Genomic DNA, 563154 nt, shown 5'->3' with positions numbered 1-563154 from the left:
CCCAAGTGAAAACCAGGATTCTCATGTACAGGTATCGAGATTTGGAAGTAAATTCAACACACACCTCAGTAGCAACTATCCTACCAAATGAGACATTCATGAAGATGCACTTTTGGAAAAATATGTTATTTATTCCTCACATTTTTCTGTTCATTGATGCCTCATAAAGAATGTTATGTACAGCAAGATACCCCACTTTTGATTGCAAAATTCAATGTATGCAAAGGTGCGGTTACTGTAAGTTAAAGTATCAGCTTCTATCGTGGCAACAGTTCAGAATTATGCAGCACAGATAGGGAGGGCCATAGGGACTAAATTATCCAAACTAAATAAAGGGATTATCTGTGCTCATCAAATTTGCCCTAGAGCCTTCTACATCTTCATTACATGCAGACCTCTCTGACTCTGTATTAACATCTGTACTTGTACCTGGTTCAACCACGTCCTTCGGCACCTCACCACTCTATACGGAAAAACATGACCCGCACCTTCCAATTTCATTTCTCTTCTCAATTAAAACCTATACACTGTAGTTTGCGATTCCTGAACTCTGAAAACAGGATTGCGACTAGGTACCTTATCTCATCCCTCATAATTTATAATTATCACACCTTAGCATCAATAACTCCAGAACGAGGAGTCCCAGCCTACCTAGTCTCTCCATACAACTTAAGTCTTCATATTAAAAAACCTCTTGATGGATATCCGAACCCTCATATCAATACCCACCTGATGGACATCCCAACCATATTATCAATAACAACCTGCTGGACATCCCAACCCTTGTACTCAATACCCACCCGATGGACATCACAACACAGTACACATTCAATGGACATCCCAACCCTCATATTATTACCCACCCGATGGACATCCGAACCCGATTATCAATACACAACTGAGGGATATCCCAATCCTCAGACTCAATACCCATCCGATGGACAACCCAACACTCATATCAATACTCAGCTGATGGACAAACCAAACCTCGTACTCAAAAACCACCTGATGGACATCTGAACCCTCATATCAATGCCCACCTGATGGACATCCCAACCCTCATTTCAATACGCACTTGATGGACATCCCAACCCTCAAAACATTACCCACCCGATGGACATCCCAACGCTCATATCAATACCATCTGATGGACATCCCAACCGTCATTTCAATACCTGCCTGATGGACATCCCAGCCCTCATATCAATACGCACTTGATGGACATCCCAATCACCGTATTCAATACCCACCTAATGGACATCACAACCATTATTCAATACCCACCTGATGGACATCCTAACCCTCATATCAATACCCAACTGACGGAAATACCAAACCTCATATCAATACCTCACCTGATGGACATCACAGCCATCGTATTCAATACCCACATCAGGGAGCACACAACCCTCATATCAATACCCACCTGATGGACATCAAAACATGGACTCAATGCGAATCCAATGGACATCCCAACCCTCATATCAATACCCACCCGTTGGACATCCCAACCCTAATTTCAATACGCACTTGATGGACATCCCAACCCTCGTAACATTACCCACCCGATGGACATCCCAACGCTCATATCAATGCCCACCTGATGGACATACCAACGCTCATATCAATACCATCTGATGGACATCCCAACCGTCATTTCAATACCCGCCTGATGGACATCCCAGCCCTCATATCAATACGCACTTGATGGACACCTCAACCCTCATAACATTACCCACCCGATGGACATCCCAACGCTCATATCAATGCCCACCTGATGGACATACCAACGCTCATAACAATACCCATCTGATGGACATCCCAACCGTCATATCAATACCTCACCTGATGGACATCACAGCCATCATATTCAATACCCACATGAGGGACCTCACAACCCTCATATCAATACCCACCCGATGGACATCCCAACCCTCATTTCAATATGCACTTGATGGACATCCCAACCCTCATAACATTACCCACCCGATGGACATCGCAAAGCTCATATCAATGCCCACCTGATGTACATTCCGACGCTCATATGAATACCCAACTGATGGACATCCCAAACGTCATTTCAATACCCGCCTGAATGACATCCAAGCCCTCATATCAATACGCACCTGATGGACATCCCAAGCCTCATAACATTACCCACCCGATGGACATCCCAACGCTCATATCAATGCCCACCTGATGGACATACCAACGATCATATCAATACCCATCAGATGGACATCCCAACCACCATTTCAATACCCACCTGATGGACATCTCAGCCCACATATCAATACGCACTTGATGGACATCCCAACCACCATATTCAATACCCAACTAATGGACATCACAACCATTACTCAATACCCACCCGATGGACATCCCAATGCTCATATCAATGCCCACCTGATGGACATCCCAACCCTCATTTCAATACGCACTTGATGGACATCCCAACCCTCATAACATTACCCACCCGATGGACATCCCAATGCTCATATCAAGGCTGCCCTGATGGACATACCATACCTCACATCAATACACGCCTGATTGACATCCCAGCCCTCATATCAATACGCACATGATGGAGATCCAAACCCTCATAATATTACCCACCCGATGGGCATCCCAACGCTCATATCAATGCCCACCTGATGGACATACCAACGATCATATCAATACCCATCAGATGGACATCCCAACCAACATTTCAATACCCACCTGATGGACATCTCAACCCACATATCAATACGCACTTGATGGACATCCCAACCACCATATTCAATACCCACCTAATGGACATCACAACCATTACTCAATACCCACCTGATGGACATCCTAACCTTCATATCAATACCCAACTGATGGACATACCAAACCTCATATCAATACGCACTTGATGGACATCCCAACCCAAATAACATTACCCACCCGATTGACATCCCAATGCTCTTATCAATGCACAGCTGATGGACATACCGATCCTCATATCAATACCCATCTGATGGACACCAAACCGTCATTTCAATGCCCGCCTGATGGACATCCCAGCCCTCATATCAATACGCCCTTGATGGACATCCAAACCACCGTATTCAATACCCACCTAATGGACTTCACAAGCATTACTCAATACCCACATTGATGGACATCCTAACCCTCATATCAATACCCAACTGATTGACATACCAAACCTCATATCAATACCTCACCTGATGGAAATCAGAGCCATCGTATTCAATACCCACATGAGGGAGCTCACAACCCTCATATCAATACCCACCTGATGGACATCAAAACATGGACTCAATGCGAATCCATTGGACATCCCAGCCCTCATAACATTACCCACCCGATGGACATCCCAACGCTCATATCGATGCCTACCTGATGGACATACCAATGCTCATATCAATCCCCATCTAATAGACATCCCAACCGGCATTGCAATACCCGCCTGATGGACATCTCAGCCCTTATATCAATACGCACTTCATGGACATCCCAACCACCGTATTCAATACCCAACTAATAGACATCACAACCATTACTCAATACCCACCTGATGGACATCCTAACCTTCATATCAATACCCAACTGATGGACATACCAAACCTCATATCAATACCTCACCTGATGGACATCACAGCCATCGTATTCATTACCCACATGAGGGAGCTCACAACCCTCATATCAATACCCACCTGATGGACATCAAAATATGGACTCAATGCGAATCCAATGGACATCCCAACCCTCATATCAATACACACCCGTTGGATATCCCAACCCTCATTTCAATACGCACTTGATGGACATCCCAACCTTCATAACATTACCCATCAGATGGACATCCTAATGCTCATATCAATGCCCACCTGATGGACATACCAACGCTCATATCAATACCCATCTGATGGAGATCCCAACCGCCATTTCAATACCCGCCTGATGGTCATCTCAGCCCTTATATCAATACGCACTTCATGGACATCCCAACCACCATATTCAGTACCCACCTAATGGACATCACAACCATTACTCAATACCCACCTGATGGACATCACAACACAGTACACATTCAATGGACATCCCAACCCTCATATTATTACCCACACGATGGACATCCGAACCCTCATGTCAATACGCACCTGATGGACATCCCAGACATCATATTCAATACCCACCTAACGGACATCACAACATGTACTCAATTTCCACCAGATGGACATCCTAACCCACATATCAATACGCACTTGATGGACATCCCAACCACCGTATTCAATACCCACCTAATGGACATCACAACCATTACTCAAAACCCACATTGATGGACATCCTAACCCTCATATCAATATCCAACTGATTGACATACCAAACCTCATATCAATACCTCACCTGATGGACATCACAGCCATCGTATTCATTACCCACATGAGGGAGCTCACAACCCTCATATCAATACACACCCGTTGGACATCCCAACCCTCATTTCAATACGCACTTGATGGACATCCCAACCTTCATAAGATTACCCACCAGATGGACATCCTAATGCTCATATCAATGCCCACCTGATGGACATACCAACGCTCCTATCAATACCCATCTGATGGAGATCCCAACCATCATTTCAATACCCGCCTGATGGACATCACAGCCCTCATATCAATACGCACTTGATGGACATCCCAACCACCGTGTTCAATACCCACCTAATGGACATCACAACCATTACTCAATACCCACCTGATGGACATACCAACGATCATATCAATACCAATCAGATGGACATCCCAACCGCCATTTCAATACCCACCTGATGGACATCTCAGCCCGCATATCAATACGCACTTGATGGACATCCCAACCACCGTATTCAATACCCACCTAATGGACATCACAACCATTACTCAATATCCACTTGATGGACATCCTAACCTTCATATCAATACCCAACTGATGGACATACCAAACCTCATATCAATACGCACTTGATGGACATCCCAACCCAAATAACATTACCCACCCGATGGACATCCCAATGCTCATATCAATGCCCACCTGATGGACATCCCAACCCTCATTTCAATACGCACTTGATGGACATCCCAACCCTCATAACATTACCCACCTGATGGACAAACCAACACACATATCAATACCCATCTGATGGACATACCAACAGTCATATCAATACGCACTTGATGGACTTACCAACAGTCAAAACATTACCCACCCGATGGGCATCCCAACGCTCATATCAATGCCCACCTGATGGACATACCAACGATCATATCAATACCCATCAGATGAACATCCCAACCACCATTTCAATACCCACCTGATAGACATCTCAGCCCACATATCAATACGCACTTGATGGACATCCCAACCCTCATAACATTACCCACCCGATGGACATCCCAACGCTCATATCAAGGCTGACCTGATGGACATACCAACGCTCATATCAATACACGCCTGATTGACATCCCAGCCCTCATATCAATACGCACATGATGGACATCCGAACCCTCATAATATTACCCACCCGATGGGCATCCCAACGCTCATATCAATACCCATCAGATGGACATCCCAACCGCCATTTCAATACCCACCTGATGGACATCTCAGCCCGCATATCAATACGCACTTGATGGACATCCCAACCACCGTATTCAATACCCACCTAATGGACATCACAACCATTACTCAATACCCACCTGATGGACATCCTAACCTTCATATCAATACCCAACTGATGGACATACCAAACCTCATATCAATACGCACTTGATGGACATCCCAACCCAAATAACATTACCCACCCGATGGACATCCCAATGCTCATATCAATGCCCACCTGATGGACATACCATACCTCATATCAATACCTCACCTGATGGAATCACAGACATCGTATTCAATACCCACATGAGGGAGCTCACAACCCTCATAACAATACGCACCTGATGGACATCATAACATGGACTCAATGCGAATCCAATGGATATCCGAACCCTCATATCAATACACACCCATTGGACATCCCAACCCTCATAACATTACCCACCCGATGGACATCCCAACGCTCATATCAATGCCTACCTGATGGACATAACAACGCTCATATCAATCCCCATCTAATAGACATCCCAACCGTCATTGCAATACCCGCCTGATGGACATCTCAACCCTTATATCAATACTCACTTCATGGACATCCCAACCACCGTATTCAGTACCCACCTAATAGACATCACAACATGTACTCAATTCCCACCAGATGGACATCCTAACCAACATATCAATACGCACTTGATGGACATCCCAACCACCATATTCAATACCCACCTAATGGACATCACAACCATTACTCAATACCCACCTGATGGACATCCTAACCCTCATATAAATATCCAACTGATTGAGATACCAAACCTCATATCAATACCTCACCTGATGGACATCACAGCCATCGTATTCAATACCCACATGAGGGAGCTCACAACCCTCATATCAATACCCACCTGATGGACATCAAAACGCACTCAATGCGAAACCAATGGACATCCCAACCCTCATATCAACACACCCCCGTTGGACATCCCAATGCTCATGTCAATGACCACCTGATGAACATACCAACGCTCATATCAATACCCAACTGATGGACATCCCAACCGTGATTTCAATACCCGCCTGATGGGCATCCCAGCCCTCATATCATTAAGCACTTGATGGCATCGCAACCCTCATAACATTAACCTCCCGATGGACATCCCAATGCTCATATCTATGCCCACCTGATGGACATACCAACGCTCATATCAATACCCATCTGATGGAGATCCCAACCGTCATTTCAATACCCGCCTGATGGACATCCCAGCCCTCATATCAATACGCACTTCATGGACATCCCAACCACCATATTCAGTACCCACCTAATGGACATCACAAACATTACTCAATACCCACCTGATGGACATCACAACACAGTACACATTCAATGGACATCCCAACCCTCATATTATTACCCACAAGATGGACATCCGAACCCTCATGTCAATACGCACCTGATGGACATCCCAGACATCATATTCAATACCCACCTAACGGACATCACAACATGTACTCAATTCCCACCAGATGGACATCCTAACCCACATATCAATACGCACTTGATGGACATCCCAACCACCGTATTCAATACCCACCTAATGGACATCACAACCATTACTCAAAACCCACATTGATGGACATCCTAACCCTCATATCAATATCCAACTGATTGACATACCAAACCTCATATCAATACCTCACCTGATGGACATCACAGCCATCGTATTCATTACCCACATTGATGGACATCCTAACCCTCATATCAATACCCAACTGATTGACATACCAAACCTCATATCAATACCTCACCTGATGGAAATCAGAGCCATCGTATTCAATACCCACATGAGGGAGCTCACAACCCTCATATCAATACCCACCTGATGGACATCAAAACATGGACTCAATGCGAATCCATTGGACATCCCAGCCCTCATAACATTACCCACCCGATGGGCATCCCAATGCTCATATCAATGCCCAACTGATAGACATCCCAACCCTCATTTCAATACGCACTTGATGGACATCCCAACCCTCATAACATTACCCAACTGAGGTACATTCCAACTGTCATTTCAATACCTGCCTGATGGACATCTCAGCCCTCATATCAATACGCACTTGATGGACATCCCAATCACCGTATTCAATACCCAACTAATGGAAATCACAACCATTACTCAATACACACCTGATGGACATCCTAACCTTCATATCAATACCCACCCGATGGACATCCCATCCCTCATTTCAATACGCTCTTGATGGACAACCCAACCCTCATAACATTACACAACCGATGGACATCCCAACACTCTTATCAATGCACAGCTGATGGACACCCAACCGTCATTTCAATGCCCGCCTGATTGATACCCCAGCCCTCATATCAAAACGCACTTGATGGAAATCCCAACCACCGTATTCAATACCCACCTACGGATATCACAACCATTACTCAATACCCACATTGATGCACATCCTAACCCTCATATCAATACCCAACTGATGGACATACCAAACCTCATATCAATACCTCACCTGATGGACATCACAGCCATCGTAGACAATACCCACATGAGGAAGCTCACAACCCTCATATCAATACCCACCTAATGGACATCAAAACATGGACTCAATGCGAATCCAAAGGACATCCCAACCCTCATATCAATACACACCCGATGGACATCCCAACCCTCATTTCAATATGCACGATGGACATCCCAACCCTCATAACATTACCCACACGATGGATATGCCAACGCTCATATCAATGCCCACTTGTTGGACATCCCAACCGTCATTTCAATACCCGCCTGATGGACATCCCAGCCCTCATATCAATACGCACATGTTGGACATCCCAACCCTCATAACATTACCCACCCGATGGACATCCCAACGCTCATATCAATGCCCACCTGATGGACATCGCAAAGCTCATATCAATGCCCACCTGATGGACATCTCAACCCACATTTCAATACGCACTTGATGGACATCCCAACCCTCATAACATTACCCAGCCGATGGACATCCCAATGCTCATATCAATACCCATCTGATGGACATCAAAAAATGGACTCAATGCGAATCCAATGGACATCCCAACCCTCATTTCAATACGCACTTGATGGACATATCATCCCTCATAACATTACCCACCCGATGGACATACCAACGCTCATATCAATACATACCTGATGGACGTACCAACGCTCATATCAATACCCATCTGATGGACATCCCAACTGTCATTTCAATACCCGCCTGATGGACATCCCAGCCCTCATAACAATACGCACTTGATGGACATCCCAACCCTCATTTCAGTACGCACTTGATGGACATCCCAGCCCTCATAACAATACGCACTTGATGGACATCCCAACCACCGTATTCATTTCCCACCTACGGACATCACAACCATTACTCAATACCCACATTGATGGACATCCTAACCCTCATATCAATACCCACCCGATGGACACCCCAACGCTCTTATAAATGCACAGCTGATGGACACCCAACCGTCATTTCAATGCCCGCCTGATTGATATCCCAACCCTCATATCAATACGCACTTGATGGACATCCCAACCACCGTATTCAATACCCACCTACGGATATCACAACCATTACTCAATACCCACATTGATGGACATCCTAACCCTCATATCAATACCCAACTGATGGACATACCAAACCTCATATCAATACCTCACCTGATGGACATCACAGCCATCGTAGTCAATACCCACATGAGGGAGCTCACAACCCTCATATCAATACCCACCTGATGGACATCAAAACATGGACTCAATGCGAATCCAAAGGACATCCCAACCCTCATATCAATACACACCCGATGGACATCCCAACCCTCATTTCAATATGCACGATGGACATCCCAACCCTCATAACATTACCCACACGATGGACATGCCAACGCTCATATCAATGCCCACTTGTTGGACATACCAATGCACATATCAATACCCATCTGATGGACATCCCAACCATCATTTCAATACCCGCCTGATGGACATCCCATCCCTCATATCAATACGCACTTGTTGGACATCCCAACCCTCATAACATTACCCACCCGATGGACATCCCAACACTCTTATCAATGCACAGCTGATGGACACCCAACCGTCATTTCAATGCCCGCCTGATTGATACCCCAGCCCTCATATCAATACGCACTTGATGGAAATCCCAACCACCGTATTCAATACCCACCTACGGATATCACAACCATTACTCAATACCCACATTGATGCACATCCTAACCCTCATATCAATACACAACTGATGGACATACCAAACCTCATATCAATACCTCACCTGATGGACATCACAGCCATCGTAGTCAATACCTACATGAGGAAGCTCACAACCCTCATATCAATACCCACCTAATGGACATCAAAACATGGACTCAATGCGAATCCAAAGGATATCCCAACCCTCATATCAATACACACCCGATGGACATCCCAACCCTCATTTCAATATGCACGATGGACATCCCAACCCTCATAACATTACCCACACGATGGATATGCCAACGCTCATATCAATGCCCACTTGTTGGACATCCCAACCGTCATTTCAATACCCGCCTGATGGACATCCCAGCCCTCATATCAATACGCACATGTTGGACATCCCAACCCTCATAACATTACCCACCCGATGGACATCCCAACGCTCATATCAATGCCCACCTGATGGACATCGCAAAGCTCATATCAATGCCCACCTGATGGACATCTCAACCCACATTTCAATATGCACTTGATGGACATCCCAACCCTCATAACATTACCCAGCCGATGGACATCCCAATGCTCATATCAATGCCCACCTGATGGACACACCAATGCTCATATCAATACCCATCTGATGGACATCAAAACATGGACTCAATGCGAATCCAATGGACATCCCAACCCCATTTCAATACGCACTTGATGGACATATCATCCCTCATAACAATACCCACCCGATGGACATACCAACGCTCATATCAATACATACCTGATGGACGTACCAACGCTCATATCAATACCCATCTGATGGACATCCCAACTGTCATTTCAATACCCGCCTGATGGACATCCCAGCCCTCATAACAATACGCACTTGATGGACATCCCAACCCTCATTTCAGTACGCACTTGATGGACATCCCAGCCCTCATAACAATACGCACTTGATGGACATCCCAACCACCGTATTCATTTCCCACCTACGGACATCACAACCATTACTCAATACCCACATTGATGGACATCCTAACCCTCATATCAATACCCACCCGATGGACACCCCAACGCTCTTATCAATGCACAGCTGATGGACACCCAACCGTCATTTCAATGCCCGCCTGATTGATATCCCAGCCCTCATATCAATACGCACTTGATGGACATCCCAACCACCGTATTCAATACCCACCTACGGATATCACAACCATTACTCAATACCCACATTGATGGACATCCTAACCCTCATATCAATACCCAACTGATGGACATACCAAACCTCATATCAATACCTCACCTGATGGACATCACAGCCATCGTAGTCAATACCCACATGAGGGAGCTCACAACCCTCATATCAATACCCACCTGATGGACATCAAAACATGGACTCAATGCGAATCCAAAGGACATCCCAACCCTCATATCAATACACACCCGCTGGACATCCCAACCCTCATTTCAATATGCACGATGGACATCCCAACCCTCATAACATTACCCACACGATGGACATGCCAACGCTCATATCAATGCCCACTTGTTGGACATACCAACGCACATATCAATACCCATCTGATGGACATCCCAACCGTCATTTCAATACCCGCCTGATGGACATCACAGCCCTCATATCAATACGCACTTGTTGGACATCCCAACCCTCATAACATTACCCACCCGATGGACATCCCAACGCTCATATCAATGCCCACTTGTTGGACATCCCAACCGTCATTTCAATACCCGCCTGATGGACATCACAGCCCTCATATCAATACGCACTTGTTGGACATCCCAACCCTCATAACATTACCCACCCGATGGACATCCCAACGCTCATATCAATGCCCACCTGATGGACATCGCAACGCTCATATCATTGCCCACCTGATGGACATCCCAACCCACATTTCAATACGCACTTGATGAACATCCCAACCCTCATAACATTACCCAGCCGATGGACATCCCAACGCTCATATCAACGCCCACCTGATGGACATACCAACGCTCATATCAATACCCATCTGATGGACATCAAAACATGGATTCAATGCGAATCCAATGGACATCCCAACCCTCATTTCAATACGCACTTGATGGACATCCCAACCCTCATAACATTACCCACCCGATGGACATCCCAACACTCATATTAATGCCCACCTGATAGACATACCAACGCTCATATCAATACCCATCTGATGGACATCCGAACCGTCATTTCAATACCGGCCTAATGGACCTCCCAGCCCTCATATCAATATGCACTTGATGGACATCCCAACCATCGTATTCAATACCCACCTAATGGACCTCACAACCATTACTCAATACCTACCTGATGGACATCCTAACCTTCATATCAATACCCAACTGATGGACATACCAAACCTCATATCAAAATGCACTTGATGGACATCCCAACCCAAATAACATTAACCACCCGATGGGAATCCGAATGCTCATATCAATGCCCAACTGATAGACATCCCAACCCTCATTTCAATACGCACTTGATGGACATCCCAACCCTCATAACATTACCCAACTGAGGTACATTCCAACCGTCATTTCAATACCTGCCTGATGGACATCTCAGCCCTCATATCAATACGCACTTGATGGACATCCCATTCACCGTATTCAATACCCAACTAATGGAAATCACAACCATTACTCAATACACACCTGATGGACATCCTAACCTTCATATCAATACCCACCTGATGGACATCCCATCCCTCATTTTAATACGCTCTTGATGGACAACCCAACCCTCATAACATTACCCACCCGATGGACATCCCAACACTCTTATCAATGCACAGCTGATGGACACCCAACCGTCATTTCAATGCCCGCCTGATTGATACCCCAGCCCTCATATCAATACGCACTTGATGGAAATCCCAACCACCGTATTCAATACCCACCTACGGATATCACAACCATTATTCAATACCCACATTGATGCACATCCTAACCCTCATATCAATACCCAACTGATGGACATACCAAACCTCATATCAATACCTCACCTGATGGACATCACAGCCATCGTAGTCAATACCCACATGAGGAAGCTCACAACCCTCATATCAATACCCACCTGATGGACATCAAAACATGGACTCAATGCGAATCCAAAGGACATCCCAACCCTCATATCAATACACACCCGCTGGACATCCCAACCCTCATTTCAATATGCACGATGGACATCCCAACCCTCATAACATTACCCACACGATGGACATGCCAACGCTCATATCAATGCCCACTTGTTGGACATACCAACGCACATATCAATACCCATCTGATGGACATCCCAACCGTCATTTCAATACCCGCCTGATGGACATCACAGCCCTCATATCAATACGCACTTGTTGGACATCCCAACCCTCATAACATTACCCACCCGATGGACATCCCAACGCTCATATCAATGCCCACTTGTTGGACATCCCAACCGTCATTTCAATACCCGCCTGATGGACATCCCAGCCCTCATATCAATACGCACATGTTGGACATCCCAACCCTCATAATATTACCCACCTGATGGACATCAAAACATGGTCTCAATGCGAATCCAAAGGACATCCCAACCCTCATATCAATACACACCCGCTGGACATCCCAACCCTCATTTCAATATGCACGATGGACATCCCAACCCTCATAACATTACCCACACGATGGGCATGCCAACGCTCATATCAATGCCCACTTGTTGGACATACCAACGCACATATCAATACCCATCTAATGGACATCCCAACCGTCATTTCAATACCCGCCTGATGGACATCCCAGCCCTCATATCAATACGCACATGTTGGACATCCCAACCCTCATAATATTACCCACCCGATGGACATCCCAACGCTCATATCAATGCCCACCTGATGGACATCGCAACGCTCATATCATTGCCCACCTGATGGACATCCCAACCCACATTTCAATACGCACTTGATGGACATCCCAACCCTCATAACATTACCCAGCCGATGGACATCCCAACGCTCATATCAACGCCCACCTGATGGACATACCAACGCTCATATCAATACCCATCTGATGGACATCAAAACATGGACTCAATGCGAATCCAATGGACATCCCAACCCTCATTTCAATACGCACTTGATGGACATATCATCCCTCATAACATTACCCACCCGATGGACATCCCAATGCTCATATCAATACATACCTGATGGACATACCAACGCTCATATCAATACCCATCTGATGGACATCCCAACTGTCATTTCAATACCCGCCTGATGGACATCCCAGCCCTCATAACAATACGCACTTGATGGCATCCCAACCCTCATAACATTACCCACCCGATGGACATCCCAACGCTCATACCAATGCCCAGCTGATGGACATCCCAATCCTCATTTCAGTACGCACTTGATGGACATCCCAGCCCTCATAACAATACGCACTTGATGGACATCCCAACCACCGTATTCAATACCCACCTACGGATATCACAACCATTACTCAATACCCACATTGATGCACATCCTAACCCTCATATCAATACCCAACTGATGGACATACCAAACCTCATATCAATACCTCACCTGATGGACATCACAGCCATCGTAGACAATACCCACATGAGGAAGCTCACAACCCTCATATCAATACCCACCTAATGGACATCAAAACATGGACTCAATGCGAATCCAAAGGACAACCCAACCCTCATATCAATACACACCCGATGGACATCCCAACCCTCATTTCAATATGCACGATGGACATCCCAACCCTCATAACATTACCCACACGATGGATATGCCAACGCTCATATCAATGCCCACTTGTTGGACATCCCAACCGTCATTTCAATACCCGCCTGATGGACATCCCAGCCCTCATATCAATACGCACATGTTGGACATCCCAACCCTCATAACATTACCCACCCGATGGACATCCCAACGCTCATATCAATGCCCACCTGATGGACATCGCAAAGCTCATATCAATGCCCACCTGATGGACATCTCAACCCACATTTCAATACGCACTTGATGGACATCCCAACCCTCATAACATTACCCAGCCGATGGACATCCCAATGCTCATATCAATACCCATCTGATGGACATCAAAAAATGGACTCAATGCGAATCCAATGGACATCCCAACCCTCATTTCAATACGCACTTGATGGACATATCATCCCTCATAACATTACCCACCCGATGGACATACCAACGCTCATATCAATACATACCTGATGGACGTACCAACGCTCATATCAATACCCATCTGATGGACATCCCAACTGTCATTTCAATACCCGCCTGATGGACATCCCAGCCCTCATAACAATACGCACTTGATGGACATCCCAACCCTCATTTCAGTACGCACTTGATGGACATCCCAGCCCTCATAACAATACGCACTTGATGGACATCCCAACCACCGTATTCATTTCCCACCTACGGACATCACAACCATTACTCAATACCCACATTGATGGACATCCTAACCCTCATATCAATACCCACCCGATGGACACCCCAACGCTCTTATAAATGCACAGCTGATGGACACCCAACCGTCATTTCAATGCCCGCCTGATTGATATCCCAACCCTCATATCAATACGCACTTGATGGACATCCCAACCACCGTATTCAATACCCACCTACGGATATCACAACCATTACTCAATACCCACATTGATGGACATCCTAACCCTCATATCAATACCCAACTGATGGACATACCAAACCTCATATCAATACCTCACCTGATGGACATCACAGCCATCGTAGTCAATACCCACATGAGGGAGCTCACAACCCTCATATCAATACCCACCTGATGGACATCAAAACATGGACTCAATGCGAATCCAAAGGACATCCCAACCCTCATATCAATACACACCCGATGGACATCCCAACCCTCATTTCAATATGCACGATGGACATCCCAACCCTCATAACATTACCCACACGATGGACATGCCAACGCTCATATCAATGCCCACTTGTTGGACATACCAACGCACATATCAATACCCATCTGATGGACATCCCAACCATCATTTCAATACCCGCCTGATGGACATCCCATCCCTCATATCAATACGCACTTGTTGGACATCCCAACCCTCATAACATTACCCACCCGATGGACATCCCAACACTCTTATCAATGCACAGCTGATGGACACCCAACCGTCATTTCAATGCCCGCCTGATTGATACCCCAGCCCTCATATCAATACGCACTTGATGGAAATCCCAACCACCGTATTCAATACCCACCTACGGATATCACAACCATTACTCAATACCCACATTGATGCACATCCTAACCCTCATATCAATACACAACTGATGGACATACCAAACCTCATATCAATACCTCACCTGATGGACATCACAGCCATCGTAGTCAATACCTACATGAGGAAGCTCACAACCCTCATATCAATACCCACCTAATGGACATCAAAACATGGACTCAATGCGAATCCAAAGGATATCCCAACCCTCATATCAATACACACCCGATGGACATCCCAACCCTCATTTCAATATGCACGATGGACATCCCAACCCTCATAACATTACCCACACGATGGATATGCCAACGCTCATATCAATGCCCACTTGTTGGACATCCCAACCGTCATTTCAATACCCGCCTGATGGACATCCCAGCCCTCATATCAATACGCACATGTTGGACATCCCAACCCTCATAACATTACCCACCCGATGGACATCCCAACGCTCATATCAATGCCCACCTGATGGACATCGCAAAGCTCATATCAATGCCCACCTGATGGACATCTCAACCCACATTTCAATATGCACTTGATGGACATCCCAACCCTCATAACATTACCCAGCCGATGGACATCCCAATGCTCATATCAATGCCCACCTGATGGACACACCAATGCTCATATCAATACCCATCTGATGGACATCAAAACATGGACTCAATGCGAATCCAATGGACATCCCAACCCCATTTCAATACGCACTTGATGGACATATCATCCCTCATAACAATACCCACCCGATGGACATACCAACGCTCATATCAATACATACCTGATGGACGTACCAACGCTCATATCAATACCCATCTGATGGACATCCCAACTGTCATTTCAATACCCGCCTGATGGACATCCCAGCCCTCATAACAATACGCACTTGATGGACATCCCAACCCTCATTTCAGTACGCACTTGATGGACATCCCAGCCCTCATAACAATACGCACTTGATGGACATCCCAACCACCGTATTCATTTCCCACCTACGGACATCACAACCATTACTCAATACCCACATTGATGGACATCCTAACCCTCATATCAATACCCACCCGATGGACACCCCAACGCTCTTATCAATGCACAGCTGATGGACACCCAACCGTCATTTCAATGCCCGCCTGATTGATATCCCAGCCCTCATATCAATACGCACTTGATGGACATCCCAACCACCGTATTCAATACCCACCTACGGATATCACAACCATTACTCAATACCCACATTGATGGACATCCTAACCCTCATATCAATACCCAACTGATGGACATACCAAACCTCATATCAATACCTCACCTGATGGACATCACAGCCATCGTAGTCAATACCCACATGAGGGAGCTCACAACCCTCATATCAATACCCACCTGATGGACATCAAAACATGGACTCAATGCGAATCCAAAGGACATCCCAACCCTCATATCAATACACACCCGCTGGACATCCCAACCCTCATTTCAATATGCACGATGGACATCCCAACCCTCATAACATTACCCACACGATGGACATGCCAACGCTCATATCAATGCCCACTTGTTGGACATACCAACGCACATATCAATACCCATCTGATGGACATCCCAACCGTCATTTCAATACCCGCCTGATGGACATCACAGCCCTCATATCAATACGCACTTGTTGGACATCCCAACCCTCATAACATTACCCACCCGATGGACATCCCAACGCTCATATCAATGCCCACTTGTTGGACATCCCAACCGTCATTTCAATACCCGCCTGATGGACATCACAGCCCTCATATCAATACGCACTTGTTGGACATCCCAACCCTCATAACATTACCCACCCGATGGACATCCCAACGCTCATATCAATGCCCACCTGATGGACATCGCAACGCTCATATCATTGCCCACCTGATGGACATCCCAACCCACATTTCAATACGCACTTGATGAACATCCCAACCCTCATAACATTACCCAGCCGATGGACATCCCAACGCTCATATCAACGCCCACCTGATGGACATACCAACGCTCATATCAATACCCATCTGATGGACATCAAAACATGGATTCAATGCGAATCCAATGGACATCCCAACCCTCATTTCAATACGCACTTGATGGACATCCCAACCCTCATAACATTACCCACCCGATGGACATCCCAACACTCATATTAATGCCCACCTGATAGACATACCAACGCTCATATCAATACCCATCTGATGGACATCCGAACCGTCATTTCAATACCGGCCTAATGGACCTCCCAGCCCTCATATCAATATGCACTTGATGGACATCCCAACCATCGTATTCAATACCCACCTAATGGACCTCACAACCATTACTCAATACCTACCTGATGGACATCCTAACCTTCATATCAATACCCAACTGATGGACATACCAAACCTCATATCAAAATGCACTTGATGGACATCCCAACCCAAATAACATTAACCACCCGATGGGAATCCGAATGCTCATATCAATGCCCAACTGATAGACATCCCAACCCTCATTTCAATACGCACTTGATGGACATCCCAACCCTCATAACATTACCCAACTGAGGTACATTCCAACCGTCATTTCAATACCTGCCTGATGGACATCTCAGCCCTCATATCAATACGCACTTGATGGACATCCCATTCACCGTATTCAATACCCAACTAATGGAAATCACAACCATTACTCAATACACACCTGATGGACATCCTAACCTTCATATCAATACCCACCTGATGGACATCCCATCCCTCATTTTAATACGCTCTTGATGGACAACCCAACCCTCATAACATTACCCACCCGATGGACATCCCAACACTCTTATCAATGCACAGCTGATGGACACCCAACCGTCATTTCAATGCCCGCCTGATTGATACCCCAGCCCTCATATCAATACGCACTTGATGGAAATCCCAACCACCGTATTCAATACCCACCTACGGATATCACAACCATTATTCAATACCCACATTGATGCACATCCTAACCCTCATATCAATACCCAACTGATGGACATACCAAACCTCATATCAATACCTCACCTGATGGACATCACAGCCATCGTAGTCAATACCCACATGAGGAAGCTCACAACCCTCATATCAATACCCACCTGATGGACATCAAAACATGGACTCAATGCGAATCCAAAGGACATCCCAACCCTCATATCAATACACACCCGCTGGACATCCCAACCCTCATTTCAATATGCACGATGGACATCCCAACCCTCATAACATTACCCACACGATGGACATGCCAACGCTCATATCAATGCCCACTTGTTGGACATACCAACGCACATATCAATACCCATCTGATGGACATCCCAACCGTCATTTCAATACCCGCCTGATGGACATCACAGCCCTCATATCAATACGCACTTGTTGGACATCCCAACCCTCATAACATTACCCACCCGATGGACATCCCAACGCTCATATCAATGCCCACTTGTTGGACATCCCAACCGTCATTTCAATACCCGCCTGATGGACATCCCAGCCCTCATATCAATACGCACATGTTGGACATCCCAACCCTCATAATATTACCCACCTGATGGACATCAAAACATGGTCTCAATGCGAATCCAAAGGACATCCCAACCCTCATATCAATACACACCCGCTGGACATCCCAACCCTCATTTCAATATGCACGATGGACATCCCAACCCTCATAACATTACCCACACGATGGGCATGCCAACGCTCATATCAATGCCCACTTGTTGGACATACCAACGCACATATCAATACCCATCTAATGGACATCCCAACCGTCATTTCAATACCCGCCTGATGGACATCCCAGCCCTCATATCAATACGCACATGTTGGACATCCCAACCCTCATAATATTACCCACCCGATGGACATCCCAACGCTCATATCAATGCCCACCTGATGGACATCGCAACGCTCATATCATTGCCCACCTGATGGACATCCCAACCCACATTTCAATACGCACTTGATGGACATCCCAACCCTCATAACATTACCCAGCCGATGGACATCCCAACGCTCATATCAACGCCCACCTGATGGACATACCAACGCTCATATCAATACCCATCTGATGGACATCAAAACATGGACTCAATGCGAATCCAATGGACATCCCAACCCTCATTTCAATACGCACTTGATGGACATATCATCCCTCATAACATTACCCACCCGATGGACATCCCAATGCTCATATCAATACATACCTGATGGACATACCAACGCTCATATCAATACCCATCTGATGGACATCCCAACTGTCATTTCAATACCCGCCTGATGGACATCCCAGCCCTCATAACAATACGCACTTGATGGCATCCCAACCCTCATAACATTACCCACCCGATGGACATCCCAACGCTCATACCAATGCCCAGCTGATGGACATCCCAATCCTCATTTCAGTACGCACTTGATGGACATCCCAGCCCTCATAACAATACGCACTTGATGGACATCCCAACCACCGTATTCATTTCCCACCTACGGACATCACAACCATTACTCAATACCCACATTGATGGACATCCTAACCCTCATATCAATACCCACCCGATGGACATCCCAACGCTCTTATCAATGCACAGCTGTTGGACATACCGATGCTCATATCAATACCCATCTGATGGACACCCAACCGTCATTTCAATGCCCGCCTGATGGACATCCCAGCCATCATATCAATACGCACTTGATGGACATCCCAACCACCGTACTCAATACCCACCTACGGACATCACAACCATTACTCAATACCCACATTGATGGACATCCTAACCCTCATATCAATACCCAACTGATGGACATACCAAACCTCATATCAATACCTCACCTGATGGACATCACAGCCATCGTAGTCAATACCCACATGAGGGAGCTCACAACCCTCATATCAATACCCACCTGATGGACATCAAAACATGGACTCAATGCGAATCCAAAGGACATCCCAACCCTCATATCAATACACACCCGCTGGACATCCCAACCCTCATTTCAATATGCACGATGGACATCCCAACCCTCATAACATTACCCACACGATGGACATGCCAACGCTCATATCAATGCCCACTTGTTGGACATACCAACGCACATATCAATACCCATCTGATGGACATCCCAACCCTCATTTCAATATGCACTTGATGGACATCCCAACCTTCATAACATTACCCACCCGATGGACATATCCAATGCTCATATCAATGCCCACCTGATGGACATCCCAACCCTCATATCAATACCCACCCTATGGACATCCCAACCCTCATATCAATACCCACCTGATGGATATCACAACCCTCATATCAATACCCACCTGAGGGACATGCCAATCCTCAGACACAATACCCAACCGATGGACATCCCAACCCTCATATCAATACTCATCTGATGGACATTCCAACGATCATACTCAAAACCCACCTGATGGACATCCCAACCCTTGTACTCAGAACCCAAGTGATGGACATCCCAGCCCTCATATCAATACGCACTTGATAGACATCCCAACTACTGTATTCAATACCCACCTAATGGAAAACACAACCATTACTCAATACCCACCTGATGGACATCCTAACCTTCATATCAATACCCAACTGATTGACATACCAAACCTCATATCAATACCTCACCTGATGGACATCACAGCCATCGCATTCAATACCCACATGAGGGAGCTCACAACCCTCATATCAATACCCACCCGATGGACATCCAAACCCTCATTTCAATACTCACTTGATGGACATCCCAACCTTCATAACATTACCCACCCGTTGGACATCCCAACGCTCATATCAATGCCCACCTGATGGACATCCCAACCCTCATTTCAGTAGGCACTTGATGGACATCCCAGCCCTCATAACAATACGCACCTGATGGACATCCTAACCTTCATATCAATACCCACCCGATGGACATCCCATCCCTCATTTCAATACGCTCTTGATGGACAACCCAACCCTCATAACATTACCCACCCGATGGACATCCCAACACTCTTATCAATGCACAGCTGATGGACACCCAACCGCCATTTCAATGTCCGCCTGATTGATATCCCAGCCCTCATATCAATACGCACTTGATGGTAATCCCAACCACCGTATTCAATACATACCTACGGATATCACAACCATTACTCAATACCCACATTGATGCACATCCTAACCCTCATATCAATACCCAACTGATGGACATACCAAACCTCATATCAATACCTCACCTGATGGACATCACAGCCATCGTAGTCAATACCCACATGAGGAAGCTCACAACCCTCATATCCATACCCACCTAATGGACATCAAAACATGGACTCAATGCGAATCCAAAGGACATCCCAACCCTCATATCAAAACACACCCGATGGACATCCCAACCCTCATTTCAATATGCACGATGGACATCCCAACCCTCATAACATTACCCACACGATGGATATGCCAACGCTCATATCAATGCCCACTTGTTGGACATCCCAACCATCATTTCAATACCCGCCTGATGGACATCCCAGCCCTCATATCAATACGCACATGTTGGACATCCCAACCCTCATAACATTACCCACCCGATGGACATCCCAACGCTCATATCAATGCCCATCTGATGGACATCAAAACATGGACTCAATGCGAATCCAATGGACATCCCAACCCTCATTTCAATACGCACTTGATGGACATATCATCCCTCATAACATTACCCACCCGATGGACATACCAACGCTCATATCAATACATACCTGATGGACATACCAACGCTCATATCAATACCCATCTGATGGACATCCCAACTGTCATTTCAATACCCGCCTGATGGACATCCCAGCCCTCATAACAATACGCACTTGATGGACATCCCAACCCTCATTTCAGTACGCACTTGATGGACATCCCAGCCCTCATAACAATACGCACTTGATGGACATCCCAACCACCGTATTCATTTCCCACCTACGGACATCACAACCATTACTCAATACCCACATTGATGGACATCCTAACCCTCATATCAATACCCACCCGATGGACATCCCAACGCTCTTATCAATGCCCACTTGTTGGACATACCAACGCACATATCAATACCCATCTGATGGACATCCCAACCGTCATTTCAATACCCGCCTGATGGACATCCCAGCCCTCATATCAATACGCACTTGTTGGACATCCCAACCCTCATAACATTACCCACCCGATGGACATCCCAACGCTCATATCAATGCCCACCTGATGGACATCGCAACGCTCATATCAATGCCCACCTGATGGACATCCCAACCCACATTTCAATACGCACTTGATGGACATCCCAACCCTCATAACATTACCCAACCGATGGACATCCCAACGCTCATATCAATGCCCACCTGATGGACATCCCAACCCTCATTTCAATACGCACTTGATGGACATATCATCCCTCATAACATTACCCACCCGATGGACATCTCAATGCTCATATCAATACATACCTGATGGACATACCAACGCTCATATCAATACCCATCTGATGGACATCCCAACTGTCATTTCAATACCCGCCTGATGGACCTCCCAGCCCTCATAACAATACGCACTTGATGGCATCCCAACCCTCATAACATTACCCACCCGATGGACATCCCAATGCTCATATCAATACATACCTGATGGACATACCAACGCTCATATCAATACCCATCTGATGGACATCCCAACTGTCATTTCAATACCCGCCTGATGGACATCCCAGCCCTCATAACAATACGCACTTGATGGCATCGCAACCCTCATAACATTACCCACCCGATGGACATCCCAACGCTCATATCAATGCCCAGCTGATGGACATCCCAACCCTCATTTCAGTACGCACTTGATGGACATCCCAGCCCTCATATCAATACCCACCCGATGGACATCCCAATGCTCTTATCAATGCACAGCTGTTGGACATACCGATGCTCATATCAATACCCATCTGATGGACACCCAACCGTCATTTCAATGCCCGCCTGATGGACATCCCAGCCATCATATCAATACGCACTTGATGGACATCCCAACCACCGTACTCAATACCCACCTACTGACTTCACAACCATTACTCAACACCCACATTGATGGACATCCTAACCCTCATATCAATACCCAACTGATGGACATACCAAACCTCATATCAATACCGCACCTGATAGACATCACAGCCATCGTATTCAATACCCACATGAGGGAGCTCACAACCCTCATATCAATACCCACCTGATGGACATCAAAACATGGACTCAATGCGAATCCAATGGACATCCCAACCCTCATTTCAATATGCACTTGATGGACATCCCAACCTTCATAACATTACCCACCCGATGGACATATCCAATGCTCATATCAATGCCCACCTGATGGACATCCCAACCCTCATATCAATACCCACCCTATGGACATCCCAACCCTCATATCAATACCCACCTGATGGATATCACAACCCTCATATCAATACCCACCTGAGGGACATGCCAATCCTCAGACACAATACCCAACCGATGGACATCCCAACCCTCATATCAATACTCATCTGATGGACATTCCAACGATCATACTCAAAACCCACCTGATGGACATCCCAACCCTTGTACTCAGAACCCAAGTGATGGACATCCCAGCCCTCATATCAATACGCACTTGATAGACATCCCAACTACTGTATTCAATACCCACCTAATGGAAAACACAACCATTACTCAATACCCACCTGATGGACATCCTAACCTTCATATCAATACCCAACTGATTGACATACCAAACCTCATATCAATACCTCACCTGATGGACATCACAGCCATCGCATTCAATACCCACATGAGGGAGCTCACAACCCTCATATCAATACCCACCCGATGGACATCCAAACCCTCATTTCAATACTCACTTGATGGACATCCCAACCTTCATAACATTACCCACCCGATGGACATCCCAACGCTCATATCAATGCCCACCTGATGGACATCCTAACCTTCATATCAATACCATCTGATGGACATCCCAACCGTCATTTCAATACCCACCTGATGGACCTCCCAGCCCTCATATCAATACGCACTTGATGGACATCCCAACCACCGTATTCAATACCCACCTGATGGACATCCTAATCTTCATATCAATACCCATCTGATGGACATCCTAACCTTCATATCAATACCATCTGATGGACATCCCAACCGTCATTTCAATACCCGCCTGATGGACCTCCCAGACCTCATATCAATATGCACTTGATGGACATCCCAACCATCGTATTCAATACCCACCTAATGGACCTCACAACCATTACTCAATACCTACCTGATGGACATCCTAACCTTCATATCAATACCCAACTGATGGACATACCAAACGACATATCAAAACGCACTTGATGGACATCCCAACCCAAATAACGTTACCCACCTGATGGGCATCCCAATGCTCATATCAATGCCCACCTGATAGACATCCCAACCCTCATTTCAATATGCACTTGATGGACATCCCAACCCTCATAACATTACCCAACTGAGGTACATTCCAACCGTCATTTCAATACCTGCCTGATGGACATCTCAGCCCTCATATCAATACGCACTTGATGGACATCCCAATCACCGTATTCAATACCCAACTAATGGAAATCACAACCATTACTCAATACACACCTGATGGACATCCTAACCTTCATATCAATACCCACCCGATGGACATCCCATCCCTCATTTCAATACGCTCTTGATGGACAACCCAACCCTCATAACATTACCCACCCGATGGACATCCCAACGCTCATATCAATGCCCACTTGTTGGACATCCCAACCGTCATTTCAATACCCGCCTGATGGACATCCCAGCCCTCATATCAATACGCACATGTTGGACATCCCAACCCTCATAATATTACCCACCTGATGGACATCAAAACATGGTCTCAATGCGAATCCAAAGGACATCCCAACCCTCATATCAATACACACCCGCTGGACATCCCAACCCTCATTTCAATATGCACGATGGACATCCCAACCCTCATAACATTACCCACACGATGGGCATGCCAACGCTCATATCAATGCCCACTTGTTGGACATACCAACGCACATATCAATACCCATCTAATGGACATCCCAACCGTCATTTCAATACCCGCCTGATGGACATCCCAGCCCTCATATCAATACGCACATGTTGGACATCCCAACCCTCATAATATTACCCACCCGATGGACATCCCAACGCTCATATCAATGCCCACCTGATGGACATCGCAACGCTCATATCATTGCCCACCTGATGGACATCCCAACCCACATTTCAATACGCACTTGATGGACATCCCAACCCAAATAACATTACCCACCCGATGGGCATCCCAATGCTCATATCAATGCCCACCTGATGGACATCCCAACCCTCATTTCAATACACACTTGATGGACATCCCAACCCTCATAACATTACCCAACTGAGGTACTTTCCAACCGTCATTTCAATACCCGCCTGATGGACCTCCCAGCCCTCATATCAATATGCACTTGATGGACATCCCAACCATCATATTCAATACCCACCTAATGGACATCACAACCATTACTCAATACCCACTTGATGGACATCCTAACCTTCATATCAATACTCAACTGATGGACATACCAAACCTCATATCAAAACGCACTTGATGGACATCCCAACCCAAATAACGTTACCCACCTGATGGGCATCCCAATGCTCATATCAATGCCCACCTGATAGACATCCCAACCCTCATTTCAATATGCACTTGATGGACATCCCAACCCTCATAACATTACCCAACTGAGGTACATTCCAACCGTCATTTCAATACCTGCCTGATGGACATCTCAGCCCTCATATCAATACGCACTTGATGGACATCCCAATCACCGTATTCAATACCCAACTAATGGAAATCACAACCATTACTCAATACACACCTGATGGACATCCTAACCTTCATATCAATACCCACCCGATGGACATCCCATCCCTCATTTCAATACGCTCTTGATGGACAACCCAACCCTCATAACATTACCCACCCGATGGACATCCCAACACTCTTATCAATGCACAGCTGATGGACACCCAACCGTCATTTCAATGCCCGCCTGATTGATATCCCAGCCCTCATATCAATACGCACTTGATGGTAATCCCAACCACCGTATTCAATACATACCTACGGATATCACAACCATTACTCAATACCCACATTGATGCACATCCTAACCCTCATATCAATACCCAACTGATGGACATACCAAACCTCATATCAATACCTCACCTGATGGACATCACAGCCATCGTAGTCAATACCCACATGAGGAAGCTCACAACCCTCATATCCATACCCACCTAATGGACATCAAAACATGGACTCAATGCGAATCCAAAGGACATCCCAACCCTCATATCAAAACACACCCGATGGACATCCCAACCCTCATTTCAATATGCACTATGGACATCCCAACCCTCATAACATTACCCACACGATGGATATGCCAACGCTCATATCAATGCCCACTTGTTGGACATCCCAACCGTCATTTCAATACCCGCCTGATGGAAATCCCAGCCCTCATATCAATACGCACATGTTGGACATCCCAACCCTCATAACATTACCCACCCGATGGACATCCCAACGCTCATATCAATGCCCACCTGATGGACATCGCAAAGCTCATATCAATGCCCACCTGATGGACATCCCAACCCACATTTCAATACGCACTTGATGGACATCCCAACCCTCATAACATTACCCAGCCGATGGACATCCCAACGCTCATATCAATGCCCACCTGATGGACACACCAACGCTCATATCAATACCCATCTGATGGACATCAAAACATGGACTCAATGCGAATCCAATGGACATCCCAACCCTCATTTCAATACGCACTTGATGGACATATCATCCCTCATAACATTACCCACCCGATGGACATACCAACGCTCATATCAATACATACCTGATGGACATACCAACGCTCATATCAATACCCATCTGATGGATATCCCAACTGTCATTTCAATACCCGCCTGATGGACATCCCAGCCCTCATAACAATACGCACTTAATGGACATCCCAACCCTCATTTCAGTACGCACTTGATGGACATCCCAGCCCTCATAACAATACGCACTTGATGGACATCCCAACCACCGTATTCATTTCCCACCTACGGACATCACAACCATTACTCAATACCCACATTGATGGACATCCTAACCCTCATATCAATACCCACCCGATGGACATCCCAACGCTCTTATCAATGCCCACTTGTTGGACATACCAACGCACATATCAACACCCATCTGAAGGACATCCCAACCGTCATTTCAATACCTGCCTGATGGACATCCCAGCCCTCATATCAATACGCACTTGTTGGACATCCCAACCCTCATAACATTACCCACCCGATGGACATCCCAACGCTCATATCAATGCCCACCTGATGGACATTGCAACGCTCATATCAATGCCCAGCTGATGGACATCCCAACCCTCATTTCAGTACGCACTTGATGGACATCCCAGCCCTCATATCAATACCCACCCGATGGACATCCCAATGCTCTTATCAATGCACAGCTGTTGGACATACCGATGCTCATATCAATACCCATCTGATGGACACCCAACCGTCATTTCAATGCCCGCCTGATGGACATCCCAGCCATCATATCAATACGCACTTGATGGACATCCCAACCACCGTACTCAATACCCACCTACTGACTTCACAACCATTACTCAATACCCACATTGATGGACATCCTAACCCTCATATCAATACCCAACTGATGGACATACCAAACCTCATATCAATACCGCACCTGATAGACATCACAGCCATCGTATTCAATACCCACATGAGGGAGCTCACAACCCTCATATCAATACCCACCTGATGGACATCAAAACATGGACTCAATGCGAATCCAATGGACATCCCAACCCTCATTTCAATATGCACTTGATGGACATCCCAACCTTCATAACATTACCCACCCGATGGACATATCCAATGCTCATATCAATGCCCACCTGATGGACATCCCAACCCTCATATCAATACCCACCCTATGGACATCCCAACCCTCATATCAATACCCACCTGATGGATATCACAACCCTCATATCAATACCCACCTGATGGATATCACAACCCTCATATCAATACCCACCTGAGGGATATGCCAATCCTCAGACACAATACCCAACCGATGGACATCCCAACCCTCATATCAATACTCATCTGATGGACATTCCAACGATCATACTCAAAACCCACCTGATGGACATCCCAACCCTTGTACTCAGAACCCAAGTGATGGACATCCCAGCCCTCATATCAATACGCACTTGATAGACATCCCAACTACCGTATTCAATACCCACCTAATGGAAAACACAACCATTACTCAATACCCACCTGATGGACATCCTAACCTTCATATCAATACCCAACTGATTGACATACCAAACCTCATATCAATACCTCACCTGATGGACATCACAGCCATCGCATTCAATACCCACATGAGGGAGCTCACAACCCTCATATCAATACCCACCCGATGGACATCCAAACCCTCATTTCAATACTCACTTGATGGACATCCCAACCTTCATAACATTACCCACCCGATGGACATCCCAACGCTCATATCAATGCCCACCTGATGGACATCCTAACCTTCATATCAATACCATCTGATGGACATCCCAACCGTCATTTCAATACCCACCTGATGGACCTCCCAGCCCTCATATCAATACGCACTTGATGGACATCAAAACATGGACTCAATGCGAATCCAATGGACATCCCAACCCTCATTTCAATATGCACTTGATGGACATCCCAACCTTCATAACATTACCCACCCGATGGACATATCCAATGCTCATATCAATGCCCACCGGATGGACATCCCAACCCTCATATCAATACCCACCCTATGGACATCCCAACCCTCATATCAATACCCACCTGATGGATATCACAACCCTCATATCAATACCCACCTGAGGGACATGCCAATCCTCAGACACAATACCCAACCGATGGACATCCCAACCCTCATATCAATACTCATCTGATGGACATTCCAACGATCATACTCAAAACCCACCTGATGGACATCCCAACCCTTGTACTCAGAACCCAAGTGATGGACATCCCAGCCCTCATATCAATACGCACTTGATAGACATCCCAACTACTGTATTCAATACCCACCTAATGGAAAACACAACCATTACTCAATACCCACCTGATGGACATCCTAACCTTCATATCAAAACCAAACTGATTGACATACCAAACCTCATATCAATACCTCACCTGATGGACATCACAGCCATCGCATTCAATACCCACATGAGGGAGCTCACAACCCTCATATCAATACCCACACGATGGACATCCAAACCCTCATTTCAATACTCACTTGATGGACATCCCAACCTTCATAACATTACCCACCCGATGGACATCCCAACGCTCATATCAATGCCCACCTGATGGACATCCCAACCCACATTTCAATACGCACTTGATGGACATCCCAACCCTCATAACATTACCCAGCCGATGGACATCCCAACGCTCATATCAATGCCCACCTGATGGACATCCCAACCCTCATTTCAATACGCACTTGATGGACATATCATCCCTCATAACATTACCCACCCGATGGACATCCCAATGCTCATATCAATACATACCTGATGGACATACCAACGGTCATATCAATACCCATCTGATGGACATCCCAACTGTCATTTCAATACCCGCCTGATGGACATCCCAGCCCTCATAACAATACGCACTTGATGGCATCCCAACCCTCATAACATTACCCACCCGATGGACATCCCAACGCTCATATCAATGCCCAGCTGATGGACATCCCAACCCTCATTTCAGTACGCACTTGATGGACATCCCAGCCCTCATATCAATACCCACCCGATGGACATCCCAATGCTCTTATCAATGCACAGCTGTTGGACATACCGATGCTCATATCAATACCCATCTGATGGACACCCAACCGTCATTTCAATGCCCGCCTGATGGACATCCCAGCCATCATATCAATACGCACTTGATGGACATCCCAACCACCGTACTCAATACCCACCTACTGACTTCACAACCATTACTCAATACCCACATTGATGGACATCCTAACCCTCATATCAATACCCAACTGATGGACATACCAAACCTCATATCAATACCGCACCTGATAGACATCACAGCCATCGTATTCAATACCCACATGAGGGAGCTCACAACCCTCATATCAATACCCACCTGATGGACATCAAAACATGGACTCAATGCGAATCCAATGGACATCCCAACCCTCATTTCAATATGCACTTGATGGACATCCCAACCTTCATAACATTACCCACCCGATGGACATATCCAATGCTCATATCAATGCCCACCTGATGGACATCCCAACCCTCATATCAATACCCACCCTATGGACATCCCAACCCTCATATCAATACCCACCTGATGGATATCACAACCCTCATATCAATACCCACCTGAGGGACATGCCAATCCTCAGACACAATACCCACCCGATGGACATCCCAACCCTCATATCAATACTCATCTGATGGACATTCCAACGATCATACTCAAAACCCACCTGATGGACATCCCAACCCTTGTACTCAGAACCCAAGTGATGGACATCCCAGCCCTCATATCAATACGCACTTGATAGACATCCCAACTACTGTATTCAATACCCACCTAATGGAAAACACAACCATTACTCAATACCCACCTGATGGACATCCTAACCTTCATATCAAAACCCAACTGATTGACATACCAAACCTCATATCAATACCTCACCTGATGGACATCACAGCCATCGCATTCAATACCCACATGAGGGAGCTCACAACCCTCATATCAATACCCACCCGATGGACATCCAAACCCTCATTTCAATACTCACTTGATGGACATCCCAACCTTCATAACATTACCCACCCGATGGACATCCCAACGCTCATATCAATGCCCACCTGATGGACATCCTAACCTTCATATCAATACCATCTGATGGACATCCCAACCGTCATTTCAATACCCACCTGATGGACCTCCCAGCCCTCATATCAATACGCACTTGATGGACATCCCAACCACCGTATTCAATACCCACCTGATGGACATCCTAATCTTCATATCAATACCCATCTGATGGACATCCTAACCTTCATATCAATACCATCTGATGGACATCCCAACCGTCATTTCAATACCCGCCTGATGGACCTCCCAGACCTCATATCAATATGCACTTGATGGACATCCCAACCATCGTATTCTATACCCACCTAATGGACCTCACAACCGTTACTCAATACCTACCTGATGGACATCCTAACCTTCATATCAATACCCAACTGATGGACATACCAAACGACATATCAATATGCACTTGATGGACATCCCAACCCAAATAACATTACCCACCCGATGGGCATCCCAATGCTCATATCAATGCCCACCTGATAGACATCCCAACCCTCATTTCAATATGCACTTGATGGACATCCCAACCCTCATAACATTACCCAACTGAGGTACATTCCAACCGTCATTTCAATACCTGCCTGATGGACATCTCAGCCCTCATATCAATACGCACTTGATGGACATCCCAATCACCGTATTCAATACCCAACTAATGGAAATCACAACCATTACTCAATACACACCTGATGGACATCCTAACCTTCATATCAATACCCACCCGATGGACGTCCCATCCCTCATTTCAATACGCTCTTGATGGACAACCCAACCCTCATAACATTACCCACCCGATGGACATCCCAACACTCTTATCCATGCACAGCTGATGGACACCCAACCGTCATTTCAATGCCCGCCTGATTGATATCCCAGCCCTCATATCAATACGCACTTGATGGTATTCCCAACCACCGTATTCAATACCCACCTACGGATATCACAACCATTACTCAATACCCACATTGATGCACATCCTAACCCTCATATCAATACCCAACTGAAGGACATACCAAACCTCATATCAATACCTCACCTGATGGACATCACAGCCATCGTAGTCAATACCCACATGAGGAAGCTCACAACCCTCATATCCATACTCACCTGATGGACATCAAAACATGGACTCAATGCGAATCCAAAGGATATCCCAACCCTCATATCAAAACACACCCGATGGACATCCCAACTCTCATTTCAATATGCACGATGGACATCCCAACCCTCATAACATTACCCACACGATGGATATGCCAACACTCATATCAATGCCCACTTGTTCGACATCCCAACCGTCATTTCAATACCCGCCTGATGGACATCCCAGCCCTCATATCAATACGCACATGTTGGACATCCCAACCCTCATAACATTACCCACCCGATGGACATCCCAACGCTCATATCAATGCCCACCTGATGGACATCGCAAAGCTCATATCAATGCCCACCTGATGGACATCCCAACCCTCCTTTCAATACGCACTTGATGGACATCCCAACCCTCATAACATTACCCAGCCGATGGACATCCCAACGCTCATATCAATGCCCACCTGATGGACACACCAACGCTCATATCAATACCCATCAGATGGACATCAAAACATGGACTCAATGCGAATCCAATGGACATCCCAACCCTCATTTCAATACGCACTTGATGGACATATCATCCCTCATAACATTACCCACCCGATGGACATACCAACGCTCATATCAATACATACCTGATGGACATACCAACGCTCATATCAATACCCATCTGATGGACATCCCAACTGTCATTTCAATACCCGCCTGATGGACATCCCAGCCCTCATAACAATACGCACTTGATGGACATCCCAACCCTCATTTCAGTACGCACTTGATGGACATCCCAGCCCTCATAACAATACGCACTTGATGGACATCCCAACCACCGTATTCATTTCCCACCTACGGACATCACAACCATTACTCAATACCCACATTGATGGACATCCTAACCCTCATATCAATACCCACCCGATGGACATCCCAACGCTCTTATCAATGCCCACTTGTTGGACATACCAACGCACATATCAATACCCATCTGATGGACATCCCAACTGTCATTTCAATACCCGCCTGATGGACATCCCAGCCCTCATAACAATACGCACTTGATGGCATCCCAACCCTCATAACATTACCCACCCGATGGACATCCCAACGCTCATATCAATGCCCAGCTGATGGACATCCCAACCCTCATTTCAGTACGCACTTGATGGACATCCCAGCCCTCATATCAATACCCACCCGATGGACATCCCAATGCTCTAATCAATGCACAGCTGTTGGACATACCGATGCTCATATCAATACCCATCTGATGGACACCCAACCGTCATTTCAATGCCCGCCTGATGGACATCCCAGCCATCATATCAATACGCACTTGATGGACATCCCAACCACCGTACTCAAGACCCACCTACTGACTTCACAACCATTACTCAATACCCACATTGATGGACATCCTAACCCTCATATCAATACCCAACTGATGGACATACCAAACCTCATATCAATACCTCACCTGATGGACATCACAGCCATCGTAGTCAATACCCACATGAGGAAGCTCACAACCCTCATATCCATACCCACCTAATGGACATCAAAACATGGACTCAATGCGAATCCAAAGGACATCCCAACCCTCATATCAAAACACACCCGATGGACATCCCAACCCTCATTTCAATATGCACGATGGACATCCCAACCCTCATAACATTACCCACACGATGGATATGCCAACGCTCATATCAATGCCCACTTGTTGGACATCCCAACCGTCATTTCAATACCCGCCTGATGGACATCCCAGCCCTCATATCAATACGCACATGTTGGACATCCCAACCCTCATAACATTACCCACCCGATGGACATCCCAACGCTCATATCAATGCCCACCTGATAAACATCGCAAAGCTCATATCAATGCCCACCTGATGGACATCCCAACCCACATTTCAATACGCACTTGATGGACATCCCAACCCTCATAACATTACCCAGCCGATGGACATCCCAACGCTCATATCAATGCCCACCTGATGGACACACCAACGCTCATATCAATACCCATCTGATGGACATCAAAACATGGACTCAATGCGAATCCAATGGACATCCCAACCCTCATTTCAATACGCACTTGATGGACATATCATCCCTCATAACATTACCCACCCGATGGACATACCAACGCTCATATCAATACATACCTGATGGACATACCAACGCTCATATCAATACCCATCTGATGGACATCCCAACTGTCATTTCAATACCCGCCTGATGGACATCCCAGCCCTCATAACAATACGCACTTGATGGACATCCCAACCCTCATTTCAGTACGCACTTGATGGACATCCCAGCCCTCATAACAATACGCACTTGATGGACATCCCAACCACCGTATTCATTTCCCACCTACGGACATCACAACCATTACTCAATACCCACATTGATGGACATCCTAACCCTCATATCAATACCCACCCGATGGACATCCCAACGCTCTTATCAATGCCCACTTGTTGGACATACCAACGCACATATCAATACCCTTCTGATGGACATCCCAACCGTCATTTCAATACCCGCCTGATGGACATCCCAGCCCTCATAACAATACGCACTTGATGGACATCCCAACCCTCATTTCAGTACGCACTTGATGGACATCCCAGCCCTCATAACAATACGCACTTGATGGACATCCCAACCACCGTATTCATTTCCCACCTACGGACATCACAACCATTACTCAATACCCACATTGATGGACATCCTAACCCTCATATCAATACCCACCCGATGGACATCCCAACGCTCATATCAATGCCCACCTGATGGACATCGCAAAGCTCATATCAATGCCCACCTGATGGACATCCCAACCCACATTTCAATACGCACTTGATGGACATCCCAACCCTCATAACATTACCCAGCCGATGGACATCCCAACGCTCATATCAATGCCCACCTGATGGACATCCCAACCCTCATTTCAATACGCACTTGATGGACATATCATCCCTCATAACATTACCCACCCGATGGACATCACAATGCTCATATCAATAGATACCTGATGGACATACCAACGCTCATATCAATACCCATCTGATGGACATCCCAACTGTCATTTCAATACCCGCCTGATGGACATCCCAGCCCTCATAACAATACGCACTTGATGGCATCCCAACCCTCATAACATTACCCACCCGATGGACATCCCAACGCTCATATCAATGCCCAGCTGATGGACATCCCAACCCTCATTTCAGTACGCACTTGATGGACATCCCAGCCCTCATATCAATACCCACCCGATGGACATCCCAATGCTCTAATCAATGCACAGCTGTTGGACATACCGATGCTCATATCAATACCCATCTGATGGACACCCAACCGTCATTTCAATGCCCGCCTGATGGACATCCCAACCACCGTACTCAAGACCCACCTACTGACTTCACAACCATTACTCAATACCCACATTGATGGACATCCTAACCCTCATATCAATACCCAACTGATGGACATACCAAACCTCATATCAATACCGCACCTGATAGACATCACAGCCATCGTATTCAATACCCACATGAGGGAGCTCACAACCCTCATATCAATACCCACCTGATGGACATCAAAACATGGACTCAATGCGAATCCAATGGACATCCCAACCCTCATATCAATACCCACCCGATGGACATCCCAACCCTCTTATCAATGCTCATCTGATGGACATTCCAACCATCGTATTCAATACCCACATGAGGGAGCTCACAACCCTCATATCAATACCCACCTGATGGACATCAAAACATAGACTCAATGCGAATCCAATGGACATCCCAACCCTCATATCAATACACACCCTTTGGACATCCAAACCCTCATTTCAATACGCACTTGATGGACATCCCAACCATGGTATTCAATACCCACCTACGGACATCAAAACCATTACTCAATAGCCACATTGATGGACATCCTAACCCTCATATCAATACCCAACTGATGGACATACCAAACCTCATATCAATACCTCACCTGATGGACATCACAGCCATCGTAGTCAATACCCACATGAGGAAGCTCACAACCCTCATATCCATACCCACCTAATGGACATCAAAACATGGACTCAATGCGAATCCAAAGGACATCCCAACCCTCATATCAAAACACACCCGATGGACATCCCAACCCTCATTTCAATATGCACGATGGACATCCCAACCCTCATAACATTACCCACACGATGGATATGCCAACGCTCATATCAATGCCCACTTGTTGGACATCCCAACCGTCATTTCAATACCCGCCTGATGGACATCCCAGCCCTCATATCAATACGCACATGTTGGACATCCCAACCCTCATAACATTACCCACCCGATGGACATCCCAACGCTCATATCAATGCCCACGTGATAAACATCGCAAAGCTCATATCAATGCCCACCTGATGGACATCCCAACCCACATTTCAATACGCACTTGATGGACATCCCAACCCTCATAACATTACCCAGCCGATGGACATCCCAACGCTCATATCAATGCCCACCTGATGGACACACCAACGCTCATATCAATACCCATCTGATGGACATCAAAACATGGACTCAATGCGAATCCAATGGACATCCCAACCCTCATTTCAATACGCACTTGATGGACATATCATCCCTCATAACATTACCCACCCGATGGACATACCAACGCTCATATCAATACATACCTGATGGACATACCAACGCTCATATCAATACCCATCTGATGGACATCCCAACTGTCATTTCAATACCCGCCTGATGGACATCCCAGCCCTCATAACAATACGCACTTGATGGACATCCCAACCCTCATTTCAGTACGCACTTGATGGACATCCCAGCCCTCATAACAATACGCACTTGATGGACATCCCAACCACCGTATTCATTTCCCACCTACGGACATCACAACCATTACTCAATACCCACATTGATGGACATCCTAACCCTCATATCAATACCCACCCGATGGACATCCCAACGCTCTTATCAATGCCCACTTGTTGGACATACCAACGCACATATCAATACCCTTCTGATGGACATCCCAACCGTCATTTCAATACCCGCCTGATGGACATCCCAGCCCTCATAACAATACGCACTTGATGGACATCCCAACCCTCATTTCAGTACGCACTTGATGGACATCCCAGCCCTCATAACAATACGCACTTGATGGACATCCCAACCACCGTATTCATTTCCCACCTACGGACATCACAACCATTACTCAATACCCACATTGATGGACATCCTAACCCTCATATCAATACCCACCCGATGGACATCCCAACGCTCATATCAATGCCCACCTGATGGACATCGCAAAGCTCATATCAATGCCCACCTGATGGACATCCCAACCCACATTTCAATACGCACTTGATGGACATCCCAACCCTCATAACATTACCCAGCCGATGGACATCCCAACGCTCATATCAATGCCCACCTGATGGACATCCCAACCCTCATTTCAATACGCACTTGATGGACATATCATCCCTCATAACATTACCCACCCGATGGACATCCCAATGCTCATATCAATAGATACCTGATGGACATACCAACGCTCATATCAATACCCATCTGATGGACATCCCAACTGTCATTTCAATACCCGCCTGATGGACATCCCAGCCCTCATAACAATACGCACTTGATGGCATCCCAACCCTCATAACATTACCCACCCGATGGACATCCCAACGCTCATATCAATGCCCAGCTGATGGACATCCCAACCCTCATTTCAGTACGCACTTGATGGACATCCCAGCCCTCATATCAATACCCACCCGATGGACATCCCAATGCTCTAATCAATGCACAGCTGTTGGACATACCGATGCTCATATCAATACCCATCTGATGGACACCCAACCGTCATTTCAATGCCCGCCTGATGGACATCCCAACCACCGTACTCAAGACCCACCTACTGACTTCACAACCATTACTCAATACCCACATTGATGGACATCCTAACCCTCATATCAATACCCAACTGATGGACATACCAAACCTCATATCAATACCGCACCTGATAGACATCACAGCCATCGTATTCAATACCCACATGAGGGAGCTCACAACCCTCATATCAATACCCACCTGATGGACATCAAAACATGGACTCAATGCGAATCCAATGGACATCCCAACCCTCATATCAATACCCACCCGATGGACATCCCAACCCTCTTATCAATGCTCATCTGATGGACATTCCAACCATCGTATTCAATACCCACATGAGGGAGCTCACAACCCTCATATCAATACCCACCTGATGGACATCAAAACATAGACTCAATGCGAATCCAATGGACATCCCAACCCTCATATCAATACACACCCTTTGGACATCCAAACCCTCATTTCAATACGCACTTGATGGACATCCCAACCATGGTATTCAATACCCACCTACGGACATCAAAACCATTACTCAATAGCCACATTGATGGACATCCTGACCCTCATATCAATACCCAACTGATTGACATACCAAACCTCATATCAATACCACACCTGATGGACATCACAGCCATCGTATTCAATACCCACATGAGGGAGCTCACAACCCTCATAGCAATACCCACCTGATGGACATCAAAACATGGACTCAATGCGAATCCAATGGACATCCCAAACCTCATATCAATACACACCCATTGGACATCCCAACCCTCATTTCAATACGCACTTGATGGACATCCCAACCCTCATAACATTACCCACCCGATGGACATCCCAATGCTCATATCAATGCCCACCTGATGGACATCCCAACCCTCATTTCAATACGCACTTGATGGACATCCCAACCCTCATAACATTACCCACCCGATGGACATCCCAACGCTCATATCAATGCCCACCTGATGGACATCCCAACCCTCATAACACTACCCAACTGAGGTACATTCCAACCGTCATTTCAATACCTGCCTGATGGACATCTCAGCCCTCATATCAATATGCACTTGATGGACATCCCAATCACCGTATTCAATACCCAACTAATGGAAATCACAACCATTACTCAATACACACCTGATGGACATCCTAACCTTCATATCAATACCCACCCGATGGACATCCCAGCTCTCATAACAATACGCACTTGATGGCATCCCAACCCTCAAAACATTACCCACCCGATGGACATCACAACGCTCATGTCAATGTCCACCTGATGGACATCCCAACCCTCATTTCAGTACGCACTTGATGGACATTCCAGCCCTCATAACAATACGCACCTGATGGACATCACAGCCATTGTATTCAATACCCACATGAGGCAGCTCACAACCCTCATATCAATAACCACCTGATGGAAATCAAAACATAGACTCAATGCGAATCCAATGGACATCCCAACCCTCATATCAATACCCACCCGATGGACATCCCAACCCTCAGATCAATGCTCATCTGATGGACATTCCAACCATCATATTCAATACCCACCTGAGGGACATCCTAATCCTCAGACTCAATACTCAATTGATGGACATCACAACCCTCATACTCAATACCCACCTGATGGACAACCAAGCCCTCATATCAATACGCACTTGATGGACATCACAGCCCTCATATCTATACGCACTTGATGGACATCCCAACCATCGTATTCAATACCAACCTAATGGACATCACAACACATACTGAATACCCACCTGATGGACATAATAACCCTCATATTAATACCCAACTGATGGACATACCAACCCTCATGTGAATGCCTCACCTGATGGACATGCCAGACATTGTATTCAATACCCATCTGAGGGAACTCCCTACCCTCATATCAATACCCACCTGATGGATATCACCACCCTCATATCAATACCCACCTGATGGATATCACAACCCTCATATCAATACCCACCTGAGGGACATGCCAATCCTCAGACTCAATACCCAACCGATGGACATCCCAACCCTCATATCAATACTCATCTGATGGACATTCCAACGAACATACTCAAAACCCACCTGATGGACATCCCAACCCTTGTACTCAGAACCCACGTGATGGACATCCCAGCCCTCATATCAATACGCACTTGATAGACATCCCAACTACCGTATTCAATACCCACCTAATGGAAAACACAACCATTACTCAATAACCACCTGATGGAATCCTAACCTTCATATCAATACCCAACTGATTGACATACCAAACCTCATATCAATACCACACCTGATGGACATCACAGCCATCGTATTCAATACCCACATGAGGGAGCTCACAACCCTCATAGCAATACCCACCTGATGGACATCAAAACATGGACTCAATGCGAATCCAATGGACATCCCAAACCTCATATCAATACACACCCATTGGACATCCCAACCCTCATTTCAATACGCACTTGATGGACATCCCAACCCTCATAACATTACCCACCCGATGGACATCCCAATGCTCATATCAATGCCCACCTGATGGACATCCCAACCCTCATTTCAATACGCACTTGATGGACATCCCAACCCTCATAACATTACCCACCCGATGGACATCCCAACGCTCATATCAATGCCCACCTGATGGACATCCCAACCCTCATAACACTACCCAACTGAGGTACATTCCAACCGTCATTTCAATACCTGCCTGATGGACATCTCAGCCCTCATATCAATATGCACTTGATGGACATCCCAATCACCGTATTCAATACCCAACTAATGGAAATCACAACCATTACTCAATACACACCTGATGGACATCCTAACCTTCATATCAATACCCACCCGATGGACATCCCAGCTCTCATAACAATACGCACTTGATGGCATCCCAACCCTCAAAACATTACCCACCCGATGGACATCACAACGCTCATATCAATGTCCACCTGATGGACATCCCAACCCTCATTTCAGTACGCACTTGATGGACATTCCAGCCCTCATAACAATACGCACCTGATGGACATCACAGCCATTGTATTCAATACCCACATGAGGCAGCTCACAACCCTCATATCAATAACCACCTGATGGAAATCAAAACATAGACTCAATGCGAATCCAATGGACATCCCAACCCTCATATCAATACCCACCCGATGGACATCCCAACCCTCAGATCAATGCTCATCTGATGGACATTCCAACCATCATATTCAATACCCACCTGAGGGACATCCTAATCCTCAGACTCAATACTCAATTGATGGACATCACAACCCTCATACTCAATACCCACCTGATGGACAACCAAGCCCTCATATCAATACGCACTTGATGGACATCACAGCCCTCATATCTATACGCACTTGATGGACATCCCAACGATCGTATTCAATACCAACCTAATGGACATCACAACACATACTGAATACCCACCTGATGGACATAATAACCCTCATATTAATACCCAACTGATGGACATACCAACCCTCATGTGAATGCCTCACCTGATGGACATCCCAGACATTGTATTCAATACCCATCTGAGGGAACTCCCTACCCTCATATCAATACCCACCTGATGGATATCACCACCCTCATATCAATACCCACCTGATGGATATCACAACCCTCATATCAATACCCACCTGAGGGACATGCCAATCCTCAGACTCAATACCCAACCGATGGACATCCCAACCCTCATATCAATACTCATCTGATGGACATTCCAACGAACATACTCAAAACCCACCTGATGGACATCCCAACCCTTGTACTCAGAACCCACGTGATGGACATCCCAGCCCTCATATCAATACGCACTTGATAGACATCCCAACTACCGTATTCAATACCCACCTAATGGAAAACTCAACCATTACTCAATACCCACCTGATGGAATCCTAACCTTCATATCAATACCCAACTGATTGACATACCAAACCTCATATCAATACGTCACCTGATGGACATCACAGCCATCGCATTCAATACCCACATGAGGGAGCTCACAACCCTCATATCAATACCCACCCGATGGACATCCAAACCCTCATTTCAATACTCACTTGATGGACATCCCAACCTTCATAACATTACCCACCCGATGGACATCCCAACGCTCATATCAATGCCCACCTGATGGACATCCCAACCCTAATTTCAATACGCACTTGATGGACATCCCAACCCTCATAACATTACCCACCTGATGGACATCCCAACCGTCATTTCAATACCCGCCTGATGGAAATCTCAGCCCTCATATCAATATGCACTTGATGGACATCCGATCCACCGTATTCAATACCCACCTAATGGAAATCACAACCATTACTCAATACCCACCTGATGGACATCCTAACGTTCATATCAATACCCAACTGATGGACATACCAAACCTCATATCAATACCTCACCTGATGGACAACACAGCCATCGTATTCAATACCCACATAAGGGTTCTCACAACCCTCATATCAAAACCCACCTGATGGACATCAAAACATGGACTCAATGCCCATCCAATGGACATCCCAACCCTCATATCAATACCCATCCGATGGACATCCCAACCCTTATATCAATGCTCATCTGATGGTCATTCCAACCATCATATTCAATTCTCACCTGATAGACATCCCAACCCTCATATCAATATGGACCTGATGTACATTCCAACCCTCATATCAATACCCACCGGATGGACATCCGAACCCTCTCATCATTACGAATCTGATGTACATTCCAACACTCATATCAATACTCATCTGATGGACATACCAACCATCATACACAATACACACCTGATAGGCATCCCACCCCTTGGACTCAGAATCCACCAGATGTATATCCCAACCCTCATATCAATACCTACCTGAGGGACATCCCAATCCTCAGACTCCATACTCACCTGATGGACATCACAACCCTCATACTCAATAACCACCTGATGGACAACCCAGCCCTCATATCAATAAGCACTTGATGGACATCACAACACTCATATCAATACCTCACCTGATGGACATCCCAGACATCGTTTAAATACACATCCGAGGGACTTCCCAATCCTTATATGAATGCCCACCTGATGGGCATACCAACCCTTGTACTCAATACCCACCTGATGGATATCACAACCCTCATATCAATACCCACCTAATGGATATCACAACCCTCATATCAATACCCACCTGAGGGACATGCCAATCCTCAGACTCAATACCCACCCGATGGACATCCCAACCCTCATATCAATACGCATCTGATGGACATTCCAATGATCATACTCAAAACCCACCTGATGGACATCCCAACCCTCGTACTCAGAACCCACCTGATGGACATCACAACACAGTACACATTCAATGGACATCCCAACCCTCATATTATTACCCACCCGATGGACATCCGAACCCGCATATCAATAGCACCTGATGGACATCCCAGCCATCATATTCAATACCCACCTAACGGACATCACAACATGTACTCAATTCCCACCAGATGGACATCCTAACCCACATATCAATACGCACTTGATAGACATCTCAACCACCGTATTCAATACCCACCTAATGGACATCACAACCATTACTCAATACCCACCTGATGGACATCCTAACCCTCATATAAATATCCAACTGATTGACATACCAAACTTCATATCAATACCTCACCTGATGGACATCACAGCCCTCATATCTATACGCACTTGATGGACATCCCAACGATCGTATTCAATACCAACCTAATGGACATCACAACACATACTGAATACCCACCTGATGGACATAATAACCCTCATATTAATACCCAACTGATGGACATACCAACCCTCATGTGAATGCCTCACCTGATGGACATCCCAGACATTGTATTCAATACCCATCTGAGGGAACTCCCTACCCTCATATCAATACCCACCTGATGGATATCACAACCCTCATATCAATACCCACCTGATGGATATCACAACCCTCATATCAATACCCACCTGAGGGACATGCCAATCCTCAGACTCAATACCCAACCGATGGACATCCCAACCCTCATATCAATACTCATCTGATGGACATTCCAACGAACATACTCAAAACCCACCTGATGGACATCCCAACCCTTGTACTCAGAACCCACGTGATGGACATCCCAGCCCTCATATCAATACACACTTGATAGACATCCCAACTACCGTATTCAATACCCACCTAATGGAAAACACAACCATTACTCAATACCCACCTGATGGAATCCTAACCTTCATATCAATACCCAACTGATTGACATACCAAACCTCATATCAATACGTCACCTGATGGACATCACAGCCATCGCATTCAATACCCACATGAGGGAGCTCACAACCCTCATATCAATACCCACCCGATGGACATCCAAACCCTCATTTCAATACTCACTTGATGGACATCCCAACCTTCATAACATTACCCACCCGATGGACATCCCAACGCTCATATCAATGCCCACCTGATGGACATCCCAACCCTAATTTCAATACGCACTTGATGGACATCCCAACCCTCATAACATTACCCACCTGATGGACATCCCAACCGTCATTTCAATACCCGCCTGATGGAAATCTCAGCCCTCATATCAATATGCACTTGATGGACATCCGATCCACCGTATTCAATACCCACCTAATGGAAATCACAACCATTACTCAGTACCCACCTGATGGACATCCTAACGTTCATATCAATACCCAACTGATGGACATACCAAACCGCATATCAATACCTCACCTGATGGACAACACAGCCATCGTATTCAATACCCACATAAGGGTTCTCACAACCCTCATATCAAAACCCACCTGATGGACATCAAAACATGGACTCAATGCCCATCCAATGGACATCCCAACCCTCATATCAATACCCATCCGATGGACATCCCAAACCTTATATCAATGTTCATCTGATGGTCATTCCAACCATCATATTCAATTCTCACCTGATAGACATCCCAACCCTCATATCAATATGGACCTGATGTACATTCCAACCCTCATATCAATACCCACCGGATGGACATCCGAACCCTCTCATCATTACGAATCTGATGTACATTCCAACACTCATATCAATACTCATCTGATGGACATACCAACCATCATACACAATACACACCTGATAGGCATCCCACCCCTTGGACTCAGAATCCACCAGATGTATATCCCAACCCTCATATCAATACCTACCTGAGGGACATCCCAATCCTCAGACTCCATACTCACCTGATGGACATCACAACCCTCATACTCAATAACCACCTGATGGACAACCCAGCCCTCATATCAATACGCACTTGATGGACATCACAGCCCTCATATCTATACGCACTTGATGGACATCCCAACCATCGTATTCAATACCAACCTAATGGACATCACAACACATACTGAATACCCACCTGATGGACATAATAACCCTCATATTAATACCCAACTGATGGACATCCCAGCCATTGTATTCAATACCCATCTGAGGGAACTCCCTACCCTCATATCAATACCCACCTGATGGGCATACCAACTCTTGTACTCAATACCCACCTGATGGACGTCACAACATGGACTCAATGCCCATCCAAAGGACATCACAACGCTCATATCAATACACACCCGATGGACATCCCAACCCTCAGATCAATACCTCACCAGATGGACATCCTAACCTTCATATCAATACCCAACTGATTGACATACCAAACCTCATATCAATACCTCACCTGATGGACATCACAGCCATCGCATTCAATACCCACATGAGGGAGCTCACAACCCTCATATCAATACCCACCCGATGGACATCCAAACCCTCATTTCAATACTCACTTGATGGACATCCCAACCTTCATAACATTACCCACCCGATGGACATCCCAACGCTCATATCAATGCCCACCTGATGGATATCCCAACCCTCATTTCAATACGCACTTGATGGACATCCCAAACCTCATAACATTACCCACCCGATGGACATCCCAACGCTCATATCAAGGCTTACCTGATGGACATACCAACGCTCATATCATTACCCATCTGATGGACATCCCAACCGTCATTTCAATACCCGCCTGATAGAAATCTCAGCCCTCATATCAATATGCACTTGATGGACATCCGATCCACCGTATTCAATACCCACCTAATGGAAATCACAACCATTACTCAATACCCACCTGATGGACATCCTAACGTTCATATCAATACCCAACTGATGGACATACCAAACCTCATATCAATACCTCACCTGATGGACAACACAGCCATCGTATTCAATACCCACATAAGGGTTCTCACAACCCTCATATCAAAACCCACCTGATGGACATCAAAACATGGACTCAATGCCCATCCAATGGACATCCCAACCCTCATATCAATACACACCCGATGGACATCCCAACCCTCAGATCAATACCTCACCTGATGGACATCCCAGCCATCGTATTCAATACCCATCTGAGGGACCTCCCTACCCTCATATCAATACCCACCCGTTGGATATCCCTACCATCATATCAATACCCACCTGATGGACCTCTCTACCATCATATCAATGCTCATCTGATGGACATTCCAATGATCATACTTAAAACCCACCTGATGGACATCCCAACCCTCGTAGTCAGAACCCACCTGATGGACATCACAACACAGTACACATTCAATGGACATCCCAACCCACATATTATTACCCACCCGATGGACATCCGAACCTGCATATCAATAGCACCTGATGGACATCCCAGCCATCGTATTCAATACCCACATGAGGGAGCTCACAACCGTCATATCAATACCCACCTGATGGACATCAAAACATGGACTCAATGCGAATCCAATGGACATTCTAACCCTCATATCAATGCACACTTGATGGACATCTCAACCCTCATAACACTACCCACCTGATGGACATACCAACGCACATATCAATGCCCACCTGATGGACATCAGAATATGGACTCAATGCGAATCAAATGGACATCCCAACCCTCATATCAATACACCCCCATTGGACATCCCAACCCTCATTTCAATACGCACTTGATGGACATCCCAACCCTCATAACATTACCCACCCGATGGACATCCCAATGCTCATATCAATACCCATCTGATGGACATCCCAACCCTCATTTCAATACGCACTTGATGGACATCCCAACTCTCAGAACATTACCCAACTGAGGTACATTCCAACCGCCATTTCAATACCCACCTGATGGACATCTCAGCCCTCATATCAATACGCACTTGATGGACATCCCAACCACCGTATTCAATACCCACCTAATGGAAATCACAACCATTACTCAATACACATCTGATGGACATCCTAACCTTCATATCAATACGCTCCCGTTGGACATCCCATCCCTCATTTCAATACGCTCTTGATGGACAACCCAACCCTCATAACATTACCCACCCGATGGACATCCCAACGCTCTTATCAATGCACAGCTGATGGACACCCAACCGTCATTTCAACGCCTGCCTGATGGACATCCCAGCCCTCATATCAATAAGCACTTGATCGACATCCCAACCACCGTATTCAATACCCACCTATGGACATCACATCCATTACTCAATACCCACCTTGATGGACATCCTAACCCTCATATCAATACCCAACTGATGGACATACCAAACATCATATCAATACCTCACCTGATGGACATCACAGCCATCGTAGTCAATACCCACATGAGGGAGCTCACAACCCTCATATCCATACCCACCTGATGGACATCAAAACATGGACTCAATGCGAATCCAATGGATATCCCAACCCTCATATCAATACACACCCGATGGACATCCCAACCCTCATTTCAATATGCACGATGGACATCCCAACCCTCATAACATTACCCACACGATGGACATCCCATCCCTCATATCAATGCCCACCTGATGGACATCCCAACCCTCATTTCAATACGCACTTGATGGACATCCCAACCCTCATAACATTACCCACCTGATGGACATCCCAACGCTGATATCAATGCCCACTTGTTGGACATACCAACGCACATATCAATACCCATCTGATGGACATCCCAACCGTCATTTCAATTCCCGCCTGATGGACATCCCAGCCCTCATACTCAATACCCACCTGATGGACAACCAAGCCCTCATATCAATACGCACTTGATGGACATCACAGCCCTTATACCTATACGCACTTGATGGACATCCCAACCATCGTATTCAATACCAACCTAATGGACATCACAACACATACTGAATACCCACCTGATGGACATAATAACCCTCATATTAATACCCAACTGATGGACATACCAAACCTCATGTGAATGCCTCAACTGATGGACATCCCAGCCATTGTATTCAATACCCATCTGAGGGAACTCCCTACCCTCATATCAATACCCACCTGATGGGCATACCAACCCTTGTACTCAATACCCAACTGATGGACGTCACAACATGGACTCAATGCCCATCCAAAGGACATCACAACCCTCATATCAATACACACCCGATGGACATCCCAACCCTCAGATCAATACCTCACCGGATGGACATCCTAACCTTCATATCAATACCCAACTGATTGACATACCAAACCTCATATCAATACCTCACCTGATGGACATCACAGCCATCGCATTCAATACCCACATGAGGGAGCTCACAACCCTCATATCAATACCCACCCGATGGACATCCAAACCCTCATTTCAATACTCACTTGATGGACATCCCAACCTTCATAACATTACCCACCCGATGGACATCCCAACGCTCATATCAATGCCCACCTGATGGATATCCCAACCCTCATTTCAATACGCACTTGATGGACATCCCAAACCTCATAACATTACCCACCCGATGGACATCCCAACGCTCATATCAAGGCTTACCTGATGGACATACCAAAGCTCATATCATTACCCATCTGATGGACATCCCAACCGTCATTTCAATACCCACCTGATAGAAATCTCAGCCCTCATATCAATATGCACTTGATGGACATCCGATCCACCGTATTCAATACCCACCTAATGGAAATCACAACCATTACTCAATACCCTCCTGATGGACATCCTAACGTTCATATCAATACCCAACTGATGGACATACCAAACCTCATATCAATACCTCACCTGATGGACAACACAGCCATCGTATTCAATACCCACATAAGGGTTCTCACAACCCTCATATCAAAACCCACCTGATGGACATCAAAACATGGACTCAATGCCCATCCAATGGACATCCCAACCCTCATATCAATACACACCCGATGGACATCCCAACCCTCAGATCAATACCTCACCTGATGGACATCCCAGCCATCGTATTCAATACCCATCTGAGGGACCTCCCTACCCTTATATCAATACCCACCCGATGGATATCCCTACCATCATATCAATATCCACCTGATGGACCTCCCTACCATCATATCAATGCTCATCTGATGGACTTCCCTACCATCATATCAATGCTCATCTGATGTACATCCCAACCCTCGTACTCAGAACCCACCTGATGGATATCCCAACCCTCATATCAATACCCATCTGAGGGACATCCCAATACTCAGAATCAATATTCACCTGATGGACATCTGAAACCTCATATCAATACCCACCTGATGGACATCACAAAACTCATATCAATACCTCACGTGATGGACATCCCAGACATCGTTTAAATACACATCCGAGGGACTTCCCAATCCTTATATGAATGCCCACCTGATGGGCATACCAACCCTTGTACTCAAAACCCACCTGATGGACATCCCAGCCATCATATTCAATACCCACCTAACGGACATCACAACATGTACTCAATTCCCACCAGATGGACATCCTAACCCACATATCAATACGCAGTTGATAGACATCTCAACCACCGTATTCAATACCCACCTAATGGACATCACAACCATTACTCAATACCCACCTGATGGACATCCTAACCCTCATATAAATATCCAACTGATTGACATACCAAACTTCATATCAATACCTCACCTGATGGACATCACAGCCATTGTATTCATTACCCACATGAGGGAGCTCACAACCGTCATATCAATACCCACCTGATGGACATCAAAACATGGACTCAATGCGAATCCAATGGACATTCTAACCCTCATATCAATGCACACTTGATGGACATCTCAACCCTCATAACACTACCCACCTGATGGACATACCAACGCACATATCAATGCCCACCTGATGGACATCAGAACATGGACTCAATGCGAATCAAATGGACATCCCAACCCTCATATCAATACACCCCCATTGGACATCCCAACCCTCATTTCAATACGCACTTGATGGACATCCCAACCCTCATAACATTACCCACCCGATGGACATCCCAATGCTCATATCAATGCCCATCTGATGGACATCCCAACCCTCATTTCAATACGCACTTGATGGACATCCCAACTCTCAGAACATTACCCAACTGATGTACATTCCAACCGCCATTTCAATACCCGCCTGATGGACATCTCAGCCCTCATATCAATACGCACTTGATGGACATCCCAACCACCGTATTCAATACCCACCTAATGGAAATCACAACCATTACTCAATACACATCTGATGGACATCCTAACCTTCATATCAATACGCTCCCGTTGGACATCCCATCCCTCATTTCAATACGCTCTTGATGGACAACCCAACCCTCATAACATTACCCACCCGATGGACATCCCAACGCTCTTATCAATGCACAGCTGATGGACACCCAACCGTCATTTCAACGCCTGCCTGATGGACATCCCAGCCCTCATATCAATACGCACTTGATCGACATCCCAACCACCGTATTCAATACCCACCTATGGACATCACATCCATTACTCAATACCCACCTTGATGGACATCCTAACCCTCATATCAATACCCAACTGATGGACATACCAAACTTCATATCAATACCTCACCTGATGGACATCACAGCCATCGTAGTCAATACCCACATGAGGGAGCTCACAACCCTCATATCCATACCCACCTGATGGACATCAAAACATGGACTCAATGCGAATCCAATGGATATCCCAACCCTCATATCAATACACACCCGATGGACATCCCAACCCTCATTTCAATATGCACGATGGACATCCCAACCCTCATAACATTACCCACACGATGGACATCCCATCCCTCATATCAATGCCCACCTGATGGACATCCCAACCCTCATTTCAATACGCACTTGATGGACATCCCAACCCTCATAACATTACCCACCTGATGGACATCCCAACGCTGATATCAATGCCCACTTGTTGGACATACCAACGCACATATCAATACCCATCTGATGGACATCCCAACCGTCATTTCAATTCCCGCCTGATGGACATCCCAGCCCTCATACTCAATACCCACCTGATGGACAACCAAGCCCTCATATCAATACGCACTTGATGGACATCACAGCCCTTATACCTATACGCACTTGATGGACATCCCAACCATCGTATTCAATACCAACCTAATGGACATCACAACACATACTGAATACCCACCTGATGGACATAATAACCCTCATATTAATACCCAACTGATGGACATACCAAACCTCATGTGAATGCCTCAACTGATGGACATCCCAGCCATTGAATTCAATACCCATCTGAGGGAACTCCCTACCCTCATATCAATACCCACCTGATGGGCATACCAACCCTTGTACTCAATACCCACCTGATGGACGTCACAACATGGACTCAATGCCCATCCAAAGGACATCACAACCCTCATATCAATACACACCCGATGGACATCCCAACCCTCAGATCAATACCTCACCGGATGGACATCCTAACCTTCATATCAATACCCAACTGATTGACATACCAAACCTCATATCAATACCTCACCTGATGGACATCACAGCCATCGCATTCAATACCCACATGAGGGAGCTCACAACCCTTATATCAATACCCACCCGATGGACATCCAAACCCTCATTTCAATACTCACTTGATGGACATCCCAACCTTCATAACATTACCCACCCGATGGACATCCCAACGCTCATGTCAATGCCCACCTGATGGATATCCCAACCCTCATTTCAATACGCACTTGATGGACATCCCAAACCTCATAACATTACCCACCCGATGGACATCCCAACGCTCATATCAAGGCTTACCTGATGGACATACCAAAGCTCATATCATTACCCATCTGATGGACATCCCAACCGTCATTTCAATACCCACCTGATAGAAATCTCAGCCCTCATATCAATATGCACTTGATGGACATCCGATCCACCGTATTCAATACCCACCTAATGGAAATCACAACCATTACTCAATACCCTCCTGATGGACATCCTAACGTTCATATCAATACCCAACTGATGGACATACCAAACCTCATATCAATACCTCACCTGATGGACAACACAGCCATCGTATTCAATACCCACATAAGGGTTCTCACAACCCTCATATCAAAACCCACCTGATGGACATCAAAACATGGACTCAATGCCCATCCAATGGACATCCCAACCCTCATATCAATACACACCCGATGGACATCCCAACCCTCAGATCAATACCTCACCTGATGGACATCCCAGCCATCGTATTCAATACCCATCTGAGGGACCTCCCTACCCTTATATCAATACCCACCCGATGGATATCCCTACCATCATATCAATATCCACCTGATGGACCTCCCTACCATCATATCAATGCTCATCTGATGGACTTCCCTACCATCATATCAATGCTCATCTGATGTACATCCCAACCCTCGTACTCAGAACCCACCTGATGGATATCCCAACCCTCATATCAATACCCATCTGAGGGACATCCCAGTACTCAGAATCAATATTCACCTGATGGACATCTGAAACCTCATATGAATACCCACCTGATGGACATCACAACACTCATATCAATACCTCACCTGATGGACATCCCAGACATCGTTTAAATACACATCCGAGGGACTTCAAAATCCTTATATGAATGCCCACCTGATGGGCATACCAACCCTTGTACTCAATACCCACCTGATGGATATCACAACCCTCATATCAATACCCACCTAATGGATATCACAACCCTCATATCAATACCCACCTGAGGGACATGCCAATCCTCAGACTCAAAACCCACCTGATGGACATCCCAACCCTCGTACTCAGAACCCACCTGATGGACATCACAACACAGTACACATTCAATGGACATCCCAACCCTCATATTATTACCCACCCGATGGACATCCGAACCCGCATATCAATAGCACCTGATGGACATCCCAGCCATCATATTCAATACCCACCTAACGGACATCACAACATGTACTCAATTCCCACCAGATGGACATCCTAACCCACATATCAATACGCAGTTGATAGACATCTCAACTACCGTATTCAATACCCACCTAATGGACATCACAACCATTACTCAATACCCACCTGATGGACATCCTAACCCTCATATAAATATCCAACTGATTGACATACCAAACTTCATATCAATACCTCACCTGATGGACATCACAGCCATTGTATTCATTACCCACATGAGGGAGCTCACAACCGTCATATCAATACCCACCTGATGGACATCAAAACATGGACTCAATGCGAATCCAATGGACATTCTAACCCTCATATCAATGCACACTTGATGGACATCTCAACCCTCATAACACTACCCACCTGATGGACATACCAACGCACATATCAATGCCCACCTGATGGACATCAGAACATGGACTCAATGCGAATCAAATGGACATCCCAACCCTCATATCAATACACCCCCATTGGACATCCCAACCCTCATTTCAATACGCACTTGATGGACATCCCAACCCTCATAACATTACCCAACTGAGGTACATTCCAACCGCCATTTCAATACCCGCCTGATGGACATCTCAGCCCTCATATCAATACACACTTGATGGACATCCCAAACACCGTATTCAATACCCACCTAATGGAAATCACAACCATTACTCAATACACATCTGATGGACATCCTAACCTTCATATCAATACGCTCCCGTTGGACATCCCATCCCTCATTTCAATACGCTCTTGATGGACAACCCAACCCTCATAACATTACCCACCCGATGGACATCCCAACGCTCTTATCAATGCACAGCTGATGGACACCCAACCGTCATTTCAACGCCTGCCTGATGGACATCCCAGCCCTCATATCAATACGCACTTGATCGACATCCCAACCACCGTATTCAATACCCACCTATGGACATCACATCCATTACTCAATACCCACCTTGATGGACATCCTAACCCTCATATCAATACCCAACTGATGGACATACCAAACTTCATATCAATACCTCACCTGATGGACATCACAGCCATCGTAGTCAATACCCACATGAGGGAGCTCACAACCCTCATATCCATACCCACCTGATGGACATCAAAACATGGACTCAATGCGAATCCAATGGATATCCCAACCCTCATATCAATACACACCCGATGGACATCCCAACCCTCATTTCAATATGCACGATGGACATCCCAACCCTCATAACATTACCCACACGATGGACATCCCATCCCTCATATCAATGCCCACCTGATGGACATCCCAACCCTCATTTCAATACGCACTTGATGGACATCCCAACCCTCATAACATTACCCACCTGATGGACATCCCAACGCTGATATCAATGCCCACTTGTTGGACATACCAACGCACATATCAATACCCATCTGATGGACATCCCAACCGTCATTTCAATACCCGCCTGATGGACATCCCAGCCCTCATACTCAATACCCACCTGATGGACAACCAAGCCCTCATATCAATACGCACTTGATGGACATCACAGCCCTTATACCTATACGCACTTGATGGACATCCCAACCATCGTATTCAATACCAACCTAATGGACATCACAACACATACTGAATACCCACCTGATGGACATAATAACCCTCATATTAATACCCAACTGATGGACATACCAATCCTCATGTGAATGCCTCACCTGATGGTCATCCCGGCCATTGTATTGAATACCCATCTGAGGGACCTCCCTACCATATCAATACCCACCTGATGGGCATACCAACCCTTGTACTCAATACCCACCTGATGGACATCACAACATGGACTCAATGCCCATCCAAAGGACATCACAATCCTCATATCAATACTCACCCGATGGACATCCCAACCCTCAGATCAGTATCTCACCAGATGGACATCCCAGCCATCATATTAAATACCCATCTGAGGGACCTCCCTACCCTCATATCAATACCCACCCGATGGATATCCCTACCCTCATATCAATGCTCATCTGATGGACATCCCAACCCTCATACTCAATACCCACCTGATGGACATCCCAACCCTCATATCATTACCCATCTGAGGGACATCCCAATCCTCAGAATCAATATTCACCTGATGGACATCTGAAACCTCATATCAATACCCACCTGATGGACATCACAACACTCATATCAATACCTCACCTGATGGACATCCCAGACATCGTATTAAATACACACCCGAGGGATTTCCAAATCCCTATATGAATGCCCACCTGATGGGCATACCAACCCTTGTACTCAATACCCACCTGATGGATATCACAATCCTCATATCAATATCCACCTGATGGATATCACAACCCTCATATCAATACCCACCTGAGGGACATGCCAATCCTCAGACTCAATACCCACCCGATGGACATCCCAACCCTCATATCAATACGCATCTGATGGACATTCCAACGATCATACTCAAAACCCACCTGATGGACATCCCAACCCTCGTACTCAGAACCCACCTGATGGACATCACAACACAGTACACATTCAATGGACATCCCAACCCTCATATTATTACCCACCCGATGGACATCCGAACCCGCATATCAATACCCACCTGATGGACATCCCAGCCATCATATTCAATACCCACCTAACGGACATCACAACATGTACTCAATTCCCACCAGATGGACATCCTAACTCACATATCAATACGCACTTGATAGACATCCCAACCACCGTAATCAATACACACCTAATGGACATCACAACCATTACTCAATACCCACCTGATGGACATCCTAACCCTCATATAAATATCCAACTGATTGACATACCAAACTTCATATCAATACCTCACCTGATGGACATCACAGCCATTGTATTCATTACCCACATGAGGGAGCTCACAACCGTCATATCAATACCCACCTGATGGACATCAAAACATGGACTCAATGCGAATCCAATGGACATTCTAACCCTCATATCAATACCCATCTGATGGACATCCCAACCCTCATTTCAATACACACTTGATGGACATCTCAACCCTCATAACATTACCCACCTGATGGACATACCAATGCACATATCAATGCCCACCTGATGGACATTCCAACCATCATATTCAATACCCACCTGAGGGACATCCTAATCCTCAGACTCAATACTCACCTGATGGACATCACAACCCTCATACTCAATACCCACCTGATGGACAACCAAGCCCTCATATCAATACGCACTTGATGGACATCACAGCCCTCATATCTATACGCACTTGATGGACATCCCAACGATCGTATTCAATACCAACCTAATGGACATCACAACACATACTGAATACCCACCTGATGGACATAATAACCCTCATATTAATACCCAACTGATGGACATACCAACCCTCATGTGAATGCCTCACCTGATGGACATCCCAGACATTGTATTCAATACCCATCTGAGGGAACTCCCTACCCTCATATCAATACCCACCTGATGGATATCACAACCCTCATATCAATACCTCACCTGATGGACATCACAGCCATCGTAGTCAATACCCACATGAGGGAGCTCACAACCCTCATATCCATACCCACCTGATGGACATCAAAACATGGACTCAATGCGAATCCAATGGATATCCCAACCCTCATATCAATACACACCCGATGGACATCCGAAACCTCATTTCAATATGCACGATGGACATCCCAACCCTCATAACATTACCCACACGATGGACATCCCATCCCTCATATCAATGCCCACCTGATGGACATCCCAACCCTCATTTCAATACGCACTTGATGGACATCCCAACCCTCATAACATTACCCACCTGATGGACATCCCAACGCTGATATCAATGCTCACTTGTTGGACATACCAACGCTCATATCAATACCCATCTGATGGACATCCCAACCGTCATTTCAATACCCATCTGATGGACATCCCAGCCCTCATACTCAATACCCACCTGATGGACAACCAAGCCCTCATATCAATACGCACTTGATGGACATCACAGCCCTTAAACCTATACGCACTTGATGGACATCACAGCCCTTATACCTATACGCACTTGATGGACATCCCAACCCTCATATCAATACGCATCTGATGGACATTCCAACGATCATACTCAAAACCCACCTGATGGACATCCCAACCCTCGTACTCAGAACCCACCTGATGGACATCACAACACAGTACACATTCAATGGACATCCCAACCCTCATATTATTACCCACCCGATGGACATCCGAACCCGCATATCAATACCCACCTGATGGACATCCCAGCCATCATATTCAATACCCACCTAACGGACATCACAACATGTACTCAATTCCCACCAGATGGACATCCTAACCCACATATCAATACGCACTTGATAGACATCCCAACCACCGTAATCAATACACACCTAATGGACATCACAACCATTACTCAATACCCACCTGATGGACATCCTAACCCTCATATAAATATCCAACTGATTGACATACCAAACTTCATATCAATACCTCACCTGATGGACATCACAGCCATTGTATTCATTACCCACATGAGGGAGCTCACAACCGTCATATCAATACCCACCTGATGGACATCAAAACATGGACTCAATGCGAATCCAATGGACATTCTAACCCTCATATCAATACCCATCTGATGGACATCCCAACCCTCATTTCAATACACACTTGATGGACATCTCAACCCTCATAACATTACCCACCTGATGGACATACCAATGCACATATCAATGCCCACCTGATGGACATCCCAACCCTCATTTCAGTACGCACTTGATGGACATTCCAGCCCTCATAACAATACGCACCTGATGGACATCACAGCCATTGTATTCAATACCCACATGAGGCAGCTCACAACCCTCATATCAATAACCACCTGATGGAAATCAAAACATAGACTCAATGCGAATCCAATGGACATCCCAACCCTCATATCAATGCTCATCTGATGGACATTCCAACCATCATATTCAATACCCACCTGAGGGACATCCTAATCCTCAGACTCAATACTCACCTGATGGACATCACAACCCTCATACTCAATACCCACCTGATGGACAACCAAGCCCTCATATCAATACGCACTTGATGGACATCACAGCCCTCATATCTATACGCACTTGATGGACATCCCAACGATCGTATTCAATACCAACCTAATGGACATCACAACACATACTGAATACCCACCTGATGGACATAATAACCCTCATATTAATACCCAACTGATGGACATACCAACCCTCATGTGAATGCCTCACCTGATGGACATCCCGGACATTGTATTCAATACCCATCTGAGGGAACTCCCTACCCTCATATCAATACCCACCTGATGGATATCACAACCCTCATATCAATACCTCACCTGATGGACATCACAGCCATCGTAGTCAATACCCACATGAGGGAGCTCACAACCCTCATATCCATACCCACCTGATGGACATCAAAACATGGACTCAATGCGAATCCAATGGATATCCCAACCCTCATATCAATACACACCCGATGGACATCCGAACCCTCATTTCAATATGCACGATGGACATCCCAACCCTCATAACATTACCCACACGATGGACATCCCATCCCTCATATCAATGCCCACCTGATGGACATCCCAACCCTCATTTCAATACGCACTTGATGGACATCCCAACCCTCATAACGTTACCCACCTGATGGACATCCCAACGCTGATATCAATGCTCACTTGTTGGACATACCAACGCTCATATCAATACCCATCTGATGGACATCCCAACCGTCATTTCAATACCCATCTGATGGACATCCCAGCCCTCATACTCAATACCCACCTGATGGACAACCAAGCCCTCATATCAATACGCACTTGATGGACATCACAGCCCTTATACCTATACGCACTTGATGGACATCACAGCCCTTATACCTATACGCACTTGATGGACATCCCAACCATCGTATTCAATACCAACCTAATGGACATCACAACACATACTGAATACCCACCTGATGGACATAATAACCCTCATATTAATACCCAACTGATGGACATACCAACCCTCATGTGAATGCCTCACCTGATGGTCATCCCGGCCATTGTATTGAATACCCATCTGAGGGACCTCCCTACCATATCAATACCCACCTGATGGGCATACCAACCCTTGTACTCAATACCCACCTGATGGACATCACAACATGGACTCAATGCCCATCCAAAGGACATCACAATCCTCATATCAATACTCACCCGATGGACATCCCAACCCTCAGATCAATATCTCACCAGATGGACATCCCAGCCATCATATTAAATACCCATCTGAGGGACCTCCCTACCCTCATATCAATACCCACCCGATGGATATCCCTACCCTCATATCAATGCTCATCTGATGGACATCCCAACCCTCATACTCAATACCCACCTGATGGACATCCCAACCCTCATATCATTACCCATCTGAGGGACATCCCAATCCTCAGAATCAATATTCACCTGATGGACATCTGAAACCTCATATCAATACCCACCTGATGGACATCACAACACTCATATCAATACCTCACCTGATGGACATCCCAGACATCGTATTAAATACACACCCGAGGGATTTCCAAATCCCTATATGAATGCCAACCTGATGGGCATACCAACCCTTGTACTCAATACCCACCTGATGGATATCACAATCCTCATATCAATATCCACCTGATGGATATCACAACCCTCATATCAATACCCACCTGAGGGACATGCCAATCCTCAGACTCAATACCCACCCGATGGACATCCCAACCCTCGTACTCAGAACCCACCTGATGGACATCACAACACAGTACACATTCAATGGACATCCCAACCCTCATATTATTACCCACCCGATGGACATCCGAACCCGCATATCAATACCCACCTGATGGACATCAAAACATGGACTCAATGCGAATCCAATGGACATTCTAACCCTCATATCAATGCACACTTGATGGACATCTCAACCCTCATAACACTACCCACCTGATGGACATACCAACGCACATATCAATACCCACCTGATGGACATCCCAGCCATCATATTCAATACCCACCTAACGGACATCACAACATGTACTCAATTCCCACCAGATGGACATCCTAACCCACATATCAATACGCACTTGATAGACATCCCAACCACCGTAATCAATACACACCTAATGGACATCACAACCATTACTCAATACCCACCTGATGGACATCCTAACCCTCATATAAATATCCAACTGATTGACATACCAAACTTCATATCAATACCTCACCTGATGGACATCACAGCCATTGTATTCATTACCCACATGAGGGAGCTCACAACCGTCATATCAATACCCACCTGATGGACATCAAAACATGGACTCAATGCGAATCCAATGGACATCCCAACCCTCATATCAATACCCATCTGATGGACATCCCAACCCTCATTTCAATACGCACTTGATGGACATCTCAACCCTCATAACATTACCCACCTGATGGACATACCAATGCACATATCAATGCCCACCTGATGGACATCCCAACCCTTGTACTCAGAACCCACGTGATGGACATCCCAGCCCTCATATCAATACGCACTTGATAGACATCCCAACTACCGTATTCAATACCCACCTAATGGAAAACACAACCATTACTCAATACCCACCTGATGGACATCCTAACCTTCATATCAATACCCAACTGATTGACATACCAAACCTCATATCAATACGTCACCTGATGGACATCACAGCCATCGCATTCAATACCCACATGAGCGAGCTCACAACCCTCATATCAATACCCACCCGATGGACATCCAAACCCTCATTTCAATACTCACTTGATGGACATCCCAACCTTCATAACATTACCCACCCGATGGACATCCCAACGCTCATATCAATGCCCACCTGATGGACATCCCAACCCTCATTTCAATACGCACTTGATGGACATCCCAACCCTCATAACATTACCCACCTGATGGACATCCCAACCGTCATTTCAATACCCGCCTGATGGAAATCTCAGCCCTCATATCAATATGCACTTGATGGACATCCGATCCACCGTATTCAATACCCACCTAATGGAAATCACAACCATTACTCAATACCCACCTGATGGACATCCTAACGTTCATATCAATACCCAACTGATGGACATACCAAACCTCATATCAATATCTCACCTGATGGACAACACAGCCATCGTATTCAATACCCACATAAGGGTTCTCACAACCCTCATATCAAAACCCACCTGATGGACATCAAAACATGGACTCAATGCCCATCCAATGGACATCCCAACCCTCATATCAATACCCATCCGATGGACATCCCAACCCTTATATCTATGCTCATCTGATGGTCATTCCAACCATCATATTCAATTCTCACCTGATAGACATCCCAACCCTCATATCAATATGGACCTGATGTACATTCCAACCCTCATATCAATACCCACCGGATGGACATCCGAACCCTCTCATCATTACGAATCTGATGTACATTCCAACCATCATACACAATACACACCTGATAGGCATCCAACCCCTTGGACTCAGAATCCACCAGATGTATATCCCAACCCTCATATCAATACCCACCTGAGGGACATCCCAATCCTCAGACTCCATACTCATCTGATGGACATCATAACCCTCATACTCAATAACCACCTGATGGACAACCCAGCCCTCATATCAATACGCACTTGATGGACATCACAGCCCTCATATCTATACGCACTTGATGGACATCCCAACCATCGTATTCAATACCAACCTAATGGACATCACAACACATACTGAATACCCACCTGATGGACATAATAACCCTCATATTAATACCCAACTGATGGACATACCAAACCTCATGTGAATGCCTCAACTGATGGACATCCCAGCCATTGTATTCAATACCCATCTGAGGGAACTCCCTACCCTCATATCAATACCCACCTGATGGGCATACCAAACCTTGTACTCAATACCCACCTGATGGACGTCACAACATGGACTCAATGCCCATCCAAAGGACATCACAACCCTCATATCAATACACACCCGATGGACATCCCAACCCTCAGATCAATACCTCACCAGATGGACATCCTAACCTTCATATCAATACCCAACTGATTGACATACCAAACCTCATATCAATACCTCACCTGATGGACATCACAGCCATCGCATTCAATACCCACATGAGGGAGCTCACAACCCTCATATCAATACCCACCCGATGGACATCCAAACCCTCATTTCAATACTCACTTGATGGACATCCCAACCTTCATAACATTACCCACCCGATGGACATCCCAACGCTCATATCAATGCCCACCTGATGGATATCCCAACCCTCATTTCAATACGCACTTGATGGACATCCCAAACCTCATAACATTACCCACCCGATGGACATCCCAACGCTCATATCAAGGCTTACCTGATGGACATACCAACGCTCATATCATTACCCATCTGATGGACATCCCAACCGTCATTTCAATACCCGCCTGATAGAAATCTCAGCCCTCATATCAATATGCACTTGATGGACATCCGATCCACCGTATTCAATACCCACCTAATGGAAATCACAACCATTACTCAATACCCACCTGATGGACATCCTAACGTTCATATCAATACCCAACTGATGGACATACCAAACCTCATATCAATACCTCACCTGATGGACAACACAGCCATCGTATTCAATACCCACATAAGGGTTCTCACAACCCTCATATCAAAACCCACCTGATGGACATCAAAACATGGACTCAATGCCCATCCAATGGACATCCCAACCCTCATATCAATACACACCCGATGGACATCCCAACCCTCAGATCAATACCTCACCTGATGGACATCCCAGCCATCGTATTCAATACCCATCTGAGGGACCTCCCTACCCTCATATCAATACCCTCCCGATGGATATCCCTACCATCATATCAATATCCACCTGATGGACCTCCCTACCATCATATCAATGCTCATCTGATGGACTTCCCTACCATCATATCAATGCTCATCTGATGTACATCCCAACCCTCGTACTCAGAACCCACCTGATGGATATCCCAACCCTCATATCAATACACATCTGAGGGACATCCCAATACTCAGAATCAATATTCACCTGATGGACATCTGAAACCTCATATCAATACCCACCTGATGGACATCACAACACTCATATCAATACATCACCTGATGGACATCCCAGACATCGTATTAAATACACACCCGAGGGACATCCCAATCCTTATATGAATGCCCACCTGATGGGCATACCAACCCTTGTACTCAATACCCACCTGATGGATATCACAACCCTCATATCAATACCCACCTAATGGATATCACAACCCTCATATCAATACCCACCTGAGGGACATGCCAATCCTCAGACTCAATACCCACCCGATGGACATCCCAACCCTCATATCAATACGCATCTGATGGACATTCCAATGATCATACTCAAAACCCACCTGATGGACATCCCAGCCATTGTATTCAATACCCATCTGAGGGACCACCCTACCCTCATATCAATACCCACCCGTTGGATATCCCTACCATCATATCAATACCCACCTGATGGACCTCCCTACCATCATATCAATGCTCATCTGATGGACCTCCCTACCATCATATCAATGCTCATCTGATGGACATCCCAACCCTCGTACTCAGAACCCACCTGATGGATAGCCCCAACCTCATATCAATACCCATCTGAGGGACATCCCAATACTCAGAATCAATATTCACCGGATGGACATCTGAAACCTCATATCAATACCCACCTGTTGGACATCACAACACTCATATCAATACCTCACCTGATGGACATCCCAGACATCGTATTAAATACACACCCGAGGGACTTCCCAATCCTTATATGAATGCCCACCTGATGGGCATACCAACCCTTGTACTCAATACCCACCTGATGGATATCACAACCCTCATATCAATACCCACCTAATGGATATCACAACCCTCATATCAATACCCACCTGAGGGACATGCCAATCCTCAGACTCAATACCCACCCGATGGACATCCCAACCCTCATATCAATACGCATCTGATGGACATTCCAATGATCATATTCAAAACCCACCTGATGGACATCCCAACCCTCGTACTCAGAACCCACCTGATGGACATCACAACACAGTACACATTCAATGGACATCCCAACCCTCATATTATTACCCACCCGATGGACATCCTAACCCACATATCAATACGCACTTGATAGACATCTCAACCACCGTATTCAATACCCACCTAATGGACATCACAACCATTACTCAATACCCACCTGATGGACATTCTAACCCTCATATCAATGCACACTTGATGGACATCTCAACCCTCATAACACTACCCACCTGATGGACATACCAACGCACATATCAATGCCCACCTGATGGACATCAGAACATGGACTCAATGCGAATCAAATGGACATCCCAACCCTCATATCAATACACCCCCATTGGACATCCCAACCCTCATTTCAATATGCACTTGATGGACATCCCAACCCTCATAACATTACCCACCCGATGGACATCCCAATGCTCATATCAATACCCATCTGATGGACATCCCAACCCTCATTTCAATGCGCACTTGATGGACATCCCAACTCTCAGAACATTACCCAACTGAGGTACATTCCAACCGCCATTTCAATACCCGCCTGATGGACATCTCAGCCCTCATATCAATACGCACTTGATGGACATCCCAATCACTGTATTCAATACCCACCTAATGGAAATCACAACCATTACTCAATACACATCTGATGGACATCCTAACCTTCATATCAATACGCTCCCGTTGGACATCCCATCCCTCATTTCAATACGCTCTTGATGGACAACCCAACCCTCATAACATTAACCACCCGATGGACATCCAAACGCTCTTATCACCCAACCGTCATTTCAACGCCTGCCTGATGGACATCCCAGCCCTCATATCAATACGCACTTGATCGACATCCCAACCACCGTATTCAATACCCACCTATGGACATCACATCCATTACTCAATACCCACCTTGATGGACATCCTAACCCTCATATCAATACCCAACTGATGGACATACCAAACTTCATATCAATACCTCACCTGATGGACATCACAGCCATCATAGTCAATACCCACATGAGGGAGCTCACAACCCTCATATCCATACCCACCTGATGGACATCAAAACATGGACTCAATGCGAATCCAATGGATATCCCAACCCTCATATCAATACACACCCGATGGACATCCCAACCCTCATTTCAATATGCACAATGGACATCCCAACCCTCATATCAATACACACCCGATGGACATCCCAACCCTCATTTCAATATGCACAATGGACATCCCAACCCTCATAACATTACCCACACGATGGACATCCCATCCCTCATATCAATGCCCACCTGATGGACATCCCAACCCTCATTTCAATACACACTTGATGGACATCCCAACCCTCATAACATTACCCACCTGATGGACATCCCAACGCTGAGATCAATGCCCACTTGTTGGACATACCAACGCACATATCAATACCCATCTGATGGACATCCCAACCGTCATTTCAATTCCCGCCTGATGGACATCCCAGCCCTCATACTCAATACCCACCTGATGGACAACCAAGCCCTCATATCAATACGCACTTGATGGACATCACAGCACTTATACCTATACGCACTTGATGGACATCCCAACCATCGTATTCAATACCAACCTAATGGACATCACAACACATACTGAATACCCACCTGATGGACATAATAACCCTCATATTAATACCCAACTGATGGACATACCAAACCTCATGTGAATGCCTCAACTGATGGACATCCCAGCCATTGTATTCAATACCCATCTGAGGGAACTCCCTACCCTCATATCAATACCCACCTGATGGGCATACCAACCCTTGTACTCAATACCCACCTGATGGACATCACAACATCGACTCAATGCCCATCCAAAGGACATCACAACCCTCATATCAATACCTCACCGGATGGACATCCTAACTTTCATATCAATACCCAACTGATTGACATACCAAACCTCATATCAATACCTCACCTGATGGACATCACAGCCATCGCATTCAATACCCACATGAGGGAGCTCACAACCTTCATATCAATACCCACCCGATGGACATCCAAACCCTCATTTCAATACTCACTTGATGGACATCCCAACCTTCATAACATTACCCACCCGATGGACATCCCAACGCTCATATCAATGCCCACCTGATGGATATCCCAACCCTCATTTCAATACGCACTTGATGGACATCCCAAACCTCATAACATTACCCACCCGATGGACATCCCAACGCTCATATCAAGGCTTACCTGATGGACATACCAAAGCTCATATCATTACCCATCTGATGGACATCCCAACCGTCATTTCAATACCCGCCTGATAGAAATCTCAGCCCTCATATCAATATGCACTTGATGGACATCCGATCCACCGTATCAATACCCACCTAATGGAAATCACAACCATTACTCAATACCCACCTGATGGACATCCTAACGTTCATATCAATACCCAACTGATGGACATACCAAACCTCATATCAATACCTCACCTGATGGACATCCCAGACATCGTTTAAATACACATCCGAGGGACTTCCCAATCCTTATATGAATGCCCACCTGATGGGCATACCAACCCTTGTACTCAATACCCACCTGATGGATATCACAACCCTCATATCAATACCCACCTAATGGATATCACAACCCTCATATCAATACCCACCTGAGGGACATGCCAATCCTCAGACTCAATACCCACCCGATGGACATCCCAACCCTCATATCAATACGCATCTGATGGACATTCCAATGATCATACTCAAAACCCACCTGATGGACATCCCAGCCATTGTATTCAATACCCATCTGAGGGACCACCCTACCCTCATATCAATACCCACCCGTTGGATATCCCTACCATCATATCAATACCCACCTGATGGACCTCCCTACCATCATATCAATGCTCATCTGATGGACCTCCCTACCATCATATCAATGCTCATCTGATGGACATCCCAACCCTCGTACTCAGAACCCACCTGATGGATATCCCAACCCTCATATCAATACCCATCTGAGGGACATCCCAATACTCAGAATCAATATTCACCTGATGGACATCTGAAACCTCATATCAATACCCACCTGATGGACATCACAACACTCATATCAATACCTCACCTGATGGACATCCCAGACATCGTTTAAATACACATCCGAGGGACTTCCCAATCCTTATATGAATGCCCACCTGATGGGCATACCAACCCTTGTACTCAATACCCACCTGATGGATATCACAACCCTCATATCAATACCCACCTAATGGATATCACAACCCTCATATCAATACCCACCTGAGGGACATGCCAATCCTCAGACTCAATACCCACCCGATGGACATCCCAACCCTCATATCAATACGCATCTGATGGACATTCCAATGATCATACTCAAAACCCACCTGATGGACATCCCAACCCTCGTACTCAGAACCCACCTGATGGACATCACAACACAGTACACATTCAATGGACATCCCAACCCTCATATTATTACCCACCCGATGGACATCCGAACCCGCATATCAATAGCACCTGATGGACATCCCAGCCATCATATTCAATACCCACCTAACGGACATCACAACATGTACTCAATTCCCACCAGATGGACATCCTAACCCACATATCAATACGCACTTGATAGACATCTCAACCACCGTATTCAATACCCACCTAATGGACATCACAACCATTACTCAATACCCACCTGATGGACATCCTAACCCTCATATAAATATCCAACTGATTGACATACCAAACTTCATATCAATACCTCACCTGATGGACATCACAGCCCTCATATCTATACGCACTTGATGGACATCCCAACGATCGTATTCAATACCAACCTAATGGACATCACAACACATACTGAATACCCACCTGATGGACATAATAACCCTCATATTAATACCCAACTGATGGACATACCAACCCTCATGTGAATGCCTCACCTGATGGACATCCCAGACATTGTATTCAATACCCATCTGAGGGAACTCCCTACCCTCATATCAATACCCACCTGATGGATATCACAACCCTCATATCAATACCCACCTGATGGATATCACAACCCTCATATCAATACCCACCTGAGGGACATGCCAATCCTCAGACTCAATACCCAACCGATGGACATCCCAACCCTCATATCAATACTCATCTGATGGACATTCCAACGAACATACTCAAAACCCACCTGATGGACATCCCAACCCTTGTACTCAGAACCCACGTGATGGACATCCCAGCCCTCATATCAATACGCACTTGATAGACATCCCAACTACCGTATTCAATACCCACCTAATGGAAAACACAACCATTACTCAATACCCACCTGATGGAATCCTAACCTTCATATCAATACCCAACTGATTGACATACCAAACCTCATATCAATACGTCACCTGATGGACATCACAGCCATCGCATTCAATACCCACATGAGGGAGCTCACAACCCTCATATCAATACCCACCCGATGGACATCCAAACCCTCATTTCAATACTCACTTGATGGACATCCCAACCTTCATAACATTACCCACCCGATGGACATCCCAACGCTCATATCAATGCCCACCTGATGGACATCCCAACCCTAATTTCAATACGCACTTGATGGACATCCCAACCCTCATAACATTACCCACCTGATGGACATCCCAACCGTCATTTCAATACCCGCCTGATGGAAATCTCAGCCCTCATATCAATATGCACTTGATGGACATCCGATCCACTGTATTCAATACCCACCTAATGGAAATCACAACCATTACTCAGTACCCACCTGATGGACATCCTAACGTTCATATCAATACCCAACTGATGGACATACCAAACCGCATATCAATACCTCACCTGATGGACAACACAGCCATCGTATTCAATACCCACATAAGGGTTCTCACAACCCTCATATCAAAACCCACCTGATGGACATCAAAACATGGACTCAATGCCCATCCAATGGACATCCCAACCCTCATATCAATACCCATCCGATGGACATCCCAACCCTTATATCAATGCTCATCTGATGGTCATTCCAACCATCATATTCAATTCTCACCTGATAGACATCCCAACCCTCATATCAATATGGACCTGATGTACATTCCAACCCTCATATCAATACCCACCAGATGGACATCCGAACCCTCTCATCATTACGAATCTGATGTACATTCCAACACTCATATCAATACTCATCTGATGGACATACCAACCATCATACACAATACACACCTGATAGGCATCCCACCCCTTGGAATCAGAATCCACCAGATGTATATCCCAACCCTCATATCAATACCTACCTGAGGGACATCCCAATCCTCAGACTCCATACTCACCTGATGGACATCACAACCCTCATACTCAATAACCACCTGATGGACAACCCAGCCCTCATATCAATACGCACTTGATGGACATCACAGCCCTCATATCTATACGCACTTGATGGACATCCCAACCATCGTATTCAATACCAACCTAATGGACATCACAACACATACTGAATACCCACCTGATGGACATAATAACCCTCATATTAATACCCAACTGATGGACATACCAAACCTCATGTGAATGCCTCAACTGATGGACATCCCAGCCATTGTATTCAATACCCATCTGAGGGAACTCCCTACCCTCATATCAATACCCACCTGATGGGCATACCAACCCTTGTACTCAATACCCACCTGATGGACGTCACAACATGGACTCAATGCCCATCCAAAGGACATCACAACGCTCATATCAATACACACCCGATGGACATCCCAACCCTCAGATCAATACCTCACCAGATGGACATCCTAACCTTCATATCAATACCCAACTGATTGACATACCAAACCTCATATCAATACCTCACCTGATGGACATCACAGCCATCGCATTCAATACCCACATGAGGGAGCTCACAACCCTCATATCAATACCCACCCGATGGACATCCAAACCCTCATTTCAATACTCACTTGATGGACATCCCAACCTTCATAACATTACCCACCCGATGGACATCCCAACGCTCATATCAATGCCCACCTGATGGATATCCCAACCCTCATTTCAATACGCACTTGATGGACATCCCAAACCTCATAACATTACCCACCCGATGGACATCCCAACGCTCATATCAAGGCTTACCTGATGGACATACCAACGCTCATATCATTACCCATCTGATGGACATCCCAACCGTCATTTCAATACCCGCCTGATAGAAATCTCAGCCCTCATATCAATATGCACTTGATGGACATCTGATCCACCGTATTCAATACCCACCTAATGGAAATCACAACCATTACTCAATACCCACCTGATGGACATCCTAACGTTCATATCAATACCCAACTGATGGACATACCAAACCTCATATCAATACCTCACCTGATGGACAACACAGCCATCGTATTCAATACCCACATAAGGGTTCTCACAACCCTCATATCAAAACCCACCTGATGGACATCAAAACATGGACTCAATGCCCATCCAATGGACATCCCAACCCTCATATCAATACACACCCGATGGACATCCCAACCCTCAGATCAATACCTCACCTGATGGACATCCCAGCCATCGTATTCAATACTCATCTGAGGGACCTCCCTACCCTCATATCAATACCCACCCGTTGGATATCCCTACCATCATATCAATACCCACCTGATGGACCTCTCTACCATCATATCAATGCTCATCTGATGGACATTCCAATGATCATACTCAAAACCCACCTGATGGACATCCCAACCCTCGTACTCAGAACCCACCTGATGGACATCACAACACAGTACACATTCAATGGACATCCCAACCCACATATTATTACCCACCCGATGGACATCCGAACCTGCATATCAATAGCACCTGATGGACATCCCAGCCATCGTATTCAATACCCACATGAGGGAGCTCACAACCGTCATATCAATACCCACCTGATGGACATCAAAACATGGACTCAATGCGAATCCAATGGACATTCTAACCCTCATATCAATGCACACTTGATGGACATCTCAACCCTCATAACACTACCCACCTGATGGACAAACCAACGCACATATCAATGCCCACCTGATGGACATCAGAACATGGACTCAATGCGAATCAAATGGACATCCCAACCCTCATATCAATACACCCCCATTGGACATCCCAACCCTCATTTCAATACGCACTTGATGGACATCCCAACCCTCATAACATTACCCACCCGATGGACATCCCAATGCTCATATCAATACCCATCTGATGGACATCCCAACCCTCATTTCAATACGCACTTGATGGACATCCCAACTCTCAGAACATTACCCAACTGAGGTACATTCCAACCGCCATTTCAATACCCGCCTGATGGACATCTCAGCCCTCATATCAATACGCACTTGATGGATATCCCAACCACCGTATTCAATACCCACCTAATGGAAATCACAACCATTACTCAATACACATCTGATGGACATCCTAACCTTCATATCAATACGCTCCCGTTGGACATCCCATCCCTCATTTCAATACGCTCTTGATGGACAACCCAACCCTCATAACATTACCCACCCGATGGACATCCCAACGCTCTTATCAATGCACAGCTGATGGACACCCAACCGTCATTTCAACGCCTGCCTGATGGACATCACAGCCCTCATATCAATACGCACTTGATCGACATCCCAACCACCGTATTCAATACCCACCTATGGACATCACATCCATTACTCAATACCCACCTTGATGGACATCCTAACCCTCATATCAATACCCAACTGATGGACATACCAAACTTCATATCAATACCTCACCTGATGGACATCACAGCCATCGTAGTCAATACCCACATGAGGGAGCTCACAACCCTCATATCCATACCCACCTGATGGACATCAAAACATGGACTCAATGCGAATCCAATGGATATCCCAACCCTCATATCAATACACACCCGATGGACATCCCAACCCTCATTTCAATATGCACGATGGACATCCCAACCCTCATAACATTACCCACACGATGGACATCCCATCCCTCATATCAATGCCCACCTGATGGACATCCCAACCCTCATTTCAATACGCACTTGATGGACATCCCAACCCTCATAACATTACCCACCTGATGGACATCCCAACGCTGATATCAATGCCCACTTGTTGGACATACCAACGCACATATCAATACCCATCTGATGGACATCCCAACCGTCATTTCAATTCCCGCCTGATGGACATCCCAGCCCTCATACTCAATACCCACCTGATGGACAACCAAGCCCTCATATCAATACGCACTTGATGGACATCACAGCCCTTATACCTATACGCACTTGATGGACATCCCAACCATCGTATTCAATACCAACCTAATGGACATCACAACACATACTGAATACCCACCTGATGGACATAATAACCCTCATATTAATACCCAACTGATGGACATACCAACCCTCATGTGAATGCCTCACCTGAAGGACATCCCAGCCATTGTATTCAATACCCATCTGAGGGAACTCCCTACCCTCATATCAATACCCACCTGATGGGCATACCAACCCTTGTACTCAATACCCACCTGATGGACGTCACAACATGGACTCAATGCCCATCCAAAGGACATCACAACCCTCATATCAATACACACCCGATGGACATCCCAACCCTCAGATCAATACCTCACCGGATGGACATCCTAACCTTCATATCAATACCCAACTGATTGACATACCAAACCTCATATCAATACCTCACCTGATGGACATCACAGCCATCGCATTCAATACCCACATGAGGGAGCTCACAACCCTCATATCAATACCCACCCGATGGACATCCAAACCCTCATTTCAATACTCACTTGATGGACATCCCAACCTTCATAACATTACCCACCCGATGGACATCCCAATGCTCATATCAATGCCCACCTGATGGATATCCCAACCCTCATTTCAATACGCACTTGATGGACATCCCAAACCTCATAACATTACCCACCCAATGGACATCCCAACGCTCATATCAAGGCTTACCTGATGGACATACCAAAGCTCATATCATTACCCATCTGATGGACATCCCAACCGTCATTTCAATACCCACCTGATAGAAATCTCAGCCCTCATATCAATATGCACTTGATGGACATCCGATCCACCGTATTCAATACCCACCTAAAGGAAATCACAACCATTACTCAATACCCACCTGATGGACATCCTAACGTTCATATCAATACCCAACTGATGGACATACCAAACCTCATATCAATACCTCACCTGATGGACAACACAGCCATCGTATTCAATACCCACATAAGGGTTCTCACAACCCTCATATCAAAACCCACCTGATGGACATCAAAACATGGACTCAATGCCCATCCAATGGACATCCCAACCCTCATATCAATACACACCCGATGGACATCCCAACCCTCAGATCAATACCTCACCTGATGGACATCCCAGCCATCGTATTCAATACCCATCTGAGGGACCTCCCTACCCTCATATCAATACCCACCCGATGGATATCCCTACCATCATATCAATATCCGCCTGATGGACCTCCCTACCATCATATCAATGCTCATCTGATGGACTTCCCTACCATCATATCAATGCTCATCTGATGTACATCCCAACCCTCGTACTCAGAACCCACCTGATGGATATCCCAACCCTCATATCAATACCCATCTGAGGGACATCCCAATACTCAGAATCAATATTCACCTGATGGACATCTGAAACCTCATATCAATACCCACCTGATGGACATCACAACACTCATATCAATACCTCACCTGATGGACATCCCAGACATCGTTTAAATACACATCCGAGGGACTTCCCAATCCTTATATGAATGCCCACCTGATGGGCATACCAACCCTTGTACTCAAAACCCACCTGATGGACATCCCAGCCATCATATTCAATACCCACCTAACGGACATCACAACATGTACTCAATTCCCACCAGATGGACATCCTAACCCACATATCAATACGCACTTGATAGACATCTCAACCACCGTATTCAATACCCACCTAATGGACATCACAACCATTACTCAATACCCACCTGATGGACATCCTAACCCTCATATAAATATCCAACTGATTGACATACCAAACTTCATATCAATACCTCACCTGATGGACATCACAGCCATTGTATTCATTACCACATGAGGGAGCTCACAACCGTCATATCAATACCCACCTGATGGACATACCAACGCACATATCAATGCCCACCTGATGGACATCAGAACATGGACTCAATGCGAATCAAATGGACATCCCAACCCTCATATCAATACACACCCATTGGACATCCCAACCCTCATTTCAATACGCACTTGATGGACATCCCAACCCTCATAACATTACCCACCCGATGGACATCCCAATGCTCATATCAATGCCCATCTGATGGACATCCCAACCCTCATTTCAATACGCACTTGATGGACATCCCAACTCTCAGAACATTACCCAACTGAGGTACATTCCAACCGCTATTTCAATACCCGCCTGATGGACATCTCAGCCCTCATATCAATACGCACTTGATGGACATCCCAACCACCGTATTCAATACCCACCTAATGGAAATCACAACCATTACTCAATACACATCTGATGGACATCCTAACCTTCATATCAATACGCTCCCGTTGGACATCCCATCCCTCATTTCAATACGCTCTTGATGGACAACCCAACCCTCATAACATTACCCACCCGATGGACATCCCAACGCTCTTATCAATGCACAGCTGATGGACACCCAACCGTCATTTCAACGCCTGCCTGATGGACATCCCAGCCCTCATATCAATACGCACTTGATCGACATCCCAACCACCGTATTCAATACCCACCAATGGACATCACATCCATTTCTCAATACCCACCTTGATGGACATCCTAACCCTCATATCAATACCCAACTGATGGACATACCAAACTTCATATCAATACCACACCTGATGGACATCACAGCCATCGTAGTCAATACCCACATGAGGGAGCTCACAACCCTCATATCCATACCCACCTGATGGACATCAAAACATGGACTCAATGCGAATCCAATGGATATCCCAACCCTCATATCAATACACACCCGATGGACAACCCAACCCTCATTTCAATATGCACGATGGACATCCCAACCCTCATAACATTACCCACACGATGGACATCCCATCCCTCATATTAATGCCCACCTGATGGACATCCCAACCCTCATTTCAATACGCACTTGATGGACATCCGAACCCTCATAACATTACCCACCTGATGGACATCCCAACGCTGATATCAATGCCCACTTGTTGGACATTCCAACGCACATATCAATACCCATCTGATGGACATCCCAACCGTCATTTCAATACCCGCCTGATGGACATCCCAGCCCTCATACTCAATACCCACCTGATGGACAACCAAGCCCTCATATCAATACGCACTTGATGGACATCACAGCCCTTATACCTATACGCACTTGATGGACATCCCAACCATCGTATTCAATACCAACCTAATGGACATCACAACACATACTGAATACCCACCTGATGGACATAATAACCCTCATATTAATACCCAACTGATGGACATACCAACCCTCATGTGAATGCCTCACCTGATGGTCATCCCGGCCATTGTATTGAATACCCATCTGAGGGACCTCCCTACCATATCAATACCCACCTGATGGGCATACCAACCCTTGTACTCAATACCCACCTGATGGACATCACAACATGGACTCAATGCCCATCCAAAGGACATCACAATCCTCATATCAATACTCACCCGATGGACATCCCAACCCTCAGATCAATATCTCACCAGATGGACATCCCAGCCATCATATTAAATACCCATCTGAGGGACCTCCCTACCCTCATATCAATACCCACCCGATGGATATCCCTACCCTCATATCAATGCTCATCTGATGGACATCCCAACCCTCATACTCAATACCCACCTGATGGACATCCCAACCCTCATATCATTACCCATCTGAGGGATATCCCAATCCTCAGAATCAATATTCACCTGATGGACATCTGAAACCTCATATCAATACCCACCTGATGGACATCACAACACTCATATCAATACCTCACCTGATGGACATCCCAGACATCGTATTAAATACACACCCGAGGGATTTCCAAATCCCTATATGAATGCCCACCTGATGGGCATACCAACCCTTGTACTCAATACGCACCTGATGGATATCACAATCCTCATATCAATATCCACCTGATGGATATCACAACCCTCATATCAATACCCACCTGAGGGACATGCCAATCCTCAGACTCAATACCCACCCGATGGACATCCCAACCCTCATATCAATACGCATCTGATGGACATTCCAAAAATCATACTCAAAACCCACCTGATGGACATCCCAACCCTCGTACTCAGAACCCACCTGATGGACATCACAACACAGTACACATTCAATGGACATCCCAACCCTCATATTATTACCCACCCGATGGACATCCGAACCCGGATATCAATACCCACCTGATGGACATCCCAGCCATCATATTCAATACCCACCTAACGGACATCACAACATGTACTCAATTCCCACCAGATGGACATCCTAACCCACATATCAATACGCACTTGATAGACATCCCAACCACCGTAATCAATACACACCTAATGGACATCACAACCATTACTCAATACCCACCAGATGGACATCCTAACCCTCATATAAATATCCAACTGATTGACATACCAAACTTCATATCAATACCTCACCTGATGGACATCACAGCCATTGTATTCATTACCCACATGAGGGAGCTCACAACCGTCATATCAATACCCACCTGATGGACATCAAAACATGGACTCAATGCGAATCCAATGGACATTCTAACCCTCATATCAATGCACACTTGATGGACATCTCAACCCTCATAACACTACCCACCTGATGGACATCCCAGCCCTCATATCAATACGCACTTGATCGACATCCCAACCACCGTATTCAATACCCACCTACGGACATCACATCCATTACTCAATACCCACCTTGAAGGACATCCCAACGCATATATACCAATGCCCACCTGATGGACATACCAACGCTCATATCAATACCCATCTGATGAACATCCCAACCGTCATTTCAATACCCACCTGATGGACATCTCAGCCCTCATATCAATACGCACTTGATGGACATCCCAACCACCGTATACAATACCCAACTAATGGAAATCACAACCATTACTCAATACACACCTGATGGACATCCTAACCTTCATATCAATACCCACCCGATGGACATCCCAACCCTCATTTCAATACGCTCTTGATGGACAACCCAACCCTCATAACATTACCCACCCGATGGACATCCCAGCCATCATATCAATACCGCACCTGATGGACATCACAGCCATCGTATTCAATACCCACATGAGGGAGATCACAACCCTCATATCAATGCCCACCTGATGGACATCATAACATGGACTCAATGCGAATCCAATGGATATCCCAACCCTCATATCAATACACAGCCGTTGGACATCCCAACCCTCCTTTCAATACGCACTTGATGGACATCCCAACCCTCATAACATTACCCTCCCGATGGAAATCCCAATGCTCATTTCTATGCCCACCTGATGGACATACCAACGCTCATATCAATGCCCACCTGATGGACATCCCAACCCTCATTTCAATACGCACTTGATCGACATCCCAACACTCATAACATTACCCACCCGATGGACATCCCAACCCTCATTTCAATACCCATCTGATGGACATCCCAACAGTCAATTCAATGCCTGCCTGATGGACATCCCAGCCCTCATAACAATAAAAACTTGATGGACATCCCAACCCTCATAACATTACCCACCTGATGGACATCACAACCATTACTCAATACCCACATTGATGGACATCATAACCCTCATATCAATATCCAACTGATTGACATTCCAAACCTCATATCAATACCTCACCTGATGGTCATCACAGCCATCGTATTCAATACCCACATGAGGGAGCTCACAACCCTCAGATCAATACCCACCTGATGGACATCCCAACCCTCATTTCAATACGCACTTGATGGACATAACAACCCTCATAACATTACCCACCCGATGGACATCCCAATTCTCATATCAATACCCATCTGATGGACATCCCAACCGTCATTTCAATACCCGCCTGATGGACATCCCAGCCCTCATAACAATACGCACTTGATGGCATACCAACCCTCATAACATTACCCACCCGATGGACATCCCAACGTTCATATCAATGCCCACCTGATGGACATCCCAACCCTCATTTCAGTACGCACTTGATGGACATCCCAGCCCTCATAACAATACGCACTTGATGGACATCACAACCACCGTATTCATTTCCCACCTACGGACATCACAACCATTACTCAATACCCACATTGATGGACATCCTAACCCTCATATCAATACCCAACTGATGGACATACCAAAGCTCATATCAATACCTCATCGGATGGACATCACAGCCATCGTATTCAATACCCACATGAGGGAACTCACAACCCTCATATCAATATCCACTTGATGGACATCAAAACATGGACTCAATGCGAATCCAATGGACATCCCAACACTCATATCAATACCCATCCGATGGACATCCCAACCCTTATATCAATGCTCATCTGATGGACATTCCAACCATCATATTCAATTCTCACCTGATAGACATCCCAACCCTCATATCAATACGGACCTGATGTACATTCCAACCCTCATATCAATACCCACCTGATTGACATCCCAACACTCATATCAATACTCATCTGATGGACATACCATCCATCATACACAATACACACCTGATAGACATCCCACCCCTGGTACTCAGAATCCACCAGATGTATATCCCAACCCTCATATCAATACTCACCTGAGGGACATCCCAATCCTCAAACTCAATACTCACCAGATGGACATCACAACCCTCATTCTCAATACCCACCTGATGGACAACCAAGCCCTCATATCAATACGCACTTGATGGTCATCCCAACCATCGTATTCAATACCAACCTAATGGACATCACAACACATACTGAATACCCACCTGATGGACATAATAACCCTCATATTAATACCCAACTGATGGACATACCAACCCTCATGTGACTGCCTCACCTGATGGACATCCCAGCCATTGTATTCAATACCCATCTGAGGGAACTCCCTACCCTCATATCAATACCCACCTGATGGGCACACCAACCCTTGTACTCAATACCCACCTGATGGACATCATAACATGGACTCAATTCCCACCAGATGGACATCCTAACCCACATATCAATACGCACTTGATAGACATCCCAACCACCGTAATCAATACCCACCTAATGGACATCACAACCATTACTCAATACCCACCTGATGGACATCCTAACCGTCATATAAATATCCAACTGATTGACATACCAAACTTCATATCAATACCTCACCTGATGGACATCACAGCCATTGTATTCATTACCCACATGAGGGAGCTCACAACCGTCATATCAATACCCACCTGATGGACATCAAAACATGGACTCAATGCAAATCCAATGGACATTCTAACCCTCATATCAATACCCATCTGATGGACATCCCAACCCTCATTTCAATACGCACTTGATGGACATCTCAACCCTCATAACATTACCCACCTGATGGACATACCAATGCACATATCAATGCCCACCTGATGGAAATCAGAACATGGACTCAATGCGAATCAAATGGACATCCCAACCCTCATATCAATGCACACCCATTGGACATCCCAACCCTCATTTCAATACGCACTTGATGGACATCCCAACCCTCATAACATTACCCACCCGATGGACATCCCAATGCTCATATCAATGCCCATCTGATGGACATCCCAACCCTCATTTCAATACGCACTTGATGGACATCCCAACCACCGTATTCAATACCCACCTAATGGACCTCACAACCATTACTCAATACCTACCTGATGGACATCCTAACCTTCATATCAATACCCAACTGATGGACATACCAAACCTCATATCAATACGCACTTGATGGACATCCCAACCCAAATGACATTACCCACCCGATGGGCATCCCAATGCTCATATCAATGCCCACCTGATGGACATCCCAACCCTCATTTCAATACGCACTTGATGGACATCCCAACCCTCAGAGCATTACCAAACTGAGGTACATTCCAACCGTCATTTCAATACCCGCCTGATGGACATCTCAGCCCTCATATCAATACGCACTTGATGGACATTCCAACCACCGTATTCAATACCCACCTAATGGAAATCACAACCATTACTCAATTCACATCTGATGGACATCCTAACCTTCATATCAATAAGCTCCCGTAGGACATCCCATCCCTCATTTCAATACGCTCTTGATGGACAACCCAACCCTCATAACATTACCCACCCGATGGACATCCCAACGCACTTATCAATGCCCACCTGATGGACATCCCAACCCTCATAACATTACTACCTGATGGACATCCCAACGCTGATATCAATGCCCACTTGTTGGACATACCAATGCACATAACAATACCCATCTGATGGACATCCCAACCGTCATTTCAATACCCGCCTGATAGACATCCCAGCCCTCATATCAATACGCACTTGATGGTCATCCCAACCCTGATAACATTACCCACCCGATGGACATCCCAACACTCATATCAATGCCCACCTGATGGACATCCCAACCCTCATTTCAATACGCACTTGATGGACATCCCAACCCTCATATCAATACACACTTGATGGACATCCCAACCCTCATATCAATACACACCCATTGGACATCCCAACCGTCATTTCAATACGCACTTGATGGACATCCCAACCCTCATAACATTACCCACCCGATGGACATCCCAACACTCATATTAATGCCCACCTGATGGACATACCAACGCTCATATCAATACCCATCTGATGGACATCCGAACCGTCATTTCAATACCCGCCTAATGGACATCCCAGCCTTCATATCAATATGCACTTGATGGACATCCCAACCCTCATAACATTACCCACCCGATGGACATCCCAACGCATATATACCAATGCCCACCTGATGGACATACCAACGCTCATATCAATACCCATCTGATGAACATCCCAACCGTCATTTCAATACCCACCTGATGGACATCTCAGCCCTCATATCAATACGCACTTGATGGACATCCCAACCACCGTATACAATACCCAACTAAAGGAAATCACAACCATTACTCAATATACACCTGATGGACATCCTAACCTTCATATCAATACCCACCCGATGGACATCCCATCCCTCATTTCAATACGCTCTTGATGGACAACCCAACCCTCATAACGTTACCCACCCGATGGACATCCCAACGCACTTATCAATGCCCAACTGATGGACATCCCAACCCTCATTTCAGTACGCACTTGATGGACTTCCCAGCCATCATATCAATACCGCACCTGATGGACATCACAGCCATCGTATTCAATACCCACATGAGGGAGATCACAACCCTCATATCAATGCCCACCTGATGGACATCATAACATGGACTCAATGCGAATCCATTGGATATCCCAACCCTCATATCAATACACAGCCGTTGGACATCCCAACCCGCCTTTCAATACGCACTTGATGGACATCCCAACCCTCATAACATTACCCTCCCGATGGAAATCCCAATGCTCATTTCTATGCCCACCTGATGGACATACCAACACTCATATCAATGCCCACCTGATGGACATCCCAACCCTCATTTCAATACGCACTTGATTGACATCCCAACACTCATAACATTACCCACCCGATGGACATCCCAACCCTCATTTCAATACCCATCTGATGGACATCCCAACAGTCATTTCAATGCCCGCCTGATGGACATCCCAGCCCTCATAACAATATGCACTTGATGGACATCACAACCCTCATAACATTACCCACCCGATGGACAACCCAGCCCTCATATCAATACGCACTTGATGGACATCCCAACCACCGTATTCAATACCCACCTGATGGACATCACAACCATTACTCAATACCCACATTGATGGACATCATAACCCTCATATCAATATCCAACTGATTGACATACCAAACCTCATATCAATACCTCACCTGATGGTCATCACAGCCATCGTATTCAATACCCACATGAGGGAGCTCACAACCCTCATATCAATACCCACCTGATGGACATCAAAACAAGGACTCAATGCGAATCCAATGGACATCCCAACCCTCATATCAATACACACCCGTTGGACATCCCAACCCTCATTTCAATACCCACTTGATGGACATAACAACCCTCATAACATTACCCACCCGATGGACATCCCAATGCTCATATCAATACCCATCTGATGGACATCCCAACCGTCATTTCAATACCCGCCTGATGGACTTCCCAGCCCTCATAACAATACGCACTTGATGGCATCCCAACCCTCATAACATTACCCACCCGATGGACATCCCAACACTCATATCAATGCCCACCTGATGGACATCCCAACACTCATTTCAGTACGCACTTGATGGACATCCCAGCCCTCATAACAATACGCACTTGATGGACATCACAACCACCGTATTCATTTCCCACCTACGGACATCACAACCATTACTCAATACCCACATTGATGGACATCCTAACCCTCATATCAATACCCAACTGATGGACATACCAAACCTCATATCAATACCTCATCGGATGGACATCACAGCCATCGTATTCAATACCCACATGAGGGAACTCACAACCCTCATATCAATACCCATCCAATGGACATCCCAACCCTTATATCAATGCTCATCTGATGGACATTCCAACCATCATATTCAATTCTCACCTGATAGACATCCCAACCCTCATATCAATACGGAACTGATGTACATTCCAACCCTCATATCAATACCCACCGGATGGACATCCGAACCCTCTCATCATTACTCATCTGATGTACATTCCAACACTCATATCAATACCCACCTGATTGACATCCCAACACTCATATCAATACTCATCTGATGGACATACCATCCATCATACACAATACACACCTGATAGACATCCCACCCCTGGTACTCAGAATCCACCAGATGTATATCCCAACCCTCATATCAATACTCACCTGAGGGACATCCCAATCCTCAAACTCAATACTCACCAGATGGTCATCACAACCCTCATTCTCAATACCCACCTGATGGACAACCAAGCCCTCATATCAATACGCAATTGATGGACATCCCAACCATCGTATTCAATACCAACCTAATGGACATCACAACACATACTGAATACCCACCTGATGGACATAATAACCCTCATATTAATACCCAACTGATGGACATACCAACCCTCATGTGACTGCGTCACCTGATGGACATCCCAGCCATTGTATACAATACCCATCTGAGGGAACTCCCTACCCTCATATCAATACCCACCTGATGGGCACACCAACCCTTGTACTCAATACCCACCTGATGGACATCATAACATGGAATCAATTCCCACCAGATGGACATCCTAACCCACATATCAATATGCACTTGATAGACATCCCAACCACCGTAATCAATACCCACCTAATGGACATCACAACCATTACTCAATACCCACCTGATGGACATCCTAACCCTCATATAAATATCCAACTGATTGACATACCAAACTTCATATCAATACCTCACCTGATGGACATCACAGCCATTGTATTCATTACCCACATGAGGGAGCTCACAACCGTCATATCAATACCCACCTGATGGACATCAAAACATGGACTCAATGCAAATCCAATGGACATTCTAACCCTCATATCAATACCCATCTGATGGACATCCCAACCCTCATTTCAATACGCACTTGATGGACATCTCAACCCTCATAACATTACCCACCTGATGGACATACCAATGCACATATCAATGCCCACCTGATGGAAATCAGAACATGGACTCAATGCGAATCAAATGGACATCCCAACCCTCATATCAATGCACACCCATTGGACATCCCAACCCTCATTTCAATACGCACTTGATGGACATCCCAACCCTCATAACATTACCCACCCGATGGACATCCCAATGCTCATATCAATGCCCATCTGATGGACATCTCAACCCTCATTTCAATACGCACTTGATGGACATCCCAACCACCGTATTCAATACCCACCTAATGGACCTCACAACCATTACTCAATACCTACCTGATGGACATCCTAACCTTCATATCAATACCCAACTGATGGACATACCAAACCTCATATCAATACGCACTTGATGGACATCCCAACCCAAATGACATTACCCACCCGATGGGCATCCCAATGCTCATATCAATGCCCACCTGATGGACATCCCAACCCTCATTTCAATACGCACTTGATGGACATCCCAACCCTCAGAGCATTACCAAACTGAGGTACATTCCAACCGTCATTTCAATACCCGCCTGATGGACATTTCAGCCCTCATATCAATACGCACTTGATGGACATCCCAACCACCGTATTCAAAACCCACCTAATGGAAATCACAACCATTACTCAATTCACATCTGATGGACATCCTAACCTTCATATCAATACACTCCCGTTGGACATCCCATCCCTCATTTCAATACGCTCTTGATGGACAACCAAACCCTCATAACATTACCCACCCGATGGACATCCCAACGCACTTATCAATGCCCACCTGATGGACATCCCAACCCTCATTTCAGTACGCACTTGATGGACTTCCCAGCCATCATATCAATACCGCACCTGATGGACATCACAGCCATCGTATTCAATACCCACATGAGGGAGATCACAACCCTCATATCAATGCCCACCTGATGGACATCATAACATGGACTCAATGCGAATCCAATGGATATCCCAACCCTCTTATCAATACACAGCCGTTGGACATCCCAACCCTCCTTTCAATACGCACTTGATGGACATCCCAACCCTCATAACATTACCCTCCCGATGGAAATCCCAATGCTCATTTCTATGCCCACCTGATGGACATACCAACGCTCATATCAATGCCCACCTGATGGACATCCCAACCCTCATTTCAATACGCACTTGATCGACATCCCAAAACTCATAACATTACCCACCCGATGGACATCCCAACCCTCATTTCAATACCCATCTGATGGACATCCCAACAGTCATTTCAATGCCCGCCTGATGGACATCCCAGCCCTCATAACATTACCCTCCCGATGGAAATCCCAATGCTCATTTCTCTGCCCACCTGATGGACATACCAACGCTCATATCAATGCCCACCTGATGGACATCCCAACCCTCATTTCAATACGCACTTGATTGACATCCCAACACTCATAACATTACCCACCCGATGGACATCCCAACCCTCATTTCAATACCCATCTGATGGACATCCCAACAGTCATTTCAATGCCCGCCTGATGGACATCCCAGCCCTCATAACAATATGCACTTGATGGACATCCCAACCCTCATAACATTACCCACCCGATGGACATCCCAGCCCTCATATCAATACGCACTTGATGGACATCCAAACCACCGTATTCAATACCCACCTGATGGACATCACAACCATTACTCAATAACCACATTGATGGACATCATAACCCTCATATCAATATCCAACTGATTGACATACCAAACCTCATATCAATACCTCACCTGATGGTCATCACAGCCATCGTATTCAATACCCACATGAGGGAGCTCACAACCCTCATATCAATACCCACCTGATGGACATCAAAACAAGGACTCAATGCGAATCCAATGGACATCCCAACCCTCATATCAATACACATCCGTTGGACATCCCAACCCTCATTTCAATACGCACTTGATGGACATAACAACCCTCATAACATTACCCACCCGATGGACATCCCAATGCTCATATCAATACCCATCTGATGGACATCCCAACCGTCATTTCAATACCCGCCTGATGGACATCCCAGCCCTCATAACAATACGCACTTGATGGCATCCCAACCCTCATAACATTACCCACACGATGGACATCCCAACGCTCATATCAATGCCCACCTGATGGACATCCCAACCCTCATTTATGTACACACTTGATGGACATCCCAGCCCTCATAACAATACGCACTTGATGGACATCACAACCATCGTATTCATTTCCCACCTACGGACATCACAACCATTACTCAATACCCACATTGATGGACATCCTAACCCTCATATCAATACCCAACTGATGGACATACCAAAGCTCATATCAATACCTCATCGGATGGACATCACAGCCATCGTATTCAATACCCACATGAGGGAACTCACAACCCTCATATCAATATCCACTTGATGGACATCAAAACATGGACTCAATGCGAATCCAATGGACATCCCAACCCTCATATCAATACCCATCCGATGGACATCCCAACCCTTATATCAATGCTCATCTGATGGACATTCCAACCATCATATTCAATTCTCACCTGATAGACATCCCAACCCTCATATCAATACCCACCGGATGGACATACGAACCCTCTCATCATTACTCATCTGATGTACATCCCAACACTCATATCAATACTCATCTGATGGACATACCATCCATTATACACAATACACACCTGATAGACATCCCACCCCTGGTACTCAGAATCCACCAGATGTATATCCCAACCCTCATATCAATACACACCTGAGGGACATCCCAATCCTCATAGTCAATACCCACCTGATGGACAACCAAGCCCTCATATCAATACGCACTTGATGGACATCACAGCCCTCATATCTATACGCACTTGATGGACATCCCAACCATCGTATTCAATACCAACCTAATGGACATCACAACACATACTGAATACCCACCTGATGGACATAATAACCCTCATATTAATAACCAACTGATGGACATACCAACCCTTGTAATCAATACCCACCTGATGGACATCACAACACGTACTCAATACCCACCTGATGGATATCCCAACCCTCATATCTATACTCTCCTGATCTACATACCAACCATCATTCACAATACCCACCTGATGGATATCCCAACCCTCGTACTCAGAACCCACCTGATGGATATGACAAGCCTCGTATCAATACACAACTGAGGGACATCCCAATCCTTAGACTCAATACCCACCCTATGGACATCCCAACCCACATATCAATACTCATCTGATGGACATCACAGCCCTCATATCTATACGCAATTGATGGACATCCCAAACATCGTATTCAATACCAACCTAATGGACATCACAACACATACTGAATACCCACCTGATGGACATCATAACCCTCATATAAATACCCACCTGATGGACATCCCAACCCTCAGATCAATACCTCACCGGATGGACATCCCAGCCATCGTATTAAATACCCATCTGAGGGACCTCCCTACCCTCATATCAATACCCACCCGATGGATATCCCTACCCTCATATCATTACGCATCTGAGGGACATCCCAATCCTCAGAATCAATATTCACCTGATGGACATCTGAAACCTCATATCAATACCCACCTGATGGACATCACAACACTCATATCAATACCTCACCTGATGGACATCCCAGACATCGTATTCAATACACACCCGAGGGACTTCCCAATCCTTATATGAATGCCCACTGAATGGGCATACGAACCCTTGTACTCAATACCCACCTGATGGATATCACAACCCTCATATCAATACACACCTGATGGATATGACAAGCCTCGTATCAATACACAACTGAGGGACATCCCAATCCTTAGACTCAATACCCACCCTATGGACATCCCAACCCACATATCAATACTCATCTGATGGACATCACAGCCCTCATATCTATACGCAATTGATGGACATCCCAAACATCGTATTCAATACCAACCTAATGGACATCACAACACATACTGAATACCCACCTGATGGACATAATAACCCTCATATTAATACCCACCTGATGGACATCATAACCCTCAGATCAATACCTCACCGGATGGACATCCCAGCCATCGTATTAAATACCCATCTGAGGGACCTCCCTACCCTCATATCAATACCCACCCGATGGATATCCCTACCCTCATATCATTACGCATCTGAGGGACATCCCAATCCTCAGAATCAATATTCACCTGATGGACATCTGAAACCTCATATCAATACCCACCTGATGGACATCACAACACTCATATCAATACCTCACCAGATGGACATCCCAGACATCGTATTCAATACACACCCGAGGGACTTCCCAATCCTTATATGAATGCCCACTGAATGGGCATACGAACCCTTGTACTCAATACCCACCTGATGGATATCACAACCCTCATATCAATACACACCTGATGGATATCACAACCCTCATATCAATACCCACCTGAGGGACATGCCAATCCTCAGACTCAATACCCACCCGATGGACATCCCAACCCTCATATCAATACTCATCTGATGGACATTCCAATGATCATACTCAAAACCCACCTGATGGACATCCCAACCCTCGTACTCAGAACCCACCTGATGGACATCAAAGCCCTCATATCTATACGCACTTGATAGACATCCCAACTACCGTATTCAATACCCACCTAATGGAAATCACAACCACTACTCAATACCCTCCTGATGGACATCCTAACCTTCATATCAATACCCAACTGATTGACATACCAAACCTCATATCAATACCTCACCTGATGGACATCACAGCCATCGCATTCAATACCCACATGAGCGAGCTCACAACCCTCATATCAATACCCAGCTGATGGAAATCAATACATAGACTCAATGTGAATCCAATGGACATCCCAACCCTCATATCAATACCCACCCCATGGACATCCCAACCCTCATATCAATACCCACCCCATGGACATCCCAACCCACATATCAATACTCATCTGATGGACATCACAGCCCTCATATCTATACGCAATTGATGGACATCCCAAACATCGTATTCAATACCAACCTATTGGACATCACAACACATACTGAATACCCACCTGATGGACATAATAACCCTCATATTAATACCCAACTGATGGACATACCAACCCTCATGTGAATGCCTCACCTGAAGGACATCCCAGCCATTGTATTCAATACCCATCTGAGGGAACTCCCTACCCTCATATCAATACCCACCTGATGGGCATACCAACCCTTGTACTCAATACCCACCTGATGGACATCACAACATGGACTCAATGCCCATCCAAAGGACATCACAACCCTCATATCAATACACACCCGATGGACATCCCAACCCTCAGATCAATACCTCACCAGATGGACATCCAGGCCATCGTATTAAATACCCATCTGAGGGACCTCCCTACCCTCATATCAATACCCACCCGATGGATATCCCAACCCTCATATCATTACCCATCTGAGGGACATCCCAATCCTCAGAATCAATACCTCACCAGATGGACATCCCAGCCATCGTATTAAATACCCATCTGAGGGACCTCCCTACCCTCATATCAATACCCACCCGATGGATATCCCAACCCTCATATCATTACCAACCTGATGGACATCCCAACCCTCGTACTCAGAACCCACCTGATGGACATCAGAACTCTCATAACAATACGCACATGATGGAAATCCCAAACCTCATTTCAATACCCACCTGATGGACATCACAGCCCTCATATCAATACGCACTTGATGGACATCCCAACCATCGTATTCAATTCCCACCTAATGGACATCACAACACATACTGAATACCGACCTGAGGGTCCTCGCAACTCTCATATGAATGCCCACCTGATGTGCATACCAACCCTTGTAATCAATACCCACCTGATGGACATCACAACACGTACTCAATACCCACCTGATGGATATCCCAACCCTCATATCAATACTCACCTGATCTACATACCAACCATCATTCACAATACCCACCTGATGCATATCCCAACCCTCATATCAATACTCACCTGATCTACATACCAACCATCATTCACAATACCCACCTGATGAATCTCCCAACCCTTGTGCTCAGAACACACCTGATGGATATGACAAGCCTCGTATCAATACCCAACTGAGGGACATCCCAATCCTTAGACTCAATACCCACCCTATGGACAGCCCAACCCACATATCAATACTCATCTGATGGACATCACAGCCCTCATATCTATACGCAATTGATGGACATCCCAAACATCGTATTCAATACCAACCTAATGGACATCACAACACATACTGAATACCCACCTGATGGACATCACAACCCTCATATCAATGCCCACCTGATGGACATCCCAACCCTCAGATCAATACCTCACCGGATGGACATCCCAGCCATCGTATTAAATACCCATCTGAGGGACCTCCCTACCCTCATATCAATACCCACCCGATGGACCTCCCTACCATCATATCAATGCTCATCTGATGGACATCCCAACCCTCGTACTCAGAACCCACCTGATGGATATCCCAACCCTCATATCATTACCCATCTGAGGGACATCCCAATCCTCAGAATCAATATTCACCTGATGGACATCTGAAACCTCATATCAATACCCACCTGATGGACATACCAGCCATTGTATTCAATACCCACCTGATGGACATCACGACATGGATTCAATGCACACCCAATGGACAACCCAACCCTCATATCTATACCAACCCGATGGACATCCCAACCCTCGTACTCAAAAACCACCTGATGGACATCTGAACCCTCATATCAATGCCCACCTGATGAACATACCAACCGTCATATCAATACCCACCTGAGGGTTATCCCAACCCCCATTTCAATACGCACTTGATGGACATCCCAACCCTCATAACATTACCAATCTGATGGACATCCCAACGCTCAAGTCATTGCCCACCTGATGGACATCCCAACGCTCATATCAATTCCCACCTGATGGACATACCAACGCTCATATCAATACCATCTGATGGACATCCCAACCGTCACTTCAATACCCGCCTGATGGACATCCCAACCCTCATATCAATACACACTTGATGGACATCCCAACCCTCATAACATAACCCACCCGATGGACATCCCAACGCTCATATCAATGCCCACCTGATGGACATACCAACGCTCTTATCAATACCCATAGGATGGACATCCCAACCATTATTTCAATACCCACCTGATGGACATTCCAGCCCTCATATCAATACGCACTTGATGGACATCCCAACCACCGTATTCAATACCCACCTAATGGACATCACAACCTTTATATCAATGCTCATCTGATGGACATTCCAACCATCATATTGAATTCTCACCTGATAGACATCCCAACCCTCATATCAATATGGACCTGATGTACATTCCCACTCTCATATCAATACCCACCGGATGGACATCCAAACCCTCTCATCATTACTCATCTGATGTACATTCCATCACTCATATCAATACCCACCCGATGGACATCCCAACCCTCATATTAATACTCATCTGATGGACATTCGAACCATCATACACAATACCCACCTGATAGACATCCCACCCCTTGTACTCAGTATCCACCAGATGGATATCCCAACCCTCATATCAATACCCACCTGAGGGACATCCTAATCCTCAGACTCAATACTCACCTGATGGACATCACAACCCTCATACTCAATACCCACCTGATGGACAACCCAGCCCTCATATCAATACGCACTTGATGGACATCACAGCCCTCATATCTATACGCACCTGATCGACATCCCAACCATCGTATTCAATACCAACCTAATGGACACCACAACACATACTGAATACCCACCTGATGGACATAATAACCCTCATATTAATACCCAACTGATGGACATACCAACCCTCATGTGAATGCCTCACCTGATAGACATCCCAACCCTCATATCAATACTGACCTGATGTACATTCCCACTCTCATATCAATGCCCACCAGATGGACATCCGAACCCTCTCATCATTACTCATCTGATGTACATTCCATCACTCATATCAATACCCTCCCGATGGACATCCCAACCCTCATATCATTACCCATCTGAGGGACATCCCAATCCTCAGAATCAATATTCACCTGATGGACATCTGAAACCTCATATCAATACCCACCTGATGGACATCACAACACTCAAATCAATACCCACCTGATGGACATCCCAGACATCGTATTCAATACACACCCGAGGGACTTCCCAATCCTTATATGAATGCCCACCTGATGGGCATACCAACCCTTGTACTCAATACCCACCTGATGGATATCACAACCCTCATATCAATACCCACCTGATGGATATCACAACCCTCATATCAATGCCCACCTGAGGGACATGCCAATCCTCAGACTCAATACCCACCCGATAGACATCCCAACCCTCATATCAATACTCATCTGATGGACATTCCAACGATCATACTCAAAACCAACCTGATGGACATCCCAACCCTCGTACTCAGAACCCACCTGATGGACATCAGAACTCTCATAACAATACGCACATGATGGAAATCCCAAACCTCATTTCAATACCCACCTGATGGACATCACAGCCCTCATATCAATACGCACTTGATGGACATCCCAACCATCGTATTCAATTCCCACCTAATGGACATCACAACACATACTGAATACCCACCTGAGGGTCCTCGCAACTCTCATATGAATGCCCACCTGATGTGCATACCAACCCTTGTAATCAATACCCACCTGATGGACATCACAACACGTACTCAATACCCACCTGATGGATATCCCAACCCTCATATCAATACTCACCTGATCTACATACCAACCATCATTCACAATACCCACCTGATGGATATCCCAACCCTCATATCAATACTCACCTGATCTACATACCAACCATCATTCACAATACCCACCTGATGGATATCCCAACCCTCATATCAATACTCACCTGATCTACATACCAACCATCATTCACAATACCCACCTGATGCATATCCCAACCCTCATATCAATACTCACCTGATCTACATACCAACCATCATTCACAATACCCACCTGATGAATATCCCAACCCTCGTGCTCAGAACCCACCTGATGGATATGACAAGCCTCGTATCAATACCCAACTGAGGGACATCCCAATCCTTAGACTCAATACCCACCCTATGGACAGCCCAACCCACATATCAATACTCATCTGATGGACATCACAGCCCTCATATCTATAAGCAAATGATGGATATCCCAAACATCGTATTCAATACCAACCTAATGGACATCACAACACATACTGAATACCCACCTGATGGACATCATGACCCTCATATAAATACCCACCTGATGGACATCCCAACCCTCAGATCAATACCTCACCGGATGGACATCCCAGCCATCGTATTAAATACCCATCTGAGGGACCTCCCTACCCTCATATCAATACCCACCCGATGGACCTCCCTACCATCATATCAATGCTCATCTGATGGACATCCCAACCCTCGTACTCAGAACCCACCTGATGGATATCCCAACCCTCATATCATTACCCATCTGAGGGACATCCCAATCCTCAGAATCAATATTCACCTGATGGACATCTGAAACCTCATATCAATACCCACCTGATGGACATACCAGCCATTGTATTCAATACCCACCTGATGGACATCACGACATGGATTCAATGCACACCCAATGGACAACCCAACCCTCATATCTATACCAACCCGATGGACATCCCAACCCTCGTACTCAAAAACCACCTGATGGACATCTGAACCCTCATATCAATGCCCACCTGATGAACATACCAACCGTCATATCAATACCCACCTGACGGATATCCCAACCCCCATTTCAATACGCACTTAATGGACATCCCAACCCTCATAACATTACCCATCTGATGGACATCCCAACGCTCAAGTCATTGCCCACCTGATGGACATCCCAACGCTCATATCAATTCCCACCTGATGGACATACCAACGCTCATATCAATACCATCTGATGGACATCCCAACCGTCACTTCAATACCTGCCTGATGGACATCCCAGCCCTCATATCAATACACACTTGATGGACATCCCAACCCTCATAACATTACCCACCCGATGGACATCCCAACGCTCATATCAATGCCCACCTGATGGACATACCAACGCTCTTATCAATACCCATAGGATGGACATCCCAACCATTATTTCAATACCCGCCTGATGGACATTCCAGCCCTCATATCAATACGCACTTGATGGACATCCCAACCACTGTATTCAATACCCACCTAATGGACATCACAACCCTTATATCAATGCTCATCTGATGGACATTCCAACCATCATATTCAATTCTCACCTGATAGACATCCCAACCCTCATATCAATACGGACCTGATGTACATTCCCACTCTCATATCAATACCCACCGGATGGACATCCAAACCCTCTCATCATTACTCATCTGATGTACATTCCATCACTCATATCAATACCCACCCGATGGACATCCCAACCCTCATATGAATACTCATCTGATGGACATTCGAACCATCATACACAATACCCACCTGATAGACATCCCACCCCTTGTACTCAGTATCCACCAGATGGATATCCCAACCCTCATATCAATACCCACCTGAGGGACATCCTAATCCTCAGACTCAATACTCACCTGATGGACATCACAACCCTCATACTCAATACCCACCTGATGGACAACCCAGCCCTCATATCAATACGCACTTGATGGACATCACAGCCCTCATATCTATACGCACCTGATCGACATCCCAACCATCGTATTCAATATCAATCTAATGGACACCACAACACCTACTGAATACCCACCTGATGGACATAATAACCCTCATATTAATACCCAACTGATGGACATACCAACCCTCATGTGAATGCCTCACCTGATGGACATCCCAGCCATTGTATTCCATACCCATCTGAGGGAACTCCCTAACCTCATATCAATACCCACCTGATGGACATCACAACATGGACTCAATGCCCATCCAAAGGACATCACAACCCTCATATCAATACCCACCCGATGGAGATCCCAACCCTCAGATCAATACCGCACCTGATGGACATCCCAACCACCGTATTCAATACCCACCTAATGGACATCACAAATATTACTCAATACCCAACTGATGGACATCCTAACCCTCATATCAATACCCAACTGATGGAAATACCATATCAATACCTAACCAGATGGACTCACAGCCATCGTATTCAATACACACATGAGGGAGCTCACAACCCTCATAACAATACCCACCTGATGGACATCATAACATGGACTCAATGCGAATCCAATGGACATCCCAACCCTCATAACATTACCCACCCGATGGACATCCCAACCCTCATATCAATACCCATCCGATGGGCATCTCAACCCTCATATCAATACCCATCTGATGGACATCCCAACCACTGTATTCAGTACCCACCTAATGGACATCACAACCCTTATATCAATGCTCATCTGATGGACATTCCAACCATCATATTCAATACCCACCTGAGGGACATCCTAATACTCAGACTCAATACTCACCTGATGGACATCACAACCCTCATTCTCAATACCCACCTGATGGACAACCCAGCCCTCATATCAATACGCACTTGATGGACATCACAGCCCTCATATCTATACGCACCTGATCGACATCCCAACCATCGTATTCAATACCAACCTAATGGACATCACAACACATACTGAATACCCACCTGATGGACATAATAACCCTCATATTAATACCCAACTGATGGACATACCAACCCTCATGTGAATGCCTCATTGATGGACATCCCAGCCGTTGTATTCAATACCCATCTGAGGGAACTCCCTACCCTCATATCAATACCCACCTGATGGACATCACAACATGGACTCAATCCCCATCCAAAGGACATCCCAACCCTCAGATCAATACCGCACCTGATGGACATCCCAACCACTGTATTCAATACCCACCTAATGGACATCACAACCATTACTCAATACCCAACTGATGGACATCCTAACCCTCATATCAATACCCAACTGATGGAAATACCATATCAATACCTAACCAGATGGACTCACAGCCATCGTATTCAATACACACATGAGGGAGCTCACAACCCTCATAACAATACCCACCTGATGGACATCATAACATGGACTCAATGCGAATCCAATGGACATCCCAACCCTCATAACATTACCCACCCGATGGACATCCCAACCCTCATATCAATACCCATCTGATGGACATCCCAACCACCGTATTCAGTACCCACCTAATGGACATCACAACCCTTATATCAATGCTCATCTGATGGACATTCTAACCATCATTTCGAATTCTCACCTGATAGACATCCCAAACCTCATATCAATACTTACCTGATGTACATTGCCACTCTCATATCAATACCCACCAGATGGACATCCGAACCCTCTCATCATTACTCATCTGATGTACATTCCATCACTCATATCAATACCCACCCGATGGACATCCCAACCCTCATATCAATACTCATCTGATGGACATTCGAACCATCATACACAATACCCACCTGATAGACATCCCACCCCTGGTACTCAGTATCCACCAGATGGATATCCCAACCCTCATATCAATACCCACCTGAGGGACATCCTAATCCTCAGACTCAATACTCACCTGATGGACATCACAACCCTCATACTCAATACCCACCTGATGGACAACCCAGCCCTCATATCAATACGCACTTGATGGACATCACAGCCCTCATATCTATACGCACCTGATGGACATCCCAACCATCGTATTCAATACCAACCTAATGGATATCACAACACATACTGAATACCCACCTGATGGACATAATAACCCTCATATTAATACCCAACTGATGTACATACCAACCCTCATGTGAATGCCTCACCTGAAGGACATCCCAGCCATCGTATTCAATACCCATCTGAGGGACCTCCCTACCCTCATATCAATACTCACCCGATGGACATCACAATCCTCAGAATCAATATTCACCTGATGGACATCTGAAACCTCATAACAATACCCACCTGATGGACATCACAACCCTCGTACTTAATACACACCCTATGGGCATCTCAACCCTCATATCAATACCCACTTGATGGACATCACAACACTCATATCAATACCCACCTGATAGACAACCCAGCCCTCATATCAATACGCACTTGTTGGACAGCTGAACCATCATATTCAAAACCCACATAATGGACATCACAACATGTACTCAATACCCACCTGATGGACATCCTAACCTTCATATCAATACCCAACTGATAGACATACCAAACCTCATATCAATACCTCACCTGATGGACATCACAGCCATCGTATTCAATACCCACATGAGGGAGCTCCAAACCCTCATATCAAAACCCACCTGATGAACATCAAAACATGTACTCAATGCCCATCCAATGGACATCCAAACCCTCATATCAATACCCACCTGATGGACATCCCAACCCTTATATCAATGCTCATCTGATGGACATTCCAACCATCATATTCAATTCTCACCTGATAGACATCCCAACCCTCATATCAATACGGACCTGATGTACATTTCCACCCTCATATCAATACCCACCGGATGGACATCACAACATAGACTCAATGCCCATCCAAAGGACATCACAACCCTCATATTAATACCCACCCGATGGAGATCCCAACATCAGATCAATACCTCACCGGATGGACATCCCAGCCATCGTATTCAATAACCATCTGATGGATATCCCAACCCTCATATCATTACGCATCTGAGGGACATCCCAGTCCTCAGAATCAATATTCACCTGATGGACATCTGCAACCTCATATCAATACCCACCTGATGGACATCACAACACTCATATCAATACCTCACCTGATGGACATCACAACCCTCGTACTCAATACACACCCTATGGGCATCTCAACCCTCATATCAATACCCACTTGATGGACATCACAACACTCAAATCAATACCCACCTGATGGACAACCCAGCCCTCATATCAATACGCACGTGTTGGACAGCCCAACCATCATATTCAAAACCCACATAAAGGACATCACAACATGTACTCAATACCCACCTGATGGACATCAAAACATGGACTCAATGCAAATCCAATGGACATCCCAACCCTCATATCAATACACACCCATTGGACAACCCAACCCACATTTCAATACGCACTCGATGGACATCCCAACCCTCATAACATTACCCACCCAATGGACATCCCAATGCTCATATCAATACCCACCTGATGGACATACCAACGCTCATATCAATACCAATCTGAATGGACATCCCAAACGTCATTTCATACCCGCCTGATGGACATCCCAGCCCTCATATCAATATGCGTTTGATGGCATCCCAACCCTCATAACATTACCCACCCGATGAACATCCCAACGCTCATATCAATGCCCACCTGATGGACATCACAACCCTCATTTCATTACGCACTTGATGGACATCCCAACCCTCATAACATTACCCACTTGATGGTCATCCCAATGCTCATATCAATGCCCACCTGATGGACATCCCAACCCACATTTCAATACGCACTTGATGGACATCCCAACCCTCATAACATTACCCAGCCGATGGACATCCCAATGCTCATATCAGTGCCCACCTGATGGACATCCCAACGCTCATATCAATGCCCACCTGATGGAAATACCAACGCACATATCAATACCCACCTGATGGACATCCCAGCCCTCATATCAATATGCACTTGAAGGACATCCCAACCCTCGTATCAATACCCACCTAATGGACATCACTACATGTATTCAATACCCACCTGATGGACATCCCAGCCCTCATTTCGATTCGCAATTGATGGACATCCCAAACATCGTATGCAATATCCACCTAATGGACATCACAACACTTATTCAATACCCACCTAATGGACATTCCAAACATCATAATCAATACCCACCTGAGGGAAATCCCAATCAGACTCAATACCCAGCTGATGGACATCCCAACCCTCGTATCAAAACCCAAGTGATGGACATCCCAGCCCTCATATCAATATGCACTTGATGGACATCCCAACCGTCGTATCAATACCCAACTAATGGACATCACAACACATATTCAATACCCACCTGATGAACATCCCAACACTCATTTCAATACAAAACTGATGGACCTCCCGGCCCTCATATCAATACACACTTGATGGACATCCCAACCATCATATTCAATACCCACCTGATGGACATCCCAACCATCGTATTCAGTGCCCACCTGATGAGCATCCATTTTTCATATCAATGCCCATCTGATGGACATTGCAACTCTCATATCAATACCCACCTGATGGGCATTCCAACCCTCGTATCAATACCCACCTGATGGGCATACCAACTCTCATTTCAATACCCACCTGATGGACATCCTAGCCCTCATATCAATATGCACTTGAAGGACATCCCAACCCTCGTATCAATACCCACCTAATGGACATCACTACATGTACTCAATACCCACTTGATGGACATCCCAGCCCTCATTTCGATTCACAATTGATGGACATCCCAAACATCGTATGCAATATCCACCTAATGGACATCACAACACTTATTCAATACCCACCTAATGGACATTCCAACCATAATAATCAATACCCACCTGAGGGACATCCCAATCAGACTCAATACCCAGCTGATGGACATCACAACCCTCGTATCAAAACCCAAGTGATGGACATCCCAGCCATCATATCAATACCCACCTGATAGACATCCCAACCGTCATATCAATACCCAACTAATGGACATCACAACACGTACTCAATACCCACCTGATGAACATCTCAACTCTCATTTCAATACAAACCTGATGGACGTCCCGGCCCTCATATCAATACACACTTGATGTAATCCCAACCATCGTATTCAGTGCCCACCTGATGAGCATCCATTATTCATATCAATGCCCATCTGATGGACAACCCAACCCTTATATTATTACCCAGCTAATGGACATCCCAACTCTCATATCAATACCCACCAGATGGACCTCCCTATGTTCATAGCAATGCCCATCTGATAGACATCGCAACCCTTATACTCTATACCCTCCTAATGGACATCGCAACTCTCATATCAATACCCACCTGATGGGCATTCCAACCCTCGTATCAATACCCACCTGATGGGCATACCAAACCTCATATCAATACCTCCCTGATGGACATCACAACCCTGGTACTCAATACCCACTTGATGGACTTCTCAACATGGGCTCAATACTCACTTGATGGACATCCCTACCCTCATATCAATACCCACCTGATGGACATCCCAACTCTCATTTCAATACCCACCTGGTGGACACCCTAGCCCTCATATCAATATGCACTTGATGGACTTCCCAAGCCTCTTATAAATACCCACCTGATGGACATTTCTACTTACATATCATTACCCACCTGAGGGACAACCCAATCAGACCCAATACCAACCTGATGGACATCCCAGCCCTCATATTGTTACGCAATTAATGGACATCCAAACATCGTATGCAATATCCACCTAATGGATATCACAACACTTATCCAATACCCACCTGATGGACATCCAATCCCTCATATCAATACCCACCTGATGGACATCCCAACTCTCATTTCAATACCCACCTGATGGACATCCTAGCCCTCATATCAATATGCACTTGAAGGACATCCCAACCCTCGTATCAATACCCACCTAATGGACATCACTACATGTACTCAATACCCACTTGATGGACATCCCAGCCCTCATTTCGATTCACAATTGATGGACATCCCAAACATCGTATGCAATATCCACCTAATGGACATCACAACACTTATTCAATACCCACCTAATGGACATTCCAACCATAATAATCAATACCCACCTGAGGGACATCCCAATCAGACTCAATACCCAGCTGATGGACATCCCAACCCTCGTATCAAAACCCAAGTGATGGACATCCCAGCCATCATATCAATACCCACCTGATAGACATCCCAACCGTCATATCAATACCCAACTAATGGACATCACAACACGTATTCAATACCCACCTGATGAATATCCCAACACTCATTTCAATACAAAACTGATGGACGTCCCAGCCCTCACATCAATACACACTTGATGGACATCCCAACCATCGTATTCAATACCCAACTAATGGACATCACAACACGTACTCAATACCCACCTGATGAACATCTCAACTCTCATTTCAATACAAACCTGATGGACGTCCCGGCCCTCATATCAATACACACTTGATGTAATCCCAACCATCGTATTCAGTGCCCACCTGATGAGCATCCATTATTCATATCAATGCCCATCTGATGGACAACCCAACCCTTATATTATTACCCAGCTAATGGACATCCCAACTCTCATATCAATACCCACCAGATGGACCTCCCTATGTTCATAGCAATGCCCATCTGATAGACATCGCAACCCTTATACTCTATACCCTCCTAATGGACATCGCAACTCTCATATCAATACCCACCTGATGGGCATTCCAACCCTCGTATCAATACCCACCTGATGGGCATACCAAACCTCATATCAATACCTCCCTGATGGACATCACAACCCTGGTACTCAATACCCACTTGATGGACTTCTCAACATGGGCTCAATACTCACTTGATGGACATCCCTACCCTCATATCAATACCCACCTGATGGACATCCCAACTCTCATTTCAATACCCACCTGGTGGACACCCTAGCCCTCATATCAATATGCACTTGATGGACTTCCCAAGCCTCTTATAAATACCCACCTGATGGACATTTCTACTTACATATCATTACCCACCTGAGGGACAACCCAATCAGACCCAATACCAACCTGATGGACATCCCAGCCCTCATATTGTTACGCAATTAATGGACATCCAAACATCGTATGCAATATCCACCAAATGGATATCACAACACTTATCCAATACCTACCTGTTGGATATCCCAGCCCTCATATCAATATACACTTGATGGACATCCCAACCCTCGTATCAATACTCACCTGATGGGCATACCAAACCTCATATCAATACCTCCCTGATGGACATCGCAACACTCATATCAATACTCATCTGATGGACATTCCAACCATCATACTCAATATCCACCTGACGGACATCCTAACTCACATTTCAATACCCACCTGGTGGAGACCCTAGCCCTCATATCAATATGCACTTGATGGACTTCCCAAGCCTCTTATCAATACCCACATGATGGACATTCCAACTTACATATCATTACCCAGCTGAGGGACAACCCAATCAGACTCAATACCAACCTGATGGACATCCCAGTCCTCATATTGATACACAATTAATGGACATCCCAACCATCGTATGCAATATCCACCTAATGGATATCACCACACATATCCAATACCCACCTGATGGACATTCCAACCATCATACTCAATACCCACCTGAGGGACATCCCAATCAGACTCAATACCCACCTGATGGACATCCCAACCCTCATATCAATAAGCACTTGATGGACATCCCAACACTCGTATCAATACCCACCTAATGGACATCACAACACGTACTCAATACCCACCTGATGGACATTCCAAGCATCATATTCAATAACCACCTGAGAGACATCCCAATCAGACTCAATGCCCAGCTGATGGACATCCCAACCCTCATATCAATAAGCAATTGCTGGACATCCCAACACTCGTATCAATACCCACCTAATGGACATCACAACACGTACTCAATATCCACCTGATGGACATTCCAAGCATCATATTCAATACCCACCTGAGGGACATCCCAATCCTCAGACTCAATACTCAATTGATGGACATCCCAAACCTCGTATCAATACCCACCTGAATGACATCCCAACCCTCATATCAATACTCATCTGATGGACCTTCCAAGTCTCATACTCATTACCCACCCGATGGACATCCCAACCCTCATATCAATACTCATCTGATGGACATTCCAACCATCATACTCAATACCCACCCAATGGACATCCCAACCGTAGTATCAATACTCATCTGGTGTACATTCCAACCCTCATTCTCAATACCCACCTGATGGACATCCCAGCCCTCATATCAATATGGACTTGATGGACATCCCAACCCTCATATTATTATGCAGCTAATAGACATCCCAACTCTCATATCAATACCCACCTGATGAATATCCCAACTCTCATTTCAATACAAACCTGATGGATGTCCCAGCCCTCATCGCAATACACACTTGATGGACATCCCAACCATCATATTCAATACCCACCTAATGGACATCCCAACCATCGTATTCAATTCCCACTTGATGGGCAACCCAATCTTCATATCAATGCCCATCTGATGGACATCCCAACCCTCGTACTCAGGACCCACCTGATGGACATCTGAACCCTCATATCAATGCCCACCTGATGGTCATACCAACCCTCATATCAGTATGCACTTGATGGACATCCCAACCCTCAGTTCAATGCCTACCTGAAGGACATCTGAACCATCATATCAATGCCCACCTGATGGACATACCAACCCTCATATCAATATGCAGTCGCTGGACATCCCAACCATCGTAATCAATACCCACCTAATGGACATCACAAAACATACTGAATAACCACCAGATGGACTTCCAAACCCGCATATCAATACCCAACCGATGGACATACCAACCCTCATATCCATACACACCTGATAGACATCCCAATATGCGTACTAAGAACATAACTGATGGATATCCCAACCCTCATATCAATACCCACCCGAGAGACATCACAACCCCCGTCCTCAATAAAAACCATATGGGCATGTAAACCCTCATATCAATACCCACCTGAGGGACATCACAAACCTCGTCCTCAATAAAAACCATATGGACATCCCAACACTCATTTCAATACCCACCTGATGGACATCAGAACACATACTGAATACCCAACAAATGGACATCCTTACCTTCATATTAATACCCACCTGATGGATATACCAACCCACATATCAATACCTCACCTGGTGGACATCCCAGACATTGTACTTAATACCCACCTGATGGACATCCAAACCCTCATATCAATACCCACCTGATGGACATCCCAACTCTCATTTCAATACCCACCTGATTGACATCCTAGCCCTCATATCAATATGCACTTGAAGGACATCCCAACCCTCATATCAATACCCACCTAATGGACATTCCAACCCTCGTATCAATACCCACCTGATGCGCATACCAAACCTCATATCAATACCTCCCTGATGGACATCACAACCCTGGTACTCAATACCCACCTGATGGACATCTCAACATGGACTCAATACTCACTTGATGGACATTCCTACCCTCATTTCAATACCCACCTGGTGGGCACCCAAGCCCTCATATCAATATGCACTTGATGGACTTCCCAAGCCTCTTATAAATACCCACCTGATGGACATTCCTACTTACATATCATTACCTACCTGAGGGACAACCCAATCAGACCCAATACCAACCTGATGGACATCCCAGCCCTCATATTGTTACGCAATTAATGGACATCCAAACATCGTATGCAATATCCACCTAATGGATATCACAACACTTATCCAATACCCACCTGATGGACATCCCAGCCCTCACATCAATATGCACTTGATGGACATCCCAACCCTCGTATCAATACTCACCTGATGGGCACACCAAACCTCATATCAATACCTCCCTGATGGACATCACAACACTAGTACTCAATACCCACCTGATGGACATCCAAACCCTCATATCAATACCCACCTGATGGACATCCCAACTCTCATTTCAATACCCACTTGATGGAAATCCCAACTCTCATTTCAATACCCACCTGGTGGACACCCTAGCCCTCATATCAATATGCACTTGATGGACATCCCAACCCTCATATTATTACGCAGCTAATGGACATCCCAACTCTCATATCGATACCCACCTGATGAATATCCCAACTCTCATTTCAATACAAAGCTGATGGATATCCTCGCCCTCAGATCAATATGCACTTGATGGACTTCCCAACCCTCGTTTCAATACCCACCTGATGGACATCCCAACTCTCATTTCAATACCCACCTGGTGGACACCCTAGCCCTCATATCAATATGCACTTGATGGACTTCCCAAGCCTCTTATCAATACCCACCTGATGGACATTCCTACTTACATATCATTACCCACCTGAGGGACAACCCAATCAGACTCAATACCAACCTGATGGACATCCCAGTCCTCATATTGATACACAATTAATGGACATCCCAACCATCGTATGCAATATCCACCTAATGGATATCACCACACATATCCAATACCCACCTGATGGACATTCCAACCATCATACTCAATACCCACCTGAGGGACATCCCAATCAGACTCAATACCCACCTGATGGACATCCCAACCCTCATATCAATAAGCACTTGATGGACATCCCAACACTCGTATCAATACCCACCTAATGGACATCACAACACGTACTCAATACCCACCTGATGGACTTTCCAACCATCATATTCAATACCCATCTGAGAGACATCCTAATCCTCAGACTCAATACTCACTTGATGGACATCCCAACCCTCGTATCAATACCCACCTGAATGACATCCCAGCCCTCATATCAATACTCATCTGATGGACATTCCAACCATCATACTCAATACCCACCTGAGGGACATCCCAATCAGACTCAATACCAACCTGATGGGCATCACAGCTCTCATACTCAATACCCACCTGATGGACATCCCAGCCCTCATTTCGACTCGCAATTGATGGACATCCCAACCATCGTAATCAATACTCACCTGATGGAAATGACAACACATACTCAATTCCCACCTGATGGACATTCCAACCATGATACTCAATACCCACCTGAGGGACATCCCAATCAGACTCAATACCCACCTGATGCACATCCCAGCCCTCATATCAATACGCACTTAATGGACATCACTATATGTACTCAATACCCACCTGATGGACATCCCAGCTCTCAATTTGATAAGCAATTGATGGACATCCCAACCATTGTATGCAATATCCACCTAATGGACATCACAACACTTATTCAATACCCACCTGATGGACATTCCAACCATGATACTCAATACCCACCTGAGGGACATCCCAATCAGACTCAATACCCACCTAATGGACATCCCACCCCTCATCTCAATAAGCACTTGATGGACATCCCAACACTCGTATCAATACCCACCTAATGGACATCACATCACGTACTCAATAACCACCTGATGGACATCACATCACGTACTCAATAACCACCTGATGGACATTCCAACCATCATATTCAATAACCACCTGATGGACATTCCAATCCAGATATCAATACCCACCTGAGGGACATCCCAATCAGACTCAATACCAACCTGATGGACATCCCAACCCTCATATCAATACCCACCTGCTGGACATCCCAACTCTCATTTCAATACCCACCTGGTGGACACCCTAGCCTTCATATCAATATGCACTTGATGGACTTCCCAACCCTCTTATCAATAACCACCTGATGGACATTCCAATCCAGATATCAATACCCACCTGAGGGACATCCCAATCAGACACAATACCAACCTGATGGACATCCCAGCCCTCATATCAATTCGCTCTTGATGGACATCCCAACCCTCATATCAATACCAACCTAATGGACATCACAACACATACTCAATACCCACCTGATGGACATCCCAGCCCTCATTTCAATACCCACCTGATGGACATTTCAACCCTCATATCAATACCCACTTGAGTGTCTTCCCAATCAGACTCAATACTCACCTGATGGACATCTGATGCCTCATATCAATATGCATCTGATGGACTTTCCAACCCTCGTATCAATACCTGACTAATGGACATCATAGTCCTCATATCAATATGCACTTGATGGACTTCCCAACCCTCGTATCAATACCCACCTAAGGGACATCACTACATGTACTCAATACCCACCTGATGGACATGCCAGCCCTCATTTCGATTCGCAATTGATGGACATCCCAACCATCGTATGCAATATCCACCTAATGGACATCACAACACTTATTCAATACCCACCTGATGGACATTCCAACCATCATACTCAATACCCACCTGAGGGACATCCCAATCAGACTCAATACTCAGCTGATGGACATCCCAACCCTCATATCAATACGCACCTGATGGACATCCCAACCCTCATTTCAATATCCACCTGATGGACATCCCAACCCTCGTATCAATACCCAACTAATGGACATCACAACACGTACTCAATACCCACCTGATGAACATCCCAACTCTCATTTCAATACAAACCTGATGGACGTCCCGGCCCTCATATCAATACACACTTGATGGACATCCCAACCATCGTATTCAATACATACCTGATGGTCATCCCAACCATCATATTCAGTGTCCACCTGATGAGCATCCATTATTCATATCAATGCCCATCTGATAGACATCCCAATCCTTATATTATTACCCAGCTAATGGACATCCCAACTCTCATATCAATACCCACCTGATGGACATCCCAATATTCATATCAAAGCCCATCTGATGGACATCGCAACCCTCATACTCTATACCCACCTAATGGACATCCGAACTCTCATATCAATACCCACCTGATGGGCATTCCAACCCTCATATCAATACCCACCTGATGGGCATCACAATATTCATTTCAATGCCCATCTGATGGACATCCCAACCCTCATACTCTATGCCCACCTAATGGACATCTCAACTCTGATATCAATACCCACCTGACGGACATTCCAACCCTCGTATCAATACTCACCTGATGGGCATACCACACCTCATATCAATACCTCCCTGATGGACATCACATCCCTAGTACTCAATACCCACCTGATGGACATCTCAACACGGACTCAATACTCACTTGATGGACATCCCTGCCCTTCTATTAAAAGCCAGCTGATGGACATCACAACATTCATATCGATACACACCTGATTAATATCCCAACTCTCATTTCAATAGAAACCTGATGGATATCCTAGCCCTCCTATCAATATGCACTTGATGGACTTCCCAACCCTCGTTTCAATACCCACCTGATGGACATTCCAACTCTCATTTCAATACCCACCTGGTGGACACCCTAGCCCACATATCAATATGCACTTGATGGACTTCCCAAGCCTCTTATCAATACCCACATGATGGACATTCCAACTTACATATCATTACCCACCTGAGGGACAACCCAATCAGACTCAATACCAACCTGATGGACATCCCAGTCCTCATATTGATACACAATTAATGGACATCCCAACCATCGTATGCAATATCCACCTAATGGATATCACAGCACATATCCAATACCCACCTGATGGACATTCCAACCATCATACTCAATACCCACCTGAGGGACATCCCAATCAGACTCAATACCCACCTGAGGGACATCCCAATCAGACTCAATACCCACCTGAGGGACATCCCAATCAGACTCAATACTCAGCTGATGGACATCCCAACCCTGATATCAATACCCACCTGATGGACATCCCAACCCTCATTCCAATATCCACCTGATGGACATCCCAGCCCTCATATCAATATGCACTTGATGGACATCCCAACCCTCATTTCAATACCCAACTAATGGACATCACAACACGTACTCAATACCCACCTGATGAACATCCCAACTCTCATTTCAATACAAACCTGATGGACGTCCCGGCCCTCATATCAATACACACTTGATGGACATCCCAACCATCGTATTCAGTGCCCACCTGATCAGCATCCATTATTCATATCAATGCCCATCTGATAGACATCCCAATCCTTATATTATTACCCAGCTAATGGACATCCCAACTCTCATATCAATACCCACCAGATGGACCTCCCAATATTCATATCAATGCCCATCTAATGGACATCGCAACCCTCATACTCTATACCCGCCTAATGGACATCCCAACTCTCATATCAATACCCACCTGGTGGACATTCCAACCCTCGTATCAATACTCACCTGATGGGCATACCAAACCTCATATCAATACCTCCCTGATGGACATCACATCCCTAGTACTCAATACCCACCTGATGGACATCTCAACACGGACTCAATAATCACTTGATGGACATCCCTGCCCTTCTATTAAAAGCCAGCTGATGGACATCACAACCCTCATATCAATACCCACCTGATGAACATCCCAACTCTCATTTCAATACCCACCTGATGGACATCCCAGCACTCATATCAATATGCACCTGATGGACATCCCAACCCTCATATCAATACCCAACTAATGGACATCACAACACTTACTCAATACCCACCTGATGAACATCTCAACTCTCATTTCAATACAACCCTGATGGACGTCCCGGCCCTCATATCAATACACACTTGATGTAATCACAACCATCGTATTCAATACCCACCTGATGGACATCCCAACCATCGTATTCAGTGCCCACCTGATGAGCATCCATTATTCATATCAATGCCCATCTGATGGACATCCCAACCCTTATATTATTACCCAGCTAATGGACATCCCAACTCTCATATCAATACCCACCAGATGGACCTCCCAATGTTCATATCAATGCCCATCTGATGGACATTGCAACCCTTATACTCTATACCCTCCTAATGGACATCGCAACTCTCATATCAATATCCACCTGATGGGCATTCCAACCCTCGTATCAATACCCACCTGATGGGCATACCAAACCTCATATCAATAACTCCCTGATGGACATCACAACCCTGGTACTCAATACCCACCTGATGGACATCTCAACATGGACTCAATACTCACTTGATGGACATCCCTACCCTCATATCAATACCCACCTGATGGACATCCCAAACCTCATATCAATACCCACCTGATGGACATCCCAACTCTCATTTCAATACCCATCTGGTGGACACCCTAGCCCTCATAACAATATGCACTTGATGGACTTCCCAAGCCTCTTATAAATACCCACCTGATGGACATCCCTACTTACATATCATTACCCACCTGAGGGACAACCCAATCAGACCCAATACCAACCTGATGGACATCCCAGCCCTCATATTGTTACGCAATTAATGGACATCCAAACATCATATGCAATAGCCACCTGATGGACATCCCAGCCCTCATATCAATATGCACTTGATGGACATCCCAACCCTCGTATCAATACTCACCTGATGGGCACACCAAACCTCATATCAATACCTCCCTGATGGACATCACAACACTAGTACTCAATACCCACCTGATGGACATCCAAACCCTCCTATCAATACCCACCTGATGGACATCCCAACTCTCATTTCAATACCCACCTGATGGAAATCACAACTCTCATTTCAATACCCACCTGGTGGACACCCTAGCCCTCATATCGATATGCACTTGATGGACATCCCAACCCTCATATTATTACGCAGCTAATGGACATCCCAACTCTCATATCGATACACACCTGATTAATATCCCAACTCTCATTTCAATAGAAACCTGATGGATATCCTAGCCCTCCTATCAATATGCACTTGATGGACTTCCCAACCCTCGTTTCAATACCCACCTGATGGACATTCCAACTCTCATTTCAATACCCACCTGGTGGACACCCTAGCCCACATATCAATATGCACTTGATGGACTTCCCAAGCCTCTTATCAATACCCACATGATGGACATTCCAACTTACATATCATTACCCACCTGAGGGACAACCCAATCAGACTCAATACCAACCTGATGGACATCCCAGTCCTCATATTGATACACAATTAATGGACATCCCAACCATCGTATGCAATATCCACCTAATGGATATCACAGCACATATCCAATACCCACCTGATGGACATTCCAACCATCATACTCAATACCCACCTGAGGGACATCCCAATCAGACTCAATACCCACCTGAGGGACATCCCAATCAGACTCAATACTCAGCTGATGGACATCCCAACCCTGATATCAATACCCACCTGATGGACATCCCAACCCTCATTCCAATATCCACCTGATGGACATCCCAGCCCTCATATCAATATGCACTTGATGGACATCCCAACCCTCATTTCAATACCCAACTAATGGACATCACAACACGTACTCAATACCCACCTGATGAACATCCCAACTCTCATTTCAATACCCACCTGATGGAAATCACAACTCTCATTTCAATACCCACCTGGTGGACACCCTAGCCCTCATATCGATATGCACTTGATGGACATCCCAACCCTCATATTATTACGCAGCTAATGGACATCCCAACTCTCATATCGATACACACCTGATTAATATCCCAACTCTCATTTCAATAGAAACCTGATGGATATCCTAGCCCTCCTATCAATATGCACTTGATGGACTTCCCAACCCTCGTTTCAATACCCACCTGATGGACATTCCAACTCTCATTTCAATACCCACCTGGTGGACACCCTAGCCCACATATCAATATGCACTTGATGGACTTCCCAAGCCTCTTATCAATACCCACATGATGGACATTCCAACTTACATATCATTACCCACCTGAGGGACAACCCAATCAGACTCAATACCAACCTGATGGACATCCCAGTCCTCATATTGATACACAATTAATGGACATCCCAACCATCGTATGCAATATCCACCTAATGGATATCACAGCACATATCCAATACCCACCTGATGGACATTCCAACCATCATACTCAATACCCACCTGAGGGACATCCCAATCAGACTCAATACCCACCTGAGGGACATCCCAATCAGACTCAATACTCAGCTGATGGACATCCCAACCCTGATATCAATACCCACCTGATGGACATCCCAACCCTCATTCCAATATCCACCTGATGGACATCCCAGCCCTCATATCAATATGCACTTGATGGACATCCCAACCCTCATTTCAATACCCAACTAATGGACATCACAACACGTACTCAATACCCACCTGATGAACATCCCAACTCTCATTTCAATACAAACCTGATGGACGTCCCGGCCCTCATATCAATACACACTTGATGGACATCCCAACCATCGTATTCAGTGCCCACCTGATCAGCATCCATTATTCATATCAATGCCCATCTGATAGACATCCCAATCCTTATATTATTACCCAGCTAATGGACATCCCAACTCTCATATCAATACCCACCAGATGGACCTCCCAATATTCATATCAATGCCCATCTAATGGACATCGCAACCCTCATACTCTATACCCGCCTAATGGACATCCCAACTCTCATATCAATACCCACCTGGTGGACATTCCAACCCTCGTATCAATACTCACCTGATGGGCATAACAAACCTCATATCAATACCTCCCTGATGGACATCACATCCCTAGTACTCAATACCCACCTGATGGACATCTCAACACGGACTCAATACTCACTTGATGGACATCCCTGCCCTTCTATTAAAAGCCAGCTGATGGACATCACAACCCTCATATCAATACCCACCTGATGAACATCCCAACTCTCATTTCAATACCCACCAGATGGACCTCCCTATATTCATATCTATGCCCATCTGATGGACATCGCAACCCTTGTACTCTATACCCTCCTAATGGACATCACAACTCTCATATCAATACCCACCTGATGGGCATTCCAACCCTCGTATCAATACCCACCTGATGGGCATACCAAACCTCATATCAATACCTCCCTGATGGACATCACAACCCTGGTACTCAATACCCACCTGATGGACATCTCAACATGGACTCAATACTCACTTGATGGACGTCCCTACCCTCATATCAATACCCAACTAATGGACATCACAACACGTACTCAATACCCACCTGATGAACATCTCAACTCTCATTTCAATACAAACCTGATGGACGTCCCGGCCCTCATATCAATACACACTTGATGTAATCCCAACCATCGTATTCAATACCCAGCTGATGGGCATCCCAACCATCGTATTCAGTGCCCACCTGATGAGCATCCATTATTAATATCAATGCCCATCTGATGGACATACCAACCCTTATATTATTACCCAGCTAATGGACATCCCAACTCTCATATCAATACCCACCAGATGGACCTCCCTATATTCATATCAATGCCCATCTGATGGACATCGCAACCCTTATACTCTATACCCTCCTAATGGACATCGCAACTCTCATATCAATACCCACCTGATGGGCATTCCAACCCTCGTATCAATACCCACCTGATGGGCATACCAAACCTCATATCAATACCTCCCTGATGGACATCACAACCCTGGTACTCAATACCCACCTGATGGACATCTCAACATGGACTCAATACTCACTTGATGGACATCCCTCCCCTCATATCAATACCCACCTGATGGACATCCCAAACCTCCTATCAATACCCACCTGATGGACATCCCAACTCTCATTTCAATACACACTTGGTGGACACCCTAGCCCTCAGAACAATATGCACTTGATGGACTTCCCAAGCCTCTTATAAATACCCACCTGATGGACATTCCTACTTACATATCATTACCCACCTGAGGGAAAACCCAATCAGACCCAATACCAACCTGATGGACATCCCAGCCCTCATATTGTTACGCAATTGATGGACATCCAAACATCGTATGCAATAGCCACCTGATGGACATCCCAGCCCTCATATCAATATGCACTTGATGGACATCCCAACCCTCGTATCAATACTCACCTGATGGGCACACCAAACCTCATATCAATACCTCCCTGATGGACATCACAACACTAGTACTCAATACCCACCTGATGGACATCCAAACCCTCCTATCAATACCCACCTGATGGACATCCCAACTCTCATTTCAATACCCACCTGATGGAAATCCCAACTCTCATTTCAATACCCACCTGGTGGACATCCTAGCCCTCATATCAATATGCACTTGATGGACATCCCAACCCTCATATTATTACACAGCTAATGGACATCCCATCTCTCATATCAGTACCCACCTGATGAATATCCCAACTCTCATTTCAATACCCACCTGGTGGACACCCTAGCCCTCATATCAATATGCACTTGATGGACTTCCCAAGCCTCTTATCAATACCCACATGATGGACATTCCAACTTACATATCATTACCCACCTGAGGGACAACCTAAACAGACTCAATACCAACCTGATGGACATCCCAACCCTCATATCAATAAGCACTTGATGGACATCCCAACACTCGTATCAATACCCACCTAATGGACATCACAACACGTACTCAATACCCACCTGATGGACATTCCAAGCATCATATTCAATAACCACCTGATGGACATCCCAGCCCTCATATCAATACCCACCTGATGGACATCCTAAGCTGCATACTCAATACTCAGTTGATGGACATCCCAACCCTCGTATCAATACCCACCTGATGGACATCCCAGCCCTCATGTCAATACTCATCTGATGAACATTCCAACTCTCATACTTAATACCCACCCAATCGACATACCAACACTCATATCAATACTCATCTGATGGACATTCCAACCATCATACTCAATATCCACCTGATGGACATCCCAACCTTCATATCAGTACCCAGCTGAACGACATCCCAATCCTCAGAATCAATACCCACCTGATGGACTTCACAACCCTCGTAGTCAATGCACATCATATGGACATCTCAACCATCAAACTCAATACCCACCTGAGGGACATCCCAATTAACAGACTCAATACTCAATTGATGGACATCCCAAACCTTGTATCAATACCCACCTGAATGGCATCCCAGCCCTCATATCAATACTCATCTGATGGACATTCCAACCATCATACTCAATACCCACCCAATGGACATCCCAACCGTAGTATCAATACTCATCTGGTGTACATTCCAACCCTCATTCTCAATACCCACCTGATGGAATTCCCAGCCCTCATATCAATATGGACTTGATGGACATCCCAACCCTGATATTATTAAGCAGCTAATGGACATCCCAACACTCATATCAAAACCCACCTGATGAATATCCCAACTCTCATTTCAATACAAACCTGATGGATGTCCCAGCCCTCATAGCAATACACACTTGATGGACATCCCAACCATCATCTTCAATACCCACCTAATGGACATCCCATCTCTCATATCAGTACCCACCTGATGAATATCCCAACTCTCATTTCAATACAAACCTGATGGATATCCTAGCCCTCATATCAATATGCACTTGATGGACTTCCCAACCCTCGTATCAATACCCACCTGATGGACATCCCAACTCTCATTTCAATACCCACCTGGTGGACACCCTAGCCCTCATATCAATATGCACTTGATGGACTTCCCAAGCCTCTTATCAATACCCACATGATGGACATTCCAACTTACATATCATTACCCACCTGAGGGACAACCCAAACAGACTCAATACCAACCTGATGGACATCCCAGTCCTCATATTGATACACAATTAATGGACATCCCAACCATCGTATGCAATATCCACCTAATGGACATTCCAACCATCATACTCAATACCCACCTGAGGGACATCCCAATCAGACTCAATACCCACCTGATGGACATCCCAACCCTCATATCAATAAGCACTTGATGGACATCCCAACACTCGTATCAATACCCACCTAATGGACATCACAACACGTACTCAATACCCACCTGATGGACATTCCAAGCATCATATTCAATAACCACCTGATGGACATCCCAGCCCTCATATCAATACCCACCTGAGGGACATCCTAAGCTGCATACTCAATACTCAGTTGATGGACATCCCAACCCTCGTATCAATACCCACCTGATGGACATCCCAGCCCTCATGTCAATACTCATCTGATGAACATTCCAACTCTCATACTTAATACCCACCCAATCGACATACCAACACTCATATCAATACTCATCTGATGGACATTCCAACCATCATACTCAATATCCACCTGATGGACATCCCAACCTTCATATCGGTACCCAGCTGAACGACATCCCAATCCTCAGAATCAATACCCACCTGATGGACTTCACAACCCTCGTAGTCAATGCACATCATATGGACATCTCAACCATCAAACTCAATACCCACCTGAGGGACATCCCAATTAACAGACTCAATACTCAATTGATGGACATCCCAAACCTTGTATCAATACCCACCTGAATGGCATCCCAGCCCTCATATCAATACTCATCTGATGGACATTCCAACCATCATACTCAATACCCACCCAATGGACATCCCAACCGTAGTATCAATACTCATCTGGTGTACATTCCAACCCTCATTCTCAATACCCACCTGATGGAATTCCCAGCCCTCATATCAATATGGACTTGATGGACATCCCAACCCTGATATTATTAAGCAGCTAATGGACATCCCAACACTCATATCAAAACCCACCTGATGAATATCCCAACTCTCATTTCAATACAAACCTGATGGATGTCCCAGCCCTCATAGCAATACACACTTGATGGACATCCCAACCATCATCTTCAATACCCACCTAATGGACATCCCATCTCTCATATCAGTACCCACCTGATGAATATCCCAACTCTCATTTCAATACAAACCTGATGGATATCCTAGCCCTCATATCAATATGCACTTGATGGACTTCCCAACCCTCGTATCAATACCCACCTGATGGACATCCCAACTCTCATTTCAATACCCACCTGGTGGACACCCTAGCCCTCATATCAATATGCACTTGATGGACTTCCCAAGCCTCTTATCAATACCCACATGATGGACATTCCAACTTACATATCATTACCCACCTGAGGGACAACCCAAACAGACTCAATACCAACCTGATGGACATCCCAGTCCTCATATTGATACACAATTAATGGACATCCCAACCATCGTATGCAATATCCACCTAATGGACATTCCAACCATCATACTCAATACCCACCTGAGGGACATCCCAATCAGACTCAATACCCACCTGATGGACATCCCAACCCTCATATCAATAAGCACTTGATGGACATCCCAACACTCGTATCAATACCCACCTAATGGACATCACAACACGTACTCAATACCCACCTGATGGACATTCCAAGCATCATATTCAATAACCACCTGATGGACATCCCAGCCCTCATATCAATACCCACCTGAGGGACATCCTAAGCTGCATACTCAATACTCAGTTGATGGACATCCCAACCCTCGTATCAATACCCACCTGATGGACATCCCAGCCCTCATGTCAATACTCATCTGATGAACATTCCAACTCTCATACTTAATACCCACCCAATCGACATACCAACACTCATATCAATACTCATCTGATGGACATTCCAACCATCATACTCAATATCCACCTGATGGACATCCCAACCTTCATATCGGTACCCAGCTGAACGACATCCCAATCCTCAGAATCAATACCCACCTGATGGACTTCACAACCCTCGTAGTCAATGCACATCATATGGACATCTCAACCATCAAACTCAATACCCACCTGAGGGACATCCCAATTAACAGACTCAATACTCAATTGATGGACATCCCAAACCTTGTATCAATACCCACCTGAATGGCATCCCAGCCCTCATATCAATACTCATCTGATGGACATTCCAACCATCATACTCAATACCCACCCAATGGACATCCCAACCGTAGTATCAATACTCATCTGGTGTACATTCCAACCCTCATTCTCAATACCCACCTGATGGACATCCCAGCCCTCATATCAATACTCATCTGATGGACATTCCAACCATCATACTCAATACCCACCCAATGGACATCCCAACACTCATATCAAAACCCACCTGATGAATATCCCAACTCTCATTTCAATACAAACCTGATGGATGTCCCAGCCCTCATAGCAATACACACTTGATGGACATCCCAACCATCATATTCAATACCCACCTAATGGACATCCCAACCATCGTATTCAATTCCCACTTGATGGGCAACCCAATCTTCATATCAATGCCCATCTGATGGACATCCCAACCCTCATATTATTACCCACCTGATGGCAATACCAACCCTCATATCAATACCGCCCTGATGGACATCACAACACTTGTACTCAATACCCACCTAATGGACATCACAACACGGACTCAATACTCACTTGATGGTCATCCCAGCCCTCATTTCGATTCGCAATTGATGGACATCCCAACCATCGTATGCAATATCCACCTAATGGACATCACAACACTTTTTCAATACCCACCTGATGGACATTCCAACCATCATACTCAATACCAACCTGAGGGACAACACAATCAGACTCAACACCCACCTGATGGACATCCCACCACTCATATCAATAAGCACTTTGATGGACATCCCAATGCTCGTATCAATACCCACCTAATGGACATCACAACACGTACTCAATACCCACCTGATGGACATTCCAAGCATCATATTCAATACCCAGCTGATGGACATCCCACTCCTCATATCAATACCCACCTGAGGGACATCCTAAGCCTCATACTCATTACCCACCTGATGGACATCCCAACCCTCATATCAATACCCACCTGATGGACATCCCAACCCTCATTCCAATATCCACCTGATGGACATCCCAGCCCTCATTTCAATACAAACCTGATGGACGTCCCGGCTCTCATATCAATACACACTTGGCGGACATCCCAACCATCGTATTCAATACCAACCTGATGGACATCCCAACCATCGTATCCAGTGCCCACCTGGTGAGCATCCATTATTCATATCAATGCCCATCTGATGGACATCCCAAACCTTATATTATTACCCAGCTAATGGACATCCCAACTCTCATAACAATACCAACCTAATGGACATCCCAACTCTCATATCAATACCCACCTGATGGGCATTCCAAACACTCATTTCAATATCCACCTGATGGGCATACCAAACCTCATATCAATACCTCCCTGATGGACATCACAACCCTAGTACTCAATACCCACCTGATGGACATCTCAACACGGACTCAATTCTCACTTGAAGGACATCGCTACCCTTCTATTAAAAGCCAGCTGATGGACATCCCAAACCTCATATCAATACCCACCTGATGGACATCCCAACTCTCATTTCAATACCCACCTGATGGACATCCCAGCGCTCATATCAATATGCACTTTATGGACATCTCAACCCTCATATTATTACCCAGCTAATGGACAATCCAACTCTCATATCAATACCCACCTAATGGACATCCCAATATTCGTATCAATGCCCATCTGATGGACATGCCAACCCTCATATCAATACCCACCTGATGGGCATACCAACCCTCTTATCCATACCCACCTGATGGACATCCCAATCCTCAGACTCAATACTAAATTGATGGACATCCCAACCCTCGTATCAATACCCACCTGACGAACATCCCAGCACTCATATCAATACTCATCTGATGTACATTCCAACTCTCATACTCAATACCCACCCAATCGACATACCAACACTCATATCAATACACATCTGATGGACATTCCAACCATCATACTCAATATCCACCTGATGGACATCCTAACTCACATTTCAATACCCACCTGGTGGACACCCTAGCCCTCATATCAATATGCACTTGATGGACTTCCCAAGCCTCTTATCAATACCCACATGATGGACATTCCAACTTACATATCATTACCCACCTGGGGGACAACCCAATCAGACGCAATACCAACCTGATGGACATCCCAGTCCTCATATTGATACACAATTAATGGACATTCCAACCATCATACTCAATATCCACCTGATGGACATCCCAACCTTCATATCAGTACCCAGCTGAACGACATCCCAATCCTCAGAATCAATACCCACCTGATGGACTTCACAACCCTCGTAGTCAATGCACATCATATGGACATCTCAACCATCAAACTCAATACCCACCTGAGGGACATCCCAATTAACAGACTCAATACTCAATTGATGGACATCCCAAACCTTGTATCAATACCCACCTGAATGACATCCCAGCCCTCATATCAATACTCATCTGATGGACATTCCAACCATCATACTCAATACCCACCCAATGGACATCCCAACTCTCATATCAAAACCCACCTGATGAATATCCCAACTCTCATTTCAATACAAACCTGATGGATGACCCAGCCCTCATAGCAATACACACTTGATGGACATCCCAACCATCATATTCAATACAGACCTAATGGACATCCCAACCATCGTATTCAATTCCCACTTGATGGGCAACCCAATCTTCATATCAATGCCCATCTGATGGACATCCCAACCCTCATATTATTACCCACCTGATGGCAATACCAACCCTCATATCAATACCGCCTTGATGGACATCACAACACTTGTACTCAATACCCACCTAATGGACATCACAACACGGACTCAATACTCACTTGATGGACATCCCAGCCCTCATTTCGATTTGCAATTGATGGACATCCCAACCATCGTATGCAATATCCACCTAATGGACATCACAACACTTTTTCAATATCCACCTGATGGACATCCCAGCCCTCATATCAATACCCACCTGATGGCAATACCAAACCTCATATCAATACCGCCCTGATGGCAATACCAACCCTCATATCAATACCGCCCTGATGGCAATACCAACCCTCATATCAATACCGCCCTGATGGCAATACCAACCCTCGTATCAATACCGCCCTGATGGACATCACAACACTTCTACTCAATACCCACCTAATGGACATCACAACACAGACTCAATACTCACTTGATGGACATCCCAGCCCTCATTTCAATTCGCAATTGATTGACATCCCAACCATCGTATGCAATATCCACCTAATGGACATCACAACACTTTTTCAATACCCACCTGATGGACATTCCAACCATCATATCAATAAACACTTGATGGACATCCCAACACGTACTCAATACCCACCTGATGAACATCCCAACTCTCATTTCAATACAAACCTGATGGACGTCCCGGCCGTCATATCAATACACACTTGGTGGACATCCCAACCATCGTATTCAATACCAACCTGATGGACATCCCAACCATCGTATCCAGTGCCCACCTGGTGAGCATCCATTATTCATATCAATGCCCATCTGATGGACATCCCAAACCTTATATTATTACCCAGCTAATGGACATCCCAACTCTCATATCAATACCCACCTAATGGACATCCCAACTCTCATATCAATACCCACCTGATGGGCATTCCAAACACTCATTTCAATATCCACCTGATGGGCATACCAAACCTCATATCAATACCTCCCTGATGGACATCACAACCCTAGTACTCAATACCCACCTGATGGACATCTCAACACGGACTCAATACTCACTTGAAGGACATCCCTACCCTTCTATTAAAAGCCAGCTGATGGACATCCCAAACCTCATATCAATACCCACCTGATGGACATCCCAACTCTCATTTCAATACCCACCTGATGGACATCCCAGCGCTCATATCAATATGCACTTTATGGACATCTCAACCCTCATATTATTACCCAGCTAATGGACATCCCAACTCTCATATCAATACCCACCTGATGGACATCCCAATATTCGTATCAATGCCCATCTGATGGACATGCCAACCCTCATATCAATACCCACCTGATGGGCATACCAACCCTCATATCCATACCCACCTGATGGACATCCCAACTCTCATTTCAATACCCACCTGATGGACATCTCAATATTCGTATCAATGCCCACCTGAGGGACAACCCAATCAGACTCAATACCAACCTGATGGACATCCCAGTCCTCATATTGATACACAATTAATGGACATCCCAACCATCGTATGCAATATCCACCTAATGGATATCACAACACATATCCAATACCCACCTGATGGACATTCCAACCATCATACTCAATACCCACCTGAGGGACATCCCAATCAGACTCAATACCCACCTGATGGACATCCCAACCCTCATATCAATAAGCACTTGATGGACATCCCAACACTCGTATCAATACCCACCTAATGGACATCACAACACATACTCAATACCCACCTGATGGACATTCCAAGCATCATATTCAATAACCACCTGATGGACATCCCAGCACTCATATCAATACCCACCTGATGGACATCCCAGCGCTCATATCAATATGCACTTCATGGACATCTCAAGCCTCATATTATTACCCAGCTAATGGACATCCCAACTCTCATATCAATACCCACCTGATGGACATCCCAATATTCGTATCAATGCCCATCTGATGGACATGCCAACCCTCATATCAATACCCACCTGATGGGCATACCAACCCTCATATCCATACCCACCTGATGGACATCCCAACTCTCATTTCAATACCCACCTGGTGGACACCCAAGCCCCCATATCAATATGCACTTCATAGACTTCCCAACCCTCTTATCAATACCCACCTGATGGACATTCCTACTTACATATCATTACCCACCTGAGGGACATCCCAATCAGACTCAATACCCACCTGATGGACATCCCAACCCTCATATCAATAAGCACTTGATGGACATCCCAACACTCGAATCAATACCCACCTAATGGACATCACAACACATACTCAATACCCACCTGATGGACATTCCAAGCATCATATTCAATAACCACCTGATGGACATCCCAGCACTCATATCAATACCCACCTGAGGGACATCCTAAGCTGCATACTCAATACTCAGTTGATGGACATCCCAACCCTCGTATCAATACACACCTGATGGACATCCCAGCCCTCATGTCAATACTCATCTGATTGACATTCCAACTCTCATACTTAATACCCATCCAATCGACATACCAACACTCATATCAATACTCTTCTGATGGACATTCCAACCATCATACTCAATATCCACCTGATGGACATCCCAACCTTCATATCAGTACCCAGCTGAACGACATCCCAATCCTCAGAATCAATACCCACCTGATGGACTTCACAACCCTCGTAGTCAATGCACATCATATGGACATCTCAACCATCAAACTCAATACCCACCTGAGGGACATCCCAATTAACAGACTCAATACTCAATTGATGGACATCCCAAACCTCGTATCAATACCCACCTGAATGACATCCCAGCCCTCATATCAATAATCATCTGATGGACATTCCAACCATCATACTCAATACCCACCCAATGGACATCCCAACCGTAGTATCAATACTCATCTGGTGTACATTCCAACCCTCATTCTCAATACCCACCTGATGGACATCCCAGCCCTCATATCAATATGGACTTGATGGACATCCCAACCCTGATATTATTAAGCAGCTAATGGACATCCCAACTCTCATATCAATACCCACCTGATGAATATCCCAACTCTCATTTCAATACAAACCTGATGGATGACCCAGCCCTCATAGCAATACACACTTGATGGACATCCCAACCATCATATTCAATACCCACCTAATGGACATCCCAACCATCGTATTCAATTCCCACTTGATGGGCAACCCAATCTTCATATCAATGCCCATCTGATGGACATCCCAGCCCTCATATCAATACCGCCCTGATGGCAATACCAACCCTCATATCAATACCGCCCTGATGGACATCACAACACTTGTACTCAATACCCACCTAATGGACATCACAACACAGACTCAATACTCACTTGATGGACATCCCAGCCCTCATTTCGATTAGCAATTGATTGACATCCCAACCATCGTATGCAATATCCACCTAATGGACATCACAACACGTTTTCAATACCCACCTGATGGACATTCCAACCATCATACTCAATACCAACCTGAGGGACAACCCAATCAGACTCAACACCCACCTGATGGACATCCCACCACTCATATCAATAAGCACTTGATGGACATCCCAACTCTCATTTCAATACCCACCTGATGGACATCCCAGCGCTCATATCAATATGCACTTCATGGACATCTCAAGCCTCATATTATTACCCAGCTAATGGACATCCCAACTCTCATATCAATACCCACCTGATGGACATCCCAATATTCGTATCAATGCCCATCTGATGGACATGCCAACCCTCATATCAATACCCACCTGATGGGCATACCAACCCTCATATCCATACCCACCTGATGGACATCCCAACTCTCATTTCAATACCCACCTGGTGGACACCCAAGCCCCCATATCAATATGCACTTCATAGACTTCCCAACCCTCTTATCAATACCCACCTGATGGACATTCCTACTTACATATCATTACCCACCTGAGGGACAACCCAATCAGACTCAACACAAACCTGATGGACATCCCAGCCCTCATATTGATACGCAATTAATGGACATCCCAACACTCGTATCAATACCCACCTAATGGACATCACAACACGTACTCAATACCCACCTGATGGACTTTCCAACCATCATATTCAATACCCATCTGAGAGACATCCTAATCCTCAGACTCAATACTCAATTGATGGACATCCCAACCCTCGTATCAATACCCACCTGATGAACATCCCAGCCCTCATATCAATACTCATCTGATGTACATTCCAACTCTCATACTCAATACCCACCCAATCGACATACCAACACTCATATAAATACTCATCTGATGGACATTCCAACCATCATACTCAATAGCCACCTGATGGACATGCCAACCCTCATATCAGTACCCACTTGAACAGCATCCCAAACCTCAGACTCAATACCCACCTGATGGAAATCCCAACACTTGTGTCAATACCCACTTAATGGACATCAAAACACGTACTCAATACCCACCTGATGGACATTCCAAGCATCATATTCATTACCCACCTGATGCACATCCCAGCCCTCATATCAGTACCCACCTGAGGGACATCCTAAGCCTCATACTCAATACTCAGTTGATGGACATCCCAACCGTCGTATCAATACCCACCTGATGGGCATCCCAGCCCTCATATCAATACTCATCTGATGAACATTCCAACTCTCATACTTAATACCCACCCAATCGACATACCAAAACTCATATCAATACCCACCTGATGGACATCCCAACCTTCATATCAGTACCCAGCTGAACGCCATCCCAATCCTCAGACTCATTACCCACCTGATGGACTTCACAACCCTCGTACTCAATGCACATCATATGGACATCTCAACCATCATACTCAATACCCACCTGAGGGACATCCCAATCCTCAGACTCAATACTCAATTGATGGACATCCCAAACCTCGTATCAATACCCACCTGATGAACATCCCAGCCCACATATCAATACTCATCTGATGTACATTCCAAGTCTCATACTCATTACCCACCCGATGGACATCCCAACCCTCATATCAATACTCATCTGATGGACATTCCAACCATCATACTCAATACCCACCTGATGGACATCCCAACCCTCATATCAGTACCAACCTGATGGACATCACACCCCTCATATCAATACCCACCTGATAGACATCCCAACCGTAGTAATAATACTCATCTGATGTACATTCCAACCCTCATACTCAATACCTACCTGATGGACATCCCATCCCTCATATCAATATGCACTTGATGGACATCCCGGCCCTCATATTATTACCCAGCTAATGGACATACCAACTCTCATACCAATACCCACCTGATGAATATCCCAACTCTCATTTCAATACAAACCTGATGGACATCCCAACCATAGTGTTCAATTCCCATTTGATGGGCAACCCAATCTTCATATCAATACCCATCTGATGGACATCCCAACCCTCATATTATTACCCAGCTAATGGACATCCCAACTCTCATATCAATACCCCCTGATAGACATCCCAATATTTAAATCAATGCCCAACTGATGGACATCCCAACCCTCATACTCTATACCCACCTAATGGACATCTCAATGCTCTTATCAATACCCACCTGATGGCAATACCAACCCTCATATCAATACCCACCTGATGGAAATACCAACACTCATATCAATACCGCCCTGATGGACATCACAACACTTGTACTCAATACCCACCTAATGGACATCACAACACGGACTCAATACTCACTTGATGGACATCCCAGCCTTCTAATAAAACCCAGCTGATGGACATCCCAACCCTCATATCCATACCCACCTGATGGACATCCCAACTCTCATTTCAATACCCACCTGGTGGACACCCAAGCCCCCATATCAATATGCACTTCATAGACTTCCCAACCCTCTTATCAATACCCACCTGATGGACATTCCTACTTACATATCATTACCCACCTGAGGGACAACCCAATCAGACACAATACCAACCTGATGGACATCCCAGCCCTCATATTGTTACGCAATTAATGGACATCCAAACATCGTATGCAATATCCACCTAATGGATGTCACAATACTTATCCAATACCCACCTGATGGACATCCCAGCCCTCATATCAATATCCACTTGATGGACATCCCAACCCTCGTATCAATACTCACCTGATGGGCACACCAAACCTCATATCAATACCTCCCTGATGGACATCACAACACTAGTACTCAATACCCACCTGATGGACATCCAAACCCTCATATCAATACCCACCTGATGGACATCCCAACTCTCATTTCAATACCCACCTCATGGAAATACCAACTCTCCTTTCAATACCCACCTGGTGGACACCCTAGCCCTCATATCAATATGCACTTGATGGACATCCCAACCCTCATATTATTACGCAGCTAATGGACATCCCAACTCTCATATCAATACCCACCTGATGAATATCCCAACTCTCATTTCAATACAAACCTGATGGATGACCCAGCCCTCATAGCAATACACACTTGATGGACATCCCAACCATCATATTCAATACCCACCTAATGGACATCCCAACCATCGTATTCAATTCCCACTTGATGGGCAACCCAATCTTCATATCAATGCCCATCTGATGGACATCCCAGCCCTCATATCAATACCGCCCTGATGGCAATACCAACCCTCATATCAATACCGCCCTGATGGACATCACAACACTTGTACTCAATACCCACCTAATGGACATCACAACACAGACTCAATACTCACTTGATGGACATCCCAGCCCTCATTTCGATTAGCAATTGATTGACATCCCAACCATCGTATGCAATATCCACCTAATGGACATCACAACACGTTTTCAATACCCACCTGATGGACATTCCAACCATCATACTCAATACCAACCTGAGGGACAACCCAATCAGACTCAACACCCACCTGATGGACATCCCACCACTCATATCAATAAGCACTTGATGGACATCCCAACTCTCATTTCAATACCCACCTGATGGACATCCCAGCGCTCATATCAATATGCACTTCATGGACATCTCAAGCCTCATATTATTACCCAGCTAATGGACATCCCAACTCTCATATCAATACCCACCTGATGGACATCCCAATATTCGTATCAATGCCCATCTGATGGACATGCCAACCCTCATATCAATACCCACCTGATGGGCATACCAACCCTCATATCCATACCCACCTGATGGACATCCCAACTCTCATTTCAATACCCACCTGGTGGACACCCAAGCCCCCATATCAATATGCACTTCATAGACTTCCCAACCCTCTTATCAATACCCACCTGATGGACATTCCTACTTACATATCATTACCCACCTGAGGGACAACCCAATCAGACTCAACACAAACCTGATGGACATCCCAGCCCTCATATTGATACGCAATTAATGGACATCCCAACACTCGTATCAATACCCACCTAATGGACATCACAACACGTACTCAATACCCACCTGATGGACTTTCCAACCATCATATTCAATACCCATCTGAGAGACATCCTAATCCTCAGACTCAATACTCAATTGATGGACATCCCAACCCTCGTATCAATACCCACCTGATGAACATCCCAGCCCTCATATCAATACTCATCTGATGTACATTCCAACTCTCATACTCAATACCCACCCAATCGACATACCAACACTCATATAAATACTCATCTGATGGACATTCCAACCATCATACTCAATAGCCACCTGATGGACATGCCAACCCTCATATCAGTACCCACTTGAACAGCATCCCAAACCTCAGACTCAATACCCACCTGATGGAAATCCCAACACTTGTGTCAATACCCACTTAATGGACATCAAAACACGTACTCAATACCCACCTGATGGACATTCCAAGCATCATATTCATTACCCACCTGATGCACATCCCAGCCCTCATATCAGTACCCACCTGAGGGACATCCTAAGCCTCATACTCAATACTCAGTTGATGGACATCCCAACCGTCGTATCAATACCCACCTGATGGGCATCCCAGCCCTCATATCAATACTCATCTGATGAACATTCCAACTCTCATACTTAATACCCACCCAATCGACATACCAAAACTCATATCAATACCCACCTGATGGACATCCCAACCTTCATATCAGTACCCAGCTGAACGCCATCCCAATCCTCAGACTCATTACCCACCTGATGGACTTCACAACCCTCGTACTCAATGCACATCATATGGACATCTCAACCATCATACTCAATACCCACCTGAGGGACATCCCAATCCTCAGACTCAATACTCAATTGATGGACATCCCAAACCTCGTATCAATACCCACCTGATGAACATCCCAGCCCACATATCAATACTCATCTGATGTACATTCCAAGTCTCATACTCATTACCCACCCGATGGACATCCCAACCCTCATATCAATACTCATCTGATGGACATTCCAACCATCATACTCAATACCCACCTGATGGACATCCCAACCCTCATATCAGTACCAACCTGATGGACATCACACCCCTCATATCAATACCCACCTGATAGACATCCCAACCGTAGTAATAATACTCATCTGATGTACATTCCAACCCTCATACTCAATACCTACCTGATGGACATCCCATCCCTCATATCAATATGCACTTGATGGACATCCCGGCCCTCATATTATTACCCAGCTAATGGACATACCAACTCTCATACCAATACCCACCTGATGAATATCCCAACTCTCATTTCAATACAAACCTGATGGACATCCCAACCATAGTGTTCAATTCCCATTTGATGGGCAACCCAATCTTCATATCAATACCCATCTGATGGACATCCCAACCCTCATATTATTACCCAGCTAATGGACATCCCAACTCTCATATCAATACCCCCTGATAGACATCCCAATATTTAAATCAATGCCCAACTGATGGACATCCCAACCCTCATACTCTATACCCACCTAATGGACATCTCAATGCTCTTATCAATACCCACCTGATGGCAATACCAACCCTCATATCAATACCCACCTGATGGAAATACCAACACTCATATCAATACCGCCCTGATGGACATCACAACACTTGTACTCAATACCCACCTAATGGACATCACAACACGGACTCAATACTCACTTGATGGACATCCCAGCCTTCTAATAAAACCCAGCTGATGGACATCCCAACCCTCATATCCATACCCACCTGATGGACATCCCAACTCTCATTTCAATACCCACCTGGTGGACACCCAAGCCCCCATATCAATATGCACTTCATAGACTTCCCAACCCTCTTATCAATACCCACCTGATGGACATTCCTACTTACATATCATTACCCACCTGAGGGACAACCCAATCAGACACAATACCAACCTGATGGACATCCCAGCCCTCATATTGTTACGCAATTAATGGACATCCAAACATCGTATGCAATATCCACCTAATGGATGTCACAATACTTATCCAATACCCACCTGATGGACATCCCAGCCCTCATATCAATATCCACTTGATGGACATCCCAACCCTCGTATCAATACTCACCTGATGGGCACACCAAACCTCATATCAATACCTCCCTGATGGACATCACAACACTAGTACTCAATACCCACCTGATGGACATCCAAACCCTCATATCAATACCCACCTGATGGACATCCCAACTCTCATTTCAATACCCACCTCATGGAAATACCAACTCTCCTTTCAATACCCACCTGGTGGACACCCTAGCCCTCATATCAATATGCACTTGATGGACATCCCAACCCTCATATTATTACGCAGCTAATGGACATCCCAACTCTCATATCAATACCCACCTGATGAATATCCCAACTCTCATTACAATACAAACCTGATGGATATCCTAGCCCTCATATCAATATGCACTTGATGGACTTCCCAACCCTCGTATCAATACCCACCTGATGGACATCCCAACTCTCATTTCAATACCCACCTGGTGGACACCCTAGCCCTCATATCAATATGCACTTGATGGACTTCCCAAGCCTCTTATCAATACCCACCTGATGGACATTCCTACTTACATATCATTACCCACCTGAGGGACAACCCAATCAGACTCAATACCAACCTGATGGACATCCCAGTCCTCATATTGATACAAAATTAATGGACATCCCAACCATCGTATGCAATATCCACCTAATGGATATCACAACACATATCCAATACCCACCTGATGGACATTCCAACCATCAGACTCAATACCCACCTGAGGGACATCCCAATCAGACTCAATACCCACCTGATGGACATCCCAACCCTCATATCAATAAGCACTTGATGGACATCCCAACACTCGTATCAATACCCACCTAATGGACATCACAACACGTACTCAATACCCACCTGATGGACATTCCAAGCATCATATTCAATAACCACCTGATGGACATCCCAGCCCTCATATCAATACCCACCTGAGGGACATCCCAGCCCTCATATCAATATGGACTTGATGGAAAGCCCAACCCTGATATTATTAAGCAGCTAATGGACATCCCAACACTCATATCAATACCCACCTGATGAATATCCCAACTCTCATTTCAATACAAACCTGATGGATGTCCCAGCCCTCATAGCAATAAACACTTGATGGACATCCCAACCATCATATTCAATACCCACCTAATGGACATCCCAACCATCGTATTCAATTCCCACTTGATGGGCAACCCAATCTTCATATCAATGTCCATCTGATGGACATACCAACCCTCATATTATTACTCACCTGATGGCAATACCAACCCTCATATCAATACCGCCCTGATGGACATCACAACACTTGTACTCAATACCCACCTAATGGACATCACAACACTTTTTCAATATCCACCTGATGGACATCCCAGCCCTCATATCAATACCCATCTGATGGACATCCCAACCCTCATATCAATAAGCACTTGATGGACATCCCAACACTCGTATCAATACCCACCTAATGGACATCACAACACGTACTCAATACCCACCTGATGGACATTCCAAGCATCATATTCAATAACCACCTGATGGACATCCCAGCACTCATATCAATACCCACCTGAGGGACATCCTAAGCTGCATACTCAATACTCAGTTGATGGACATCCCAACCCTCGTATCAATACCCACCTGATGGACATCCCAGCCCTCATGTCAATATTCATCTGATGAACATTCCAACTCTCATACTTAATACCCACCCAATCGACATACCAACACTCATATCAATACTCATCTGATGGACATTCCAACCATCATACTCAATATCCACCTGATGGACATCCCAACCTTCATATCAGTACCCAGCTGAACGACATCCCAATCCTCAGAATCAATACCCACCTGATGGACTTCACAACCCTCGTAGTCAATGCACATCATATGGACATCTCAACCATCAAACTCAATACCCACCTGAGGGACATCCCAATTAACAGACTCAATACTCAATTGATGGACATCCCAAACCTCGTATCAATACCCACCTGAATGACATCCCAGCCCTCATATCAATACTCATCTGATGGACATTCCAACCATCATACTCAATACCCACCCAATGGACATCCCAACCGTAGTATCAATACTCATCTGGTGTGCATTCCAACCCCCATTCTCAATACCCACCTGATGGACATCCCAGCCCTCATATCAATATGGACTTGATGGACATCCCAACCCTGATATTATTAAGCAGCTAATGGACATCCCAACTCTCATATCAATACCCACCTGATGAATATCCCAACTCTCATTTCAAAACAAACCTGATGGATGCCCCAGCCCTCATAGCAATACACACTTGATGGACATCCCAACCATCATATTCAATACCCACCTCATGGACATCCCAACCATCGTATTCAATTCCCACTTGATGGGCAACCCAATCTTCATATCAATGCCCATCTGATGGACATCCCAACCCTCATATTATTACCCACCTGATGGCCATCCCACTCCTCATATCAATACCCACCTGAGGGACATCCTAAGCCTCATACTCATTACCCACCTGATGGACATCCCAACCCTCATATCAATACCCACCTGATGGACATCCCAGCCCTCATTCCAATATCCACCTGATGGACATCCCAGCCCTCATATCAATATGCACTTGATGGACATCCCAACCCTCATATCAATACCCAACTAATGGACATCACAACACGTACTCAATACCCACCTGATGAACATCCCAACTCTCATTTCAATACAAACCTGATGGACGACCCGGCCCTCATATCAATACACACTTGGTGGACATCCCAACCCTCATATTCAATACCCACCTGATGGACATCCCAACCATCGTATCCAGTGCCCACCTGGTGAATATCCATTTTTCATATCAATGCCCATCGGATGGACATCCCAAACCTTATATTATTACCCAGCTAATGGACATCCCAACTCTCATATCAATACCCACCAGATGGACCTCCCAATATTCATATCAATGCCCATCTGATGGACATCGCAACCCTCATACTCTATACCCACCTAATGGACATCCCAACTCTCATATCAATACCCACCTGATGGGCATACCAAACCTCATATCAATACCTCCCTGATGGACATCACATCGCTAGTACTCAATACCTCCCTGATGGACATCACATCCCTAGTACTCAATATCCACCTGATGGACATCTCAACATGGACTCAATACTCACTTGATGGACATCCCTACCCTTCTATTAAAAGCCAGCTGATGGACATCCCAAACCTCATATCAATACCCACCTGATGGACATCCCAACTCTCATTTCAATACCCACCTGCTGGACATCCCAGCGCTCATATCAAAATGCACTTGATGGACATCTCAACCCTCATATTATTACCCAGCTAATGGACATCCCAATATTCGTATCAATGCCCATCTGATGGACATGCCAAACCTCATATCAATACCCACCTGATGGGCATACCAACCCTTATATCAATACCTCCCTGATGGACATCACAACCCTAGAACTCAATACCCACCTGATGGACATCCCAAGCCTCATATCAATACCCACCTGATGGACATCCCAACTCTCATTTCAATACCCACCTGATGGACATCCCAACCCTCAAATCAATACCGACCAGATGGACCTCCCAATATTCGTATCAATGCCCATCTGTTGGACATTGCAACCCTCATACTCTATACCCACCTAATGGACATCCCAACTCTCATATCAATACCCACCTGATGGGCATTCCAACCCTCGTATCAATACGCACCTGATGGGCATACCAAACCTCATATCAATACCTCCCTGATGGACATCACAACCCTAGTAATCAATACCCACCTGATGGACATCTCAACACGGACTCAATACTCACTTGAAGGACATCCCTACCCTTCTATTAAAAGCCAGCTGATGGACATCCCAAACCTCATATCAATACCCACCTGATGGACATCCCAACTCTCATTTCAATACCCACCTGATGGACATCCCAGCGCTCATATCAATATGCACTTCATGGACATCTCAACCCTCATATTATTACCCAGCTAATGGACATCCCAACTCTCATATCAATACCCACCTGATGGACATCCCAATATTCATATCAATGCCCATCTGATGGGCATACCAACCCTCATATCCATTCCCACCTGATGGACATCCCAACTCTCATTTCAATACCCACCTGGTGGACACCCAAGCCCCCATATCAATATGCACTTCATAGACTTCCCAACCCTCTTATCAATACCCACCTGATGGACATTCCTACTTACATATCATTACCCACCTGAGGGACAACCCAATCAGACTCAATACAAACCTGATGGACATCCCAGCCCTCATATTGATACGCAATTAATGGACATCCCAACACTCGTATCAATACCCACCTAATGGACATCACAACACGTACTCAATACCCACCTGATGGACATTCCAACCATCATATTCAATACCCATCTGAGAGACATCCTAATCCTCAGACTCAATACTCAATTGATGGACATCCCAACGCTCGTATCAATACCCACCTGATGAACATCCCAGCCCTCATATCAATAAGCACTTGATGGACATCCCAACACTCGTATCAATACCCACCTAATGGACATCACAACACGTACTCAATACCCACCTGATGGACATTCCAAGCATCATATTCAATAACCACCTGATGGACATCCCAGCCCTCATATCAATACCCACCTGAGGGACATCCCAGCCCTCATATCAATATGGACTTGATGGACATCCCAACCCTGATATTATTAAGCAGCTAATGGACATCCCAACTCTCATATCAATACCCACCCGATGAATATCCCAACTCTCATTTCAATACAAACCTGATGGATGTCCCAGCCCTCATAGCAATAAACACTTGATGGACATCACAACACTTGTACTCAATACCCACCTAATGGATTTCCCAACCATCGTATTCAATTCCCACTTGATGGGCAACCCAATCTTCATATCAATGCCCATCTGATGGACATCCCAAACCTCATATTATTACCCACCTGATGGCAATACCAACCCTCATATCAATACCGCCCTGATGGACATCACAACACTTGTACTCAATACCCACCTAATGGACATCACAACACAGACTCAATACTCACTTGATGGACATCCCAGCCCTCATTTCGATTCGCAATTGATGGACATCCCAACCATGGTATGCAATATCCACCTAATGGACATCACAACACTTTTTCAATACCCACCTGATAGACATTCCAACCATCATACTCAATACCAACCTGAGGGACAACCCAATCAGACTCAACACCCACCTGATGGACATCCCACCACTCATATCAATAAGCACTTGATGGATATCCCAACGCTTGTATCAATACCCACCTAATGGACATCACAACACGTACTCAATACCCACCTGATGGACATTCCAAGCATCATATTCAATACCCACCTGATGGACATCCCACTCCTCATATCAATACCCACCTGATGGACATCCCAACCCTCATTCCAATATCCACCTGATGGACATCCCAGCCCTCATATCAATATGCACTTGATGGACATCCCAACCCTCATATCAATACCCAACTAATGGACATCACAACACGTACTCAATACCCACCTGATGAACATCCCAACTCTCATTTCAATACAAACCTGATGGACGTCCCGGCCCTCATATCAATACACACTTGGTGGACATCCCAACCCTCATATTCAATACCCACCTAATGGACATCCCAACCATCGTATCCAGTGCCCACCTGGTGAGCATCCATTTTTCATATCAATGCCCATCTGATGGACATCCCAAACCTTATATTATTACCCAGCTAATGGACATCCCAACTCTCATATCAATACCCACCAGATGGACCTCCCAATATTCATATCAATGCCCATCTGATGGACATCGCAACCCTCATACTCTATACCCACCTAATGGACATCCCAACCCTCGTATCAATACCCACCTGATGGGCATACCAAACCTCATATCAATACCTCCCTGATGGACATCACAACCCTAGTACTCAATACCCACCTGATGGACATCTCAACACGGACTCAATACTCACTTGATGGACATCCCTACCCTTCTATTAAAAGCCAGCTGATGGACATCCCAAACCTCTTATCAATACCCACCTGATGGACATCCCAACTCTCATTTCAATACCCACCTGATGGACATCCCAGCGCTCATATCAAAATGCACTTGATGGACATCTCAACCCTCATATTATTACCCAGCTAATGGACATCCCAACTCTCATATCAATACCCACCTGATGGACATCCCAATATTCGTATCAATGCCCATCTGATGGACATGCCAACCCTCATATCAATACCCACCTGATGGGCATACCAACCCTCATATCCATACCCACCTGATGGACATCCCAACTCTCAGTTCAATACCCACCTGGTGGACACCCAAGCCCCCATATCAATATGCACTTCATAGACTTCCCAACCCTCTTATCAATACCCACCTGATGGACATTCCTACTTACATATCATTACCCACCTGAGGGACAATCCAATCAGACTCAACACAAACCTGATGGACATCCCAGCCCTCATATTGATACGCAATTAATGGACATCCCAACACTCGTATCAATACCCACCTAATGGACATCACAACACGTACTCAATACCCACCTGATGGACTTTCCAACCATCATATTCAATACCCATCTGAGAGACATCCTAATCCTCAGACTCAATACTCAATTGATGGACATCCCAACCCTCGTATCAATACCCACCTGATGAACATCCCAGCCCTCATATCAATACTCATCTGATGTACATTCCAACTCTCATACTCAATACCCACCCAATCGACATACCAACACTCATATAAATACTCATCTGATGGACATTCCAACCATCATACTCAATAGCCACCTGATGGACATGCCAACCCTCATATCAGTACCCACTTGAACAGCATCCCAAACCTCAGACTCAATACCCACCTGATGGAAATCCCAACACTTGTGTCAATACCCACTTAATGTTCATCAAAACACGTACTCAATACCCACCTGATGGACATTCCAAGCATCATATTCATTACCCACCTGATGCACATCCCAGCCCTCATATCAGTACCCACCTGAGGGACATCCTAAGCCTCATACTCAATACTCAGTTGATGGACATCCCAACCGTCGTATCAATACCCACCTGATGGGCATCCCAGCCCTCATATCAATACTCATCTGATGAACATTCCAACTCTCATACTTAATACCCACCCAATCGACATACCAAAACTCATATCAATACCCACCTGATGGACATCCCAACCTTCATATCAGTACCCAGCTGAACGCCATCCCAATCCTCAGACTCATTACCCACCTGATGGACTTCACAACCCTCGTACTCAATGCACATCATATGGACATCTCAACCATCATACTCAATACCCACCTGAGGGACATCCCAATCCTCAGACTCAATACTCAATTGATGGACATCCCAAACCTCGTATCAATACCCACCTGATGAACATCCCAGCCCACATATCAATACTCATCTGATGTACATTCCAAGTCTCATACTCATTACCCACCCGATGGACATCCCAACCCTCATATCAATACTCATCTGATGGACATTCCAACCATCATACTCAATACCCACCTGATGGACATCCCAACCCTCATATCAGTACCAACCTGATGGACATCACACCCCTCATATCAATACCCACCTGATAGACATCCCAACCGTAGTAATAATACTCATCTGATGTACATTCCAACCCTCATACTCAATACCCACCTGATGGACATCCCATCCCTCATATCAATATGCACTTGATGGACATCCCGGCCCTCATATTATTACCCCGCTAATGGACATACCAACTCTCATACCAATACCCACCTGATGAATATCCCAACTCTCATTTCAATACAAACCTGATGGACATCCCAACCATAGTGTTCAATTCCCATTTGATGGGCAACCCAATCTTCATATCAATACCCATCTGATGGACATCCCAACCCTCATATTATTACCCAGCTAATGGACATCCCAACTCTCATATCAATACCCCCTGATAGACATCCCAATATTTAAATCAATGCCCAACTGATGGACATCCCAACCCTCATACTCTATACCCACCTAATGGACATCTCAATGCTCTTATCAATACCCACCTGATGGCAATACCAACCCTCATATCAATACCCACCTGATGGAAATACCAACACTCATATCAATACCGCCCTGATGGACATCACAACACTTGTACTCAATACCCACCTAATGGACATCACAACACGGACTCAATACTCACTTGATGGACATCCCAGCCTTCTAATAAAACCCAGCTGATGGACATCCCAACCCTCATATCAATACCCACCTGATGGACAACCCAACTCTCATTTCAATACCCACCTGATGGACATCCTAGCCCTCATATCAATATGCACTTGAAGGACTTCCCAAGCCACTTATCAATACCCACCCGATTGTCAGTCCAACCCTCGTATCAATACCCACCTGATGGGCATACCAAACCTCATATCAATACCTCCCTGATGGACATCACAACCCTGGTACTCAATACCCACCTGATGGACATCTCAACATGGACTCAATACTCACTTGATGGACATCCCTACCCTCATATCAATACCCACCTGATGGACATCCCAACTCTCATTTCAATACCCACCTGGTGGACACCCTAGCCCTCATAACAATATGCACTTGATGGACCTCCCAAGCGTCTTATAAATACCCACCTGATGGACATTCCTACTTACATATCATTACCCACCTGAGGGACAACCCAATCAGACACAATACCAACCTGATGGACATCCCAGCCCTCATATTGTTACGCAATTAATGGACATCCAAACATCGTATGCAATATCCACCTAATGGATGTCACAATACTTATCCAATACCCACCTGATGGACATCCCAGCCCTCATATCAATATCCACTTGATGGACATCCCAACCCTCGTATCAATACTCACCTGATGGGCACACCAAACCTCATATCAATACCTCCCTGATGGACATCACAACACTAGTACTCAATACCCACCTGATGGACATCCAAACCCTCATATCAATACCCACCTGATGGACATCCCAACTCTCATTTCAATACCCACCTCATGGAAATACCAACTCTCCTTTCAATACCCACCTGGTGGACACCCTAGCCCTCATATCAATATGCACTTGATGGACATCCCAACCCTCATATTATTACGCAGCTAATGGACATCCCAACTCTCATATCAATACCCACCTGATGAATATCCCAACTCTCATTACAATACAAACCTGATGGATATCCTAGCCCTCATATCAATATGCACTTGATGGACTTCCCAACACTCGTATCAATACCCACCTGATGGACATCCCAACTCTCATTTCAATACCCACCTGGTGGACACCCTAGCCCTCATATCAATATGCACTTGATGGACTTCCCAACCCTCTTATCAATACCCACATGATGGACATTCCAACTTACATATCATTACCCACCTGAGGGACAACCCAATCAGACTCAATACCAACCTGATGGACATCCCAGTCCTCATATTGATACAAAATTAATGGACATCCCAACCATCGTATGCAATATCCACCTAATGGATATCACAACACATATCCAATACCCACCTGATGGACATTCCAACCATCATACTCAATACCCACCTGAGGGACATCCCAATCAGACTCAATACCCACCTGATGGACATCCCAACCCTCATATCAATAAGCACTTGATGGACATCCCAACACTCGTATCAATACCCACCTAATGGACATCACAACACGTACTCAATACCCACCTGATGGACATTCCAAGCATCATATTCAATAACCACCTGATGGACATCCCAGCCCTCATATCAATACCCACCTAGGGACATCCCAGCCCTCATATCAATATGGACTTGATGGAAAGCCCAACCATGATATTATTAAGCAGCTAATGGACATCCCAACTCTCATATCAATACCCACCTGATGAATATCCCAACTCTCATTTCAATACAAACCTGATGGATGTCCCAGCCCTCATAGCAATAAACACTTGATGGACATCCCAACCATCATATTCAATACCCACCTAATGGACATCCCAACCATCGTATTCAATTCCCACTTGATGGGCAACCCAATCTTCATATCAATGCCCATCTGATGGACATCCCAACCCTCATATTATTACTCACCTGATGGCAATACCAACCCTCATATCAATACCGCCCTGATGGACATCACAACACTTGTACTCAATACCCACCTAATGGACATCACAACACGGACTCAATACTCACTTGATGGACATCCCAGCCCTCATTTCGATTCGCAATTGATGGACATCCCAACCATCGTATGCAATATCCACCTAATGGACATCACAACACTTTTTCAATATCCACCTGATGGACATCCCAGCCCTCATATCAATACCCACCTGATGGACATCCCAACCCTCATATCAATAAGCACTTGATGGACATCCCAACACTCGTATCAATACCCACCTAATGGACATCACAACACGTACTCAATACCCACCTGATGGACATTCCAAGCATCATATTCAATAACCACCTGATGGACATCCCAGCACTCATATCAATATGGACTTGATGGACATCCCAACCCTGATATTATTAAGCAGCTAATGGACATCCCAACTCTCATATCAATACCCACCTGATGAATATCCCAACTCTCATTTCAATACAAACCTGATGGATGCCCCAGCCCTCATAGCAATACACACTTGATGGACATCCCAACCATCATATTCAATACCCACCTAATGGACATCCCAACCATCGTATTCAATTCCCACTTGATGGGCAACCCAATCTTCATATCAATGCCCATCTGATGGACATCCCAACCCTCATATTATTACCCACCTGATGGCCATCCCACTCCTCATATCAATACCCACCTGAGGGACATCCTAAGCCTCATACTCATTACCCACCTGATGGACATCCCAACCCTCATATCAATACCCACCTGATGGACATCCCAGCCCTCATTCCAATATCCACCTGATGGACATCCCAGCCCTCATATCAATATGCACTTGATGGACATCCCAACCCTCATATCAATACCCAACTAATGGACATCACAACCATCGTATCCAGTGCCCACCTGGTGAGCATCCATTTTTCATATCAATGCCCATCTGATGGACATCCCAAACCTTATATTATTACCCAGCTAATGGACATCCCAACTCTCATATCAATACCCACCAGATGGACCTCCCAATATTCATATCAATGCCCATCTGATGGACATCGCAACGCTCATACTCTATACCCACCTAATGGACATCCCAACTCTCATATCAATACCCACCTGATGGGCATACCAAATCTCATATCAATACCTCCCTGATGGACATCACATCCCTAGTACTCAATACCTCCCTGATGGACATCACATCCCTAGTACTCAATATCCACCTGATGGACATCTCAACACGGACTCAATACTCACTTGATGGACATCCCTACCCTTCTATTAAAAGCCAGCTGATGGACATCCCAAAACTCATATCAATACCCACCTGATGGACATCCCAACTCTCATTTCAATACCCACCTGATGGACATCCCAGCGCTCATATCAAAATGCACTTGATGGACATCTCAACCCTCATATTATTACCCAGCTAATGGACATCCCAATATTCATATCAATGCCCATCTGATGGACATGCCAACCCTCATATCAATACCCACCTGATGGGCATACCAACCCTTATATCAATACCTCCCTGATGGACATCACAACCCTAGAACTCAATACCCACCTGATGGACATCCCAACTCTCATATCAATACCCACCTGATGGACATCCCAACTCTCATTTCAATACCCACCTGATGGACATCCCAACCCTCAAATCAATACCGACCAGATGGACCTCCCAATATTCGTATCAATGCCCATCTGTTGGACATTGCAACCCTCATACTCTATACCCACCTAATGGACATCCCAACTCTCATATCAATACCCACCTGATGGGCATTCCAACCCTCGTATCAATACGCACCTGATGGGCATACCAAACCTCATATCAATACCTCCCTGATGGACATCACAACCCTAGTAATCAATACCCACCTGATGGACATCTCAACACGGACTCAATACTCACTTGAAGGACATCCCTACCCTTCTATTAAAAGCCAGCTGATGGACATCCCAAACCTCATATCAATACCCACCTGATGGACATCCCAACTCTCATTTCAATACCCACCTGATGGACATCCCAGCGCTCATATCAATATGCACTTCATGGACATCTCAACCCTCATATTATTACCCAGCTAATGGACATCCCAACTCTCATATCAATACCCACCTGATGGACATCCCAATATTCATATCAATGCCCATCTGATGGACATGCCAACCCTCATATCAATACCCAACTGATGGGCATACCAACCCTCATATCCATACCCACCTGATGGACATCCCAACTCTCATTTCAATACCCACCTGGTGGACACCCAAGCCCCCATATCAATATGCACTTCATAGACTTCCCAACCCTCTTATCAATACCCACCTGATGGACATTCCTACTTACATATCATTACCCACCTGAGGGACAACCCAATCAGACTCAATACAAACCTGATGGACATCCCAGCCCTCATATTGATACGCAATTAATGGACATCCCAACACTCGTATCAATACCCACCTAATGGACATCACAACACGTACTCAATACCCACCTGATGGACTTTCCAACCATCATATTCAATACCCATCTGAGAGACATCCTAATCCTCAGACTCAATACTCAATTGATGGACATCCCAACGCTCGTATCAATACCCACCTGATGAACATCCCAGCCCTCATATCAATAAGCACTTGATGGACATCCCAACACTCGTATCAATACCCACCTAATGGACATCACAACACGTACTCAATACCCACCTGATGGACATTCCAAGCATCATATTCAATAACCACCTGATGGACATCCCAGCCCTCATATCAATACCCACCTGAGGGACATCCCAGCCCTCATATCAATATGGACTTGATGGACATCCCAACCCTGATATTATTAAGCAGCTAATGGACATCCCAACTCTCATATCAATACCCACCCGATGAATATCCCAACTCTCATTTCAATACAAACCTGATGGATGTCCCAGCCCTCATAGCAATAAACACTTGATGGACATCACAACTCTCATTTCAATACCCACCTAATGGACATCCCAACCATCGTATTCAATTCCCACTTGATGGGCAACCCAATCTTCATATCAATGCCCATCTGATGGACATCCCAACCCTCATATTATTACCCACCTGATGGCAATACCAACACTCATATCAATACCGCCCTGATGGACATCACAACACTTGTACTTAATACCCACCTAATGGACATAAAAACACAGACTCAATACTCACTTGATGGACATCCCAGCCCTCATTTCGATTCGCAATTGATGGACATCCCAACCATGGTATGCAATATCCACCTAATGGACATCACAACACTTTTTCAATACCCACCTGATAGACATTCCAACCATCATACTCAATACCAACCTGAGGGACAACCCAATCAGACTCAACACCCACCTGATGGACATCCCACCACTCATATCAATAAGCACTTGATGGATATCCCAACGCTTGTATCAATACCCACCTAATGGACATCACAACACGTACTCAATACCCACCTGATGGACATTCCAAGCATCATATTCAATACCCACCTGATGGACATCCCAACCCTCATATCAATACCCACCTGATGGACATCCCAACCCTCATTCCAATATCCACCTGATGGACATCCCAGCCCTCATATCAATATGCACTTGATGGACATCCCAACCCTCATATCAATACCCAACTAATGGACATCACAACACGTACTCAATACCCACCTGATGAACATCCCAACTCTCATTTCAATACAAACCTGATGGACGTCCCGGCCCTCATATCAATACACACTTGGTGGACATCCCAACCCTCATATTCAATACCCACCTAATGGACATCCCAACCATCGTATCCAGTGCCCACCTGGTGAGCATCCATTTTTCATATCAATGCCCATCTGATGGACATCCCAAACCTTATATTATTACCCAGCTAATGGACATCCCAACTCTCATATCAATACCCACCAGATGGACCTCCCAATATTCATATCAATGCCCATCTGATGGACATCGCAACCCTCATACTCTATACCCACCTAATGACATCCCAACCCTCGTATCAATACCCACCTGATGGGCATACCAAACCTCATATCAATACCTCCCTGATGGACATCACAACCCTAGTACTCAATACCCACCTGATGGACATCTCAACACGGACTCAATACTCACTTGATGGACATCCCTACCCTTCTATTAAAAGCCAGCTGATGGACATCCCAAACCTCTTATCAATACCCACCTGATGGACATCCCAACTCTCATTTCAATACCCACCTGATGGACATCCCAGCGCTCATATCAAAATGCACTTGATGGACATCTCAACCCTCATATTATTACCCAGCTAATGGACATCCCAACTCTCATATCAATACCCACCTGATGGACATCCCAATATTCGTATCAATGCCCATCTGATGGACATGCCAACCCTCATATCAATACCCACCTGATGGGCATACCAACCCTTATATCAATACCTCCCTGATGGACATCACAACCCTAGAACTCAATACCCACCTGATGCACATCCCAAGCCTCATATCAATACCCACCTGATGGACATCCCAACTCTCATTTCAGTACCCACCTGATGGACATCCCAACCCTCATATCAATACCGACCAGATGGACCTCCCAATATTCGTATCAATGCCCATCTGTTGGACATTGCAACCCTCATACTCTATACCCACCTAATGGACATCCCAACTCTCATATCAATACCCACCTGATGGGCATTCCAACCCTCGTATCAATACGCACCTGATGGGCATACCAAACCTCATATCAATACCTCCCTGATGGACATCACAACCCTTGATGGACTTCCCAAGCATCTTATCAATACCCACCTGATGGACATTCCAACTTACATATCATTACCCACCTGAGGGACAACCCAATCAGACTCATTACCAACCTGATGGACATCCCAGCCCTCATATTGATACTCAATTAATGGACATCCCAACCATCGTATGCAATTTCCACCTATTGGACATCACAACACTTATTCAATACCCACCTGATGGACATTCCAACCATCATACTCAATACCCACCTGAGGGTCTTCCCAATCAGACTCAATACGCACCCGATGGACATCACAATCCCCATATCAGTACGAACCTGAGGGACATCCCAGCCCTCATATCAATACGCACTTGATGGACATCCCAACCCTTGTATCAATACCCACCTAATGGACATCACAACACATACTCAATACCCACCTGATGGACATCACAACTCACATTTCAATACCCACCTCATGGTCAGCCCAACCCTCATATCAATACCCACCCGATGGACATCCCAACCCTCATATCAATACCCACCTGATGGACATCCCAACTCTCATTTCAATACCCACCTTATGGACATCCCAGCCCTCATATCAATATGCACTTGATGGACATCCCAACCCTCATATCAATACCCACCTGATGGACATCCCAACTCTCATATCAATACCCACCTGATGGACATCCCAACTCTCATTTCAGTACCCACCTGATGGACATCCCAACCCTCATATCAATACCGACCAGATGGACCTCCCAATATTCGTATCAATGCCCATCTGTTGGACATTGCAACCCTCATACTCTATACCCACCTAATGGACATCCCAACTCTCATATCAATACCCACCTGATGGGCATTCCAACCCTCGTATCAATACGCACCTGATGGGCATACCAAACCTCATATCAATACCTCCCTGATGGACATCACAACCCTAGTACTCAATACCCACCTGATGGACATCTCAACACGGACTCAATACTCACTTGATGGACATCCCTGCCCTTCTATTAAAAGCCAGCTGATGGACGTCCCAAACCTCATATCAATATGCACTTGATGGACTTCCGAAGCATCTTATCAATACCCACCTGATGGACATTCCAACTTACATATCATTACCCACCTGAGGGACAACCCAATCAGACTCAATACCAACCTGATGGACATCCCAGCCCTCATATTGATACTCAATTAATGGACATCCCAACCATCGTATGCAATTTCCACCTATTGGACATCACAACACTTATTCAATACCCACCTGATGGACATTCCAACCATCATACTCAATACCCACCTGAGGGTCTTCCCAAACAGACTCAATACTCACCCGATGGACATCACAATCCCCATATCAGTACGAACCTGAGGGACATCCCAATCTGACAATACCCACCTGATGGACATCCCAGCCCTCATATCAATACGCACTTGATGGACATCCCAACCCTTGTATCAATACCCACCTAATGGACATCACAACACATACTCAATACCCACCTGATGGACATCACAACTCACATTTCAATACCCACCTCATGGTCAGCCCAACCCTCATATCAATACCCACCCGATGGACATCCCAACCCTCATATCAATACCCACCTGATGGACATCCCAACTCTCATTTCAATACCCACCTTATGGACATCCCAGCCCTCATATCAATATGCACTTGATGGACATCCCAACCCTCGTATCAATACCCAACTAATGGACATCACAGCACGTACTCAATACCCACCTGATGAACATCCCAACTCTCATTTCAATAAAAACCTGATGGACATTCCAGCCCTCATATCGGTACCTCACCTGATGGACATCCCAACCATCGCATGAAATACCCACCTGATGGACATCCCAACCATCGTATTCAATTCCCACTTGATGGGCATCTCAATCTTCATATCATTACACACCTGATGGACATTCCAACCCTCGTATCAATACCCACCTGATGGGCATACCAACCCTCATATCAATACCTCGCTGATGGACATCACAACCCTAGTACTCAATACCCACCTAATGGACATCACAACCATTGTATTCAATGCCCACCTGATGGACATCCTAACCCTCATATCGGTACCTCACCTGATGGACATCCCAGCCATCGTATGAAATACCCACCTGATGGACATCCCAACCATCATATTCAATTCCCACTTGATGGGCATCCCAATCTTCATATCAATACACACCTGATGGACATTCCAACCCTCGTATCAATACCCACCTGAGGGACAATTCAACCCTCATATGAATACCCACTTGCGGGTCTTCCTAATCGGACTCAATACTCACCTGATGGACATCTGATGCCTCATATCAATATGCATCTGATGGACATCCCAACTCTTGTATCAATACCCACATAATTGACATCACAATATGTACTGTTACGTATTCAGGCAACAATAGATATATGAGTTCGGCAAGGGTTTTTTTATAACAAACAACACGTTTATTAAACAGAGAAAACAAACCCCCCAAAAGTAAACAAACACTAACGTAACCGGAAACAGCTGCTGTGCGGTAGCTCAAACAGTTCTTAAAGCGATATTGCAAAAACAGTTCTTTAAAGTAGTATTGCCAAAAGTTCGATATGCTCACAGTCCATTTAAAAGGAGAGACTTTATAAGATGATTTAAATTCTCTTTCACGTCGCTTTGCTTCGATCCCCGACGTCGAACTTCCCACAAAGAATTTACGAAACAGAACGGCTTAAAGGCTCTGACCATTCCTTCCTCACTATCTTCAATCCTTTCTGGTAAAACTCAGGGATTAACGCGAAGATAGTCAACGAAATCGTTCCAAATAAGGATCAAACAAAGGTCAAAACCCGTTTCACCGTAGAAGGCGATTCTCCTCAACCTTTAACTCCCGAACTTCAATCTTCACTCTCCACTAATTTCTCGAACTAGCAGAATCGTAAAGAACCTGCTGGCAATGACCTTTTAAACTTAAGGCATTAGATAAAAACTTCATCCTTCAACTAAACTGCGTCATCACTTAAATCACGCAGTGGCATGAAGTCAACTTGGCAAATCCAGCCACGAACTGCCCCTCCTCACAGGGTTGGGTCTTCCTTTTATAACCTGTAAAAAAAACCGGTCACATGATCTCTACTGGCAGGAAAATGACTTCACTCCGCCATCACAAGACCATTACCTCAAGTCCAGTATAGCTTCAACCCCAGTCACGTGACAAGGGTACCACTGTCATGTGTCACGAGTACGTAACAGTACTCAATACCCACCTGATGGAAATCACAACACATACTCAATTCCCACCTGAAGGACCTCCCAACCCTCATATCAATGCCCACCTGATGGGCATATCACCCCTTGTACTCAATTCCCACCTGATGGACATTCCAACCCTTGTATCAATACCCACCTGATGGGCATCCCTACCCTCATATCAATACCTACCTGATGGACATCACAACCCTTGTACTCAATAGCCACCTGATGGACATCACAACACAGACTCAGTACTCACTTGATGGACATCCTAGCCCTTCTATTAAAACCCAGCTGATGGATATCCCAACCCTCATATCAATACTCACCTGATGGACATCCTTGCTCTCATATCAATATGCATTTGAAGGGCTTCCCAACCCTCGTATCAATACCCACCTAATGGACATCACAACATGTACTCAATACCCACCAGATGGACATCCCAGCCCTCATATCAATACGCACTTGATGGACATTCCCACCATCATATGCAATATCCACCTAATGGACATCACATCACGTATTCAATACCCACCTGATGGACGTTCCAACCATCATACTCAATACCCACGTGAGGGACATCCCAATCAGACTCAATACCCACCTGATGGACATCACAATCCCCATATCAATACCCACCTGATGGTCATCACAACTCTCATTTCAATACCCACCTGATGGACATCTGAACCCTCATATCAATACCCTCCCGATGGTCATCCCAACTCTCATATCAATATGCATCTGATGGACATCCCAACCCTCGTATCAATACCCACCTGATGGATATCCCAACCATCGTATTCAATACCCACCTGATGGGCATCCCTACCCTCATATCAATACCCTCCCGATGGTCATCCCAACCCTCATATCAATACCCACATAATGGACATCACAATACGTACTCAATACCCACCTGATGGACATCCCAACCATCGTATTCAATACCCACCTGATGGAAATCACAACACATACTCAATTCCCACCTGAAGGATCTCCCAACCCTCATATCAATGCCCACCTGATGGGCATATCACCCCTTGTACTCAATACCCACCTCATGGACATCCCACCCCTCATACTCTATACCCACCTGATGGACATCCCAACACAGACTCAATACCCACCTCATGGACATCCCACCCCTCATACTCTATACCCACCTGATGGACATCCCAACACAGACTCAATACCCACCTCATGGACATCCCACCCCTCATACTCTATACCCACCTGATGGACATCCCAACACAGACTCAATACCCACCTCATGGACATCCCACCCCTCATACTCTATACCCACCTGATGGACATCCCAACACAGACTCAATACCCACCTCATGGACATCCCACCCCTCATACTCTATACCCACCTGATGGACATCCCAACACAGACTCAATACCCACCTGATGGACATCCCACCCCTCATACTCTATACCCACCTGATGGACATCCCAACACAGACTCTATACCCACCTCATGGACATCCCACCCCTCATACTCTATACCCACCTGATGGACATCCCAACACAGACTCTATACCCACCTCATGGACATCCCACCCCTCATACTCTATACCCACCTGATGGACATCCCAACACAGACTCAATACCCACCTCATGGACATCCCACCCCTCATACTCTATACCCACCTGATGGACATCCCAACACAGACTCAATACCCACCTCATGGACATCCCACCCCTCATACTCTATACCCACCTGATGGACATCCCAACACAGACTCAATACCCACCTCATGGACATCCCACCCCTCATACTCTATACCCACCTGATGGACATCCCAACACAGACTCAATACCCACCTCATGGACATCCCACCCCTCATACTCTATACCCACCTGATGGACATCCCAACACAGACTCAATACCCACCTCATGGACATCCCACCCCTCATACTCTATACCCACCTGATGGACATCCCAACACAGACTCAATACCCACCTCATGGACATCCCACCCCTCATACTCTATACCCACCTGATGGACATCCCAACACAGACTCAATACCCACCTGATGGACATCCCACCCCTCATACTCTATACCCACCTGATGGACATCCCAACACAGACTCAATACCCACCTGATGGACATCCCACCCCTCATACTCTATACCCACCTGATGGACATCCCACCCCTCATACTCAATACCCACCTGATGGACATCCCACCCCTCATACTCTATACCCACCTGATGGACATCCCAACACAGACTCAATACCCACCTGATGGACATCCCACCCCTCATACTCTATACCCACCTGATGGACATCCCACCCCTCATACTCTATACCCACCTGATGGACATCCCACCCCTCATACTCTATACCCACCTGATGGACATCCCAACACAGACTCAATACCCACCTGATGGACATCCCACCCCTCATACTCTATACCCACCTCATGGACATCCCACCCCTCATACTCTATACCCACCTGATGGACATCCCAACACAGACTCAATACCCACCTGATGGACATCCCACCCCTCATACTCTATACCCACCTGATGGACATCCCACCCCTCATACTCAATACCCACCTGATGGACATCCCACCCCTCATACTCTATACCCACCTGATGGACATCCCAACACAGACTCAATACCCACCTGATGGACATCCCACCCCTCATACTCTATACCCACCTGATGGACATCCCACCCCTCATACTCTATACCCACCTGATGGACATCCCACCCCTCATACTCTATACCCACCTGATGGACATCCCAACACAGACTCTATACCCACCTGATGGACATCCCACCCCTCATACTCTATACCCACCTGATGGACATCCCAACACAGACTCTATACCCACCTGATGAAGGCAGGCTTGCCATTAAGCTTCTTCACTTCTTTTACTTGTGTCTGCTGTTTCATAAAACTATATAAAACTCAGTCTCTGTGATTCAAATGTTTTTCTCCACTACCCATAAAAATGTGATTCTGTGACAGCTTTCACTGTCCACCTTGCAAAAAAAGAAAATATCCTCAGTGGCCACTTGATTGGATACACCTTCTCATTAATAAAAATGTGTATCTAATCGGCCAATCTCATGACAGTAATGCATAAAACGTACAGAAATTGTCAAGTAATTCTTCAGTTGTTGTTCAGATCAACATCAAAAATGGTGTTGAAATGTGATCAAAGCTACTTTGACCATGGAATAATTATTCGTGCCAGATGGAGTACTTTGAGTATCTCACAAACTGCTGACCTCCTGGGGTTTTCACCTACACGAGTCTCTAGAGTTTAAAGAGTATGGTGTGAGAAATGAAAAATGCATCCAGTAAGTAGTAGTTATGTGGGAAACATGCCTTCTTAATGAAAGGGGCCAGAGGAGAATGGCCAGACTAGTTCGAGCTGACTGGAAGGCGCGAATAACTTAAATAATCCACATTGTTTCGATATCCCAAGGACACAGCCTAGAAAACTTGCGCACCTTCAGGGTGCAGGATTTTCATGGCTCTGGTGAGCTGTTTCAAGGCGGCTGCCACCGCTGACTGATGCATTGCAGAAGAACACGGAAGACCAGAAGCATCGTGCTTGTTACTGGCTGTGTGTCCAGAGGCACAGAGCTCGGAAAAAGTGATGCAACATACTTTTAACACCATAAACCAGTGAGATGCTTTTTTATGTCTCCCATGTTGCTGCTCTCATTAGACATAGAGAGTCCGTGGTATGTCAAGTTCCCAGGTGAACAAGTAGTCTTTGAAGTACTGCAAGTCTGTGTCTTATTAATGATTTGCTGCATGCTTGAGTGCTTGGAGGGGAGCGCTGATGCTTTTTTTGCTGGTGGGGGAAGGTGGATTCGTTGCTTTGCTGCTGCTTGTCCTTGGGTGGGGAGAGATGAGGGGGCTTTGGGGTTCTAACATTTAACTGTCATTCATTCTTTGGGGCACTCCTCTGTTTTTGTGGCTGTTTGTGAAGAAAAAGAATTTCAGGATGTATATTGTATACATTTCTCTGACATTAAATGTAGTTATTGAACCTATTGAACTTTATGATGGTGCAGTGCAGGATGCACAGCATGTCGAACCTTGAAGTGGATGGACTACAGCAGCAGAACACCATGAACATACACTCAGTAGCCACTTCATTAGGAAAAGGAAGTGTAAAGATTGCTTTCTAGATATCATATTCTCAGAAAATCTCAAAATACTTTTGAAGTGATAGGTATTGAAATATTGAAATGGAACAGCCATTCTTCAGACAAAGAACTATGGAAAGAAATGTACTATGTAATTTCTATACGAAGAAATGTACTATTGACATGTGGTCGATGCTTAGGGATCTCTTGCAGGATGATAGGGATAAATTTGTCCTGGTGAGGAAGATAAAGAATGGTAGGATGAAGGAATCATGGGTGACAAGTGAAGTGGAAAATCTAGTCAGATGGAAGAAGGCAGCATACGTGAGGTTTAGGAAGCAAGGATCAGATGAGTCTATTGAAGAATATAGGGTAGCAAGAAAGGAGCTTAAAAAGGGGCTGAGGAGAGAAAGAAGGGGACATGAGAAGACCTTGGCAAGTAGGGTAAAGGAAAACCCCAAGGCATTCTTCAATTATGTGAAGAACAAAAGGTTGACAGGAGTGAAGATAGGACTGATCAGAAATAAAGGTGAGAAGATGTACCTAGAGGCTGTGGAAGTGAGCAAGGTCCTCAATGAATACTTCTCTTTGGTATTCACCAATGAGAGGGAACATGATGATGGTGAGGACAATATGAGTGAGTTTGATGTTCTGGAGCATGTTGATATTAAGGGAGAATAGGTGTTGGAGCTGTTAAAATATATTAGGACGGATAAGTCCCCGGGACCTGATGGAATATTCCCCAGGCTGCTCCACGAGGCGAGGGAAGAGATGCTGAGCCCCTGGCTAGGATCTTTATGTCCTCGTTGTCCATGGGAATGCTACCAGAGGATTCGAGGGAGGCGAATGTTGTCCCCATGTTCAAAAAAGTTAGTAGGGATAGTGTGGGTAATTATACACCAGTGAGTCTTACGTCTGTGGAGGGAAAGCTGTTGGAAAAGATTCTTAGAGATAAAATCTATGGGCATGTAGAGAATCATGGTCTGATCAGGGACAGTCAGCATGGCTTTGTGAAGGGCAGATCATGTCTAACAAGCCTGATAGAGTTCTTTGAGGAGGTGACCAGGCATATAGATGAGGGTAGTGCAGTGGATGTGATCTACATGGATTTTAGTAAGGCATTTGACAAGGTTCCACACAGTAGGGTTATTCAGAAAGTCAAAAGGCATGGGATCCAGGAAAGTTTAGCCAGGTGGATTCAGAATTTGCTTACCTACAGAAAGCAGGGGGTCATGGTGGAGGGTTGTGGCTCGTGGTGTTCCACAAGGATCGGTTCTAGGACCTCTTCTTTTCATGCTTTTTATTAAGGACCTGGATGTGGGGGTGGAAGGGTGGGTTGGCAAGTTTGCAGATGTCACAAAGGTTGGTGGCATTGTGGATAGTGTTGAGGATTGTCGAAGATTGTAGAGAGACATTGGTAGGATGCAGAAGTGGCCTGAGCAGTGGCAGATGGTGTTCAACCCGGAGAAGTGTGAGGTGGTACACTTTGGAAGGACAAACTCCAAGGCAGAGTACAAAGTAAATGGCAGGATACTTGGTAGTGTGGAGAAGCAGAAGGATCTCGGGGTACATGTCCACAGATCCCTGAAAGTTGCCTCATAGGTAGATAGGGTCGTTAAGAAAGCTTATGGAGCATTAACTTTCATAATCTGAGGGATAGAGTTTAAGAGTTGTAGGGTAATGATGCAGCTCTATAAAACTCTGGTTAGGCCACACTTGGAGTACGGTGTCCAGTTCTGGTCGCCTCACTATAGGAAGGATGTGGAAGCATTGGAAAGGATACAAAGGAGGTTTACCACGTTGCTGCTTGGTTTAGAGAGTATGCATTATGATCAGAGATTAAGGGAGCTAGTGCTTTACTCTTTGGAGAGAAGGAGGATGAGAGGAGACATGATAGAAGTATACAAGATATTAAGAGGAATAGATAGAGTGGACAGCCAGCGCCTCTTCCCCAGGGCACCACTGCTCAATACAAGAGGACATGGCTTTAAGGTAAGGGGAGGGAAGTTCAAGGGGGATGTTAGAGTAAGATTTTTTACTCAGAGAGTGGTTGGTGCGTGGAATGCACTGCCTGAGTCTGTGGTGGAGACAGATACATCAGTGAAATTTAAGAGACCTCTAGACAGGTATATGGAGGAATTTAAGGTGAAGGGTTATATGGGAGGCAGGGTTTAAGGGTTGGCACAACATTGTGGGCCGAAGGGCCTGTATTGTGCTGCTGTGATGTTTGTTAAAAACACCACTAACGGTTACATTAATTTTCCACCTTAAGCTATTGGAAGGACAAAAATTAATGGGTAAGATATTTTTATATCTTACCAGTATCAGTTTAATGCAAATCACCACACTACCAGCACTGCAGCAATTTCCTTTGTAGTGTCATTTGAATCTGTGTTCAAGTCGCTGAATGATTGTGATCCCACAATCTAGAGGTACATAGGAGAAGGTGCTCCAGCTGAGAAAACTGCTGTTGTTGAATGCAGAGGAGCAATATTGATATGAGTAAATTACATAGAGCAGTCAAAACGTCGCATTGTTGGAAACTTTTGGTAATTTAGAGCTGAGCAATTACCATGCACATTTTAGGGTATTTGTTCTCCAAACCATGTTTTGATAATTTTGATAATTTCATAAGATGATACAGAGAACAGTTACTCTAAAAAAATTATATTCAGATTCTGGAACAACTTTTCATAAAAAAACACAATTTGATGCTGTTTTAATGGAAATTTCAATCTGATCTTGACAAACTTCTATATTACAATGATAATAAGTGGAGCCAATATTGGTAAATAAGAGTAAGCTGGAGATCAGTATGTTATAATTGATTAACAGAGCAGTCCTGAAGCACTGAACAGTTAACCTGCTTTATCTTTCATTCCTGCAATGCCGTGATCTATTATCATAATTCATGTGAAACATTTGTTGGTCTTGTTCTCTCATTGCAGGCCTTTGCTGATTAGAATCCTCTTCTTTGTTTCCATGCAGAAGTAAGTGGGAACTTTGCCAAAGTGACTTTCTTGCATGTCTTCTTGTGCCAGCTGTTTATGATGCAAATTAAAATATTGATTGAACTTGAAAAAATCTCTTCACACCTTTCTGGTTTCTAAGCCAAAATATACAGGCCCAGCTCCAGCACATTCTCCTGATCTGCTTTAGTGGCTATTTTTTTTAAGTGCAGGTATATGACAATTGGACTCATATAATCCATGAATTTTCACAAGTTCTTGTGCCTAAAGATACTCCTCAACCTTAACAAAGGCCACTTTTCCTAAGTTGCTGCTTCACATTAGATATCAACTCAGTGCAATGTCTTGTGAGACTGTGAGAAAGGACAGGCAGATGTTAGGGCAAATTTGCAATTAAAGTGTAACTGGAGGCCAAAATCAAAACAAGTGATGAATATAGGACTGTGGGTGCTATATTTGAATGTATGGAGTATATGGAATAAGGTGAATTTCTAACATTTGCAGATTTTCACATGATAAATGATCTTGTCGTGCAGTTAGATTGGCAGGTATGATATTGTTGGCATCCCACATTGTGCTGAAAGAAGATCATAGCTCTAAGCTTAATTTCCAAGAATACATCTTGTATTGAAAAGACAGACAGATAGTCAGAGGGACTGGGGTAGTTCTGTCAGTAAAAAATAGGTGATATAGGATCGAAAGATGTAGAATCCTTGTGTGTAGAGTAAAGAAACGGCAAGAGTAAAAGAATCTGATGGGAGTTACTATAAATACAGGCCTCTAAACAATAGTCAGGTTGTGGGCTACAAATTAAAATGAGAGATAGAAAAGGCATGTAAGAAGGGCAATGTTGCAATAATCATGGGAGATTTCAATCTACAGGTAGTTTTGGAAAATCAGTTTGGTGCTGGATCTCAAGAGGGACTTTGTAGAATGCCGATGAGATGACTTTCTAGAGCAGCTTGTGATTGAGTCCACCAGGGGAAATATTATTTCTAGATTGGGTGTTATGTAATGATCCAGATTTAATTAGGAAGTTTAAGGTAAAGGAACCCTTAGCAAGCACTGATCATACTTTGAGAGAATTCACCCTGCATTTTGAGAAGCAGAGCTAAAATTGGATGTATCCGTATTACAGTAGAGTAAAGGGAATTACAGAGGCACAAGAGAGGAGTTAGCCAATGTTAATCGGAAGGAGACACTAGCAGGGATAACAGCAGAACAGCAACGCCTGATGATTCTGGGGGACATTCAGAAGGTGCAGGAGAGATACATCCCAAAGATGGAGAAGTATTCTAAAGGGAGGATGAGGCAACCATGGCTTACAACGGAAGTCAAAGACAGCATAAAAGCAAAAGAGAGGGCATATAATATTGAAAATTTTGTGGGAAGATAGAAGATTGGGAAGCTTTTAACAGAAGGCAACTAAAAATCCATAAAAAAGATTAAATATGAAGGAAAGCTACCTATTACCATAGAAGAGCATACAAAGTGTTTTTCACATATATAAAGAGTAAAAGACAGATGGAAGTGGTTATTGGACCACTGGAAAATGAAGCTGGACAGGTAGTAATTGGGGAGAAAAGAAAAGATGAATGAACTGAGTAAGTATTTAAGTAAGTCTTCACTATGGAAATCATTACCAGAATGTTAGCACTGTAAAAGTATCAGGGGCAAAAGTGAGTGTTGTTCCTATTAATAACAAAAAGTTACTTGGGAAGCTGAAAGGTCTAAAGGTAGTTAAGCCTGGACCAGATGAACTACACCCAGGGGTTCTGAAAGAGGTAGCTGAAGAGAGAGTGGGACATTAGTAATGATCTTTCTAGAATCAGTAAATCCTGGAATGTTTCCAGAGGTCTGGAAAATGCAAATGTAACTCCATTATTTAAAAAGGGAGAGAGGCAGAAGAAAGGGAATTACAGGCCAGTTCGCCTGACTTCAGTGTTTGGAAATATATTACAGTCAGTTATTAAGGATGAAGTTTCAGGGTACTTGGCACATGATAAAATAGGAAAGGTCAGCATGGCTTTCTCAAGGGGAAACCTTGCCTGACAAATGTGATTGGAGTTTTTGAGGAAATAACAGGCAGGATAGACTATGGAGAGTCAGTGGATGTTGTTTGTTTGGATTTTCAGAAGGCCTTTGACAAGATGTGGCACATGGGAATGCTTGTCAAGACAACAGACCATGGTATTACAGGAAAAATTGTTGACATTTAAAATAAAAAGGAGTGGTCTCAACAACAAACTTTATTCAGAACACTAGTCACTAGCAGCCAAATGGAAAAGGGCTCCTTTATTCCCATTCCTTGCCTCTCGCCAGTTAGCCAATCTTCTAACCATGCTAGAAGATTGGCTGTCTGGTCAAGGGCAAAGAGTGTGAACTATGTACATTTCTCCCCATTACATTACCCTACAGTACCTCCCGCCGCACCACGCAGAATTCACTGAAGCCGGCAGCTTCATGGGTGGAGGAACTGCAGGTGCCTCTGGCTCTTCCAGAGGTGCATTGACACACTCATGGTCATGCTGTGAGGCCAGGGTTGTGGCAGCAGAATCCTCCAAACCTTGGTGGGCCAGTTTAATGCAATCAACTGAAATACATTCAAGTTTACCCCTCTTATCTATGGTAAACATCTTTTCTCTCCATCCCAAAGTGCAGAATGGACCATCGTAAAGGGGCCTAAGGGAATGTTGATGTGCGTCATGGCAAATGAAAACAGACAAGGTGGAATGTGGGTGAATAAGAACCCAAGGGTGCTGTACAACAAGATGGGAGGTAGGATTAGGTGCTTGAATTTACTGAGGAGGGTAGAACTCTATTGAGAGGCCAAACAGACAGTTGTGGTGTCAGGAATATAATCAACTGACACTTGTAACAGCTGCCCATACAGCAACTCAGCCATGGACAACTGCAGGTCCTCTTTTAGATCTGTTCTGAGCCCTAGCAGGACCCATGGTAGATGATCATGCCAACACTCATCTGTCAGGCAAGCTCTCAGAGCAGCCTTTAAGGAGCAGTGAAGACACTTGGATGGGCTATTGGATTGTGGGTGATATGCCATGGTGTGATGTAGCCAACACTGAGGAATTCACTAAAATGAATTGGGGACCTCAGTCAGAGGAAATTTGAGATGGGATGCCCAACTGAGCAACCCAGTGCTGATAAACATGCTAGTCATGTCTGAGGTTGTCGTTGATTCTAGAGGGATGAACTCTGGCCACCTGGTGGCATGGTCCACCATGGTAAGGAGGTGGATGAAACTGTGTAAGCGGGTGGTGAGCCAACAAGGTCCACACTAACATGGTTAGACCATTGCTCTGGGACGTCACAAGGTGCCAATGGTGCCTGGACACGATGATTAATTTTTGCCCACTGGCACTCCACACACACTTGTCCAAGCACACATGTCCTTTCTGAGGCTATGCTAAACAAACTTCAGTGCAACCAGTTTCTGTGAGTCCTTCTGCCTATGTATGGAGTCGAAAACAGTCTATCTCCAGTTTGCAGGCATGGTGGGGTGAGGCCGACTGGTTGAGACGTTGCACAAGAGAGAAACCCCAGTTTGCCTGAACTTAATGTCAGCCAAATGCAGGCCCTAGACTGCTTTTCAGTAAACCTGGACCTCTGGGTCAGTAACTTGGTTGGCTGCCATGCTGGGGTAGTCAACCCCTATGTGTACGGGCTCAATGCCTCACCGTGAGATGCAATCAGCCATGACATTCTTATGTGCTGTGATATGTCGATATGTTGTGAAGGATTGTGAACTCAGATATGCAGTCCAGGTGGCATTGCTGCCGTGCAGATCAAGGGTCTGATATTTTGGTCATTGTTTCTGGTTGATACTGACTATGAAATGTGACCCTCCAGAAAAAAAATGAGAATGGCAGACAGCCAGATAGTGACTAAGAAGCTCAAGGTCAGATGTGCTATATTTCCTTTTGAGGCATGGAGCTGCTGACAGAAGAAGCTGAGCGACAGCCACACTCCTCAGATCAGCTGTTTCTACTCAGCGCCTACAATGTAGTCTGAGGCATCAGTTGTAATGGCTGTGAATGCATTGGGGAACGGATGTGCCAGTACAATTGTGTTAGGAAGAGCTTTTTTGATATAATCAAATGCCCTGCATGTGATTAGGGATATTACATCACATGCCCTGGTCATGTGATCAGGGATATTACATCACATGCCCTGGTCATGTGATCAGGGGTATTACATTTAAGCACACTATACAGAGGGAGCATAGGCTCAGCGGCTCATGGAATAAATGAATAAATAGCTTACTATTCCTAAAATCTCCTTTAGTGCTTTTGTTGTGAGGGTTGGTGGGGCATCCATAATAGCGGCTACTTTTCATGGAATGGGTTTTGCACCTTCTGTGGAAATGATATAGCCAAGAAACTCAATGGCTAACAACCCAAAGTGGCATTTAGTGGGGTTAATAATCAACCCGTGTTGGCTTAAGTGCTTGAAAAGTGATTGGAGGTGAGATATGTGTGTGAATTTGGACACACTGGTGACAACTGGTGATGAGCTTGAGTACAGAGAGGAAATTAAGAAAATGGCATGATGTGAAGACAATAACCTATCCTTCAACGTCAGCAAGAAGAAGGAATTGGTTGTTGACTTCAGAAGGAGTAGTGGACTGCATGACCCCATCTACATCGGTGGTGCGCAGGTAGAACAGGTCAAAAGCTTTAAGTTCCTTGGGGTCAATATCACAAATGATCTGACTTGGTCTAACCAAGCAGAGTCCACTGTCAAGAAGGCCCACCAGCGCCTTTACTTCCTGAGAAAGCTGAAGAAATTTGGCTTGTCCCCTAAAACTCTCACTAATTTTTATAGATGCACCATAGAAAGCATTCTTCTAGGGTGCATCACAACCTGGTATGGAAGTTGTCCCGTCCAAAACTGGAAGAAGCTGCAGAAGATAGTGAACACAGCCCAGCACATCACACAAACCAATCTTCCATCCTTGGACTCTCTTTACACCGCACACTGTCAGGGCAGTGCTGCCAGGATAATCAAGGACACGACCCACCCAGCCAACACACTTTTTGTCTCTCTTCCCTCTGGGAGAAGGTTCAGGAGCTTGAAGATTCATATGGCCAGATTTGGGAACAGCTTCTTTCCAACTGTGATAAGAAAGCTGAATGGATCCTGACCCAGATCTGGGCCGTACCTTCCAAATATCCGGACCTGTCTCTCGGTTTTTTTTTGCACTACCTTACTTTCCCTTTTCTATTTTCTATTTATGATTTATATTTTAAATTTTTATTATATTTACTATCAATTTGTGCTCCAGGGAGTGCAAAACGCAGAATCAAATATCACTATGATTGTACGTTCTAGTATCAATTGTTTGGTGACAATAAAGTGATAATAATAATCATAATAATAAAGTAATCATAAAGTATGTCAACCAGGTGAACAAAAAGAAAAGCTAAATCTTTCTAATACAGAATTCATTAGCTATTGGAAAGCCTGTGCAGAAATTCTCAGTCTAAATGGCATGTGCAGTAACTCAAAAAGGCCAAACAGCTTTTTTAGAAATGTCTTCCAAGCACACAGGCATCTGATGGTAGCCTCTAAGTAGATCAACTTCGGAAAAAATTAATGTTCCAGCTAAAGGTGTTCAAAAATATTGTATGTATGAATTGGGTAATGATCAGGGGTGATGGCCTTGTTAAGGCATCGATGACCACCCTATGGGTGCAAACACTATTGGGCTTAGGGATCATATGGAGGGGTCAACCAGAGCTAGTCAGCCAGCGCACACTTCGAAGAATGCCAAGTCCTCACATGTTGACACACTCAGCCTTTGCATTTGTCACCTTATCTGGATCCCATCTACAAGTGAGGGCACGGACTGGTGTGCCAGTTGTGGGAATGTGGTGCTCGACGCCCATGTTATGACTGCAGTAGAAAATATAGGCTTGGTGAGGTCTGGGAATTCGCCCAGCAGTCGAGTAAACTCACATGAGGTGGTGCATATGTTTGACAGAGTCATTGTTGGGAGCTAGTCACTTTTTGCTCTGAGCATAAATTTACCCTAACCAATACCATCTTCCAGCAGAAGGCAAAATATAAGACCTCGTGGATGTACCCTCGCTCTAAACATTACCACATGATCAACTTCATCATTGTGAGACGCAATGACATCAAGGATTTTCTCATCACCCATGCCATGAGAGGTGGAGAGTGCTGGACTGACCACTGTATGATTGTGGCCAAGCTCCATATGAAAGTGCAGCTGCAAAAACCCAATAAGAAGCAGCTTAATTGCAACAGTCTGAGAAACACAGAAGCAAGAAGTGAGTGTCGACACATCCTAGCTGAGAAACTAAGGGAGCTGGAATCTTGTCTGAGTTCAGAAAGTACCATGGAACAACAGTGGACATATCAGCTCTGCGCTCTATGAGGCAGCAGCCCAATCCATTGGCCATAAGAGCAGGAACCATCAAGACTGGTTTGACGATAACTCAGATACCATCCACAACTTGCTTAAGGACATGCACAAAGCACACCGGGCAACTTCAGATAATCCATCATCCATCAACATCAGACAGCATTGGCAGGCAGCTCGGAGGAAAGTGCAAAAGGCAATACAGGCCATACAAAATGAGTGGTGGACTGAAAAGGCACATGAAATCCAGTCCTTTGTCGATAATAATGACATGCATAATTTTTAATATGTTGTCAAAACCATCTATGGCCTAAAAACACAATGTGTTACTCTCCTGAAAACAGCAGATGGTCAAACACTTTTGAAGAATCAGAATACCATTCTGCTGAGGCCGGCTGAGCATTTTAACGCCCTGCTTAATCAGGACTCTGACGCAGACCCCACCATCCTGGACGAACTGCCTGAACTTCCTCCTATCCACGACCTCAGTCTACTACTAACCTTCCAGGAGGTTCTATCAGCTGTCCATTCCCCTAAGAACAGTAAGTCCCCTGGCACTGACAATATCCCTGCCGAGTTACTGAAGAACAGAGGGTATATGTGTATGTGCACCCTCTACCAGTACATCACCAAGGCCTGAACTGATGAGAACATCCCACAGCAATGGAGAATTGTAATCATCATTGTCATTTATAAGAACAAGGGTGACAAGGCCATCTGCAGCAATAGTAGGGGCATATCATTCCTTTCTGTTGCTGGAAAGGTCCAGGCTATGGTGATGCTTCACAGACTCATCGGCAACCTCACCGAGTCAATGCTGACTGAATCGCAGTGTTGATTTAGGAAGAACAGGAGCACGATTGACATGACCTTCACAGCCCGGCAGCTTCAGGAAATGTTCTGAGGGCAACATCAGGACCTGTTTATGGCCTTTGTCAACTTCTCCAAAGCATTCAACACTGAGCAAAGAGAGTCTTATGGGATGTCCTCCTTAAGTTTGGCTGTCCCATTAAATTTGTTAATATCCTCCGCCAGTTCCACGATGGGACGCCTGCTCGAGTGACCATAGGAGGACAAGCCCGAGCCCTTCCTGGTATGTACAGGGGTGAGGAAGGTATGTGTGCTAGTGCCAGTGCTCTTTAAAATATTCCTGTGTGTTACCAAGCTTCTCCACAATGAGATTGAGGATAGCAGCGGTGTGGCAGTGGACATCAGATTAGATGGCAACCACTTCGACATCAGGAGGCTCCACGCAACCACCAATCTCCATAGAGAGCAGGTCCTAGAGCTGCAGTATGTAGATGACTGTGCTCTTGTGGCCCATTACCCGGAGGATCTTCAGACTGTCCTTGCTGTGGCGGTGAGAGCGTACAGCAGGATGGGACTGACTGTCAATACCACCAAGACAGAAGTGGTTTGGCAATGGAGTACCAGTGTCCCACCCACCCTACCGGCCTTCACTGTTGGTGATGAAAAGCTGTCAGTAGTGCCATCTTTCAAATATCTGGGAGCATTCTCTCTGAGGATAGTGGCATTGACAACAACATCCAGAGCTGCATTAAACAGGCATCAGCTGCCTTTGGGAGACTTCGGCGTAGAGTCTTTCAGAACAGGAGCCTTCATCACTCCACAAAGGTTGCTGTATACCAAGCGGTCTGTATCACCACCCTCCTTTATGGCTGTGAAGCTTGGGTAACCTACAGCCGTCACATCAAGTCCTTGGAGCGCTTCCACATAAGCTGCCTTCAGCACATTCTAGGAATTACTTGGCGTGAGTGGATGCCTCACACAAATACTTGTAAAGATCAACTGCAGAAGTATTGAGGCCATGATCACCCAGCATCAGTTGTAGTGTCTGGGGCACGTGATAAGGATGCCCCCATGTCGGCTACCCTGCAGAGTGTTATACAGCCAGCTACATCATGGTCGACGCTCAGCTGGAGGGCCGAAAAAGTGCTATAAGGACCAAATGAAGAATGCTTTAAGGAAGTGCAAGATCAGACCTGAGGGCCTGGAGGATGTTGTTGCTGACCATATTACTTGGCTGTGTAGGGATGGGGTTTTTATTCTGGAGATGGAACAGACAGCACTTCAGCACCCGTATCACACTGGAAATGTTGCTCTGCAAGTGTGTCTGTAATGTAGAGTAGACCACACTGGCAGCTGGAACCCATGATGTTCACAGACCCCTAATGTCACAATGCATTGGCACTGTTGAAGCTACACTTCCTAGCATTTGTACCAAAGTGAATGTAGTAAAAGCATAGGTGCTGCATTGTCTGTTATGCAGGACTAGGTGTCCCTACATTGGGGACCATGCTGACTGGACTTATTGAGGTAGAGTAGAATTAATTAGCAAATATTCTCTCTCTCTCATACACACTTTCTGCAATATTTTCAGATTAGACATTTCTTACAACACAATACTTATCTAAGTTTCCATATATGCAAAAATCTGATTTGTTTGATAAAATTTTGAATTTGATTCCTTTAGTAAGAGGTTCCATTAGTAGAATTTATAATTTATTTTTACTACAAGAAGATAACCTCTCACTAAAGATCAAACAAGATTGGGAGAGAGAACTTAATATGACCCTTGTTAGTGAAGATTGGTTGCGAGCTCTGAGAATGGTAAATTCTTCTTCGATAGGTGCCAATCACTGTTTAATTCAATTTAAAATTGTTCAATGTTATTATTTAACAAAGGAGAGACTATCCAAAATATTTCCTAGCATAGACGATTACTGTGATAGGTGTAAAACTGAAGTAGCCACTTTGTCACATATGTTCTGGTCATGTTCTTCTATTAAAATCTTTTTGGAAATCTTTATTTTCTACAATTTCTAAAGCTCTGAAAATTAATTTACAACCTAATAGATTGACTGTTCTATTTGGAATAGTTCCACATCATATTCAGGGTATTTCATCTTCAGACCAACATGTAATTGCATTTGTTACATTGTTGGCAAGAAGGGCTATTTTATTAAAATGGAAAGATACCTCTGTCCCTACATTAATTCAATGGTTTTCTCAAGTAATGCCGTGTCTCAGTTTGGAAAAAATTAGTAGAACTTTTGATCCTCAATTCGATTTTGAGAGAAAATGAGGTTCTTTTGCCAAATATTATCAATTAATTTGAATTACTTTATATGGTTTCCTTACAATTTTATTCTATATAAACATGAATTGGTGGTTGATGATACTTTTTCTTTATATATATATAGATGATTGTCAGACGTATTGCTCCAGTGGTTGATCCTAATGTTTTTTTTTCCTTTTTTCTTTTGTTTGTAGTTAGTGGGTTTCTTTTTAGTTAGTTGGGGTTCTCTTTTTTTCCTTCTTTTCCTTATAAAAAGTAATTTTTTTCATTTTCATATATTATGATCAGCTTTTTTTCTTCGGCTTTATTAATTATATATATATATCAATTTGTTGAAGTTTTGTATCATTTTATAGTTGTAGATTATGTATCAATAAAAATATTTTATAAATGACTTATTGAGGTAGAGAAAGGAGGAGGAATGATGTACCGCTATCTAGCTGAGTGTAGACTATAACTCCCTATAGTTTTTCATGTGAATTTGATCAGCCATTTCCTGCATGAAGAGTTGTTAACAATAAAACAGGAAGGTGATTTCCCAGGAGAGACAGCATGTGGTCCATAACCTCTGAAGGTCTTGCATCAATGAGATTGGGTAAGGAGAGCAACTGTTTGACGGGCTCAGACTCCAACAGTCCAAAAGTCTGTAAAAGGCGGGTTTTCAGTGATTGGTATTTATCCTGTTCAGGCTGATGTTCAAGCAGACTCCCCACTCTCACAGCGATGGAGTTGCTGAGTGATGCTGCCATGTAGTAGAATTTGATGTCATCAGTGGTGATGCCTTGCAGAGTGAACTAGCCCTCAGCTTGTGCAAACCAAGTGATGGCATTTTGCTCCCAAAACACCGGCAATTTCAAAGTGACTGCATTGGCCAACATGTTCCCTAACTCCAGAATTGCCCTACAACATCAGGGTCAACAATTTAGGTGTTCACAAATAAAACAAAGTGAAGTATTTTATGTTTAATGAAACCCATAATACATTTTATTGAACTCCAAAACCTAAACACAAAAACACGCTGAAAACCTTACATAATGATGTCATCATGTCAGGCCAGCCTCTTAAAGTGAAACCCAACTCTGTAACAGTGCTTGTGAATTACATACATTTCTCCCCATTACATTCCCCTGCAATGTTTTTGTGGTTAAGTTTGCAGATGATACAAAGATAGGTGGAGGGACAGGTAGAGTTGAGGAAAAGGACTTGGGCAGTTTGGTGGAATTGGCAAAGAAGTGGAGATGGAATATAGTGTAGGGAAGTGCATGGTCATGCATTTTGACAGAAGGAATAAAGGTGTGGACTATTTTGTATATGGGAAGAAAATTCAAAAATCAGATGTGCAAAGGGAATCAGGAGTCTTCGCACAGGGTTCTGTAGAGGTTAACTTGCAGGTGGAGTTGTTGTTAAGGAAGGCCAATGCAATGTTAGCATTCATTTCCAGTGGACTAGAAAACAAGAGCAAAGATGTAATGCTGAGGCTTTATAAGGCACTGGTCAGACTGCTTTTGGAGTATTGTGAGCAGTTCTGGGCCCCTATTCAAAAAGAAGATGCACTGGCATTAGAGAGAGTGTCATGGTCCAGTCAATGTTCCTTCTTCCAGGTTTTCCTGGTTTTCCCCAGTTTCTGTTGAGGCAGCTGATTCTCGTTTAGGCTGGCTTCATAAATAGCTTCAGGATTCAGCCTCTGGCTACTGGATTGCTCCTGTCCTAACCCCCTGTCTGTATCCCTTCCCTTCACTTTCCTCCAGGAGCTTTGCCTGGAGCCTTGCCTTCACTGCTGTCAAGTTCAACCACCGGAGCAAGATAGGAACTGTCTTTCGTTGTTTTGAACTGTCTCTGTATACACGCCTTCGCTAGGTAGGTCTGGCCGTTTGTTGCTACATCGTGTTGAGAACTGTCTGTGACCATGCCTTCACTATGTAGGTCTGGCCATCTGCTGCTACCTTGTGTTGGGAACCATCTCGGCGTATTCTGCATTCTGTGTATGAGTCCTGGCCCTACATCCTGTACCCAAGGAAGGGTCCCAGCTCTGTGTTCCATGTTCCTGTCTCTTCCTCGACTAAGTCAAGGCTTCGGGGTCTCATCCAGTCCTAGCCACATCCAAGAACCTTGTCCTGTCCAAGCCACGGCTTTGTGTTCTCGTCTTGTCCATGTGCCTTGCCCAGCTCAGGAGTACCTTGCCCAGTCCAGTGCTGGTGTTCCCTCGTCCTGTGCTGGGGTTCCCTTGTCCTGTCCAGGCATCTCACATCCAGTCCTGTTGCTTCTCCTCGTCCTGTAGCCATGTCTTGTCCTCGCCTAGTTCTCGAATCCAAGCCCGAGTCAAGACCCAGTTTCTGGTTCCTTGTCCAGTCTCTGGCTCGAAGTCCAAGCCCAGGCTCCTAGTTCCCAGTTCCATGTCCTGGTTCCACTATCCTAGTCAAGTCCTAGCCCAGGCCCGGAATCTTTGTCTTGTCCAGGGCCTGTGTCATGTGCAGCGTCCTTTCTTCCCCACTTTCCTTGCTTTCTTGTCACACCTAGTCCTGTCCTTGGTAGTTCAGTGTCTGTGTCTTGCATTTGGGTCTGCTCCCAACACCTCCCATATGACAGAGAGAGTTCAGAGGAAGTTCATGAGAATAATCCTAGGAATGAAAGCTTTGTCATATGAGGAACTTTTAATGGCTATGGGCCTGTACTCATTGGGGTTTAGAAGAATGAAAGGGGATCTCATTGAAACCTATCCGATATTGAAAGGCTTAAATAACATGGATGTGGAGAAGATGTTTCCTATAGCGGGGCAGTCTATGACCTGAGGTCACAGATACAGTGATGTGGAAAGAATGTTTCCTATAGTGGGGGAGTCTAAGACCAGAAGGCACAGCCTCAAAATTGAGGGATATTCATAGAGAACAGAGATGAGGAAAAATTTAGTTAGCAAGACGGTGATGAATCAGTGTGATTAATTGCCAAAGAAGGCTGTATGAGCCAGTACATTGGGTTTGCTTAAGGCAGAGGTTGATAGGTTTTTAATTAAACAAAGCATCAAAGTAAGGGGAGAAGGCAGAAGAACAGAGCTGATAGAGATAATATATCATTATTACCATTATGGAATGGTGGAGCAGACTCGAGCCAAGGGGCCTAAATCTGCTCCTATGTCTTATGGTCTTATTTTACAAAGTGCTGGTATGTGCTCTTTAGTCTGACCCATTAGAACACAGAGCAATGCAACACAGGAGCAGGGCCTTTGGCCCACCGTGTCTATGCCAACCATGATGCCAGTTTAAATAATTCCATCTGTCTTTGAGTGATTATGCAGAAAGTTTGTTAATAACTCATCTCCTACCCTAGGACATGAACTTATCAATACCTAGTACCTCATTATGATTTGTATCTCATTGCATTTTCTTTGAGGCTGTTACACTTTAATCTGCTTCCTGTTATTATTTTACCTTTTACCATTTCAATGTACTGTGTAATGATGATCTGAGGGGACACTCTCAAGACAAGCTCTTCACTGTACCTCTTTACATGTGGCAAGAACAAACCAACCCCAAATCTCCAACCCAGTAAGGAAAGTGTGTGTATGGTGACCATCAGAGGTGAGCTGAAGGGCAGATGCAACCAGAATCAGAGTAGAATGAATGGGTTTGTGACTGGTGTGGGTCCGAGGAGTGGATACGGGTCTGGTGTTGATCTGGTGTAGGCTGCATGGGAAAAGAGAGTGGCAGGGAGATGAGAAGTTTGTTTGCTTATGTTTGTCATGGAATGCATTGTGCTGCAGCTGCAAGTAAAACTCGTTTTCTTAGCATTGCTATGTTGAATATGAAAACCTGTGACAATGAACTTGAAGGTGAGACCAAAATTACCTGGCATTGGAACATTGAATATTTACTCCCCTGCAGGTTACCCAGGCCAAAGGTGAAGGACGGTTTTTTGTGTTGGAACAATGAGTGGCCTAGAGGGAAACCGGTGCTAGTACTGATCCCACGGGGTGCTGGATGCTGGAGTTTGAAGACAGAATCCTGCCCCTTCCAATATCATGGGAAACCTCCATCCTCTCGCAGAGTTTAACTAGTAGCCGACAGCGGCGGCAAGAAGCAGCACCTTAGGACAGTGTAACCGGAATAATTACAGCAATGATATTAAAATAAGTAGTACCGTTGAAAAGAAAAGACAATCCAGCTTTAAATACCGAAGGCTGGTCTCGCCTCTGCAGGGAGCTCAGTCTGAACGGGTGCCGTGTGGATTGAGGACAATCTGCTCCACAGCTCCGCTCGTCATGCCCCGTTGCAGTCTTTGGGTCGGCATCTTATTGTTCCAACTTTTATTATGGACCTTGCTCTTTGCTGAAACTGAAATGGACTCGAAAACTGCGGCACCGAACAACGAGAGTGGCCAATGGGATTCGACAGCCTCCAGCCAGCCCGAATCCAAAGCGATGCAGCCGGCATGGGAGCCCGAGGAGAAAGAGAGCGCAGGCGGCGCCGCACTCAAGATTTTCTCCATTGAATATCACCACGTCCAGGTCCCCTTTGAGATAACACTATGGATTATGTTAGCGTCGCTGGCAAAAATAGGTAAGGATGTAGAACCGTCCTTTACTGGTCCGGTATACATCTGCAGGTTCTCTGATTGCTGCTTTGTGCGGATCAGAGAAGCTGCCAGTTTATTTGACTTTGTAGCTCAGTATGTAAAGATGCTTTTGTTGGGGTTCGGACTGAGGATGCAAATCATGTAAATTCTGCTGCTTTAGTTGCTATGGAAGTGGGAGAGATTACATGACATCGTTAGAGACGGTCGCCGATGCCCGGCGCTCCGATCAATACACTGGTTGTTTACGTTGTTAGTCCGTACTGCAGTTCAGCGTTGTGGAAGAAAACTCCCAAACTGTTCGGCTTTAAGCCCTGCACTGAAAGGACGAGAAACTGTCTTTACATTAAATCCAGTTTATGTTATTTATTTAACGTTTTGATGACTTTAACTAATTCCAAGTGAGATACCCAACTAGTCTGTGTTGACAATGGGACGGATTCATATCTTTTTATATATTTTCAGGCTGGTCCGAGAAACGGGATGGACGCGGGTGTGTGTGGCGGGGCAGGGGTTGCCATTTCCACAGATCGTTTATATTAATGAGATGCAGGGATTTCTGAGTTGGCCTTGTCTTTCCGAGGGACATTGAGATGTAATGTTTTCCCAGGGCTTGCTCAGGAGTGCTAAGATTCCTGGAAGCAATCCTTGGATAAGACTGGGGGAACAGTAGTTTATAAAACATGAGGTTTTTGTGCAAAACTGTTTTCAAACATACTGAGTTTGGATAAATACAAAGAGTGGTGCTCTGACTAACGTTAACCTATAGCGAGGCCATTCGGCCTATCATAATATGATGGTTTACTGAGAGAGCTATCCAATTAGCCCCAGGCCACTGATTTTTACCTCAGAGCCCTGCACTGATTTTCTTTTACAAAGATCTTTCTTGTACCCCATGAGGATTACTATTTCTCGAGGAAAATAATAATCTATGTAATATTTGTCTGTGAAGTGAAGTAGAAGGAAATATTTTTATTCCATGAATCACTGCTGTGCTGGCACTTATTACCCAGTCTTATTACCCAGTCTTATTCCAAGGAGGAGGTGATGATGAGCAATTTTAGACCAGAACAGAAGAGAAACAGACCCTTTGGCCCATTGCATCTCTGCAAGACATCATGCCAATCGATACTAATCCCTCTTGTCTGTAGTAGTTCCATATACATCTGTGCTTTGCTCATTAAACGATCTATCTGGTTGGCTCTGAAATGTCATCACTGTCCCTAATACCAAATAGCCAAGTCCCTGACTGCACTAGTCAAAATGGATATGGGTTAATACATTGGGTGCTACAGTAGCATAACATGATAACAGGTCCAGCACTCAGTCTGGGTCTCCATTCTGATGCCGGCTGTGAGGGGCTTGAATGTTCCACCCTGTGAGAACACGGGTTTCCTCCGAGTGCTCATGTTTCCTCCCACATTCTAAAGACGTACCAGTTAGTAGTATTACAAAATTTCCCCTGATTAGGCTAGAAACAATAAATAAATAAAAGAGGGGCCTGTGGAGGGTCAGGATTGTTCCTTCAAGCAGTATGTCACATCGGCAAAAAGCTAATTTACATTTGGTCAAGTGTTACAGGTAGGGTTAAAGACAGAGATGAAATGAACAGACATGTCTTCCTGTCCCACCACCCGGAGAGGGGTGTGGTCAGTAATTCCAGGTGAAGCAACAGTTCTCTTCCACTTCTGACAACCTAATCCACTGCATTTGGTGTTCACGATTGTGACCTCCTCTACACTGTAGAACACAAACACAGTTTGGACAATTGTTTCACAGAGCATTAATACAATGCTGGAAATCCAGAGCAACACAGACAAAATACTGAGTACCTCTAGCAGTTTTTGCATGTCACTTCACAGAACAACCATGCTCCGTGTGCAAACGTGATTCAAGTTTCCTTCTGCCTGCTGCTTCAATTCCTAATCCCAGTCCCTTTCCAACCTATCTGTCTATAGTCTCCTGCACTGCCATCCCAATGTATGTAAGTTATTACAAAATATGAGATCAACAATCTGGACATTTTTCAACCTTCTAGATAAACACTGAATTCCTCAACTTCAGATAAGCTCCCACTATCATGTTCCTTTCGCATGCAGTCTTTTTGCAATGCCTCACTAATGGACAGTACCGATGCTCTTTCCAGCCAGAGTAGATAAGTTGCACCCTAGGGTTCTGAAAGAGGTATTGTTACAGATTGTGGCAACATTAGAAATGATCTTTTAAAAATCATTGGACTCTGGCATGGTTCTGGAGGACTGGAAAATCGCAAATATCACTCCACTCTTTATGAAAGGAGGAAGGCAGCAGAAAGGAAATTATAGACCAGTTTGCTTGACCTCAGTGGTTGGGAAGATGTTGGAGTCAATTGTTAAGGATGAGGTTATGGAGTACTTGGTGACACAGGACAAAGTAGGACAACGTCAGCATGGTTTCCTTGAGGGAAAATCTTGCCTGATGAACCTGTTGGAATTCTATGAAGAGATTACAAGTAGGATAGATAAAGGGGATGTAGTAGATGTTGTATATTTGGATTTTCAGAAGGCCTTTGACAAGGTGCCACATATGAGGCTGCTTACCAAGTTAAGAGCCCATGGTATTACAGGAAAATTACTAAAATGGTAGGATTTGGCTAATTGGCTGATTGGTAGGAGGCAGCCAGTGGAAATAAAAGGATCCCTTTCTGGTTGACTGCTAATGACTAATGGTGTTCCACATGGGTCGGTGTTGGGACCGCTTCTTTTTATGCTGTATAACAATGATTTAGATGATGGAATAGATGGCTTTGTTCCCAAGTTTGCAGATGATATGAAGATTTGTGGAGGGGCAAGTAGTATTGAGAAAACAGGTAGGATACAGAACAACTTAGACAGATTAGGAGAATGGGCAAGAAATTGGCAAATAAAATACAATGTTTGAAAATGCATGGACATGCACTTTGGTAGCAGAAATAAATATTCAGACTATTTTCTAAATGGGGAGAAAATCCAAAAATCTGAGATGCAAAGGGACTTGCGCAGAACACCCTAAAGGTTAACTTGCGGGTTGAGTTGGTGGTGAGGAAGACAAATGCAATGTTAGCATTCATTTCAATAGGTCTAGAACACAAGAGCAGGAATGTGATGCTGAGGCTTTATAAGGCACTGGTGAGGCCTCACCTTGAGTATTGTGAACAGTTTTGGGCTCCTCATCTCAGAAAAGATGTGCTGGCATTGGAGAGGAGGTTCACAAGGATGATTCTGGGAATGAAAGGGTTATTATACAAGGGAGATTTGATGGGTGGATCTGTACTTGCTGAAATTTAGAAGGATTGGAGGGGATCTCACTGAAACCATTCAAATGTTGAAAGGGCTGCACAGAGTAGATGTGGAAAGGATGTTTCCCATGATGGGGGACTGTGACAAGAGGGCACAGCCTCAGAGTAGAGGGACATCCATTTAAAACAGAGATGCGGAGAAATTACTTTTGCCAGAGGGTGGTGAATTTGTGGAATTTATTACCACAGGCAGCTGTGGAGGCCAGGTCATTGGGTGTATTTAAGGCAGAGATAGATAGTTTCTTGACTGGATATGGTATTAATCATTATCGGGAGAAGGCTGGGGAGTGAGGTTGAGAAGGGAAAAAAGAATGATCAGCCATGATTGAATGGGGGAGCAGACTTGATGGGCCAAATAGCCTAATTCTGCTCCAATGTCTTATAGTCTTAAGGTGTTATCAATATCCATGGGATCTTTTGTCTTACTCTCCTTTTGTCACACCTCCCCAGCCCCCAGCTCTGCTTTCAAAATTGTACATGCTCAGCTTGTCCTCTATTTTTGAGAATGGGTCGCTGGCCCAGATTTCTTTCCACAGATTCCGCTTAATTAGCTCATTTCTTCCACTATTTCTGTTTTTGATCAAATCCCATCATTTGCAGTTTTATTTGTTCTATGTAAGTGAGGGATCGAGGTGTTCTTCTGCATAAATCACAAAGTGTTGGCAGCCTGCTGCAGCAAGTGATTCAGAAATCAAATGGCATGTTGGCTTTTACTGTGTGTGGGAAATCTTGCAATGCCTTCTTGAATTGCTGCATTCCTTTCAAAGTCAAAGGAAATGCATTATCTAAATATATATATATATCAATCACCATATACTACCTTGAGATTCATTTTCTTGCAGGCATTTACAGGAAATTAAAGAAATACAATGGAAATTATGAAAAACTTTTGCAGGTTGTGACCCTGCTGAACCTCACATCACAGCGCTAAGCAATATTGCACCCATATTGTACTGTCTCAGTACTTTTATATATGTGTGCTCTCGCACTTACTTTTTATTCACAGTTATTTTGTAAATAACACTATTCTTTGCATTTCTGGTTAGATGCTAACTGCATTTCATTGGCTTTGTATCTGTATTCAGCACAATAACAATAAAATTGAATCTAATCTAATCTAATAAATAAAGACTGCCAAACAACCAGTGTACAAAAAAAAACGAATAGTGCCAATAAAAAAAACAAATAAATAATTCTGAGAACATGACTTGTAGAGTCTTGGAAAGTGAGTCTGTAGGCTGTGGAATTAGTTGAGAGTTGAGGTGAGTGTAATTACTCACACTGGTTCAGGAGCCTGATGTAGGACAATAACTGTTCCTGAACCTGGTGGTCTGGTGGTCTGGTGGCTCCTGTACCTCCTGCCCAACGGTAGTAGTGAGAAGAGATTATGGCCGGGATGGTGGAGGTCTTTGATGGATGCTGCTTTCCTGTGACTGCACTCACAAGGAAGAAGTGAAGTAGAAGGATCTCCCAGGGTGCTACTGGAGAGGTGTAATGGACTGGATTAATCAGTCCCAACCTTCAAGTGTCCAAGAGAGGTGGTATTAAGTGTACAAGCACAACAAAGTAACTTCAGTCTAATTTGTTGCCGTAAAGCAGAAAGCACAAATAAACCACACAACGTACTACATAGCAAGTCACAAAGATTTCCACAAACAGTTCTGTAAGACACAAAGACTTTAGGGTTCATGATTGTTAGTCACTACTTGACTGTGCTGTTATCAGTGGAACTTCGAATTTTGACTCATTAGTGAAACTGATTGTGATCCGGTCCTGCTTGAAGCCTAATGAAACGGGAAAGGCATCCCCATAAATACAAGTTTCACAAATGCGGAGGCACACAGGGACAGACAAATTCTTTGATCTTTTGTTCCCTTTCCATTAACTCAGTCTGGTTTCTTTCTTTCAGACAGTACATGTGTTCAACAACATAATGTTCAACATAGCCTCAAAAATCAATTAGACATTTTCATGGTTACAACTCATTATCTGTAAGACACAGCATTCCTTGGATTTACAGAAGTATATTAACGTTTATGTATAAGTGATAAACCTGGATCCAAAAAATAATCCATGAAGCTACCTATCAAACCACTTGACAGACAACCACATTTAATGGTGTCTGAGACTAAGAAAGAATCCAGCTACTTTAACAAGCATTTTACAGACATTAACAGCGTTTACTCTTGTCATTCTACACTATTACTCACTCACAGACCTCGCATGCCACAAGATCAGAAAGAGCTGAATTATCATTTTGACCTTCCAGTCATTCATCTAAAGTTTTACAAAATCTAATATGACTCAAGAGGGATCTCTGGTGTTCAGGACTGGCCATATACTTCCACATCAGGATGCTGAGTGCCTCAGAGGAGAACTTGCTAGTCATAGTCAATTCTCCTGGATACTGCTGCGCTTGGCTTTCTAGATGGACTGGTCACAGGTTGGAAAGCTGCAGCTGGTGGTCAATAACTGTGGTTTATTTTTAAAAGGGTACATGCTGTAACCACCGTGCATCTGTAGTGGGGAAATTGATTTTTCATTGTTCTGAATGGGTGCCAATTAAGCAGGCTGCTTTAGAACTTTAGAATAAAAGAACATAAGGAATATGAGCAGGAGTCGGCCATCTGGCCCATCGAGACTGCTCCGCCATTCAATAAAATCATGTCTCATCTCCACCTACCTGTCTTTTTCCTCATAACCCTTAATTCCCCTACTATGCAATGATCTATCCAACCTTGTCTTAAGTATATTTACTGAGGTAGCCTCCACTGTTTCACTAGGCAGAAAATTCAACAGATTTCCCACTCTCTCGGAAAAGCAGTTCCTCTTCATCTCCATCCTAAATCTACTCCCACGATCTTGAGGCTATATCCCCTATCTCTAGTCTCACCTTCTAGTGGAAACAACTTTCCTGCCTCTTATCTATCCCTTTCATAATTTTATATGTTTCTACAAGATCTCCTCTCATCCTTCCGAATTCCAGTAAGTACAGTGGCAGGCGACTTAATCTCTCCTCATAGTCTAACCCCCTGATCTCTGGAATCAACCTGGTGAACCTCCTCTGCACTGCCTCCAAAGCCAGTATGTCCTTTCTCAAGTAAGGAGACCAGAACTGCACGCACTACTCCAGGTGTGGCTTCACCAGCACCCTGTACAGTTGCAGCATAACCTCCCTGCTCGAAAATTCAGTCCCTCTAACAATGTTCCTTTTGCCTTTTTCATAACCTGCTGCACCTGCAAACCAACCATTTGTGATTCATGCACAAGCACTCCCAAGTCCCTTTGCACAACAGCATGCTGCAATTTTTTTTATCATTTAAGTAATCTGCTCTTCCACTTTTCCTTCCAAAGTGGATGACCTCACATTTACCAGCATTATACTCCATCTGCCGGACCCTTGCCCACTCACTTAACCTGTCTATGTTTCTCTGCAGACTCTCCGTATCTCTGCAGAATTTGCTTTTCCACTCAGTTTGGTGTCATCAGCAATATACATCATTAATGTATATCGTGAACAGTTGTGGGCCCAACACCGACTCCTGTGGCACACCGCCCACCACTAATTGCCAACCAGGCTTTAGAGCATTGCTGAGTAATGCAGTGCAAAATTCACTTGTCTTTTCTTGGCACTATCTACAACACACAGCCTCCTGTGGTTGCAACAACTGCAATAGAATTGTGGCTGCTCCTTTTGCGTTTCTGGTCAATGGTAATTCCAAAATGTTCCTTAAGTTCCCATGCTCACCTCACAATTTTGGAATTGACATGTAGATGCACTTATATAAATGTTCTCATTCAGTGATGAAATTGCTAGGTTGTGTTGTTAATTTGGATCCTGTTTCTGTCAGCTTCTTTCATTATCACTGCACACAAACATAGATATCTATTTTACTTGGCAAAATCTAATAATTCCAAAATAGAACTGAAAATGACTTCTGCTGTCTCTTTCTGCAAGTGAGAGTTATAGAGAAAGAAGCCCTTCAGCCACTCTGTCCACACTGACCAGGATTCAGCCAGTGAACAGACTCTCCAGCCGCTCTATCCACACTGACCAGGATTCAGCCAGTGAACAGACTCTCCAGCCGCTCTATCCACACTGACCAGGATTCAGCCAGTGAACAGACTCTCCAGCCGCTCTATCCACACTGACCAGGATTCAGCCAGTGAACAGACTCTCCAGCCACTCTATCCACACTGACCAGGATTCAGCCAGTGAACAGACTCTCCAGCCGCTCTGTCCACACTGACCAGGATTCAGCCAGTGAACAGACTCTCCAGCCGCTCTATCCACACTGACCAGGATTCAGCCAGTGAACAGACTCTCCAGCCGCTCTGTCCACACTGACCAGGATTCAGCCAGTGAACAGACTCTCCAGCCGCTCTATCCACACTGACCAGGATTCAGCCAGTGAACAGACTCTCCAGCCGCTCTATCCACACTGACCAGGATTCAGCCAGTGAACAGACTCTCCAGCCGCTCTGTCCACACTGACCAGGATTCAGCCAGTGAACAGACTCTCCAGCCGCTCTATCCACACTGACCAGGATTCAGCCAGTGAACAGACTCTCCAGACTCACACTGACCACTGAAATGAAGTAATGTGAATCGTTGAGCTTTTTTCCTCTTTGTCAGCTAAAGCAGCTTTCAATGTTGTTGTAATTAAAAATCCCCAACCATTCATTAGCATTTTCTTTCTGAGTTAATTTTTAAACTCTTTGATTTGACAGCTATTTACAGATTTACAAGCTGTGTATTTTTATTTTAGATTCATTTCTAGCTGATCAAATATTAATGAAACGTTGCCCTGAAGCTGGGATTTGATACTTCTCAGCAATGAATCAATATGCACCATATAGCAGGTACAGAAATGAATCACCAATATTTGGGGGACACAATCTCAAAGAATTTATTTCATAATGCCATGCTTTTTGCTGTCACATTTTGAGTTTTTGCTTTCTACAGTCAAATTGTTAAGGAATTGCTGAGAAATTATAGATCAGTTTTAAAATGATGTGATGCTGCTTTAATTTTTTATGTTAGCTGTGGCCTCAGATGGTTACACTCATAGTCCCAGCAAGAATTTAACCACAAAATCAGAGTCATACATCATACAGCACTAAGACAGGACCTTCAGCCCAGTGAGTGCATACTAACCCCATTTTACTCTACCCAACTCCTACAGTTCCTAGCCCACACATATCCTAGAGTAAATTTATAGTGATCAGCTAACCCAGAAATTTAAAAGTCTGGAGATGTTAGAAGAAACTGGAGCACCCAGAGAAATTCATGCATTGAGCTGAGAACAGTAGACTCCACATAGACAGTGGCAGAGGCTACAACTAAACCCAGCTCACGAGAGCAGTAAGATAGCAGCTCCACTCGCTGTGCCATAATGTGGTTGAAAGTCCTACTCTAGAGACTGAAAAAGACATTTGGGGCTGAGACTTGGGGCAGAATGAAGACAGTAAACAGTCTACCGTTCAGCTATGTCAGCTGGATGTAAAAATCATACTGTTGTATTCTGAAGAAGAGCAATGGTTATCGTGGTTCACCCTAACGCCAGTGTCATCTTTAGTGTGTTTGTTAATATCATCAATGTGTGTTGATATACCAACAAAACCTGCAATAAATAACCTCTATTGTTTACTCACTGGTAATCAAGGAATAAGTCAAGCTAAAAGCTGAGCACCATTCATGAGTTGAAGGATTCCTGCTTCAACATCAATTCATCCTCATTTTCAAAGACTCCCCAACACTGATTTTAATATGCAATGCACTAAGAAGGGGAAGTAGGAAGCTGGAGTTAATCTTACGGAGGGGTCTAATCATACTGTGGGCTATCAAGACTAAAGGACTTATTGGCCACTCTTTAGCACATGATCCCACAAAATTACACTAATTAACATGTGACTATGCCCTAGATACCCAACTCAATTTTCTTCCCTCAACTTTGCACAAACCCTCCCTACTTTTGCATGCTATTTCCATCTCCTTTATCCTCATGGTGGCTCGTGGTCCTGCCACAGACAGCACTGATCAACTTCCTAGCTGGAGTGTGCGAATGGGGCAGCAGCTGTGAGCTCAGAATTTGTGGGGTGAGTAGAACACAGTAAGGATGCACTATTATGATTTCTTAAAGTGATTATATCGCAATTCGCAAAACATCCCTCATTTAATTCCTAGGCCATTTCTATATTGTTATTATATTGCTGTTTGTGGATGTTTGTTAAAAGCAAACTGGATTTCCTAAATAACAACAGGGCTACACTTTAAAACACCTGAACTGTGAATAGCACTGTATGCATGTTTTTCTTTGCTTTTGTGAAAATTTCGATATTCGTTGGGCCAGACTTTGCTGCTAATCAGTACTGACACATTTAGAAACATCTGTATTCAGGAGAATCAGGGAAGAGTTCATGGGCATCTCAGAGTGAATAGGGTACAAGGGAACAAGAAGTGGGGGAATGAAATGGAGGGAGCTGACATAAACTCAATGGGCTGAAGGGTGTTCATCTATTGCATAGGTAATATGTAGATTGATGTAAATTCTTTATAGAAATAGTAGATCTTCGCTCAGCTGTGGGACCTTGTTAACCTACTATTGTCAGGTTGATTAAATCCCTCTGCAAAACAACTGAGAGAAATGTTTGCAGCTCCCCCCATTCCCTTTTGTCAAAAACATTGAAGACCCCTTATTGAAACAATTAAAATGCATTGAAAATTAATGAAAAATAAGAAATTTTATCACTTGAAAGCATTTGGAAAAGTGTTTAAACTTATTTAAGGAAAATCTAACTAAGTAAAAGTTAACACAAAATGCTGGAGGAACTCAGCAGGCTAGGCAGCATCCGCGGAAAAAAGTACAGTCAACATTTCGAACCGACCCCCTGAAGGGTTTTGGCCTGAAACTTCTTTTCCATAGATGTGCCTAACCTGCTGAGTTGCTCCAGCATTTTGTGTGTGTTGCTTGGGCTTCCAGCATCTGCAGATTTTCTTTGTTTGTAATTAAAAATTGAAATAGATTACTTGATATTTCTTCCTTGCATTCATTCCTCTCATTTGAAAGGAATAGGTTCACTGTTCTCGGCTGTTTTCCCTTTGAATTTCAGAGCATAAATAAAGACAGCTCATTGTAGAAATGGCAACACTTTCCTGAAGTTCTGCCCTACCAAGAAAAACAATTCTGTTTTCATGTTCTTTTGACCCATAACATATCTACTTTGTATTCTAACATAGCTATGCTAAAGTACTGTATCTTGAAAACAATGTTGAAACAACAGAACGCAGCAAAGTGGTGAGGGCTAAATAAGTCTTGTAAAGCTCCAATTTCCTTGGTTTGTTCCCACTGCAAATTTAAGCCGTAATGAACAAAGGATGTGTTGCCCTGGAGAGGATCCAATGGAGGTCCACAAGAATTAAAGGCTTAATGCACAAGGAGTGTTTGATGGCTTTGTCGTGTATTCGATGGGGTTCAGATGGATGAGTGGAAATCCCATTGAAACCTCCAGAGCAGTAAAATGCCTGGCTAGGTTCAATGTGCAGAGGATGCATCTATTTGTTGGTGAGTCTATGAACTGAAGCCACAGCCTCAGAATAAAAGGACATTCCTTTAAACTTGAGATGAGTCGAAATTTCTTCAGCCAGAGGGTACTGAAGCTGTGGAATTCACTTCCATAGAGGGCTGTGGAGGCCAGGGTATAGGATGCGTTTAGCAATTGATTGATTGGTAGGGGGTTAAGGATTACTGGGAGAAAAGTGGAAAACGGGGTTAAAAAAGTATCAACTATGATTGAAAGGCAGAGAAGACTCAATGGGCTGAATAGCCTCAATCTGCTCCTATACAGTATCTTACAGCTTTATGGTTTGCTTCTTTCACAAAGCTGTGGTTGATTTAATCAGTTCCCCTGGCTTCAATCAGCACTGGCTCACAGCTCCTGTTGATAACACCAGAAATAGTCAAGCTAAACTGTACCCACAAACGTGTGCTTTGTTGTACTCAAAAAGACTTGAATGCCATCCAAAAGATGACAGTTCATTTTATTGGCAATCATTTCCTTCTCCTTAAACATCTACCATACTCAAAAGTTTTTGCACTGTGATAGCACTGTGACCTGTCTACAGGGTAGACTGTTTACAGCTTCCCCAGGACTCCTTTAACAGTACCTCCCCAACATGTGTCCACCACCCCGGAGAATGACAAGTGTATGGGAGTACAGTGCTTTGAATTGCTGATCTGAATTCTTTCAACTTCAAGAGTGAAACTCCTGCATTTTCCTGTTTAATGGTATTGCTACATCGTTTCACTTTCTCTAGGATAACTGGACACAGACACAAAGTCAAAGTTGAGTTTATTGTCATATGCACAAGCACACGTATACACCAGCGCAATGAGAAACTTTCCTGCAGCAGCTTCCCTGGCATGTACTAACAGCATTCACAAGTAAAATATCAATTAATCATGGATTAAACACAGGTTTACAAAAGAATACAATTACAAGAACTTAATTAGAACAAACAAAGTCTGTTTTAGTGTGAAGAGATTAAAGTGGACATGGGTTTGTGAAGCAGGAGTGATCTGAGGTGTGATCATGCTTGGAGAGAAGCGGCAGATCTTGAATCTGGTCTTGAGAGACCTCCTGCCTGATTATAAGTAGAGAAGCTGCCATGGCCCAGGTGGTGGGGATCTTCTACCTCCTTCCTGAGGTAGCGCTTCCTTGTAGATACAACCGATATTGGGCTGAATCCACGACATTTGCAACTTCTTATATTTGTGTGCACGTCATTTGCTGGACCAGAGCACGATTGAACCATCAGAGTGCCTCCAATAGGACCTCCAGAGTGTTGGGTGGCAAGATGAACCTCCTGAATCTCCTAAAACAGTAAAGGTACTGTCACACCTTCTTTGTCATTACATCTATCCCAAATTATAGATCATACAGGCCATGTATAATCTAATACAGTACAGTGAGTATTATACAAGCCCTGTATAATCTAATACAGCACCATGAGGATTATATAGGCTGTGTATAATCCTCATGGTACTGTATTACGGTACAGTGTATATAATACAGGCTGTGTATAATTTAATATAGTACAGTGTGTATTATACAGGTCCAGTATAATCTAATACAGTACAGTATGTATTATATAGGTCCAGTATAATCTAATACAGTACTGTGTGTATAATACAGGCCATGTATAATTTAATATAGTACAGTGTGTATTATACAGGCTGTGTATAATATAATATATATAGTATATAATATAAGGCTACATACTAGTTTAACCAGCAACACCCAAATCCAAAGAAGTAGCTGCAAAAGAACCTTTACTTATATTGGGACCTTCTTCCCATTCTCTAGTGTATGAAGTGTGATTATTCTCCAGTAGCTGTACAAATTATTTCCAGTAAATATCTCAGTCAGAGAAATATCGAATGTATTTGAAAGCCTAATGATGTTTGACATTTTGGGCGTATGTAGAGCATGGGAAAAATATTAACTCATTTCCGCTGAATTACCATTGTATTATCATGTGTACAGCTAGAATCCACTTAGCATTACAAGTAGATCATTTCCCAGGGTCATAGAATGTTGTCGAGAGGGATGCTAACAAATAACAGCAGAGTGTGAAGTAATCCCCGTGTGATTTTATATTGATGTGTTGTTGCTGGTGCATGAAACTATTACCCATGTTGTTAGTTGCCTTTGAAATGTGATTTTCACTGTTTATTTAAAGTTCAGAAGTTTGAATATATTTAGAACCATACTGTTGCAAATATTGAATTATTGGTGTCACATATACAGTGAAAAGCTTTTGTTTTGTGTGTCCTCCACACAGATTGTGCCATACATAAGTACATTAAAATAGTAAAAGCAAAATAATGCAAGATAAAGGCCTAGATAAAGTAAATGTGGAGAAGATGTTTCCTACAATGGGAGAGTCTGAGACCAGAGGGGACACACTCAGAATAGAGGGGTTTCCTTTTAGAACTGAGATAAGAAGGAACTTCTTTATCCAAAGAGTGTGAATCTGTAGAATTTGTTGCCACAGGTGGCTGTAGAGGTCAAGCCATTGGGTATATTTAAGGCAGAGGTTGATAAATTCTTGATTGATCAGGGCATGAAGGGATACAGGTAGAAGGCTGGAGATTGTGGCTGAGAGGGTAATTGGATCAGCCATTTTTAAATTGTGGAGCAGACTCAATGGGCCAAATGGCTTAATTCTGGCCTATACCTTATGGTCTTGTGGTATCATAAGTTTGCAGTTACAGAACAGTGCAAGTAGACAAATAATATGTGAGGGAGGGCTACGACAAAGTAGGCCAGGTCATCTTTGGATTTGCTGAAGCCATCTTGCTCCAGTATTTCCTGCAGTAATAGGGTTGGGAAAGTTTCTGCAAGATAGTTGAAATCAAAACATGTGATATGACAGAACATAGAACAATTTGGCACAGGGAAAGTTTTTTGCTCCACTATTTTGTGCTGAACTATTTCATAATTAAATGCTAAATTTAACTAATTCCTTCTGTCTCTCTGTTCCGTCTGTACATACCACTCCATTCCCTGCACCTTCATGTGTCGTCTTCACTTGTCTTAAACACCACCACCACCACCATCTCTGGAAATGGATTTAATCACAAAATAATCATGCGCTGCACATCTCTTTTGAATATACCACCCTCTCTCCTTAAATGCATGCCCTTTACCCTGGGCATAAAGATACTGGTAGCCTACTCTATCTATTCCTCTCATAATCTTATAAACTTCTATCAGATCTCCTCTCAGCCTCCACAGTTCCAAAGAAATAACAGAATGCATGACCACGTTAATGGGAATATATTATTGACCACAACAGTCCGTGGGATTTAGAGGAACAGAGTTGTAGAGAGATCGCAAACTGTTGCAAGAAACATAAGGTTGTTAAAGTGGATGATTTTAACTATCCATAGATTGACTGGGACTCCCACACTGTAAAAGATCTGGATGGGATAGAGTTTGTCAAATGTATTTAGGCAAGTTTCCTTAATCAGTATATATCAGTCCCAATGAGTGAGTGTGGAATACTTGATCTCCTATTAGGGAATCAGACAAGACAGGTGACAGAAGTTTGTGTAGGGAAACACTTTGCATCTAGTGATCATAATGCTATTATGTTCAAAGTAAGTGTGGAAAAAGATAGATTTGGTCCATGAGTTGAGATTCCAAATTGGAGAAGGGCCAATTATGGTGGTATCAGAACAGATCTGGCAAGTGTGGATTGGGAAAGGTTGTTTTCTGGCAAAGTTGTACTTGGTAAGTGGGAGGCCTTCAAAAGTGAAATTTTAAGAATACTAAGCTTTTATGCACCTGTCAGAATAAAAGGTAAAGATGATGGGTTTAGGGAACCTTGGTTTTCAAGAGATATTGAAGCCCTGGTTCAGAATAAAAAGGTGTATAACAGGTATAGACAAGTGGAATCAAATGAGGTACTTATGGAGTATACAAAATGCAAGAGAATATTTAAGAAAGAAATCAGGAGGACTAAACAAAGGTATGAGCAAAGAAGAATCCTAAGGGATTCTACAAATATATTAAGAGTCAAGGATTGCAAAATTGGACCTCTGGAAGATCAGAATGGCAATCTATGAGTGGGGTGAAAGAGATGGGGAAGATTTTAAATGGATTTTTTTTTTTGCATCTGTATTACCTCAGGAGATGGGTACAAAGCCTATTGAAGTGAGGCAAAGCAGCATAAAGGTAATGGACCTGATACAGATTACAGAGGAGCAGGTGCTTGCTGTCTTGAGGCAGATCAGGGTGGACAAATCTCAAGGGTCTGACAAGGTGTTCCCTCAGACCCTGCGGGAGGCATGTGCAGAAATTGCAGGGTCTGAGCAGAGATGTTTACACCATCCTTAGTGACAGGTGAGGGACCAGAGGGTTGGAGGATTTCCAATGTTGTTCTGCTGTTTAAGATTAACCCAGGAAATTATAGACTGGTGAACCTGATATCAGTAGTGGGAAAGTCATTGGAAGACAGTCTAAGGAACCAGATATATGAATATTTGGATAGACAGGGACTGATTAGGGATAGTCAGTATGACTTTGTGTGTGGTAGCTTGTGTCTAACTAATCCTACAGAGTTTTTTGAGGAAGTTACCAGGAAAGTTGATGAAGGGAAGGCAGTGGATGTTGTCTACATGGATTTTAGCAAGGCATTTGACAAGGTCCTGCATGGGAGGTTAGTCACAATAGTTCAGTCACTTGGCATTCAAGATGAGGTTGAATTAGACATTGGCTTTGTGGGAGAAGCCAGACAGTGGTAATAGATGGTTGCCTCTCTGACTGGTGGCTTATGACTGATGGAGTGCTGTAGGGATCATTGCTGGGTCCATTGCTGGTTAACTGGATCAACAAATTTGTGGATGACACCAAGACTAGGGGTGGAGTGGACAGTGAGGTAGGCTATGTGAGCTTGCAGTGGGATCTGGACCAGCTGGAAAAATAAACTGAAAAATGGAAGATGGAGTTTAATTCAGACAAGTGCAAAGTGTTTCAATTCGGTAGGACCAACTAAGATTGGTCTTACACAGTGAAGGGTAGGACACTGAAGGGTAGTGTGTTAGAACAAAGGAAACAAGGAATACAGGTCCATAATTCATTGAAACTGGCAACACAGGTAGATAGAGTCATAAAGAAAGCTTTTGGCATATTGGCCTTCATAAATCAAAGTCTTTCGTACAGGGATGTTATGTTGAAGTTGTTAAGATGTTGGTGAGGCCTAATGTGGAGTATTGTGTGCTGTTTTGGTCATATAGCTGCAGGAACAGATGTAAACAAGGTTAAAAGACTACAGAGAAAATTTACAAGGATGTAGTCAGGACTGGATGACTTGAGTTGTAAGGAAAGGTTAAGACTTTATTCCTTGGAACATAAAAGATTGAGAGAAGATATGATAGAGGTATACAAAATTATCTATAGGGTATAAATAGGATAAATGCAAGCAAGATTTTTTCAACAAGGTTGGATGGGACTACAAATGGAGGCCATGCATTAAGGGTAAAAGGTGAAATGTTTAACGGGAAGATGAAGGGAAACTTCTTCACTCTGAGAGTGTGGGTGGAATGAGCTGCCAGTGCAAGTAGTGCATATGAGTTTGGATAGGTACATGAATAGGAGGGGTATGGAGGCTATGGTCCGGATGCCGGTTGATGGGTATAGGTCGTTTAAACGGTTTGGCATGGATTAGATGGGCCAAAGGCCTGTTTTTCTGTTGTGCTTTTCTATGGCTCTATTACAAATTTGTTCAAGCTCTCCCTATACTATGTTTCCCTAACCCAGGCTGCATCCTGGTACAGCTCTTCTACACTCTTCCCAAAGCTTTCACATACTTCTGAGAATGGGTTGACCAGAAGTGAATGCAAACCTTAGCTATGTTCTAAATCAATATTAATAACACTGCGACATAAGCTGCTGCCACTTGACCTGAGTGCCTTGTAAATATAACCATATAACAATTACAGCATGGAAACAGGCCACCTTGGCCTTTCTAGTCCATGTTGATGCTTACACTCACCTAGTCCCACTGACCAGCACTCAGCCCATAACCCTTCATTCTTTTCCTGTCCATATACCTATCCAATTTTACTTTAAATGACAATACTGAACCTGCCTCTGCCACTTCTACTGGAAGCTCATTCCACACAGCTACCACTCTCTGAGTAAAGAAATTCCCCCCTTAAACTTTTGCCCCCTAACTCTCAAATCATGTCCTCTTGTTTGAATCTCCCCTACTCTCAATGGAAAAAGCCTATCCATGTCAACTCAATCTATCCCCCTCATTATTTTAATTACCTCTATCAAATCCCCCCTCAACCTTCTACGCTCCAAAGAATAAAGACCTAACTTGTTCAACCTTTCCCTGTAACTTAAGTGCTGAAACCCAGGTAACATTCTAGTAAATCTTTTCTGTACTCTCTTTATTTAGTTGATATCGTTCCTATAATTCAGTGACCAGAACTGTACACAATTCTCCAAATTCAGCCTTACCAATGCCTTGTACAATTTTAACATTACATGCTATATGCATTCTTTACCTCCCCATCAATCCAGGCAGACATTTTTAGGAAACCATTGTCAACATTGTAAATGGACTTTGTGCAGTCCCTTTACGTTTCATTTTCAATATCTCCAAAATTGTTAGTTATACTAACAGATATAACCTAGGCAAGTCCTTCATTGCAAAAGATGCTGCAGAATTGGAAGTTATCAACTGTGAGCACACCACAACACACCTTCTGCCACATTAGAACATAGTGCATAGATCAGTACAGTAGAGCAGCCCACAGGCCCTTCAGACCACGATGTCATGCCAACTCTTTAATGTACACTTATATTAGTCTAACCCTTCCCTGCCACACAGCTATTCATGTTTCCATATCCACTTGCCTTTCTAAAAGTTCCTTAAATGTTCCTAATGTATCTGCATCAACCATCACCTTAACTGTATGTTCCCACTCTCTGTGTAAAAAAGAACTACCTATGACATTCCCCCTCTACACCTTAAAGTTATATCCTTTGCACTAGTCATTGCTACCCTGGGAACATGTATCTGGCTGTCCACTCTATCTATGCCACTTAACATTTCGTACACCTCTATCAAGTATTTTCTCATTCTCCTTGGCTCCAAAGGGAAAAGCCCAGGCTTGGTCAACATATCCTCATAAGAGATACTCTCTAATTACAGGCAGATCCTGATAAACTTACATTGGACCCTCTCTTAAAGCTTACACGTCCTTCGGATAGTGAGGTAACCAGAAATGAACCCAGTACTGATTTGTTTGTTCAGAGATACAGCACAGGATAGACCCTTTGAGTCAGCTACCCACCGACTTCAGTCTAGCCTACACATGGGACAATTTACAAATGACCAATTAATCCACTAGCCGGTACGTCTCTGGACTGTGGGAAAAAAACAGAGTACCCGGAGGAAACTCACAAGCATACAGAAAAAAAACATACAAACTAGCTTACAGAGGATTATGGAATTGAACTCTGAACTCTCACGCCCTGAGCTGTGATATAGTTGCTACGCTACCGTGACGTCCCACTTCAACAGTGCTCTAACTGGAGTGTCAGGGGGCAGCTCTTAAATACAATTCCTCGAGTCATGAAACCCAACACACCCTGTGCCTTCTTAACTACCCTTTCGACTTGCACTGCAGCTTTGAGGGATCTATGAACATGGATCCCACACTGTTAAGAATTCTGCCATTCACCCTGTATTGTGTCTTCGAGATTAACCTCACTTTACATCTTTCAGGATTGAACTCCATCTGCCCTGCTCACTCCTGCTCTGCATCTCATCAATGCTCCGTTGAAACCCTCAATAACCTCCTACGTAGTACCTCCAATCTTCAAGTCATCTGCAAACTTACTAACACATCCTTCCAATTCTTCATCCAAGTAGTTTATAAATATCTCAGGAAGTAGGGATGCCAGAACAGATCTCTATGGAAGACCCATGGTCACCGACCTCCGGGAAGAATAGGCTCTGTGTACTACCTCCATATCCTTTCTGTGGGAGAGCGATTCTGAATCCACACAGCCGTCTTTCCCTGGATCCCATGCCTCCTGGCATTCTGAATGAGCCTATCTTATCAAATGTCTTACTAGAGTCCACATGCATCACATCCACTGCCCTACCTTCATCAATTTATTTTGTCACTTCCTCAAAGAATTGTATTAGGCTCATGTGGCATCCCTGATCAGACTCAAGGCTCTCAGTGGATGTTACATCCCATGTGTCTACGTGATACACAAGACAGGGCAGTATGATATGGAGAACAAATTGTTGCCCATTGTTCCCCTTCTCCATGAAGCTGATGAATCTAAACGAACCACGGAGTCCGATACAGTTTGGCACCAGCAGTGTCACAGGAATTGCCAGTCAGTGTTGAACTCAACATAAGACTGCCTTAGGGATCGTAGCTCTGGATTTTTCCTGGGGGTTTACTCCTGAATTGTTCCCTGTGAGTGGTCATAGTCACAAGGTAGCAGAGGTTTGAGATCAGAGTTTTCCTTCTCCTAGATGAGCTGTCAACCACAGCTGATGAGCCTCATCTGCCCGAAGCGACTGGTTTTAAGGTAGTAACCCACCTATGGCCCTACTTCTGTCACTGAGCTTTGTAACTGAACCACATATGAAGACCAGGACTTAGTCAGGACTCTGACTTAGTGGTCAGAGGCTATTTGAGATGCACACCATTAGGAGAATTTAATAGATAGTGGGTGCTTATTTTCACTACCACCCCTGGCTATAACAACCTTAACAAACCTGAAGAATACATAGTCTAATCAGACTATATCTTCCGATGCTTGTAAATCATGTCTCTAGGAATCCACTCTGGTAGATTGCTCACCACTGACATCAGACTCACTGGTCTATAATTCCCAGGGTTACCTTACTCCCTTCTTTTCAAAAAGGAATAACAATCTCCAATCTTCTAGTACTACTCCTGTGGCCAGGGACGACATGAAGATCATTGCCAAGGTGCAGCAATCTCTTTCCTTACTTCCTGTAGTAATGTAGGATAAATCCCATCCAGCCTTGAGGGCTTATCTATCAAAATGTTTGTCAAGGGTTCCAGCATATCCTCTTTCTTAATTTATGCATGTTTCAGCATAGCAGCCTGTTCTATGCCGATTTCACATTCATCAAAGGCCCTCTTACTAGTGAATACTGAAGAAAGTATTCATTAAGGACTTCCCCTGATTCATCTGACTTCAGGTATATGTTTCCTTTTTCATCCCTGATCAGTTCCACCCTCACTCAAGCCATCCTCCTGTTCTTCATGTATGTTTAAAACATCTAGGTGTATTCCATAATCCTACTGAACAAGGCATTCTCATGTCCCTTCTAGGTCTTCTAAGTCTATTCTTAAGTTCCCTCTTGGCTACTTTGTATCTTACTAGAGCTCTGTCCAAACTTTGCTTCCTATACCTTAAGTATGCTAACAACACACACAAAATGCTGGTGGAACGCAGCAGACCAGGCAGCATCTATAGGGAGAAGCGCTGTCGACATTTCAGGCTGAAACCCTTTGTCAGGACGAACCCAAAACGTCGACAGTGCTTCTCCCTATAGATGCTGCCTGGCCTGCTGTGTTCCACCAGCATTTTGTGCGTGTTGTTCAAATATTTTCCAGCATCTGCAGATTTCCTCGTGTTTGCACCTTAAGTATGCTTCTTTCTTCCTCTTGACTAGGTGGTCCTCCCCATTTTCAACCATGCTTCCTTCACATGCAACCTATCATTCTTTCCCTGCCTCAATGGGACAACGTTATCTAGAACCCCATGAAAGTGCTCCTTCCACAACTTCCTCTGGTTGGCCCATTTATATACTGTGTCAGGAATCCTAGCTAAATTTACTAACAAATTCCACACAATCTAAACATTTTGCACTGAGAAAGTGCCAATGAAAATTAGGGAAGTTGAAATCCCCATGATAACAACCCTGTTATTTTTGCATCCTTCCAAAATCTGTCTCTCAATCTACTCCTCAGTGTCTCTTTGCTATTGGGAGGTTTATTGGATATGCTCCCTTCCTGTCTCTAACTTCTACCTAACTGATTCAGTAGACAATCCCTCCAAGATGTCCCGCTTTCTGCAGTTGTGATAGTATTTCTCATTAGCAATGCCACTCCCCCACCTCTTTACACTCCCTTGCTGTCCTTTTTGAAACATGTAAACCCTGGAACATCCATCAGACATCCTCCCTTTGGGACTACCATGAGTCTATAATGGCCATAATGTCACTGCCCCATGCTCTGTTCATCGTCTTGTTCCTGACACTTCTCATATTAAAATAAACACACTTCAACCCAACCAACTGGCTGCAATTGTGCCCTTTCCACTGTTGATCCTTCCTCACAGTCTCTCTACATGGCGCATCTACCTTTATACCAACTGCCTCATCATACTCTGACCCATCACTCTGCTTCCTGTCCATCTGCCAAACTAGGTTAGACCCTGTAAAACAGCTCTAGCAAACCTGCTTGTAAGGATATTGGTCCCCCTTGAATTCAAGTGTAAATCATCCCTTTTGTATAATAGTTCATGCTTTTTCCAGAAGAGGTAGATCCCAATGAGCCACAAATCTGAAACACTGTCCCCTACACCAGTTCTTCAGCCATACATTCTTCTTATTCTTACCCTCACTGATGCATGACATAGGCAACAATCCGGAGGCGACCACTCTTCAGGCTTTTTAGCTTTCTAGCTTCCTATATTCTCTCCTCAGTACCCCATCCTTTAACCTAGTGGTCACAAACCTTTGTCAGCCCAAGATCTCCCTGAAGATCTACCTACTAAATCGTTTAGAGAAAAAACAGCTCAGATTGTACTTCCAACTTGAGGCCCTTTATTTGGGCTAATTGTATTTGAATTACATAGAATGCTTTTGTCAAACTGTCAAATTAATTCAACAAAGAAAACATTGTAACTAGCATATCAAACAGGCCATAGCTGTCTTTCTTTAAGAATATTACAATACATCATACCTTTAATTCTGAGATGGTCTGTGAGGTGTCTGTCAGTAAGACAGCTCCTGTACTTAGATTTAATAATTTTCATCTGTAAAGATGCAATTTCACACAGATAACTTGACCCGGAGTAGGCACTGAATTTTAGTGCAGATGGGTGAGATGAGGAAACTTCTCCCCGCTGACAAGCCCCAAAAGTCACCGTACCTTGATCTTGCAAATCAATTATTTCCATTTTAATATCACTTGGCACACCAAATACTTGCTGGAATTTGGCTGCTATCTGTTCTATATCGATTGGCAGAAATAGGTTTTAAATAAATGCAGCAATATCTTTCATGACGTTTACCTCCACAAAACACTGAAATCCAAACATTGAGCTTGGCCTTAAACGCATTTACTGCACTTACCATGTGGGGCAGGTGTCAGTCTTTTCCCATGAGCTCGTTGTTAAGTACGTTTAATTTAGCCGTTAAGTCTGTCAGAAACCCTACATCCACTAGCCATGCATCATCCGACAGTTCTTTGTGCTCCTCGTTTCTTGTTGACACAAAAGTCTTAATCTCAGGCAGCAAGTCAACAAATCATTGCAGTACTTTGCTGTGACTCAACCACCGAACATCAGAGTAAGTCTCTATAAGTGGCATCGAGTTCATCCAATAACACCTTGAATAAGCAGTACTGAAGCGCTTTTGCTCAAATCAAGTTTATCAGTTTGACCATCAGTGTCATTACAATCGAAGCAAGAGGCTGAGAGTGGAAGACTGAAGCATCGCTGAGGGAAAGTCATTTTTCTTTTGTTTAACTGATCAGGGAAAAGAGGTTAGACTGCGCAGGCGCGTGACGTAGCGTGCCGAGGTTTAAAAGAAAGACTGCCATATACAGCGGCCATCATTGGAGTGGACTGAGTCGGAGTGGGACGGCTTTGGCTCAATCAGGCTTCGGCGAGAAACAGGCAGAGGCAAGGGTAGGTTCTGGTAAGTTACTGTTTTTTTTTGTTCAGACTAGAGAATATGCCAGGCAGGATGTTGGAAAGCTCCTCTTGCAGGATGTGGGAAGTCAGGGAGCCCTCTGGCGTCCCTGACAACGATACCTGCAAGAAGAGCATCCAGTTGCAGCTCCTAACAGACCGTGTTAGGGAACTAGAGCAGGAGCTGGATGACCTCCGGATCATTCGGGAGACTGGGCAGTTTATAGATGGTAGCTTCCGGGAGGTAGTTACACCTAAGGAACAGGGCACAGGTAATTGGGTTATCGTCAGGTGAGGGAAGGGGAAAGGGCAGGTAATGCAGTGTTCACCTGTGGCCATTCCCCTCCAGAACAGGTATACCGATTTGGATACTGTTGGGGGGGATGACTTACCTGGGTCCATAGTCTATGGAATCTATGGAAACAAGGCAAACAAGTAGAGAGATCATGGAACTTATACAGATTAAAGAGGAGGAGGTGCTTGCTGTCTTGAGGCAAATCAGAGTAGATAAATCCCCAGGACCTGACAGGGTATTTCCTCGGACCTTGAAGGAGACTAGTGTTGAAATTGCAGGGGCCCTGGCAGAAATATTTAAAATGTCCATATCCACAGGTCAGGTGCCAGAGGATTGGAGGATAGCTCATGTAGTTCCGTTGTTTAAAAAAGGCTCAAAAAGTAAGCCGGGAAATTATAGGCCGATAAGTTTGACATCGGTAGTAGGTAAATTATTGGAAGGAATACTAAAAGAGAGGATCTACAAGCATTTTGATAGACAGGGACTTATTAGAAAAAGTCAGCATGGCTTTGTGCGTAGTAGGTCATGTTTAACCAATCTATTAGAGTTTTTCAAAGAAGTTACCAGGAAAGTGGATGAAGGGAAGGCGGTGGATGTTGTATACATGGACTTCAGTAAGGCCTTTGACAAGGTCCCACATGGGAGGTTAGTTAGGAAGATTCAGTCGCTAGGTATACATGGAGAGGTAGTAAATTGGATTAGACATTGGCTCAATGGGAGAAGCCAGAGAGTGGTAGTGGAGGATTGCTTCTCTGAGTGAAGGCCTGTGACTAGTGGTGTGCCACAGGGATCAGTGTTGCGTCCATTGCTATTTGTCATCTATATCAATGATCTGGATGATAATGTGGTAAATTGGATCAGCAAATTTGCTGATCATACAAGATTGGAGGTGTAGTGAACAGTGAGGAAGGTTTTCAAAGCTTGCAGAGGGATTTGGACCAGTTGGAGGAATGGGCTAAAAAATGGCAGATGGAGTTTAATGTGGACAAGTGTGAGGTATTGCACTTTGGAAGGTCAAACCAAGGTAGAACATACAAGGTAAATGGTAGGATACTGAGGAGTGCAGTAGAACAGAGGGATCTGGGAGTACAGATACATAATTCCCTAAAAGTGGCATCACAGGTGGATAGGGTCATAAAGAGAGCTTTTGGTACATTGGCCTTTATAAATCGAAGTATTGAATATAAGAGTTGGAATGTTATAGTGAGGTTGTATAAGGCATTGTTGAGACCGAATTTGGAGTATTATGTGCAGTTTTGGTCACCGAGTTACAGGAAGGATATTAATAAGGTTGAAAGAGTGCAGAGAAGGTTTACAAGGATGTTGCTGGGACTGGAGAAACTGAGTTACAGAGAAAGGTTAAAAAGGTTAGGACTTTATTCCCTGGAGTATAGGAGAATGAGGGGTGATTTGATAGTGATATGTAAAATTATGATGGGTATAGATAGAGTGAATGCAAGTAGGCCTTTTCCACTGAGGCCAGGGGGGAAAAAAAAACAGAGGTCATGGGTTAAAGGTGAAGGGGGAAAAGTTTAAAGGGAACATTAGGGGGGGTTTCTTCATGCAGAGAGTGGTGGGCGTGTGGAATGAGCTGCCAGATGAAGTGGTGAATATGGGCTCACTTTTGACATTTAAGAAAAACTTGGACAGGTATATGGATGAGAGGGGTTTGAAGGGATATGGCCCAGATGCATGTCAGTGGGACTAGGCAGAAAATGGTTCGGCAAAGCCAAGAAGGGCCAAAAGGCCTGTTTCTGTGCTGTAATGTTCTATGGTTCTATGAGAAAAGTCCACGACCTTCCCAGCCATGGCCTGCTGATGAATGACACAGTGATAATCAAGGAAGTCGGGAAAATCAGGGTCACTATGGCACAGTGCTATAAAACCAACGTGCACACTCTGCACTGTGCATTGCTGGGGCCCCAGCAGTAGTAATTGCCACCAGTTTATGAATGGGGATGTCATGTTCAGGGACATATTTTTTAAACATTGTAAGTATCCTCACCTCTCGTTCTCTCCTTTAAGTGCAAAAGAGTGAAAAAGTCCTACTTTGTTGTAAAATCCCTGAAAGCCATTCTGACAAATACAAACAACAAGCTGAACTGCTTGCATTACATACAGGGATTCTTCGAACTATGGTGAAAAATATTCAGAGTGCAAGTCCTTTAACACTTATCGATCCATGTCCTCTGACAGTGACTCTACCCTCCTTGTCACTGTTGCAGGACCAAGTGGTATATTACATATTGCAGTTTTGATGTTGTTTTTGTTTATAAAGTCATTAAAAACAGTCTCTGCCAGAATGGCCATTGCTTCCTTGAATAAATAGCCACCTGTAAAAGACCTCTTGTGTTTAGCCAAAAGGTGACTTACACAAAATGATGCTTCAATAGCAGCCTTATTTTGAGTAGCATGTTTTGTGAAAAACGATTGCTGGGCCTTCAACCCTGAATGGGAGTAAAATCCTGCAACCCCGGAAACAACCTCTCTTTACAAACAGCTTTCTGTAGCGGGAGGATTGCTGTATTACCATTATCCTAATTAGTATTACTTATTTTTATAATGCTCACATTAGAACAGTGTGTGTGCACTTATTTTTCTTTTTCTTTTCGGGATCTACTGGAAAGTCTCAAAGATCGACCAGTTGATCACGATCGGATGGTTGGCGACCACTACTTTAACTGAATGTCACGAGTGTCATTGGTGTCAATTTGTACCATGACTACCAGTTGCTCCCCCTCCATGTTAAGAATGCCATGGATGCAATATGATTCAGCCCTAACCTGATTCATTGCTTAGCACCAAACCCAATATGCTCTTGTTGAACTGTCCACATATTGAATCAGGAATGCTTCCTGGATACATCTAACAAATTCTGCCCCATCTGAATGTTTTGCACTAAGGCGACATCAATCAATATTAGCAAAGTTGAAGCCTGTGATTTTTGCATCTTTCTAAAATCTACCTCTCAGTATCTCTGTTGCTATTGGAGGGAGAGTCCTATGGATACTCCTAAGTGAATGATTGTTTCCTCCCTTTTTCTGGCTACCACCCACATTCACTCAGTAGACAACTCCTCCAAGACATCCTCCCTTTCTATAGCTGTGAGACGATCTCTGATTATTAATGCCACATATTACTGGGTGTTTATCCTTTATCATCAGCAAGTGATATCCAGAGTACCTATCTTTTAATGTTCGTACAGCTATACATACACCTGTATAGCTTGAATCCTGAGGAAAACACACAAAATGCTGGTGTCACTGTAATGGTTACATCTCAGGGCATCAGAGTTCGGATTTCAATTCCAGCGTCCTCTGTTAGGAGATTGTGCTTCTTCCCCTTGGAACGCGAGGGCTTTCCCAGGTGCCCCAGTAACCTCCCACTGTCCAAAGATGAGTACTTTAAATGGCCATTGTAAACTGTCTCATGAGTATGCCAGGGTTAAATCGAGGTGGTCGGGGGTTGTTGGGGTGACGAGGCTCAAAGGGCTGGAAAGACTGACTCCGTCCTGTATCACTAAATAAGCTCAGCAGGTCAGCCAGTACCAATGGAAGTCAGTTTGGTGCAGCTGCTCGTAATGCAAACTTCTAATCAGACATTCGTGTGGCAGTGGCTCAACACATAAAACCACATAGACAAGAGGTTCAGTTGTTGTTCAGAATGGGGAAGAACTGTGATCTCAGTGACTTTGGCTGTGGATTGGAATGGTTTGTGTACCTCAAAAACTGCTGATAGCCTGGGATTTTCATGCACAACAATGTTTACAGAGAATGGTGTAAAAAACAAAAAAAAAAATCAGGAAGTGACAGTTCTGTGGGCAAAAATGCCTTTTTAATGAGAGAGATCAGAGGAGACTGGCCAGACTGGTTAAGCTAATAACAGATCAAATAACAACAGTGGTGTGTAGATACAGCACGTCAAAACGTGAAATGGATGGGCTACAGCAGCAGGAGCCTAGAAACGTGCACTGACTGAACACTTTATCAGGTACAGGAGCTAACCAATGAAGCGGCCACTGAGTACTTTGTGGAAATTTGCTTCATCGTCTATGCCTCCAGTTGCTGGGTTCAGTAAATTAGCACTAATAGTTATTAAACTAATAGTGGGATGACATCAGAGGCAAAGGTCACATTTGGCTCAGATCCATAGTAAATGAGCTGAAGAAGATTAATGTAGGTCAGGAATGCAAAGATAATGAAAAGGGTTAAAGAAAGCAAGCTGGGAGAGAGAAACGTGAAATACAGTAATAAAGCATCTGAACAGGAGAGATTGAGGCATGTGGTCTAAATTGAGTTCATTATATGAAGAAACAAATTGAATGAGCTATTTCACATCAAAGCGTATCCATCTGTAAGACATGGCTGAAGATGAAGTACAGCAGGACCAAAACACACCACCTTTACAAGATCTACAGTACATTTAGTAAAAAGGTGATTGAGCGGGAGGTTATGATTATAGTGATTATTATGGTAAAAATCATGTCAGCATGTGCAGATCACTTCTGCATCCAACTGCCAGCTGGCTGTCCAGTTAAACATCATGTAGGTTTACGGAAAATGATCACAGAACCTGGCCTTCATATCTAGAAGGTTCGAAGGTCAAATTTCATATTAGAGAAATGTTTAAAATATACATCCTGCAATGCTTTTGTTCTCAAACATCCACGAAAACAGAGAAGTACCCCAAAGAATGAATGACAGTTAAACATGAGAACCCCAAAGTCCTCCCAGTTCCCCCTCCTGCACCTAAGCAGCAAGCAATGATCCCCCTCTCCCGACCAGCAAAAAAGGCACATTGATACCATCACCAAGCCCAAGAATGTGCTAAGGAAAGGCACAGACCAAAGTTTCCCCAAAAGCTTCACATTTCATCCAAAATTCAACAACCCACAGGTTCTCTCTCTCCCTGGCCCCCATTTTCACAGCGAGCGGGAGACATAACAACAACCCACTGGTTTATGGTCTTAAAATTCTTTTTCGTCGCTTTTTTCAAGCTCTGTGTCCGAAGATCATGAAGAGTTCGGATCTTCAGGCCCACGGTGAAAGATTTTCCAGCCTCCGCGACGGCACACAAGTCTCCGGCCGTGACACTGACCCTCGATCCGCCTGTCTCCAGAGCCCTGAGACCTTAGGCTTCTGAACTCGATTGAGACTTTCAGGCCGGTCATGGAACCCCATGCACAGGTCCTATTCCCACAAAGAACCGAAGACTGTGTTTAACTCCAGGTGAGGGTCTTCAAAAGAACCCTGAAAGGGAAAAATAGAGATATTAAAGGTAGAAACAGAGCTGTTTCCGAAGATGCAAGCAAAGGAGTCACCGTTAGGCACCATTAACCCTCCTAAGCTCCTCTTTCAAGAAGACTGAAATACAAGCAGATGGAAGGGCTACCTCAGGTATGCAGGGCTTTGTTCAGACTGACAACAGTTCTGGGCATCACCGCTTGGAGGGAGCTCATGGATTTAACTTGAACCTCAACTCCAAAGGTTAAAGTTTTGAGGGCAGATTAGATAAACTAGTGTTATATTCCTGGAATTTTAAGGTGAAACGATGCTAACTTTTTTGAATATTAAAAGATGCTGATGAAACAAATAGAATACTGTTGTCCCAGGTGAAGAGTTTGGACTCAAAACATCAGCTGTCCATTTTCCCCCACAGAAGTTCCTCTTGCAGATTGTATTGCTCCAGACTCCAGTACCACTGCTGCTGGTTGGGATGTACGACACCAGGAGCACATTCTAAAAACTGGAGTCAGGATTTAAGAATGAAGTTAGCAAACAATTCTATTTACACTTCTGGCAGAGGTTTGCAACTCTCTGATACTAGGTCAGCTCTCCAATATAAATCTGAATTTGATAGTGGTAGCCACTGGAATACATGGTTAAAGGGCAAAGGTCACACGGTAACTTGTGAAATGATAGAACTTGCCCAAATAGCCACAGTGAAGTCTAGGACCTCATCCCCATCTTCCATCCTAAACATTTCTTCCTTTTACCACTGAAATATGATGGCAGTGTTTGTCTTCTATGTGATTAACTGCTGTATACCTACTGTACCCACAAGTGCCACCTGTTAGGACAACAGATACCAGACATTTGGCTGATGGCAGGTTCCTTCCCTGTTCTCTGGCTAATGGTTGTGAATGGGAGTAATTCAGCACTGTGGCTACAGCAGTTCAAGGCAGCTGATCATCACCTTTGCAGTAATCAATAATAAATCCTCAGAGCCAACATCAACCTGTGAATGAAAATCCAAACTTATCATTGCACTCTTTCTGATAATCCAGAATTGTGCTGAGTGTTGGCAGTCTTAATTCTAAAAGTCCACAGTGATAAAGGAAACTCAAATGCTTGCGACTCTTTGAACTTACACGATTTCTTTGGCTATTAAGATCCTCCTCTGGAATATTTAAGTGGCTGGAAAAACCATTCTCTGATTGGCCAAGATAGATAGCAATTGTAGAACCAGACGGAGGCAGCAGTAATCATGGTGGCTTCAACATTTTGTTGTTTCTTTTCAAGTATAATTTATGTTAGAGTACTGTGAATTTACATTAACTTACGCTTGCCCTCATCGTGCACATGACTGGCATTGAACATTTGGATGGAGATGTCAACCTAACGATTTTTACTCCTCATGTATATGAAGGATGTAGGAAATAAAGTCAATTCAATTTAATCTTGCAATGGATTGTGCAGCTGCTGCAAGAGGTAATTTCACGGCATTTATTCCCTTTGTATGTATGGCTAAGACAACAATAAAATCAAACTCATTTTCACCCTCTACTACAAGCACCGGCCACTGAAATTGTTGCTGATAAACCATAAAGAGATTCCACTACATCAACAGAGATTAATTCCTTCCACGGGGCTGACAATCAAAAACCTTCTTCTGACTAAATGGAGATTTGGGCTTTTATCTCCCCCATCTTGTTTGAGATCTGAATGGGTAGCTTGGGTAGCTGTCTGTTGCCCATCTCCTATTCTTCAGGAAGTGGCGATGAGCAGTCTTCTGGTGAAAGTTCTCTCACAGTGCTGATGGGAAGTTGTTCCATGATTCCAACTCAGTGATGGTGAAGGATGATCCATGTACTTTGAAGTCAGGACAGTGTGTGACTGGAAGGGGACCAGCTGATCGTGACGCTCCTGTGTCCCTTGTGGTGCTAGACATTTCACAAATTTGGAAGGTGCTGAAAGAGGATTAACATGGGCAAGGAAATGCAGTGCCTTTTACCAGTGGTACTCTCACACCTGATACATTTATGATCCAAAGGTTCTTTGGAAGTCAAGAGTGAGGCATTAAATTATAATGCTTATGAACATTTTATAAAGTGTTAAAGAGCAGAAATGAATGAGAAAGATGAAACAAGAGAACAAAGAAAAAAAGAAAAAAACAGTCACGGTTATCAAATACTCAGACTAGAGATAATAAAATGCAGTAATATCTGATAAAATAGTAAGATTCAAGTGGTGTGACACATGTTACTGAAAACTTAGGTGATGGTATAAAAATACAATCAAGCATAGGGAAATTAAACTGCAAGAAAAAACACAAGGAAAATAACAATGCTACATTGTAATCCAACGGGAGACACTGCAGTCCCTGAAGGAAGGGAGTATTAAGGTGGTTGTCAGTCATGTTCTTCTGAATGGTTTTGACTTGTTGAGAGTTATGTCATGGTCAGCTTCTGTTATGAATTGTTGTCATGGTGATGGTGGCTTCTATTCTTTCAAAATAGCTCCAACAATGTGTAAGACTTCTCAGCTTCTGCATTATGCATTTTCCAGCTACCCTCAAATCCCCCACTTAGCACTTCAGCCATTTCCTACCAGTCACTGCACTCCAAAATAATGGCATCTTGGCAGTTTCTAAACAGCTACCACCGTGAAAGATTGTCAGGTTATTAATTTTAAGGAGCCGAGGCCACAGATTGTGATCTGGAATGACTGTGAAATCTACAGCTCTATTCAGCTAGCAAATAGTTAATCATTTCTGTATCAAACAACACACACAAAATGTTGGTGGAACACAGCAGGCCAGGCAGCATCCATAAGGAGAAGCGCTGTCAATGTTTCGGGCCGAGACCCTTCTTCTGGACTTCTCCTTATGGATGCTGCCTGGCCTGCTGTGTTCCGCCAGAATTTTGTGAGTGTTGTTTGAATTTCCAGCATCTGCAGATTTCCTTGTGTTTGCATTTCTGTGTCAGCTGGGTTTGTTGCAGTTTTCTTTCCAACATTCTTCACGTGTCTCTGAACCAAGTAACTGCATATGCTCAATTTATTACAGGCAGATCTTTTCCATTAAGGAGTGTGGTATAACTTAATACTAGCAATCATGAAGCAATACCTTGGGAAGAATTTATTTTAGCAAAATGAGCTTTATTCATAATAGAAATTATTTACAAGAATAAACTGTACAATCCCTTTTCATTCTTCACATTCAGAGTCAATACTTACAGTACTGTCCATTATATTCCTACACATCAATAGCATGCTACCACTCTGGGGCAGCCCTCTGAGTTAGTATACTACTAAAATTATTGAGGTGATCCCTCCTTCTCCAGTGGCAGAAGAACCCTACACCCTGGTCCTCCCCTTACAGTGGCTGTACTGAGCTTCAGTGAGCCCCTCAGCATGCACCGTAAAATGGACAGTCAAATGCAAGTCAGCAGCATTCCTGCACGGATATCTCAACATGGTGGCAGACCCACCACTTTCAGACACCATCTTTCACTGAGCTGATGATCTGCTAACACACTTGAGGTTTTTCGCTATGTGTGTCCCTGAAAAAAGGCCATAGATCAGAGAGTAATCTGTCATGGAGATGTTCAGGATGAACCGTCATACATCTTTCTCCATGTTCTCTTCACACACCCACAGTCCACTAAACGGTGAGCTGCCATCTCTTCCCCACCACAGTCACCCTGCAGGCAGACATGGTGGGAGTGATCCTCTGGGCATTATGGAAGGAAGGCTCCATCTCACTGCCAGTCAGGCATGGTCTTGGTGCCTGTTGGTAAGGGTCGCTGATGAGGCATCCTGCCAAAAGGTCTGGATGATCTGTTCGGGAATCACCCCAGTGTTTCCATTGAGTCCTTCTCCTGCAGTGTTTATAGGATGTTCATGCTGACCACTGCCTAGTGGACGGGTGCTCAAAGGTGTTCATCCAGAACAAACTTTTCATGAGAGGGAGAGGCGGGGTGGGGGGGGGGGGAGAAGAGAGAGAGAGATATGGAACCCGACAGACACTAAAGAGAGATGGGACCAGACAGACACTGAAGAGAGATGGGACCAGACAGACACTGAAGAGAGATGGGACCAGACAGACACTGAAGAGAGATGGGACCCGACAGACACTGAAGAGAGATGGGACCCGACAGACACCGAAGAGAGATGGGACCCGACAGACACCGAAGAGAGATGGAACCTGACAGACACCGAAGAGAGATGGAACCAGACAGACACTGAAGAGAGATGGAACCTGACAGACACCGAAGAGAGATGGAACCAGACACTGAAGAGAGATGGGACCCGACAGACACTGAAGAGAGATGGGACCAGACACTGAAGAGAGATGGGACCCGACAGACACTGAAGAGAGACGGGACCCGACAGACACTGAAGAGAGATGGGACCCGACAGACACCGAAGAGAGATGGAACCTGACAGACACTGAAGAGAGATGGAACCCGACAGACACTGAAGAGAGATGGGACCCGACAGACACTGAAGAGTGATGGGACCCGACAGACACTGAAGAGAGATGGGACCCAACAGACACTGAAGAGAGATGGGACCCGACAGACACTGAAGAGAGATGGAACCTGACAGACATTCAAGAGAGATGGAACCCGACAGACACTGAAGAGAGATGGGACCCAACAGACACTAAAGAGAGATGGGACCCGACAGACACTGAAGAGAGATGGGACCAGAAACTGAAGAGAGATGGAACCTGACAGACATTCAAGAGAGATGGGACCTGACAGACACTAAAGAGAGATGGGACCCGACAGACACTGAAGAGAGATGGGACCCAACAGACACTGAAGAGAGATGGGACCCAACAGACACTGAAGAGAGATGGGACCCGACAGACACTGTAGAGAGATGGGACCAGAAACTGAAGAGAGATGGAACCAGACAGACACCGAAGAGAGATGGGACCCGACAGACACTGAAGAGAGATGGGACCCAACAGACACTGAAGAGAGATGGGACCCGACAGACACTGAAGAGAGATGGGACCAGAAACTGAAGAGAGATGGAACCTGACAGACATTCAAGAGAGATGGAACCTGACAGACACTAAAGAGAGATGGGACCCGACAGACACTGAAGAGAGATGGGACCAGACAGACACTGAAGAGAGATGGGACCAGACAGACACTGAAGAGAGATGGGACCCGACAGACACTGAAGAGAGATGGGACCCGACAGACACCGAAGAGAGCTGGGACGCGACAGACACCGAAGAGAGATGGGACCCGACAGACACTGAAGAGAGATGGGACCCGACAGACACCGAAGAGAGATGGAACCCGGCAGACACCGAAGAGAGATGGGACCCGACAGACACCGAAGAGAGATGGGACCAGACACTGAAGAGAGATGGGACCCGACAGACACTGAAGAGAGATGGGACCCGACAGACACCGAAGAGAGATGGGACCTGGCAGACACCGAAGAGAGATGGGACCAGACAGACACTGAAGAGAGATGGGACCCGACAGACACTGAAGAGAGATGGGAACAGACAGACACTGAGGAGAGATGGAACCCGACAGACACTGAAGAGTGATGGGACGCGACAGACACTGAGGAGAGATGGAACCCGACAGACACTGAAGAGAGATGGAATCCGACAGACACTGAAGAGTGATGGGACGCGACAGACACTGAAGAGAGATGGAACCAGACAGACACCGAAGAGAGATGGGAACAGACAGACACTGAGGAGAGATGGGACCCGACACTGAAGAGAGATGGAACCCGACAGACACTGAAGAGTGATGGGACGTGACAGACACTGAAGAGAGATGGGACCAGACAGACACTGAAGAGAGATGGAACCCGACAGACACTGAAGAGTGATGGGACGTGACAGACACTGAAGAGAGATGGGACCCGACAGACACTGAAGAGAGATGGGACCAGACAGACACTGAGGAGAGATGGGACCCGACACTGAAGAGAGATGGAACCCGACAGACACTGAAGAGTGATGGGACGCGACAGACACTGAAGAGTGATGGGACGCGACAGACACTGAAGAGTGATGGGATGCGACAGACACTGAAGAGTGATGGGACGCGACAGACACTGAAGAGAGATGGGACCAGACAGACACTGAAGAGAGATGGGACCCGACAGACACTGAAGAGTGATGGGACCCGACAGACACTGAAGAGTGATGGGACGCGACAGACACTGAAGAGAGATGGGACCCGACAGACACTGAAGAATGATGGGACGTGACACTGAAGAGCGATGGAACCCAACAGACACTGAAGAGAGATGGAACCCGACAGACACTGAAGAGAGATGGGACCCAACAGACACTGAAGAGAGATGGGACCAGACAGACACTGAAGAGTGATGGGACCAGACAGACACTGAAGAGCGATGGAACCCAACAGACACTGAAGAGAGATGGAACCCGACAGACACTGAAGAGAGATGGGACCCGACAGACACTGAAGAATGATGGGACGTGACACTGAAGAGCGATGGAACCCAACAGACACTGAAGAGAGATGGAACCCGACAGACACTGAAGAGAGATGGGACCCAACAGACACTGAAGAGAGATGGGACCAGACAGACACTGAAGAGCGATGGAACCCAACAGACACTGAAGAGAGATGGAACCCGACAGACACTGAAGAGAGATGGGACCCGACAGACACTGAAGAGAGATGGGACCCGACAGACACTGAAGAGAGATGGAACCCGACAGACACTGAAGAGTGATGGGACTCGACAGACACTGAAGAGTGATGGGACCCGACAGACAATGAAGAGAGATGGGACCCGACAGACACTGAAGAGAGATGGAACCCGACAGACACTGAAGAGAGATGGGACCCGACAGACACTGAAGAGTGATGGGACGTGACAGACACTGAAGAGAGATGGGACCAGACAGACACTGAAGAGAGATGGAACCCGACAGACACTGAAGAGTGATGGGACGTGACAGACACTGAAGAGAGATGGGACCCGACAGACACTGAAGAGAGATGGGACCAGACAGACACTGAAGAGAGATGGGACCCGACAGACACTGAAGAGAGATGGGACCCGACAGACACTGAAGAGAGATGGAACCCGGCAGACACTGAAGAGAGATGGGAACAGACAGACACTGAGGAGAGATGGAACCCGACAGACACTGAAGAGAGATGGGACCAGACAGACACTGAAGAGAGATGGAACCCGGCAGACACTGAAGAGAGATGGAACCCGACAGACACTGAAGAGTGATGGGACGCGACAGACACTGAGGAGAGATGGAACCCGACAGACACTGAAGAGAGATGGAATCCGACAGACACTGAAGAGTGATGGGACGCGACAGACACTGAAGAGAGATGGAACCAGACAGACACCGAAGAGAGATGGGAACAGACAGACACTGAGGAGAGATGGGACCCGACACTGAAGAGAGATGGAACCCGACAGACACTGAAGAGTGATGGGACGTGACAGACACTGAAGAGAGATGGGACCAGACAGACACTGAAGAGAGATGGAACCCGACAGACACTGAAGAGTGATGGGACGTGACAGACACTGAAGAGAGATGGGACCCGACAGACACTGAAGAGAGATGGGACCAGACAGACACTGAGGAGAGATGGGACCCGACACTGAAGAGAGATGGAACCCGACAGACACTGAAGAGTGATGGGACGCGACAGACACTGAAGAGTGATGGGACGCGACAGACACTGAAGAGTGATGGGATGCGACAGACACTGAAGAGTGATGGGACGCGACAGACACTGAAGAGAGATGGGACCAGACAGACACTGAAGAGAGATGGGACCCGACAGACACTGAAGAGTGATGGGACCCGACAGACACTGAAGAGTGATGGGACGCGACAGACACTGAAGAGAGATGGGACCCGACAGACACTGAAGAATGATGGGACGTGACACTGAAGAGCGATGGAACCCAACAGACACTGAAGAGAGATGGAACCCGACAGACACTGAAGAGAGATGGGACCCAACAGACACTGAAGAGAGATGGGACCAGACAGACACTGAAGAGTGATGGGACGCGACAGACACTGAAGAGAGATGGGACCCGACAGACACTGAAGAATGATGGGACGTGACACTGAAGAGCGATGGAACCCAACAGACACTGAAGAGAGATGGAACCCGACAGACACTGAAGAGAGATGGGACCCGACAGACACTGAAGAGAGATGGGACCCGACAGACACTGAAGAGAGATGGAACCCGACAGACACTGAAGAGTGATGGGACTCGACAGACACTGAAGAGTGATGGGACCCGACAGACAATGAAGAGAGATGGGACCCGACAGACACTGAAGAGAGATGGAACCCGACAGACACTGAAGAGAGATGGGACCCGACAGACACTGAAGAGAGATGGGACCAGACAGACACTGAAGAGTGATGGGACGCGACAGACACTGAAGAGTGATGGGACGCGACAGACACTGAAGAGTGATGGGATGCGACAGACACTGAAGAGTGATGGGACGCGACAGACACTGAAGAGAGATGGGACCAGACAGACACTGAAGAGAGATGGGACCCGACAGACACTGAAGAGTGATGGGACCCGACAGACACTGAAGAGTGATGGGACGCGACAGACACTGAAGAGAGATGGGACCCGACAGACACTGAAGAATGATGGGACGTGACACTGAAGAGCGATGGAACCCAACAGACACTGAAGAGAGATGGAACCCGACAGACACTGAAGAGAGATGGGACCAGACAGACACTGAAGAGAGATGGGACCCGACAGACACTGAAGAGTGATGGGACCAGACAGACACTGAAGAGAGATGGGACCAGACAGACACTGAAGAGTGATGGGACCCGACAGACACTGAAGAGTGATGGGATGCGACAGACACTGAAGAGTGATGGGACGCGACAGACACTGAAGAGAGATGGGACCAGACAGACACTGAAGAGAGATGGGACCCGACAGACACTGAAGAGTGATGGGACCCGACAGACACTGAAGAGTGATGGGACGCGACAGACACTGAAGAGAGATGGGACCCGACAGACACTGAAGAATGATGGGACGTGACACTGAAGAGCGATGGAACCCAACAGACACTGAAGAGAGATGGAACCCGACAGACACTGAAGAGAGATGGGACCAGACAGACACTGAAGAGAGATGGGACCCGACAGACACTGAAGAGTGATGGGACCAGACAGACACTGAAGAGAGATGGGACCAGACAGACACTGAAGAGTGATGGGACCCGACAGACACCGAAGAGAGATGGGACTCGACAGACACCGAAGAGAGATGGGACCCAACAGACACTGAAGAGAGATGGGACCAGACAGACACTGAAGAGAGATGGGACCCGACAGACACCGAAGAGAGATGGGACCAGACAGACACTGAAGAGTGATGGGACCCGACAGACACTGAGGAGAGATGGAATCCAACACATGGTGATACTTTTTGTTCACATTTTTAGGTTCCACACACAATCAGGTGGAGGCACACACAAAAGTGATCATGAAGGCAAGGGTGCCGTTGGATGTGTTTCTTCCCCCGTTGCCCAGGGACATGCACGGTGCCCTGGTCCACCAGATGAACCTGAAGACAGGCTCAAATGAGGATAATTGTACAGTTTGGGTTGTTCTCACATGAATGCGGGAGACTGAGAGCTGATCGTATGAAGGTGGCACATTATGTTAGTGATTAGTGTAACACTATTACAGTGTTAGCGACTCGGGTTCAATCCATCGCTGTCTGTAAGGGGTTTTAAATTACTCTCCCTGACTGTGCGGGTTTCCTCCAACTGCTCTGATTTGCACCCACATTCTATGGTGAATGGATGGTAGATTAATTGGTCAGATGGGTGTAATTGGGCTCGATGAGTCAGTTACCGCGCTGTATCTCTAAATAAAATCACTGTCTCACAGAGCCCTGTAGACTGTCTGTTGCATCAGGAAGTTCATGCTGTCTGCCTCAGGGAACAGCACTGCCAATTCCTGGTCTCAACTCAGGAAACAGCACTGCCATTTCCCTGTTCATCTCAGGAAACAGCACTGTCATTTCCCCGTTCATCTCAGAGAACAGCACCGCCATTTCCCTGTTCATCTCAGGTAACAGCACTGGCATTTCCCCATTTATCTCAGAGAACAGCACCGCCAATTCTTAGTCTCACCTCATTGCTATTCTCGCTTTTATGGAGCCGGAGTTATACAGGCTAGAGACAGTTCCTTGGACCCAGCTCATCTGTGTCAACTATGGTGCGTACTTGAGTTAGTTCCATTTCCCTATTTATTTGCTATTGGTTAACTGTTGTTACATGCACCAAAATATGGTGGAAAGATTGAATTCATACTGTTTATACATATCAACTTATTACACAGAGCATTGACATAAATAAGATAAAAGAATAAAGCTACAATCGAGCAGAATAACGTGCAAAATTCTACTGAAAAATGCAGTGCAGGTAAACAATAAAGTACAAATTTATAGCGAGGTAGGTTGCATGGCCTAGATTCTTTATTATCATAGACGAGGTCCATTTAAAAGTCTGATAACAGGGGTTAGAAGCTGTCCTTTCAGGCTTTTGTACCTTTTGCCCCATGGGAGAAGAGAGAAAAAAGAATATCTGGGGTTGATTATTTCTAGATCCAACATGAAACAGGCTATTCTGGGCCAATAACCTGCACTGCCCAGCAGGGTAGCTATCTATTTAACCCTAGGTTCTTCACAGGACAATTCACCGTGATCAATTAACCTATATATTTTGACTGTGGGAGGAAACTGGAGCACCCGGAGGAAACCCATGTGCTCACAGGAAGGATGTATAAACTTCTTCCTGATGGCATCACTCTTGAACTCCTAACTCTGACTCTAGGGTTGGCTCCTTTAACATGGAACCAAGTAGGAGAGACAGAGTCCGTAGAGGGGGAACGTCTTTTCCATGATGTGCTGAGCTGTCTCCACAACCCTGCATGTTCTGGTGGCCGGCCGTGTGTGGGGCAATTGACAGACGAAGTGATGATGCATCCAGACAGAATGGTGCAATTGGTAAGAGTCAACAGAGACATGTTGAATTCCTTTAGTCTCCTGAGGAATAGAGACGATGGTGATTCCTCTAAACACTTCCTTTCCATTTACCTGTCCAAAAGTTTACCTACCACTACCACTTCCTCTGGCAGTTTGTTCCGTAAATCTACCCCTGACTGTGTGGAAGCAGGTGCCCTTCAGGCCCTATATCTTTCTCCTCTCACCCTAAATCTACACCCTCTAGTTTCAGACTCCTCACTGTAGAAACAGATAGTGACCATGTACCATATCTAGACCCTCATGACTTTATAAACTGCTATAAGGTCACCCGTCAGCCACCTAACTCCAGGACAAATCTCCAGCCTGTCTTGTTTCTCCTTTAATGAAGGTGCTCCAGGTCCAAACCATCCTTCTGAGTTCTTTTCTGAACTTGCTCTATTTTATAAATTAAATTAGACTAGATTAGATTTGGGGTGTATGTGGTGTCCTGGGAGGGGTAGTGCCTCTGGTGAAGGGGACTATTGAGTCCATTCTGGGGCAGTTCACTCACCTTTGGACCACTCTCACCTGTGGCTCAAACTTAGCTGTTTGCATGAGATGAGGAAACACTCCAGTACATTGCTTCGACAGGCAGACTGAACAATTGAGGACAGTCTGATAGCCTTTCAGCATCATGCCCTGGTGAGATAGGGGCATGCCTGTCCCAGCATATGAAGCCAGCTTTGGTGGAATGGGTGGACGATATCAGCAGTGGGATCCTATAGCCAGGAAGGTGGTTCTGCATGGTCATCTACTACAATATAAAAAAAACCCAGATTGCGATGACTACTTGTACCACTGGACCTGGAATTCCAAGTCAAGAGAATGGAACTGTCCCAGTGACCTGGCTTTTCCATTTTAGCTCATCTCCTGTCATTGTTGGATAGGACAGATAAGCAAACAGATCAGAGTAAATAAGATATTAGTCACATACAGTGCAATGTGTTGTTTCTATTATTTATTTAGAGATACATTGAACAAAGAAGTTTGCAGCACATTACAGGCCCTTTGGCCCACAATCTTGTGCCAACCATGTAATCTACTGTACTCTAGAAACTGCCTAGAATTTCCCTAGCACGTAGCCTTCTAATTTTCTAAGCTCCATGCACCTATCTAAGAGGATCTTAAAAGACCCTATTGTATCCGCCTCCACCACGACTGGCAGTGCATTCCACACACCCACCACTCTCTGTGTGAAAAACTTAACCCTGACATCTCCTCTGTACCTATTTCCAAGCACATTGAAACTGTTAACTCTTACGTTAGCCATTCCAGCCCTGGGAAAAAGCTTCTGACTATCAACAAGATCAATGCCCCTCATCATCTTATACACCTCTATCAGGTCACCTCTCATCCGCCGTTGCTCCAAGGGGAAGAGGCCAAGTTCACTCAGTCTATTCTCATAAGGTACACCCTCCAATCCAGGCAAATCCTCGTAAATCTCCTTTGCACTCTCTCTATAGTATCTATATCCTTCCCGTAGAGAGGTGACCAGAACTGAACACAATACTCCAAGTGGGGTTTCAACCAAGTTTTTATACAGCTGTAACATTACCTCACTGCTCTTGAACTCAATCCCACAGCTGATGAATGCCAACACACAATATGCCTTCTTAACAACCTGCTCAGCAACTTTGAGTGTCCTATGGACACAGACCCAACATCCCTTTGATCTTCCACACTGTCAAGAATCTTACCATTAATACTATATTCTGCCATCATGTTTGACCTAGCAAACTGAACCACTTTACACTTATTTGGGTTGATCTCCATTTGCCTCTTCTCGGCCCAGTTCTGCATCCTGTTGATGTCCTGCTGTTACCTCTGACAGCCCACCACACTATCCAGAACACCCCCAACCTTTGTGTCATCAGCAAACTTACTAACCCACCCCTCTACTTCTTCATCCAGGTCATTTATAAAAATCACGAAGAGAAAGGGTCCCAGAACAGATCCCTGAGGAACACCATTCGTCACCAACCCCCATGCAGAATATGACCCATCTATAACCAACCACTGCCTTCAGTGGGCAAGCCAATTCTGGATCCACAAAGCAAGGTCTCCTTGGATCCCATGCCTCCTTACTTTCTGAATGAGCCTTGCATGGGGAACCTTATCAGAGATAATAAGATAAGATAAGAAATAAGATAACCTTGCTGTATCAGAGATAAAGCACAGAATCGGTCCTTCTGGCCTTTCAAGCCATACCATACAGCAACCCCATAACAATCTGTTATTTAACCCTAACTTACAATGACCAATAACTCTGCTAAGCATGTACCTGGACTGTGGGAGAAAACTGGAGCAGCTGGAGAATACCCAGGCATTCCGCAGAGAGGAAGTACAGTCTTCTTACAGAGTACCCTGGGGTTGAGCTCCCAAACTCCAGTGAACTGAGCTGTGATAATATCACACTAACCACTATGCTACCATGGTGACTGATTTTTGCAGCCAGCACAGTCTGAGGATGTGCTAAGGACAGCCTGCAAGTGTCACCACACAGCCGCACTTCTGCTGTCAACACAGGATGCCCACAACTTTCGTCAAAACAACTTGCAGCCACAAAACAAACCAAACACCACAACAGCAAAACAAATCCTTTATCCCTCCCACTCCCACACTGGCCCTAGTCCTCAGTACCTGCCGACAGTGACTCTTGACCTTGGGGATCAGGGAACATCCTTCCATTCCTAAAGCTGAGCAACACAACTACACACAATACTCCAAGTGCTTTCTCACCTCTGTCTTCTACAGCTGGAATACAACTCCGTTTGCAGATGTTGCACTGAGTGGAGCTACAAGCTAAGTGTCACAGGTAGGATCGATATCCCTGGTGAAGCTTTGAAAGTGCAACCAGCAATCTTTTCATAATCTTCCCCTGTCTGAGGAGCAGTGTGTCTGGAGCCGAAGTTTTTGGAGGCTCTGGTGGAAAATGAACCATTTCACCTCTCTGATAATGAATGATTATAACGAAATAGGTCCCTGATGCTTCAGTCTTAGATATGCATTCAACATTATTTTCAACACCATATGATGGAACAGATCTTCCTACTACTATATGGACTGTATATAATGTTGTTTGTTTCTGCACAAAGTGAGTGACAAAAGACAGAGGTAAAACTGTAACAGAATCTATTGTTAATACAGTAAGTATTTTTGGCTTTCTGCCTGATGAAAATAGTGAAAAATCACACTAATATTTCCTACTCATCCAAATGGCTGCTCAACTAGTATACAGAGAACTGATTCTGTTCTCCACAAAGTTTTTGCCTTCATGGACTGAGTTGAGATGAGCATGTGCTGTGCCCAGCTGAAATTCCCAAGGCCAGGGACAGAGTGTCTGCACCCCCTGGAGTCAGGCAGACAGCTACAACAGGGCCTCAGTGGTCAGTAGTCCATTGCCAAGGACCCATTATTATCCCACTTCTCACCGTGAGATGTCATAACAATCTTTCCACCAGCACCAAGGAAGCTTTTCAAGCTTTTTTTAAATGTTTCTGATGTTCAAATTCAGATCCATCAGAGATACAAAATCCTCCACCAGGCTAAAGCACAGCTTGTATCACACTGAGACTATTGAATGGATCTTTTAAGATAAATATGAACTCTTGACTTCACAATCTAGCTTGCATGACCATTGCACTTTATTGTCTACTTGCACTCTGCTTTCTCCATAACTGCGATACTAGATTCTACATTCTTTTATTCCTTTCCTCTATTACTGCCTTGATGGACTTATAGTGCTTAAAAAAGGTATTCACACCACCCCCCAGAAGTTTTCATGTTTTATTGTTTGACAACATTGAATCACAGTGGATTTAATTTGGCTTTTTGACACGTCAACAGAAAAAGACTCTTTCATGTCAAAGTGAAAACAGATCTCTACAAAGTGATTTAAATTAATTACAAATATAAAACACAAAATAATTGATTGCATAAGTATTCACCCCTTAAAGTCAGTATTTAGTAGATGCACCTTTGGCAGCTATTGTATCCTTGAGTCTGTGTGGATAGGTCTCTATCAGCTTTGCATATCTGGACACTGCAATTTTTTTCCATTGTTCTTTAAAAACCTGGTCTAGCTCTGTCAGATTGCATCAGGATCCTGAGTGAACAGCCCTTTAAGTCCAGCTACAAATTCTCAATTGGATTGAGGTCTGGACTCTGATTTGGCCACTCCAGGACATTAACTTTGCTGTTTTTTAAGCCATTCCTGTGTAGCTTTGGCTTTATGCTTGGGGTCATTGTCATGCTGTAAAACAAATCTGCTCACAAGTCACAGTTCTTTTGCAAATGGCATCAGGTTTTCCTCCAGGATTTCCCTGTATTTTGCTGCATTCATTTTACCCTCCACCTTCACAAGCCTTCCAGGGCCTGGTGCAGTGAAGCATCCCCACAGCATGATGCAGCCGCCACCATACTTCACAGTAGGGATGGTGTGTTTTCGGTGATGCTTATGCTAAACATAGCATTTAGTCTGATGGCTAAAATTTTGATTTCATCAGACCATAGAACCTTCTTCCAGCTGACTTCAGAGTCTCCCACATGCCTTCTCACAAACTCCAGTCAGGATTTCATATGAGTTTTTTTTCAACAGTGGTTATCTCTTTGTCACTCTCACCTAAAGCTGTGACTGGTGAAGCACCTGGACAACAGTTGTATGCACAGTCTCTTCCATCTCAGCCACTGAAGCTTGTAACTCCTCCAGAGTTGTCACAGGTCTCCTGGTGGCCTCCCTCACTAGTCCCCTTCTTGCACAGTCACTCAGTTTTTGAGGACAGCCTGCTCTAGGCAGAGTTACAGCTGTGCCATATTCTTTCTATTTCTTGATGATTGACTTAACTGTACTTCAAGGGATATTCAGTGACTTGGAAATTTTCTTGTATCCCTCTCCTGACTTGTGTTTTTCAATAACCTTTTCACAGAATTGCTTGAAATGTTCATTTGTCTTCATGGTGTAGTCTTTACCAGGATACTGACTCACCAGCAGCTGGATCTTTCAAATACATGTGTACTTTAACTACGGTTAATTGAAACACATTGACTGTACACTAGTGATCTCTATTTGACTAATTATGTGACTTCTAAAAGCAATTATCTGCATGATTTGGTGTGTCATATTAAAGCAGGTAAATGCTTGTGCAATCAATTATTTTGTGTTTTGTAACAATAATACATGAAAACATGAAAATAGTTGGGGGGGAGTGGTGAATACTTTTTACAGGCACTGTATATTTTGAAATTCTCTGCATGTAGAACTAACTTTTTCCTTGTATCTCAGCATGGGTTAGAAAAATAAGCCAATCTGAATTTCCTATTTCCAAAGTAATAAAGTAATAAATAGGTAAAATAATCTTTTGTCTTTAATTCCTGGACAAGATTTCTGATGGGGAATTCCTATTCACAAATGAAAGAGGAACCTGGCACTACTGAAGTAAACTTGGGAAGCCTGGCGATTTGTGGAACTGGCAGCACTAATGTTCTATGACACTGATCCCGAACAATTTTTCTTTTTTTTTGTAATTTATTTTGTATTGAAGTTCATCATCAAACAAACATTTCCATAAGATGTATTTCAGACATTATACATATATATCATATAATCATATATATCACAAAATCTCCACAAAACAAAAGGAAAGAACTATGTATAAGTAGGGAGTGATCTTTTTTTTACAACAGATTCGTTGATTTGTGAGAATAAAATCAGGCCTATGAGGCATTATGTGGTTAAACCATTTTTCCCAGTATGAATCAAATTGTTCCAGTTTATGATTAACAGATGCTGTTATCTTCTCCATTTTGTAAATGTCCACTGTAATTTCCATCCATGTATTTAAAGTGGGGCTCTCCTCTGATAACCATTTCCTAGTAAGAGTCTTTTTACCAGCCACCAACAGTATATTCATTAAATATATTTATCTCTTTTCAACCATTCTTGAGGTATATATATCCAAAATATATGGTCTTACTCTCCAAGGGTATTTCACATTTAAAGATGTCTTGTAGGGCATTGTGTATCCCCTCCAATAGTTTTTGATAATAGGGCAGTCCCAAAAAATATGATAACGATTTGCATTTTGATTTCCATAATTTCTCCAGCAAACAGGGGTTACTATCATAGCGGGATTTCTGAGAGGGTGTAATAAAATATCTTACCAAGTTTTTCCATCCAAACTCCGTCCATTTCTGTGAATTGGTACACATCCATTGTTATCTCCATATTGTTGCCCATTCTTCCTCAGATATAATTATCCCTCCTTCCTTCTCCCATTTTGTTTTAATGTATGAAGTCGAATGTGTTTTAAGATTTGACAACCCCTTATAGACAATAGACAATAGACAATAGGTGCAGAAGTAGACCATTTGGCCCCTCGAGTCTGCACCGCCATTCTGAGATCATGGCTGATCATTCACTATCAATACCCAGTCCCTGCCTTGTCCCCATATCCCTTGATTCCCCTATCCATCAGATATCAATCTAGCTCCTTCTTGAAAGCATCCAGAGAATTGGCCTCCACCGTCTTCTGAGGCAGTGCATTCCACACCTCCACAACTCTCTGGGAGAAGAAGCTCTTCCTCAACTCTGTTTTAAATAACTGACCTCTTATTCTCAATCCATGCCCTCTGGTACTGGACTCTCCCAACATCTGGAACATATTTCCTGCCTCAATCCTATCAAATCCTTTAATTATCTTAAACGTTTCAATCAGATCCCCTCTCAATCTCCTCAATTCCAGCGTGTACAAGCCCAATCTCTCCAATCTCTCTGCTTAAGACAGCCCTGCCATCCCAGGAATCAACCTAGTGAATCTATGCTGCACTTCCTCAATTGCCAGAATGTCCTTCCTTAAACCTGGAGACCAAAACTGTACACAATATTCCAGGTGTGGTCTCACCAGGGCCCTGTACAAATGCAAAAGGACATCCTTGCTCTTGTACTCAATTCCCCTTGTAACAAAGGCCAACATTCCATTTGCCCTCTTCACTGCCTGTTGCACTTGCTCATTCACCTTCATTGACTGGTGAACTAGGACTCCTAGGTCTCTTTGCATTTCTCCCTTACCTAACTCTACACCGTTCAGACAATACTCTGCCCTCTTGTTCCTGCTTCCAAAGTGGATAACTTCACATTTATTCACATTGAATGACATCTGCCAAGTATCTGCCCTCTCACCCAGCCTATCCAAGTCTCCCTGTATTCTCCTAACGTCCTCTTCGCATGTCACACTGCCACCCAGTTTAGTATCGTCAGCAAACTTGCTGATATAGTTTTCAATGCCCTCATCTAAATCGTTGACATAAATCGTAAAGAGCTGTGGTCCCAATACAGAGCCCTATGGTACCCCACTAGTCACCTCCAGCCAGTCCGAGAAACACCCATTCACTGCTACCCTTTGCTTTCTATCTGCGAACCAGTTTTCTATCCACGTTGAAACCCTGCCCCCAATGCCATGAGCTCTGATTTTACTCACCAATCTCCTATGTGGCACCTTATCGAATGCCTTCTGAAAATCTAGGTACACAACATCCATTGGCTTACCCTCGTCTAACATCCTTGTTACACCCTCAAAAAACTCCAACAGATTAGTCAAGCATGATTTGCCCTTGGTAAATCCATGCTGGCTCGGCCTAATCCTATTTCTGCCATCAAGATGTGCCACTATTTCGTCCTTAATAATGGACTCAAGCATCTTCCCCACGACTGACGTTAGGCTAACAGGGCAATAGTTCTGTTTTCTCCTTCCCTCCCTTCTTGAAAAGTGGGATATCATTAGCCACTCCCCAATCTTCAGGAACTGATCCTGAATCTAAGGAACATTGGAAAATGATTACCAATGCATCCGCAATTTCCTGAGCCACCTCTTTTAGAACCCTCAGATGCAGACCATCTGGACCTGGGGATTTATTAGCCTTCAGTCCTACCAGTCTACTCATCACAGTTTCTTTCCTAATGTCAATCTGTCTCAATTCCTCTGATATCTTATGACCCTGGCCCATCCATACATCTGGGAGATTGCTTGTGTCCTCCCTGGTGAAGACAGATCTAAAGTACTCATTAAATTCTGTTGCCATTTCCCCGTTTCCCATAACAATTTCTCCCAATTCATTCTTCAAGGGGCCAACATTGTTCTTAACTATCTTCTTTCTCTTCACATAGCTAAAAAAGCTTTTGCTATCCCCTTTTATATTCCTGGCTAGACTGAGCTCATACCTGATTTTTTCTCTCCGTATTGCTTTTATACATGCTTGAAATTATTCTACTACCATTATCTGAATCATATGCTTTTCTAAAGAGCTCTATCAAGCATGTATTTGCCTTGGTTACATTTTAAGTGTCTTATTAACATATTGTCACATCTGTAAATACCAATAAAAATCTTGTTTTTCTAATAAGTGTTTCTCTTTAAGTATTTCAAAACTGAACAGTGTTCCTTCTTTCATTATGTTGCAAAGAACTGTTATTTCTTTAGCTGTCCAGTCCTTAAATCTAGCATCCAATTTATTTGGTGTAAAATCAGTGTCATATGCACACCATTTAAGAATTGCAATATCTCTCTCTAGATTATATTCTTTTATAGTAGTTTTTCATATTTTAAGAGTCAATTTCACCCATGGGTTATCAATAGTATTTATGTACCTTTGCAGGTTGTTATCAGCCAAAATTGCTTGTATGGGGATGGGAAATACCCGCTCCTCAATGTTGTTCCATTGAGCGTCATATGATGGGTTGCACCAACATATCAAAGTTCTCAACTGTGCTGCAAAATAATAATCTCTAAGAGAAGGCAAGCCCCAGCCCCTCTTTTCCTTTGTTAATTGCCAAGTTTTGAGACGAATATACCTTGAGAGCATCTTGTTCCATTCATTGAATTGATTTTGATTAATCTGTATTGGTAGCGTCTGAAAGAGATATAACAGTCTGGGCAGTATATTCATTTTAATAGATGCAATCCTTGAACTGAGACTGAAAAAAGGAATCAGATTCCATCTTGCCACATCTTCCTTAATTTTTTTTATATAAAGGCTGATAATTACATTCTGATCATTTTGCCAAATCTTTTGGCATAATGATGCCCAAATATTTGAAAGACTCTGTGTGCCATGCCCAGTGATATCTACTTTCAATTTATCTTGGTGGGCTATAGTAATATGAAAGTAATTGGGTTTTATCTGTTGATCTTGTATCCTGATAATTGACCATATTGTTCAAAGGATTGCATCAATTTAAGTAAAGAGTATGTTGGTTGCCCTAGATAGATCAAAGTGTCATTTGCGTAACATGCCAATTTATGCTCTGTCCCTTTAATAGTAATTCCTCTGATATCTTTATTTTGTCTGATGCTAATGGTTCCAGATATAATGCAAAGAGTAACAGTGACCATGCACAACCCCGTCTTGTGCCCCTTTCTAGGGTAAGACTATTTGATAAATATCCATTGATTTTAATCCTAGCAGTAGTGTTGTCATATAGTGTCTGTATAGTTTTAATGATTGTGTCTTGGAAACCAAATTTATGTAAAACTCTGTAAAGAAAATTCCAGTTAACCGAATCAAATGCCTTTTCAGCGACCACACTTAACACTATTGCTTCGATTTTATTTTTTTGTATATAATCCATAATGTGAAGAGTCCTTTGTATATTGTCTTGTCTTTGCTGTTGTCGTATAAAACCTGTCTGATCGTTACATATCAGTATGGGTAGAAACTCCTTTAATTGTTTGGCCATGATGGAGGTAAATAACCTATAATCTACATTAAGAACGGATATTGATCTGAATGACCCGCATTCTATTTTATCCTTGCCTTCTTTCGGTTTAACTGAGATTATTGCTTACTTCCAACTGGGTGGCATTTGTGCCTTTTTTAGAGCCCAGTTCAGTGCGGGGAGTAAAACAGGAATTAACTCATTTTTAAATTCTTTGTACCTCTCTGCTGTATACCCATCTGATCCTGGTTACTTAATTTAAGCCTACTAATTGCAGCTTTTAATTCAACTTCAGTTATGTCAGCAGCCATCCTTCTATTTTGTTCTTTGCTTAAAGTGGGTAACTCTAGAGAATTCAAGAAGGTGTCAATTTGGGTTATGCTTCCCCTTGGAACTTTGGAATATAGCGTTTTGTAAAACACTTCAAAAGCTTCTTGAATTTCACTTAGCTTATTTTTTATCATTTTCGTTCTTGGGTCCCTAATTCTATGAATTGTATTTTCTGCTATCTTTTTTTTCAGTTTCCACGCCAGTATTTTCATTGATTTCGATCCACTTTCATAATGTCTCTGTTTCAGAAACATTAAGTTTTTCCTGATTTCTTGCATAGCCAAATTATTTATTTAATTCCTAATTTTTTTTAAATTTCCCCTAATGTATCCTGTGCCAAATTCAATTTGTGTTTTTTTCTCTAGTTCCTTCAGCCTATTTTGTAATTCCTCTAATGTTTTATTCCTTTTTTTTCTTATATGAAGATATCACTATAATTTTCCCTCTTAAGACCGCCTTCAGAGTATCCCATTAAATGGGTGAAACCTCTCCATTATCATTAAATTCTAAGTAGAGACCAATTTCTTTTTTAATTTGTTCCTTAAAGTATGGATCATTGAGTAGACTTGAATTTAGTTTCCAAATAGTATTCTTCAGTTGTAGGTCAAAATCAACAGATAAATATATAGGTGCATGGTCACTTACATCTATTGTCCCAATTCCACAGGTGTTTATTTTGTCTTTGTCTTTTACAAATGTTATGAGATACTCTATTCTTGTATATACAGAATGTGGAGCAGAATAATGAGTGTAATCCCTTCTGTCGGGGAAAAGGTCCCTCCATATATCAATTAAACCAACATCCTCAAAAAGTGTATTAACTTTCTTATGTAAAGATTTTGTTTCATAGGTTTTTCTATTGGAAGAGTCTAAGTTTGGTTGTAATTGTAAACTTAAGTCTCCCCAATATATCAGGAGACCTTCTGTTTCTGTTGCCATAATATCAGTAATTTTCTGAAAGAAATCAATATCACTTCCCAGGGGTGTGTATGTATTCAATAGAGTAACTGAGTTGCCCTCTATATTCTCCCTTACTAGAATATATCTGCCTTCTTTATCTCCCATTTTGAATATTTTTTTCAAAATTTAGCTTACTTGAGATAAGAATAGCAACTCCTCTCCTATGTCCTGATTTATATGAGGAGAAAAACAGATTAGTGAATCCCATTCTCTTTAGTTTTTTATGCTCATTATTACTTAAATGAGTTTCCTGTAAATAAACTACATGGGATTGTTCTTTTTTCATTTTGGATAAAATTCTCTTATGTTTGATTGGATTTAATAGCCCATTTACATTAAAAGAAATAAATTTTACCTTGTCCTTAGCCATTTACATTAAAAGAAATAAATTTTACCTTGTCCTTACATCTGCCAATGTATCATTGAAATTAGAATAAAACTTAATCGATTTACTCCCTGAACAAATAAGAACCAAGAAACTCAAATAATAACAAAAATGGCAATGAACGTGTGATTCCAAGGCTGAAGTCTCTAGTAAATGACCCTGCGTTGAGCTAGAGGAAACGTCTAGCTGTGGGGGATAACCCCTCCTATTTGTGAGTTGAGGGCCCCCATTGCAGTATTCATAAAAGTCAGTGAACAAATTCATTAAAATTCATTACACAGAAAAGATAAAAGATTTCCCTGTGTACTCCTATGTGTGTATATATATATATATACACACACATACATATATATACATACATATACACACATACACACACACACATATATATATATATACATACACAATACACACATTACACACATACATATATATGCACACATATACAAACCTTGTATATATATTCTCATTTTGGTGGGGAAAAAGGAGTAAGTGAGCGAATAAAGAATAACAACTAAGTAATATAAGTCCTGACGAAGGGTCTCGGCCCGAAACGACGACAGCGCTTCTCCCTATAGATGCTGCCTGGCCTGCTGTGTTCTACCAGCATTTTGTGTGTGTTGTTGTTAAGTAATATAAAATCCACAATATAATACGTATTTCTCGAGATAGGTATATCACCGTGTACTTTCACTTCTGTTTAGCTTCTCAACATTTTTAAAGTTAGCCAAACCTTATGGCTCTTCTGAAGGGGGTGAGGACTGTCTTTGGGAAACTCCCGGTCTCTTCCTGATATGATTCTCTCGGCCCCCTCCTGTCTCTTGCCTTCTCGTTTCTCGCACTATTTCCAAAGCCGAGCGGGACAATTCCTCAGCCAGGCTTTCTTTTGTTTTGGTCATGCAGACGGGCAACTCTCTGGCCTTCATGTCTGTAGTCGCCTCTTCCACTATCTGGTACAACCACATCCCGTTGTCATAAAACACTCAAAGTTTAGCAGGGTACGGAGTTTGAAATCTAATCTTATTTTGCTTTAGTACTCGCTTTACTTTGGAGTATTCTTTGCGTTTCTGGAGGACCGCGGGGGGGGGGGTAATCTTGGTCGAAATATATTAATTTATCCTCTAGAAACCCTCTCTTCTTACCCCAGGCCCTTTGTAGAATCTCCGCCTTGGTGCTGTACCGAAGGAATTTAATTTTTATTGAGCATGGCTTTCTATCCTGGGTAGGTTTTGGGACTAACACGCAGTGGGCTCTTTCAACTTCCAGCTTCATAGCCAGGGGAAGATCCAATGCGCCCCGGAGTAACTTTCTGACAAACTCCATCATAGACGACCCCTCCGCTCCTTCGGGAACATTGTAGATTCTGATATTTTTCTGCCATGATCTTCCCTCCAGGTCAAGCAGTTTACCTTCTTGGTGATTTTATTGTCTTGCTCAGCATCTGTGCCATGTTTTGAACGTGATCTTCCACCTTCTCAATTTGAGACCCGCTATTTTTTTTATTAGCGCTGGCGAGCTCTGCCTTAATATCATGGAGCTGCTGCTTCATATCTTTCTGGACCTCCATTATTTCTTTCAGGATTTCGAAGATATTCGCCACTTCATCTGAATGAGGCCCAGCATCCACCCCGCTAGCACGTGGTCGGGTCGGAGAGCCACTCGCTGCACTCCTCTCGGATGCAGGCTCCGCAGTGTCGCTTTTTAAATTTCCATTTCTTTTCCCCATTCTTGCCCCTCTTTTCAGTTCAAATATTTTTCGAAAAATATTATATTTGACGGGTTAATGGGGCTTAATACGCTTTTTTCCGGAGGAGCTAGTGACTTAAACTGCCATTCTTGATGATGATGTCACCGGACTGCTTATATTTCTTAGCATTGAGGATCCATTATTTATGACTAGATCACCAACTCCATTTGCAGACAACTCAAAATGCAGAGAACCTATGCCATGCTTCACTGTTGGCTGTAGACACTCATTCATGTAGTGCTCTTTAGCTATTCTGCCTCCTGTTTAAGTCAAAAATTTCAAATTTTGACTTGTAGGTACAGAATACTTTTTGCCATTGTTCAGCACCTCAGTCCTTGTGTTTTTGTACGTAAGTGAGTATCTTGGCTTTGTTTTCATTTTGGCTTTTTGGCGGCAACTCTTCCATAAAAAACACTTCTGACAAAACTGCTCTGGACTATAGAGGGGTGTATTTGAGTTCCAGAGGTTTCTGTGAGCTCAGAGCTGATAGTAGTGCTGTACTTTGTCCGATTTAGAAGGCTTGTCAGTTTAATGTATCTCTTGTCTGCTGAACTCATTTTCCTTGCTGACAACTGCATTTCTGGTCCTCAACCGTTCCTGTTTCTTTGTGCTTCTTCAGAAGAGCTTGAACAGTACATCTCGAACCTCCTGCCTGCTGTGAAATTTCTGCTTAGGAGACCTTGCTGATGCAGGGTGACCACATTGTGCCCTGTTGCTATGTCTATTCTTACCATGGAGTCAGAATAAATGCTATAAGGTCACATCTGCCACACCCTCACCTTTTAGTTTGGTTGTCCTTCACCCAGTTTGATTCCTTCTGCATCGTTTCTGTTTCAGCTTGTCAGTTTAGTTCATTCAACTCATTATGTCATTGATCATTAGCACATTTGTTATCTTTGTTTAATCATGCACTGGGCTAGATACCTACAAAATAATCAAGCTTTTATTTGAAAAATGGTCTATTATTTAATATGTTACTTTCTTTAACAAAATACAAACTTTTCTCTGTAACATTTAATTTTTTGTAAAATGAATGTTTGGAAAACCAGATCTGCTCTTTTCTACTGCCACACTAATGCAGAAGACAAGAAATAAATATCTAAAGCAAAATTTATATAAAAGATCTAGGGTGCCTAAGACTTGAACACCATGGCTAACTGGTTTCCTACCATTGGTAGTACCTACAGAAAGTGAGGTTTCAAGAAGGCTATATCCATAGTGAAAGATGACCACCACACAGGCCACACCAGCTGTTCACAGTAACTGCCAGACCAGAGGTGAAGAAGCTTCAAATCCAATACCAGCAGGTTCAAGACACTAACTTTCCTTCAACCATTCCGATCTTCAGCCGACAAGCCAATCCCTAATCACTACAGCTTAAAGACTTTATGGTGATGCTGAGCACTTTGCACTAATTTTGTTCTAATTATGTTCTTTCTTACAAAATATATGTACAATTGATGTTTACTTTCATGTGAATGTGACTGTAATGCTGTCGCAAGTTTTTCCACTGCACCTATTGATAAATGCCTTTGTGCATATGACATTACCCTTGTCTTTGAATATTAAGTGCTCCTATTGCTGGATAATTTAAAAAAATTATTTTAATGAACAAAAAGCCATATCAATAACCAGAAAGAAAACTTCCAACCAACTCCCATGTTTGTGAGATTTTCTCAGGTCGGCTTGCTCCCCCTTTGATCTTTGACCAACCTTCCTGGGCTGATGGACAGATTCTCCCTTTCAGAGGTGTGGGCTGTAGCTGGCTGTGAGGAATGGCCATGGACAGTTCTAGGGCTGGAGAGGCCGGTTGGTAACTGCAGCATTTTCGGTTAGTGGGATGTACCATCAGTTTGATGACTACGGGGTGCAGGTGAAAAAACTGCTTGAAAGATATTGGTGGGAAGGGAACTGCTGTTACTGTGAGAGAGGGCAGAAATCCAAGTTTCACTGTCCCATTGGGAGTATTGGGCAAAACACCAGCACAGAATGGGACAAACATAGACGTGATATTCAACATTGGGAGGGGTAGATGCACAGCAACTCTGCAGAAAAATTTGTTTTAGAAGTTCATAAGGTTCTGGAGCATCAGGTCAACAGCAGATGCCATCTCTCTGTCACTACATTCCTCCTTAGAACACCTGGTGAATAAAGACACGTATGTAAGGCTCCTTTTCATCGACTACAGCTCTGCCTTTAATACCATCATTCCAAATAAACTGATTCCTGTGCTCAGGAACCTGGGTCTTAGCACTCAGATCTTCAGCTGGATCTTCAACTTCCTCACAGACAGGACCCAGGCTGTAAAGATCAGGGACAAGCTCTCCTCTACAATCAGTCTGAGCACCGGTGCCCCACGAGGCTGTGTACTCAGCCCCCTGCTGTACTCACTGTACACCCATGATTGTGTAGCCAAGTTTCCAGTGAACTCAATATATGTTTGCTGATTGTGGGCCGCATCTTGGGTAATGATGAGTCTGAGTACAGAGAAGAAATTAAGAACCTGGTGGCATGGTGCGAAGACAATAACCTATCCCTCAACGTTAGCAAGACGAAGAAATTGGTTGTTGAATTCAGTAGGAGTAGCAGACTGCATGACCCCATCTACATCAGTGGTGCGCAGGTGGAACAGGTCAAAAGCTTTAAGTTCCTCGGGGTGAATATCACAAATGACCTGACTTGGTCTAACCAAGCAGAGTCCACTTCCAAGAAGGCCCACCAGCGCCTTTACTTCCTGAGAAAGCTGAACAAATCTGGCCTGTCCCCTAAAACCCTCACTAATTTTTATAGGTGCACCGTAGAAAGCATTCTTCTAGGGTGCATCACAACATGATATGGAAGTTGTCCTGTCCAAGACCGGAAGAAGCTGCAGAAGACCGTGAACCTAGTCCAGCACATCACACAAACCAATCTTCCATCCTTGGACTCACTTTACACCGCACGCTGTCGGAGCAGTGCTGCCAGGATAATCAAGGACATGACCCACCCAGCCAACACACATTTTGTCCCACTTCCCTCCGGGAGATGGTTCAGGAGCATGAAGATACGTATGACCAGATTTGGGAACAGCTTCTTTCCAACTGTGATAAGACAGATCCTGAACAGATGAACAGATCCTGACCCGGATCTGGGCCATATCTTCCAAATATCTGGACCTGACTTGCACTACCGTACTTTCCCTTTTCTATTTTCTAATTATGTTATAATTTAAATTTTTGTTATATTTACTTCGATTTGTACTTCAGGGAGTGTGAAGTGCAGGGACAAATATCACTGTGATGATTGTACGCTCTAGTTTCAATTGTTTGGCGACAATAAAGTATTTGTATTTTGTATTTGTATTTATAAAATGACAAGAGGCATAGATAATGTAGGTAGACAGAGGCATCTTCTGTCCAGATGGTGCCAAGTTCTGATGTTCTTCAATGTTGTTCTTCAGATGTTCTCCAAGTCCCAGATTGGAGATCAGTACAGGTGAGAGTTATGAGGATTGATAACTCCCCCAGACCATTGAGATCAGAGGTACTTGTGGGTCTTGAAGTTGAGGCCCAAAGTTCAAACTCATGGTCAACAAGTCCCAGAATCGTGGCCCAATGATCCATCCCATGACTGGAGAGATATCATTAAAGCCACAATGTGGATCAGTTAGAAATCTGGCAAGAGAAATTGCAGATGGAGTTTAATCTGGACAAGTGTGAAGAGTTGTATTTTAGGATGTCAAATGGCAGAGGTCTGAAGAAGATTGATGTAGTGATGTTCTGAGTGCAAGTCCCTGAAAGTGGCAAAAGAAGTACACACGTGTCATGCTTGCTTTCATTGACCATTGAGTATAAAGACTTGGAACATTTGGAGAGGGTTCAGAAGTAGTTCATTAGATGGTTGCCTGGATTAGAGAATATTAGCTGTAAGGAGAGGTTGGATAAACCTAGATAGTTTCTCTGAAGTGTCGGAGACAAAGGGGAAACTTAATAAAAGTATATAAAATTATGCAAAGCATAGAGATGGTAGAAATCAGAGTCTTTTTCCAGTTGTGGTAATGTCAAATATAGGATGGCATAGCTTTAAAAAGAGGGTTTAAAGGAGTTGTGCAAGACAAGTTACACAAAATGTGGTTAGATGCCTGGCACTACCAGAGGAAGTTGCAGAAGCAGATGAAACAGCAACATTTAAGAAACATTTAGACAGATACACAAATAGGCAGGGAATGGAAGGATATAAGCCATGGACGAGCAGGTGGGCCTAATTTAGGTTGAAATCATGGTTGGACAGACATGGTGACTCAAAGGCCCATGCCTGTGTAGTTCACGTCTATGTAAGCTGCCGCCATGCTTTGCCTCCTTGCCCGATATTGGTGCTTTCAACAACATTCCTAACTGTCAGACCATTTGGATGAGGATTTGGTAGAATTGTAGCTCACAGCTCCAGTTATCACCTTTGGAGCTCCTCTGTGTGGAGTATGCATGTTCTCCCTGTAGTTGCTTAGCTTTCTGATTTCCTCATACATCCTCAAGAAATTGTTAGATTAATTGACCACTGTAAGTTACCTCTATTGATTAGGTGGTCAAATTGGGCTGGGAGTGGAGATGGCAGGAAAATAGTGAGAAAATAAAACAGTAAACATAAATGGTTGCATGCTAGTGCTCATTTTTGTGCTGATTGACTCCATAATCTATCTATATTTATTCTATCTAATTTTCTTTTATTTTAATACCCTATTCAGGATTTCATCTCTACATCAAACTTCCCTCAATTGTGCCTGAAAGCTGCCTGCTCATAATTGTTGGCCTGATAATGGGAGGAATAATGTATGGAGTGAATGAAGGGTCAGCACCTGTAATGAGCACTGACACCTTCTTTCTTTACCTGCTGCCGCCCATCGTACTGGATGCAGGCTATTTTATGCCAAGTCGGCCTTTCTTTGAGAACATTGGAACAATCCTTTGGTATGCGGTTGTGGGGACCATATGGAATGCTTTTGGAGTTGGCTTGTCTCTCTACGGGATTTGTCAGATTGATTCATTTGGCCTGAAGGATATCTCCCTTCTCTACAACCTGTTGTTTGGAAGCTTGATCGCAGCCGTGGACCCAGTGGCCGTCCTGTCTGTGTTTGAAGAGATTCACGTAAATGAGCAGCTACACATTCTGGTTTTTGGTGAATCACTGCTCAATGATGCTATCACTGTGGTAAGTGATCCCTGTTAGTATCTGCTTTTTAAAAAAAAATTAATAATTTTTTTATTGAATTTTCAAATAGGTTACAGAAAGAAAAAAAAATTATCAACCCTTCCCCCCTCCCCTTAACCCCTCCCCCCTAACATAACCCTATAGAAAAAAAAGAGAAGAAAAAAGAAAGAAAGAATGCCTGGATATCAGAAGATCCCCACATGCTCCATGGAGTTCATAATAGCTTTAATATGTATATTTATTTCTTTCCCCGGATAACCAATAATTTTATCTTCAGAGCACCTATATATTTAATCGTATCTTTTGTAAATAAGGGTGCCAAATTTTCAGAACTATTTCATATTTATCTCTTAAATTATAAGTAATTTTTTCAAGTGGAATGCAGCTAAAAATTTCATTCTTCCAATGATCTATACTTAAGTATGAATCCGATTTCCAAGAAACTGCAATAGCCTTTTTGGCTACTGCCAGTGCAATTTTTATGAATTCTTTCTGATATTTATTCAATTTGGATTTCGATTTTATCCCTTCAATATTGCCTAGTAAAAATAATGTTGGATAATGTGAAAGTTGTATTCCAATAATTTGTTCCAGTAAAACTCTTAAATTTGTCCAAAAAGGTTGAATTTTAAAACAAGACCAAGTAGAGTGTAAAAAAGTACCAATTTCTTGATTACATTGGAAGCATTGATCAGATAAATTTGGGTTTAATTTATTTATTTTTTGTGGTGTAATATATAATTGATGTAAAAAATTATATTGCACTAGTCTTAGCTGGACATTTGTTGTATTTGTCATACTGTCAAGACACAGTCTTGACCAATTTGTTTCTTCAATTTTAATATTCAAATCAGTTTCCCATTTTTGTCTTGACTTATGAATTCCTTGTTTAATTGCCTGCTTTTGAAACAAACTATACATACAAGAAATAAACTTTTAAATTTTTCCTTTTTGAATTAAAATTTCTATTTCATTAGGTTTCGGCAATAACATTGTTTGACCCAATTTATCTCTTAATTAAGCCCTTAATTGGAAATAACAAAAAAGCGTGTTTTATATTTATTCTTTAATTGATCAAATGACATTAATATACCTCCTTCAAAACAATCTCCTATATATCTAATCCCTTTTTGAAACCAGTTGTATAAAAGTTGGTTATCCATTGTAAAAGGATTAAGTTTATTTTTAATTAAAGGTCTCTTTGCTAATGAAGATTTCTTTATCTCATCATCAACATTTATCTTATTCCATAAATCAATCAAATGTTTTAATATAGGAGATTCTTTCTTTTCCTGTATCCATTTAGATTCCCATTTATATATAAAATCTTCTGGTATATTTTCTCCTATTTTATCTAGTTCTATTCTAATCTATGCCAGTTTATCTTCATCAAGAAAAGATGCAATAAATCTAAGTTGATTTGCTTCATAATAATTTTTAAAGTTTGGAAGTTGTAATCCTCCTAGGTCAAATTTCCATGTCAATTTTTCCAATGATATTCTTGACATCTTACCTTTCCAAAGGAACTTCCTCACACATTTATTTAACTCTTGAAAAAACTTCTGCAGTAATTGTATTGGTAGTGTTTGGAATAAATATTGTAATCTAGGGATTACATTCATTTTTACAGCATTTACTCAGCCTACTAATGTTATTGGTAACATCATCCATTTATCAAGATCTTCTTGAATTTTTTTCAATAATGGTAAATAATTTAATTTATATAAATTCTTTATATCATTATCAACTCTTATACCTAAATATTTTATACCACTTATCGACCATCTAAATTGAGTTATTAATTGATATTGACTATAATTTCCCCTAGTAAGGGGTAGAATTTCACTTTTATCCCAATTTATTTTGTAGCCTGATATTTTCCCATATTCTTCCAATCTAGAAGATAATTTACGCAGCAAATACAATGGGTTTGTTAAATAAAGCAAAACATCATCAGCAAATAAATTAATCTTATATTCCTCCTGGTTAACTCTGAAACCCTTAATATCTGGGTCCGTTCTAATTAATTCAGCTAATGGTTCTATCGCCAACACAAATAAAGCAGGTGATAATGGACAACCTTGTCTAGTTGACCTTGTTAACTGAAATGATGTTGAAACTTGACCATTTGTCATTACTTTTATCTTTGGGATTAGTATTTAAGGTTTTAATCCATTTTATAAAAGATTTTCCTAACCCATATTTTTCCAATACCTTAAATAAAAAATCCCATTCCAATCTATCAAATGCTTTTTCTGCATCTAAAGCAACTGCCACACTCATTTCCTCCCTCTTTTGTGCCAGATGAATTATACTAAGTAACCGAGTTACATTATTTGCTGATTGTCTATTTTTGATAAATCCTGTTTGATCCATATGTATTAATTTTGGTAAGTATTTAGATAATCTATTAGATAAAATTTTTGCTATTATTTTATAGTCGGTGTTCAACAAAGAAATAAGCTTCTTCGACATCTTTTAATGTAAAAGACATATCTAATCCCTTCTGTTCTTCTGAATTCAATTTTGGAAGAGTTATTTGTGATAAAAACCTTTCTATCTCAACATTATCATTTTGTGATTCTGATTGATACAGTTCAGAATAAAAATTCTTAAGAATTTCATTAATTTCTAAAGGTTTATAAGTAATTTTATTTACACTTGTTTTAATTGCATTTATCGTTTTGGAAGTCTGGTCTGTTTTTAACTGCCAAGCAAGAATCTTGTGTGATCTTTCACCTAGTTCATAATATCTCTGTTTAGTTCTCATAATTGCTTTTTCTGTTCAGTATGTCTGAAGTGTATTATATTATAACTTCTTGTTAACAAGTTGTCTTCTTTTTTCTTCTGTCATATATACCTTTGAGATTCTTTTTCTAATTTTGTAATCTCTTTCTCCAATTGATCTGTTTCTACCATATATTCCTTCTTAATTTTAGAAGTATAACTTATTATCTGACCTCTCAAATATGCCTTCATTGCTTCCCACAATATAAATTTATCATTAACTGAATGTAAATTTGTATCTAAAAAAAACTGAATCTGCTTTTTCATGAAATCACAAAGATCTTGACATTTTAACAATATTGAATTAAATCTCCATCTGTAAATTGATTCCTCTTTATCCATCATTATCATTGTCATTATCAAGAGGGAATGATCTGACAATATTCTTGCTTTATATTCCATATTTTTCACTGTCTTGAATATTCATTGATAATAGAAAAAAATCTATCCTTGAATAAGTTTTATGTCTATTTGAATAAAATGAATAATCTCTTTCTTTTGGATTAATTCTTCTCCATATATCAATGAAATTTAAAACTTTCATCAATGATAAAGTTAATTTTGCTACTTTTGATTTTGTAACAACCTTTGTTGATCTATCTAAAACTGGGTCTGGACAAAAATTAAAATCTCCACCTATTAATATTTTGTCATATGCATCAGCCAAATTCAAAAAGGCCTCTTGTATACATTTTACATCATTTTCATTTGGTGCATAAATATTCATAAGAGTCCATAGTTCTGAAAAAATTTGACAATGTATAATTACATATCTCCCCACAGAATCAATTAATACATTTTGTATTTTAATTGGTAAAGTTTTATTAACCAAAATTGCAACTCCCTTCGCCTTTGAGTTAAATGAAGCTGCGATAACATTTCCGACCCAATCTCTCTTTAATTTCTGATGTTCTTTCTCTGTTAAGTGTGTTTCTTGTAAAAAAAAAGCTATAACTATTTTCATTTTCTTAATATATGTTAAAATTCTTTTTCTTTTCACCGGTCCATTAAGCCCATTAAAATTAAAACTTAAAAAATTCAGTAAATTAGTCATTATTTTTAAGAGTTACTCCAATCTATAATAATACCTAATCTTTCAACTTTTGTAGTACCTTGGGGAACCTTTTTAAAATTCTTCATGTTGCTATGTGTCTCCCCCCTCCCCCCCCCCCCCCGATTGTCCAGGCAAAGAAAGAAAGATAAAAGAAAAATAGATTATAAAGAAAAAAATAACAAAATACCCCCCTACTAATTTTGTGAATGAAAAAAAAACACAACATTATCCCCCTCCGTTGTACGGGTCAAGGCAATCGCCATGATTACACACGTGAATCCCATAGCAATTGATCCAAAGTTCCCACAGCTCCCCGTAACATAAAAAATTATATATGAGAAGAAAAAAAATAATATCACTACTCTCGATTAATATTTCTCAAGTTTCACTTTTAAATCTTTGACTATAATTAGCGAATATTTGGGAGTTCTTGTGCGAATTCTTCTGCATCCCGATAATCAATAAAAAATCTTCTTTTTCCGTCATCCAAAAAAATTATCAGGGTTGCCAGATGGCACAATATAAATTTATAGCCTTTTTCCCATAAAACATTTTTCGCTGGGTTAAATTCCTTCTTTCTCTTCAAAAGGTCATAACTTATATCAGGATAGAAAAGAACTGTTTTCCCTTCTATCATCAATGGCCCATTTCTCTTTCTGGCACATTGGGCAGCCGCCTTCAGGATCTTTTCTTTATCTTGATATCTTAAGCATTTTATCAAGATTGATCGTGGGTTTTGATCAACTTGAGGTCTTGGTCTTAAGGCTCTGTGAGCCCTTTGAATTTCAATTAACTGGGTTCCTTCTTCCATTTCCAAAATTTCCGGGATACATTTTTGAAAAAAATTTATTGGATCCTCTCCCTCTTATACCTTCTTTAAGTCCAACAATCTTAATATTGTTCCGTCTGCTAAAATTTTCAAGCACATCCACTTTTTCCAACAACTGTTTTCTTTCTGATGTCCAGGCAGAAATATTATCTTCCATTTTATTCACACTATCAATGGTGTCTCCCATTGTTTCTTCCAAGTTTTTAATTTTCTTGTCCATTTTGTCCTGTCTTTTCATCATTTTATCAAACATAATCTTCATATTTTTAATCTTTTTATTACTTTTAATGCTATTAATTCATGCATTATTCGCAGCAAAGTTTTTCTTATGTCTCCATCACCTCCAACCTCTTCCTGTTGCTCTTCTTTGTTTGTCTCTTCATCTTCGTCTGATTTATCCAGAGAATCTGATTCCACCTCATCTTCACTTTCACCTTCAGTTCAGATCGTAGCTGGGATTTGTAGTTTGGGTTGCTTGTGTTTGCGCATGCTCTTTCCTTCGCGCATGCGCAATTCCTGTTGCTCTTTTCTTTTGGAAACGGTTGATGGAAACGGTCAGAACGCAGTTTCCTGTTCTGTATCGCCAGAGGTAAAATGCAGTTGAGCCTGAGGCTCATTCATAGCGTCCGGCCTTGATTCTTTTCCAACTTGTGTTGTCTTCAAAGTAGTAGTTTTCTTCCGCTTCTGTTTAGGAGGAATATCTTAAGACAATCCTGAATAGTTTATAAGTAGTTTTTATAAAGTATTTACTAACTTTTCTTCACTGTTTTTTTACGGGAGAGCTGGATTTCCACATCTCGATCCTACATCATCACGTGACGTCCCCTCAGTATCTGCTTCACAGGACAAAATTAATGATTATAGAAAACAAGAGGAGAATATGTCTCAGAGAATGGAGACATATTCCAGCTGGGTAGTCTACCACAGGCCACATGAGCATTGCATTCTCCAGCTTCCAGGAACTCCTCTCCCTCTGTCCCTTTACTCTCACTTTCTGATCTACCCAGTTCTTCTTACACTCGTTCCATCCCCATCACCCTATTTATTTCCCTCTCTCTGCTTACTCCATCATCACTATATTACTCCCTCACTGTTCCCATTTGCCCTCCACCTCCCTTGCTTGATTCCATGTTCCTCCTTACTTGCCCATCAGATTTCCTTATCTGCAGTTCTGTGTCTGCTCCTCCTTTCACCTCCCAATCTCTTTCACAGTCCACATTCTCCTCTCTCCATTTGTCTATCATCCCTCCCCATCAACTGAATCCACCTACAGTATCACTTGTTAGCTCTTGTTATGCTCCTTCCCCTTACCATTCTATACTGCTGTCTCCCCCCTCTCTCCTCTATCCTTCAAGCCAGATAAAATATCTTAGCCCAAAATGCTATTTCCCTCTACAGATCCTACCAGCATCTTGTTTATTGCTTTATTCCAGATGAACTCTTGTCCGTGCTGAAAAACTGATCGATGTTCTAGAATCATTTTTTTAATAAGATAATGTTGGTGCATACTTTGGGACATATATCCATTTTGGTACCAGGGTAGATCAGAGCACTTTGGTAGAATTGAATCTATTGTTGGAAGGTATTGGAGATAAATATTTTGCTGGAAGCGGCTATTCAAGGGATGGAAATAGAAACAACATGAACCAGAGAAATTTATGTTGAACACTGAAGTATCCCATCACAAACAAAATTTAACAATTTCATCTACAGAAACATCAGGAAGGTTGACTTAAAGGTTTTTAGGGAGGTAGGGAAGAAAGGTAGAGAGATCAAGGGTGGGAATTCCTGAGGTTGAGGACAGAGAAAATGATCAGCATTGGTAGATCAATAATAATCAAGGACGTGAAAGTAAAAAGAAACTGCAGGTACAGGAAATCTGAACTTAAAATGTGAAACTGGTGTAAATACTCAACAGTCAACATGCCAATCAGCCAGTCAGCTTATCAAAGCCAATGGCATCTTGTAACTTCAGCAGTCCTCCAACTGCTGCTCTCCAATGATTGGAAATTAACCATAGTAACTTTATTTAGATACAACTCGTAGAATCAGTTCAGAATCATGGTGATTCATGAATCGTGAAGTTACATTTTAGTAGGAATAATCAAAATAGGACATACATGGTAAATGGTAGGGCATTGAGGAATACAGTAGAACAGAGTGATCTAGGAATAATGGTGCATAGTTCCCTGAAGGTGGAATCTCATGTGGATAGGGTGGTGAAGAAAACTTTTGGTATGCTGGCCTTTATAAATCAGAGCATTGAGTATAGGAGTTGGGATGTAATGATAAAATTGTACAAGGCATTGGTGAGGCCAAATTTGGAGTATTGTGTACAGTTCTGGTCACTGAATTATAGGAAAGATGTGTCAACAAAATAGAGAGAGTACAGAGGAGATTTACTAGAATGTTACCTGGGTTTCAGCACCTAAGTTACAGGGAAAGGCTGAACAAGTTAGATCTTTATTCTTTGGAGCATAGAAGGTTGAGGGGGGACTTGACAGAGGTATTTAAAATAATTGAGTTGACGTGGATAGGCTTTTTCCATTGAGAGTAGGGGAGATTCAAACAAGAGGACATGATTTGAGAGTTAAGGGGCAAAAGTTTAAGGGTAACATGAGGGGGAATTTCTTTACTCAGAGAGTGGTATCTGTGTGGAACGAGCTTCCATAGAAGTGGTAGAGGCAGGTTCGGTATTGTCATTTAAAGTAAGATTGGATAGGTATATGGACAGGAAAGGAATGGAGGGTTATGGGCTGAGTGCGGGCCAGTGGGACTAGGTGAGAGTAAGTGTTTGGCACGGACTAGAAGGGCCGAGATGGCCTGTTTCCGTGCTGTGATTGTTATATGGTTATATGGGATGTCAGGGTAAAGTTTTTCACACAAAGAGTTGTGGGTGGCATGGAATGCACTGCCAGTAGTGGTGGCGAAAGTGGATACAATGGGGTCTTTTAAGAGCCTGTTAGATAGGTATGTGGAGCTTCGAAAAATAGAGGGCTACGTGGTAGGGAAATTCTAGGCAGTTTGTAGAGTAGGTTACATGGTCGGCATAACACTGTGGGCCGAAGGGCCTGTAATGTGCTGCAGGTTCCTAGATTCTATATTCTATGTGCCTTTTCACAGGATGATATTGGGCAGAGTGTAGTACTCTCTGCAGCTTCTTGTGTCCCTGTACATTTGAACAGCCATACTAGACCACAATGGAACCATCAAAAGTACACTAGTCAAAGATTATCAGAGTGCTTTATGACAAGCTGGACTTGCTCAAGCTGCTAAGGAAATAAAGACACTGCTGTGTTTCCCCATGACCACATCTATATGCTGGGCTTGGGACATTTCACCCGATATGCTATTACTCAGGGGTTTAAAGCTAATGACTCTCTCCACTACCAGTCGTACAATGTAGATTCCTGAAGTCAACAACAGCACTTTAGTTTTGCAGCACAACTCAAACAAGTCTCCTGTCTCAGTCAAGTTAGCTGACTCATGACTATCTGTGATTCGTCCAACTACAGAAATGTTGTTGATGAATTTTACGATGGCATTGGAACTGTTAATAACTATACAATCATGTGGGTATGCAGCAGAAGCTAAGGCGTGCGTCCCTGAGGTTTATCAGTACTGATGGTCAGTGAGGAGGAGATTTTGCACCATTCGTCATGGACTGAGATCTGTCTATGTGGAAGTTGAGCATCCAGTTACAGAGGCCCGGGTCTTGATGCTTGATGATGAGCTTGGATGGGATGATTGTGTTGAACACTGAGCCGCAGTCAATGTACAGCAGCTTGATGTATGAGTTCTTGTTGTCGAAATGGTCCAGAGCAGTGGGAAGAGTCAGAGAAGTCTCATCTGCCTTTGACTTGCTTTGGTGGTAGGCAAACCAGAGTGGATCCAGATGATCTCAGAGGGAGGAGTTAATCTGCACCATAAAAAACCTCCCAGAACTCTTCATTAGAGTGGAGTAAGTACTAACAGACAGTAGTCATCAGGGTAGTTCACCATGTTCTCCTTGGACACTGATACAATAGCTACCTTTCTGAAGCAGGTGGAAACCCCGGACCACAGAAGTGAGAAGTTGAATATATCCACTAGTATTCCAGTGCATTGGTCAGGTACACTGTCAGGACCTGATGCCTTTCATGAATTCACCCTCTTAAAGAATGTTCGGACATCAGCCTCAGAGAATGAAAGATGTCAACAAAATAGAGACAGTACAGAAAAGATTTACTAGAATGTTGCCTGGGTTTCAGCACCTAAGTTACAGAGAAAGGTTGAACAAGTTAGGTCTTCATTCTTTGGAGTGTAGAAGGTTGAGGGGGGACTTGATAGAGGTGTTTAAAATTATGAGGGGGATAGATAGAGTTGACATTGATAGGCTTTTTCAATTGAGAGTAGGGGAGATTCAAACAAGAGCACATGAGTTCAGAGTTAGGGGGCAAAATTTAGGAGTAACATGAAGGGGAATTTCTTTACTCAGAGAGTGGTAGCCGTGTGGAATGAGCTTCCAGTAGAAGTGGTAGAGGCAGGTTCAATATTGTCATTTAAAGTAAAATTGGATAGGTATATGGACAGGAAAGGAATGGAGGATTATGGGCTGAATGCAGGTTGGTGGACCTCGATGAGAATAAGCATTCGGCATGGACTAGAAGGGCCAAGATGGCCTGTTTCCATGCTGTAATTGTTGTATGGTTGTATGGTTATCCATGCTGGTTCAGGGGCCTGATGATTATAGAGTTCCTGAACCTGGTGGTGTGGAACATAAGGTTTCTGTTCTTCCTGATACTAGCGAGAAGAAGTAATGGCCTGGATGATGGGGGTCTTTGATGATGAACATTGCTTTCTATGGCAGTGCTCCATTTAAATGTGCATACTGGTGTGGAATGCTTTGCTTGTGATGGGATCGGGTGCTATCTACCACTTTCTGCAGCCTTTTCCATTCTTTAGCAATGGCACTTCCATACCAGACCATGATGCCACCAGCTGGGAAATTCTACAGACCTAACCTAACATTAGTTTGCATGGTATTTGTCTCGTATTGGCCCATTTCCTTCTAAACCTTTCCTGTCTATGATTCTGTCCAAATGACTTTCAATTATTTACTTATGCCAATCCCTAGGGCAGCTCATTCCATATACCTAACATTTTCTGTGTGAAACATTTGCATGTCAGGCACCCTTTAAATCCTTCAGCATAAACCTATCCCCTCTTGTTTTAAAATCCTCTTCCTTGGGAAAAAGACTGCAACCAATGGATGAAGGTTTGAGTAAAAGCCCTGACATCAGAAAACTTGCCACAACTTTCCCATTGACCTCTGCAAGTAGAAGCAACTCCTGAAGATATCAGCAGCTAATAACCCACCCGGGTAAATTAGTGAACTCTTTTAAGAGCATTGAGAGGGGTCCCTTCACTGTGATCAACCACTATGGCAGGGCAGTGATTTGACAACTGTTATCCAAAATCTCAATACTGCCATCAAACTAGTGTTGCATGCTGACTGACATTATGGTCTGTGTGTATTGACGCCATGAGCAATTCACCATCAAATTGCATCATATACTGCAGATGTCATTTTGGATCTCTGAAGTACCATTAAAAAGGTTGCTAATAATGCCTGCTCCCATTGAGAAGTAAGCTGTCCTACCTGTCCTGGAGCTTTGCTACAAGTACCTTATGAAGTGAAAAGAGAATGTTAGACTTGAAACCTTCCCCTCCCTAACATCGGCCTGTGACCTTGCTCATGCAATGTTTAAACATCTTTTCAGATAACTGAAAATTACCACGATTACATTCCAGATTCAAGTTTTGTGGACCTGGAGGTGACAGGGATGTGTTGAAGGCTATCTTCTACTCAACCCCTTCTCAAATACAATCCAGGTGGTAAACTTTATGCAGGTCTGTCTGCATGCTGAAGCAAGCAGGGCAAAAGGACAGCAGTTCCTCACTGTGACATTGTTGAGGGGCCAGTAATCAATGCAGGGACAGAGCTTGCTGTCTCTCCTGCTCAGGGAAAGGAAGCCTACCCCTGCTGGTGAAGTTGACAATGGTTAAACCTTAAGGTCATGTCCCCCTTAGTGTATTCCTCTCCGGTCCCCATTTCAGCATGCGAGAGGGCAAAGAGCTGGTCATGGAGGGGACTAGTGCTGGGCAAGGAGAGGTCAGTGGTGCAGTCACACAACTGTTGTGGAGGCAAGGAAGTGGCCTTTTTACTGAACGCCTCAAGAAGACAGGTCCATACTAGTAGTTGACGCTCGACACGATTAAAGACAGCAGCTTGTGCTGGACCCAGAAAGGTAAACTGGCATGCTGGTCCCCACTTTTGGATCACCTTTAAGGATAATCAATCTATTGGTTGTGTCGAGATAACCAGGGGAGACCAGGCACAAGTTGGAAAGGTGGATCTTGCTGGTACTCAGACATGACCTGCCAGGGCCTTGACATTGATACTTCCTCCCAGCTGCTGATTTGGAACTCTCTACTTTTGAGACAGAGATGTCCATGAGGTTCCTGGTTGCCCTGGAGTCAATAAATGCCTGAAGCTCATGGGTCTGGGACCACCACAACCCGGAAGCTCGGAATGTTACCTGATTATGGGAGGATGTTTGCAGGGAGAACCAATCCGACTGAACTCCCTGCTGAGGGTATGCTCTTTCCCTGGGTGCTCGGGACATGGACTGGAAGTGTCCTGGATCATCACAATAGAGACAGCAACTTGTTCTCCTGCACTCATCTCATTCCTCTGGAGATAGTTACATGGGCCTCACCTGCACAGGCTCCTTTGTGGACTGTATACTAGGTAATGCAGACAAATGGTGATCTAAGTATCTTGGGCATTCTTTCTTTGCGAAACTCAGTTGCCTGGTTGTCAATTCAAAAGTCCAGATTAATCAGGTCATCCAACCTTGTCATGCACTATGAACTCATTCCAGGCCCCAATAGTAAATCTCTGCTGGAAAGCACTGATGAGGGCTCTCTTGTTCCACCACAAGGGTGTGGAACTTTACTACACTGTCGCTCATTGTCCCAGTAGTCAGTGGGCAGCTTCCTGACCCCATACTAGAAGATCAAAACTCTCTTGAGCTCAGCAACAAATTGCTGATATGACTGGCTGTTTGGTAACCTTGTTCCCAGACAGTTGAGCAGCCTGAGTGGGGGTTCATCGAAGGGATTCATCGTGTACCTCAGTTTAAATGCATCATCACCCAACAGACTAGTCTGGGCTTGGAAAGTCAACTCCCACTGAGTAACAACAAGCTGCAGCCTTCAGGCTCACCGGAGTATCAGCCTGGTGGTGGACTCAGTTCTGGTCCAGACGTAGTTACGAGAGATGGGACGTTAGTAGCCAAGTTTGCTGAAGTGAAGCTGCTGAAGAGGACGATCTGGGACTGGGACTGACGTGGCTAAAGGCGGCTGAGTGGCGATAGTGAGAAAGGTAGTGCCTTCACCTGATTCTGGTCGTTGGTAGTAAGTTGCTGAACTGCTACATTATTTCGGCTGCTGTCAGCAGTGAGTTATAGACAATAGACAATAGGTGCAGAAGTAGACCATTCGGCCCCTCGAGTCTGCACCGCCATTCTGAGATCATGGCTGATCATTCACTATCAATACCCAGTCCCTGCCTTGTCCCCATATCCCTTGATTCCCCTATCCATCAGATATCTATCTAGCTCCTTCTTGAAAGCATCCAGAGAATTGGCCTCCACCGTCTTCCGAGGCAGTGCATTCCACACCTCCACAACTCTCTGGGAGAAGAAGCTCTTCCTCAACTCTGTTTTAAATAACTGACCTCTTATTCTCAATCCATGCCCTCTGGTACTGGACTCTCCCAACATCTGGAACATATTTCCTGCCTCAATCCTATCAAATCCTTTAATTATCTTAAACGTTTCAATCAGATCCCCTCTCAATCTCCTCAATTCCAGCGTGTACAAGCCCAATCTCTCCAATCTCTCTGCGTAAGACAGCCCTGCCATCCCAGGAATCAACCTAGTGAATCTATGCTGCACTTCCTCAATTGCCAGAATGTCCTTCCTTAAACCTGGAGACCAAAACTGTACACAATATTCCAGGTGTGGTCTCACCAGGGCCCTGTACAAATGCAAAAGGACATCCTTGCTCTTGTACTCAATTCCCCTTGTAACAAAGGCCAACATTCCATTTGCCCTCTTCACTGCCTGTTGCACTTGCTCATTCACCTTCATTGACTGGTGAACTAGGACTCCTAGGTCTCTTTGCATTTCTCCCTTACCTAACTCTACACCGTTCAGACAATACTCTGCCCTCTTGTTCCTGCTTCCAAAGTGGATAACTTCACATTTATTCACATTGAATGACATCTGCCAAGTATCTGCCCACTCACCCAGCCTATCCAAGTCTCCCTGTATTCTCCTAACGTCCTCTTCGCATGTCACACTGCCACCCAGTTTAGTATCGTCAGCAAACTTGCTGATATAGTTTTCAATGCCCTCATCTAAATCATTGACATAAATCGTAACGAGCTGTGGTCCCAATACAGAGCCCTGTGGTACCCCACTAGTCACCTCCAGCCAGTCCGAGAAACACCCATTCACTGCTACGCTTTGCTTTCTATCTGCCAACCAGTTTTCTATCCATGTTGAAACCCTGCCCCCAATGCCATGAGCTCTGATTTTACTCACCAATCTCCTATGTGGCACCTTATCGAATGCCTTCTGAAAATCTAGGTACACAACATCCACTGGCTTACCCTCGTCTAACATCCTTGTTACACCCTCAAAAAACTCCAACAGATTAGTCAAGCATGACTTGCCCTTGGTAAATCCATTCTGGCTCGGCCTAATCCTATTTCTGCCATCAAGATGTGCCACTATTTCGTCCTTAATAATGGACTCAAGCATCTTCCCCACAACTGACATTAGTTCTCTGTTTTCTCCTTCCCTCCCTTCTTGAAAAGTGGGATAACATTAGCCACTCTCCAATCCTCAGGAACTGATCCTGAATCTAAGGAACATTGGAAAATGATTACCAATGCATCCGCAATTTCCTGAGCCACCTCTTTTAGAACCCTCAGATGCAGACCATCTGGACCCGGGGATTTATTAGCCTTCAGTCCTACCAGTCTACTCATCACAGTTTCTTTCCTAATGTCAATCTGTCTCAATTCCTCTGATATCTTATGACCCTGGCCCATCCATACATCTGGGAGATTGCTTGTGTCCTCCCTGGTGAAGACAGATCTAAAGTACGCATTAAATTCTGTTGCCATTTCCCCGTTTCCCATAACAATTTCTCCCAATTCATTCTTCAAGGGGCCAACATTGTTCTTAACTATCTTCTTTCTCTTCACAGAGCTAAAAAATGCTTTTGCTATCCCCTTTTATATTCCTGGCTAGACTGAGCTCATACCTGATTTTTTCTCTCCGTATTGCTTTTTTAGTTAAGATCTGCTGTTCCTTAAATCTTTCCCAATCATCTGTATTCCCACTCATCTTAGCCCTGTCATACTTCTTTTTCTTTAATGCTATACAATCTCTGACTTCCTTTGTCAACCACTTTGAAACTTCCCCCTCTTTTAATCCTTCCTTCTCATTGGAATGAACTGCTTCTGCATCTTTTGTATTATGCCCAAGAATATCTGCCACTGCTGATCCACTGTCTTTCCTGCCAGGGCATCCGCCCATTTTACTTTGGCCAGCTCTTCCCTCATGGCTCCGTAGTCTCCTTTATTTAATTGCAACACTGACACCTCTGATCTGCCCTTATCCCTCTCAAATTGTAGATAAAAACTTATCATGTTATGATCACTACTTCCTAATGGCTCCTTTACTTCAAGATCACTTATCAATTCCTGTTCATTACACATCACCAAGTCCAAAATAGCCTCGTTCCTGGTTGGCTCAAGCACAAGCTGTTCCAAAAATACATCCCTTAGACACTCCACAAACTCCCTATCCTGGGGTCCAGCACCTACCTGATTCTCCCAGTTCACCTGCATGTTGAAATCTCCCATAACGACTGCATTACCTTTAGCACATGCCAATGTTAACTCCCTAATGAACTTGTACCCAATATCCACGCTACTGTTTGGGGGCCTGTACACAACACCCATTAGGGTCTTTTTACCCTTACTGTTCCTCAGCTCAATCCATACAGACTCTACTTCTGCCAAACCATTGCTGTAAGGGCTGATAACTGTTCCTCCCGCTGGGACTGGCTCTCCACTCTGAGAGTAGCCGTCTCACTGTATGTTGACCAACCTAGTTTTTATTGATTTTTGTTTCTCCTCCACATACTTTGGTCTGGACTGGTCTCATCATTCTGAGAGTGTCTATTGCACTGCTTGAATCACAACATAACTTCGACTGACTGTAACTTCTCTCCTACCTGGCCAAGGTCAGCTGTTCTCCCTCTTGTGGGTCTGTTTTCTTTGGTTGAGACTTGCTGACAGGAATGCACTGTTATGTCAAATGCTGAGTTGGAGAGACATTGAAGCCAATCACTGAAGCTGACTTTTAATAGGAACTGTGTGGAAATAAAGGAAAAATAATTAATGCCAGGCCATTAACTAGAACTTCCAAACTAAAGGTAGCATCAATACAGCAGCTTGGCTGCAGTAGCTTAACAATAAAGTGATACTGCACTTTAATATCGTTAGTCTAAACAGCAGTCTTCTTTCCTGGAACCGAGAAACCAATAAGCCCGGAACGTCAACGTTGCTCTGCTTTAGGTCGTTTCAACAACACTGAAATGAGAAAAACGGAGTTAAGTACCACCACGATGAAGCACTAATTGGCTGTAATGTGCATAGTCTTGAGTAGGATTGTTGAACACAGTCTGCAGTTCACCTGCAAAGGTGCATAACCCTTCAGCAGAGTCTGTGGTTGTGACAGGAACTGCTGTTTCTGAGGACCACAGTAGAACACCTTGTAATTTAGGAGACAACCAGTTGTCAATGATACTTTGCGGCAAAGAGACTGAGATTATAAGTATCTACACCAAATATCAGAGACAAAAGCAAGGGGAGCCCATTGTGCTGCCCACACCTTCCTCACTATCCAACACTGTCATTGGTGATCAAGAGCTTTTCTGTCCTACTCCTCCCTTTCCCACATATTCCTTGATCACTTTTGCATTAATATATTATCTATTTCCTTGGGCTTCATTGCATCTCAGGTAGAGAAAGAATATAGGGGCATGAGACAGACTTCTCATGGTCTATATTACACAGGTCTGATCTCCCTACCTAAAGGGGAATACAGAAGGGATTCACCAGCTTGGTACTTCTGGTGGGGTGGCATGGTTTGTTCAATATAGAGACTTTGAGTAGACTATAACTATTCTGTCTTGAGTTTAGAAGAATAATATGTAATCTCATACAAAATTCTTATGGGCTCTTCAGGGTAGCTGTTTCTCTGACTGGGGTGTCCAGAACCAAGATAAGGATTCTGACATTCAGAACAGATGTGAGGAGATATCTCTTCTCTCAGAGTCAGGAGAATCATTGCAGTTCTCCACCCAAGAGGGCTGTAAAGGCTGAAGAAACAGCTGCATGGAATCCCAAGGGAAATGGAGGTACTACGGGAAACGTGCTAGAGTTCAGGGTCGATTGTGATTCGAATGAATGGCAGAACCTAATCCTGCTTCTATTACTTGTGTTTGCTGGGATTGTATTCCATACAACTGCACTGGAACATGCAATACACAATCAGAAAACCTGTGGGATCCAGGTCTCTGTCATCTGTTTTTTTTTTAACAATATTTTTTATTGAATTTTACATATATTTCACATATACAAATAAACAATAATAATAATTAAACTAAATAGTGAAACATGTCCTTATGTTTTTCCCAATCATCAAAGGAAAAGAGATATAACATTTCACATACTTCACATATTTAATAAAGAAATAAAATAAAAACATCAGAAATAAAAACCGTAGTAGCACTCAACAACACACACCTATTTCAAAATGACTGTGCACCTTGACATCCAAGAAACTCCAATAAAGTTTTCCACACATTTTCAAATTCTCCTGCCCTACTCCTGGTTATGTAAGTCAGTCTCTCCAATATAATACAAGATGCCATCTTCACCCATACATGTATTGAAGGTATATTTATTTTTCTCCAAGATAAAGATCTATTTCCTGCTGGCCTGTAGGAGTCCAAAGTCAATTAAAGTTGACTGTTTTCAACTAAAAGTAAAGTTCTTTGGATACTGTATATACCTAGTACACACATTTTTGCTTGGTGAGGCATCTTTGCTCCAGCAATCTCAGATACAGTCTGAACAACTGTTTTCCAGTATTTTTTTAAATTTAGGGCAGTCCCATACACAGTGAAATACAGTTCCCTTTTCTTCTAAACATTTAACACAAGTGTACAGGATGTCAGGAGTCCAACGGTTCAGTTTGACTGGGGTAATATAAGTTCTCATTAACCATTTGTATTGCCATAGCTTCATTCTCGAGTTAATTGATTGTTTTGGGGCTTTTAAGGATGCCGTTTCCCACACAGTCTCTTGTATGTCCTTTTGAACATCCAGTCTCCATGCCTCCAGCCTGTCAACGGTGGACTCCTTATCATATGCCATCCGAGCTGGATAGAATAAAGAAATCTGACTCCTCCCCTTTAGGTTTAGAAGTGTAAGATTTTCAAGCTGTGATAGTGGTGGTTCAGAAATTCAATGCTTTTATTTTGATAGTATGAAATGTTTCAGTTGCAAATACTTTTAAAAGTATTTTTCAGGAATATGGTATGTCTGACACAATTGATCAAATGTAATAAGATTACCATTCATATAAAAGTCCTCTATTTTCTCCACACCTTTGTCTGCCCAGATTCTGAAACTATCATCAGCTCTTCCTGCACTGAAGTATGTGTTGCTCCATACTAGGGAGAAGCGGGAAATGGGAGGAGTATCTTTAATATGCTGATGTGCTTTCTACCAGATGTCAATAGTATTTTTGAGGAAAGGGTTCTCGGTTGTTCTGTTCAGATTTTATGGGGCTGCAGGGTATAGATAGAGCTTTAATGGGAGGTTTGGTACTGATGCCTGTTCAATATTCACCCAGGCTGGAAGGGCCTCCATTGAGAAATAAAACATTGCAAAACATAACTAAGCAGACCAATAGTACCATTTCAGGTTGGGGAGCCATAGCCCCCCCCTCCCTTTCATAGGGCAGGTATAGCAATAATACCATTTCAGGTTGGGGAGCCGTAGCCCTCCCCTTTCATAGGGCAGATATAACAACCCAAGTCTCAGTCTAGAGTTTTTATTATTCCAAATGAATTTACTAAAAATACTATCAAGCTGATCAAAAAATGATTTCGTAGTGGGAGAGGAAGTGATTGAAAAAGGTACAGAAATGTTGGTAATATATTCATTTTGATCATGTTTATACGGCCAGTTATTGATATGGGCATTGTTATCCGTCGATCCAACATCTCTTTCACTTCATCCACTAGTGGGTCATAATTTGTTGGGATGATTGTTTTAATTTTGGGGGTAATTTTAACATCAAGGTAGGTAAATCCTTCCTTTGCATTTATAAATAGGGTTTTTATGACTGGTTTCAGTCTTTCTTCTTTGTTCAAAAATAGCATTGATGATCTCGAGTTGTTAATGTTATAACCAGAGAACTGCCCAACAATTCAATCTGTTGCATTACGTTTGGAATACTGATGGATAAATTTGTTAAAAAAAATAATCACGTTGTCAGCATATAAGGATATTCTACATTCATGTTCTCCTAGCTGGATGCCTGACAGGCCCATCTGCACTCTTATTGCCATAGCCAGGGGTTCTATGGCCAGTATAAACAACATTGGTGACAAAGGGCATCCCTGGCGAGTAAATCACTCCAAGATGACTGGTTTAGAAACTGTATTATTTGTTAAGACACTGGCTATTGGGTTTGTATATAAGATCTGAATCTATTTAAGGAAGTTCTTTCCAAATCCAAATCTAGGCAATACATTAAATAAATATGGCCATTCTATTCTATGAATAGATAATACCAGTGATAATACTGCTGTATCTTTAGCATCCAATTTTTCATGAATTATGTTAAGAACTCTTCTAATATTATGGAACCCTTGGCGTTCTTGCACAAACCATTCTGATCATTATGAACTAGATATGGGATATAAGGATCCGATCTTCTTGCTAAGGCTTTACAAAGTATTTTTGCATCCAATCCAGTTAGACATCAGTCTAAATGAGGAACGTTCTGTAGGAGGTTTGCCTGGCTTCAAGATCACCGTTATCATTGCCAGCCTTAAAGAGAGTGGGAGAGTTCCATTCTGATAAGATTTGTCATACATATTTAAGAGTGGGACTGGTAATTTTTCTTGAAATGTTTTGTAGAATTCAACTGGTAGGCTCTCAGGCCCTGGCGCTTTACCACTGTTTATATTGTTACGAACCCTGTAACTGGGTGTCTTACCAGCAAAGATAGGAGTAGCCGTTGAAGTCTGATGATACTATTTTTAACAGTATTTATTAGTAAAAATACACAAAAATAATATCAATGCAAATATACAGATAATATACGTCATCAATACTAAACCTAAAAGTGCGGGTATAATAATAATCAATAAGAAATAAGCTCTATCATTGTCTAGGGGATAATGAATTGTCCAATGGAAATATAAAGTTCAGTTCAGTTCATACAGGCTGCAGTCGTTGTTGATCACCGTGTTGCAATTGTTGGAGAGAGAGAGAGAGAGAGAGAGAGAGAGAAAAACTTGCCGACTTTCCTTTTACGATCTTGATCCATATCTGTCCTTTAGCTAGACCGTTCTGTGGAGGACTGGTCACCCAGGCAAGGGTGGACACACACACAAGCCCCCACCAGTCTCATAGCGTCTCTCCTGGTGCGTCTGAGGGGTGTTCTCCAGACCCTACTTTTATCCCCATTCTCAGGGTCTCAGATGTCAATCAGGTTGGGATGATGCAATCCCTCAACTAGACCACTCTGGTTGCTCCCTGAGGGGTTTCAATGAATAGAACAGTACTCAATACACAATTCCTCCTTCAAGAGACAATAGCAGTAATCTCTCTTTGTCAATAGGAGACATTCCACCTTTGTGTATTCTAGTGTTGTCTCTCTCTCTCTCATTACTGACATGCTGTGTATCTCTCTCATTTCCTGGGTATCAGACCTGAAATAATAGCGATCTTGCGATTCTCAAAAGGGGGCAGGGGGGCATTGGCGATTCTGTACCCTTCTGCCCATCAGAGTTTCTCCTCATTCGTAACAATATTTTGGATAGCCTGTGATAACTCTTCAATTGTTAAGCCTCTATCTAACTCTTTTTTTGCATCTTCTGTCAGTGTCGAAATGAAACTCATCAAGAAATGTATCCCGTTCTTCTGAGGCTTGGGGGCATTCTGATCTACATGAATGTTCATAAAATTCTCTAAAACTGTTATTAATTTCCACTGGGTCTATTGTTAGGCTTCCTGAAGAGGTTATTATACTGTTAGTTGCTCTATCAGACTGTAATTTTTTAATTCTCCATGCCAAAAGTTTCCTAGCTTTTTCTCCTTGATTGTAATAAGATTGCTTCAGCCACATTAAAATTTTTGCAGCTTTATCAGCAGGTAATTTATTATATTTAGCTCTCAAAAGTAGCAGATCTCTGTTTTGTTGGATCATGTCTCTGTCATCTGTTTATTATTTCAGGGTTACAGATATCACTATCAAAGGTTGAGAAATAATAATGATTAGCAACCTATAACCAGGTGCTTGATGGATACGGTCAGTCAGACAGCCAGTAAAGACATGATCAGGATTAGAATCATTTGTGTATTTCTTGTTCAGTATCATAATCTCTGAGGAGCAGTTGTAAGAATTTTCTGGAACAATACAACTGCAGAGAAGGGGCAGTTAGATTTAATTAATAATGAGCTAGAATTAGCCTCTTGATTGATAATTTGATATATCTTGAGAAAGTAAGATGATTAAATGTGATATTAGACTTGGAATTGAGCAGGAAAGGCCAAAAGTTAAGGTATTAAACCTAATTAAAGACAATTATTTACAACATTAAACTAGCCAAATCCACAGGTGAACAGAGATAAAATATTGAAAGACCTATTTGCTATAATGCAAGGCGAGGAAACACTTACTTTGTAAATGAAACATGATTAGCAAGTGAGGGAAGAGACTGCATCAGAATGAAGGATAGAACAACAGACAGAACAGAACAGCAACAGGCCTTTCAACTCCAAATGTCTATGCCAATTCAAACTAACCCTGCATTTGATCCATATCCCGCCATCCCCTCTTTAAATGCCTCCTGAAAGGTTTACACGCTTTGTAGATTGCCACAACATTGTAAGACAGGATGACACAGATATTTGTATTCACATGATCATCCATCAGGTGCTATCTCAATGGAGATATTGCAACTCTACAGTGTACAGCAAAAGGCAATCGTGAGTTTCACTCCAGGGAGCAGACCTGTGGCAGTGGGCTTATGGAGCTATTTGTGGAATTCTCATATTCAGCTTATTCTCACATTCCCTAACAATGTCGATAGAAGATATTCAGCCACTAGGCCTCTGCTCACAATCCAATCTCCCCACCTATTCCCTCTTTATTGTTGATTGTCCCTCCCTACACCCCCCCCCCCAACTTCTCATATGCCCACTTACGCAGGGTAATTTACAATTAACCTACCAATCAGCTCATCTTTCAAGGGAAATAAGTGGTCCTGTGTGAGCACCGCAGACACAATGGCAGATGTCAGGATTATTGGAGCTATGAGCACCAGCACTACCAGTGGTATCTCTGTGTGCCATGTTGCTCACTAGACAGTACAGTCAGCATAAACTGGCCACTTCCATGGGATAGGAACAGTGCTCTGAATCACTGGTCCACTATGGATATTACTCTCAGAGTGACCTTTAACTAACTGCTGCCACAAATTTCCAGACTTTCTTGAAAGAAGTAACATAAATCACATAACTGGTGAAAAACAATAATGATTTTCTTTCTTCTTGCAGGTTTTATACAAATTGTTTAAGACTTTCTGCATCATGCCCTCAATTGCAGTGTCCGATATTTTGGTTGGAATTATCAAGTTCTTTCTTGTGGGATTCGGAGGTTTACTTGTGGGAGTTATTTATGGAATCATTGCAGCCCTTACCACTCGCTTCACAGAGAATATCCGCGTGATTGAACCTCTGTTCGTATTCCTGTACAGCTATTTGTCATACCTGACTGCTGAAATGTTGCACTTCTCTGGCATTGTAGCGTAAGTATTATCTTCAACACTCTAATCTCATTGGTAAGCAATGCACCTAATAAGCATGTGGAAAAAAATGTTCTTGGACCTTTACCAGAGGACTTTGGAGCTCACCTGAGAGGAATTCTCGAGGGGAGAATTAAATTCCATGTTTTAGTTTCTGAGTTTCTCAATAATAATTGCCTGCAGATTTATCCTGCTTTTAATGAAAGCCCTATATTTTCTGAGGTTAAAGAAAAACTGACTCAGAGCCAAAGCTGCGAATGAGAATGAATGATGGCCTAAATGCATTCAAGGTTGGACTTTGCAATGTGCATTAAGGGAAGGAAGTGCTTTAGGATAACTGGACAGGAAGATGGATGCACTGTAATTGAAGGCAAATCGAAATGAACCCAGTCCTTGGCTGGGGGATGGGAACTGGAGTGATAGGGCTGAGGGTGGGGCAGTTGGTATACAAGTAGATGCAGCACTTCCCAAGACGTGAGGAAGGACAGGACAAAATTGCAGTCAGTGGGATGTTGAAGTGTACCGTGGGGGCAAACTCAAAAGGGAGAATACAGGACTGAAGGTGTTGTATTTGAATGTGCACACATACAGAGTTAAGTAGATGATCTTGTAGCACAGTTGCAGATTGGCAATTATGACGTTGTATGGGCATCACTGAATTGTGGCTAAAAGATCACAGTTGGGAGCTAAAATATCCCAAGATGCACATTGTATCAAAAGGACAGGCAGGTAGGGAGAAAGAGTGGGGTGGCTCTGCTAATTAAAATTGAAATCAAATCTTTAAAAAGAGGTGACATAGGTTTGGAAAATGTAGAATGCTTGTTGGTAGAGTTAACCCTTACATACTGTTTGGGTCAAATTTGACCCATTTTGACATTTGACAGCAGTAAAACACCATAAATGACATTTTTTTAGCCAAAATTTGATGACTTTTCCTAAACTGACCCAAAATGCGCTAAAATGAAAATATTTAAAAATTTCATACTTCTGTACAGGTGCTACAAATTTTTGTGCATTGAGGCTGTTCTGGGTCAAATTTGACTTGTATCTATTAAAATGGATTTTAGACCTCTGAAACATTAATTAAGGATTAATCACCCATTTAATAATGTCAGATAGGCTATTTATACATTCTAAGTAGATCTGTGGTTCAAAATTTGGTATAGACACTTGTTATGAGGGGATTCTTGGTTCGGGTCAAATGACCTGGACCATACTGTGAAGGTATAGAATATGAACAGGTTGCTTGGGTTAAGAAACTGCAAAGGTAAAAAGACTCTGATAGGAGTGAAATATAGGCCTCCCTGTAGTAGCCAGCATGTGGAATATAAATTAGAATGGGACGTATAAAATGCTTGTAATAAGGACAATGTTACTATAGTCACAGGGGATTTCAGTATGCAGGTTAATTGGAAAAATCAGGTTGGTGCTGGATCCCAAAAGATGGAATCTGTAGAATGCCTATGAGGTGGCTTTTTAGAGCAGTTTGTGGGTTTGATTTGGAAGCTTAAAGTAAATGGACATTTGGAAGACAAGGATCATAATAAGGAATAATTCACCATGCAGTTTGAGAGGGAGCAGATAAATTCAGACCCATTAACATTACAGTGGACGAAAGGGAATTAGAGGCATGAGAGAGGAGTTGGGCAAAGTTGATTTGAAGGGGATACTCGCAGGGATGATGGCAGAACAGCAATGGCTGGAGTTTCTGGTGGCAATTCAGAAGGTGCAGGGTAGATACTCTACATCCCAATGATGAAGGCACAATGAGGCAACCTTGGCTGACAAAGGAGGTGAAAGACAGCAAAACAGGAAAAGAGAGAGCACAAAATATGGCAAAAATTATTGGGAAGTTAAAGGATGGGGAAGGTTTTAAAAACCAACAGAAGACAACTAAAAAGCTATTAGGAGAGAAAAGATGAGATATGAAGGTAAGCTAGCCAATAATATAAAAGAGGATACTGTACTAAAGATGTTTATGAATATAGAGAGTAAAAGAGAGGCAAAAGCAGGACTCAATGGGCCAAATGGCTTCATTCTGCTCCCATGTCTTATGATTCGGAACTGTGACATTTGAATGGTGTCTGTCTTTACCTGAACTGTATATTTAAACTACAGCCTTACTTAAATTGCATTACACTGTCATGTGATGCATGAATCATCATGCCCTGCATTTATGGTTTGCATTGCATACTTGATGCTTTGTATTACACAGCTGATGAATATGACAGATTGACAGTGCAAATGCCTTCCAAGGCCACTCACAGGAAACACATTTCATCTTAATGACATTGTTAATTGTTAGTTTATTTTTGAAGGCACATGTTTTAGAACTTCCAAACTGCCATAATACTATTCAAAGTGCAATCGAACAGTAACAAGCCAACAGTATTTTCTCCTTTGAAATACAAGGAATTGTTGTCTGTGGTTTTATTGGACCCCTTAAAATCATTTGTAACCTCTGTCAATCTCAGAATCCATCTCATTGTTGATATTACACAAATCAAATTAAACATTAATTGTGAAATATAAGCCATTTTCTCAAGCCTTACCCCTGGATACATCAGACCAAGGCCATGGATGTGGAAGGGAGCGACGTGGTGATAGGTGTGGATGAATATATACATTATAAAGGAGACAAATTTTGATTAGTCAGAAACTTGAACAGTTGACGAGTCGAGTCTACAATAAAAAAAGCATTAATGTTGTCAGCCTACAGGGTAACAGACAAACACTCCTGCACACTGCAATCCTTTCCACAAACCCCATAGGCATTTTCGGTGACAGCAGCAGGATTTGTCTTCAGAGTAGCTGACAGGAACCCTCACTCCTTCCAGAGACTGAATGTAATCTCTCAGGTTGAATAAATTTGGAAGGGAAGGTGGAATTACATTGTTTCTGTTTACTTATCCAACTTTCAACTGCTCATTCAGAGATCACAGTCATTGCTGACTGATAATAGAATCTTCTCCTATCTGGCAGTCAACACAGGCACACTTCAAGGATGTCTGCTTGGCAAACTGCTCTACTCTTTCTGTATTGCTAAGCACTGGTCAAATGGCATCTATAAATTCAGTGATGACACTACAGAATCTGAGCAGAATCTCAGATGGCAATGAGGAGCAAGAAAGACCAGCTGGTTGAATGTTGTTGGGATAATGGCCTCGGAAAACACTAAGGCATTGATTATGGACTTCAGGAGGGTGAAGCCAAGAGCAACACACACCAGTCCTCACTGAGGGGTCAGTCATGGAAAGGGTGAGCAACTTTTAGTTCCAGAGCATCAACATCTCAGAAATCTATCTTGGCTCAACACACTGACACAACCACAAAGCAGGTATACCAGTGACGAGATCAGGTATGGCGCTACAAACTATTAAATTTCTACAGATGTACAGTAGAGAGCATACAAACTGGTTGTATCACAGTAAGCTGTGGAACCTCCAACACACAGGATCGCAGGAAGGTGCAGAGGCTTGAAAACTCAGCCCATCCATCACAGGCACAACCATCCTGCCATCGAGGACATCTTCAAACATCCTCACAAAGTTGGCATCCATCACCAAAGACCTTCACCAACATGCCCTTTTTACAGGAAGTTTACAACCCTGAAGACCCACACTCAATGTTTTTGGAACAGCCTCTTTCCATCTGGCATCAGATTTCTAAATGGCCCATGAACACTCTCTCAATATTCATCTTTGGCATTATTTATTTAATTTTGTAATTTATAGCTATTTTTATAATACCATACTGCTGCTGAAAACCCATGTCAGTGATAATAAACCTGGCTTTGATTCTAACACTTGCAGTTAGTTTATATGCTGAGATTAAAATCCAGTGGCACTGATCCTGAATCTGATGCCTTAGTGAATAGGCCAGAAAACTTTGTCAGGATAGGACCGAGTTTGACAAACTGCATGCTAATGAATGAGACAGGTTTCATTACAATATTAAGCAAAACCCAAAAATGCTGGAAATGCTCAAAAGGAAAAGCAGCATCCTTGTGAAGTGATAAAGAGTTAATGTATCAAGTTAGCACATCTGGGAATGAGATAAAAGCAAGATCACTATGCAGATTGTGGATACTGAATGCAGTACACTAGATTGGAAGAAATCAAACACTTTGTCGCCTAGGAAGACTAGTTCCCTGGATAGTTGGAAGAGAAAAAGTGAAAAGACGCATATTGCACCAGTTGCAGTTGCAAGGGGAAGTGCTTTAAAAGGGGAGTGGTTGGTGGGAACAAGAGTGGACCAGGGAGTTATGGAAGGACATGTTAGCAGGTTTCAAGCTGTAGATCACTCCTTGAAGCAACTGGGTTTTACTGGTTTGCTGCAGATTTCAGCTGATCTGCTGAGGAAGAGAGAGAAGATGCAGACATCAGGAAGTGACTGGATAATTGAAAGATGCAAAACTGATTGGGCTGGGGTGGTCATACTGTACTTAACAGATGCATTATAGGACCTGCCGGAGATAGTAGACAAAATGTTAAATTATTGATTGATCAGTTTTGATGATTTGCAACAAGTTAATCTATACTAACTGCATATTAATACATTGTCTATCAACTTAGACAATTTATTTACCACTCATCAGTAAACATCCTTGATGAACCTCATTCAGAAACCCTGAAAAATGAATGAGGGCATTCCCATTGAGTCTCTGTGTGGAAAGCTGCAGAAATAGCCGTTTAGCACATGCAGTATTGCAATCCAGTGTGTGATTCTCCTAAGGAGTGGGTCCTCAGGTAGCTGTGGAAGCTGATCTGGTATCCACTTTCGGGATATCGAGGTGGATTCCCTCAAAGGAGAACGCCTGAGCGTGATTTTGTTTAATGTGAGGAGGCTGATGCAGGGGTAGCCACCTCATGGTCCCTGACAGATCAGGGTCAGGGGCCAGAGCATTAAATGCAAAATGACGAGGGGAATATTTACTGCAACAGCCTTCCTCCGCCATCACTGCCCTTGTGAGGTGTCACCTTCCAAATGCTCCACTATTTAGGTCTTGGTAGGCTCATTCTTTGCCTGGAACTTTAGCACAATGAGTAACCCTACCAGGAGCTAAGCATCAGATGGTGAAACTCCAGAAAGTGTCACTCTCAGGATCTTAGAAGTTCACACACCTCTCCATCATGACAAGGTGACAATCCTTGGAGAACTATAACACATGAAAATAGTGGCAGAAGTAGATAGGTTAGTGAAGAAGTCTTTTGGCCTGCTGGCCTTTATCACTTAGGGAACTGAGAATAGAATATTACGTTGTATAGTGTTACAAGGCATTCCTGAGGTTCTCTTGGTTCAGTTTGGTCACCTTGTTGTAAGAAATTGTTTAGAGGAGTTTTGTGAGATGCTGCAGGGACTCAAGGGACTGAGTATTGGAGAGACGATGAGCACGTTGGGACTTTTCTCACTGGAGCTTATGAGGATGAGAGGTGATCTTACAGGTGTACAAGATCATGAAGGCATCAATAAGGTGAATGCAGAGTCTTGAGGAATCAGAATTAGAGTGCATCGGGGTAAGATCATATAACCTGAGGAGCACCCAGAATAGAGCGCACAGCGGTGGAATGAACTGCCAGAGAAAGTAGTTGAGGCAGGTATATTAACAAGTATTTGGACAGGTACTGTACATGAATAGGAAAGGTTTAGAGGGATATGGGCCACACACAGGCAAATAGGACCAGCTTAGAATGGAGCATTTGCTGGGATGGACCAGTTGGGCCAATAGACCCGTTTCTGTGCTCTACGTCTCCGTGACTCTAGGATATACTGTACTTTCAAGTTCATAAATTGTGTTGTATTTTAGACCTTGGAGATGGGAAGTGGAGCTGACCAGTTTAAGCCTGCTCTATGTAGCCATGGTGGCAGCTTTCGGCAGAGCAAGTAAGAAAGACTTCAGAAGCTATATGCTTCATGCTTCAAGAATTCCACACTGCCACCATCTCATGATGCCTATCAATGTTAACTTCACTCTGGTGTTCTGATTTGAAACCTGTGACAATATCAGGGACAACACCCATGCCCTTCAGGGACAAGCTCTTCAATTCTTTAACGACCTATTCTTCACTTACCTGAATGAGTGATACTCCAACAACAAAGTACATTTCTTATCAATGGGTGTATAATTATACAACCTTGAGATTTGCCCACTTACAGGCAGCTACAAAGCATAAATCCAAAAGAACCCAGTTTAAAAAAGACCAACACTCAATGCGCAGAGAGACAGAAAAAACACACCATGCAAAAATAAAAGCAATGTTTTCAGAAACACAGTGAGTCCATAGCCTCTGCCTCAGTACATCACACGCAGTACATGCCAAATCATCGTGAAGCTCGCAGATACAAAGCCGAGAGCAGCCGTGGCAGGACATAATCCAAGCCTCGGCAATGCAGAGAGCGGAGGAAGTGTAACTGAGGATATGTCATGGAGCAACGAGCTGAACTGGCTCGATCCTTTTTCCGGTCCTGACATCCAGCCTTTTTAATCCATCTGGCCCAGCATTTAAATCGCCACCCTGCCCCTGCACTAGGACCTGCACCCTGCTGCATCAATACACTCTGAGCCCAGAACCAACTGCCAAGGTCCAGCTCCTAGCCGACATTTCCAAATTGATCCAAGGACTCTCTTGGTTTAGATGGAAGGACTCAGAAACCCATCCACTCAAAATTTTCTCTGCTCCGCTCACTCCAAATTCATCTCCAAATGCGACGTCATCCCAAACATTCCTCATCCTCACTCTGGCCAATTCTCCTTGACCTTGTTCTCTACAACGACTTTTGAGTGTTCCTCGCCTTTGCTCACTTTTCATTATTTGTTAATGATAGATATTCACAATTTTCCACAAAGTGTAATGAATGAAGTCTGTATTATATTTCTTCCCTTATGGACCACCAATAAGCTGTTGACAATCTTCCATTGAAAAATCTTAAACCACATAAAAAGAAAGCTGAAATCAACCAACACAAAATAACCTGCTTGATTTCCATATCACATCCCCGTACCATACAAAGTCAACAATTTCTCATGCTATAGTGCATCTGGGAGTGGTGTGTAACAGATTCAAAGTACACTGCAGTTATGTAATAAAGTAAAGTGGAAAGTAGAGGGTAAAGTGGGGCATGTACCTCGTCCCTGCCTCATCATTCAACCATGGCGAATATTTCAAATAAATACACCTTTCCCTTATCAAATCAGCATCCCAAATGTCCAGGAATAACTCAGGCAATTCTATACGCATTACACAAATGTTCAACTGCCACATCAAAAACAGATAAGGGCAGCAAATACATGGGAAAACCACGCACCACCTCCATGTCTGATCACTCTACTCCATGTCTGATGTGACGCTCTGCTACATGTCTGAGGTGACACTCTACTCCATGTCAGATCACTCTACTTCATGTCTGATCAATGTGCTCCATGTCTGATCACTCTCCTCCATGTCCAATCCCTCTACTCCATGTTTGATATGACACGGTACTCCATGTCTCATATGACACTCTACTCCAAGTCTGTTCACTCTACTCGATGTCTGATGTGACTCTACTCCATGTCTGATCACTCTACTCTATGCCTGATTACTCTACTTCATGACTGATCTCACTACACCATGTCTGATCTTACACTCTACTCACAGGGAGCAGAATGTGGTGTTCAGGTCACAGGGAAAATGCAGAATGCTGCGTTCCAGTCACAGGTGCCGAATGCGGAGTTCGGGTTAGAGGGTAAATGCAGAATGCGATCTTCTGGTCAGAGGTTCAGAATGCGGTGTTCCACTCATAGTTGCTGTATGTGGTATTCCGGTCACAGGTGCAGAATGCGGTGTTCCGCTCACCGGGATAATGCAAAATGCGGTGTTCAAGTCACAAGGAAAATGCAGAATGCGGTGTTCAGGTCACAGCTGTAGAATACACGGTTGCGGTCACAGGGAAAATGCATAATGCAGTGTTCTGGGCACAGGTGCCTAATACAGTGTTCTGTTCATAGGGAAAATGCAGAATGCAGTGTACTGGTCACAGGGAGAATGTAGAAAGCAGTGTTCCAGACACAGGAGCCGAATGCGGTGTTCGGGTCAGAGGGAAAATGCAGAATGCGGTCTTCTGGTCGCAGGATTTGAATGCGGTGTTCCACTCACAGGTGGTGTATGTCGTGTTCCAGTCACAGGTGCCGAATGCTGTGTTCCGCTCACAGGGATAAGGCAGAATGCAGTGTTCCAGTCACAGGTGCAGAATGCGTTGTTCTGCAGACATGAATAATGTAGAATGTGGTGATCCAGTGACAGGTGTAGAATGCGGTATTCCGGTCAGAATGAAAATGCAGAATGTGGTGTTTGGGTCACAGTTGCAGAATGTGGTGTTCCACTCACAGGGAAAAGGCAGATTGCGGTGTTCCGGACACAGTTGCCAAATGCGGTGTTCCGCTCACAGGGAAAATGCAGAATGCAGTGTTCCGGTCACAGGTGCCAAATGCGCTGTTCCGCTCACAGGGAAAATGCAGAATGCAGTGTTCCGGTCACAGGTGCAGATTGCGATGTCCAGGTCACAGGGAAAATGCAGAATGCTGTGCTCCAGTCACAGGTGCAGAATGCGATGCTCGGGTCACAGGTGCAGAATGTGGTGTTCTGGTCAAAGGGAGAATGCAGAATCCGGTGTTCCGGACACAGGTTCAGAATGAGGTGTACTGGTCACAAGGCAAATGCAGAATGCGGTGTTCGGGTCAGAGGGAAAATGCAGAATGCGGTCTTCTGGTCGCAGGTTTTGAATGCGGTGTTCCACTCACAGGTGGTGTATGTGGTGTTCCGGTCACAGGTGCAGAATGTGATGTTCTGGTCATAGGGAAAATGCAGAATGTGGTGTTCCGGTCACAGGGAAAAGGCAGAATGCTGTGTTCCAGTCACAGGTGCAGAATGCGGTGTTCTGGTCAGAGGGAAAATGCAGAATGTGGTGTTCTGGTCACAGGTTCAGAGTGCGGTCTTCCGGAAACAGGGAAAATGCAGAATGCTGTGTTCCAGTCACAGGTGCAGAATACGATGCTCGGGACACAGGTGCAGAATGTGGTGTTCTGGTCAAAGGGAGAATGCAAAATCCGGAGTTCCGGACACAGGTGCAGAATGAGCTGTTCAGGTCACAAGGCAAATGCAGAATGCGGTGTTCGGGTCACAGGTGCAGAATACGGTGTTCTACTCACAAGGAAAATGCAGAATGCGGTGTTCCGGACACAGCTGTAGAATGCATGGTTCCTGTCACAGGGATAATGCAGAATGCAGAGTTCCGGACACAGGTGCAGAATTAGGTGTCCAGGTCACAGGGAAAATGCAGAATGCTGTGTTACAGTCACAGGTGCAGAATGTGATGTTCTGGGCAAAGGGAGAATGCAGAATCCGGTGTTCCAGACACAGGTTCAGAATGAGGTGTACTGGTCACAAGGCAAATGCAGAATGCGGTGTTCGGGTCAGAGGGAAAATGCAGAATGCGGTCTTCTGGTCGCAGGTTTTGAATGCGGTGTTCCACTCACAGGTGGTGTATGTGGTGTTCCGGTCACAGGTGCAGAATGCTGTGTTCCGGTCAGAGAGAAAATGCAGAATGCGGTCTTCTGGATACAGGTTTTGAATGCGGTGTTCCTCTCACAGGTGGTGTATGTGGTGTTCCGGTCACAGGTGCAGAATGCGGTGTTCCGCTCACCAGAAAATGCAGAATGCAGTGTTCCGGTCACAGGTGCAAAATGCTGTGTTCAGGTCAGAGGGAGAATGCAGATTGCGGTGTTCCGGTCACAGATGCCGAATGCGGTGTTCCGCTCAAAGTGAAAATGCAGAATGCAGTGTTCCGGTCACAGGTGTAGAATGCATGGTTCCTGTCACAGGGATAATGCAGAATGCAGAGTTCCGGGCACAGGTGCAGAATGCGGTGTTCCAGTCACAAGGAAAATGCAGAATGTGGTGCACGGGTCACAGGTGCAGAATACGGTGTTCAGGTCAGAGGGAAAATGCAGAATGCGGTCTTCTGATCACAGGTTTTGAATGCGGTGTTCCACTCACAGGTGGTGCATGTGGTGTTCCGGTCACAGGTGCCGAATGCTGTGTTCCGCTGACAGGGAAAATGCAGAATGCAGTGTTCCAGTCACAGGTGCAGAATGCAGTGTTCCAGTCACAGGTGCAGAATGCAGTGTTCTGCTGACATGGATAATGTAGAATGTGGTGTTCCAGTGACAAGTGCAAAATGCTGTGTTCCGCTCACAGGGAAAAGGCAGAATGCAGTGTTCCAGTCACAGGTGCAGAATGCGTTGTTCTGCAGACATGAATAATGTAGAATGTGGTGATCCAGTGACAGGTGTAGAATGCGGTATTCCGGTCAGAATGAAAATGCAGAATGTGGTGTTTGGGTCACAGTTGCAGAATGTGGTGTTCCACTCACAGGGAAAATGCAGATTGCGGTGTTCCGGACACAGGTGCCAAATGCGGTGTTCCGCTCACAGGGAAAATGCAGAATGCAGTGTTCCGGTCACAGGTGCAGAATGCGATGTCCAGGTCACAGGGAAAATGCAGAATGCTGTGCTCCAGTCACAGGTGCAGAATGCGATGCTCGGGTCACAGGTGCAGAATGAGGTGTACTGGTCACAAGGCAAATGCAGAATGCGGTGTTCGGGTCAGAGGGAAAATGCAGAATGCGGTCTTCTGGTCGCAGGTTTTGAATGCGGTGTTCCACTCACAGGTGGTGTATGTGGTGTTCCGGTCACAGGTGCAGAATGCGGTGTTCGGGTCAGAGGGAAAATGCAGAATGCGGTCTTCTGGACACAGGTTTTGAATGCGGTTTTCCTCTCACAGGTGGTGTATGTGGTGTTCCGGTCACAGGTGCAGAATGCGGTGTTCCGCTCACCAGAAAATGCAGAATGCAGTGTTCCGGTCACAGGTGCAAAATGCTGTGTTCGGGTCAGAGGGAGAATGCGGATTGCGGTGTTCCGGACACAGGTGCCGAATGCGGTGTTCCGCTCAGAGTGAAAATGCAGAATGCAGTGTTCCGGTCACAGGTGTAGAATGCATGGTTCCTGTCACAGGGATAATGCAGAATGCAGAGTTCCGAGCACAGGTGCAGAATGCGGTGTTCCAGTCACAAGGAAAATGCAGAATGTGGTGCACGGGTCACAGGTGCTGAATACGGTATTCAGGTCAGAGGGAAAATGCAGAATGCGGTCTTCTGGTCACAGGATTTGAATGCGGTGTTCCACTCACAGGTGGTGTATGTGGTGTTCCGGTCACAGGTGCAGAATGCGGTGTTCGGGTCAGAGGGAGAATGCAGATTGCGGTGTTACGGACACAGGTGCCGAATGCGGTGTTCCGCTCACAGGGAAAATGCAGAATGCAGTGTTCCGGTCACAGGTGCAGAATGCGATGCTCGGGACACAGGTGCAGAATGTGGTGTTCTGGTCAAAGGGAGAATGCAGAATCCGGTGTTCCGGACACAGGTGCAGAATGAGGTGTTCCGGTCACAAGGCAAATGCAGAATGCGGTGTTCGGGTCAGAGGGAAAATGCAGAATGCAGTCTTCTGGTCACAGGTTTTGAATGCAGTGTTCCTCTCACAGGTGGTGTATGTGGTGTTCCGGTCACAGGTGCCGAATGCTGTGTTCGGGTCAGAGGGAGAATGCAGATTGCAGTGTTCAAGTCACAAGGAAAATGCAGAATGCGGTGTTCAGGTCACAGCTGTAGAATACACGGTTGCGGTCACAGGGAAAATGCATAATGCAGTGTTCTGGGCACAGGTGCCTAATACAGTGTTCTGTTCATAGGGAAAATGCAGAATGCAGTGTACTGGTCACAGGGAGAATGCAGAAAGCAGTGTTCCAGACACAGGAGCCGAATGCGGTGTTTTGGTCAGAGGGAAAATGCAGAATGCGGTCTTCTGGTCGCAGGATTTGAATGCGGTGTTCCACTCACAGGTGGTGTATGTCGTGTTCCAGTCACAGGTGCAGAATGCGGTGTTCTGGTTATAGGGAAAATGCAGAATGTGGTGTTACAGTCACAGGTGCAGAATGTGATGTTCTGGGCAAAGGGAGAATGCAGAATCCAGTGATCCGGACACAGGTGCAGAATTAGGTGTACTGCTCAAAGGGAAAATGCAGAATGCGGTGATCCGGTCACAGCTGTAGAATGCATGGTTCCGGTCACAGGGATAATGCAGAATGCAGATTTCCGGGCACAGGTGCCTAATACAGTGTTCCGTTCACAGGCAAAATGCAGAACACAGTGTACTGGTCACAGGGAGAATGTAGAAAGCAGTGTTCCAGACACAGGAGCCGAATGCGGTGTTCGGGTCAGAGGGAAAATGCAGAATGCGGTCTTCTGGTCGCAGGATTTGAATGCGGTGTTCCACTCACAGGTAGTGTATGTCGTGTTCCAGTCACAGGTGCAGAATGCGGTGTTCTGGTCAGAGGGAAAATGCAGAATGTGGTGTTCTGGTCACAGGTTCAGAGTGCGGTCTTCCGGAAACAGGGAAAAGGCAGAATGCTGTGTTCCAGTCACAGGTGCAGAATACGATGCTCGGGACACAGGTGCAGAATGTGGTGTTCTGGTCAAAGGGAGAATGCAAAATCCGGAGTTCCGGACACAGGTGCAGAATGAGCTGTTCAGGTCACAAGGCAAATGCAGAATGCAGTGTTCGGGTCACAGGTGCAGAATACGGTGTTCTACTCACAAGGAAAATGCAGAATGCGGTGTTCCGGACACAGCTGTAGAATGCATGGTTCCTGTCACAGGGATAATGCAGAATGCAGAGTTCCGGGCACAGGTGCAGAATGCAGTGTCCAGGTCACAGGGAAAATGCAGAATGCTGTGTTCCAGTCACAGGTGCAGAATGTGATGTTCTGGTCAAAGGGAGAATGCAGAATCCGGTGTTCCGGACACAGGTGCAGAATTAGGTGTACTGCTCAAAGGGAAAATGCAGAATGCGGTGATCCGGTCACAGCTGTAGAATGCATGGTTCCGGTCACAGGGATAATGCAGAATGCAGATTTCCAGGCACAGGTGCCTAATACAGTGTTCCGTTCACAGGCAAAATGCGGAACACAGTGTACTGGTCACAGGGAGAATGTAGAAAGCAGTGTTCCAGACACAGGAGCCGAATGCGGTGTTCGGGTCAGAGGGAAAATGCAGAATGCGGTCTTCTGGTCGCAGGATTTGAATGCGGTGTTCCACTCACAGGTGGTGTATGTCGTGTTCCAGTCACAGGTGCCGAATGCTGTGTTCCGCTCACAGGGATAAGGCAGAATGCAGTGTTCCAGTCACAGGTGCAGAATGCGTTGTTCTGCAGACATGAATAATGTAGAATGTGGTGATCCAGTGACAGGTGTAGAATGCAGTATTCCGGTCAGAATGAAAATGCAGAATGTGGTGTTTGGGTCACAGTTGCAGAATGTGGTGTTCCACTCACAGGGAAAATGCAGATTGCGGTGTTCCGGACACAGTTGCCAAATGCGGTGTTCCGCTCACAGGGAAAATGCAGAATGCAGTGTTCCGGTCACAGGTGCAGAATGCGATGTCCAGGTCACAGGGAAAATGCAGAATGCTGTGCTCCAGTCACAGGTGCAGAATGCGATGCTCGGGTCACAGGTGCAGAATGTGGTGTTCTGGTCAAAGGGAGAATGCAGAATCCGGTGTTCCGGACACAGGTTCAGAATGAGGTGTACTGGTCACAAGGCAAATGCAGAATGCGGTGTTCGGGTCAGAGGGAAAATGCAGAATGCGGTCTTCTGGTCGCAGGTTTTGAATGCGGTGTTCCACTCACAGGTGGTGTATGTGGTGTTCCGGTCACAGGTGCAGAATGCGGTGTTCAGGTCAGAGGGAAAATGCAGAATGCGGTCTTCTGGACACAGGTTTTGAATGCGGTTTTCCTCTCACAGGTGGTGTATGTGGTGTTCCGGTCACAGGTGCAGAATGCGGTGTTCCGCTCACCAGAAAATGCAGAATGCAGTGTTCCGGTCACAGGTGCAAAATGCTGTGTTCGGGTCAGAGGGAGAATGCGGATTGCGGTGTTCCGGACACAGGTGCCGAATGCGGTGTTCCGCTCAAAGTGAAAATGCAGAATGCAGTGTTCCGGTCACAGGTGTAGAATGCATGGTTCCTGTCACAGGGATAATGCAGAATGCAGAGTTCCGGGCACAGGTGCAGAATGCGGTGTTCCAGTCACAAGGAAAATGCAGAATGTGGTGCACGGGTCACAGGTGCCGAATGCGGTGTTCCGCTCAAAGTGAAAATGCAGAATGCTGTGTTCCAGTCACAGGTGCAGAATGTGATGTTCTGGTCAAAGGGAGAATGCAGAATCCGGTGTTCCGGACACAGGTGCAGAATTAGGTGTACTGCTCAAAGGGAAAATGCAGAATGCGGTGATCCGGTCACAGCTGTAGAATGCATGGTTCCGGTCACAGGGATAATGCAGAATGCAGATTTCCAGGCACAGGTGCCTAATACAGTGTTCCGTTCACAGGCAAAATGCGGAACACAGTGTACTGGTCACAGGGAGAATGTAGAAAGCAGTGTTCCAGACACAGGAGCCGAATGCGGTGTTCGGGTCAGAGGGAAAATGCAGAATGCGGTCTTCTGGTCGCAGGATTTGAATGCGGTGTTCCACTCACAGGTGGTGTATGTCGTGTTCCAGTCACAGGTGCCGAATGCTGTGTTCCGCTCACAGGGATAAGGCAGAATGCAGTGTTCCAGTCACAGGTGCAGAATGCGTTGTTCTGCAGACATGAATAATGTAGAATGTGGTGATCCAGTGACAGGTGTAGAATGCAGTATTCCGGTCAGAATGAAAATGCAGAATGTGGTGTTTGGGTCACAGTTGCAGAATGTGGTGTTCCACTCACAGGGAAAATGCAGATTGCGGTGTTCCGGACACAGTTGCCAAATGCGGTGTTCCGCTCACAGGGAAAATGCAGAATGCAGTGTTCCGGTCACAGGTGCAGAATGCGATGTCCAGGTCACAGGGAAAATGCAGAATGCTGTGCTCCAGTCACAGGTGCAGAATGCGATGCTCGGGTCACAGGTGCAGAATGTGGTGTTCTGGTCAAAGGGAGAATGCAGAATCCGGTGTTCCGGACACAGGTTCAGAATGAGGTGTACTGGTCACAAGGCAAATGCAGAATGCGGTGTTCGGGTCAGAGGGAAAATGCAGAATGCGGTCTTCTGGTCGCAGGTTTTGAATGCGGTGTTCCACTCACAGGTGGTGTATGTGGTGTTCCGGTCACAGGTGCAGAATGCGGTGTTCAGGTCAGAGGGAAAATGCAGAATGCGGTCTTCTGGACACAGGTTTTGAATGCGGTTTTCCTCTCACAGGTGGTGTATGTGGTGTTCCGGTCACAGGTGCAGAATGCGGTGTTCCGCTCACCAGAAAATGCAGAATGCAGTGTTCCGGTCACAGGTGCAAAATGCTGTGTTCGGGTCAGAGGGAGAATGCGGATTGCGGTGTTCCGGACACAGGTGCCGAATGCGGTGTTCCGCTCAAAGTGAAAATGCAGAATGCAGTGTTCCGGTCACAGGTGTAGAATGCATGGTTCCTGTCACAGGGATAATGCAGAATGCAGAGTTCCGAGCACAGGTGCAGAATGCGGTGTTCCAGTCACAAGGAAAATGCAGAATGTGGTGCACGGGTCACAGGTGCTGAATACGGTATTCAGGTCAGAGGGAAAATGCAGAATGCGGTCTTCTGGTCACAGGATTTGAATGCGGTGTTCCACTCACAGGTGGTGTATGTGGTGTTCCGGTCACAGGTGCAGAATGCGGTGTTCGGGTCAGAGGGAGAATGCAGATTGCGGTGTTACGGACACAGGTGCCGAATGCGGTGTTCCGCTCACAGGGAAAATGCAGAATGCAGTGTTCCGGTCACAGGTGCAGAATGCGATGCTCGGGACACAGGTGCAGAATGTGGTGTTCTGGTCAAAGGGAGAATGCAGAATCCGGTGTTCCGGACACAGGTGCAGAATGAGGTGTTCCGGTCACAAGGCAAATGCAGAATGTGGTGTTCCGGTCACAGGGAAAAGGCAGAATGCTGTGTTCCAGTCACAGGTGCAGAATGCGGTGTTCTGGTCAGAGGGAAAATGCAGAATGCGGTGTTCAGGTCACAGCTGTAGAATACACGGTTGCGGTCACAGGGAAAATGCATAATGCAGTGTTCTGGGCACAGGTGCCTAATACAGTGTTCCGTTCACAGGCAAAATGCAGAACACAGTGTACTGGTCACAGGGAGAATGCAGAAAGCAGTGTTCCAGACACAGGAGCCGAATGCGGTGTTTTGGTCAGAGGGAAAATGCAGAATGCGGTCTTCTGGTCGCAGGATTTGAATGCGGTGTTCCACTCACAGGTGGTGTATGTCGTGTTCCAGTCACAGGTGCAGAATGCGGTGTTCTGGTCATAGGGAAAATGCAGAATGCTGTGTTCCAGTCACAGGTGCAGATTGTGATGTTCTGGGCAAAGGGAGAATGCAGAATCCAGTGTTCCAGTCACAGGTGCAGAATGCGGTGTTCTGGTCAGAGGGAAAATGCAGAATGCTGTGTTCCAGTCACAGGTGCAGAATGCGATGCTCGGGTCACAGGTGCAGAATGTGGTGTTCTGGTCAAAGGGAGAATGCAAAATCCGGAGTTCCGGACACAGGTGCAGAATGAGCTGTTCAGGTCACAAGGCAAATGCAGAATGCGGTGTTCGGGTCACAGGTGCAGAATACGGTGTTCTACTCACAAGGAAAATACAGAATGCGGAGTTCCGGACACAGCTGTAGAATGCATGGTTCCTGTCACAGGGATAATGCAGAATGCAGAGTTCCGGGCACAGGTGCAGAATGCAGTGTCCAGGTCACAGGGAAAATGCAGAATGCTGTGTTACAGTCACAGGTGCAGAATGTGATGTTCTGGGCAAAGGGAGAATGCAGAATCCAGTGTTCCGGACACAGGTGCAGAATTAGGTGTACTGCTCAAAGGGAAAATGCAGAATGCGGTGATCCGGTCACAGCTGTAGAATGCATGGTTCCGGTCACAGGGATAATGCAGAATGCAGATTTCCGGGCACAGGTGCCTAATACAGTGTTCCGTTCACAGGCAAAATGCAGAACACAGTGTACTGGTCACAGGGAGAATGTAGAAAGCAGTGTTCCAGACACAGGAGCCGAATGCGGTGTTCGGGTCAGAGGGAAAATGCAGAATGCGGTCTTCTGGTCGCAGGATTTGAATGCGGTGTTCCACTCACAGGTAGTGTATGTCGTGTTCCAGTCACAGGTGCAGAATGCGGTGTTCTGGTCAGAGGGAAAATGCAGAATGTGGTGTTCTGGTCACAGGTTCAGAGTGCGGTCTTCCGGAAACAGGGAAAATGCAGAATGCTGTGCTCCAGTCACAGGTGCAGAATACGATGCTCGGGACACAGGTGCAGAATGTGATGTTCTGGTCAAAGGGAGAATGCAAAATCCGGAGTTCCGGACACAGGTGCAGAATGAGCTGTTCAGGTCACAAGGCAAATGCAGAATGCGGTGTTCGGGTCACAGGTGCAGAATACGGTGTTCTACTCACAAGGAAAATGCAGAATGCGGTGTTCCGGACACAGGTGCAGAATACGGTGTTCTACTCACAAGGAAAATGCAGAATGCGGTGTTCCGGACACAGCTGTAGAATGCATGGTTCCTGTCACAGGGATAATGCAGAATGCAGAGTTCCGGGCACAGGTGCAGAATGCAGTGTCCAGGTCACAGGGAAAATGCAGAATGCTGTGTTACAGTCACAGGTGCAGAATGTGATGTTCTGGGCAAAGGGAGAATGCAGAATCCAGTGTTCCGGACACAGGTGCAGAATTAGGTGTACTGCTCAAAGGGAAAATGCAGAATGCAGTGATCCGGTCACAGCTGTAGAATGCATGGTTCCGGTCACAGGGATAATGCAGAATGCAGATTTCCGGGCACAGGTGCCTAATACAGTGTTCCGTTCACAGGCAAAATGCGGAACACAGTGTACTGGTCACAGGGAGAATGTAGAAAGCAGTGTTCCAGACACAGGAGCCGAATGCGGTGTTCGGGTCAGAGGGAAAATGCAGAATGCGGTCTTCTGGTCGCAGGATTTGAATGCGGTGTTCCACTCACAGGTGGTGTATGTCGTGTTCCAGTCACAGGTGCCGAATGCTGTGTTCCGCTCACAGGGATAAGGCAGAATGCAGTGTTCCAGTCACAGGTGCAGAATGCGTTGTTCTGCAGACATGAATAATGTAGAATGTGGTGATCCAGTGACAGGTGTAGAATGCGGTATTCCGGTCAGAATGAAAATGCAGAATGTGGTGTTTGGGTCACAGTTGCAGAATGTGGTGTTCCACTCACAGGGAAAATGCAGATTGCGGTGTTCCGGACACAGGTGCCAAATGCGGTGTTCCGCTCACAGGGAAAATGCAGAATGCAGTGTTCCGGTCACAGGTGCAGAATGCGATGTCCAGGTCACAGGGAAAATGCAGAATGCTGTGCTCCAGTCACAGGTGCAGAATGCGATGCTCGGGTCACAGGTGCAGAATGAGGTGTACTGGTCACAAGGCAAATGCAGAATGCGGTGTTCGGGTCAGAGGGAAAATGCAGAATGCGGTCTTCTGGTCGCAGGTTTTGAATGCGGTGTTCCACTCACAGGTGGTGTATGTGGTGTTCCGGTCACAGGTGCAGAATGCGGTGTTCGGGTCAGAGGGAAAATGCAGAATGCAGTGTTCCGGTCACAGGTGCAGAATGCGATGTCCAGGTCACAGGGAAAATGCAGAATGCTGTGCTCCAGTCACAGGTGCAGAATGCGATGCTCGGGTCACAGGTGCAGAATGTGGTGTTCTGGTCAAAGGGAGAATGCAGAATCCGGTGTTCCGGACACAGGTTCAGAATGAGGTGTACTGGTCACAAGGCAAATGCAGAATGCGGTGTTCGGGTCAGAGGGAAAATGCAGAATGCGGTCTTCTGGTCGCAGGTTTTGAATGCGGTGTTCCACTCACAGGTGGTGTATGTGGTGTTCCGGTCACAGGTGCAGAATGCTGTGTTCGGGTCAGAGGGAAAATGCAGAATGCGGTCTTCTGGACACAGGTTTTGAATGCGGTGTTCCTCTCACAGGTGGTGTATGTGGTGTTCCGGTCACAGGGAAAAGGCAGAATGCTGTGTTCCAGTCACAGGTGCAGAATGCGGTGTTCTGGTCAGAGGGAAAATGCAGAATGCGGTGTTCAGGTCACAGCTGTAGAATACACGGTTGCGGTCACAGGGAAAATGCATAATGCAGTGTTCTGGGCACAGGTGCCTAATACAGTGTTCTGTTCATAGGGAAAATGCAGAATGCAGTGTACTGGTCACAGGGAGAATGTAGAAAGCAGTGTTCCAGACACAGGAGCCGAATGCGGTGTTTTGGTCAGAGGGAAAATGCAGAATGCGGTCTTCTGGTCGCAGGATTTGAATGCGGTGTTCCACTCACAGGTGGTGTATGTCGTGTTCCAGTCACAGGTGCAGAATGCAGTGTCCAGGTCACAGGGAAAATGCAGAATGCTGTGTTACAGTCACAGGTGCAGAATGTGATGTTCTGGGCAAAGGGAGAATGCAGAATCCAGTGATCCGGACACAGGTGCAGAATTAGGTGTACTGCTCAAAGGGAAAATGCAGAATGCGGTGATCCGGTCACAGCTGTAGAATGCATGGTTCCGGTCACAGGGATAATGCAGAATGCAGATTTCCGGGCACAGGTGCCTAATACAGTGTTCCGTTCACAGGCAAAATGCAGAACACAGTGTACTGGTCACAGGGAGAATGTAGAAAGCAGTGTTCCAGACACAGGAGCCGAATGCGGTGTTCGGGTCAGAGGGAAAATGCAGAATGCGGTCTTCTGGTCGCAGGATTTGAATGCGGTGTTCCACTCACAGGTAGTGTATGTCGTCTTCCAGTCACAGGTGCAGAATGCGGTGTTCTGGTCAGAGGGAAAATGCAGAATGTGGTGTTCTGGTCACAGGTTCAGAGTGCGGTCTTCCGGAAACAGGGAAAAGGCAGAATGCTGTGTTCCAGTCACAGGTGCAGAATGCGATGCTCGGGTCACAGGTGCAGAATGTGGTGTTCTGGTCAAAGGGAGAATGCAAAATCCGGAGTTCCGGACACAGGTGCAGAATGAGCTGTTCAGGTCACAAGGTAAATGCAGAATGCAGTGTTCGGGTCACAGGTGCAGAATACGGTGTTCTACTCACAAGGAAAATGCAGAATGCGGTGTTCCGGACACAGCTGTAGAATGCATGGTTCCTGTCACAGGGATAATGCAGAATGCAGAGTTCCGGGCACAGGTGCAGAATGCAGTGTCCAGGTCACAGGGAAAATGCAGAATGCTGTGTTACAGTCACAGGTGCAGAATGTGATGTTCTGGGCAAAGGGAGAATGCAGAATCCGGTGTTCCGGACACAGGTGCAGAATTAGGTGTACTGCTCAAAGGGAAAATGCAGAATGCGGTGATCCGGTCACAGCTGTAGAATGCATGGTTCCGGTCACAGGGATAATGCAGAATGCAGATTTCCAGGCACAGGTGTCTAATACAGTGTTCCGTTCACAGGCAAAATGCAGAATGCAGTGTACTGGTCACAGGGAGAATGTAGAAAGCAGTGTTCCAGACACAGGAGCCGAATGCGGTGTTCGGGTCAGAGGGAAAATGCAGAATGCGGTCTTCTGGTCGCAGGATTTGAATGCGGTGTTCCACTCACAGGTGGTGTATGTCGTGTTCCAGTCACAGGTGCCGAATGCTGTGTTCCGCTCACAGGGATAAGGCAGAATGCAGTGTTCCAGTCACAGGTGCAGAATGCGTTGTTCTGCAGACATGAATAATGTAGAATGTGGTGATCCAGTGACAGGTGTAGAATGCGGTATTCCGGTCAGAATGAAAATGCAGAATGTGGTGTTTGGGTCACAGTTGCAGAATGTGGTGTTCCACTCACAGGGAAAAGGCAGATTGCGGTGTTCCGGACACAGTTGCCAAATGCGGTGTTCCGCTCACAGGGAAAATGCAGAATGCAGTGTTCCGGTCACAGGTGCAGAATGCGATGTCCAGGTCACAGGGAAAATGCAGAATGCTGTGCTCCAGTCACAGGTGCAGAATGCGATGCTCGGGTCACAGGTGCAGAATGTGGTGTTCTGGTCAAAGGGAGAATGCAGAATCCGGTGTTCCGGACACAGGTTCAGAATGAGGTGTACTGGTCACAAGGCAAATGCAGAATGCTGTGTTCGGGTCAGAGGGAAAATGCAGAATGCGGTCTTCTGGACACAGGTTTTGAATGCGGTTTTCCTCTCACAGGTGGTGTATGTGGTGTTCCGGTCACAGGTGCAGAATGCGGTGTTCCGCTCACCAGAAAATGCAGAATGCAGTGTTCCGGTCACAGGTGCAAAATGCTGTGTTCGGGTCAGAGGGAGAATGCGGATTGCGGTGTTCCGGACACAGGTGCCGAATGCGGTGTTCCGCTCAAAGTGAAAATGCAGAATGCAGTGTTCCGGTCACAGGTGTAGAATGCATGGTTCCTGTCACAGGGATAATGCAGAATGCAGAGTTCCGAGCACAGGTGCAGAATGCGGTGTTCCAGTCACAAGGAAAATGCAGAATGTGGTGCACGGGTCACAGGTGCTGAATACGGTATTCAGGTCAGAGGGAAAATGCAGAATGCGGTCTTCTGGTCACAGGATTTGAATGCGGTGTTCCACTCACAGGTGGTGTATGTGGTGTTCCGGTCACAGGTGCAGAATGCGGTGTTCGGGTCAGAGGGAGAATGCAGATTGCGGTGTTACGGACACAGGTGCCGAATGCGGTGTTCCGCTCACAGGGAAAATGCAGAATGCAGTGTTCCGGTCACAGGTGCAGAATGCGATGCTCGGGACACAGGTGCAGAATGTGGTGTTCTGGTCAAAGGGAGAATGCAGAATCCGGTGTTCCGGACACAGGTGCAGAATGAGGTGTACTGGTCACAAGGCAAATGCAGAATGCGGTGTTCGGGTCAGAGGGAAAATGCAGAATGCAGTCTTCTGGTCACAGGTTTTGAATGCAGTGTTCCTCTCTCAGGTGGTGTATGTGGTGTTCCGGTCACAGGTGCCGAATGCTGTGTTCGGGTCAGAGGAAGAATGCAGATTGCGGTGTTACGGACACAGGTGCCGAATGCGGTGTTCCGCTCACAGGGAAAATGCAGAATGCAGTGTTCCAGTCACAGGTGCAGAATGCGTTGTTCTGCAGACATGAATAATGTAGAATGTGGTGATCCAGTGACAGGTGTAGAATGCGGTATTCCGGTCAGAATGAAAATGCAGAATGTGGTGTTTGGGTCACAGTTGCAGAATGTGGTGTTCCACTCACAGGGAAAATGCAGATTGCGGTGTTCCGGACACAGGTGCCAAATGCGCTGTTCCGCTCACAGGGAAAATGCAGAATGCAGTGTTCCGGTCACAGGTGCAGAATGCGATGTCCAGGTCACAGGGAAAATGCAGAATGCAGTGTTCCGGTCACAGGTGCAGAATGCGATGTCCAGGTCACAGGGAAAATGCAGAATGCTGTGCTCCAGTCACAGGTGCAGAATGCGATGCTCGGGACACAGGTGCAGAATGTGGTGTTCTGGTCAAAGGGAGAATGCAGAATCCGGTGTTCCAGACACAGGTTCAGAATGAGGTGTACTGGTCACAAGGCAAATGCAGAATGAGATGTTCTGGTCACAGGGAAAAAGCAGAATGTGGCACTCCTTTCACAGGTGTAGAATGCGGTGTGCTAGTGACAATAGCTTGCCATAGAAGGCAAAGAGCGGAAGTACATGATTCATATTCTGCATGGAGGTCGGTGACCAGTGGTGTGCCTCAGGGATCTGTTCTGGGACCCCTACCCTTCATGATTTTTATAAATGACCTGGATGAAGAAGTGGAGTGATGGGTTAGTAATTTTGCTGATGACAAAAAGGTTGTGGGTGTTGTGGATAGTGTGGAGGGCTGTCAGAGGTTACAGCGGGACATTGATAGGTTGCAAAACTGGGCTGGGAAGTGGCAGATGGAGTTCAACCCAGATAAGTGTGAGGTGGTTCATTTTGGTAGGTCAATTAAATATGATTACAGAATATAGTATTATTGGTAGGACTCTTGGCAGTGTGGAGGATCAGAGGGATCTTGGGGTCCAATTTCATAGGACACTCAAAACTGTTGTGCAGGTTTACACTGTGGTTAAGAAAGCATATGGTGCATTGGCCTTCATCAACTGTGGGATTGAGTTTAAGAGCCGAGTGGTAATGTTACAGGTATATAGGACCCTTGTCAGACCCCACTTGGAGTACTGTGCTCAGTTCTGGTCACCTCACTATAGGAAGGATGTAGAAACAATAGACAGGGTGCAGAGGAGATTTACAAGGATATTGCCTGGATTGGGGAGTGTGCCTTATGAGAATAGGTTAAGTGAAGTTGGCCTTTTTTCCTTGGAGCGATGGAGGATGAGGGGTGTATAAGATGATGAGAGGCATTGATCATGTGGATAGTCAGAGGCATTTTCCCAGGGCTGAAATGGCTAGCATGAGAGGGCACAGTTTTAAGGTGCCTGCAAATAGGTACAGAATAGATGTCAGGGGTAAGTTTTTTACGCAGAGTGGTGAGTGTGTGGAATGGGCTACTGGCATTGGTGGTGGAGGTGGATACAATAGGGTCTTTTATGGGTAACCCTTGGTAATTTCTGAATTAAGCACATGTTTGGCACAGGTTTGTGGGCTGAAGGGCCTGTATTGTGCGGTAGGTTTTCTATGTTTCTAATGTATATGTTATTCATGTGGCATCCAAGGTGCATTGACAAACTGGATCCTGAATTGGCTGCTAGATGTGGAGGTTTGAGGTTTTGAGTATTGTTACATACCCCGTAACTAGGTCACTTACCAGCAAAGATAGAAAGGTCCGTTGAAGTCTGATGGTACTATTTTTAAAAGTCTTTATTTATAAAGGGGCACAAAAATAAGATTAATACAAACATTCAGATAATATACGTCGTCACTACTCAACCTAAAAGCGCGGGTCTAATAATAACCATCAATAAGAAACAGCTCGATCGTTTGTCTAGGGGATAATATATTGTCCGATGGAAATATAAAAGTCACTCAGTTCCTGCAGGCTTCAGCCTTTTGGGGACCGCTGTGTTTTCACTTGTTGGAGAGAGAGAGAGAGATTGGTGAGAAAAGAAACTTGCCCGGGTCTTTTATGAAGCAAATCCGCTGAATCAGGGGAGCGGGCTTCCCCGTTGTTAGCTGAAAGCTGGTTTCCATGGTTCCATTCACGATTCCAGCCACGGAATCGAATGCACGTGACTTCCTTCAAATGGCTTCCCGCTACTACGGGATCGTTAGCGTGTCTTCTTCGTGCGTCTGAAGGGGCTGTACCCCCCAGACCCTCCTTTATACTCCCTCACGGGGTCTCAGATGTCAATCAGGTTGGGATGATGCAATCTCTCTCTCAAACAGCCCACTTTGCCCGAGGGCTTGCACGTAGCATAGTCCCCAATCCACAAACGTTGTTTCCAGGAGACAATGGTCAATGTCGTGTTATTTTGCATCACGGTGGAACGAGGTATTCGGCACATCTCTCTCTCTCTCATTTCCTGCATCTACTGACCCCCCCCCCCCCCCCAACTAGTGCTCTTGCGATTCTCACAAAGGAGGGGGTTGCGGGCATAACAGTATCGCTTCTTTGACTGGGAGTCAGGGTTGAGGTGGTGAACCACAGGGACTGCTGCTGCAATGTCATATAACTGCTGATGACACCAAAGTTATAAGATAGTGTATGAAAGGATATAGAGGGCCATAGATCACTTGCAGTGTTTGACAGAGCCATGGTAAATGGAAATCAATCCAGCTAAGTATGATGCAATACTGTAATACCTGTAATGCATTTTGAACTGTCAAATACCAGTAGGATATATACAGTAAACTTCAGGAGTCTCAGCACGTTGATGTACAGAGGGACTTTGGGTTGCAAGTTCATACCTCCTTGGAAATGATGACTCAGGTGGACAGAGCGGTAAAGAAGCATTGATCACTTTCATCAGACCTGTCATATCGGATTGGTAAAAACATCTCCTCCACAATCTCCATCAGCACAGCAGCACCGTGGGGATGTGTACTTAGCGGCATTTTACACCTATGATGCTATACACAGCTCCAACACCATTTACAAGTTTGCTGAAGACACCACTGTTGTGGGCTGTATCAAAGGGGGTGATGAATCATCATACAGGAGGGAGATTGAAAACTTGGCTGAGTGGTTTCTCATTCAACGTCAGCAAGACCAAGGAACTGATCCATGAGTCAGTACTCATTGGAGGATCAGAGGTGGAGAGGGTCAGTAACTTTAAATTCCAGGTTGTCACTATCCCAGAGGACCTTTCCTGGACCCATCAAATAAATACTATTGCTAAGAAAGCACGACAGCGCCTCTACTTCCTCAGGAGTCTGCGGAGACTTGGCAAAAGGGTTTTAATTTTTGGACCATTGGGATTTCTTCTGGGGAAGGTGGGACCTGTACAGATTGGATGGGTTGCACCTGAACTCAAGGGGGAGCAATATCCTTGCTGGTAGGTTTGCTAGCATGGTTCGGAAGGGTTTAAACTAATTTGCAAAGGGGATGGGACCCAGAGCGATAGAGCAGTGAAAGAAGTGCATGGAGTAAAGCCAGATCTAACATATAGAAAGGCTTTGAGGAAAGAGCAGCAGAATAAAGGGTGTGAAGGTAGTAAGGTAGAAGGGCTAAAGTGTGTGTACTTCAATGCAAAAAGCATCAGGAACAAAGGTGATGAACTGAGAGCTTGGATACATACATGGAATTATGATGTAGTGGCCATTACGGAGACTTGGGTGTCACCGGGGCAGGAAGGGATTCTCAATATTCCTGGATTTCAGTGCTTTAGAAGGGATAGAGAGGGGGGAAAAGGGGAGGAGGGGTGGCATTACTGGTCAGGGATACTATTACAGCTGCAGAAAGGGTGGGTAATGTAGCAGGATCCTCTTTTGAGTCAGTATGGGTGGAAGTCAGGAAAAGGAAGGGAGCATTTACTCTACTGGGGGTATTCTATAGGCCCCCTAGTACCAGCAGAGATACTGAGGAGCAGATTGGGAGGCAGATTTTGGAAAGGTGCAAAAATAACAGGGTTGTTATGGGTGACTTTAACTTCCCTAATATTGATTGGCACCTGACCAGTTCCAAGGGATCAGACGGGGCAGAGTTTGTTAAGTGTGTCCAGGATGGATTCCTGTCACAGTATGTTGACAGGCCGACCAGGGGGAATGCCATACTAGATCTAGTATTAGGTAACGAACCAGGTCAGGCACAGATCTGTCAGTGGGTGAGCATCTGTGGGACAGTGATCTCCGCTTCCTGACCTTTAGCATTATCATGGAAAAGGATAGAATCAGAGAGGACAGGATGGGCCAAGGACATAGGGCAACAGAGGAAATGAAACAGATTGACATTAGGAAGGAAATGGTGATGAGTAGACTGATGGGATTGAAGGCTGACAAATCCCCAGGTCCAGATGGTCTGCATCCTAGGGTACTAAAGGAGGTGGCCCTGGAAATTGCGGATGCATTGGTAATCATTTTCCAATGTTCCTTAGATTCAGGATCAGTTCCTGAGGATTGGAGAATGGCTAATGTTATCCTACTTTTTAAGAAAGGAGGGAGGGAGAAAACAGAGAACTATCGACCTGTCAGCCTGACATCAGTAGTGGGGAAGATGCTAGAGTCCGTTATTAAGGATGAAATAGTGGCATATCTAGATAGCAGTGATAGGATTGGGCCGAGCCAGCATGGATTTACCAAGGGTAAATCATACTTGACTAATCTGTTGGTGTTTTTCAAGGATGTAACTAGGAAGGTAAAACTTCTCCCAGAGAGTTGTGGGGGTCTGGAATGCACTGCCTCAGAAGGTAGTGGAGGCCAATTCTCTGGATGCTTTCAAGAAGGAGCTAGATAGGTATCTTATGGATAGGGGAATCAAGGGATATGGGGACAAGGCAGGAACCGGGTATTGATAGTAGATGATCAGCCATGATCTCAAAATGGTGGTGCAGGCTCAAAGGGCCAAATGGTCTAATTCTGCACCTATTGTCTATTGAAAATGTTTAATTGGGGAAGGGCAAATTATGAAGCTATAAGGCTAGAACTTGCAGGTGTGAATTGGGATGATATTTTTGCAGGGAAATGTACTATGGACATATGGTCGATGTTTAAGGATCTCTTCCAGGATGTTAGGGATAAACTTGTCTCGGTGAGGAAGATAAAGAATGGTAGGATGAAGGAACCATGGGTGACAAATGAGGTGGAGAATCTTATCAGGTGGAAGAAGGCAGCATTTGTGAGGTTTAGGAAGCAAAGTTCAGATAGATCTATTGAGGAATATAGGGTAGCAAGAAAGGAGCTTAAGAAGGGGCTGAGGAGAGCAAGAAGGGGGCATGAGAAGGCCTTGGCGAATAGGGTAAAGGAAAACACCAAGCCTTCTTCAATTACGTGAAGAACAAAAGGTTGACAGGAGTGAAGATAGGACAGGTTAGAGATAAAAGTGGGAATATGTGCCTGAAGGCTATTGCAGTCAGCGAGGTCCTCAATGAATACTTCTCTTTGGTATTTACCAATGAGAGGGAACTTGATGACAGTGAGGACAATATGAGTGAGATTGATGTTCTGGAGCATGTTCTGGAGATATTAAGTGAGAGGAGGTGTTGGAGTTGTTAAAGTACATTAGGACAGTTAAGTCCCCAGGACCTGACAGAATATTCCCCAGGCTGCTCCAAGAGGCAAGGGAAGAGATTGCTGAACCTTTGGCTAGAATCTTTATGTCCTCGTTGTCCACAGGAATGGTACCGGAGAATTGGAGGGAGGCAAATACTGTCCCCTTGTTCAAAAAAGGTAGTAGGGATAGTCCAGGTAATTATAGACCAGTGAGCCTTACGTCTGTGGTGGGAAAGTTGTTGGAAAAGATTCTTACAGATAGGATCTATGGGCATTTAGAGAATCATGGTCTGATCAGGGACAGTCAGCATGGCTTTGTGAAGGGCAGATCGTGCCTAACAAGCCTGATAGAGTTCTTTGAGGAGGCGACCAGGCATATAGATGAGGGTAGTGCAGTGGATGTGATCTACACGGATTTTAGTAAGGCATTTGACAAGGTTCCACATGGTAGGTTTATTCAGAAAGTCAGAAGGCATGGGATCCAGAGAAATTTGGTCAGGTGGATTCAGAATTGGCTTGCCTGCAGAAGGCAGAGGGTCGTGGTGGAGGGAGTACATTCAGATTGGAGGGTTGTGACTAGTGGTGTCCCACAAGGATCTGTTCTGGGACCTCTACTTTTTGTGATTTTTATTAACGACCTGGATGTGGGGGTAGAAGGGTGGGTTGGCAAGTTTGCAGATGACACAAAGGTTGGCGGTGTTGTAGATAGTGTAGAGGATTGTCGAAGGTTACAGAGAGACATTGATAGGATGCAGAAGTGGGCTGAGCAATGGCAGATAGAGTTCAAACCAGAGAAGTGTGAGGTGGTACACTTTGGAAGGACAAACTCCAAGGCAGAGAACAAAGTAAATGGCAGGATTCTTGGTAGTGTGGAGGAGCAGAGGGATCTGGGGGTACATGTCCACAGATCCCTGAAAGTTGCCTCACAGGTAGATAGGGTAGTTAAGAAAGCTTATCGGGTGTTAGCTTTCATAAGTCGAGGGATAGAGTTTAAGAGACTTGATGTAATGATGCAGCTCTATAAAACTCTAGTTAGGCCACACTTGGAGTACTGTGTCCAGTTCTGGTCGCCTCACTATAGGAAGGAAGTGGAAGTATTGGAAAGGGTACAGAAGAGATTTACCAGGATGCTGCCTGGTTTAGAGAGTATGGATTATGATCAGAGATTAAGGGAGCTGGGGCTTTACACTTTGGAGAGAAGGAGGATGAGAGGAGACATGATAGAGGTGTACAAGATATTAAGAGGAATAGACAGAGTGGACAGCCAGTGCCTCTTCCCCAGGGCACCACTGTTTAGTACAAGAGGACATTGCTTTAAGGTCAGGGTAGGGAAGTTCAAGGGGGATATTAGAAGAAGGTTTTTCACTCAGAGTGGTTGGTGCGTGGAAAGCACTGCCTGAGTCAGTGGTGGAGGCAGATACACTAGTGAATTTCAAGAGACTACTAGACAGGTATATGGAGGAATTTAAGGTGGGGGGTTATATGGGAGGCTGGGTTTGAGGGCCAGCATAACATTGTGGGCCGAAGGGCTGGTAATGTGCTGTACTATTCTATGTTCTATGTTCTATAAAATCCTTGGCAAACCTGTGTTTACCGAAGTGTGGAATAGATGTGTGGTGGACTGACTGGCTGTGTTATGGCTGGTATGGGAACACCAACACCTTTGAGCAGAAAACCTTACAAAAGGTAGTGGATTCTGCCCAGTGCATCGCAGATAAAACCCTCCCAACCACTGAAAAAATCTACATGAAATGTGGTCGTAGAAAAGCAGAAACCATCATCAAAGATCCTCACCACCCAGTCTCTGTTCTTTTCTCACTGCTTCCATCAGGAGGAGATACAGGTGCCTCAGGACTCACACCACCAGGTTCAAGAAGAGTTACCCCTCAATTGTATCTGCCTCTAACACTCAATTTGCCTGGTGGTCCCATATACCAAGCAATCTCTGAGTGAAAGATGAAACACTTATCCCTCAAATCTTATTTAAATTTCCCACCTCTCATTTTAACTATATGCCCTCTAGTTTTAGACTTCCCAAGCCCAGGGAAAGACTCTGACTGTTAACCTTGTCTATTGTTGGTATTCTTTTTTGTGCCTTGTGGCACATTGGGCAGCATTTTGTCCTGCTGTTGAACAAAAGGGGATAACTACTCTCATTTAAAGACTTCTATCTTGCTATTTCATGTTTGTTATTTATTGCTATCTATTTATAAATGCATTTTCACAGTTTGTTGTCGACTGATCCTGTTACAATTACTGCTGTATAGATTCTTTAAGTATGCCTACAGAGAAAGATCTCAGGGTTGTATGTGGCCTGATAATAAATTCTACTTTGATCTTTGAATGAGCCACTGAGTTTAAGAGTTGGGCTGCCATATTACAGCTGCATGAAACACTGATCAGAGTGAGGCTGACGTGTTGTGTTCTGTTCTGGTCACCACACTATAGAATGGATGTGACGGCGTTAGAAAGAGTGCAGAAGAGATTCATCTTGGATGGAGTGTTTTACTTAAAGTGGGATTGGATTGGCTGTGTCACTAGAATGTAGGAGGCTGATGGGTGGTCTCATTGAGGTTATGGGCATAGATAATGCTAAACTGAACAGTGGTGGAGTGACATCAACACCGGACTTTGAGGAAAATGGTCCTGGCTTTGAGTCCTCCTGGCTCCTTACACACTGTCCATCCCTGCTGAGCATTAAGTTAGCAACTTGGCCTAATAAAAGCAGACAAATGCTAAGGAAACAGCAGAAAATGACACCTGATGTGCCACAAGGCATGAAAAGGAATACCAATAATAGATTTGGTTAACAGTCAGAGTCTTTCCCTGGGCTTGGGAAGTCTAAAACTAGAGGGCATATTGTTAAAGTGAGGTGGGAAGTTTAAATAAGATTTGAGGGATAAGTGTTTCATCTTTCACTCAGAGATTGCTTGGTATATGGGACCACCAGGCAGATTGAGTGTTAGAGGCAGATACAATTATGCCATATAAAAGGCATCGGGTCTGGGACCTGAAAAGGATCAGAAACAAACAGAGAGTTATAGTCCTACTGCAGACAAATGGGATTTGTGTTGATCGACTTCACACTCACAGAAACTATGGGCTGAGAGATCTGTTTCTGTGCAGTACATCTCCATGATGTGCAAGCTCAATTTATCCACATCTTCTGTGAAAGACATTTATCTCTTTTAACCTTTGTTGTCTCCCCCTAGACAACATTGTCTTTGACCAGAGCAGCTCTGAAGACTGTTCGTAGGGATGGACAGGACACCATTGGCTTGTGAATTAGTCTTACACTTATGACAGCAAAAATGTCCGGAAGACAGCTGGGATAACTAGACTTTGGATGATGATGGAGTCTGAGGACAATGTCTCCAAATGTCACCAACTTCTCTTGCAAAATTCTATATACATTAGAGAACATTTTGATTGGTGTTTATCACAGTCTGTTGTGGGGGCTACAATACACCAGCTCGACAGAGCAGCGCTGTAGGGGGTTGTAGATTCAGACAGCTCAGTCACAGCACAACCCTCCCCATCGACGACAACAGCAACAGGCAGAGCCTCAGGAAGGCAGCATCCACACCACCAGGACACGTCTTATGCTGGTTATCATCGAGGAAGAGGTGCCCACACCACCAGGACACGTCTTATGAAAATATTTTCAACATTTCAGAAGCATTTCAAGTTAGAGAAGGGAATTTTGCAAACTCAATGCAGATTGTGAAATATTTATTCATTTCTTGCGTATTTAAGTAGCTAACTTTGGGTTAGCTTGTATAGGATAAATGTGAAAGAAACATCCAAAGAAAGGGTGGACTAGAATATTATTCCTTCTACCCAGCACCATCTACCTAACCACACAAATTTTGATTTCCCTGTAATCCAAAAATCTGATTGTTACAAGATTAATTGTACTGAATTATCTAACTGCTGCAGATCACATGTTTCACAAACCTCAGATGAAATTCCTCCATATCTCAGTTTAAAATAGCCATCCCCTCATCTTGAGGGGGTGTCTCCTACACTAAAACACTTCTCAATATATCTATATAACCTCACATTATATATTTTCACAAGAGTTCCTGTTAATTCTTCTACAGTTCAGAATGGACAAAGTTATTCTGATCTATCTTTCCTTAAGACAACCCCTTCAATCCAGAAATCAATGAAGCTTTACCTCAGCACCTTTAAGGAAGGTGGACCCTGTTTTAAATAATGAGGCTAAATTGTAGGCAGACAACTGTGACTCCTGGACAGTTTTGGTAAGAACCACTATATAACAATTGGCATTATTTCAGTTAATCTCCTGAATAATTAACACGTACAGACAAGCTGGAGGAACTCAGCAGGTCGGGCAGCATCTGTGGAAACGAGACCCTTGGTATTGTTTACTTTGTGTATTTCTTTCAGATTTTTCTAAGCACAGATATTTAACCACCTTCTTTAAAATAGTATTGTTTTTCTATTCCTCTCACGAACTGTATAATTTCCTGACATTATTTTCCTTCTTTATATCCGCTGTTTCGGTCTTTCTTCATCCTATTAGATATTTTGTGTCTTCACAGCTTGTGGACCCATGTGATAGAAAATTTTCCATAAGTTACACTTGATTCCTTCACTAAGGTGTGGATGTGACTAGTTGGGGTCTGTTACTAATCTCTGTGGCATGCCACTATTTAAACTTTGTTAAGACAATGAGATTTAATAGCAGAATTAGGCCAGTTGAACCATTGAATCTGTCCTACTATTCAACCAGAACTGATTTTTCTTCTATCCCATCTTCCTGACTTCTCCCCATAACCTGTAAACCCTCACTATCAGTTATTGTCAATGATTGTGTTTCCACGGGATTCAACAGCAAAATGTTGAAGTGATTCACCACCTTGAGGCTGAACGACATTCTGCAGTGAGAGAGATCCGATTGCACTGTGCCCATTGTCAGTGCCAATGAACGTTGATCCACTGAGTTTGTCCCTTGCAAAACAAAGGCAGGTCTGACATCCTGCTCATTGTCCCCATATATGATAGATACTCTCCCATCATTGTGGTTGCAATCATTCCCAGGATGTGAGGGCTAAGCATGCTTGACTGTCTTCATAGCTTGGAAATAATTATCCTTTCACAAAAATTATCATTTTGGGAAAAGACTGTCACAGTGTGTCTCCTCCTATCCTGTCTGAATCTTAGAGTTTAAGTTGGTGTTCCCTTTAACCAGCTGCATCAAGAGAAGCGGATCTTGTGTTTTGGAAAATTATCCAACACCTCCACTATATCCTACACAGTTTTTGTCAGGAAGCGTAGAGGAGGCTTGGCCCAAAAGCAGAGCATCGGAGACGATTTAGTGGTGAGAGATAACTTTCTCAATAAACTGCAAAATAAGCCACTAGGGGCCACAAAACAGGAGAGAACAGGTACTAAATACAATAGACAACAAGGTAACTGAAGGCTAGGAGCCATTTGTTCAGGCTGGCTGGTATGACGGGTGAACCAGAACTATGGATGGGAGCTGGGTTTAAATAGGCTACAAGTGATGAACGTAATGAGTGGCAGATAACTCCTGTTAGGTGGGTGGAGGCTGTGTAGACCTGACAGCAACCCCCCACTCCATGGCCCAGGGTGATCCAGAGGTCCAGTGGAACTCCTTAATCAGTGATGGATCCAAGATGACACTGGACAGCACTCAAGAGCTCTCCTCCAGTACCTTTCTTCGTCAACCAGATACTGCACAGATAATGCATTATGATGTGAACCCATAAACCAGCAAGCATTATACAATGGACCACCTTCCGACATCCTGGTCCCTGGAGGTTCAGGTTTGTGTGGCTGAAGGTACATGGAAAATGAGCTTGAGTCAGGACATGTGAAAGGTAGGTGTGATGCTGAGGAATGGTGGCAACTGGAGATGGTAAATGACTAGATTGATGCAATGGGTGTTCTTGAAGGCTCCAAGGAACTGGTTCTCAAGGGAAGATTTCTGGTGGACAGCCAGAGCAGTCTGGCTGGGTGCCACTGGTAGTTGGCCAGGTGGCAATAGGCACTATTGTCAGCAAGGATACCCCTCTGTGATCTTGTCCACGCAGCCTAGCAGTGGCAAGCCAGGCTCCGGCGGACAGAAGCTCCACTGTTGACTCCTGCATGGGGAACAACGGAGGTTATTAGCCATGAAGTACTTCCAGTTGTAATGTGGCAGAGGTGGTGTGTAGACTGTGGAATAGTTCATCCCAGAGCCAATACTTCTTCCCATGTGGAAGGGTTCATGCTGGTAAAGCATCGCAGCAACCTCTCCACTTGCTAATTGGCTCTTCCATAGTGATTGTTCGTCGATGGATGATAGCCAGAGGACAGACTCACTGAGGTGTGGAGGAGAGAGGAGAAGGCTCAGTGGAAGAGGGAGACAAACTGTGGGCCCTGGCCTGACACAGAGTCCTGAGGGCAACCATGGAGAGGAAGTATATGCTGGAGAACCCGATCCATCATTTCAGCAGATGACAGAAGTTTGTGAAGGGCAATGAAGTGGGCATCTTGAAGAACCAGCCCACCACTGTCATAATCGCAGTGGTCCCATCGGAAAGAGGCAAACCCATGAAGAAATCCTTAGCGGTGGGACCATTGGCATTGAGGGACTGGTAATGCCACAGGACCCCATTGGGACCAGGGGGACATTGTTCGAAAAATTGGATTGGACTCATTAAGGGCAGGCAGCAACAAACTGACAAAGGGTACGGAGGAGATTTACCAGGATGCTGCCTGGTTTATAGCTTATGCATTATGATCAGAGGTTAAGGGAGCTAGGGATTTACTCTCTGGGGAGAAGGAGGATGAGAGGAGACATGATAGAGGTGTAGATAGAGTGGACAGCCAGTGCCTCTTCCCCAGGGCACCACTGCTCAGTACAAGAGAACATGGCTTTAAGGTCAGGGGAGGAAAGTTCAAGGGAGATATTAAAGGAAGGTTTTTTACTCAAAGAGTGGTTGCTGTGTGGAGTGCACTGCCTGAATCAGTAGTGGAGGCAGATACACTAGTGAAATTTAAGAGATTTCTAGACAGGTATATGGAGGAATTTAAGGTGAGGGGTTATATGGGAGGCAGGGTTTAAGGGTCAGCACAACATTGTGGGCTGAAGAGCCTGTACTGTGCTGTATTGTTCAATGTTCTATACATCTGCGATCATGGTGAGCTACTAGAAATGGCATCACAGAATATCCAGCGTCCATTGTGCACCTGGATTGTGAGGGGTGGAGCCACTGGTGTGGCTCAGAACACACAGCCACTGTCACGTGCAGGCGATTGTCAGGCGTGTTGGCCGGAGCAGGCTTGTGCTGTTTCTCCAGGCCCCATCTGTTCAGAGCAAAGATCTGAGAGGATGGAATGAAGAACCGAGGTTGATCTCCATTTCAACTAGGTCAAACTGCCGTGACAGGGCATCTGCCTTAATATTCTTGGACCCGGCTCAGTGGGAGATGGTGAGGATGAATTGTTTGAGGAAGAGCCCAGGGAGCCTGATGTGGACTAAGTTGGCAGGTTTGTTGTTTAGATATCAGGTTCTCGTGGTCAATCCAGATCAGGAAAGGCCCATCAGCCAAAACCTCCATTCCTACAAGGCCCTTTTAATGGTGAGTGGACCCCTGTCTCCTACTCCATAACGGCTTTGTATAGTGTTGAACTTGCATGAGAAGAACGCACAAGGTGTGTCTTCCCATCCAGTCCTCACTGGAAAAGGATGGCCCAAGCACTCAAGTGAGATGCATAAACCTTTACCACAAAAAGTCCAGGAAGATTCCTATGGGAGCAGTAATGAAGCTTCTCTGGAGCTCCTGGAAAGTGTCTCGAAAGCAGCACTCTAGGTTTTCTGTGAGGTAAGTAGTTTGTTTTGCGGGGGGGGGGGATCTGGCAGTAGTTCCTACTAAAATGGTGGTTGGAGAAGCTCAAGAATTGCTGTAGCTATTTGAAGGAGCGAGGTCAGGGCTGTTCATCAACAATGGCAGTTTCTCTAGGGAAATGGTTATGCCTTGGGCTGAAAATGACAGAGCCCAGGAAGGAAGTAACTGAGGTGTTGAAATAACATTTCACTAACCTGCTGTAGAGCTGGCTTTCAAGGAGATATGAACAGATGTGGTCTTGTGGGTCCTTGGAAAAGGTGAAGATGTCATTGGGGTAGATGAACACATACCTGTGGAGAATGTCTCAGAGGACCTTTTGATGAAGGCTGGGAAAACAGCTGGACTGTTGGAAAGTTTAAAAGAGAGGGCCAAATATTCGCAGCACCCAGTTAGTGAACGCGATCTTCCACTCATGCCCTGGTTGCGGTGGATTAAGTTGTATGTGCTCTGTAAATCTAGTCTGATGGAGATCTGGGCTCTGTGCAGTGTTTTCAAAGTGTGATCCATCAAGGGAAGAGAGTAGCAGTTCATAAAGGTGATTTTGTTGAGTCAGAGCAACAGAGATCCCCATTTTTCTTTATTGACAAAGAAGAATCCTGCACCAGCTGGAGACTGGGATGGTCAGTTGAAGCCGTGCTGTCGCACTTTGGCACTGTCGTGTCCCAGGAGGGTAGAGAGAGAACAATCTCACGGAGGGTTGGTGACTGTGAAGAGTTCTGTGGTCTGTGAGGTGGCAGGATGCTGGCTTCCCTTTTATTGAATGTTTTGGCTAAATTGTGATATTCCTATCAGAGTCTGGTGAGGTTGAGGGTTTCCTCTGCTTCCACAGATTTACAGGGTGAAGTCAACTGAGATTGCAGTCAGGTGGGTCCCCAATTCAGCACAGAACTGGATAATCAGATGAAACAAGGGTCATAAGTGAAGAGTCAGGATGGGAGCACAAGATGGGAGGAGTTAATAAGGAGGAATTAGATGGACTTGTGCTCTTTCTCGTACTCATGTACACAGGCTGTGTGTGTGTGATCTGACCATTGCAGGACTTGTCAGTGGCTGTAATGCTGAAGGGCCGAGAGATAGGTTTGGTCAGGAGTCCAAGCTGCACACACAGAGTCTTGTCCAGAAAGTTGCCAGCTGTACTGGAATCCACCAGAGCCTCCAGTGCTAATAGAGCAGTTGGCGTGTGGAGGAGGAAAGAGAGAGTGAGTCAGGCTATGATGCTGGAATGAGGGGTCAGGGAGAGTTTAACAGATAGAAGCCCCTCGTGTCTTCCTGGTGGTGCCACTTACAGAATGCAGTGAGCATTTGATGTGTGGATGGTTGGCTGCTCCACAGTAAGTGCACAAGTTTTTTATCTTCACTAACAATCACACTCAGGGGGTTTAAGGGAGTTCTCCTTAACACAATGGGTTCCAGTGACATGTGGATCCTGCAGCCTGAAATGATTCTGGGAATGGAACTGGTGTCCTGGAGGGTCGTTCCATAAGACACCACAGTGCAGAGGGTGATGAGGCTTGCATGGGGATCTAAAGAATTTGCTACATCAGGAGTTACCATAATTGCATTAAAAGCTTGCTTATGCATTCCTGTGAGATGTCCCCAGAGAGAATTATGGCTAGATTTTAGACTTTGGGACATGGGGTCTAAATTTTTGTAATTTTTAGCAGTGACATGAAAGAAGTGCAAGTTTTCTTCAGTTCTTGGGTAACATTGGTATCTTTCCACCTGTCCAGTGCCATCTATTTTGGTCCTAGTAATACTTAGTGACTGGACCAAGACTGTCTGTATTTTCCATTTATCATCAGCAGAGAATCATAGAATATATTGTCAGATTTTGGTGGTTTAAAGTGGTGTTTTAAATTGAAACAGTTGGCCTTCAAATTTCCTGTAAATGTAGCTCAGAGGCAGCACGCTCATTTCGGAATCAGATCATGCCCCAGTCAGAGACTTGAGCGGGTTATCTCAGTATTGTACTGAGGGAGGGCTGGCTGGTGGTGTAGTGATATCAGTGCTGGTTCCTCCAACTGGGTTTCATTGGTTTGCTGGAAGAAGCTGGCTAAATCTGTTATCAAGAAAAAAAATTATTTTACTGGGGGCTCATTCAATACAATAATGCTGGGATGTTATTAGGGATGTTGTTAAATAATCGCACCCAAATACTGATAAAAATAATTGTAATAAAAAGAAAGTTCTGATTGTTTCACAATTAAAAGAATCGTTGTAAATGTCTATTCCAGAATAATAACTTGCTCAATGAGTATGAAACGATATGTGGAGGCTAACATTTCTCAGAAATCTCACACTACAATCAAGTACTTCATGAAGATGTGGAGCAGTGTGAGTGAGACACTCATCTTCATATTCCTCGGAGTTTCTACGATTGGGGACAAGCACGAGTGGAGCTGGCCTTATATCTCTTTCACAATGCTATTTTGCCTTGTCTGGAGAGCTGTTGGTAATTAAAATTTATTTTCCCTCTTTTCAAATAGTGAAAAAAAAATCACTTTCCTCATTTTTAACATCAGTTGAATTTCTGGTTTGACACTTAAGTGCAATATCTAGTAATGGATTTCTTTGTTTGATTCCAGGAGTTATTTTCCTGACATTTATTGTAAATAAGTTTCGTGTCAATATGGTGACAAAGAAGGACCAGTTCATTATAGCCTATGGTGGATTGCGGGGAGCAATATGTTTCTCCCTTGTTTTCTTACTGCCAAACTTCCCTCAGAAGAAACTGTTCACTACAGCCACAATCGTAGTCATTTTCTTTACAGTTTTTGTTCAGGTAAGCAGGGAACTTTTTGACAAGTCAATCTGTTACATTTATGCAAATCTAAAAACTGCTAATGCTGGATATCTGAAAATACTGGAGACACTCAACAGTAAGAATTTATCTGTGGAGAGAGAAGCAGAGTTAATAGTCAACCTGATGAGTGTGATATTTACTGCATTAGCATGCCAGGTCCAGTCAATCCACACCACAACAGGAGAAATGTCAGGTCCAGTTAATCTAGACCTCAATACAAGAAATGTCCCGTCCAGTCAATCCACAGCACAACTGGAGAAATGTCAGGTCCTGTCGATCCACACCACAGCAGGAGGAATGTCCGGTCCAGTCAATCCACACCACAATAGGAGAAATGTCCGGTCCAGTCCGTCCACATCACAACAGGAGAAAAGTCCGGTCCAGTCGATCCACACCACAACAGGGGAAATGTCCGGTCCTGTCGATCCACACCACAACTGGAGAAATGTCAGGTCCTGTCGATCCACACCACAACAGGAGGAATGTCCGGTCCAGTCAATCCACACCACAACAGGAGAAATGTCAGGTCCAGTCGATCCACACCACAACAGTAGGAATGTCCGGTCCAGTCGATCCACAACACAACAGTAGGAATGTCCGGTCCAGCCAATCCACAACACAAATGGTGAAATGTCTGGTCCAGTCAATCCACACCACAACAGGGGAAATGTCAGGTCCTGTCGATCCACACCACAACAGGAGAAATGTCCCGTCCAGTCGATCCACAACACCACAGCAGGAATGTCCGGTCCAGTCAATCCACAACACAACAGGAGAAATGTCAGGTCCTGTCAATCCACAACACAACAGGAGAAATGTCAGTTCCAGTCGATGCATTACACAAATGGCGAAATGTCAGGTCCTGTCGATCCACTCCACAACAGGAGAAATGTCCAGTCCAGACAACCCACCGCACAACAGGAGAAATGTCCGGTCCGGTCGATCCAAACCACAACAGGAGAAATGTCCTGTCCTGTCAATCCACACCACAACAGGTGAAATGTCCTGTCCAGTCAATCCACACCACAACAGGTGAAATGTCCTGTCCTGTCAATCCACACCACAACAGGTGAAATGTCCTGTCCAGTCAATCCACACCAGAACAGGAGAAATGTCCGGTCCAGACAATCCACACCACAACAGGAGAAATGTCCCGTCCAGTCGATCCACACCACAACAGGAGGAATGTCTGGTCCAGTCAATCCACACCACAACAGGGGAAATGTCCGGTCCAGTCAATCCACACCACAACAGGAGAAATGTCCGGTCCTGTCAATCCACACCACAACAGGGGAAATGTCCGGTCCAGTCAATCCACACCAGAACAGGAGAAATGTCCTGTCCTGTCGATTCACACCTCAACAGGGGAAATGTCAGGTCCTGTCGATGCATTACACAAATGGCGAAATGTCCGGTCCAGTCGATCCACACCACAACAGGGGAAATGTCCGGTCCAGACGATCCACACCACAACAGGAGAAATGCCCTGTTCAGACAATCCACACCACAACTGGAGAAATGTCCGGTCCAGTCAATCCACCGCACAACAGGAGGAATGTCCGGTCCAGTCGATCCACACCACAACTGGAGAAATGTCCGGTCCAGTCAATCCACTCCACAACAGTAGGAATGTCCGGTCCAGTCAATCCACAACACAACAGGAGAAATGTCCGGTCCAGTCGATCCACACAACTAAAGGAGAATTGTCCGGTCCAGACGATCCATACCACAACAGTAGGAATGTCCGGTCCAGTCAATCCACACCCCAACAGGAGAAACGTCTGGTCCAGTCAATCCACATCACAACAGGGGAAATGTCCGGTCCAGTCGATCCACTCCACAACAGGAGAAATGTCCGGTCCAGACAATCCACTCCACAACAGGAAAAATGTTAGGTCCACTCATTCCACACCACAACAGGAGAATTGTCCGGTCCAGACAATCCAAACCACAACAGGAGAAATGTCAGGTCCAGTCGATCCACACCAGAACAGGAGAAATGTCCGGTCCTTTCAATCCACACCACAACAGGCGAAATGTCCGGTCCAGTCGAACTACACAAGAACTGGAGAAACGTCCAATCCAGTCGATCCACACAACTAAAGGAGAATTGTCCAGTCCAGACAATCCACACCCCAACAGGAGAAATGTCTGGTCCAGTCAATCCACACCCCACCAGGAGAAATGTCCAGTCCAGTCGATCCATACCACAACAGTAGGAATGTCCGGTCCAGTCAATCCACACCACAACTGGAGAAATGTCCGGTCCAGTCAATCCACCGCACAACAGGAGAAATGTCCAGTCCAGTCGATCCACACCACAACAGTAGGAATGTCCGGTCCAGTCAATCCACACCCCAACAGGAGAAATGTCCGGTCCAGTCAATCCACCGCACAACAGGAGAAATGTCCGGTCCAGTTGATCCACACCACAACTGGAGAAATGTCAGATCCAGTCAATCCACACCACAACTGGAGAAATGTCCGGTCCAGTCAATCCACACCACAACTGGAGAAATGTCTGGTCCAGTCGATCCACACCACAACTGGAGAAATGTCCGGTCCAGTCAATCCACAACACAACAGGAGAAATGTCCGGTCCAGTCGATCCACACCACAACTGGAGAAATGTCCGGTCCAGTCAATCCACCGCACAACAGGAGAAATGTCCGGTCCAGTCAATCCACACCACAACAGGAGAAATGTCAGGTCCAGTCAATCCACACCCCAACAGGGGAAATGTCAGGTCCTGTCGATCCACTCCACAACAGGAGAAGTGACCGGTCCAGTCAATCCACACCACAGCAGGATAATTGTCCGGTCCCGTCAATCCACAACACAACATGGGAAATGTCAGGTCCAGTCGATCCACACCACAACAGGGGAAACATCCGGTCCAGTCGATCAACACCACAACAGGAGAAATCTCCGGTCCAGACAACCCACACCACAGCAGGATAATTGTCCGGTCCCGTCAATCCACAACACAACATGGGAAATGTCAGGTCCAGTCGATCCACACCACAACAGGAGAAATCTCCGGTACAGACAACCCACACCACAGCAGGATAATTGTCAGGTCCAGTCGATCCACACCACAACAGGAGAAATGTCCCGTCCAGTCGATCCACAACACAACAGTATGAATGTCCGGTCCAGTCAATCCACAACACAACAGGAGAAATGTCCGGTCCAGTCGATCCACACCACAACTGGAGAAATGGCCGGTCCAGTCAATCCACCGCACAACAGGAGAAATGTCCAGTCCAGTCGATCCACACCACAACAGTAGGAATGTCCGGTCCAGTCAATCCACAACACAACAGGAGAAATGTCAGGTCCAGTCAATCCACACCACAACAGGAGAAATGTCCCGTCCAGTCGATCCACAACACAACATGGGAAATGTCAGGTCCAGTCGATCCACACCACAACAGGAGAAATGTGCAGTCCAGTCGATCCACACCACAACAGTAGGAATATCCGGTCCAGTCAATCCACAACACAACATGGGAAATGTCAGGTCCAGTCGATCCACACCACAACAGGAGAAATGTCCCGTCAAGTCGATCCACAACACAACAGTATGAATGTCCGGTCCAGTCAATCCACAACACAACAGGAGAAATGTCCGGTCCAGTCGATCCACACCACAACTGGAGAAATGTCCGGTCCAGTCAATCCACCGCAGAACAGGAGAAATGTCCAGTCCAGTCGATCCACACCACAACAGGAGAAATGTCCAGTCCAGTCGATCCACACCACAACAGTAGGAATGTCCGGTCCAGTCAATCCACAACACAACAGGAGAAATGTCCCGTCCAGTCGATCCACACCACAACAGGGGAAATGTCCGGTCCAGACGATCCAAACCACAACAGTAGAAATGTCCGGTCCAGTCAATCCACACCACAACAGAAGAAATGTCAGTTCCAGTCGATGCATTACACAAATGGCGAAATGTCCAGTCCAGTCGATCCACACCACAACAGTAGGAATGTCCGGTCCAGTCAATCCACACCACAACAGGGGAAATGTCAGGTCCTGTCGATCCACTCCACAACAGGAGAAATGACCAGTCCAGACAACCCACACCACAGCAGGATAATTGTCCGGTCCCGTCAATCAACAACACATCATGGGAAATGTTAGGTCCAGTCGATCCACACCACAACAGGGGAAACATCCGGTCCAGTCAATACACCGCAAAACAGGAGGAATGTCCGGTCCAGTCGATCCACACCACAACAGTAGAAATGTCAGTTCCAGTCGATGCATTACACAAATGGCGAAATGTCCGGTCCAGTCGATCCACACCACAACAGGAGAAATGCCCTGTTCAGACAATCCACACCACAACAGGAGAAATGTCCGGTCCAGTCAATCCGCACCACAACAGGGGAAATGTCCGGTCCAGTCAATCCACACCACAACAAGAGAAATGTCCCGTCCAGTTGATCCACACCACAACTGGAGAAATGTCCGGTCCAGTCGATCCACACCACAACTGGAGAAATGTCCGGTCCAGTCAATCCACAACACAACAGGAGAAATGTCCGGTCCAGTCGATCCACACCACAACAGGGGAAATGTCAGGTCCTGTCGATCCACTCCACAACAGGAGAAATGACCAGTCCAGACAACCCACACCACAGCAGGATAATTGTCCGGTCCCGTCAATCAACAACACAACATGGGAAATGTTAGGTCCAGTCGATCCACACCACAACAGGGGAAACATCCGGTCCAGTCAATCCACCGCACAACAGGAGGAATGTCCGGTCCAGTCGATCCACACCACAACAGTAGGAATGTCCGGTCCAGTCAATCCACACCACAACAGTAGAAATGTCAGTTCCAGTCGATGCATTACACAAATGGCGAAATGTCCGGTCCAGTCGATCCACACCACAACAGGGGAAATGTCCGGTCCAGACAATCCACACCACAACAGGAGAAATGCCCTGTTCAGACAATCCACACCTCAACAGGAGAAATGTCCGGTCCAGTCAATCCACACCACAACAGGGGAAATGTCCGGTCCAGTCAATCCACACCACAACAAGAGAAATGTCCCGTCCAGTCGATCCACACCACAACTGGAGAAATGTCCGGTCCAGTCAATCCACACCACAACTGGAGAAATGTCCGGTCCAGTCGATCCACACCACAACTGGAGAAATGTCCGGTCCAGTCAATCCACAACACAACAGGAGAAATGTCCGGTCCAGTCGATCCACACCACAACTGGAGAAATGTCCGGTACAGTCAATCCACCGCACATCAGGAGAAATGTCCAGTCCAGTCGATCCACACCACAACAGTAGGAATGTCCGGTCCAGTCAATCCACAACACAACAGGAGAAATGTCAGGTCCAGTCAATCCACACCACAACAGGAGAAATGTCCCGTCCAGTCGATCCACAACACAACATGGGAAATGTCAGGTCCAGTCGATCCACACCACAACAGGAGAAATGTCCAGTCCAGTCGATCCACACCACAACAGTAGGAATGTCCGGTCCAGTCAATCCACAACACAACATGGGAAATGTCAGGTCCAGTCGATCCACACCACAACAGGAGAAATGTCCCGTCCAGTCGATCCACAACACAACAGTATGAATGTCCGGTCCAGTCAATCCACAACACAACATGGGAAATGTCAGGTCCAGTCGATCCACACCACAACAGGAGAAATGTCCCGTCCAGTCGATCCACAACACAACAGTATGAATGTCCGGTCCAGTCAATCCACAACACAACAGGAGAAATGTCCGGTCCAGTCGATCCACACCACAACTGGAGAAATGTCCGGTCCAGTCAATCCACCGCACAACAGGAGAAATGTCCAGTCCAGTCGATCCACACCACAACAGGAGAAATGTCCAGTCCAGTCGATCCACACCACAACAGTAGGAATGTCCGGTCCAGTCAATCCACAACACAACAGGAGAAATGTCCCGTCCAGTCGATCCACACCACAACAGGGGAAATGTCCGGTCCAGACGATCCAAACCACAACAGTAGAAATGTCCGGTCCAGTCAATCCACACCACAACAGAAGAAATGTCAGTTCCAGTCGATGCATTACACAAATGGCGAAATGTCCAGTCCAGTCGATCCACACCACAACAGTAGGAATGTCCGGTCCAGTCAATCCACACCACAACAGGGGAAATGTCAGGTCCTGTCGATCCACTCCACAACAGGAGAAATGACCAGTCCAGACAACCCACACCACAGCAGGATAATTGTCCGGTCCCGTCAATCAACAACACATCATGGGAAATGTTAGGTCCAGTCGATCCACACCACAACAGGAGAAATGTCCGGTCCAGTCAATCCACAACACAACAGGAGAAATGTCCAGTCCAGTCGATCCACACCACAACAGGGGAAATGTCAGGTCCTGTCGATCCACTCCACAACAGGAGAAATGACCAGTCCAGACAACCCACACCACAGCAGGATAATTGTCCGGTCCCGTCAATCAACAACACAACATGGGAAATGTTAGGTCCAGTCGATCCACACGACAACAGGGGAAACATCCGGTCCAGTCAATCCACCGCACAACAGGAGGAATGTCCGGTCCAGTTGATCCACACCACAACAGTAGGAATGTCCGGTCCAGTCAATCCACACCACAACAGTAGAAATGTCAGTTCCAGTCGATGCATTACACAAATGGCGAAATGTCCGTTCCAGTCGATCCACACCACAACAGGGGAAATGTCCGGTCCAGACAATCCACACCACAACAGGAGAAATGCCCTGTTCAGACAATCCACACCTCAACAGGAGAAATGTCCGGTCCAGTCAATCCACACCACAACAGGGGAAATGTCCGGTCCAGTCAATCCACACCACAACAAGAGAAATGTCCCGTCCAGTCGATCCACACCACAACTGGAGAAATGTCCGGTCCAGTCAATCCCACCACAACTGGAGAAATGTCCGGTCCAGTCGATCCACACCCCAACTGGAGAAAAGTCCGGTCCAGTCAATCCACAACACAACAGGAGAAATGTCCGGTCCAGTCGATCCACACCACAACTGGAGAAATGTCCGGTCCAGTCAATCCACCGCACAACAGGAGAAATGTCCAGTCCAGTCGATCCACACCACAACAGGAGAAATGTCCAGTCCAGTCGATCCACACAACAGTAGGAATGTCCGGTCCAGTAAATCCACAACACAACAGGAGAAATGTCCCGTCCAGTCGATCCACACAACAGTAGGAATGTCCGGTCCAGTAAATCCACAACACAACAGGAGAAATGTCCCGTCCAGTCGATCCACACCACAACAGGGGAAATGTCCGGTCCAGACGATCCAAACCACAACAGTAGAAATGTCCGGTCCAGTCGATCCACACCACAACAGGAGAAATGTCAGGTCCAGTCAATCCACACCCCAACAGGGGAAATGTCAGGTCCTGTCGATCCACTCCACAACAGGAGAAATGACCGGTCCAGTCAATCCACACCACAGCAGGATAATTGTCCGGTCCCGTCAATCCACAACACAACACGGGAAATGTCAGGTCCAGTCGATACACACCACAACAGGGGAAACATCCGGACCAGTCGATCCACACCACAACAGGAGAAATCTCCGGTCCAGACAACCCACACCACAGCAGGATAATTGTCCGGTCCCGTCAATCCACAACACAACATGGGAAATGTCAGGTCCAGTCGATCCACACCACAACAGGGGAAACAGCCTGTCCAGTCGATCCACACCACAACAGGAGAAATCTCCGGTACAGACAACCCACACCACAGCAGGATAATTGTACGGTCCCGTCAATCCACAACACAACATGGGAAATGTCAGGTCCAGTCGATCCACACCACAATAGGAGAAATCTCCTGTACAGACAACCCACACCACAGCAGGATAATTGTCAGGTCCAGTCGATCCACACCACAACAGGAGAAATGTCCCGTCCAGTCGATCCACAACACAACAGTATGAATGTCCGGTCCAGTCAATCCACAACACAACAGGAGAAATGTCCGGTCCAGTCGATCCACACCACAACTGGAGAAATGTCCGGTCCAGTCAATCCACCGCAGAACAGGAGAAATGTCCAGTCCAGTCGATCCACACCACAACAGGAGAAATGTCCAGTCCAGTCGATCCACACCACAACAGTAGGAATGTCCGGTCCAGTCAATCCACAACACAACAGGAGAAATGTCCCGTCCAGTCGATCCACACCACAACAGGGGAAATGTCCGGTCCAGACGATCCAAACCACAACAGTAGAAATGTCCGGTCCAGTCAATCCACACCACAACAGAAGAAATGTCAGTTCCAGTCGATGCATTACACAAATGGCGAAATGTCCAGTCCAGTCGATCCACACCACAACAGTAGGAATGTCTGGTCCAGTCAATCCACACCACAACAGGGGAAATGTCAGGTCCTGTCGATCCACTCCACAACAGGAGAAATGACCAGTCCAGACAACCCACACCACAGCAGGATAATTGTCCGGTCCCGTCAATCAACAACACAACATGGGAAATGTTAGGTCCAGTCGATCCACACCACAACAGGGGAAACATCCGGTCCAGTCAATCCACCGCACAACAGGAGGAATGTCCAGTCCAGTCGATCCACACCACAACAGTAGGAATGTCCGGTCCAGTCAATCCACACCACAACAGTAGAAATGTCAGTTCCAGTCGATGCATTACACAAATGGCGAAATGTCCGGTCCAGTCGATCCACACCACAACAAGGGAAATGTCCGGTCCAGACAATCCACACCACAACAGGAGAAATGTCCGGTCCAGTCAATCCACACCACAACAGGGGAAATGTCCGGTCCAGTCAATCCACACCACAACAAGAGAAATGTCCCGTCCAGTCGATCCACACCACAACTGGAGAAATGTCCGGTCCAGTCAATCCACACCACAACTGGAGAAATGTCCGGTCCAGTCGATCCACACCACAACTGGAGAAATGTCCGGTCCAGTCAATCCACAACACAACAGGAGAAATGTCCGGTCCAGTCGATCCACACCACAACAGGGGAAACATCCGGTCCAGTCAATCCACCGCACAACAGGAGGAATGTCCGGTCCAGTCGATCCACACCACAACAGTAGGAATGTCCGGTCCAGTCAATCCACACCACAACAGTAGAAATGTCAGTTCCAGTCGATGCATTACACAAATGGCGAAATGTCCGGTCCAGTCGATCCACACCACAACAGGGGAAATGTCCGGTCCAGACAATCCACACCACAACAGGAGAAATGCCCTGTTCAGACAATCCACACCTCAACAGGAGAAATGTCCGGTCCAGTCAATCCACACCACAACAGGGGAAATGTCCGGTCCAGTCAATCCACACCACAACAAGAGAAATGTCCCGTCCAGTCGATCCACACCACAACTGGAGAAATGTCCGGTCCAGTCAATCCACACCACAACTGGAGAAATGTCCGGTCCAGTCGATCCACACCACAACTGGAGAAATGTCCGGTCCAGTCAATCCACAACACAACAGGAGAAATGTCCGGTCCAGTCGATCCACACCACAACTGGAGAAATGTCCGGTACAGTCAATCCACCGCACATCAGGAGAAATGTCCAGTCCAGTCGATCCACACCACAACAGTAGGAATGTCCGGTCCAGTCAATCCACAACACAACAGGAGAAATGTCAGGTCCAGTCAATCCACACCACAACAGGAGAAATGTCCCGTCCAGTCGATCCACAACACAACATGGGAAATGTCAGGTCCAGTCGATCCACACCACAACAGGAGAAATGTCCAGTCCAGTCGATCCACACCACAACAGTAGGAATGTCCGGTCCAGTCAATCCACAACACAACATGGGAAATGTCAGGTCCAGTCGATCCACACCACAACAGGAGAAATGTCCCGTCCAGTCGATCCACAACACAACAGTATGAATGTCCGGTCCAGTCAATCCACAACACAACATGGGAAATGTCAGGTCCAGTCGATCCACACCACAACAGGAGAAATGTCCCGTCCAGTCGATCCACAACACAACAGTATGAATGTCCGGTCCAGTCAATCCACAACACAACAGGAGAAATGTCCGGTCCAGTCGATCCACACCACAACTGGAGAAATGTCCGGTCCAGTCAATCCACCGCACAACAGGAGAAATGTCCAGTCCAGTCGATCCACACCACAACAGGAGAAATGTCCAGTCCAGTCGATCCACACCACAACAGTAGGAATGTCCGGTCCAGTCAATCCACAACACAACAGGAGAAATGTCCCGTCCAGTCGATCCACACCACAACAGGGGAAATGTCCGGTCCAGACGATCCAAACCACAACAGTAGAAATGTCCGGTCCAGTCAATCCACACCACAACAGAAGAAATGTCAGTTCCAGTCGATGCATTACACAAATGGCGAAATGTCCAGTCCAGTCGATCCACACCACAACAGTAGGAATGTCCGGTCCAGTCAATCCACACCACAACAGGGGAAATGTCAGGTCCTGTCGATCCACTCCACAACAGGAGAAATGACCAGTCCAGACAACCCACACCACAGCAGGATAATTGTCCGGTCCCGTCAATCAACAACACATCATGGGAAATGTTAGGTCCAGTCGATCCACACCACAACAGGAGAAATGTCCGGTCCAGTCAATCCACAACACAACAGGAGAAATGTCCAGTCCAGTCGATCCACACCACAACAGGGGAAATGTCAGGTCCTGTCGATCCACTCCACAACAGGAGAAATGACCAGTCCAGACAACCCACACCACAGCAGGATAATTGTCCGGTCCCGTCAATCAACAACACAACATGGGAAATGTTAGGTCCAGTCGATCCACACGACAACAGGGGAAACATCCGGTCCAGTCAATCCACCGCACAACAGGAGGAATGTCCGGTCCAGTTGATCCACACCACAACAGTAGGAATGTCCGGTCCAGTCAATCCACACCACAACAGTAGAAATGTCAGTTCCAGTCGATGCATTACACAAATGGCGAAATGTCCGTTCCAGTCGATCCACACCACAACAGGGGAAATGTCCGGTTCAGACAATCCACACCACAACAGGAGAAATGCCCTGTTCAGACAATCCACACCTCAACAGGAGAAATGTCCGGTCCAGTCAATCCACACCACAACAGGGGAAATGTCCGGTCCAGTCAATCCACACCACAACAAGAGAAATGTCCCGTCCAGTCGATCCACACCACAACTGGAGAAATGTCCGGTCCAGTCAATCCACACCACAACTGGAGAAATGTCCGGTCCAGTCGATCCACACCCCAACTGGAGAAAAGTCCGGTCCAGTCAATCCACAACACAACAGGAGAAATGTCCGGTCCAGTCGATCCACACCACAACTGGAGAAATGTCCGGTCCAGTCAATCCACCGCACAACAGGAGAAATGTCCAGTCCAGTCGATCCACACCACAACAGGAGAAATGTCCAGTCCAGTCGATCCACACAACAGTAGGAATGTCCGGTCCAGTAAATCCACAACACAACAGGAGAAATGTCCCGTCCAGTCGATCCACACAACAGTAGGAATGTCCGGTCCAGTAAATCCACAACACAACAGGAGAAATGTCCCGTCCAGTCGATCCACACCACAACAGGGGAAATGTCCGGTCCAGACGATCCAAACCACAACAGTAGAAATGTCCGGTCCAGTCGATCCACACCACAACAGGAGAAATGTCAGGTCCAGTCAATCCACACCCCAACAGGGGAAATGTCAGGTCCTGTCGATCCACTCCACAACAGGAGAAATGACCGGTCCAGTCAATCCACACCACAGCAGGATAATTGTCCGGTCCCGTCAATCCACAACACAACACGGGAAATGTCAGGTCCAGTCGATACACACCACAACAGGGGAAACATCCGGACCAGTCGATCCACACCACAACAGGAGAAATCTCCGGTCCAGACAACCCACACCACAGCAGGATAATTGTCCGGTCCCGTCAATCCACAACACAACATGGGAAATGTCAGGTCCAGTCGATCCACACCACAACAGGGGAAACATCCTGTCCAGTCGATCCACACCACAACAGGAGAAATCTCCGGTACAGACAACCCACACCACAGCAGGATAATTGTCCGGTCCCGTCAATCCACAACACAACATGGGAAATGTCAGGTCCAGTCGATCCACACCACAATAGGAGAAATCTCCTGTACAGACAACCCACACCACAGCAGGATAATTGTCAGGTCCAGTCGATCCACACCACAACAGGAGAAATGTCCCGTCCAGTCGATCCACAACACAACAGTATGAATGTCCGGTCCAGTCAATCCACAACACAACAGGAGAAATGTCCGGTCCAGTCGATCCACACCACAACTGGAGAAATGTCCGGTCCAGTCAATCCACCGCAGAACAGGAGAAATGTCCAGTCCAGTCGATCCACACCACAACAGGAGAAATGTCCAGTCCAGTCGATCCACACCACAACAGTAGGAATGTCCGGTCCAGTCAATCCACAACACAACAGGAGAAATGTCCCGTCCAGTCGATCCACACCACAACAGGGGAAATGTCCGGTCCAGACGATCCAAACCACAACAGTAGAAATGTCCGGTCCAGTCAATCCACACCACAACAGAAGAAATGTCAGTTCCAGTCGATGCATTACACAAATGGCGAAATGTCCAGTCCAGTCGATCCACACCACAACAGTAGGAATGTCTGGTCCAGTCAATCCACACCACAACAGGGGAAATGTCAGGTCCTGTCGATCCACTCCACAACAGGAGAAATGACCAGTCCAGACAACCCACACCACAGCAGGATAATTGTCCGGTCCCGTCAATCAACAACACAACATGGGAAATGTTAGGTCCAGTCGATCCACACCACAACAGGGGAAACATCCGGTCCAGTCAATCCACCGCACAACAGGAGGAATGTCCAGTCCAGTCGATCCACACCACAACAGTAGGAATGTCCGGTCCAGTCAATCCACACCACAACAGTAGAAATGTCAGTTCCAGTCGATGCATTACACAAATGGCGAAATGTCCGGTCCAGTCGATCCACACCACAACAAGGGAAATGTCCGGTCCAGACAATCCACACCACAACAGGAGAAATGTCCGGTCCAGTCAATCCACACCACAACAGGGGAAATGTCCGGTCCAGTCAATCCACACCACAACAAGAGAAATGTCCCGTCCAGTCGATCCACACCACAACTGGAGAAATGTCCGGTCCAGTCAATCCACACCACAACTGGAGAAATGTCCGGTCCAGTCGATCCACACCACAACTGGAGAAATGTCCGGTCCAGTCAATCCACAACACAACAGGAGAAATGTCCGGTCCAGTCGATCCACACCACAACAGGGGAAATGTCAGGTCCTGTCGATCCACTCCACAACAGGAGAAATGACCAGTCCAGACAACCCACACCACAGCAGGATAATTGTCCGGTCCCGTCAATCAACAACACAACATGGGAAATGTTAGGTCCAGTCGATCCACACCACAACAGGGGAAACATCCGGTCCAGTCAATCCACCGCACAACAGGAGGAATGTCCGGTCCAGTCGATCCACACCACAACAGTAGGAATGTCCGGTCCAGTCAATCAACACCACAACAGTAGAAATGTCAGTTCCAGTCGATGCATTACACACATGGCGAAATGTCCGGTCCAGTCGATCCACACCACAACAGGGGAAATGTCCGGTCCAGACAATCCACACCACAACAGGAGAAATGCCCTGTTCAGACAATCCACACCACAACAGGAGAAATGTCCGGTCCAGTCAATCCACACCACAACAGGGGAAATGTCCGGTCCAGTCAATCCACACCAGAAGAGAAATGTCCCGTCCAGTCGATCCACACCACAACTGGAGAAATGTCCGGTCCAGTCAATCCACACCACAACTGGAGAAATGTCCGGTCCAGTCGATCCACACCACAACTGGAGAAATGTCCGGTCCAGTCATTCCACAACACAACAGGAGAAATGTCCGGTCCAGTCGATCCACACCACAACTGGAGAAATGTCCGGTCCAGTCAATCCACACCACAACAGGAGAAATGTCCAGTCCAGTCGATCCACACCACAACAGTAGGAATGTCCGGTCCAGTCAATCCACAACACAACAGGAGAAATGTCCCGTCCAGTCGATCCACTCCACAACAGGGGAAATGTCCGGTCCAGACGATCCAAACCACAACAGTAGAAATGTCCGGTCCAGTCAATCCACACCACAACAGTAGAAATGTCAGTTCCAGTCGATGCATTACACAAATGGCGAAATGTCCGGTCCAGTCGATCCACACCACAACAGGGGAAATGTCCGGTCCAGACAATCCACACCACAACAGGAGAAATGTCCGGTCCAGTCAATCCACACCACAACAGGGGAAATGTCCGGTCCAGTCAATCCACACCACAACAAGAGAAATGTCCCGCCCAGTCGATCCACACCACAACTGGAGAAATGTCCGGTCCAGTCAATCCACACCACAACTGGAGAAATGTCCGGTCCAGTCGATCCACACCACAACTGGAGAAATGTCCGGTCCAGTCAATCCACAACACAACAGGAGAAATGTCCGGTCCAGTCGATCCACACCACAACAGGGGAAATGTCAGGTCCTGTCGATCCACTCCACAACAGGAGAAATGACCAGTCCAGACAACCCACACCACAGCAGGATAATTGTCCGGTCCCGTCAATCAACAACACAACATGGGAAATGTTAGGTCCAGTCGATCCACACCACAACAGGGGAAACATCCGGTCCAGTCAATCCACCGCACAACAGGAGGAATGTCCGGTCCAGTCGATCCACACCACAACAGTAGGAATGTCCGGTCCAGTCAATCCACACCACAACAGTAGAAATGTCAGTTCCAGTCGATGCATTACACACATGGCGAAATGTCCGGTCCAGTCGATCCACACCACAACAGGGGAAATGTCCGGTCCAGACAATCCACACCACAACAGGAGAAATGCCCTGTTCAGACAATCCACACCACAACAGGAGAAATGTCCGGTCCAGTCAATCCACACCACAACAGGGGAAATGTCCGGTCCAGTCAATCCACACCACAAGAGAAATGTCCCGTCCAGTCGATCCACACCACAACTGGAGAAATGTCCGGTCCAGTCAATCCACACCACAACTGGAGAAATGTCCGGTCCAGTCGATCCACACCACAACTGGAGAAATGTCCGGTCCAGTCAATCCACAACACAACAGGAGAAATGTCCGGTCCAGTCGATCCACACCACAACTGGAGAAATGTCCGGTCCAGTCAATCCACACCACAACAGGAGAAATGTCCAGTCCAGTCGATCCACACCACAACAGTAGGAATGTCCGGTCCAGTCAATCCACAACACAACAGGAGAAATGTCCCGTCCAGTCGATCCACTCCACAACAGGGGAAATGTCCGGTCCAGACGATCCAAACCACAACAGTAGAAATGTCCGGTCCAGTCAATCCACACCACAACAGAAGAAATGTCAGTTCCAGTCGATGCATTACACAAATGGCGAAATGTCCAGTCCAGTCGATCCACACCACAACAGGGGAAATGTCCGGTCCAGACAATCCACACCACAACAGGAGAAATGCCCTGTTCAGACAATCCACACCTCAACAGGAGAAATGTCCGGTCCAGTCAATCCACACCACAACAGGGGAAATGTCCGGTCCAGTCAATCCACACCACAACAAGAGAAATGTCCCGTCCAGTCGATCCACACCACAACTGGAGAAATGTCCGGTCCAGTCAATCCACACCACAACTGGAGAAATGTCCGGTCCAGTCGATCCACACCACAACTGGAGAAATGTCCGGTCCAGTCAATCCACAACACAACAGGAGAAATGTCCGGTCCAGTCGATCCACACCACAACTGGAGAAATGTCCGGTCCAGTCAATCCACCGCACAACAGGAGAAATGTCCAGTCCAGTCGATCCACACCACAACAGGAGAAATGTCCGGTCCAGTCAATCCACAACACAACAGGAGAAATGTTCCGTCCAGTCGATCCACACCACAACAGGGGAAATGTCCGGTCCAGTCAATCCACCGCAGAACAGGAGAAATGTCCAGTCCAGTCGATCCACACCACAACAGGAGAAATGTCCAGTCCAGTCGATCCACACCACAACAGTAGGAATGTCCGGTCCAGTCAATCCACAACACAACAGGAGAAATGTCCCGTCCAGTCGATCCACACCACAACAGGGGAAATGTCCGGTCCAGACGATCCAAACCACAACAGTAGAAATGTCCGGTCCAGTCAATCCACACCACAACAGAACAAATGTCAGTTCCAGTCGATGCATTACACAAATGGCGAAATGTCCAGTCCAGTCGATCCACACCACAACAGTAGGAATGTCTGGTCCAGTCAATCCACACCACAACAGGGGAAATGTCAGGTCCTGTCGATCCACTCCACAACAGGAGAAATGACCAGTCCAGACAACCCACACCACAGCAGGATAATTGTCCGGTCCCGTCAATCAACAACACAACATGGGAAATGTTAGGTCCAGTCGATCCACACCACAACAGGGGAAACATCCGGTCCAGTCAATCCACCGCACAACAGGAGGAATGTCCAGTCCAGTCGATCCACACCACAACAGTAGGAATGTCCGGTCCAGTCAATCCACACCACAACAGTAGAAATGTCAGTTCCAGTCGATGCATTACACAAATGGCGAAATGTCCGGTCCAGTCGATCCACACCACAACAGGGGAAATGTCCGGTCCAGACAATCCACACCACAACAGGAGAAATGTCCGGTCCAGTCAATCCACACCACAACAGGGGAAATGTCCGGTCCAGTCAATCCACACCACAACAAGAGAAATGTCCCGTCCAGTCGATCCACACCACAACTGGAGAAATGTCCGGTCCAGTCAATCCACACCACAACTGGAGAAATGTCCGGTCCAGTCGATCCACACCACAACTGGAGAAATGTCCGGTCCAGTCAATCCACAACACAACAGGAGAAATGTCCGGTCCAGTCGATCCACACCACAACAGGGGAAATGTCAGGTCCTGTCGATCCACTCCACAACAGGAGAAATGACCAGTCCAGACAACCCACACCACAGCAGGATAATTGTCCGGTCCCGTCAATCAACAACACAACATGGGAAATGTTAGGTCCAGTCGATCCACACCACAACAGGGGAAACATCCGGTCCAGTCAATCCACCGCACAACAGGAGGAATGTCCGGTCCAGTCGATCCACACCACAACAGTAGGAATGTCCGGTCCAGTCAATCCACACCACAACAGTAGAAATGTCAGTTCCAGTCGATGAATTACACAAATGGCGAAATGTCCGGTCCAGTCGATCCACACCACAACAGGGGAAATGTCCGGTCCAGACAATCCACACCACAACAGGAGAAATGCCCTGTTCAGACAATCCACACCACAACAGGAGAAATGTCCGGTCCAGTCAATCCACACCACAACAGGGGAAATGTCCGGTCCAGTCAATCCACACCACAACAAGAGAAATGTCCCGTCCAGTCGATCCACACCACAACTGGAGAAATGTCCGGTCCAGTCAATCCACACCACAACTGGAGAAATGTCCGGTCCAGTCGATCCACACCACAACTGGAGAAATGTCCGGTCCAGTCAATCCACAACACAACAGGAGAAATGTCCGGTCCAGTCGATGCATTACACAAATGGCGAAATGTCCAGTCCAGTCGATCCACACCACAACTGGAGAAATGTCCGGTCCAGTCAATCCACCGCACAACAGGGGAAATGTCCGGTCCAGTCGATCCACACCACAACAGGAGAAATGTCCCGTCCAGTCGATCCACACCACAACTGGAGAAATGTCCGGTCCAGTCAATCCACACCACAACTGGAGAAATGTCCGGTCCAGTCGATCCACACCACAACTGGAGAAATGTCCGGTCCAGTCAATCCACAACACAACAGGAGAAATGTCCGGTCCAGTCGATCCACACCACAACAGGGGAAATGTCAGGTCCTGTCGATCCACTCCACAACAGGAGAAATGACCAGTCCAGACAACCCACACCACAGCAGGATAATTGTCCGGTCCCGTCAATCAACAACACAACATGGGAAATGTTAGGTCCAGTCGATCCACACCACAACAGGGGAAACATCCGGTCCAGTCAATCCACACCACAACAGAAGGATTGTCCGGTCCAGTCGATCCACACCACAACAGTAGGAATGTCCGGTCCAGTCAATCCACACCACAACAGTAGAAATGTCAGTTCCAGTCGATGCATTACACAAATGGCGAAATGTCCGGTCCAGTCGATCCACACCACAACAGGGGAAATGTCCGGTCCAGACAATCCACACCACAACAGGAGAAATGCCCTGTTCAGACAATCCACACCACAACAGGAGAAATGTCCGGTCCAGTCAATCCACACCACAACAGGGGAAATGTCCGGTCCAGTCAATCCACACCACAACAAGAGAAATGTCCCGTCCAGTCGATCCACACCACAACTGGAGAAATGTCCGGTCCAGTCAATCCACACCACAACTGGAGAAATGTCCGGTCCAGTCGATCCACACCACAACTGGAGAAATGTCCGGTCCAGTCAATCCACAACACAACAGGAGAAATGTCCGGTCCAGTCGATCCACACCACAACTGGAGAAATGTCCGGTCCAGTCAATCCACCGCACAACAGGAGAAATGTCCAGTCCAGTCGATCCACACCACAACAGGAGAAATGTCCAGTCCAGTCGATCCACAACACAACAGGAGAAATGTCCCGTCCAGTCGATCCACACCACAACAGGGGAAATGTCCGGTCCAGACGATCCAAACCACAACAGTAGAAATGTCCGGTCCAGTCAATCCACACCACAACAGAAGAAATGTCAGTTCCAGTCGATGCATTACACAAATGGCGAAATGTCCAGTCCAGTCGATCCACACCACAACTGGAGAAATGTCCGGTCCAGTCAATCCACCGCACAACAGGGGAAATGTCCAGTCCAGTCGATCCACACCACAACAGGGGAAATGTCCGGTCCAGACGATCCAAACCACAACAGTAGAAATGTCCGGTCCAGTCAATCCACACCACAACAGAAGAAATGTCAGTTCCAGTCGATGCATTACACAAATGGCGAAATGTCCAGTCCAGTCGATCCACACCACAACAGTAGGAATATCCGGTCCAGTCAATCCACACCACAACAGTGGAAATGTCAGGTCCTGTCGATCCACTCCACAACAGGAGAAATGACCAGTCCAGACAACCCACACCACAGCAGCATAATTGTCCGGTCCCGTCAATCAACAACACAACAGGGGAAATGTCCGGTCCAGTCGATCCACACCACAACAGGGGAAACATCCGGTCCAGTCAATCCACCGCACAACAGTAGAAATGTCAGTTCCAGTCGATGCATTACACAAATGGCGAAATGTCCGGTCCAGTCGATCCACACCACAACAGGGGAAATGTCAGGTCCTGTCGATCCACACCACAACAGAGGAAATGTCCGGTCCAGTCGATCCACTCCACAACAGGAGAAATGTCAGGTCCAGACGATCCACACCACAACAGGAGAAATGTCCTGTCCAGACAATCCACACCACAACAGGAGAAATGTCCGGTCCAGTCGATCCACAACACAACATGGGAAATGTCCAGTCCAGTCGATCCACACCACAACAGTAGGAATGTCCCGTCCAGTCGATGCATTACACAAATGGCGAAATGTCCAGTCCAGTCGATCCACACCACAACAGTAGGAATGTCCGGTCCAGTCAATCCACCGCACAACAGGAGGAATGTCCGGTCCAGTCGATCCACACCAAAACAGTAGGAATGTCCGGTCCAGTCAATCCACACCACAACAATAGAAATGTCAGTTCCAGTCGATGCATTACACAAATGGCGAAATGTCCGGTCCAGTCGATCCACACCACAACAGGGGAAATGTCCGGTCCAGACAATCCACACCACAACAGGAGAAATGTCCGGTCCAGTCAATCCACACCACAACAGGGGAAATGTCCGGTCCAGTCAATCCACACCACAACAAGAGAAATGTCCCGTCCAGTCGATCCACACCACAACTGGAGAAATGTCCGGTCCAGTCAATCCACACCACAACTGGAGAAATGTCCGGTCCAGTCGATCCACACCACAACTGGAGAAATGTCCGGTCCAGTCAATCCACAACACAACAGGAGAAATGTCCGGTCCAGTCGATCCACACCACAACAGGGGAAATGTCAGGTCCTGTCGATCCACTCCACAACAGGAGAAATGACCAGTCCAGACAACCCACACCACAGCAGGATAATTGTCCGGTCCCGTCAATCAACAACACAACATGGGAAATGTTAGGTCCAGTCGATCCACACCACAACAGGGGAAACATCCGGTCCAGTCAATCCACACCACAACAGAAGGAATGTCCGGTCCAGTCGATCCACACCACAACAGTAGGAATGTCCGGTCCAGTCAATCCACACCACAACAGTAGAAATGTCAGTTCCAGTCGATGCATTACACAAATGGCGAAATGTCCGGTCCAGTCGATCCACACCACAACAGGGGAAATGTCCGGTCCAGACAATCCACACCACAACAGGAGAAATGCCCTGTTCAGACAATCCACACCACAACAGGAGAAATGTCCGGTCCAGTCAATCCACACCACAACAGGGGAAATGTCCGGTCCAGTCAATCCACACCACAACAAGAGAAATGTCCCGTCCAGTCGATCCACACCACAACTGGAGAAATGTCCGGTCCAGTCAATCCACACCACAACTGGAGAAATGTCCGGTCCAGTCGATCCACACCACAACTGGAGAAATGTCCGGTCCAGTCAATCCACAACACAACAGGAGAAATGTCCGGTCCAGTCGATCCACACCACAACTGGAGAAATGTCCGGTCCAGTCAATCCACCGCACAACAGGGGAAATGTCCGGTCCAGACGATCCAAACCACAACAGTAGAAATGTCCGGTCCAGTCAATCCACACCACAACAGAAGAAATGTCAGTTCCAGTCGATGCATTACACAAATGGCGAAATGTCCAGTCCAGTCGATCCACACCACAACTGGAGAAATGTCCGGTCCAGTCAATCCACCGCACAACAGGGGAAATGTCCAGTCCAGTCGATCCACACCACAACAGGGGAAATGTCCGGTCCAGACGATCCAAACCACAACAGTAGAAATGTCCGGTCCAGTCAATCCACACCACAACAGAAGAAATGTCAGTTCCAGTCGATGCATTACACAAATGGCGAAATGTCCAGTCCAGTCGATCCACACCACAACAGTAGGAATATCCGGTCCAGTCAATCCACACCACAACAGTGGAAATGTCAGGTCCTGTCGATCCACTCCACAACAGGAGAAATGACCAGTCCAGACAACCCACACCACAGCAGCATAATTGTCCGGTCCCGTCAATCAACAACACAACAGGGGAAATGTCCGGTCCAGTCGATCCACACCACAACAGGGGAAACATCCGGTCCAGTCAATCCACCGCACAACAGGAGAAATGTCCGGTCCAGTCGATCCACACCACAACAGTAGGAATGTCCGGTCGAGTCGATCCATACCACAACAGTAGGAATGTCCTGTCCAGTCGATCCACAACACAACAGGAGAAATGTCTGGTCCAGTCGATCCACACCACAACAGTAGGAATGTCCGGTCCAGTCGATCCACACCACAACAGTAGGAATGTCCGGTCCAGTCAATCCACAACACAACAGGAGAAATGTCCCGTCCAGTCGATCCACACCACAACAGGGTAAATGTCCGTTCCAGTCAATCCAAACCACAACAGTAGAAATGTCCGGTCCAGTCAATCCACACCACAACAGAAGAAATGTCAGTTCCAGTCGATGCATTACACAAATGGCGAAATGTCTGGTCCAGTCAATCCACACCACAACAGGGGAAATGTCAGGTCCTGTCGATCCACACCACAACAGAGGAAATGTCCGGTCCAGTCGATCCACTCCACAACAGGAGAAATGTCCGGTCCAGTCAATCCACACCACAACAGGAGAAATGACAGGTCCAGACGATCCACACCACAACAGGAGAAATGTCCTGTCCAGACAATCCACACCACAACAGGAGAAATGTCCGGTCCAGTCAATCCACACCACAACAGGAGAAATGTCAGGTCCAGACAATCCACACCACAACAGGAGAAATGTCAGGTCCAGTCGATCCACACCAGAACAGGAGAAATGTCCGGTGCCGTCTATCCACTCCACGACAGTAGAAATGTCCCATCCAGTCGATAAACACCTCAACAGCAGAAATGTCCAGTGCAGTCAATCCACCGCACAACAGGAGAAATGTCAAGTTCATTCCGTCCACACCAGAATAGGAGTTATGTTCGGTCCCTTCATCCACACCACAGCAGGGTAAATGTCCGGTCCAGTAGAACTACACAAGAACTGGAGAAATGTCCAGTCCGGTCAATCCACACAACTACAGGAGAAATGTCCGGTCCAGTCCAACCACACCACAAAAGGAAAAATGTTAGGTCCACTCATTCCACACCACAACAGGAGAATTGTCCGGTCCAGACAATCCACACCGCAACAGCAGAAATGTCTGGTCCTGTCAATCCACACCACAACAGGAGAAATGTCCCGTCCAGTCAATCCACTCCACAACAGGACAAATGTCCGGTCCTGTCAATCCACACCCACAACAGGAGAAATGTCAGGTCCAGTCGATCCACACCACAACTGGAGAAATGTCAGGTCCAGTCGATCCACACCAGAACAGGAGAAATGTCCGGTGCAGTCTATCCACTCCACGACAGTAGAAATGTCCCGTCCAGTCGATAAACACCTCAACAGCAGAAATGTCCAGTCCAGTCAATCCACCGCACAACAGGAGAAATGTCAAGTTCATTCCGTCCACACCAGAATAGGAGTTGTGTTCGGTCCCTTCATCCACACCACAGCAGGGTAAATGTCCGGTCCAGTAGAACTACACAAGAACTGGAGAAATGTCCAGTCCGGTCGATCCACACAACAACAGGAGAAATGTCCGGTCCAGTCCAACCACACCACAACAGGAAAAATGTTAGGTCCACTCATTCCACACCACAACAGGAGAATTGTCCGGTTCAGACAATCCAAACCACAACAGGAGAAATGTCCCGTCCAGTCGATCCACACCACAACAGGGGAAATGTCCGGTCCAGACGATCCAAACCACAACAGTAGAAATGTCCGGTCCAGTCAATCCACACCACAACAGAAGAAATGTCAGTTCCAGTCGATGCATTACACAAATGGCGAAATGTCCAGTCCAGTCGATCCACACCACAACAGTAGGAATGTCCGGTCCAGTCAATCCACACCACAACAGGGGAAATGTCAGGTCCTGTCGATCCACTCCACAACAGGAGAAATGACCAGTCCAGACAACCCACACCACAGCAGGATAATTGTCCGGTCCCGTCAATCAACAACACATCATGGGAAATGTTAGGTCCAGTCGATCCACACCACAACAGGGGAAACATCCGGTCCAGTCAATACACCGCACAACAGGAGGAATGTCCGGTCCAGTCAATCCACACCACAACAGGAGAAATGTCAGGTCCAGACAATCCACACCACAACAGGAGAAATGTCAGGTCCAGTCGATCCACACCAGAACAGGAGAAATGTCCGGTGCAGTCTATCCACTCCACGACAGTAGAAATGTCCCATCCAGTCGATAAACACCTCAACAGCAGAAATGTCCAGTGCAGTCAATCCACCGCACAACAGGAGAAATGTCTAGTTCATTCCGTCCACACCAGAATAGGAGTTATGTTCGGTCCCTTCATCCACACCACAGCAGGGTAAATGTCCGGTCCAGTAGAACTACACAAGAACTGGAGAAATGTCCAGTCCGGTCAATCCACACAACTACAGGAGAAATGTCCGGTCCAGTCCAACCACACCACAAAAGGAAAAATGTTAGGTCCACTCATTCCACACCACAACAGGAGAATTGTCCGGTCCAGACAATCCACACCGCAACAGCAGAAATGTCTGGTCCTGTCAATCCACACCACAACAGGAGAAATGTCCCGTCCAGTCAATCCACAGCACAACAGGACAAATGTCCGGTCCTGTCAATCCACACCCACAACAGGAGAAATGTCAGGTCCAGTCGATCCACACCACAACTGGAGAAATGTCAGGTCCAGTCGATCCACACCAGAACAGGAGAAATGTCCGGTGCAGTCTATCCACTCCACGACAGTAGAAATGTCCCGTCCAGTCGATAAACACCTCAACAGCAGAAATGTCCAGTCCAGTCAATCCACCGCACAACAGGAGAAATGTCAAGTTCATTCCGTCCACACCAGAATAGGAGTTGTGTTCGGTCCCTTCATCCACACCACAGCAGGGTAAATGTCCGGTCCAGTAGAACTACACAAGAACTGGAGAAATGTCCAGTCCGGTCGATCCACACAACAACAGGAGAAATGTCCGGTCCAGTCCAACCACACCACAACAGGAAAAATGTTAGGTCCACTCATTCCACACCACAACAGGAGAATTGTCCGGTTCAGACAATCCAAACCACAACAGGAGAAATGTCCCGTCCAGTCGATCCACACCACAACAGGAGAAATGTCCCGTCCAGTCAATCCACAGCACAACAGGACAAATGTCCGGTCCTGTCAATCCACACCCACAACAGGAGAAATGTCCGGTCCTTTCAATCCACACCACAACAGGCGAAATGTCCGGTCCAGTCGAACTACACAAGAACTGGAGAAACGTCCAATCCAGTCGATCCACACAACTAAAGGAGAATTGTCTGGTCCAGACAATCCACACCCCAACAGGAGAAATGTCTGGTCCAGTCAATCCACACCACAACAGAGGAATTGTCCGGTCCAGTCAATCCACACCACAACAGGAGAAATGTCCGGTCCAGTCCAACCACACCACAACAGGAAAAATGTTAGGTCCACTCATTCCACACCCCAACAGGAGAATTGTCCGGTCCAGTCGATCCACACCACAACAGAGGAATTGTCCGGTCCATACAATCCACACCACAGCAGGAGAAATGTCCGGTCCAGTCGATCCACACCACAACAGGAGAATTGTCCGGTCCAGTCGATCCACACCACAACAGAGGAATTGTCCGGTCCAGACAATCCACACCACAGCAGGAGAAATGTCTGGTCCAGTCCATCCACACCACAACTGGAGAAATGTCCAGTCCAGTCCATCCACACCACAACTGGAGAAATGTCAGATCCAGTCGATCCACACCAGAGCAGGAGAAATGTCCGGTGTAGTCGATACACACCACAAATTAATAAATGTGATGTCCAGTCAATCCACCATCACAGTAGGAGAGAACATCCTCGGCACATTGTTCTCTCAGCATCCTGGTAGCAGCAAAAAATCATTATTTTTTGATCAAAAGCACAACCTTCTGTTATAATGTGAGTGAAAAATGTTGTTGTAACTGGTTATAGGGTACCAGCTGTTCCTGACCGATGGTTATCGGGTACCAGCTGTTCCAGACCCGATGGTTATCGGGTACCAGCTGTTTGTCATGATGAATATAGGGTACCAGCTGTTCCTCAATGTTGAATATAGGGTACCAGCTGTTCCTCAATGTTGAATATAGGGTACCAGCTGTTCCTCAATGTTGAATATAGGATACCAGCTGTCCCTGACCTGCTGGTTATAGGGTACAAACTGTTCCTGACTGAAGTTTATAGGGTACAAACTGTTCCTGACCCAATAGTTGTAGGCTACAAATGTTCCTGACCCAATAGTTATAGGGTACAAGCTATTCCTAAACCAATGTTTATATGGTATCAGCTGTTCCTCACTGATGATTATAGGGAACCTGCTGATCCTGACCGGGGATTATTGGGTACCTGCTTTTCCTGATCCGCTGGTTATTGGGTACTAGCTCATTCCTGAGTGATGGTTATATGGTACCAGTTGTTCCTAAACCAATGTTTTTAGGGTTACATCTGTTCCTCACTGATGATTATACGGTACCAGCTGTTGCTGACCCACTGTTTATAGGGTACCTGCTGTTCCTGAACCACTGGTTATAGGTTACTAGCTCATTCCTGACCGAAGGTTATAATGGTACCATCTGTTCCTTACCCAATGGTTATAGGGTAACAGCTGTTCCTCACGGTTAATTATAGTGTACCAGCTGTTCCTGATGCAATACTTATAGGGTACCAGCTTTTCCTGACCAATGGTTATAGGGTACAAACTGTTCCTGACTGATGGTTATAGGGTACCAGCTGTTCCTGACCCACTGGTTATAGAGTAACAGCTGTTCCTCACTGATGAATATAGGGTACCAGCTGTTCCTGACCGATGGTTATAGGGTACCAGCTGTTCCTGACCCAATAGATATACGGTACAAGCTGTTACTGACTGATGCTTATAGGGTACCAGCTGTTCCTCACTGATGATTATAGGATGTCACCTGTTCTTGACCGGTGATTATAGGTTACTAGGTATTCCTGACCGATGGTTATAGGGTACTAGGTGTTCCTGACTAATGGTTATAGGATACCAGCTGGTACCCTCACAATCCTCGTCAGCACTGTGTCCACCGTGGAGAACTTCAGGTTCCTGGGAACCACCATCTCTCAGGATCTGAAGTGGGAGCAGAACATCAGCTCCATCCTGAAGAAGGCCCAGCAGCAGATGTACTTCCTGCAGCTCTTGAGGAAATATGGTCTGCCTCAGGAATTGCTGCTGTAGTTCTACACTGCAGTCATTGAGTCTGTCCTGTGCACCTCCATCACTGTGTGGTTTGGAGCTGCCACCAAGCAGGATAGAACCAGACGACAGTGCACAGTGAGGACTGCCGAGCGCATCATTGGAGCCTCCCTGCCCTCTATTGTGGACCTGTACTCTTCCAGGCTGAAGAAGAGGGCGGGGAACATCATAAAGGACTCCTCCCATCCTGCGCACGGACTGTTTGAACTGCTTCCGTCTGGTAGGCGCTTCAGATCCCTCCAGACTAAGACTAATAGGCACTGGAGAAGTTTTTTTGCTGAACACTGAGTCACTTTGCTGAACAGTTGACTGTCGGCTAACCATTACTTGGATTGCACTACCTGTATGTATAATCTATATTTTCATTTATATTTATCATTATTATTGTTATGAGCAGAGAGACAACATCTGCCAGAAGTAAATTCCTTGTATGTGCACAGGTACTTGGTGATTAAAGTCTGATTATGATTCTGATTCTGATTATATAACCATCAGTCAGGAACAGCTGGCACCCTAAAACTATTGGGTCAGGAACAGCTGTTCCTCACTGATGATTATATGGTACCAGCTGTTCCTAAACCAATTGTTATAGGGTACCAGCTGTTCCTGACCGATGGTTATAGGGTACCAGCTGTTCCTGACCGATGGTTGTAGGGTACCAGCTGTTCCTGACCGATGGTTATAGGGTACCAGCTGTTCCTGACCCGCTGGTTATAGAGTAACAGCTGTTCCTCACTGATGAATATAGGGTACCAGCTGTTCCTAAACCAATGGTTATAGGGTAACAGCTGTTCCTCACTGATGAATATAGGGTACCAGCTTTTCCTGACCCACTAGTTACAGCGTACTAGCTGTTCCTGGTCGATGGTTATAGGATACTAGCTGTTCCTGACCAATGGTTATCGGGTACCAACTGTTCCTAAACCAATGATTATAGGGTTCCAGCTGTTCCTGACCGATGGTTTTAGTGTACCAGCTGTCCTGACCGATGGTTATAGGGTACAAGTAGTCCCAGACTGATAGTTATAGGATACCAGCGGTTCCTGACAGATGGTTGTAGGGTACCAGCTGTTCCTGACCGATGGTTATAGGGTACCAGCTGTTACTAAACCAATGGTTAATGGGTACCAGCTGTTCCAGACCTGCTGGTTATAGGGTACAAGCTGTTCCTGACCGATGGTTATAGGGTACCAGCTGTTACTAAACCAATGGTTACAGGGTGCCAGCTGTTCCAGAACGATGGTTATAGGGTGCCAGCTGTTCCTGACTGATGGTTGTAGGGTACCAGCTGTTACTGACCCGATGGTTATAGACAATAGACAATAGACAATAGGTGCAGAAGTAGACCATTCGACACCTCAAGTCTGCACTGCCATTCTGAGATCATGGCTGATCATTCACTATCAATACCCAGTCCCTGCCTTGTCCCCATATCCATCAGATTCCCCTATCCATCAGATATCTATCTAGTTCCTTCTTGAAAGCATCCAGAGAATTGGCCTCCATCGTCTTCTGAAGCAGTGCATTCCTCACCTCCACAACTCTCTGGGAGAAGAAGTTTTTCCTCAACTCTGTTTTAAATAACTGACCTCTTATTCTCAATCCATGCCCTCTGGTACTGGACTCTCCCAACATCTGGAACATATTTCCAGCCTCAATCCTATCAAATCCTTTAATTATCTTAAACGTTTCAATCAGATTCCCTCTCAATCTCCTCAATTCCAGTGTGTACAAGCCCAATCTCTGCAATCTCTCTGCATAAGACAGCCCTGCCATCACAGGAATCAACCTAGTGAATCTACGCTGCGCTTCCTCAATTGCCAGAATGTCCTTCCTTAAACCTGGAGACCAAAACTGTACACAATATTCCAGGTGTGGTCTCACCAGGGTCCTGTACAAATGCAAAAGGACATCCTTGCTCTTGTACTCAATTCCCCTTGTAATAAAGGCCAACATTCCATTTGCCCTCTTCACTGCCTGTTGCACTTGCTCATTCACCTTCATTGACTGATGAACTAGGACTCCTAGGTCTCTTTACATTTCTCCCTTACCTAACTCTACACCGTTCAGACAATACTCTGCCCTCTTGTTCCTGCTTCCAAAGTGGATAACTTCACATTTATTCACATTGAATGACATCTGCCAAGTATCTGCCCACTCACCCAGCCTATCCAAGTCTCCCTGTATTCTCCTAACGTCCTCTTCGCATGTCACACTGCCACCCAGTTTAGTATCGTCAGTAAACTTGCTGATATAGTTTTCAATGCCCTCATCTAAATCGTTGACATAAATTGTAAAGAGCTGTGGTCCCAATACAGAGCCCTGTGGTACCCCACTAGTCACCTCCAGCCAGTCCGAGAAACACCCATTCACTGCTACCCTTTGCTTTCTATCTACCAACCAGTTTTCTATCCATGTTGAAACCCTGCCCCCAATGCCATGAGCTCTGATTTTACTCACCAATCTCCTATGTGGCACCTTATCGAATGCCTTCTGAAAATCTAGGTACACTACATCCACTGGCTTACCCTCGTCTAAGATCCTTGTTACACCCTCAAAAAACTCCAACAGATTAGTCAAGCATGATTTGCCCTTGGTAAATCCATGCTGGCTCGGCCTAATCCTATTACTGCCATCAAGATATGCCACTATTTCGTCCTTAATAATGGACTCAAGCATCTTCCCCACGACTGACGTTAGGCTAACAGGGCGATAGTTCTCCGTATTCTCCTTCGCTCCCTTCTTGAAAATAGGGATAACATTAGCCACTCTCCAATCTTCAGGAACTGATCTTGAATCTAAGGAATATTGGAAAATAATTATACGGTACCAGCTGTTCCTGACTGATGGTTGTAGGGTACCAGCTGTTTCTGACCCGATGGTTATAGGGTGCCAGCTGTTCCTGACTGATGGTTGTAGAGTACAAGCTGTTCCAGACCCGATGGTTATACGGTACCAGCTGCTCCTGACTGACGGTTGTAAGGTACCAGCTGTTCGTGACCCGATTGTTATAGGGTACCAGCAGTTCCTGACCCACTGTTTATAGGATACAAGCTGTTCCTGACTGATCGTTATAGGGTACCAGCTGTTCCTGACTGATCGTTATAGGGTACCAGCTGTTCCTAAACCAATGGTTGTAGGGTAACAGCTGTTCCTCACTGAGGAATATAGGGAACCAACTGTTCCTTACCGATGGTTATAGGGTTCCATCTGTTCCTGACTGATGGTTGTAGAGTACAAGCTGTTCCAGACCCGATGGTTATACGGTACCAGCTGCTCCTGACTGACGGTTGTAAGGTACTAGCTGTTCCTGACCCGATTGTTATAGGGTACCAGCAGTTTCTGACCCGATGGTTATAGGATACAAGCTGTTCCTGACCTGATTGTTATAGGGTGTCAGCAGTTCCTGACCGGTGATTATAGGGTACTAGGTGTTTCTGACCAATGTATATAGGATACCAGCTGTTGCTGATCGATGGTTACAGGATACCTGCTGTTCCTGACCCGCTTGTTATAGGGTACTAGCTGTTCCTGACCGATGGTTATAGGGTGCCAGCTGTTCCTGACCCAATAGTTAGAGGGTACCAGCTGTTCCTAAACCAATGGTTATAGGGTAACAGCTGTTCCTCACAGATGAATATAAGGTACCAGCTGTTCTTGACCGATGGTTATAAGGTCACTGCTGTTCCTGACCCGCTGGTTTTAGGGTTCAAGCTCATTCCTGTCAGATGATTATAGGGTACCAGTTGTTCCTGACCCACTGTTTATAGGATACAAACTGTTCCTGACTGATGGTTATAGGGTACCAGCTGTTCCTGACCCACTGTTTATAGGATACAAACTGTTCCTGACTGATGGTTATAGGGTACCAGTTGTTCCTAAACCAATGTTTATAGGGTAGCAGCTGTTCCTCACTGATGAATATACGGCACCTGCAGTTCCTGACCCGCTAGTTATAGGGTACTAGCTCATTCCTGACCGATGGTTATATGGTACCAGCTGTTCCTAAACCAATGGTTGTAGGGTAACAGCTGTTCCTCACTGAGGAATATAGGGATCCAGCTGTTCCTTACCGATGGTTATAGGGTACCAGCTGTTCCTGACTGATGGTTGTAGAGTACAAGCTGTTCCAGACCCGATGGTTATACGGTACCAGCTGCTCCTGACAGACGGTTATAGAGTACCTGCTGTTCCTGACCCAATAGTTATAGGGTACAAACAGTTCCTGACTGTTGGTTACAGGGTACTAGGAGTTCATGACTGTTGGTTATAGGGTACTAGGTATTCCTGACCGTTGGTGATAGGGTACAAAGTGTGCATGACTAATGGTTATAGGGTACCTGCTGTTCCTGACCCGCTAGTTATAGGGTACTAGCTCATTCCTGACCGATGGTTATATGATACCAGCTGTTCCTGACCCGCTGATTATAGAGTACCTACTGTTCCTGACCCAATAGTTATGGGGTACAAACAGTTCCTGACTGGTGTTTATAGGGTACTAGGTGTTCATGACTGTTGGTTATAGGGTACTAGGTATTCCTGACCGTTGGTGATAGGGTACAAAGTGTGCATGACTAATGGTTGTAGGGTACCAGCTGTTCCTTAATGATGGTTATCGGGTACCAGCTGTTCCTCACTGATGATTATAGGGTACGAGCTGTTCCTGACCCGCTGGTTATTGGGTACTAGCTCATTCCTGACCATCGGTTATAGGGTACCAGCTGTTCCTAAACCAATGGTTGTAGGGTAACAGCTGTTCCTCACTGAGGAATATAGGGATCCAGCTGTTCCTTACCGATGGTTATAGGGTACCAGCTGTTCCTGACTGATGGTTGTAGAGTACAAGCTGTTCCAGACCCGATGGTTATACGGTACCAGCTGCTCCTGACAGACGGTTGTAAGGTACCTGCTGTTCCTGACCCGATTGTTACAGGGTACAAGCTGTCCCTGACCGATGGTTATAGGGTGTCAGCAGTTCCTGACCGGAGATTATAGGGTACTAGGTGTTTCTGACCAAGGTATATAGGATACCAGCTGTTCCTGACCAATGGTTATAGGGTACCAGCTGTTCCAGACCGAAGGTTATAGGATACTAGCTGGTCCTGACCAATGGTTATCGGGTAACAGCTGTTCCTAATCCAATTGTTATAGGGTACCATCTGTTCCTGACCGATGGTTATAGGGTACCAGCTGTTCCTCACTGATGATTATAGGGTACGAGCTGTTCCTGACCGGTGATTATAGGGTACTATGTGTTCCTGACCAATGGTTATAGGGTACTAGATGTTCCTGACCAATGGTTATAGGGTACCAGCTGTTCCTGACCAATGGTTATAGGGTACCTGCTGTTCCTGACCCGCTGGTTATGGGGTACTAGCTCATTCCTGACCTTCGGTTATATGGTTCCAGCTGTTCTTGACCCAATAGATATAGGGTACCAGCTGTTCCTGACCCAATAGTTATAGGGTACTAGCTCATTCCTGACCGATGGTTATAGGGTACAGCTGTTCCTGAACCGCTTTTTACAGGGTACCAGCTGTTCCTCGCTGATGATTATAGGGTACCAGCTGTTTCTGACCCGATGGTTACAGGATACCAGCTGTTCATGTTCGATGGTTATAGGGTACCAGATGTTACTGACCCAATAGTTATAGGGTACCAGATGTTACTGACCCAATAGTTATAGGTTAGAACCTGTTACTGATTATTCATTATAGGATACTAGCTGTTCCTGACCCAACAGTTATGGGGTACAAACAGTTCCTGACTGGTGTTTATAGGGTACTAGGTGTTCATGACGGTTGGTTATAGGGTACTAGGTGTTCCTGACCGTTGGTTATAGGGTACAAAGTGTGCATGACTAATGGTTATAGGGTACCAGCTGTTCCTCACTGATGGTTATAGGGTTCCAGTTGTTCCAGACCGATGGTTTTAGTGTACCAGCTGTTCCTTACTGATGATTATAGGGTGCCAGCTGTTCCTGACCGGTTACTATTGGGTACCTGCTGTTCCTGACCCGCTAGTTGTAGGGTACTAGCTCATGCCTTACCGATGGTTATATGGTACCAGCTGTTCCTGACCAGCTGGTTGTAGAGTACCAGCTGTTCCTGACCCGCTGGTTACAGGGTACTAGCTCATTCCTGACCAATGGCTATATGCTACCAGCTGCTCCTGACCTAATAGTTATAGGATACAAGCTGTTCCTGACTGATGTTTATAGGGTACAAGTTGTTCCTAAACCAATGTTTATAGGGTAACAGCTGTTCCTCACTGATGATTATAGGGTACTAGATGTTCCTGACCCACTGTTTATAGGATACCAGCTGTTCCTGACTGATGGTTATAGGGTAGCAGTTGTTCCTAAACCAATGTTTATAGGGTAGCAGCTGTTCCTGACCGGTTATTATTGGGTACCCGCAGTTCCTGACCCACTAGTTATAGGGTACTAGCTCATTCCTGACCGATGGTTATATGATACCAGCTGTTCCTGACCCGCTGATTATAGAGTACCTGCTGTTCCTGACCCAATAGTTATGGGGTACAAACAGTTCCTGACTGTTGGTTATAGGGTACTAGGTGTTCATGACTGTTGGTTATAGGGTACTAGGTATTCCTGACCGTTGGTGATAGGGTACAAAGTGTGCATGACTAATGGTTATAGGGTACCTGCTGTTCCTGACCCGCTAGTTATAGGGTACTAGCTCATTCCTGACCGATGGTTATATGATACCAGCTGTTCCTGACCCGCTGGTTATTGGGTAGTAGCTCATTCCTGACCGTCGGTTATATGGTTCCAGCTGTTCCTGACCCAATAGATATAGAGTACCAGCTGTTCCTAAACCAATGGTTATAGGGTTCCAGCTGTTCCTGACCGATGGTTTTTGTGTACCAGCTGTGCTGACAAATGGTTATAGGGTACCAGCTGTTCCTGACCGATGGTTATCGGGTACCAGCTGTTCCTCACTGATGATTATAGGGTACGAGCTGTTCCTGACCGGTGATTATAGGGTACTATGTGTTCCTGACCAATGGTTATAGGGTACCAGATGTTCCTGACCAATGGTTATAGGGTACATGCTGTTCCTAAACCAATTGTTATAGGGTACCAGCTGTTCCTCACTGATGATTACTGGGTACTAGCTGTTCCTGACCCGATGGTTATAGGGTGCCAGCTGTTCCTGATCGATGGTTACAGGATACCAGCTATTCCTAAACCAATGTTCATAGAGTACCAGCTGTTCCTGACCCGATGGTTATAGGATACCAGCTGTTCCAGACCGAAGGTTATAGGCTGCCAGCTGTTCCTGTCCGATGGTTATAGGGTTCCAGCTGTTCCTGGCCGATGGTTTTTGTGTACCAGCTGTGCTGACAAATGGTTATAGGGTACCAGCTGTTCCTGACCGATGGTTATCGGGTACCAGCTGTTCCAGACCCGATGGTTATCGGGTACCAGCTGTTCCCGACTAAATAGTTATAGGGTACAAGCTGTTCATAAACCAGTGGTTATAGGGTAACAGCTATTCCTCACTGATGAATATAGGGTACCAGCTGTCCTGACCAATGGTTATAGGGTACCAAGTGTTCCTGACCGATTGTTATAGGGTTTCAGCTGTTCCTGACCGATTGTTATAGGGTGCCAGCTGTTCCTGACCGATAGTTTTAGTGTACCAGCTGTCCTGAAAGATGATTATAGAGTACAAGCTGTTCCGGACTGATAGTTATAGGATACCAGCTGTTCCTGACCGATGGTTGTAGTGTACCAGCTGTTACTAAACTAATTGTTATAGGGTACCATCTGTTCCTGACCTATGGTTATAGCGTACCAGCTGTTCCTGACTGTTGGTTATAGGGTATAAGCTGTTCCTGACCGATGGTTATAGGGTAACTGCTGTTCCCAAACCAATGTTTATAGGGTACTAGCTCATTCCTGACCGATGGTTATATGTTACAAGCTGTTCCTGACCCAATAGTTATAGGTTACCAGATGTTCCTAAACCAATAGTTATAGGGTACCAGTTGTTCCTGACCCACTGTTTATAGGATACAAGCTGTTCGTGACTGATCGTTATAGGGTACCAGCTGTTCCTAAACCAATGGTTGTAGGGTAACAGCTGTTCCTCACTGAGGAATATAGGGATCCAGCTGTTCCTTACCGATGGTTATAGGGTACCAGCTGTTCCTGACTGATGGTTGTAGAGTACAAGCTGTTCCAGACCCGATGGTTATACGGTACCAGCTGCTCCTGACAGACGGTTGTAAGGTACCTGCTGTTCCTGACCCGATTGTTACAGGGTACAAGCTGTCCCTGACCGATGGATATAGGGTGTCAGCAGTTCCTGACCGGAGATTATAGGGTACTAGGTGTTTCTGACCAAGGTATATAGGATACCAGCTGTTCCTGACCAATGGTTATAGGGTACCAGCTGTTCCAGACCGAAGGTTATAGGATACTAGCTGGTCCTGACCAATGGTTATCGGGTAACAGCTGTTCCTAATCCAATTGTTATAGGGTACCATCTGTTCCTGACCGATGGTTATAGGGTACCAGCTGTTCCTCATTGATGATTATAGGGTACGAGCTGTTCCTGTCCGGTGATTCTAGGGTACTATGTGTTCCTGACCGATGGTTATAGGGTACTAGATGTTCCTGACCAATGGTTATAGGGTACCAGCTGTTCCTGACCAATTGTTATAGGGTACCTGCTTTTCCTGAACCGCTGTTTATTGGGTACTAGCTCATTCCTGACCGATGGTTATATGGTACCAGCTGTTGCTGAACCAATAGTTATAGGGTACCAGCTGTTCCTGACCCAATACTTATAGGGTACCAGTTGTTCCTAAACCAATGTTTATAGGGTAGCAGCTGTTCCTCACTGATGAATATAGGGTACCTGCAGTTCCTGACCCGCTAGTTATAGGGTACTAGCTCATTCCTGACCAATGGTTATATGATACCAGCTGTTCCTGACCCGCTGGTTATAGAGTACCTGCTGTTCCTGACCCAATAGTTATGGGGTACAAACAGTTCCTGACTGCTGTTTATAGGGTACTAGGTATTCCTGACCGTTTGTTATAGGGTACAAAGTGTGCATGACTAATGGTTATAGGGTGCCAGCTGTTCCTGACCGGTTATTATTGGGTACCTGCTGTTCCTGACCCGCTGGTTATGGGGTCCTAGCTCATTCCTGACCTTCGGTTATATGGTTCCAGCTGTTCTTGACCCAATAGATATAGGGTACCAGCTGTTCCTGACCCAATAGTTATAGGGTACTAGCTCATTCCTGACCGATGGTTATAGGGTACAGCTGTTCCTGAACCGCTTTTTACAGGGTACCAGCTGTTCCTCGCTGATGATTATAGGGTACCAGCTGTTTCTGACCCGATGGTTACAGGATACCAGCTGTTCATGTTCGATGGTTATAGGGTACCAGATGTTACTGACCCAATAGTTATAGGTTAGAACCTGTTACTGATTATTCATTATAGGATACTAGCTGTTCCTGACCCAATAGTTATGGGGTACAAACAGTTCCTGACTGGTGTTTATAGGGTACTAGGTGTTCATGACGGTTGGTTATAGGGTACTAGGTGTTCCTGACCGTTGGTTATAGGGTACAAAGTGTGCATGACTAATGGTTAAAGGGTACCAGCTGTTCCTCACTGATGGTTATAGGGTTCCAGTTGTTCCAGACCGATGGTTTTAGTGTACCAGCTGTTCCTTACTGATGATTATAGGGTGCCAGCTGTTCCTGACCGGTTACTATTGGGTACCTGCTGTTCCTGACCCGCTAGTTGTAGGGTAGTAGCTCATGCCTTACCGATGGTTATATGGTACCAGCTGTTCCTGACCAGCTGGTTGTAGAGTACCAGCTGTTCCTGACCCGCTGGTTACAGGGTACTAGCTCATTCCTGACCAATGGCTATATGCTACCAGCTGCTCCTGACCTAATAGTTATAGGATACAAGCTGTTCCTGACTGATGTTTATAGGGTACAAGTTGTTCCTAAACCAATGTTTATAGAGTAACAGCTGTTCCTCACTGATGATTATAGGGTACTAGATGTTCCTGACCCACTGTTTATAGGATACCAGCTGTTCCTGACTGATGGTTATAGGGTAGCAGTTGTTCCTAAACCAATGTTTATAGGGTACCAGCTGTTCCTCACTGATGATTACTGGGTACTAGCTGTTCCTGACCCGATGGTTATAGGGTGCCAGCTGTTCCTGATCGAAGGTTACAGGATACCAGCTATTCCTAAACCAATGGTCATAGAGTACCAGCTGTTCCTGACCCGATGGTTATAGGATACCAGCTGTTCCAGACCGAAGGTTATAGGCTGCCAGCTGTTCCTGTCCGATGGTTATAGGGTTCCAGCTGTTCCTGACCGATGGTTTTTGTGTACCAGCTGTGCTGACAAATGGTTATAGGGTACCAGCTGTTCCTGACCGATGGTTATCGGGTACCAGCTGTTCCAGACCCGATGGTTATCGGGTACCAGCTGTTCCCGACTAAATAGTTATAGGGTACAAGCTGTTCATAAACCAGTGGTTATAGGGTAACAGCTATTCCTCACTGATGAATATAGGGTACCAGCTGTCCTGACCAATGGTTATAGGGTACCAAGTGTTCCTGACCGATTGTTATAGGGTTTCAGCTGTTCCTGACCGATTGTTATAGGGTGCCAGCTGTTCCTGACCGATAGTTTTAGTGTACCAGCTGTCCTGAAAGATGATTATAGAGTACAAGCTGTTCCGGACTGATAGTTATAGGATACCAGCTGTTCCTGACCGATGGTTGTAGTGTACCAGCTGTTACTAAACTAATTGTTATAGGGTACCATCTGTTCCTGACCTATGGTTATAGCGTACCAGCTGTTCCTGACTGTTGGTTATAGGGTATAAGCTGTTCCTGACCGATGGTTATAGGGTAACTGCTGTTCCCAAACCAATGTTTATAGGGTACTAGCTCATTCCTGACCGATGGTTATATGTTACAAGCTGTTCCTGACCCAATAGTTATAGGTTACCAGATGTTCCTAAACCAATAGTTATAGGGTACCAGTTGTTCCTGACCCACTGTTTATAGGATACAAGCTGTTCCTGACTGATCGTTATAGGGTACCAGCTGTTCCTAAACCAATGGTTGTAGGGTAACAGCTGTTCCTCACTGAGGAATATAGGGAACCAGCTGTTCCTTACCGATGGTTATAGGGTACCAGCTGTTCCTGACTGATGGTTGTAGAGTACAAGCTGTTCCAGACCCGATGGTTATACGGTACCAGCTGCTCCTGACTGACGGTTGTAAGGTACCTGCTGTTCCTGACCCGATGGTTACAGGGTACAAGCTGTCCCTGACCGATGGTTATAGGGTGTCAGCAGTTCCTGACCGGTGATTATAGGGTACTAGGTGTTTCTGACCAATGTATATAGGATACCAGCTGTTCCTGTCCGATGGTTATAGGGTACCAGCTGTTTCTGACCCGATTATTATAGGATGCCAGCTGTTCCTGACCGACGGTTATAGGATACTAGCTGGTCCTGACCAATGGTTATCGGGTACCAGCTAATCCTAAACCAATTGTCATAGGGTACCATCTGTTCCTGACCGATGTTTATAGGGTACCAGCTGTTCCTCACTGATGATTATAGGGTACGAGCTGTTCCTGACCGGTGACTCTAGGGTACTATGTGTTCCTGACCGATGGTTATAGGGTACTAGATGTTCCTGACCAATGGTTATGGGGTACCAGCTGTTCCTGACCAATTGTTATAGGGTACCTGCTTTTCCTGAACCGCTGTTTATTGGGTACTAGCTCATTCCTGACCGATGGTTATATGGTACCAGCTGTTGCTGAACCAATAGTTATAGGGTACCAGCTGTTCCTAAACCAATGGTTATAGTGTAACAGCTGATCCTCACTGATTGTTATAGGGCACCAGCTGCTGCTGACCCAATAGCTATAGGATACAAACTATTCCTGACTGATGGTTATAGGGTACCAGCTGTTCCTGACCCAATAGTTATAGGGTAACAGTTGTTCCTAAACCAATGTTTATAGGTTAATAGCTGTTCCTCACTGATGAATATAGGGTACCTGCTGTTCCTGACCCGCTAGATATAGGGTACTAGCTCATTCCTGACCAATGGTTATATGGAACCAGCTGTTCCTGACCCATTAGTTATAGGGTACCAGATGCTGCTGACCCGCTTTTTACAGAGTACCAGCTGTTCCTGACCGATGGTTATAGGGTAACTGCTGTTCCTGATCGATGGTTACAGGATACCAGCTGTTCCTGACCCGATGTTTATAGGATACCAGCTGTTCCAGACCGAAGGTTATAGGCTGCCAGCTGTTCCTGTCCGATGGTTATAGGGTACCAGCTGTTTCTGACCCGATTATTATAGGATGCCAGCTGTTCCTGACCGACGGTTATAGGATACTAGCTGGTCCTGACCAATGGTTATCGGGTACCAGCTAATCCTAAACCAATTGTCATAGGGTACCATCTGTTCCTGACCGATGTTTATAGGGTACCAGCTGTTCCTCACTGATGATTATAGGGTACGAGCTGTTCCTGACCGGTGACTCTAGGGTACTATGTGTTCCTGACCGATGGTTATAGGGTACTAGATGTTCCTGACCAATGGTTATGGGGTACCAGCTGTTCCTGACCAATTGTTATAGGGTACCTGCTTTTCCTGAACCGCTGTTTATTGGGTACTAGCTCATTCCTGACCGATGGTTATGGGGTACCAGCTGTTGCTGAACCAATAGTTATAGGGTACCAGCTGTTCCTAAACCAATGGTTATAGTGTAACAGCTGATCCTCACTGATTGTTATAGGGCACCAGCTGCTGCTGACCCAATAGCTATAGGATACAAACTATTCCTGACTGATGGTTATAGGGTACCAGCAGTTCCTGACCCAATAGTTATAGGGTAACAGTTGTTCCTAAACCAATGTTTATAGGTTAATAGCTGTTCCTCACTGATGAATATAGGGTACCTGCTGTTCCTGACCCGCTAGATATAGGGTACTAGCTCATTCCTGACCAATGGTTATATGGAACCAGCTGTTCCTGACCCATTAGTTATAGGGTACCAGATGCTGCTGACCCGCTTTTTACAGAGTACCAGCTGTTCCTGACCGATGGTTATAGGGTAACTGCTGTTCCTGATCGATGGTTACAGGATACCAGCTATTCCTAAACCAATGGTCATAGAGTACCAGCTGTTCCAGACCGAAGGTTATAGGCTGCCAGCTGTTCCTGTCCGATGGTTATAGGGTACCAGCTGTTTCTGACCCGATTATTATAGAATGCCAGCTGCTCCTGACCGATGGTTATAGGATACTAGCTGGTCCTGACCAATGGTTATCCGGTACCAGCTAATCCTAAACCAATTGTTATAGGGTACCATCTGTTCCTGACCGATGGTTATAGAGTACCAGCTGTTCCTGACCCAATAGTTATAGGGTACCAGCTGTTCCTAAACCAATGGTTATAGTGTAACAGCTGATCCTCACTGATTGTTATAGGGCACCAGCTGCTGCTGACCCAATAGCTATAGGATACAAACTGTTCCTGACTGATGGTTATAGGGTACCAGCTGTTCCTGACCCAATAGTTATAGGGTAACAGTTGTTCCTAAACCAATGTTTATAGGTTAATAGCTGTTCCTCACTGATGAATATAGGGTACCTGCTGTTCCTGACCCGCTAGATATAGGGTACTAGCTCATTCCTGACCAATGGTTATATGGAACCAGCTGTTCCTGACCCATTAGTTATAGGGTACCAGATGCTGCTGACCCGCTTTTTACAGAGTACCAGCTGTTCCTGACCGATGGTTATAGGGTAACTGCTGTTCCTGATCGATGGTTACAGGATACCAGCTGTTCCTGACCCGATGTTTATAGGATACCAGCTGTTCCAGACCGAAGGTTATAGGCTGCCAGCTGTTCCTGTCCGATGGTTATAGGGTACCAGCTCTTTCTGACCCGATTATTATAGGATGCCAGCTGTTCCTGTCCGATGGTTATAGGGTACCAGCTGTTCCTCACTGATGATTATAGGGTACGAGCTGTTCCTGTCCGGTGATTCTAGGGTACTATGTGTTCCTGACCGATGGTTATAGGGTACTAGATGTTCCTGACCAATGGTTATAGGGTACCAGCTGTTCCTGACCAATTGTTATAGGGTAACTGCTTTTCCTGACCCGCTGGTTATTGGGTACTAGCTCATTCCTGACCGATGGTTATATGGTACCAGCTGTTGCTGAACCAATAGCTATAGGGTACCAGCTGTTCCTAAACCATTGGTTATAGTGTAACAGCTGATCCTCACTGATTGTTATAGGGCACCAGCTGCTGCTGACCCAATAGTTATAGGATACAAACTGTTCCTGACTGATGATTATAGGGTACCAGCTGTTCCTGACCCAATAGCTAAAGGGTACCAGATGTTCCTGACCCACTGTTTATAGGATACAAACTGTTCCTGACTGATGGTTATAGGGTACCAGCTGTTCCTGACCCAATAGTTATAGGGTAACTGTTGTTCCTAAACCAATGTTTATAGGTTAACAGCTGTTCCTCACTGATGATTATAGGGTACCAGTGATCCTGACCCACTGTTTATATGATACAAGCTGTTCCTGACTGATGGTTATAGGGTACCAGCTGTTCCTGACCCAATAGTTATAGGGTAACAGTTTTTCCTAAACCAATGTTTATAGGGTAACAATTGTTCCTCACTGATGAATAAAGGGTACCAGCTGTTCTTGACCGATGGTTATATGGAACCAGCTGTTCCTGACCCATTAGTTATAGGGTACCAGATGTTCCTGACCCACTGGTTATAGGATACAAACTGTTCCTGACTGATGGTTTTAGGGTACCAGCTGTTCCTGACCCAATAGTTATCGGGTAACAGTTGTTCCTAAACGAATATTTATAGGGTACCTGCTGTTCCTGACCCAATAGTTATCGGGTAACAGTTGTTCCTAAACCAATGTTTATAGGTTAACAGCTGTTCCTCACTGATGAATATAGGGAACCAGCTGTTCCTGGCCGATGCTTATAGTGTAACCGCTGTTGCTGATCCGCTATTTATAGGGTACTAGCTCATTCCTGACCGATGATTATATGGTACCAGCTGTTGCTGAACCAATAGTTATAGGGTACCAAATGTTCCTGACCCACTGTTTATAGGATACAAACTGTTCCTGACCGATGGTTATATGGTACCAGCTGTTGCTGAACCAATAGTTATAGGGTACCAGCTGTTCCTAAACCAATGGTTATAGTGAAACAGCTGATCCTCACTGATGAATATAGTGTACCTGCTGTTCCTGACCCGCTAGTTATAGGGTACTAGCTCATTCCTGACCGATGATTATATGGTACCAGCTGTTCCTGATCCAATAGTTATAGGGTACCAAATGTTCCTGACCCACTGTTTATAGGATACAAACTGTTCCTGACATGATTATAGGGTACCAAATGTTCCTGACCCACTGTTTATAGGATACAAACTGTTCCTGACTGATGGTTATAGGGTACCAGCTGTTGCTGAACCAATAGTTATAGGCTACCAGCTGTTCCTGATCCAATAGTTATCGGGTTACAGTTGTTCCTAAACTAATGTTTATAGGTTAACAGCTGTTGCTCACTGATGATTATAGGGTACCAGCTGTTCCTGACCCACTGTTTGTAGGATACAAGCTGTTCCTGATCGATTGTTATAGGGTACCAGCTGTTGCTGAACCAATAGTTATAGGGTACCAGCTGTTCCTAAACCAATGGTTATAGTGTAACAGCTGATCCTCACTGATTGTTATAGGGCACCAGCTGCTGCTGACCCAATAGTTATAGGATACAAACTGTTTCTGACTGATGGTTATAGGGTACCAGCTGTTCCTGACCCAATAGTTATAGGGTAACAGTTGTTCCTAAACCAATGTTTATAGGTTAACAGCTGTTCCTCACTGATGATTATAGGGTACCAGCTGTTCCTGACCCACTGTTTGTAGGATACAAGCTGTTCCTGATCGATTGTTATAGTGTACCAGCTGTTCCTAAACCAATTGTTATAGGGTACCAGCTGTTCCTGACTGATGGTTATAGGCTACCAGCTGTTCCTGACCCAATAGTTATCGGGTTACAGTTGTTCCTAAACTAATGTTTATAGGTTAACAGCTGTTCCTCACTGATGATTACAGAATACCAGCTATTCCTAAACCAATGGTCATAGAATACCAGCTGTTCCTGACCGACGGTTATAGGATACCAGCTGTTCCAGACCGAAGGTTATAGGCTGCCAGCTGTTCCTGTCCGATGGTTTTAGGGTACCAGCTGTTTCTGACCCGATTATTATAGGATGCCAGCTTTTCCTTACCGACGGTTATAGGATACTAGCTGGTCCTGACCAATGGTTATAGGGTGTCAGCAGTTCCTGACCAGTGATTATAGGGTACTAGGTGTTTCTGACCAATGTACATAGGATACCAGCTGTTCCTCTCCGATGGTTATAGGGTACCAGCTGTTTCTGACCCGATTATTATAGGATGCCAGCTGTTCCTGACCGACGGTTATAGGATACTAGCTGGTGCTGACCAATGGTTATCGGGTACCAGCTAATCCTAAACCAATTGTCATAGGGTACCATCTGTTCCTGACCGATGGTTATAGGGTACCAGCTGTTCCTCACTGATGATTATAGGGTACGAGCTGTTCCTGTCCGGTGATTCTAGGGTACTATGTGTTCCTGACCGATGGTTATAGGGTACTAGATGTTCCTGACCAATGGTTATAGGGTACCAGCTGTTCCTGACCAATTGTTATAGGGTACCTGCTTTTCCTGACCCGCTGGTTATTGGGTACTAGCTCATTCCTGACCGATGTTTATATGGTACCAGCTGTTGCTGAACCAATAGTTATAGGGTACCTGCTTTTCCTGACCCGCTGGTTATTGGGTACTAGCTCATTCCTGACCGATGGTTATATGGTACCAGCTGCTGCTGACCCAATAGTTATAAGATACAAACTGTTCCTGACTGATGGTTATAGGATACAAACTCTTCCTGACTGATGATTATAGGGTACCAGCTGTTCCTGACCCAATAGTTATAGGGTAACTGTTGTTCCTAAACCAATGTTTATAGGGTAACAGCTGTTCCTCACGGATGAATATAGGGTACCAGCTGTTCCTGGCCGATGCTTATAGTGTAACCGCTGTTGCTGACCCGCTATTTATAGGGTACTAGCTCATTCCTGACCGATGATTATATGGTACCAGCTGTTGCTGAACCAATAGTTATAGGGTACCAAATGTTCCTGACCCACTGTTTATAGGATACAAACTGTTCCTGACCGATGGTTATATGGTACCAGCTGTTGCTGAACCAATAGTTATAGGGTACCAGCTGTTCCTAAACCAATGGTTATAGTGAAACAGCTGATCCTCACTGATGAATATAGTGTACCTGCTGTTCCTGACCCGCTAGTTATAGGGTACTAGCTCATTCCTGACCGATGATTATATGGTACCAGCTGTTCCTGATCCAATAGTTATAGGGTACCAAATGTTCCTGACCCACTGTTTATAGGATACAAACTGTTCCTGACATGATTATAGGGTACCAAATGTTCCTGACCCACTGTTTATAGGATACAAACTGTTCCTGACTGATGGTTATAGGGTACCAGCTGTTGCTGAACCAATAGTTATAGGCTACCAGCTGTTCCTGATCCAATAGTTATCGGGTTACAGTTGTTCCTAAACTAATGTTTATAGGTTAACAGCTGTTGCTCACTGATGATTATAGGGTACCAGCTGTTCCTGACCCACTGTTTGTAGGATACAAGCTGTTCCTGATCGATTGTTATAGGGTACCAGCTGTTCCTAAACCAATTGTTATAGGGTACCAGCTGTTCCTGACTGATGGTTATAGGCTACCAGCTGTTCCTGACCCAATAGTTATCGGGTTACAGTTGTTCCTAAACTAATGTTTATAGGTTAACAGCTGTTCCTCACTGATGATTACAGGGTACTAGCTGTTCCTGACCCGATGGTTATAGGGTGCCAGCTGTTCCTGATCGATGGTTACAGGATACCAGCTATTCCTAAACCAATGGTCATAGAGTACCAGCTGTTCCTGACCCGATGGTTATAGGATACCAGCTGTTCCAGACCGAAGGTTATAGGCTGCCAGCTGTTCCTGTCCGATGGTTATAGGGTACCAGCTGTTTCTGACCCGATTATTATAGGATGCCAGCTGTTCCTGACCGACGGTTATAGGATACTAGCTGGTCCTGACCAATGGTTATAGGGTGTCAGCAGTTCCTGACCGGTGATTATAGGGTACTAGGTGTTTCTGACCAATGTATATAGGATACCAGCTGTTCCTGTCCGATGGTTATAGGGTACCAGCTGTTTCTGACCCGATTATTATAGGATGCCAGCTGTTCCTGACCGACGGTTATAGGATTCTAGCTGGTGCTGACCAATGGTTATCGGGTACCAGCTAATCCTAAACCAATTGTCATAGGGTACCATCTGTTCCTGACCGATGGTTATAGGGTACCAGCTGTTCCTCACTGATGATTATAGGGTACGAGCTGTTCCTGTCCGGTGATTCTAGGGTACTATGTGTTCCTGACCGATGGTTATAGGGTACTAGATGTTCCTGACCAATGGTTATAGGGTACCAGCTGTTCCTGACCAATTGTTATAGGGTACCTGCTTTTCCTGACCCGCTGGTTATTGGGTACTAGCTCATTCCTGACCGATGTTTATATGGTACCAGCTGTTGCTGAACCAATAGTTATAGGGTACCTGCTTTTCCTGACCCGCTGGTTATTGGGTACTAGCTCATTCCTGACCGATGGTTATATGGTACCAGCTGCTGCTGACCCAATAGTTATAAGATACAACCTGTTCCTGACTGATGGTTATAGGATACAAACTGTTCCTGACTGATGATTATAGGGTACCAGCTGTTCCTGACCCAATAGTTATAGGGTAACTGTTGTTCCTAAACCAATGTTTATAGGGTAACAGCTGTTCCTCACAGATGAATATAGGGTACCAGCTGTTCCTGGCCGATGCTTATAGTGTAACCGCTGTTGCTGACCCGCTATTTATAGGGTACTAGCTCATTCCTGACCGATGATTATATGGAACCAGCTGTTCCTGATCCAATAGTTATAGGGTACCAAATGTTCCTGACCCACTGTTTATAGGATACAAACTGTTCCTGACTGATGGTTATAGGGTACCAGCTGTTGCTGAACCAATAGTTATAGGGTACCAGCTGTTCCTAAACCAATGGTTATAGTGTAACAGCTGATCCTCACTGATTGTTATAGGGCACCAGCTGCTGCTGACCCAATAGTTATAGGATACAAACTGTTTCTGACTGATGGTTATAGGGTACCATCTGTTCCTGACCCAATAGTTATAGGGTAACAGTTGTTCCTAAACCAATGTTTATAGGTTAACAGCTGTTCCTCACTGATGATTATAGGGTACCAGCTGTTCCTGACCCACTGTTTGTAGGATACAAGCTGTTCCTGATCGATTGTTATAGGGTACCAGCTGTTCCTAAACCAATTGTTATAGGGTACCAGCTGTTCCTGACTGATGGTTATAGGCTACCAGCTGTTCCTGACCCAATAATTATCGGGTTACAGTTGTTCCTAAACTAATGTTTATAGGTTAACAGCTGTTCCTCACTGATGATTACAGGGTACTAGCTGTTCCTGACCCGATGGTTATAGGGTGCCAGCTGTTCCTGATCGATGGTTACAGGATACCAGCTATTCCTAAACCAATGGTCATAGAGTACCAGCTGTTCCTGACCCGATGGTTATAGGATACCAGCTGTTCCAGACCGAAGGTTATAGGCTGCCAGCTGTTCCTGTCCGATGGTTATAGGGTACCAGCTGTTTCTGACCCGATTATTATAGGATGCCAGCTGTTCCTGACCGACGGTTATAGGATACTAGCTGGTCCTGACCAATGGTTATAGGGTGTCAGCAGTTCCTGACCGGTGATTATAGGGTACTAGGTGTTTCTGACCAATGTACATAGGATACCAGCTGTTCCTCTCCGATGTTTATAGGGTACCAGCTGTTTCTGACCCGATTATTATAGGATGCCAGCTGTTCCTGACCGACGGTTATAGGATTCTAGCTGGTGCTGACCAATGGTTATCGGGTACCAGCTAATCCTAAACCAATTGTCATAGGGTACCATCTGTTCCTGACCGATGGTTATAGGGTACCAGCTGTTCCTCACTGATGATTATAGGGTACGAGCTGTTCCTGTCCGGTGATTCTAGGGTACTATGTGTTCCTGACCGATGGTTATAGGGTACTAGATGTTCCTGACCAATGGTTATAGGGTACCACCTGTTCCTGACCAATTGTTATAGGGTACCTGCTTTTCCTGACCCGCTGGTTATTGGGTACTAGCTCATTCCTGACCGATGTTTATATGGTACCAGCTGTTGCTGAACCAATAGTTATAGGGTACCTGCTTTTCCTGACCCGCTGGTTATTGGGTGCTAGCTCATTCCTGACCGATGGTTATATGGTACCAGCTGCTGCTGACCCAATAGTTATAAGATACAAACTGTTCCTGACTGATGGCTATAGGATACAAACTGTTCCTGACTGATGATTATAGGGTACCAGCTGTTCCTGACCCAATAGTTATAGGGTAACTGTTGTTCCTAAACCAATGTTTATAGGGTAACAGCTGTTCCTCACGGATGAATATAGGGTACCAGCTGTTCCTGGCCGATGCTTATAGTGTAACCGCTGTTGCTGACCCGCTATTTATAGGGTACTAGCTCATTCCTGACCGATGATTATATGGTACCAGCTGTTCCTGATCCAATAGTTATAGGGTACCAAATGTTCCTGACCCACTGTTTATAGGATACAAACTGTTCCTGACTGATGGTTATAGGGTACCAGCTGTTGCTGAACCAATAGTTATAGGGTACCAGCTGTTCCTAAACCAATGGTTATAGTGTAACAGCTGATCCTCACTGATTGTTATAGGGCACCAGCTGCTGCTGACCCAATAGTTATAGGATACAAACTGGTTCTGACTGATGGTTATAGGGTACCAGCTGTTCCTGACCCAATAGTTATAGGGTAACAGTTGTTCCTAAACCAATGTTTATAGGTTAACAGCTGTTCCTCACTGATTATTATAGGGTACCAGCTGTTCCTCACCCACTGTTTGCAGGATACAAGCTGTTCCTGATCGATTGTTATAGTGTACCAGCTGTTCCTAAACCAATTGTTATAGGGTACCAGCTGTTCCTGACTGATGGTTATAGGCTACCAGCTGTTCCTGACCCAATAGTTATCGGGTTACAGTTGTTCCTAAACTAATGTTTATAGGTTAACAGCTGTTCCTCACTGATGATTACAGAATACCAGCTATTCCTAAACCAATGGTCATAGAATACCAGCTGTTCCTGACCGACGGTTATAGGATACCAGCTGTTCCAGACCGAAGGTTATAGGCTGCCAGCTGTTCCTGTCCGATGGTTATAGGGTACCAGCTGTTTCTGACCCGATTATTATAGGATGCCAGCTGTTCCTGACCGACGGTTATAGGATACTAGCTGGTCCTGACCAATGGTTATAGGGTGTCAGCAGTTCCTGACCGGTGATTATAGGGTACTAGGTGTTTCTGACCAATGTACATAGGATACCAGCTGTTCCTCTCCGATGGTTATAGGGTACCAGCTGTTTCTGACCCGATTATTATAGGATGCCAGCTGTTCCTGACCGACGGTTATAGGGTACTAGCTGGTGCTGACCAATGGTTATCGGGTACCAGCTAATCCTAAACCAATTGTCATAGGGTACCATCTGTTCCTGACCGATGGTTATAGGGTACGAGCTGTTCCTCACTGATGATTATAGGGTACGAGCTGTTCCTGTCCGGTGATTCTAGGGTACTATGTGTTCCTGACCGATGGTTATAGGGTACTAGATGTTCCTGACCAATGGTTATAGGGTACCAGCTGTTCCTGACCAATTGTTATAGGGTACCTGCTTTTCCTGACCCGCTGGTTATTGGGTACTAGCTCATTCCTGACCGATGTTTATATGGTACCAGCTGTTGCTGAACCAATAGTTATAGGGTACCTGCTTTTCCTGACCCGCTGGTTATTGGGTACTAGCTCATTCCTGACCGATGGTTATATGGTACCAGCTGCTGCTGACCCAATAGTTATAAGATACAAACTGTTCCTGACTGATGGTTATAGGATACAAACTGTTCCTGACTGATGATTATAGGGTACCAGCTGTTCCTGACCCAATAGTTATAGGGTAACTGTTGTTCCTAAACCAATGTTTATAGGGTAACAGCTGTTCCTCACGGATGAATATAGGGTACCAGCTGTTCCTGGCCGATGCTTATAGTGTAACCGCTGTTGCTGACCCGCTATTTATAGGGTACTAGCTCTTTCCTGACCGATGATTATATGGTACCAGCTGTTCCTGATCCAATAGTTATAGGGTACCAAATGTTCCTGACCCACTGTTTATAGGATACAAACTGTTCCTGACTGATGGTTATAGGGTACCAGCTGTTGCTGAACCAATAGTTATAGGGTACCAGCTGTTCCTAAATCAATGGTTATAGTGTAACAGCTGATCCTCACTGATTGTTATAGGGCACCAGCTGCTGCTGACCCAATAGTTATAGGATACAAACTGTTTCTGACTGATGGTTATAGGGTACCAGCTGTTCCTGACCCAATAGTTATAGGGTAACAGTTGTTCCTAAACCAATGTTTATAGGTTAACAGCTGTTCCTCACTGATGATTATAGGGTACCAGCTGTTCCTGACCCACTGTTTGTAGGATACAAGCTGTTCCTGATCGATTGTTATAGTGTACCAGCTGTTCCTAAACCAATTGTTATAGGGTACCAGCTGTTCCTGACCCAATAGTTATCGGGTTACAGTTGTTCCTAAACTAATGTTTATAGGTTAACAGCTGTTCCTCACTGATGATTACAGAATACCAGCTATTCCTAAACCAATGGTCATAGAATAGCAGCTGTTCCAGACCGAAGGTTATAGGCTGCCAGCTGTTCCTGTCCGATGGTTATAGGGTACCAGCTGTTTCTGACCCGATTATTATAGGATGCCAGCTGTTCCTGACCGACGGTTATAGGATACTAGCTGGTCCTGACCAATGGTTATAGGGTGTCAGCAGTTCCTGACCGGTGATTATAGGGTACTAGGTGTTTCTGACCAATGTACATAGGATACCAGCTGTTCCTCTCCGATGGTTATAGGGTACCAGCTGTTTCTGACCCGATTATTATAGGATGCCAGCTGTTCCTGACCGACGGTTATAGGATACTAGCTGGTGCTGACCAATGGTTATCGGGTACCAGCTAATCCTAAACCAATTGTCATAGGGTACCATCTGTTCCTGACCGATGGTTATAGGGTACGAGCTGTTCCTCACTGATGATTATAGGGTACGAGCTGTTCCTGTCCGGTGATTCTAGGGTACTATGTGTTCCTGACCGATGGTTATAGGGTACTAGATGTTCCTGACCAATGGTTATAGGGTACCAGCTGTTCCTGACCAATTGTTATAGGATACCTGCTTTTCCTGACCCGCTGGTTATTGGGTACTAGCTCATTCCTGACCGATGTTTATATGGTACCAGCTGTTGCTGAACCAATAGTTATAGGGTACCTGCTTTTCCTGACCCGCTGGTTATTGGGTACTAGCTCATTCCTGACCGATGGTTATATGGTACCAGCTGCTGCTGACCCAATAGTTATAAGATACAAACTGTTCCTGACTGATGGTTATAGGATACAAACTGTTCCTGACTGATGATTATAGGGTACCAGCTGTTCCTGACCCAATAGTTATAGGGTAACTGTTGTTCCTAAACCAATGTTTATAGGGTAACAGCTGTTCCTCACGGATGAATATAGGGTACCAGCTGTTCCTGGCCGATGCTTATAGTGTAACCGCTGTTGCTGACCCGCTATTTATAGGGTACTAGCTCATTCCTGACCGATGATTATATGGTACCAGCTGTTCCTGATCCAATAGTTATAGGGTACCAAATGTTCCTGACCCACTGTTTATAGGATACAAACTGTTCCTGACTGATGGTTATAGGGTACCAGCTGTTGCTGAACCAATAGTTATAGGGTACCAGCTGTTCCTAAACCAATGGTTATAGTGTAACAGCTGATCCTCACTGATTGTTATAGGGCACCAGCTGCTGCTGACCCAATAGTTATAGGATACAAACTGTTTCTGACTGATGGTTATAGGGTACCAGCTGTTCCTGACCCAATAGTTATAGGGTAACAGTTGTTCCTAAACCAATGTTTATAGGGTAACAGCTGTTCCTGACCGGTTATTATTGGGTACTTGCTGTTCCTGACCCGCTAGTTATAGGGTAATAGCTCATTCCTGACCGATGGTTATATGGAACCAGCTGTTCCTGACCCATTAGTTATAGGGTACCAGATGCTGCTGACCCGCTTTTTACAGGGTACCAGCTGTTCCTGACTGATGGTTATAGGGTACCAGCTGTTGCTGAACCAATAGTTATAGGGTACCAGCTGTTCCTAAACCAATGGTTATAGTGTAACAGCTGATCCTCACTGATTGTTATAGGGCACCAGCTGCTGCTGACCCAATAGTTATAGGATACAAACTGTTTCTGACTGATGGTTATAGGGTACCAGCTGTTCCTGACCCAATAGTTATAGGGTAACAGTTGTTCCTAAACCAATGTTTATAGGGTAACAGCTGTTCCTGACCGGTTATTATTGGGTACTTGCTGTTCCTGACCCGCTAGTTATAGGGTAATAGCTCAGTCCTGACCGATGGTTATATGGAACCAGCTGTTCCTGACCCATTAGTTATAGGGTACCAGATGCTGCTGACCCGCTTTTTACAGGGTACCAGCTGTTCCTGACTGATGTTTATAGGATAAACACTGTTCCTCACTGATGGTTATAGGGTACCAGCTGTTCCTCACTGATGATTATAGGGTACGAGCTGTTCCTGTCCGGTGATTCTAGGGTACTATGTGTTCCTGACCGATGGTTATAGGGTACTAGATGTTCCTGACCAATGGTTATAGGGTACCAGCTGTTCCAGACCAATTAGTATAGGGTACCTGCTTTTCCTGACCCGCTGGTTATTGGGTACTAGCTCATTCCTGACCGATGGTTATATGGTACCAGCTGTTGCTGAAACAATAGTTATAGGGTACCTGCTTTTCCTGACCCGCTGGTTATTGGGTACTAGCTCATTCCTGACCGATGGTTATATGGTACCAGCTGCTGCTGACCCAATAGTTATAGGGTACCTGCTTTTCCTGACCCGCTGGTTATTGGGTACTAGCTCATTCCTGACCGATTGTTATATGGTACCAGCTGCTGCTGACCCAATATTTATAAGATACAAACTGTTCCTGACTGATGGTTATAGGAATCAAACTGATCCTGACTGATGATTATAGGGTACCAGCTGTTCCTGACCCAATAGTTACAGGGTAACTGTTGTTCCTAAACCAATGTTTATAGGTTAACAGTTGTTCCTCACTGATGAATATAGGGTACCAGCTGTTCCTGGCCGATGCTTATAGTGTAACCGCTGTTGCTGACCCGCTATTTATAGGGTACTAGCTCATTCCTGACCGATGATTATATGGTACCAGCTGTTCCTGATCCAATAGTTATAGGGTACCAAATGTTCCTGACCCACTGTTTATAGGATACAAGCTGTTCCTGACTGATGGTTATAGGGTACCAGCTGTTCCTGACCCAATAGTTATAGTGTAACTGTTTTTCCTAAACCAATGTTTATAGGGTAACAGCTGTTCCTCATTGATGAATATAGTGTACCAGCTGTTCCTGACCGATGGTTATATGGAACCAGCTGTTCCTGTCCCATTAGTTATAGGGTACCAGATGTTCCTGACCCACTGTTTATAGGATACAAACTGTTCCTGACTGATGATTATAGGGTACCAGCTGTTCCTGACCCAATAGTTATAGGGTAACTGTTGTTCCTAAACCAATGTTTATAGGGTATCAGCTGTTCCTCACGGATGAATATAGGGTACCAGCTGTTCCTGGCCGATGCTTATAGTGTAACCGCTGTTGCTGACCCGCTATTTATAGGGTACTAGCTCATTCCTGACCGATGATTATATGGTACCAGCTGTTCCTGATCCAATAGTTATAGGGTACCAAATGTTCCTGACCCACTGTTTATAGGATACAAACTGTTCCTGACTGATGGTTATAGGGTACCAGCTGTTGCTGAACCAATAGTTATAGGGTACCAGCTGTTCCTAAACCAATGGTTATAGTGTAACAGCTGATCCTCACTGATTGTTATAGGGCACCAGCTGCTGCTGACCCAATAGTTATAGGATACAAACTGTTTCTGACTGATGGTTATAGGGTACCAGCTGTTCCTGACCCAATAGTTATAGGGTAACAGTTGTTCCTAAACCAATGTTTATAGGGTAACAGCTGTTCCTGACCGGTTATTATTGGGTACTTGCTGTTCCTGACCCGCTAGTTATAGGGTAATAGCTCATTCCTGACCGATGGTTATATGGAACCAGCTGTTCCTGACCCATTAGTTATAGGGTACCAGATGCTGCTGACCCGCTTTTTACAGGGTACCAGCTGTTCCTGACTGATGGTTATAGGGTACCAGCTGTTGCTGAACCAATAGTTATAGGGTACCAGCTGTTCCTAAACCAATGGTTATAGTGTAACAGCTGATCCTCACTGATTGTTATAGGGCACCAGCTGCTGCTGACCCAATAGTTATAGGATACAAACTGTTTCTGACTGATGGTTATAGGGTACCAGCTGTTCCTGACCCAATAGTTATAGGGTAACAGTTGTTCCTAAACCAATGTTTATAGGGTAACAGCTGTTCCTGACCGGTTATTATTGGGTACTTGCTGTTCCTGACCCGCTAGTTATAGGGTAATAGCTCATTCCTGACCGATGGTTATATGGAACCAGCTGTTCCTGACCCATTAGTTATAGGGTACCAGATGCTGCTGACCCGCTTTTTACAGGGTACCAGCTGTTCCTGACTGATGTTTATAGGATAAACACTGTTCCTCACTGATGGTTATAGGGTACCAGCTGTTCCTCACTGATGATTATAGGGTACGAGCTGTTCCTGTCCGGTGATTCTAGGGTACTATGTGTTCCTGACCGATGGTTATAGGGTACTAGATGTTCCTGACCAATGGTTATAGGGTACCAGCTGTTCCAGACCAATTAGTATAGGGTACCTGCTTTTCCTGACCCGCTGGTTATTGGGTACTAGCTCATTCCTGACCGATGGTTATATGGTACCAGCTGTTGCTGAAACAATAGTTATAGGGTACCTGCTTTTCCTGACCCGCTGGTTATTGGGTACTAGCTCATTCCTGACCGATGGTTATATGGTACCAGCTGCTGCTGACCCAATAGTTATAGGGTACCTGCTTTTCCTGACCCGCTGGTTATTGGGTACTAGCTCATTCCTGACCGATTGTTATATGGTACCAGCTGCTGCTGACCCAATATTTATAAGATACAAACTGTTCCTGACTGATGGTTATAGGAATCAAACTGATCCTGACTGATGATTATAGGGTACCAGCTGTTCCTGACCCAATAGTTACAGGGTAACTGTTGTTCCTAAACCAATGTTTATAGGTTAACAGTTGTTCCTCACTGATGAATATAGGGTACCAGCTGTTCCTGGCCGATGCTTATAGTGTAACCGCTGTTGCTGACCCGCTATTTATAGGGTACTAGCTCATTCCTGACCGATGATTATATGGTACCAGCTGTTCCTGATCCAATAGTTATAGGGTACCAAATGTTCCTGACCCACTGTTTGTAGGATACAAGCTGTTCCTGACTGACGTTATAGGGTACCAGCTGTTGCTGAACCAATAGTTATAGGGTACCAGCTGTTCCTAAACCAATGGTTATAGTGTAACAGCTGATCCTCACTGATTGTTATAGGGCACCAGCTGCTGCTGACCCAATAGTTATAGGATACAAACTGTTTCTGACTGATGGTTATAGGGTACCAGCTGTTCCTGACCCAATAGTTATAGGGTAACAGTTGTTCCTAAACCAATGTTTATAGGGTAACAGCTGTTCCTCACTGATGAATATAGGGAACCAGCTGTTCCTGGCCGATGCTTATAGTGTAACCGCAGTTCCTGACCCGCTATTTATAGGGTACTAGCTCATTCCTGACCGATGATTATATGGTACCAGCTGTTCCTGATCCAATAGTTATAGGGTACCAAATGTTCCTGACCCACTGTTTATAGGATACAAACTGTTTCTGACTGATGGTTATAGGGTACCAGCTGTTCCTTACCCAATAGTTATAGGGTAACAGTTGTTCCTAAACCAATGTTTATAGGGTAACAGCTGTTCCTGACCGGTTATTATTGGGTACTTGCTGTTCCTGACCCGCTAGTTATAGGGTACTAGCTCATTCCTGACCGATGGTTATATGGAACCAGCTTTTCCTGACCCATTAGTTATAGGGTACCAGATGCTGCTGACCCGCTTTTTACAGGGTACCAGCTGTTCCTGACTGATGGTTATAGGATAAACACTGTTCCTGACTGATGGTTATAGGGTACCAGCTGTTCCTGACCGATGGTTATAGGGTAACTGCTGTTCCTGACCCGGTGGTTTTAGGGTTCAAGCTCATTCCTGTCAGATGATTATAGGGTACCAGCTGTTCCTGACCCGCTGTTTATAGGATACAAGCTGTTCCTGATCGATTGTTATAGGGTACCAGCTGTTCCTCACTGATGATTACAGGGTACCAGCTGTTTCAGACCCGATGGTTATAGGGTAACAGCTGTTCCTGACCGATGGTTATAGGGTACCAGCTGTTCCTAAACCAATTGTTATAGGGTACCAGCTGTTCCTCACTGATGATTACAGGGTACCAGCTGTTTCAGACCCGATGGTTATAGGGTACCAGCTGTTCCTCACTGATGATTACAGGGTACTAGCTGTTCCTGACCCGATGGTTATAGGGTGCCAGCTGTTCCTGATCGATGGTTACAGGATACCAGCTATTCCTAAACCAATGGTCATAGAGTACCAGCTGTTCCTGACCCGATGGTTATAGGATACCAGCTGTTCCAGACCGAAGGTTATAGGCTGCCAGCTGTTCCTGTCCGATGGTTATAGGGTACCAGCTGTTTCTGACCCGATTATTATAGGATGCCAGCGGTTCCTGACCGATGGTTATAGGATACTAGCTGGTCCTGACCAATGGTTATCGGGTAACAGCTAATCCTAAACCAATTGTTATAGGGTACCATCTGTTCCTGACCGATGGTTATAGGGTACCAGCTGTTCCTCACTGATGATTATAGGGTACGAGCTGTTCCTGTCCGGTGATTCTAGGGTACTATGTGTTCCTGACCGATGGTTATAGGGTACTAGATGTTCCTGAACAATGGTTATAGGGTACCTGCTTTTCCTTACCCGCTGGTTATTGGGTACTAGCTCATTCCTGACCGATGGTTATATGGTACCAGCTGATGCTGAACCAATTGTTATATGGTACAAGCTGTTCCTAAACCAATGGTTATAGTGTAACAGCTGATCCTCACTGATTGTTATACGATACAAACTGTTCCTGACTGATGGTTATAGGGCACCAGCTGCTGCTGACCCAATAATTATAGGATACAAACTGTTCCTGACTGATGGTTATAGGATACAAAGTGTTCCTGACTGATGATTATAGGGTACCAGCTGTTCCTGACCCAATAGTTATAGTTTAGTTGTTCCTAAACCAATGTTTATAGGTTAACAGCTGTTCCTCACTGATGATTATAGGGTACCAGTGATCCTGACCCACATTTTATATGATACAAGCTGTTCCTGACTGATGGTTATAGGGTACCAGCTCTTCCTGACCGATGGTTATATGGAACCAGCTGTTCCTGACCCATTAGTTATAGGGTAACAGATGTTCCTGACCCAATAGTTATCGGGTAACAGTTGTTCCTATACCAATGTTTATAGGTTAACAGCTGTTCCTTATGGATGAATATAGGGTACCAGCTGTTCCTGACCGATGGTTATATGGAACCAGCTGTTCCTGACCCGTTAGTTATAGGGTACCAGATGTTCCTGACCCACTGTTTATAGGATACAAACTGTTGCTGACTGATGGTTATAGGGTACCAGCTGTTCCTGACCCAATAGTTATAGGTTAACTGTTGTTCCTAAACCAATGTTTATAGGTTAACAGCTGTTCCTCACTGATGATTATAGGGTACTAGTGTTCCTGACCCACTGTTTATAGGATACAAGCTGTTCCTGACTGATGGTTATAGGGTACCAGCTGTTCCTGACCCAATAGTTATAGTGTAAATGTTTTTCCTAAACCAATGTTTATAGGGTAACAGCTGTTCCTCATTGATGAATATAGTGTACCAGCTGTTCCTGACCGATGGTTATATGGAACCAGCTGTTCCTGTCCCATTAGTTATAGGGTACCAGATGTTCCTGACCCACTGTTTATAGGATACAAACTGTTCCTGACTGATGATTATAGGGTACCAGCTGTTCCTGACCCAATAGTTATAGGGTAACTGTTGTTCCTAAACCAATGTTTATAGGGTAACACCTGTTCCTCACGGATGAATATAGGGTACCAGCTGTTCCTGGCCGATGCTTATAGTGTAACCGCTGTTGCTGACCCGCTATTTATAGGGTACTAGCTCATTCCTGACCGATGATTATATGGTACCAGCTGTTCCTGATCCAATAGTTATAGGGTACCAAATGTTCCTGACCCACTGTTTGTAGGATACAAACTGTTCCTGACTGACGTTATAGGGTACCAGCTGTTGCTGAACCAATAGTTATAGGGTACCAGCTGTTCCTAAACCAATGGTTATAGTGTAACAGCTGATCCTCACTGATTGTTATAGGGCACCAGCTGCTGCTGACCCAATAGTTATAGGATACAAACTGTTTCTGACTGATGGTTATAGGGTACCAGCTGTTCCTGACCCAATAGTTATAGGGTATCAGTTGTTCCTAAACCAATGTTTATAGGGTAACAGCTGTTCCTCACTGATGAATATAGGGAACCAGCTGTTCCTGGCCGATGCTTATAGTGTAACCGCAGTTCCTGACCCGCTATTTATAGGGTACTAGCTCATTCCTGACCGATGATTATATGGTACCAGCTGTTCCTAATCCAATAGTTATAGGGTACCAAATGTTCCTGACCCACTGTTTATAGGATACAAACTGTTTCTGACTGATGGTTATAGGGTACCAGCTGTTCCTGACCCAATAGTTATAGGGTAACAGTTGTTCCTAAACCAATGTTTATAGGGTAACAGCTGTTCCTGACCGGTTATTATTGGGTACTTGCTGTTCCTGACCCGCTAGTTATAGGGTACTAGCTCATTCCTGACCGATGGTTATATGGAACCAGCTTTTCCTGACCCATTAGTTATAGGGTACCAGATGCTGCTGACCCGCTTTTTACAGGGTACCAGCTGTTCCTGACTGATGGTTATAGGATAAACACTGTTCCTGACCGATGGTTATAGGGTAACTGCTGTTCCTGACCCGGTGGTTTTAGGGTTCAAGCTCATTCCTGTCAGATGATTATAGGGTACCAGCTGTTCCTGACCCACTGTTTATAGGATACAAGCTGTTCCTGATCGATTGTTATAGGGTACCAGCTGTTCCTCACTGATGATTACAGGGTACCAGCTGTTTCAGACCCGATGGTTATAGGGTAACAGCTGTTCCTGACCGATGGTTATAGGGTACCAGCTGTTCCTAAACCAATTGTTATAGGGTACCAGCTGTTCCTCACTGATGATTACAGGGTACCAGCTGTTTCAGACCCGATGGTTATAGGGTACCAGCTGTTCCTCACTGATGATTACAGGGTACTAGCTGTTCCTGACCCGATGGTTATAGGGTGCCAGCTGTTCCTGATCGATGGTTACAGGATACCAGCTATTCCTAAACCAATGGTCATAGAGTACCAGCTGTTCCTGACCCGATGGTTATAGGATACCAGCTGTTCCAGACCGAAGGTTATAGGCTGCCAGCTGTTCCTGTCCGATGGTTATAGGGTACCAGCTGTTTCTGACCCGATTATTATAGGATGCCAGCGGTTCCTGACCGATGGTTATAGGATACTAGCTGGTCCTGACCAATGGTTATCGGGTAACAGCTAATCCTAAACCAATTGTTATAGGGTACCATCTGTTCCTGACCGATGGTTATAGGGTACCAGCTGTTCCTCACTGATGATTATAGGGTACGAGCTGTTCCTGTCCGGTGATTCTAGGGTACTATGTGTTCCTGACCGATGATTATATGGTACCAGCTGTTCCTGATCCAATAGTTATAGGGTACCAAATGTTCCTGACCCACTGTTTATAGGATACAAACTGTTTCTGACTGATGGTTATAGGGTACCAGCTGTTCCTGACCCAATAGTTATAGGGTAACAGTTGTTCCTAAACCAATGTTTATAGGGTAACAGCTGTTCCTGACCGGTTATTATTGGGTACTTGCTGTTCCTGACCCGCTAGTTATAGGGTACTAGCTCATTCCTGACCGATGGTTATATGGAACCAGCTTTTCCTGACCCATTAGTTATAGGGTACCAGATGCTGCTGACCCGCTTTTTACAGGGTACCAGCTGTTCCTGACTGATGGTTATAGGATAAACACTGTTCCTGACTGATGGTTATAGGGTACCAGCTGTTCCTGACCGATGGTTATAGGGTAACTGCTGTTCCTGACCCGGTGGTTTTAGGGTTCAAGCTCATTCCTGTCAGATGATTATAGGGTACCAGCTGTTCCTGACCCACTGTTTATAGGATACAAGCTGTTCCTGATCGATTGTTATAGGGTACCAGCTGTTCCTCACTGATGATTACAGGGTACCAGCTGTTTCAGACCCGATGGTTATAGGGTAACAGCTGTTCCTGACCGATGGTTATAGGGTACCAGCTGTTCCTAAACCAATTGTTATAGGGTACCAGCTGTTCCTCACTGATGATTACAGGGTACCAGCTGTTTCAGACCCGATGGTTATAGGGTACCAGCTGTTCCTCACTGATGATTACAGGGTACTAGCTGTTCCTGACCCGATGGTTATAGGGTGCCAGCTGTTCCTGATCGATGGTTACAGGATACCAGCTATTCCTAAACCAATGGTCATAGAGTACCAGCTGTTCCTGACCCGATGGTTATAGGATACCAGCTGTTCCAGACCGAAGGTTATAGGCTGCCAGCTGTTCCTGTCCGATGGTTATAGGGTACCAGCTGTTTCTGACCCGATTATTATAGGATGCCAGCGGTTCCTGACCGATGGTTATAGGATACTAGCTGGTCCTGACCAATGGTTATCGGGTAACAGCTAATCCTAAACCAATTGTTATAGGGTACCATCTGTTCCTGACCGATGGTTATAGGGTACCAGCTGTTCCTCACTGATGATTATAGGGTACGAGCTGTTCCTGTCCGGTGATTCTAGGGTACTATGTGTTCCTGACCGATGGTTATAGGGTACTAGATGTTCCTGAACAATGGTTATAGGGTACCTGCTTTTCCTGACCCGCTGGTTATTGGGTACTAGCTCATTCCTGACCGATGGTTATATGGTACCAGCTGATGCTGAACCAATTGTTATATGGTACAAGCTGTTCCTAAACCAATGGTTATAGTGTAACAGCTGATCCTCACTGATTGTTATACGATACAAACTGTTCCTGACTGATGGTTATAGGGCACCAGCTGCTGCTGACCCAATAATTATAGGATACAAACTGTTCCTGACTGATGGTTATAGGATACAAAGTGTTCCTGACTGATGATTATAGGGTACCAGCTGTTCCTGACCCAATAGTTATAGTTTAGTTGTTCCTAAACCAATGTTTATAGGTTAACAGCTGTTCCTCACTGATGATTATAGGGTACCAGTGATCCTGACCCACATTTTATATGATACAAGCTGTTCCTGACTGATGGTTATAGGGTACCAGCTCTTCCTGACCGATGGTTATATGGAACCAGCTGTTCCTGACCCATTAGTTATAGGGTAACAGATGTTCCTGACCCAATAGTTATCGGGTAACAGTTGTTCCTATACCAATGTTTATAGGTTAACAGCTGTTCCTTATGGATGAATATAGGGTACCAGCTGTTCCTGACCGATGGTTATATGGAACCAGCTGTTCCTGACCCGTTAGTTATAGGGTACCAGATGTTCCTGACCCACTGTTTATAGGATACAAACTGTTGCTGACTGATGGTTATAGGGTACCAGCTGTTCCTGACCCAATAGTTATAGGTTAACTGTTGTTCCTAAACCAATGTTTATAGGTTAACAGCTGTTCCTCACTGATGATTATAGGGTACTAGTGTTCCTGACCCACTGTTTATAGGATACAAGCTGTTCCTGACTGATGGTTATAGGGTACCAGCTGTTCCTGACCCAATAGTTATAGTGTAACTGTTTTTCCTAAACCAATGTTTATAGGGTAACAGCTGTTCCTCATTGATGAATATAGTGTACCAGCTGTTCCTGACCGATGGTTATATGGAACCAGCTGTTCCTGTCCCATTAGTTATAGGGTACCAGATGTTCCTGACCCACTGTTTATAGGATACAAGCTGTTCCTGACTGATGGTTATAGGGTACCAGCTGTTCCTGATCCAATAGTTATAGGGTAACAGTTTTTCCTAAACCAATGTTTATAGGGTAACAGCTGTTCCTCACTGATGAATATAGGGTACCAGCTGTTCCTAACCCAATAGTTATAGGGTAACTGTTGTTCCTAAACCAATGTTTATAGGTTAACAGCTGTTCCTCACTGATGATTATAGGGTACCAGTGATCCTGACCCACAGTTTATATGATACAAGCTGTTCCTGACTGATGGTTATAGGGTATGAGCTGTTCCTGACCGATGGTTGTATGGAACCAGCTGTTCCTGACCCATTAGTTATAGGGTACCAGATGTTCCTGACCCAATAGTTATCGGGTAACAGTTGTTCCTAAACCAATGTTTATAGGTTAACAGCTGTTCCTTATGGATGAATATAGTGTACCAGCTGTTCCTGACCGATGGTTATATGGAACCAGCTGTTCCTGTCCCATTAGTTATAGGGTACCAGATGTTCCTGACCCACTGTTTATAGGATACAAGCTGTTCCTGACTGATGGTTATAGGGTACCAGCTGTTCCTGATCCAATAGTTATAGGGTAACAGTTTTTCCTAAACCAATGTTTATAGGGTAACAGCTGTTCCTCACTGATGAATATAGGGTACCAGCTGTTCCTAACCCAATAGTTATAGGGTAACTGTTGTTCCTAAACCAATGTTTATAGGTTAACAGCTGTTCCTCACTGATGATTATAGGGTACCAGTGATCCTGACCCACAGTTTATATGATACAAGCTGTTCCTGACTGATGGTTATAGGGTATGAGCTGTTCCTGACCGATGGTTGTATGGAACCAGCTGTTCCTGACCCATTAGTTATAGGGTACCAGATGTTCCTGACCCAATAGTTATCGGGTAACAGTTGTTCCTAAACCAATGTTTATAGGTTAACAGCTGTTCCTTATGGATGAATATAGGGTACCAGCTGTTCCTGACCGATGGTTATATGGAACCAGCTGTTCCTGACCCATTACCTATAGGGTACCAGATGTTCCTGACCCACTGTTTATAGGATACAAACTGTACCTGACTGATGGTTATAGGTTACCAGCTGTTCCTGACCCAATTGTTATAGGGTAACTGTTGTTCCTAAACCAAAGTTTATAGGTTAACAGCTGTTCCTCACTGATGATTATAGGGTACCAGTATTCCTGACCCACTGTTTATAGGATACAAGCTGTTCCTGACTGATGGTTATAGGGTACCAGCTGTTCCAGACCCAATAGTTATAGGGTAACAGTTTTTCTTAAACCAATGTTTATAGGGTAACAGCTGTTCCTCACTGATGAATATAGTGTACCAGCTGTTCCTGACCAATGGTTATATGGAACCAGCTGTTCCTGACCCATTAGTTATAGGGTACCAGATGTTCCTGACCCACTGTTTATAGGATACAAGCTGTTCCTGACTGATGGTTATAGGGTACCAGCTGTTCCTGACCGATGGTTATAGGGTACCAACTGTTCCGAAACCAATTGTTATAGGGTACCAGCCGTTCCTCACTGATGATTACAGCGTACTAGCTGTTCCTGACCAATGGTTATAGGGTACCAACTGTTCCTGACCACTGGTTATAGGGTACATGCTGTTCCTGACCCGCTGGTTATTGGGTGCCAGCTGTTCCTGACCGGTGGTTATAGGATACCAGCTGTTCCTGACCGATGGTTATAGGGTACAAGCTGTTCCTCACTGACGATTACAGGGTACCAGCTGTTCCTGACCCGATGGTTATAGGGTGCCAGCTGTTCCTAAACCAATGGTTATAGTGTAACAGCTGATCCTCACTGATTGTTATAGGGCACCAGCTGCTGCTGACCCAATAGTTATAGGACACAAACTGTTCCTGACAGATGGTTATAGGGTACCAGCTGTTCCTGACCCAATAGTTATAGGGTTACAGTTGTTCCTAAACCAATGTTTATAGGGTAACAGTGTTCCTCACTGATGAATATAGGGTACCAGCTGTTCCTGACCCAATAGTTTTAGGGTACTAGCTCATTCCTGACCGATGGTAATATGGAACCAGCTGTTCCTGACCCATTAGTTATAGGGTACCAGCTGTTCCGGACCCGATGGTTATAGGGTGCCAGCTGTTCCTGATCGATGGTTACAGGATACCAGCTATTCCTAAACCAATGGTCATAGAGTACCAGCTGTTCCTGACCCGATGGTTATAGGATATCAGCTGTTCCAGACCGAAGGTTATAGGCTGCCAGCTGTTCCTGTCCGATGGTTATAGGGAACCAGCTGTTTCTGACCCGATTATTATAGGATGCCGACTGTTCCTGTCCGATGGTTATAGGATACCAGCTGTTCCAGACCGAAGGTTATAGGCTGCCAGCTGTTCCTGTCCGATGGTTATAGGGTACCAGCTGTTTCTGACCCGATTATTATAGGATGCCAGCTGTTCCTGACCGATGGTTATCGGGTAACAGCTAATCCTAAACCAATTGTTATAGGGTACCATCTGTTCCTGACCGATGGTTATAGGGTACCAGCTGTTCCTGACCCAATAGTTATAGGGTAACTGTTGTTCCTAAACCAATGTTTATAGGTTAACAGCTGTTCCTCACTGATGAATATAGGGTACCAGTTGTTCCTGACCCGCTGTTTATATGATACAAGCTGTTCCTGACTAATGGTTATAGGTTACCAGCTGTTCCTGACCCAGTAGTTATAGGGTAACAGTTTTTCCTAAACCAATGTTTATAGGGTAACAGCTGTTCCTCACTGATGAATATAGTGTACCAGCTGTTCCTGACCAATGGTTATATGGAACCAGCTGTTCCTGACCCATTAGTTATAGGGTACCAGATGTTCCTGACCCACTGTTTATAGGATACAAGCTGTTCCTGACTGATGGTTATAGGGTACCAGCTGTTCCTGACCCAATAGTTATAGGGTAACAGTTTTTCCTAAACCAATGTTTATAGGGTAACAGCTGTTTCTCACTGATGAATATAGGGTACCAGCTGTTCCTGACCCAATAGTTATCGGGTAACAGTTGTTCCTAAACCAATGTTTATAGGGTAACAGCTGTTCCTCACTGATGATTATAGGGTAACTGCTGTTCCTGACCGACTGGTTTTAGGGTTCAAGCTCATTCCTGTCAGATGATTATAGGGTACCAGATGTTCCTGACCCACTGTTTACAGGATACCAGCTGTTCCTGACCGATGGTTATAGGGTAACAGCTGTTCCTAAACCAATTGTTATAGGGTACCAGCTGTTCCTCACTGATGATTACAGGGTACTAGCTGTTCCTGACACGATGATTATAGGGTGCCAGCTGTTCCTGATCGATGGTTACAGGATACCAGCTATTCCGAAACCAATGGTCATAGAGTTCCAGCTGTTCCTGACCCGATGGTTATAGGATACCAGTTGTTCCAGACCGAAGGTTATTGGCAGCCAGCTGTTCCTGTCCGATGGTTATAGGGTACCAGCTGTTTCTGACCCGATTATTATAGGATGCCAGCTGTTCCTGACCGATGGTTATAGGATACTAGCTGGTTCTGACCACTGGTTATCGGGTACCAGCTAATCCTAAACCAATTGTTATAGGGTACCATCTGTTCCTGACCGATGGTTATAGGGTACTAGCTGTTCCTCACTGATGATTATAGGGTACGAGCTGTTCCTGACCGGTGTTTCTAGGGTACTATGTGTTCCTGACCGATGGTTATAGGGTACTAGATGTTCCTGAACAATGGTTATAGTGTAACAGCTGATCCTCACTGATTGTTATAGGGCACCAGCTGCTGCTGACCCAATAGCTATAGGATACAAACTGTTCCTGACTGATGATTATACGATACAAACTGTTCCTGACTGATTGTTACAGGGCACCAGCTGCTGCTGACCCAATAGTTATAAGATACAAACTGTTCCTGACTGATGGTTATAGGGTACAAACTGTTCCTGACTGATGGTTATAGGGTACCAGCTGTTCCTGACCCAATAGTTATAGGGTAACTGCTGTTCCTAAACCAATGTTTATAGGTTAACAGCGGTTCCTCACTGATGATTATAGGGTACCAGCTGTTCCTGACCCAATAGTTATAGGGTAACAGTTTTTCCTAAACCAATGTTTATAGGGTACCAGCTGTTCCTGGCCGATGCTTATAGTGTAACCGCTGTTCCTGACCTGCTATTTATAGGGTACTAGCTCATTCCTGACCGATGGTTATAGGGTACCAGTTGTTCCTGACCCAATAGTTATAGGGTACCAGTTGTTCCTAAACCAATGTTTATAGGGTAGCAGCTGTTCCTGACTGATGGTTATAGGGAACCTGTTGTGCCTGACCCGCTAGTTATAGGGTACTAGCACATTCCTGACCGATGGTTTTAGGGTACTAGCTGTTCCTAAACCAATGGTTATAGTGTAACAGCTGATCCTCACTGATTGTTATAGGGCACCAGCTGCTGCTGACCTAATAGCTATAAGATACAAACTGTTCCTGACTGATGATTATAGGGTACCAGCTGTTCCTGACCCAATAGTTATAGGGTAACAGTTTTTCCTAAACCAATGTTTATAGGGTACCAGCTGTTCCTGGCCGATGCTTATAGTGTAACCGCTGTTCCTGACCTGCTATTTATAGGGTACTAGCTCATTCCTGACCGATGGTTATAGGGTACCAGTTGTTCCTGACCCACTGTTTATAGGGTAGCAGCTGTTCCCGACCCAATAGTTATCGGGTACCAGTTGTTCCTAAACCAATGTTTATAGGGTAGCAGCTGTTCCTGACTGATGGTTATAGGGAACCTGTTGTTCCTGACCCGCTAGTTATAGGGTACTAGCACATTCCTGACCGATGGTTATAGGGTACCAGCTGTTCCTAAACCGCTTTTCACAGGGTATCAGCTGTTCCTCGCTGATGATTATAGTGTACCAGCTGTTCCTGACCCGATGGTTACAGGATACCAGCTGTTCATGTTCGATGGTTATAGGGTACCAGCTGTTACTGACCCAAAAGTTATAGGGTAGAACCAGTTCCTGATTATTCATTATAGGATTCTGCTGTTCTTGACCAATCGTTATCTGGTTCCAGCTGTTCCTGACCGATGATTTTTGTGTACCAGCTGTCCTGACCAATGGTTATAGGGTACCAGCTGTTCCTGACCGATGGTTATAGGGTGCCAGCTCTTCCTGACCGATGGTTATCGGGTACCAGCTGTTCCTGTCCGATGATTTTTATGTACCAGCTGTCCTGACCGATTGTTATAGGGTTTCAGCTGTTCCTGACCGATTGTAATAGGGTGCCAGCTGTTACTGACCGATTGTTCTAGGGTGCCAGCTGTTACTGACCAATGGTTATAGGGTAACAGCTGTTCCCAAACCAATTGTTATAGTGTACCAGCTTTTCCTGACCAATGGTCATAGGGTACATGCTGTTCCTCACCCGCTGGTTATAGGGTTCCAGCTGTTTCTGTCCGATGTTTTTAGTGTACCAGCTGTCCTGAAGGATGATTATAGAGTACAAGCTGTCCCGGACTGATAGTTATAGGATACCAGCTGTTCCTGACTGATGGTTGTAGTGTACCAGCTGTTACTAAACTAATTTGTTATAGTCTACCAGCTGTTCCTAAACCAATTGTTATAGGGTACCATCTGTTCCTGACCTATGGTTATAGGGTACCAGCTGTTCCTGACTGTTGATTATAGGGTATATGCTGTTCCTGACCGATGGTTATAGGGTAACAGCTGTTCCCAAACCAATTGTTATAGGGTACCATCTGTTCCTGACCTATGGTTATAGGGTACCAGCTGTTCCTGACTGTTGGTTATAGGGTATAAGCTGTTCCTGACCGATGGTTATAGGGTACCAGCTGTTCCAGACCCGATGGTTATCGGGTACCAGCTGTTCCCGACTAAATAGTTATAGGGTACAAGCTGTTCATAAACCAGTGGTTATAGGGTAACAGCTATTCCTCACTGATGAATATAGGGTACCAGCTGTCCTGACCAATGGTTATAGGGTACCAAGTGTTCCTGACCGATTGTTATAGGGTTTCAGCTGTTCCTGACCGATTGTTATAGGGTGCCAGCTGTTCCTGACCGATAGTTTTAGTGTACCAGCTGTCCTGAAAGATGATTATAGAGTACAAGCTGTTCCGGACTGATAGTTATAGGATACCAGCTGTTCATGTTCGATGGTTATAGGGTACCAGCTGTTACTGACCCAAAAGTTATAGGGTAGAACCAGTTCCTGATTATTCATTATAGGATTCTGCTGTTCTTGACCAATCGTTATCTGGTTCCAGCTGTTCCTGACCGATGATTTTTGTGTACCAGCTGTCCTGACCAATGGTTATAGGGTACCAGCTGTTCCTGACCGATGGTTATAGGGTGCCAGCTCTTCCTGACCGATGGTTATCGGGTACCAGCTGTTCCTGTCCGATGATTTTTATGTACCAGCTGTCCTGACCGATTGTTATAGGGTTTCAGCTGTTCCTGACCGATTGTAATAGGGTGCCAGCTGTTACTGACCGATTGTTCTAGGGTGCCAGCTGTTACTGACCAATGGTTATAGGGTAACAGCTGTTCCCAAACCAATTGTTATAGTGTACCAGCTTTTCCTGACCAATGGTCATAGGGTACATGCTGTTCCTCACCCGCTGGTTATAGGGTTCCAGCTGTTTCTGTCCGATGTTTTTAGTGTACCAGCTGTCCTGAAGGATGATTATAGAGTACAAGCTGTCCCGGACTGATAGTTATAGGATACCAGCTGTTCCTGACTGATGGTTGTAGTGTACCAGCTGTTACTAACTAATTTGTTATAGTCTACCAGCTGTTCCTAAACCAATTGTTATAGGGTACCATCTGTTCCTGACCTATGGTTATAGGGTACCAGCTGTTCCTGACTGTTGATTATAGGGTATAAGCTGTTCCTGACCGATGGTTATAGGGTAACAGCTGTTCCCAAACCAATTGTTATAGGGTACCATCTGTTCCTGACCTATGGTTATAGGGTACCAGCTGTTCCTGACTGTTGGTTATAGGGTATAAGCTGTTCCTGACCGATGGTTATAGGGTACCAGCTGTTCCAGACCCGATGGTTATCGGGTACCAGCTGTTCCCGACTAAATAGTTATAGGGTACAAGCTGTTCATAAACCAGTGGTTATAGGGTAACAGCTATTCCTCACTGATGAATATAGGGTACCAGCTGTCCTGACCAATGGTTATAGGGTACCAAGTGTTCCTGACCGATTGTTATAGGGTTTCAGCTGTTCCTGACCGATTGTTATAGGGTGCCAGCTGTTCCTGACCGATAGTTTTAGTGTACCAGCTGTCCTGAAAGATGATTATAGAGTACAAGCTGTTCCGGACTGATAGTTATAGGATACCAGCTGTTCCTGACCGATGGTTGTAGTGTACCAGCTGTTACTAAACTAATTGTTATAGGGTACCATCTGTTCCTGACCTATGGTTATAGCGTACCAGCTGTTCCTGACTGTTGGTTATAGGGTATAAGCTGTTCCTGACCGATGGTTATAGGGTAACTGCTGTTCCCAAACCAATGTTTATAGGGTACTAGCTCATTCCTGACCGATGGTTATATGTTACAAGCTGTTCCTGACCCAATAGTTATAGGTTACCAGATGTTCCTAAACCAATAGTTATAGGGTACCAGTTGTTCCTGACCCACTGTTTATAGGATACAAGCTGTTCGTGACTGATCGTTATAGGGTACCAGCTGTTCCTAAACCAATGGTTGTAGGGTAACAGCTGTTCCTCACTGAGGAATATAGGGATCCAGCTGTTCCTTACCGATGGTTATAGGGTACCAGCTGTTCCTGACTGATGGTTGTAGAGTACAAGCTGTTCCAGACCCGATGGTTATACGGTACCAGCTGCTCCTGACAGACGGTTGTAAGGTACCTGCTGTTCCTGACCCGATTGTTACAGGGTACAAGCTGTCCCTGACCGATGGATATAGGGTGTCAGCAGTTCCTGACCGGAGATTATAGGGTACTAGGTGTTTCTGACCAAGGTATATAGGATACCAGCTGTTCCTGACCAATGGTTATAGGGTACCAGCTGTTCCAGACCGAAGGTTATAGGATACTAGCTGGTCCTGACCAATGGTTATCGGGTAACAGCTGTTCCTAATCCAATTGTTATAGGGTACCATCTGTTCCTGACCGATGGTTATAGGGTACCAGCTGTTCCTCATTGATGATTATAGGGTACGAGCTGTTCCTGTCCGGTGATTCTAGGGTACTATGTGTTCCTGACCGATGGTTATAGGGTACTAGATGTTCCTGACCAATGGTTATAGGGTACCAGCTGTTCCTGACCAATTGTTATAGGGTACCTGCTTTTCCTGAACCGCTGTTTATTGGGTACTAGCTCATTCCTGACCGATGGTTATATGGTACCAGCTGTTGCTGAACCAATAGTTATAGGGTACCAGCTGTTCCTGACCCAATACTTATAGGGTACCAGTTGTTCCTAAACCAATGTTTATAGGGTAGCAGCTGTTCCTCACTGATGAATATAGGGTATCTGCAGTTCCTGACCCGCTAGTTATAGGGTACTAGCTCATTCCTGACCAATGGTTATATGATACCAGCTGTTCCTGACCCGCTGGTTATAGAGTACCTGCTGTTCCTGACCCAATAGTTATGGGGTACAAACAGTTCCTGACTGCTGTTTATAGGGTACTAGGTATTCCTGACCGTTTGTTATAGGGTACAAAGTGTGCATGACAAATGGTTATAGGGTGCCAGTTGTTCCTGACCGGTTATTATTGGGTACCTGCTGTTCCTGACCCGCTGGTTATGGGGTACTAGCTCATTCCTGACCTTCGGTTATATGGTTCCAGCTGTTCTTGACCCAATAGATATAGGGTACCAGCTGTTCCTGACCCAATAGTTATAGGGTACTAGCTCATTCCTGACCGATGGTTATAGGGTACCAGCTGTTCCTGAACCGCTTTTTACAGGGTACCAGCTGTTCCTCGCTGATGATTATAGGGTACCAGCTGTTTCTGACCCGATGGTTACAGGATACCAGCTGTTCATGTTCGATGGTTATAGGGTACCAGATGTTACTGACCCAATAGTTATAGGTTAGAATCTGTTACTGATTATTCATTATAGGATACTAGCTGTTCCTGACCCAATAGTTATGGGGTACAAACAGTTCCTGACTGGTGTTTATAGGGTACTAGGTGTTCATGACGGTTGGTTATAGGGTACTAGGTGTTCCTGACCGTTGGTTATAGGGTACAAAGTGTGCATGACTAATGGTTATAGGGTACCAGCTGTTCCTCACTGATGGATATAGGGTTCCAGTTGTTCCAGACCGATGGTTTTAGTGTACCAGCTGTTCCTTACTGATGATTATAGGGTGCCAGCTGTTCCTGACCGGTTACTATTGGGTACCTGCTGTTCCTGACCCGCTAGTTGTAGGGTACTAGCTCATGCCTTACCGATGGTTATATGGTACCAGCTGTTCCTGACCAGCTGGTTGTAGAGTACCAGCTGTTCCTGACCCGCTGGTTACAGGGTACTAGCTCATTCCTGACCAATGGCTATATGCTACCAGCTGCTCCTGACCTAATAGTTATAGGATACAAGCTGTTCCTGACTGATGTTTATAGGGTACAAGTTGTTCCTAAACCAATGTTTATAGGGTAACAGCTGTTCCTCACTGATGATTATAGGGTACTAGATGTTCCTGACCCACTGTTTATAGGATACCAGCTGTTCCTGACTGATGGTTATAGGGTAGCAGTTGTTCCTAAACCAATATTTATAGGGTAGCAGCTGTTCCTGACCGGTTATTATTGGGTACCCGCAGTTCCTGACCCACTAGTTATAGGGTACTAGCTCATTCCTGACCGATGGTTATATGATACCAGCTGTTCCTGACCCGCTGGTTATAGAGTACCTGCTGTTCCTGACCCAATAGTTATAGGGTACAAACAGTTCCTGACTGTTGGTTATAGGGTACTAGGTGTTCATGACTGTTGGTTATAGGGTACTAGGTATTCCTGACCGTTGGTGATAGGGTACAAAGTATGCATGAGTAATGGTTATAGGGTACCTGCTGTTCCTGACCCGCTAGTTATAGGGTACTAGCTCATTCCTGACCGATGGTTATATGATACCAGCTGTTCCTGACCCGCTGATTATAGAGTACCTGCTGTTCCTGACCCAATAGTTATGGGGTACAAACAGTTCCTGACTGTTGGTTATAGGGTACTAGGTGTTCATGACTGTTGGTTATAGGGTACTAGGTATTCCTGACCGTTGGTGATAGGGTACAAGGTGTGTATGACTAATGGTTATAGGGTACCTGCTGTTCCTGACCCGCTAGTTATAGGGTACTAGCTCATTCCTGACCGATGGTTATATGATACCAGCTGTTCCTGACCCGCTGATTATAGAGTACCTGCTGTTCCTGACCCAATAGTTATGGGGTACAAACAGTTCCTGACTGCTGTTTATAGGGTACTAGGTGTTCATGACTGTTGGTTATAGGGTACTAGGTATTCCTGACCGTTGGTGATAGGGTACAAAGTGTGCATGACTAATGGTTGTAGGGTACCAGCTGTTCCTTACTGATGGTTATAGGGTGCCAGCTGTTCCTGACCGGTTATTATTGGGTACCTGCTGTTCCTGACCCGCTGGTTATTGGGTACTAGCTCATTCCTGACCGTCGGTTATATGGTTCCAGCTGTTCCTGACCCAATAGATATAGGGTACCAGCTGTTCCTAAACCAATGGTTATAGGGTTTCAGCTGTTCCTGACCGATAGTTATCGGGTACCAGCTGTTCCTCACTGATGATTATAGGGTACGAGCTGTTCCTGACCGGTGATTATAGGGTACTATGTGTTCCTGACCAATGGTTATAGGGTACTAGATGTTCCTGACCAATGGTTATAGTGTAACAGCTGATCCTCACTGATTGTTATAGGGCACCAGCTGCTGCTGACCCAATAGTTATAGGATACAAACTGTTTCTGACTGATGGTTATAGGGTACCAGCTGTTCCTGACCCAATAGTTATAGGGTAACAGTTGTTCCTAAACCAATGTTTATAGGGTAACAGCTGTTCCTGACCGGTTATTATTGGGTACCTGCTGTTCCTGACCCGCTAGTTATAGGGTACTAGCTCATTCCTGACCGATGGTTATATGGAACCAGCTTTTCCTGACCCATTAGTTATAGGGTACCAGATGCTGCTGACCCGCTTTTTACAGGGTACCAGCTGTTCCTGACTGATGGTTATAGGGTACCAGCTGTTCCTGACCGATGGTTATAGGGTAACTGCTGTTCCTGACCCGGTGGTTTTAGGGTTCAAGCTCATTCCTGTCAGATGATTATAGGGTACCAGCTGTTCCTGACCCACTGTTTATAGGATACAAGCTGTTCCTGATCGATTGTTATAGGGTACCAGCTGTTCCTCACTGATGATTACAGGGTACCAGCTGTTTCAGACCCGATGGTTATAGGGTACTAGATCATTCCTGACCGATGGTTATATGGAACCAGCTTTTCCTGACCCATTAGTTATAGGGTACCAGATGCTGCTGACCCGCTTTTTACAGGGTACCAGCTGTTCCTGACTGATGGTTATAGGGTACCAGCTGTTCCTGACCGATGGTTATAGGGTAACTGCTGTTCCTGACCCGGTGGTTTTAGGGTTCAAGCTCATTCCTGTCAGATGATTATAGGGTACCAGCTGTTCCTGACCCACTGTTTATAGGATACAAGCTGTTCCTGATCGATTGTTATAGGGTACCAGCTGTTCCTCACTGATGATTACAGGGTACCAGCTGTTTCAGACCCGATGGTTATAGGGTAACAGCTGTTCCTGACCGATGGTTATAGGGTACCAGATGTTCCTAAACCAATTGTTATAGGGTACCAGCTGTTCCTCACTGATGATTACAGGGTACCAGCTGTTTCAGACCCGATGGTTATAGGGTACCAGCTGTTCCTCACTGATGATTACAGGGTACTAGCTGTTCCTGACCCGATGGTTATAGGGTGCCAGCTGTTCCTGATCGATGGTTACAGGATACCAGCTATTCCTAAACCAATGGTCATAGAGTACCAGCTGTTCCTGACCCGATGGTTATAGGATACCAGCTGTTCCAGACCGAAGGTTATAGGCTGCCAGCTGTTCCTGTCCGATGGTTATAGGGTACCAGCTGTTTCTGACCCGATTATTATAGGATGCCAGCGGTTCCTGACCGATGGTTATAGGATACTAGCTGGTCCTGACCAATGGTTATCGGGTAACAGCTAATCCTAAACCAATTGTTATAGGGTACCATCTGTTCCTGACTGATGGTTATAGGGTACCAGCTGTTCCTCACTGATGATTATAGGGTACGAGCTGTTCCTGTCCGGTGATTCTAGGGTACTATGTGTTCCTGACCGATGGTTATAGGGTACTAGATGTTCCTGAACAATGGTTATAGGGTACCTGCTTTTCCTGACCCGCTGGTTATTGGGTACTAGCTCATTCCTGACCGATGGTTATATGGTACCAGCTGATGCTGAACCAATTGTTATATGGTACAAGCTGTTCCAAAACCAATGGTTATAGTGTAACAGCTGATCCTCACTGATTGTTATACGATACAAACTGTTCCTGACTGATGGTTATAGGGCACCAGCTGCTGCTGACCCAATAGTTATAGGATACAAACTGTTCCTGACTGATGGTTATAGGATACAAACTGTTCCTGACTGATGATTATAGGGTACCAGCTGTTCCTGACCCAATAGTTATAGTTTAGTTGTTCCTAAACCAATGTTTATAGGTTAACAGCTGTTCCTCACTGATGATTATAGGGTACCAGTGATCCTGACCCACATTTTATATGATACAAGCTGTTCCTGACTGATGGTTATAGGGTACCAGCTCTTCCTGACCGATGGTTATATGGAACCAGCTGTTCCTGACCCATTAGTTATAGGGTAACAGATGTTCCTGACCCAATAGTTATCGGGTAACAGTTGTTCCTATACCAATGTTTATAGGTTAACAGCTGTTCCTTATGGATGAATATAGGGTACCAGCTGTTCCTGACCGATGGTTATATGGAACCAGCTGTTCCTGACCCATTAGTTATAGGGTACCAGATGTTCCTGACCCACTGTTTATAGGATACAAACTGTTCCAGACTGATGGTTATAGGGTAGCAGCTGTTCCTGACCCAATAGTTATAGGTTCACTGTTGTTCCTAAACCAATGTTTATAGGTTAACAGCTGTTCCTCACTGATGATTATAGGGTACTAGTGTTCCTGACCCACTGTTTATAGCATACAAGCTGTTCCTGACCAATGGTTATATGGAACCAGCTGTTCCTGACCCATTAGTTATAGGGTACCAGATGTTCCTGACCCACTGTTTATAGGATACAAGCTGTTCCTGACTGATGGTTATAGGGTACCAGCTGTTCCTGACCCAATAGTTATAGGGTAACAGTTTTTCCTAAACCAATGTTTATAGGGTAACAGCTGTTCCTCACTGATGATTATAGGGTACCAGTGATCCTGACCCACAGTTTATATGATACAAGCTGTTCCTGACTGATGGTTATAGGGTATGAGCTGTTCCTGACCGATGGTTGTATGGAACCAGCTGTTCCTGACCCATTAGTTATAGGGTACCAGATGGTCCTGACCCAATAGTTATCGGGTAACAGTTGTTCCTAAACCAATGTTTATAGGTTAACAGCTGTTCCTTATGGATGAATATAGGGTACCAGCTGTTCCTGACCGATGGTTATATGGAACCAGCTGTTCCTGACCCATTACTTATAGGGTACCAGATGTTCCTGACCCACTGTTTATAGGATACAAACTGTACCTGACTGATGGTTATAGGTTACCAGCTGTTCCAGACCCAATAGTTATAGGGTAACAGATGTTCCTGACCCAATAGTTATCGGGTAACATTTGTTCCTATACCAATGTTTATAGGTTAACAGCTGTTCCTTATGGATGAATATAGGGTACCAGCTGTTCCTGACCGATGGTTATATGGAACCAGCTGTTCCTGACCCATTAGTTATAGGGTACCAGATGTTCCTGACCCACTGTTTATAGGAAACAAACTGTCCCTGACTGATGGTTATAGGGTACCAGCTGTTCCTGACCCAATAGTTATAGGTTAACTGTTGTTCCTAAACCAATGTTTATAGGTTAACAGCTGTTCCTCACTGATGATTATAGGGTACTAGTGTTCCTGACCCACTGTTTATAGGATACAAGCTGTTCCTGACTGATGGTTATAGGGTACCAGCTGTTCCTGACCCAATAGTTATAGTGTAACTGTTTTTCCTAAACCAATGTTTATAGGGTAACAGCTGTTCCTCACTGATGAATATAGTGTACCAGCTGTTCCTGACCAATGGTTATATGGAACCAGCTGTTCCTGACCCATTAGTTATAGGGTACCAGATGTTCCTGACCCACTGTTTATAGGATACAAGCTGTTCCTGACTGATGGTTATAGGGTACCAGCTGTTCCTGACCCAATAGTTATAGGGTAACAGTTTTTCCTAAACCAATGTTTATAGGGTAACAGCTGTTCCTCACTGATGAATATAGGGTACCAGCTGTTCCTGACCCAATAGTTATAGGGTAACTGTTGTTCCTAAACCAATGTTTATAGGTTAACAGCTGTTCCTCACTGATGATTATAGGGTACCAGTGATCCTGACCCACAGTTTATATGATACAAGCTGTTCCTGACTGATGGTTATAGGGTATGAGCTGTTCCTGACCGATGGTTGTATGGAACCAGCTGTTCCTGACCCATTAGTTATAGGGTACCAGATGTTCCTGACCCAATAGTTATCGGGTAACAGTTGTTCCTAAACCAATGTTTATAGGTTAACAGCTGTTCCTTATGGATGAATATAGGGTACCAGCTGTTCCTGACCGATGGTTATATGGAACCAGCTGTTCCTGACCCATTAGTTATAGGGTACCAGATGTTCCTGACCCACTGTTTATAGGATACAAACTGTTCCTGACTGATGGTTATAGGGTACCAGCTGTTCCTGACCCAATAGTTATAGGTTAACTGTTGTTCCTAAACCAATGTTTATAGGTTAACAGCTGTTCCTCACTGATGATTATAGGGTACTAGTGTTCCTGACCCACTGTTTATAGGATACAAGCTGTTCCTGACTGATGGTTATAGGGTACCAGCTGTTCCTGACCCAATAGTTATAGTGTAACTGTTTTTCCTAAACCAATGTTTATAGGGTAACAGCTGTTCCTCACTGATGAATATAGTGTACCAGCTGTTCCTGACCAATGGTTATATGGAACCAGCTGTTCCTGACCCATTAGTTATAGGGTACCAGATGTTCCTGACCCACTGTTTATAGGATACAAGCTGTTCCTGACTGATGGTTATAGGGTACCAGCTGTTCCTGACCCAATAATTATAGGGTAACAGTTTTTCCTAAACCAATGTTTATAGGGTAACAGCTGTTCCTCACTGATGAATATAGGGTACCAGCTGTTCCTGACCCAATAGTTATAGGGTAACTGTTGTTCCTAAACCAATGTTTATAGGTTAACAGCTGTTCCTCACTGATGATTATAGGGTACCAGTGATCCTGACCCACAGTTTATATGATACAAGCTGTTCCTGACTGATGGTTATAGGGTATGAGCTGTTCCTGACCGATGGTTGTATGGAACCAGCTGTTCCTGACCCATTAGTTATAGGGTACCAGATGTTCCTGACCCAATAGTTATCGGGTAACAGTTGTTCCTAAACCAATGTTTATAGGTTAACAGCTGTTCCTTATGGATGAATATAGGGTACCAGCTGTTCCTGACCGATGGTTATATGGAACCAGCTGTTCCTGACCCATTACTTATAGGGTACCAGATGTTCCTGACCCACTGTTTATAGGATACAAACAGTACTTGACTGATGGTTATAGGTTACCAGCTGTTCCTGACCCAATAGTTATAGGGTAACTGTTGTTCCTAAACCAAAGTTTATAGGTTAACAGCTGTTCCTCACTGATGATTATAGGGTACCAGTGTTCCTGACCCACTGTTTATAGGATACAAGCTGTTCCTGACCGATGGTTATAGGGTACCAGCTGTTCCTGACCCAATAGTTATAGGGTAACTGTTGTTCCTAAACCAAAGTTTATAGGTTAACAGCTGTTCCCCACTGATGATTATAGGGTACCAGTGTTCCTGACCCACTGTTTATAGGATACAAGCTGTTCCTGACTGATGGTTATATGGAACCAGCTGTTCCTGACCCATTAGTTATAGGGTACCAGATGTTCCTGACCCACTGTTTATAGGATACAAGCTGTTCCTGACTGATGGTTATAGGGTACCAGCTGTTCCTGACCGATGGTTATAGGGTACCAACTGTTCCGAAACCAATTGTTATAGGGTACCAGCCGTTCCTCACTGATGATTACAGCGTACTAGCTGTTCCTGACCAATGGTTATAGGGTACCAACTGTTCCTGACCACTGGTTATAGGGTACATGCTGTTCCTGACCCGCTGGTTATTGGGTGCCAGCTGTTCCTGACCGGTGGTTATAGGATACCAGCTGTTCCTGACCGATGGTTATAGGGTACAAGCTGTTCCTCACTGACGATTACAGGGTACCAGCTGTTCCTGACCCGATGGTTATAGGGTGCCAGCTGTTCCTGATCGATGGTTACAGGATACCAGCTATTCCTAAACCAATGGTCATAGAGTACCAGCTGTTCCTGACCCGATGGTTATAGGATACCAGCTGTTCCAGACCGAAGATTATAGGCTGCCAGCTGTTCCTGTCCGATGGTTATAGGGTACCAGCTGTTCCTGACCAATTGTTATAGGGTACCTGCTTTTCCTGACCTGCTGTTTATTGAGTACTAGCTCATTCCTGACCAATGGTTATAGTGTAACAGCTGATCCTCACTGATTGTTATACGATACAAGCTGTTCCTCACTGATGAATATAGGGTACCAGCTGTTCCTGACCCAATAGTTATAGGGTACTAGCTCATTCCTGACCGATGGTAATATGGAACCAGCTGTTCCTGACCCATTAGTTATAGGGTACCAGCTGTTCCGGACCCGATGGTTATAGGGTGCCAGCTGTTCCTGATCGATGGTTACAGGATACCAGCTATTCCTAAACCAATGGTCATAGAGTACCAGCTGTTCCTGACCCGATGGTTATAGGATATCAGCTGTTCCAGACCGAAGGTTATAGGCTGCCAGCTGTTCCTGTCCGATGGTTATAGGGTACCAGCTGTTTCTGACCCGATTATTATAGGATGCCAACTGTTCCTGTCCGATGGTTATAGGATACCAGCTGTTCCAGACCGAAGGTTATAGGCTGCCAGCTGTTCCTGTCCGATGGTTATAGGGTACCAGCTGTTTCTGACCCGATTATTATAGGATGCCAGCTGTTCCTGACCGATGGTTATCGGGTAACAGCTAATCCTAAACCAATTGTTATAGGGTACCATCTGTTCCTGACCGATGGTTATAGGGTACCAGCTGTTCCTGACCCAATAGTTATAGGGTAACTGTTGTTCCTAAACCAATGTTTATAGGTTAACAGCTGTTCCTCACTGATGAATATAGGGTACCCGCTGTTCCTGACCCGCTGTTTATATGATACAAGCTGTTCCTGACTAATGGTTATAGGTTACCAGCTGTTCCTGACCCAGTAGTTATAGGGTAACAGTTTTTCCTAAACCAATGTTTATAGGGTAACAGCTGTTCCTCACTGATGAATATAGTGTACCAGCTGTTCCTGACCAATGGTTATATGGAACCAGCTGTTCCTGACCCATTAGTTATAGGGTACCAGATGTTCCTGACCCACTGTTTATAGGATACAAGCTGTTCCTGACTGATGGTTATAGGGTACCAGCTGTTCCTGACCCAATAGTTATAGGGTAACAGTTGTTCCTAAACAAATGTTTATAGGTTAACAGCTGTTCCTCACTGATGAATATAGGGTACCAGCTGTTCCTGGCCGATGCTTATAGTGTAACCGTTGTTGCTGACCCGCTATTTATAGGGTACTAGCTCATTCCTGACCGATGATTATAGGGTACCAGATGTTCCTGACCCACTGTTTATAGGATACCAACTGTTCCTGACTGATGGTTATAGGGTACCAGCTGTTCCTGACCCAATAGTTATCGGGTAACAGTTGTTCCTAAACCAATGTTTATAGGGTAACAGCTGTTCCTCACTGATGAATATAGGGTACCTGCTGTTCCTGACCCGCTAGTTATAGGGTACTAGCTCATTCCTGACCGATGGTTATATGGAAACAGCTGTTCCTGACCCATTAGTTATAGGGTACCAGCTGTTCCGGACCCGATGGTTATAGGGTGCCAGCTGTTCCTGATCGATGGTTACAGGATACCAGCTATTCCTAAACCAATGGTCATAGAGTACCAGCTGTTCCAGACCGAAGGTTATAGGCTGCCAGCTGTTCCTGTCCGATGGTTATAGGGTACCAGCTGTTTCTGACCCGATTATTATAGGATGCCAGCTGCTCCTGACCGATAGTTATAGGATACTAGCTGGTCCTGACCAATGGTTATCCGGTACCAGCTAATCCTAAACCAATTGTTATAGGGTACCATCTGTTCCTGAACGATGGTTAGAGAGTACAGCTGTTCCTGACCCAATAGTTATAGGGTAACTGTTGTTCCTAAACCAATGTTCATAGGTTAACAGCTGTTCCTCACTGATGAATATATGGTACCTGCTGTTCCTGACCCGCTAGTTATAGGGTACTATTTCATTCCTGACCGATGGTTATATGGTACCAGCTGATCCTGACCCAATAGTTATAGGGTACCAGATGTTCCTGACCCACTGTTTATAGGATACAAACTGTTCCTGACTGATGGTTATAGGGTACCAGCTGTTCCTGACCCAATAGTTATCGGGTAACAGTTGTTCCTAAACCAATGTTTATAGGGTAACAGCTGTTCCTCACTGATGATTATAGGGTAACTGCTGTTCCTGACCGGCTGGTTTTAGGGTTCAAGCTCATTCCTGTCAGATGATTATAGGGTACCAGATGTTCCTGACCCACTATTTACAGGATACCAGCTGTTCCTGACCGATGGTTATAGGGTAACAGCTGTTCCTAAACCAATTGTTATAGGGTACCAGCTGTTCCTCACTGATGATTACAGGGTACTAGCTGTTCCTGACACGATGATTATAGAGTGCCAGCTGTTCCTGATCGATGGTTACAGGATACCAGCTATTCCGAAACCAATGGTCATAGAGTTCCAGCTGTTCCTGACCCGATGGTTATAGGATACCAGTTGTTCCAGACCGAAGGTTATTGGCAGCCAGCTGTTCCTGTCCGATGGTTATAGGGTACCAGCTGTTTCTGACCCGATGATTATAGGATGCCAGCTGTTCCTGACCGATGGTTATAGGATACTAGCTGGTTCTGACCAATGGTTATCGGGTACCAGCTAATCCTAAACCAATTGTTATAGGGTACCATCTGTTCCTGACCGATGGTTATAGGGTACTAGCTGTTCCTCACTGATGATTATAGGGTACGAGCTGTTCCTGACCGGTGATTCTAGGGTACTATGTGTTCCTGACCGATGGTTATAGGGTACTAGATGTTCCTGACCAATGGTTATAGGGTACCAGCTGTTCCTGACCAATTGTTATAGGGTACCTGCTTTTCCTGACCCGCTGGTTATTGGGTACTAGCTCATTCCTGACCGATGGTTATATGGTACCAGCTGTTGCTGAACCAATAGTTATAGGGTACCAGCTGTTCCTAAACCAATGGTTATAGTGTAACAGCTGATCCTCACTGATTGTTATAGGACACCAGCTGCTGCTGACCCAATAGCTATAGGATACAAACTGTTCCTGACTGATGATTATACGATACAAACTGTTCCTGACTGATTGTTATAGGGCACCAGCTGCTGCTGACCCAATAGTTATAAGATACATACTGTTCCTGACTGATGGTTATAGGATACAAACTGTTCCTGACTGATGGTTATAGGGTACCAGCTGTTCCTGACCCAATAGTTATAGGGTAACTGCTGTTCCTAAACCAATGTTTATAGGTTAACAGCTGTTCCTCACTGATGATTATAGGGTACCAGCTGTTCCTGACCCAATAGTTATAGGGTAACAGTTTTTCCTAAACCAATGTTTATAGGGTACCAGCTATTCCTGGCCGATGCTTATAGTGTAACCGTTGTTGCTGACCCGCTATTTATAGGGTACTAGCTCATTCCTGACCGATGATTATAGGGTACCAGATGTTCCTGACCCACTGTTTATAGGATACCAACTGTTCCTGACTGATGGTTATAGGGTACCAGCTGTTCCTGACCCAATAGTTATCGGGTAACAGTTGTTCCTAAACCAATGTTTATAGGGTAACAGCTGTTCCTCACTGATGAATATAGGGTACCTGCTGTTCCTGACCCGCTAGTTATAGGGTACTAGCTCATTCCTGACCGATGGTTATATGGAACCAGCTGTTCCTGACCCATTAGTTATAGGGTACCAGCTGTTCCGGACCCGATGGTTATAGGGTGCCAGCTGTTCCTGATCGATGGTTACAGGATACCAGCTATTCCTAAACCAATGGTCATAGAGTACCAGCTGTTCCAGACCGAAGGTTATAGGCTGCCAGCTGTTCCTGTCCGATGGTTATAGGGTACCAGCTGTTTCTGACCCGATTATTATAGGATGCCAGCTGCTCCTGACCGATGGTTATAGGATACTAGCTGGTCCTGACCAATGGTTATCCGGTACCAGCTAATCCTAAACCAATTGTTATAGGGTACCATCTGTTCCTGACCGATGGTTATATGGTACCAGCTGATCCTGACCCAATAGTTATAGGGTACCAGATGTTCCTGACCCACTGTTTATAGGATACAAACTGTTCCTGACTGATGGTTATAGGGTACCAGCTGTTCCTGACCCAATAGTTATCGGGTAACAGTTGTTCCTAAACCAATGTTTATAGGGTAACAGCTGTTCCTCACTGATGATTATAGGGTAACTGCTGTTCCTGATCCGCTGGTTTTAGGGTTCAAGCTCATTCCTGTCAGATGATTATAGGGTACCAGATGTTCCTGACCCACTGTTTACAGGATACCAGCTGTTCCTGATCGATGGTTACAGGATACCAGCTATTCCGAAACCAATGGTCATAGAGTTCCAGCTGTTCCTGACCCGATGGTTATAGGATACCAGTTGTTCCAGACCGAAGGTTATTGGCAGCCAGCTGTTCCTGTCCGATGGTTATAGGGTACCAGCTGTTTCTGACCCGATTATTATAGGATGCCAGCTGTTCCTGACCGATGGTTATAGGATACTAGCTGGTTCTGACCACTGGTTATCGGGTACCAGCTAATCCTAAACCAATTGTTATAGGGTACCATCTGTTCCTGACCGATGGTTATAGGGTACCAGCTGTTCCTCACTGATGATTATAGAGTACGAGCTGTTCCTGACCGGTGATTCTAGGGTACTATGTGTTCCTGACCGATGGTTATAGGGTACTAGATGTTCCTGACCAATGGTTATAGGGTACCAGCTGTTCCTGACCAATTGTTATAGGGTACCTGCTTTTCCTGACCCGCTGGTTATTGGGTACTAGCTCATTCCTGACCGATGGTTATATGGTACCAGCTGTTGCTGAACCAATAGTTATAGGGTACCAGCTGTTCCTGACTGATGGTTATAGGATACAAACTGATCCTGACTGATGATTATAGGGTACCAGCTGTTCCTGACCCAATAGTTACAGGGTAACTGTTGTTCCTAAACCAATGTTTATAGGGTACCAGCTGTTCCTGGCCGATGCTTATAGTGTAACCGCTGTTCCTGACCTGCTATTTATAGGGTACTAGCTCATTCCTGACCGATGGTTATAGGGTACCAGTTGTTCCTGACCCAATAGTTATAGGGTACCAGTTGTTCCTAAACCAATGTTTATAGGGTAGCAGCTGTTCCTGACTGATGGTTATAGGGAACCTGTTGTTCCTGACCGATGGTTATAGGGTGCCAGCTCTTCCTGACCGATGGTTATCGGGTACCAGCTGTTCCTGTCCGATGATTTTTGTGTACCAGCTGTCCTGACCGATTGTTATAGGGTTTCAGCTGTTACTGACCAATGGTTATAGGATAACAGCTGTTCCCAAACCAATTGTTATAGTGTACCAGCTTTTCCTGACCAATGGTCATAGGGTACATGCTGTTCCTCACCCGCTGGTTATAGGGTTCCAGCTGTTTCTGTCCGATGTTTTTAGTGTACCAGCTGTCCTGAAGGATGATTATAGGAGTACAAGCTGTCCCGGACTGATAGTTATAGGATACCAGCTGTTCCTGACCGATGGTTGTAGTGTACCAGCTGTTACTAAACTAATTTGTTATAGTCTACCAGCTGTTCCTAAACCAATTGTTATAGGGTACCATCTGTTCCTGACCTATGGTTATAGGGTACCAGCTGTTCCTGACTGTTGGTTATAGGGTATAAGCTGATCCTGACCGATGGTTATAGGGTAACAGCTGTTCCCAAACCAATTGTTATAGGGTACCATCTGTTCCTGACCTATGGTTATAGGGTACCAGCTGTTCCTGACTGTTGGTTATAGGGTATAAGCTGTTCCTGACCGATGGTTATAGGGTAACAGCTGTTCCCAAACCAATTGTTATAGGGTATCAGCTGTTCCTGACCAATGGTCATAGGGTACCAGCTGTTCCAGACCGAAGGTTATAGGATACTAGCTGGTCCTGACCAATGGTTATCGGGTAACAGCTGTTCCTAATCCAATTGTTATAGGGTACCATCTGTTCCTGACCGATGGTTATAGGGTACCAGCTGTACCTCACTGATGATTATAGGGTTCGAGCTGTTCCTGAACGGTGATTCTAGGGTACTATGTGTTCCTGACCGATGGTTATAGGGTACTAGACGTTCCTGACCAATGGTTATAGGATACCAGCTGTTCCTGATCGATGTTTATAGGATACCGGCTGTTCCTGACCGCAGGTTATAGGATACCACCTGTTCATGATCGATGGTTATAGAGTACCAACTGTTCCTGACCGATGGTTACAGTGTTCCAGCTCTCCTGACCAATGGTTATAGGGTACCAAGTGTTCCTGACTGTTTGTTATAGGGTATAAGCTGTCCCTGACCGATGATTATAGGGTACCAGCTGTTACTGACCCAATAGTTATCGGGTAACAGTTGTTCCTAAACCAATGTTTATAGGGTAACAGCTGTTCCTCACTGATGAATATAGGGAACCAGCTGTTCCTGGCCGATGCTTATAGTGTAACCGCAGTTCCTGACCCGCTATTTATAGGGTACTAGCTCATTCCTGACCGATAGTTATATGGTACCAGCTGTTCCTGACCCAATAGTATAGGGTACCAGCTGTTCCTGAACCGCTTTTTACAGGGTACCAGCAGTTCCTCGCTGATTATAGGGTACCAGCTGTTACTGACCCAATAGTTATAGGGTAAAAACTGTTCCTGATTATTCATTATAGGATACTAGCTGTTCCTGACCAATGGTTATCTGGTACCAGCTGTTCCTGACCGATGGTTTTTGTGTACCAGCTGTCCTGACCAATGGTTATAGGGTACCAGCTGTTCCTGACCGATGGTTATCGGGTACCAGCTGTTCCTGACTGTTGGTTATAGGGTATAAACTGTTCCTGACCGATGGTTATAGGGTAACAGCTGTTCCCAAACCAATTGTTATAGGGTACCAGCTGTTCCTGACCAATGGTTATAGGGTACATGCTGTTCCTGACCAATGGTTATAGGGTACCAGCTGTTCCTGACCGATGGTTATAGGGTGCCAGCTGTTCCTGACCAATGGTTATAGGGTACATGCTGTTCCTGACCAATGGTTATAGGGTACCAGCTGTTCCTGACCGATGGTTATAGGGTACCAGCTGTTCCACACTGATGATTACAGGGTACCAGCTGTTTCTGACCCGATGATTATAGGGTGCCAGCTGTTCCTGATCTGTGGTTACAGGATACCAGCTATTCCTAAACCAATGGTCATAGAGTACCAGCTGTTCCTGGCCCGATGGTTATAGGATACCAGCTGTTCCAGACAGAAGGTTATAGGCTGCCAGCTGTTCCTGTCCGATGGTTATAGGGTACCAGCTGTTCCTCACTGATGATTATAGGGTACGAGCTGTTCCTGACCGGTGATTCTAGGGTACTATGTGTTCCTGACCGATGGTTATAGGGTACCAGCTGTTCCTCACTGATGATTATAGGGTACGAGCTGTTCCTGACCGGTGATTCTAGGGTACTATGTGTTCCTGACCGATGGTTATAGGGTACTAGATGTTCCTGACCAATGGTTATAGGGTACCTGCTCTTCCTGACCCGCTGGTTATTGGGTACTAGCTCATTCCTGACCGATGGTCACATGGTACCAGCTGTTCCTAAACCAATGGTTATAGTGTAACAGCTGATCCTCACTGATTGTTATAGGGTACAAACTGTTCCTGACACAATAGTTATAGGATACAAACTGTTCCTGACTGATGGTTATAGGGTACCAGCTGTTCCTGACCCAATAGTTATCGGGTAACAGTTGTTCCTAAACCAATGTTTATAGGGTAACAGATGTTCCTCACTGATGAATATAGGGAACCAGCTGTTCCTGGCCGATGCTTATAGTGTAACCGCAGTTCCTGACCCGCTATTTATAGGGTACTAGCTCATTCCTGACCGATAGTTATATGGTTCCAGCTGTTCCTGACCCAATAGTTATAGGGTAAAACCTGTTCCGGATTATTCATTATAGGATACTAGCTGTTCCTGACCAATGGTTATCTGGTACCAGCTGTTCCTAAACCAATGGTTATAGGGTTCCAGCTGTTCCTGACCGATGGTTTTTGTGTACCAGCTGTCCTGACCAATGGTTATAGGGTACCAGCTGTTCCTGACCGATAGTTATAGGGTACCAGCTGTTCCTGACTGTTGGTTATAGGGTATAAGCTGTTCCTGACCGATGGTTATAGGGTAACAGCTGTTCCAAAACCTATTGTTATAGGGTACCAGCTGTTCCTGACCAATGGTTATAGGGTAACAGCTGTTCCCAAACCTATTGTTATAGGGTACCAGCTGTTCCTGACCAATGGTTATAGGGTACCAGCTGTTCCTGACCAATTGTTATAGGGTACCAGCTGTTCCTGACCAATTGTTATACGGTACCAGCTGTTCCTGACCGATGGTTAAAGGGTACCAGCTGTTCCTGACCGATTGTTATAGGGTGCCAGCTGTTCCTGACTGTTGGTTATAGGGTACAAACTGTTCCTGACCGATGGTTATAGGGTAACAGCTGTTCCCAAACCAATTGTTATAGGGTACCAGCTGTTCCTGACCAATGGTCATAGGGTACATGCTGTTCCTCTCCTGCTGGTTATAGGGTTCCAGCTGTTTCTGTCCGATGTTTTTAGTGTACCAGCTGTCCTGAAGGATGATTATAGAGTACAAGCTGTCCCGGACTGATAGTTATAGGATACCAGCTGTTCCTGACCTATGGTTATAGGGTACCAGCTGTTCCTGACTGTTGGTTATAGGGTATAAGCTGTTCCTGAACAATGGTTATAGGGTACCAGCTGTTCCTAAACCAATGGTTATAGGGTTCCAGCTGTTCCTGACCGATGGTTTTTGTGTACCAGCTGTCCTGACCAATGGTTATAGGGTACCAGCTGTTCCTCACTGATGATTATAGGGTACGAGCTGTTCCTGACCGGTGATTCTAGGGTACTATGTGTTCCTGACCGATGGTTATAGGGTACCAGCTGTTCCTCACTGATGATTATAGGGTACGAGCTGTTCCTGACCGGTGATTCTAGGGTACTATGTGTTCCTGACCGATGGTTATAGTGTACTAGATGTTCCTGACCAATGGTTATAGGGTACCTGCTCTTCCTGACCCGCTGGTTATTGGGTACTAGCTCATTCCTGACCGATGGTCATATGGTACCAGCTGTTGCTGAACCAATAGTTATAGGGTTCCAGCTGTTCCTGACCGATGGTTTTTGTGTACCAGCTGTCCTGACCAATGGTTATAGGGTACCAGCTGTTCCTCACTGATGATTATAGGGTACGAGCTGTTCCTGACCGGTGATTCTAGGGTACTATGTGTTCCTGACCGATGGTTATAGGGTACCAGCTGTTCCTCACTGATGATTATAGGGTACGAGCTGTTCCTGACCGGTGATTCTAGGGTACTATGTGTTCCTGACCGATGGTTATAGTGTACTAGATGTTCCTGACCAATGGTTATAGGGTACCTGCTCTTCCTGACCCGCTGGTTATTGGGTACTAGCTCATTCCTGACCGATGGTCATATGGTACCAGCTGTTGCTGAACCAATAGTTATAGGGTACCAGCTGTTCCTAAACCAATGGTTGTAGTGTAACAGCTGATCCTCACTGATTGTTATAGGGTACAAACTGTCCCTGACCCAATAGTTATAGGATACAAACTGTTCCTGACTGATGGTTATAGGGTACCAGCTGTTCCTGACCCAATAGTTATCGGGTAACAGTTGTTCCTAAACCAATGTTTATAGGGTAACAGCTGTTCCTCACTGATGAATATAGGGAACCAGCTGTTCCTGGCCGATGCTTATAGTGTAACCGCAGTTCCTGACCCGCTATTTATAGCGTACTAGCTCATTCCTGACCGATAGTTATATGGTACCAGCTGTTCCTGACCCAATAGTATAGGGTAACAGCTGTTCCTGAACCGCTTTTTACAGGGTAACAGCTGTTCCTCGCTGATTATAGGGTACCAGCTGTTACTGGCCCAATAGTTATAAGGTAAAACCTGTTCCTGATTATTCATTATAGGATACTAGCTGTTCCTGACCAATGGTTATCTGGTACCAGCTGTTCCTAAACCAATGGTTATAGGGTTCCAGCTGTTCCTGACCGATGGTTTTTGTGTACCAGCTGTCCTGACCAATGGTTATAGGGTATAAGCTGTTCCTGACCGATGGTTATTGGGTAACAGCTGTACCCAAACCAATTGTTATAGGGTACCAGCTGTTCATGACCAATGGTCATAGGGTAAATGCTGTTCCTCTCCTGCTGGTTATAGGGTTCCAGCTGTTTCTGTCCGATGTTTTTAGTGTACCAGCTGTCCTGAAGGATGATTATAGAGTACAAGCTGTCCCGGACTGATAGTTATAGGGTACCAGCTGATCCTGACCGATGGTTATAGGATACCAGCTGTTCCTGACCTATGGTTATAGGGTACCAGCTGTTCCTGACTGTTGGTTATAGGGTATAAGCTGTTCCTGACCAATGGTTTAAGGGTACCAGCTGTTCCTAAACCAATTGTTATAGGGTACCAGCTGTTCCTCACTGATGATTACAGGGTACTAGCTGTTCCTGACCCGATGGTTATAGGGTGCCAGCTGTTCCTGATCTGTGGTTACAGGATACCAGCTATTCCTAAACCAATGGTCATAGAGTACCAGCTGTTCCTGGCCCGATGGTTATAGGATACCAGCTGTTCCAGACAGAAGGTTATAGGCTGCCAGCTGTTCCTGTCCGATGGTTATAGGGTACCAGCTGTTCCTCACTGATGATTATAGGGTACGAGCTGTTCCTGACCGGTGATTCTAGGGTACTATGTGTTCCTGACCGATGGTTATAGGGTACCAGCTGTTCCTCACTGATGATTATAGGGTACGAGCTGTTCCTGACCGGTGATTCTAGGGTACTATGTGTTCCTGACCGATGGTTATAGGGTACTAGATGTTCCTGACCAATGGTTATAGGGTACCTGCTCTTCCTGACCCGCTGGTTATTGGGTACTAGCTCATTCCTGACCGATGGTCATATGGTACCAGCTGTTGCTGAACCAATATTTATAGGGTACCAGCTGTTCCTAAACCAATGGTTATAGTGTAACAGCTGATCCTCACTGATTGTTATAGGGTACAAACTGTTCCTGACACAATAGTTATAGGATACAAACTGTTCCTGACTGATGGTTATAGGGTACCAGCTGTTCCTGACCCAATAGTTATCGGGTAACAGTTGTTCCTAAACCAATGTTTATAGGGTAACAGCTGTTCCTCACTGATGAATATAGGGAACCAGCTGTTCCTGGCCGATGCTTATAGTGTAACCGCAGTTCCTGACCCGCTATTTATAGGGTACTAGCTCATTCCTGACCGATAGTTATATGGTACCAGCTGTTCCTGACCCAATAGTTATAGGGTAAAACCTGTTCCGGATTATTCATTATAGGATACTAGCTGTTCCTGACCAATGGTTATAGGGTACCAGCTGTTCCTGACCGATTGTTATAGGGTACCAGCTGTTCCTGACTGTTGGTCATAGGGTATAAGCTGTTCCTGACCGATGGTTATAGGGTAACAGCTGTTCCCAAACCTATTGTTATAGGGTACCAGCTGTTCCTGACCAATGGTTATAGGGTACCAGCTGTTCCTGACCAATGGTTATAGGGTAACAGCTGTTCCCAAACCTATTGTTATAGGGTACCAGCTGTTCCTGACCAATGGTTATAGGGTACCAGCTGTTCCTGACCAATTGTTATAGGGTACCAGCTGTTCCTGACCAATGGTTATAGGGTACATGCTGTTCCTCTCCTGCTGGTTATAGGGTTCCAGCTGTTTCTGTCCGATGTTTTTAGTGTACCAGCTGTCCTGAAGGATGATTATAGAGTACAAGCTGTCCCGGACTGATAGTTATAGGGTACCAGCTGATCCTGACCGATGGTTATAGGATACCAGCTGTTCCTGACCTATGGTTATAGGGTACCAGCTGTTCCTGACTGTTGGTTATAGGGTATAAGCTGTTCCTGACCAATGGTTATAGGGTACCAGCTGTCCCTGACTGTTGGTTATAGGGTATAAGCTGTTCCTGACCAATGGTTATAGGGTACCAGCTGTTCCTGTCTGTTGGTTATAGGGTATAAGCTGTTCCTGACCGATGGTTATAGGGTAACAGCTGTTCCCAAACCAATTGTTATAGGGTACCAGCTGTTCCTGACCGATGGTTTTAGGGTACCAGCTGTTCCTAAACCAATTGTTATAGGGTTCCAGCTGTTCTCACTGATGATTACAGGGTACTAGCTGTTCCTGACCCGATGGTTATAGGGTGCCAGCTGTTCCTGATCTGTGGTTACAGGATACCAGCTATTCCTAAACCAATGGTCATAGAGTACCAGCTGTTCCTGGCCCGATGGTTATAGGATACCAGCTGTTCCGGACCGAAGGTTATAGGCTGCCAGCTGTTCCTGTCCGATGGTTATAGGGTACCAGCTGTTTCTGACCCGATTATTATAGGATGCCAGCTGTTCCTGACCGATGGTAATAGGGTACCAGCTGTTCCTCACTGATGATTATAGGGTACGAGCTGTTCCTGACCGATGGTTATAGGGTACTAGATGTTCCTGACCAATGGTTATAGGGTACCTGCTCTTCCTGACCCGCTGATTATTGGGTACTAGCTCATTCCTGACCGATGGTCATATGGTACCAGCTGTTGCTGAACCAATAGTTATAGGGTACCAGCTGTTCCTAAACCAATGGTTGTAGTGTAACAGCTGATCCTCACTGATTGTTATAGGGTACAAACTGTTCCTGACCCAATAGTTATAGGATACAAACTGTTCCTGACTGATGGTTATAGGGTACCAGCTGTTCCTGACCCAATAGTTATCAGGTAACAGTTGTTCCTAAACCAATGTTTATAGGGTAACAGCTGTTCCTCACTGATGAATATAGGGAACCAGCTGTTCCTGGCCGATGCTTATAGTGTAACCGCAGTTCCTGACCCGCTATTTATAGCGTACTAGCTCATTCCTGACCGATAGTTATATGGTACCAGCTGTTCCTGACCCAATAGTATAGGGTAACAGCTGTTACTGGCCCAATAGTTATAGGGTAAAACCTGTTCCTGATTATTCATTATAGGATACTAGCTGTTCCTAAACCAATGGTTATAGGGTTCCAGCTGTTCCTGACCGATGGTTTTTGTGTACCAGCTGTCCTGACCAATGGTTATAGGGTACCAGCTGTTCCTCACTGATGATTATAGGGTACGAGCTGTTCCTGACCGGTGATTCTAGGGTACTATGTGTTCCTGACCGATGGTTATAGGGTACCAGCTGTTCCTCACTGATGATTATAGGGTACGAGCTGTTCCTGACCGGTGATTCTAGGGTACTATGTGTTCCTGACCGATGGTTATAGTGTACTAGATGTTCCTGACCAATGGTTATAGGGTACCTGCTCTTCCTGACCCGCTGATTATTGGGTACTAGCTCATTCCTGACCGATGGTCATATGGTACCAGCTGTTGCTGAACCAATAGTTATAGGGTACCAGCTGTTCCTAAACCAATGGTTGTAGTGTAACAGCTGATCCTCACTGATTGTTATAGGGTACAAACTGTTCCTGACCCAATAGTTATAGGATACAAACTGTTCCTGACTGATGGTTATAGGGTACCAGCTGTTCCTGACCCAATAGTTATCAGGTAACAGTTGTTCCTAAACCAATGTTTATAGGGTAACAGCTGTTCCTCACTGATGAATATAGGGAACCAGCTGTTCCTGGCCGATGCTTATAGTGTAACCGCAGTTCCTGACCCGCTATTTATAGCGTACTAGCTCATTCCTGACCGATAGTTATATGGTACCAGCTGTTCCTGACCCAATAGTATAGGGTAACAGCTGTTCCTGAACCGCTTTATACAGGGTAACAGCTGTTCCTCGCTGATTATAGGGTACCAGCTGTTACTGGCCCAATAGTTATAGGGTAAAACCTGTTCCTGATTATTCATTATAGGATACTAGCTGTTCCTGACCAATGGTTATCTGGTACCAGCTGTTCCTAAACCAATGGTTATAGGGTTCCAGCTGTTCCTGACCGATGGTTTTTGTGTACCAGCTGTCCTGACCAATGGTTATAGGGTATAAGCTGTTCCTGACCGATGGTTATAGGGTAACAGCTGTTCCCAAACCAATTGTTATAGGGTACCAGCTGTTCATGACCAATGGTCATAGGGTAAATGCTGTTCCTCTCCTGCTGGTTATAGGGTTCCAGCTGTTTCTGTCCGATGTTTTTAGTGTACCAGCTGTCCTGAAGGATGATTATAGAGTACAAGCTGTCCCGGACTGATAGTTATAGTGTACCAGCTGATCCTGACCGATGGTTATAGGATACCAGCTGTTCCTGACCTATGGTTATAGGGTACCAGCTGTTCCTGACTGTTGGTTATAGGGTATAAGCTGTTCCTGACCAATGGTTATAGGGTACCAGCTGTTCCTGACTGTTGGTTATAGGGTATAAGCTGTTCCTGACCAATGGTTATAGGGTACCAGCTGTTCCTGACTGTTGGTTATAGGGTATAAACTGTACCTGACCGATGGTTATAGGGTAACAGCTGTTCCCAAACCAATTGTTATAGGGTACCAGCTGTTCCTGACCGATGGTTTTAGGGTACCAGCTGTTCCTAAACCAATTGTTATAGGGTACCAGCTGTTCCTCACTGATGATTACAGGGTACTAGCTGTTCCTGACCCGATGGTTATAGGGTGCCAGCTGTTCCTGATCTGTGGTTACAGGATACCAGCTATTCCTAAACCAATGGTCATAGAGTACCAGCTGTTCCTGGCCCGATGGTTATAGGATACCAGCTGTTCCAGACAGAAGGTTATAGGCTGCCAGCTGTTCCTGTCCGATGGTTATAGGGTACCAGCTGTTCCTCACTGATGATTATAGGGTACGAGCTGTTCCTGACCGGTAATTCTAGGGTACTATGTGTTCCTGACCGATGGTTATAGGGTACTAGATGTTCCTGACCAATGGTTATAGGGTACCTGCTCTTCCTGACCCGCTGGTTATTGGGTACTTGCTCATTCCTGACCGATGGTTATAGGGTAACAGCTGTTCCCAAACCAATTGTTATAGGGTACCAGCTGTTCCTGACCAATGGTTATAGGGTACATGCTGTTCCTCTCCTGCTGGTTATAGGGTTCCAGCTGTTTCTGTCCGATGTTTTTAGTGTACCAGCTGTCCTGAACGATTATTATAGAGTACAAGCTGTCCCGGACTGATAGTTATAGGATACCAGCTGTTCCTGACCTATGGTTATAGGGTACCAGCTGTTCCTGACTGTTGGTTATAGGGTATAAGCTGTTCCTGACCAATGGTTATAGGGTGCCAGCTGTTCCTGACCGATTGTTATAGGGTACCAGCTGTTCCTGTCTGTTGGTTATAGGATATAAGCTGTTCCTGACCGATGGTTATAGGGTAACAGCTGTTCCCAAACCAATTGTTATAGGGTAACAGCTGTTCCTGACCAATGGTTATAGGGTACATGCTATTGCTGACCCGCTGGTTATAGCGTACCAGCTGTTCCTGACCGGTGGTTATAGGGTACCAGCTGTTCCTAAACCAATTGTTATAGGGTACCAGCTGATCTTCACTGATGATTACAGGGTACTAGCTGTTCCTGTCCAATGGTTATGGGGTACAAGCTGTTCGTGACCGATGGTTATAGGGTACCATTTGTTCCTGACCGATGGTTATAGGGTACTAGGTGTTCCTGACCAATGGTTATAGGATACCAGCTGTTCCTTATCGATGGTTACAGGATACCAGCTGTTCATGATCGATGGTTATAGGGTACCAGCTGTTCCTGACTGATGGTTATAGGATACCAGCTGTTCATGATCGATGGTTATAGGGTACCAGCTGTTCCTGACCCGATGGTTACAGGATACCAGCTGTTCATGATCGATGGTTATAGGGTACCAGCTGTTCCTGACCCGATGGTTACAGGATACCAGCTGTTCCTGTTCCAATGGTTATAGGGTACCATCTGTTCCAGACCGATGGTTATAGGATACCAGCTGTTCACGATCGATGGTTATAGGGTACCAGCTGTTCCTGACCCGATGGTTATAGGGTACCAGCTGTTCCTCACTGATGATTATAGGGTACGATCTGTTCCTGACCGGTGATTATAGGGTACTAGGTGTTCCTGACCAATGGTTACAGGGTGTCAGCTGTTCCTGCCCGATGGTTATCGGGTACCAGCTGTTCCTGACCCAATAGTTATAGGGTACAAGCTGTTCCTAAACCAGTGGTTATAGGGTAACAGATGTTCCTCACTGATGAATATAGGGTACCAGCTGTCCTGACCGATGGTTATAGGGTCCCAGCTGTCCTGACCCGATGGTTATAGGATACCAGCTGTTCATGATCGATGGTTATAGGGTTCCAGCTGTTCCTTACCCGATGGTTATAGGGTACCAGCTGTTCCTCACTGATGATTATAGGGTACGAGCTGTTCCTGACCGGTGATTCTAGGTTACTAGGTGTTCCTGACCAATGGTTATAGGATACCAGCTGTTCCTTATCGATGGTTACAGGATACCAGCTGTTCATGATCGATGGTTATAGGGTACCAGCTGTTCCTGGCCGATGCTTATAGTGTAACCGCTGTTGCTGACCCGCTATTTATAGGGTACTAGCTCATTCCTGACCGATGATTATAGGGTACCAGATGTTCCTGACCCACTGTTTATAGGATACCAACTGTTCCTGACTGATGGTTATAGGGTACCAGCTGTTCCTGACCCAATAGTTATCGGGTAACAGTTGTTCCTAAACCAATGTTTATAGGGTAACAGCTGTTCCTCACTGATGAATATAGGGAACCAGCTGTTCCTGGCCGATGCTTATAGTGTAACCGCAGTTCCTGACCCGCTATTTATAGGGTACTAGCTCATTCCTGACCGATAGTTATATGGTACCAGCTGTTCCTGACCCAATAGTTATAGGATAAAACCTGTTCCTGATTATTCATTATAGGATACTATCTGTTCCTGACCAATGGTTATCTGGTACCAGCTGTTCCTAAACCAATGGTTATAGGGTTCCAGCTGTTCCTGACCGATGGTTTTTGTGTACCAGCTGTCCTGACCAATGGTTATAGGGTACCAGCTGTTCCTGACCGATTGTTATAGGGTACCAGCTGTTCCTGACTGTTGGTTATAGGGTATAAGCTGTTCCTGACCGACGGTTATAGGGTAACAGCTGTTCCCAAACCTATTGTTATAGGGTACCAGCTGTTCCTGACCAATGGTTATAGGGTACCAGCTGTTCCTGACCAATGGTTATAGGGTAACAGCTGTTCCCAAACCTATTGTTATAGGGTACCAGCTGTTCCTGACCAATTGTTATAGGGTACCAGCTGTTCCTGACCAATGGTTATAGGGTACATGCTCTTCCTCTCCTGCTGGTTATAGGGTTCCAGCTGTTTCCGTCCGATGTTTTTAGAGTACCAGCTGTCCTGAAGGATGATTATAGAGTACAAGCTGTCCCGGACTGATAGTTATAGGATACCAGCTGTTCCTGACCTATGGTTATAGGGTATAAGCTGTTCCTGACCAATGGTTATAGGGTACCAGCTGTTCCTGACTGTTGGTTATAGGGTATAAGCTGTTCCTGACCAATGGTTATAGGGTACCAGCTGTTCCTGTCTGTTGGTTATAGGGTATAAGTTGTTCCTGACCGATGGTTATAGGGTAACAGCTGTTCCCAAACCAATTGTTATAGGGTACCAGCTGTTCCTGACCAATGGTTATAGGGTACCAGCTGTTCCTGACCGATGGTTATAGGGTGCCAGCTGTTCCTGACCGATTGTTATAGGGTGCCAGCTGTTCCTGACTGTTGGTTATAGGGTATAAGCTGTTCCTGACCGATGGTTATAGGGTAACAGCTGTTCCCAAACCAATTGTTATAGGGTACCAGCTGTTCCTGACCGATGGTTATAGGGTAACAGCTGTTCCCAAACCAATTGTTATAGGGTACCAGCTGTTCCTGACCAATGGTTATAGGGTACAAGCTGTCCCGGACTGATAGTTATAGGATACCAGCTGTTCCTGACCTATGGTTATAGGGTACCAGCTGTTCCTGACTGTTGGTTATAGGGTATAAGCTGTTCCTGACCAATGGTTATAGGGTGCCAGCTGTTCCTGACCGATTGTTATAGGGTACCAGCTGTTCCTGTCTGTTGGTTATAGGGTTTCAGCTGTTCCTGACCGATGGTTATAGGGTACATGCTATTGCTGACCCGCTGGTTATAGCGTACCAGCTGATCCTGACCGGTGGTTATAGGGTACCAGCTGTTCCTAAACCAATTGTTATAGGGTACCAGCTGATCTTCACTGATGATTACAGGGTACTAGCTGTTCCTGTCCAATGGTTATGGGGTACAAGCTGTTCGTGACCGATGGTTATAGGGTACCAGCTGTTCCTCACTGATGATTATAGGGTACGAGCTGTTCCTGACCGATGATTATAGGTTACTAGGTGTTCCTGACCGATGGTTATAGGGTACTAGGTGTTCCTGACCGATGGTTATAGGGTACTAGGTGTTCCTGACCAATGGTTATAGGATACCAGCTGTTCCTTATCGATGGTGACAGGATACCAGCTGTTCATGATCGATGGTTATAGGGTACCAGCTGTTCCTGACTGATGGTTATAGGGTACGAGCTGTTCCTGTTCCAATGGTTATAGGGTACCATCTGTTCCAGACCGATGGTTATAGGATACCAGCTGTTCATGATCGATGGTTATAGGGTACCAGCTGTTCCTGACTGTTGGTTATAGGATACCAGCTGTCCTGACCAATGGCTATAGGGTACCAAGTGTTCCTGACTGATTGTTATAGGGTATAAGCTGTCCCTGACCGATGATTATAGGGTACCAGCTGTTCCTGACCTGCTTTTTACAGGGTAACAGCTGTTCCTGACTGATTGTTATAGGGTGCCAGCTGTTCTTGATCGATGGTTACAGGATACCAGCTATTCCTAAACCAATGGTTATAGAGTACCAGCTGTTCCTGACCCAATAGTTATAGGGTACAAGCTGTTCCTAAACCAGTGGTTATAGGGTAACAGATGTTCCTCACTGATGATTTTAGTGTACCAGCTGTCCTGACCAATGGTTATAGGGTACCAAGTGTTCCTGACCAATTGTTATAGGGTTTCAGCTGTTCCTGACCGATTGTTATAGGGTATAAGCTGTTCCTGACCGATGGTTATAGGGTAACAGCTGTTCCCAAACCAATTGTTATAGGGTACTAGCTGTTCCTGGCCAATGGTTATAGGGTACCAGTTGTTCCTAAACCAATGTTTATAGAGTAACAGCTGTTCCTGACCAATGGTTATAGGGTACTTGCTGTTCTTGACCCGATGGTTATAGGGTATTAGGTGTTCCTGACCAATGGCTATAGGATACCAGCTGTTCCTGATCGATGGTTATAGGGTACCAGCTGTTCCTGACCCAATAGTTATAGGGTAACTGTTGTTCCTAAACCAATGTTTATAGGTTAACAGCTGTTCCTCACTGATGATTATAGGGTACCAGCTGTTCCTGACCCAATAGTTATAGGGTAACAGTTTTTCCTAAACCAATGTTTATAGGGTACCAGCTGTTCCTGGCCGATGCTTATAGTGTAACCGCTGTTCCTGACCTGCTATTTATAGGGTACTAGCTCATTCCTGACTGATGGTTTTAGGATACCAGCTGTTCATGATCGATGGTTATAGGGTACCAGCTGTTCCTAACCCGATGGTTACAGGATACCAGCTGTTCCTGTTCCAATGGTTATAGGGTACCATCTTTTCAAGACCGATGGTTATAGGATACCAGCTGTTCCTGACCTGCTTTTTACAGGGTAACAGCTGTTCCTCACTGAAGGTTCGAGGGTACCAGCTGTTCCTCAACCAATAGTTATAGGGTACAAGCTGTTCCTAAACCAGTGGTTATAGGGTACCAGCTGTTCCTGACCGGTGATTATAGGGTACTAGGTGTTCCTGACCTATGGTTATAGGATACCAGCTGTTCCTGATCGATGGTTACAGGATACCAGCTGTTCCTGACCGATGGTTTTAGTGTACCAAGTGTTCCTCACTGATTGTTATAGGGTATAAGCTGTCCCTGACCGATGATTATAGGGTACCAACTGTACCTGACCCGCTTTTTACAGGGTAACAGCTGTTCCTCACTGAAGATTAGAGGGTACCAGCTGTTCCCAAACCAATGGTTATAGGGTACCATCTGTTCCTGACCCGCTTTTTACAGGGTAACAGCTGTTCCTCACTGAAGATTAGAGGGTACCAGCTGTTCCCAAACCAATGGTTATAGGGTACCATCTGTTCCTGACCAATGGTTACAGGGTGTCAGCTGTTCCTGACCGATGGTTATCGGGTACCAGCTGTTCCTGACCCAATAGTTATAGGGTACAAGCTGTTCCTAAACCAGTGGTTATAGGGTAACAGATGTTCCTCACTGATGAATATAGGGTACCAGCTGTCCTGACCGATGGTTATAGGGTCCCAGCTGTCCTGACCGATGGTTATAGGGTACCAGCTGTTCATGATCGATGGTTATAGGGTACCAGCTGTTCCTGACCCGATGGTTATAGGATACCAGCTGTTCATGATCGATGGTTATAGGGTACGAGCTGTTCCTGACCGATGATTATAGGTTACTAGGTGTTCCTGACCGATGGTTATAGGGTACTAGGTGTTCCTGACCAATGGTTATAGGATACCAGCTGTTCCTTATCGATGGTTACAGGATACCAGCTGTTCATGATCGATGGTTATAGGGTACCAGCTGTTCCTAACCCGATGGTTACAGGATACCAGCTGTTCCTGTTCCAATGGTTATAGGGTACCATCTGTTCCAGACCGATGGTTATAGGATACCAGCTGTTCATGATCTATGGTTATAGGGTACCAGCTTTTCCTGACCCGATGGTCTTAGTGTACCAGCTGTCCTGACCAATGGTTATAGGGTACCAAGTGTTCCTGACTGATTGTTATAGGGTATAAGCTGTCCCTGACCGATGATTATAGGGTACCAGCTGTTCCTGACCTGCTTTTTACAGGGTAACAGCTGTTCCTCACTGAAGGTTCGAGGGTACCAGCTGTTCCCCAACCAATGGTTATAGGGTACCATCTGTTCCTGACTGATTGTTATAGGGTGCCAGCTGTTCTTGATCGATGGTTACAGGATACCAGCTATTCCTAAACCAATGGTTATAGGGTACCAGCTGTTCCTGACCCAATAGTTATAGGGTACAAGCTGTTCCTAAACCAGTGGTTATAGGGTAACAGATGTTCCTCACTGATGATTTTAGTGTACCAGCTGTCCTGACCAATGGTTATAGTGTACCAAGTGTTCCTGACCAATTGTTATAGGGTTTCAGCTGTTCCTGATCGATTGTTATAGGGTATAAGCTGTTCCTGACCGATGGTTATAGGGTAACAGCTGTTCCCAAACCAATTGTTATAGGGTACCAGCTGTTCCTGATCGATGGTTATAGGATACCAGCTGTTCATGATCTATGGTTATAGGGTACCAGCTGTTCTTGACCCAATAGTTATAGGGTACAAGCTGTTCCTGACCCGCTGGTTATAGGGTACCAGCTGTTCATGATCGATGGTTATAGGGTACCAGCTGTTCCTGACCCGATGGTTATAGGATACCAGCTGTTCATGATCGATGGTTATAGGGTACGAGCTGTTCCTGACCGATGATTATAGGTTACTAGGTGTTCCTGACCGATGGTTATAGGGTACTAGGTGTTCCTGACCAATGGTTATAGGATACCAGCTGTTCCTTATCGATGGTTACAGGATACCAGCTGTTCATGATCGATGGTTATAGGGTACCAGCTGTTCCTAACCCGATGGTTACAGGATACCAGCTGTTCCTGTTCCAATGGTTATAGGGTACCATCTGTTCCAGACCGATGGTTATAGGATACCAGCTGTTCATGATCTATGGTTATAGGGTACCAGCTTTTCCTGACCCGATGGTCTTAGTGTACCAGCTGTCCTGACCAATGGTTATAGGGTACCAAGTGTTCCTGACTGATTGTTATAGGGTATAAGCTGTCCCTGACCGATGATTATAGGGTACCAGCTGTTCCTGACCTGCTTTTTACAGGGTAACAGCTGTTCCTCACTGAAGGTTCGAGGGTACCAGCTGTTCCCCAACCAATGGTTATAGGGTACCATCTGTTCCTGACTGATTGTTATAGGGTGCCAGCTGTTCTTGATCGATGGTTACAGGATACCAGCTATTCCTAAACCAATGGTTATAGGGTACCAGCTGTTCCTGACCCAATAGTTATAGGGTACAAGCTGTTCCTAAACCAGTGGTTATAGGGTAACAGATGTTCCTCACTGATGATTTTAGTGTACCAGCTGTCCTGACCAATGGTTATAGTGTACCAAGTGTTCCTGACCAATTGTTATAGGGTTTCAGCTGTTCCTGATCGATTGTTATAGGGTATAAGCTGTTCCTGACCGATGGTTATAGGGTAACAGCTGTTCCCAAACCAATTGTTATAGGGTACCAGCTGTTCCTGATCGATGGTTATAGGATACCAGCTGTTCATGATCTATGGTTATAGGGTACCAGCTGTTCTTGACCCAATAGTTATAGGGTACAAGCTGTTCCTGATCGATGGTTATAGGGTACCAAGTGTTCCTGCCCAATTTTTATAGGGTTTCAGCTGTTCCTGACCCGCTGGTTGCAGGATACCAGCTGTTCCTCACTGATGATTATAGGGTACTAGCTGTTCCTGACCCGATGGTTACAGGGTGCCAGCTGTTCCTGACTGATGGGTATAGGATACCAGCTGTTCCTGATCGATGTTTATAGGGTACCAAGTGTTCTTTACCGATTGTTATTTCCAGATAAAGTGCATGACAGCTGAGGCATACTCATCGAGGTTAGCTGCCGAGTCCTTGTATACTAACCAGTCCACCGATTCAAAGCAGTCACGGAGGACCTCATCTGTTTCCTCTGTCGAACGTGACACCACTTTTGACGCCGTGTACTTCCCGCTTCAGTTTCTGTTTGTAAGCTGGAAGGAGAAGAAGGATGGTCCGATTTTCCAAAGTGAGGTCGTTGGACGGAACGGTAGGCACCCTTGTCTGCTGTGTAGCGGTGGTCAAGTATATTCGGGCCTCTAGTGCAGCAGGAGACATGTTGGTATAACTTTGGCAGCGCTTTTCTGAGGTTGGCCTGGTTAAAGTCCCCGGCTGTAATGAGCGAAGCCTCCGGATACCTGGTCTCAAGTTCACTGATGTTGGCATAAGTTCACAGCACACTTCACGTCCGCCTGGGGGGGAACGTAGACCACTGTCAGTATGAGCGAGGTGAATTCCCGTGGCAGATAATAGGGACGACACTTCACCGACTTTCCAGGTCCGGACTGCAGGAGCTTGTCGGTGCCACTGTGTCCGAGCACCACGTAGTGTTGATCAGTATGATCTGTTTTGATTAGTCCTACCAAAATGTAGCACCTCACACTTATGCATATGGATATTACTATGATTTAATGTCAATAGAGTTATGTGTATGGATATTACTGTTATTTATTGTCAATAGAGATATGTGTATGGATATTACTGTGATTTTATGTCAATGGCCAGTGCATTGGGATACCCACTACTGATGAAGGTGACAATCTTCCTTTTGTTGAACATTTTCTTGTAAAAGGATACACAGTGCAGCTGAGTTTATTCAGTATTTTGCACAATGAGGATTAGTTAATTTGCTGCTGATTCAGAAAGTGAAAAGATTTCTCTCTTTCTTCAATTGTCACAGGGCATGACAATTAAACCATTGGTTGAGTTGCTGGAAGTTAAAAGAACAAGCCAATCCCCTCCCACAGTCAGTGAGCAAATTCACATTCGGGTAAGTTTAAATCCTTGAGGAGCAGCCAGTTACGGCGTTACTGCAATCCTGCAATTATGGTGCCATGCTTTTTGCAATGTGGACAGTTGGCCCTCCTTATCCACGGGTTCTGCATGTGCGGATTCAACCAACCGTGCATTGGGAAAACCCGGAATTTTTCTCTCCAGCACTTGTTGTTTGAACATGTACAGACTTTTTTTTCTTGTCATTATTCCCTAAACAATACAGTATAACAACTATTTACATAGCATTTACATTGTATTAGGTATTATAAGTAATCTAGAGATGATTTAAAGTATACAGGAGGATGTGCATAGGTTACCGTGAATCGGGAATCGAAAAAAAAAACATAAGTTCTCTAAGTTGGAACAGGTACATCCCATATTATTTAGCGTCAGTTAGTTAAACATTTGTCTTAGTATATAGTAGTGGTCACCAACCTTTTTAAGGCCAAGATCCCCTATCTCCACCGTAGTGAAAGGCAAGATCAACCTACTAAATCGTTTAGAGAAAAAAACAGCTCAGATTGTACTTCCAACTTGAGGCCCTTTATTTGGGCTAATTGCATTTTAATTACATAGAATGCTTTTGTCAAACTTTCAAATTAACTTTACCAAATAAACACTGCAACTAGCATATCAAACAGGCCATAGCGGCATCGAGCTCATCCAATAACACCTTGAATAAGCGGTGCTGAAGCGCTTTTGCTCGAATCAAATTTATCAGTTTGACCACCAGTGTTATTACATGAGAAAAGTCCACGACCTTCCCGGCCAAGGCCTGCTGATGAATCACACAGTGATAATCCAGGAAGTCGGGAAAATCAGGGTCATTACGGTACAGGGCAATAAAAAAAAACGCGCACACCGTGCATTGCTGTGGCCCATCAGTAATAATTGCCATCAGTTTATGAATGGGGATGTCATTTTCATGGACATTTTTTTAAAACTCATTGTAAATATCCTCACCTCTTGTTTTCTTCTTTAAGTGCAAAAGAGTGAGGAAGTCCTCTTTTGTTGTAAAGCCCTGGAAACCCATTCTGACAAATACAACAAGCTGAACTGTTTGCATTACATCCAGGGATTCATCAAACTGCCATGAAAAATATTCACAGAGTGACAAGTCCTTTAACACTGTCGATCCATGTCCTCTGAACAGCATGTTTGCTTTGCCTTCAACCCCAATTTCAGCTCCTCAACTTTCCTGGTATTGGTAAACTTACTGAGACACTAGTATAAGTTTCAGGGGTACACAAGCTAATGACACCACTGTTTTTGTTTCCAATTTCTTGTACATTTGGGTAATGTTGGAATTTAAAGGGGGAGAAGGGTTGTAATGTGAGTATTATAAAGATAAGTTAATACCAATTAGGATCATGGTGATATAGCAATACTCCTGTTATGGAAAACTGTTTGTAAAGAGAGATGGTTTCCGGGGTTGCAGGGTTTTCCTTCCCGTCTTTTCTGCCTGGTGCACATTAGTGAAAACCTCGGTATGTGAATATCGTTTTACCATCCTAGATAAAGTTGTTCCTTTTGGGCATGAAGTTGTCGAGTGGTCCTTTTTCAAAGTAGAAGTTACTACATATTTGCATCAAAAGGTTTATCAGGCATAGTGTATTTGTGTATTTATTTTTCTTTCTTTTTCGGGATCTACTGGGAAAGTCTCAAAGATCGACCGGTTGATCGTGATCAACTGGTTGGCAACCACTAGTATATAGTATATATTTTACCTTTCTATGCATATCAAACACTTAAGAAGCATATGTCCTTCAACAATTAAACCACTGCATTGCTTAGCAATAATTGTAGCTTGCATCAGGGCAGGACCTTCACATGCTCCATTATTCTCACTTTATCCTTTAAAATTGTTCCAATTGTTGACTGACTGTAGACTAACACTTCGCCAATGACCAATGCCATTTCATCTCTTTCTGATCGCTTTATTATTTTCACTTTATTTCCAATCGTGATTGTTTTCCAGAACAGAAACACAGCCAACAGTGGGTCCCGAACTCCTCCGGATCCTAAAGTCCACCGCACTGAGACAGGTTAAGTAAGGTCCGGAGCTCCACCGGGTCCTAAAGTCCACTGACTTGAGCATCCACGGGGTATTCCAGAACCAGTCCCCCATGGATAAGGAGGGCCAACTGTACTATAATCTAACATTGCATTTCAGTCGATTTATATATGTTACACACTGCTAATTGTTTGGTATGATATAATTATTATGAGCTCTATACAGTTATAAAGGATAGAGCACTAGAACACAGAAGCAAATCATTTCTGCACTGGCCTGGTTTTCTGCCTAGGCTCAACTACCTGCATCTGCAGCATAGCCCTGCGCACCTCTCTTATCACTGAACCTATTCAAAGTTCTCTTAAATTTTACAATTAAACCTGCATCTACCACTTCTATTGGCAGCTCACTCCACTCTCACACCAGTCTTGGAATAAAGTAGTGTTCTCTCAGATTCCCCTTAAATATTTCACCTTTCACCCTAAATGTGTGACCTCTAGATCTGGTCTAACCAAACTTACATTCATTCACCTTATCTATACACTCCATTATTTTGTGTAGCCTTATCAAATCTCCCCTCTAGATTTCCCTGAACAATAGGAAAGCTCAACTGTACGTACACAGGAGGATATGATCTGGATGCAGGTAGTTGATTAACATGGATAAAGGATTGGCTGACTGGCAAAAATCACAGTGGAAATAAAGGGGGCCTTTACTAGTTGGCTGCTGGTGACTAGTGGTGTTCCACATGAGTTAGTTTTGGGTCTGCTTCTTTTCAGATTATATGTCAATAATCTGGAGGAAGAAATTGGTGCCTTTGTGGCGGATTTGTGGATGATACAAAGATAGGTGAGGGGATGCTGTAGTATTGAGGAAGCTGGGAGTGTACAGAAGGACTTTGACAGATTGGGAGAGTTGGTGGTAAAGAAGGAAAATGCAATGTTAGCAGAAGGACTAGAATATATAAACAAAGATGTAATGCCGGGGCTATATAAGGCATTTTTCAATTAAGGATTATGGGGAAAAGGCAGGTAGGTGGAGATGAGTCCATGACCAGATCAGCCATGATTTTATTGAATGGCAGAGCAGGCTCAATGGGCTAGATGGCCTACTCCTATTTCTTACGTTCTTATGTCCATATGTCAGACCGTACTTGGAGTATTATGAGCAATTTGGACCCCTTATCTAAGAAAAGATGTGCTGGCATTGGAGAGGGTCCAGAGGAGGTTCAGAAGAATGATCTCAGGGTTAATGTATGAGGAGTGTTTGGTGGCTCATGGCATGAACTAACTGGAGTGTAAAAGACTGTAGGGGGTTCTCATTTAAACCTATCGAATATTGAAAAGCTTAAGCAGAGTGGGTGTGCAGAAGCTGTTCCCTATAGTTGGAGAGTTAGGGCCCAGAGGGTACAGCCTCAGAATAGAATGATATTACTTTAGAACAGATAGCAGGAATTACTTTAGACAAAGGGTGGTGAATCCGTGGAACTGATTGCCACAGATGGCTGTAGAGGCCAATTCACTGGGTATATTTAAAGCAAAGGTGGATAGATTCTTGACTAGTAAAGGAATCTAAATTACAGGGACAAGACAGGAAAATGGGGTTGAAAGGGATAATAAATCACAGCTGGCTCCTTAATGTGTCATGGTATTGTAGCGCTTAACACAACACTATTACGGCTTGGGCTGCTCTGGTGTTTGGAGCTCAATTTCCTGTGAGGCTTCACTGTAGAATGTGTAAATTTTCTCCGGGTGCTCTGATTTCCTCCCACAGTCCAGAGACATTCCAGATAAATTGGTCTTGCAAATGCCCCATGATTGGGTTAGGGTTAATCTGGATTGTCGAGGGTTGCTGGGGCAACATGCGTCAAAGGGTCAAAGGGCCTAATCAGCACTGTATTGCTATATAATTAAATCACCCTCCCACATTAAATGGCAGAACACACTTGATGGGCTGAAAGACCTAATTATGCTCCTATGCTACGTAACTTCCCAACTCCTCTACTCAGTACTTTGATTTATAAAGGTCCATGTGCCAAAAGATCCCTTTATGACTTTATCTACTTGCGGTGCTACTTTCAAGGAATTATGCATCTGTATTTTTAGATGTTCTACCACACACTTCAGTGTCCTACCACTCTCTGTGTAAATCTTACCCTAGTTCATCCTCCCAAAGTGTAACACCTCACACTTGTCTGCATTAAATTCCATCTGCCACTTTTCAGCCATGTTCCCAGCTGGTCCAGATCTCTTTGAAATCTTTGATAGCTTTCCTCACTTTCCACTATGCTGTCAATCTTGGTGTCATCTGCAAATTTGCTGATCCAATTCACCACATTATCATCTAACTCATTAATGTATAGTAATGCGAGAAAATTTGGGAACCCTGTCGAATTTTCTCTATTTCTACATAAACATGACCTAAAATGTGATCAAATCTTCACATGTCCTAAAACTAGATAAAAGAACCCAATTAAATTATAAACACAAGAAGCACATCTGCTCTTTTATTTATTGAGACAAATGATCCATGTATTTTTTGGAAAAGTATGTGAACCTCTGAGATAATGCTTTCTACAAAAGCTATTTGGAGTCTGGTTTTCCAGTCAATGAGATGAGAGTTGAGATGTGGGTTCTAGAAGTGCCCAGCCATATAAAAGAGACACACAAAGTCAGGTTACTGACAGAGCCTGCTCTTCTCAAGAAAGATCTGCTTATGTGCGCCATGCAACAACTTTTAGAGGATCTTGAAAGAAGAATTGTAGGGATGCATGAAGCTGGAAAAAGCTACAAAAGCATTTCTGAAGACCTGAGTGTTCATCAGTCTACAGTAAATTATCTGCAAATGGAGGAAATTCAGTACTGTTGTTACCTTCCCTCAGAGTGCGTGTCCTGCAAAGATCACTCCAACAGCACAATGTGCAATGCTGAAGGAGGAGAAAGAGAACCAAAGGGTAACAGCAAAAGATCTGCAGAAATCCCTAGAACTTGCTAAAGTCTCTGTTCATATGTCCACTGTAAGAAAAATACTGAACAAGAATGGTGTTCATGGAAGGACACCACTGCTCTCCAAATAAAAACATTGATGCTTGTCTCAAGTTTGCAAAAGACCATCTGGATGTTCTACAATGCTTCTGGGAAAATGTCTTGTGGGCAGATGAGAGAAAAGTTCAACTTTTTGGCAGAAATGCACATTGCTATGTTTCAAGGGAAAAGGGCACTGCACACCAACACCAAAACCTCATCCCAACTGTGAAGCATGGTGGAAGTAGCATCCTGGTTTGGGCTTCTTTGTTGCTTCAGGGCCTGGACAGCTTGCAATTGTTAAGGGAACAATGAAATCTAAATTGTATAAAGACATTTTACAGGAATATGTCAGGGTAGCAGTCCATCACCCGAAGCTTAATAGAAGTTGAATAATGCAGCAAGACAATGATCCAAAAGACAAGAGTAGATCAACAACAGAATGGTTTAAAAGAAAATTTGTGTTTTGGAATGGCTGTTTCAAAATCTTGACCTTAATCCTATAGAAATGTTGTGGAAGGACCTGAAGCAAACATGGAAACCCGCCAATACCCCAGAGGTGAAGCAGTTTTGTAAAGAGGAATGACCTAAAATTCATTGAAGCCAGTGTGCAGGACTGATCAACTGCCACTGGAAATGTTTGGTTGCAGTTAATACTGTACAAGGGGGTGACACCAGTTACTGAAAGCAAAGGTTCACAAACCTTTACCAATACAAGTAATATTGGATCATTTTTCTCAATAAATAATGAATAAATGAATGAATAAGTATACTGGCAACACATACAAAATGCTGGTGGAACGCAGCAGGTCAGGCAGCATCTATAGGAAGAAGCACTGTTGACATTTCGGGCCGAGACCATTCGTCAGGACTAACTGAAAGGAAAGATGGTAAGAGATTTGAAAGTAGGAAGGGGAGGGAGAAATGTGAAATGATAAAAGACCAGAGGGGATGGGGTGAAACTGAGAGTTGGAAAGGTGATTGGCAAAAGGGATACAGAGCTGGAAACGAGAAAGGATCATGGGACAGGAGGCCTAGGGAGAAAGAAAGAGGGAGGGGAGCACCTGAGGTGGATGGAGAACAGGCAGAGCGATGGGCAGAGACAGAGGAAAGAAAGAGGAGGGGGAAAAAACTAAATATATCAGTGATGGGGTAAGTAGGGGAGGAGAGGCATTAACGGAAGTCAGAGAAGTCAGTGTTCATGCCATCAGGTTGGAGGCTACCCAGCAGGTATATAAGGTGTTGTTCCTGCAACCTGAGTGTGGCTTCACTTTTTACAAGGGCACAATTGAGAGTATCTTGACTGGCCTCATCACTGCCTGGTAAGGGAACTGTACTTCACTCAATTGCAGGGCTCTGCAGAGAGTGGTGCAGTCATCCCAGCGCATCTGTAGATGTGAACTTCCTACTGTTCAGGACATTTACAGAGACAGGTGTGTGAAAAGGGCCCAGAGGATCATTGAGGACCCAAATCAACCCAACTGTTCCAGCTGCTACCATCTGGGAAATGGTACCGCAATGTAAAAGCCAGGACCAACAGACTCCAGGACAGCTTCTTCAACCAGGCCATCAGTCTGATTAATTCATGCTGATACAATTGTATTTCTATTCTATATTGACTGTCAAGTTGTACAAACTATTTATTACAAATTACCATAAATTGGACTTTGCACGATTAGATGGAGACGTAATGTAAAGATTTTTACTCCTCATGTATGTGAAGGATGTAAGTAATAAAGTCAATTCAATTCAATTCAATATCACCCTATTCTTCTGATCAAGAGTGATGAGGAAATCTTAACTGCCCAATGAAAACTCTAGAGTGTGCTGTCCAGGCCTCTAGCACCTATCTTCAGCTGCAAAGTTTTCATGTTAACAGTCATTGGGAGCTGGCTGTCTGTAAGTCAAGTCAGAGACACTTTATACTGGAACTCGTACATACAGCCAATGGTAAACTTCCAAATGAATTACTTTAAAAGAAAATGAGCTCTTAGCGTAAATTTGAACAGCTGCCTGGGACACTGTTAACAAGATTGTGCCATGTTTCCCACCCACTGCATTCTCGTTTGTGGTACGATTGGATTTATAGGGCAATTATCTTCTATGTGGATCTATTATGATTTTAGACAAATGCTTACTTGTATTGCAGAGAAAATCAATGCTCCCAACTGCACTTTCATTTAGCAATCTAAAGAACAGGCAGGGTGATGGGCAGAAAGAGAGAAAAAAAACAAACAACTAAATATGTCAGGGATGGGGTAAGAAGGAAAGGAGGGGCATCAACAGAAGTTAGAGAAGTCAATGTTCATGCCATCAGGTTGGAGGCTACCCAGCCGGTATATAAGGTGTTGTTCCTCCAACCTGAGAGTGGCTTCATCTTGACAGTAGAGGAGGCCATGGATAGACATATCAGAATGGGATTGGGACGTGGAATTAAAATGTGTGGCCACTGGGATATTTCACTTTCTCTGGTGGACAGAGTGTAGGTGTTCAGCGAAATGAGAAGTATACTGTACTGTTTTGTGTTATTTATTTAATTGAGTTCTCTTTATCTTGTTTTAGGATGTGGGAAGATCTAATCATATTTTAGGTCATATTTATGCAGAATTAGACAAAATTCTCCAGGTTCATAAACTTTTTAGTACCACTGCAGATGATAAACAACAATGGACCAAGTGGCACACCACTGGCCTCCAACCAGAAAGGCAATCATCTACCACCACCTTCTAGTTTCTCATGCTAACGTTGAATCCAATTAATTATTTCACCCTGAATGCCAAGGCACTGAACCTTCTGGACCAACCTTGCATGTGGGACTTTGCAAAAAGTCTTGCTAAAGTCCATCTAGACCACATCTACTACATTCCCTCCAATGTTCCTGGTAATTTCCTCAAAAGGCTCTGTAAGCTTTGCTAGACAACACAAAGCCATGTTGACTACCTCATCAAGTCCTATATATCAAATACTTACAATATCTTGTCACTTCCAATATTTTACCCAGCTTACAATTTCCTGCCTTATTCTTAGAGCCTTTCTTAAACAACAGAACAACATAACTTGGCCTCCTGTCCTTGAGCACCTCATCCATACTTAAGAGCACATTAAATATTGCTGTCAGGGCTTCTGCAATTTCAGCACTAGACTTCCATGAGGTCTAGTGGGCACCTCAATGGCCTTTGGGGATTTATCAATGGGACACCTCATCAACATCTGGAGCTTTATCAATGGGACACCTCATCAGCCTCTGGCATTTATCAATGAGACACCTCATCAACCTCTGGGGATTTATCAAATTTGCCTCTAGACAGTAGATACCTTCTCTTCCACAATCTGGATATGGCCTTTGGCATTACTACTCTTTTTCCTCAGTTCGATAGATTCTGTGTCTGTCTCTCAAGTAAATACAGACACAAAATATAATTTAAGATCTCCCTCATCACTTTTGTCTCCATGTGTGGATGACAACGCTGATCTTCAAGATTAGTGTTCTGATGTTTACCTTGTGATACCTGAATGTAACATAATTATAAGAATAATAATTGTAATTAATGCATGCCAGAGAGATGCTAAAGTTACTGGCTTTACCTTCTCGGTTTGGAGTCTTAAGCCATTGAAGCCATGTTATTGGATCCAATATAAACTCATTCTTTAATTGTGACGTATATGTAAAGAAATGTAATTCGAGTTTTGAAACAACAGGAATATGTTAACCTGGAACTCTCTTTATCTCATTGCTCAAAACTAAAGAAATGCTGTAAGATTTTGCTTGAGTTCCAGGATAGGACTGATCAGTAGAGTCACAGTTTTGTAAACCCTGTCAAAGAGACGAGTGTCATTTAGAAATACGCTTGTGTGTCTCCTAAGGGGAATCTTAGGATTGTGACTTCCCCTTTAATCACCAAACCAAGGGAAATGGGCCAAAGGTGCACAGAAATCATGTCAGTAAATTACACTACTGGTGGGCTAAGGCAAGACAATTTGGAATACTGTATGTCACTCCCTGCCCTCCTCCACCCTACCTTCTCTTATAGTCTATCAAACTACTCTTTGCTAGTGGCTGGGCAAATCAGAGTTGACAGAACTTTACTGAATCTTGATAGCTCTATCTCAACAGTCAGGCTTGCCACTGACGTTTTCAAATGCATTGATTCCCACAGACTATGCCTCCTCCCAGCCTACCTCCTGTAAGAATGCCACTCCTTTTCTCCATTTCTGTCTCCAACTTAGGTATTCTCAGCAAGAGACCTTTTGCTCTTGGACTTCTAAAATATTTTCCTTCCAGAAATATGGGGAAGTGATATATCTGTCACACTGACCAGACATTCTATTGGGAAACAGGGCTGGGAAACTAACATAAGTGACAGTGGGAGAGCACTTTGGGATTAACAATCATAATTCTATCAGTTTTTAATTAGTTACATTAAAAAAATAGAATTGGTCCACAAATTAAAATCCTAATTGGGTCATGGTAAATTTTGAGACTGGCTGATGGGAATTTGCAAAGGTTTATAGTGAGAGGCTGCTTGTAAGTCAAGGGGTGTAGAGCAAGTGGGAAGTAATTAGCGATGAGATAGAGAGAATTCTAGGCCAACAAGTTCCTGCTGTAATGAAGGCTGCACTGGCAGAATCAAAGAGCCTGAGATGACAAAGGATACTGATAGGGGAAAAGAAGCTGGTATTTATCAGGTATAGGGAACTGAGATCTAGCAAATCCCTTTGGGAGTAAAAGAAATGTATCACATAGTTAAGAAAGAAATCAGGAGGGAAAAGAGGGGACATGCAAAAGCTTTGGTAGATAAGCAAAAAGAGAATCCTAAGAGATTCTACAAATATCTTGAGAGCAAAAGGGTAACTAGGGAGAGAATAGGTCCTCGTAAGGAACAATATGCAGAGCCACAGGAAATGGGTGAATTAAATGAATATTTCTCATTTGTATTTAACATGGAACAGGTCATGGAGGTTAAGGAATTAAGGGAGATGAACAGTGATGTATCTGTATTATGAAAGAGAAGATGCCGGTGGTCTTGAGTCCTTACCAAGATGGATAAGTCTCAGGGCATTGTGGGAAGTCAGGGAATACACTGTAGGGTCCAGCTACGATATTTGCATCACCTTTACCCTTATGTGAGACACCAGAACACCCGAGTATGGCTAATGTTGTGTCTTTATATCAGAATGGATTCAAGAATAAGCCAGGGAATTACATGTCAGTGAGCCTCACATCAGTAGTGCAAAAGCTATTGGGAGGGTATTCTGAGAGACAGTATCTATCTACATTTGTAAAGTCAAGGGTTAGAAACAGAAACATAGAAAACCTACAGCACAATACAGGCCCTTTGGCCCACAAAGCTGTGTCGAACATGTCCTTACCTGAGAAATTACCTAGGGTTACCCATAGCCCTCTATTTTTTCTGAGTTCCATATACCTATCCAGGAGTCTCTTAAAAGACCCTCTCGTATCTGCACTGTTGATTAGGGATAGCCAGCATCAACTTGTACGTGGGAAAGTATGTTTCACAAAGTTGAGTTTTGAGGTGACAAAGAGGATTGACGACTGTGGAGTTACAAATATTGTCTGCCTGCACTTTGGCAAGGACTTTGACAAGCTGAAGACCAAAAGACCAGAAAATATAGGAGAACTAGGTCATTTGGCCCATTGAGCCTCATCATGGCTCTCAACCCTAATTTCCTGCCATCTCCACATGTCCCTTAATGTCTTGACAAATCTAGAATCTATTAACCTCTCCCACAGATTCACCACTCTCTGGCTAAAGAAATTCCTCCTTATCACCATTCTAAATGGATGTCCCTACATTCTAAGTCTGTGTCCTCTAGGGTTAAATGGTCCCACTATAGGAAATATCCTCTTCACATCCACTCTATTGAGGCCTTTCAACATTCAACAGATTTCAATGGGAGTCCCCCCTCCCCCGCCTCATTCTTCCATAAAAAGAAGCAATCCCAACTCAGACCCTTGTGCAAGACCACTTGTCACCGGCAGCTAACCATAAAAGGCTCCCTTTATTCCCACTCAATGCTTCCTGCCAATCAATTCCCTATTATCAGATAGATAATCACATCTATCCATGTGATAATCTTTCCTGTAATACCATAGGCTCTTAACATACATGTTAAGCAGCTTTATGTGTGACACCTTGTTGAAGGACTTCTGAAAATCCAAGTACACAACAACAACCAATGTCTATCCTGCTTGTTATTTCTTCAAAGAATTCCAACTGATCTGTCAGGCAAGATTTTCCCTTGAGGAAACCTATTTTATCATCTGTCCCCAAGTACCCTGAAACCACATTCTTAATTCAACTCCAACAGCTTCCGAACCACTGGGATCAGACTAGCCTATAATTTCCTTTCCTCTGACCCTCTTCCAACCTGAAGACTAGAGTAACATCTACAATTTTCTGGTCTTCCAGAGCCATGCCAGAATCCACTCATTCTTGAAAGATCATTACTGATATATCCACAATCTCTTCAGCTACCTCCTTCAGAATCCTGGAGTCCATCAGGTCCAGGTGACCTATCTAACTTCAGACCTTTCAGTTTCTCAAGCACCTTCTCCTTAGTAATAGCTACTTCACTCACTTCTGCCCCCGACCCTCTAGAACATCCAACGTAATGCTTGTGTCTTCCACAGTGAAGACTGTGGCAAAATACTTATTCAGTTCATCCACCATTGCCTTATCCCCCATTACTACCTCTCCAGCATCATTTCCCAGTGGTCCAATATCTACTCCTGCCTCTCTTTTACACTCTATATATCTGAAGAATCTTTTGGTATCCTCTTTCATCTCATTAGCCTGCTTACCTTTGTATTCCAACTTTGCCTTCCTTTATGAATTTTATAGTTGCCTTCTGCTGGTTTTTAATTTAATTTTTGCTCTATTCCAGTATATGCCCTCCCTTTGACTTTTATGTTGACCTTGACTTCTGGTGTCAGAAGTTGTGTCATCATGCCTTCAGAATACTACTTCTTCGTTTCCTGTCTATCCTGCACATTCTGAATTGCTTCCAGAAACTCCATTGCTGCTCTGCCTTCATCTGTGGCAGTGCTCCTTTCCAATTAATTTTGGCCAGTTCCCCTCTCTCTAATTCCCTCTACTCCACCGCAATAGTGATACATCTAAGGTTAGCTTTTTCTTTTCAAATTGCAGGTGAGTTCTATCATATGATGATCCCTGGCCCATAAGGTTTCCTTTACCTTAAGCTCTCTAATCAATTTTGGTTCATTGCACAACCGCCAATTCAGAGTAGTTGATCCCTGAGTGGGCTGCACCACAAGCTTCTCTGAAAAGCCATCTCATCGGTATTGTACAAATTCCCCCTCTTGGGAACCAGCACCAACCTGATTTTCACAATCTACCTACAAATGGAAATCCCCTTGGGTCTTTTTGCTCTTGCAGTTCCTTAGCTCTATCCACAATGATTTTACACTTCCAATACTGTGTCACTTCTTTCTAATGATTTGATTTCACGTTTTACCAACAGAGTCACGCTGCCTACCTACTTGTCTTTAGATACAATGTGTATCCCTGGATGTTAAGCTCCCAGCTATAATCTTCTTTCAGCCATGATTTAGTGATGCCCACACCATTCTACCTGCCAATCTGTAACTGCGCTACAAGTTTATCTGCCTTATTCAGTATACTGCATGCATTCAAATATAACACCTTCAGTCCTGTATTCACTCTTTTCAATTTTGTCACCTTTTTCATTACAATTCATCCGGTTGACTGCAATTTGCCCCATCATCAGCCTGTTCTTACTAGCAGTCTCACTGCACACTTATCTCTATTTGTAAACCAATTACCTCTTTCTCAGCCCTATATACACGTTCCCAACCAAACCCTTGCCAAGTTAGTTTATAACCTTCTGAACAACTCTAGCAAACCTGACCACAAGGATATTTGTTCCCCTCGGATTTAAGTGTAACTCATCCCTTTCGTACATCATACCTTCCGAAGTAGAGATTCCAATGATCCAGAAATCTGAATCCCTGTCCCCTGCACCACTTACTCAGCAGTACATTCATCTTGCAAATCACCCTATTCTTGCCCTCATGGGCACGTGTCACAGTCAGCAATCCAGAGATTACTACCCCGAAGTCCTGCTTTCAGCTTTCTACCAAACTTCCTAAAATCATTCTTCGCCTTTCCTGCATATGTCATTGGTGTCGATATGTACCAAGGCCCTGGCTGCTCCGCCTCCCCCTCCCCTTTAAGAAAGCTGTAGACCCAGTCTGAGACATCCTTGACCCTGACACCTGGGAGGCAACATACCATCTGGGTGTCTGTATTGTGTTCACAGAATCTCAAAAAGATTGTAGGCTATGCTCCAAGTTTGGATCGCACAGGATCCATGGTGAGCTAGGCAACTGGATACAAAATTGGCTTGGTGGAAGGAATCAGAGGTGGCAGTGAAGGGTTGATTTTCAAACTGGAGATCTGTGACTGGTGGTGTTCCACAAGAATCTGTGCTGGGTCCACTAAGTTAACTATTTAGATGATAACATTCTTAATATGAATAAACTCTTCTGGGGCCTCCTGCCAGGTACAAATAAGAATTATAACTGATGTTTTGATGACAAACTCTGTGATCTTCATTGGGAATGATGTCTGGGCATGTCTAGTCCAGTAGTCAGTCCGTCCTAATTGGTTAGTCTTCATCCAATCAGGTTTCTGCTCTCCCACCTTGTTTACAACCAAATTCCAGTTCTTAGAGTGAGTTCCTCGACTTTTTGTTAAAATTCTTTTCCTCTAGCTTTATTTCAATGGCTTCCTTTACCAGGCAGTCCCAAAAGGCACAGTACAGTAGTTTTGTACTGTTGACGTCAATCCTATGGCCATTGCGAATGCAGTGTTCTGCTGTCACCGATTTCTCCGGGTACCCCAAATGGATACACCTCCTGTGCTCCTTGAATTGGGTTCTACTGATATATGCCACTGCACATTCACAAGCAATCCTGTAAACACCAGTGACCTGAGTCCCAGGTCATCTCTGACCTGCATGAGCTGTGATTTAAGCTTCCTTACAGGTTTGTGGATGGTATTAATCCAGTGTTTCTTTAGAATCCTGGCAATCCTTCCAGAAACCATGGAAATATAGAGAAGACAGGCTGTAGTAATGGGTTCCTCCTCATGGTTAGGTTTCCTGCTTTTCCTATCGGCCCTTTTAAGGACTGATTTCCTTCACCTTGTAGCCATTTTGTAGGAACGTCATGCATAATTGTCTTATTTTCTTGGGGTAACTCTCCAGGTCCGAAATAGTTTTTGCATGGTTAATCGAAGTAGAAAGAACCACTTTATGTTGGAAGGCCTGATGGTGACTGTTATTGTTGAAGTACAAGTCTGTGTGAAAAAATGGCCAATGGAAAAACCAGGAGACCTAACAACAAGGAGGAACCTATCATTACCACCTGTCTTCCCTATATTTCCACGATTTCTGGAAGGATCACCAGGATCCTAAAGAAATACTGGATTAATACCATCCACAGACCTATAAAGAAGCTCAGATCAAAACTTATGCAGGTCAAAGATGACCTGAGTCTCAGGTCTGTTGGCATTTACAGGATTCCTTGTGAATGTGGAGCAGCAGATACTGGCCAAACGCACAATGAAAACTAGGGACAAAGAGCACAGGAGGTATATCTGTTTGGGTTACCCAGACAAATCGGTAGTAACAGAACACTGCATTTGCAATGGCCACAAGATTGAAAAAGGATCAAATACTTTATTTGATTAAGATCGATACCCAGCTGGAAGCCGAAGCAGAGTTTACTTGCCATAGGGTTGACTTCAATGGCACAATACTATTCTGCTGTGCCAATGGCTCTTGGGACTACCTGGTAACGGAAACCATTGAAATACAACTACAGGATATGAATCTTAACAAAGATGGAGCTCTTGCTCTAAGTAAGAACTGGAATTCGATTATATATGCCGGGAAGCACTCGATCCTTTGTCGGTAATATGACTAGTAAGTTTGTGGATGAGTTGGTGGTGTATCAAACAGTGAAGAAGGCTATTTAAAACTATAGCAGTTTCTAGATGAAGTGGGTAAGTGAGCCAGATGGAATTTTAACTGAGACAATGTTGTGTTTGGTCAGATAAACTAGAGTGGGACTTACAGAGTAAATGGCAGGGCCCTGAGGACTGTGCTGAACAGAAGAATCACAGGCACAAGTACCTGGTTCTCTGAAAGTAGCACAGAAACTGACAGACTGTGGGTGAAGAAGGTGTTTGGCATCGTTGCTTTCAATGGTCAATGTAATGAGTACAGGAATTGGAACCTCACAATATTAGTAAGACCACTTTTGGAATAATGTCTACAATGTTGGTCAACTTGTTATAGGGAAGATGGAGAGGGTTAGAAATGATTTGTGAGGATGTTACTGTGACTGGAGGGTTTGAATTATAAGTGACTGGATAGATTGGAATTATTTTCCCTAGAGCTAATGAGGCTGACAGGTTTATAAAATTTTGATGGTCATAGTCTTTTTCCCTCAGTAAGGAAGTCTAAATCTAGAGTGCATTTGATTTAAGATGACTGGGGAAATATTTAAAGAAGACCTAAATGGCAAGTTTTTCACATGCAGAGTGAAGGGTATATGGAAGATCCAGGAAGACAGACAACACTTTGGACAGATTTGGACAGATTCATGCATTATAAAAAGGGCAAGAGGAATATAGGAATATTCATGGATTATAAAAATGGCTGGAGGAATATAGGAATATTCATGGATTAGTAGGGGCTCTGACAGAAATATTTCAAAGGTCATTAGAAACAGGGATGGTGCTGGAGGATTGGCATATTGCTCATGTTGTTCCATTGTTTAAAAAGGGTTCTAAGAGTAAACCTAGCAATTATAGGCCTGTAAGTTTGACATCAGTGGTGGGTAAATTAATGGAAAGTTAGAGATGGTATATATAATTATCTAGATAGAAAGGGTCTGATTAGGAACAGTCAACATGGATTTGTGCATGGAAGGTCATGTTTGACAAATCTTATTGAATGTTTTGAAGAGGTTACTAGGAAAGTTGACGGGGGTAAAGCAGTGGATGTTGTCTATATGGACTTCAGTAAGGCCTTTGACAAGGTTCCACACAGAAAGGTAGTTAGGAAGGTTCAGTCATTAGGTATTAATATTGAAGTAGTAAAATGGATTCAACAGTGGCTGGATGGGAGATGCCAGAGAGTAGTGGTGGATAACTGTTTGTAAGTTTGGAGGCCAGTGACTAGTGGTGTGCCTCAGGGATCTGCACTGGGTCCAATGTTGTTTGTCATATACATTAATGATCTGGATGATGGGGAGGTAAATTGGATTAGTAAGTATGCAGATGATACTAAGATAGGTGGCGTTGTGGATTATGAAGTAGGTTTTCAAAGCTTGCAGAGAGATTTAGGCCAGTTAGAAGAGTGGGCTGAAAGATGGCAGATGGAGTTTAATGCTGATAAGTGTGAGGTGATACATTTTGGTAGGACTAATCAAAATAGTTCATACATGGTAAATGGTAGGACATTGAAGAATGCATAGAACAGAGTGATCTAGGAATAATGGTGCATAGTTCCCTGAAGGTAGAATCTCATATGGATAGGATGGTGAAGAAAGCTTTTGGTATGCAGGCCTTTATTAATCAGAGCATTGAGTATAGGAGTTGGGATGTAATGTTAAAATTGTACAAGGCATTGGTAAGGCCAAATTTGGAGTATTGTGTACTGTTCTGGTCACCGAATTATAGGAAAGATGTCAACAAAATAGAGAGAGTACAGAGAAGATTTACGAGAATGTTACCTGGGTTTCAGCACCTAAGTTACAAGGAAAGGTTGAATAAGTTAGGTAGGTCTTTATTTTTTGGAACCTAGAAAGTTGAGGGGGGACTTGATAGAGGTATTTAAAATTATGAGGGGGATAGATAGAATTGACATTGATAGGCTTCTTCCATTGAGAGTAGGCGAGATTCAAACAAGAAGACATGAGTTGAGAGTTAGGGGGCAAAAGTTTAGTGGTAATACAAGGGGCAACTTCTTTACTCAGAGAGTGGTAGCTGTGTGGAACGAGCTTCCAGTAGAAGTGATAGAGGCAGGTTCGATATTGTCATTTAAAGTAAAATTGGATAGGTATATGGACAGGTTAGGAATGGAGGGTTATGGGCTGGGTGCAGGTCGGTGGGACTAGGTGAGAGTAAGCATTCGGCACAGACTAGTAGGCCGAGATGGCCTGTTTCCGTGCTGTAATTGTTATATGGTTATATATTAAAAGGGCGAGAATAATATAGCAATATTTATGGATTATAAAAAGGGCAAGGATAATATAGGAATATTTATGGACTTGTTACGAACCCCGTAACTGGTCACTTACCAGCAAAGATAGAGAGGTCTGTTGAAGTCTGATGGTACTATTTTTAACAGTATTTATTAGTAAAAATACACAAGAATAATATCAATGCAGACATACAGATAATATATGTCATCAATACTAAATCTAAAAGTGCAGGTATAATAATAGTCAATAAGAAATAGCTCTATCGTTGTCTAGGGGATAATGTATTGTCCGATGGAAATATAAAAGTCACTCAGTTCATTCAGGCTGCAGCCTTTGGTTGGAGTCAAGAGAGAGATTTTTAGAAATTTGCCAGCTTTTCCTTTTTATGATTTCGATCCTTCGAGAGTTTGTTGTCATGGCCATTCCCTTGTGGCCTCTCCTTTAGCTAAGCTTCCGTGGTAAGCCCACTACCCTGGCAAGGGAGGACGCACATGGGCCCTACCGGCTTTGGCTATCAAACGCTGTCATGGGATTTCTAGCGTTTCTCCTGGTGCGTCTAAAGGGGTTGTTCCCCAGACCCACTTTTATCCTTACTCACGGGGTCTCAGATGTCAATCAGGTTGGGATGATGCAATCCCTCAACCAGCCCACTCTGGTCGTCCCCTGAGGGTTTCAATGAATAGTACAGTACACAATACACAATTCCATCTCCAGGAGACAATAGCCGTTATCAGTGGTTCCTTCTTGCTGAGGCCAGGGCACATTCCAAACCCTGTGTATTCTGGAAGTCTCTCTCTCATTTCCTGGGTCCCAGACCCGAATTAATAGTGATCTTGCGATTCTCAAGAAGGAGGGGGCTACTTTGTACCTTTCGGCCCCTCAGAGTTGTGGCACATTCGTAACAGACTATAAAAAGGGCGAGAGGAATACAGGCTAAGTGCGGGCAAATAGGATGAGAGATACAGCAGGATGTTTTGTGCCAAAGGGCCTATGTGACTGATTCTAATCTTTCCACTTTCCAGACAGAGAGGCAAAGAATTCCCCTGGTCTCCACCCTTCACCTTAATAGCCTCTGTATCTAACACATTATCCACTAACAATTTATGTCAGTTCCAACATGATCCCACCATCACTCATATCTTCCCCTCTCCCACCCCTTCCTGTCTTCGCATTGACCACTCTCCCTATGGCTCCTCTTTTCTTTCCCCATTTCTCCAGTTTGCCTTTCTACCTGCTATCAGTGCCCTGCAAAAGCACGAGCAGCAATACCTGCCCCTTCACTACCATCCAGTTCCTCTTCGGAGCCTAGGGCACCTCAGCTCGGCAGCAAGTGAGGCAGGAAACCCACACTGATTCCAATCTTGTTGCCATGGATACTGATTGGCATAATCCATTGCAAACAGTAAACATAGCCAATACGTTACATAAAGCACAGGCACAGCACAGCTGCAGAGCGTTTAAATGATAAAATCAAATATTTCCACCTAGGCACACTCCTTGACTTGATTATCACAGCCAGCATCATCAGAAATAATAGATATTGCAGATGCTGGACTCAGTCTACGTGGAGTGAGAAGCTGGGGGTGAGGGTGATCGGTGCGAAAGGTAAAGGGCTGAAGAAGATGGAATCTGATAGGGGAAAGGAGGAGACCATGGGAGAAAGGGAAGGAGGTGATAGGCAAGTGAGGCAGAGAAGAGGTAAGAGGGGAGCCAGAGTGGGAAATGGAAGCAGAAGATAGGAGGAGGGAGAGCAATTCCTAAAGTTAAGAGAAATCACTGTGCAGCATCAGCCCTTAAGGAGACGAACATCTCATTTTTCCATATTGTATCACTGAGAAAATGGTCTAAATGTCTCTGTGCCATCTGAGAAACAGTCCTTTCTCACAGACAACACCAACCCTGGTCACAGTTAACCATCACCTACACACTCAGGTATGCATGAACTCAAACATAAGTGAGCATGAACGCACACAGACAGCATGAACTTCTGCTGTTATATTTCAGGGCCTTTTTATTTTTAGCTCAGAGCCCTGTGTTTCTGCCGTGAGAGGGAATAACTGAGCAGCAATAAGTGAGAGTAGGACAGCCAAAGGCATCAGTTTTCCTGCTCAAGATCCATCATCTTTGCTTTAATCCAGCTTGATTGGTATTTAATTAAAACCACAATTAAAACTATCCAGAACTAGAAGCTGCCAGTTCATTAATCAGTCAGCTCTAACAGCACGCAGCAGATTGCTGACTCACTGGTCCAAATGTATATTTTATGCGTCTCTAACCTTGCAGAGTATTGTTGAGAAACAATGATCTGGAGAAGTGAGAACAGGCTAATATCAGAACTTCTATAAACACATAGTTATAAGTTTAAAATTGCTAGCCTTAGCTTCTGTTCTTCCTTTGACTCCAAGGTCACCCAGCCTGTAACCTAATACCTGGCAGAATATATACACATGCATACATGCAGCTACATACATAATTACCTATAAACACACTGCCTCAATATAATTATATATTTTATCATTGGACTGGGTGGCACACAGAAGCTTTTCATTGCATCTTGTATCTGTGACAATAATACACCAGTACACTTTACTCCATACAGATACACACGTGTTGATATGCTCATGCCCATGAGCATGGTATGTACATGCCCATACACATGTGTTAATATGTATTTGCATATTGTGTGCACATTCCTATAAGAATATGTACACAGGTAATGTGGGATGCAGTAATTTGGCCATTGAGTGTGAACACTATTTTCCTCACTGCTGCTTTGCTCTTAAACTACAAAATGGCCATGGTTAAATGATTTGTACAGTTCTTTTCCTCACTTCGTTTCTTCTGACCTATTTACTCTCCTTAATAACCTTCTGATTCATTTCTGCCCACTAACCAAGACTCTGGGCATCTCACAGTGGGTAACCACATGGGATGTGGAAGGAACTGGAGCACTCCAGGTAAACGTCCATGGTCACAGGAAGAGTGAGAAAGCAGGATTGGTCCTGTGCCACTTCAGTTCAAGGGAGATACAATACCTGCGAATGCATGTGCTCACCCGTATACACTGAACACAGATGCAGACACAGTCATAGAAACATCACCAGGCCAGAGTGAAGAACCTGACACATGTGCATTTGGTATGTTTGATGATGCATTACATTTTCCCAGTGTTAAACTACTCCAGTGGAACAGGTTCAGCCCAAGAGCAGAATGATTTTTTTCATATGATGTTTACTGAATTGGCTTGAGATTTTAAGTTCTCCTTCCATCCTCCCTCCCCCAGCAAAGGCTCAGTGTAGTGAGTGTGCTGGCCAACATTGGCAACTTCCCACCATCAATACCTTCTTATGTCATTTGGCTGCTCCTAATTCAGAAGATGTAAACAGAGCAGGCTGAATTCACCCCACCCACTTACCACCTTGTTGCTGTTTTCCCCAGGGGCAAGAAGGTAGTTGGAGCAGGAATACGCACCTTGAACCATTCATCTTGATCACCTCAGAGCCATTCCGCTAAACTCTCCCCTTCAGAACATTTCCAGTTCTCATTCTTACCAAACTCTCCATTCTTCAGTATACAGTATCTGTTAGGCTTTGTGGATTTTCTTTCCGCCTCAAAGCCAGTTGGGATGGTATCACCCAACACATCCAATTCAATTTCTCTGTGATAACAGTACAATCGTGGGCTGAATTCCTTCAAAGTATTTCTTAACACGCAGAGATCCTTTTAGAGCACAGGAGTCTGCAGGTCCTTTTAGAGCACAGGAGTCTGCAGGTCCTTTTAGAGCACAGGAGTCTGCAGGTCCTTTCAGAACACAGGAGTCTGCAGGTCCTTTTAGAGCACAGGAGTCTGCAGGTCCTTTTAGAGCACAGGAGTCTGCAGGTCCTTTCAGAACACAGGAGTCTGCAGGTCCTTTTAGAGCACAGGAGTCTGCAGGCCCTTTCAGAACACAGGAGTCTGCAGGTCCTTTTAGAGCACAGGAGTCTGCAGGTCCTTTCAGAACACAGGAGTCTGCAGGTCCTTTCAGAACACAGGAGTCTACAGGCCCTTTTAGAGCACAGCAGCCTGAAAATTCTTTCGGAGTACAGGAGCCTGCAGATGCTGGAACTGGAGCAAAGTAAACTACTGGAGGAGCTCAGCAGGTAATGCAGCATTTAAATAGAGAGATGGTTAATTGACATTTTATGTCACGCCCCAGGTGAAGTGTCTCGACCAAATCATCAATTGTCCATTTGCCTCCAGAGGTGCTGCCAGATCTATTAAGTTCCACCAGCAGTTTGTTTTTGCTCTTAAACTACATAATGGCCATGGTTAATGACTGACAAAATAATTGATTTGAAAACTTTGCTTTCTGCAGTTCTTGGACCACTTGTTGGCAGGAATTGAAGATATCTGTGGACATTGGGGCCAATATTACTGGAAAGACAGGTATAACATTCTCCAAGTTGTGAGTGTTTGTTGGCGAAGTTTCTTCCTGTGTCAAAGTGCTGGTGTGAGATACTGAAACCCGTTCCTGTTTCTGTTCAATGGCTGGAAATGTTCTGATTTCATATCATAACTTGCAAGTATGGTATAAGAAATGATCTTCATTTAAAGATCACTGATGACTCTTTACTTTTCAAAATAAAACACACAGGTTGAACTCATGGACCTCAGAAATGTTTCCTGTACCACATATGTGTTTGTTTGCCAAAGTAATGTGATTCAGAAACTCAGATTGAGAGGCATTTACAACTATCACATGATACACAGTTCAGAATACATAACATCTCTACCTGCCTGGGAGATGTTAAGAATCAATGTCTCTGTCAAATGTGACAGACCTGAGAATAGTTATGAACCAGCTAGATTTTAAAGTCAATGGTAAATTGTACATTCAATTTTTGGCTTGCAGTTAATTATCTTTACACGTCGCCATTTGTTCAGGACTGTGGAATTATCTGGACTTCAACAGAGATTCAGGTAGAGTTGCAATGGTTTTGCTGTTCCTCCAACTGTTTACAATCAGACCAGCTCATTTTCCATTTATGTTATCATGTCCATAACCACTCATTAAAGTGACACTCTGCCTTTTGATGCCATCCATGCTACATTTAATCTTGAATCAAAAGTTTATTTAGAAACCAGACCACAAATGAACAGATTTAGTGAATTCTGTGGCACTAAAATTTGAGTTCATTGTCTGTGGATTACTGACTATATACCGTAGTCATCAGACATAGGGGCAGAATCAGGCCATTCAGCCCATCGAGTCTGCTCTGCCATTCCAGATCCCAGATCCCACTCAATCCCATACACCTGCCTTCTCACCATATCCTTTGATGCCCTGACTGATCAGGAAACGATCAACTTCTGCCTTAAATACACCCACAGACTTGGCCTCTACCATAGCATGCAGCAGAGCATTCCACAGATTGACTACTCTCTGGCTAAAAGAATTCTTCCTTGCCTCTGTTCTAAAAGATCATCCCTCCATTTTGAGACTGTGCCCTCTTGTTCTGGATACCCCGACCATGGGAAACATCCTCTCCACATCAACCCTATCTGGACCTTTCAACATTCAGTAGGTTTCAATGAGATCCCCACGCATTCTTCTAAATTCCAGTGAGTACAGGCCCAAAGCTGCCAAATGCTCCTCATATGTTAACTCCTTCATTCCTGGAATCATCCTCGTGAACTTCCTCTGGACTCTGTCCAATGACAACACATCCTTTCTGAGATACGGAGCCCAAAACTGTTGATGATACTCCAAGTGTGGCCTAAGTAGTGCCTTATAAAGCTTTGATATCATCTCCTTGCATTTACATTCTATCCCCCTTGAAATAAATACCAACATTGTATTTGCCTTCTTTACCACAGACTCAACCTGTGAATTAACCTTCTGAGAGACTTGCACGAGCACTCCCAAGTCCCTCTGCACCTCTGATGTTTGAATCTTCTCCCTATTTAGATACTAGTCTGCACTATTGTTCGTTTTACCAAAACATATTATCATACATTTCCCAACACTGTATTCCATCTGTCACTTTCTTGACCATTCTTCCAATTTGTCTAAGTCCTGCTGCAATTGCATTGCTTCCTCAGCACTACCTACCCCTCCACCTATCTTTGTATCATCCACAAACTTTGTCACAAAGCCATCAATTCCATTATCCAAATCACTGACGAACAATGGGAAAAGCAGCGGTCCCAATACTGATCCCTGAGGAACACCATTAGTCACTAGCAGCCAACCGGTAAAGGCCCCTTTTATTCTCACTTGCTGCCTCCTGCATGTCAGCCATTTCTCTATTCATGCCAGTATCTTTCCTGTAATGCCATAGGATTTTATCTTGTTAAGCAGCTTCATGTGTGGCACCTTATCAAACGCCTTCAGAAAATCCAAGTAAATGACATCCACTGCCTTTCCTTTGCCCACTCTGCTTGTTACTTCCTCAAAGACCTCTAACAGATTTGTCAGACAAGATTTCCCTTTACACAAATCATGCTGATTTGATTTATTTTATCATTAGTCTCCAAGTACCCTGAAACCTCATCCTTAATAATAGACTCCAACACTTTCCCAACCTCTGAGGTTAGGCTAATTGGCCTATAATTTCCTTTCTTTTACCTTCCTCCCTTCTTAAAGAGTGGAGTAACGTTTGCAATCTTCAGTCCTCCAGGACCATGCCAGAATCAAGTGTTTCTTGAAAGACCATGACCAATGCATCTGTTCTCATCATCAACCTCTCTCAGGACTCTAAGATGTAGTCCATCTGGTTCAGGTGACTTATCTTCCTTAAGACCTTTGAGTTTGCCTAGCATTTGCCTAGCATTTCGTTGTAATAACAACGAAACTCACGCCTGGTCCCTGACATTCACAGATCTCTGGCACACTGCTACTGTCTTCCACAGTGAAGACTGATGCAAAGTACTCATTAAGTAATCTGGCATCTCTTTGTCCCCCATTACTAACTCACCAGTATCATTTTCCAGTGGTCCAATATCAACTCTCACTTCCCTTTTACTCTTTATATAACTGAAAAAACTTCTGATATCCTGCTTTATATTATTGGCTAGTTTGCCCTCATATTTCATATTTTCCCTTCTTACAGCCTTTTTAGTTGCTTTTTGTTGGATTTTAAAAGCTTCCCAATTATCCAACTTCCCACTCACTTTTGTTACCTTATATGCCCTTTCCTTGGCTTTCATGCAATCCTTAAATTCCTTTGTTTGCCACAGTTGCCTACCCCTGTCATTTGAGGATTTCCTCTGTGGGACATATCTATCCTTTGCCTTATGAACTATTCCCAGAAACTTCAGCCTCCTCTGCTCTGCCATCATTCCTACCAGTATCGTCGTCCAATCCACCTGGGCAAGCTCCTCCGTCACGCCCCTGTAATTCCCTTTATTTCATTGCAATATTGATACATGTGACTATGTTCCCACCCCCACCCCCCCTAAAATTGCAGTAGGGATTCAAACATATTATGATCACTGTCTCCTAAGGGATCCTTTACATTAAGCTCCTTAATAAGATCTGTGTTATTCCACAACACCCAAAGATTGTCCTTCCCCCAGTAGGTTCAAGTACAAACTGCTCTAAAAACTACCTCATAGGCATTCAATAAATTCTCTCTCTTGTGATTCAACACCAACCTGATTTTCCTAACTACCTGGCATATTGAAGTCCCCCATTATAATTGTGACATTACCCTTATTACATGCCTTTTCCAGTTACTTTTGCAATGTCAACCACACATTCTGACTACCATTTAGAGGCCTATATATGGTTCCCATGATGGTTTTTTCCCTTGGAGTTTCTTAATTCCTCCCGCAATGATTCAACATTCTCTGACCCTGTCACCTCTTTCTAAAGATGTAATCCCATCTCTTACCAACAGAGCCACACCACTGCCTATGCCTTCCTGCCTGTCCTTTCGATACAAAGCATATCTTTTGACGTTAAGCTTACAACTACGGCCTTCTTTCACCATGACTCAGTGATGCTCCAAACGTCATACCGACCAATCTCTAATTGCGCCATGAGTTCATCCACCTTATTCTGATTGCTATGCACATTTAAATACAACACCTTCAGTCCAGCACTCTCTGCCCTTATGAATTTTACTTTGTGGTACAATTTAACTCTTTGATCTGTCTGCATTTATACCCAATCATTGGTTTGTCCTTCCTTACATTCATCTTACATCAATCATCGACTTACAAACCTGCTGGCTTATCGGTTCTCTCATACTGGTTTCCATCTCCCTGCCATATTAGTTTAATCCAATCCCAACAGTTCTAGTAAACCTGCCCGCAAGATATAGGCCCTCCTGGGATTCAAATGCAACCTGACCCTTTTGTACGGGTCCCACCAGTCCCAGGAGAAGTCCCAATGATCCTGAAATCTGAATCCCCGCACTCCTATTCTCCAATTCTTCAGCGATGCATTTATCTGCCTCCTCATTCTATTCCTATCCTCGCTGTTGTGTGGCACAGGCAGCAATCCCAAGATTACTACCCTTGAGGTCCTGTTTCTCAGTTCCCTTCCTCACTCCATGTATTCTGATTTCTCCCTGCAGCCATCGCAGTGTTATCACGGCTCAAGCTAATGCTGCTTTGAACAATCGACACCATCTTTGTCCATAAGATTGCCCCACTCATTGAGTTCTATCAGCACCTTTTTGTGTTATTACAACTTTTATTTACTGCACAGTTTTCTGTAATTTAAGTAGCTGGAGCCTCAGTGACTTGGGAATGACCAACAGGTCACTATTAAAAGGTCACCAGTGACTCTCCTACCCAGTCAATCTCACAATTACCCTGAAATGCCAACTCATTCCGATTCCTCCTCTATGGCATCTGATCCAAAAATGTCTGAAGAGACAGAATCACCAAAGGTACGAAGTCTGATGTGACACCAAACAGCAATGCATGACTGGCCACAGACAGAGTGTTCTCAAGATTATACAGGTAACACTATTTATTGTAATTTCACTGAGTACTCATTAATATTGCTAACATCTGATATACTAGCATACATTTTGTTCTATTTACTGCTTGACACTGCTGCATATTAGAACTGAAAGAAAAATCATTGAAAGATATATATATCTCTGTCAAAGCAAATTATAAAACTTGTCCACCAATGTAAGATCAAAGAACAACACCTCTCTTAGTTTGTTGCAGACATAAATTATTTCAATGGATTGTAAAAACCAGATTTTCCTGTTTGTTGTTAAAATTGGGAAAAATCTGATATACAGCCATAGTGCATGGAAACGGGTCTATGCTGACAAAGATTCCCATCTCAGTTTATCCCATTGTGGTTAGCTTACATCCCTCTCATCACCTCTTATCCACATATTATACGAATATCTGTCAAGTGTTGTTATTGTAGCTGTCGCAACCACCTCCTCTGACAGCTCACCACCTCTGTGTGAAGAAGTTGCAACAAACAATTCTTGGAGGAACTCTAAAGGTTGAGCAGCCTCTGTGGTGAGAAGAGAAATGTCAATGTTTCAGGGCTGACATGGGTGGTCCAATAGTTAACAGTAAGATGATCTCTGTTTTCCGCTCCACACATCTGCTGACTATTGCCAGTATTCTCTTGTATTTCAAGTTTCCAGCTAATTCTCCATTCTGCATCTCACATTTCTAGCATTGTTTCATTTCCTTCTATTGAACTCCTAGTCTAGGCAGATCAGCTGTAATTAATAAGTCTTCCTCGCCCTCTCTGAGACAACATGAAATGCATTTGCGTAATCAGAGCAAGCATTTTTCTCCAGCCCATTACCGACATTTCCACTTTTCCTCCACTCTCCCTTCCTCTGCACATTTAAATAAAGTTGTTTTCCCTTGTTTCAGTGATTAATGTGAAACATCAACCACTGTTCTGTTGTGGTATCTTCAGCATTTTCTGTTTTTATTTCAAGTTTCCAGCATCTTCAGCTTTTTTGGGGAGGTTTCAAACAATGGTTTTTAATGCAATATTTCTTGATTCAGAATCAGAGTCAGGTTTATGATCACTGGCATGTGTCGTGAAATTTGTCATCTTAGCAACAGCAGTTAAATGCAATACATAATATAGAAGAAAAAATAATAAGTACCGTAGATTCCGGACTACAGAGCACACCTGATTAAAAGCCGCACGCTCTAATTTTAGAAAGAAAATCAATTTTGTACTTGTACAAGCCGCACCGGATTTTAGGCCGCAGGTTGTAATATGATATATTTACACAGAAAGATATTACACGTGAGGATTTTTTAACTTTTAATTAAATCCGTATGGTAACATAAACAAATATATATTGCAAATGCTTTTTTTCGAACAGTGCCTGTAACACAGCTACTTTTAAATATACATACGTATCGGTAACACACAAATTACGTTGCGTATATTTTTTTACTGAACAGTGCACGAACAACATTCCAATATCTCCTAACGACTGGTAAAAAATATATATATACTGCAGCCTACCAGGAAAAGTTATTGATCGCCTTCTTCATCTTCCTCCTGCGCACTAAAACCATCAAAATCCTCTTCTTCAGTGTCCGAATTGAATAAAACTTCAGGGTCTCGTCACTCACTTCAGTCTCTTCGTTGTCGCTCTCACGAGCGCACGCGGTCCTCTTCATCACGCAGCAGTCCAGCCTTTCGAAACCCGCTGGTGATGGTGGATGTTGTGACACGGCTCCACGCATTTAGGATCCACTGGCAGACTTGAGTTAAAGATGCTCTTCGCATGCGTCCTGTTTTGGTAAAGGATTTCTCGCCGCTCGTCATCCAAGCATCCCACTCAACGCGCAGCGCCACTTTAAATGCCCGGTTCACGCTGATGTCCAGTGGCTGCAAATACTTCGTGGTGCCCCCAGGAATCACAGCTGGAATTGAGTTTGTACTCTTGATGGCAGCTTTCACTGAACTTTCATTGTCAGCTGCTTAAAAAATCACCATCGGTGGAAGCTTTAGTCCGGATGCTGTGCAGTTCAGAACACAAGTAAAATGCGTTCTCTCATGGCCACTTGTTTTCAGTGTGATGGACGTCACCTTTTTTATTAACAGTCCGAGTGAGAGGCAGGTCAAACGTCAAAGGTACTTCATCCATATTTATGATATCATCTGGCCCGATGGAATTCTCCGCTATCTTTGTTTGAGTGAATGTGCGGAAGTTAGCAAGCTTTTCCTCATGGTCGGGAGGGAGCTTCTGACACAGAGTTGTGCGTACCCTGACGGACAGGCCTTTTCGTCTCATAAATCTAAAACACCACGATGGCCCACCTCTAAAATCTTCGATTTTCATTTTGGTGGCGATTGCTTTAGCCTTCAGTCTGATCTGCACGGCGGAAACACCGCGGCCGCCTGCTCTCTGTGTGTTAACCCAGTCTTCAAGAAAGTTTTCAAGTTCGGGCCATCTGCTATGATTACCTCTGAAAGCTTTTGTCGTCTTTTTGGATTGACTCAGTTCTTCATGCTGGCGTCTCCACCGTCTCACCATCGATTCATTTATGCCAAGATTATGTGCAGCAGCTCGATTTCCTTCTTCAACCGCCAGATTGATCGCCTTTAACTTAAAAGCTGCATCATATGCTTTTCTTCGAGTGTTTTCCATGTTGATGAGGGTGAGTACAAATGACTGATTTACAATAATTTAATTGTGAAAGTGCACTTGATTTATCGTACAATTTCATTGGACCTCTGTGAACTACTCATCAATTTTATTGGTCTACTGTTATGAGGCAAAATGTTTTTGGCGGCATGAAAAAAAAACATGCATTAGCCGCACCGTAGTATAGGCCGCAGTGTTGCCGCAGTGTTCAAAGCGTGGGAAAAAAGTAACGGCTTATAGTCCGGAATTTACGGTATATCAATTACAGTTTATGTATATTGAATAGATTAAAAATTGTGCAAAAAATATGTTCAATGTCCATTTAGGAATTGGATTGCAGAGGGGAAGCAGCTGTTCCTGAATTGCTGAGTGTGTGCCTTCAGGCTTCTGTATCTCCTACCTGATGGTAACAGTGAGAACAGGGCATGCCCTGGGTGCCGGAGGTCCTTAATAATGGATGCTGCCTTTCTGAGACATCATTCCTTGAAGATGACCTGGGTACTTTGTAGGCCAGTACCCAAATGGAGCCGGCTAAATTTATGACTCTCTGCATCTCCTTTCAGTCCTGTGCAGTAGACCCTCCCCCCATACCAGACAGTAATGTAGCCTGTCAGAATGCTCTCCATGGTACATCTATGGAAGTTTTTGAGTGTAGTTGTTGACATACCAAATCTCTTCAACTCCTAATGAAGTAGAGTTGCTGTCTTTCCTTCTTTATAACTGCAGATCTCTCAGTGGGAGAGCACTTTGGAGACAGTGATCACAGGAACTGGGGTACAGGAACTGTGGTGTACAAAGGCTTTTGTAAATCTAGTCAAGAAGAACAGAATGCTCTAGGAATAATGGTGCATTGTTCTCTGAAGGTGGAATCTCATGTGGATAAGGTGGTGAAGAAAGCTTTTGGTATGTTGGCCTTTATAAATCAGAGCATTGAGTATGGGAGTTGGGATGTAATGTTAAAATTGTACAAGGCATTGGTAAGGCCGAATTTGGAATATTGTGTACTGTTCTGATCACTGAATTATAGGAAAGATATCAACAAAATAGAGAGAGTACAGAGAAGATTTACTAGAATGTTACCTGGGTTTCAGCACCTAAGTTAGAGGGAAAGATTGAACAAGTTTTTATTCTTTGGAGTATAGAAGATTGAGGGGGGACTGGATAGAGGTATTTAAAATTATGAGGGGGATAGATAGAGTTGACGTGGATAGGCTTTTGCCATTGAGAGTAGGGGAGATTCAAACAAGAGGACATAAGTTGAGACTTAGAGGGCAAAAGTTTAAGGGTAACATGAGGGGGAATTTCTTTACTCAGAGAGTGGTAGCTGTGTGGAATGAGCTTCCAGTAGAAGTGGTAGAGGCAGGTTCAGTATTGTCATTTAAAGCAAAATTGGATAGGTATATGGACAGGAATACCTAGGGATATGAATGGACAATAAACTAGACTGGTCAAAGAACACTGAGGCTGTTTACAAGAATGGTCAGAGCTGTCTCTATTTCCTGAGGAGACTGAGGTCCTTTAACATCTGCCGGACGATGCTGAGGATGTCCTATGAGTCTGTGGTGGCCAGTGCTATTATGTTTGCTGTTGTGTGCTGGGGCAGCAGGCTGAGGGTAGCAGACACCACCAGAATCAACAAACTCATTCGTAAGGTCAGTGAAGTTGTGGGGGTGGAACTGGACTCTCTGAAGGTGGTGGCTGAGAAGAGGATGCTGTCCAAGTTGCATGCCATCTTGGACAACGACTCCCATCCACTCCATAATGTGCTGGTTAGGCACAGGAGTACATTCAGCCAGAGACTCATTCCACCGAGATGCAACACTGAGCATCATAGGAAGTCATTCCTACCTGTGGCCATCAAACTTTACAACTCCTCCCCCGGAATGTCAGACACCCTGAGCCAATAGGCTGGTCCTGGACTTATTTTTCCACTTGGCATGATTAACTTATTATTATTTAATTATTTATGGTTTTATATTGCTATATTTCTTCACTACTCTTGGTTGGTGTGGCTTTAACAAAACCCAATTTCCCTCGGAATCAATAAAGTATGTCCATCTGTCTAAAAGGAATGGAGGGTTATGGGCTGAGTGCGGGTCAGTGGGATTAGGTGAGAGTAAGCGTTGGGCATGGACTAGAAGGGTCGAGATGGCCTGTTTCTGTGCTGTAATTGTTATATGGTTATAAGAAAAGAAAAGCTTATGAATGGTTCAAAAAACTAAGTAATGATAGAGATTCAGAAGGTTATCGGGCTAGCAGGAAGGAGCTTAAGAAAGAAATTAGGAGAGCCAGAAGGGGGCATGAGAAGTCCTTGGTGGACTTAAGGAATTAAGGAAAACCCCAAGGCATTCGACAAGTATGTGAACAGCAAGAGGATAAGACATGAGAGAATAGGACCATTCAAGCGTGACAGTGGAAAAGTGTGTATGGAACCAGAGGAGATAGCAGAGGTACTTAATAAGTACTTTGCTTCAGTATTCACTATGGAAAAGGATCTTGGTGATTGTAGGGATGACTTACAGTGGACTGAATAGCTTGAGCATGTAGATATTAAGAAAGAGGATGTGCTGGATCTTTAGGAAAGTATCAAGTTGGTTAAGTCATCAGGACTGGATGAGATGTACCCCAGGCTGCCATAGGAAGTGAGGGAAGAGATTGCTGAGCCTTTGGTGATAATCTTTGCATCATCAATGGGGATGGGAAAGGTTCTGGAGGACTGGAGGGTTGCAGATGTTGTTCCATTATTCAAGAAAGGAATTAGAGAAAGCCCAGGAAATTATAGACCAGTGAGTCTTATTTCAGTGGTTGGTAAGTTGATGGAGAAGATCCTGAGAGGCAGGATTTATGAACATTTGGAGAGGCACAACATGATTAGGAATATTCAGCATGTCTTTGTCAAAGGTAGGTTGTACCTTATTAGCCTGATTTTAATTTTTTGAAGATGTAACTAAACACATTGAAGGGGACCTTGTTTGTGGATCCAAAACTGGCTTGCACACAGAGGGCAAACAGTGATGTAGATGGGTCTTATTCTGAATGGAGGTGGTGCCTCAGGGATCTGTTCTGGGACCCCTGTTCTGCGTGATTTTTATAAATGACCAAGATGAAGAAGTGGAGGGATGGGTTAGTAAATTTGCTAATGAAGCAAAGATTAGAGGTGTTGTTGATCGTGTGGAGGGCTATCAGAGGTTACAGCGGGACATTGATAGGATGCAAAACTGGGCTGAGAAGTGGCAGATGGAGTTCAACCCAAATAAGTGTAAGGTGGTTTATTTTGGTAGGTCAAATATGATGGCAGAATATAGTATTAATGGTTAGACTCTTGACAGTGTGGAGGCAGAGAGTAGTGAGTGTATGGAAAGGGTTGCTGGCGACTGTGGTGGAGGCGGATATGATAGGGTCTTTTCAGAGACACCTGGACAGGTACATGAGCTGAGAAAAATAGAGGGTTATGGGTAACCCTAGGTAATTTCTAAGGTAGGGACATGATTGGCACAGCTTTGTGGGTCAAAGGGCCTGTATTGTGCTGTAGGTTTTCTATATTTCTATGTTCTAAATTTCTATGCATTGATATGTTGGAACCAAGTGAGGTCCTCAGAGATCTTGACACCCAAGAACTTGAAACTGCTTACTCTGTACTTCTGATCCCTCTATGATGATTGGTGCTTGTTCCTTCATCTCACCCTTCCTTAAGTCCACAGTCAGCTCTTTCAACTTACTGACATTGAGAGCAAGTTGTTGCTGCGGCACCATTCCATTAGCTGGCATATCTCACTCCTGCACACTCTCTCATCACTACCTGAGATTCTACAAACAATAGTTGTGTCATTCGCAAATATTTAGATGGTATTTGAGAAATGCCCAGCCACACAGTCATGGATTTAGACAGAGTAGAGCAGTGGGCTAAGCACACATCCCGGAGGTGTACCAGTGTTTATTGTCAGTGAGGGGGAGATGTTATCACCAATCCGCACAGATTGTGGTCTTCCGGTTAGAAAGTTGAGGATCCAATTGCAGAGGGAGGTACAGAGGCCCGGATTCTGTAACCTCTCAATCAGGATTGTGGGAATGATGGTGTTAAATGTTGAGCTATAGTCGACGAACAGGATCGTGACATAGGTGTTTATATTGTCCAGGTGGTCTAAAGTCACGTGAAGAGCATTGAGATTGTGCCTGCCATTGATCAATTGTGGTGATAGGCAAATTGCAATGGGTCCAGGTCCTTGCTGAGGCAGGAGTTCAGTCTAGCCATGACCAACCTCTCAAAGCATTTCACCATTGTTGATGTGATTGTTACTGGGAGATAGATTCAATTGATTTAATTAAGTTATCCCATGATTAAAAGAACCAGATCATGAATTACTTGCTAATTCCTCTCAATGGCATTTGTCTGATTTTGCCATCACAGTTTCTTCCATAATCTGTCAATTTTCTTCAACTCTTTCATTATCCTTAACGCATTTGAGTACTTCTGAACATTAAGGTAATGGATAAAATAAACATTAGGATTTTGCTCTGGGAAAGGGGCAGTCCACCTCGTCTGCTCTCTGGACGAGGTTTTTCATTCCAGAATGAAGAAGATGTTCTCCCTTTTTAAAGAAAAGGGGCTTCCCTTTATCCACCATCAAAGCTGTTCTCAACCACATCTCTTTCATTTCATGCACGTCTGCTCTTACCCCAACCTTCTACCACACTACCAGGGATAGGTAGTAACCACCTACCACTCCACGAGCCTCCACATCCTGCACATAATTTTCCGTAGCTTCTGCCATCTCCAATGGGATCACACAGCCAATCACATCTTACCCCACTCCCCACTTTCTGCTTTTCACACAACTCCCTTGTCCACTTGTAGCCAGTCAGTCAGGATGCTCGCAATTGTGCTCCTGCAAAAAGTTCTTAGAATTTGGGGGCCCGTACCAATCTTCCTCAACCGTCTGAGGTGAAAGAGGCATTCTTGTTCCTTTTTCACCACACAGCTGGTATGTATAGACCACATGAGATCCTTGGTGATGTTTATGCCGTCAAACTTAAAGCTGTCCATCTCTCAACCACAGATCCATTGGTGTCTATAGGGGATAGTCTGTCTCCATTCCTCCTGTAATCCACAACCAGCTCCTTTGTATTTGCAACATTGAGGGAGAGGGTTTCTTGACACCACTGTGTCAGAGGGATGACTTCTTCTCTATAGGCTGCCTTGTTATTATTTAAGATTAGACCAATCAGTGTAGTGTCACCAGCAAATTTAATCAGAAGATTGGAACTGTGGGTGGTGACAAAGTCATGGGTATACAGAGAGTAAAGGAGGGAGCTTAGGACACAGTCCTGAGGGACTCCTGTGTTGAGGGTCAGAACTGTAGTCCAAGAACAGCATTCCAACATAAGTTACTTTTACACACAACCATGTAAAAGTATCAGCAGCAATAGAACACACCTGGAGTCTGGTTTTGTTCTTAACAAAACACTATTTTATTAGTAACTACATCATATAGTAACCTAAACCAGTTAAAATCAAGAGTTAACTGTGTTATGTATATATAGGTGTAAATGTATATATCCCCAAACTTCTTCAAGCTTAAGTGGTAAGTGATACAGTCTTACAATGGTACGTAAGAAAAGTTCAGTTCAAATGCACAGATTAATTAATGCGAGATGTTTGTAATCCAAAGGCGAATGTTATGAGAAGGCAATTACGTCAACTTTCCACAGATTCCATGACAGCAATACAAAATAACAATAGCAGAATGTTTTACCTCCGAAGTTGTTTCACTCCACATATGAAGAATCACTGACAGTGATCTTCAATGAATATCGTTTCAACAGAAGTGGTACCACACATTCGAATTCAGCTATGGGACATCTCAAAGTGGTGGCAACAGGATACTCAAACAGAATCCATGTATGGATGTATCACCAACAGTAGCTTATCACATAGGGGACCATCTTCAAGGGAACCACCACCCAGGCAAGGGTCAACACACCGGTAGATTCCACAATGTTACCCCAATCACACACAACGTGATAGCCACTTACCCAGTTCCACGACATACGAAATAACTCCAACAGTGATTTGCCACAGGGGTGCCTTTCTTCAGTGAACTACCACACCCAGACAAAGGGTAAACACACATGCGGTATTCACAAAGGTTTCCCCTCACCAGAGAACCCACTCCTGTGGATTAACTAAGTGACAATCAAACTTTTGTATTTGAATGGAATCAACCTCACTCTCACGGGCAACTTGCAGAGAGAGTCCAAACAGTGATCTCTTTGTCACTAGGTTTCTTCTGTTTTAAACCTTCCTCTCCTCTCCTCTCCTCTCCTCTCCTCTCCTCTCCTCTCCTCTCCTCTCCTCTCCTCTCCTCTCCTCTCCTCTCCTCTCCTCTCCCTCTGTCTCTGCAAACTTCTTCTAGTTGCAGCACTTGTGAGAGTAATTTATCAATACTCTGGATCGATCTTAACTCATCCCTTTTGGGTTACTGAAAGTTTAAACCAGTGACCGTCTCACTGGTGTCTTCCATTGACCAAATCCATCTTGACTCTAACTGTCTTTGTCTGTGTGTCCTTGTATATTCAAAACAAGCTGCAGAGAAACCATAACATCAATTGTCCATCAAATAACTCCACCTCTCTCTCTCTCTCTCTCTCTCTCTCTCTCGCTCTCTCTGGAGCAGCTCAAACAGTGTGCAAAAGTCAGTCTCATTCTCCTGGTGTTTTAAAGTGACGGTCCATAGAAAAAAATGAACCCTAGGGGTATATAACACCTCCCCCCAAGAAAGCAAAAGTTTGATTAAGGAGCAAAAATTTTAACTGTAGATTACAGAATACAAAGCAATACATATTTGATCAACATGTAGCACACTACAGAAGCCTATACAAATACTAGTTTCTATTTCATTCTTAAACTTAACATCCAGACAATCAATCTATCATGTATTTGTCTCTATCTTTCACATGCTTTATTATAAAAAATCAAATTCCTGCAAAACCAAATCCTGTGATATTCAAAATGGCATTTGGTCAATCATTTTCCCTTTTCCACTTCACCATAGAACAATTAACCATCAAGTGGCCAGCTTGCTTACGAGCTCATATAGGTCCTTCACAGACTGCCTGAACTTTACCTTGCACAGGTACCAACTCATCACCAATGTTTTCCTTGTAAAAAGTTCAGAACAAGTTATTGGATCCAACTCTACAACCTTTAGTTGCACAGATTTCCATGGTAACCCCTACAGATGGCCTCTCCAAATGAAAACAACACTTTGAGCCCTGTCTCTCCAAGCTTGAGACAACATGCATTGTCTCAGCAGACCACTGTTCTTGAAACCAATGCAGACTTCAAAATCACCTTATTCAAAGGTTCAGAAACAACATTTTTCCCAATACCTTCTGGTAATATCCCCCACCTCTCCTCCTTCACCAATCCTCACCCTCTTTTCCCTCTCTCACTTTATCTCCCTGCCTGTCCATCATCTCCCTTTCCCCTTTTCTTTCTCCCATGGCCTTCTACTCTCTCCTATCAGACTCCCCCTTCTCCAGCCCGGTATCTCTTTCACCAATCAGCTTCCCAGCTCTTTATTCATCCCTCCCCCTTCAGGATTCCCCTGTCACCTTGTGTATCTCCCTCCCCTCCCCCCACTCAACTTGTTTACTTGTTTACTTCAATCCTGCAGAAGGGTCTCTACTTGAAACGTCAACTGTACTTTTTTCCATAGATGCTGTCTGGCCTGCTGAGTTCCTCCAGCATTTTGTGTGTGTTGTTTGGATTTCCAGCATCTGAAGATGTTTGCTTGTTTGTGGTTGGATCCTACTTTCATATCAGTTTTGAAACATTGAACGCAGAGGAAAACAAAGCCATTGACTGAGTGTGATGGCTCTGCTAAAGATCACAGTTACACAATAAAAAAAATTATCCGTCTGAACAAATGCAGATTTGCTGTTGGTTCGCAAGTGGGTGATGTCACCGATATTGAGCACGCTGCATTAGCTGGCTGTATAGCTGAATTAGCTAATGATCAACTTAAAGCAGACCCAAAGAAATCACATGTCAGCCTGTTCCACCTACAACTGTGGTACAAATGGAAGCTACAGTGGCATGCAAAAGTTTGGGCAGTCCTAGTCAAAATTTCTGTTACTATGAATAGATAAGTGAGTAAAAGATGACCTGATTTCCAAAAGGCTTAAATTTAAAGATGACACATTTTTTAAATATTTTAAGCAAGATTACTTTTTTATATCAATCTTTTATAGTTTCAAAGTAACAAAAAAGGAAAAGGGCCCAAAGCAAAAGTTTGGGCACCCTGCATGATCAGTACTTAGTAAAACCCCCTTTGGCAAGTATCATAGCTTGGAAACACTTTCTGTAGCCAGCTAAGAGTGTTTCAATTCTTGTTTGGGGAATTTTCACCCATTCTTCCTTACAAAAGGCTTCTAGTTCTGTGAGATTCTTGGGCCGTCTTGCATACACTGCTCTTTTGAGGTCTATCCAAAGATTTTTGATGATGTTTAGGTTGGGGGACTGTGAGGGCCATGGCAAAACCTTCAGTTTGTGCCTCTTGAAGTAGTCCATTGTGGATTTTGAGGTGTCTTCAGGACCATTATCCTGTTGCAGAAGCCATCCTCTTTTCATCTTCAGCTTTTTTACAGACGGTGTGATGTTTTCTTCAAGAATTTGCTGGTAATTAATTGAATTCATCTTCTCTCTACCAGTGAAATATTCTCTGTGCCACTGGCTGCAACACAAGCCCAAAGCATGATTGATCCACCCCCATGCTTAACAGTTGGAGAGGTGTTCTTTTCATGAAATTCTGCACCCTTTTTTCCTCCAAACATACCATTGCGACCAAAAGTTCTATTTTAACTTCATCAGTTCACAGGACTTGTTTCCAAAATGCATCAAGCTTGTTTAGATGTTCCTTTGCAAACTTCTGACACTGAATTTTGTGGTGAAGACGCAGAAAAGGTTTTCTTCTGATGATTCTTCCATGAAGGTCATATTTGTGCAGGTCCTCACTGCACAGTAGAACAGTGCACCACCACTCCAGAGTCTGCTAAATCTTCCTGAAGGTCTATTGCTGCCAAACGGAGGCTTTGATTTGCCTTTCTAGCAATCATACGAGCAGTTCTCTTGAAAAGTTTTCTTTGTCTTCCAGAACTCAACTTGACCTCCACCATTCCTGTTAACTGCCATTTCTTAATTACATTACCAACTGAGGAAATGGCCACTTGAAAATGCTTTCCTAACTTCTTAGACCCTTCTGCTTTGTGGGAAACATTCATTATAATTTTCAGAGTATTAGACAGCTGCTTAGAGGAGCCCATGGATGCTGATTGTTGAGACAAGGTTTCAGAAATCAGAGTATATATGAAGCTTTGAAATTTGCATCACCTAGCCTTTCCTAATAATGACTGTCAACAAGCTAAATCCCTATCAAGCTAATTAAGGTCTGAGAACTGAGCAAAAGTTATCTGAGTGCCCAAACTTTTGCATGGTCCCTCTTTCCATTTTTTCTCTCTAAAATTGTACAAAACAAAGTTAATACACCAATCTTGCTTGAAATGTTGAAAAGAATGTTTCATCTTTAACTTTATGACATTTGGAATCAATCCATCTTCTACTCACAAAACTATCCAGAGTAACAGAAATTTTGACCAGAGGTGCCCAAACTTCTGCATGCCGCTGCAAACAATATTGTCCCCCCTAACTGACTCAGCAAATCGTAATTATACAGGACAGGCACTGGGCTTCAAGACAAGAGCAAGTATAAGAGGATGAAATGTAAAGTTCATGCTCAAAACAAGATTATGAGAAATGCAGGTCGTAACACCAGCTGTCGGAAACTCCACAGAAGAACGTCCTGCCACTCCCACAAAATCGACCCATTAACAGTGTACGCAAACTATCCCCACTCCCCACAGAACCCAGACATCAACAGAAGAGGAACTCTGACCCTCTCCCACAGAAACCAACCATCTACAGTGTAGGGACGAGGACCCAAGCCCCACTCCCACAGAACCCACCGAACAACAGCACAGGCACTCAGACACACCCCCACAGAACCCACCCATCAACAGTGTAGGCACTCTGAGAGGCTCCCACAAAACAAACCTATCAACAGTGTGGGAACTCTGATACATTCCCCACTTCACCAACTCCAACCATTCAACAGCGTAGGTACTCTGACCCAAACCCTACTCTCACAAAACCCACCCATCAACAGTGTAGGCACACTGTCCCCACTCCCATAGAATCCACCCATCAACAGTGTAGGCACACTGTCCCCACTCACACAGAACCCACACATCAACAGGGTAGGCACACTGTCCCCAGTCACATAGAATCCACCCATCAACAATGGAGGCATGCCGTTCCCACTCACAGAAAACACACCTATCAACAATGTGGGCTCCCTGACCCCCCTCCCCACTCTCAGAAAATCCACATATCAACTGCATAGGCACTTGGACCACACTGTCACCAGTCCAACAGAACCCACCCATCAACCGTGTAGGCACTCTGTCCACAATCACACAGAACCCACCCATCAACTGTGGAGACACACTCTCCCTACTCACAGAGACCCCACCCATCAATTGTGGAGACACACTGTCCACACTCACATAGAACCCACCCATCAACAGTGTAGGCACACTGTCCCCACTCACACAGAACCCACCCATCAACGGTGTAGGCACACAGTCCCCACTCATAGCGAACCCACCGATCAACTGTGTAGGTACACTAACTCCACTCACACAGAACCCTCCCATCAACAGTGTAGGCCCACTATCCCCTCTCACACAGAACACACCCATCAACGGTGTAGGCACACAGTCCCCACTCATAGCAAACCCACACATCAACAGTGTAGGCACACAGTCCCCACTCATAGCGAACCCACACATCAACAGTGTAGGCATACAGTCCCCACTCACACAGAACCCACCGATCAACAGTGTAGGCACACAGTCCCCACTCATAGTGAACCCACACATCAACTGTGTAGGTACACTGTCCCCACTCACACAGAACCGACCGATCAACAGTGTAGGCACACAGTCCCCACTCACACAGAACCCACCCATCAACTGTGTAGGCCCACTATCCCCTCTCGCACAGAACACACACATCAACAGTGTAGTCACACTGTCCCCACTCACACAGAACCCACCCATCAACAGTGTAGGCACACTGACCCCACTCACACAGAAACAACCCATCAACAGTGCAGTGACACTGTTGACACTCACAGAGAACCCACTGCTCAACAGTGTAGGCACACGGTCCCATATCCCACTAAACCCACCAAACAACAGTGTAGGCACACTGTCCCCACTCACGCAGAACCGACCGATCAACAGTGTAGGCACACTGTCCCCACTCATAGTGAACCCACACATCAACTGTTTAGGTACACTGTCCCCACTCACACAGAACCCACCCATCAACTGTGTCGGAACACTGTCCCCAAGCCCAAAGAACCCACCCATCAACAGTGTAGGCCCACTATCCCCTGTCACACAGAACCCACCCATCAACAGTGTAGGCATACAGACCCCACTCACACAGAACCAACCCATCAACAGTGTAGGCATACAGACCCCACTCACACAGAACCAACCCATCAACTGTGCAGTGACACTGTTGACACTCACAGAGAACCCACCGCTCAACAATGTAGGCACACTGTCCCCTATCCCACCAAACCCACCAAACAACAATGTAGGCACACTGTCCCCTATCCCACCAAACCCACCAAACAACAGTGTAGGCACACTGTCCCCACTCCAGTAGAATCCAACCATCAACAGTGTAGGCACACTGTCCCCACTCACACAGAACCCACCCATCAACAGTGTAGGCAATCTAGCCCCACTCACACAAAACCCACCGAACATCAGTGTAGGCACACTGTCCCCACTCACACATAACACACACATCAACAATGGAGGCATGCCGTTCCCACTCACAGAAAACCCAACCATCAACAATGTGGGCTCTCTGACCCCACTCCCCACTATCAGAAAACCCACACATCAACTGCATAGGAACTTGGCCCACTCTGTCACCACTCCCACAGAACCCACCCATCAAAAGTGTAGGCAATCTAGCCCCACTCACACAAAACCCACCGAACATCAGTGTAGGCACACTGTCCCCACTCACACATAACACACACATCAACAATGGAGGCATGCCATTCCCACTGACAGAAAACACACCTATCAACAATGTGGGTTCTCTGACCCCGCTCCCCACTATCAGAAAATCCACATATCAACTGCATAGGCACTTGGCCCACACTGTCACCAGTCCAACAGAACCCACCCATCAACCGTGTAGGCACTTTGTCCACACTCACACAGAACCCCCCATCAACAGTGTAGGCACACTGTCCCCACTCCCACAGAACCCACCCATCAACCGTGTAGGCATCTTGTCCACACTCACACAGAACCCACCCATCAACTGTGGAGGCACACTGACCCCACTCACACAGAACCAACCCATCAACGGTGTAGGCACACAGTCCCCACTCATGGAGAACCCACCGATCAACCGTGTAGGTACACTGTCTCCACTCACACAGAACCCTCCCATCAACAGTGTAGGCCCACTATCCCCTCTCACACAGAACCCACCCATCAACGGTGTAGGCACACATTCCCCACTCATAGCGAACCCACACATCAACTGTGTAGGTACACTGTCCCCACTCACACAGAACAAAACCATCAAGAGTGTAGGCACACAGACCCCACTCATAGCGAACCCACACATCAACTGTGTAGGTACACTGTCCCCACTCACGCAGAACCCACCCATCATCAGTGTCAGAACACTGTCCCCAAGCCCAAAGAACCCACCCAACAACAGTGTAGGCACACTGACCCCACTCACACAGAAACAACCCATCAACAGTGCAGTGACACTGTTGACACTCACAGAGAACCCACTGCTCAACAGTGTAGGCATACAGTCCCCACTCACACAGATCCCACCCAACATCAGTGTAGGCACTCTATCCCCACTCCCATAGAACCCAAACATCAACAGTGTAAGCAGACTGTCTCCACTCACACAGAACCAAACCATCAACTGTGCAGTGACACTGTCACCACTCCCATAGAACCCACAGGACAACAGTGTAGCACACTGTCCCAACTCACACACAACCCACCCCTCAACAGTGCAGGCACACTGTCCCCACTCATAGTGAAACCACACATCAACTGTTTAGGCACACTGTCCCCACTCACACAGAACCCACCCATCAACTGTGTCGGAACACTGTCCCCAAGCCCAAAGCACACACCCATCAACAGTGAAGGCACTCCGTTCCCACTCACAGAAAACCCAACCATCAACAATGTGGGCTCTCTGACCCCACTCCCCACTATCAGAAAACCCACACATCAACTGCATAGGAACTTGGCCCACTCTGTCACCACTCCCACAGAACACACCCATCAAAAGTGTAGGCACACTGTCCCCACTCACTCAGAACCCACCCATCAACAGTGTAGGCAATCTAGCCCCACTCACACAAAACCCACCGAACATCAGTGTAGGCACACTGTCCCCACTCCAGTAGAATCCAACCATCAACAGTGTAGGCACACTATCCCCACTCACACAAAACCCACCGAACATCAGTGTGGGCACACTGTCCCCACTAATTCAGAACCCACACATCAACAGTGTCGACACACTGCCTCCACTCGCCCAGAACCCACCGGTCAACAGTGTAGGCACACTGTCCCCACTCACACAGAACCTACCAGTCAACAGTGTAGGCACACAGTCCCCACTCATAGCGAACCCACACATCAACAGTGTAGACACACTGCCTCCACTCACACAGAACCCACCCATCAACAGTGCAGGCACACTGTCCCGACTCACGCAGAAACCACCCATCAACAGTGTAGGCACACTGTCCCCACTCATAGTGAAACCACACATCAACTGTTTAGGTACACTGTCCCCACTCACACAGAACCAACCCATCAACTGTGCAGTGACACTGTCCCCACTCACACAGAACCAACCCATCAACAATGCAGTGACACTGTTGACACTCACAGAGAACCCACTGCTCAACAGTGTAGGCACACGGTCCCCTATCCCACTAAACCCACCAAACAACAGTGTAGGCACACTGTCCCCACTCACACAGAACCCACCCAACATCAGTGTAGGCACTCTATCCCCACTCCCATAGAACCCAAACATCAACAGTGTAAGCAGACTGTCTCCACTCACACAGAACCAAACCATCAACTGTGCAGTGACACTGTCATCACTCCCATAGAACCCACAGAACAACAGTGTAGCACACTGTCCCCACTCATAGTGAAACCACACATCAACTGTTTAGGCACACTGTCCCCACTCACACAGAACCCACCCATCAACTGTGTCGGAACACTGTCCCCAAGCCCAAAGAACCCACCCATCAACAGTGTAGGCCCACTATCCCCTCTCGCACAGAACCCACCCATCAACAGTGTAGGCATACAGACCCCACTCACACAGAACCAACCCATCAACAGTGTAGGCATACAGACCCCACTCACACAGAACCAACCCATCAACAGTGCAGTGACACTGTTGACACTCACAGAGAACCCACCGCTCAACAGTGTAGGCACACGGTCCCCTATCCAACTAAACCCACCAAACAACAGTGTAGGCACACTGTCCCAACTCACACAGAACCACCCGTCAACAGTGTAGGCACACTGTCCCGACTCACGCAGAACCCACCCATCAACAGTGTAGGCACACTGTCCCGACTCAGGCAGAACCCACAGAACAACAGTGTAGGCACACTGACCCCACTCACACAGAACCCACCGGTCAACAGTGCAGGCACTCCGTTCCCACTCACAGAAAACCCACCGAACATCAGTGTGGGCACACTGTCCCCACTAATTCAGAACCCACCCATCAACAGTGTCGACACACTGCCTCCACTCGCACAGAACCCACCCATCAACTGTGGAGACACACTGACCCCACTCACACAGAACCCACCGGTCAACAGTGTAGGCACACTGTCCCCACTCACACAGAACCTACCAGTCAACAGTGCTGGCACACTGTCCCCACTCACACAGAACCCACCCATCAACTGTGCAGGCACACTGTCCCCACTCACGCAGAACCGACCGATCAACAGTGTAGGCACACTGTCCCCACTCACACAGAACCCACCGGTCAACAGTGTAGGCACACTGTCCCCACTCACACAGAACCTACCAGTCAACAGTGTAGGCACACAGTCCCCACTCATAACGAACCCACACATCAACAGTGTAGACACACTGCCTCCACTCGCACAGAACCCACCCATCAACGGTGTAGGCACACTGTCCCCAGTCACACAGAACCCACCCATCAACAGTGCAGGCACACTGTCCCCACTCACACAGAACCCACCCAACAACAGTGTAGGCACACTATCCCCAATCACAAAGAACCCACCCATCAACTGTGTAGACACACTGTCCCCACTCCCATAGAACCCACAGAACAACAGTGTAGGCATACTGTCCCGACTCACGCACAACCCACCCATCAACAGTGCAGGCACACTGTCCCCACTCATAGTGAAACCACACATCAACTGTTTAGGTACACTGTCCCCACTCACACAGAACCCACCCATCAACTGTGTCGGAACACTGTCCCCAAGCCCAAAGAACCCACCCATCAACCGTGTAGGCACCTTGTCCACACTCACACAGAACCCACCCATCAACTGTGTCGGAACACTGTCCCCAAGCCCAAAGAACCCACCCATCAACAGTGTAGGCATACAGACCCCACTCACACAGAACCAACCCATCAACTGTGCAGTGACACTGTTGACACTCACAGAGAACCCACAGAACAACAGTGTCGGCATACAGACCCCACTCACACAGAACCAACCCATCAACAGTGTAGGCATACAGACCCCACTCACACAGAACCAACCCATCAACAGTGCAGTGACACTGTTGACACTCACAGAGAACCCACCGCTCAACAGTGTAGGCACACGGTCCCCTATCCAACTAAACCCACCAAACAACAGTGTAGGCACACTGTCCCAACTCACACAGAACCACCCGTCAACAGTGTAGGCACACTGTCCCGACTCACGCAGAACCCACAGAACAACAGTGTAGGCACACTGACCCCACTCACACAGAACCCACCGGTCAACAGTGTAGGCACTCCGTTCCCACTCACAGAAAACACAACCATCAACAATGTGGGCTCTCTGACCCCACTCCCCACTATCAGAAAACCCACACATCAACTGCATAGGAACTTGGCCCACTCTGTCACCACTCCCACAGAACCCACCCATCAAAAGCGTAGACACACTGACCCCACTCACACAGAACCCACCGGTCAACAGTGTAGGCACTCCGTTCCCACTCACAGAAAACCCAACCATCAACAATTTGGGCTCTCTGACCCCACTCCCCACTATCAGAAAACCCACACATCAACTGCATAGGAACTTGGCCCACTCTGTCACCACTCCCACAGAACCCAACCATCAAAAGCGTAGGCACACTGTCCCCACTCACTCAGAACCCACTCATCAACAGTGTCGGCACTCTATCCCCACAAACACAAAACCCACACTTCAACAGTGTAGGCACTCTATCCCCACTCACACAAAACCCACCGAACATCAGTGTGGGCACACTGTCCCCACTAATTCAGAACCCACCCATCAACAGTGTCGACACACTGCCTCCACTCGCACAGAACCCACCCATCAACTGTGGAGGCACACTGACCCCACTCACACAGAAACAACCCATCAACGGTGTAGGCACACAGTCCCCACTCTTAGCGAACCCACACATCAACTGTGTAGGTACACTGTCCCCACTCACACAGAACACAACCATCAACTGTGTAGGCACACAGTCCCCACTCATAGCGAACCCACACATCAACTGTGTAGGTACACTGTCCCCACTCACACAGAACCCACGAATCAACTGTGTCGGAACCCTGTCCACACTCCTAAAGAACCCACCCAACAACAGTGTAGGCACACTGACCCCACTCACACAGAAACAACCCATCAACAGTGCAGTGACACTGCTGACACTCACAGAGAACCCACCGCTCAACAGTGTAGGCACACTGTCCCCACTCACTCAGAAGCAACCCATCAACAGTGTAGTCACACTATCCCCACTCACGCAGAACCCACCCATCAACAGTGTAGGCACACTGTCCCCACTCACACTGAACCCACCATTCAACAGTGAAGGCACTCCGTTCCCACTCACAGAAAACCCAACCATCAACAATGTGGGCTCTCTGACCCCACTCCCCACTATCAGAAAACCCACACATCAAATGCATAGGAACTTGGCCCACTCTGTCACCACTCCCACTGAACCCACCCATCAAAAGTGTAGGCACACTGTCCCCACTCACACAAAACCCACCCATCAAAAGTGTAGGCAATCTAGCCCCACTCACACAAAACCCACCGAACATCAGTGTGGGCACACTGTCCCCACTCACACATAACACACACATCAACAATGGAGGCATGCCGTTCCCACTGACAGAAAACACACCTATCAACAATGTGGGCTCTCTGACCCCGCTCCCCACTATCAGAAAATCCACATATCAACTGCATAGGCACTTGGCCCACACTGTCACCAGTCCAACAGAACCCACCCATCAACCGTGTAGGCACTTTGTCCACACTCACACAGAACCCACCCATCAACAGTGTAGGCACACTGTCCCCACTCCCACAGAACCCACCCATCAACCGTGTAGGCACCTTGTCCACACTCACACAGAACCCACCCATCAACTGTGTCGGAACACTGTCCCCAAGCCCAAAGAACCCACCCATCAACAGTGTAGGCATACAGACCCCACTCACACAGAACCAACCCATCAACAGTGCAGTGACACTGTTGACACTCACAGAGAACCCACAGAACAACAGTGTAGGCACACTGACCCCACTCACACAGAACCAACCCATCAACTGTGCAGTGACACTGTTGACACTCACAGAGAACCCACAGAACAACAGTGTAGGCATACAGACCCCACTCACACAGAACCAACCCATCAACAGTGTAGGCATACAGACCCCACTCACACAGAACCAACCCATCAACAGTGCAGTGACACTGTTGACACTCACAGAGAACCCACCGCTCAACAGTGTAGGCACACGGTCCCCTATCCAACTAAACCCACCAAACAACAGTGTAGGCACACTGTCCCAACTCACACAGAACCACCCGTCAACAGTGTAGGCACACTGTCCCGACTCACGCAGAACCCACAGAACAACAGTGTAGGCACACTGACCCCACTCACACAGAACCCACCGGTCAACAGTGTAGGCACTCCGTTCCCACTCACAGAAAACACAACCATCAACAATGTGGGCTCTCTGACCCCACTCCCCACTATCAGAAAACCCACACATCAACTGCATAGGAACTTGGCCCACTCTGTCACCACTCCCACAGAACCCACCCATCAAAAGCGTAGACACACTGACCCCACTCACACAGAACCCACCGGTCAACAGTGTAGGCACTCCGTTCCCACTCACAGAAAACCCAACCATCAACAATGTGGGCTCTCTGACCCCACTCCCCACTATCAGAAAACCCACACATCAACTGCATAGGAACTTGGCCCACTCTGTCACCACTCCCACAGAACCCACCCATCAAAAGCGTAGGCACACTGTCCCCACTCACTCAGAAACCACTCATCAACAGTGTCGGCACTCTATCCCCACAAACACAAAACCCACACTTCAACAGTGTAGGCACTCTATCCCCACTCACACAAAACCCACCGAACATCAGTGTGGGCACTCTGTCCCCACTAATTCAGAACCCACCCATCAACAGTGTCGACACACTGCCTCCACTCGCACAGAACCCACCCATCAACTGTGGAGGCACACTGACCCCACTCACACAGAAACAACCCATCAACGGTGTAGGCACACAGTCCCCACTCATAGCGAACCCACCGATCAACTGTGTAGGTACGCTGTCTCCACTCACACAGAACCCTCCCATCAACAGTGTAGGCCCACTATCCCCTCTCACACAGAACCCACCCATCAACGGTGTAGGCACACAGTCCCCACTCATAGCGAACCCACACATCAACTGTGTAGGTACACTGTCCCCAAGCCCAAAGAACCCACCCATCAACAGTGTAGGCATACAGACCCCACTCACACAGAACCAACCCATCAACAGTGCAGTGACACTGTTGACACTCACAGAGAACCCACCGCTCAACAGTGTAGGCACACGGTCCCCTATCCAACTAAACCCACCAAACAACAGTGTAGGCACACTGTCCCAACTCACACAGAACCACCCGTCAACAGTGTAGGCACACTGTCCCGACTCACGCAGAACCCACAGAACAACAGTGTAGGCACACTGACCCCACTCACACAGAACCCACCGGTCAACAGTGTAGGCACTCCGTTCCCACTCACAGAAAACCCAACCATCAACAATGTGGGCTCTCTGACCCCACTCCCCACTATCAGAAAACCCACACATCAACTGCATAGGAACTTGGCCCACTCTGTCACCACTCCCACAGAACCCACCCATCAAAAGCGTAGACACACTGACCCCACTCACACAGAACCCACCGGTCAACAGTGTAGGCACACTGTCCCCACTCACTCAGAACCCACTCATCAACAGTGTCGGCACTCTATCCCCACAAACACAAAACCCACACTTCAACAGTGTAGGCACTCTATCCCCACTCACACAAAACCCACCGAACATCAGTGTGGGCACACTGTCCCCACTAATTCAGAACCCACCCATCAACAGTGTCGACACACTGCCTCCACTCGCACAGAACCCACCCATCAACTGTGGAGGCACACTGACCCCACTCACACAGAAACAACCCATCGACGGTGTAGGCACACAGTCCCCACTCATAGCGAACCCACCGATCAACTGTGTAGGTGCACTGTCTCCACTCACACAGAACACTCCCATCAATAGTGTAGGCCCACTATCCCCTCTCACACAGAACCCACCCATCAACGGTGTTGGCACACAGTCCCCACTCATAGCGAACCCACACATCAACTGTGTAGGTACACTGTCCCCACTCACACAGAACACAACCATCAAGAGTGTAGGCACACAGACCCCACTCATAGCGAACCCACACATCAACAGTCTAGGCACACTGTCCCCACTCACACAGAACCCACGAATCAACTGTGTCGGAACCCTGTCCACACTCCTAAAGAACCCACCCAACAACAGTGTAGGCACACTGACCCCACTCACACAGAAACAACCCATCAACAGTGCAGTGACACTGTTGACACTCACAGAGAACCCACCGCTCAACAGTGTAGTCACACTATCCCCACTCACGCAGAACCCACCCATCAACAGTGTAGTCACACTGTCCCCACTCACACTGAACCCACCATTCAATAGTGAAGGCACTCCGTTCCCACTCACAGAAAACCCAACCATCAACAATGTGGGCTCTCTGACCCCACTCCCCACTATCAGAAAACCCACACATCAACTGCATAGGAACTTGGCCCACTCTGTCACCACTCCCACTGAACCCACCCATCAAAAGTGTAGGCACACTGTCCCCACTCACACAGAACCCACCCATCAAAAGTGTAGGCAATCTAGCCCCACTCACACAAAACCCACCGAACATCAGTGTAGGCACACTGTCCCCACTCCAGTAGAATCCAACCATCAACAGTGTAGGCACACTGTCCCCACTCACACAAAACCCACCCATCAACAGTGTAGGCAATCTAGCCCCACTCACACAAAACCCACCGAACATCAGTGTAGGCACACTGTCCCCACTCACACATAACACACACATCAACAATGGAGGCATGCCGTTCCCACTGACAGAAAACACACCTATCGACAATGTGGGCTCTCTGACCCCGCTCCCCACTATCAGAAAATCCACATATCAACTGCATAGGCACTTGGCCCACACTGTCACCAGTCCAACAGAACCCACCCATCAACCGTGTAGGCACACTGTCCCCACTCCCACAGAACCCACCCAGCAACCGTGTAGGCACCTTGTCCACACTCACACAGAACCCACCCATCAACAGTGTAGGCACACTGTCCCCACTCCCACAGAACCCACCCATCAACCGTGTAGGCACCTTGTCCACACTCACACAGAACCCACCCATCAAATGTGGAGGCACACTGACCCCACTCACACAGAACCAACCCATCAACGGTGTAGGCACACTGTCCCCACTCACACAGAACACAACCATCAAGAGTGTAGGCACACAGACCCCACTCATAGTGAACCCACACATCAACTGTGTAGGTACACTGTCCCCACTCACACAGAACCCACCCATCAACAGTGCAGTGACACTGTTGACACTCACAGAGAACCCACCGCTCAACAGTGTAGGCACCCTGTCCCCACTCACACTGAACCCACCATTCAACAGTGAAGGCACTCCGTTCCCACTCACAGAAAACCCAACCATCAACAATGTGGGCTCTCTGACCCCACTCCCCACTATCAGAAAACCCACACATCAACTGCATAGGAACTTGGCCCACTCTGTCACCACTCCCACTGAACCCACCCATCAAAAGTGTAGGCAATCTAGCCCCACTCACACAAAACCCACCGAACATCAGTGTAGGCACACTGTCCCCACTCCAGTAGAATCCAACCATCAACAGTGTAGGCACACTATCCCCACTCACACAAAACCCACCGAACATCAGTGTGGGCACACTGTCCCCACTCACACAAAACCCACCGAACATCAGTGTGGGCACACTGTCCCCACTAATTCAGAACCCACACATCAACAGTGTCGACACACTGCCTCCACTCGCACAGAACCCACCGGTCAACAGTGTAGGCACACTGTCCCCACACACACAGAACCTACCAGTCAACAGTGTAGGCACACAGTCCCCACTCATAGCGAACCCACACATCAACAGTGTAGACACACTGCCTCCACTCGCACAGAACCCACCCATCAACAGTGCAGGCACACTCTCCCGACTCACGCAGAAACCACCCATCAACAGTGTAGGCACACTGTCCCCACTCATAGTGAAACCACACATCAACTGTTTAGGTACACTGTCCCCACTCACACAGAACCAACCCATCAACTGTGCAGTGACACTGTCCCCACTCACACAGAACCAACCCATCAACAGTGCAGTGACACTGTTGACACTCACAGAGAACCCACTGCTCAACAGTGTAGGCACACTGTCCCCACTCACACAGATCCCACCCAACATCAGTGTAGGCACTCTATCCCCACTCCCATAGAACCCAAACATCAACAGTGTAAGCAGACTGTCTCCACTCACACAGAACCAAACCATCAACTGTGCAGTGACACTGTCACCACTCCCATAGAACCCACAGGACAACAGTGTAGCACACTGTCCCAACTCACACACAACCCACCCCTCAACAGTGCAGGCACACTGTCCCCACTCATAGTGAAACCACACATCAACTGTTTAGGCACACTGTCCCCACTCACACAGAACCCACCCATCAACTGTGTCGGAACACTGTCCCCAAGCCCAAAGCACACACCCATCAACAGTGTAGGCATACAGACCCCACTCACACAGAACCAACCCATCAACAGTGTAGGCATACAGACCCCACTCACACAGAACCAACCCATCAACAGTGCAGTGACACTGTTGACACTCACAGAGAACCCACCGCTCAACAGTGTAGGCACACGGTCCCCTATCCAACTAAACCCACCAAACAACAGTGTAGGCACACTGTCCCAACTCACACAGAACCCACCCGTCAACAGTGTAGTCACACTATCCCCACTCACGCAGAACCCACCCATCAACAGTGTAGGCACACTGTCCCGACTCACGCAGAACCCACAGAACAACAGTGTAGGCACACTGACCCCACTCACACAGAACCCACCGGTCAACAGTGCAGGCACTCCGTTCCCACTCACAGAAAACCCAACCATCAACAAAGTGGGCTCTCTGACCCCACTCCCCACTATCAGAAAACCCACACATCAACTGCATAGGAACTTGGCCCACTCTGTCACCACTCCCACAGAACCCACCCATCAAAAGCGTAGGCACACTGTCCCCACTCACACAAAACCCACTCATTAACAGTGTCGGCACTCTATCCTCACAAACACAAAACCCACACTTCAACAGTGTAGGCACTCTATCCCCACTCACACAGAACCCACCGGTCAACAGTGTAGGCACAGTGTCCCCATTCACACAGAACCCACACATCAACAGTGTAGACACACTGCCTCCACTCGCACAGAACCCACCCATCAACGGTATAGGCACACTGTCCCCAGTCACACAGAACCCACCCATCAACAGTGTAGGCATACAGACCCCACTCACACAGAACCAACCCATCAACAGTGCAGTGACACTGTTGACACTCACAGAGAACCCACACATCAACAGTGTAGATACACTGCCTCCACTCGCACAGAACCCACCCATCAACGGTGTAGACACACTGTCCCCAGTCACACAGAACCCACCCATCAACAGTGTAGGCATACAGACCCCACTCACAGAGAACCAACCCATCAACAGTGCAGTGACACTGTCCCCACTCACACAGAACCCACCCGTCAACAGCGTAGGCACTCTATCCCCACTCACACAGAACCCACCCATCAACAGTGTAGGCACACTGTCCCGACTCAAGCAGAACCCACAGAAAAACAGTGCAGGCACACTGTCCCCACTCACACTGAACCCACCATTCAACAGTGTAGGCACTCCGTTCCCACTCACAGAAAACCCAACCATCAACAATGTGGGCTCTCTGACCCCACTCCCCACTATCAGAAATGCCACACATCAACTGCATAGGAACTTGGCCCACTCTGTCCCCACTCACACAGAACCCATCGGTCAACAGTGTAGGCACACTGTCCCCACTCACACAGAACCTACCAATCAACAGTGTAGGCACACAGTCCCCACTCATAGTGAACGCACACATCAACTGTGTAGGTACACTGTCCCCACTCCCAAACAACCCACACATCAACAGTGTAGACACACTGCCTCCACTCGCACAGAACCCACCCATCAACGGTGGAGACACACTGACCCGACTCACGCAGAACACACCCATCAACAGTGTAGGCACACTGTCCCCAGTCACACAGAACCCACCCATCAACACTGTAGGCACTCTATCCCCACTCACACAGAACCGACCGATCAACAGTGTAGGCACACTGTCCCCTCTCATAGTGAACCCACCGATCAACTGTGTAGGTACACTGTCCCCACTCACAGAAAACCCACCACTCAACAGTGTAATCACATTGTCCGCAATCCCACTAAACCCACCAAACAACAGTCTAGGCACAATGTCCCCACTCACGCAGAACCCACCCATCAACAGTGTAGGCACACTGTCCCGACTCAAGCAGAAACCACAGAAAAACAGTGCAGGCACACTGTCCCCACTCACACTGAACCCACCATTCAACAGTGTAGGTACTCCGTTCCCACTCACAGAAAACCCAACCATCTACAATGTGGGCTCTCTGACCCCACTCCCCACTATCAGAAAACCCACACATCAACTGCATAGGAACTTGGCCCACTCTGTCACCACTCCCACAGAACCCACCCATCAAAAGCGTAGGCACACTGTCCCCACTCACTCAGAAACCACTCATCAACAGTGTCGGCACTCTATCCCCACAAACACAAAACCCACACTTCAACAGTGTAGGCACTCTATCCACTCTCACACAAAACCCACCGAACATCAGTGTGGGCACACTGTCCCCACTAATTCAGAACCCACCCATCAACAGTGTCGACACACTGCCTCCACTCGCACAGAACCCACCCATCAACTGTGGAGACACACTGACCCCACTCACACAGAACCTACCAATCAACAGTGTAGGCACACAGTCCCCACTCATAGCGAACCCACACATCAACTGTGTAGGTACACTGTCCCCACTCATGCAGAACACACCCATCAACAGTGTAGGCACACTATCCCCACTCACACAGAACCCACGCATCAACAGTGTAGGCCCACTATCCCCTCTCACACAGAACCCACCCATCAACGGTGTAGGCACACTGTCCCCACTCACAAAGAAACAACCCATCAACCGTGCAGTGACACTCACAGAGAACCCACTGCTCAACAGTGTAGGCACACGGTCCCCTATCCCACTAAACCCACCAAACAACAGTATAGGCACACTGTCCCCACTCACACAGAACCCACCCATCAACGGTAGAGACACACTGACCCCACTCACGCAGAACACACCCATCAACAGTGTAGGCACACTGACCCCAGTCACACAGAACCCACCCATCAACAGTGTAGGCACTCTATCCCCACTCACACAGAACCGACCGATCAACAGTGTAGGCACACTGTCCCCTCTCATAGTGAACCCACACATCAACTGTGTAGGTACACTGTCCCCACTCACACAGAACCCACCACTCAACAGTGTAGTCACATTGTCCGCAATCCCACTAAACCCACCAAACAACAGTCCAGGCACAATGTCCCCACTCACGCAGAACCCACCCATCAACAGATTAGGCACTCTATCCCCACTCACACAGAACCCACCGATCAACAGTGCAGGCACACTGTCCCCACTCACACAGAACCCACCCATCAACAGTGCAGGCACACAGTCCCCACTCACACAGAACCACCCATCAACAGTGTAGGCACACTGTCCCCTCTCACACAGAACCCACCCATCAACTGTGTAGGCACACAGTCCCCACTCACACAGAAACCACCCATCAACTGTATCGGCACACGTTCCCACTCCCATAGAACCTACCGAAAAGCAGTGTAGGCACACAGTCCCCACTCACACAAAACCCATCCATCAACAGTGTAGGCACTCTATCCCCACTCACACAAAACCCACCGAACATCAGTGTAGGCACAATGTCCCCACTCATTCAGAACCCACCCATCAACAGTGTCGGCACTCTGTCCCCACTCCAGTAGAACCCACCCATCAACAGTTTAGGCCCAATATCCCCTCTCACACAGAACACACACATCAACAGTGTAGGCACACAGTCTCCACTCACAAAAAACCCATCCATCAACAGTGTAGGCCAGGGGTCAGCAACTTTTACCACTGAAAGAGCCACTTGGACCCGTTTCCCACAGAAAAGAAAACACTGGGAGCCGCAAAACCCGTTTGACATTTAAAATGAAATAACACTGCATACAACGTTTTTTTTGCCTTTATGCTACGTATAAACAAACTATAATGTGTTGCATTTATGAAATTGATGAACTCCTGCAGAGAAAACGAAATTACATTTCTGCATGCAACAAAAACATTTTGAACTCCGAAAAAAAGACGTTGGGTTGAAAGTTACTTTTAAGTAAAATATTCAATGTCTATTTGAGTCCTTCTTGTATTTATGAAAAACGCCGAACTTAAATTTTCCGCCAGCAGCAAACCAAAAATAACGTCAGCCAGCTGTCATCCTGAAAAATGAAAGGACTATTTCACTGAACAATGAAAAAATATGAATATAAGTAAAATAATAGGCAATTAAAATATTTATCATACTTGGTTAATGGGATTTCTGCTCCTGGACCTCAGCGCACAGCGTCTGCACATCAGGGCTGTATGATGTCACCTTCATCTTTACACAGTATCGCAAGCTGTCATCTGTGAGGTTTTCAATATCACTCCATTTGTGTTTCTGAGCAAGAACGGCCTTCTGACGGGCAACATCTTCAAGGTCTGCTGTCAAGCGTCTAAACTTGGACACCCATATGTCTTTGTCGGCTATGTCGGCCAGTTCCATCTCAAGATCAGGTTGACTCACACCTGCCAATGCAGTCGTATTCAGTAGGGAAGGATCGATGCTTAAGGGAGTGACCGGGAAGGATAATGTGTTTTTTTCCTCTCTGAACTCACAGAAGCGTTTCCCAAACGATGTTTGCATTGCGATGATTGCAGAATGTAAATACTCCGAAATTATCATGTCGTGACCTTGTTTGAACTCTCTCAAATTGGGGAAGTGAGACAAAGTGCCTTTCTGTAAATCTCTGGCAAGCACTGTCAACTTGCGCTCGAATGCCAAAACATCCTCCAACATGTGCAGGGCTGTACGTCCTTTCCCCTGAAGAGCTGTGTTCAGCGTGTTCAGGTGCGCTGTCATGTCTACCATGAAGTGTAGCTTTTCCAGCCACTCTGGCTGTTCCAGCTCAGGAAAGGTGAGCCCTTTGCTGCCCAGGAAAGTTTTCACTTCTTCCAGACACGCGACAAAGCGTTTCAGCACCTTCCGTCTGGACAGCCAGCGATAAAAACACGTTGTAGCGGTGTCAGTAAACTGCAGTCAAAGATAGCTTTATTCGAACTAAACAGCCTTGCTTTTAAGCCTCCCTCAACCCAGCCCCCATGGACGCAGATGCTGCAAAAGACGCGTACTCACAACCCCCCGTAGGCTATCTCCCTTAGCCGGAATGCTGGCTAATTGTGAGCCGTTTCGGATGTGGCAGGAAATGTGTCGCTACACTTAGGTTGTACAAGATCACCATAATTACATTTCAAAAGCTAACAAACTAACAAAAAATACATTTTAATTAAATACTGACCAATTACATCCCAAAGCCACAGGGAGCCGCAGCACAGAGGTGAAAGAGCCACAAATGGCTCGGGAGCCGCAGGTTGCCGACCCCCGGTGTAGGCCCTCTATCCCCACTCACACAGAACCGACCGATCAACAGGGTAGGCACTCTGTCCCCACTCATAGTCAACCCACACATCAACAGTGTATGCAGACTGTCCCCACTCACACAGAACCAAACCATCAACTGTGCAGGGACACTGTCGCCACTCACACAGAACGCACCGATCAACAGTGTCGGAACACTGTCCCTACTCCCAAAGTACCCACCCATCAATAGTGTAGGCCCAATATCCCCTCTCACACAGAACCCACACATCAACAGTGTAGGCACACTGTCCCCACTCACAAAGACACCACCCATCAACTGTCTCAGAACACTGTCACTACTCCCAAAGAACACACCCATCAACAGTGTAGGCCCAATATCCCCTCTCACACAGAACCCACACATCAACTGTGTAAGCACACAGTCCCCGCTTCCATAGAACCCACAAAACAACAGTGTGGGCACACTGACTCCACTCACGCAGAACCCACCCATCAACTGTGTAGGCACTCTATCCCCGCTCACACAGAACACACCCATCAACAGTGTAGGCACTCTATCCCCACTCACACAGAACACACCTAAAAACAGTGTACGCACACTGTCCCCAGTCACAGATAACCCACCCATCAAATGTGTCGGCATACTGTCCCCACTCCCATAGAACCCACCAAACAGCAGTGTAAGCAGACTGTCCCAACTCACACAAAACCAAACCATCAACTGTGCAGTGACACTGTCGCCACTCACACAGAACGCACCGATCAACAGTGTCGGAACACTGTCCCCACACCCATAGAACACACCGAACAACAGTGTAGGCACATTGTCCCCACTCACACAGAACCCACCCATCAACAGTGCAGGCACACAGTCCCCAATCACACAGAAACCACCCATCAACAGTGTAGGCACTCTATCCCCACTAACACAGAACCGACCGATCAACTGTCTCAGAACACTGTCACTACTCCCAAAGAACCCACCCCTCAACAGTGTAGGCCCAATATCCCCTCTCACACAGAACCCACGCATCAACAGTGTAGGCACATTGTCCCCACTCACACAGAACCCACCCATCAACAGTGTAGGCACACTGTCCCCACTCATTTAGAACCCACCCATCAAAAGTGCAGTGACGCTGTCGCCACTCACAGAGAACCAACCCCTCTACAGTGTAGGCACACTGTCCCCTATCCCAATAAACCCACCAAACAACAGTGTGGGCACACTGACTCCACTCACACAGAAACCACCCATCAACTGTGGAGACACAGTACCCACTCGCACAGAACCCACCCGTCAATAGAGTAGGCACACTATCCCCACTCACATAGAACCCACAGAACAACAGTGTAGGAACACTGTCCCACTCACACAGAAACCACCCATCAACTGTGGAGACACACTGTCCCCACTCACACAGAAACCACCCATCAACTGTGGAGACACACTGTCCCCACTCACACAGAACCCACCCATCAACAGTGTAGGCACACTGTCCCCACTCATAGTGAACCCACCCATCAACTGTGTAGATACACTGTCCACACTCACACAGAAACCACCCATCAACTATGTGGGAACACTGACCCCACTCCCAAAGAACCCACCCATCAACAGTGTAGGCCGACTATACCCTCTCACACAGTACAAACACATCAACAGTGTAGGCACACTGTCCCCAGTCAAGCAGAACCCACCCATCAACAGTGTAGGCACACTGTCCCCAGTCAAGCAGAACCCACCCATCAACAGTGTAGTCACACTGTCCCCACTCATTTAGAACCCACCCATCAACAGTGTAGGCACACTGTCCCCACTCATTTAGAACCCACCCATCAACAGTGTAGGCACACTGTCCCCACTCATTTAGAACCCACCCATCAACAGTGTAGTGACACTGTCGCCACTCGCAGAGAACCAACCCCTCAACAGTGTAGGCACACTGTCCCCTATACCACTAAACCCACCAAACAACAGTGCAGGCACACTGACTCCACTCACACAGAACCCACCCATCAACTGTGGAGACACACTGTCCCCAGTCACACAGAACCCACACATCAACAGTGTACGCACACTGTCCCCAGTCACAGAGAACCCACACATCAACAGTGTACGCACACTGTCCACAGTCACACAGAACCCACACATCAACAGTGTACGCACACTGTCCCCAGTCACAGAGAACACACCCATCAAATGTGTCGGCATACTGTCCCCACTCCCGTAGAACCCACCAAACAGCAGTGTAGGCACTCTGTCCCCTATCCCAATAAACCCACCAAACAACAGTGTGGGCACACTGACTCCACTCACACAGAAACCACCCATCAACTGTGGAGACACACTGTCCCCAGTCACACAGAACACACCCCTAAACAGTGTAGGCACTCTATCCCCACTCACACAGAACACACCCAGCAACAGTGTTGGCACACTGTCCCCACTCACACAGAACCCACCTGTCAACAGTGTAGATACACTGTCCACACTCACACAGAAACCACCCATCAACTATGTGGGAACACTGACCCCACTCCCAAAGAACCCACCCATCAACAGTGTAGGACGACTATACCCTCTCACACAGTACAAACACATCAACAGTGTAGTCACACTGTCCTCACTCACGCAGAAACCACCCATCAACAGTGTAGGCACACTGTCCCCAGTCATGCAGAACACACCCATCAACTGTGTAGTCACACTGTCCCCAATCACGCAGAACCCACAGAACAACAGTGTAGGAACACTGTCCCACTCACACAGAAACCACCCATCAACTGTGGAGACACACTGTCCCCACTCACACAGAACCCACCCATCAACAGTGTAGGCACACTGTCCCCACTCATAGTGAACCCACCCATCAACTGTGTAGATACACTGTCCACACTCACACAGAAACCACCCATCAACTATGTGGGAACACTGACCCCACTCCCAAAGAACCCACCCATCAACAGTGTAGGCCGACTATACCCTCTCACACAGTACAAACACATCAACAGTGTAGTCACACTGTCCTCACTCACGCAGAACCCACCCAGCAACAGTGTTGGCACACTGTCCCCACTCACACAGAACCCACCTGTCAACAGTGTAGATACACTGTCCACACTCACACAGAAACCACCCATCAACTATGTGGGAACACTGACCCCACTCCCAAAGAACCCACCCATCAACAGTGTAGGACGACTATACCCTCTCACACAGTACAAACACATCAACAGTGTAGTCACACTGTCCTCACTCACGCAGAAACCACCCATCAACAGTGTAGGCACACTGTCCCCAGTCATGCAGAACACACCCATCAACTGTGTAGTCACACTGTCCCCAATCACGCAGAACCCACCCATCAACAATGTAGGCACTCTATCCCCACACACACAGAACTGACCAATCAACAGGGTAGGCACTCTGTCCCCACTCATAGTCAACCCACACATCAACTGTGTAGGTACAATGTCCCCTCACCCAAAGAACCCACCCATCAACAATGTAGGCCCACTATCCCCTCTCACGCAGAACACACATTTCAACAGTGTAGGCACACTGTCCCCAGTCACAGAGAACCCACAGAACAATAGTGTAGGCACACTGTCCCCACTCACACAGAACCGACCGTTCAACCGTGTAGGCACACTGTCCCCACTCATAGTGAACCCACATATCAACTGCGTAGGTACACTGTCCCCACTCCCAAAGAACCCACCCATCAATAATGTAGGCCCACTATGCCCTCTCACACAAAACCCACACATCATCAGTGTAGGCACACTGTCCCCAAACACAGAGAACCCACCCATCAACTGTGTCGGCATACTGTCCCCACTCCCATAGAACCCAAACATCAACAGTGTAAGCAGACTCTCTCCACTCACACAGAACCAAACCATCAACTGTGCAGTGACACTGTCACCACTCACACAGAACGCACCGATCAACAGTGCAGGCACACTGTCCCAACTCATAGTGAATCCACCCATCAATTGTGTAGGTACACTGTCCGAACTCACACAGAACCCACCAATCAACTGTCTCAGAACACTGTCACTACTCCCAAAGAACCCACCCCTCAACAGTGTAGGCACACAGTCCCCGCTTCCATAGAACCCACAAAACAACAGTGTAGGCCCAATATCCCCTCTCACACAGAACCCACCCATCAACAGTGTAGGCACACAGTCCCCGCTTCCATAGAACCCACAAAACAACAGTGTAGGCACACTGTCCCCACTCACAGAACCAACCCATCAACAGTCGGCACTCTATCCCCACTCACACAAAATTCACCGAACATCAGTGTAGGCACAATGTCCCCACTCATTCAGAACCCACCCATCAAAAGTGCAGTGATGCTGTCGCCACTCACAGAGAACCAACCCCTCAACAGTGTAGGCACACTGTCCCCTATCCAAATAAACCCACCAAACAACAGTGTGGGCACACTGACTCCACTCACACAGAAACCACCCATCAACTGTGGAGACACAGTCCCCACTCACACAGAACACACCCGTCAATAGAGTAGGCACACTATCCCCACTCACATAGAACCCACAGAACAACAGTGTAGGAACACTGTCCCCACTCACACAGAAACAACCCATCAACTGTGTAGGCACACTGTCCCCACTCACACAGAACCCACGCAGCAACAGTGTAGGCACACTCTCCCCACTCACTCAGAACCCACCCATCAACAGTGCAGGCACACAGTCCCCACTCACACAGAACCGACCGATCAACTGTTTCAGAACACTGTCACTACTCCCAAAGAACCCACCCATCAACAGTGTAGGCCCAATATCCCCTCTCACACAGAACACACACATCAACAGTGTAGGCACACTGTCCCCACTCACACAGAACACACACATCAACAGTGTAGGCCCAGTATCCCCTCTCACACAGAACACACACATCAACAGTGTAGGCCCAGTATCCCCTCTCACACAGAACACACACATCAACAGTGTAGGCACACTGTCCCCACTCACAAAGAACCCACCCATCAACTGTGTCGGAACACATTCCCACTCCAATAGAACCCACCAAACAACAGTGTAGGCACACTATCCCCACTCACATAGAACCCACAGAACGGCAGTGTAGGAACACTGTCCCCACTCACACAGAAACAACCCATCAACTGTGGAGACACACTGTCCCCAGTCACACAGAACCCAAACATCAACAGTGTACGCACACTGACCCCAGTCACAGAAAACCCACCCATCAAATGTGTCGGCATACTGTCCCCACTCCCATAGAAACCACCAAACAGCAGTGTAAGCAGACTGTCCCCACTCACACAGAACCCACCCATCAACAGTGCAGACACACAGTCCCCACTCACTCAGAAACCACCCATCAACCGTGTAGGCACTCTATCCCCACTCACACAGAACCGACCGATCAACTGTCTCAGAACACTGTCACTACTCCCAAAGAACCCACCCCTCAACAGTGTAGGCCCAGTATCCCCTCTCACACAGAACACACACATCAACAGTGTAGGCACACTCTCCCCACTCACAAAGAACCCACCCATCAACTGTGTCGGAACACACTGTCTCCAGTCACACCGAACCCACCCCTCAACAGTCAAGGCACACTGTCCCCAATCCCACAGAACCCACCTGTGAACAGTGTAGTCACACTATCCCCACTAACACAGAACCCATCCGTCAACTGTGTAGGCACACTCTCCCCACTCACACAAAACACACACATCAACAGTGTAGGCACACAGTCCCCACTCACAAAAAACCCATCCATCAACAGTGTAGGCACACTATCCACACTCACACAAATCCCACCCATCAACAGTGTAGGCCCTCTATCCCCACTCACACAGAACCGACCGATCAACAGGGTAGGCACTCTGTCCCCACTCATAGTCAACCCACACATCAACAGTGTATGCAGACTGTCCCCACTCACACAGAACCAAACCATCAACTGTGCAGTGACACTGTCGCCACTCACACAGAACGCACCGATAAACAGTGTAAAAAAAACTGTCCCAACTCATAGTAAACACACCCATCAACTGTGCAGGTACACTGTCCGAACTCACACAGAACCCACCAATCAACTGTCTCGGAACACTGTCCCTACTCCCAAAGTACCCACCCATCAATAGTGTAGGCCCAATATCCCCTCTCACACAGAACCCACACATCAACAGTGTAGGCACACTGTCCCCACTCACAAAGACACCACCCATCAACTGTCTCAGAACACTGTCACTACTCCCAAAGAACACACCCATCAACAGTGTAGGCCCAATATCCCCTCTCACACAGAACCCACACATCAACTGTGTAAGCACACAGTCCCCGCTTCCATAGAACCCACAAAACAACAGTGTGGGCACACTGACTCCACTCACGCAGAACCCACCCATCAACTGTGTAGGCACTCTATCCCCGCTCACACAGAACACACCCATCAACAGTGTAGGCACTCTATCCCCACTCACACAGAACACACCTAAAAACAGTGTACGCACACTGTCCCCAGTCACAGATAACCCACCCATCAAATGTGTCGGCATACTGTCCCCACTCCCATAGAACCCACCAAACAGCAGTGTAAGCAGACTGTCCCAACTCACACAAAACCAAACCATCAACTGTGCAGTGACACTGTCGCCACTCACACAGAACGCACCGATCAACAGTGTCGGAACACTGTCCCCACACCCATAGAACACACCGAACAACAGTGTAGGCACATTGTCCCCACTCACACAGAACCCACCCATCAACAGTGCAGGCACACAGTCCCCACTCACTCAGAAACCACCCATCAACAGTGTAGGCACTCTATCCCCACTCACACAGAACCAACCCATCAACACTCGGCACTCTATCCCCACTCACACAAAATTCACCGAACATCAGTGTAGGCACAATGTCCCCACTCTCACAGAACCCACCCATCAACAGTGCAGGCACACAGTCCCCACTCACTCAGAAAACACCCATCAACAGTGTAGGCACTCTATCCCCACTCACACAGAACCGACCGATCAACTGTCTCAGAACACTGTCACTACTCCCAAAGAACCCACCCCTCAACAGTGTAGGCCCAGTATCCCCACTCACATAGAACCCACAGAACGGCAGTGTAGGAACACTGTCCCCACTCACACAGAAACAACCCATCAACTGTGGAGACACACTGTCTCCAGTCACACAGAACCCACCCCTCAACAGTGTAGGCACTCTATCCCCACTCACACAAAACACACCCATCAACAATGCAGGCACACTGTCCCCACTCATAGTGAATACACCCATCAACAGTGTAGGCACACTGTCCCCACTCACACAGAACCCACCTGTCAACAGTGTAGTCACACTATCCCCACTAACACAGAACCCATCCGTCAACTGTGTAGGCACACTCTCCCCACTCACACAAAACACACACATCAACAGTGTATGCAGACTGTCCCCACTCACACAGAACCAAACCATCAACTGTGCAGTGACACTGTCGCCACTCACACAGAACGCACCGATAAACAGTGTAAAAAAAACTGTCCCAACTCATAGTAAACACACCCATCAACTGTGCAGGTACACTGTCCGAACTCACACAGAACACACCAATCAACTGTCTCGGAACACTGTCCCTACTCCCAAAGTACCCACCCATCAATAGTGTAGGCCCAATATCCCCTCTCACACAGAACCCACACATCAACTGTGTAGGCACACAGTCCCTGCTTCCATAGAACCCACAAAACAACAGTGTAGGCACTCTATCCCCACTCACACAGAACACACCCAGCAACAGTGTACGCACACTGTCCCCAGTCACAGAGAACCCACCCATCAAATGTGTCGGCATACTGTCCCCACTCCCATAGAACCCACAAAACAACAGTGTATGCACACTGACTCCACTCATTCAGAACCCACCCATCAAAAGTGCAGTGACGCTGTCGCCACTTACAGAGAACCCACTCCTCAACAGTGTAGGCACACTGTCACCTATACAAATAAACCCACCAAACAACAGTGTGGGCACACTGACTCCACTCACACAGAAACCACCCATCAACTGTGGAGACACAGTCCCCACTCACACAGAACACACCCGTCAATAGAGTAGGCACACTATCCCCACTCACATAGAACCCACAGAACAACAGTGTAGGAACACTGTCCCACTCACACAGAACCCACCCCTCAACAGTGTAGGCACACTGTCCCCAATCCCACAGAACCCACGCAACAACAGTGTAGGCACACTGTCCCCACTCACGCAGAACCCACCCATCAACAGTGTAGGCACTCTATCCCCACTCACACAGAACACACACATCAACAGTGTAGGCACACTGTCCCCACTCACACAGAACCCACCTGTCAACAGTGTAGGCACACTGTCCCCACTCACACAGAACCCACCTGTCAACAGTGTAGTCACACTATCCCCACTAACACAGAACCCATCCGTCAACAGTGTAGTCACACTATCCCCGCTAACACAGAACCCATCCGTCAACTGTGTAGATACACTCTCCCCACTCACACAGAACCCACCCATCAACAGTGTAGGCACACTGTCCCCACTCATAGTGAACCCACCCATCAACTGTGTAGATACACTGTCCACACTCACACAGAAACCACCCATCAACTATGTGGGAACACTGACCCCACTCCCAAAGAACCCACCCATCAACAGTGTAGGCCGACTATACCCTCTCACACAGTACAAACACATCAACAGTGTAGTCACACTGTCCTCACTCACGCAGAAACCACCCATCAACAGTGTAGGCACACTGTCCTCAGTCACACAGAACCCACCCGTCAACAGTGTAGTCACACTGTCCCGACTCACACAAAACCCACCCAGCAACAGTGCAGGCACACTGTCCCCACTCATTTAGAACCCACCCATCAACAGTGCAGTGACACTGTCACCACTCGCAGAGAACCAACCCCTCAACAGTGTAGGCACACTGTCCCATATACCACTAAACCCACCAAACAACAGTGCAGGCACACTGACTCCACTCACACAGAACCCACCCATCAACTGTGGAGACACACTGTCCCCAGTCACACAGAACCCACCCATCAAATGTGTCGGCATACTGTCCCCACTCCCATAGAAACCACCAAACAGCAGTGTAAGCAGACTGTCCCCACTCACACAAAACCAAACCATCAACTGTGCAGTGACACTGTCCCCACTCCCATAGAAACCACCAAACAGCAGTGTAAGCACACAGTCCCCACTCACTCAGAAACCACCCATCAACCGTGTAGGCACTCTATCCCCACTCACACAGAACCGACCGATCAACTGTCTCAGAACACTGTCACTACTCCCAAAGAACCCACCCCTCAACAGTGTAGGCCAAGTATCCCCTCTCACACAGAACCCACCGATCAACAGTGTAGGCACACTGTCCCCAGTCACAGAGAACCCACCCATCAACTGTGTCGGAACACATTCCCACTCCCATAGAACCCCCCAAACAACAGTGTAGGCACACTATCCCCACTCACATAGAACCCACAGAACGGCAGTGTAGGAACACTGTCCCCACTCACACAGAAACAACCCATCAACTGTGGAGACACACTGTCCCCAGTCACACCGAACCCACCTGTCAACAGTGTAGGCACACAGTCCCCACTCACAAAAAACCCATCCATCAACAGTGTAGGCACACTATCCACACTCACACAAATCCCACCCATCAACAGTGTAGGCCCTCTATCCCCACTCACACAGAACCGACCGATCAACAGGGTAGGCACTCTGTCCCCACTCATAGTCAACTCACACATCAACAGTGTATGCAGACTGTCCCCACTCACACAGAACCAAACCATCAACTGTGCAGTGACACTGTCGCCACTCACACAGACACCACCCATCAACTGTCTCAGAACACTGTCACTACTCCCAAAGAACACACCCATCAACAGTGTAGGCCCAACATCCCCTCTCACACAGAACCCACACATCAACTGTGTAGGCACACAGTCCCCGCTTCCATAGAACCCACAAAACAACAGTGTGGGCACACTGACTCCACTCACGCAGAACCCACCCATCAACTGTGTAGGCACTCTATCCCCGCTCACACAGAACACACCCATCAACAGTGTACGCACACTGTCCCCAGTCACAGAGAACCCACCCATCAAATGTGTCGGCATACTGTCCCCACTCCCATAGAACCCACCAAACAGCAGTGTAAGCAGACTGTCCCCACTCACACAGAACCAAACCATCAACTGTGCAGTGACACTGTCGCCACTCACACAGAACGCACCGATCAACAGTGTCGGAACACTGTCCCCACTCCCATAGAACACACCGAACAACAGTGTAGGCACATTGTCCCCACTCACACAGAACCCACCCATCAACAGTGCAGGCACACAGTCCCCACTCACTCAGAAACCACCCATCAACCGTGTAGGCACTCTATCCCCACTCACACAGAACCGACCGATCAACTGTCTCAGAACACTGTCACTACTCCCAAAGAACCCACACCTCAACAGTGTAGGCCCAGTATCCCCTCTCACACAGAACCCACCGATCAACAGTGTAGGCACACTGTCCCCACACACACAGAACTGACCAATCAACAGGGTAGGCACTCTGTCCCCACTCATAGTCAACCCACACATCAACAGTGTATGCAGACTGTCCCCACTCACACAGAACCCACGCAGCAACAGTGTATGCAGACTGTCCCCAGTCACACAGAACCCACACATCAACAGTGTACGCACAGTGTCCCGAGTCACAGAGAACCCACCCATCAAATGTGTCGGCATACTGTCCCCACTCCCATAGAAACCACCAAACAGCAGTGTAAGCAGACTGTCCCCACTCACACAAAACCAAACCATCAACTGTGCAGTGACACTGTCCCCACTCACACAGAACCCACCCATCAACAGTGCAGGCACACAGTCCCCACTCACTCAGAAACCACCCATCAACAGTGTAGGCACTCTATCCCCAACTCACACAGAACCGACCGATCAACTGTCTCAGAACACTGTCACTACTCCCAAAGAACCCACCCCTCAACAGTGTAGGCCCAGTATCCCCTCTCACACAGAACCCACCGATCAACAGTGTAAGCAGACTGTCCCCACTCACACAGAACCAACCCATCAACTGTGCAGTGACACTGTCGCCACTCACACAGAACGCACCGATCAACAGGTTAGGCCCAATATCCCCTCTCACACAGAACCCACCGATCAACAGTGTAGGCACACTGACCCCAGTCACAGAGAACCCACCCATCAACTGTGTCGGAACACATTCCCACTCCCATAGAACCCACCAAACAACAGTGTAGGCACACTATCCCCACTCACATAGAACCCACAGAACGGCAGTGTAGGAACACTCTCCCCACTCACACAGAAACAACCCATCAACTGTGGAGACACACTGTCTCCAGTCACACCGAACCCACCCCTCAACAGTGTAGGCACACTGTCCCCAATCCCACAGAACCCACCTGTCAACAGTGTAGGCACTCTATCCCCACTCACACAAAACACACCCATCAACAATGCAGGCACACAGTCCCCACTCATAGTGAATACACCCATCAACAGTGTAGGCACACTGTCCCCACTCACACAGAACCCATCCGTCAACTGTGTAGATACACTCTCCCCACTCACACAGAACCCACCCATCAACAGTGTAGGCACACTGTCCCCACTCATAGTGAACCCACCCATCAACTGTGTAGATACACTGTCCACACTCACACAGAAACCACCCATCAACTATGTGGGAACACTGACCCCACTCCCAAAGAACCCACCCATCAACAGTGTAGGCCGACTATACCCTCTCACACAGTACAAACACATCAACAGTGTAGTCACACTGTCCTCACTCACGCAGAAACCACCCATCAACAGTGTAGGCACACTGTCCCCACTCATAGTGAACCCACCCATCAACTGTGTAGATACACTGTCCACACTCACACAGAAACCACCCATCAACTATGTGGGAACACTGACCCCACTCCCAAAGAACCCACCCATCAACAGTGTAGGCCGACTATACCCTCTCACACAGTACAAACACATCAACAGTGTAGTCACACTGTGCTCACTCACGCAGAAACCACCCATCAACAGTGTAGGTACACTGTCCCCAATCACGCAGAACCCACCCATCAACAGTGCAGTGACACTGTCGCCACTCGCAGAGAACCAACCCCTCAACAGTGTAGGCACACTGTCCCCTATACCACTAAACCCACCAAACAACAGTGCAGGCACACTGACTCCACTCACACAGAACCCACCCATCAACTGTGGAGACACACTGTCCCCAGTCACACAGAACCCAAACATCAACAGTGTACGCACACTGTCCACAGTCACACAGAACCCACACATCAACAGTGTACGCACACTGTCCTCAGTCACAGAGAACCCACCCATCAAATGTGTCGGCATACTGTCCCCACTCCCATAGAAACCACCAAACAGCAGTGTAAGCAGACTGTCCCCACTCACACAAAACCAAACCATCAACTGTGCAGTGACACTGTCGCCACTCACACAGAACCCACCCCTCAACAGTGCAGGCACACAGTCCCCACTCACTCAGAAACCACCCATCAACAGTGTAGGCACTCTATCCCCACTCACACAGAACCGACCGATCAACTGTCTCAGAACACTGTCACTACTCCCAAAGAACCCACCCATCAACAGTGTAGGCCCAATATCCCCTCTCACACAGAACCCACCGATCAACAGTGTAGGCACACTGTCCCCAGTCACAGAGAACCCACCCATCAACTGTGTCGGAACACATTCCCACTCCCGTAGAACCCCCCAAACAACAGTGTAGGCACACTATCCCCACTCACATAGAACCCACAGAACGGCAGTGTAGGAACACTGTCCCCACTCACACAGAAACAACCCATCAACTGTGGAGACACACTGTCCCCTATACCACTAAACCCACCAAACAACAGTGCAGGCACACTGACTCCACTCACACAGAACCCACCCATCAACTGTGGAGACACACTGTCCCCAGTCACACAGAACCCACCCATCAAATGTGTCGGCATACTGTCCCCACTCCCTTAGAAACCACCAAACAGCAGTGTAAGCAGACTGTCCCCACTCACACAAAACCAAACCATCAAATGTGCAGTGACACTGTCGCCACTCACACAGAACGCACCCATCAACTGTGGAGACACACTGTCCCCAGTCACACAGAACCCACCCCTCAACAGTGTAGGCACACTGTCCCCTATACCACTAAACCCACCAAACAACAGTGCAGGCACATTGTCCCCACTCACACAGAACCCACCCCTCAACAGTGCAGGCACACTGTCCCCACTCACTCAGAAACCACCCATCAACAGTGCAGTGACGCTGTCACCACTCGCAGAGAACCAACCCCTCAACAGTGTAGGCACACTGTCCCCTATACCACTAAACCCACCAAACAACAGTGCAGGCACATTGTCCCCACTCACACAGAACCCACCCCTCAACAGTGCAGGCACACTGTCCCCACTCACTCAGAAACCACCCATCAACAGTGCAGTGACGCTGTCACCACTCGCAGAGAACCAACCCCTCAACAGTGTAGGCACACTGTCCCCTATACCACTAAACCCACCAAACAACAGTGCAGGCACACTGACTCCACTCATAGTGAATACACCCATCAACAGTGTAGGCACACTGTCCCCACTCACACAGAACCCACCTGTCAACAGTGTAGTCACACTATCCCCACTAACACAGAACCCATCCGTCAACTGTGTAGATACACTCTCCCCACTCACACAGAACCAAACCATCAACAGTGTAGGCACACTGTCCCCACTCATAGTGAACCCACCCATCAACTGTGTAGATACACTCTCCCCACTCACACAGAACCCACCCATCAACAGTGTAGGCACACTGTCCCCACTCATAGTGAACCCACCCATCAACAGTGTAGGCCGACTATACCCTCTCACACAGTACAAACACATCAACAGTGTAGGCACACTGTCCCCTATACCACTAAACCCACCAAACAACAGTGCAGGCACACTGACTCCACTCACACAGAACCCACCCATCAACTGTGGAGACACACTGTCCCCAGTCACACAGAACCCACACATCAACAGTGTACGCACACTGACCCCAGTCACAGAGAACCCACCCATCAAATGTGTCGGCATACTGTCCCCACTCCCATAGAACCCACACATCAACAGTGTAAGCAGACTGTCCCCACTCACACAGAACCAAACCATCAACTGTGCAGTGACACAGTCGCCACTCACACAGAACGCACCGATCAACAGTGTCGGAACACTGTCCCCACTCCCATAGAACACACCGAACAACAGTGTAGGCACACTGTCCCCACTCACACAGAACCGACCGATCAACTGTCTCAGAACACTGTCACTACTCCCAAAGAACCCACCCCTCAACAGTGTAGGCCCAATATCCCCTCTCACACAGAACCCACGCATCAACAGTGTAGGCACACAGTCCCCACTCATTCAGAACCCACCCATCAAAAGTGCAGTGACGCTGTCGCCACTCACACAGAACCAACCCCTCAACAGTGGAGGCACACTGTCCCCAATCCCAATAAACCCACCAAACAACAGTGTGGGCACACTGACTCCACTCACACAGAAAACACCCATCAACTGTGGAGGCACACTGTCCCCAGTCACACAGAACCCACAAGTCAGCAGTGTAGGCACACTGTCCCCACACACGCAGAACCCACCCATCAACAGTGGAGGCTCTCTATCCCCACTCACACAGAACCCACCCATTAACTGTGTAGGCACACTGTCCCCAGTCACAGAGAACCCACAGAACAATAGTGTAGGCACACTGTCCCCTATCCAAATAAACCCACCAAACAACAGTGTGGGCACACTGACTCCACTCACACAGAACACACCAGTCAATAGAGTAGGCTCTCTATCCCCACTCACACAGAACCCACCCCTCAACAGTGTAGGCACACTATCCCCAATCCCACAGAACCCACGCAACAACAGTGTAGGCACACTGTCCCCACTCATAGTGAATACACCCATCAACAGTGTAGGCACACTGTCCCCAATCCCACAGAACCCACCTGTCAACAGTGTAGTCACACTATCCCCACTAACACAGAACCCATCCGTCAACTGTGTAGATACACTCTCCCCACTCACACAGAACCCACCCATCAACAGTGTAGGCACACTGTCCCCACTCATAGTGAACCCACCCATCAACTGTGTAGATACACTGTCCACACTCACACAGAAACCACCCATCAACTATGTGGGAACACTGACCCCACTCCCAAAGAACCCACCCATCAACAGTGTAGGCCGACTATACCCTCTCACACAGTACAAACACATCAACAGTGTAGTCACACTGTCCTCACTCACGCAGAAACCACCCATCAACAGTGTAGGCACACTGTCCCCAGTCACACAGAACCCACCCATCAACTGTGGAGACACACTGTCCCCAGTCACACAGAACCCACCCATCAAATGTGTCGGCATACTGTCCCCACTCCCTTAGAAACCACCAAACAGCAGTGTAAGCAGACTGTCCCCACTCACACAAAACCAAACCATCAACTGTGCAGTGACACTGTCGCCACTCACACAGAACCCACCCCTCAACAGTGTAGGCACACTGTCCCGACTCACACAAAACCCACCCAGCAACAGTGTAGGCACACTGTCCCCACTCATTTAGAACCCACCCATCAACAGTGCAGTGACACTGTCACCACTCGCAGAGAACCAACCCCTCAACAGTGTAGGCACACTGTCCCCTATACCACTAAACCCACCAAACAACAGTGCAGGCACACTGACTCCACTCACACAGAACCCACCCATCAACTGTGGAGACACACTGTCCCCAGTCACACAGAACCCACACATCAACAGTGTACGCACACTGACCCCAGTCACAGAGAACCCACCCATCAAATGTGTCGGCATACTGTCCCCACTCCCATAGAAACCACCAAACAGCAGTGTAAGCAGACTGTCCCCACTCACACAGAACCCACCCATCAACAGTGCAGGCACACAGTCCCCACTCACTCAGAAACCACCCATCAACAGTGTAGGCACTCTATCCCCACTCACACAGAACCGACCGATCAACTGTCTCAGAACACTGTCACTACTCCCAAAGAACCCACCCCTCAACAGTGTAGGCCCAGTATCCCCTCTCACACAGAACACATACATCAACAGTGTAGGCACACTGTCCCCACTCACAAAGAACCCACCCATCAACTGTGTCGGAACACATTCCCACTCCCATAGAACCCACCAAACAACAGTGTAGGCACACTATCCCCACTCACATAGAACCCACAGAACGGCAGTGTAGGAACACTGTCCCCACTCACACAGAAACAACCCATCAACTGTGGAGACACACTGTCCCCAGTCACACCGAACCCACCTGTCAACAGTGTAGGCACACAGTCCCCACTCACAAAAAACCCATCCATCAACAGTGTAGGCACACTATCCACACTCACACAAATCCCACCCATCAACAGTGTAGGCCCTCTATCCCCACTCACACAAAACACACACATCAACAGTGTAGGCACACAGTCCCCACTCACAAAAAACCCATCCATCAACAGTGTAGGCACACTATCCACACTCACACAAATCCCACCCATCAACAGTGTAGGCCCTCTATCCCCACTCACACAGAACCGACCGATCAACAGGGTAGGCACTCTGTCCCCACTCATAGTCAACTCACACATCAACAGTGTATGCAGACTGTCCCCACTCACACAGAACCAAACCATCAACTGTGCAGTGACACTGTCGCCACTCACACAGACACCACCCATCAACTGTCTCAGAACACTGTCACTACTCCCAAAGAACACACCCATCAACAGTGTAGGCCCAACATCCCCTCTCACACAGAACCCACACATCAACTGTGTAGGCACACAGTCCCCGCTTCCATAGAACCCACAAAACAACAGTGTGGGCACACTGACTCCACTCACGCAGAACCCACCCATCAACTGTGTAGGCACTCTATCCCCGCTCACACAGAACACACCCATCAACAGTGTACGCACACTGTCCCCAGTCACAGAGAACCCACCCATCAAATGTGTCGGCATACTGTCCCCACTCCCATAGAACCCACCAAACAGCAGTGTAAGCAGACTGTCCCCACTCACACAGAAACAAACCATCAACTGTGCAGTGACACTGTCGCCACTCACACAGAACGCACCGATCAACAGTGTCGGAACACTGTCCCCACTCCCATAGAACACACCGAACAACAGTGTAGGCACATTGTCCCCACTCACACAGAAACCACCCATCAACAGTGCAGGCACACAGTCCCCACTCACTCAGAAACCACCCATCAACCGTGTAGGCACTCTATCCCCACTCACACAGAACCGACCGATCAACTGTCTCAGAACACTGTCACTACTCCCAAAGAACCCACCCCTCAACAATGTAGGACCAGTATCCCCTCTCACACAGAACACACACATCAACAGTGTAGGCACACTGTCCCCACTCACAAAGAACCCACCCATCAACTGTGTCGGAACACATTCCCACTCCAATAGAACCCACCAAACAACAGTGTAGGCACACTATCCCCACTCACATAGAACCCACAGAACGGCAGTGTAGGAACACTGTCCCCAGTCACACAGAAACAACCCATCAACTGTGGAGACACACTGTCTCCAGTCACACTGAACCCACCCCTCAACAGTGTAGGCACACATTCCCCAATCCCACAGAACCCACCTGTCAACAGTGTAGGCACACTCTCCCCACTCACACAAAACACACACATCAACAGTGTAGGCACACTGTCCCCACTCACACAGAACCCACCTGTCAACAGTGTAGTCACACTATCCCCACTAACACAGAACCCATCCGTCAACTGTGTAGGCACACTCTCCCCACTCACACAAAACACACACATCAACAGTGTAGGCACACTGTCCCCACTAACACAGAACCCATCCGTCAACAGTGTAGTCACACTATCCCCACTAACACAGAACCCATCCGTCAACTGTGTAGGCACACTCTCCCCACTCACACAAAACACACACATCAACAGTGTATGCAGACTGTCCCCACTCACACAGAACCAAACCATCAACTGTGCAGTGACACTGTCGCCACTCACACAGAACGCACCGATAAACAGTGTAAAAAAAACTGTCCCAACTCATAGTAAACACACCCATCAACTGTGCAGGTACACTGTCCGAACTCACACAGAACTCACCAATCAACTGCCTCGGAACACTGTCCCTACTCCCAAAGTACCCACCCATCAATAGTGTAGGCCCAATATCCCCTCTCACACAGAACCCACACATTAACTGTGTAGGCACACAGTCCCCGCTTCCATAGAACCCACAAAACAAAAGTGTGGGCACTCTATCCCCGCTCACACAGAACACACCTAAAAACAGTGTACGCACACTGTCCCCAGTCACAGAGAACCCACCCATCAAATGTGTCGGCACACTGTCCCCACTCCCAAAGAACCCACCCCTCAACAGTGTAGGCACACTGACTCCAATCACACAGAAACCACCCATCAACTGTGGAGACACAGTACCCACTCGCACAGAACCCACCCGTCAATAGAGTAGGCACACTATCCCCACTCACATAGAACCCACAGAACAACAGTGTAGGAACACTGTCCCACTCACACAGAAACCACCCATCAACTGTGGAGACACACTGTCCCCAGTCACACAGAATCCACCCCTCAACAGTGTTGGCACACTGTCCCCACACACGCAGAACCCACCCATCAACAGTGTAGGCACTCTATCCCCGCTCACACAGAACACACCCATCAACAGTGTAGTCACACTAGCCCCACTAACACAGAACCCAACCGTCAACCGTGTAGGCACACTGTCCCCACTCACACAGAACACACCCATCAACTGTGTAGATACACTGTCCACACTCACACAGAAACCACCCATCAACTATGTGGGAACACTGACCCAACTCCCAAAGAACCCACCCATCAACAGTGTAGGCCGACTATACCCTCTCACACAGTACAAACACATCAACAGTGTAGTCACACTGTCCTCACTCACGCAGAAACCACCCATCAACAGTGTAGGCACACTGTCCCCAGTCACACAGAACCCACCCGTCAACAGTGTAGGCACACTGTCCCCACTCATTTAGAACCCACCCATCAACAGTGTAGGCACACTGTCCCCACTCATTTAGAACCCACCCATCAACAGTGCAGAGACACTGTCGCCACTCACAGAGAACCAACCCCTCAACAGTGTAGGCACACTGTCCCCTATCACACAGAACCCACACATCAACAGTGTACGCACACTGACCCCAGTCACAGAGAACCCACCCATCAAATGTGTCGGCATACTGTCCCCACTCCCATAGAAACCACCAAACAGCAGTGTAAGCAGACTGTCCCCACTCACACAGAACCCACCCATCAACAGTGCAGGCACACAGTCCCCACTCACTCAGAAACCACCCATCAACAGTGTAGGCACTCTATCCCCACTCACACAGAACCGACCGATCAACTGTCTCAGAACACTGTCACTACTCCCAAAGAACCCACCCCTCAACAGTGTAGGCCCAGTATCCCCTCTCACACAGAACACATACATCAACAGTGTAGGCACACTGTCCCCACTCACAAAGAACCCACCCATCAACTGTGTCGGAACACATTCCCACTCCCATAGAACCCACCAAACAACAGTGTAGGCACACTATCCCCACTCACATAGAACCCACAGAACGGCAGTGTAGGAACACTGTCCCCACTCACACAGAAACAACCCATCAACTGTGGAGACACACTGTCCCCAGTCACACCGAACCCACCTGTCAACAGTGTAGGCACACAGTCCCCACTCACAAAAAACCCATCCATCAACAGTGTAGGCACACTATCCACACTCACACAAATCCCACCCATCAACAGTGTAGGCCCTCTATCCCCACTCACACAAAACACACACATCAACAGTGTAGGCACACAGTCCCCACTCACAAAAAACCCATCCATCAACAGTGTAGGCACACTATCCACACTCACACAAATCCCACCCATCAACAGTGTAGGCCCTCTATCCCCACTCACACAGAACCGACCGATCAACAGGGTAGGCACTCTGTCCCCACTCATAGTCAACTCACACATCAACAGTGTATGCAGACTGTCCCCACTCACACAGAACCAAACCATCAACTGTGCAGTGACACTGTCGCCACTCACACAGACACCACCCATCAACTGTCTCAGAACACTGTCACTACTCCCAAAGAACACACCCATCAACAGTGTAGGCCCAACATCCCCTCTCACACAGAACCCACACATCAACTGTGTAGGCACACAGTCCCCGCTTCCATAGAACCCACAAAACAACAGTGTGGGCACACTGACTCCACTCACGCAGAACCCACCCATCAACTGTGTAGGCACTCTATCCCCGCTCACACAGAACACACCCATCAACAGTGTACGCACACTGTCCCCAGTCACAGAGAACCCACCCATCAAATGTGTCGGCATACTGTCCCCACTCCCATAGAACCCACCAAACAGCAGTGTAAGCAGACTGTCCCCACTCACACAGAAACAAACCATCAACTGTGCAGTGACACTGTCGCCACTCACACAGAACGCACCGATCAACAGTGTCGGAACACTGTCCCCACTCCCATAGAACACACCGAACAACAGTGTAGGCACATTGTCCCCACTCACACAGAAACCACCCATCAACAGTGCAGGCACACAGTCCCCACTCACTCAGAAACCACCCATCAACCGTGTAGGCACTCTATCCCCACTCACACAGAACCGACCGATCAACTGTCTCAGAACACTGTCACTACTCCCAAAGAACCCACCCCTCAACAATGTAGGACCAGTATCCCCTCTCACACAGAACACACACATCAACAGTGTAGGCACACTGTCCCCACTCACAAAGAACCCACCCATCAACTGTGTCGGAACACATTCCCACTCCAATAGAACCCACCAAACAACAGTGTAGGCACACTATCCCCACTCACATAGAACCCACAGAACGGCAGTGTAGGAACACTGTCCCCAGTCACACAGAAACAACCCATCAACTGTGGAGACACACTGTCTCCAGTCACACTGAACCCACCCCTCAACAGTGTAGGCACACATTCCCCAATCCCACAGAACCCACCTGTCAACAGTGTAGGCACACTCTCCCCACTCACACAAAACACACACATCAACAGTGTAGGCACACTGTCCCCACTCACACAGAACCCACCTGTCAACAGTGTAGTCACACTATCCCCACTAACACAGAACCCATCCGTCAACTGTGTAGGCACACTCTCCCCACTCACACAAAACACACACATCAACAGTGTAGGCACACTGTCCCCACTAACACAGAACCCATCCGTCAACAGTGTAGTCACACTATCCCCACTAACACAGAACCCATCCGTCAACTGTGTAGGCACACTCTCCCCACTCACACAAAACACACACATCAACAGTGTATGCAGACTGTCCCCACTCACACAGAACCAAACCATCAACTGTGCAGTGACACTGTCGCCACTCACACAGAACGCACCGATAAACAGTGTAAAAAAAACTGTCCCAACTCATAGTAAACACACCCATCAACTGTGCAGGTACACTGTCCGAACTCACACAGAACTCACCAATCAACTGCCTCGGAACACTGTCCCTACTCCCAAAGTACCCACCCATCAATAGTGTAGGCCCAATATCCCCTCTCACACAGAACCCACACATTAACTGTGTAGGCACACAGTCCCCGCTTCCATAGAACCCACAAAACAAAAGTGTGGGCACTCTATCCCCGCTCACACAGAACACACCTAAAAACAGTGTACGCACACTGTCCCCAGTCACAGAGAACCCACCCATCAAATGTGTCGGCACACTGTCCCCACTCCCAAAGAACCCACCCCTCAACAGTGTAGGCACACTGACTCCAATCACACAGAAACCACCCATCAACTGTGGAGACACAGTACCCACTCGCACAGAACCCACCCGTCAATAGAGTAGGCACACTATCCCCACTCACATAGAACCCACAGAACAACAGTGTAGGAACACTGTCCCACTCACACAGAAACCACCCATCAACTGTGGAGACACACTGTCCCCAGTCACACAGAATCCACCCCTCAACAGTGTTGGCACACTGTCCCCACACACGCAGAACCCACCCATCAACAGTGTAGGCACTCTATCCCCGCTCACACAGAACACACCCATCAACAGTGTAGTCACACTAGCCCCACTAACACAGAACCCAACCGTCAACCGTGTAGGCACACTGTCCCCACTCACACAGAACACACCCATCAACTGTGTAGATACACTGTCCACACTCACACAGAAACCACCCATCAACTATGTGGGAACACTGACCCAACTCCCAAAGAACCCACCCATCAACAGTGTAGGCCGACTATACCCTCTCACACAGTACAAACACATCAACAGTGTAGTCACACTGTCCTCACTCACGCAGAAACCACCCATCAACAGTGTAGGCACACTGTCCCCAGTCACACAGAACCCACCCGTCAACAGTGTAGGCACACTGTCCCCACTCATTTAGAACCCACCCATCAACAGTGTAGGCACACTGTCCCCACTCATTTAGAACCCACCCATCAACAGTGCAGTGACACTGTCGCCACTCACAGAGAACCAACCCCTCAACAGTGTAGGCACACTGTCCCCTATACCACTAAACCCACCAAACAACAGTGCAGGCACACTGACTCCACTCACACAGAACCCACCCATCAACTGTGGAGACTCACTGTCCCCAGTCACACAGAACCCACACATCAACAGTGTACGCACACTGTCCCCAGTCACAGAGAACCAACACATCAACAGTGTACGCACACTGTCCCCAGTCACACAGAACCCACACATCAACAGTGTACGCACACTGTCCCCAGTCACAGAGAACCCACCCATCAAATGTGTCGGAATACTGTCCCCACTCCCATAGAACCCACCAAACAACAGTGTAGGCACACTGTCCCCTATCCCAATAAACCCACCAAACAACAGTGTGGACACACTGACTCCACTCACACAGAAACCACCCATCAACTGTGGAGACACACTGTCCCCAGTCACACAGAACACACCCCTCAACAGTGTAGGCACACTGTCCCCAATCCCACAGAACCCACCTGTCAACAGTGTAGTCACACTAGCCCCACTAACACAGAAAACACCCATCAACTGTGTAGGCACTCTATCCCCACTCACACAGAACACACCCAGCAACAGTGTTGGCACACTGTCCCCACTCACACAGAACCCACCTGTCAACAGTGTAGTCACACTATCCCCACTAACACAGAAACCATCCGTCAACTGTGTAGGCACACTCTCCCCACTCACACAGAACCCACCCATCAACAGTGTAGGCACACTGTCCCCACTCATAGTGAACCCACCCATCAACTGTGTAGATACACTGTCCACACTCACACAGAAACCACCCATCAACTATGTGGGAACACTGACCCCACTCCCAAGGAACCCACCCATCAACAGTGTAGGCCGACTATACCCTCTCACACAGTACAAACACATCAACAGTGTAGTCACACTGTCCCCAGTCATGCAGAACACACCCATCAACTGTGTAGTCACACTGTCCCCAATCACGCAGAACCCACCCATCAACAGTGTAGGCACTCTATCCCCACACACACAGAACCCACCCATCAACAGTGTAGGCACACTGTCCCCAATCACGCAGAACCCACCCATCAACAGTGTAGGCACTCTATCCCCACACACACAGAACTGACCAATCAACAGGGTAGGCACTCTGTCCCCACTCATAGTCAACCCACACATCAACTGTGTAGGTACACTGTCCCCTCACCCAAAGAACCCACCCATCAACAATGTAGGCCCACTATCCCCTCTCACGCAGAACACACATTTCAACAGTGTAGGCACACTGTCCCCAGTCACAGAGAACCCACAGAACAATAGTGTAGGCACACTGTCCCCACTCACACAGAACCGACCGTTCAACCGTGTAGGCACACTGTCCCCACTCATAGTGAACCAACATATCAACTGCGTAGGTACACTGTCCCCACTCCCAAAGAACCCACCCATCAATAATGTAGGCCCACTATGCCCTCTCACACAAAACCCACACATCATCAGTGTAGGCACACTGTCCCCAAACACAGAGAACCCACCCATCAACTGTGTTGGCATACTGTCCCCACTCCCATAGAACCCAAACATCAACAGTGTAAGCAGACTGTCTCCACTCACACAGAACCAAACCATCAACTGTGCAGTGACACTGTCACCACTCACACAGAACGTACCGATCAACAGTGCAGGCACACTGTCCCAACTCATAGTGAACCCACCCATCAACTGTGTAGGTACACTGTCCGAACTCACACAGAACCCACCAATCAACTGTCTCAGAACACTGTCACTACTCCCAAAGAACACACCCATCAACAGTGTAGGCCCAATATCCCCTTTCACACAGAACCCACCCATCAACAGTGTAGGCACACAGTCCCCGCTTCCATAGAACCCACAAAACAACAGTGTAGGCACACTGACTCCACTCAGACAGAACCCACCCATCAAAAGTGCAGTGACGCTGTCGCCACTCACAGAGAACCCACTCCTCAACAGTGTAGGCACACTGTCCCCTATACCACTAAACCCACCAAACAACAGTGTGGGCACACTGACTCCACTCACACAGAAACCACCCATCAACTGTGGAGACACAGTCCCCACTCACACAGAACACACCCGTCAATAGAGTAGGCACACTATCCCCACTCACATAGAACCCACAGAACAACAGTGTAGGAACACTGTCCCACTCACACAGAACCCACCCCTCAACAGTGTAGGCACACTGTCCCCAATCCCACAGAACCCACGCAACAACAGTGTAGGCACACTGTCCCCACTCACGCAGAACCCACCCATCAACAGTGTAGGCACTCTATCCCCACTCACACAGAACACACCCATCAACAGTGTAGGCACACTGTCCCCACTCATAGTGAACCCACCCATCAACTGTGTAGATACACTGTCCACACTCACACAGAAACCACCCATCAACTATGTGGGAACACTGACCCCACTCCCAAAGAACCCACCCATCAACAGTGTAGGCCGACTATACCCTCTCACACAGTACAAACACATCAACAGTGTAGTCACACTGTCCTCACTCACGCAGAAACCACCCATCAACAGTGTAGGCACACTGTCCCCAGTCACACAGAACCCAACCGTCAACAGTGTAGTCACACTGTCCCGACTCACACAAAACCCACCCAGCAACAGTGTAGGCACACTGTCCCCACTCATTTAGAACCCACCCATCAACAGTGCAGTGACACTGTCACCACTCGCAGAGAACCAACCCCTCAACAGTGTAGGCACACTGTCCCCTATACCACTAAACCCACCAAACAACAGTGCAGGCACACTGACTCCACTCACACAGAACCCACCCATCAACTGTGGAGACACACTGTCCCCAGTCACACAGAACCCACACATCAACAGTGTACGCACACTGTCCCCAGTCACAGAGAACCCACACATCAACAGTGTACGCACACTGTCCCCAGTCACAGAGAACCCACACATCAACAGTGTACGCACACTGTCCCCAGTCACACAGAACCCACAAATCAACAGTGTACGCACACTGTCCCCAGTCACAGAGAACCCACCCATCAAATGTGTCGGCATACTGTCCCCACTCCCATAGAACCCACCAAACAGCAGTGTAAGCAGACTGTCCCCACTCACACAGAACCCACCCATCAACTGTGGAGACACACTGTCCCCAGTCACACAGAAAACACCCCTCAACAGTGTAGGCACACTGTCCCCACTCACGCAGAAACCACCCATCAACTGTGTAGGCACTCTATCCCCACTCACACAGAACACACCCAGCAACAGTGTAGGCACACTGTCCCCACTCACACAGAACCCACCTGTCAACAGTGTAGTCACACTATCCCCACTAACACAGAACCCATCCGTCAACTGTGTAGGCACACTCTCCCCACTCACACGGAACCCACCCATCAACAGTGTAGGCACACTGTCCCCACTCATAGTGAACCCACCCATCAACTGTGTAGATACACTGTCCACACTCACACAGAAACCACCCATCAACTATGTGGGAACACTGACCCCACTCCCAAAGAACCCACCCATCAACAGTGTAGGCCGACTATACCCTCTCACACAGTACAAACACATCAACAGTGTAGTCACACTGTCCTCACTCACGCAGAAACCACCCATCAACAGTGTAGGCACACTGTCCCCAGTCATGCAGAACACACCCATCAACTGTGTAGTCACACTGTCCCCAATCACGCAGAACCCACCCATCAACAGTGTAGGCACTCTATCCCCACACACACAGAAATGACCAATCAACAGGGTAGGCACTCTGTCCCCACTCACACAGAACCCACGCAGCAACAGTGTAGGCACACTGTCCCACTCATAGTGAATACACCCATCAACAGTGTAGGCACACTGTCCCCACTCACACAGAACACACGCAGCAACAGTGTAGGCACACTGTCCCCACTCATAGTGAATACACCCATCAACAGTGTAGGCACACTGTCCCCAGTCAAGCAGAACCCACCAAACAACAGTGTAGGCACACTGTCCCCTATACCACTAAACCCACCGAACAACAGTGCAGGCACACTGGCTCCACTCACACAGAACCCACCCATCAACTGTGGAGACACACTGTCCCCAGTCACACAGAACCCACACATCAACAGTGTACGCACACTGTCCCCAGTCACAGAGAACCCACACATCAACAGTGTACGCACACTGTCCCCAGTCACAGAGAACCCACACATCAACAGTATACGCACACTGTCCCCAGTCACAGAGAACCCACACATCAACAGTGTACGCACACTGTCCCCAGTCACAGAGAACCCACCCATCAAATGTGTCGGCATACTGTCCCCACTCCCATAGAAACCACCAAACAGCAGTGTAAGCAGACTGTCCCCACTCACACAAAACCAAACCATCAACTGTGCAGTGACACTGTCGCCACTCACACAGAACCCACCCCTCAACAGTGTAGGCACACTGTTCCCACTCACACAGAACCCACCCATCAACAGTGCAGGCACACAGTCCCCACTCACTCAGAAACCACTCATCAACAGTGTAGGCACTCTATCCCCACTCACACAGAACCGACCGATCAACTGTCTCAGAACACTGTCACTACTCCCAAAGAACCCACCCCTCAACAGTGTAGGCCCGGTATCCCCTCTCACACAGAACCCACCGATCAACAGTGTAAGCAGACTGTCCCCACTCACACAGAACCAACCCATCAACTGTGCAGTGACACTGTCGCCACTCACACAGAACGCACCGATAAACAGTGTAGGCACACTGTCCCCAGTCACAGAGAACCCACCCATCAACTGTGTCGGAACACATTCCCACTCCCATAGAACCCCCCAAACAACAGTGTAGGCACACTATCCCCACTCACATAGAACCCACAGAATGGCAGTGTAGGAACACTCTCCCCACTCACAAAGAAACAACCCATCAACTGTGGAGACACAATGTTTCCAGTCACACCGAACCCACCCCTCAACAGTGTAGGCACACTGTCCCCAATCCCACAGAACCCACCTGTCAACAGTGTAGGCACTCTATCCCCACTCACACAAAACACACCCATCAACAATGCAGGCACACTGTCCCCACTCATAGTGAATACACCCATCAACAGTGTAGGCACACTGTCCCCACTCACACAGAACCCACCCATCAACAGTGTAGTCACACTATCCCCACTAACACAGAACCCATCCGTCAACTGTGTAGGCACACTCTCCCCACTCACACAGAACCTACCCATCAACAGTGTAGGCACACTGTCCCCACTCATAGTGAACCCACCCATCAACTGTGTAGATACACTGTCCACACTCACACAGAAACCACCCATCAACTATGTGGGAACACTGACCCCACTCCCAAAGAACCCACCCATCAACAGTGTAGGCCGACTATACCCTCTCACACAGTACAAACACATCAACAGTGTAGTCACACTGTCCCCAGTCACACAGAACCCACCCGTCAACAGTGTAGTCACACTGTCCCGACTCACACAAAACCCACCGATCAACAGTGTAGGCACACTGTCCCCACTCATTTAGAACCCACCCATCAACTGTGCAGTGACGCTGTCGCCACTCGCAGAGAACCAACCCCTCAACAGTGTAGGCACACTGTCCCCTATACCACTAAACCCACCAAACAACAGTGTGGGCACACTGACTCCACTCACACAGAAACCACCCATCAACTGTGGAGACACACTGTCCCCAGTCACACAGAACCCACCCATCAAATGTGTAGGCATACTGTCCCCACTCCCATAGAAACCACCAAACAACAGTGTAAGCAGACTGACCCCACTCACACAAAACCAAACCATCAACTGTGCAGTGACACTGTCGCCACTCACACAGAACCCACCCCTCAACAGTGTAGGCACACTGTCCCCACTCCCATAGAACACACCGAACAACAGTGTAGGCACATTGTCCCCACTCACACAGAACCCACCCATCAACCGTGTAGGCACTCTATCCCCACTCACACAGAACCGACCGATCAACTGTCTCAGAACACTGTCACTACTCCCAAAGAACCCACCCCTCAACAGTGTAGGCCCAGTATCCCCTCTCACACAGAACCCACCGATCAACAGTGTAGGCACACTGTCCCCACACACACAGAACTGACCAATCAACAGGGTAGGCACTCTGTCCCCACTCATAGTCAACCCACACATCAACAGTGTATGCAGACTGTCCCCACTCACACAGAACCAAACCATCAACTGTGCAGTGACACTGTCCCCACTCACACAGAACCCACGCAGCAACAGTGTAGGCACACTGTCCCCAGTCACACAGAACCCACACATCAACAGTGTACGCACAGTGTCCCGAGTCACAGAGAACCCACCCATCAAATGTGTCGGCATACTGTCCCCACTCCCATAGAAACCACCAAACAGCAGTGTAAGCAGACTGTCCCCACTCACACAAAACCAAACCATCAACTGTGCAGTGACACTGTCCCCACTCACACAGAACCCACCCCTCAACAGTGTAGGCACACTGTCCCCACTCACACAGAACCCACCCATCAACAGTGCAGGCACACAGTCCCCACTCACTCAGAAACCACCCATCAACAGTGTAGGCACTCTATCCCCAACTCACACAGAACCGACCGATCAACTGTCTCAGAACACTGTCACTACTCCCAAAGAACCCACCCCTCAACAGTGTAGGCCCAGTATCCCCTCTCACACAGAACCCACCGATCAACAGTGTAAGCAGACTGTCCCCACTCACACAGAACCAACCCATCAACTGTGCAGTGACACTGTCGCCACTCACACAGAACGCACCGATCAACAGGTTAGGCCCAATATCCCCTCTCACACAGAACCCACCGATCAACAGTGTAGGCACACTGACCCCAGTCACAGAGAACCCACCCATCAACTGTGTCGGAACACATTCCCACTCCCATAGAACCCCCCAAACAACAGTGTAGGCACACTATCCCCACTCACATAGAACCCACAGAACGGCAGTGTAGGAACACTCTCCCCACTCACACAGAAACAACCCATCAACTGTGGAGACACACTGTCTCCAGTCACACTGAACCCACCCCTCAACAGTGTAGGCACACTGTCCCCAATCCCACAGAACCCACCTGTCAACAGTGTAGGCACTCTATCCCCACTCACACAAAACACACCCATCAACAATGCAGGCACACAGTCCCCACTCATAGTGAATACACCCATCAACAGTGTAGGCACACTGTCCCCACTCACACAGAACCCACCCATCAACTGTGTAGATACACTCTCCCCACTCACACAGAACCCACCCATCAACAGTGTAGGCACACTGTCCCCACTCATAGTGAACCCACCCATCAACTGTGTAGATACACTGTCCACACTCACACAGAAACCACCCATCAACTATGTGGGAACACTGACCCCACTCCCAAAGAACCCACCCATCAACAGTGTAGGCCGACTATACCCTCTCACACAGTACAAACACATCAACAGTGTAGTCACACTGTCCTCACTCACGCAGAAACCACCCATCAACAGTGTAGGCACACTGTCCCCACTCATAGTGAACCCACCCATCAACTGTGTAGATACACTGTCCACACTCACACAGAAACCACCCATCAACTATGTGGGAACACTGACCCCACTCCCAAAGAACCCACCCATCAACAGTGTAGTCCGACTATACCCTCTCACACAGTACAAACACATCAACAGTGTAGTCACACTGTGCTCACTCACGCAGAAACCACCCATCAACAGTGTAGGTACACTGTCCCCAATCACGCAGAACCCACCCATCAACAGTGCAGTGACACTGTCGCCACTCGCAGAGAACCAACCCCTCAACAGTGTAGGCACACTGTCCCCTATACCACTAAACCCACCGAACAACAGTGCAGGCACACTGACTCCACTCACACAGAACCCACCCATCAACTGTGGAGACACACTGTCCCCAGTCACACAGAACCCAAACATCAACAGTGTACGCACACTGTCCACAGTCACACAGAACCCACACATCAACAGTGTACGCACACTGTCCTCAGTCACAGAGAACCCACCCATCAAATGTGTCGGCATACTGTCCCCACTCCCATAGAAACCACCAAACAGCAGTGTAAGCAGACTGTCCCCACTCACACAAAACCAAACCATCAACTGTGCAGTGACACTGTCGCCACTCACACAGAACCCACCCCTCAACAGTGTAGGCACACAGTCCCCACTCACTCAGAAACCACCCATCAACAGTGTAGGCACTCTATCCCCAACTCACACAGAACCGACCGATCAACTGTCTCAGAACACTGTCACTACTCCCAAAGAACCCACCCATCAACAGTGTAGGCCCAATATCCCCTCTCACACAGAACCCACCGATCAACAGTGTAGGCACACTGTCCCCAGTCACAGAGAACCCACCCATCAACTGTGTCGGAACACATTCCCACTCCCGTAGAACCCCCCAAACAACAGTGTAGGCACACTATCCCCACTCACATAGAACCCACAGAACGGCAGTGTAGGAACACTGTCCCCACTCACACAGAAACAACCCATCAACTGTGGAGACACACTGTCCCCTATACCACTAAACCCACCAAACAACAGTGCAGGCACACTGACTCCACTCACACAGAAACCACCCATCAACAGTGCAGGCACACAGTCCCCACTCACTCAGAAACCACCCATCAACAGTGCAGTGACGCTGTCACCACTCGCAGAGAACCAACCCCTCAACAGTGTAGGCACACTGTCCCCTATACCACTAAACCCACCAAACAACAGTGCAGGCACATTGTCCCCACTCACACAGAACCCACCCCTCAACAGTGTAGGCACACTGTCCCCACTCACTCAGAAACCACCCCTCAACAGTGTAGGCACTCTATCCCCACTCACACAGAACCGACCGATCAACTGTCTCAGAACACTGTCACTACTCCCAAAGAACCCACCCCTCAACAGTGTAGGCCAAGTATCCCCTCTCACACAGAACCCACCGATCAACAGTGTAAGCAGACTGTCCCCACTCACACAGAACCAACCCATCAACTGTGCAGTGACACTGTCCCCACTCACTCAGAAACCACCCATCAACAGTGTAGGCACTCTATCCCCACACACACAGAACTGACCAATCAACAGGGTAGGCACTCTGTCCCCACTCACACAGAACCCACGCAGCAACAGTGTAGGCACACTGTCCCCACTCATAGTGAATACACCCATCAACAGTGTAGGCACACTGTCCCCAGTCAAGCAGAACCCACCCATCAACAGTGTAGGCACACTGTCCCCACTCATTTAGAACCCACCCATCAACAGTGCAGTGACACTGTCACCACTCGCAGAGAACCAACCCCTCAACAGTGTAGGCACACTGTCCCCTATACCACTAAACCCACCGAACAACAGTGCAGGCACACTGACTCCACTCACACAGAACCCACCCATCAACTGTGGAGACACACTGTCCCCAGTCACACAGAACCCACACATCAACAGTGTACGCACACTGTCCCCAGTCACAGAGAACCCACACATCAACAGTGTACGCACACTGTCCCCAGTCACACAGAACCCACACATCAACAGTGTACGCACACTGTCATCAGTCACAGAGAACCCACCCATCAAATGTGTCGGCATACTGTCCCCACTCCCATAGAAACCACCAAACAGCAGTGTAAGCAGACTGTCCCCACTCACACAAAACCAAACCATCAACTGTACAGTGACACTGTCCCCACTCACACAGAACCCACCCATTAACAGTGCAGGCACACAGTCCCCACTCACTCAGAAACCACCCATCAACAGTGTAGGCACACAGTCCCCACTCACTCAGAAACCACCCATCAACAGTGTAGGCACTCTATCCCCAACTCACACAGAACCGACCGATCAACTGTCTCAGAACACTGTCACTACTCCCAAAGAACCCACCCATCAACAGTGTAGGCCCAATATCCCCTCTCACACAGAACCCACCGATCAACAGTGTAGGCACACTGACCCCAGTCACAGAGAACCCACCCATCAACTGTGTCGGAACACATTCCCACTCCCACAGAACCCCCCAAACAACAGCGTAGGCACACTATCCCCACTCACATAGAACCCACAGAATGGCAGTGTAGGAACACTCTCCCCACTCACACAGAAACAACCCATCAACTGTGGAGACACACTGTCTCCAGTCACACCGAACCCACCCCTCAACAGTGTAGGCACACTGTCCCCAATCCCACAGAACCCACCTGTCAACAGTGTAGGCACTCTATCCCCACTCACACAAAACACACCCATCAACAATGCAGGCACACTGTCCCCACTCATAGTGAATACACCCATCAACAGTGTAGGCACACTGTCCCCACTCACACAGAACCCACCTGTCAACAGTGTAGGCACACTGTCCCCACTCACACAGAACCCACCTGTCAACAGTGTAGTCACACTATCCCCACTAACACAGAACCCATCCGTCAACTGTGTAGGCACACTCTCCCCACTCACACAGAACCCACCCATCAACAGTGTAGGCACACTGTCCCCACTCATAGTGAACCCACCCATCAACTGTGTAGATACACTGTCCACACTCACACAGAAACCACCCATCAACTATGTGGGAACACTGACCCCACTCCCAAAGAACCCACCCATCAACAGTGTAGGCCGACTATACCCTCTCACACAGTACAAACACATCAACAGTGTAGTCACACTGTCCTCACTCACGCAGAAACCACCCATCAACAGTGTAGGCACACTGTCCCCAGTCAAGCAGAACCCACCCATCAACAGTGTAGGCACACTGTCCCCACTCATTTAGAACCCACCCATCAACAGTGTACGCACACTGTCCCCAGTCACAGAGAACCCACACATCAACAGTGTACGCACACTGTCCCCAGTCACAGAGAACCCACACATCAACAGTGTACGCACACTGTCCCCAGTCACACAGAACCCACACATCAACAGTGTACGCACACTGTCCCCAGTCACACAGAACCCACACATCAACAGTGTACGCATACTGTCCCCACTCCCATAGAACCCACCAAACAGCAGTGTAAGCAGACTGTCCCCACTCACACAGAACCCACCCATCAACTGTGGAGACACACTGTCCCCAGTCACACAGAACACACCCCTCAACAGTGTAGGCACACTGTCCCCACTCACACAGAACCCACCCATCAACAGTGTAGGCACACTGTCCCCACTCACACAGAACCCACCTGTCAACAGTGTAGTCACACTATCCCCGCTAACACAGAACCCATCCGTCAACTGTGTAGATACACTCTCCCCACTCACACAGAACCCACCCATCAACAGTGTAGGCACACTGTCCCCACTCATAGTGAACCCACCCATCAACTGTGTAGATACACTGTCCACACTCACACAGAAACCACCCATCAACTATGTGGGAACACTGACCCCACTCCCAAAGAACCCACCCATCAACAGTGTAGGCCGACTATACCCTCTCACACAGTACAAACACATCAACAGTGTAGTCACACTGTCCTCACTCACGCAGAAACCACCCATCAACAGTGTAGGCACTCTATCCCCACACACACAGAAATGACCAATCAACAGGGTAGGCACTCTGTCCCCACTCACACAGAACCCACGCAGCAACAGTGTAGGCACACTGTCCCCACTCATAGTGAATACCCCCATCAACAGTGTAGGCACACTGTCCCCAGTCAAGCAGAACCCACCCATCAACAGTGTAGGCACACTGTCCCCACTCATTTAGAACCCACCCATCAACAGTGTACGCACACTGTCCCCAGTCACACAGAACCCACCCATCAACTGTGGAGACACACTGTCCCCAGTCACACAGAACCCACACATCAACAGTGTACGCACACTGTCCCCAGTCACAGAGAACCCACACCTCAACAGTGTACGCACACTGTCCCCAGTCACACAGAACCCACAGATCAACAGTGTACGCACACTGTCCCCAGTCACAGAGAACCCACCCATCAAATGTGTCGGCATACTGTCCCCACTCCCATAGAAACCACCAAACAGCAGTGTAAGCAGACTGTCCCCACTCACACAAAACCAAACCATCAACTGTGCAGTGACACTGTCGCCACTCACACAGAACCACCCCTCAACAGTGTAGGCACACTGTCCCCACTCACACAGAACCCACCCATCAACAGTGCAGGCACACAGTCCCCACTCACTCAGAAACCACCCATCAACAGTGTAGGCCCAATATCCCCTCTCACACAGAACCCACCAATCAACAGTGTAGGCACACTGTCCCCAGTCACAGAGAACCCACCCATCAACTGTGTCGGAACACATTCCCACTCCCATAGAACCCCCCAAACAACAGTGTAGGCACACTATCCCCACTCACATAGAACCCACAGAACGGCAGTGTAGGAACACTCTCCCCACTCACACAGAAACAACCCATCAACTGTGGAGACACACTGTCTCCAGTCACACCGAACCCACCCCTCAACAGTGTAGGCACACTGTCCCCAATCCCACAGAACCCACCTGTCAACAGTGTAGGCACTCTATCCCCACTCACACAAAACACACCCATCAACAATGCAGGCACACTGTCCCCACTCATAGTGAATACAACCATCAACAGTGTAGGCACACTGTCCCCAATCCCACAGAACCCACCTGTCAACAGTGTAGGCACTCTATCCCCACTCACACAAAACACACCCATCAACAATGCAGGCACACTGTCCCCACTCATAGTGAATACAACCATCAACTGTGCAGGCACACTCTCCCCACTCACACAGAACCTACCCATCAACAGTGTAGGCACACTGTCCCCACTCATAGTGAACCCACCCATCAACTGTGTAGATACACTGTCCACACTCACACAGAAACCACCCATCAACTATGTGGGAACACTGACCCCACTCCCAAAGAACCCACCCATCAACAGTGTAGGCCGACTATACCCTCTCACACAGTACAAACACATCAACAGTGTAGTCACACTGTCCTCACTCACGCAGAAACCACCCATCAACAGTGTAGGCACACTGTCCCCAGTCACACAGAACCCACCCATCAACTGTGGAGACACACTGTCCCCAGTCACACAGAACCCACCCATCAAATGTGTCGGCATACTGTCCCCACTCCCTTAGAAACCACCAAACAGCAGTGTAAGCAGACTGTCCCCACTCACACAAAACCAAACCATCAACTGTGCAGTGACACTGTCGCCACTCACACAGAACCCACCCCTCAACAGTGTAGGCACACTGTCCCCACTCACACAGAACCCACCCATCAACAGTGCAGGCACACAGTCCCCACTCACTCAGAAACCACCCATCAACAGTGTAGGCACTCTATCCCCACTCACACAGAACCGACCGATCAACTGTCTCAGAACACTGTCACTACTCCCAAAGAACCCACCCATCAACAGTGTAGGCCCAGTATCCCCTCTCACACAGAACACACACATCAACACTGTAGGCACACTGTCCCCACTCACAAAGAACCCACCCATCAACTGTGTCGGCACACATTCCCACTCCCATAGAACCCACCGAACAGCAGTGTAGGCACTCTATCCCCACACACACAGAACTGACCAATCAACAGGGTAGGCACTCTGTCCCCACTCATAGTCAACCCACACATCAACTGTGTAGGTACACTGTCCCATCACCCAAAGAACCCACCCATCAACAATGTAGGCCCACTATCCCCTCTCACGCAGAACACACATTTCAACAGTGTAGGCACACTGTCCCCAGTCACAGAGAACCCATAGAACAATAGTGTAGGCACACTGTCCCCACTCACACAGAACCGACCGTTCAACCGTGTAGGCACACTGTCCCCACTCATAGTGAACCCACATATCAACTGCGTAGGTACACTGTCCCCACTCCCAAAGAACCCACCCATCAATAATGTAGGCCCACTATGCCCTCTCACACAAAACACACACATCATCAGTGTAGGCACACTGTCCCCAAACACAGAGAACCCACCCATCAACTGTGTCGGCATACTGTCCCCACTCCCATAGAACCCACACATCAACAGTGTAAACAGACTGTCTCCACTCACACAGAACCAAACCATCAACTGTGCAGTGACACTGTCACCACTCACACAGAACGCACCGATCAACAGTGCAGGCACACTGTCCCAACTCATAGTGAACCCACCCATCAACTGTGTAGGTACACTGTCCGAACTCACACAGAACCCACCAATCAACTGTCTCAGAACACTGTCACTACTCCCAAAGAACCCACCCATCAACAGTGTAGACCCAATATCCCCTCTCACACAGAACCCACCCATCAACAGTGTAGGCACACTGTCCCCACTCACACAGAACACACCCATCAACAGTGTAGGCACACTGTCCCCGCTCACACAGAACCCACCTGTCAACAGTGTAGTCACACTGTGTAGGCACACTGTCCCCACTCACACAGAACACACCCATCAACAGTGTAGGCACTCTATCCCCGCTCACACAGAACACACCCAGCAACAGTGTAGGCACACTGTCCCCACTCATAGTGAATACACCCATCAACAGTGTAGGCACACTGTCCCCACTCACACAGAACCCACCTGTCAACAGTGTAGTCACACTATCCCCACTAACACAGAACCCGTCCGTCAACTGTGTAGGCACACTCTCCCCACTCACACAGAACCCACCCATCAACAGTGTAGGCACACTGTCCCCACTCACACAGAAACCACCCATCAACTATGTGGGAACACTGACCCCACTCCCAAAGAACCCACCCATCAAGAGTGTAGGCCGACTATACCCTCTCACACAGTACAAACACATCAACAGTGTAGTCACACTGTCCCCACTCACACAGAACCAACCCATCAACAGTGTAGGCATACAGTCCCCACTCACACAGAACCAACCCATCAACAGTGTAGGCATACAGTCCCCACTCACACAGAACCAACCCATCAACAGTGTAGGCACTCTATCCCCACTCACACTGAACCGACCGATCAACAGGGTAGACACTCTGTCCCGACTCATAGTCAACCCACACATCAACTGTGTAGGTCCTCTGTCCCCTCTCCCAAAGTACGCACCCATCAACAATGTAGGCCCACTATCCCCTCTCACGCAGAACCCACACATCAACGGTGTAGGCACACTGTCCCCACTCACACAGAACCGACCGCTGAAACGTGTAGGCACACAGTCCCCACTCATAGTGAACCCACAAATCAACTGTGTAGGTACACTGTCCACTCTCACACAGAGCCCACCAAACAAATATGTGGGAACACTGTCCCCACTCCCAAAGAACCCACCCATCAACAATGTAGGCACACTGTCCCCAAACACAGAGAACCCACCCATCAACAGTGTAGGCACTCTACCCCCACTCATAGTGAACCCACCCAGCAACAGTGTAGGCACACTGTCCCCACTCATAGTGAATACACCCATCAACAGTGTAGGCACACTGTCCCCACTCACACAGAACCCACCTGTCAACAGTGTAGTCACACTATCCCCACTAACACAGAACCCGTCCGTCAACTGTGTAGGCACACTCTCCCCACTCACACAGAACCCACCCATCAACAGTGTAGGCACACTGTCCCCACTCACACAGAAACCACCCATCAACTATGTGGGAACACTGACCCCACTCCCAAAGAACCCACCCATCAAGAGTGTAGGCCGACTATACCCTCTCACACAGTACAAACACATCAACAGTGTAGTCACACTGTCCCCACTCACACAGAACCAACCCATCAACAGTGTAGGCATACAGTCCCCACTCACACAGAACCAACCCATCAACAGTGTAGGCATACAGTCCCCACTCACACAGAACCAACCCATCAACAGTGTAGGCACTCTATCCCCACTCACACTGAACCGACCGATCAACAGGGTAGACACTCTGTCCCGACTCATAGTCAACCCACACATCAACTGTGTAGGTCCTCTGTCCCCTCTCCCAAAGTACGCACCCATCAACAATGTAGGCCCACTATCCCCTCTCACGCAGAACCCACACATCAACGGTGTAGGCACACTGTCCCCACTCACACAGAACCGACCGCTGAAACGTGTAGGCACACAGTCCCCACTCATAGTGAACCCACAAATCAACTGTGTAGGTACACTGTCCACTCTCACACAGAGCCCACCAAACAAATATGTGGGAACACTGTCCCCACTCCCAAAGAACCCACCCATCAACAATGTAGGCACACTGTCCCCAAACACAGAGAACCCACCCATCAACAGTGTAGGCACTCTACCCCCACTCATAGTGAACCCACCCATCAACAGTGGAGGTACACTGTCCCTTCTCCCAAAGAACCCACCCATCAACAGAGTCGGCCCACTATCCCCTCTCACACAGAACACACACATCAACTGTCTCGGAACACTGTCCCCACTCCCAAAGAACCCACCCATCAACAGTGTAGGCACAGTATCCCCTCTCGCACAGAACACACACATCAACAGTGTAGGCACACTGTCCCCACTCACAAAGAACCCACCCATCAACAGTGCAGGCACACTGTCCCCTCTCACACAGAACACACACACCAACAGTGTAGGCACACTGTCCGCAATCGCACTGAACCCACCAAACTACAGTGTAGGCACAGTGTCCCCACTCATGCAGAACCCACCCATCAACAGTGCAGGCACACTTTCCCCACGCACAAAGAACCCACCCATCAACTGTGTCGGTACACAGTCCCCACTCACTCAGAACCGACCGATCAACAGTGTAGGCACTCTGTCCCCACTCACACAGAACCCACCCATCAACAGTGTAGGCCCACTATCGCTTCTCACACAGAACCCACACATCAACAGTGTAGGTACACTTTTCCCTCTCCCAAAGAACCCACCCATCAACAATGTAGGCCCACTGTCCCCACTCCCATAGAACCCACTCATCAACAGTGTAGGCACACTATCCCCACTCACACAGAACCCACCCATCAACAGTGTAAGCACACTGTCCCCACTCCCACAGAACCCACTGAACAACTGTGTCGGCACACTGTCCGTACTCACACTGTACCCATCCATGAACAGTGTGTCAAAGATTGGTGGGCTCAACAATATCACCCTTAAAAACAGCTACTCTCTCTGCTTGTTGGATAATGGATTTGAAATATTCCACTGCGACTACATCTTCACCAAAGTCGATCATGTATTTTCAAGACTGCACAAAGCCCACATCTTCACCGAACTGGATCTACAGAGTGCGTGCAACCTGATGCACATCTGCTGGGGGAAGAATGGCGGATGTCGTCGTAATACCCACTGGTCACTTAGAATTCCTGTCAGAATTTCCAACAGTCCAGCCATTTTCCAAGCCTTCATTACCCAGACTGTCTGAGACATGCTATACAGATCTGTGTTCATCTCATCTACTTCTATGACATTCTCATCTTCTCTGAGGACCAGACAGGAAGACACTCCCCTGAGCCTTTGTTTCGTGCAAATTCTACTCTACACAGTGTTTAGGAGACCGGGAACTACTCGCCACCAAATGGGCCTGGGAGAAGTGGTAACAATGTCCAATGGGAAATATCGAGCCCTTCCTGATCTGGTTTGACCACCAGAACCTCAGATCAGTTCAACAGATCCACCAACTCAACCCATGGCAGATTCCCTGGGCTTGCTTCTTTACAATTCAGCTTCACCTTCTCCTACTGACCCAGGTCCAAGAAGACTAAGGTGGATGTCCTATCATGACATTTCAACCCAGCTGAAATGGAAATCAACCCTCCGCCCATTATTTCAACCTTACAGATTTCCATCATGATCATCTGTGACCTTGCAAAGCAGATCTGCCTGGCCCTAGGACCTGAGCCCGCTCCAGCCGACACCATCTATGTGCCACTGCCAGTCCTGTGATTTTGGTTCTGTTGGCTGACCGTGATCACAAACGTATGTCAGTTCATTGCTGCCTGATCTCAATGTGACCAGTCCATTTCTTGCCACCAGCATCCCTCTGGGCTCCTGCAGTCCTTGCCCGTCCTTTTACACCAGGTGGTTCCACATCACCATGGATTTCACCACAGGTTTGCATCTTTGCAATGGGGTCACAGTGATCATGACAGTAGTGTCCACTCCACTGCTCTTGCTAAATTGCTGTCAGCCACTGAGGTGGTGGACCATGTTCTCTAACATGTTATTCATCTCCCCGGCTTTCCCCAGGACATTGTGTTGCACTGGAGTCTACATCGGGTGAGCTTTCTGCTCCATCCCCTGTACCCCAGGGAGCTTTTCCTCTGGCTATCACCAGCAGAACAATGACAGTCACAAAGAGATAATCATCAAGTGGAGAACTTCCTGCGATGCTGAGCTGCTTCTAACTCTTCTACATGGAAGAAGCATCTGCTCCACCCAACTAACAGGAGTCACCTGTCACTTGTTTCCGACTCACCAGCTGCAGTCAGTCCAGCTCTCACCCACTGTCCTTGTTCACTCATACAAACCAGCCAGCCTGAACCAGTGGCTCTGAGCCCTCAGTTACCTTGTTTTTGGTATTTGGTCTCTCTTATTTTGTGGCCCTTTGTGGTTTCTTATTTTGCAGTTTGTTACTAATGTACTGAAGTCCCTGGCTGTACTCAGTGTAAATGGTGATATATGAATACAAAGCAGAAATAAGAACTAAATACAGATTGTAGGAAATGTCGCCCTTCTTTATGTATGATGCGCACTCACGTTGACATGGTAATAACTGCTTCAACTTCAGGCTGGATGAAGTGTTGTTCTGCAAAGTACATGTCCACAGCAATGTGGGTGTTCTGATAGATCATCAAGATGTTAGAAATAAGCTTAATGCATCTTTCAGTTATATTTTACAGAGTAACTCAATTAGCATTTCATTTTGGGTTTGGCTTGGCTGCATGGTGCAGAGATGAGGATCCTCTGACATTGACAGGAAGCAGAGGTTGGTAGCAAGAGAAATGGAACTTGGTCAATGGATGTTGTCTGGTCAAAAGCTGTGGCCCACATTGATCAGAACTCCACACCTCTGTGCTTGGTTTTTGAGAAGCAGCAAACAGATACAATGAGGAAAAAAGTGTTGCCACAAAGGGTAATGGGTGCTGGAGGAATGTCAGGGAAACCCCGGTGCCGGCCTCCTAGTTTCAGTGGAGTAAAGATGTTAAACTCGTAGGTAAGTTAGGAAAGGTAAGTTGGCCATATAACCCTCCGTTCTTTTTCCGCATCTTTCCCTGCACATGGTTATTCTGTCATCACCTGCACATGCCTGAAAAACTACAATAATCATTTATCATCCTGATGATCCACGAGCATCTCTGTCCCTAATGCTGGCACAATTTCTTCCTTCCTCAGAGAGTCAGTCAATCCGTTGTGTACCCACTTGCAGGGTTGCATACTCTCTTACTTCAGGAGGAAGAAGGCGGCGGCAGAAGAACAAAAAACAGAAAACAGAAAGTGGCCCTCCAAAGATTTCCCAGCTCTCCATGCAGAGGAGAGGCACCAGAGCTCTTGAATCAGTTGCATTTTGACAAGGTTAGATGAGGGTCACTGCTTCACAGTGCTGGAGAACTCATCTCAGGTGCTGTCTGTTCTCTCTGTGACCATGTGGATGTCCTGTAGGTGTTCTGGATCGTGCCCACATCACAATGGTATGCAGCCTGCTAGGTTACTAGGCCACTGTAAATTGCCTCACTGCTTCGGTGAATGATAGAATATGGGAAGAGTTAATGGAAATGTGGGGAGAATAAAAATAACATTTATGTAAATCAGTAGGTGAGGGTCAGTATGGATTTGCTGGGCTGAAGGGCATGTTACTGTTTTGCATCTACACGTTAATGATCACTGGAGGTCCGTCACTAAGGTTAGGTACAGATAACTACTCATCCGTCGTTGTGTGACTGATCAGCATGGATCTGTCACTATAATGCACTGGTGGCCACCACCCTGCTGGTAAGGACAGAGGAGATGGGAACTGGGTTAGACCCCAGGAACCTGCTCTGCTTTTCACTACCATTATGGATGATCTAACCCTGTACCATTTTCCAATAATAGTCCAATATCCCCGTATCCCTAATATCCACAAGTGTATTGATCCTGTTTTAAAACAAATCCACAGCTTTCAATACTCTGCTTGAAGCCATATTTATTCACCCCAGCTCTAAGTAGCTGAGGAGGATGATGTCTGGATTAGAGAACATGTCACAGAGTCACAGAAAACTACAGTGCTGAAATAGGCCCTTTGGCCCATTCACTCTGTGCTAAACCATTTAAACTGCTTAGTCCCATTGGGCTGCACTCGGCCCTCTAAACACCTATCATCCATGTACCTATCCAAACTATTCTTCAACATTGAAATCCAGATCACTCCCACCACTTGTGCTGGCAGCTCGTTCCACACTCTCACCACTCTCTGAGTGAAGAAATTTCCCCTCATGTTCCCTTTAAACATTTCATCATTCACACTTAACCCATGACCTACTTGTAGTCTCTCCCATCATCAGCGGAAAAAACCTGCTCACATTTACACTATCTATACCCCACATTGTTTTGCACACCTCTATCAATTCTCCTCTCAATCTTCTACATTCCAGGAAATAAAGTGTTAACCTTTTCAATCTTTCCGTATAACTCAGGTCCTCAAGTCCCAGTAACATCCTTGTAAACTGTCTCTGTTCTTTTTCAACCTTATTTATACTGTGTCGTGTATTTGGTCCATAATGACAGATGAGGAAGCTCTTTGAACTCAACAACAGTTTTACTGTAATAGACACAAAGCAGACTGGGCATCTGATAAGTCTCACACAGTCGGGGGAGGTGATCATCACACACCCATTACAGTCAGGGTGAACCACCAATACACAAGCAAATAACTGCATAACCCAAGCTAAAATGTAGCAATAACTGAACTGGAACTTCCCACCATAATCCCACAAAAGCCTTTGAACACAAGAACAATAAACAGTACTGGTCATTAGAAATGCAGAGGTGGGCTGTCCAAAATGCCCCTTCCAGGAGCGTCACACTGCCCCACCCAAGGTGTCAGCCATCCCCAGCAACCCCAGAGTTCATAGCAAAGTCCAAAAGTTCAGGTGGGCATCGACACTGCTGCCTGTTTGTGCGAGGCGAGGGGCAGGGCACCCGGAGAGTCACTTCCTTTCTTCAGCCTGGCTGGGTTACTGGTGGCCAAGGGCTGGCAGAGTGCCAGACGGTCCCGGTGCAGCTCGACTGCCTTCCACCACTCAGGCAACCGCACCCACATCGGAGATGCGGCTGAGCACCTCTCCAGGCCCCCTTCAGAGGTTTCCAAGCCTGGGGGAATAGTCCCTTCGTCCGTGAGGGGCTGTGGACCCATACTGGCATCCCCACCATGTACTGCTGCATTGCCCCTTCTGGGATGTGCAGGCGTCGCAGCAGTGCATGAACAGCTCCACATCCTGCCTGTACCCAGGCCAGTAGAAGTGTTCACGCAGCCTACCCAACGTCTTTGCAACTCCAAGATGGCCGGCCCCCACCAGCCCGAGAGCCGACCGTAGCATCGCCCCTGGGGACCACCAGCTACAAGAGTCTGTCACAGTCGGATAACTGCCACCGCTGGAACAGCAACCCGTCGCACGCCCCCAGCGTTCACCATTGTGAGTACAGGGCTTTGGTCTCTGGGTCCAGAGCGGAGACCTCTGCTCACTCCAACTGGTCGGAATCCCACACTCAGCCATTCCCTCTCCCGGGCCAACATGGGATCGCTCACCTGTTCGCTGGTCCATGGCGGTCATTCTCGCTTGCTCCTGGTTCAGCTGTGTTTTGCTGGGCTGCTGCGAAACCGGAGGTGGTTGCTGCTGTCGCTGGGTCCTGAAGCTGTCCTGCCAGAGAGCCAAGGCTTCAGCATTGAATGGTGTTGCCCCCGACACATCCACACGGGCCCCCCAGCCGGACAGCAGGTCGAGGCCAAGGATACAGGACTCTCGGATGTCGGCGAACCACACCTCGTGCTCTGCTGCGTTTCTCCCCACTGCAATGCGCAGCCTCCTCATCAGCGGATACAGTGCCAGTATTTTAGGTGCCGGAGCTGTACCGGGGTGATTGATAAGTTCATGGCCTAAGGTTATACATCTGTTGTTACATGCACGTGCAGTTCAACTCTTTGAGTGATTATGCAGAAAGTTTTGAGTTAACAACTTTTGTGGTATTTCTGTTTCAGATAATAGAAAATTGTTAGGTTTTCTAAAATTAACTCCTTCCACCTTAGTCCCCGAACTTATGAATCGCCCCTTGTATGTCACACCCAATTTGTGTACCTGCGCATTTCATGTACTGGGCAACTTCCTTGCCCCATTCATGTAATGAACAGGTACACAAAAACTGAGTGTGACATTTTTATTTATATATACATATATATATATATATATATATATCTCTTCTTATAATGTCAAGCACTAAACCAAGATGAAAGAAATATTAATTCCAGGGCTGTACAGAAATATAGTGATAGTTAAAACATTAACAAGACTATAACCTATCACATTTCAATGTATAAATGGTGCAATAAAACATGTGAACAGGGATACAAGCCTGACTTCAAAGGACCATTACTTTCAGAACTGCATTTGGACCCGGTTAGAAAGTTTGAACTACAAGCAGGCGAAACAGAGATTTTGTCTCTTTTACGTTATTCTTGTTACACCCCTCAGCTTGTTTATGAAAAAAAGAAGTTAACATTGTTTGCTTAGAAGCCATAGGATTGTTAGTGAGAAAAATTTACTTTTGTATTAGTGAGTAATCCACGGACCACCACAAATATAGCCTTACTAATATGACTGAGTCAGAGCAGACAGCAGGGCCCGCAGTGCTCAGCAGTGTTCCCAACCAGGTATAAAAATAACAGGGAAAAAAAGCAAATAAGCTTTTTATACTTTTAGCCGCCTAAATTGTAAACAAGTAATCAAGTATGAAAAAAGAATGTCTAATGAATGTCTAAAGCCATGAATATTATTGAATATTAGGATCAAAAGCGGTAGGTTGGCAACTCTGCCTTGTACCATTTCTCTCGCAGAAATGGTTGGACAGGAAGTGTACCTGTGAGCGTCGATACAATATTCTCACACAACGGGTATTAAATGATTAGACCAATACAGATCCTGTTTAGTCTTTAAATACATAAAAAGTTAAAGAAGCTTGAATCTTTACATAAATTATTGTATCTATACGAATAAAAAAATTGTTATTTTGGAAGTGACAAATGTTAACGGGGAGGAGAGCAACCATTTGGGGGGTTTGGAAATACGTCTTGTCTTGTTCAATGCCTCACTAAATTATTCTTCTTCCTATCAACACAAAGAGAAAAAGAGCCACTTTCCAATCAACTACAGTTGGTGGAACTAGGCCAAGGGGTTGATCAGCTATTAATGATAGTTGAAATAATGTAAAACTAGCTTATAGCCTGGAATTTTTTTTTTCATTTGGCTTGTAACAAAACTAAATTCACATTATCCAGGTGTAGAAGAGGATTTTGGAAGATTACCTTGAATATTTCATCAAAATCAGGTCAAAGATAAGCGAGCAGTGAATTTTCTGTCATTATTTTTGAGTTTTAGCCTTGGGTTTCAATATTCATTCCTTGCTTATATAGCTCCTACCTGGAATCCAGTGGTACCCATTGGAAAGAGCGGAAAAATGCTCACATGTGTACAGTCATCCCTCGGCTGGACAGAGACTGAGGATCTGTGAAATGGTGGGAGGCTACATCAGGGTATGCTGGGACAACAATGGGCCTAGCGAGGACAAATTTCACAAATAACCTAAGTAAAAACAGTCACAGCTCCAGGATTTCACCAAAAACGATCAAATATCCTATCCTAATGTTATTAGTGGTATTTTCCCCACCAGCCACCAACCCCTCTCCCCAACCCCCGCTTCTGTAAAATTCCCTCTATTTAATATGCGGCCGCTGTTAAATTCCCCCCTTGTTTATTTTGACTTTTCGATGCAGCACTGCACCCCCGTCCTCTTCCCTCACATTGCCGCACAGTCACCGGTCACCACAGCCAGCTGGACCGCTGGCGGTGTCCACCCAGGCAGGGGTGTTTGACACGTGTTGGGGAGGACACCGGGATGGGTGATGGTGATAGTTGAGCCCGTGTCCACCAACGCCCAGCATCTGATGCACCTCTCCCCACCACGCAGTCCATGTATAAGACTTGCACTCCCCCCATATGGCCCACCGGAGGGGTTTGCTGGAGGACTCATTTCCCGATGGCTGCGCTGGGCCGTGGTGAGGTGCTGGTGTGGGGCATTCCCGGGCCAAATGACCTGCCTCACTGCATCGGTCGCTGAGGTCATTTTGTGGACCGCAGTGGGGTTGGACCTGTTTTACGGGCTCCTCCACACCCTCGGTGACAAACCGGTCTCGCTGCGTGTTGGAATGCCTTGAGGAGCTAAAATTGCTTCTGCCCTCTCAGCCTCGTCCAGCGATGATGGTGACATCAAGCGAACAAGCTGCTGAAGGCGGAAGCACCTTTACAAAGGTGTGGAGGGCCAGCTCTTCCAGGGCTGTAGGAGGGAAATCGGGGTGGCCACAGTGACGGAGATCTGCTGCCAATGCCCCCAGATTTTCCCCCATACCGCGCCGACTGCTGCACAGTTCTTCCCTCTGCTTCCGCCCTCGGCCTCTGCTCATAACACCGCTCCAGCGCCACTTCAAGCCCCCTGTGGTCATGCTGCTCTGCAGCCATTCGGTCGAGGAGGGCCTACAGGGCATCTCCCTCCAGTACCAGGGCAAGGTGCACCACCGTCTCGGTAGGGCCTCCACTGCTTGTGCTGTTTGGCAAGTTTGACTTGCGCCAGGCGGCTGGTACTGTGGAGGTTCAGTGTGGACCTTGAGGCGCAAATCGTCGAGGCCCTTGAATCTTCCTGTTGCTCTGGTGGCGTCTGTCATGGTGCCCATCCTCCCATGGCTACGGCATCTTGGGTTCGCTGGTGCAGTGCTCCGTTCTGTCCCCCGGGTTGGGGAGCCTGGGTACGCTTGCTCCGTCGGGGCTCCCTGGGAAGGCTCGATACTCGGTCCCCACGTCCCGTGTTCATGAGCCCTGCCCATGGGTGTGGGGGAGGCATACAGCTCGGTCCCTCGTCTTACTCCCCCCAGGTCTTAAGGCACTCTATCCGATGTCGTAGCTCTTCAATCTCGTCGTCCGGCTCACATCCCACTTCTGACACCAGGGTGGTGTTGGATGTTGATGTTGAGAGACATTTAAGAGCATCTTATGTTAGTATAAGGAGGAAAGTGAAATGGAGAGGTTGGGCCATGTAGGAGGGATGGGTTAGAATGATTGTGGAGCGTGTTATAAAGTTGACAAAACATCATGGGCTGAAGTGTCCATTCAAGTTCATGTTCAAGTTTATCATCATCTGAGTACACATTGTACAAGTAAACACAACAATATTCCTCCAGACAATGTTCCACTTCATCGTCCTCTGACTGTACATACTGTACAACTAAACACAACAACGTTCCTCCAGACCACATGCACAGTACATATATCACACACAGCACATAAACCAAACTATTATGACAAATAAGTCAATAAAATATCATCTGTATATTTACATTAGATTCCCTTAAATGTCTCTCAACATCAGCATCCACCACCACGCTGGAAGTGTGTTTCAGGAACTTATGGCGCTCTGTGCAAATAAACTACCTAATGTTATTCTGTGACTGTATTGTGCTTTATTACAATAATATGTACTGTGTTTTACACCTTGACCCCAGAGGAATGATGTTTCGTTTAGCTGTATACGTGTGTATTGTTGCATGATGATAACCTTAATCATCTGCCTCTGTGTTTAACTAGGTTGAAGAACTGTAGGTCTACATATTGACACCAACTATAATTTGAAAGAGCTCTTCTAACCAGTTTCAATGGTTGTTCATTTCTTTAAATTACCATTCCTCGACATCTTCCCTCCCAGACTGTAGTTTTGTTGAAGTAAAGCATAGGCTTGAGATAACTTTGTAAGGTGGTTATTGCAGGTAGACAGAGAGGAATACAGTCAGCCATAGGGGAGTACGAGCTGTTGATCTCTGAAAGGGTGGAAAATCTTATTTTCTATATGATCTGTTTATCTATCTATTTATTTCAGTTTATTTCTGAATGTTAAAAAGGTAAACAGGAAGAATGAACTGCTTCCAGAGGAAGGCAAAATTTTAACTGTTATTTCAGCTACTTGAGGCCACTTCATGTTTCACTGACTGAAGCCGTGTTGCTGTGATCTTCCCTCAAACAGTGGGGTCAGTGGCTATCCCCTTGTTGTCAGCATACAGGGTCAGAGCTGAAGAGTTCTGCTGGAATCTGTTCGGCTGAGGGAAGATCACCAGTAGGCACTGGCAGATCATGCACTAGCCTTTCAGGATATCAATTTTAACAGGAAGTTGTTTTTTTTTAACTGCCTGGTGACTCACCCTTCACCACTGAGCAACAGCAGATGGTAGATGCAGGGACTGGGTCTGTGTGAAAGAGCACAGCTCAGCTGGACACAGATGCTGCTTCTGAGGAGGCATTGATAAACTGGAGAACCATGGGGCAGCAGCATGTAACATCTACTGACACTCTGTGTGATTGTGGTGAGAATGCCTCGATTTGGCAGGGCATTACATTGGTATATTTGTTCACCAGAGGGGAGTCAGTCCTAGGGAACATCAACAGCAACTGCACAGCCTCAGCTGCCTCCAGGGCTGATACAGTAGTAAATCTGAAGCATCGTTGCCTAGGAGAAGAATAACGAGAGGACACCTCCATCACTGCTTGGGGCCCCAGCGTGTGTGCTCCCCATGCTCATGTAAAGAATGAACTAGTCTTGGCCGAGTAACTCTCATGGAAGTGTTGACACAAGAGGTTGCAGATGCTGAGATCAAGAGCAAAAAGCAAGCCCCAGCTGACTCAAAATGTCAACATTGCCTTTGCTGCCATGGATGTTGTCTGACCTACTGAGTTCTTGCAACAGCTCATATTTTGATCTTGAAAGTATCCTTTGGTTCTTCTGGTCAGTGACAACAGACTCTACTCATTTCTGTTTCATGATTTTAAATCTCATCTTAACCTTCTTTGCTTCAACTAAATGTCTGATTTTCCTGATAACTGAGGTTTGCAAGCTCAGTAATGTAATACTGCAGCAGTCTGAGAGTTTGGTGAGAATTTGGGTATTTGTGCAAGCTCAAGAAAATGAAACACCCCTCCCACCTAAATATTGCTTTCCAATGTCTTACAGGTTTGAAAATTTCAACAACAAATATCTGAACAAGATCTTCATCAGAGAGCAGCACCTTTCCAAATCCAGCATTGTTGTGTTATACCAGAAGCTGGAAAAGAAACATGCCATTGAGCTTGCTGAGGCAGGTCAGCTGACAAGTGCACCCTCCCTGCCTTGTCTCCAGTGAGTAAATCTTGCAGACTGAGCGTTGTTTGATGTTCAACATTTCAGGTTTATTGCCATGTACATGCATTCCCAGGCTCCAAATGCAAAGAAGCTAGCTTGTCTGCACAGTTTGTTTTAACTATGATGAACATAAATTACACAAATTTAAGATAGCGTAAATTCAGCATAACTTACATGACAAAATAAGCCAAAATAAACATTACTAGATTACGACATAACAAGGCAAGACCACTTCATTTTCATCATGGATCTCGATCACCTCAACAACTTCTGATTCCCTGTCCCTGGCTGCCTCAATTTCACCATGGAATTTCAGTCCCTATACATTCTTTTTCTCATTCAAGAAGGGCTTAAACCTCTCCACATCTTTCTCAACAAAAGGTCCAACCAGTTCCCCTCCACCACCACCCTCCTCCAACTGGCCAAACCGGCCCCCAACCCGAACAATTTCTCCTTTGGCTCCTCCTACTTTCTCCAAACTCAGAGTAGCTATGGGCTCCCGTATGGGCCTCATTTATGCCTGTTATTTCAGTAGCTATATAGAACAGTATGGTCAAAGCCTTCCCTGGTAACGCTCCTCAATTTGTCCTGTGCTACACTGACAACTGCCTCTAGCCTTTGGCTTCATGCACTCATGCTGAGCTCATTTCATCAATTTTGCCTCTAATTTCCAACCTGCCTTTAAATTCACTTATTCCATTTCTGACACCTCCCTCCCCTTTCCCAATCTCTCTGTCTCCATCTCTGGAGTCAAACTGTCTACCAACATCTTTTATAAACCTACCAATTCTTACAGCTATCTTGACTATACCTATTCCCACCCTGTCTCCTGTAAAAATGCTATTCACAACTCTCAGTTCCTTCATCTCCAGCACATCTGTTCCCAGGACGTGGCTTCCCTTTCGAGCACATCAGCGATGTCCTCCTTTTTCAGAGTGGGGATTCCATTCTTCCACCCTTGATGCTGCCCTCACTTGCATCTTCTCCATTTCCTAGACATCCACACGCACTCCATCTTCACACCACCTAAACAAGGAAAGAGATTCTCTTGTTTTCATCTACTACCCCATGAGCATCCAAAACACCATTCCCTGCATCTTTCAACATCTTCAACAGGATCGTAATAAACACCTCTGTGATTTCCTTGTACTTCTGTCCCTCCCCACTAATCTCCCTCCTGGCTTATAGCCTTTGAAGCAACAGAATTGCAACACCTCCCATTCACCTCCTCCCTTACCTCCTCCCATTCACCTCCTCCCTTACCTCCTCCAATTCACCTCCTCCCTTACCTCCATTCAGGACTCTAAACAATCCTTCCAGGTGAGGCAACACTTCATCTATACATCTGTTGGTGTTGTCTAATGTATATGATGCTCCCAAAGTGGCCTCCTCTACATTGGTGAGGCCCAATGTAAATTGGTCCTGTTACATCAAGCATCTCTACTACATCCACCAGAAGTAGAACCTCCCAGTGGCCAACCATTTTAGTTCCGTTTCCCATTGCCATTCCGATATGTCAGTCCATGGCTTCCCCTTTTGTCACGATGAGGATGCTCACAGGATTGAGGAGCAACACTTCATATTCCATCTAGGTGGCTTCCAACATTATTTATCCTTTGGGTAGTAAGCTTTTCTCTCTCTTCCTTCCCCTAACTCTTCTTACCTGTTCTCCTCACCTGCCTATCTCCTCCCCCAGCGCTCCTCCGCCTTCCCTCTCCTCCTCCTATCAGATTCCTTCTTCTCCAGCCCTTTACCTTTCCCACCCATCTGGCTTCACCTAACACCTTCAAGCTAACCTCCTCACCCCCCCCCCCCACCTTTTTATTCTGGCATCTCACCCCTTCCTTTCCAGTCCTAAAGAAAAGTTGTGAGGTAAAACATTGACTGTTTATTCATTTCCATAAATGCTGCCTGGCCTGCTGAGTTCCTCCAGCATTTTGTGTGTGTTGCTTGCTTTTCAGAATCTGCAGATTTTCTGTTGTCTGCAAAATCTCTTGTGTTTTTAACAAAATTAATGCAAGTTGAAGGAGATAAATTGTGAGGTAGAATTAGGATTTTTTGAGTCAGTTGAAGAATCTAATGGTAGGGGGGAAGAGCCTTAACGTGTGGGCCTTCAGGCTTCAGTACCTCTGCCTGATGGCAACTATGAGAAGAGGGCACGACCCACCAAATGGCGGGAGTTATTAATGATGGTGGCCACCTTCCTTGACATCACCTTTTTTAAATGTTCTCAATGGAATAGAGAGCTATACTGATGATGGAAATGGCTGTCCACCCCTCTCTTTACTCTCTTGTGTTCCTTTGCAATGGAGTTTCCATACCAGGTTGTGATGCAACCAGTCGGCATGTCTTCCTCAGTAAATCTGTAGAAATTAGTTCAATTTTTTATGACATACCGAATCTTCTTAAACCTCTAAGGAAATAGAGATGCTAGCGCATCTTCATTATGGTTGTATCTCGAACCTTTGCATCCTTCAATGAGAAAGCTCTGCTGTACCTACCTGACTTTACTCTCTTAAAGCCAGTTCTTTGGCTTTGCTGACTTTGGACACAAAGTTATTATTCAGATAACACTTAGTCAGCTCACCTCTCTCTCTCCAGTACACCACCTCATCACTATCCACAATTCTATAAATAACAGTGGTGTCATCGGAGCTGTGCTACTACAGCTCTGATTAGGAGAATCATTTGTTCTGTAAGACTCTGAGTTTCACTTTTCCTGCAGAGTAAATGCTATAAAATGATAAAACATAGGAGCAGAAATTAGGCTATTCGGCCCTCTGAGTACGCTCAACTATTCAATCATGGTGAATTATCATCCCTCTCAACCCCATTCTCCTGCCACTTCCCCATAACTTTTGATAAACTTACTAATTAAGAAAATACTTTAAATATACCCAATGACGTGGTCACCACAACCATCTGTGTCAATTAATTCCACAGATTCACCTCATGCTGGCTAATGGAATTCCTCCTCATCTCTGTTCTGAAGGGACGTCCTTGTTTTCTGAGGCTGTGCCCTCTGGTCCACAACTCCCCCACTCCCCCACCTCAGGAAACATCCTCTCCACATCCACTCTATCTGTGTCCTCTGGTCCTCGACTCCCCCACTACAGGAAACATCCTCTCCACATCCACTCTATCTGTGTCCTCTGGTCCTCGACTCCCCCACTACAGGAAACATCCTCTCCACATCCACTCTATCTGTGTCCTCTGGTCCTCGACTTCCCCACTACAGGAAACATCCTCTCCACATCCACTCTATCTGTGCCCTCTGGTCCTCGACTTCCCCAATATAGGAAACATCCTTTGTCAGGAGGTGTAAAAGAGTCCTGACCCAAACGCAGAGCAGCGGAGACAGTCCAATGGTGAGCAATAACTTCAATAATGCAAAGTACAAGGGGTGATTGATAAGTTTGTGTCCTAAGCTAGATGAGATGAGTTATTAACTTCAAACTTTCTGCATAATCACTCAAAGAGTTGAACTGCACGTGCATGTAATGAGAGCTGTATAACTCATCTCCCTCTACCGTAGGCCCCAAACTTATCAATCATCCATCTGTGGACTACCTAGAGGTCCAAGACACCCTTATTACATGCACGTGCAGTTCAACTCTTTGATTATGCAGAAGTTCATCTCCTTCTACCATAGGCCACAAACGTATCAATCACCCCTGCTGAGGATGACTTCTACAAAGAAGGGATCTGTATGCTCCATGACCACTGGACTAAGTGTGTACATGTAGGAGGGGACTATGTTGAAAAATAAATGTGCTAGGTTTTCTAAAATTGACTCCTTCTACCTTAGGCCACGAACTTAGCAATCACCCTTCGTAACGAGTTAGTTCAAGAGATTACTAGATAGATAATTGTGGCTATTTGTAAAATTCACTGTGATAGCAAGAAATACTTCGAGAAATTAATTTCTTTTTTTTTGATATTTTTCTTCCTGCTCTAAAGTGGCACCCGTTTGAACCCAGACCACAACAACAAGCCATAGAATGCAGTGATTTATAAGTTCCATTCACTGAGAGGAAACATAGATGCCTCTTTAAAACTGCATTCTACTTGCATGCACTGAGTTCAGGTAGAGGTCTCCATAGGAACAATGTTTGTCGCAGAGGAACAACTTAGGACAGTTTTGGAGGTGGTGGATTCAGACGATGGTGCGCAAAGGAGAAGGCCAGCTGCCCATGACTTTCTGAAGTCACAAAATTAATGTTTACTCTGACCTGCTGATGTCAGGAAGGTGCTTCGGACTCCTGCTGTCAATAACAGTTAGGACAGATTAGCACAGGAACAGGACCCATCCTGTGGGCCATGATGTCTGTGCTGAGCAAGATGCCAAATTAAACCAAATCTGATCTTCCAGATAATCCAATTCCATATATTTATGTCTCTATGCAAAAGCCATGCTTACATACCATGCTTACAACATTACTCCTGCAAGTCTGTTGTAAGCACCTACCACACCTGGTGTAAGAATCTTGTCCCACATTTCTCCTTTGAACTTTTCCTTTACACTGTAAATGCATTTCCTCTGGTATTTATGGAGTCATAGAAGATCACTGCACAGAAACAGGCTCATAAACACATCTAGTCCATGCCGAACAATTATTCTGCCATATCCCATTGATCTGTAACTGGAGTATTGCTCTCCACACCCCTCCCATCCATGTACTTATCTAAACTTCTCTTAAATATGGAAATTGAGAGTGCATCCTCCCCTCAGCTGGCAGCCAGCTCCACGTACTTATCACCCTTTGAGTGAAGAAATTCCCCCTTATGTTCCACTTAAATATTTCACCTTTCACCCTTAATTCGTGACCTCTAGATCTAGTTTCACCCAACCTCAGTGGAAAAAGTATGCAGGAATTTTCTCTATCCATACCGCTAATAATTTTGTAAACCTCTACCACATTTCCTTTGGGCAAATAGTGCTTGTCAGCTGTGGTTGGCAGTTCATTGAGGAGGAGGAAAAATCTGATCTCAGGCTTTCCATTCAAGGGAAAGGCTTCAGGAGTAAACCCGGAGGAAAACTCCAGAGGTGGAGTCCCTAAGGCAATTCTACATCGATATCGATGCTAACTGCCGCCTCCTGTGACACAGCAAGTGCCAAATATTTTCAGTCTTTCGATTCATCAGTTGCTTGGAGAGACAGAGCCTGTTTCACGGGCACCAGCTTGCCCTCCATATCATACTGGCCTGGCTTGTTCAATAACTGAACGTAGACAGGTGGGATGCAGCATCCATGGTCGACTCGGACCAAAAGGGGGGCCTTCTATCAAATCTCGCTTCATCCTCCGAAGCTCCAGGGAAAACAGCCCTGACTTGTTCAACCTTTCCCTATAATTGAAGTCATCATGTCCCAGCAACATCCTTGTAAATGTTCTCTGCGCTCTTTCAATCCTAGCAACGTAATATACAAATTCAGCATAACATCCCATCTCCCGTATTCATTACTTTGAATTATGAAGACCAATCTGCCAAGAGCTCTTTTTACAACCGACTCCCTGTGACACCACTTTCAAAGAATTATGGATCTGTATTCCCAGATCTCTCAGTTCTGCCACACTCCTCAAAGTCCTACCATTTATGATGCAAGTTCTACCCTGGTTGGTCCTCCCAACACCTCACATTTATTGGCATTAAATTCCATCTGCTATTTTTCCAGCAGGTCCTGATCCCGCCGCAAGCTCTGATCATCTTCCTTGCTGTCCACTACACCCCCAGTCTTGGTGTCATTTGCAAATCTGCTGAACCAGTTTATCACAATATCAACCAAAATGTTGGTGTAAATGACAAAAAAAATGGTCTCAGATCTGATCCCTTCGGCACACTGCATCTCACAGGCCGTCAGTCAGAGAAGCAACCATCTACTTCTCTGACTCTTCCACCCTGGGAAAAGGATTCTGAGTCACTATCCGAACTATACCTCTCATAATCTTATAATACCAGTCTCAGTCTCCAATGCTCCAAAGAAAACCACTGACCTTTGTCTAACTTCCCCTTTTAGATAAAGTCTTTAACCTCTGGCAGCATTCTGGTAACCCTCTTCTGTACCCTTCTCTTGCTTCCTGCCACGGGGTGGCACAATAATCCATCTTTTCTACTAGAACAGTAATATAACAAACTAATATGGACATTTTAACTTCCAGCAGTATTTTAAGGGAATTACAGAGATGAGAAGAATATGATATTAATTTGAATAACTCACCTCATGTTCTCTTGTTATTCTACACTTGTTTGTGCTGTCACTGTAGAAAGCACATTTACAATAATGGCAAGTTCAAAATGAAACTAAATTAAATTCACGAAAGCCTATTAACTATTTAATAATTACTTAAAGTCTCAGAAATTGAAAAAATAAGTAGATGTTGTTAACAGTGCAGCTGTGGGGAGTTAAAATAGGTGTCTGAATGGGGCCATAATTAAATTTAACATCAAGAGCTTTCCTGTTGAAATAAGTGCAAGGCAGAAGAAAGTTGCTGCATGTTCTATTCTCTCGGCCTGTCATACGGTGATCGCCTATTGCCCTTTTTCTAAGAGCTTCCTTCTCTTAACAGTAAGCTGGACACTGGTGCTAAAGTTTGAAAGGTTTTATGTATATAGAAACATTGAAAACCTACAGCATGATACAGGCCCTTTGGCCCACAATGTTGTGCCGAACATGTGCTTACTTAGAAATTACCTAAGGTTACCCACAGCCCTCTATTTTTCTAAGCTCCATGTACCTATCAAGGACACTAATAAAAGACCCTATCGTATCCACGTCCACCACCATCGCCAGCAGCCCATTCCAATTTCTGCATAAAAAAACTTACCCCTGACATCTCCTCTGTACTTACTTCCAAGCTCCTTAAAACTTAAAACTCCTTAAAACTCCCTCTCGTGCAAGCCATTTTAGCCCTGGGAAAAGGCCTCTGACTATCCACACAATCAATGCCTCTCATCAACTTATACACCTCCATCAGGTCGTCTCTTATCCTCCATCACTCCAAGGAGAAAAGGTGGCGTTCACTCAACCTATTCTCATAAGGCATGCTCCCCAATCCAGGCAAAATCCTTGTAAATCTCCTCTGCACCCTTTCTATAGTTTCCACATCCTTCCTATAGTGAGGTGACCAGAACTGAGCACAGTACTCCAAGTGGGGCTTGACCAGAGTTCTATATAGCTGTAACATTACCTCTTGGCTCTTAAAGTCCATACCATGGTTGGCGTCTTAACCACAGAGTTAACCTGCACAGCAGCTTTGAATGTCCTTTGGACTCGGACCCAAAGATTCCTCTGATTCTCCACACTGCCAAGAGATTTACCATTAATACTATATTCTGTCATCATATTTGACCTACCAAAATGAACCATCTCACACATATCTGGGTTGAACTCCATCTGCCACTTCTCAGCCCAGTTTTGCATCCTATCAATGTCCCACTATAACCTCTGACAGCCCACCACATTATCCACAGCACCTCCAACCTTTGCATCATCAGCAAATTTACTAACCCATCCCTCCACTTCCTTATCCAGGTCATTTATAAAAATCACTGAGAGAGGTGGTCTCAGAACAGATCCCTGAGGCACACCACTGGTCACTGACCTCCATGCAGAACATGTCCCATCTACAGCCACCCTTTGCATTCTGAAAGCAAACCAATTCTGGATCCATAAAGTAAGGTCCCCTTGGATCCCATGCCTCCTTACTTTCTCAATAAGCCTTGCATGGGGTACCTTATCAAATGCCTTGCTGAAATCCATATACACTACATCTACTGCTCTACCTTCATTAATGTATTTAGACACATCCTCAAAAAATTCAATCAGGCTCATAAGGCATGACCTGCCTTTGACAAAGTCATGCTGACTATTCCTAATCATATTATACCTCTCCAAATGTTCATAAATCCTGCCTCTCAGGATCTTCTCCATCAACTTACTAACCATTGAAGTAAGACTCACTGGTCTATAATTCCCTGGGCTATTTCTACTCACTTTCTTGAATAAGGGAACAACAGCTGCAACCCTCCAATTGTCTGGAACCTCTCCCATCCCCATTGATGATGCAAATATCGTCACCAGAGGTTCAGCAATCTCCCCACTCACCTCCTACAGTAGCCTGGGATACATTTCGTCCCATCCTGGAGACTTATCCAACTTGATGCTTTCCAAAACCTCCAGGACATATAGTTCATTAAATTAAAGAGACAATTAAAACCAAAAGCTTCATCTAATTTGTTGAATTATTTTTGCTTCTTTGTGATGGCAGTATTTGAACTGGGCAACTGAATGTTTAAGGAGAAAATTTACCAGAAGCTGGAGAAATCAATGGTTATGCTATCAGATGGAGGCTATCCAGATGGAATAGGAGGTGTTGCTACTGTAATCTGAGAGTGACATCGTACTGGCATAGAGGAGGCTGTGGAATTGCGTGTCCAATGGGGAATATGGATTGGAATTAAAATGGTTGGCCTCCAGGAAATCATACTTTTTGTGGAAGGGCCAAAGGTGCTTGACAAAGTAGTCCCCCAGTCTCACCAATGTAGAGGAGGCCTCATTGCGAACACAAGATACATTAGGTGACCCCAACAGATTTGCTTTCCTCACCTGGCAGGATTGTTTGGGTCCTTGAATGGAGGTGAGAGAGGAGGTGAATAGGCAGGTGTAGCACTTCTTCAGTTTGCAGGGATAAGAGGGAAATTAGTGAGGAGAGGCGAAGGGTGGGATTGCTGTGGAAATGGAGAGTGAGGGGAGATAAAGATGTGTTTGTTCACTGAGAGAGTGATTGTGGAAATGCAGAGTGAGGGGAGATAAAGATGTGTTTGTTCACCGAGAGAGTGATTGTGGAAATGCAGAGTGAGGGGAGATAAAGATGTGTTTGTTCACCGAGAGAGTGATTGTGGAAATGCAGAGTGAGGGGAGATAAAGATGTGTTTGTTCACCGAGAGAGTGATTGTGGAAGTGGAGAGTGGGGGAGGTAAAGATGTGCTTGTTCACGGAGAGAGTGATTGTGCAAACAGAGAGTAGGGGGGAGATAAAGATGTGCTTGTTCACGGAGAGAGTGATCGTTGTGGAAAGGGATCCCTGTGGATCCTTTTACCTTCCTCCTGTTCTACTCTTTCTATAAAACTTCCTATAAAACTGTTGCCAACAGGAGTTTCTGCAGTTATGTCAGAAGCAACAAGTAAATCAATTATTAGAGCATTTCGAGAGACAACTGAATGCAGAAATTTTAAACTGACTGGAATTTCAGAAACTTTCTCTATGTGGTCGGTAATGGGAAAGCCTCAGAACACCGAGTATGGAACAGTACAGTACAGGGACTAGCCCTTTCACCAACAGTAACTGTGCCAAGTACACTGTCCATTAAACCAAATCTCTTCTGCCTGAACATGATCTGGATCCCTCATGCTCACATGTCTATCCAAGAGCCACTGTCACCACCTCCACTGACAGGATCTTCCAGAAAACTAAAACTTGCCCTACACGTCCCCTTTAAACTTCTTCCCTCTCATCATTACTGTATATCCTCTAGTGTTAAACGTTTCTACAATGGCACAAACAATCGGAAACTCTAATATGCTTATGCATTTTATAATTCTATGAACTTCTATCGGATCTCCCCTCAGCCTCCAGTGCTCCTGAGAAATCAATCCAACTTTATTCAACTCCTCGAGGTAACACGAGAGGGAATTTCTTTACTCAGAGAGCGGTAGCTGTGTGGAACGAGCTTCCAGTAGAAGTGGAGGCAGATTCGATATTGTCATTTAAAGTAAAATTGGATAGGTATATGGACAGGAAAGGAATGGAGGGTTATGGGCTGAGTGCGGGCCAGTGGGACTAGGTGAGTGTAAGCATCGGCACAGACTAGAAGGGCCGAGATGGCCTGTTTCCGTGCGGTTCTCCTTCTAGAGCATACCCTGTAACCCAGCATCCTGATAATCTTCTTCTGTAGCGTTTGCAAAGCCTCCATATATTCCTAGAGTTGCTCAGTACTCCGTGCTAAACTAACACCTAACACAGCTTCAAGATGGCTCTCCTACTTAATGCCTCACCAAATGAGGGCAAATATGCTATAGACATGAGCAATATTATCGATGTGGAAATCTTGAGCAATACACACAAATTGCTGAAGAAACTAAGCAAATCAGAGAGCATCAGGAAGGATCTCATGCCAAAGCACCAGCTGCTTATTCCCATCGAGAGATGCCTGAGTTCCTCCAGCTTTCTCAGTGCTGCTCTGTTTACAGAGGGCCACGTGCAACAAGCTGTATACTCGGACTCCAAAATCCTTCTGTACTTCCTGCCTTTAAAAGAATTACTTTCCCCTTGACAGTTTACTCCAAGCCAGAGCAACAGCTCACACTGGCTTTTACTAATCTCCATTCGCCATGCCTCCATCCCGATCTGTAACTGATCTATGTCCCACTGCTTCCTTCGATTATCATATGAGTGTTTACACCTCCCAGCTTTTCGTCATCTGCAAACTTACCAATCCACCCACCTGAATCTTCATCCACGTCAGTAATATACGGTGTCCAGTTAACTGCAACTCAACAGGGCCAGTGCATTCTGGCCAAATTAAACAGCCAGCCCAATTCATGAAAATAGTTAAAAACTATGAAAAAGACAAATGGAGAAAAAAGGATCTGTTTAAATGAAATACAGAACAAATGAGAACACTGCCAATACTACTGCAGTACTATAAAACTGTATTAGTTCCTAATATTTATTGACAGAGGAATTCATCCATGTTACATTCTTTTGACTGGAAATGATCAAAATCATTGTAGACACCGAGTGCAGACACTGGACTGTCTTCATACAGTGCCTTCGACGACTGCATCTTCCAAATCTTCTTCATCAAGATACATTCAAATTCTTCGTAGTTTCTAACTTGTTGAAGTTGTGAAATGGTTTCATTTTCACTCCTGGCTGTTCTGGCTCCTGAATGCTTGAAACTGCAGTGAATAAAACAGTTCTGAATTGTCTTACTGATTATTTCTCACCAGTTGTCTGTGACACAAATTGCTGCTTATTGAACACAAACACACACAACTGAAACTATTTAAAAACTGTTTACTCAAAGCTCAGTGTTGTGTCTAATGGCCTCACAAGCACACAAGTCTGACACTAGTTAGAAATTATTCAGCAACAGGCTCCTACCCCAATTAAGCAGCATAGTGACCCAAATAAGCAAAAGGAATCCCGGCTAGTTTCTTGATTTGTTTTTGTTCTCTAAGAGTTGTGCCAAATAAGTTGCTGCCCCAATTGACTGCTGGACAAATTAATCAGAATCCACTGTACATCACAAACAACAGAGGTTTCAGGACACATCCCTGCAAAAAAATCACTTGTCACAGATCTCCACCCAGAATACACCTTTTCACTGCCAGCGGCTGTCTGCTGTGGGAAAACCAATTCTGATTCAAGACAATTAAGTCATTGTGAATCTCATGCCTTGAATTAACTGAATACTCCACAGCTCCCAGCTCTTGATCAAAAGGGTTTCACTGTGCAGTCTCAATTCCCAGAACTAGGCTCTGGTTAAAAATGAATCCTGGTCAATTCTGACACAGAAGACTCTGAATTGACCCTATTTGCTGTGTTTTTCATAATACTTATTTGCTTATATCCACAAGAATATGTGCAATAAAATCATGCCCCCTTGCAGATGTCACAGAAACAACTTTCCTGTATATAGCATCTATATTATAGTTTGCCTCAGTGTTATAAGGGGAAATGACCAAACAAGTGTTAACACACAGCCAACAGTTTAAGAATTTAAAAATTAAGAATTTGAAAATGGTAAGAGTAGGGTAATGACCAGAAACCTGGTCAAAGGATCAATTATGAAAGATGAATTTAAAGTAGAGTGGAGAGGCAGAGGCATTTGGGATGGAGTTTCTAGTTGTTGTGGTCCAGGCATGGAGCAGGACTGAAGTTAACACGATTGGGGATTCCACTCTGAGATTTATGCTGGCTACTGTACATCAGTGTAGATTAATGATCAAATTTACAAGAAATACTTCAAGAAAAAAAATATTCTTCTCCCAGAATTATTACCTTATCTAGTGAAAAGTCTTGTGAGTTCCTGAAGCATAACTCCTGTGGGGTCACCATGGTGGTAAGATCAATTAGGAGGTTCCAAACAAAGAGTAATCCAACTGAGACCTCAATGGTGGAGTTGGCAGAAGAAGATGAAGGCTGCAGCAGTAAAGGGTCCCCAGTCTAAGCTACAGGACCCAGATCCTGATCTGTCAAGCAGCACGTAGAGGCTGCCCATGCATCAACGTCCCCAAATTAAACAACTGGGGAGATTTCCTTTCATATTCGTCCTTTGGTTACTATAGATCAAATCTCTGTTGAATCCATTAACTAGGTCTTTCATGTAGTTCTCTGCTCCAAATTGCACATTAATATAGAGACATAAATCAGTCTTGTTTACTGATTGAACAGCCCCCCAAACCTTTCCCTGTAACCTGTTCCAAGCTCCTCCAGCCCAGTTCTTGTCTGGTATATAGAAGAGTCAAATAACACCTTATATTCCGTCTGGGTAACCGCCAACCTAATAGCATGGCATGAACATTGATTTCTCTAACTTCTGTTAATGCCCATCCTCCCCTTCTTACCCCATCCCTATTTATTTACTTATATATACACACTGTACATGTATATATATATATATATATATATATATATATATACTTTTCTCTCTCTCTCTCTCTCTCTCTCTCTCTCTCTCTCTCTCTCTCTCTCTCTTCCTCTCTCTCTTCCTCTTCCTCTTCCTCTCAAAATAACTCCTTGCCTGCTTTCCATCTTCCTCTCAGCTCCCCTCCCCCTTTCTTTCCCCTGGGCCTCCCATCCCATGATCCTCCCCCTTCTCCAGCCTTGTATCACTTTTGCCAATCAACTTTCCAACTCTTAGCTTCATCCCTCCCCCTCCTGTCTTCTCTTATCATTTTGGATCTCCCCCTCCCCTCCCACTTTCAATTCTCATTATCTCTTTTTTCCAATAGTCCTGATGAAGGGTCTCGGCCCGAAACGTCGACTGTACTTCTTCCTATAGATGCTGCCTTTGCCTGCTGTGTTCCACCAGCATTTTGTGTGTGTTGCTTGAATCTCCAGCTTCTGCAGATTTCGTCGTGTTGGCCTTAATGTTTGCTTTAAGTGCTAGTTTTGTTTGCTTCCTCTGTCTAAAATGGGACACCTAATTATGACAATAAATTCCTCGAACCAGGGCTTCATTAAACTTAACAAGCTGAAATTAAGTAAGGGCATAAATTTCACTGTCATCAGATCATTGCTAATAAGCTAATTCGAGTAATAGGCATGCTGTGAAAGTGAATTATGTTTTTAATCTTTTGAACACAGCGACGAGAAAACAACTGAAGTATCCAAAAGTCCAGTGCCTTCAGAAGAGCTTGATAACATCCAGGAGCTGTTGATAAGAAACCTATATCGAATTAGGCAAACGGTATGGACGTTTATTTGTTCTGTGTAGTAATTGCTACTTAAAGTGTGCAGGAAGCCAGATTTTTCACCGGTTTGCCACTTGGTTTTTTCAATGGACTTCTTTGTGCATAGCTTAAAGGCTCAGGATGGCCCAATGCTTTCTTTTTGTATTTGTTTAATTTGACATTCCACATCCTGAACATAATAATTTCTGGAGTCAAATTTTAACATTGTATATGTTACACCAATTCAGCTTTTTCAGATTTTGTAAAATCTGTTAGTTGATGCTTCTCTGGATTTCCCACTGAAGTGGCCCATTGAGTCACCGAGTTCAAGGACAGTTGGTGATGGTGTGTACAAAAGTCCTTGCCATTGATACACACAGCATCTGGGTGAATAAAGACATCCACGTTTTATTTCAAAAAATATTGAATGACAGATTGCTTCAAACATGTTTGCTTCTATTTACACATTTCACTCTTTGTTTTATGCTATTTACAATCTGTAAAGTTGTGCTTTTTACTTCCTAGCTTCCATCTGTGAACAGTCATGTGATTGGCCTCACAACAATCTTGCTGTGTCAGTAGTACTGACTAGGAGAGCTAGCTCCTAAGAACAACTGCAGCGATGAGAAACCCCATACCACAAAGTTTACTAGCCAGACATTGGTGCTTCGGCATATTCCTTCCTATGCCCCTATTTTAGATTCATAGATACATATATTTATAAATATATATCATAGATATATCTCAATCATACTACCATTCAGCACTTTCTAATGCCTATCATTTCATTTCAATGTCCTATTGGGTTGTTCCTTGTGGCTCATGCACGTGGTGAAGTGAGAGAAAAGAACAATAGTTGTGTGGCACCTTCCTGATGTTGTGATACGTTGATTCCATTTGAGCAGATGCCATCTTATAGCAGACACACCTTGCCTCAAGGGAAAAACTCAAACCAGGCAAAAGAAATTTTTCTACGTCGTCAAGAGAGTTTACTGAAAGACGATGTCATTCGAAATTCTCTAAAGGTATGATGAATTAACCAGTAAGGTTGACAATAGCAGGTATTTTTTAATAGATATTATTGCGCTTTCTTTCATACTATATTTTCCAATTGAAATAGAGAAGAAATATTACTTAACAAATTAATATACTGAAGTCTAGACATATAGCATTTATCTAGAGCATAAAAGAGGTAATTTCTTCTGTAGTGTGCTAATTTAATTTAGTCTTCATAACTCTACAAGGAAAAATATTGGATTCCATTGACCTACTCTGTTGATCATTTTAATAACTACATACAAAACGTATAGGCTTATGCTTCCATTAAAGTAACTAACAATGACAGGATCCCAGACTCATGCAGTTAATGTAGAGTTATAGGTCATAGATCACTACAGCACATAAACAGAATTTTGTCCCATGTAGTCCATTCCAAACTGTTATTCTGCCTAGTCCCATTGACTTGCATCCATACAGTTGACCTCCAAAAAACATCCCATCAATGCACCTATCCAAATTTCTCTTAAATTTTGAAATTTAACCCACATTCACCACTTCCGCTGGCAGCTTGTTCCACACTCTCACCATCCTGTGAGTGAAGAAGTTCCGTATCGTGTTTCCCATAGACATTTCACCTTTCACCTTTAACCTGCAAATGCCTGCTTGCATTTACCCTATCAATACCCTTCATAATTTCGTATAACTCTATCAAATTTGCACTTATTCCCCTATGCTGTAGGGAATAAAGCGTTAATCTATTCCACTTTTTCTTATAATTCATGCCCTCAAGACCCAGCAACATCCTTGTAAATTTTCTCTGCCGTCTTTCAATCTTATTGATATCCTTTCAGTAGGTAGGTGACCAGAACTATACACAATACTCCAAATTAAGTGTCACCAACATCTTATTTCAACATGATATCCCAACTCCTGCACTCAGTACTTTGAGTTATGAAGGCCAATGTGCTAAAAACTCTCTTTACGATGCCATCTACTTGTGATGCTACTTTCAAGGAATTATAGACGTATTTGCAGATCCCACTGTCCGACTGTCCTCCTCAGTACCCTACTATTCACTGTGTAAGTTCTACCCTGGTCTGTCCTCCCAAAGTGTAACACCTCATGCTTGTCTGCAGTAAATTCCATCTGCCATTTTCCAAGCTAGTCCAAATCTCACTGAAAGCTTTGATTGTCTTCCTCACAGTCCAATAGACCTTAGTCTTGGTGTCATGCGCAAATTTGCTGATCCATTTTACCACATTATTGTCCATGTTGTTGCTATTGTTTGCATTATCCTCCCTTTAGAATACTTCTTCATCTTTGGTAGCCATCTATCCTGCACCTTTGAATTGCTCCCAGAAACTCCAGCCATTAGTGTTTTGCTGTCATTCGTGCTACTGTCTCCTTCCAATCAACTGTAGTCAGCTTCTTTCTCAAGCCTCTGTAATTCCCTTTACTCCACTGTAATACTGATACATCTGACTTTATCTTCTCCCTCTAATACTGCAGGGTGAATTCTATCATATTATGATCACTGTCTCCTGACTGTTCCTTTACTTGAAGCTCCTGATTCAAATCTGGTTCATTACACAATACCCAATCCAGAATTTCTTTTCCCCTAGTATGCTCAATCACAAGTTGCTCTAATAATCCATCTCATTGGCATTCTACAAATTCCTTCCCTTGGGATCCAGCACCAATCTGATTTTCCCAATCTACCTGCATATTGAAATCCCCCATGACTATCGTAAAATTGTCCTTTTCTATCTCCATAATAATTTATATCCCACATCCTGGCTATTGTTCAGAGGCCTGGATATAACTCCCAGCAAGGTCTATTTACCCTTGCAGTTTCTTAACTCTACCCACAGAGGTTCTACTTCTTCTGATTGTATGTCACCTCTTTCTAAGGATAAGATTTCAATTTTTTATCAACAAAGTCATCTGCCCCTCTTTGCCTACCATCCTGTTCTTTCAATACTATGCGTATCCTTGGATGTTAAACTCCTTACTATAATCTTCCTTCAGCCATGACTCAGTGATGCCCACAACATCATACCTGTCAATTTCCTACTGTGCTACAAGATTGTCTACCTTATTCTGTACCCTGCATGCATTCAAGTGTAATTTCAGTCTTGTATTCATCAGATTTTTTGATGTTTCCCCCATGTCACACTTCAACTCATCCCCCTGACTGTAATTTGTCCGCTTATCTGCCTGTCCTTCCATGGTCTCACTACAAAATGATATGACTTGTATACCAACTGTCCATCCACAGCTCTATCACTGCAGTTCCCATCCCCCTGCTAACTTGGTTTAAACTTTCCCCAAGAACTCCAGTGGACCTGTCTGCAAGAGTATTGGGTCCCTCAGGTTCAGGTGTAATTTGTCCATTTTTACAGGTCATACCTTCCCCAGAAGATATCTCAATGACCCAGAAATCTGAATCCCTGTCCCCTGCATCACATTGTCAGCCACTCTTTCGTGTGTACTATCATCCTATTCCTGCCCTGACTGGCACGAGATTACTGCCTTGTAGCTCCTGCACTTCAGCCTCTTCTCTGTACTCCCTGTGCAGGATCTCTTCCCCCTTTCTACCTCTGTCACTGGTGCAGCACAAACTCTGGCTGCTCACTCTCCCTCTTGAGAATCTTCTCTGAGACATTCTGGACCCTTGCTCCTGGGAGGCATCACACCACCCTGGCATCTCTTTTGCAGCCACAGAATCTCCTGTCAATCCCCTAGTTATTGAGTCTCCTGTCACTATTGCTCTGTCTGACTTTACTCTTCCCTGCTGATCCTCAGAGCCGGCCACAGTGCCACTGGCCTGGCTACTGCTGCTGTGCCCTGACAGGTCATATTCCCAGCAGTATCCATAGTTGTTACGGATTGGAATGGCCACAGGGGAACACTGAACTGACTACTTACTTCCATTACTTCTCCTGGCAGTCACCCATCTACTGTCTGAAGCCTGTGTGATCCCCTCAGTAAAAGTCTCCCCTATGAGATTTTTACCTCCTAATGATCCTGAGGACATCCAGCTCCAGCTCCTTGTCAGTCCAGTCAGAAGCTGCAGTTGGATGCATTTCCCACAGACTTTGTCATCAGAGAATGTGTCAGGTACCCTGAAATCCCATATCTCACAGGAAGAATATACCCCAAATGAGGACTCACCAGAGCTTTATAAAGTTGCAACATCACACCCTTGCTTTTATATTCTTGTCCTCTTGAAGTGAACGCTAACATCACATTTGCCCTTTTCACCACAGACTCAACCTGCAAATTAACCCTTAGGGAATCCTGTATAGGGACTCGCAAGCCTGCTTTGCACCTCAGATTTTTGTATTTTCTCTCCATTTAGAAGATAGTCAACCCTTTCACTTCTTCTACCAAAGTGTATGACCATACACATCCCAACACTATATTCCATCTGCCACTTATTTGCACACTCTCCTAATCTGTTTAAGTCCTTCTGAAGCCTCTCTACTTCCTCAAAACTACCTGCCCCTCCACTGTCTTCATATTGTCTGCAAACTTTGCAGCAAAGCCATCAATTCCATCATCCGAAGAAACATAAAAAGAATCTGACCCAACACAGATCCCTGTGGAACACCACTAGCCACTGGCAGACAACCAGCAAAGGCTCCATTTATTCCTACTCTTAGCCTCCTGCCAATCAGCGACTGCTTTATCCATGCTAGAATCTTCCCTGTAATACCATGGGCTCAATTTGTTAAGCAGCCTCAAGTGTGGTGCCTTGTCAAAGGACTTCTAAAAATCCAAATGCTCAACATCAACTGATTTTCCTCTGTTTATCCTGCCTGCTATTTCTTCAAAGAATTCCAATCAAGTTATCAGGCAAGATTTTCCCTTGGGGAAACCATGCTGACTATGGCCTATTTTATCATGTGCCTCCAAGTACCCTGAGATCTCATCCCGAAAAAATTGATTCCAACATCTTCCCAACCTCTGAGGTCAGACTAACTGGCCTATAATTTCCTTTCTTCTGCCTCTCTTCTTCTTGAAGAATGGTGTGATATTTGCAGTGTTCCAGTCTTCTAGAACCATTCCAGAATCTTGTGATTCTTGCAAGATCATTACTAATGCATCCACAGTCTCTTCAGCCACCTCTTTCAGAACCCTAGAATGTACACCATCTGGTCCAGGATGACTTATCTACCTTCAGACCTTTCAGTTTCCCAAGAACCTTCTCTCTGATAATGGTAACTTCTCACACTTCATGACCCCTGATACCTGGAATTTGCACCATACCTTTAATGTCTTCCACAGTGACGACTGATGCAAAATACTTATTTTGTTCATCTGCAGTTTTGTTGTCCCCTATTACTACCTCTCCAGCATCATTTTCCAGCAGTTCAATATCCACTCTTACCTCTTTTACACTATGTATCTGAAAAAACTTTTGGTATCTTCTTTAATATTATTGGTTAGCTTACTTTCATATTCCATTTTTACCTTCTTAATGACATTCTAGTTGCCTTCTGTTAGTTTTAAGAACTTCTCAATCCTCTAAGTTCCCACTAATTTTTCTTCTATGACATGCCCTCTCTTTGGCTTTTATGCTGCCTTTGACTCCTCTTGTTAGCCACAGATCTGTCATCTTTCCTTTAGAATACTTCCTCCTTTTTGGGATGTTTCTACCCTGTCCCTTCTGAATTGCTTCCAGAAATTCCAACCATTACTGCTCTGCCATCATCCCTGCCAGTGTTCTTTTCCAATCAATTCTGACCAACTCCTCTCTTATGCTTCTGTAATTCCCTTTACTCACATATAATATTGATACATCTGACTTTAGCTTCTCCTTCTTGAATCTCAGGGTGAATTCAATCATATTATGATCACTTACCCCGAAGGGTTCTTTTATCTTAAGCTCTCTAATCAATTCTGGTTCATTGCAAAACACCCAAAACAGAATAACTGATCCCATAGTGGGCTCAACCATGAGTTGCTCTGAAAAGCCCTCCTGTAAGCATTCAAGAAATTACTCCTCTTGGAATCCCACATCAATTTGATCCTCCCAGTCTACCTGCATACTGAAATCCCCCATGACTATTGTAACATTCACCCTCTTGGCATGCATTTTCTACCTCCCATTGTAATTTGTAGACCACATCCTTACTACTGTTTGGGGGTCTGTATACAATTCCCATCAGGGTCTTTTAACCCTTGCAACTTCCAAGCTCTGTTCAAAACCTTCTGACCCTAGGTTACCTCTTTCCAATAATTTATTTTTTTTTACCAACAAAGCAACACCGCCCCCTCTGCCTCCTTGCTCGTCTTTTCAATACCGTGTGTATACCTGGTCAGTAAGTTCCCAGCTATAATCTTCTTTCAGCCATGATTCAGTGATGCCTCTAACATCATACCTGCCAAACTCTAACTGCGCAACAAATTCATCTACCTTATTCCATATACTGTGCGCATTCAAATATAACTCTTCCAGCCCTGTATTCACCCCTTTTGATTTTGTCCACCATTTACGTTCCAAGTCAACCTGTTGACTGCAGTTTTGTCCTATCAACAGCCATTCCTCATGACATATTGCCTCTGTTTTTAAGTCAGCTACCTAATCTTCAGCACTATCATTCCAGTTCCTATCCCCTGGCTAAATTAGTTTAAACCCTCCCAAGTACCTCCAGCTAACCTGCCTGTACAGATATTGGACCACCCTCTGGCTCAGGTGTAACCCATCCCTTTTGTACAGGTCATACCTTACCCAGAAAATATCCCAATGATCCATATATCTGAGCCCTTGCCCCCTGCTTCAGATCCTCAGCCACACATTCACCTGCCAAATCATCCTATTCTTACCCTCACTGGCACATGGAACAGGCAGCAACTGAGAGATTACTGTTTGGTGCTCTATAATACAATCCTATTAACATGGTTGACCCTTTCTTGTTCCTTAGTTCCACTCATACAGCCTCAATGGATGAGTTTGCCAGTCTGTCCTGTCTGATCACTGCCCAGATGTTTTCCTTGACTAGTTACGCCACCCCTCCCACTCTACCACGTCTAAAACAATGGATCCCCAGAATAATGAGCTGGCAATCCTACCGCTCCTGCAACCACCCCTCACTAAGTCCCGATGCTGAGCCATACTCTCAGCTGATCCGCCTTTCCTACAATACTCCTTGCATTGAAATAGACACAGCCAAGAACATCATTCCCACTTTGCTCAATCTTTCAATTCCTGTCTTTATATCGGCTGAACAACATCTTTTCCCATGTCCACTCCTCTGTCTGCTTTGGTGTTCTGCTTCCCATACCCTGCAATCTAAACATCCCCTATGAGTCATAGCAAACTTTTCCACAGTATTTGTCCCTCTGCTGTTCAGGTGCAAACTGTCCCATCAGTACCTTCCCTGAAAGAGAGCCCAATGATCCAAAAATATGAAGCCAGCCCTCCCTCTTGTGACATCTCCTTAGTCATGTGTATTATCTTCTTATTTCTGGCCTCAGTAACTTGCGAATTGTGTATCCTTCCTGGGATCACAACCTAGGAGGTCCTGTTCTTTAACTTAGTATCTAACTCCCCGAACTCACTCTACAGGATCTTGTCACCCTTCTTCCCCATGTCAATGGTATGGATGTGGATCATCACCTCTGCCTACTCACACTCCCACTTAAGAATGCTACTGACTTGATCCAAAATGTTCCTGACCCTGGCACCAGGAAGCAACATACCATCCGGGAATCATGTCCACGGCCACAGATCCTCCTGCCTGTTCCCCTAAGCATTGAAATTTCTATCTTCTCCCCATTCCTTTCTGGGACACAGTGTCAGATATCTAACTGCTGTGGCTTTCCTCTGCCTTCATTTCTCCCGACAGCAATATTCAGACCCTGCACTGGCAGCCATAAGACACGGGAGTAGAATTAGGCCCATTAAGTCTGTTTCAGCTTTCCATCATGGTTGATTTATTATCTCTTTCAATCCCATTCTGTAAACTCTGATGCCCTGAACAAGCCTATCCCCTTTCCCCATCCTGACAGTCACCCAGTTACTTATGTCTTGCAAGTTCAGTGTAACTGCTTCCCTGTCTTGCCTGACATCCAACCTCTTAGCCTCCCAAAGTCATTTATTAATTTAGCACATCTGGCCCTTTGAGCTGCACTGCCCAGGAACACCCAACAACCCCAACTTAACCCTCCCCTATTCATGGGACAATTTACAATGACCAAATAACCTACTAATGGTACGTCTTTGGACTGCGGGAGGAAATTAGCGTACCCGGAGAAAACCCACACATTCTTCATGGAGAAATTACAGAGAATGCCAGGACTGAACTGTGACCTCCAACATCCCGACCTGTAATCATGTAACGATAACCGCTAAGCTACCATGGCACCAAATGATCCAGAGCTCATCCAACTGCAATCCAAAACAGTCCGAAAGAGGATGAAACTGAATGCGCTTTTTGCAGGTGTAGTCATCAGGGACACTGGAGGTTTCAAAGGTACATTTAATGTCAGAGAATTGTATACAATACACATCCTGAAATGTTTTTTCTTTGCCCTACTTTCCCACATCCCACAAGGGGAGCATCCCACTACCTTGTTTGGCATTCCTGCTGCAATAGGACAGAATGAAAGTTAACTAAAAAACTCTATCTGGACCCTGCACCTCTCCTTGTTGAAATCTTGATGAGCCAAAGCCTCAACTCCTCACTCTAACACTGGACAGTCACATCATGTCCACTCCGCTCAAGCCTTATTTCTTTTTACTGGTGCCTGTTAAGTGCCGAATCACACCGCAATTTGCAGCGTGCCGATGTCCTGTCCTGACTGCCTCCACCCTCCCTTTTTTTGAAATCTCTCCTGCGCACAACCCAACAGCTCCAAGCAATCTGTGGTGTGTAGAATGTCTGACTGCCCAGCTCACCTACTTTCAAATCCCACTCCCACTACATACAAACTAGCGGCCGCTAACAATCTGTGGCATGCAGAATGTCTGACTGCCCCGCTGGCTTTTTCCTCAAATCTCACTCGCACTACACACAAAACAATGATTCCTAGTGACCTGTAGTGCTGGGGATGTTCCAACAGTGTCCATTATTTTTTTCTTCAATTCTCACTACCGCTTTGCATAATCCATAGCCATCTAGTGATCTGTAGCACACAGAATGTCCTGAGTATCCCGCAAACACTTTGCAAATCTTGCTCCCGTTACGCATAATCCAGTGGTTCCTAGTGATCTATGCTGCTAATGGTGGAGTTCTTTTAGCATTTTGTGTGTGTCATTAAGATGCTGGGGATGTCCCAACAGCCCCCACTGGCTGTTTTTTCACAAATCTCGCTCTTGCTATACCCAACCAAGGGCTCCTAGTGGTCTCTGATGTGGAGGATGTCCCCGACTTACCTCACTGGCTTTTTTCACATCTTGCTCATACAATGCACGGCCCAGTGGCTCTTAATGATGTGTGATGTGCAGAATTACCAACTTCCCCCATTCATTTCTATTTAAAATTTCATTCCTGCTTCCTGGAAATGCATTCCCTATTCATTTCCAGAGATTTGATTCCATTTAAAGATTTGAAGATAGAAAAATATTTTTTTTCCATATTCAGCTAATTGTATTCATACCCAGCAAAGAAGAGCCTGCTCCCAGCTCCCAGCTCCTGGCCTCTAATCATGTTATTTCTAGTGGTCATCAGGCTCTTGTAAATTATTGGTTTCCACCTCTCAGTTGCAGTCCCTCCCCAGCCCCTAGTAAAAGGATTTATTGAACTGTCCTGCAGACCTACCACCATCTAACATAAGTACATTGCTCTAGCTTTTGACCTCTCTGATAAGAGCAATTGAAACTCCCGCTCAACCAGACAAGTTGCATAATTTGATATGCTACAACTAATCCTCTCTTTGAGCATACTTTGTCCCAGTGAAGAAACCCCAGCCTGAACCCTTGTCTAATGAGTTATGAAGTGTTGCTTTTGGAAGATTGTATTGACAGACATTCACCCATATATGAAGCTGCCTGTTGTGATTTTACTTTCCCTGCTAAGATTAAGGAAGAGTTTCCCCAGCATACTAAACAATACTTTCTCCTGACTGGGGATATCCGTAAGCCATAACTTACCACTGACTTTCCAAGTAGCTACCTGACTGTGTTGATCAGTCAGTTAGTGAGCTGTGGTGGATTTGAATATTCTTGATCTTGCCCTTCTTTGTGCTTGCCACCCACATTATTCCCACAGACATACATACTTCCAGCGGCCCTAGGGAGTGAAAGTCCCTGCAGACAATATTGCTGGCAGCAGGAAGATCTCAGGGGCTGGACGTTGAGTGTTCATTCCCTTCAGAGCTCTCTTGTTAAAGGCTATCAAAGTGCTTTGAAATGTTAAAAAAATAACAATAGTTAGATAATTAAAACATGAAAAAAGTTATATATAAACTTAAGTGATAAAAATTAATTAGGACCATTAAGTTTAATTAAGAGAAAAATAAAACACAATCCCAGTTTTTTTTCAACTATACTCAATAACTGAATCCAACAGCCCAGGTCGAGCCAGTCAAGCCTAGCATAAGCCAACGTCCCCTCAGTCAGTTCATTACAGCCACATCCCACTGTCTGGTCTTTATACTGAGTCCAGAGCAGAACGTGGATTAGGAAGGGCCTGCATCTAACTCACATTTCAGCAAGGATAAAAAAAACTGACCTGTGAAGCCCATTTTGATGGTAAAAGGTAAGACCATTCTGGAGCAATGTGTGTAACTATTACTCCTGATGGGAGTAAACTGCTTCCCAGTAACAGTGAGACCAGTTTGACTCCTTTGCAGGCTACTTGCAGATGAGTAAAGGACAACAAATAATGTTGTTGGGTGAACACTCTTTGAAAGGGAGGGTTGATCAGCTCTTCCATCAGGCTTGTGTCAATGCTCAGCACACCGATTCTTTGCAATATCTGTAGGAGGAAGCGGCTAACTCTTTCAGTTAGCAGAAAGCAATGTGCTGAAGAAATCAGCAGCTCGAGCAGCGACTGAGGGGGAGAGCAGTTGTCGACAGTTTAGGTTGAAACCCTACATCGTGGCTGCAATGAGACTTCGAGCTTCTCTACAGTGGGGTCAGGTCTCTAATGAAGGCCGGTGTAGGTGTGGGGCAGTCCACTGATGGGGAGGAACTACTGGGCTCTGTGCTCACACACTGGGAGAAAAGGACTCTTACCCATCAGTTACTCTTTATTCCCTTGTGCCACAGAGGAGATCAGTTTGCTTAGCTGATGACTCGCAAAAGAAAGGCAAACTAGCTCGATCACTTACAGGTAAGGAATATCATTTTTGCAATAACTTCTCTGTATGTTGCATTATTTCCCCATTTGAGCTTGTCACTTTTTCCCATCACTTGCTGTCCAGGAGATTACTCACCACCACAATCTATACATTACCCACCACCACATTCTACACATTACCCACCACCACATCATATACATTACCCACCACCACATTCTATACATTACCCACCACCACATTCTACACATTACCCACCACCACATCATATACATTACCCACCACCACATTCTACACATTACCCACCACCACATCATATACATTACCCACCACCACATTCTACACATTACCCACCACCACATCATATACATTACCCACCACCACATTCTATACATTACTCACCACCACAATCTATACATTACCCACCACCACATTCTACACATTACCCACCACCACATCATATACATTACCCACCACCACATTCTATACATTACCCACCACCACATTCTACACATTACCCACCACCACATCATATACATTACCCACCACCACATTCTATACATTACCCACCACCACATTCTACACATTACCCACGACCACATCATATACATTACCCACCACCACATTCTACACATTACCCACCACCACATCATATACATTACCCACCACCACATTCTATACATTACCCACCACCACATTCTATACATTTGCTGTCCAAGTGATTGCCTACCACCATATTCTAAACATTACCCACCATCACATTCTATACATTACCCACCACCACATTCTACACATTACCCACGACCACATCATATACATTACCCACCACCACATTCTACACATTACCCACCACCACATCATATACATTACCCACCACCACATTCTATACATTACCCACCACCACATTCTATACATTTGCTGTCCAAGTGATTGCCTACCACCATATTCTAAACATTACCCACCATCACATTCTATACATTACCCACCACCACATTCTATATATTTGCTGTCCAAGTGATTGCCTACCACCATATTCTAAACATTACCCACCATCACATTCTATACATTACCCACCACCACATTCTATACATTTGCTGTCCAAGTGATTGCCTACCACCATATTCTAAACATTACCCACCACCACATTCTATACATTACCCACCACCACATTCTATACATTACCCACCACCACATTCTATATATTTGCTGTCCAAGTGATTGCCTACCACCATATTCTAAACATTACCCACCATCACATTCTATACATTACCCACCACAACATCATATGCATTACCCACTACCACATTCTATACATTACCCACCACGACATTCGATACATTTGCTGTCCAGGTGATTGCCTACCACCACATCCTATACATTACCCACTGCCACTTTCCATACATTACCCACCACAACATTATATGCATATGGTGAACAAAAATCCACCCTTACAGAATTTAAGAGTCAGTACCCAAAAATTTGAGATGTGAAATAAATTTTACTTTCACTGAACTTTTGCAAATAAAAGTATAAAAGTAAACATAAGTTTTTCCTTCATTCCTCACCCATGCACAGATGGTACAGCTTTCCATTATGAAAAACCATGATACAGACTGCTTTGTAGAGCACAAATCCCCTAGCTGTATTGCAGGCTTCTCATATCTTTTTCTTGGTACAATACTGTGGACTCATTTGGCCTACTCCTCCTGTCCTTACAACTTTTCTTGTTCACTATGTGTCAGGTTACCTAGAAACACTATGATATTTTTGAAGACTAGCCATCTAATTTCTGTTTCAATAATTCGATCCTAACAGTGTCCGGCACCTTCAGTGAAGAATTGTTCGTAGATTAACCACTGCTGTCTAATGTAATGTCTGGCTTAAACAGGGTGGAATCTCCAAGTTTCAGGAATGACATTAGCAGCAGACAGCACTCCTCCACCCTTCATCCAATCTGACCAGATCTTACAAGCATGGGCTTAGGTTGTAATAATACTGAAGAGTGACAGCCTGACAGTTTGAAATCTGGATTACTGAGTCTGTAACATGGTTCACATCAATCAAAAATTCAGCAGCCTCTTTGGAAAACTGAACCAGTCCATCCCTTGCGATCACCTTCACTCTATCCCTGGCTGTTGAGTTCAGTTCTGCTTTACAGTCACAACCTCCTCCCAATAGTCTGCAAAGACTCAGGACCCAGACATGAGAAAAAACCCCGGTATGTACAGGGAGGGAATGTGGATGCCATTAAGTTATTCAGGAGCACAGTTTTCCCTCTTAATGATCATTTTTAGAATCAACATTCTGGTACAGGCTGCCCAGGAGGAGATTGCTGGTGAGATGGTGGCTTTAAGCCATTGGAAGGATGCAGATAAGAGAGTCCAGACTGTTGGTGTTTGAGAGATTGATGGGACCATGGAACCCTGACTGGGGCAGAACAGATAGTAAAAAGGTCATGTGGGATACTTACCTTCATTCGCCTGGGCACGGAGGACAAAGAGCAAGGAGTAGATGATAGAATTGGGGAGATGCATATATAGGATAAATGAGACCATATATTATATAGGATGAGTGTACACATTTTTTATTCTCTTCACATTCCCATCATCGCTCTCCAGATTCTACCAATGTGGGAGGGAAACAGAGAACCCAGAGAACCACATGTTGTCATAGGGAAAACAAGCAGACTCCACACAGTCAGCACCCAAGGTCAAGATTCAACCTGGGTCTTTGGTGCTGTGAGGTAGTGACTATGTTAGTTAAACGACTGTGCTACCTCAGGTTACACAGAATTAGTATTGTGTTCAATTCTGGTCACCTTATTATAGGAAGGATGTGGAATCTATGGAGAGGGTGCAGAGAGCTTTACCAGGATGTTGCCTGGATTGGAAAACAAGTCTTATGAGGCAAGGTTAGCAGAGCTGGGACTTTTCTCTTTGGAGCATAAAAGGATGAGAGGGGGCTTGATAGTGGTCTACAATTATGAGGGTGAATAGCCAGTACCTGTTTCCCAGCGTACGAATAGCAAACGCCGGAGGGCATATGTGCAAAGTTTAGGGGAGACATCAGGGATAAGTTTTTTACCCAGAGGGTTGTGGGTGCCTGGAATGACTTGCCAGGGATGGTGGTGGAGGCTAAAACATTAGAGGTATTTAAGAGCCTCTTGGACAGACACATGGATGAAAGAAAAATAGAGGGTTATGGGGTAGTGTGGGTTTAGTACCATTTTTTTAAGGAATATACAGGTCGGCATAACATCCAGGGCCAAAGGGCCTGTACTGTGCTGTAGTGTTCTAGTTTCTAGTTACAGCACTAATTTATTTGAACAACTAATTAGGTGACAGCTGGAGTGCTGCAGACAATTATAGATAGATAGGTACTTCGTTGAGCCCAAAGGAAATTACAGTATCACAGTAGCATTAAAGGTGCACAGATATACAAATATTAGAAGAGAGATAATAAAGATAAAAATTTTGTCTTAAAAATAAGATGTATAAAATTTACAAGTGAAAGATTACAAGATTTCCAAGTTCACACTGATAAGTTGGTAGTGCAAGAATTACCATAATATTATACGGCAATGGGTTCACATTCACACCGTCCAGATCAGATGTGATGGTGATGTTGCACGGTATTGCACAGACTGTCCACGGTATTAATGTGTGGTAGACAGATCTCAGACAGAACTCTGGTAAACTGAGGTTAATAACAATCTAACAGAAGGGGCTATAGGTTGACTGATTTATAGAACCTAAAGGCCGAGGGTAAGAATTACCTCATATTGTGCACTTTAGAGCAGCACCATTCTTTTAGTCTATTACTAAATCACCACAACCTCCAATGTGTCCAGTTTGACTCCTATAACAGTGCCAGCCTTTCTAATCAGTTTATTGATCCTGTTGGCATCACCCATGTTGATGCCATTGCCCCAGCGCACCACTGCATTTGAAGATTGTACTGGTGACAACAGTCTGGGAGAACATGTGAAGGAGGTGCCTGCTTAGTCGAAAGGACCTCAGTCTCCTCAGGAAGTAGAGGCAACACTGGCCCTTCTTGTACACAGCCTCTGTGTTGGTGCTCCACTCAAACCTGTCATCCAGGTGTACCCCCAGGTACTTGTCAATCCTCACCACATCCACATCCTCACCATCAATAGTAACAGGGAGCAATGCAGGCTTAGTTTTCCTAAAGCCTATCACCATCTCTTTTGTCTTATTAATGTTGAGCTGCAGATGTTCAGCTTGCACCATTTGACGAAATCCTCCACCAGGACCCTGTATTCATCCTCCCGTCCTCCCTTTATACACCCGACTATTGCTGAGTCATCAGGGAATTTCGGCAGATGACATGTCTCAGTGTTGTATCTAAAGTCAGAAGTATACAGCATAAACAGGAAGGGAGCCAATGCAGTCCCTGTGGGGCCCCAGTGCTGCTTATAGCCATGTCTGACACACAGCTCTGAAGCCGTACGAACTGTGGTCAGGTCGTCCGTTATCCAGGATACAATGGAAGTGCCAATCTGCATTAAAGGGATCCTTTCCCCAGCAATGAGGGCTGTATGGTATTGAAGGCACTTGAGAAAACGAAAAAAAAACACGATCCTCACAGTGTTGCCCTGGGAGTAAGCTCTATTCAGCAGACAGATGACCGTATCATCAACCCCAATGTGAACTGCAGAGGATTGAGGAACTGTTTCACACAGAGGGTGGCTGGCATCCAAAGTATCAGCTTGAGGGCATGTTTCAGGTAGAGACTCTCACACCATTTAAGGAGTATCTACTAGAGACACAGAAGTGAACATATTGAAAGCAGTTAATTGGACAGAGGGGGCTGATGAGGTAGTTTCAGTGCTGTATGACTTTGTGACTGTAACCCACTTGATATGAAGCACATCCCACCAAATCTAAGCACACCTCTATCCCGCTCTTATCAGACTCTTAAATGGCCTCTCATCATCTTCCAGTCTACCCCTTGCACTTTATTTGTCTGTGTGCATTGCACTTTCTCTACAGCTGCTACACTTCATTCCACATCACTGCTCTGATGCACCAATGTATGGAGTGATGTGTCTGGATGACATCCAAACAGAAGCGTTCCACTCTATCTCAATACACATGACGAGAACAAATCAATCCCAGTACCATTACTGAACGACCAACATAGACATCTGGGGGGGGGGGGGGGTTCAAAGTTTACAGTGTATTTATTTTCAAAGTACATACAGTATCTGACAACCCTGAGATTCATTTTCTTGAGAGCATTCAGAGTAAATACAATAAGCACAGTAGAATCAATGAAAGACCACTTCCAACTAGTGTGCAAAAGACAACAAACTGTGCAAATATACAAAAAATAATAGTAATAAGCAAGAAATATCAAGAACATGTTATAGTTAAAAGTTAAGTCCCTAGATTGTGGGAACAGTTCAGTGGTGAAATGAGTGAAGTTGATTAAAATGGTTCAGGGGTTGAGGGGTAATAGCAGTTTATTAACTTGATGTGGGTTCTAAGGCTCATGTACCAGCAAGAAGAGAGTGTGACCTTGATGGTGAAGGTCTTTGATGATGGGGAGGACTTTACTCTTGATGGACTGGGCTGTATCTAGTACTTTTTGTAGGCATTTCCATTCCAGGACATTAGTGTTTCAAAACCTGGCCATGATGCAACCAGTCAATGTACTCTCTGTCACAAATCTACTGAAGTTTGTCACAGTTACCTAAAAACTAAACTGAAGCAGCCTATTGACTCTGTGGCTACAAAAGAGGATCAGGAGCTGAGATCTGCAGCCAAAAATCCTCCTTTTGAAGTCCAAAGCCTTTCCACTCTCTGTGTGGGACAAGTCAGGAGCATGGGAGCCTGCTTTCTGCTTTCCTGAGTGAATTCAGTTCTGACAACACTCAACAAGCTTCACACTATCGTAAGCGAAACAATTCATTTCATTCAACCCCAGTCACAACATAAACTTTCACTCCCTCCGCACTAGCACTCAATGGAACCTTGATTACTCAGCCAGGCCACTCTGAGAGGTCCCTGACACCCACAATCTCTTTGTTGAGAAGGACAAGGAGAGCTATGCAAGAGAGTGCCACAGCAGCAGGTTCTCCATCAATTCACGTCATTACCACCATCCTCCCATAATCCCTGGGCATACATCCCACAATGCCCTCCCCACCAAGAAGCGGGAGCACCTTTCCCGCAAGAAGACGGTTCAGCCCTTCTCCAGGTAACTTAGGGATGGGCTGTAAATGATTACTTTGTCAGCAAAGTACAGATCGTAAAAGTTGAATAAATAAACATCAAATTATGGTGGTGTGGTGGTGACAAGTGGAAGTTGGTGAGGAGTGGAGGTTTTTGACAAGTGGAGGTTGGTGAGGAGTGAAGGTTGGTGAGGAGTGAATGTTTTTGACAAGAGGAGATTGGTGAGGAGGGAAGTTTGGTGGCAAGGGGAGGTTGGTGAGGAGTGGAGGTTTTTGACAAGAGGAGATTGGTGAGGAGTGGAGGTTTTTGACAAGAGGAGATTGGTGAGGAGTGAAGGTTCGTGAGGAGTGGATGTTTTTGACAAGAGGAGATTGGTGAGGAGGGAAGTTTGGTGGCAAGGGGAGGTCAGTGAGTTTCGTGAGGAGTAGAGGTGGTTTTGGGGGAGGTTGGTGATGAGGGGAGTGTGAGAGAGAGAGGAAGGTGCTGAGACAGCTCTGAGAGGTGAAGATCTCTGCTGTGAACATCATTTGATGACCATGGCAGTGGGGAGTGCTGGCAGGGTGAGAGATGGTTAAAGAGTTTGCTGATAAGCTTGTGCTGCATTCATGCTGACCCACTGATAGCTCCTTCATCCATTTCTCTCCATCCACTGAGTATGCTGAAGCCCATGTGAGCTTGTTCAGCTCAGCTACAGATAGAGCAGAGAAACGATTCAGAAACGCACTATATAACTGGGCCTCCAAGAGCAGGCCTATATTCCATTTCCCCATTTCTATTAAAAATGGATGTGGGTGGTTTAGGTTTTGATTTTTTTTAAATTTTACATACATGTCATTCCAGTGGTTGATTCACATTTGTACATTGTGAAATGATCAATGACTTTATAACCTCTCTCCATGATACCACACCATCTGCCTGACGCCGATCTACACTAACAGCTGATATAATTAGCCCTTCTGGAAAATATGTTGTATTTTCTCCAGGTGAGGAAATATGTGCCACAGATAATTGAAATTCATTTACCTATCATTTGGTGCACCTGAAGTGGAAATTTAATACCCAGCCTGCAGGTGCTATGGTTGCAAACTCGAGAAATCACCTTGTACCTCTTGTGATGGGGCAATTGACCAGCACCGTCTTTTATTCACCTACAGAGATCATGTCGTATGCAGATACATTAAAAATAGAACTAGCAGAAATTGTGTGGGACACTTCTGCAATTATGCTGTAGTGTAAGTCGCCTTAAAGGGCAATGAGAGAATCAATTCTTGCCTCAGCTTGGCTAGCTGTAAAAGCATTAATATATGGAGGGATCTTGGAGGGCAAGTCTATAGTTGCCACAAAGTGGCCACACAAGTAGATGGGGTGAAACAAGATGTATGAGGCACTGGGTATGAGAGTAAGGAAGTCATGTTTCAGCTGTAGATGCTGCCAGGCTTGATCTGCTGAGTTCCTCCAGCATGTCATGTGTGTTTCCAGCGGCTGTAGATTGTAAAACTTTGGTTAGGCTGCATTTGAAGTTTAGTGTTCATTCGATTACAGTAGGGATGCAGAAGCTTTGGAAAGAGTGCAGAAGGGTTGCCTGGATTAGAGTATTAGCTGTGAGAAGAGGGCAGGCAAACTTGGGTTGTTTTCTTTGGAATGTCAGAGGCTGAGGAGAGATCTGATAGAGGTTTATAAAATTATGAAAGGCGTAGATCAGGTAGACAGTCAGAATATTTTTCCCAGGATGAAAATGTTGAATTATACAGGGCAAAAGTTTTAATGTGGGGGGATGGGGAGGTACCACCCCCCCACGTACCAATCCTCATAGAGGTATCAGAAGTGGAGAGAGTGAGCAGCTTCAAGTTCCTGGGTATCAAGATCTCTGAGGATATAACTTGGTCCCAACATATCGATGTAGCCATAAAGAAGGCAAGACAGTGGTGATACTTTATTAGGAGTTTGAAGAGGTTTGGCATGTCAACAAATACACTCAAAAACATCTATAGTTGTACCGTGGAGAGCATTCTGGCAGGCTGCATCACTGTCTGGTATGGAAGGGGCTACTGCACTGGACCGTAAGAAGCTACAGAAGGTTATAAATCTAGTCAGCTCCATCAGTACTAGCCTACAAAGTACCCAGGACATCTCCAGGGAGCAGTGTCTCAGAAAGGCAGCATCCATTATTAAGGACCTCCAGCACCCAGGGTAGCCCTTTTCTCACTGTTACCATCAGGTAGGAGGTACAGAAGCCTGAAGGCACACACTCAGTGATTCAGGAGCAGCTTCTTCCCCTCTGCTATCCGATTCCTAAATGGACATTGAAGCTTTGGACACTATCTCACATTTTTTAATATACAGTATTTTTACCTGTTTTTTAAATCTATTCAATATAAGTAATTGATTTACTTGTTTATTTATTATTAATATTATTTTTCTCTTATATTTTTCTCTGATAGATAATGTATTGCATTGAACTGCTGCTGCTAAGTTAACAAATTTCACGTCACACGCCAGTGACAATAAACCTGATTCTGATCCTGATTTAAAGAGGGTGTGCAGATCTAACCGGATGGTGGGTGCCTGACATGCTCTGCTGGAGATGGCATGAGAATAGCACTTAGACAGACACCTGAACACAAAGGGATTGGGGAAATGTAGATCAAATGCAGGCAAATGGAATTAATTTCATTTGGCATCCTAATCACCACAGACATCCCAGGCCGAAGCACCTGTTCCTTTGCTGTTTGTTAATTGGTAGTCTACAAGTCCACAGGGTACCTCTGCCTAATCAAAACAAGGGAATTTTCCAGTGTAAAGGAACATGTTTTAACTGCAGCTAATGTTGGAAAAGGATATCTCCATCTAGTAGGTGAGGACAATGTGACGGTGTAGTGACTAAAGTAATTCTTTCTCAACTCCAGGGACTAATGTTGACTCTGAACCACTAATTTAATTGGCTACTGTACATTTCTCTCAGTGTAATTTAATTGTAAAGAGAATAAAGGAGGAGTTTGGGGTGTGGGGGGGGGGTAGTAGTGCACATGTGTCATAGGGAAGAAGTGTTACTGGGAAGGAATACGTGTTACAGGTACAGAGAAAAGAGCAACAGGACTGCCATTGACCCGTATAAACATAACCACAACTTTGGAACTTTGGTTCCAGCCTTTATCTGAACTCAAAAGTTGTTGACAGGTTTTTGCCAGAGAATTTGTTACTCCATTCAGTTGCTGGACAGCAGACAGAATCAAAAACAAACTTACTGAAGTTCTCTGGCATGTGGTCCAGGGAACCAGGTCACAGTTTGAAGTGACCCAGTATCCAGGAGCCTTCAGCTAAAATTTTGAAACGTCTGAGAAAAATGGTTTAAAAAAAGAATTTTTTCAAATTACTACCTTCTGCAGTAATGTTTCATAATGATTTAAGTGTTTTATTGTGTTTTCAATTATTCATATTATTAAGAGTTTAGTATTTTTTTAAATAGTTTTGGAGTATTTTGAATATTGGAGACAACTCTAATAGATAGCTAAATGGGAGTGTGGGTTTGCTGCCAATCCAAAGATCATCCCAATGGCTTTGTGTGTGAGGTTTTGGTCCAAGTCTATCCACCTTTATTCCATTTTCACTTTATTCCCATTAGAGTCTGAGTGTTCCTGGTGAGGCTGGATCGATCACTCACCTCCGATTGCTCCTGAGCAGGTGATTGTGAACACTTAGTGCAAGTCCTCTTGCTGAACTGACTGGTAGGGTACTTCAATGGCACTGAAGGACTGAGAAATATGCTTCCAAGCTAGGCTGGAAAGATCAGGGACAAGTATTTCAGAAGCTGGCTAGAACTGAACGAGAAATTTTTGGGGAGATTCGAAGGAGTTGAAGATCAGAAGAAGAGGTCATCTGGATTGATAACTCAGAGGAATGGACTTACGATCTCTAGGTTCAGAGAGGGTGGTGGAGAGTTTGGTGCAGTAAGATAAGACATGATCTCACTGAACACAGAGTTAGTCGCATTCATGGTCTGAGTGGCCTGTTTCTACTCAATTCAAATATTTCATGTGCTTTCCATGTGGATCTCCTGGTGGGAGGGCAAAGCTGACACACACCAAAAAGGTGCCATTGTCTTTCCATTGTGACACAATACAACCCCGAAATGGTCACTATCGCTTCTGATTCAAAAAAGAAATAAATAATTTTCAGAGCAAACACGAGGAAATCTGCAGATGCTGGAAATTCAAACAAAAACATAGGATGCTGCCTAGCCTGCTGTGTTCTACCAGCATTTTGTGTGTGTTGTTGTTTAAATAATTTTCAGTCTCACACTGCAGTCAAAAAGCAGCATGGTATAGTTGAATTTCTAGTTGTACACTGTGGAAGGTCATGTTGCCCCCTGGGGCCTTACACTTGTAAAATGCTGGAGGAACTCAGCATCTATGGAAAATAGCAAACAATCGAAGTTTCAGGCCAAAACCCTTCGGCAGGACTCTGAAACGTCAGAGGATCCTGCCAAAGGGTCTCGGCCCAAAACATCGACTGTACTTTTTTCAATAGATGCTGCCTGGACTGCTGAGTTCCTCCAGCAGGTTGTGAAAGCCTTTCCTGCAGTAAGTTCCCTTTACAGCTTGAGGCCAATCGATATCTTGGTGGTTTGTGCACCCAGTAGCTCCACACACCTCTTCTTTCTAATTGTTATTTTTAAGAGTCTAATAATGCTCTATAGATGAAATAGACAGACTTAGTGAAAGGTTAGACCCTGCTGTAGTTGTAGTCTTCAACCACAACCTGTCATTATTAAGACTGCTTTACATACTAAGGAAGTGACAGTAAGTTAAGAGTTAATGTTGTTGACTTCATTGAAATGCTTAAACTCAGACTAACTCCCACTCAGTAACAACAACACTCACATAATTAATTAACTATCATTATAAAGTATTTGTCAGGGACATGGTTTTTCTTGTGTCCTGAAGTATGAAAGTATCTATATTAAGTAAGGTGTAGGCAGAATGCTTGTGCAAGTTTGAACCACACATGGATAGTGGGTGAGTTTCTCGATAAGCAGGTGACTCACAGATGGGAAGATGGGAAGTTGCAAAAGGACCCAGACGTATGGAAATTCCTGCTGCCACCTCAGTCCAATCTACTCAAAGACTGCATCTGGTGAAGTACCTGAGAAGGTCAGGCAGTATCTGTGGAGGAATATAGACAGTGGAGACCCTTCATCCAGATTGAAGGATAGGGAAGAGGTAACCAGTAGAAAGAGGTGGGGATGGCAAGCAATAGGTAGGTCTGCGTGAGAAGGGAGGAGGGAGAAGTGGAAGTAGTAAGAGAAGGCTGGAAGGTGATGGGGGCTAGAAAAGATAGGATAGGAGAGGAAGGTGGAGCATGGAATCAGGTGAGGGAGGTGGGGAGGACAAATGGGAACAGTGGGTCTGGAGACCAAGAAGAAATAGCATATGGGTGATAAACCGGTGGGAGGGGAAAGGAACAGGTTGATGGAATTGACTCGATCAGGTGGAGATAGAAATGGAACAGAGGAGCAGTAGGTTACCTGAACTTGGGTCTTTGACTAGGCATTAAACAAGTTTCTACTAAAATGGCTTGGTGTTAAACCTATTTTAAAACTACCTTAGGAGCATTATCAGATGTATTTCTATGGATTGAGTGATACATACGGTGTAAATTGACTTAGCATGAATAATGACGCAAAGTGAAGATTATTATCACAGGCACAACTAAATGTACACACCGGTGCAAAGAAAAATTACGTTCAGAAGCATCACGACACATAGCATTAAACATACAACATTCACGAGAAAACAAACATAACTTCTACTAACTTATACAACAAAGAGCTCAATTTAAACCAAAGAAATATGAATATTTTAGCGCAAGGTGGTTCTAGTGTTGTTGTACAGGGTAGAGATTAGGATTTTCTTTTAGTTCCTGGTTTTATTTAAAATAAAATACATAAGACATCTAAAGAAAAAAAAACACAAACAAAAAAGCAAACACCCCGCCGTTAAAGAAAGCAGTTAATTCAGTTTGTTACTTTCATCATCCTAAATATTGTTCTCTAGAAATTTCTCCCAAATTTCTCAAAATTTGCTATGTTTGTTTTTTGTGATGTAACTTATCTTTTCTAGAGCAAGATAAGAATTCATTCCTTTCAACTACTGTGAGAATCCTCTGGTTGTTGATTTCTTCCATGAATAGGCTATGCAGCGTTTGTCTTCCAAAAATATTAAGCAGAGACTTTACATTTTTGGAGGTTACAAAGACCTTTGGATAAATGTTCAGAATACATAATTTAGGATCAAGGGGGATCTTTTTTCCAATAATCTGACCAATCAAATCCAGCACCTTCCACCAGAAGCAGATTATCTGGGGGCACACCAACATACAATGGAACAGAGACCCCTTTTGGTGATTACATGTAACACATGCGTAGAGATTAGGATTGTTATACAAATCCCAACACAACCTCCTATCCGACACACCATGCATAAGCAGACAGAAACTCAATAAATGCATCTTTTACCTAAACTCACATGTACAGTTTGGCAGCATTGCACTATCAATAATCTCACAGCAACAAAGAAAGATTTTTTTTAAATAGCACAGACAAAATGGAATGACTTATTGTAGGTACTGCATGGTTTCATATACATTTGCTGAATACATAGCTAAGATTTTAACATGACATGTTTATAGTCCTCTACAACACATCTTTCTGCACTGCCACATTCATAGCAGGCAAAAACCATCCATGTGATCTATCCTGCACAAAGTAACTGAAGCTTCTATTAAACTCTCCACTGGATCAGAACGCAATTCCCTAAAAGTTTAAAAAAGTAACGTTTTTTATCAAAGTACATTTACATCACCATATACAACTCTGAGATTCATTTCCCCCTGGGCATTTGCAGTAAATACAAGAAGCACAATAGAATATATGAAAGACTGCACCCAACAGGATGGACAAGCATCCAATGTGCAAAAAGAAACAAGAAATTGTGCAAATAAAAAAGAGAAAAAATAATAACAATAACAAACAAACAAAAAATAAATATTGAGAACATGAGATGAAGAGCTCTTGAAAGTGAGTCCAGTTACTTGGGAACAGTTCAGTGACAGGGCGAGTGGAGTAGTGTGAAGTTATCCTCTCTGGCTCAACAATCTGATGGTTAGGTGGTAATAACTGTTCCTAAACCTGGTGGTGAGGATCCTGAGGCTTCTGTACCTCCTTCCTGATGGCAGCAGCAAAAAGAGATTACGGCCTGGGTGGTGGGGGTCTTTGATGCTACTTTCCTATGTAGATGTGCTCAGTAGTAGTGAGGGCTTTACCCATGATGGACAGGACCACATCCACTACTTCTCCATTTACAGGCATTTTCCTTAGGCTTGTCCATTCAAGGGCATTAGTCTTGCATCCATGTTATAATCAATTGATATACTCTCCAGCACACATCTACAGGAGTTTGTCAAAGTTTTAGATAATATGCCAAATTGATCTCTTCTGGGGGTGAACACTTGTCACCAATATGTGTTGTTTAAAGGGAAATTACAGGCTGCAGATCACAGAGGGTAATTCCGAAGAACTAGAACTGCTTGACTTCCTAATATTTGGGCTACAGATTTTTTTCACGTTTGGCCTCTGTGAGCAGTTGATTGTATTGAGGACCATCATCCAGGAGAAGAAAACCCATTTTCCTTTCTCTTTTTTATGGCCGTCGCTGTCTCTCTCTTCTCTCACTATCTGTTCGTTTCACTCTTCCTCTTTTCCCTGCACATGCTCTCACTCCCCAACCATCCCTCTTTAATCACAATCTCTCCCACCTTCACTGTCTTTCTAATGGGATATTTCAATGGAAGAGAACTTGTTTCAAGGCATTGATAATGTCAGAGGCTTTTTCCCAGTGTTGAAATGGCTAGCATGAGAGGGCACAGTTTAAGGTGCTTGGAAGTAGGTACAGAGGAGATGTCAGGGGTAAGTTTTTTATGTATAAAGTGGTGAGTGCATGGAATGGGCTACCAACAACAGTGGTAGAGGTAGATATGATAGGATCTTTCAAGAGACTCCTGGATAGGTGCACGGAGCTTAGAAAAATAGAGGGCTGTGGGCAACCCTAGATAATATCTAAGGTAGGGCTATGTTCAGCGCAGCTGTATTGTGCTGTAGTTTTTGTATGTTTCTATGAAACAATAAAACCCCTGTATCATTTTAGACTCTTGGCAGATGCTCACAGTGCCATCATATGCCCAGATCACAGAAGCACCATCAGTTCCAAACTGGTTGACTTCGACAGCTTCTACTCGTCTCACTCTTTTCCCTGCATAATGTCGTAACACCACATGAAAACAGGTTGTTTGGCTCAATTTGTCAATGTCAATTAAGATGCTGATCTAAACTATTCCCATTTTCTGTGAGAAGAATAGACTCAAGGCAATGGGAGTAGCCGTGGAGTAGGTTTACATGTTGTGCCATTTGTAAGAGCAATCTAATTCTTCCTCAGCACACACCCCACCATTGTTCTGTCATCCATGTGCCTATCTCAGAGTTTCTTAAATGCCCCCAATGTATCTGCCTCTACCACAACCCCAACAGGTCATTCCATGCAATCGCCACTCTGTGTAATAAAATTTACCTCTCACATCTCTCCCTATACCTTCCTCCATTCACCTTAAAATTATGCCCACTGGTATCAGACATTTCTGCCCTTGGAAAAAGTCTCTAGCTGTCTGCTCAATTTATGCCTCTTCTCATCTTGTACATCTCTGTCAAGTCTCTTCCTAACCTCCATTGCTCCAAAGAGAAAAACACTCAACCTCTTCTCATTAGACATGCTCTCTAATCCAGGCAGCAGCCTGTTATATTTCCTCTGCACCCTCTCCAAACCTTCTACATTCTTCCTATAATGAGGTGACCAGAGCTGAGCACAATATTCGAAGTGTGATCGAACCGGGGCTTTATAGAGCTGTAACACCACCTCATGGTCCTTAAGCTCAGTGCCCTGACTAATGAGGGCCAACATTCCATACGCCTTCTTAATCATCCTATCCATTTGCACAGCAACTTTGTGAGGCCTATGGACATTGCAGGGATTGCCACAGAGACAGGAAGAGAAACCAAGTCAATATCTGCTAAGTAGTTTAGAACCAGCATTGGAACCTCACTGTAGGAATTTCATTATGTCAAGGTTTCTGAATGCCCTTTGTGTCTTCTGTGTGCAGTTGGTGGATATGGAGGCAGTAAAAACCGTTCCGAAGATCCACACCCAAAGTTACCCAAGTCCATTTCAGTGATGCCTCAGCAGCCAAGCTCCACAGAGTGGATCAATGAGGAGGAATTGGAGAACCTACAAAGTTCTGATGAAAAAGATATGAATCTGAAAGGAAGGGAGCAGAACGAAACTAACAATGAAACCAAGAAGTCTGAGTTAAAATTAAAGATCAGATTTGCTCCTCCAGCTACAACTGAAAATGAATTTTCACAGAGTGAAATCAGCAATGGTCGGAGACTGTCCCATGCGCCTCCATTAATGCGACAGTTTTCTGAACGAATCAGTGACGGAGAGACAATACAGGATGGATAGAAAGCATGTAACATTGATTCAGGAGTTGGAGGGAGTCAAGCTTATCTTAGAAACCGTTGTTTTCTCTATGTTTTTCTAGTATCACATTACACTATTTGCAAATAATGGATTAGTGTCATTTCATCTCCCCCTCCCCCTCTCTTCCCATTCCCCTCCCCACTCCCTCTTTCTCCACTCTCCCCCTCTCCCCCTCCCTCTCTTCCTCTCACCCTCTCCCTCTCTGTGTCTCCCCCTCTCTGCCTCTCTCTCTGGAACAGTCGACAGTTCAGTAGCTGGCATTTTGGCTCCTACAACTGAGACGCACTCATTGGATAAAATTTCTTTAATAATTAAACTAATATCAACACGACACCATGGTGAATATAAGTTTCAGATTCCTGACCAAAGAGTGGTGACTGGAAATCACCGTTAATTACAGAAATATGGAAGATGTTCTTTTGCATCTTGCTGTAATACAAGTTATACTACAGGGTAACAACATCATTAACATGCATGTCAGAAGCAAGTCACATTTAGACACAGGTGTTGAAATCGATCCTCAGTCATTTGTGCATGAAAGGTTGATTTAATTGCTTTTAATTGAATTACATTTCCAAAGTGAAATGGTACATGGACAAATATACAGTTACATAGGCAAAGCAAGAGAACTTTCTACCCCTTCAAGTCTTTATGTACAAATAACATCAATTTCCAATTACCAGGGCAGTCTTATAAACTGCTGTTTGCTATTTAAACCCCTAATCTCCATAACCTTTCAATAGTCAGCAGGGGAAAAAGATATATCTCACCAGTTTGATCACTTGGTGTTGTAAGTATTCTGTACAATTAGTCACATTACCTTGTCAGAACCTGCTCGCAACTTTGTAGTTATTTAAATAAATGTAATTGCAAATGGCTTTGCTCATCTAAACATCAACATTTGACATAATCTAACAAAGAGGCTGAATCCTACTGGGAGGCTATCAGATTCCAAACCAATCTGATGAGCTGCCTTACCATGAGCATGAAACACTGCGCACTTTATAAATATAATAAAATGTCTGGGACTCTCTAGTCTCTGTTGAATATAATATGTATATTATATGCACTATAACTTGTTCACATGAATGTTCTTGGACTATTAAACACCACACCTCTGATTCAAATATGCCTTCCATCTTGTGGTTTTCCCTGTTGAAATGCATTTTGAAAGTGGAAGATAGTACAATATTAAACATTTGCTTATCATCTCATGTATAATGTAACTATGTACTGTATATATCCAATACCATATGGTATTGTACATATAGCCAATTTTATCACAAGTTTGAAAGTAATTGTGTGTATACAGAATCTGATAACTGGCTCCTGATCAATGTTATTGTTGGATAGACGAACACAGACTCTCAGAATCTTCCCCTTTACAAACACATCAATTTATTACACCAGTCCATTTCCTTTTCAGGGTTCTGAAACTAAAGGTAATTAAATTAAAAGCCATACTTTGACCCTGAACCTTTCAGATTTCTTTCAGAATGTCCCAACACCAATCATGTACTTCTTGAACTGCAGTGATTATAACCAAGCAAGTGCTGCAATTTTTATTCAGATAGCTTAGAGCTGTTAATGTACAGTGGGCTCTGGTCAGGATAACAAAGATCTTTGTAATGGCAGTGTGGAGGATCAGAGGGATCTTGGGTTCCAAGCCCATAGGACACTCAAACCTGCTGTGCAGGTTGACTCTGTGGCTAAGAAGACATACGGTGCATTCACCTTCATCAGCTATATAGGACCCTGGTCAGACCCCACTTGGAGTACTGAGCTCAGTTCTGGTCACCTCACTACAGGAAGGATGTAGAAATAATAGAAAGGGTGCAGAGGAGATTTACAAGGATGTTGCCTGGATTGGGGAGCATGCCTTATGAAAATAGGTTGAGTGAACTTGGCTTTTTCTCCTTGGAGCAGCAAAGGATGAGAGGTGACCTGATAGAGGTGTACAAGATGATGAGAGGCATTGATCATGTGGATAGTCAGAGGCTTTTTCCCAGAGTTGAAATGGCTAACAAGAGAGGGCACAGTTTTAAGGTGCTTGGAGGTAGGTACAGAGGAGATGTCAAGGACAAATTTTTTTATGCAGAGAGTGGAATGGGCTGCTGGCGACAGTGATAGAGGTGGATATGATAAGGTTCTTTTAAGAGACTCCTGGATAGGTACATGGAGCTTAGAAAAACAAAGGGCTATGGGTAACCTTAAGTAATTTCTAAAGTAAGTACGTGTTTGGCACAGTATCGTGGGCTGAAGGACCTGTATTGTGATGTAGGTTTTCTATGTTTCTATGATATTATTAAAGATTTTCCACATGGCAGGTCATGTAAATGTATAAATCTAGTACCTGTGGCTCAGAGGTGAAGGGTGATATTAATTGGACCACAGCCAATGTTAGAAAATATAAGATGGACGAGGAAAGGGAAATGGAAGAGGGTTTAGCTGAGAGGTGTGCTAAATCATTGAACAAACCAAATGTGTTGTGATTACAGCTTTTTCTTAGTAAGATCTGGCCCAGTGTTTGAAACAGTATACCCTATTTTTTAGAAATCTTGTTTTTTTAATCTATTAATCTTACAGATAGGTCTGCTATAAACCATAAAGTGGTTCATTATAAATTCCATAGTGAATTCATTATAACGTGATTAATGGACTAGGGATCACTGTTTACATTACGCGGTTTATGGCCCTGTCGTGAGCAGGAAATGCTGTATGAGTCTGTACCTTGAAGGCAGCTACAACCTGTTTTGCTGTAACAGTGATGCCTATAATGCAAGTTTTTCTCACAATGCACTGTCATCGTATAGAATAACTAGCTGTATTTACCTTTCTGGTAACCTATTAACAATAGCTTTTTTAAAAATGTGCATGTACTTTATTTGTTTAAAGTTCCCACTTGATAGTTTCTTTATCCACTCTTGGTTACTTACATAAAAGAGAAACCCATCCCTCTGTAGTCGATTGTGCTGCAGTGCTGAGACTAAATTACCCAATGAGTAGCCTGTTTCATATTCGATACATACAGATCCCCACAAAGGCATAAGAAAAAACTCATTAAAATCTTCCACTTCAAATTTAGTTAGAGTTTGGAATTATTTTGTGAAATCGTGGCCAATAATTTACTTTCACAAAACCTGAAAATAAACTATCTGGGTGTTATCACGTTGATCTTTAAGGGAAATTGATTTCCAGAAGTTGCATGCTGAATTTAGTTCAGCTTTAATTTCTCTGTATGTAATTAACCTTGCTGGTCTAGTCTAAGATGGGTGGAGACTGCAGAATCCAGTAACTGGAGCTACCCACAAAGAGGTACACTGAAAGTGAGAGAACATTGTGAGACAAATGGACATTGATGTTTGGGTCAGTCATCTTTGGAACTGAAAGACAGAGACAGAGCTGAAGGGAAGGGATTACAGCAAGAGCTGGTAGGTCTAAGTGGAGGACTGGTAGGCAGATGGGAGGGGGAAGAGTAGTAATGATGTCACAAGCAGGGAGGTGATCAGTTGGCTGAGGGTGATGGATTAAGGTGGGTGAGGAAGATGGTCTGCTCACCCCCCCCCCCACACTCAGCCCTTTCCCAGGCACTCATCCCTAAACACAAGAGGAGTAACACCCATCCCTACACTTTCTCATTCACAACCATCTACAGCGCTGAACAGCCCTTCTCAGTGAATCCTGCGGTGTAATTTATTGCATCAGGTGCTCCCGTTGTGATCTGCACATCAGTGAGACCAAAGCAGGTTGCATCCTAGTGTTAGAGCCCTGTTTGTATGTGTGGACCTGAGAGCCTAGGCAAGAACTCAAGGCCTGTCCTAGGGTTGGAGACCTCTCTGTCTGAGAGCCTGGGCCAAGTACTGAAGGCCTGCCTTGGGCTTGGAGGCTTGTCTGTCTGTGTGAACTTGTGCCAAGGACTAAAGGTCTATACTGGGGTTGGAGGCCTATCTGTTTGAGTGAACCCGGGAGCCTGGGCAAAAAAATTAAGGCCTGGATGTGGCCTGTACTGGGTTTGGAGGCCTGTCCGTATTTGTGAATCTGCAAGTCTATGCCATGGACTGACGGCCTGGAGGTGGCATGTCCTGGGATTGGAGGCCTCTCTGTTTGTGTGTTTGTGTGAGCTGGGCCACAGACTGAAATCCTGGATGTGTCCTGTCTGGGGTTGGAGGCCTGTTTGTATGTCTGAGTCTGAGAGCCTAGGCCAAGGTCTGAACCCCCGTCCTGGGGGTGGAGGCCTGTTTTTGCTTGTCAGCCTGAGAGTCTGGGCCAAGAACTGAAGGCCTGGAGGTGCCCTGTCCTGGGTGGGAAGCCTGTATGTGTGCATAAGTTTGGTAGTGGGTGTGAGAGTGTGAGCCTAACTTGTTTTCCTGTTGGTTTGTTTTGTTGCTGCTGCTAAAGGGTTTGCTCTGCTGAACCTTGTGGGCTACTCTGCTGGCACCAGAGTATCAATGAGTGACCATTGCAGGCTGACCTCAGCACACCCATAGCTGTGTTAGTTAAACAGTGCATTTCACTGTATGTACATGTGGTAAATAAATCTCAATCTGATCTAAAGACATTGACTTTGTTTATTGACTGCAGCTCCCCCTACAGTACAGTACTGGTATGCAAACTCATCCTCAAAGTCCGTAACCTGGGATTCTACACTTCCCTCTGCAAATGGCTTGTTGTCTTCTTGACCAACAAACCACGTTCAGTAAGGACAGGCAGTGACTCCGCTGCCAGTATTTTGGGAGTAGAGCAGGAGCTCAGATGCAGCCTTGCAGACTGCCAGTGCTTAGAATAGTTGATAAGTTTACTTTGAACTTTGAGGAATTATTCGAAACACTGGCAGTCTGCAAGGCTGCATGCCCAGTTCCTAGTCCACTCCCGAAACACTCACAAGTGTGTCCATGTTCTGCTCTAGCTGTGTCTGCAAGTTTATAGGGAATAGGTAACAGTGATCAGTATCTCAAAAAAAGTGATGAGGTGAAGAACAAGAAGGTGATCGAGCGTCTAATGACTTGGTGTCATGGTAACAAGTTCAATGTCTGCAAAAACAAAAGATCTGCTCATTGACTTGAGGAAGACGTGTTTGTATTGATGAAGATAGTACTGAGTTTGAGATGGTTGAGAGTTTCTTTTTCCTAGGAGTGAACGTCACCAATGGCCAACATCTAACCACATTTCTCCCATGGCAAAGAAAGCACAGCAGTGGCTCCACTTCCTCAGCAGGCCAAAGGAAGATGGTGTGTCTCCTTTGGCCCGCACTAAGTATTACTGATGCACCACAGAAGGCACCCCACCCGAATAATCGAGGCTTGATATGGCGACTATTCTCAGAGCTTCACAGAAATCAGCCTCTGTCAACACTTGCTGCTTTACTGGAACGCAGTCAGCATAATCAAAGATCCCACCCACTTCTGACATTCTCCCTTCTTTGCCCTCCATGGGGCAAAAATAGAAAAGCCTGGAGTACGTCCCAGCAAGCCCAGACAAAGCTTTCGTTCCACTATTATAGGATGTTCCTGAGGTACAATAAGAGGATCGTTGTCTTTATAATCTACCCCATTATGACCTTGCACCTTCCCGTCTTCGTGCACAGCCCTTTCCCTGTAAGTGTAATCCTTTACTCTGCATTTGTTATGCTTCCTCAATTCAATATTGTCATTAATTGATTTCTTGGGCAGCATGCAAGACAAGCTCTTCATTATACCTTAGTACATGTGATAATATTAAACCAAGAAAATAATTTGTCAACTCTCTCGAGCTTTATCTGTCAGAAATCTTTCAGGAACCATGAAGACTTTAAACCATGAAGTGTTGACATTTTTGATTGGAGAAAGGCTAACTTTGAGGAGATGTGAAAGGACTTAGAAGGAGTGGATTGGGACAATTTGTTCTATGGGAAGGATGTAATAGAGAAATGGAGGTCATTTAAAGGTGAAATTTTGAGGGTACAGAATCTTTATGTTCCTGTTAGGTTGAAAGGAAAAGTTAAAAGTTTAAGAGCGCCATGGTTTTCAAGGGATATTGGAAACTTGGTCTGAAAAAAGAGGGAGATCTATAAAAAATATAGGCAGCATGGAGTAAATGAAGTGCTCGAGGAATATAAAGAATGTAAAAAGAAACTTAAAGAAATTAGAAAAGCTAAAAGAAGATATGAGGTTGCTTTGGCAAGTAAGGTGAAAATAAATCGGAAGGGTTTCTACAGTTATAATTGGATAGGTATATGGACAGGAAAGGAATGGAGGGTTATGGACTGAGTGTGGGCCTGTGGGACTAGGTGAGTGTAAGTGTCGGCATGAACAAGAAGGACCGAGATGGCCTGTTTCCGTGCTGTAATTGTTATATGTTATATGGTTATAAGACCTTACATCAGGCCTTTATCAAGGTCACTATACCGAGTATCAAGATGATAGCTTGTTTACAGGAGCATCATGTGCTTACTGAGATCTTTAACCTCTCACCCTGGCAGTATGAGGTACCCAGCTGCTTCAAGCATATTGACTCTCAACAAGAAAGTTGTAAGCTTCCTCAGTGACTATTGTCCAGTAACACCTATATCAACTGTGAGGACATTTTTTTGCAAGATCGCAACAGTGAACCATGACAATGTTCTGTGGGCTACATACAATACTTCCAAATATCTCTCCCACTCCCACTGTAAATAACAGCATGTCATTTCCCTTTAAGCAATATACTTTTCAATTGACTTAATGAACTACTGTTTTCACCCTCTCCTGAAGGACTCAGGGGACTTGACTCTCAAGCAAGCAGGTATGGCACCTTTAAACAGATGAAGGTACATTGCCGTACTGGACGCGAGGCAGGAGAGGGGTGCTCCAAGGCAGGCCGGAAGGTAGAGAGATGAGACCAACTCTATACAGCATCTTGGTAGCAAACGTACGGTGGCTGAAAAACAAAACTGCGGACTTGAGGGCCAAATTGGTATACAGAAGGAAATGAGAAATTGTTGTGTTCTGTGTTTTACAAGCATATGGCTTACTCCCACACAGCAGACACGGCAATCAGTCTTGAAGGGTTCGTGATACACAGGATGAACTGCTGATTCAGAAAAGGCAAAAGGGGGGTGGGTGGGATGTATGTTTCATGATAAATTCCCTGTGATGCCCTGATGTGGTGGTTTTGTCATACTCATGCTCCCCTGATCTTGAGCAAGGAACCATCAAATGCTGTTCATTCTACTTACCAAGGGAGTTCTCCTCCATGATCCTGGCCGCAGCTTAAATAGAGCAATGGGGCATATAACAGAGCAAAGCCTAGTGGGACGTTAAAGGATTGGGAAGCTTTTAAAAACCAAAGGAAAGCAACTGAAAAAGTAATTAAGAAGGTAAAGATAGTAAGCTAGCCAGTAATATTAAAGAGGATACCAAACATTTCTTCAGATGCATACAATGTAAAAGAGAGATGACAGTGGAGATCGGACTACTGGGAAACAACGCTGGAGAGGTAATGGAGACAAGGAAAGGGGAGACAAACTGAGTAAGTATTTTGCATCACTCTTCACTGTGGAAGACTCTAGCAGTCTGGTGGAAGTTCTGTGTGTCAGGGGTCATGAGTGTGTGAAGTTACCATTATTAGAGAGAAGGTTCTTAAGAAATGGAAACATCTGCAGGTAGATAAGTCACCTGGCCCAGATGGTGTACACCCCAGAGTTCTGAAAAAGTTGGCTGACAAGATTTTGGAGGCATTAGTAATGATCTTACAAAAATCACTAGATTCTGGAATGTATCCAGAAGACTAGAAAATTGCAAATGTCCTCCACCTTCAAGAAGGGAGAGAAGCAGAAGAAGGGGAACTTAGTCTGACTTCATTGGTTGGGAAGATGTTGGAGTTGATTATTAAGGATGGGGGCTCAGGGTTTTCGAAGGCACATGATAGGCACAAATAGGCTGTAGTCAGTATGGTTTTCTTAAGCAAAAATCTTGCCCATCATATCTGTTAGAATCCTTTGAAGAAATAACAAGCAGAATAGACAAAGGAGAATCAGTTGATGTTGTGTACTTAGATTTTCAGAAGGCCATTGATAAGATGCCACACATGAGGCTGCTTAAAAAGCTATGAGCCCATGGTATTATAGGAAATATTCTAGCATGGGTATAGCAGTTGCTGATTGTCGGGAGGCAATGAGTAGGAATAAAGGAAGACTTTTTGTGTAGGCTGCTGGTGGCAAGCAGTGTTCTGCAGGGGTCTGTGTTGGGTCTGGTTCTTTTTACCCTATATGTCAATGACTTGGATGATGGAATTGACAGCTATTTTGCAAAGTTTGCAGACAATATGAACATAGGAGGAGGGGAAGGTAGTTTTGAGGTAGTTAGAAGATATTAAAGGGTTGACTACTTACTAAATGGAGAGGAAGTACCCAAAGTGGAGGCACAAAGGAACATAGGAATCTTTGTGCAGGATTCCCTAAAGGTTAATTTGCTAGTTGAGACTGTGGTAAGTTAGGCAAATGCGATGTTAGCATTCATTTCAAAAGGACTAGAATATGAAAGCTATGATATAATATTGGGACTTTATAAACCACTGGTGTGGCTTCACATAGAGTATTGTGAAAAGTTTTGGGTCCCTTATCTTAGAAAGGATGTACTGAAACTGGAGAGTTTTCAAAGGAAGTTCATGAAAATGATTCCAGAATTGAATGGCTTGTCATATAAAGTGCATTTGATGGCTCTTGGGTCTGTATTCACTAGAATTCAGAAGAACGAGTGGTGACCTCATGTGGAGGCAATGTTCCCTATGGTGGGAGAGTTTAAGACCAGAGAGCACAACTTCAGAATAGAGCGGTGTCCTTCTAGAACGGAGATGAGGAGTAATTTCTTTAGCCAAAGATTGGTGAATCTGTGGGATTCTTTGCCACAGGCAGCTGTAGAGGCCAAGTCATTATGTATATTTAAGTGAGAGGTTGATAGATTTATGAATGGATACCAGGGCATGAATGGATACCAGGAAAAGGCAGGAGATTGGGACTGAGAGGAAAATTGGATCAGCCACGATGAAATAGTGAAGCAGACTTGACGGGCCAAATGGCCTAATCGTATGCTCCTATATCTCATGGTCTTATTGTCTTAAATACCACCAGTGGCCAGCTATTATCAAGCCCTTTTGATACTGTATATTGCCATCACCAAACAAGAAATTGTCCATCCCAGTACATTTCATATCATAGTCATGGATATCAACCCGGATTGCCTGAAGCAGTCCTGGCCCAATTACCATCAATTACCATAACCAGTAACACCAGAATTCTCAAAACAGTGACCACTGTTAAATTAGAAAAGGAATGTCAACCATGCCACACCAGATCACAGTTCCCAAAATCGGATCACTTGGCTGTCCTTCTACCTGCACACAGGCAGAGCAAAACTCCAGAGATTAGGACAACAAAAATGTGGACACAGGAGACCAAGGAGAGGCTATGGGATTGCTTCAAGTTGGTGGAGTAGGCCATGTTCAAGGACACATCTCTGGATCTGAATGAACACACCATTGTTGTCACGGACTTTATAAAAACAATCACAGCCAAGTATGTCCCCACAAAATCATTCAGAGTTCCCCAACTAGAAGCCCTGGGTGATCCATGAGATCTGCTGAGGACCAGATCAGAGTCTGGCAACTGAGAAAGCTACAAGAGGCCCAGTTAGGATCTCCGGAAAGCTACCTTACAGGTGAAATGGCAATTCCGGACTAAATCTGGATCAATGAAGAATGCTCGAGAGTTGTGGCAGGGCTTGAATGTTATCACCTCTAACGAAGTGAATCAAGGACTCATCATGGGCTTTATAAAAACGGTCATAGACAAGTGTATCCCCACAACATCATAAGACTTCCAAATGAGCTCAATGCCTTCTATGATTGTTTTGACCACTGCAACATAGAGTAACCATCACAAACTCCCAAAGGCCCCGATGATCCGGTGATTACCATTTCTGAGGCCAATGTAAGAGCATCCTCCAGCCCAGAAGGGGTACCTGGCCAAATATTAAAGACTTGCTGATCAACTGGATGGAGTTTTTAACTTCTTACTTCACTAGTCTGAGGTACACACCTGCTTCAAGCAGGCTTTAATCGTAACGGTGCTTCAGAAGAACGTTGTGCCTGGCCTCAACAACCATTGTCCAGTAGTACTTCGATACACAGTGAAGAAGTGTTTTAAGAGTTTAATGATGAAACATCAACTCCTGCTTGAGAAGCAACTCGGATCTGCTCCAATTTGCCTGCTGTCACAACAGATCCATAGCAGATGCCATCTCATTGGCTCTAAACTCAACCCTGGAGCATCTGGACAGCAAAGATGCATACATCAAGATGCTCTTCATCAACTACAGCTCAGCATTCAATACCCCCCCCCCACCAAAAAAACTAATCAGTAATCATCAATGCCTTGGCCTCAATATCTCCTTGTGCTATTGGGTCTTGGATTTCCTCGCAGTCCCCCAGTCAGTTCAGATTGGCAACAACATTTCTCCCACAAACTCCATCAGCACAAGTGCATGATAATTGTTCTACTCACTTTACACATTTGACTGTAAGGCTAAGCACAGATCTGATGCAATATTTAAGTTTGCTGATGATCCCAGCATCACTGGCCAAATCAAAGGAGGTGATGAATTAGCATATAGGACGGAGATTGAAAATCTGGCTGAGTGATGCCACAACAACAATCTCTCATACAATGTCAGCAACACCAAGGAGCTGATTATTGACTTTAGGAGGGATAGGGTTAAGTTTTTTGATCATCTCTGGTTCATTACATAACAGCCAATCCAGTATAGCTGATCCCCTAGCAGGCTCAACGACAAATTGCTCTAAAAAGCCATCACACAGGCATTCAACGAACTCACTTTTTTGAGATCCATTACCAACCTGATTTTTCCAATCAACCTGCGTGTTGAAATCTCCCATGACTATTCACAACATTGCCATTTTAACATGGCTTTTTTATTTCCTGTTGTAGTCTGTGGTCCACATCCCAGCTACTGTTAGGACATCTACAAATTATATGTAACTGCTATTAGGGTCCTTTTACCCTTGCAGTTCTTTAACTCAACCCACATCTTCCAATCCTATATCACATCTTTCTACTGATTTTATGTCATTCTTTACCAGCCTCCTCTTCTGGCTACCTTCCTATCCCTCCAATACAACTTGTAACCTTGGACATTCAGCTCCCAACTATAACCATCCCTCAGCCACAATTCAGTGATGGCCACAACATCATACTTGACAATCTGTGACAGTGCAACAAGATCATCCACCTTATTTCTTATACGCCATGCATTGAAATATAACATTTTGTGTACTGTATTTGTTACCCTTTTTGATTTTGTATCGCAAATACACTGATACTCTCCCTGCTGGCTACAATTTTATCCCATCATCTGCCTGCCCTTCCTGACAGACTGACTCCACACTATTTTGCTTTTTTACCATCCATCCTATCCTGAGCCCCTTCACCCTGGTTCCCACCTCCCACCACCGGCCAAATTAGTCTTGTTACGAATGAGGAGCAAATCTGATGGACAGAAGGGTCCAGAATCGCCAATGCCCACCCCCCCTCCTTTTTGAGAATCGCAAGATCGCTATTATTTTGAGTCTGAGACCCAGGAAATGAGAGCGATGCACAGCATGTCAGAAAATGAGAGAGAGAGAGACGCAGAATACACAACCAGGTGGAATGTCTCTTAACAAAAGCGGAACGGAACCACTGATTACTGCTATTGTCTCTTGGAGACGGAATTGTGTATTGAGTACTGTACTATTCAATGAAACCCCTCAGGGGACAACCAGAGTGCTCTGGTTGAGGGATTGCATCATCCCAACCTGATTGACATCTGAGACCCCGAGAGTGGGGATAAAAGACAGGTCTGGGGAACACCCCTCAGACACACCAGGAGAAACGTACGAGATCGGTGGGGGGCTTGTGTGTGTGTCCATCCTTGCCTGGGTGGCGAGCCCTCCACAGAACGGTCTAGCTAAAGGACAGATCCGGATCAAGATTGTACCAAGGAAAATCAGCAAGTTATTCTTCTATTTCTCTCTCTCTCTCCAACAATTGCAACACAGCGGCAAACAAACAATGGCTGCAGCCTGTATGAACTGAAATGAACTTTATACTTCCATCGGACAATTCATTATCCCCTAGACAACGATAGAGCTTATTTCTTATTGATTATTATTATACCCGCACTTTCAGGTTTAGTATTGATGACGTATATTATCTGTATATTTGCATTGATATTGTTTTCGTGTAGTTTTGCTAATAAATACTGTTAAAAATAGTATCATCAGACTTCAATGGACGTCTCTATCTTTGCTGGTAAGTAACCCAGTTATGGGGCTCGTAACAGTCTAAATCCTCCCTAACAGCTCGAACAAACCTTTCCACGAGAATATTGGTCCCCCTCGGGTTCAGGTGCAACCAATCACTTTTGAACAGGTCATCCCTCCCCCAGAAGAGATCCCAATTATCCAAGAACCTGAAGCCCTGACCCCTGCACCAGCTTCTCAGCCAGGCATTTATCTGCCAGATCATCCCGTTTCTACCCTCACTGGTGCGTGGCACAGGCAGCAATCCAGAAATTACTACCCAGGAGCTCCTGCTTCTCAGCTTTCTACCGAGCTCTCTAAATTCTCTTTTCAGAATCTCATTGCTTTTTCTTCCTATGTTATTGGTACTAACATGTATCAAGACATCTGGCTACACCCTCTCCCTCTCCAAAAATGTTGTGGACACAATCTGAGATGTCCCTGACCCTGGCACCTGGGAGGCAACATATCATCCGAGTGTCCCATTCACCCCCACAGAATCTCCTGTCAGTTCCCATGACAACTGAGTTCCCTATCACTACCGTACCCCTCTTCTCCCTCTTTTCCCTTCAGCACCACAGACCTATGCTCAGTGCTAGTAACCCGATGTCTGAGACATTCCCCTGGGAGGTCATCCTCCCATAACAATATCCAAACGGTATACTTATTATTGAGGGGAATGGTCACAGGGTGTTTTGCACTAATTGCCTATTCACTTTTCCATTTCTCCTGACAGCCACCCAGCTACTCACCTCTCACAACTTAGGGGTGACTACTTCCCTGTAACCCTGATCAGTGATCTCCTCACTCTCCCGTACAAGCCAAAGATCATCCAGCTGCTGCTCCAGATCCCTAACATGGTCTTCGAGGAGCTGCAGCCAGATGCACTTCTCACAGATATAGTTCCTTGGGAGACTCTGGGTCCAACATCCAGCATGATGAACACACAACAGCCATTTACTACACTAGGTACAGTAAGAGAGAAAAAAAGGAACCTTAGCAGAAACTTACCCAGAGCCAACGTCTCTTCTGAGCTGAAGCCTGGCACTCCTACTCTCACTACCAGGCTCCTCCAATCGTGGCTGCCCCACTAGACTGGCAGCCTCTCTGCTTGCTTTGGAATTTTGTGAAGATTTGGCCTAACATCTAAAACTTTGAACAACTTTTATAGATGTGTGGTGGAGAGTATATGGACTGGCTCGGTATGGAAACACCAATGCTCTTGAACTAAAATCCTACAACAAGTATTGGATACAGCCCAGTCAATCATGGGTAAAGCCCTCCCCACTTCTGAGCATATCTATACGGAGCTTTATTGCAGGATACCAGCATCCATCATCAGGGACCCCCACCACCCAGGACATGCTGTCTTCTTGCTGCTTCCATCAGGAAGAAGGTACAGGAGCCTCAGGACCCAAACCACCAGGTTCTGGAATATTTATAACCCCTCAACCATCAGACTCTTGAACCAGAGGGGATAACCTCACTCAACTTCACTTGCCCCATCACTGAACCGCTCCCACAACCTATGGACTCATTTTCAAGGAGTCTTCATCTCATGTTCTCAATATTTATTGCATCTGTATTTATAATTTATTTATTTATTTTTTGTGCGTGCACAGTTTACACACTGGTGTATGCCAGTGCAGTCTTTCATTGATTCTATCATGGTTATTGGATTTACTAAGTATGCCTGCAAAAAAATTGAATGTCAGGATTCTATAAGGTGACATACATGTAGTTTGATAATAAATTTACTTTGAACTTTTTGAACTTTATGTTTGTGTGGGTTGTCAACACCATCTCCTCCATGCTCACCAACAGCACAGAGAATCTCAACAAGGTTGTGAGCTTAACCCCTGTTTTACTTACCTTACAGCTATGATTCTGAGGCTCAGCACAGCTCTAATGCCATAGTCAAGTTTGCTGATAACACCAGTGTCACAGACTGAATCAAAGGTGGTGACAAACCAGCATATAGGAGGGAGATTGAACATCTGGCTGTGTGGTGTCACAACCACCACCTCACACTCAATGCTAGCAAGACCAGGGAGCTGATTACTGAGTTCAGGAGGAGGAAACCAGAGGCCCATGAGCCAGTCCTCATCGGAGGGTCAGACGTACAGAGGGTCAGCAACTTTTAATTCCTTGACGTTATCATTTCAAAGGTTCTCACCAGCGTTTAAGTGTCATTACAGTGAAGAAACAGCAGTGCCTCTACTTTCTTAGTTTGCAAAGATTTGGCATGTTATCTAAAACCTTGACAAACTTCTGTAGATGTACCTGCAGAGTATCCTAACTAGTTGCATCACAGCCTGCAATAGAAACTCTGAAAGGAAAAACCCACAAAAGGTAGTGGACGCAACCCTGTCCACCCATTAAATCCCTTCCCACCACTGAGTCCATCTACATGGGGCATCAACGCAGGAAAGCAGCACCCCCACCAACCAGGCCAGGCTCTTTTCTCACTGCTGCCATCAGGAAGGAGATTGTCATTTTTGTATTTACACAGTTTGTTTGTCATGAACCCTTCAGACCAGCGAGGGGCGCCGGGCAGCAGCAGGTCTCAATACACCATTTATTGGAGTTAATTTGAGTTGTTTAATGGCCACATTTATCACTAAGCTGTCACTGTGTTTCCTGACCCTCATTATGTGAAGACAGTTTCCTTATGCTTCTCGTCCTTATGTGATTAGGTCTTGATTTCAACCCACACGGGTTTCTTGTGTTTTCTGTTCTATTTAAGGTTATTCTGGGCCAGCGCTCATCACTGAGCCTGGATTTGAGTTCTGTGTGAACTGTGTGATCAAGTCCCGAGTAAATGAGCTCTTAGTTTGATTATTCCCTGTATTATGCTCTGCATAAATCCTCATCATTAACTTCTGCTATCGAGTCCGGAGTCTACTCCACACTAAGGTCGCTTGTCTGAAGATTGTAACAGGACCCAGCCATCATGGACCCAGCAGAGTTTGACCCATTACTGACCAAAGAGAGGCATTTGAACAGCATGGACATCAACATCACTGGAGCAGAACCCTGAGAGCAATGATTGGGACTTGGGGATGGTGTCTGGTTTCAAGCATTCACCCGTGTGTTCCCAGAACCACTGTGAAGATTCAGTTAACCTGCTGGCTCTGGAATCATACAGTAGGGACCCCAAGTCTTGTGGGTTTTGAAATCATTGCTTTCCAGTCATTGAATGACAATGCACAAAGTTTTCCTCGCACAGCAGGAAGGTACCTCCTCTCGGGCAGCGTCCTTTCATGGGCAATGCCTTTATGGGAAGAAGATGCTCCCGTGTGTTCAGATGTAAATTTTTTTCTAAGAATAATAAAGAGTCTTTTCTTTTGTCCAGCCAGGGGCTGAGGTAGCCAGCAGACTGAGTCAGGGAGTGCAGGTCGACTACTCCATTCATTCCCGTACCTTAACGGCAGACAGCGGCTTCAGTTGCCCTGTTTAGACACAGAAAAATGAAAAACTTTAAAATGTACTTGCAACCAGGGACCAGCTGGACGATTTGGAGGAGCTTATGGAATGGCCATAAGAATCAACAACCATATTTCTGAAAGAAGGAGGGAAAGACGTGGGAAGTTCACCTGGAGGGCTGGTCCTCAGAACTCCCAATGTTCCTCAATCTGATACCAATACAGGTCCCCGCAGTCATCTCTAGAAGAACCCAAGCAATTTGTTGGAAGAACCGGAGTCTCCCCAAAAGAGTGAGGGAGACATATGAGGCAGAGGTGTTGCTTATACTGTGGTAGGCCCAGCCACTTCTGACTCACCTGCCCTGAGTTGTCAGTAAACTCCCAAGATCATCCAGAGAGGGGAGAGCTTTAATGTTCTCAAGTCTCTCTCCAGTTTTGTCAAGTCCTGAAGTGGTGTTACAACCCTATTACCTTGGGGGACACATCAACATTCTGTGAGAGCTTTGCTAGGCTATGGCTCAGCGGGGAATTTTTTCAATATTGGACTAGCAGAGAGAATCCAAATTCCTGAGGTACATCTCAACCAGCCTCTCTCTGCTTACACCCTGGATGGCATTGTTCAGAGTTGCTTCACCCAGCGTTTTATCTGTAGTTTTTTACTGATTCTATTGTGTTAACTGTGAATGCCTGGAAGAAAATGACTTTCACGTGGTATATAATGGTATTTATTTATCTATTTAGCGATACAGCAGGAAGTCAGCCCTTTAAGCCACAAACCCCGATTTAACCCAGTGTTTCTGGCCCAACTAATGTAACTATTTCACCACCATGGATTCGGCAGCACAACAGATTCAGTAATTGCACTCATGAATATGCACCTGTCAGCTAATTATTACTTTGTTGTGATAGTATTTAACGCCATTCATTTCGGCCTAGTATTTGCTGATACTTGGACTCAGCAATGCTTTGCTGTCTGTTTGCAATCTGACTTGATTGAGAAATTGGACTGTCGAGTCAACTGACTCTGAAGACTAATGGTATTCATTTTATTCTTAGTAGTTCTTTTCAGCTGCAGTCAAGGCCTCGTTTTCCATCTGAGAATTTTAGTCAATGGCCCTGTTTGGACTAGCATTTATTGTTTTCTTTTCCCTTTAACACTGTTCGCATTAAAGTCTGTGAATTATCAACCTGATTCAGTGGCTCTCACTCTCCACTTGGGCCATATCCACATCAGGTGACAGCAAGTCTTGACCACACAAAAATGGACCCAGCAGAGAGAGAATAGCTGACCATGGCCATGAGATTCATTGGTCAGAGTGATTTGTCAAGGCAACAATGTTCTATTGGAATTCCTATGTATTAACTCTTGCTTCTGTCTCCAGCGTGATGGAAGGATCTTGCCGGGTAATGAACCCAGCAAAGTTTGAACAGTGACGTCTTGAAATTGGTGGCCTGTGGAGACGGTGCCTTTAATCTAAGTGCATGTCCTGACTTTACATTCCAAGAGTCCCGAGTCCACATTCCAAGTTTCTCTAGTCTACATTGTTTTCCGATATCCATTCCAAGCTTTTCAAGTCAACAAAAACCCAGGTTCCCAGCTTTTTGGTCCTGTGATTTGCGTCTGCACAACAAATGAGTGCTTCAAGCAAGCTTGTCAAATAATTCAACAAATCATCACTCAAGTCAATAGTGTAAATTCTGGAGCCCTACTCCAAAAGCTGATCCCTGGCTGGAGTGTGCAAGTACACAAGTAAAGTATCCCTATCAAGAGTATTGTTAACCTCTTGATGAAAGTCATGGTACAGACTGGGAAAATTGAACTTTCATGTAACAAATTAAACAGATCTACAGAGAACCAGCTAGCTTAGTGATGAAAGGAACCAGTCTATGCTGTCTTGATCTGTAAATTTGACAGTATATCCTAATCGTCTCTGGAAAAAAATTGACAAAGATAAAACACTGAGCAAGACTTGAAAAGCTTCATTCTCTAGGTTTCAAGTTTCATGTTTTCAAGGCTTCCCAAGGACTAACCTCTATGTTCCCAAGGTTTTCATTTTTTTCAAATGTTTCCAAGGCATGTACAATGTGTTTAGGGCTTTTCAATGTCCTCCTCATCTCGAAGTCTCCCAAGCCTGCTTCTAAGCCCCACCTGAGGATTCTTGATCTCACTCGAGGTCCATGGTTTCTCTGTCTGTTGGGGTTCCCAGGACTCAGTCTCTCTGGATCCCGGAGTCTCCCTGCCTCTTGAGTTCCACATTCCCCCCTCTCATGTTCCCCAGGTCTCTTAAGTCATTCCTGGATCTCGCATTTTCAGGTCTTCCTGGGCCATCAGATGCCAGCTATAGGGAGGGGGGTCCTGTAGTGACTACTTCAGGCCTGTGCAGGGCTTCAGAGAGCATTGGGCTCTGAGATTTTTAGAGCACCTGAACTGGTTAATGGTTGCTTAACAATTATTAATAGTTTTAGAGTTTCTTGGGTTTTTCTCGAGCGACTCACTCTTTGCAGTTTCCTGGTGCTTTCTGTTTAAGTTTAAGTTTAAGTTTATTCTGATAGGCTCAGGGATTCTGTGTTAGTTTTATTCTTGAAGCAGATGCCCAATTAGCTCCAATCAGAGGGTCCTCATTTTGAGAATGATTCGTCTCACGGTGTCACTTGCTTGAGCTACCTCTGTCTAAGCTCTTGTTTCTGTCTCTACATGGAAGTCTTTGGCTCCGATATTGGCAGTACACACCATGGCATTTATCTACCAGCATCACTGAACGACATCTTGGAAAAGTCCCTCATCCGGGACTTCCAGCGGACATAGGTCCGTGGCGCCTCAGGGGCTGTGTCTAGAGAGGGGGCCCTGTCACAACCACGGATTCAGCAGCGTAGTAGATACGACAATTGCACTCGTGAATTTGCACGTAACAGTTAATTATTATTTCATTGTGATTGTATTTAACTCCATTCATTCCAGCGTAGTATTTGTCGAGACTTGGACACAGTAACGCTGCTTGCATTCTGACCTGCCTGAGAAACTGGACTGTCGAGTCGACTGACTGAAGACTAATGGTATTCGTTTTATTCTTAGTTGTCCTTCCTACCCACAGCGTAGCCTCCATTGTCCATTTGAGTGTTTTAGTCAACAGCCCTGTTTGGCCTACTGTTTATCGTCTTCTTTTCTCTTTAACACTGTTTATATTAAAGTCTATGAGCTATTGACCTGATTCAGTGTCTTACTCCACACTCGGGCCATATCCGAACCGGGTGACAAACTAAGCTGATGGGCATCTGGAAATATTGAATTAATGTAACAAATTGCAGACAATTCTAGCAATATTTATTTTATGGTGAAATAATGTGCAGTAAAAATTCAACTCGAACACTCAATCGACCTCTTAGGCCTCTTGCACTTCATTTACCTGCTTTCCCTGTAAAACAATGTTCTGCATTTTGCATGCTCTTTCATTTGCCATTCACACCAACTTGATGCACTCAATATGACTGGATGGTGTGCAAACAGCCTTTCTCTGACAATCATCTAATTACCAATTATCATTTCAGACCAAAGTTCAGGAAAAGGCTTTGAACTTTCCAAAGAAATACTCCAGGCTGCTAATCAACTCAATTATCAGTTACAGTAGTTGATCTTGTGATGCATCATCGTTGGCATTGGTATTTGGTTGATTGGAAGAGTATACCCAGCCAGGAAGGTTCAGTCATGGGCTTTATAAAGATACTAGTGGACAAGTGTGTCCCCACAAAGCCTGAATGAACAAAGATTCACAATCTGCCGAGGGCTAGATCAGGAGCCTTCAGGACTGGCAACTGAAGCAAGTACAAAAGATGTGCCAAGAGACAATTTCAGACTAAATGGCAAAGGGATGCTTAACAACTGTGGTAGGGCTTGACTGGCTGCAGCTGCTCTGAAACCAACCCACATAACGAATGACAGAGGTTTCACTCCCAGGTGAGCTCACTGTGAACATGGAGGCACCTTCATAAACCCTCAACCACCCCATGATTTTAGTGTCTGAGGCCAATGTGAGACCATCTTTCAGGAGGATGAATCCATGGAGAGCATTTGGCCCAGATGTCATACCTAGCTGAATAATCAAGGCCAGTACTAATCAACTCCCACTTCAGCAGTCTGAGGCCCTTACCCACTGCAGAAAGACTTCATTTGTATCAGTGCCCAAGAGCATGTAGTGACCAACCTCAATGACTGTCTGCACTTGCATCCACTGTGATGAAATGCCTTGAGAGATTGATGATGAAACATATCAACTCCTGCCGGAGAAGTGACTTGGACCCACTCCAATTTAATGCTCCATCTGTCACAACAGGTTGAAAACAGATGCCAATTCACTGGTCCTATCCTCAGCTCTGGAACAAATGGACAATTGTAGTGTGCCAGATTAACACTCCACTGGTTGAAAGTCACTGCTACTGGGTCTATATGCAAAATGCTGCAGCCCTTCCATTGGCTGCTTTTGGTACAACAGTAGACATTTTGATGAAGTACCACTATAGTATAAATACAACACACATGGATCTCTCAACTCTTGCCTCAGGGGCTCACTGATGGACAGTGTTGCAGGAAGATCATGGAGGATGCACACACTTAGGTAAATAACTGTGTAACTAGAATGTTTTGAGAAATAGTTTAATGTTCGTCTGTTTTTAAATAGTTAAGATACTTACACCTGGGTGTTTCCTGTACTTTGCTGAATCCGCGAATCTATTTCCAAGCAACAATTGACATCATAATGGAATAGAAGATTAAAATGCTTAAAAGAAATTGTGATGAGGGTCCTTGACAAGGATGGCTTGGACCAAATGCTGGGATTTGAGGCTGGGATCAAGAACCTGACCGCAAAACGAACACCAGGCTTACGATTGAGCACCGAACCTCAATCCTTGGTGCCCAAAACATGATTGCCAATTAACAGAAATGTCCTATATATTTAAACGAACTGTGGCAGATATCCATACTCCAGCCAGGGTGTCTAAACCTCAGAAGCTGGAGTGGATGGTGTGTGTCGTAATGGATCCCCTCCCCTACAGCCGACGCCTAATGACCCTGGCTGCTCGGAGAGATGATGGTTATTGTCATGGATGAGAACCAGATCCAAGATGTCTCTTTCAGGCACCCAGCATCTCTCCTCCTGTCCGAGTCCTTCCCAGTCTATGAGATATTGCCAAACACCTCAAACACCTAAGAGAATGGCTGAGAGGGGAACCAAAATAGGAAAAGAAGAGGATGAGAAGCAATGGAAGTTAGAGTCCACAAAAGCCGTCACCTGCCTCAAGTTCTTACCCCAGGTAAACTGCGCCTTCAGCACGAAACCAGAATCTGTGGGATTGGGTGTAGTGGCTGCTGCTGTCACAGTCCTTCTGACACTGGACGGTCCTAGCAGTTCCCCAGGTGGCTGCAGCTTTGGACATTTGGCCCGCAGGTGACCAGTAAAAGCAGAAACCTTTCCTGAGGCTGGGACCTCTCATTGGCAGAGTCTCATGTAACTGATCTGCATGGGTTCGACTGGATCTTGAGCAGGTAACGGGCTGGTCATGGTCCAAGGCTGGGGAGTGGAACAATGATGTATTGAGTCCAGGCTTGGGCTAGCCCTCCTCGACTCATGATGTAGTCCCACTTACACTCTGCCAGACAATTATCACCTGTCCCCCTGTTCAATCTTCATTACGCAGTCTGAGGCTTGGCTGGCTCCAGCAGTGTTTTTTAAAATTTATTCACTTATAGGATGTGGGTGTCACCAGCTAAGCCAGTATTTATTGCCCATCCCTAGTTGCCCTGGAGAAGGTGGTGATGAGCTCAATCCCTGAGGTGTACGTACACCCACAGTGTTGTTAGGGAGGGAATGCCATGATTTTGACCCAGCGACAGTGAAGGAATGGCAATATGTTTCCAAGTCAGGATGGTGAGGGAGTTGGAGGAGGATTTCCATGTGGTGGTGTTCCCAGGTATCTGCTGTTCTCGTCCTTCTAGATGGTAGTGGTCGTGGGTCTGGACGGTGGTGCCTTAGGAATTTTAGTGTGTTGTTGCAGTGCATCTTGTAGATAGTACACACTGCAGCAACTGTTTGTCGATGGTGGAGGGATGAGGTGCTTGTGGGAGGGGTACCAGTCAAGTGGGCTGCCTTGTACTGGATGGTATCAAGCTTCTTGAGTGTGATGGAGCTGCACTCATCCAGGCGAGTGGCGAGTATTCCATTATGCTCCTGACCTGAGCCTTGTAGATGGTGGACAGACTTCGTGAAGTCAAGAGGTGAGTTACGTACCACAAGCTTTCCTAGTCTTTGACCTTCTCTTGTTGTCACAGTTTTTATGTGGCTAGACCAGTTCAGTTTCCTGTCAATGGTAACTCCAGATCTACAGAGAACTAACTAGTTTAGCGATGAAAGAAACCTGTCTGTGCTGTATTGATTGGTAAAATTGAGAGTATATCCTAAATTACACTGGAAAAATTGTGAAAGATAAAACACTGTGAGCAAGATTTGAAAAGGTTCCTTCTCCAGGTTTCAAGTTTCATGGTTCAAGGTTCCCAAGGGCTTTTCTCTATGTTCCCAAGGTTTTTTTCTGATCATTTCCAAGGCTTATTCAACGTGTTTAGGGTTTTTCATTGTCCTCCCCAACTCAAGGACTTCCAAGCCTCCCTCTAGGCCCCGCCTGAGGTTTCTTGATCTTAGTCTTGTTAGAGTTCCCAGTCTCTCAGGATTCCCCAGTCTCTCAGACTGCTGGGGTTCCCAGGTCTGTCAAACTTTCTGGATCCCTGAGTCTTCCGGCCTCTCGAGATCCACATCCCTCCCTCTCCGGTTCCCCAGATCTCTCGAGTCTTCCTTGGATCTCGAGTTTTCAGGTCTTCCTCGGCCATCAGGTGCCAGCTATGGGGTGGGAGTGGGCAGGTCCTGTAGTGACTTCTTCAGGCATGTGCAGGGCATCGGACAGCATTGGGCTCTGAGGGATTTAGAGCACCTGAATTGATTAATTGTTGCTTAACAGTCATTAATGCTTTTAGAGTTGGTGTTTTTCTCGAAAGGCTCACTCTTTGCAATTTCCTGGTGCTTTCTGCTTAAGTTTAAGTTTATTCTGATAGGCTCAGGGATTCTGTGTTTGATTCTTGAAGCAGATGTTGGATTAGCTCCAATCAGAGGGTCCTCATTTTGAGAATGATTTATCTCCCGGTATCACTTGGTTGAGCTACTTCTGTATAAACACTTGTTTCTGTCTCTATGTGGAAGTGTTTGTCTCCGATATTGGAAGTGCACACCATGG

The 563154-nt window shown here is 45.3% G+C and overlaps 1 protein-coding gene across 1 annotated transcript; it reads left to right on the top strand.

Annotated features, from left to right (window-relative positions):
* Positions 1–171787: 171787 nt before the first annotated feature.
* LOC132397646 (sodium/hydrogen exchanger 2-like) lies at positions 171788–541263 on the top strand. The gene is made up of 12 exons (XM_059976415.1): positions 171788–172007; positions 229286–229749; positions 251410–251660; positions 289495–289712; positions 289846–290042; positions 392454–392543; positions 414217–414287; positions 499486–499650; positions 513026–513128; positions 514017–514136; positions 524330–524393; positions 539763–541263. Exons 1-12 carry the CDS (start codon positions 171788–171790, stop codon positions 540122–540124), a joined length of 2325 nt encoding a protein of 774 aa, XP_059832398.1. The 3' UTR covers positions 540125–541263.
* The last annotated feature ends 21891 nt before the right edge of the window (positions 541264–563154 follow it).

Source organism: Hypanus sabinus, chromosome 8 (assembly GCF_030144855.1).
Source record: "Hypanus sabinus isolate sHypSab1 chromosome 8, sHypSab1.hap1, whole genome shotgun sequence".
Taxonomy (NCBI): Eukaryota; Metazoa; Chordata; class Chondrichthyes; order Myliobatiformes; family Dasyatidae; genus Hypanus; species Hypanus sabinus.
Note: the sequence above shows the minus strand (reverse complement) of the source record. Positions and strands in the feature narration are given on the sequence as shown.

Coding starts and splice junctions, on each gene's coding strand:
- LOC132397646 (XM_059976415.1), top strand. CDS start 171,788: ATGGACTCGAAAACTGCGGCACCGAACAACGAGAGTGGCCAATGGGAT. Junction 172,008..229,285: donor AGCGTCGCTGGCAAAAATAG/GTAAGGATGTAG, acceptor TACCCTATTCAG/GATTTCATCTCTACATCAAA. Junction 289,713..289,845: donor CCTTGTCTGGAGAGCTGTTG/GTAATTAAAATT, acceptor GTTTGATTCCAG/GAGTTATTTTCCTGACATTT.